This window comes from Micromys minutus, assembly GCF_963924665.1.
Source record: "Micromys minutus genome assembly, chromosome: 6".
NCBI classification, from domain to species: Eukaryota; Metazoa; Chordata; class Mammalia; order Rodentia; family Muridae; genus Micromys; species Micromys minutus.
The window spans coordinates 30,751,634-31,328,349 of NC_137975.1; the positions used below are offsets into that span (position 1 = coordinate 30,751,634).

The window sequence follows — 576,716 nt, forward strand, 5'->3', positions numbered from 1 at the left end:
AGAACTCTCAGATCAGATTGGTGAACATTAGTACATAACAGCTACAAGCTCTTATTTGTAACTAAATAATTGAATTTATTAATTAAAGTAAATAAAGTCAATTAAATTGAAGTTAATTAGGAGAGTGTAGATGGTACCTAACACTCAACCATCCTAGAGAGTAAATAGCTCATAGTGAGAATAGAGAAGAAGGAAAGAAAGTTGTAGAGTAGACATGACCAGAAGGCTGAACCATGAGATTAGATATGGAGAATGCAAGAGAAGAGGACCAAGAGAGAGTGACCAAAGGACTAAGATAGAACCAAGAGTCAAAAGACAGCCAAAAGCATGCATGCCTGAAATGGCAGGGTTATACATGAATGAGAAGCAGAAGGAAGGGAAGCCAATGAGCTGGAGTTTAGAATAGGGACAAAGTAAGTAGAGCTAAGGGGAGCCACAAATATTGAGTGAGCCTAGAAACCATCATGTGCTTTCGAATGCAAAAAGGCAAACACAGTTATCTATTTGTCTTCAGTTCCTTTTGGTCATGATATTGAGGTTAAGTAGCTAATAAAGAAAAAAATAAATAAAAATTATAACAAAAAAAAACCCACATCAGTGTCTAGATAGTTATAATGTGTTTGTAGTAATAGAAGAGAAGGAGAGAGAAAGGGAAGGAAGGAGAGAACAAGATATAAAATATGGATAACACATATTGTTCCTCTGCATGAAGAGGAAAATATGGAAACCAAAGGAGTCAGAAATGAGGCAGAAACTGAAAACAATAATCAATAGCAGACACATTCTTAAGCATTTGATAGTTCAACTTGACAAGGATCCTAGACTACATACATCATATAGATCATATATAGTAAATTCTCTCTTGTCAACAGTAAATTCTCTACTTGTCAACACTCAACTGTATCTGTGCCAAAAAGACATCCTATATGCGTCCCCCCACCAACACACACTGAGTCAGCAATTAGACATCTTTAGAAGCAGTGGTTCCTGGATGGCTTTCTTATGACTTAGCACAAGTGTCATTGGGCTGACTTCTGAAACCTGGTCTTCAGAATACCTATAAGTAAAAAGAAGAAAAATTTTTAGTTAGACTCCCACAGTGTTACATAATATGGAAATTGGATCTGAACATTTGACTGTAGAAGAACACATAGATTAGTGCTAATCCCTCACCTACATACACACAAGGGATAAGAGAAAAAGAACCCATATACTTCTGTCTTTGTGAAAGACCTGCACAAGCACACAAACAAGAAATTCTAGATCTATATTCTGGTGGTTAGACAAAAGTCATCATCTCAAAGGGAACTTGTGAAGCTTTTCTACCCTAACAAGGCTAGATTCTCCAATCACTCACAGAAGGAACAAATAGCTATCCGTGGTGCCAATTAGCACACCAAAGCACATTCTGGCCTCCAAGTTCACTCAGTATAATTAGTACCCAGTTCATATTTCAGAACCCATGCTGGCATCCTGGATCTTTTCTCCCAACTCTTTAGGCTGAACTTCTTCATTCATGGTTTTTCTCCCTTCAACCCCTCATTTCTCCTTATTACCTTGCTATTTTGGGCTATGTGCTCTATTTTTGTCTTCCTTTCTTAGAGGCCTCTCTTTTTGCTCTTTTCTCTTGGCTCCTTCTCTCTTCTCTTCTCTCATTCTCTCCATCTTTCCTCTCATAGCCAAGTCAAATGGCTGCTCATGTTCATTTCAGTCTCCTACTTTCTTTGCTTACTCTAGACTCTTCCAGTTGCCTCCAGAGGTTCTCATCCTCACAGCTTCAGAAAAACTTTTTACTTAGTTATAGTTTGGAGTGGTCGTATTGTCAGTTTGCATAAAACCCACATCGAAAAATCAGCATGTCTGACTGCACATACCACAAGGAAGTAGGTCCACGTTAGACAGATCCAAGTTCTAACTGTATACAAAGCTAGTTTTTTTTTTTTTTTTTTTCTCAGTGTAGTTCTGGAAATTTAATCTGATCCCCAAGCACATGGGTTTAAGAGAGCCCTGAAGTTTCTATACAGAAGACCAATAATGCTGTCTTAGTTAGTGGTTTATTACTGTAAACAGACACCATGTCCACGGCAAATCTTATAAATAACAACATTTAATTGGGACCGGCTTACAGTTTCAGAGGTACAGTCCATTATTATCAAGACAAGAGCATGGCAGCATCCAGGCAGCCATGGTGCAGGAGGAGCTGAGGGGGCTATATCTTCATCCAAAGGAAGCCAGGAACACACTAAGCATCCTCAGGCAGCTAGGTGGAGTATCTCTAAGCCCATCTCCAGAGTGACACACTTCGTCCAACAAGGCCACACCTTCTAATAGTGCCACTCCCTGGGCCAAACATATGTGAACCATCACAAATGCATTCCTCAAGGGCCAACCTAGATTTAAGATTTACTGGGATTCAATAAATCTTCCCTCTGGCATTCAGATATCTCTGCTGAAAACTGCCAGGCAATCTGAGCATCAGAAGGAAGATGCATTCAGTTGTGCCTTGTGGAAGTATGTTCACAGGCAGATCTGAGTCCTATGACCTCTAAAGCTCTAAATGAGTCCCAAGTCTCTCAGTAGCCCAGTAACTTCACTCTAACCTTTAAATATATGAAATTATACAATAAAGTTGTTCTCTTTCCCATACAATAAAAAATCAGTTTGTGTGTAAGCTGTCTTTTGTTTATTCACTTTTTAAGGGCTTTTCAGCTCAGAAATTGCCAGTCTCAGAAAGAACTGTTTCACAGCCTTAGAATAATGACTAAGACATCGAGGCAGGGACTGGATCACCATTATATTTCACCTCTAGCTGATATAGACTCCTGGACATCTCAGTACAAAATGCAGTCAGGTAAACCTCCAGAATTCTGTAAACTTATTTTTTTGAAAAGCTACTAATAAGGGGTTTAAATGTTTTAATCTTTCTTCTAGCACAGCACCCACCAGAGAGAGCAGGGGTGGGGAGAGAGGTAACAGAGTAAAAAATGATGTGGACCTGTTTGGAAGTAGTTCTTTGGAGCAAATCCAATCTGCATTTTCTCTCAGGATATCGGCAATTCAGTTCACTCGAATCTGCAGTGACATTGAAGCAGAGACTAAAGGAATGGAAAAGCAATAACTGGCCCAACTTGAGACCCATCCCATGGCAAGCACAATTCCTAACACTACTAATGATACTCTGTAATGCTTATAAACAGGAGAAAGTTTTTCTCTGAGTGGCTCCACCTAGCAGCTGACTCAAACCAGTACAGACACCCACAGCCAAACAGTGAATAGAGTTTGGGGACTCTATGGGAGAATAGGAGGAAGGATTGCAGGCCCTAAAGGGGATAGAAACTCCATATGAAGACCAACAGTCAGCTAACCTGGACCCTTGGGGCTCTCGGAGTCTGAACCACCAACAAAACCCACAGGGGCCGGAACTAGTCCTGCCTGTACATCTATAGCATATGTGCCACTTGGTCTTCAAATGGATCCTGAACATACGGAATGGAGGCTATTTCAAAAGCTATTGCAAGAACATATCAGTGAGATGTGTTCTTCTAGCTAAGCTGCCTTACCTGGCCTCAGTGGAAGAGGAAGCATCTAACCTCTCAGAGACTTGGAGTGCCAGAATTGGGGGTATACTCAGTGGGACCCCAGCTGTACAGAGGAGGAGAGGAGGGATGGGGGGGAAGATTGAGGGAGGATATTACCAAGAGGGAGGCAGTAAGCAGGATGTAAAGTGAATAACTAAACAAGTAAATTTTCAAAAAGGAAGAAATTGATTTTCTCCTTTATTTATCCTATCTGCTTCTTCTGATGCCTTTTCCTGAGGCTACTAGTCATTTTCACCATTGTATAATGGTGGATTGATGTATTACTGTTTACATTGTCCACAATAATAAATTTATGAATTTTTATTATCTTTGCAGATAGTTTTATTACTCTTATGCCATCTTCCCAAGGTTTATCACTCTCACGACTCCATACATACTGAAATAAAGACACTGAAATTAAATTAAATTAAGCTAAATGTGGCATCAATCACTCTCACACTTCATGGGTATTTGTAATTTAGTGTTTCTTCTTTTTTCTTTCTTTTTTTTTTTTTTGTTCACTTACACAATTGAAATTTTCCCACTAAGCTCATCAACTATTAATTTCCTAGAGCTGTGGTAAAACATACCTCTAAATATGTGGCTCAAAAGAACAAAACTGTATTGTATCTAAAGTCAGAAGCCATTCCTTATTTGAGATATGCTTGGCTAAAAACCGTTTGTTCGCAGACTTCTCCTCCAGGGTCTGTATCTAAATCTTCCTGTTCTTTTCTCATAAAGACACCCATTTCAACTTATGCTTATCTTAACCTGGTTACTTCTACAATGACCATATTTTACAAGCAAGGCCATATTCTCTGTTACTACAAGTTCTGACTTGAATGAACTTTTTCTGAAGATACAATTCAACCTACAATAAATAACCAGTTGTCACTAATGTTCATTTCTTCTTTAATGAATTTGACTCTACTGACCTTTTTTCTTGAAGTGCCTCTTTCTGTCTTCCACAATACTGGCTTCTCTTACTCATAGTACCCTCTGACATTATTTTATTTGTTTCTCCTTTACCCCATTGTCTATTGTTGATATTTCTTTTATTGCATGGGTTGGCCCTTAATTCCCATTTTCTTTCTCTGTGACCATGCATTTTATAAGCACAAACTGAACACTGTTTATGCTTTGCTTTATGATTTCTAGACACTGTCTTATAAATGTAACTTTTATTTGTATGAAGTAAATGTCATCTTGGAGGCTTGCGATGAAATAAGATCATCCTTTCTAGTTATTTCCAAACTCTGTGTGGTTCAACTCAGCTCTTTGGGCACAAACCCTTCTCTGAATTGACTGTGGGACAATTGGTGGTGGGTGAAGAGTACCCTAGTTCCCCGTCAAGATACGTGAAGCCCCACGAACGTTAAGTGAGATGGTAGATACTTCCTAGTTTTCCAAGGAACCAGGCTCCTTCACACAACCCGTACCACAGCGCCTGTAAAGTGGCATCAATCACACAAAGTGGCATTAGCCACGCCCCAAGTCCCTTCTCCGTAGGTGAGGCAGGCTCAGTCATGCCCCAAGACTCTGCTCTGCAGGTAAAGAAGTGACCACACTCAAGAGAGAAGCAGGACCACTCCCAAATATGTAGACAAAATGTTCTATGCCCTCAGGCCAAGCCAATAGGAAGCACCTGTTGTCAGACTCTGAACCATTCCAAAAACTAGATAGATAGATAGATAGATAGATAGATAGATAGATAGATAGATAGATAGATAGATAGATAGATAGATAGAATGCTCAAAGGTAAAGCTGTACAAGAATCATTCCACCGTCTGACAGTTTCTGTTATAAGAACTGTTAACACTGCTGTTTGAAAAGAGATTTCCTCTTCCAAATCTTCTTGCACCTGTGCCGAAGCCTCCCGCTGGCTCAGTTCTGCCCTGCCTCACACCTCATGGCAGCGGCAGAAACGGGGACAGGCTGGGCCCAGCTATGAAAGCGGCGGAATTGTTTCCCCCTTCCCTGTTCAGGATTTCCCCTCATCTCTTGAACCTGCCCTCCCAGCTGGACACAGCAGAAGCCTCTCCCATCTCTAACCAGAGATCTTTGTGCGGGGCTTCTGGCATGCAGCATGGCCCGAAGTCCCATAGCTGACTGATTCAATCTGACTTTTTTCAGCTTGTCACTGAATTGCTTTGCTTGGCCTCAAACTAACTCTGGCAATTTACCATCTGGTTCCTTCTTATTCTCTGGTTTCAACTGCCTCTGCTGACCTGTCCTGAACTTCATCAATTCAACTCCCCTGCACTGCATCTACTACACTGCCTCTCAACTGACTCAACTCCCAACTCAATGACTGACTAAACTCTTTTACTCTCTGCACTGCTCTTAAATAGATTATCTCCTGAGAATTGGGAGTACCATATCTCTAATTCATTATTTCAGACGTTTCTGTGATTCATGACTTTGTCTGCCCCTCAATTAGACATCACTGTTGGGGACTAAAGTTATGTACTACTTAATGGTTCCAGCCAGGCAGAATAAAGATCTGTAATAAAAGATTCCAGCCAGAGGGAAAAAGCGTGTATACTAAGCATGTGTTTGCATTCCGGTCAGATCACATAGATCTATTAGGTCATTAGATACGATCAAAGCACTCATGCTGCTGGATTAAAATTCCTCTATACTGTCTGTGTTGGAAGATCTCTCACTTTTCTTTTCTTTTCTTTTTCTATATTTTAATTGTTCACTTGGGGATTTTACATCATGAACCCCAAGCAGTTCACTTTCCAGTCCTCACAGAGTCAGACCCCCATCCTTGCGACCTCACCCCACAGAAGAAGGAGGAGGAGAAGGGGAAGAGAGGAGAAGGGAAGTTAGGAAGAAAAATACACACTCGTGCACAAAATATTAAGTGCAATTTGAGTTTTCCATATAATTAGTGGAGCACAGCCAATCTCCTAGTGGCCAGCCCCTTAAAGAAAATGGAATCCTTTTCTGTCTACACTCCTGCCAAATGACACCAGTTGTGGGGAGCTGTGATTCAGCAACCTTGTCACATTTTTCTTTTGTTTTTGTGTTTGTTTGTTTTGTTGAGGCAGAGATAGTTTCTTTGTGTAGTGTTAGCTGTTCTGAGACTAGCTTGTTAGGCCAAGCTGTCCTCAATCTCAGAGATATGGCTGCCTCTGCCTTTCAAATGCTTAGAGTATGTACCACCATTGTCCAGACTTTATCAAATTTTTTAAGAGTCCTCTTCCAAAATGGTTTTCTGTCTATGCTATTACTTTTGGGGGGGGGTATGAGTATTGTAGGTGTTGTCATAGAAGCTTTCTGTATCCCTCTATCTGTAGTCATTGATACCATAGCCGAAAGTAGCTTCCTTGCCCTTTAAAGTTAGCCAGATTTAAGAACTTGTACTTAATCATGGTTTCTGGAAAGAGCATGGACCATGGACATCCACAAGGTCTCCAGGTCAGAAAATGACAAGGTCCTTAGCATGGTCTCCAGTGGCAGTACAGAGTATGAGCACAAGCACAGCCTTCTTCTGATACACCAGCCACTGACACCTTCACCGCCCTCAAAGGAAAGGCCTAGACATCAACATGGGCTCAGTCATCACCACAGGCAATGAACATCTTTATGGTTGCCATACCATGAGACACAGACACCAACACAGACTCCAGCTGCAGTAGGACCATGGACCCAGACACAGTTCTCATGGCTTGGGGTGGCAGCTCAGGCCACAGACATTCATTTGGCCTTTGCTGGTGGTAACTTGGGCCAGGGACATCAACATAGTTCCCAGTTGTAGAATCATGGGCATTCACATGAACCTTCAACTTCAACATACCAATGATACCAATGTGGCCACCAAGTACTAGAGAGGTGTTTTGAGGAGGTTCAATCTCAGAAATGAACCAGGATGATCTTACAGCTGGGCAGTGTTAGGGGGTGTAGGGCAACAGTTATGGAGAGCAATCTCCATATTGCAGGGTTCTCATAGACCACCAGAGACCACCAGGAGTCCAACTCACATGCAAAAGCAAAGAGTCTTTATTCAAGTTTGAGCTTGACTCCTCTGCCTCTCCAATGCCCTGGATAGGTATGGAAGTCACCAAGCTGGTAAAGCCTTGCCTATTTTTAACAGTTTCAGCAGGTTGAAGGGCATTCCAACTTGGTAGTTACATAATCTGTTGATTTTTGAAAATTGTAGCTTGGTGGATGTTTATTGGCAAGCAATAATTTCAACCTGTTATAAGCAATTGTGGTTAACTTGAGTAATCTTATTATTCAAAACAGCTGATACATTAGATAGTTTCCTCTTAGGAACTGTTACCAAGGGTGTAATGGCCATTGTTGGGGGTATCTGGGTTCCTGGAACATGCTGTTTTTTCCGGTATTGAGTTCAAACTTCGGACAAGCTTAACCTAAGATGGAGTCTAAATATAAAGTGGCATTTATAATATTAGGCTAGATCCTTCACTTCTCAGCAAGATGATCTTCCCTGTCTACCACAGCCTTCTTTCTAACCCACTGCTACCATTATGTCTCCAGTTCCACCTGTTTCCACCACACATTCACCCCTCAGTTCCTCTATCTTTCCCACAAGTCTATCTCCTACTTATACATCACAGAGGAACTGACAATTGCAATGTGTCACATTTTGTGTGTGTATGTTTGTGTGTGTGTGTGTGTGTGTGTGTGTGTGTGTGTGTGTGTGTGCTTGCACGTGCAAACAACTTTACTTGCAAACACTTATTGCAAGGAGTTAGCTGTCGGTCTGGTTCAGAGTTTATGGCCTCTGATGAATCATAAATACAGAACCATCACTAAGATTTGTTTTAGGTATCCTGCTGTTTCTCAAAATTAGGGTGATATTGAGGATAGGCAGGGTGTGTGGGTCAGGGTCTTTGAGAGTACTAGGCTGCTATACACCTCCCTGCCCTCTGTGTCTGCTCGCACAGGCTTATCGGGCTTGACCTTTGTGCTTAGAGGCTACAGGTAGGGTAAACAGCATGGGCTGGACCCATAGTGACTCCATGCTTGGAGCTGGCTAGTAAGCACAAGACTAGCCCTATGAAGTAATGGTATCAGGTTCTTCAGGACCAGATTCTCCCCTAAGTCCAGCAGCTCATAGATGGAGTTGGTATTGTGGTATACTGTCTTAAAGTGCTGAATCTGGGACCAGAGGACAGCTAAATTGGTGAGCGTGCTGGCTGGATCGTCCTTTTCACAGGTCTGTTTCTAGTCATAGTTCTTGACTTTGAGAAATTCCAAATAAAACAGTGAAACATAGACTTGATGATAATGGCAAACCTGAGTAGAAAAATGCATATGATGCACAAATAAATTAGCCCTAAAAATAGAAAAGAATTTCAAGTAAACGTTTGAAAAGGTAACTAAAAGTTCATCAAGTAACGTTTAGTAAGTTTCTACCACTTTCTTATTTTTATTTTGACAAAGTTGGTATTAATATATAGCTTGGATCTTAATTTCCGCTCAGAGATCCATGCATTCCTGGCTTGTTTCCAGTTACTATTGCAATAGGAAGGTCAAATTTGGGGTATAGCAAGTTCGCAATATCCATGCTTATATCATAAACCTTTTGTCTGCTTTGGGCCCTTTTCCTCCTAGTGGGGTTTCTTGTCTACGCTTAATAGGAAATTAGGTACCTAGTCTTACTGCAATTTGATATGCCATGTTTGGTTGATAGGTATGGGAGGCCTGTGTTTTTCTGAAGAGAAAGGGAGGAGTGGAGAGGGGGAGGACAAAGACAGGAAGAAAAGAGAGGGGAGAGAGAAAAATAAATAAATTATTTTTTAAAAAGAAATATGACCCCCAAGCTCTTTGCCTTTCTACTGCTTTCTGGATTGAGACAAAAACTTCTTTGATGTGTGCTCTTTCTATGATAGTAAAACAAGTAGGTTATTTGATCATGGCCTGATCAACCATTATACTGTGTGCCAAAACTTTTTATTTGTGAATTGTTTGCTTGTAATTTGCATTTATTAGGTATTCGTAAGTAGTGGAGAACTAATAAAATTATGGCAGCTATTCAATAGATATGATGCTTCTATGTATATTTCTCCTGGTATTAGCTTTCTGATAGTTTTATAGTATCATTCATTGTTCATGTGATTGAATGGTTACACACTAAATTCACAGGATATCTTTATACTAATGCTCAGTTTCTCCTCTTTTAATCTTCTGACATTACTATGCTACAGTTTTCAATACTAACAAAGTAATGACCTATGAAAATTAGTAAATGCCACATCTTGATGAAATGTCCTTACATTTGTGTCAATAAATGTTTCTTTTCTGTGCTAGAATTTCATATAGAATGTCTTTATTTCTTCTTTGACGCTGCTATCGTTTACTAGAGCTCTGTTTAGTTTCCATGTGTATGTGAGCATTTTGTTGTTTTTGTTGTTGTTAAAGACCAGCCGTAGACCATGGTGATCTGAGAGGATGCATGGGAATATTTCAATGTTCTTATATCGATTGAGGCTTGTTCTGTGTCCAATTATGTGGTCAATTTTCGAGAAGGTACCATGGGGTAATGAGAAGAAGGTGTATTCGTTTACTTTAGGATGATATGTTCTGTAGATATCTATTAATTCTAGTTGGTTCAAAGTCTCTGCTAGTTTTGCAGTGTCCTTGTTCAGTTTCTGTTTCCATGACCTGTCCATTGGTGAGAGTGGGGTGTTAAAGTCTCCCACTATTATTATGTGGGGTGAAATATATTTTTTGAGCTTTAGCAGGGTTTTTTTTATGAAAGTGGGTGCTATTTTGGTTGGAGCATATATGTTAAGGATTGAGAGTTCCTCCTGACAGATTTCCCCAGTAATGAGTAAAAAGTCTCCTTCATTATCTTCTTTGATAACTTTTGGTTGGAAATTTACTTTATTCGATATTAGAATAGCCACTCCAGCTTGCTTCTTGGGGCTGTTTGCTTGGAAGTTTTTTTTCCAACCTTTTACTCTGAGATAGTGTTTGTCTTTGTCTCTGAGATGAGTTTTCTGTATGCAGAAAAATGCTGGATTTTGTTTATGCATCCAGTCTGATAGCCTATGTCTCTTTATTGGGGAGTTGAGTCCATTTATGTTAATAGATATCAAGAAAGAGTTTTCTGTTTCCTGCTATTAATGCTTTTGTAGGTTGAGTTGTGTCTGTGTCTTTTTCTTCTTTTGATTTTCTTGCTTAGGTGTTTTCTTGTTTTTAGTAAAATGTAGTTCACCTAATTGTATTGGGTTTTCCACCTATAATTCGTTGTAGTGCTGAGTTTGTGGTCAGATATTGTGTAAATTTTGATTTGTCTTGAAATATCTTCATCTCTCCATCTATGGTGATTGATAGTTTTGCTGGGTATAGCAGCTAGGGCTGGCACTTGTGCTCTCTTAGGGTGTGCATGATGTCTGTCCAGGCTCTTCTAGCTTTCATAGTCTCTGTTGCGAAATCGGGTGTTAGTCTGATTGGCCTGCCTTTATATGTTACCTGACCTCATTCCCTTACTGCTTTTCGTATTCTTTCTTTGCTTTGGGCACTTGGTGTTTTGACTATTATGTGTTGGGAGGTATTTCTTTTCTGGTTCAACCTATTTGGAGTTCTGAAGGCTTCTTTTATGCTCGTGGTCATCTCATTCTTGAGTGTAGGGAAGTTTTCTTCTATGATTTTGTTGAAGATATTTACTGTGCCTCTTAGTTGATACTCTTCTCCCTCTTCTATTCCTATTATCCTTAGGTTCGGTCTTCTCATTGTGTCCTGGATTTCCTGGACATTTTGGGTTAGGAGCTTTTTGTTTTTTGCATCTTCTCTGGCTGTTTTGTCTATGTTTACAATGTTGTCTTCTGCCCCCGAGATTCTCTCTTCCATCTCTTGTAGTCTATTGGAAATGCTTACTTCTTTGACTCATGATTTCTTTTTTAGGTGTTCCACCTCTAGGGTTATCTCTTTTAGTGTTTTCTTTAAGCTGTCAATTTCTGTTTTAAATTCCCTCTTCCATTCCTTCATCTCTTTGGTTCTGTTTTCCTCTAGTTCTTTGAGTTCTTTTAGTGTTTTCCTTGTTTCCTCTCTAAAAGCTTCTGAATCTTTTTGCTTTTCCTCCTGTTCTTGTTTAAGTATCTCTATCAGCATCTTGAGGTATGATTTCAGGTCTCTGTCTTTTTTTTCTGGAGTGTTTGGCATTCCAATCTTTGCTGATATGGGAGAGCTGGGCTCTGGTATTGCCAGGTTGTCTTGGTTTCCTTGGGACATACTCTTTCGCTTTCCTCTTGCCATCTTGTTCTTAGTGATATATTGCCTTTTCTTGTATCTGGTCTGTGTCCTTGGATCTCCACTGGTCCAGGTGTCAGATTGGCCGAGCCCTGTTCTGCACCCTGAAGTCACCGCAGGGTGGAAACAGAAGTTCCAAAGTTGTGTTCCTGGTCCCTGGATCCGGCAGGGCTGGGGGTGCGCTTACAGTATGCACTCCACAGAGATCTCTCTGCTCCGTGGCTGCCCAGATCTCCTACTCACCAGTCTTTAAACCTTTAGGAACTGCTGATCCAGGTGGCAGGTGGGCCAGGCCCTGTTCTGTGCCCTCTCATATAGAATGTCATAGTATACTTAATCCTTATATCTCTTGGGGCTTACCTGGACAGTGACAGTGTTTTAGAGATTCTTTTGATGTTCTTGTGAAATAAAATATTTTGAAAACCTCACTCAGAGTTGCTTTTTTCCCCATCAAGCTTGGTTTGGGTAATGGGTATTCTCAGAAAAAAAATTTAAATAAAATATCAATATTGTTTTATATTCTGAGAGTTTATACACTCCTCAGTAGCACTGATGTTCACCTTAATTTCTGGATTTCTGTACTATTGATTTACTGTTAAATCTCTTTGTATGCTGTATTTGCTTGGATAGATCCACTCCAATTGTTGGGGTATCCACAGGAAGACATAACAGAAAATCTTCTATATATAGGCAGGAGGTCTAGGTCTGTTACAAGTATTCTCTTTGGTTGGTGGTGTTCAGTCTCTGTGAGTCCCCATGGGCCCAGGTTAGTTAGCACTGTAGGTCTTCTCTTGATGTCCTTGACCCCTCTGTCTACCTCAATTCTTCCCCTCACACTTCCACAAGAATCTTTGAGCTCTGTCTAAGGTTTGGCAGTGGGTCTCTGCATCTGTTTTCATCCACTGCTAGATGAAGCCTCTCAGAGAATACTTGTGCTAGACTCCTGTCTGCAAGCATGGCACAGTTTCACTAACAGTGTCAGAGGTTGTTTTTTTTCCCCAAGGGATGGGTTTCAAATTGGGGCAGTCATTGGGTAGCTATTTCCTCAAATTCTGCTCCATCTTCAGCTCTGCACATCTTGTTGACAGAACAGCTTTAGTCTTATTTTTTTCAGATTTTTAAAGGCATTTTGGCATAACACTATATGAATATTTTTGTCAGAACTTAATTCTTTTAGAGGTTTGATAGCATGCATTGAAATCCCACTAGTTACCATAAGCGTAAAGTATATGTAGGACAGAACGTAACATGACAACAGATTTCTTGGTGAATATAGATTAAGCATAATGATCTGTGATTACCAAAAATTGCCACAAGGCTATAATCTTAGCTCTGGATTATTAATGAGTTAAGGTCCAGGTATACCACAATCTGAGAGGGTGCTATATATTTATTGATTTCCTAAGAAGGACTGAGGCTTTCAGATTTTGGTCTTTGTATTTCTTGAGCTTCATATAGCCTGTGAGTTGTTTCTGGGGTGTTCACAGCTTTCTGGATTAAGTATCCAATGATTAGTGACTGCATATTATGTCCGTTCTTTTGTGACTGGGTTATCTCACTCAGGATGATATTCTCTAGATGCATCCATTTTCTTAGGAATTTCATAAAGTCATTGTTTCTGATAGCTGAGTAGTACTCCATTTTGTAAATATACCACAATTGTTGTATCCATTCATCTACTGAAGGACATCTGGGTTCTTTCCAGTTTCTGGCTATTATAAATAAGGCTGCTATGAACATTTTGGTGCATGTGTTTTTATTGTACGTTGTAGCATCTCTGGGGTATATGCCCAGAAGTGGAATAACTGGGTCTTCAGGTAGTACTATGTCAAATTTTCTGAGGAACTGCCAGACTGATTTCCAGATTGGTTGTACCAGTTTGCAACCCCACAAACAGTGGAGGAGTGTTCCTCTTTCTCCATATCCTTGCCAGCATCTGTTGTGATCTGAGATTTTTATCTTAGTCATTCTGAATGGTGTGAGGAGGAATCTCAGGGTTGTTTTGATTTGCATTTCCCTGATGACCAAGGATGTTGAACACTTCCTTAGATGCTTCTCAGCCATTTGATATCTCTCAATTGAGAACTTTAGTTTAGCTCCATAACCCCAATTGTTTAATAGAAATGTTTGATTCTTTGGTGTCTAAATTCTTGCGTTTCTTGTATAAATTGGATATTATACCTCTATCAGATGTGGGGTTGGTAAAGATCTTTTCCTAATCTTTTGGTTGCTGTTTTGTTTTCACGACAGTGTCCTTAGCCTTAAAGAAACTTTGCAATCTCATTAAGTCCCATTTCTCAATCTTTTTACCTTAGAGCACAAACCATTGATATTCTGTTCAGGAATTTTTCTCCTGTGCCAGTGTGTTCTAAGGTTTTCCCTACTTTCTCTTCCAATAATTTAAGTGTACCTGGTTTAATGTGGAGATCTTTGATCCACTTGCACTTGAGTTTTGCACAAGGAGATAAAAAAGGGTCTATTATTTTTCTGCATGCTGAATGCCAGTTGAATCAACATCATTTGTTGAAGAGGCTATACTTTTTTCACTAAATATTTACAGCTTCTTTGTCAAAAATCAAGTGACCATATATGTGATGGTTCATTGCTGGACCTTCAATCTATTCCATTGATCCACATGCCTTTCTCTGTACCATTACCATATAGTTTTTAACACAATTGAGTTGTAATATAACAGGGATGGTGATTCCCGTAGATGTTTTCTTTTTGTTGAGAATGGATTTTACTATTCTAGGTTTTTTGGTATTCCAGGTGGAATTGCACATTGCTCTTTCCAACTCTATAAAGAATTGGGTTGGAATTTTGATGGGCATTGCACTCAATCTGTAAATTGCTGTTGGTAAGATGCCCGTGTTTACAATGTTGATTCTTCAACTCCATGAGCATGGGAGATCTTTCCTTGTTCTGAGATCTTCTTCAATTTCCTTCTTTAGAGATTTGAAGTTCTTGTCAGACAGGTCCTTCACTTGCTTAGTTAGAGTCACACCAAGTTATTTCTTACTGTTTGTGACTATTGTGAAGGCTATCTTTTCCCTAATTTCTTTCTCTGCATGTTGTCCTTTGAGGAGAGGAAAGCTACTGATTTGTTTGAGTTAATTTTATATCCAGCCACTTTGCTGAAGTTATTTCTCAGCTGTAAAAGTTCTCTGGTGGATTTTTTAGTGTCACTTATGTACATTATCATCTCATATGCAAAGAGTGATATTTTTATATCTTCCTTTCTGATTTGTATCCCTTTTGTTTCCTTTTGTTGTCTAATTTTTCTGGCCAGGACTTCTAGAATAGGTAGGGGGAGTGTGGGCAGCCTTGTCAAGTCTCTGATTTTAGTGGGATTGTTTCAAGTTTTTCACCTTTAAGTTTGATGTTGGCTGTTGGTTTGCCGTATATTGCTTTTATTATGTTTCAGTATGGGCCTTGGATTCCTGTCCTTTCAATCACTTTAACATGAAGTGGTTGTGAATTTGTCAAATGATTTCTCAGCATCTAGTGAAATTACCATGTGGCTTTTTCTTTCAGTTTGTTTATATGGTGGATTACATTAATGGATTTCCGTATATTAATCCATCCCTTCATCTCAGGGTTGAAGCCTATTTGATCATGGTGAATGATCGTTTTGATGTGTTCTTGCATTCGGTTTGCAAGGATTTGGTTGAATAATTTTGCATCAATGTTCATAAGTGAGATTGGTTTAAAGTTCTCTTTCCTTGTAGTGTCTTTGTGTGGTTTTAGAAGGAGGGTTATTGTGGCCTCAAAAAATGAGTTAGGTAGTGTTCCATCGGACTATATTTTGTGGAATAGTTTGGAGAGTATTGGTATTAAGTTGTCAAAAAATGTCTGATAGAATTCTGAACTGAACCCATCTGGACCTGGGATTTTTAGTTTGGGAGGCTTTTGATGACTACCTCTATTTCTTTAGGGTTATGGGATTGTTTAGATGGTTTACATGGTCCTGATTTAACTTTAGTATCTGGTATCTCTCTAGGAATTCATGCATTTTATTCAGATTTTCTAATTTTATTGAGTTTAGGCTTTTGTAGTTGGATCCGATAATTTCTTGAATTTCTTTAGTTTCAGTTGTTCTGTCTCCACTTTCTTTCTATTTACTTCCACTGGCCTACAAATTTCATGGTTCTTCTTTTTGCATGAGTTTTCATTTCTATTGTGCAAATGTCCTGCATTTTCTTTATCCATTCTTCAGTTGAGAACATCAAGGAATTGCCCCCCAGTGTCTGTTTATTTCTAATAAAGAATAAAGCTGCTATAGACATGGGTGAGCAGTTGTCCTTGTGGTATGGTGGAACACCTTTTAGGTATATGCCCATGGGTGGTATAGCTTGGTTTTGGGGTAAAAATTCCAATTTTTCTCAGAAATCACCTGATTGATTTCCAAAGTGGTTGTACAAATACACACTACTACCAGCAATGGAAGAGTGTTCCCCTTTTTCAACATTCTCAATAGCATATGCTAACACTTGAGCTTTTATCATAACCATTCTAACTGGTATAACATGAAATCTCAGAGTCATTTTGATGACTAACAATGTTGAACATTTCTGTTAATTTTAATGCCATTCAATATTTCTCCATTAAGAATTCTCTATTTTGCTCTGTGTGCCATTTAAAATTGGGTTATCTGGCTTGTTGGTGTTTAATGTCTTGAATTCTTTACATATTTTAGATATTAGACCTTTCTTGAATTGAAGGTTGATGAAGATTTTTCCCCATTCTTTCAGCTGCCATTTTGTCCTATTGGCTTGTCTTTTGTCTTACAAATGCTTTTCAGTTTTATGAGGTTCCAGTTATTAGACTTGATCTTAGTGCCTGAGTTGTTTGTGTACTTTGATTTTTGTGTTTCAGACCAACTGGGGTTCCACACCCTCTTCTTCCTCCCTCTCAGTGGGTCCAGGTTTTGCTGCATACCAGGCTGGAAGAATAAAGTGCAGTCTGGACAATTTGGGGTCAGCAGGATTCCACTCCATGCCATGAGTGTTTGTGTGTGGAATGTGGCTCCTCTGAGGGACTTTAATGAAACAACTCTTGCTTCTGTGCATACATTTATTTGGGGTGACTGTATAGACATGCACTTTATTTGGGGTAGACAAGGGTTATATCTTAACCATGAAGAGTGGGAAAAGATTCTTCTTAAGGAGAAGTTTCATTGGCTGGAGTTTAATGTACTTTGACTGCCTAACTTGTCAGACAAGACATTTCAGGATCTCAGGTACTTGCCTGGTGAGTTTCTATTGTGGGGGGTTTGAATTAGTGGGCTTACTAAGGACTATATAATATTTCTCAGGCAAAATATTGGGGGTCAGGCTCTTCAGATTATGCAGAAAAGAAAAAGCCCCACTAGGAATAGGGAAATCTACATTTGTACTGTGCTCAGAAGGACTAGTCAGACATGGCAGACTACAACCTTAGGAACAACATATTCTACCAACATATTCAAGGCTATTCTTCACTTACTCTTCTATTAGATTTTCTGTATCTGGTTTCTAATTGAGATCTTTGATCTACTTGTACTTGAGTTTTGTGAAGTCTGACAAATATGGATCTATTTGCATTCTTGTACATGAAGTTCCTGACTTTGGAGCTCAGGGTGAAAAGACTGACCACTTCTACTGCCCATGTCCAGGAAAAACTGAATGTTACTGGTGTCCTGGTCTCCTTAGGAAGAGAGACAGAACAACATGTCTGAAGATGAAGCTTTGGTTATAGAGCACAGTTAACCTCTGTTCGCTGTGCCTCAGGTTGTCCAGGCAGGTAGGGATTGGGAAGGTGGTGTCTAACCTGGCTATTTCTGGAGGCCCATAGGCCTCCTTGTGGGGGAAGGCAATGGCGTTCAGTGGCAGCCAGTGTGCAGCTCACCTCTGCTGGCTGGGCTACAGATGGACACAGGAAGCTTGGATCTAGTAAGAGCTTTTACTAAATAGAGAGTAGCTGCAAGTGATTTGTAATTATTCCATAGTAGAAATGTGTTTCTACTCTTTCAACTATTTACATATGCCTTCTACTATGCCAATATAAACTCACAGATATTTATTTAGTTTGGTGTAATCAAAACCATTCATTTTTTTGCATTTTTAGATAGATAAACAGGATATTAAGATATATTTTGGGTAACCTCAATGTGATGGATAGTTTGATGTAATGTAGACATAAGCTACAATCATCTGAAATGAAGGAACCTTAGTTAAGAAAATAGATCTGTATGATCAGGCTATAGGCAAGCATTAGCTTATTTCTTTAGTTAAATTTGTGGAGGGAAGGTCCAGACAGTTGTGGGTGGTTCCACCCATAGGCTTGTAGTCATGACTTTTATAAGACAGTAGCCTAAGAAAGACAATAAGCAGCACCCTTCTAAGATCTCTACATAAGTTCCTGCCTCCAGATTTCTGCTGTTTGAGTTCTTGTCCTGGCTTCCTTCAATGATGGAATGCAATGTGGTAGTATAAGCTGAATAAATATTTTCCTTTTCAACTTGGCTTTTGGCCATAATATTTCACTGTAGCAATAGAAATCCTAACTAAGAAACTCAGTAGACTTCAAAATTGTCATTCATGTGTGTGTGTGTGTGTGTGTGTGTGTGTGTGTGTGTATGACTTTTTTCTTATTTTCTGACAATATAAGATAATTAAAGTTTCAGTCATTCAAGGAGCCATGTTTTGTTTTTTTAAATGAAATTTTTCAGAAGAGGATGACTCGATCATTAAAGGGTTTGTCATATGATCATGAGAACCAGGGTTTGGATATCCAGCACTAAACTTCCAGAAAAAGTTCAGTGTAATGATGTACCCTTTTACTGTAACTTAAGGTACAAGGAATTCTACACCTACTTCTGGCTCTCTTAGTCACTAAGCACATAACACACACACACACATACACACACACACACACACACACACACACACACACACAGGCACAGCATTCATATGTAATATGTAAGTAAATATATTTTGTCAAAATGTCAGAGAATAATAGATTTCACTGGCACATTATCATATAAATGAGTCCTTGTTATTTGTTCAAATTCACTGTCCCCAGTGCCACCTCTTCTGCCCCAGCCACGATCCACCTCCACTTTATTGTGTCTCTTAATTTTTCTTCTGTATCTCATGATCTCTTTTCTGTAACACAAAAAGACATAATTAGACTAAGATATAGGTTTCTCTAAAACCTACAAACAGAGCAACATCTGATCCAGTCAGTTGTGAATTCTTTTATTTGAGTGGAATTAGAAAACATTATCTAGGAATTGAGGATATGCTAACACTATACTGAGGTTATAACTTCTAGGACCTCTCAAATTAAACAAATTAGAAGATGCATTTATGCATAACACATTGTGAATATTCATCTATAATAATTTCACAATCTACTTACTCATCTGTATCTATGTCAAACTAAACAGAAATCTAGGCAAATATTCCAATCCTAATTCAGTACCACAATTTATTCTAGTCTTCCTCTGTGATATCTAAAATACATTTCTAACAGTTACAAAGCAAGTTCTTCTGACATGCTTTGGTTAGTCTACATAGCATTTTCAGAACTATTAGTGTCACAAGAAATAAATTCTCCAATGAAGGCTCTCTTCCTTTTGCCTTTAGTCATATAGATTGCATCAACTTTGTGCTTCCTAGGTTAGTATCTCTTCTCCTCCACTTTGAGCTCCATTATGCTCTCAAGAGTGCAGATAAATCTGTTGATAAAAATCCAGATTCTATCCTGAGGTTCCGTACCTCCAAATTTATTTTGAAGTATGTTGAATATTTATAATATTTGCCATAAAATTTTCTAACATTTTGACAAATACATATTTCATTGCTAGTACTACAGGTAATTTTATAATGTCATGTTGTAGAATTTGATTAAAGATGGGGAAATAGAATTCATTATAGTTTGTCTCTTTCTAAGTATTCATTTTAGATTGTTCTAAGTTTTTAATATTTCACATTATTTCTGCCTACAATATATTTCACATTTCTTTCAAATATATTGAAAAGATTTCCTTACATTTTGAAAAAATATTTATTCTTTTCCTTGCAAAATTAATTTTCTTAGTTATTTTTCTCTTGCTGTGCTAAGACATCATGACAAAGAAAACTTATAAAATAAAACATTTAATTAAGGGCTCATGATTTTAAGGGTAAGAGTTTATGACTATCATAACAGAAAGCTTTGCAACAGGCAGGCAAAAAGCTATTGTGCTCGGAGCTTACATCGGAGCTTACATCTGATTCACAGCAGGAATGAGAGAGAGTGAAAGAGGGAGAGAGAAGAAGAGAGGGCAAGAGAATTGGTGAGAGAGAAAGAGAGAGAGAGAGAGAGAGAGAGAGAGAGACAGAGAGAGAGAGAGAGAGAGAGAGACTGAGAGACTGAGAGACTGAGAGACTGAGAGACAGATAGAAGGCACATAATAACTGGGGATGGCATGGGATTTTTGAAACCACAAAGCCGGCCTCCAGTAATACTTTCTCTAAGAAATTCTCACTTCTTAATCATTCCCAAGCTGTTCCACCAACTGGGGACCAGGCATTGAAATATGAGAGTCTACAGGGGCCATTTGCATTCAAAATACAGAATAATATTGAGCTCTGGAGTGTGCTTTTCTCTTACTTGTCTATTCAGATTCTGTTCTGATTATGGGTTATATATATATATATATATATATATATATATATATATATATATATATATATATATATTGACATCTATTGAGAAAACTGCATGTAGAATGTAAGAATTTATCTAAAAAAGCAAAGTTGTTTTAGAATGAAGCTGTATTCAGAGTTCTTGAACAAGTTCTCATCTGGGAAACTGTTTTCACTACACCTCAAAAAGTGGTAAAGATTAACTCTTGGTTCTTCACCACCAACTGCAAAGAAGGGGCTCAAAACCTAATGGACTCTTTGAATGTCACAAATACCACACAGCACAGTGGGATTTTGCTCCTTTCTCTGCACTAATGCAAAGGAGAACTAGCCTGATCCCAGCAGACAGTAGCTTTGAGATCAATCCATATATAAGTAATGCAAGTGTCATCCAGATGTCCACAGCTTATTCATGCCTCATGGCATCACAATTCTCTTTATTCACCCTTGGAGCTGATTAAAGCCTTTTGCACAACACCATAAATATCCTATTGGCCTCTAGAACCCAGTGTTGAAGTGCCCCATTCTGCTACAGGGCAGCTAACACATTGCCTTATTGAATTAGATTATCTGCACAGATATAAAGTCATGAATATCTAGTGAAGAGAACAGAACTTAGCTGCCCTACAAATTTACTCTTGGACACAAGGACATGTTTCACCTGAATAGTCCTCTTTAAAAGACAATGAATTCAGCACAGTGAAGCTGCCTTCCAATATAATAAGGGAATGAAATTGTGCCTGATTGGAATATTCTGTAAAAACATGAAATGGTTTTTCTGGACTTAGAATGCATTGTTGGAATATTGACAAAAATTTACATTTACACAAAATTTTTAAGTCAGTGTTAACCACAATGATAAGAGTTTGTCATGTACTTGAAGTAACAAACAATACTAATACTGGACTCCTGAAAACAAATGTAGAATACTCCAAGTTCAGTATTTTTGTTACTCATACTCAAGTCAAAACAAAGGTACTATTATTAAAATAAAATTTTTGTCATGTAAGGCAGTGAAAATACCCAAACCTTCTGTAACCCACAAGATCTATGATGAAGTACAAGGATCTAATAAGAAATATCAAGGTTAATATTGATTCCAAAGCCTTTACATTTCTGATTGTTTAAGCAAGGTTTTCTGCAAAGCCAATTGACCAAATATCTTCAAATTCTTTTGTTTACTAATGCATAGATAATTGTGTGGAAAGCAAGAAGAAGAAGTTCCCATCCCTGATTTCATAACAATATTGGTTAATATAAGCACTATCATCCTTCCATATTTACTATGGCCTGTGAAGATATATGGATTTTCTTTAACCTCTGAAGTTGACAAAAGTGATTATGCATATTAAGTCAAGAATGCCCTATGGAATCTGTCTTTTTCTACAATAATTTCGAAGACTCTTATTTATATATACATATTGTGACCTTTTTGTTCCTCTGTCATCATTCCAGAGAAAAGATATTCTCATCCCTAAGGAAAAATGCACTATTTAATTGTCTATGTATTAGAAATTCTGGGAGATTGGTGTAAGGATATGAATAGAGTTTTTTTTTTTAATATTACAAGAATGTACATGTGACCTCCACTGCCCTTATACCATGTCTGGGCAATGTTACACAATCTAAATCATTACCTAGTTCAGGTGTGCCACCTCTCACTGATTTCTAGATGTTCCACTCCACAAATACAAAATATTAATAGTGGGCTAAAGAGATGGCTCAGAGGTTAAGAGCACTGACTGCACTTCCAGGGGTCCTGAGTTCAAATCCTAGCAACCCCCTGGTGGATCACAACCACCTGTAATGGAATCTGACATTCTCTTCTGGTGTGTTTGAAGACAGCAACAGTGTACTTACATAGAGCAAATATATAAATCTTTAAAGAAAAAAAGAAAATGTGAATAGTATACAGAATATGTGCAAGGAGAAGGTCATGCAAAGACGTGGGGAGAAAGTATCAATGAAGCAAATATAGAAACCCAGCCCAATAATTCTTTGTATTCTGGTAAAAAATATGTAATCATGAGATCTTTGTTAAGAGATGGACAGTAAATGGTAATGCGGTTCTTTGTTGTTGTAGCTCTAGCATCTCAGCGAAGACCCACAGTAGGAGAGCCAGTCCCTTCTATCCAAGCTTCTTTGCTGGAATATGGTAATATACACTAGAGCTTGTCAACCAAAACCAGTAAAATTAGTTACAGTTAATAAGTGCCCCCATTAAAAATTAGACAAACATGCACAATGAACCCTTACTTCTTCCTTTCCCTGTTGAGAACTCATCTGCCATGAACATGTGTAGACCTTGCAAATTCTGCCACAGCTCTCTGAGTTCAACTGTTCATCAGTCCTGTGGGTCTGTCAGTAAGCTACCTTCTTCTATTCTTGCTATTGCTATTTGTCCCATTCTTTTTGTATTTCCACCTTTAAGCAAGAGCCCATTTGCAACTGACAGATACTTGTTTTCTCTATTGGTGTCCCATTAGGTATTTCAACTACACATAAGGGTAGGTTCATGCCCAGTAAGAAATGGCCAGTAGAAAATGAAATCTGTGGGGGTTTTTTGTAGACATTTGTCTCATGTTGCTTTATTTGAACATCTGTCGTCCTGTTTGTCTTTCACTTTTGCTTATGTATTAAGGTTTTTACATTTCTGTTTATGTGTGTGCTTGTTTGTGTGTGTGTGTACATGTTGGTGTGTGTGTGTGTGTGTGTGTGTGTGTGTGTGTGTGTGTAACCACATTTGAAATATTTAAGTTTGTAAGTGAGTAAGAAACTAGAGAACACACTTATTTTCTCTTTTCTGGACTAAGACTCACATTTATCACTTCAGTTATTGTCTCCTCTAACCAAGCACAGGCCATCAAAATTCATACCAGAACAAGAAAAGTTCATAACACTTCTGGTAATTAGTTTGATATTTTTAACTGAAGATGGAATATATATCATTTGCTTTTATAGTTTTGTATTTTTGATTTTTGTTACTTTTTAATCAATTGTAATTGCACAAACTTCTATACTTTACTAAAAATTTAATTATTCAAACCTTTTCAAATATATCAGCTTGATTCTGTTTACAACACCATTATTTAATCTTCATACTATTTAATGTTATATAAATTTCATTGGCTTATGTGGGGAGCTTCTCTGCATCTATTGTGTCCTTCAGAGATATTGTTGTGTGGTAGACATGGGTCTGAACTTCTATGTATACTCCATCCTGCTCTTTGCTTCATTTATTTTTTTAATGTATTTTGAAAAAAAAACTCTCAGTTACAATATTTTCAAATGGTCTGCTTTGTGAGTATGTGTGTGTGTGTGTGTGTGTGTGTGTGTGTGTGTGTGTGTGTGTGTATTTTCCCTCACCCAAGAACTATGTCACAAGCCTTCTCATTCTACCTTGTTCTCATAATCTCCATTTTCCTTTTATGTAACCTTGTTCACATTGCATTCTGTGCAATCTATGAACACATTTTATTTTCTTAATTTTGTACCTGATAATTTGAGAATCTGTGTCTGTGAGATTTATAAAGATAGATCTTTTCCAACTTTCAGAGATTTTTGTCACAATACAGTTTTTTATTACTCTTTCTATTTACATTCCAAATGTTATCTCCTTCTACCCTTACATCCCCCCTCCCCCACCACTTGTTTCCAAGATGGTGTTCCTCTCCCAATAACCCTCTACCTGTGACTTGGCATTCTCCTACATTAGAAAAATGCACCCTCATTGAACCAAAGGCCTCTTCTCACATTGATGCCAGACACTGCTATCTTCTGCTACATATACAACTGGAGCCACAGGTTTTTCTATGTGTGCTCAATGGTTGGTGTTTTATCCCATGGGAGTGGTGGAGGGTTTCTTTGTTTGACAATATTGTTCTTCCCATGAGGTTGCAAACCCTTTCAACTCCTTCATCCTTTTTTATTATCACCTTCATTGGGGTCCCCTTGTTCAGTCTGATGGTTAGCTGCAAGCATGCTCAACTGTATCTGTATGATTCTGGCAGAGCACCTGAATCCATATGTGGTTCCTGCCAGTAAGTACTTCTTGATAGTGTTTGGGTTTGGTGGCTGCATATGGGGTGGATCCCAAGGTGAAGCAGTCTCTGAATGATCTTTTCTTTAATCCCTGCTCCTTGATTTGACCTTGAATTTCCCCCTGTATATGTTTTGTTCTTTCTTCTAAGAAGGACTGAGGCATCCCCATTTTGGCCTTTCTTTTTCTTTTCTTTTCTTTCCTTTTTTTTTTTTTTTTTTTTTTTTTTTTTGAGCTTCATAAGGTATCTGAATTGTTTCTTGGGTATTCAGATACTAGCTCAGGGGCTAGTATCCACATTTCAGTGAGTTCATACCATGTGTGTTCTTTTCTGACTGGGATATAGCACTCAGTATGATAGTTTCTAATTCCATCCATTTGTCTGTGGATTTCATAAAGTCATTGTTTCTAATAGATGAGCAGTACTCCACTGTGTAAATGTACCACAATTTCTGTATCCATTAGTCTGTTGAAGGACTTCTGGGTTCTTTCCAGCTTCTGGCTATTATAAATAAGGCTGCTATGAACATGGTAGACCATGTGACCTTTTTATATGTTAGAGAATCTTTTAGGTATATGTCCAGGAGTGGTACAACTTGGTCCTCAGGTATTACTATGTCCAATTTTCTGAACAACTGTCAGACTGATTTCCAGAGTGGTTGTACCAGCTTGCAATCCCACCAACAATGAGAGTTCCTCTGTATTCACATCCTTGCCAGTTTCTGATGTCATCTGAGTCTTTGATCTTAGCCATTATCAGGGACTAGACAAGGCTGCCCACTCTCCTACTGCCTATTCAATATAATACTGGAAGTCCTGGCTGGAGCAATTGGATGGAAAATTAAGTCAAATGGATATAAGTCTGGAAGAAGAAGTCAAAAATCACTATTTGCAGATGATAAGATAGTATGCTTAAGTGACCCCCCAAATTCCAACACAGAACCCCTACAGCTGATAAACAGCTTCAACAAAGTGGCTGGTAATGAAATTAACTCAAGAAAATGAGTAGCCTTCCTCTATTCAAAGGATAAGCAAACTAAGAAAGAAATTATGGAAAAGACACCTGTCACAATAGTCACAAACCAAATGAAATTCCCTGGTGTGACCCTACCTAAGCAAGTGAATGATCTCTATGACAAGAACTTCAAATGTCAAAAGAAAAATGAAGATCTCAGAAGATGGAAATATCTCCCATGCTCAAGAATTGGAAGAATCAACATTGTAAAAATGGCCATCCTGCTAAAAGATATTTACAGATTCAGTGAAATCTCCATCAAAATTCCAACACAATTCCTCATAGAGTTAGAAAGAACAATTTGCAAATTCATTTGGACTAACAAAAAACTTAGGCTAGTAAAAACTATTCTCAATAATTAAAGAACTTCTGGGGGAATCACCATCCCTGACCTTAAGCTGTACTGCAGATCAATCGTGATAAAAACTGCATGGTACAGATACAGAGACAGGCAGGTAGATCAATGGAACAGAATTGAAGACCCAGAAATGAACCCACACACCTATGGTCACTTGACCTTTGACAAAGAAGCCAAAATCATTCAATGGAAAAGGGACAGCTTTTTTAACAAACGGTGTTGTTTCAACTGGCAGTCAGCATGCAGTAGGAAGCAAATCGATGCATTCTTAGCTCTTTGTACATAGCTCAAGTGTAAGTAGATCAAAGACCTCCACATAAAACCAAGTATACTGAAACTATTAGAAGAGAAATTGGGGAAGAGCTTAGAACACATAGGCACATGGGGAAATTTTCCTGAATAGAACACCAGTGGCTTATGTGCTAAGATCAAGAATTGACAAATGGGATCTCCTGAAATTGCAAAGTTTCTGTGGGCCTAAGGACACTGTCAAGAAGACAATAAGAAGGCAGACAACAGATTGGAAAAGGAACTTTACCAATCCTACATCCGATAGAATTCTAATATCCAATATATACAAAGAACTCAAAAAATTAGACTCCAGAGAATCAAACAATCCTATTAAAACTGGGATACAGAGCTAAAAAAGAATCAAATGAGGAATACTGAATGGCTCAGAATCACCAAAAGAAATGCTCAACTAACCTAGTCATTAGGGAAATGCAAATCAAAACAATCCTGAGATTCCACAATGCAGTTTTTAATTCTAAAAATAAGGACTGTAGCGACCACATTCAATTTAAAATTTCTTGGTTGTGATGAATAAAACAAACTTAGAAGTCATTTGATTTACCTGTCTTTTATTTTCATTCTTGTTCAGTAATCAGAACAAAACTGCAAAAAACACTTAGAAAGGAAGCAGGAGATATAATTCCTGAGATGAAGTGTGAAGCATGTTGTTGAGTTTGTGGCTAATCCAGCTCAATTTCTGTGCCAATACTGCTTATGCATTTGACTACCAATATATTATAGATTCAGGTTGTATAGGAATACTGGCAATCTATAGTCCTTTTTCCTCATTTTATTTAATTATTTGAGAATATCATATAATATATTTTGATCCTATTCATATCATTTGTTAGCTACATGAGAAGAAAGAAGAGAGAGAGGGGAATCCATTAGGATCCCTGTGCTTAGTCCAAAAGCTAGATGAAAGCATCCTCCTCTGTATCAGTATGACTCTGGCAGAGCCTCTGAGAAGACATTAATATCAGGCTCCTGCCAGTAAGCACTTCTTGGCATCAACCATAGTAACTGTGTTTGGTGGCTGCATATGGAATGGATCCCCAAGAGAGGCAGCCTCTGGATGACCTTTTTCCAGTCCCTGCTTTTCTATTTGTCCCTGTATTTCTTCTGAGTATTTTGTTCTCCCTTCTAAGAAAGACTGGGCATCCTCATTCTGGCTTTCCTTTTTACCGAGCTTCATAAGATCTATGAATTTTTTTTTTTTAGGTATTCCGAGCTATTTGGTCTAGTATCTGCTTATCAGTGAGTGCATACCATCTCTGTTCTTTTGTGGCTGGGTGACATAATCAGTGTGATAGTATCTAGTTCTAACCATTTGCCTGGGAATTTAAGAAAGTCATTGCTTTTAATAGCTGAGTGTTACTATAGCTATTGTGTAGAAGACCACATTTTTTGTATCCATTCCTCTGTTGAAGGATATCTGTTTTCCTTCCAGCTTTTTGGATATTATAACAAAGTCTGTTATGACTATAGTAAAGCATGTGTCTTCATTATATATTGGAGTGTCTTTTGGTTATATACACAGGAGTGGTATAGCTGGAATTTCAGGCAGTACTATTTTCTGATGAACCTCCAGACTAATTTTCAGAGTAGTTGTATCAGCTTGCAATCAACAGTTGCAGAGGGTTCCTCTTTCTCCATATCCTCAGGAACTTCTGATGTCCTCTGAGTTTTTGATCTCAGCCATTCTGACTTGTATGAGGTGGAGTCCCAGGGTAGTTTTTTGTTTTTTTTTTGTTTTGTTTTGTTTTGTTTTATGTACATAAGGAATTGCCAAAGAGAAAAGTAATATTTATTTTTTAAACGACTTTATTTTACAAAACAAGATAAATGTACAGATTTTAAACATTTTTTGCTTAAAATTATACTTTTTTGTCAGTACTGTTTTTTCAGACATTAAAATAATTTTTCACATAAAACCATGTGAATATATTTTTTTTAGTCAGTACTTGATTTTTTCAAGGGCCCGTCAGTACCCATTGAAAACCCAATAGTTACAATAAGCGTAAAGTACATGCAAAACAAAATGAAACATGGAAACAGTCAAAGTCTTCTTGTTTGTAAATATATGTATATTTTTTGTTTTCTTTATTTCTTGGACTTCATACAGTCTGTGAGTTGTTTCTGGAGGAGTGCAAGCCTCTGGGGTTAGCATCCCACTATCAGTGACTGCATATTATGTCTGTTCTTTTGTGACTGGGTTATCTCACTCAGGATGATCTTCTCTAGATGCAGCCATTTTCTTAAGAATTTGGTTAAGTCATTGTTTCTGGTGGCTGAGTAGTATTCCATCGTGTATATGTACCACATTTTTTGTATCCATTCATCTTCTGAAGGACATCTGGGTTCCTTCCAGCTTCTGGCTATTATAAATAGAGCCGCTATGAACATTGTGGTGCATATATCTTTGTTGTGTATTAAAGTGTCTCTAGGGTATATGCCCAGAAGTGGAATAGCTGGGTCTTCAGGTAGTACTATATCCAATTTTCTGAGGTATCGCCAGACAGATTTCCAGAGTGGTTGTATTAGCTTGCAACCCCACCAACAGTGGAGAAGTGTTCCTCTTTCTCCGCAGCCTCGCCAGCATCTGCTGTCATCTGAATTTTGGATCTTGGCCAATCTGACTGGTGTGAGGTGGAATGTCAGGGTTGTTTTGATTTGCATTTCCCTGATGGCTAAGGATGGTGAGCACTTCCTCAGATGTTTCTCAGCCATTCCGTGTTCCTCAACTGAAAACGGTTTTTTTTTAGCTCTGTACCCCATTTTTTAATAGGGTTATTTGATTCTCTGGTGTCTAGCTTTTTGAGTTCCTTGTACACCTTGGATATTAGGCCTCTATCTGATGTGGTGTTGGTAAAGATCTTTTCCCATTCTGTTTGTTGCCGTTTTGTTTTCTTGAGGATGTCTTTAGCCTTACAGAAACTTTGCAATCTCATTAAGTCCCATTTGTTAATCTTTGACCTTAGAGCTTGAGCCATTGGTGTTTTGTTCAGGAAATTTTCTCCAGTACCTATGTGTTCTAAGGTTTTCCCTACTTTCTCATCTAATACTTTCAGTGTATCTGGTTTAATGTGGAGATCTTTGATCCACTTACACTTGAGCTTTGTACAAGGAGATAAGAAAGGGTCTATTTTCATTCTTTTGCATGCTGAGTGCCAGTTGGACCAGCACCATTTGTTGAATAGGCTGTCCTTTTTCCATTGAATGTTTACTGCTCCTTTGTCAAAAATCAGGTGACCATATACATGAGGGCTCATTTCTGGATCTTCTATTCTATTCCATTGATCCACATGCCTATTTCTGTACCAGTACCATGCAGTTTTCTGCACAATTGCCTTGTAATATAGCTTGAGGTCAGGGATAGTGATTCTCGCAGATGTTTTTTTTGTTGTTGAGGATGGATTTCGCTATTCTAGGTCTTTTGTTATTCCATATGAAATTGCACATTGATCTTTCCAATTTCATGAAGAACTGGGTTGGAATTTTGATGGGGATTGCATTGAATCTGTAGATTGCTTTTTGTAGGATGGCCATTTTTAAGATGTTGATTTTTCCAGTCCATGAGCATGGGAGATCTTTCCATTTTCTGAGATCCTCCTCAATTTCTTTTTTTAGAGGTTTGAAGTTCTTGTCATACAGGTCCTTCACTTGCTTAGTTAGAGTCACACCAAGGTATTTCATAGTTTTTGTAATGATTGTGAAGGGTACGTTTTCCCTAATTTGTTTCTCCACATGTTTGTCCTTTGAGTACAGGAAGGCTACTGATTTGTTTGAGTTAATTTTGTATCCAGCCACTTTGCTGAACTTGTTTATCAGCTGTAGGAGTTCTCTGGTGGAATTTTTGATTTGCATTTTCCTGCTGACTAAGGATTTTGAGTATTTATTTAAGTGTTTCTTAGCCACTTGGTGTGCCTCACATGAGAATTTTTGTTTAGCTTTGTACCTGAGTTTTTAATTTGTTTCTCTGGAGTCTAACTTATAGAGTTCTTTGTATATATTAGATATTAGCCCTCTATCAATTGTAGGGTTGAGAAAAATTTTTTTCCCAATCTGTTGGTTGCAATTTTGTCATATTGACGGTGTCCTTTGCCTTACAGTAGCTTTGCAATTTTATAAAGACGCATTTGTTGATTCTTGATCTTAGAGCATAAGCCATTGGTGATCTGTTCAGAAAAATTTCCCCTGTACCTATATGTTCTTCTCTTTCCTCATTTTTCTTGAATATTCTCTCTACTTACATTTCAAACATTATAACCTTTCTCCCACACCTCCCCTCCTTCCTATTGCTCAACATGCTTGCTTTCCCAATCACCCTCTCCACCTCAGTGCCTTGGCTGGTTGATGATGTTCTTCCCATTAGGTTGCAAACCTATCAGCTCTTGTACTCCTTTCTCTAGCTCTTTCATTGGGGTCCCCGTGTTCAGTCTAATGTTTACCTGCAAGCATCCTCATCTGTATCTATATGACTCTGGGAGAACTTCTGAAGAGACATCTGTATCTGGTTCTGCCAGTAAACACTTCTTGGCATCAGCAATAATGCTGGGGTTTGGTGGCAGTATATGAGGTTGCTTTCTAGGTGAGGTTGTCTCATCTCTGTAGATCTTTTATAAAATCTCTGCTTTTCTATTTTCTTTCCCGTTTTTGTTTCTCTTTTAAGAAGGACTGAGGCATACACACTCTGGTCTTATTTTTTAGCTTCATAAATTCTGTGGATATTGTGTATTTCAAGGGTTTTGTTTGTTTGTTTGTTCATTTGTTTTTGTTTTTGGCTAGTAGGGAGGCTAGTATTCCCTTATAAGTGAGTACATACCATAAGTGCTCTTTGTGACTGGGTTTCCTCCCTCAGGATGATAACTTCAAGTTCCATCCATTTGTGTAGGAATTTCATGAACTTGTTGTTTTTAATAGCTGAGTAGTACTCCATTGTGTATATGTTATACAATTTCTGTATCCATTTCTTTGTTGAAGGACATCTGGGTTTTTTTTCCAGCTTCTATTATAAATAAGGCTGCTATGATCATTGTAGAGAATGTGTCCTTTTTAGATATTGGAGCTTCTTTTGGGTATATGCCTAGGAGTGGTATCGCTGGGTCTTCAGGTACTATGTCCAATTTCTAAGGAACCTCCAGACAGATTTCCTGCATGATTGTACCAGTTTACAAACTGCCATGCAGTTTTGTCACTATTGCTCTGCAATACAGCTTGAGATCAGGGATGGTGATTCCCCCAGAAGTTCTTTTATTGTTGAGAATAGTTTTTGCTATCCTGGGTGCTTTTGTTATTCCAAATGAATTTGTAAATTGTGCTTTCTAAATCTATGAAGAATTGAATTGGAATTTTGGTAGGGATTCCATTGCATCTGTAGATTACTTTTGGCAAGATGGCCATTTTTTTCTATATTAATTTTCATAAGCATAAGAGATCTTCCCATCTTCTGAGATCTCCTATTGCTTTCTTCAGAGACTTAAAGTTGTTGGCATATAGATCTTTCACTTTCTTAGTTAGAGCCACCCTAAGGCATTTCATATTCTTAGTGACTATTGTGAAGGGTGTCTTTTCTCTAATTTTTTTCACAGACTGTTTATCCTTTGAGTAGAGAAAGGCTACTGACTTGTTTGTGTTAAATTTATTCCTGCCACTTTGCTAAATTTGTTTATCAGGTTTAGGAGTTCTCTGGTCAAATTTTTGAGGTGACTGAATCATATCATATCAAATCACATCATATAATATAGTTATATTTTGACTTCTTCCTTTCCAATTTGTATCACATTGACCTCCACTTATCCAGTTGCTCTGGCAAGAACTTCTAGTATCTATTGAATAAGGTAGGTGTCGAGTGAATATCTTTGTCTTGTCCCTATTTTTAGTGTGATTGCTTCAAGTTTCTCTCCATTTAGTTTAATGATGGCTACTGGTTTGCTGCATATTGCTTTTACTACATTTAGGTGTTGACCTTGAATTCCTGATCTTTCCAAGACCTTTAACATGAAGGCGTGTTGGATTTTGTCAAATGCATTCTCAGAATGCAATGAGACAATCATGTAGGTTTTTTTTCTTTAAGATTGCTTATATACTAGATTATTTTGTTGGATTTTTTTTATATTTCACTATCCCTGAATTACAGGGATAAAGCCTTCTCGATCATGTTGAATGATCATTTTGATGTGTTCTTGGATTCAGTTTGCAAAAATTTTATTGAGTATTTTTGAATCAATGTTCATGAAGGTAATTGGTTTGAAGCTCTCTTTTTTTGGAGTGTCTTTGTGTTGTTCAAGTATAAGCATAATTATGGTTTCAAAGAATGAATTGGCAGTGTTCCTTATATTTACAATTTGTGGAATAGTTTGAAGAGAATTGGTAATAGACTTTCTTTGAAAGTATGATATAATTACACTAAGCACAATTGATTCTGGGTTTCTTGATTGGGAAAATTTTAATATCTGCTTCTATTTCTTTAGAGGTCATGTGACTCTTAGGATGGTTTATCCGATCCTGATTTAACTTTGGTATCTGTTATATGTCTAGAAAATGGTCCATTTCCTCCATATTTTCCAGTTTTGTTGAGTATGGGCTATTGTATTAAGATCTGATAATTTTTTGAATTTCCTCAATTTCTGTTATGTCTCCATTTTCATTTCTGATTTTGTTCATTTGAATTCTGTGTTTGTGCCTTCTGCCTAGTCTGGTAAAACGTTTACCCATCTTGATTTTTTCAAGGAAACAGCTCCTAGTTTTGCTGATCTTTTTGTATAGTTCTTTTTTTTTTTAACGACTTTATTTTACAAAACAAAAATAAATGTACAGATTTTAACATTTTTTGCTTAAAATTATACATTTTTGTCAGTACTGTTTTTTCAGATAGTAAAATAATTTTTACATAAAACTATGTGAATATATTTTTTTAGTCAGTACTTGATTTTTTCAAGGGCTTGACAGTATGCATTGAAAACCTAATAGTTACAATGAGCATAAAGTACATGCAAAACAAAACACAACATGGAAATAGTCAAAGTCTTCTTGTTTTGTAAATATATATTTTTTTGTTTTCTTTATTTCTTGGACTTCTTACAGTCTGTGAGTTGTTTCTGGGGGATGCAAGCCTCTGGGGTTAGCATCCCAATATCAGGGACTGCATATTATGTCTGTTCTTTTGTGACTGGGTTATCTCACTCAGGATGATATTCTCTAGATGCAGGCATTTTCTTAAGAATTTGGTTAAGTCATTGTTTCTGGTGGATGAGTAGTATTCCATTGTGTAAATGTACCACAATTTTAGTATCCATTCATCTTCTGAAGGACATCTGGGTCCTTTCCAGCTTCTGGCTATTATAAATAGAGCCGCTATGAACATATTGGTGCATATATCTTTGTTGTGTATTAAAGTGTCTCCTGGGTATATGCCCAGAAGTGGAATAGCTGGGTCTTCAGGTAGTACTATATCCAATTTTCTGAGGTATCGCCAGACTGATTTCCAGAGTGATTGTATTAGTTTGCAACCCCACCAACAGTGGAGAAGTGTTCCTCTTTCTCCGCAGTTTTGCCAGCATCTGCTGTCATCTGATTTTTGGATCTTGGCCAATCTGATTGGTGTGAGGTGGAATCTCAGGGTTGGTTTTTTTTTTAATGTATGAGTTATTTTAATTAATTTTAAATATACATGAAATTTTTTAACAAATTTATTTTACAAAACAAAGATAAATGTACAGATTTTAAACATTTTTGCTTAAAATTATACATTTTTTGTCAGTAATTTTTTTCAGATTTTAACATAATTTTTACATAAAACTATATGAATATATTTTTAGTCTGTACTTGATTTTTTTCAAGGTTTGATTGTATGCCTTGAAAACTTAATAGTTACAATGAGCTAAAGTACATGTAAAACAAAATGTAACATGGAAATAGTTAAAGTTTTCTTGTTTTGTAAATATTTTCTTTGTTTTGTTTTGTTTTCTTTATTTCTTAGACTTCATACAGTTTGTGAGTTGTTTCTGGGGTAGTGCAAGCCTCTGGGGTTAGCATGCCACTGCCATTCTGTGTTTCTCAACTGAAAACATTTTGTTTAGCTCTGTACCCATTTTTTAATAGGGTTATTTGATTCTCTGGTGTCTAGCTTTTTGAATTCTTTGTACACCTTGGATATTAGGCCTCTATCTGATGTTGAATAGGCTGTCCTTTTTCCATTGAATGTTTACTGCTCCTTTGTCAAAAATCAGTTTGATGTTGGAGGTTAATTTTCTGTATGTTGCTTTTATTATGTTTAGTTATAGACCTTGGATTCCTGTTCTTTCCAGGACTTTTAACATGAAGGGGTGTTAGATTTTGTGAAATGCTTTCTCAGCATCTAGTGAGATGACTATGTGATTTTGATCTTTGAGTTTGTTTATATGGTGGATTACATTGATAGATTTCCTTATATTAAACCATCCCTGCATCCCAAAGATGAAGCCTACTTGGTCATGATGAATGATCATTTTAATGTGTTCTTGGATTCGGTTTGCAAGGATTTTGTTGAGTATTTTTGCATCAATGTTCATAAGTGAGATTGGTCTGAAGTTCTCTTTCCTTGTAGAGTCTTTGTGTGGTTTAGGTATGAGGGTTATTGTAGCCTCAAAAATTAAGTTAGGTAGTATTCTATCTGATTCTATTTTTTGGAATAGTTTGGAGAGTATTGGTGTTATATCCCCAATAAATGTCTGATAAAATACTGCACTGAACCCATCTGGACCTGGGCTTTTTTTGGTTGGGAGACTTTTGATGACTTCTTCTATTTCTTTAGGTGTTATAGGGTTATTTAGATGGTTCACTTGGTCCTGGTTTAACTTTGGGATCTTGTATCTGTCTAGGAATTCATCCATATCCTTCAGATTTTCCAGTTTTGTTGAGTATAAGTTTTTGTAGTAGGATCTGATGATTTCTTGAATTTCCTCAGTTTCAGTTGTTATGTCCCCACTTTTCTTTCTGATGTTGTTAATTTGTATATTCTCTCTTTGCCCTCTGGTTAGTCTTGTTAGGGGTTTATCAATCTTGTTGATTTTCACAAAGAACCAACTCTTGGTTTTGTTGATTTTTTTCAATGGTACTTTTTTATTCTATTTGGTCTAATTCTGCCCTAATTATGATTATTTCTTGCCATCTACTCTTTTTGGGTATATCTGCTTCCTTCTGTTCTAGGGCTTTTAGCTGTCCTGTCAGGTTGCTGATATAAGCTCTCTCCAGTTTCTTTTTTGAAGCACTTAGGGCTATGAGTTTTCCTTTCAGTACCACTTTCATTGCATCTCATGGGTTTGGTATGTTGTGTTTTCATTTTTGTTGAATTCTAGAAAATCCTTAATTCCTTTTTTTATTTCTTCTTTGACCCTGCTATTGTTTAAGAGGGTGTTGTTTAGTTTTCATGTGTATGTGGGCTTTTTGTTGTTTATGTTGTTGTTAAAGACCAGCCGTAGACCATGGTGATCTGAGAGGATGCATGGGAGTATTTCAATCGTCTTATATCGATTGAGGCTCACTCTGTGTCCAATTATGTGGTCAATTTTTGAGAAGGTGCCATGGGGTGGTGAGAAGAAGGTGTATTCTTTTACTTTAGGATAATATGTTCTGTATATATCTATTAATTCTAGTTGGTTCAAAGTCTCTGCTAGTTTTGCAGTATCCTTATTCTGTTTCTGTTTTCATGATCTGTCCATTGGTGAGAGTGGGGTAATAAAGTCTCCCACTATTATTGTGTGGGGTGAAATGTATTTTTTGAGCTTTACTAGGAATTCTTTTATGAATGTGGGTGCTTTCTTATTTGGAGCATATATGTTAATAATTGAGAGTTTCTCCTGACATATTTTCCCGGTAATGAGTAAAAAGGGTCCTTCCTTATCTTTTTTGATAACTTTTGGTTGGAAATTTACTTTATTCGATATTAGAATAGCCACTCCAGCTTGCTTCTTGGAGCTGTTTGCTTGGAAGTTTTTTCCCACCCTTTAACTCTGAGATAGTGTCTGTCTTTGTCTCTGAGACGAGTTACCTGTTTTGTTTATGTATCCAGTCTGATAGCCTATGTCTCTTTATTGGGGAGTTGAGTCCATTTATGTTAATAGATATCAAAGAATAGTTGTTTCTGTTTCCTGCCATTATTGCTTTTGTGGGTTGAGTTGTGTCTGTGTCTTTTTTTCTTTTTAGTTTTCTTGTTTAGGAGTTTTCTTGTTTTTACTAGGCTGTATTTTCCCTCTTTGTATTGGGTTTTCCATCTATAATTCGTTGTAGTTCTGGGTTTGTTGTCAGATATTGTGTAAATTTTGATTTGTCTTGAAATATCTTCATCTCTCCATCTATGGTGATTGATAGTGTTGTTGGGTATAGCAGCTTGGACTGGCACTTGTGTTCTCTTAGGGTGTGCATGATGTCTGTCCAGGCTCTTCTAGCTTTCATAGTCTCTGTTGCGAAATCGGGTGTTAGTCTGATTGGCCTGCCTTTATATGTTACCTGACCTTTTTCTTTTACTGCTTTTAGTATTCTTTCTTTGCTTTGGGCACTTGATGTTTTAATATTATGTGTCGGGAGGTATTTCTTTTCTGGTCCAACCTATTTGGAGTTCTGAAGGCTTCTTTTATGCTCGTGGTCATCTCATTCTTGAGTGTAGCGAAGTTTTCTTCTATGATTTTGTTGAAGATATTTACTGTGCCTCTTAGTTGATACTCTTCTCCCTCTTCTATTCCTATAATCCTTAGGTTCGGTCTTCTCATTGTGTCCTGGATCTCCTGGACATTTTGGGTTAGGAGCTTTTTGTTTTTTGCATCTTCTCTGGCTGTTTTGTCTATGTTTACAATGTTGTCTTCTGCCCCCTGAAATTCTCTCTTCCATCTCTTGTAATCTATTGGAGATGCTTGCTTTTGTGATTCCTGATTTTTTCTTTAAGTGTTCTTCCCCCAGGGTTATCTCTTTTCGTGTGTTCTTTATTGTGTCAATTTCCGTTTTAAATTCTTTCTTCCATTCCTTCATCTCTTTGATTCTGTTTTCCTCTAGTTCTTTGAGTTCTTTGAGTGTTTTTCTTGTTTCCTCTTTAAAAGCTTCTGAATCTTTTTGCTTTTCCTCCTGTTCTTGTTTAAGTATTTCTATCAGCATCTTGAGGTATGATTTCAGGTCTTTGTCTTCCTTTTCTGGAGTGTTTGGAATTTTGATGTTTGCTGTTATGGGAGAGCTGGGTTCTGGTGTTGCCAGGTTGTCTTGGTTTCCTTGGGATATACTCTTTCGCTTTCCTCTTGCCATTTTGTTGTCAGTGATATGTTCTTGCCTTTCCCTTGTATCTGGTCTGTGTCCCTGGATCTCCACTGGTCCAGGTGGCAGATGGGTCGAGCCATGTTCTATGTATCAGGGTTGCCGGGGGGGTGGGGGGGGGACAGAAGTTCCAAAGCTCTATTCCTGGTCGCTGGATCAGACAGGGTGGGGCAGGGCAAGGCAGGGGGTGCACTTTCCTTGTGCACTCCACAGAGATCTCTCTGCTCCCTGGCAGCCCAGGTCTCTTACCCACCAGTTGCTCAGCCTCTATGAGCCGCCGTTCTGGTTGGCAGATGGGCCAGGCTCTGCTCTGCGTTCTTAGTTCTTTTTTTTTTAACTTGGCTGAATTCAGCTCTGAGTTTTATTATACTCTGCCTTCTATGCTTCTTGGGTATATTTTCTTTTCTTTGAGATTTCAGGTATGCTTTCAAGCTGTTTATGTATATTCTCTCCTTTCTTTTTTTAGGTACTCAGAGCTATGTGTTTTTCTCTTAGTACTGCTTTTATTGTATTCTTTCATTGCTGGGTCCTGTTTATGTTTGCCATATGATAGTCTATGTCTTTTTATTGAGAAATTGAGGCCATTGATGCTAAGAGAAATTAAGGAATAGTGATTGTTGTTTCCTGCTGTTTTTTATTGTTAGTGGTAGAACTATATTTGTGTGTCTCTCTTCTTTTGGGTTTGTTGCAAGAAGATTTCTTTCTGGCTTTTCCTACAATATTGTTTCCAACCTTGTATTAGAGTTCTCCATATATTATCCTTTGTAGGGCTGGATTTGTGGACAGATATTGTGTAGTTTGGTTTTGTTGTGAAATATCTTGATTTCTCCATCTACAGTAATTGGGAGTTTTCCTGGATATAGCAGCCCAGGCTGGTATGTGTGTTCTCTTAGAGTCTTTACAACATCTGTCTAGGATCTCTTAGCTTTCATAGTCTCTGTTGAGATGTCTGGTGTGATTCTGATAGATTTGTTTCTATATGTTACTTGACCATTTTTAGATTCTGGATAGTTTTGTTCAATTACTTCACCTGTTTGGTTGTTTTTGTGTTTCCTCTTTAAGGGTTTTTGCCCATTTATCTTCTTCTGTATCTTTTTAAGGGAGTTATTCATGTCCTCTTAAAGTCCTCTATCATCATCATGAGGTATGATTTTTCATCCAAATCTTGCTCTTCTGGTATGTTGAGATATCCACTATTTACTGTGGTGGGAGAACTGGATACTGAAATTGCTAGGTTGTTTTGATTTCTGTTGCTAGGTTCTTGTGCTTGCCTCTTGCCATCTTGTTATCTTTGGTGTTAGTTTGCCTTGCTGTCTCTGACTGGAGCATGTCACTCGTGTTTTTTCACAAAATATCTATGTTTCTCCATCTATGGTGTTCTATGTACTCCTAGCAGGTCACTCTTTAGACAGTCAGTGGAGAGAAAGTGGGGTCTCACCTGTGGGCTTAGGAGTGAGAGTACTCCTGGGAGATCAGCTTTCTGAGGGCAGATTTTGTATCCTGATGGCAGTGGGATGGCCATAGCTCTGGGTGCAGACAGAGAACAGAAGCACATATAAACAGTTCTTAAATAATTTCTTAAGTAAAATTAAGGACAATAAGCAGACACTAGACAAAGCCATGAAAACTTAGGACTTGCACTCATATCACTGTTTGGTCATGTCTGCAGTCTGTTCTTATTTTTCATTCCCCTCATGTGCTGACGGCATATCTTCAGATTTTTCACAAGTTTGTGGCTGCTGCATATGACACGGTAAGCTTATATTAGTTTATTTTCAGCATGCTTTGATCAGCTGTCAGCACGTTTGCAAAGTGAACACTCTCCAGGACTCTACTTTCTGAAAAGATGGCTGGTCCTTGCAGTTTTTTCGTGTTTTCTCACATAGCAGCCTTGCTTTAGAACACCTGCATCCAACACCCAAGGAAGGTGTGATATTTAGATAACTCTCCAATCTACTCATAGACAACCCTACACTATTTAAAACTCATGTACTAGTTTTTCCTTGCACTGAAACCTTCTCTCATTTTTGCCTTAAGGATTGTCAAATGTGCATGTGGATTTTGTGACGCAAGTAATGGATTCATTGTCATCTCATTGAAGCTGCAGAGGTAACATGTGTTTGATTTTTGTTTTAGTTTCAGCGGTAATTATAGAAGAAATTTCCAAATAGAAGACTGTTCAATTCATGCAGTAAAACAAACTGCATAGAAATAATATTTTCAACTTGGGCATAAAGTTAGGAAACAGAACAGGATTTGATTGTTTGTCTTTGGAAGTAAGTCTGCTAGTATTGTGAAATTTTAAATTTTCTGAGGGATCAGATGTTCCCATTATTGGAGTGTGTGTGCAGAATGTCCAACACAGGACCTAAACACAGAATGTCAGTCTATGCCAACAGTTTAAAAATGAGCATTCAAATAGAGGTGAAATTTATTGAAGAAAAATGGCACAACTGTTACACTTTTGGCTTTATTATAAAAAAGACTATGGGGTTGCACCAATATGTCTGGTAATTTTGATAACACTTTTGAAATAGCCATGTTTATTGATTGGATATTGTGGTTCAGGCACTAATGCTAGAAACTGGGTTCAGTTCATCTGAATATAGAGAACAAATTTATGCCTAAGATTTGGAATCCTTGGCCTGATGCTTGCTTGAATCATGCCAAATCCAGGAACTCTAAAACTATCTAAAACCTATAAGCTATTTCCACTTGATATCCACTTACCAGGAAAAAAATAGATTTCTTCAGCGAATTTCAGTGATATATTAGTTACACTCATAGGTACATCCCATGTTCAATTATGAAGTCCAATGCAACATGATCTTCACAGTACTTCTTTAGACTTATTTTTACATATTGCTTGAACTTGTTTTGTCTTACTGATCTTTTGCTCACATGACATTGCTTTTAATTTTATGTTTTATAGGCTTTTGTACATTTTTCCAAGTCTTTGTGTTTTCTATGCTTTGTGTTATTTTCATTTTATTGTTTGGTTTGCTTTTCTTGTCATCTGATTCTTTTCTAAAGAAGGAAGGAAGGTCTGGACCTGGGTGTGTGAGCAGGTGGAAGATATCCAAAATCATAATATTTTGTCCAAAAATTGATTTTATTTTATTTTTTAATTTATTTACTTTTATTTTAGGTGCACTGGTGTTTTGCCTACATGTATGTCCATGTGAGAGTGTCAGATCTTGGGGTTATAGACAGTTATAAATTGCTATATGGTTGCTGGAATTTGAATCAGGGTTCTCTGGAAGGTCAGTCAGTATACTCAATCATTGAGAATCTCTCCAACTCAAAAAGTTTCAACAAAATATGCAGATAAAAGAGTCTTTCTGCAAATTACTATCATTCATTCCAAGTTATTCACAATATTTCTTCTAGTATATAATTTAGTTTCTCTGATACCCAGACAGGAAAATTTCCTGTTTATATTGTTCACACACATTAAGCAAACTTAAATGAAGTACTAATACAGTTGGATGTATATGGGTAGAAAACCTCAGACAATGAATGAGAAACGTAGAATGCTTACTTATGATAATAAAATGTCTGTAAAACAAAATTTAAACCTGATATTAATGAAGATGTATTTATGTACACTGGATATAATGTGACCTGTAGAAAAATTAACATTTTGGCTTCAAATATATGCAGGTTCTGAAAAGAGTTCTGTTTTATTATATTTTAAAATGGATTGAGGAAAGAAAAAAACCACATAGACTGGGTATCTTCAGTGGTTTTTATTTTTAGCTTCAGGAAGAAAAATAAAAGACCCATAGGTCATTTTGAATGCAAACAAATTCTTCTCAAGGTGTCAATAGGTAAATATGTATTTGGTAGCGCTGCAAATGTCTGAACTTCCTGGCTGTGAAATGCTGAGTCAGTTAATTTTCTGCCTCTATGATGAAATACTGCCAGCAATGTAACTTATGAAAGTCTGCATTTCTAATTTAATTTACTTTTTAACGTATTCACCATACATCCTGCTCATTGCATCCTTCCCAATCACCCCCTCCCACATCCACATTCCTTCTCCCATATGCCCTCCCCTTCTGAGTGGGTGGACCTGTTGAGTATTCACCCACCTGGCACTTCAAGTCTCTTCAATGCTAGGCTAGAAGAGTGTATTTTATACTTCCCCCAGCAAGTCTACACCACCCAAACAGCTCCAAACAGTGCAAATGGCGGAGACTATGAAGGAAATCTTATTCTAACCACCAGATATGTTTATTTATTTGATTTTTATTAAGAAAACAAAAAATAATGTTAAATTTTATTTTACATATAAGCAAGAATACCCAAGAATGTCTTGACCTCTAATGACACATTTCTTCAATTAAAATATGAATAAAATATTGTTGAGGGTTTGACTGAAACAAATTGATTAGGGATGGGAGAACCAGGACCTTAGAGAACTTGATAGTCACCTGCACAGGAAACGACAGAGTTTTGAATTTAGGAAACTACATGAGAACTTGAGTTTAGCTGTAAGATTACTGATGTCTCATAACACTTAGATTTCTCTCCCATACTGTGTAAATTGGTGATACCCTTATGGCTTAAATCCAAGTGAGCTCAGAAGCTTGCAGGTAAAAGAGGAAACAGAAGGTTCAAGGGACAAGTCACTTGATACTTGTTTTCTAAATCATTTCAAAATGGCTAGTACTAATATTCTAAAATGTTGTAGATGAATTTCTTCCTACTAATGAACACATAAATATCTTTTGAACCTTTGAGTGAGTTGCTGAGCTTCTGTCTTAGGTGTTAATTTGGCTATAACATTTCCCCATTGTGGTTTCTTTGTTTGCTTTTTGTTTTGTTTTGTTTTCCTTTGTCATATCCTTATTTTGGGCAATCACCAACCTTGTAGGCACCAGTGTAAAAGCACATTATACATAAAGTTCTGTATCTTCCTTCAGCCTGTTGTATCTGAACTCAGTATGGTCATATGCATACAGATATTGTTATGCATGTGAACACAGAATGCAGTTAAGGATATTTGTTTTTTATTTAAATGACTATATTATCTGGCTTCTAAGTAGGGAATATTTAAGATACATTATTTTTAAAACGAAACTATATTTACAGCTTACACTAGTAAAGGACAATAGATAATGTACAAACCGGTGAATAAACACGATGAAGCTGACACACATTCCACCCAGGCGCATGCAGCAGGAACAGGAACATCGTCCTCAGGACTTTAAGCAAGCGAGAGATGGTAGGTCAGTGTCAGGTGACTATAAAAGGCCGAGATGGACACCTAGCTGCAATAGATCCTTACAGAAGGTTGACAGGCAGGAACTATGGATATTTAACTGACCCTACAGTGCAGAACCGAAGTCTCCACTGATGCATCACTTGAATCCGTGAGAATGAGGTCACCTTTCCCTGCTTGCTTTTGCAACCACACTTGAAAGTAGGTCTCTTACACAACATCGCTGAAAACAAGATGCTTAACTAATTCCCTTCTTATACAGAAGTCATGCATAATTATGGATCGAAAGCAAGTTCTAGAAGAAATCTGAGACAACGTTCAATTTCCAAATGAGACATGACAATGAGTTTCTTCTACATTATCAAAAGGAAGAGGAGGTTTCACTGTACTTCCCTTAGTGATGCATCCATTTCCAGATTCTGAGTAGGAAATGGAAATGCGCATTGTTTTTTTTTTCCTTTCACTTTACCATATGCTTGAGAAAGCCTAAATTTACAGTATTTCACATTTTAGTATCTATGTCTACAATAAACAGGTGGAATTCTGCCTCTCTGCCCCTCCCCACATCCCATAGGCATGCCCACTAGGTAATGTGACCACAGCTCTCTACCTGATCAGGACATGTTACACAGGAAGAAACCATAGTTCTAGGGATTAGACTCAGGCCATAGGGTGAGAGTCTACATCCAGACCCAAGGGTGGGGGGGTTAATTTAGGGATGGGAGAAAAACAGAAATGAAAACAAAAACGAACCCCAAAAACTTACATTTTGTGTTCCCCAAACCAAACCCTTCTAATGATCAAGTTGTACAATGTTCTCGCCCTGCAGTGTGCTCCAGATGTAGTTCACACCTATGCATCAGAAAAGACTCTTGTATGGTTGGTGTGACTTGTGTAATTGGTGTGACTCAATCGCAAATGTCAGGACAATGGTTGGGTGTGGGGACACTCCCTCAGGAGGTCTCTCCTCCTGTTTGCTGCTGGAATATGTCAATGCTGTCCTCATCCTTCATCTCTGGCTGGGCTGGAGTGTCTGTTTCATTGACTGGTTGTCCATCAAACCTTTGGAATTGAATCTGCCTCATTGACAAGCCCTGCCTCTCACAGTGGGCCTTCATCAGTTTGCTCAATGGGGTGTGCCTCTTGGTCTTGAACTGCACCACTGAGCCATCCTGCCCCTCCATTTTCAAGTTGATGTGGTAGTTCTCTATCTTCACAGCCTCTGGCATTACCTTGGCATTCTCTGCCGAAATGGTTGTGTGGCTTTGATTATACATATTGTTTATTTCTATGGTATTGTGTTTTATAAAAAAGAAAAGGAAGACCAGAGATATGTTTGGTAGAGCCAGATATGGTACAGAGAAAGAGGGTGCCACTGTGGGCCCATGCTGAAGCATCCCTTCCCTATGAGGTATCAACCACACAATGGGTATAGTATGGAATAGAGTTTGTGGCATGGGGTTGAGAGTGAGTTGAGAGGGAGAGAGAGAGGTAGTCAGAGAAAGAGAAAGAGACAGACAGACAGAGACAGAGAGACACAGAGAGAAAGAGACAGGGAGACAGAGACAGAGAAAAAGACAGAGAGACAGATAAGGGTTTGGGGGGAGAAGAGAGGAATAGAGGTCTGTGATGAACATATGGAGAGAGGAGGTAGGGGGATGGGGAAAGAAGGAACAGAAGGGGAAGAGGGAGAATAGAGAAAGAGAGGAAGAGACCTAGGAGGGACTAAACAGCCCCTTTTATAGTTAACTCAGGCATACCTGGATGTTGCCAGGTAACAGCAGGGTGGAGCCTAGATGGGTTCCTAACATATGTTCGTTCAGAAGTACAAATAAAGCCATTTCCTCTTCTTACTTTAGTTCACTTATGCTTTCTCAGCTGTGCTCAGAGCACACACTCTAGTTTGTATCTTGAAAAGTAATCAAAGTTGTTCAAGTAATTGTGTGAAATTTAAAAAAAACACAATTAAACTCACTGTGTTCTAAATAGCAAAATGAGTTTATAACAAGAAAGATTCTTCCAACACATGGATACTTACATTTTGAAAACACCGGAAATATTATCATCCAAGAGGGAACACTATTTAAGGTAATTAGATTTATTATTTTACCTGTCTTACTCCAAAATAAATACTGTAGTTATTCCAGGTTGTAGAAATACCACAACACAGTGAGCAAGTTCTATGAGGTCAGGGAGCTTCTCAGAGGTGAGTTTTTGTGCATTCAGATTTGAACACTTGATCATTAGGTATTTCTTTTTCTTGGGAGGGTAACAAAAGCCAGACAAAGAGAAGGGTGGTATTAAATTTGAACAGAGAGGGAATGAATATGAAGGAATCAAAAGAGGTTACAAATTTTTCGGTTTGTCAATGAATATGTTTATTTACTTTTTGCCTTTTTTCATTAAGTGCTTTACATCTGAATCTGTCATTCCTCTCCCTTCTCTTCACTCCCTATGCCCCCTCCCTTTGTCCTCAAAGAAGGGTGACCTCTCATGAATATTAAACTTCCTTTACATATCAAGTTGTGGTAGGATTAGGCTCATTTTATTCTATTGGGAATAGACAAGGACCACCTGTTGGTAGAAAGGAATCCAAAGGCTGGCAACAGAGACAGAGTCAGCTCTCACTATTGCTAACAGAGGTCCCACAGGAGGAATCATCTGTCCATCTGTTACACAAGTGTAACCTAAGGGGAATAGGTCCATCCCATGATTGATCTGTAGTTGGTGCTTCAGTTTCTGTGAGCCAGTATATGCCCAGGTTTGTTGATCTTGTAGGTTTTCTTGTGTCTTTGACCTCAAGATGTTTGTGTTATTTCCCCTTCTCAATGAGATTGAAAAAAATCTGCCTGGGGTCTTATGTATTACTTATCTTCACTGAGTCTGTGCATTTTAGCTTGATTATCTTGTACTTGGTGGGTAATATTCACTTATAAGTGAGTATATACCATGTTTGATTTTTTTTTTGGGGGGGGGGTCTTTGTTACCTGACTCAGGATGATCTTTTCTAAGATATTGTTGTTGTTAATTGTTGAGTAATAGTTCATTGTGTTAAAGAAGCAGTTTTTTCTTTATTGTGGTACTTGCTGGGGGAAGTATAAAATACGCTCTATTCTTCAGTCAAACAACAACTGGGTTGTTTCCAATTTCTGGTTGCTATAAATAATGCTACTATGAACATTGTAGTATGCCCAGGAGTGATATAGCTGAATCTTGAGGTAAACTATTTCCAATTTTCAGAGATACCATCAAATTGATTTCCAAAGTCGTTGTACAGCTTTGTGCTCTCACTAGCAAAGGAGAATGATTTCTCTTGCATGATCTGGTATGTGAGTGTTTTATCTTAGCCATTCTGAAGGGTGTCGTTTTGATTTGCATTTCCCTGCTGACTAAGGATGTTAAACATTTTTTTAAGCACCTCTCCACAATTAAAGATTTTTTTCTGTTGAGGATTCTTTTTCAGTTTTATACCCCATTTTTAAATTGATTTTATTATTTTGTTCCCAACTTGAGTTCTTCATATATTTTGGATATTAGCCCTCTGTCAGACATAAGTTTGGTGAAGATATTTTCCCAAGCTGTAGACTACTGTTTTGTGACTTTAACAGTGACTTTTTCCTTACAGAAACATTTCAGTTTCATGAGGCCCCATTAATTACTTGATGATTTCTTAGCTTGAGCTGTTGGTGCTATGTTCAGCTAGTTGTCTCCTGTATCAATGTGTTCAATGGTATGCCCCACTGTTTCTTCTATTATATGTAGTATATCCACTTTTATGTTGAGAACTTTGACCCACATGGATTTATGGTTTGTGCAGAGAGATAATTGTAGATCAATTTGCATTCTTCTACATGCAGAAATATAGTTAAACCAGCACAGTGTGTTGAAGATGCTTTCCTTTTCCCATTGTATAGTTTTGGTTTCTTTGTCAAAAAATCAAGTGTACATGCAGTGGTTTTACTTCTGGGCCTTCTATTCAATTTCATTGTTCAAACTGTATGATTTTATGTCAATACAATGTGGGGTTTATTATTATTGTTCTATAGTAAGCTTGAGATTAGGGATAGTGTCTTGGTTAGGTGTTACTGCTGTGAACAGACACCATAACCAATACAACTCTTTTAAAGGACATATTTAATTGGGGCTGGTTAACAGATTCAGAGTTTTAGTTGATTATCATTATTACAAGAACCATGGCAGCATCCAGGAAAACATGGTGCTGCAGGAGCTTAATTCTACATTTTGATCATAGGACAGGCAGAAGGAGACTGAAACCCTTAAGCAGCTAGAAGAAAGTTTTCTTTTGCCTACTCCTACAGTGACAGACTTCCTCTACACCTACTGCAACAAAGACACAACTCCTATTAGTGTCAGTCCCTGGACCAAGCATATTGAAACTAACATAGATGGTGATACCTCAAGAAGTTATTTTATTGTACAGGGTGGTTTTAGATATCCTGAGTGTGTTGCTGTTTCATATAAAGTTAAGAATTTTTCTTTTAATGTCTGTTAAGACTTTTGTTAAAATTTTGATATAGATTTAATTTAGAGATCATTTTTGGTAAAATGAACATTTTTTTTTCTGTGCTAATCCTACTGAACCAAGAGCATGGTAGACCGTTTTAATCTTCTGATATCTTCTTTCTTCAAAGAGTTGAAGATCTTGTTACAGGTCTTTTACTTGCTTGCTTGGTTTGAGTTACACAGATTATATTAACTATGAAGGGTGTTACTTCCCTAATTTATTCTTAATTCCATTTAGCAGTTGTATAAAGGAGGGCTACTGATTTGTTTTGAGTTAACTTTATATCTTTAGTAGAACTTTGGGGTGAATAATGTATACTATCATATCACTTGCAAATAGTAATATTTTGACTTCTTTCTTTCTACCCTGTATCCCTTTGATCTCCTAGTCTTATTGCTTTACCTAAAACTTCAAGTACCATATTGAATAGATATGGAGACAGTGAGGGGCCTAGTCTCCCTGATTTTAGTGGAACTACTTTAAGTTTCTCTCCATTTATTTAGATGTTGTTTATTTTCTTGCTGTATATTGGCCTTTATTGTGTGTAATTGTGCACATTGTATCTCTGATGTCTCTAATATTTTTATAATGAAGGAGTGTTTGATATTGTGAGAAGCATTTTTAGAATCTAATGAAATGATCATGTGAATTTTTCTTTCATTTTTTTAAATTTAGTAGAATACATTGATAGATTTTCATATTTTAATCCACCCCTACATTCCTGGAATGGAGCCTACTTGATCATGGTGGAAAATATTTTTGATGTGTTCTTGGATTCAGTTCGCAATATTTTATTGAGGATGTTTGCATCAATGTTACTAAGTGAAAGTGGACTTTCTCTGTTGTGTTTTTGTGTATTTGAGGTATCAGAGTGATTGTGTCGTCATATAATGAGTTCAACAATAATACCTTTGTTTTTGTTTTGTGAAATAATTTGAAGAGTATTGGTATTAGTTCATCTTTGAAGGTATAGTAGAATTTTGTGCTAAACCCATGTATCTGGTCTTGTTCTTCGTTAAGTTGAAAGACTTTTAATGACTGCATCTATGTTTTAGAGTTTATAGGTCTATTTAAATTATTAATCAGATCTTGATATAATTTTTTATATTGTATCTATCCAGAAAATTATTTATTTATTTATTTATTTAATATTTTTTTAGATTTTTCCAATTTTGTGGCATACAGGTTTTTGAAGGAAGACCTAATGATTCTTTCAATTTCCCCAGTGTCTGTTTTTATGTCTCTCCTTTCATTCCTGATTTTGTTATTTGGATCTTTTTTTCTTGGCCTTTTAAGTTGTTTGGCTAAGGGTGTGTTTATCTTGTTGATTTTCTGAAAGAATCAGTTCTTGTTTTCATTTATTCTTTGCATTGTTTTCTTTGTTTTTAATTCATTGATTTGAGCCTTGAGTTTAATTATTTCCTGCTGTCTACTTGGGTGTGTTTGATTCTTTTTGTTATAGAGCTTTCAGGTGTGCTGTTAAATTGCTAGTATGAAAACTCTCTAAATTATTTATGAAAGTTCTGAGTGCTATGAACTTTCCTCTTAGCACCGCTTTCATTGTCTCATAAGTTTGAGTATGTTTTGTATTCATTTTCATTGAATTATAGAAAGTCTTTAATTTCTTTATTTCTTTCTTGAACCACTGAGTATGAAGTAGAAAATTGTTTGGTTTCCATGAGTTTGTAGGCATTCCATTTTGTATTTGCTTCTGTTGGTGGTGGTGATGGTGTTGAATTTCAGCTTTAATTCATGGTGGTCTGAGAAGATGCAAGAGGTATTTCAATTTTCTTGCATTTCTTAAGATTTGTTTTGGACACGTATATGGTCACTTTTGGAGAAGTTTCATGAGGTGCTGAGAAGATACGTTTCTTTGTCCTTGGATAAGATGCTCTTTAGAGATCTGTTAGGTCCATTTGATTAATAACATTTGTTAGTTTTATTATTTTCATTTAGTTTCTAGCTGAATGATGTATCCATTGGTTTGAGTGAGTGTTGCTGTCTTCCAATTTTCCAATGTGTGATTTATATGTTAGTAACAATTCTTTTATGAATATGGGTACCCTTATATATGGGACATAGCTATTCAGAATTGAGATATTGTTTTAGTAGATTATTCCTTTGTCAGCCTGCATTTCCTTGTTAGCCTGTATTGTTCAATTGAGAGAATAGATTCCATCTCTCCATTGAGAAATATTAATGACCAATGACTGTTATGTTAAATCCTATTATTTTAGTGGGTATGGTGGTAGTGTGTTATCATGTGTGTCTGAATGTGTGTATTCTTGTGTGCTACTCTGCTTTCAGTTTTTCTGGTATGAATTATTTTCTGTATTTATTGGGGGGGGGCTTTACTTCACTGTGTTGGATGGTTCCTGCTACTATCCAATAGAAGTCTGCCTTTTTGAAAATATATTGTTTAATTTTGGATTTGCCATAGAATATCTTGTTTTCCACATCTGTGATGATTGAAAGTTTTGCTGGTAGAGTAGTCTGGGCTGACATCTGTGGTCTGTTAGAGACTGCAAGACATCATTACACATACTTCTGACTTTTAAAGTCTCTGGTGAGAAGTCTGATTTAATTCTAACAGGTCTGCCTTTATATTTTACTGGAAGTTTTTTTTTGTGGCTTTCCCTATTCTTTTTTTTTTCTGCACACTTACTGTTTTCATCATTATATGGCAGGAGGATTTTCTTTTCATGTCCAATATATTTGGTGTTCTCGTAGCTTCTGGTACATTTATAGGCATCTTTCATTAGGTCAGAGAATTTTTTTCTATGATTTTGTTAAAAATATTTTCTGACCCTTTGAGCTGGGAACCTTCTCCTTCTATTCAAATTTCTCTAGGTTTAGTCTTCTCATAGTACCCCAAATTTCCTGAATGATTTCCGTTAAAAACTTTTTAGATATAACTTTTTTTTTGACAGATGCATCAATTTATTCTATCATATTTTCTAGACCTGCGATGATCTCTTCCATTTTTTAATTCTGTTGGTGAGGTTTGTTTTTGTAGTTTTTTTCTCTTCCCTAGGTTATTTATTTCCAGGATTCCCTCAAACATGTTTCGTTTTTGTCATTGTTTCTATTTCCATTCTCAGATTTTGACCAATTTTATTAATTTTCGTAACCAGCTTGGCTGTATTTTCCTGTATTTCTTCAAGGAACTTATTTCTGCTTTTAAGGCCACCGTCATCTTTATAAGACTCGATTTAAGGTCATTTAAGAGGTACGATGCATATTCAGGTATTGCTTTATTGCTATGGATTTTTGTTGTGTTCTTAAACTGGTCTTTAGCCATCTGCTTGTCCCTGGCAGGTCTCCAGTAATGCAGGCAGAGCTATGGACAAGAAAAATGGAGGGCTCTGGAGGAGAGGACTGGGGCTTCCTCACCTAGTAGTCCCTGATGGCTGCAGGCTTGTGAGAATGCAGGCAGGGTAGTGGGTTGAGAAATGGAGAGCAGAGGGTTACTAGGTGGCGCTTACCACTGCAGAGTTTGTTTGTGGGGAACCAACTGGCAGGTGATTAGGGTATATGGGGTTCCTTGGAGGACTTCCTTGGTGGCAGTTGACCTCCAGAGGTACAGGCAGTGCTTTGGGCTGTGAAATGGAATGCCAAAGTGCTTTTTTTTTAGACCAGGTTTTATGCACTTCTAGAATTCAACACATACTTGCCGGAATTTTAGAGGAAGCTTTTTGAAGATTATATGTATATGTATAGGTAGGAGGGACTTTGTTCTACTCAAGCTGAAGTAAGCCCAGGCAGCATTTGCACTGAGAATAGACACACACTGACTCAATGCTGGCATAGAACTGGTTTGCAATAAGGTTGAAAAAAATAGTCCAATCTCAGCTAACAACATGTAATGTTGTTATAACAATATATAATTAAATACATCAGACTCTCCAGTGGTTTTTTTTTTTTTTATTTACGTTGTAGCATTTTATTCTTTTTCAGAAGAATGAATTCAGAATGTTCAAAAGAAATAAAGTAGTGGTGTGTTTATGTGTATAGATTTTCTTTCTTTTCTCATTTCTCTACAAATATTTTTCTTTATTCTATTTTTTGTATGTGGGTTTATGTGTTTGTCTGTCTTCTGAGTATGTAAATATATCAGTGATGGCCGGAAGGAACATTCAGATCCACTGAAGCTAGAGTTATAAATAACATATTGTTAGTGACTTTACATGTGGGGTGAGAACCAAACTTGAGTCTCTTTGTGAGCAAAGGAAATAGATAAACTTCCAGAATTATATGAATTAATAATATATATTAACAATCTTGTTTCACTTTACATTTTCCTCTGAAAACATGTGATTTTTAAATTTTGCATCAGTAGGTAAATTTTGTTCTTGACTTACTCTTTTTATTTTTATTGGATTTTTTTACTTGTATTTCAAATCTTATCCCCTTCTTTGTTTTCCCTCTGAAATCCCCCTATCCTGTTGCTCCTTCCCCTGCCTCTTTGAGAATGTTCCCCTACCCACCCACTCCCTCCCATCTCCCTGCCCAGGCATTCCCCTACACTGGGGTATTGAGCCTTCCCAAGGCCATGGACCTCTTCTTTCTCTGATGATAAAGCCACCCTTTGCTACATATGTTACTGGAACCATGGGTCTCTCCATGTGTATTATTTGGTAGGTAGTTTAGTCTCTGGGAACTCTGGGGGATCTGGTTGGTTGATATTGTTGTTCTTCCTGTGGGCCTGCAAACCCTTTCACTTCCTTCAGTCCTTTTTCTAATTCCTCCATTGAGGACCCCAGTCTCAGTTCAATGGTTGTCTGCAAACATCTGACTCTATATTTCTCAGACTCTGGTAAAGCCTCTCAGGAGAAAGCTATATCAGGGACCTGTCTGCATGCACTTCTTAGCATCCACATTATTGTTTGGGTTTGGTGACTTATATAGGATGGATCCCCACAGTATCTGGATGACCCTTCCATCAGTCTCTGCTCCAAATTTTGTCTCTGTAGTTCCTCCTGTGGATATTTTGTTTCCCCTTTTAAGAAGGACTGAAGCATCCACTCCTTGGTCTTTCATCTTCTTGAGCCTCATGAGATCTGTGGGTTGTATCTTGGGTAATTTGAGCTTTTGGACCAATATCTACTCATCGGTGAATGTATACTATGAATGTTGTGATTGGGTTGCCTCACTCAGGATGATAGCTTCCAGTTCCATGCTTTTGCTGAAAAAAATTTATAAAATCATTGTTTTTAATATCTGAGAAGTACTCCATTGTGTACATGTACCACAATTTCTGTATCCATTCCTCTGTTGAAGGACATCTGGGTTGGTTCCTTCTTCTGGCTATTACAAACAAGGTTGCTATGAACATAGTGGAGTGTGTGTCCCTGTTATATGTTGAAGCATCTTTCAGAGCATCTTTGACTTATTCTTAAATATTGTCTCTATGGCATGATTTTATTTACAAGGAAAACTATTCTTAGTTTATAGTCTGGAACACTACAGAATAATCTCGAAATTCTGACATTTATTTAGAATTGTATAGCTACTGAGTAGTCTATTTTTGTTTCCCTGTGTCTGCTAAAACCATTTGAAAACGAAGAAAAATACATGTGCAACCAATGTAACCTATTATAAAGTCATACTATTTTTGAAAATACTGAATCAAGACCATTTTAATATTAGACCTGGTAAATAAATAGCATATAGTATTAAATCATTTCAGAACCCGCTCAGTCATGGGTCACTCAAAGTATGTTCTATATACATTATGTTGTATGTGTGGGTGGGTGCACATGTTCGTGGAGTGGTGGTAAACTGCTTATGCCTGAATGTGTGTGTGTGTGTGTGTGTGTGTGTGTGTGTGTGTGTGTGTGTACCAGATGTTGAGGTCAGGTATCTTTCTCAATTGCTCTCCAGCTTTCTATCTTATTATTAGTATTTGTTTTGTTTTGTTTTTTTTTTTTAGAAGGAATCTCTCACTGAATCTGGAACCAGTTAGACCTCCCCAGTTCCAGGATTACAGGAATGTCATGGTACCTAGCTTATTACAAAGAGTACCATGGACTTCAAGTCGTGTCCTCATGCTTGGACATCAAGCCTTCTATAATCTTACTCATAACTCCTAGCTGATTTTTATAAATTAAATAAGAATTTATACAACAAAAGACAACATTTTACTTCTCAGTAAAAGACATTCAATTGCTTAGATCATATCCTATATGGTTCTCATTTACTTTTAAACATTATTCTCATTCTCAAATCCATCTCTACACTGGAGCGATCATAAGAAAACAGTCTAGCTCTGACAAAGGACTTTTTAGATGTGTATATTCTCTTTAATTAATTATCAATTAATCCATACATGTCTGAACACACAAAACCTTTAAAAATGACTTTATGATTATAATATATTTTCTAGCTTAAAATTTTAAAACCCTATGTATTCACGCTCACAAATATTTTCTATTACCTCATCTCTCTTGTCTTGATCACTCACAGCAAACTTGTTTTGGCACAAATTGACACATGCATGCTAGAGCTAAATTTTACATACAATTCACAAAATGGTGAGATTGTAATGATGCAATATATAGTGGCTAGGGTTTCCAAACTCAATAAATGCAGTCAATAAAATCATATAGTTATGAAAACAGAACAGCATAATCTGAACAGCTCCTCACTGAGACAATTTCCAGGTGGATTCTTGGTTATCACTTCCCACTTTTAGATGCTAGCTGTAAATCTGGACACCTAGCTCTAAATTGGGGAATTATTTCCCTATTATTGGAAAACTTGCTAGGACAACTACAAATATCTGATCTACATTTTCTAGGTATTTCATTGTTTATTACAAAGGACATAACAAAGTAAAGACCAAAAGGAAAAAGTACGTAGGGAAAGAAATGTAGAAAAGCCACCTTCTAGGAGCATCCATGTCTGTCTGTCCATCATCTCTACCTATCTACCTATCATCTCTCTATCATCTATACATCTACCCATGTATCTATCCATCTATCCATGTATCTATGCATCTATCTATCTATATATCTATGTATCTATGTATCTATCTATCTATGTATCTATCCATCTATCTCTGTATCTATGTATGTATGTATCTATCTATGTATCTATATATCTATGTATCTATGTATCTATGTACCTATCTATGTCTATGTATCTATGTATCAATGTATCTATGTAACTATGTATGTATGTATGTATCTATGTATCTATGTATTTATCTATGTATCTATGTAACTATGTATGTATGTATGTATCTATGTATCTATGTATCTATCTATGTATCTATGTATCTATGTATCTACCTATCATCTCTCTATCATCTATCCATCTATCCATGTATGTATGTATGTATGTATGTATGTATGTATGTGCCTATGTATCTATGTATCTATCTACCTATCTATCTATCTATCTATCTATCTATCTATCTATCTATCTATCTATGTATCATCTATTTATCTATCTACCTACCTATTGGTCTATCTATCTATTTACTGAGGCTTTATTATGTGGGTATGATTGATTATAGCATTATAAAATGCTTTTCTACTTGATATGAAAGCATTCTTTTCTCTACAGTGTTTATGGGTGGAGTGAGGCTGTCTCAATTCTCTAAAATTTTTTTGGTCATTTTGCCACCCAATTCCCATTCTGGAGCTGTCTATATTCATATACCTTTTATCTAATAAATATATAAAAAAGCCCTTGTCATTCCAAAGACTGCAAATGTTTTAGGAGTTTTAGATCACAAACAGAACCAAGTACATATTCTATGAATAGGCTTCTATTGGAAGCTTCCATTCATGATGCGCTTCACTAAGAAAGAAAGTGTCAGGAATCACTAGAACATGTGTTGGAATAATCATATTAGCTACTATAATCCCTTAATAATTCTGGAAACAGTTTTCTTTCTATCGCTGATCTGTCATGTTTAGATGGAGTCTGAGAAGCAAACATGGTGTTTTTTCTTTGGTTTTTCCCTTTTCAGGGTTACTGACATTTGAAGTGATTCTTTTCTTATACACAGACATGCTAGAATATAGGGCAAATTTTGTGCTATTGCTATAGATTCTATTTTGGTTCAATCCAAGCACCACAGAATACAACTAAAGTAAGTGGAGAATAAGTGGAGAACAGGTGTCTTTGGTTCTTCCAGCAAAATGGAATTCCAGTTTGCTTTTTGTCCAGCTCTGATTTATTGCTTTTGCATGGTTCTCTTTATAGCTTCTCTTCTTTTTTTCTCCACACTGTAAGAGTATGTTCAATTTCTTTTTCCCCAGTGTCTACAGGTACTTGAAAACCACTGATTCCCAGTCTTATAACTCTGGACAAGTATTCACATTCACATAGATGATGTCATTTGATGCTTTGTAGATGGCCTAAAGAAAATGAAGCCATGTCCCTTACCCCATTTTTCATCCAACAATAAATAATCTGCTCGGAAGTTTTGGACATATCATTGATTCTTCCTGTACAATAAATTACACAATTTCTCAGTTCTTGTAAATTCTGTCACCTCAATTTCTTGCACAACTATTTTTCTATCTGAATTATAAAATAATATATAATTATATTATGTATATTAAGTATATATAATTTATATACTTATAAATATATATGTATATAATAATATATAATTATATAATTGTTGTTTCTGACAATGGGTGTATTTTACCTGAAACACAGCAGATCAGCCATTCTTGTTCCAACTTCTGCTTACACTGTTGATTAGCTGACTTCACTGATGCAAGGTGAAGGCCTTTTGTTTTGAGTTTGTTTGGTTTTTGTATGAAATGACTTTGCAACTTGCTTTCATGGGATTCAAAGTCTGTCAGAAAGGATACTTAAAATGTGTCTCATAGCTGGCTATTTTTTGCTCTCTTCTGGGCCCAGTTTCTGCTCCATTTCTAGCTAAATACCCACACCAACTATAGACTATAAATTATATACTTTTCCTTTTATTAGTATTCACCATGCATTCTGTTTGATACAACTTGAGTCTATGTGTATATGTGATATATATGCAGATATATTGGCAGGCACTCTGTCACTGTTTAATATTTTCTTGAGACAGGGTTTCTCACTGAACCTGGTAGGGGGTAAGCTTTTTTGGCACTGCCCACTGAGGCTTATGAACATGTATGATTTTGCCCAGATTTTATTGTGATTATGGAAATCAAACTCAGGTCTTTGCAGTTATGGTGGAAGCACTGTAAATTAGCTCAGCCTTCCCTCCAGCCTGTCACCAGAGCTCTCTTCCAGCTGTTATTCTAGGATCTGCTGCATCTCCTGTCCCCACAACACTCATCATTATAACGTCAGCTCCTTTCTCACAAGGTCTTTCCTTTTGATTTTCCAAATTCATAATCAAGTGTCTGTGGGCTCAGCAGCTCATTTTCATCATGGCTGAGATACTTCACACTCTACCGTTGCTCCTGCATCATCAATCCTCTATCACTACAGTCCCTCACCTTTGCACGATGATGAGGTCAAAGTCACTGCTTAGAATAGAGCCCATTCAGATGGCTGCCTTATATAGCTTAAAGCTCTCGTCTGAATGAATAGCATCTTCGCCTGCATACTAAGGTTCTATGAAGTACACAGCCAATCATATGTAATGCTTTTGTTCCCTTTCTAAATTTAAGTTTTCAACAATACTTTTATGACTATGTAGACATGGTCAATAACAAATTTTGGACTTTTGCCATAAATTATCTACCATTTATCTACTTACATGTGGTATACATATGCTTGTATTTAAATACATTTTATATTTTAGATAAAATTCTTTACCATATTGTCTTACTGCAATTATATTAATTATACCAAGATAATTATGAATACATTTTTGATTGTTAATAAAATAATTCTTCACTTATAGCAATGAATATTTTCTTCTGTTGAAACATTTGTATAATCAAAATATTGGAAAGCAGAAATCTTTAAAAATAACATTTGTTAGCCATATAAAAAGAAATTGGAAAACGTCTTCAAATGTGTTTTTTTTAGAAAGTACAATTAAAATTTTAAAAACTAAGAAGTTATTAACATTCATGTTAGCAATCTTTTTGGCATAATTCTTGAGAATATTTTAGTGTGCTATGCTTGTGACCAATCTCTTTTATTGCTTATGTGTTGTGTGTGGCCCTGTGACCAATCTTCTCTGTTGTTTGTATGTGAATAATCCCATTTCTTGCTTCTGTATGTGTTGTGTGTGCCTAGTCTCTTTTTTTTGGCTTGTGTATACATGTGAGACATATTTCCTCTCTTGCTGTGTGTGTGCGTGTGTGTGTGTATGTGTGTGTTGAGGAGAGAAAGAGAGAGGAGAGGAGAGGAGAGAGAGAGAGAGAGAGAGAGAGAAATCTCTTCTATTGCTATTCATCCACTGTAGGAGTTATATAGGGAACCCTGACAACACAAGCTGGGATTATAACTATATAGTTACACATTGGACAGCTTCAAGTACTAAATTTATTTCCCCCAACTGGATCTCAGACCATAGCAGATATTCCCAAACTCACAGGGAAAATAAATAGATAAGATAAGAGGCTGTGAGCACACAGTGAAGTGAGAAACCGAGGTAAAGCTTGGAACAGGATAATAGGTTATAACAGCAGGGAATGCCTTTGACATGATAAGAAACAAAGGAATAGCGGTGTGAAGGGAAAATAGGAGAACTAGAAACCAAAATTAACGACAAAAGAAAAAGTCTGTCAGAAGAAGTGTAAAAAAATAGAACAAAAAGATCTCTCAATTATAAATTTAGGTTTTCATAGCCATGATTGCTGTATTTTAAGAATATCGGAATAGCATTTTTTTAATGTAACTATCTTTAAATTTTTTTTTTCTAAAGTTGGAATATTGGAAGCTCTTAAACTGTAATTTTTATTTATTTATTTATTTTTTTGCGGTACAGAGAAAATTGGCATGTCCCTATGATAGCTGTGTCTGTTTTGACCGAGCACACTAGGAAACTTCATAGTCACCTGTGTCCTCCTTGGTTAGCTGTGTGTGACTCTAGGAGTCAAGCAGGTCTTTCCTTATTCTTTTTGACAGAGACGTTCAGTGCAGTACCGTTATCTGATTGCTCAGGTCTCATCTAAGATTGCCACAAATGTGCAGAACAAGAACAGCTCTAAGTGAAGTATCAGACACTGCGAATCTAGCATGCCATTTGTCAGCGTCGCAATGCATTTCTGGAGCAAGATCTGCCTATGCTGAAGGCACTGAACAAAAAAAGTAGAGACATGAAAAACACACAGTCGCTCAAAAAGTCAGAACATGGCAAATACCACTAGCAAATTGAAGCTTGGAGGCTTCAAAGGAGGACGGGTATACATTTACCTCACAGGGGAGAGTCCGGGAATCTGAAGGGGGTATGGCTTAATCTGCTAGGTCTAGATGAAGGAATGGGCTGTAAATAACTCTGGTGTTGATGGTTTCTTTTTGCATTTTAACTTCCTTTGTGGATTCAATGAAAAAAAAAAAAAAAAAAAAAAACGATCTCCACTAAGAAGTAATCAAAATGAATTCATTACTATTTCCTTGATAAGCCACCTTAAACAAAAATAAGAAATTCAACCAATCAATCAACCAAACAACCCAAGCCAAAGAAAACCTAAACACTTTACCAGGTCCTTACTTTTCCATTTTATATTCCCTCTCTCACTTTAAGAATGCAAAGACCCGATTCATTTTCCTGTGTTTCTTGACCCCAGGAGAGGTGAGTTTATTGGGTAGTTTCCCTCCACTGTGGCCCTGTTTTCATCATGGTCTTGTTCCTACCTACACACTTTGAGATTCCTAAGTGTCCCTGCTTTCCTGAGGTACAGCTGGGCTGTGGCTGTTTCTGTTAGTGAGCATTCTGAGCTGTCCCTTCTCGAAGGAAATGCTAAGGTGTACCAAGTAAAACAGGGTAGTAGGTGTGAGAGCCCAAGAAGCTGCTGAAAAGCCAACCTTGGGTCCTGAGTTCTCTTCCTCCTCTGAACATGTGAATCTCTCCTATAGGGGAACACCAGCCCTAGGAGCCCACTCCACCAGCAGTAGAGTCAGGTCTTGCTTAGGGGCGGACTCTCATTTAACTATTTCTCTTCAGCTGCTGTATAAGGGTACCCAGAAAACACCTCCTTTTTCTTAGAACGAAGAAGGGGCGGGGGAGAGGACTTTCCTCGCCCGAGAGCGAGAGCGGGGATTCCCTCTTCACAAACAAGCCATTTCCACTAAGCACAGAGAAGCCAGAGGCAATGGACAGCCTGGGTGACACCTGGTCACCACCCTCGGACCCCTCATCCACTTCCCAGGATGGGTCTGGAATCTGAAAAAGAGATCGCCCCCATTGGTTGTCCCCAAGGCACCCTCCTGCCGTCACTGTGTTATGCTAATGAGGGGGAGGCTCATTGGCTGGGCCTCCAAACTACTGCTAGGAAAGACCTGTGCGGGGAGAGCCCGAGCTCACCGCCCTTACCCTGCCTTCGCCAGGCTGCGCCCAGTGCTTGCTCTCCCAGCGAGGGAGCTGCGGGGATGCCCTAGTGGGAGGCTCTGGTTCTTGCCTTTCAGGAAAGTACCCAGCCATCGCGCGGTGCTCACGTCCACCACCTGCCCTCTTTCTAGGCACCAAGCGAATTTTCTTTTTCTTTTCTTTTTTTTTTTTTTTTTTTTTCCCTTTTCTTTTTTGGTCGGTGAAGTAACTTTTGCATTCCCGCCTCCCCCTCGGTCCCAGGGACCAGAGGCGGCGCCGCGCCTGGGGGCGGTTCCTTGGCAGCGCTGGTTCAAGTCGCAGCTAGACTTTTGCTCCTGGTCTCGGTTTTGCATCATCCCCATCACACCCTCGGGGAAGAGGAGCCACCCCTTTCCAGGCTCAGCTTCCGGCCGAGCGACCCCTCCCCCTCCGGGTCCCCCCAGCACTTCTCCTACCTTCCCCAGCTCGGCATCCCCTTTACAGGCAGTTCTTGCTGCCCCTTTCTGCCTCCTCCATCCCTTGTTGGATGTTGCTCATTTCTTAAGAAAGGATGGTTGATTTGGAGAGCGAAGTGCCCCCTCTGCCTCCCAGGTACAGATTCCGGGATTTGCTGCTAGGGGACCAAGGCTGGCAAAATGATGACAGGTGAGTGGCATGGTGCACCGTTCCAAGAATACTGCGAATACTGCTGGAAGCGCACAGGACTGGAGAGCTGTGGAGGGGATGGAGAGAAAGGGAGATCAGTACCGCGGGAGTAAAAGGGATTCTACATCTCTCCATTTTGACACTGTAGAGCAGTTTCTGTGGACAAGGAACTCCTTTTCTTTCCACTTTCTCATTCTTGAGAATCATTTGTTACATTTATTCGATATTCTTTGTCTTATCTGTGCCTCCCTGGTTGTGTGTGAGGCTGCAAGCAGAGGTACAGTCGCATCCAAATGGCACGCAGTGTCAAATATTTCCCTGGTGTAGTTAATCCACCCCATACATGTATCAAGCAATTGAAAAATCACAGTAGAAACTTAAAATCTCCTGCACCCAGTTTCTTCCTTCTTGTCAGTGTGGTCTCGACTAGATGATTGCTTGCTGCTGGTAATTTTTCGCTGTTTAAATATTTGGAGCTCAGGTGGGCAACTGGTCTAAATATGTAACAGGTAGTTAGTGAAGCAAGAACCGCTTGGGATAGAAAATACACAGAACAGAGGTTCTTGTAGCATGTTGTTTCATTTATCTTTTCGCCTAAATAATGCATAACTCAGAACGATAAGTTTCAAAGCTGAAATACTTATTACTAGCAAAACATTGCTTGTGTGTTTTAGCAATGGCATTAAAGCTTGGTGCAATTTTGTTTACAAGATGCTCTGGAAAAAATTTTTTTTGCACACTTTTTGTTTCATTAAATTGTTGTTTAGAACGGTAATTTTCACATAACACACGACACATTTTCTTGTTTTTAGGAATGCATAACTAAGCTTTCAATGAATATTAAATAATTCCCCGAAGTTCAGGTAGGCTTTGGTGTTCTATTTGAATTAGATAAAAGATCCATTATTGGTCCAATCTGAAGTACCTTTTGCATTCATTGAGCAATATACCTTCTGCTTTTTTCTTTATCTTCTCAGTTCCCAATACTAACTCATAGTTCAGTACTCCTGGGATTTTTGTCTTGGACTTCAATAATGAGCATTTTTCTTGGTCTTACTTTAGTAACTCAACTACTTATGCATGAATGATTTGTGGAGGGTACTGTTTACATAAAATCTTTTCCTAGGCAAAACCTGGCATATTGCTTAGAAATTTAAAGACCTCATTAACAGGGTATTGGCCATGCATCTAAATGAAGGCATTAATTGGAGTTAACTGGAGCTAGCTAGATAATTAAATGGATACTTCAATGAGTTTCCATTGCTAACTTGGCAACTACCATGGTCTGGATTCTTAATGTTGGTACTTTTACATAAAATTCACAGTTGTACTTCTTTCTTCCTCAACTTTTTAGGATCTTAAACTCTTTTGACTAAGTAAGCCTTGCTATTTCTGTTTGCTAAGAGCCCACATCTTTGCTATTCAGCCAGAACAGCAGCCTTAATCTACTCTGCTTAGTCTGTTGATTCAATTCCTAAGGGGTTGAGGAAGGATCACTTCCATGTCGGAGTGTGCAGACGGTCTCCATCAGCAAATGCACTGAGGCTTCTGATCATATTCTTTAGACTTCCCTCTACAAATACCCTCACCCAGTCATTCCTGCCCAGTGATTCTGGGAGCACACTGGATCATGGGTGGAGAAGAGGAGGCCAGAGTGACAATGAAGAAATTGGGAGTTGTGTGTGTGTGTGTGTGTGTGTGTGTGTGTGTGTGTGTGTGTGTGTTTTATAAATAAGTGTGGCCGTTCTTTTCTTTTTGAATAGAATAATTCAAGACAGTATACTATATTGTATCAAATAACATTCGACTTGCATACAGTCGTTATCGTCTTCATATGCTGAACTTTATGGCCCTATTGACTGTTGTTTTCAGTGTCCAAATCAAGATAAACCTATTTGTTGGCTTCTGGGGGGAAATCAGAATCAAGATGACCTTCTCTATTTAGAAGATGGAAAACTTTTATTCTAGCTATAGGGTAATTGTAGGCTTTAAGAACTTTAAGGTAAATCTTAGTGGCTTGTGAGAATGAATGTGGACAAGATAGAGTGGAAAGAGGTATTCTTACAGAGAAAATAAAATATTGATAAGTGTATGTAGATACAAAATGTAGCTTAGATTTGTGGCCCAAAACTCAATATATAGATCAGGCCGGCCTCAAGTTCTTAATTTTCCTAACCCAGCTTTCCACATGGTGGGATTTCAAGCAGGATTCATCAAAACCCACTTGAGAAAGTGTATGTTCTCTATCACAGATTTTCTGTGACATGAGGTAGGATAGGTAGGTCACCAAAATTTATATTGTGCAAGCTGTTTATAGGTAATCATGAGCCTATGCTGTACAACATACAGTATGCAGAATGTGTGTGTTTATATGTATAGTGTTGCATACATAATATTTAAAGTGTGTAGATACATTCTCAGTGTCATCTTATATAATCAACCCTTTCTCATCTGCAGGAGTCTCCTTTGCTCAATAGACTATGAGTTAGCCTCAGCAATCCTGACAATGGTTGATGAATTAGTCCTGAGAGAGTTTGAAATAAAATTGAGTTGCTGAATGGGAACACAAGTTTTGCCTTGGGGATGTCTGTTGTGCATACAATGCATACTTATTTCTTTAAAATCACGAGAATAAGACAAACATATTTCAAATGATTTCAGTGAATTTATTGATTGCCCATCTCTCTATGCAGCTGTTACGTGAATGCTCATTGAACAATAGGAGTCTTGTTAAGTTAGGTTTGAGAAAACTATACAGAGGATATGAAACATTACATTTTGTTGTAGAGGTAATTATTGAATGATAAGATGTGAATTTTCTCAAGTATAGTACTAACAGGAATATGTATGTATATGATGTATATGTATACACACATATATAAAACATAAACATGACAGTGTTCATGTTATGACTATATTCTAGAAAAAAATTTATCTTAGAAAGTCAAAAATTCAGTTCCTTTTGTGGATAATATATTCCGCATTGGCTTGAAGATGATGCAGATAGGAGAAAGGGACTCAAGTCCTCAATCCGTCTTTAGCACATCATTTAGAATGTTTTGTGAATTCTTCTTTATTCTGTGATAAAAACTCATACGCAGAGGTTGACTTCTCCTGGAAGCCAGTCTGTAATGGATAGACTCATGAGAATCGCAAGAGCCTGTGTTTTCTATTTAATGTTTCTCTAATTGTAAAGCAATAATAATTCAAAGTATTCGCCTGAAGTTAAAAACTAGTGAGTCTCAAGTTTTAAAGACTTCCACCAAGTTAATACTGGCCTTTCTCCTCTTTCATTTTGCATTTTTAAATTTTAAAGTTTATAACATAGTGATGGTGATGGCAATATATTGTAACAATTCCTATTACTGCTAATGGACAGGTCTCAATTGTAGCCTCTTATTTAATTAGGGCCATTTTCATTTTCAAAAGTTAGGGTGGTTATTTCAACCACAGTAATTTCAAGTATAACCTTCCTGATTTATAGTTGATACTTAAAATACAAGCAAATTCCTGGTGATTAGAACTAAAGAAGGATTTGAAAAAAAGGGTACAAGTCAATCAATGAACAGCTTAAGAGATATCTATAAAATAGATAGCACATTTGAATAGATTCTGGATTAGGTGAAAATTGCTAGGTATTAGGCCATAAAGCACATTACTGTATGTATAGAATTAGATGTGAAGAGTAGATTTTACAGTACCATATCAGACATTTGTACAAGTCACCGATTTATCTCCCATACTAAATAACAAATAATTTAGGTAGTAAAAATTATTCATTGTAAGATATTTAATTAACCTTTTAATTCAGATTATTTAATACACTTTAAGAATATTCTGTTTCATTAAGTGCATAAGTGACTTTTTTACTGTTTTAGTTATATAGTGACATTTAATATATATATATATATATGTATATATATATGCAAATACAGAGAATATTCAATTTAAAAACAAAAAAAGAATTTTCTAAACTTGAAAAATGAATAATTATATAGAATCATAACTTATACTCTAATAAAAGTTGCTTTGCTAAAAATGAAACAGTATAAGTAAGGTAAAAAGAGAAATAATTCTAAGCTCATATATCAGTTTGTGTATATGTTTGCAGTTTGGCAAGTATGTGTATGTAAGTGGGTGTGCAAATGCCTGTGTGCTTGAGTGACCATGAGTGTTAAGGCCAGAGACTGTCATTCAGCAGGTGCTTTCTTCACCTACTCTTCACTTTTCCTTATTTAGGGAGACCTCTAGCTGAACCCAGAACTTGCCACTTTGGTTAGCCAGTCATCACAAATGAGGGACAGGGTCTTAACCCATTGACCCATCTCCCTGGCCACAAAACTATTTTCTCTTTAGCATAATGCATGAAACACAGATCAAAACACATTGATGTTATTGATTTTCAAGTGATAACAAGAATTGAAACATCACACAGTTTTTCTCTTACCCTCCCTATGATGGAACCTCATACTGGAATTTAAGGGTCAGTTCTCAAGCTAGTTGGTCTGAGGCAGTTAGAACTCAGCAGTCTTATTTTCTGCACATGGCATGAAACATTTGGAAAGCATTACTCCTTCCACTGAGCAGTTACCTGCAGCTCCAACTCAAGCTCCAGGATAGGTGCAAAACCATGTTTAGTTGAGTGATGAGGGAAATACATTGGATTGACTTCACTACAGCACCAAAATTATTAAAATACCCTGCCCCCTTTTAGTAGTCGTGTATCTTCTACAAAACAGAGCTTTGAGGGCCAGCAAGACAGGCTATGTAGGAAGAAGCAATGAAATTTGATCGTTTGACTTCAATTAATCCCCTGAAATCACATGATGCAAGTAAAGAATCAGTTCTTGCAAATTGTTTTTCTCTGATGTCTCTGTGTGTGAACACACACATCCTTCTTCTGCCTCCACCAAGAATAGATAAATACATGAGAACAAAAGAAAAAAAAAAGAAAGAAAGAAACAGGTTTGATAGATAATGTGAAAAGTACACAGGCCTAAATATCATTTTCCCCACCATTGAAAGAAAAAGTAAAACAATTAGCAAACATACCTCTAGGTGTTATGAGCATGCTAGATTAAGGTTGCGTTGTCTGAGGTTAGTAGTAAACGCAGTGCATCCATTTGCAGCTGTTTCCGTTCATTTTCTTGCTTATAAGACTCTTTCTAGAAACGGATGCTTCATTTTTCTACATTCTTAAAAGTAGTGTGCTCATGTTTTACTAGTGCCATTTATATGCCAGTCTTGCCTTGGCTTCCTTTAGAAAATAAAGCCAAAAAAAAGTACTTTTAAAGAAGTTTAACGAGTTGCTTTGAAATTTATATGTGCAGTATCCAAAAAGACTTATCTTTTAAAACCTTGTGACTGAACATGGAATATTTTGTGTGACATAGAAATAAGAACAAAAATCTGTTACTTTAGGTCTTTGGTTTCTATAGCCCAGGTTGTCCTGGAACAGACAATGTAGCCCAGGCTAGACTGTACTTAGTTCCCTTCTGTCTCTTTTCTCCACATACCCTGGTATACTCAGTTTATGAGAATCTTCACCTTTAGATTCCAGAGATACAACTAGAGCTTTCAGGGCCAGCAAGACGGGAGATGTAGGAAGAAGGTGTTTTACTTAAGTCTGATTACTTGACTTTAGCCCCTAGGAATGACAGGCTAACAGTAGAGAACAAGTTCTTGCAGGTCATTCTCTGATGTCTGCCTGTGTGCTGTGGTAGTTTAAGTGAAGAAATGAACACTAACATTGTGAATTAATGAAATGGTTCCTCAGTTGATAACAATAAAACACAATTATCCTCATAACTTCTTGACCGTAAAATGGATATTAACATCAGTAATATTTTCAAAGAAGAGACATACTAGATATCTTGGAATAAAAATAAAATATGAGAAAATTCATCTCTCATGTTCTTTTGTAATGCAACGTGGCAGAATTTAATGGGTCAGAAAATTGTTGCAATTGGTACTGTTCTTTTAGTTGTCATAATAGTTTTAAAGAGCATTGTTGTAACTACAGAGAAAAAATTTCATCTGGAACTTGGATAATGTGAAATTGGAATATGTTTTTTATATCTCAAAGTGAAAGATTTCAAACATATTTACTCTAAGTTTAAGGACTAAATATTTGAATTAATAAATGGCATAGGAAACTTTTTTTTTTTTTTTGGCTCAGAAGCACCTTATTAGGGGTGTTGGGAAAGATCAAGGGACTTTTTATAGGAAGGGAAGAAAGTCAGGAGCAGTTCAAGTAAAGACCTAGAGTTCCAGAGAGAAGTTTGATCAGGAAGGTGTCAGCTATGATTTGCACAGACTTTTATTCCAACCTACAGAAAATAGCTAAAGGAGCAGAGGGTGGGCTGAAAGTCTGAAAAAAAGAAACTTAGTCTTTAACTCAAAGTGAGATTTGAAGTTTCATGTGTGTGCATATTGTGTTGCTTTGATGTCATTTGAAAACTATCCACAGATAAACAAATGTGTGTGTGTATGAGTGTACATGTGTGTGCATGTGTGTATGCATATGAGTACTGTATTCTTAGAGTAAGTGTTAAATATTAAATTAAATGTTTAAAAATGTGTCAATAATTTAATCAATATAAAATATTTGAAATTAATATATAGTCACAATTAACTGCTGTTGAGTCTACTTTGAGTGAAACCAAGAATCTGACCACATTCACATTAATAAATTTTATCTCATCATCCAAACTATCTTATCAAGTTTTATTACCTTTAAAAAAGTCATTGGTATTGATACCTTTTCTAATAGTATTCTATTATGTTTGTGCATTTTCTTAATCAGAAGCTGTGAATTAGTGAGCAGAGGCTACTCTGCTTTGGGAATTGACATGCATTCATATCTTGTTTGGCACTAGTTTTCTCTCTAATCTAGGATTGTCCATTGTCAATTATCATTATGATTTGGTACTGGCAGGTATGAGCCAGTGGACATTTGGTTCCACAGACTGGTGGGTTGTGCACACTTGAAGCTGATGGGTATAGACTCTGGATCTACCAAGGACAAACACAAAAACCCACTACTAGAATGACATTGCATTCTCTGCAACCTGTTAGACAGAAATCGACCATGGAGAAGATTAGAAATCTGCCCTTGACTGCCCTGTAACTGGGGATAGCTAGAACAAACTGTTTTTTGATGTAGGACAGTTTCTCAGAAGGAATAGATAAAGCCCTTTGCATACATGGAGAAGGAACATTTATTTAAAGCAAATCATTTAGTGTCCTAGTGGTATTCAATTTATCTTTTTGATTAGGAAATGGGGATGAAATTGAGAATTGGAGGTGAAGAGGTTAAAGCCAGGGAAGCCCTGGTTCTCTAGAAGAAACTAAGGAGAATGTTTGGGGTGTGGGGGCATAGTATGATCATCAGGAGAGGGAAAGTGGCACAGCTTTTTTTTTCATTTCAGATTGAAGTTTGAATTGATCCTTTTCACCTTCATCTCTTTTGACAAATAGGAAAAAACAGATACTGAAACCCATGGTCAAGATTATCTGGTTTCCAGGAGCAATGGCTAGCAGCCACTCTTGATCCCTTTGCTGTTCAGAGTCAGCTTGACCTCCCTTCCCAACTGCGCTTCTTCAGCTCAGCACGTTTGCAAACATAGTACAGCTTTTAAACCAGCACCATTAACATAGAGTATGAGTCCTATGAACTATAAGTTTAGCTGCTTCCCACAGGATGCAGATATGTTTAAGAAAGGGATTTTTGCATTCAAAACCCTGAGAGAGAGAGAGAGAGAGAGAGAGAGAGAGAGAGAGAGAGAGAGAGAGAGAGAGAGAGAGAGAGAGAGAGAGAGAAACCAGCAGCAAGGCTGGGAAATAAAGGCCTGATTGTTCTTGATTTTTCCTACTTGGGACTTAACACACAATCATAATGAAAGACTGTTATTACAAGGGCACACTTAACCCATCTTGTAAATCACTGTGTAAATAGGGATAAAGGCAGATTAACGCATTTCAACCTTGCTTAGTTCTCTGGGGAAAGAAACTCCTAGCTTGTCCTTGTATTGGAAACAACCTGTTATTAACAACAACAGCCAGATGCTTGCCTTAATATAGGATAGCCTGCTGTCTCAGGCCTGTCAAATATGGAAATGACCCTTTCCCCCAGGAATCAAAGAGAGTGATCAGCAAGCTGCACAGGTACCATTACAGAGTGATGTTAATGAATGCAGCTACTGTCTTGCTCCATGCAGCTACTGTCTTGCTCCGTATAAATTTCATTTCAAATTTTAAATAGAATTTTTAGCATTTTGTACCTTAGCTATCTCTGGACAACTGAGTTCATGTGCTCTTTCATCCATTTCTCCTAAAAATACAAACTATAGAATGAAAATGGATGGAACTACTAAATTTAGTATTTGCTAAGAGAATGTGAACATTTACAAAGAGCTTAATGTGTTCAAGTCTTGTTCTAATCATGTTTCATCCATTATTTATCTTTATATGAATTCAGAGGAATTTTGTCCCACTTTTCATTTCAAACATAAGTCACAGATGCTACAAAAATACATATGTTGTTTCAAGGTACAGGGAAAGAATCATAATCTCATTATGCTTGCAAAATATGCTTATAACATAAAGTAAGTATAGCTTATGTTTTTCAAACAACAGATCAATGAAATATCAAACAATGCAAAGATTTTTCAAGACACAGAAATTATCAAAGGTTTGTATTATCATACCCAATATTAAAATGATCAGCTCCTGAACAATGTTAGGGTGTTTGTAACTTGGTTCTTATATATGTTTATGTATATGTAAATATATAAATATATAAATATATTGGATTATATAAGATTATACATTATATATGATATGCGATACATTATGATTGACATATAATATATGATATTTCATATCTATCCTCCTTTTGCATCTAGAACATTATGTGATTAACAGATTGTAAAAAGAATACTAAAGTTAAACAACTAAAACAAAGATTTGTATGTCTTTATTGATTGGCTTATCTTTATTTGAAATATAGTAAAAGGAATTTATAACACAAGGAAAATGTAAAAATTCTAACATCACAATAAGTAACATGAAAAAAATAGGTAAAAACATGAATGCTGAGTATAGAGGAATAAAAATTTATTATGTAATTAACTTTGAAACTCATAACCGATTTGTTTTTTGACATTTAGGGCAGGTTTTGCACTTTCCTGTTTTTTTTTCCTTTGCAAACTTTTCCAGTGATTATTTTACTCTGAAGATATTGTGCTTATCAGTAGAGCTTTTGAGGCCTTCCTCTTCATGTTCTGTCCCCTGAAGTATTTGAGCCCTAGTAGAATTCATTATTCTAACCAGCGTCTTTGTGATAATGAAAAATATCTTGCAGAGATGTGCTGGGGCTTAATTGTGATCCTGTTCTTGATTAGGAACTTAGTGCTTAGGCTGATTTATTATTGTGCTTCACCTGCTCCATAGATTGGAGGTAGTTTCTAGAAATAGCTGCAGTAGCATTAAATAGGTAGAAAACATATTATGATGAATATAGAACATCATTGGCTGGGTATAGAGCGCTAGTGCATCATGTGAATTCCGTGGGCTTTCAAATCGTTCCTGGAGATGGAGCACAAAGGTGGTCAACATTATCAGTGTCTTAGGAGGAGAAATAAACTACTTCAGAAGAAATCCAGTTTTTCCTGGTATTTCAATCTAAAGAAAATTGCTCCATCGGAACACTGTGCCTTATTTTCCAGTCATAAAATAACAGTAAATTCTATATGATTCTTCCAGCATCCTCAACTGCTAAGCCCTGGAGTGACTAGAAAGAACTGTCCACACATGTATTTCACAATAATTTAAATCCTTTATTCACAAATTCCCAAAGTTAATTTTATATAATTCTACAAAACTTTGGGCTGCAATGATGGCCCATAGGCAAACATGATTGCTACTATGCTTGATAACATGGGTTTGAACTCCAGAATAATCATAGTGGAAACAATTGACCAAAAGTTGTTCTCTGATCTCCATACATGTAACATAGCACATATGCACATAAACACAGGTACATCATATAAATAAGTGCAAGCAAGAAAGCAAACAAAAACAATAAAAACCCCTGGTCACAGTTCGAATTTAGTTATTTGTATGACCCCATGTACCTTGATACTTATATATGTATACATATTTTTATGTACAGGATATATATATATCCTGTACATACTGCACTCAACTCTTGCCTATTCATTTATGATATGAGTAATATGAAATGAGAGCATGATGTTTGCTGGGCCATAACAACCCTGTATGGATATAATTACTTGAGATCTTTGCACTTCAAAATTCTAGAGGAATATTTGTTACTTTGACAGCTTATTTAGTTCTTAGCTTACTTAAACTTTTCTTTTCCGGTCAGTTCTAACCATTGCTTCTTATTTATGTTGTTGCAGTGCTTACCCAAGGTACCCTTCATTCTAAGCCTGCCTTCTGCACTCCTCTCCTACTGAGCTCCACTGCCTAACCCAAGCCATATCCCCTCTATGCATTTGTCAAACTAGATTTGAGTTTTAAAGCCCGTTGTATTATTGCTGCCTAACATATCACAGCCAAACCATTCCTTCATTCAATGCTGTTCACTCATTCACTTTTCTTCCCACATACTTCTTCAAATGTAATCACTGCCCTTCTTCACAGAAACCATCCCTTCTCTCCCCAGGCCAATGTCTGCCTCAGGGTTCTTGTGTTGAATCAGGGCTGGGGCTTCTCTTACATCTCTGGTTTATGTCATTATGCCTCATGATTTGACTCCGAACTGGCTGCAGAACTAGACTTCCTAATGAAATACTTGAAATAAATTCTTCATATTTTGAGTCTTATGGTATACTGCGGGGCATGTAGTTTTGCAGTTTTCCGTTTTATTTTCAGGTGTGACACCTGACTTTCTAGGGGAAAAGCCATACCTTCAATCTATTTTTGCATCCTACAATAGTTAACAAAATGGCTTATCCAAAAGACACCAGGGGTTGCAATTTTGTTGTACTAGCAAGAATTTTTACCTAAACAAAAGAATCCAAGTCACAGCTGCGAATATCCATGTGCACAGCATAGACACATTATTATAATGGAAATAAAAGGTCATTTGAATTCAACGTTTTCTTTTTGTTTCCCATCCTGTAGAAATAAAGTAGTTCTAATGCTCACTTTGAGTCCAGGTATTGTAGCTTAAATCATTTGACTTGAAAATGTCTTTCCAGCACACAGTTTAATATTCACGAGGAGCTAGCTTTTCTTCAGAAAGAGCAATGTGGGGTGTGCTTCAGTCCATAATTTATACTGTGACAATTCAATGAACCGTTAAAGCGAATTTAGAAATTTACCCAGGGAGCTTAGCAGCAGGCACTTCCTTTATCCCAGGGACTGTGGAGGCAGAGTCCATGGGTGATCAGCCCTGTCTCTCAAGGCACCATAGAGTGGTAGTCATACTTGCTTGGGACGATCAGGATGGTATGCTTTTATGTGCCTTCAGTCTTAATGAAATCTTTTATTTTTTAGTTGAAAAATGGCGCTTATCATAGTTTAAGGGTGTGTTCAGTTTTGTATTGTCACCACTATAATAATAGTGCTATAATAGGTAGATAGCGATTGTCTTAGAGAAAAATATGCAAACATGTCTCAAGTCCATGGAGAAAATGCACATTATCTTAGACCTTATAGTCCCAGTGGTACACAGCTGTAACCCCAATGTTCAGGCTATTGAGAGAGGAAGATTACAAGTTCAAGGCAAGGCTGGGGTGCACAGAGGTACTTCGTCTTATAAAAGGAAAATGACTCATTTGTTTCAGTTCTCATTCTAAGAACCAAGTTAAATCTTTCCTGTTTATTTTCGTCCACATGGGCTACCACTTCTGCTGAAGCATCACCATGTTTTCCAGTCCCAGAGAAATTTCTTTTTGTCTCTTTGCACTTGTATCTTCTCTACTATACAGAAGTTAGTCAGAAGCTAGTTACTTCCAGGTGTATAAAATTATAATTCTTTCCAAAAAAACAAGGATGAATGAAACTAAACTTACAGTGCTGTGTTGTCTTGCTCATTGTAGTCTTTAAATGGTGTTTTCTAAGTATTTTGTAGTAAATATGTGTGAAGAAAAAAGGAAGTTCCTTTGTGCCTACGAAGCTGTGCCACAAATGAACTTCATTTTACTATACTGTGAGTTATGGTGCCTGTTGAGATGAACTGGAAGGATATGAGTTCATACTTAGGAAGCCAAAATGGATAAAAGAGGGGAGTCAGACTAACTGGGATGTACTGTACAAGGTAACATGGGAGCAGAGATGGAAAAAAAGGATTCTGGGGACACAGTACTCCAGAATGAAATTAATTTTTTACATATGCAATTTTATATATCGATATATATTGATTCAGTCCAATCCTATAATAGGTAGCTTTTTTGTAGGATGTGTCCTAAGACATAAGTTTGAACATGTGGTAAACTATAAATAAAAGTATATGTGAAAATGACTATTCCTTGTATCCTAGATTATCAAAGATTCCCAAAGAATTTGCAGTGAAAGAGTTTGAATCTTGTCATCTACAGGTGAATTGGCAGAAGATTTTGAATAAGGGGGTTGCATGCTCACAGTGAAAACTTTAGTGCAGTATTTCCAAAGTATGTGCTAAGTTACAAGAAAAAAAGAGTGAGCTCTGCCAGGGACTCCAGTGGACTGTAAGTGGGTTCACAGTGAAAGTGAGAAGGTCAAAAAACAGAAGTTACTTTGCTGATATTGCAAAGACTTGAGGGTGGACAGGAAAGGTTGTAGGTGTGAGATGGGTAGAGAGACACATAAAAGTATTTTCTTTGTTCCTTCAGGGAGATTTGCTATTGCTCTTATACTGTAAGAAGAGAATGCTACTGAATCACCGCTAATTGGTATACAGTCCTAACTCCAAGGCAGGGAGGGTCCATTTAGTCACTGGATTTCAGTATGAACCAAGTTTAATTAAACTGAACGAGCACGGGGGAAAAACTCATGTTTTCTCTTTTAATGACCTTGAAATTATGAAGTATTCTTATGCACTTCTTATCAGAAAATATAAATAGGCAAGTATTGAATGTTTTACTATGGAAGAGTAGAAATTCTGTAGATTCTGGAGCTAACACAAAGGAAGTGGTTGTATGGTGCATGCATTGTATATAGGATAGCCACATGTATATGACGTGTGAACAATAAAGATTGAATTTAAACCCAAGTAAATAGATTCCTTTTGCATTATTTGCCTAGTGGGTGGGTTATTAGAAAAACTACACAGCACTTTACTATATAAAGACAAAATCCAACTAAATGGAGTCTAAATGTTTTTCATAAACATCAAAGGCTTTATGATTCTTTTGTGAGCTCTAGCAAATTCAGTTCAAACAGTCTTACTAATTAATATGGTCCTGAGCATGCAGTGCTAGAAATAGTGGAACAATTTTCTATGTTTTCAGTGACAGGATTTATTGAAGAACAGTAAGTTCACAGAGTACCACACAGTTTTAGTGGTAACAATGTTCCAGATAATCCTTCTTATCTTCATAATCAAGTTACATAAATGTGTGTCATTTTATTTTGATATGAATAGTATTAACTCTCACGTCACGCACCATCCATCCTACAATAAATCTTTATAAGTGAATGAGTTTATCTATCTGGCCATCTACCTGCATGTGGATCCTTACAAAATGTATACAAGTGGAAGAGACTGCAGCTGAACGAAAGGGGTTTCAAACTAGCCTGGTAGGAAGATAATGGAGCCTGTGTTCAGTTCAGAAGATTGTGAATACACCAGCTGCAGGAAAGAAGCATTTACTGTAAAGATCAGGATATGGGACAGGCATGGTAGTAAGGGAAGGAGCAGGAAGCTCTTCAAACAAAAGAATAGAACTATGTCCAGAACAAGAACAGCAGGTACAGGTTCTGTTGAGTAGGCTATCTTAGCAGCAGCGTGTAAGATGGGCAAGAACCCAGGGAGAGTCAAGGTTCTCTCCCTGTGAGTCTTTGACACAGACTCTTGAAATCAGGTGACCGACCATCATTATGTGGCCTTTCCCATTGAACTGGTAGGTACCCATCACTTTATGGTCTCCAAGTGAGGGATTTACCCCTGTTTTGTGGGTCTGGTGCAACCATTATGTTTACGGCTTGAGCTCCTCTGATAAATGTATTTATGCACATTCATGTGTCTCTATACTCTAGATTTCTAGTCTCAGAAATAAGTTGTTTATATTTCATAACCATAACTTATTGCACCAGGTTGAAATTAGAGTCCATTTGTCCATGGATGCCCTATTTTCTGGCTCTTGTTCACTTTATTCCTGGATTGACTCATGAACTTGATTACCAATCAGTAACAGAAATATGGAAGGGAAACATTCCTGTGTTAACTCCTTCATGAGAGAAATGTTGAGCATGATGTAACCCAACAGAGTCACTTCCATGTTTCTTGGCTAGAATTCTGTCAGATTCCTATTATCTTCCCAAACCTAAAAGCAGGGAGCTTGGTTCAGGTTCTTAGAGCACCTTTCTTTCTTTTTTATTTATTTATTTATTTATGGATTTATTTATTTTTAAACTTTATTTTTTCACCTTCTTTCAACTCTATTTTATTTATTTATTTTTTAAACTTTATTTTAAAAAACAAAGATAAAAGAAAAAAATTTTAAACATTTTTGCATAAATGTATACAAATACAATTGTGTCAGTGCTTGGCTTTTTTTTTTTTTTTTTCTTTTTTTAAAAGTTTGATACTCTGCATTAAGATCTTACTAGTTACAATGAGCAAAAAGTACATGTAAACCAGGATGTAACCCGAAACTAGTCAACGTTTTTTTGGTGTGGAAGGATTGAGCATGATGTTTTTTGTTTTCTTTTCTTTTCTTTTCTTTTTTTCTTGAACTTCACACAGTCTGTGAGTTGTTTCTGGGGCAGTCCGAGCCTCTGGGGTTAGCATCTCACTATTAGTGACTGCATATTATGTCTGTTCTTTTGTGACTGGGTTATCTCACTCAGGATGATATTCTCTAGATGCATCCATTTTCTTAAGAATTTGGTTAAGTCATTGTTTCTGATGGCTGAGTAGTATTCCATTGTGTAAATGTACCACAATTTTTGTATCCATTCATCTACTGAAGGACATCTGTGTTGTTTCCAGCTTCTGGCTATTATAAATAGAGCTGCTATGAACATTGTGGTACATGTATCTTTGTTGTATATTGGAGTGTCTCTGGGGTGTATGCCCAGAAGTGCAATAGCGGGATCTTCAGGTAGTACTATGTCCAATTTTCTGAGGTATCAACAGACTGATTTGCAGAATGGTTGTATCAGTTTACAACCCCACCAACAGTGGAGAAGTGTTCCTCTTTCTCTGCAACCTCGCCAGCATCTGCTGTCATCTCAGTTTTGGATCTTGGGCAATCTGACTGGTGTGATGTGGAATCTCAGGGTTGTTTTGATTTGCATTTTCCTGATGGCTAAGGATGTCGAGCACTTCCTGAGATGTTTCTCAGCCATTTGATATTCCTCAATTGAGAATGTTTTGTTTATCTCTGTATCCCATTTTTTAATAGGGCTGTTTGATTCTCTGGTGTCTAGCTTTTTGAGTTCTTTGTATACCTTGGATATTAGGCCTCTATCTGATGTGGGGTTGGTAAAGATCTTTTCCCACTCTGTTGGCTGCCATTTTGTTTCGGAGAGTGTCCTTAGCCTTACAGCAACTTTTCAATCTCATTTAGTCCCATTTGTCAATATTTGACCTTAGAGCACGATCCATTGGTCATGAGTTATTGTAGCCTCAAAAAACGAGTTAGGTAGTATTCCATCTGATTCTATCCTGTGGAAGTGTTTGGAGAGAATTGCTGTTATGTCCGCAATAAATGTCTGATAAAATTCAACACTGAACCCATCTAGACCTGAGCTTTTTTGGTTGGGAGGCTTTTGATGACTTCTTCTATTTCTTTAGCTGTTATGGGATTATTTAGATGGTTTACCTGGTCCTGGTTTAATGTTAGGATCTTGTTTCTGCCTAGGAATTCATCCATTTCCTCCATATTTTCCAACTTTGTGGAGTATAGGCTTTTGTAGTAGGATCTGATGATTTCTTGAATTTCCTGTTTTAGTTGTTATGTCTCCACTTTCCTTTCTGATTTTGTTAATTTGTATACTCTCTCTTTGCCCTCTAGTTAGTCTGTCTAGGGGTTTATCAATCTTGTTGATTTTCTCAAAGAACCAGCTCTTGGTTTTGTTGATTCTTTCGATGGTTCTTTTTGTTTCTATTTGGTCTATTTCTGCCCTAATTTTGATTATTTCTTGTTGTCTACTCCTCTTGGGTGTATCTGCTTCCTTTTGTTCTAGAGCTGTTAGCTGTGCTGTCAAGTTGCTGATGTATGCTCTCCCAAGTTTCTTTTTGGAAGCTCTCAGGGCTATGAGTTTTTCTCTCAGTACTGCTTTCATTGCATCCCATGGGTTTGTGTATGTTGTGTTTTCGTTTTAATTGAATTTTAGAAAATCCTTAATTTTCTTCTTTATTTCTTCTTATACCCTGCTATAGTTTAACAGAGCGTTGTTTAGTTTCCATGTCTATGTGGGCTTTTTGTTGTCTTTGTTGTTGTTAAAGATCAGCCTTAGACCAGGGTGATCTGAGAGGATGCATGGGAGTATTTCAATCTTCTTATATTTATTGAGGCTTGTTCTGGTTCCAATTATGTGGTCAATTTTCAAGAAGGTTCCATGGGGTGCTGAGAAGAAGTTGTATTCTTTTACTTTAGGATGATATGTTCTGTAGATATCTATTAATTCCAGTTGGTTCATAGTTTCTGTTTCCCTGATCTGTCCATTGTTGAGAGTGGGGTATTGAAGTCTCCCACTATTATTGTGTGGGTTGAGATGTATTTTTTGAGCTTCAGTAGAGTTTCTTTTATGAATGTGGGTGCTTTAGTATTTGGAGCACATATGTTATGAATTGAGAGTTTCTCTTGACAGATTTCCCCTGTAATGAGTAAAAAGTGTCCTTCTTTATCTTTTTTGATAACTGTCGGTAGGAAATTTACGTTATTTGATATTAGAATAGCCACTCCAGCTTGCTTGTGGAGGCTGTTTGCTTGGAAGTTTTTTTTCCAATCTTTTACTCTGAGATAGTGTCTGTCTTTGTCTCTGAGATGAGTTTCCTGTATTCAGAAAAATGCTGGATTTTGTTTATGTATCCAGCCTGATAGCCTATGTCTCTTTATTGGGGAGTTGACACCATTTATGTTAATAGATATCAAGGAATAGTGGTTTCTGTTTCCTGCTATTATAGATTTTGTAGGTTGAGTTGTGTCTGTGTCTCTTTCTTCTTTTAGTTTTCTTGATTAGGCGTTTTTTTGTTTTTAGTATGGTGTCGTTCCCCTCATTTTATTGGGTTTTCCACCTATAATTTGTTGTAGTGCTGGGTTTGTGTCCATATTGTTTAAATTTAGATTTGCCTTGGAATATCTTCATCTCTCCATCTATGGTGATTGATAGTTTTGCTGGGTATAGCAGCTTGGGCTGACACTTGTGCTCTCTTAGGGTCTGCATGATGTCTGTCCAGGCTCTTCAAGCTTTCATAGTCTCTGTTGAGAAATCGGGTGTGATTCTGATTGGTCTGCCTTTATATCTTACATGACCTTTTTCCCTTACTGCTTTTAGTATTCTTTCTTTGCTTTGGGCACTTGGTATTTTGACTATTATGTGTCGGGAGGTATTTCTTTTCTGGTCCAACCTATTTGGAGTTCTGAAGGCTTCTTTTATGCTCGTGGTTATCTCATTCTTAAGGGTAGGGAAGTTTTCTTCTACAATTTTGTTGAAGATATTTACTGTGCCTCTTAGTTGATACTCTTCTCCCTCTTCTATTCCTATTATTCTTAGGTTCGGTCTTCTCATTGTGTCCTGGATTTCCTTGACATTTTGGGTGAGGAGCTTTTTGGTTTTTGCTTCTTCTCTGGCTGTTTTGTCTATGTTTACAATGTTATTGGGCCACCCTAGATTCTCTCTTCCATCTCTTGTAGTCTATTGGAAATGCTTGCTTCTGTGCAATTTCTTTTTTAGGTGTTCTACCTCTAGGGTTATCTCTTTTAGTGTTTTCTTTATTGTGCCAATTTCTGTTTTAAATTACTTCTTCCATTCCTTCATCTCTTTGGTTTTGTTTTCCTCTAGTTCTTTGAGTTCTTTGAGTGATTTTTTTTGTTTCATCTTTAAAAGCTTCTGATTCTTTTTGCTTTTCCTCTCGTTCTTGTTCAAGGATCTCTATCATCGTCTTGAGGTATGATTTTAGGTCTGCGTTTTTTTTTTTTTTTTTTTTTTTTTTCTGGAGTGTTTGGCATTCCAATGTTTGCTGTGATGGGAGATCTGGGTACTGGTGTTGCCAGGTTGTCTTGGTTTCCTTGGGATATACTCTTTTGCTTTCCTCTTGCCATCTTGTTGTCAGCGATATGTTCTTGTCTTTCCCTTGTACCTGCTTCTGTGTCCCTGGATCTCCACTGGTTCAGTTGGTGGATGGTCTGAGCCCTGTTCTGTGCCCCAAAGCCTCTGGGTGGGAACAGAGGTCCCAATACTGGGTTCCTGGTCCCTGGATCAGGTAGGGCAAGGGCGCGCTCTCTGTGAGCACTTGGCAGAGATTTCTCTGCTCCCTGGCTGCTCAGATCTCCTTCTCACCAGGCCGTAACGTTTGGGAACTGCTGGTCCAGGTGGCAGATGGGCCGAGCCCTGTTCTGCGCCGAGCCCTGTTCTGCGCCCCAAAGCTGCCAGGTGGGAACAGAGCTTAGAGCACCTTTCTTAAGCCTGTGAGACTGAGGTGAATTTAGGGTCTCTGAAGCTTTTGATGACTTTGGGGAGTGTTAATAAATTTGGTTGGTTTATAGGGTAATTGTATCTGGTGTTCAGAGCGGAGATTGCAAGAGAATATTACTATTCTTGAATACCCCAGCTCCAAGTCAAAATGCAATTTTTAAAAAAACGATTTGATTGTTTTTACTTTATTTATGAGCTGCTTTCCAGGGAAATTACAACTTCCCTTGGTAGGCTAACTTGTGTTTGACCAAGAAAATGGTGTAATGTAAAAGGACATTCTCTGATTCTTTCAGAGACTATGAAACATAATAGATATTCTACCTTCTTTTACCACAATCTTCTGGAAAGGGTAAGTAAGCATTTAACCTTTTCCCTATGACGTGCGATGTGATATATTGATTTGACCTTGAAAAGCAAACTTGTTTGTTTTTCAAGATGTATTTTTTAGCCCAGGCTGTCATCAAAACTGTTCCTGCCTCAGCCTTCTGAGCATCAGAATTACTCAATTCCTGGAATGTTCAAGATGCTTTGCATTTAAACATTTTCTTGGTTGAATCTTTTCACAAAGATTTGAAGGGGTGCACTTTGAGAGGTCTATTGATCCAATTGATGTAGCTGAAGATAGCAGTGTCTGGCATCAATGTGAGAAGAGGCTTTTGTTCCAGAAAGGGCATGTTGTCCCAATGTAGGGGACGGACAAGACAATGGGGTGGAGAGGGGGATCTGGAGGGAGTGCACCTTGGTGAAGCCAAGTGGAGGGAGGAATGGGAATGGAGCAAATGGAGCAAATGTAAATACAGAGTATCTAATGAGAGAGAGAGAGAGAGAGAGAGAGAGAGAGAGAGAGAGAGAGAGAGAGAGAGAGAGGGAGGGAGGGAGGGAGGGAGGGAGGGAGGGAGGGAGGGAGGGAGACAGACAGAGAGAGGGAGGGAGGGAGGGAGGGAGAGAGGGAGAGAGAGAGGGAGGGAGAGAGAGAGAGAGAGAGAGAGAGAGAGAGAGAGAGAGAGAGAGAGGGAGAGAAGAGAGATCTCCATGACTAAGGGCAACATCAGGATTCCCAGGAAACAGGAGGAGAGGAATTGCTAGTACTTTCCAGTTTTGATAGTGTAGCAAAATACAGATGCCTTAAAAGAGACCAGTGACTTATTTTAGTGAACATTTGCAAGTGAAGCTGTTGGGCAGAATAGTATAGACAATGTAGCACACCACAGGACATCACATCACACATCACAATTTTTAACGTTTTAATTTAATTATTAGTTTTAAATTTAATTTAAACTTTATTTAATTTTTAATTCATTAACTTTTGTCTAGGGGAAGTTACTAGAGGGAAGGCAGATATGAAAGGATTAGAAAATAAATCTTACAGGGTTTCATTATAAGAAATTCATAGAGAATCAATAAAAATGCATTTAAAAAGAAAAACAAAGTACAATAAAAGAAAACAACAATAACAACAAAGATTTTAAAGGGCTTTTGGTGTCGGGATGGATGTATAAAGGCTCTTCTTATGGCCACAGCTGTCTACTGTCTTTATGGCTGCCAAGGTGACTCAAAAATCTCAGTTTAGAAACAGTAGTCATTTGCTTACACTATTTGAAGTACACAAACCACTAAGATTTTGACGGATGAAGCACACGTGAACACACTCTTCAGGTATTCTTTCACCTGGACCTGGATGTCTTAAATTATTTAAGAAAAAGGCAAAGCCTGAGGTTTCTGTTCTTAGGGATCTGGAGGACAAAGAGGGTGTCAAGGGCTCTCATATTTGTTTTCACTCCTGGAATTCTGGGAGTTTGTCTCCTTTTTAACAAATCACCTGACATATTAATAGTCATGTCGTCTGTGAGTTACAAGCATTTCCTGATCATTTATGGTGCACATGGGATTTTTATATACTGATTTTTCCCTTTTCCCTTTTATAGTTTTAGTCAACGCATGGTGGAGAAGGCCTAGAGACAAACAGCAGTATGGAAATATCATAGACCACCCTGCTTTATCCCTCTTGATACTTTAATACTTCAAAGATGTCCCCAAATGTAGACGCCCTCAATATTTTATAACCACAGATAACTACATTTCTTTTTCTAGTGTTGGAATGACAAAATCAGGAGGAAAGCCAGTACATTTCTTTTTGATGATAGCTTTAGGAAGGTTTGTAGGAACACAATTAGCTGATATTTAGTAACAGGTTTGGATGTCCATTCCTCCAAGCAAAGTTTTTTTTTTTTTTTTTTTTTTTTTTTTTTTTTTTTTTAATATAAAGAGCACGAGTTCAATAGCTGACACAGTGAATAAGAGAACGTCTGGTTTCTTCAAAACACAAAGATAAACTCCAGAATATAAAGAATGCCTGAGATGGCCCCACCTGGTGATCCAGCCCATATACAGACACCAAACCCAGACAGTTACTGATGCCAAGAAGTACTTTGCTGACAGGAGCCTGGTATAGCTGTCTCTTGAGAGGCTCTGCCAGAGCCTGAGTAATACAGTTAGATGCTCTCAACCAACCTTTGGACTGAGAATTGGGTCTGAAATGGAGGGCTTAGATAAAGGACTGAAGGAGCTAAAGGGGTTTGCAACCCCCATAGAAAAAAATAATATCTACCAACCAGACCCCCCAGGGCTCTCAGGGACCAAACCAACAACTAAAGAGTACACTTGGAAGGACCCATGGCTCCAGCCACATATGTAGCAGAGGGTTGTCTTATCTGGTATCATTGGGAAGGGAGGCCTGTAGTCCTGTGAAGGCTCGATGCCCCAATGTAGGGGAATGTCAGGGCAGGGAGCTGGGAAGGGGTAGGTGGGTGGGATAGCACCCTCACAGGAACAGGGGGAGAGAAGATAGGATAGGGGGTTTGCAGAAGGGAAACTGGGTAAAGGGATAACATTTGAAATGTAAATAAATAAAATATCCAATAAATAAATAAATAAATAAATAAATAAATAAATAAACAAACATAGAAAAAGAAAAAACCTTATGACATATGTTAATGAATATCACTAGTAAAAGCATACATAATTGCTACTTTTTATTATCTTTACTCTTCATTTTACAGTCCAGTTAGTATCTCCCTCCAGTTCTGCTTTCAGTTCCTCATCCCATTTCTCATCCTCTGCTTCCTTTTTTTCAACTTTATTTTTTAAAAACAAAGATAAATGTACTGATTTTAAGCATTTATGCATAAAAATATTATCCTCTGCTTCTATGAGGATATCCCCCACACTCACACGCACCAGGCCTCCCCATTGCTTAGGGCCTCATGTCTCTCAATGGTTAGGTGCATCCTCTTTCATTGAGACTAGACCAGGCAGTATATGTTTGAGGGCTTTGGACCAGCTTGTGCATGCTGTTATTTTATTTTATTTATGAAAGGAAAACACTTCTTTGAATACCTGTGCTGTTTTATTTTCAGGTTTTTTTCTTTTCTTTTCTATCTCTCTTTTCTTTTTTTATTTTTCCTAATAGGTATTCATTTTAAAGAGATAATTTTAATACAGAAATTAGTTAAGGCAAACTATTATGATTAAGTTTAACAAGTCAAATAAAGCATTTCATTTTATTCCTTTATTTTGGTGAGGTTTTGACTTTTTCCTAGGATCAGCCTAATATTTCTAGACCGCGAGCACTGTAGTGCATATGTTTTGTTCTTTGAGACAGGTTCTGATATCTCTTACTCTACTGTGAACTCTATAATTCTTAAAAAAGCCTATTTTGATTGATACTTCATGGTATGCTGCTCCATATTTATTCATCCACGATTTATTGTCATTGGTAAATCTTCACTCTAGTGCTGATGATACCTACACTCTCGACTTTAAATGTATCTCTGGGGTCTCGTTGATGAGGATCCTAAAAAAAAAATCTTAAATGTCAAATTATCATATTACTAGATATAGACATAAATAAATACTTCCAATGCATGTTTCATATGGTAAGCCAGAAATATACTTAAACTGTGCATTTACAATAGGCATTTATTTGTTTGGTTCCGCTGACCGGCTGCTATAATTACCTGGCTTTTGGGTAGTTTTAGTGTGTAAGTTCCAGCAGGTCTGGAGAACATTGCGTTGTTCCTTTCATTTTTCTGCATGCAGTTTCATACAATTCTGCGTTTCTATCACTGGCCAAACAGGAGCAAAGGAGCAGGAAAACAAGGAAGTGACATAGCCCATGTGTTCTCAGGAACAATGAAAACCTACTTCCTTAGCAATCTCAACAAAATGCTGCAATAAGCCAATGTTCTCGTTTTGCTAGCAGAAGCTTGCTTTGTGATAGTTGAATAGATGACGGAAACAAATCACGCATGAGCATTGCCCTCTAGGCAAAGCTAATAAGGTAAATAAGCAATATTCAGCATTTTTGTTACTCAAATAAGTAATCACTTTTTTGTGTACTACCCCCACAGGGCACTACTTTTTGTTTAATATGTGCTCTGTGTGTGTGTGTGTGTGTGTGTGTGTGTGTGCACGCGCATGCACACCATTAATCTTCTTTCATACAGTTCCATACAGGAGAGATCATCACATTTCATTAAGATACTTCAAGTCCCATCATGTTCAACTAGGCTGCAGAATGCACACTGAAAAACCTAAAGTGCTTAAAGTCACCAGATCCTGAAATGGAAGTTTAGATTAATGAAAGGAGAGTGCACTCCTTCCTCTCTCCCAGCTGATATGCAAGCTTTTCAAAACATCGATTATGTTGAGTATAATGATAGTAATTCTCCACACTGTTTTCTCAAGGATGAGCCAGATAGACATCGAGCCAGAGACTTCCAGTTTGTTTTTGAAAATAGAAATCCATTTTTCTCTAAAGTAAGTTAGATGTTTAGGAATACTGGATCATGTCAGTACATTGGAACAGTGTACTTCCAGCTCTTAACTCCATAGTGGTCCTTTCTTGTATTCATGTTGAACTTATCCCTTAGATTAAAATAAAATATGAATAATTATTTTACATTATAAAAGTTTGTTTAAAGGGCTAGAGTTGTATGATTGTGGGCTATTCGTGGCCCTTCTTTCTTTTCGTTACAAAGAAGGCTAAAATTAAAAAAAAAAGTGAAAATTCTACATCAGATAGTTATATAAACACATCTCCATAAATTACTATAATCAAAACCTGCAAAGTTAAGTCATGTAAGCATCCTGATAAATTAGAACTCTGAAATCAAAACATAACACTTAGCTACCTGAATAATGATACACAATGTTAATAGATGAGGAGAGTTGTTGGTTTGTGGTATCATGCAAAGCAATTAAATAATTAGACGGAAAAGGTCAGACACTTTTGAAATGTTAGTAAAATAGAGCTGTTAGGACCCAATATGTCAACCAGCTCTTACTGCTGATTCATGCTCCCGCATTGGCCAGTTGCTTCATCTCATGGGTTGTTGGTACACTCATCTGGAAAATAGAGTTAGTAGTTAGTGATATTATTCCTTTTGGAGATAACATGTAATTCTTCATGTATGTAAGTAAGTACACTATAGCTGTCTTCAGACACATCAGAAGAGGTCATCAGATCCCATTACACAGGGTTGTGAGCTACCATATAGATGGTGGGAATTGAACTCAGGACCTCTGGAAGATCAGCCAGTGCACTTAACCACTGAGCCATCTCTCCAGCCACAATAACATGTAATTTTTGAAAAGTACTTAGTTTAGAACTGGGTTATAATTGCTGCCAAATAGCTATCACTTAATTGCTGAGGTAGAAACTCTGTTCTCATCTTCCTTGTTCTAATATACTTCCTCTGGCTTGAGTTTGGTAGGAGTGGGTTAAGTTCAACTGACTTCTTGAGTCAAGAAAACTGTATAATTGTACAACATCTCCAACTCAGGCATTTTTGTGCCCTGTCTTCTACAATGATCCGTTAACTTTTGGAGGATGGGGTTTGATCTAGCTGTCTCATTGAAGTTGAATACGTTAAAGTCTCTGTACCTTGACCATTTGTAGTTCTTTGTGGTGGTTGCTATATATTTCAAATAGCAGATCATTTGATGAGATATCAGATCTGTACTAATCTATGCCTATAACAAGACGTTATCAAGAGTCAGTTTAATCTTATATCCCATTTGCAGAATAATAATAGTAGATTCTGCCACAGAACCTGTGATCTGGTCCTTGCTCCAGCAACTATGCCGTCAGTGGGGTTTCTTTTGCGGAATGAGTCTTTAAGCCAGTCATAATTCTAGTGGTCATTTTTTAACATGTGCTACTATTGTACAGCAACCATATTTGCAGGCAGGTTGATACTGTAGGTTTCAGTGTTCAGAGCTAGAAACAGTTGATGGTTGCTTTTACCTGCCAGTAGTCTGTGCAGCTAGTTAGCTAGTGATGAAGCTTTCAGCCTACAACAGCTTGAATTCTCCATGTCTACTACTTAAGTTTATAGTGCTTTCAGCAATAGGGCCTCGCTGTCAGTTAGCATCAGTAACTATGAGTAATGACAGTTGCTTAGCATATTTGGAGCTTATGAGACATCCTGGCCAAGAACTGTAGAGGTAGTCCTTTCCTCTAAATAAAAATCATTGCAATTTTATTTTTTAACCTGTATTGTATAGTAGAGATATCTTGTATAGTGGGTTTAACTGTATTCAAATTGCTTATATGTATGCACAATTTAGGAATTATTATATAAAATAATATAAAATTGGATATAATTTAGGAATTTTCTCCAATAATAATTTTTCATGTAATCTTTTGTTTTTTAATGCATCATAGAGAAATTTATTGTTCTCTCTCTCTCTCTCTCTCTCTCTCTCTCTCTCTCTCTCTCTCTCTCTCTCTCTCACACACACACACACACACACACAGTCAGACATATTTCCCCGTCAGGTCCACCCTCTGACTGTTCCACATCCTCCTCCCCACCCCGCCATGTTTCTACCAAGATGCCTCCCCTTAAGACCTCTAATCTCTCTGGGGCTTCCAGTCTCTTGAGGGATAGGTGCTTCTTCTCTGTCTGAACTCAGACCTGAGAGTACTCCTCTGTATATGTGTTGGGGGGCCTAGTATCAGCTGGTGTATGCTGCCTGGTTGGTGATGCACTGTCTGAGGGATTCAAGGGGTCCAGGTTAATTGAGACTGTTGGTTGCCCTACAGAGTCACCCTTCTCGTCAGCTTCTTCCAGCTTTTCCTAATTTAACCACAGGGGTCAGCAGCTTCTGTCCATTGGTTGGGTGCAAATATCTGCATCTGACTCAGCTGCTTGTTGGGTCTTTCAGAGGGCACTCATTATAGGTCTGTTTTTTTGAACTCACCATAGCCTGAATAATGGTATCCGGCCTTTGGGTCTCACCTTGAGCTGAATCCCACTTTGGGTCTTTTCCATGTAACTTTTTCATAAGGTCTTTTATTTAAACTATCCCTTCACTTACCCCCTCCTCTACTATCACTCCCCATATTCCATAAACTGTTTAGTCCTTTATAGTCCATTATTTTTCTTTAATACTTTATATCAATGTATTCAGTCTTCCCTCCCTTGAAAGCTCTTTATATGGTTTCTTATTAATTACCCTGTCTCTGTGGTATTACAAATGCAACCCATGTATCTGTGTTTTTAAAGCTAACATCCGTAAATGAAAGAAAACATGCAACACTTAACTTTTTGGGTCTGCATTACCTCAATCACAATGATTATTTCTAACTTCACTCAGTTACTTGTGAATTTCATTTGTATAAATGTACTATGATTATTATCCAGGCATCCACATTGGTGGGTGTGCTTTCTCCACTTTGTCCATTTCCCACTATTATAAATAGGGTAGCAATGACAAGTACCGCTGTATAGGATGTTGAGTCTTTTGGGTTTCTGAGCTAGAGTGGTGTAGCTGGTTCATGTAGTAGAAATATTTTGAGATTTTTGAAAGAGTGTCCAAACAGATTTAAGAATATCTGTACTCCCACCAGCAATGAATATAGTTTTCCACTTAGGGATAGTCATGTTTTTGTTTTTGTTTTTGTTTTATGGTGTGGCTCCTGTCAATCTAACATAATCCTGTTGATGGTCACACATCTAAGAGTACATCAGCAGAACTAATGGGACCCACTGGATTAAAAAAAATTTTTTTTTTAAAAAAAGAGCAGAATTTGGGAGAGTGTAGAATGGAGCTTTGTCTAGTAGAAGTCTAAGGAAGGGATTAATATGATCAAAATGCAATAAATGAAATTATCACAGAGCTAATACACATATTTTAAAAACCTAAGTCAAAAATGACTTGCTTTTATAATAATCCTGTGTTAGGTATTTACGATGGCCTGTCAAATTGTTGAGGTCAGCAACATTTTATTTGATTTTTTTTTTTTGCTGCAGTTTAGAAAATTATTTTGAAAGTAAAGCTAAGCTTATGAAATGTTAGATTTTGTTAAACTTTCATCTGAAAATTTTTACCTTAGAAATATTATTGTGAGTTTTACCAGATGGCTTTGATGAAAGCAAAATACAAATACAAAAATACATTGAAGTTCATATTATTTTTTTGTCTTGGAGTTCATTTTAGCCATGGTATATGGTGATTGTTGGGATAGCCCTACCCATACATACATAGTTCAAGGATCTTTTTCTTGCACATTACTTGAATAGAGAAGAAACCTCCCGCTATTGTATGTGTTGGGATATACTGACTGCTGCAGCATTCTATTCAGACTTATTTCATCTGTGAAAAAAGAGGCCAAAGCAGATTTCATGTTAATTGTAGTAAAAGGAATTACAAATTGAACCACATAGGATTTGTAGAAGTTTTCTCTTCAATGTCAACTTTAACAGCTTCTAAATTTTTCCCCCAGGCACCTATCTATTTATCCCCATGTTTCTATTTGAACACTCATGTTTTATAAAAGCGAGAATTGGGTTGGTTTTCTCAGTAGTAGGGTGAAGAGATTGTGATCCTGAGTTGAAATCCTGCCAACACTGGGGAGAGAAAAGGAAAGCACTGTACATTGGGGATGCTGTTCCTCCAGCAACATGAAAAGGTTTATCCATCACCTTATATCAGTTCACAGGAAATGCCAATGTAATTAGATCCTTAAGAGAGTAACATATTTAAAATGTTAACAATTAAACGTTTTCATAGTATTGCAATATAAGCATATATTATATATTATATAAAATATATAAGTATATATGATCCCTTAAATAAATACTATATTATATATTAAATTAAATTATATTATATACATTAAATTAAGGGACTATAGAGATGGTTCAGTGATTATTGGCACTTGCTGCTCTTACAAAGCATTTGGGTTTGATTTGACCATCTTTCTGGCAGCTCGCAATTTTCTGTAAATTCAGTTCCAGGTGATTGAGAGTCCTCTTTTGGTTGCTGTGAATACCAAACATATACAAACAGTATGTATATATACATATATATATATATACATATATGTACACACATATAAATGTATATATGTATATATATAAATAACATTTATACATAAAAATAATTTACAAAATCCTTCAGAAGTAGGAACTAAGTATTAAGAAATTAAGGCTGTAACTGTTCTGTTAGTTGATTAAGAATTTAAAAGCACTGAAATTTACTCACATTTCATTGAAAAATCTAATTTGCCCATGCCAGTATCACATGATGTTGATGGTCTCTAAGTCTGAAATACGTGTGTTTGAGTGTATCTAGAACTCAAGTAAAATCTTAAGAAGGGAAATGGGGTGGGGCTCTGACCTCACTTTCTCTCTGCTTTTCTTTCTGGAAATGAAGGGATGGATGGGCTCTTTTCATGCTGCCTTCTTGATGTTGTCTTTCACAGTGCACAAGCCATCAGATCAACCAATAGTATACTGTAAGATCTAAAACTATGAGCCAAGCTACATTGTTTCTCTTTATGCTTCTTTGTTGTGGATAGAAAGCTGACTGGTGCAAAGGTGGATGAATGGCCATATTTCCCAAAAAAGAAAGAAACAAAAATCCTGAAATAACTTCATTCTCAATGTTCCATTTTTCATAAGCTTTCAAATTCATTTCGTGGTCTTTATAGTGAGCTCTTACTTAGCCTTATGGCCATTGTACAGAGCTCAGTTCCATCCACAATATTGCCCCATCATTTCTATTTATTTAGATAGTTTACTTACTGAGATCAACAGAATGACAAAGGGATTGCAAACCATATGTTACTTGTTCCAAATAAGTAAATAGAAAACAAACATATATACAACAACCCCCCCTCCAAATGTAGTTTCTTTTTCTACCTTTTCAGTCACTTTACAGAGTACCTGTTATCGGATATGCAAGTCAGATCTCTCCAGCTCTTGAAAGAGATGTTTCTCTAAGGTGTCTGGCCCATGGCCAGGGTTGCATAGCAGCTCAGAAAGTTACTGCTGATTCTCTTGTCTTTTCATGTTCCCCTTGTTTACTGCCTTTTCCCCCTCGAACAGTCTTCCTGCTCTATCCTTCTGTTTATTGCTTCATTTAATTTTTGTAACTACTCTCTGGAGTTGCCATTTTTCATAACTTTAATTTTCCTTAACTAGATTCCAAGTTCCTTTGCCATATTAGCATCCTATTTAGAAGCCGCAAATACTTGGCAAATACTCAGTTGTCAGCTTTGTACACCTAGAAATAATTGCTGATTCTGAGTAGAACTTGTATTTTCTTAGTCTTCTCTCAGAGGATCCAGTCTTACTGGAAACGCTTTTTCTCCCCAGTGTTCACGTTTTGCAGCCTGCAGCTCCCAGATACACGGACGAGTCTACAAGCTTAATATTCGATTTGGAACCGAGAGCAGTCTTCCGAATACTAGACTGGGTGGTAAACCATGCATTGTGCTTGTTCTTTGGCAAACTTACTCAGAACTCCATCTGGAATTCTGAAGCCAATTAATTTCATCCTTAGTCCCAAGGTTTCTGGCCCAGTAAAACCTACAAATGTATTATTAACATTTTAGTAGAAAAAATATAACAGGATTTTTCTTTTAACAAGTTTTCTAAGCACTCCAGTATTTAATGATTTTAATTTTATGGTGGTAATCTCATTCATCTCTATTCTTTTGTTTCATCGAATACTTTGTAGATTTAATGGCCAGAAAAGAACCAATGCTAACTCCCCTTTCTATTTGTCTGCTGAGCTTTCAAGAATTCCCACAATCTTATAAACAAAATTCCCTACACCTTCCATTTTCCATAGAGCATTTCCTCTGTTCACGTTAGTAGGATTCTCATGCTAACATCAGGAAATTTTCACTGTCAGTTCCTTAATTTTTCTCAGATCCCATACGTCGTGCTTCTGGACATACACTGCCTTTCACATGTCAGACAGCAACACAACTATTTCTTGGAGGCAGTTGCTCAGCATTATGGCCTCTGATGATTCTTATCAGCGCATCTGTGCATGACGTGAGGCTTATTTGATGCCTTTGCAGCACTGAGGTGACTGTCTGATGAGTAAAAATTTTCATTCTTTCTGCTGTTGTATTATTTTTCTTCCATTTATGTGCATGCAATGTGTGTGTGTGTGCATAGAGGTTGCTGATGATGCCAGAAGGGAACATGGAATATCCTGGAGGCTCCCTTTACAGATATTTAGAACTGAACTCATGTCCACTGAAAGAGCAGGAAGCATACATCTCCACCAAGCCATTTCTCCAGCTCCCACTCTTTCTTATGATCACATGATCTTTTCTTTTTTTTAAATCTTATTTACTTTAGTGATCAATTGTTCAAAAACCAGCTTTGACAGTGCATGAGGCTTGCTGGTTGTCATATCCAGATCTGTCTGGCACTTCCTTGTAAGTAACATTAAGTTACTTCTGGAAACGTGCAGTAAGCCACCCATCCCTATCATCTGTCCTTCCTGTGCCCACCCTTCCTTCCAGACACTGTACTTCTACTTGCCAGCACTCCTTCCTTCCTTGTTGACTTCATGTATACTTTTCCTACCATCTTTTAGCCAGGAATTTTCTCTTCTGCTCTTGTTCACCTTATGCTCCCTGTACTTTATTTATTTTTTCCTGCCCTCTAGTTATAAAACCTCCCTTTGAATTCTCTGATTTTTAAAAGTTATATTAAACCTAACAACAGTTTGACTTATTAATTTTTCCTTATTTTGTTTCTCCCATTGTCCTTCTTTTTACTCTTAACCTGACTTTTCCCCTTTCCTCTATGGACTGTGAATATTTTATTTCTACCTTGCAGGCTTGCCTCCTTTAACTTCCTTCAGGAATTCCATTTGCCACAAATACTTACTCAGACCTTTGTTCTTTTTCCTTCACAATCTCTTTTTAGGTTCTTCAGTCAAATGCAGCAGCTTTATGAATATCACTGGTACTCAAATCCCAACGTATGTTTTGACTCCCTCTACTCAGGGCTGTAAAACTGCACAGGTTGCATCCCATTGGGGGTCTTTGTGTGGCTATACAAAAATGCCTCAATCCTGTCTGCCCTAATTAATTTTATTACTTGTTATTGAAACTGTCTTCTGTATACTCTCTTTGGGAAAATTGTATTAGTATGCAGTGAGGCATCCCAAGCCTGGATCAATAGTCTGTTCATCTAAAAATGGATTTACTACTGAACTGTATCATTTAACACAGAGATAGCTTCAATATAGGACTTGGGAATAGTTCAGACAGCCACTTGCTTGCCTTGCTAACACACAGTCTCTGGGATATATATATATATATATATATATATATATATATATATATATATATATATACATACATATATATATATATACATATATAACATATATATATATATATGTTAGTTGTGAGAGTTCCCTGATTTAACAAACAAACTAACAAACAAACAGATGAAAAACAACTTAGGGGAGAAAAGATTTATTTTGACTTACAGTTTCAAAGGGCATTCAACACCTTACCTTGGGGAAGGAATGTGAAGCTGGATGATCACATTTCATCCACACAGAAGTCTGCTGGGAACCAGGAGAGTGGGTATAGAAAGCGTGACTGGAAAACAGGAAGTGGAGCCAGGCTCTGCAACCTCAAAGCTTGCCTCCAGTGACTTACTTCCCCCAGCACGGTTCCACCTCCTGAATGGTCCACAATGTCCAGCAGCACCAACTGCTGACCAAGTGTTCTAACTCATGAGGCTGTGAGGGGCATTTCATGTTCAGACCCCACCAAGGATTTCTATTTTTATTTTTATTAATAATTTTTAGTGAGCCAAGCACTTGTAATTCCAGTGACAGGGAAGTGGGTTTAGGCTTGTCCCTAGGGTTTTTTGACCAGTTAGCTTAAGCCAGTTTGGAGAGTTCTAGGTCATTTTATGGCCACTCTGGAATGGACAAGATATCACTTAGTTTGTGTAGTAGCAGTCTTAGGAAAACTATTTTTCTGAAAAATCTTTATTCTTATAAACCTTTATATCTTCTATGTTTTATTCTGTCTAAACTTTCATTGCATTTCTATAGTCAGCCGTCTAGTTTCTATAAGCTGTGCATTGTTTCTCTAACCTATGATGTATTATTGAAGCATAGAGGGGCAGTAACAAGAGACCCACCATCTTTAGTATTTGCAGAGAGCTAGTAAGGCAGTGATCATGACTGAGGCAAAAAGCAATTTGGCTGTCATTGAATAGGAACTCACTGACTTGCCCTCTACCATTATACCTTACCCTCAAAAATTTCCAAAATGCCCTATGTTTCTTTATACAAATGTCCTGGTCTGTTTACAGAAAGAGGACGATAGCTCTCTTTATTTAATGCTAAGAGGGCTAATATTAGGCTTAGTATTTTTAGTCATTCCATTAGTTATGCATGGCCAGAGGTTGCAATTTATTTCTTGAGTCTAAACTGAGTGCGAAAATGTCAAATAAGATGATGTGCTTTTGTTAATTTTCCTACTGACCCTTTCTTGCTTTTGAAAGAGCAAGACAACATGAATTAAAGGCAATAAATAGAAAAAAAAGGATACAGGGGCTAAAATTAGGGAAGAGTTGGATTGTCTTAGATCTCTGCAGCTGGTTAGGGGACACCTTGGATTGAAATTTATCTATGCATTTTATCTCCCCAGTAGAAAATTTGGGTATCTTCAGACATTTGTAGGCATGCTTTGCCATACTCCTAGACTCCCTCAGGCATATGACATATTTATTTGTCAGAGCTGAAGGCACCGTGGCATGGAGAGGGTAAGTAACTGATGAATGGTCATAAAGCTAGAAATTGGCAGAGTCAAGAACTCAAGCCTTATTCCTTCTAGCTAAGAGACTATACTGAAAGAAGAAAGGTGAGCATAAGAAGGGAAGACGACAGAGGACTTTTGGGGGCATTCCCTTTCAAAATGTGATTTGTGACCATACAGAATATCCTTGGTAAATAGATATTTTTTAAAGAATGTTTTATTTGAATTTTTAAATATAATTTTTTTCTAAGTAGTAGCTCTTGGCTTTCTGTTTCAGGACATGAGGATTTATAGCAGGTTCAGTCTAACTTTATGATATATCCCTACTGCTTGCTAGCCCCCTATGTAGCCATGAAGCATTTGTAGGGCATCTGCAAATGTCCATACCGTCGAACTAATTCTCAGAGATGAACAGTGTTCTCCAGTTTGATTATAATTTTCTTGTTTACAATTTGAATCTTAGAATTTAGTCTTTTTAGTCTTGCTGTTTGCTTGGTTTTCAAGTCACCCACTGAAAGTATCAGAATTGCAGAGACTTTCCCAGTGTAGTCAGATGCCTCAAGGGGTCAATCAGCTGGTATGGACCAAACCATGATACAAACATTAACCACTCCCCATCTTCCCGAACTTGCTTTATGCCATGGTGTTTCATCACAGCAATAGAAATCCTAACTAAGATTGGGGTTCTGAATTGGAGAAACAGTCAAACAAGAGCAGTATGGTCTGACTCTGTTAATCCTGTGTTTCTGTTGAGATGACCACAGACAATTCAACATGATTTTTTTCCTAGATAATGATCTTTTATATGTTTACTCTGGGTATTCAATGACAATATATCTTAAAGGGATTATTTTATTTGTAACAATAAAAAAAACAAAACAAAAGCTCAGTAGGACTTTTTGAATGCATAGGAGCTGTTACCTGTTTAGTTTGCTCTGGATGACCAGAAGAGGGGCTGAGAGTGTCTTTACACTTCCCTCCTTCTTGTTCAATTTTCAGACCGCAGTGTTTATATTCTTAGGTTAGAAATAGAAACAATAATACAGAAGCAAAATAAACAACAACAACAGAAACAACTTTGAACCTTTTTTGTGTGTGTGTGAATGGATTGAATTGCAGTTCAATCTGAAGAGTAATTATTCCTTTATTTGTTTATTTCTTTTTCTTTCTCAAATACCACCTGCCAGTATCCAGTTTATGTTAGATTCTTTAGACCTGACCACACTACTCTCTGATTTTCTACCCTGTTTCTATGCATTTATTGAAAACAGGTTTCTTGCAGTATGTAGACAGTAGCATGAGCTGGTGTCTGCCACTCTCAGTCCCTTTCAGTCCTGGATCTGTCCTGCCACTACATGGCTTTTGACCATTTAGAGCCCTTTCTGGGAAATGGTGGTTTCCAACTGCATGGGGTGGACAAAGTTATTTTTGTTCTGAACGTGGATTTTTAGCTTAGCTTGTGACTTGTAAGCAAAATAAACCGCATTGTTCATGATGTTTATTATAGGCAGTAAATACAAACTAAAGCAGTGGTGGTTTTCAAGTTGCATATTAGCACTAACATGTGAAAGTTTTACTTGAGCATTTGATTAAAAATATCTATTTTACTCCAAAGTGTGCTACTTTTTGGCATTATTCATGAGATGGGATGTTTGCTTGTGAGGTAAGGGCTCTTCAGGTACAGTATATTCAAATAGAAAGACACTCATTCAAATTTTGACGTTTCTGTTTACTAGCCTTAAGTTAGTTTGTCTTGGGAGTTTACATTGTTGCTGTTGTAACAGGACAATAATTTTATCTATTTTGCACTGTTGATGTTAGGAATATTTAAAGCATTGTGGAAAAATAACTTGACATACTGCGCAGTACTTTATGAGCACTCACCTAATGTTGGTTATAAAAACCTCCTTTGTGGAAGCCAACAGAACAGTTATCATACTCAGTTATCATAATGAACTATAGATTTCATATATGAGCATATATTGTGAAAACAATCAAAGCCTACATATTAAATTGTAATGTTCATACCAGTCATAGCCAAATGATCTCTAGGCTTTAAAACAGAAATGACCTCATTAAAGGTGTCAGCTCAACTGATAAACTTTTCCTCCTGCAAATTTTGTTTTTAAAAAAGAATTATCTGTGACTATGTGAATCTAGATGTGGGTTTGTACACAAGTCTGGAAGTGCTGCAGGGCACCAGCAGAGGATGGAGACAAAGGACGTTGTGAGCTGATTCTGTAAAGAGAATCGAGGTCCTCTGCAAGAACAGTGTGTATATACTCTTAACCTCTGAGCCATTGCTTTAGCCTAATGCAATTTTATTAACCTAAAAAGTAATTGAAATGCTTTCTGCCCAGAGGTTAGGTCCCTTAGCTCTCCTAGAGTCTAGAGTTTAATTTTGAGTTGTGGATATTTTCTTTATGAGTCATTTACCATAAAACTATAGTACACTTTATGTGCATTAAAGTATTAGTGATGTTAAAATGAAACGGGTGGGGAGGAAGTGATGCAGGTACCACTGAATTGTTCATAGATTTGTTCTTGGTACCAAGACATCCTAAGGTTAAGAAGAAGGTTTATAAAAGTGTTCAGCCTTCTATGTAAAGGTCCATCAACCACTCTAGGATTTTAAAATAACTTAGATTATGGATCTTGGTTTATTATTATTAATTAATGCAGCTAGTTGACAGCTTCTTGAGGAATATTAGTAAATTTTCTTAGAATGACCCTGGTTTTGAACATTAGTGATTTTAAAAAGATGCCTTGACATTAAGGTTCCCTCCAATGATCACTATGATTCAGTGTAGAAATTACCGTCATGTGAAGTTGCTCAGGACATGATGTAACTTGTTGAAGACATTGAGAGGAAAAAAAATCATTGACAGCAATGCCACTTTACTGCTTTAAAATTATAAAATAATATGTATCATCTTCTCATAAAATACTTAAACTAATCAGTTTTATTAAAATATATTGCACAAATCTCCAGATAGTTTGGTTATAGATACTATAAAAATGGAACTGAGAAAAAGAGGAGGGGGAGATAGAAAGTCGAATGGATAGGACAACAAGCATGAAAACATTTTAGTGCATAATATTGTCCTGTGCAATTGATGATTGTTCATAATTTCATAATACATAATAAATTTAGGAATAGTCTGGATCTACTATAAAGGAGACATTTTGCCTGAAAGACACCACAGTCACTGGAGGATAAGACAAAGCACATCTACTTCCCTCACATGAGTGCCAATCACAGAGACAGACTCTATTCAGACATGTAGTAGAGAAAGTAGTAATGTTCTGTGTCATTATTCAGATGGCCAGCACAGTCTGTGTCATTTAAGTAAAATGTCCTGTGGGATTTATGTTGCACAAGATGGCAAAATGGTCAACATGTGTCCCATGTTTCCTTATTTACACAGACAACATTTTTATTGTATTATCATGACAATTTAGAACTTTCAAAATGTCACCTGCGATATAGGGGTGTGAATATCATGTTGTGATAACACTTTAGAGCAATTTCTCCAATGTCTCCCTGCTTTGTTGTGAGCAGCTTATCACCGACCTCCACCCGCCACCTCTACCAAACAGCTCCCTGCCTCCACACATCTGCCTCCTTCCACATTTAGAAGAAGTTCACATTCTCAGCTGCACCAGTCATGAATGTAAAGGTTATTCAAGTTCCGTTAACAGCCCAGAGAGTGCCATTGCTGTCAATGTTTTTTTTTTTTTTTTTGGTTTTATAGACAGCGTTGAAATAATGATGAAAAATGGGAAAACTGATTTTATAAAATTGCCAAATATTTTTGGAATTTTAATAGAAATCAATGAAAATGAAGTTGCTATTTCTTTATCTGAGGGTTTCCCATTGATGTTTTATTTTATTCTTCTTACTTAACTTTGAGTCAGTAAAATTTTTGGTTTTATTGATTTGATATATAGTTATTAAAAGGCAAATACAATGAACAGATTATTTTTAAAAAATAAAAATGGGATATTAAAGAAATAAATGATTGGACTAATGTTCTGTATATAGTTTTGAAAAACCTTTGAACTATAGAGAAAAATTACATTTGTGTAACATGTGCTCACAAAAAAAGATATTATTATAGTTTTCTTTGTTTAGCTGGCTTAGACACACAGTACTCAGCAAACTCAAATGATGGTTTGGTGGTTTTCTGTCTTGAGACACCTATCTTCAGCTTATAATGTATCAGTGTGCAGGGTCTGAAGGTAATAATGGCTTACTGGAAAAGTCCCCACACTAGCCCCTGTCCTGGGCCTGTCAAGCAATACTCTAAGAATAGTGAGATTCCTTTTACTCTGAGCTACTTTGTGGGGCTGAGGCTGAAGCTGGATGGTTGAGCACTTGTCAAGCATTCTGACACCTCATTTCTATGTCTAGCAACAAAGAGAAATCAGTAATAAAAGAAAAGGATCTAACCCATGAGTTTATTTGTTCAAAACACATTTTCTTATATATATGGCATAAACATTAAAGGGAGTTGAAATTCATTCTAGTATAACAATTCTTATCACCTTTCAGTTGTTTTGAAGTGTGAGCAATAGGAGATGAAGGCTGGGCCTGGAAGCCTTACATATATTTGCACAGATGTGTTGAATATTTCGTCATGGCACTTAAAAGGCACCAATGAAGATAAAAAAACAAGGATGCCCTTTTCAAATAATATGTTTTTAAATTCCAATATTCATTCATCATAAAAAATAACAAAGAAGGTCATACTTCATAACTATGATCTATTGATATAATCCTACAGATTGGGATACTCAATTTAAAATTATATTAGATATTTCTTGTCAGAACCTACTTATAGTTTCAAAATCTTCAAGAGTGGGTAGAACAAAATTATCAACTAACAAAACCCACCACAGATCCCAGGGACTAAAACACCAACCAATGAGTTCATATGGAGTGACCCATGGCTCCAGGTGCATATGGAGCAGAGGATAGCATTCTCTAACATCTGTGGGAGGAGAGGCCTTTCGTCGGTCCAGTGAAGGCTCATTTTCCCAGTGTTAAGGGAACACCATGGTGCTGAGGTGGGAGAGGGAGGTTGGAAGAGGGAGCAGCTTCTTGGAGGCACTGGGCAGGGAGGGGGGATAGAATTGGTGGAAAGGAAATAACATCTGAAATGCAAACCTCAATTTCCACTTAAACATTAAAGACAATATCTAATTAAAAATTTAAAAAATTAATTGTGTAACACCCCCCACCACTGTGCGCGCACACACACACACATACACACACACACACACACACACACACAAAACAAAAAACAAAAACACAAAGAAATAAAAAGAGTGCCTTGTACATGGATTTGTCTCATGGAGACTTTTTATTCCAGTACAGCCTGTGCTTAGATTCTTTAAAAAAATCTTATTGTGAAAATTACATTAGGAACTTATTTTTTTTTAGACAAACTATTTATAATTTAGAGTTTGTTACTTGCTCTATTTTAGGTTTGTGCAGGTTGTCATTGTTTTGAGCTAAGAACTGTTTTGCAGTGTGTACTGGATGGTTTTGTGTCAACTTGACACAAGCTGGAGTTATCACAGAGAAAGAAGCCTCCCTTGAGGAAATGCCTCCATGAGATCCAGCTGTAAGGCATTTTCTGAACTAGTTATCAAGGGTTGAAGGGCCCAGCCCATTGTGGGTGGTGCCATCCCTGGGCTGTTAGTCCTGAGTTCTATAAGAAAGCAAAATGAGCAAGCCTGATGAAGCAAGCCAGTAAGCAGCACCCCTCCATGGCCTTTGCATTAGCTCCTGCCTCCAAGTTCCTCTCCTGTGTGAGTTCCAGTCCTGACTTCCTTTGGTGATGAGCAGCAATGTGGAAGTGTAAGCTGAACAAACCCTTTCCTCCCCAACTTGCTTTTTGGTCATTATGTTTTGTGCAGGAGTAGAAACCCTGACTAAGACAGTATGTTGAACTAACATCCGTAAGTAAAGCTCTGTTCGAACTTTACATCTTCTGCTGTACTGCACTTCTTACTTCTTAGCAGTTCTTAAGTGAGCCAGAAAGTCTCCTTTTGAGGTGAGAGAGAGCAATTGCCCTCTCAAAGACTGTTGTGAGAATTTCATTGGAAGATATTTTTTTAATGTGTAGCCCAGGCTTGATCCTTCTGAGATTCCTACCCGGAGCCCCACCACGAAAGGCTTTAATATGGCTATATTGTAGCTGTCTTCAGACACACCAGAAGAGGGCATTGAATTTCATTACAGATGGTTGTGAGCCGCCATGTGGTTCATGGGAATTGAACTCCAAACCTCTGGAACAACAGTAAGTGCTCTTAAGTGAGATGGGGATGATCTACAGAGGTGTGTAGCCATGGGGCATGGGAAACTGGCAGTAGCCACCAGAAATTCCCATATGCCAGGAGAGCAAGAGTCTCCCAGGAGCCAGTAGGGATAAGATTAGCTGAAGGCTCAACAAAGATAAACTCAAGAAGCTAAAGAATGTCTGAAACTGCCCCACCTGGAGATCTATCCCATATACTGACACCAAACCCAGACACTATTCCTGATGCCAAGAAGTGCCTGCTGACAGGAGCTTGATATAGCTGTCTCCGGAGAGGCTCTGCCAGAGTCTGTCAAATACAGAGACAGAAGCTTGCATACAACTATTCAAAGGAGCAGAGCATGGGGTCCCCAATGGAGGAGTTAAAGGAAGGACTGAAGGAGCTGAAGGGGTTTGCAACCCCATAGGAAGAATAACAATATCAACCATCCAGATACCTTGGTGCTCCCAGGGACTAAACCACCAATCAAAGAGTACCCATGGGAAGACCTATGGCCTCAGCTGGATATGTAGCAGAGGATGGCCTTATCTGGCATCAGTGGAAGGAGAGGCCCCTGATTTTCTGAAAGTTCAGTGTTCCAGTGTAGGGGAATGCCAGGGCAGTGAGATGGAAGTGGGTGGGAGGGTGGCTGAGGGAACAGCCTCCTGGAAGCAGGAGGAGGGGGAAGGAGATAGGGAGTCTGTGGAGTGGAAACTTGGAAAGGGGAAAGATAACATTTGAAATATAAATAAATAAAATATCCAATAAAAAGAAAATACATTTTATCTATTTTTAAATTTTTTATTATATATTCTGTATTTAAATTTGAGATGTTATCCTTTTACCCTGCCCCATCCCCATCTTCCCTTCCCCTCCAATTGCCTTCACAAAGGTGCACTCCCTCCTGATCACCCTCTCCACCCCATTGCCTCTGCATTCCCCTACATTGGGAAAATGTGCCCTCCCTGGACCAAAAGCCCCTTCTCACGATGAGGCCAGGCACTGCTATCTTTAGCTACATATGCAACTGGATAAGTAGGTCTCTCAAAGTGGGCACAAAGGTTGGTGTTTTATTCTATGGTACTTGGGGAGGGTGTGGTTGGTTGATAATGTTATTTTTCCTATGAGGTTGCAACACCTTTCAGCTCCTTGGGTTCTCCCTATAGCAACCTCATTAATGTACCCGAGTTCAGTCTGATGGTTAGCTGCAAGCATGCTAAGCTGTATCTACATGACTCTATCATAATCCCTGAGGGGGAAATCTCTGTCTGGTTCCTCCCAGTAAGTACTTTTTGGGATCAGTTATAGTGCTTGGATTTGGTGACTGCATATGTTGTGGATCCCCAGGTGAGGAGGCTTCTGAGTGATCTTTTATTCAATCCCTGCTACTCTATTTGATCTTGCATTTTCTCCCAGGAGAGTTTTGTTCTCTTTCCTAAAAAGGACTGAAGCATCCCTATTTTTGCCTTTCTTTTTTTGAGCTTCATAATGTCTGTGAATTGTTTCTTTGGTATGCAGAGCTTTTTGGGGATAGTATCCACTAATCAGTGAGTGGGTACCATGTGTGTTCTTTTGTGACTGTGTTACCTCACTCAGGATAATAGCCTCTAGTTCCATCCATTTGCCTATGGATTTCATGAAGTCATTGTTTCTAATGGGTTAGTAGTACTCCATTGTATAAATGTACCACATTTTCCGTATCCATTCATCTGTTGATGGACTTCTGGGTAATTTACAGCTTCTGGTTATTATAAATAAGGCTTCTATGAACATGGTGGAGCGTGTGTCCTTGTTTTTTTCTTTTTGCAACTTTATTTAAAATAACAGAGATACATGTAAAGATTTTTAAAGGTATTTTGGCATAAAACTATATGATTATCTTTGTCAGTACTTAATTTTTTAGAGGTTTGATAGTATGCATTGAAATCTTACTAGTTACAATGAGCATAAAGTACATGTAAAACAAGATGTAACCTGGAATTAGTCAAAGTTTTCTTGACCTGTAAAGATTAAGCATATGGTTTTTCATTTTTTTGACCTTTGTTTTTTCTTGAACTTCATATAGTCTGTGAGTTGTTTCTGAGGTGTTCAGAGCTTTCTAGGGTTAGTATCTAATCATCAATGACTGCATATTATGTCTGTTCTTATGAAAGTCATTGTTTCTAATAGCTGAGTAGTACTCCATTGTGTAAATGTACCACAATTTTTGTATTCATTCATCTACTGGAAGACATCTGGCTTCTTTCCAGATTCTGGCTATTATAAATAGAGCTGCTATGAGCATTGTGGTGCATGTGTCTTTGTTGTATGTTGGAGACAATCTGGGGTATATGCCCAGAAGTGGAATAACTGGGTCGTTAAGTAGTACTATGTCCAATTTTCTGAGTAACCACCAACCTGATTTTCAGAATGATTGTACCAGCTTATAACCCCACCAACAGTGGAGTAGAGTTTCTCTTTCTCCACATCCTTGCCAGCATCTGCTGTCACCTAAGATTTTATATTAGACATTCTAACTGGTGTGAGGTGGAATCTCAGGGCTATTTTGATTTGCATTTCCCTGATGACTAGAAATGTTGAGCATTTCCTTAAGTGCTTTTTAGCCATTCGATATTCCTCAGCTGAGAATTCTTTTTTTAGCTCTGTACCCCATTTTTAATAGGATAATTTATTCTCTATAGTCTAGCTTCCTGAGTTCTGACATAGAAAACATAGATAAAATCAGAAAATACTTTTTAAAGCATTTGTTTATAATCCCATTATAAACTTATAGATTTCCGAGACTGGACATATTTTACTAAATTAATATAGAATAAAAAAGAAAATTCCACGTGTTTTTATCAATGGGACCCCTTTTCTATGTATTTCTCCTGTGTATTTTAAATATTACCCTACAATTTATCTATTTTATTTTTTCATATTGACAGTAATATCATACATAAAATAAGTTTTTATACCTTAGAATTATTTATGAGGGTACAAGGGAGATATCTCAGTGATTAAAAGCAGTTGCTACTTCTCATGAGACCTGAGTTTGTTACTAAGCCCTGCACAGCTGTCAAGTTACAGGCTACAGACAACCTAATAACTTATCTGGCTCCTTTTTACATCCACATTGATACATATGAATTAAAAAATAAAGTTTTTTTAATTGGACAACTTTATTTTAAAAAACAGAAATAAATGTACAGATATTAAAAGCATTTTTGCATAAAAATGTAAGAATACATTTTTGTCAGTAATTGATGTTTTTAAAAAATTGATAGTATGCATTAAAATCTTACTTGTTACAATAAGCATAAAGTACATGTAAAACAAGCTGTAACCTGGAAATAGTCAAAGTTTTCTTGGTGTTTAAAAATTAAACATAATAGTTTTTCATCACTTTTTTTTTTTTTTGGTGGCCTTTGTTTTCCTTGAACTTCATAGAGTCTGTGAGGTGTTTCTGGGGTTTCAGAGCTTTCTGGGATTACTATCCAATTATCAGTGACTGAATATTATGTCTGTTCTTTTGTGACTTGGTTACCTCACTCAGGATGATCTTCACTAGATGTACCCATTTTCTTAAGAATTTCGTAAAGTCATTGTTTCTGGTAGCTAAGTAGTACTCTATTGTGTAAATATACAATAATTTTTGTATCCATTTATCTACTGAAGGACATCTGAGTTCTTTCCAGATTCTGGCTATTATAAATAGGGCTGCTATGAACATTGTGGTGCATGTGTCTGTGTTGTATGTTGGAGCTTCTCTGGGGTATACGCCCAGAAGTGGATTAACAGGTCTTCAGGTAGTACTATGTCCAATTATCTGAGGAACCACCAGCCTGATTTCCAGAGTGGTTGTACCAGTTTACAACCCTACTAAAAGTGGCAGTGTTCCTCTTTCTCCACATCCTTGCCAGAATCTGCTGTCGTCTGAATTTTTGATCTTAGCCATTCTGACTGGTGTGAGATAGAATCTCAGGGTTGTTTTGATTTACATTTCCCAGATGACTATGGATATCAGGCACTTCTTTAGATGCTTCTCAGCCATTTGATATTCCTCAATTGAGAACTTTTTGTTTAGCTCTGTATACCATTTTTTAATAGGATTGTTTGATTCTCCGGTGTCTAACTTCTAGAGTTCTTTGTATTCCTTGTATATTAGACCTCTATCAGATGTAGGGTTGGTAAAGATCTTTTCCTAATCTGTTTGCTGCAGTTTTGTGTTTTTGACAGTGTCCTTAGCCTTACAGAAACTTTGCAACCTCATTAAGTCCCAATTGTTGACATTTGACCTTAGAGCACTAGCCATTCGTTTCCTGTTCAGGAAATTTTCTCCTGTGCTTATGTGTTCTAAGGTTTTCCCTACTTTCTCACCTAATAGTTTCAGTGTACCTGGTTTAATGTGGAGATCTTTGATCCACTTGCACTTGAGTTTTGTACAAGGAGATAAGAAAGGGTCTATTTTCATTCTCTGCATGCTGAGTATCAGTTGGACCAACACCATTTGTTGAATAGGCTGTCCATTTTCCATTGAATGTTTATAGCTCCTCTGTCAAAAATCAAATGACCATATATGTGAGAGCTCATTTTTTGATCTTCTATTCTATTCCATTGATCCACATGCCTATCTCTGTACCAGTACCATGCAGTATTTAACATAATTGCCTTGTAATATACCTTGCTGTCAGGAATGGTGATTCCCATAGATGTTTTCCTATTGTTGAGGATAGATTTTGCTATTCTATGTCTTTTGTTATTCCTGGTGAAGTTGCACATTGCTCTTTCCAGCTCTATGAAGAATCGAGTTGGAATTTTGATGGGGATTGCATTGAGTCTGTAGATTTCTTTTAGTGAGATGGCCATTTTTATAATGTTGATCCTTCCAATACATGAGCATGGGAGAGCTTAACAGTTTCTGAGATTTTCCTCGATTTTCTTCTTCAGAGATTGGATGTTCTTGTCATACAGGTCCTTCACTTGCTTAGTTAGAGTCACACCAAGGTATTTCATATTGTTTTTGACTATTGTGAAGAGTATCTTTTCCCTAATTTTTTTCTCTGCATGTTTGTCCTTTGTGTAGAGGACAGCCACAGATTTGTTTGAATTAATTTTATATCCAGCCACTTTTCTTAACTTGTTTATCAGCTGTAGAAGTTCTCTAGTGGAATTTTTGGGGTCACTTAAGTACACTATCATGTCATCTGCAAACAGTGATTTTTTTTTACTTTTTCCTTTTCAATTTGTACCCCTTCGATTTCATTTTGCTGTCTAATTGCTCAGGCCAGGACTTCCAGCACTATATTGAATAGGTAGAGGGAGAGTGGATAGTCCTGTCTATTCCCCAATTTTAGTGGTATTGCTTCAACTTTCTCACCATTAGGTTTGATGTTGGCTTTTGATTTTCTGTATATTGTTTTATCATGTTTAAGTAGGAGCCTTGGATTCCTGTTCTTTCCAAGTCTTTTAACATGAAGGGGTGTTGAATTTTATCAAATGCTTTCTCAGCATCTAGTGAGATAACCATGTGGTTTTTTTTCTTTGAGTTTGTTTATATGGTGAATTATGTTGATGTATTTCAGTATATTAAACCATGCCTTATCCCAGGGATGAGGCCTACTTGATCATGGAGAATGATGTGTTCTTGGATTCGGTTTGCAATGATTTTGTTGAGTATTTTTGCATCAATGTTCATAAGTGAGACTAGTCTGAAGTTCTGTTTCCTGGTAGGGTCTTTGTGTGGTTTAGGACGAGAGTTATTGTGGCCTCAAAAAATGAGTTAGGTTGTCATGCCTAGCCTCTTCTCACATGGAAAAGTCACAACAAGGCAAGGTTCTTCTCTTAGCAGTTTTATTCAGGACACCTTCTTGATGCTTTGATCAATCCTGAGAGTCCCGAGTCCAGGAGGCTCTATTGTTTTATCCTTCCCGCCTGTCCGAGCCTGTCTGATAGCTGAGGTGTTGCAGCATCATTGGTCCATAATGTGGCAATATAGTGGCATGATACAGGCGCATGTGCTCCTAGTGTGTTTACTGTTTAGAGGGGGCGGACACAGGCACCATCTTAGGGAACATCACAATGGTGCAGCGCGTGAAGCTCCCTACACTATGTAGTGTTCCATCTGACATTTTTTGTGGAATAGTTTGTAGAGTATTGGTGTTAGGTCGTCAATAAATGTCTGATAGAATTCTGCACTAAACCAGTCTGGACTTGGGCTTTTTTTGATTGAGAGGTTTTTGATGACTGCTTCTATTTCTTTAGGTGTTATGGGATTATTGAGATGATTTACCTGGTCCTGGTTATACTTTAGTATGTGGTATCTGTCTAGGAATTCATTCATTTCTTCCGGGTTTTCCTGCTTTGTTGAGTATAGGCTTTTGTAGTAGGATCTGACAATTTCTTGAATTTCCTCAGTTTCAGTTCTTATGTCTCCACTTTTGCTTCTGACTTTGGTAATTTGAATACTCTTTCTTTGTCCTCAAGTTAGTCTGGCTAAGGGTTTATCAATCTTGTTAATAGTCTCAAAGAACCAGTTTTTGGTTTTGTTGATTCTCTGAATGGTTCTTTTTGTTTCTATTTGGTCAATTTCTGCTCTGAGTTTGATTATTTCTTACAGTCTACTCCTCTTGGGTACATCTGCTTCCTTTTGCTCTAGAGCTTTTAACTGTGCTGTCAGGATGCTAGTGTATGCTCTCTCCACTTTCTTTTTGGAAGGACTCAGAGCTATGAGTTTTCCTCTCAGTACTGCTTTCATTGTGTCTCATAGGTTTGGGTATGTTGTGTTTTCACTTTAATTAAATTCTAGCAAATCGTTTATTTCTTTCTTTATTTCATTAGAGATCATCACTGTAAATAAAACAAGCTAGGCACAGAAAACCATGTGCTTGAGAATCTCACACATGAAAGGACTCTATGTGGATCTCAGTGAAGAATAGTTTAAATGAGAGTGATCACAAGGTGTGAAGGGTTCTGAGAAGAAAAGAAAAAGTAGATGTAAGGACAGTGAGCCAACTGATAAGCAGATACTAGCCCCCAAAATCTCTGAATACCCAAGAAGCAATTCACAGACTTTATGAAACTCAATAAGAAGAAAGGCCAGAATGTGGGGTCTCAGTCCTTCTTAGAAGTAAGAACAAACAGTCATGGGAGGTAATACAAGGTCAAATAGAGGAGCAGGGATTGAAGAAAAAATCATTCAGAAGCTGCCTCACCCAGGGATTCATTCCATATGCAGCCACCAAACCCAAGCACTATTGCTGATGCCAAGAAGTACTTCCTGGCAGGAAAGGGTTTGCAGCCTCATGGGAAGAACAACATTATCAACCAGTCAAATTCTCCACAACTCCCATGGACTCAAACACCAACCACTGAGCACACATGGAAAGACCCTGGCTTCAGGTGCACATGCAGCAGAAGACAGCAATATCTGGCATCAATGTGAGAATTTGATGAATCCCACTGTGTAACCTGGTGTGATGGAAGTCATTGTTTGTTTTGTTTTGTTTTTGCTTGGGTTAATTTGTTCAAAATTACATTTGGTGTATAATTCTACACACACACACACACACACACACACACACACACACACACACACACACACGTGTGTAAGGGTTCAGTTCTGACCATCCACATGGTGAAATGGCTCACAACTGCCTATTTTGAAGTCATCCAATTCATTAGTCATTTTCCTTTGGTGTATTTAGAAAGGGAGAATGCCTAGCACTAGCTAACATTTTGAAAGGTTTTATTTGTTTAATTCATGTGCTTGAGTGTTTTGCTTGTATGCATGCCTGTGTACCACAGGAAAACTGAAAAAGTTCCCCTGTAAATGAAGTTACTTCTCCTTGCTAATACCCCTGTGTGTGCTGTGAACTAACTTTACTTGGAGGCACAAATGTTCGGAGCCATCTCTTCAACCTCTGCATTGCAAGTGAACTTTCTAATCAATTGGTGTTGATTGCTCTTACCACCAGAACCTCTTTTCTTCTAATGCTCACCCCAAAATAAGCAAAATATTCTGTTATATATGGTTACAAAGGGAACAAACACACTCATAGATATTTTTATGATTTATCTTTTGTGCTTTCATGTCATTTTAAATATACCTTTCAAGAGTTCATTTTCGTTGTGTATTTCATTCTTAAAACGAAATTTTTCGTGACTGTTACTTACTATTTAGAGACCATTGTACAGTCTTTCATTGAATTTAAGTGCAATGAAGGACATCTTGGAAGCGTTCCTTTCCATTCTCTGCTTTGTCTGTCTTTTACTCTCTTTACCTTGGGAAAGCCTAGATTAAGAGATCCCCACTCCCTTTGCATGTTGTTACTTGAATTCTTCTTGTCCCTTTTCTTTCCTGCTATGGAGATCCTGTGTTTGTATCATCATTAGTAGGTTAGCACATTGCCTTCCATTATTTATGCATTAATGCACTGTCTTGCAACAATCTTTTATCAAAATGAGCTTTGCCCACAAGGAAAGAAATACCAATTGTCTGTAGACATTTTGTGTTCTAGGTTATGAGGTAGATTAGGAATAGTTTACTTTTGACTAAGATGTCCAGTAAAATCGAGTACTTGTCTGTCATTATCACCATATCATTATTCTGAACCTATAAGCAGCTAATTCATAAAAATGAAGTCATTTAGCCTACACTTTTGGATGTCTAAAACCTGAGGTCACTTTGGAGGCCTTATTTCTGTGCCTCCTGTTGAGAGTGGCAGATGATAAAAAATCAGAGTGGGGAAGAAGGCACCTTCTAATGTGGCTGTGTTTGGCAAGAGGAGAGAAGAGGAGAATGTAGGAGGGGAGATAGAAAGAAAGGGGAGTAGAGAAAAGAAAGGCTTTCTAAGAAGTACTATCTTCCAAATGTCTTATCTCCTCCCAACTATTTCCCAGGAATAGTACCCAAGGGACCAAGATAAGCCCTTTCTTTGATTGTCAAAGGTTGTCTTCATTCTCCAGTCTTGCAAAGATAAGGGGTACCAATATATGTAAGTCAAGAAAAATAACTGGGCATGCATTTTCACAATGTTGAAAGGTCATACCATAGGTTTTGCCTTTTGTTTTAAATGCTCTGTTAAGCATGGTTTTACATTGCAACAATCAGGCTCATGATTTTAGCTGGGGTGCTCATGATCAAAAATATATGCATTTTTGCACTAGTAAAAAAAAAAGATTATCATTTCAGGTTTTTTAAAACAATTAATCAAACACCTCATTTGATTATAAATGCACTTCTTTCTCGGCTGAGTTGGATTGTCCACATGATAAAAAAATTTTGCTTCTCTAGGGAAATGACCAAGTTACCAGACTTTTTCATTCATGGGTCTTAGAAGCACTGTGCCTTTCCTTTGCTATCTATTTAGAAATTATTTTGCTGCATGTTGAGACATGATTGGTCACAGCTGCCTCATTTATGAAGCAATGCATGTAGGGGCGTGTGTATCATCTTTTGAGGATTATGTGACTTGAGAAAAAATTAGGTGGGAGGTCTGCTATGAGGACAACCATAATATCTTGAAATATTTCTTTCCCCTAATTAGTAACTTTTGGGAGGATGCCGTGAATTTTATTAGTGGAGATGGCTCTTTAATACAGCGACTCATTTTATCTTGATATGGAAGTATGATGGTTGAATTACATGATAATTTTACTTTTAATTGTTAAGAATTCTGCAGTGTTTTCTCTATGTATGTGCTAATTTATGTACCCACACACAGCATGGTACCTTTTCATTTCTCCATGTTTTCTTAAGAACCAGCTGTCTGCTTTTAAGGTACACATAATGACAGAGAAGAGATAACCTTATTATAGTTTTCTATTTCATTACCATGTTTATTAGTAACAGTGAATACTGGTTGGTTTCTATTTTATTTTATACAAAAATAGATGTCTTAAATTTCTTTGCTTAATAAAATTTTAGTGGGGAAGATTTGTTTCTTAGAATTTCCTCCATGTAAGCAAAGTTTTCTATGTAGTTTGTGTCAACTTTATTGTAGCTTTTTTAGGAATGTATCTTCATCTTCACCCTAAAAGTTGTTCATGTTCTCATCATCTCACTGGATAGATTAACCACACTAACCACACTTGGCGGGCGGGGGGGCTTATGCCCAGCAGTAAGAGGTCAACACAAAACAATCTCTATCATATTTTTGCATGCATTTTGTCTGATGTTGCTTTGTTTGTCTATTTTTTGGTTTGCAGTTTTCTTCCTCATCTTTTACTTCCATATTATCCCTTCTAATTTTGTGACTTACGTCTATGTGTGTGTGTGTGTGTGTGTGTGTGTGTGTGTGTGTGCATTTGTTTTTGTTTTTGTGTGTGTGTACTGTGTGTGTATGTACCTGTGTGTAGTGTTTCACTTTTTTTTTGCTCTGTATTTTCTTGTTTGTTTCTAAACAAAGAGAAAAGAGATAAAGGAAATCTATGGAGTTGGGTTGATGGGGTGAGAGGGACATAGAAAGGTTCTGGGAGATGTTTTAGGGGTTACTATGATCAGAATATATTCTTTGAATATTTCAAATAATTTATGTAGTTTTCATGTGTGGTATTTTTTTAAGCTTTTGGATTGACATGTTTGACATTTATATGTACTGTACTTTGGAAATACTTCCATTCGTGATGGAAATGTGGGGTGCGTTATTTTTGAAGTTAAGTTTGTTTATCTGTGGTGACTAACATACGTTATAGAATAGACACACTGTTCTGTGGTTACTCTACCGAAGAGATCAACATCTTTGGAATTTTAGTTACTTTTTGTATTTGACAGTGAGAATGAAACCTGCCAATTTAACAAAAAAAAAAAAAAAAAAAAAAAAAAAAAAAAAGGAGAAATGTAAAGTAAATGCCACATAATAGTCAAGGAGGATGGAAATCTGCCAATGAAGGGAAGAGAATGTCTCAGGAATACAGTATTACTACTATAACTATAACTGGAAGCCTATTGATTTCGGCCTCATTTATACTGTTTGGGAAATCACCACTGGCAGACATATGAGTGCATTCTATTCTGCAGAATGGGAGTCCTTTTGATGCAGAGCTATGGATTTAATATTTGTATTCTAAGCAAATTATCTCTCTAGCAAGTGTTGTCTAATGGGTTTGCTACAATTATGACGGAACCCGTGAGAAGGAAGAAAGCAGTCCATTATGCCGCAGAAAGAAAGCAGTTTAATTTGTGGTAAATGTGGGGAAAATTACTCCTGGACATTAAGGAAGTCTATAGAAGAATTATTTAACCAAAGTAAGAAGAAGTATGTTTCAGTGTGTTCTCTCTCTGTCTCCCCATCTCTCTGCCTGTCTTTGTCTTTCTCTCTTACACACACAGACACAGACACACACACACACACACACACACACACACACACAAACATATCTATTTCTTATTAATGCAGGCCTAGTGTCTTCTATGGTCCAGTGTTAGCACTGCTAAGAATTGTGTAGAAACTTATGACCATACAAATTAAAATATTGATGACATGGGGTTTTTATTAACTGCAATGAAAGTCCTGGATGGAGTAGGGTTTGATACTGAGTCGTGAAAGATGTAATTGCTACCAACAATGTTACTCTTATTGTCCCTTAGTTTCTTGTTGATCACTAACCGTGCAAGCTACATGACACTTTTCACAAGCTTCTCCGCACTCACGGAAAGTCCTCTGCTGCTTCCAGCTCCTCAATGGAACAGCTCACTTATCAGTTCAGAAATCAGATGCTATCACTGAGTGGAGCTACCTGGAAGTGTTTGCTTTTTTGCCATTTTTTTTATTGTTATTAAATAAAAATCTCTAAATGAGCACAAATTATCCACGACTTTAGAAAAGAGAGTTTCTTGCAGGTTGTGAAACACATCTTAGGACCTTACTGTAGTTTTTGATGGGTTTCTACCATTGTCAGTCTGCCTTCTAAAGTTGCATAGATACACTGAGAATTCATGAAGTAATTTTGAACACTATGTTTATTAATACCTTTTGTGAATGTGTGATTGTCTGTGGATGGATATGCATGGAGTATGACTTACATGTACCTGTATAGGCCACATGAGTCCGATCTCCCCAAAAGTGTGAGTCATCTTGGACGGTGCCATGAAGAGCAGTGTATACTCTTAAATGCTGAGTCAGCTCTCAAGATCCTCACAAAAACTTTCAAATGGAACGTTATCATGCAGTGGTTAAACTTGTGGGAAACTATATTTGAATTATTTTATTTTTGTCCGGGCAGGTGATTTTATCCATTGTTTCAGTAGTCTCCTGATTTAGCCGACAAATGATCTGTATCTCTTAACTGAACTGTCTTCTGATTTTCTTTTAAGAATTAGTGTTTACATTGACAGTTGTGTGTGTGTGTGTGTGTGTATGTATGTATCTATGTATGTTCACACATATTATGGTGTGATATATAAATTTGTGTGTTGTGTTCATTGGTAAACAAGGTTAGAGGTCAATACCAGTTGCCTTCCTACCATCGTTCTGCTTTAGTTTTTGAGACAGAAGTCTCTAATTATACCCAAATCACTTTGATTTGACTAAATTGGTTTGCCAGTGAGCTCCAGGGAGCTGCCCATGGGTATTCTAAGTCTCTAACAATAGACTTGTAAGTATACAGTCATGTCAGGCTTTTGTGTAGGTTGTGGGGATCCAGACTCAGGTCTTAATGAATACATAGTTGTTACTTTCTGAATGAACCACCTATCTCTCTAGCCCTTTGCCTGGCATTTTGGCTTGAAATTTTATCTTGTAGCTTCATCAGTTTTGTCAATGACGACAAGATGGCCGTGATTTAAGGCTGCATTGTATGTAGTTGGTTATAACTTCTGTACAGTCTTCATTCATCCACCCACTGATGAAGGCTTAGGTGGATTCTACCACATGACATTGGAAATTTGGTGAACATGAGTGTTTAGTTATCTTTTCTTCATGCTAAATTTAGTTCTTTTGGCTGTCTATCCAGTGGAAAGGTTATCAGTTTATATAATCATTCTATTTTGATATTTTGAGGAAGTTGCCTCAAAATTTTCAAAACAGCAGCAGTAATCTGTGTTGTCAAAACCAGTATTTTAGAATTCTTTTATTTTCTATGCCACCAATCTTGTGATTTTTGTGTTTTCAACAGTAGTCATTGAGCCAGTACCTGTGACATCACCTTGTGACTTTAGTTTGTATGTCCTTGATCAATAGTATTGGTCATTTGTATAATTTCTCTTGAGATCAGTCTGTTCAGACCATTCTCCGTTGTTGTTTAGATTCATCTGTCTTCTTACTAGTGTGTCCCTGAAACATTTTACCTGATACTGTTTATATTTTTACTTTGCAAATGCTTTGTCTTATTTCTAAGCTGCCTTTTAACTTTTACTCTGTTAGTGGTTTTCTAGTTAGTGCGAAAGACGCTTTATTTGACAAAAGTTCATTCATCTAGTTTTGATTTTGTTGTGTGTGTTTTGGGTTCATAATTATAAAAAAGAGATAACACCAGGACCTGTTTTTCCCTGCTTTGTTGTAGTTCTATAGTTTAGGTATTTCATTTAAAATGTCAATTCTTTGAGTTTATTGAGTATACAATGTGGAACAGCATGAAATAGATTCAATTCTTCTGCATATGGAAATGGAATTATTTTAACAACATTTACCGAAGAGATCATCCTTCACTGAAAAAGAAATCAGTGAAATATTAACACAACACACTAATTTATTTCTAGGCTACTTATTCTGGTCCATCTGTTTGCTTCAATGTCCCTATCAGGCTGTTTGAGGAGTAGAGCCTTGTAATGTTTTTGAAGGTGTTAAAGTTCTTGTTTTGTTTTGCTTTTAAAGTTCTATATTTAATATACAAAGCCTATCATAATCTATATCGCTGTGTCCATTGCCTTTCACAAACCATTCAAGAAAGGACACTTTTCAATATAGTTAAAACTTTGGCTTTTGCATGTGACAGAAACACTGTCAGCACATGCTTAGACTGTATTTCTAGGACAGACAACACACTTTGAAGAGACACAACAATAGTGAGAACTGTGGGGAGACACTTGTGGGTGACTCAGGTAGAGCTGCTGTTAATTCTTGCCATCTTATTGCAAACAGGGAAAATGATCAAGCTAGTTCACACCTGCTCTCCTCAAAGGTTTTGCTCTTTTATGTTTTGGTGTCAGGTAGGATAGCACTTTTTTTCTCTTCCTCTTTGTTTAGTTAGAAAAGGTTTAAATATTTGGAGTGTTTTGTAGCTTCATACTAATTTGTGAACTTTTTTTTCACTTTCAGTATGTCATTAGAATTTGTGTAGCTTTTCTATTAAATGTAGATGGTGTTTATGTATTATGGATATAATATTTTAACAACGCTAATTCTGTCAGATCAGGAGAGGGTGGCTTTCCATTCCTTTGTGTCTTCAATTTCTTTTATTAATATTTTATAGCTTTCAATGCGTATTTCTTTCACGCACTGTTTAAATTTATTCTAATTTTTGTAGCTATTATAAATGATATTTTAAAAATTCCTTTTGATAAACCCTCATCCTACCAGTCCAGGGATTTATTTTTGCTTTTATTATTGCTTTTTAAACTTCTTAGTGCAATCTTTCTTGATTTCTATTTATACATATATCCATTCATGTGGGATAATTTACCTCTTTCTTTCCTTTTATGTATGCTTTCACTTATTTATTTATTTACTTATTTATTTCTTGATTGATTTGTTTGTTTGTTCATTTAAATCTCATTTTCCAGGCTTTCTTGTGTAGGTCTTCCCATTGGTCTATTCCATAGATGAGATTAGTCATCCTTGCAAACTGACATCAGGAGATGAATTAAAGAGAGTGTCTCTGTTTCCACTGTGATGTGTAGCAGTCACAAAGCTCAAGGCAGATCATGACTCACAACAAAACTCACTCAACATGTTTTTCTGGAACCGGGGTACTTGCTTTCTCCATCCTCTAGTGCCTTTGACAGTCCACATAGAAAAGAGATAATTGCGCTTATGTTCACTGGCACAGGACTTGTGAATGAGGCACAGGTTCTTTCCATATGACTACATCTTGAGATGCAATTACTATCGAAACAACTCTGTAGACACCAGTTCAGTCATAGCAGTTTGAATGTCCGTAGAGGGAAAATGTTACTTCTCCTTTTCAGAGTGCTACTGTTATTCTATCTTTATGCAAAGTGATAAGAAAATAATTTTAGGAAAGGGTTCATGAACCAGTGGGAATTTCATGTTATAGAAGATTATCTGTTAATTCTAATATGGAAAGACACTTTTTTTCTTTCTCTTCTCTATTTTTGATAATAAATTACTTGCGTGTGTTTTGCACATACTCCTAACTTTTAAGTTAAGGTCTCATGTTTTTGATGTGCTACATATGAAGTATTCAGGTTCTTTAACTTGATATTATAAGATAATAAAGATTATTTTTCATAGTAGGATATTTGTTCGCAGTTATAATTTCTATTGTCTCAATGATAGTGGAATAGGAATCTTTCAACTTCTCTTGCCAAGTAGAGACTTTTAGCTGTGGCTTTATTTGATATGGCTGTGTTGAGCTTCATTGATTTAATAACATGTTTCTTGAGAGTTGTATCTTAAAAGTAGCTGGATTCTGTTATGTATTTTGCTCACATATATCACACTAGCCATATGGTTTTGCCTTTCATTCTTTCAATGTAGTATATCACATTTATTAATTGCTATGTATTGAACTATCCTTGCTTTACAGTAATGAACCTAATTGGACCACCATGGTTACTAGGCCATTTATTATGATGTTTAGTTTGGTGCATTAGCATTTTCTTGATTATCCACATCCATCAAGTGTAAATGCTAGTGATTTTCTTGGATTAAACTATTTGTGCAGATTTAGTATTAAGGTCACACTGACCTTTTACAAAATGGATTTAAAAGCTGTATTATACTGATTTTTTTAAAGGAATGAAACTAATAGAAAAATGTGTTTTTTACAGAGGCATTACATAAAATGAACTGGGTAGTCCAACAGAGGTAATAATCTGTGGTTACAAAAGACAGAATCATGTAATGTGGTTCAGTCCACAAAGCTGAGTGCCTCAGTGTCCCAATATATCACTGAAGGCCTAGTTCTCCCTGGAGTATTACTTATACTGTGTTAATTCTGGAAAACAGAGGAAACTTGGATCTGAGGTAAGTGGAGTATGGTAGCAGCGATAGAAACTGTCCTACCTGTTGGGGACACACTAAAGAGAGGATGTGACTCCTGTTGCTACCTCTGCCCTGTGCTTGTCTGGCTTCTCTTGGAGAGTGCTGACCACATTGCAGTCATCTTGTTCCCATTAGTTGAAATTTCTTCTTGAAAAATTTCCTCAAAGATATGCCCAGAGGTGTGTCTTCTAGTTGTTCACAGATCTCTCAAATTAACAATTACAAGAAGAATCAGTGCATAAGTACTCTTCCAAATGACAAAGATGAAGTTTTCAGGTTGAGATAGCATCTCAAATAAATGATTTCATCCACCCAGGTATAGCCTACATTGTCCATTTCCAGGGAATCTTCTGAACTCTAGCACAAATACAAACATACACATAAATTAAACTAAAAATCCTAAGGTTATTAAGCTTGATAACAACACAGGTAATCTACCAAGATGATACAAAGCTTGAGTTGAATCTTGTAAGTTTTATAAGACAAATGCACATCACGGCACTGCTTTTAAGATAAAGAATAATTGTTACTCAAATTGGAACATTTTGAAGCACTATTTGTCACATGTACTTAACTCTAACTGTCTGGTAGTTATGGTGAGCAAGTATGTTAACTAGCTGGCTTTATCCAGAGCATGAAAACATTTCACAATAAGCTTCCAAACACTTTCATGGGCAGTTTGGTTTTCATTGGTGTTAAAACTTCCTGGTACAGAAACTGAGACAGGTGGATCTTATCACCCGTTGATGTGAACATTTCAAATAAATGGCCCCTGGGTTCTTCAGAAAAACAAGACTAGATCATAAGCCCAAGAACAGCCCTAGCTTTCTGAAGGATGGGTGTGCATTATAACGGTCACAGGGTATAGTGTAAACACACACATGGAGAGTGAAAAGGGGAATCCTTTCACTTGTTTCCAACACGGACAAATAGAGGTTCTGTTTTCATTTGTAGTATTGCTTTCAACACAGACTACTTCCTGTTCTCCAGTCTTGCAAAGGTGTGAGGCTTTAAAGCTCACTGTGATCCAATTTCAGTGAGCTGCTTTAGTTTTCAGTTGCACTTCCAACTGTTGCTTTAGCAAAGGAAATCAAACAAATGCACTTTGGGCTGCACCCCTCTCTTCCCACTAACCCACTGCTTCGTCTTTCAGTCTCAGCTCTGTTACTCCTTTTGTGTTGATTCCACTGCTGTAGAAGATTAACTGTTGGATAATTTCCTGATTGGCTCTCAAGGGCATCAGACATATTTATGCACATGTAGGCAAAATTAATTTATTATTAAATATAATAAAGAAATCTTTGAAAAACTATCATTAAATCTGAATTGTTTAAAAAGTAAATGAAAATACAATCATTTTTTATTACATATGTGGATGAAAAGTCTATTCTTATGTGTAGTGTCTTTAAGAAAAACAACAAAAGAATTGTTGGACATATCCTACATTCAGAGTCAGTATTACGCATAGCTTCAACAGGCAGGCAATACGTTAAAGTATAATTATTTTGTAAAAGAATTAAGTGAAAAATTTATGAGAGATAAAATGTAAATTCTATTTTCAGAAAAATATACGAGTTATAAATTAAACAATGCACTTAAAATGATCTGTCATATTTAGCAGTGGTGGCTTTTTTACAGTTCTATTTTTCTGTATGGAGGAGTGTGTTGTAGAGTTGGTGTTTCCTTATTTTGTTAACAGATCAAAAATTTGTATAACCCTTTACAAAACAATTTGTCAATAATTTTTAAGGGTCCTGGTATGTTTATGTGCTCTGATCAATCAAACTGAACTGAATGAGCAAACACTAAAGATGATGCCAAAACTCAAGGAGTTTAGCCTGCTACCCAAAATTATTGATGATAGTCAAAAACTGAAAATGATCTACATATTCCAAATTGCAAATATGGCTTATTAGTTTATCACCTACAAATACTCATAGGTAAATTATTGTACAAGCATAAGTATGGATTAACTAATGTAGGAAATAGGATTCATATGTTCTTGTTGTTAGATAACATGTAATATTATACATTAATTACAGAAAGCATCCCACTTAATCATTGTACCTGACCTTACGTCTAAACTTATTAAAAGTCTTCATGAGTGTTCTAAAGATCTCTAAGTGATCTTTAAAAAATTATTCTTTTTATATGAGGTCATATTAATAAAATCTTGCCCTTTACATCCCCCAGTATAAAACTAATATTTAAGTCATTTAAAAACATTTATGGATTGGTTTTGTTATGGATATTTTATTTTTATCAAGCAGATGTGTCTCTCAGGTTGCCATTTGCTTTTTAACAAAAGCACTATGCAGCAACATATATGGTAGAATTAATATTTGTAACAAAAAGTTATACAAATGAAAATTATAAATTTATACATTTAATGCGATGTGTATTTTCTAATTTTGTTATATTTGCAAAATATTTAAAGATATAATATTAACTCAAACAAATCAGTAGCCTTTCTCTACTCAAAGGATAAATATGTTAAAAAGAAATTAGGGAAAAGATACCTTTCACAATAGTCACAAACAATATGAAATACCTTGGTGTGACCCTCAATAAGCAAGTGAAAGATCTGTATTACAAGAACTTTAAACCTCTGAAGAAGAAAATTGAAGAAGATCTCAGAAGATGGAAATATCTGCCATGCTCATGAATCGAAAGGATCAAATTGTAAAAAAAAAAAAAAAAAAAAAAAAAAAAAAAAAAAAAATGGCTATCTTACCAAAAGCAATCTACAGATTCAATGCAATCCCCATCAAAATTGCAACCCAATTCTTCATAGAATTTAAAAGAGCAATTTGCAAATTCATCTGGAATAACAACAACAACAACAAAAAAACTAGGATAACAAAATCTATTCTCAACAACAACAAAAACAACAACAAAAAACTTCTGTGGGAATCATCTTCCCTGACATCAAACTATATTACAAAGCAATTGCGATAAAATCACATGTATTGGTACAGACATAGGTGGCTAGATCAATGGAACAGAATTGAAGACACAGAAATGAACCTTCACTCCTATAGTCACTTGATCTTTGAGAAAAAAAGCTAAAAACATTCAATGGTGAAAAGACAGGCTCTTTAACAAATAGTGTTGGTTCTTCTGGAAGAGAGCATGCAAAAGAATGGAAAGCAATCATTTCTTATCTGCTTGTATAAAGCTCAAGTGCAGTGGATCAAAGATCTTCACATTAAACCACTAATACTGATCCAGATCCATCCAGAGAGGCTGTGCTCCCAGATCAGACGCCCAAGCTCTCTGCCACCTAGACCAGCAGGTAAACTGTGGCACAGGCCTAGTGAGGTTGTGCATTGAGTACCCAGAACACAGGGAGCACTTGGTGGTGGTGCTTGTGGCAGAGGTTCCTTTCAGGCCCACAGTAAAGGAATACCCAGATCTGCTGGAAAAGGCTGTGCTTCTGGACCAGACACCCAGTCACCCTGCCACTTGGGCCAGCAGATAACCTGGGGCATAGACCTGGGGAGACTGCTGTGTGAACACACAGAACACAGACAGTGCTTGGAGGCAATGCTTGTGGCAAAAGTACCTTTCCGTCCACAGTAAGGAAGTATCTGGATCTTCCAGCCCAGAAATGCTTTGCTGGCAGACCTGACTCCAAGGAGATCTTCCACCTAGAACAGCGGGTAACCTGGGGTACAGACCTAGTGAGGTTGTGCCGTGAGTACCCAGAGCCCAAAGAGTGGTTGGGGTCGGTGCCCAGAACTGTGCCAGAGAGAATCATGATCTGCTTGGGGAAGGCAGTTCTGAAATATCAGCTCCACTGGTGTTTTTACTTCTGGAAAAGAGGTGATCCTGACACAAAGGCCCAGGGAGGGCACACCTTGAGCTCTCAGTGAGCAGAGAGTTCTGTATTCCATGGAAAAGGGTCTATTTTGGCCTGAAGAAAGAGCCAGATTCTGCACCACTAGTATTCAGGACCAGTGGGCAAAGGGCCAATCTCCCAGAGCAGCTTCACAAGAGCTCCCGCACCTGAGCCCATAATGACAATTGAGTACCTGCCACCAGAATTCAGTGCTCAACCACAAAAAGCCAAACACTCAGAAGCAGTTTGCTTCCTGAGCCTACAGACCTTCAGATCCACAGGAGAGACAGGTGCCAGTCACTGACAAGACCACATATAACCACAGACAACATATGGCAAGAGGAAAATAAAAGAACTTAAGCAATGGAAATCAAGAAAATCTGGCAGCATCAGAACCCAACTCTTCCACCAAAGCAAGCAGTGGATTGCCAAATGCTCCCGAAAATGAAGGTTCAGACCTGATATCATACCTCAAGATGATGATGAAAACCTTCGAGAAGCGCATGAATAACTCCCTTAAACAAGTACAGGAAGGCAACAATAAACAAATAGAAGCTTTTAAAGTGGAAAGACAAAAAAATCACTCAAGGAACCCAAAGAGCTACAGGAAAACACTACCAAAGAGATGAAGGAATTGAAAATGGAAATAGAAACAATAAAGAAAACACAAAAGAAACAACCTTAAAGATAGAAAACCTAAAAAAGAAATCAAGAGTCACAGATGCAAACATCTACAACAGACTACAAGAGATGGAAGAGAGAATCTCAGAGGCTGAAGACAACTTTAAAAACATAGACAAAACATTCAGAGAAGATGCAAAAACAAAAAGCTTTTAAACCCAAAATGTCTGGGATATTCAGGACACAATGAAAAGATCAAACCTAAGGATAATAGGAATATAAGAGGGCAAGAATATCAACTAAAAGGCACAGTAAATATCTTCAACAAAATTGTAGAAGAAAACTTTACTACCCTTAAGAATGAGATGACTATGAGCATAAAAAAGCCTACAAAATTCCAAATAGATTGGACCAGAAAAGAAACTCTTCCTGTCACATAATAGTCAAAATGCCAAGTGTTCAAAACAAAGAAAGAATACTAAAAGCAGTAGGGGAAAAAGGACATGTAACATATAAAGGAAGACCAATTAGAATTACAACCAACTTCTCAATAGAGACTATGAAAGCTAGAAGGTCCTGGACAGACATCATACAGACCATAAGAGAACACAAATGTCAGCCCAGGTTACTATACCCAGCAAAACTCAAAATCACAATAGATGGAGAGACCAAGATATTCCAGGACAAAACTAAATTTACATAATATCTGACCACAAATTCAGGCCTACAAAGAATAATAAATGGAAAACCCAACACACGGTGGGAAACTACATCCTAGAAAAAGCAAGAAAATAACTAAGCAAGAAAACCAAAAGAAGAAAGACACACAGACATAATTCTACCGCTAAAAGCAAAAATAGCAGGAAACAGCAAACACTATTATTTAATATCTGTTAATATAAAAGGACTCAATTTCCCAATAAAGAGACCTAGGCTATCAGACTGGATACATAAACAGAATCCAGCATTTTGCTGCATACAGGAAACTCATGTCGGACACAAAGACAGGCACTATTTCAGAGTAAAAGGCTGGGAAAAAAACCTTACAAGCAAACAGCCCCAAGGAACAAGCTGGAGTAGCCATTCTAATATAGAATAAAGTAGATTTCAACTAAAAGTTATCAAAAAAGATAAGGAAAGACAATTCTACTCATTATAGGGATAATTTATCAGGAGGAATTTTCAATCCTTAACATATATTCTCCAAATACAAGAGCACCAAGATTCATAAAAGAAACATTATTAAAGCTCAGAACATACATTGCACCACATGCAGTAATAGTACGAGACTTCAACAGCCTACTCTCCTCAATGGACAGATCATGAAAGCAGAAACTGAACAAGGACACAGTGAAACTGTGTTATGAAGCAATGGAAATTAATAGAGATCTACAGAACATTCCAACCTAAAACATAAGAATACAACTTCTTCTTATCACCTTAGGGTACCTTCTTCAAAATTGACCATATAGTCAGTCACAAAGCAATCCTAAATAGATATAAAAAGATTAAAATGCTCCCATGCATCCTCTCATTCAGCATGGACTAAGACTCGTCTTTAATAACAACAAAAACAACAAAAAGCCCATATTCACATGGAAGCTGAACAATGCTCTACTCAACAATAGCATGGTAAAAGAAACAATAAAGAAATTAAAGATTTTGTAATTTAATGAAAAAGAAAACACAACGTACCCAAACCTATGGGATGCAATTGAAAGCAGTACTAAGAGGAAAACTCATAGCTCTGAGTACCTCCAAAAAGGAACCTTAGAGAGCATACACTACCAACTTGATAGCACAGTTGAAATCTCTAGAACAAAAAGGAACAAATACACCCAAGAGGAGTAGACCACAAAAAATAATCAAACTCGGAGCAGAAATTGACCAAATAGAAACAAAAAGAACCATTAAAAGAATCAATATAACCAAGAACTGGTTCTCTGAGAAAATTAACAAGATTGATAAACACTTAGCCAGACTAACTAGAAGGCAAAGAGGGTGTATCCAAATTAACAAAATCAGAAAAGAAAGTGGTGACATAACAACTGAAACTGAGGAAATTCAAGAAATCATCTTATCCTACTACAAAATCCTATATTTAAAAAAAAACTTTCCAAGAATCTGGAGGAAATGGATGAATTCCTAGACAGATACCAGATACCAAAGTTAAACAAGAACCAGGTAAACCATCTATATCCCAGAACACCTAACGAAATAGAAGCAGTCATCAAAAGCCTCCCAACCAAAAAAAGCCCAGGACCAGATAGGTTCAGTGCAGAATTCTATCAGACATTGATTGATGACCTAATACCAATAATCTCCAAACTATTCCACAAAATAGAATCAGATGCAACACTACCTAACTCATTTTTTCGAGACCACAATAACCCTCATTCCTAAACCACACAAAGACCCTACAAGGAAAGAGAACTTCAGACCAATCTCCCTTATGAACTTTGATAAAAAAATCTACTGAACAAAATTCTTGCAAATGGAATCCAAGAACACATCAAAAGGATCATTCAGCATGATCAAATAGGCTTTATTCCTGGGATAACAGCGATGGTTTGATATATGAAAATTCATCAATGTAAGTCACAATTTCAACAAACTAAACACACACACACACACACACACACACACACACACACACACACACACACACATTGTCATCTTACTAGATACTGAGAAAGCATTTGACAAAATTCAACACCCCATTATGTTAAAAGTCTTGGAAAGTCTTGAAAAGAACAGGAATCCAAGGCCCATACCTAAACATAATATAAGCAATATACGCAAGCCAATAGCCAACATCAAACTTAACAGTGAGAAACTTGAAGTAATTTCACTAAAATCTGGAACTAGACAAGGCTGCCCATTCTCCCCCTATCTATCCAACATAGTACTGGAAGTCCTTCCTGAAGCCATTAGACAACAAAAGGAAATCATAGAGATACAAATTGGAAAGGAAGAAATAGAAATATTACTGTTTGCAGACTACTTGAGAGTATACATAAGTGACCCCAAATATTCCACCAGAGAACATTTACAGCTGAAAAAACCACTTCAGCAAATTGGCTGGATATAAAATTAACTCAAACCAACCAGTAGCCTTCCTCTACTCAAAGGACAAATATGTGGATAAAGAAATTAGAAAAAGGATACCCTTCATAATAGTCACAAACAATATGAAATAACTTGGGGTAACTTTACGAAGCAAGTGAAGGACCTGTATGACAAGAACTTAAAATCTCTGAAGAAGGAAAATTGAAGAAGGAAATTGAAGAAGATCTCCGAAGATGGAAAGATTTGCCACGCTTATGGATTAGAAGGATCAACACTGTAAAAATGGCCATCTTACCAAAAAAAAGCAATCTACAGATTCAATGCAATCCCCATGAAAATTCCAACTCAATTCTTCAGAGTTGGAAAGAGCAATGTGCAAATTCAACAAGAATTCCCTGACCTCTAGCTATATTACAAGGCAATTGTGTTAAAAAATGCATGGTACTGTTACGGTGATAGGCAGGTTGATCAATGGAACAGAATCAAAGATCCAGAAATAAACACTCACACATTGATTTTTGACAAAGGAGCTGATAACATTCAATCAAAAAAGGACAACCTCTTCAACAAATGGTGTTGGTCCAACTGGCACTCAGCATGCAGAAGAATGAAAATATATCCTTTCTTATCTCCTTCTACAAAGTTCAAGTACAAGTGGATCAAACATCTCCACATTAAACCAGGTACAGTGAAACTATAAGAATAGAAAGTAGGGAAAACCTTAGAACACATGGGCACAGGGGAAAATATCCTGAACAGAACAACAATGGCTTGTGCTCTAAGAAGAGGAATCAAGAAATGTGACTTAATGAGACTGCAAATTTTCTGCAAGTCTAAGGACAATGTCAAGAAAAGAAAATGGCATCCAACAGATTGGGAAATGTCTTTACAAACTCCACATCTGATAGTGGTCTAATATCCAATATATACAAGGAGCTCAAGAAGTTAGATGCCAGAGAATCAAACAGTCCTATTAACAAAACGGGGTACAGATCTAAACAAAAATTTCCCAATTGAGGAATAGTGAATGGCTGAGAAGCATCTAAGGAAGTTCTTGACATCCCTTGTTATCAGGAAAATGCAAATCAAAGCAACCCTGATATTCCACCTCATACCAGTCAGAATGGCTAAGATCAAAACCTCATATCACAGCAGATGCTGTCGAGGATGCTGAGAAAGAGGAAAAGATAGATTTTATACTCAGGGGTTATGCTAGTGTCATGCAGTTGAGCATGCTTGCAGCTAACCATCATGCTGAGCAGGGAGACCCCAGTGATGGTTCTGGGGTAGAGGATTGGAGGAGCTGAAGGGGGTTGTGGCCTCAAGGGAAGAGAAACATTGTCGATCAACCAAATGCTCTATAGCTCCCATGGCCCATAACATCAACCATTGAGTGCACATTGCCAAAAATGGGGATGCCTCAGTCCTTAGAAAAGAGAACAAAACTCTCATGGGAAGAAATGCAAGGTCACATACAGGAACAGGGATTGAAGAAAAGATCATTTTGCAGTTGCCTCACCTGGGTATTCATCACATATGCAGTCATAAAATCCAAGCACTATAGCTGATCCCAAAAATTACTTACTGGCAGAAACCTGACAGAGATGCCCCCACAGGGACTATGCTAGAGTCATATAGATACAGCTGAGCATGCTTGCAGCTTATTATCGGTATGAACATGGGGATCCCAATGAAGTTGCTGACTAAAGTCCTAAGGAGCTGAAAGGGGTTCTGACCTCTGGGAAAGATAGCAACATTATCAACCAACCAAACCCTCCAAAACTCCCACTGGGTGAAACGCCAACCTTTTTGTCTACTTTGAGAGACTTATTGGTCCAGTTGTGTATGTAGCAGAAGGTAGCAGTGTCTGGCATCAATGTGAGAAGAGACTTTTGTTTTAATGTAGGAAAATGCCAAGGCAATGGGGTGGAGAGGGGGATTAAAAAGTTGTGCACATTTTTTAAGGTAACTTTACGGGGAAGGGAATAACATCTGAAATATAAATACAGAGTGTCTAATAAAAAATGGCCCATGGCTCCAGTTATATATGCAGCAGAGAATAGCAGTGTCTGTCATCAATGTGAGAAGAGGCCTTTGGTCCAGGGAGGACATTTTCTCAATGTAGGGTTAAGCCAAGGTGCTGACGTGGAGAGGGTGATTGGGAGCTAGTGCACCTTTGTGAAGACAAGTAGAAATGTAGAGAAGATGGGAGCATGGTGGGCAAAGTGGATAACATTTCAAGTGCAAAAACAGAGAGTATCTTATAATAAACTTTAAAGAAAAGATACATATCAACAACAACAAAAAAAGAATTTCAGGCTCTAACAAATCATGGTTCTTAACTGTGTAAAAAGGAGGTCAACCTAAGAGAAAAATAATCAACCAATTTGTTTTAGTATTTAGGCATGTGTGTGTGTGTGCATGTGTGTGTGGCATTTGTGCACAGGTTTTATGGTTTGCTTCTGGAAAATTATTCAACAAGTTCTTAAAGATATTAAAGTTTCTGGTCATTTATATATTACTTGGCTTTTGGCACTTATAGTGAAAATATTTTCCTCCCTATTTTCTTACAAACAAAATAAAGCAAAAATAAACAACAAAACCTTCAAATTCTCTACTCTTCATTCTCTGTAAAAAAAAAAAACTAAAAAAAAAAAGACAGAAAACAAACAGTAGACAAAATGGAATAGAGTACAAACAAAAACTGTCAATACTTGTATGGGTTTAGATTTTTAATAGTTATACTCTTATTTTATTTCATCTTCTTTAAGTTGCTTAGAAAAAATTCACATTTAGCCTTTAGTACTATTTGATTGGCATAACCTGGGTATGGGTATTTCCTATGGTCTATAAGAAGTACATATGCCATCACTTCCGCACAGTTAAGATGGCAATGACTTCAATTAGAAATTTCCTTGTTCTTATTATACATGTTGCTTTTAGTTAGACATGCAAGTCTTCCCCTCACATATATGTAACATGAAATTCTACATAAGGTATTTTTGTCATCATTGTCTTTGTTGTTGTTTGTTTTTAAAGTCAAGGACACCAGCTACTTTGTCAGGATGCAGTTCTGTAATGCCTTTATGACCACAGTGACATAAGAACATCAATAGATCCATTTGTCTCTTCATAATAGTTTTGAGGAAAAAATTTTGATAAAGAATTTTAACTTCACTGAGACCAAAAGATGCCTTATAAAGCAGTGAATTCATTTTCATCTAATGAATGTAAAGATGACCATTGACTTTCTTGATCAAGAAGGCTATATGGTCTTATTCACAGATAGGCCATCATGGTTGTTTTCACCTTCCCCTGTAAGCCTTATTTTGCATCTTAAATCATTTGTATGGGATTAAATAGGCACATTTGAAGCAATGCCTTAGTTAATAAACAAGCTCTGTGTGCTGGACCAGATTGCAAGTCTTTCTTTTCTATGTAGTGTTCAGTCATGTGATCTCTGTATGAAAAGCGTATCCCCAGGGACCATGGAAAATTTCATCTTGAGAATTAATTAAGACCAAGTTGCTGTACTTACAAGGATTGTTATAGTTCTCAAGAGAAGGCAAGAGATGATATTTTCTGTTTTCAAAAATTGTCATTCTTAATTGTGATATAGTCAAAATATTATTAGGATTATTGTAGAAATAAGATTTTATTCCATTTTCAAATTTGCTAAATAGAAGTGCTTAAGTATTTATAAACTATTGGGAAGTGCTTAAAAAAGGAAGAAACTCATAAATTTGGGAATTAATTTACCAGCAATTCTTCTTTTTCAAATGTAATCTCTGATGAACACAATTATCTTGTTCATTGAGGATACTTATCTTACAACTAGGGTTCCATCTTTGTGTTTCCAGTTCCCAGTAATCTCGACCCTATATTTTTCATACTCATGCTATTCAGATTTAATAAAATGTGGTCTTTGGGGAAATATCTTTTCAGTGGATTGATAGGGCACATAAGAAAGTCTGTATATTTGCTCAGTTTTTGAAGTATCTGTATTTATTAGTATTCTGACATGCCACTAAATTGCAGTATTTTTAAACAATGGGCAGATCCCTGTTACATTCTAAATGTCTCAAAAATAAGGAGCAATGAGTGGTATGTAAAGTAATTAAGTATAAATAAATAAGTAAATAAAATTGAAAAAGAAACGTCATGCATTGTGATGACTTATTCAGTGAAGAAGGACACATGGAAAAAGTGAATATTTAATAACCGATCTGCTTGCAAATATCTCAGCACCGTGCAAATGACTGGCTACATTTATTCAACTTGTGCTAACATCCTTCTTTGATGGTCATGATTCAGAGCACATTAAGAAGGTGAAGTCTAGCCAAAGAAAAGCACAGAAGAAGCCATTGTTCCATGTTGATGCTGGACTCTAACAAACTGGGCTTCCTGTCACTGTCCCTGCATCTGACAGCTGGAAGCCTACATTACTAAGTGTCTTGGAATCTTTCTAAACAGCATGAGAACGTAACTTCTTAAAACATTCAAGTTTTTATTTTGTGCCATGCTACATTCTGAGCCCCTGGCATGCAAATTTTTAGGGCCACCAGTTTCAACAACACAGCTCTGTGGTCAAAAGGACCTTTTGTGATCTCACTTTTCACTAGACACCCACTCTGTTCTACAGCCCTTGCGATCTTCAGCATCCTTAAAATCCTTAAATTGTGCTACCACAAACTAGTTCTCTCAGTTTGTTTCTTTATAATCTTTACACAGATATTTCCAAACATCCCACTTGTGTTTTGTTACACAAACCAAAATAGAACTAGGTCCCATTGTGCAGTGATTTCATATGGAATATGATAAAAACATACTGCAAAGTTTATGAACTTATGACAATGTATCTCTCCTTTTCATTAGTCACTCTACATTAGTCTCTAGACAGTAAGCATTTAGGAAGTGAGTATCTTCTTGATGGAAAAGAGGCCAAGCAGAGCCTCTGGCCTCTTCCTCTTTGGAGAAGTGCTTCAAAGTCACATATCAGCGATTCTTCCAAGTGGGCATCGTACTTCGAAATTGTTTATACTTGGTGTCAGCATTAGCCCTAAGTATATTGACATGAATGTTTCTTCCTTTCTCTCTCTCTCTCTCTCTCTTTTTCTTTCTTTCTTTCTTTCTTTCTCTTTCTTTCTTTCTTTCTTTCTTTCTTTTTTTTTTTTTTTTTTTTTTTTTTTTTTTGTAGAACACCACAATCTCACCATGTAGCCTTGAAATTTTCCTTGGGGTTCTCATGAGTTCTCTTGTTTACTGTCTCCTCAGAGTACCTCCTCTCCTTCCTCCCAAGGCCTTCACAGCCTTTGATTCAGAAACCTGAAGCATCTGCCTGAAGGGAGCAGGCTCCCATGATAACAAGGCAGAAAGGGAACAGAAGTGAGAAACTGAGCTTGTTCGGTTTCCTGGTGTCTGCCTGGTGATTTATTTTAGAACCTCTTTGACTGATCTGTGCTTATTTTTGAGCTTGCATTCCTGGATAGAATATAAATGTGTCTAGGCTTAAGATCTTAAATGGTGTCCGATAAGTTATTGCAGCAGATAATATACTGGGCAAAGGCTACTTCGCTAGGATATTTCTTTGTCTTTTATATTTATTTATTATGATTTAATAGAAAATACTTTGATGCAATGGAAAATTCTACATTTTCTTCTGTCAGTGATCAGAAAAATGTGCTGTTTTTAAAATAAACTATCTTCATTCTGTGTGTTTTCTTACACATGAGACTTAAAGCAAAAACAGTTAAGAGAGATGTAGAAAATCTAAATGTTTGATTTTTTTTCTAAATAATTTTGCCAGGATCTTTTTAATTTGTTCTCTGCTCGCTCTTGCTGAGAACGTGTGTACATTTGGAATTCAGATCATTTCAGCAGTGAGTGCTTCTTCTTTTCTGTAAGCTGATAATGAACATATGGGAGCAGGGCTGAAGGGAAGACAAGCTGTTGATTTCTATTGAACACTCAAAAACATAAGATTTTCTTAATTTTAATTTTGATCTGCAGTGAAGGCCTGAGACGCAAAAGAAAAAAAGGGGGGGGGGGCAAATAAACTTAAAATCATTCTGATATGGAACTTAAAGGTAATTTAAAAAGTAGTTTTATAACTGTTTCTGTTGTCATTTACAAAGTTATGGTCAAGAAAGGGTATCAAGAACTGCAGAGGAACCCAGAGTTCTCACAGTAGATCCAAGAGAAGGAACATCAGACCTATCATATTGCTACACATTTTTAGAAGGTTTGCTTTGTTATTTTTGGAATCCAATAATTGGGCATAGCATATTTAGAGCACTGAACCTCTAAGAATGATTTCAACATATATAGAAACCAGAGTTGTGAAGTGATTTTGAAGAACACAACTTATATTTTCCTGTATTATTTTTTTTTAAGAAAATGATATTGGAGAGATTTAAGTACTTCTTTAAAAGATGGGCAGGATTGAGAGATCCATTGCATTTCCATTTTTAGGACATGTGACATCACAGGCATCTCACATAGCTGAATCCTGTCCTCTTTATGAATTGGTCAGACTGAATGGGAAGGCTACTAGCTAGTACTTTGGGGTAGACTTGTTAGAAAAGAGAATAAGGTAGCCTTAGAGCATTTGTCAAAGACATTCTGCCTTCCTGTGGTCTAGTTCCCTTTTACCTGCATTTGATTAAGGCACCTATGGTTAGAAACTACCATATGGTTAGGTCCAAAGTCTGGATCCCTAGTGTCTGAATAAGTCAGGTCTGTTGCCAGATATTCTCCATAAACCTATTAGACAAACAACTTACAGGGAAAAGCAGAGAAGGAGATTTATTCCACATTAACATGTTGTGAAGTGAGACAAATAGATCCATCGATCATTTTTGCCTATCACTGGGGTCATGACATGAGTGTTATATATAAATGCTACCAGAGTTTTACATAACTAAGCCATAGTCAAGCAGTGCTCCTGACCATCACTCTCTTGGCACCAGAACTACAATGATTCTACAAGGTTGTAGGTCAAGTTGGACAAAACTGTGTGAAATTTCATTCCAGGATGTAAATTTTCCTGTAACTTTTATTCAGTCTTTTCCCTTTTTCCAACTTGAGATTTTTGTGGGAAATTCCAGTTTGGAAGGTAAGAAGGGAGGGCTTTTGTTTTTATAGTTTGATGGCCAAAATGAAGGACACAAAGTTGTAGTAGAATTGTCTCAGTCTTTCTAGGCATGGCAGTTCCTATTCTTTGGCTTTTTATTTTTAATACTGGGTCTTGAAGTTTCCATATCTAGTCTGAAACAAACATATGCAATGTGAGTAAGAATGAAGTTTAAGGGACTTAGCTGAGACCACACAACTACACATAAAAACCATTTCACTGAAACCATTTGGCATTTAGTTACTTGGTAAAGGTTGACCTGAATATTTGTTGAATTGTATTCACTTTTTAATGCACAAGTATTTTAAGATTTTTATAATGACTCAAAGGTGAAACAAAAAAACAAGCAAACAAACAAATACTGTTTCTTTTGTAATGGTAATCAGATGGAAGTTTTCAATTAAGTGATATTCTTTATATAGTTTTGCTAGAATAAAACCTTACAAAATTGCTTAGTCACCTTTTAATCTCTGATACATTTATCTAAATCATAGACACATTGAGAAGAGATTCAGCCATTCAGGACTACTACTATTCCTACCATTTTCACAGGCCAAAAAACTGAAGAAAAAAATCTAATTCCTGTTGGCTTAGAGTTTTAAAACCAACTTTAAAGAACAGTGCTCAAACTCTCCAAACCCCACTCTTCTAGCCCACCATCCACCGGTAGAGAGAAAATTTGGTAAATAAGACAAGGGGATGTGGCCTTGTTTAGATGTCAGGATATAATGATGATCAAAACATAGATACATGGATTATAGAGAAGACATACAGAGAAGCTGGTGTTTGTAAGCTATTGCTTGCTTGTCCTGTACTTCAGACTTGGATACACTGGATCATTACAGTATATTTCTTTTCTAAGTCCTAGGGAGTGTAGATTTAATGTGGACTGGGTCAAAAGGGAACAGGAGGGTACAGCTGTGTTTTAGGGCTACCTATTATTTCATCTTCAAAGAACAACAGACAATTTTAAATTAAACTGTGAGGATTTTACAAAATATATGGCACAGTGTGGTGCAAGATCATTTTTTTCCAACAAACATAGGGATGTTCTAATTCATCAAGGTGACATCACCAATTTTACAAGGAGAAAACTGGACAGATTTTCATGAAAGAAGGAAAAAGGGAATCTTAGGATCTTGTATTACAATGAATTGGAGTTTCCTTTATAAAAACACAGATCCTAAATAGATACTTGATGTTTAAACTTTGTCATACACTGCTGGTAACAATAAAAACACACATAAAATAAAAACAATTGAGCAATATTTTTATCATGTTGCATCTGTTAAAGTCACCTAGCATATGACATATGAGAACATTCTGTCCAAAAACACTGTTTTCAGTAGCCCAATGTACAGAGAGTGTGGACCCATTATTGGCTGAAAAGAATACTCTTACAGAAGTATCATAGGTTAGGAATAGTTTATTCTTGTTCACAGTTTAAGGTAGAGTCTTTCATGGTGGGGAAGTCAAGGTTTCAGCCATTGAAAGTATCTGCTATGCCAGAGTCTGACAAATATGGAGGTGGATGCTCGCAGCCAACCATTGGACTGAGCACCGGGGCTGCAATGGGGGAGGTAGAGAAAGGACTGAAGGAGTTGAAAGGCTTTCCAACCCATTGGAAGAAGAACAATATCAACCAACCAGACACCCACTCCCAGATCTTCCAGGGACTGGACCACTAACCAAACAGTACACATGCAGCCACCCATGGCTCTAGCTGCATATGTAGCAGAGGATGGCCTTGTTGGAGGAGAGGCCCATTTCCTAGATTATTCTAGATGATATAGAGTCACAGGTGATTCTGTTAACAACATCATCACTTAATTTAAGATATTCTCATCATAAAACATTGTAGAAGTCATTTTACACAGAATTTTAGCCATCCTTTTAAATTGTGTAAGATTTCTCTCTCTTCAACTAGATTTTCAGGATTAACATCTAAAAGCTCAGGCAAGGAAGTTCATAATTAATATTTCAATTCTTTTTTATTTACTTTGGCATATGTGAACTTACCTCCAGCTTTTTGTTTAGTCTCAAGTTCAAACTGTACCAATATTTGATTTTAAAGGAAGAAGTAAATTAAAACAAAAGAACAGCAAAGGAAAAAAATGCAAAAACAATAACTCTTATTCAGTCCAAAATGTATCAGCGAAACACATTTATGCCCCTACATATACCTGAAAAAGTAAACAAAAATGCATGCTGAAAAAATAAAATTATTAGTGTGTAAGACTTAATTGAAAAATATGCAAAAATTGAAGTTTTTGTACTCATTTATTTTAGAAGCTTCGGTGGCAGATTACTTTCATATCCTGATAACTCAGAAATTGTGCTAAGTTTGTAAAACCAGTGAGCTAAAACTCCTTAGGCACCCTTGTTTCTATATCTCAATTAGTTCTCTAGAACCCAGAAAGCTCATGGAGCCCTCAAACTTTCCACAGCACACAGCAGACCCCCAAATACAATAAAGCCTCTCATGCAATGGCATAAGAGCTCGACGTGGTTCCACAGAGTTGAAACAATGGATGAGAAAACCAGGTATAGAATGGCAGCTGCCAATAATTGTTCAAAAAGACCCCATGAACAAGCAGAAAAGCAAAGTCTAGAGCACAATGTGTGGGGAGAATCCTACCAAGTGTAAAATGTATATAGAATTCAAATTAAATTTCAAGTATTAGGTTTTGTACATCCTCAAAGCAGCTGATGTTTGCTGAAGAGGAAAGATCTCCTTGAATTAAAATGATTCCAGCAGCTGCATTTCTCCCCTTCTTGGGTCATTGTGCTGTAAGCAAAAGACTTCAAAATGTGTCCTTAGTCTGATTTGCATCACCAAGATTGCTACTGTAGTTATTAAGAGTCAGAGCCTGGGTCCTGACAGTCTCAAATAATCAGGTTGTGAAACAGGTCTTTGGTAAACCAAGTAAACTAACCAGCAACAGACAAAGGCCTAAATAGAGTTTTATTCAATGTATACATATCAGGAGGAGGGAAAAGGCGCAGGGAATCTTTTGTCTATCTTCTGGGCCCTGACATGAATGAGGCTTAGATTTCAGTAGAGGGTCAGGAATATGAAAAACTAAACAGTGCTTTCCAAATCCGGTTCTAGCCTATTACTGTCTAGTCTTCGGGTCCTCAACCTGTACTGTGTGGGGGTCCCATAAATGGTCAGCATGCAGTGAGAGAGGAGTCTCATAGGCTGACACAGGATTCAGCAATTTATGTCTCCCAGCATGAGACTCTTAAAGAACATTTTACTTCCTTAAGGTGTTCCATTTCTCAATCCCTGTTAGTTTACATGAAAAAATACAAGTGAATCCTTAGGATTTCCTCACTCATCCTGGATTTCAGGTTTCAGGTTTTAGTCTGGTTCCATACAAAAGCCATGGCTGGATTTAGACCTTGGGCTTCTCAGTCCTTTGTACTGAAACAGATAAATGTTTTCTTTTCATAAGTAATTCTATCTATAATACTTTGATGGGAACACAGAACACACCAAGGCAGGCAAAACTGTTCTCTGTAGATTAAGTCTTTGGTAGTTTTCTGCTATGAAAGCTAACCTATTAGACAACCGACTTTGGAATTTGTGGGAATTCAAGAATTGGAAAATGTGGTCACAGTAGAACAAAGGGAAAGAAAAATTACTTCTAAAACTTCAATATTTTATTTAAAGAAAACAGACTAGAAATATTGCTTGCCAGAACTTTATCTCTAAAAGAATCCCTTAACATTGTAGCAGTCAGTTTACCTCTGTTTACTAGGCATGAAAAGGCAATTGCATATGTTTCTCTGTGTTTCTTTGCTAGTCACTATTATTTAAGAAATTCTCTCATATCCTCACTTTCTTAACTCATGCATGTGTTGTTTATTTTATGTGTGAGTCTGTGGAGTTCTTCAAGATTTATGACTCATCCTGTGGCCCAAGTCACTGCAAAATGCCAAATCTCTGGACTCCCTCCAGACCCTTTCAGTCAGGATTGAGCTGATTTGTGGCTAAAACTTGAGATCTGGTGTCCCTTTCTTTTTTCCCTTGAAGTCATCTATCACCCCTAGATCTTACAACTCTTTTTCCTCCTGGCATCCTGTTCTGCATAGATTGCTGATCCTTGGGGGAATGGCTTTGAAGGAGATATCTTTGTTTTGGATTTTATCACACCAAGCTTACTTCTAATCTTTTAATTCTTAAATCATGGAGTCCTTGATTTTCACATAAACAAGACAACTCACACAACAAGTAAGGAATAATATCTTTAGCATAACATAATTTTGAACACACAAATGGATGTGGATGTAAAAGGTATATAAAAATGGTTGGAAAGTGTAGACAGTTGGATGTGGAAACAAAAGAATAATTATGATGAACTGTAGTCAGTCTAAGTTTAAAATTAAAATTGAAAGATGCTTATGTGACTTTTCTATTTTCTGATCTACTCACAATTTATCTAAATAATTAATTGAAATGGAAACTGTTGTTTAAGTTACAGTAAATGTGTCTTTATAAGAAGAACTATTATATGTTTTCTAGTCTGTGGAAATGTGGTAACATTTAGAAATGGCTATGATTCATTCTGTGACATCTGCTGTCTGTCCAGTGGCTGATGAGGAAATACCTTCACTGCCTCACCACCTCCCTGTCTGGTTTCCTCAAAACATTTTGTTTGTAAAGATAAAAGGTCTTTGCATTCTACCCCATAGGCAAAATGACATAGTTTCAGTTACTTTCTGTTGTCTCAGTTGTAGTATTTACTATAGCATCTGTGGTCCTGAGTCTAATGTTTTTATCCTTCCTCCCTCATTTCCCCACCCCTCCCTTGCTCCTTCCTTTCTCTCTTCCTCCTAGCACATCCCCCTCTCCCTCTCTTGAATTTCTTTCTTTATTTATTTGATTTTTTTTTAAAGTTAAAGAACATCAACTATTATTACAATGCAATTAATTATTGTTTTAGTCTGTGCTGTCAAATAACATTATTAAAAAGTTGACAGAATTTATAAGTGTTCTGTATTAATTAACTTATGCTTGCCTATTTTATATTTGTATACATATATCTATATGTATCAATATATTTTTTATTGAACACTTTATTTTAAAAAACAAAGATAAATATACAGATTTTAAAAGCATTTTTCATAAAAGTATATGAATACATTTTTTTCAGTACTTGATTTTTTTAAAGGTTTCATAGTATGCATTAAAATCTTACTAGTAACACTCAGAAAAATATACATGTAAAACAAGACATAACCTGGAAATAGTCAAAGTATTCTTGGTGTGTAAAGATTAAGCATAATCATTTTTCATTTTTTTTGACCTTTGTTTTCCTTGAACTTCATAGAGTCTGTGTGTTGTTTCTGGAGTGTTCAGTGCTTTCTGGGTTAGTATCCAGTTATTAGTGACTGCATATTACGTCTGTTCTTTTGTGACTGGGTTATCTCACTTAGGATGATATTCTCTAGATGCATCCATTTTCTTAATAATTTCATAATGTCATTGTTTCTGAAAGTTGAGTAGTACTCCATTGTGTAAATATACCACAATTTTTGTATCCATTCATCTACTGAAGGACATCTGAGTTCTTTCCAGCTTCTGGCTACTATAAATAGGGCTGCTATGAGCATTATGATGCATATCATATGTCTTTGTTGTATGGTGGAGCATCCCTGGGGTATATACCGAGAAGTAGAATAATTGGGTCTTCGGGTAGTACTATGTCCAATTTTCTGAGGAAACGCCAGACTGATTTCCAGAGTAGTTGTACACTTTACAACAACACCAACAATGGAGAAGTGTTCTTCTATCTCCACATCCTCCCCAGCATCTGCTGTCAACTCAATTTTTGACCTTAGCCATTCATTCTGACTGGTTTGAGGTGGAATCTCAGGGTTGTTTTAATTTGCATTTCCCTGATGGCTAAGGATGTCAAGCACTTCCTTAGTTGCTTCTCAGCCATTTGATAATCCTTAATTGAGAAATTTTGTTTAGCTCTGTACCCCATTTTTAATAGGGTTCTTTGATTCTCTGGTTTCTAAGTTCTTGAGTTCTTTGTATACCTTGGATATTAGGCCTCTATCAGATGTGGGGTTGGTAAAGATCCTTTCCCATTCTGTTGGCTGCCTTTTTGTTTTCTTGACAGTGTCCTTAGTCTTGCAGAAACTTTGCAATCTCATTAAGTCCCAATTGCCAATATTTGACCTTAAAGCACAAGCCACTGGTGTTCTGTTCAGGAAATATTCTCCTGTGCCTATGTGTTCTAAGGTTTTCCTTAGTATCTCTTCTAATAGTTTCAGTGTACCTGGTTTAATGTGTAGATCTTTGATCCAGTTGCACTTGAACTTTGTACAAGGAGATAAGAAAGGGTCTGTTTTCATTCTTCTACATGCTGAGTGCCAGTTGGACCAACACTATTTGTTGAGTAGGCTGTCCTTTTTCCATTGAATGTTTAGAGCTCCTTTGTAAAAAATCCAGTGACCATGAATGTGAGGGTTCATTTCTGGATCTACTTTTCTATTCCATTGATCCATGTGCCTATCTCTGTACGAGTACCATGCAGTTTTTAACAGAATTGCTTTGTAATATAGCTTGAGGTCAGGGATAAATGTTTCCCCAGAATGTTTTCTTGTTGATGAGGATGAATTTCAGTATTCTAGGTCTTTTGTTATTCCAGATGAAACTGCATATTGTTCGTTCCAACTCTATGAAGTATTTGGCTGGAATTTGGATGGGGATTGCATTGAATCTGTAGATTGCTTTTGGTAAGATGGCCATTTTTATAATGTTGATCCTTCCAATAAATGAGCATGGGAGATCTTTCCATTTTCTGAGATCTTCCTTGATTTCCTTCTTCAGAGATTTGAAGTTCTACTTATACAATATCTTCACTTCCTTAGGTAGAGTCACACCAAGGTATTTCATATTATTTGTGACTATTGTGAAGGGTATAATTTCCCTAGTTTCTTTCTCCGCATGTTTGTTCTTTGAGTAGAGGAAGGCTACTGATTTGTTTGAGTCAATTTTATATCCAGCCCCTTTGCTGAACTTGTTTATCAGCTCTAGAACTTCATGGTATTATTACAGAGACAGGTAGGTAAATAAATGAAATAGAATCTAAGACTCAGTAATATACCAGCACATCTATAGTCATTTGATCTTTGACAAAGGGCTAAAAACATTCAATGGATAAAGGGCAGCCTCTTCAACAAATGGTGCTTGTAACCCATTATTCTTTTGGGAAGATTTTAGTAGGTTAGTGAGTATTCAAAGCTTTTGAGGTGAGATGTTCATAAAATGATGGCTAATAAAATATGTAGTTGGGATGAGCAAACAGCTCAGGTGCTAAAGCACCTGTTTTAGAAGTATGATGATATGAATTTGATCCTCAGAACCACATCCAGATGTTGATATGAAGCTATACCCTTGGAATACTAGAGGTGGGGAGCTGGAGCCTGCAATATCAGTGGGCTTTGCTGGCCAGTGACCTTTGATTAATCCATGAGCCCCAGACAAGTCACCCTGTGTGAAAAACAAGGTAGATAATGCCTAAGCAAAGACACTGAGGTTGTCATTTAGTCTTTATGCACATGCCCAATTCTGTAATGTGCATACCTATGCACATATATACTTGCGTACTCATAGGGGAGAAAATAAGAGGATCAGTATGTGGCATTCAGATTGTGGCATTGAGAGGTTGCTCAATAAAGGAGAAAAAAGTTACAAAATTGCAGCAAAGTTGAGTAGAGTAGTGAGGCATATTGAGGGTCTATGACAATATAATTTATTTATGATGGAAACAAATGTTACAGTGCATGGGAGAATCGGGACACTAAAAATAGCCATTAAACAAACTAAATACTTTCACTTTGAAAGATACCGAATATCACTTTCACTCTTACCCTTTCACTTTGAGAAGCACCACGTAACAGCAAAACGGCAATCCAGAGGGTAGGAGGTAGCAGGTCACGGGAAAATGGGTGAGAATATGAGCTTAGAACAGCTTCATCTACTTTAGGACTAAAAGTCATCTTGTAGTAAAGACATTCTAGGCTTATTCCTGTTTATGATTAAATCTCTATTTCTCAATTCATGGGCTGTGCTCCACTTGTAACTTTAACTACACATGGTTATGGACTACCTGTACTAAGAAATGACACCCATGGCTTTGCTTCAAAAAGTTATTATAACAATCTTGCAACCCTACATTGGTTTCAAAGGTTGTTATTACTACCATGTTATGACTACCTGTTTTTATGACTGCTTTGTTACAATCACCTTGCAACCATTGTTTTTGTTTTGGGAGGTCATTATAACCAACTTGTTATGGTCATGTTCTGCTCCTGTCACTCTCTGCCTATTGTGCAAGCCAAATTTACAATTGGGAAGTCCCCTCCCACTGAGCTATAAATACCTTTTCTTCCTCATATCCATTGCTGACCTCTTGAACCCTGTTTTAGGCTAAGGCAGCTTGTGTACTTGAATTTAAAAAAAACAAAGAAATAAAAATAAATAAATATTGCTTTAATTAATTGCTTGCTTTAAATACTTTGCCCTTAGTGATTGTGGTCTTTCTCCTTATGTCTTTGGGATTAACACAACCTGTGTTTATTCAGGTGAGAATGTGAACTGTCTTCTTTGCTTTTATAAGCAATCTGGTAGTTTATCAAAGGTTAGATTTATATTAGTTATATGACTTCATTGTTTCATAGTTTTAATTAAAGAGAAATGGAGACACATGGTCACATAAAATTGTACATAAAATACGGATGGTTTTAATAGTATTACTATTGTTATCTCCAAAGTGGAAATCAACTAAATAACCATCACTGTGTGGACATACATGATAAAGCTGGTAAACATTTCCAAAGAAACACACAATAAATTAAGTACTGATACAAGGTAAAATATAGATAGATATTGAAACCATTAGACTCATTGGTGAAGCAAATTTGAAACAAAACAAAACAAAAACGAAAACCTAACAGGCTCTTGATTGACAATATATTAAACATTATAATAGAGAAATGTATGAAGTGTATATCTAGTTTCTAGGGACAATATGGATTTCTGAGTTACAGAGTCTATTTTGGGATGCCAGAAATGGTCCAGAATTATCATTGTTGATAGTTGCACAATTTATTCTTAGGTTACAAGACTTTGACATGTGTACTTTAAGTAGGTTTTTAATGAGTGCCACATGAAGTTCCTTGTAATAAATCTATTACACAGAAGAAAAGCTGAGTGGCTGTTTATACATTCTGTTAGTCTCTCTAGTTAGGTAACATATTTAAAAAAAATAAATGGTGAAGGAAGAAGTGTGTGATGGTTGCCTGCATACATGCAGGTGCACTATTTGAGTGCCTCATTTCAACAGCAGAAGAGGGTGTCTGAGTCACCGAAATTAGAATTACAGCTGTAAGCTACCTACCAGTGCTGATTTGGTTTTTTGGTTTTTTGGTTTTTTTTCTTTTGCAAAAATCAAGGTCTAATACTTAATTTTTAAGTAGTTGTTAGTGAAGCTTGAAAAACTGTTCCATACTTTGTATCAAGCTGCTTTTTCCTTGTGTAGAGGAATATGTATTTACCTAGTTATAAATATCCAAATATACATGGCTTCTGAGGCATGGATTTCAAAAGAAATATTTTGCAACATTCAAATTTCCATTTTCCATTGATATCTTGTCTGCAAAAGCATTTGGTAAATGTTAGTTCAACTTCAAACTTCTTCTTCTTCTTCTTTTTCTTCTTCTTCTTCTTCTTCTTCTTCTTCTTCTTCTTCTTCTTCTTCTTCTTCTTCTTCTTCTTCTTCTTCTTCTTCTTCTTCTTCTTCTTCTTCTTCTTCTTCTTCTTTGAGAGAGAGAGAGAGAGAGAGAGAGAGAGAGAAAGGGGGGGAGGGGGAGAGGGATAGAGAGAGAGACTATTCTGGCTAGTTTTCTGTTAAGTTGACACAAGCTCGAGTTCTCACAGAAAAAGGAGCCTCAGTTGGGAAAATTCCTCCATGAGATTCAGCTGTAAGGTATTTTCTCAACTTGTGATCAAGGGGGAAGGGCCCAGCCCATTGTGGGTGGTGCCATTCCTGGGCTGGTAGTCCTGGGTTCTAGAAGAAAGCCAGGGGAAGCAAGCCAGAAAGTAACATCCCTCCATGGCCTCTGCATCAGCTCCTGCTTCCTGACCTTCTTGAGTTCCAGTCCTGATTTCCATTGGTCATAAACAGCAATATGGAAGAGTAAGCTGAATAAAACCTTTGCTCCTCAACTTGCTTCTTAGTTATAATGTTTGTGCAGAAATAGAAACCCTGACTAAGACTCTGTGTGTGTGTGTGTGTGTGTGTGTGTGTGTCTGTCTGTCTGTCTGTCTGTCTGTCTGTCTGTGTCTGTGTTTGTAAAATTGGCTACTACAGTAGTTTTTTTTCTTCTCCCTCATCTGCTCCTAGCTTAAGGCAGTGTTTAGTCTCAGGGTCAATGTTATGTTATAAACGGAAAGTGCTCTTGGAGGAGGACACATCAGGCCTTCCAGTGCACTTGGCTGCTGCTCGGGACATGATTTTTTCAATACACTCTATGTCTGAGACCAACTTTGGCTTGAAGCTTCAGCAGGGAAAATATGGAATCATATCAATTATAATGTACAAATCACCTGAATGTTCCTGACATTTAGCAATTTAATTCCAGATAAGAGACATATTAGGCACTTTTCCTAGAAACTAAATCTCAAATTTCCATGGTTGCCCTTTTCATCATTCTAACTGCAGCCTCATTTACAACTCAAACATTCACTTTCAAAAGCATGCTATTAGGTATCAAACCTTCTAAAAACATGTTGATTTTAGAACTGGTAAGATATTCACATTATTTAAAATCTTCAAGATAGAATAAAATGGAATAATACCAAAATTCTTTACTAGCTCTTAGTCTATCCATCTTAATTTGTAAAAATAGTTTAGCTGGGTGTTCTGCTCTAAGATGTGGTCCACACACCACACACAGAAATACACACACACACACACACACACACACACACACACACACACACACACACTGAACAAACAAACAAATACACATCACATAATCATATATTATTATATATTTAAATACCTTTTTACTGGTCGTTCAGGTGCTGGTGACTATTCAGTCTGTTTCACATTAGTTGTCACCAGAAAATTTTAATGTCCTTACACTGATGAGTAAGGGTCTATTGAAATGAATATAAATTTTATAGCATCAACAGAAAAAATGATGTATTTTTTAACATGTGATATTTCTTCAAAGGAATAAGACTAAAGATAAGAATTATATTTTATGATTTAAAAAATTATTCATGACTAGAATCTCAGTCTGCCATTTTTTTGTTCTTTTGTAGTTGTATTAAGTAATTTTAAGTCATTAAGTGTGATTTGTTGATGTTTTGCAATCAGTACCAATTTATGGGCCATTGGCCATCTAGCAAAAATCCAGCAGATTAATAATATCTTATGATACTATTGAAAGACATTTCATTGAGACTAAACTTTGCTGCTCTGATTTTGGGACCTTACAATTGTAGTGTTCTGAAATGTTAACTTGTTAAGATATCTCCAGGAGACAGATGGGGTCATTATCTACTTATCAAGTATAATTGTTTGAAAGCTAAAAATTAAACCATGTATCAAATTTCTCATGGTGAAAATTGTACTGCAGCAAAATCACCCTCAGAATTTTTCAGTTAGTAAAGTTTAAGAGGAAGAGTACTATATTTTTAATTAGTAATTGCTTACATGTTCACTAATTACACAGTAACTTTGCATTGGCATGTAACTTTTATTCCCTTTTTACTTTCTTCCTTCCTTGCTTCTTTCCTTCATTTTTCTTTTCTCTTTTTCCTTTCTTTCATTCCTTTTTATTGAATGTAGACTTCTTTCATACAATAGATCCTGACCTGTTTCCCATCCCACTATTTCTCCCAGCTCCCCCATCTTTCCTCTCCCCCAAGTTCTATTGCTCCCTCCATATTCCTCTCTTTGCATAGGAATAGGTCCTCAAGAGACAGCATCTCATGATGTCACATTGGTCTCTTCATAAGGTCAATGGTTCTCGGCATCCAAATGATTTGATTTGAGTCTTTAATACAATTTCTCCTGTTATTCAGATCCTCACAATCCATGAATTATTCTGAGATATTCCATAACTATGATTTTTGCTACTGTTTTGAATCATAATGCAAGTATCTGATGTGCAGCATATCTGATATATGACCCTCACAAAGGTCTCCTGACCCCTAGATTGAGGACCACTACTCTAGATGATCATTTTCTCTGTTGTTTTTTGTTTCATGATAATTTCTCAGTATAGACTCTGCCCAAGATAAATCTTTTCTCTGCAGTTCCTTAACCAACATTCTGTAATATAATTTAGTGTTTGTCTGTGTTTATAACCCTTTACCAGGACGCCATGAGAAGGATCTAGATTCCTTAGCTTATTGGTGCTTTCCAGAATCACACTTAGTGTATAGCCACAGCATGTTGGGAATCTACTGAGGGATTTATGTCATTGAGATATTTAACAAACATGATAGAAAAACAGAATGCTCTTAGAGAAAGATCAATAAAATAATGAACTTAAATTATCCTTTTGTTCTAAGCTACATTCAGATGAAGCTACATTTTTTTCCCTCAGGAAGAAATTTGTCTCTAGCTCCCATTTCTTTGAGGGCTATAAAGTTGATGAATCCAGAGATGGAATTGGATGAGGTGATCTTTATGACTTTCATTTCCTCCAAACACTTTCGGAAATCTAATGTATGATTAGGGCCTTCTCCTTAATGTGGTGGTATCCTAAGGATTCAGGTTTATAAAAATGTATATGTTCACTTTTGAAAAAGACTGAATGTAATATTGTGACTATGTTTATGTTCACAGAATCTGGATACATAGTTGTTTTCTTCTTAGAATGTAAGAAATTCTCAATTTACTGTGGACACATTTTCAAAATCAAATTGCCTTAAAAATAGATAAATTTCAAGTATGTACAAACAGATTATTTAACCATTTAAAATCATGATGAAAACTTATAAATAGTCTTTTCTATTTCTTCTCTTATACCTGATATATACATATTTCTGTCTCCTTGAAAATTTATTATTTCTTTTTGATACCCTCCCCTAGAAAGTTTTCTAGTTTTTGAAATAAATAGCACATAGTTAATTTGTATGCTTGCACACACCAGAACTTTTTGTTTGGCTCACTGGTTCTTTTTTGTTTTTGATACTCTCTGTATTTAAATTTGACATGTTATCAATTTTGCCCACCCGGCTCCCATCCTCCCTTCCCCTTCACTTTTCTCTATAAAGGTGCACCCTCTCCCAATCACCCTCTCTACCTCAGTGCCTTGACATTTTAAAAAATTGGGAAAATGTGCCCTCACTGGACCAAAGGCCTCTTCTCACATTGATGCCAGACATTGCTATCTTCTGCTACATGTGCAACCGAAGCCAGGGTCTCCATGTGTGCTCAGTGGTTGGTGTTTGAGTCCATGGGAGTTGTGGAGAATTTGACTGGTTGATAATGTTGTTCTTCCCATGAGGCTGCAAGCCCTTTCCGGCCAGGAAGTACTTCTTGGCATCAGCAATAGTGCTTGGGTTTGGTGGCTGCATATGGGATGAATCCCTGGGTGAGGCAGCCTCTGAATAATCTTTTCTTCAATCCCTGTTCCTCTATTTAACCTTGAATTTCCTCTCATGACAGTTTTGTTCTCCCTTCTAAGAAGGGCGGAGGCACTCACATTCTGGACTTTCTTCTTATTGAGTTTCATAAGGTCTGTGAATTGTTTCTTCTGTATTCAGAGATTTTGGGGGCTAGTATCTGCTTATCACTTGGCTCACTGTCCTTACATCTACTTTTTCTTTTCTTCTCAGAACCCTTCACACCTTGTGGTCACCATCATTTACTCTGAACTTCACTGAGATCCACTTTTCACATGTGAGATTCTCTAGTACATGGTTTTCTGTGCCTAGCTTGTTTTAAATACAGTGATGATCTCTGATTCCATTTATATTGTGACAAATGACAGAATTTCACAATTTTAATGGCTAAACTTCATTTCATTTTTTTCTGTACTATATTTTCTCTGTGTATTTCTTGTCATAACAAATACAGTAGCCATAAGGGATACTGGTTACGGAGAGTGGTAATGAAATGACTATCAGAGGGTTAAGGTCTCATTGACATACTGATAAGAGAAATGGCTGTATTTTAAATGTTTGCTTACTGGAAGGAACCAGATATGGATGGCTTCTTACAGGCTCTTCCAGAGTCATATAGAAACAGTTGAGCCTAATCATTGGACTGAACACAAGGTCCTCAATGAAGGAGCTAGAGAAAGAACTGAAGAAGCTGAAAGGGTCTTCAACCCCATGCGAAAAACAACATTTTCAACCAACAAAACCCTCCAGAACTCCCAGGGACTAAAACAGAAACCAATGAGCAAGCATACAGAGACCCATGGCTCCAACTTCATTGTAGCAGAGGATATCAGTGTCTGGCATCAATGGAAGAAGAGGCTTTTGGTCCAGTGAAGGTTTGTTTCCCCAGTGTATGGGAATACTAAGGCACTGAGGTTTAGTGGGTGAATGAGAGAGGGAGCACCTTCATGGAAGCAAGTGGAAGGGAAGAGGGGAAGGCAGTGGGTGGAAAGGGGATAACATTTGAAATGTAAATTCAGAGAATATCCAATAAAAAACAAAAAAAAATAATCTTGGCTTACCTTATAAATACATCATTTTATTTGCTGAATGTGTTGCTGCTTTCTATGTGTTTATGATGAACAATTCTATAGGTATAAAGTCAAAACTCTCACAACACAATCTTCTAACTACTTAGTTTTATTTCCATTCTCAATCAATAAACATTACTTTAAATTTCATGACACAGTCTCATCACATAGGAAATAGATGGACAAGCATGTAGAATGCATTATTAGATAATGAATAACAGGCTTAGGCTGTTAAGTGTACTATTGTTCCTTCAGAGGCCTGTTTGTTTATCAGCACAATGTGATGACTCACAGACATCTGTAATACAAGTAGAAGGGGATACACACATGGTAGATATACATAAATATAGTCAATATATTTACTCCCATAGAATAAACTAAATTATCTAAAAAAAAAAACAAAAAAAAAAAAAAACTGATTTTGAGCAAAGATCAGCATAACTCTGACCAGAAAACAAGTGTCATTATTTTTGGTTCAGTAGACCAGAGGTCTCTAAGGAAACTCGCCTTCCAGACTGATGTAACTGGAAATAATTCTTAAGTCTTTTGACCTGATGGGTCTTTAGCTACAGCAACATATTAAATTTGTAACATAAGCTATGCCATTTCTCATTGTTCTTTTCCTTGACTACTGCAATTTCTAAAAAAAAATATATATATTTATTTTATTCTGCCCCCTTTTGTTTTTGTTACTTATTGAAGAAATACAATTAGGAAATGCTGCTAAAAAATTGTACTTTATTTTACTCCAACTGGTTTCCAGCCCTGTGAACTATAACCATATGCCTGTTGCCATGGTTACTGTTCTATTGCTGTGATGCAGCACAATGACCAAGGCAACTTAGAAGAAGAACTTTTACTTGAGGATTTGCTTGTAGTTTCAGATGGTTACTTAATGGCAATTATAGTGGGGTGTGTGGTACAATAGGTAAGCATGGCTTTGGAGAAGCCTTTTAGTGTTTTCATCCCAATTCACAGGCAGCAGGCAGAGGTGGTGGTTATTAAGAGAGAGACAGAAAGAGAAAGACAGAGACAAAGAGAGAAGAAGACAGACTGCATCTTCCAAGAGCCTTTGAAATCTCAAAGCCCTTCTATTGTGACACATTTCCTTCAACACCTCCATATCTCTCTAAACCATGCCCGAGTTTTCCACCAAATGGGATACAAAACCTCAAATATATGATCCCATGGGATCTACCACCTCTGTTTCTACATTGCATGTGAGGTAGATGGGAAGGGGGCTTATTAACCTTTCCAAGGCTTACATACTTCACAAGACTTGAAGTTAACGTTTTAGTATAGGTTTATCTGACCCGATTTATTGACATCAACCACTATATATATTCACATAAACTTACCTCTTCTACTAGGCACAATTGTATGGTTTTGGCTTTGCTCCTTATATTTTGGGTATTTTTACTGATTGGTTGATCTTAAGTCCTTCTGGTTTCACAGACACTGATGGCCTCATCTTTATTTTGCATTATATTGTTTTCATTTGAGTGTTTTTGCTTTATCTCACATTTCTTCAAGGGGAATTGAGCTGGACATTATTAGCATTTGACATATTGGTTATTCCCTTCCCCCATCTATGCTCCTGATTTGCAGTCACCCTTAGAGTTATGTTTGAATTGTTCAATTTCTCCTCATTTGTCCTGAATCCTCCCATGGTGCGAAATCACTGATGATGTTTCAGTAATATGAGAAACTTCTGACGGTGCTTAGAGGAGAACAAAATGTTCTGAGGGGAATTATATAATATGCACAAGCACATTCTCCTCTGGCCTTTAAAAGGGCTGAGGGCAATCTTTTCACTCTAAAGTAACATCAAATTGCAGCCACAGTGTTAATAGTCTTCAAAATTTGTCAACACTTAAACACAGACTTCAACAAAGGAAACACCCTTCAATTCATCTCACAGTTGTTTAAATTTGAGCATCCATGGATAGATACATAGGGATTCATTTCACAGAGATCACTTCCAGCTTCAGATTGCTTATGATATTTCAACAGACTTGTTAAGAACAATGCAAAAATCTGACAGCGTTTCAAGCAACCAATCTCTTGTTCAGGACAAAAGTTTATATTTTAGGTTTTCTGATGCCATAAAATATACTGATAATTTGGATGGCAAGGACTTTGCACGTGCCATAAAATATTTTCTGGGAATATATTTTGGAAGGCTTTTCCTGAGTGTGGGTTGATCTCTCATATATTGAGATGATTCTGGGAGAAGGCTTACCACTCAAAATATAATTTGTTCTAAATTAATAGTACTTTATACATCAGTCAAGTTCATTTAATTAAATTATTTTTAGTGGCTAATAATTAGAAGATGTGACAGATTACTTTAGATGTCAGAAGATTATTCATTTAACACTGGCTTCAAAGATTTAGTATAAGTTACTAGTATGAAAGTGTCACTGTACTTACAGGACACCATGAGAATTTCTAATACTGCTATCATCATTAAGTAACATTAATGTCATTTAAGCATTAGCTCATTTTTAAAACTGTGAACATTTAAAATACTTGGACATTTATAGAAAAAATGTAAACCTTTAGAGGAGCACCCTCAACTGATTAAAAACATTCAACTTACCAATAATTATAAATTTTGTATAAATAATAATGAATGAATGGATTTAATAGAGTCTCAACTCTCCATGAAATGCAAACACATTTGAGTTATGTAAATATTGACTAAATAAATTAAGTCTATATAGTTTTTCTTGTGAACATTATTATTTTCTTATTCCATCAGTTTTAGTACTTATTTTTCCTTATAACAAAGAGGTGAATTATTTAATCTTAAATATTTGGGTTATCTATTAATTTTCCTTTTCATATTAAATTCTAAAAATTATCTTCAAGGGTATTTTATAACTTATTTTCATTGACTGCATAGAATATCCATGCATAGAGAAAAAAAAAAAACCACCACACAATACTCAAAGCCTCATGACACAGTAATGAGAAGAGTTCAAACACCTTTCAAGGAAGAACATATCTAGTGGTAGTGCACATCTTACTCCTCAGTATCTAAACCTCGGCACAAGTTAGCTTCTTCACAGGATACTAAGGTTGTAAGATGTTAAAGAATGTTGCGAATGACCATTGTAAGACAGTGAAGGGATTCATTCTCCTTAGTTCCTTTGCACATTGCAGCCTTCAGGGTTCCATATGGACGCCAGGCATCATCCACGGTCAGCTCTGAGTATGGCTCTACAATTTCCCTAGTGCTCTGGTTGTCACCCATAAGTTCATTGGGCCTAGGACAGATGTGTTTACAAATAAGTAATAGATGAACAACTAGAGATTCAGCCTTTGATATGATGAACAACTAGAGATTCAGCCTTTGATATTTTAGATATGAATTTCAGACAAGGGAAAAGTGAGATGCATGCCAGTTGGTTGTGCATTCATTGCAGTTACTATTACTATGTGCCGGGGAACATCATCTAAGTCTCCTTGGGAGATTAAATATATGATTTTATGAGAATATTCAAAATTGTTTCATTTCCCGTATCTGCAAAATGGAGTATGACTTAGACACAAGCCATGCTAGAATGGGCATTTTTAATCAGAATTTGACTTTCTAAAATAGAATCATCTACAGGAAATGGAGGTGGGTCAGTTTCAGGAACAAATATTTTCCATGTAATTTCTAGTGTTCATATGGAAAATTATAATGAATACTTCTTTCATGCAAGTCATAGCATTTTCAGACTTTGCCTCTCCTTGTTGAAATAGTTCAGCAAAAAGAGCAGAGGATTTGTGTGCTCTGTGAAGAAGCACTTGCTTTTTCTTGTGGTGAATTTCATATACTCACTATGGAAATGAAATTTTGTAGATTTTGTCATCAGAAATCTAATACAGTAACTTGTACTTTTTATGATTTCAAACACTAGAATGGAGAATTTACATTTATTCAACTTAATGTTAGCTTCATTCTTAGCATCCTATCCCTCTTGGTCTTTTTATTTCTTTCTTTTCTTCATCTCTGGAAAGCTTGCGACATTAGCATTCTTATTATGGCTCAAATAATTGCCCCCTAAGTTTAGTTGATAGTAATTCCATGACTTGTACATATTTATTGTCTGGATAGGACTTAAAGATGCGATACTTTAATGCAGTTAGCCTGCTGTGTAATTTAAGGCAGAGACAGCTGCCTTCCTAGTCGAGAAGTAAATCAGTTTACTAAAGGGAACATTACCTCCAAGCGATATTTTCCTGAAAATATAACCACATTGAAAAGTGCTTATACACCAAAGGATTCAATGTTAATATTTGTACAATCCTTGACTGTAGGATTGGTCTTGTAAAATTGTGGTTTGGTAAGCTAATGCATAGTATATCTTAACTAAAATCAGTGACTCCACCACTCCACACATTAATACACTTCCTTTTGTGCATGTCACATGAGGATGCTCAGCTTTTATTACAGGTTCTGGGAATTATCTCCTACTTGTAAATGATAGCTTCTTTCAGTTATCAGAATTCCTTTTCTGTGTGTTGACTAACTGCATGTCTGTTGTTGTAGGCTTTGTACAGTAGAGGGCTTTGCAAGCTCCTTCTCAGACCCACCCACACTTCAAGCTTCTTTGAAATTTCATTTAACACACTTAATGCTGCATGTAATTATATAATTATTGCTGTTGATTATTTTCTACTTCTGACTATATAATAAACCTTATGAGAACAAAAATATACCATGATCAAAGTATAAATAAATAAAAATGCTGAATGAATAGCAACCAAACTGGAACTTTTGCCAACAGGATTGATATAAGTAATTGTAAGGTATTTGATGTGTAAGGGGGGGGTTGAGTGAAAACCAGTAAAATTTTGTCAAACACTAAACACACAGAGAGGTAAAACTAAATATTTCTAAATATATTTTGATCCATAAGTGTTCTATTGGTTACTATGAGTTTACTGTGAGTTACTATTGGTTACTATGAGTTACTTTTATTCTCTACATTTTTGAGACACATAATCATCCTTTTAAACAAATGGAGATGAAAAACTTTCCTTATAAAGAGGGCAGATATTGTAGTTATACACAGTTATGAGAAGATTAATAATTGTGCCTGGGTGGGATGTTGCAGCATATTAGTAGCATATCCTCAGACATTCTGAGTGTGTTACAAAATACGCTGGTGTTTTAGAATATATAGGTAGGTGGAAAGCAATTAATATATCGAATTGTCATAGCCTTAATGAACATATTATCTAAATACTTGAAAACATATTAATGAGTTTTTTTGTGTATGTATATACAAAAATATGTAGGTTTGGATGCTATCTTGAATATTTGTTTTGGGTTTAAGTTTTTGTTTTCTTCTGGAAGAGGTAAATGTCCATAAGAAAAAAGCAGTGTTGCTAATATTATGTAGAAAAATGTGATCTGAAGTCGTGGCAGTCTGAACCTACGGAGGTTCACAACAAGAAAAGCATGGTTTTCTTTATCTTAGAATAGAACAGAGTGGTATGTTATAACTTAAACATCCTCTTACAAGTGAACAAATGCACACAACAGAAATAAGTAATACTACCTTAACCATTAAAGTTATTAAAGAGATTCATCTAGTGTTGCTGATGAGTTACTAGAATATAGTGATATAATTTATCTTTTCTCAATTTTTGAACGCCTATGCAAACTGATTCTTCCTTTCTTAGTAGCTATTGTGTCTTTATTTTATGTAAATTAGTAAGTATATGGCAATACAATTTTGGTAGACAATATGAAAATTCAAGGTCAAAAAATAATATGGCCTCATGGCTTTCATAGATACACATTTTATCTTGATATTTTTTCTTCTTTCCTGGTTACTAAAATTTTTTTTACAAGATGGATCTTGGAAATACTTAAAAGTTCAAGTATTTTAAGACTAACCCATCAATTTGGCCATTGAATAATTCTCCTGCTCTTGGTTCTGGAACCTCAAATTAAGTCCAAAGAAATTATATAGAAATACTCTTTTTTTACTCATTCTTGCTTGGTCACTGCTATGTACTACTTGGAGTCAGAATGAGACATTCCAGACAGCATTTGGACCACACAGACTCTGATGATTTTAAATGGCCTCAAGTCCCAAGTCAGAATATTTCTGTTGGTCTTCATTTCTAGTCACAGAGCAATAAGTAACTCTTAACACTTGACGAGGCATCTTCTAAGATAAAAAGGTCTAATGAAGACTTTGCTCACTAAAAGCAATAATCTTACTTTACTATACCAAAGAAAGTACAGTATACCAAAGAAATCTAATACATATTCTAGCATCTTGGTATGTGTGCATAATTAGAATAAAAATTGTATAGATGGGATCATTTAATCTTGTAAATTCTGAGAAATAACTTTACGAGGGTCTCTTCTTCATTGTTACTAGCATGCCTCTTCATGTTCTTATAGCTCGTTGCTGAAATACTGGCATCTGTCATTACCTCATGGGACCTGAGTGATAACCAACCAAAGATAGAGTCACTGGGCTCAGGAGTTCTTTAAGACTTTCAATAAATTCACTAGAAACCTTTACCTCTCCTGGATGCCATTGTGTGTCTTAATGTAAAGATCATTTGTTCTGAAGCCAGGTTTTACCAATGTGTGTGATAATACTGGTTATAATACTATCAGGGAAATAACGACATTGGATAGAAGCCCCGGACTGAGAAGCTTCCATATGCTTTCTCCATACATTCTTTTTAGCATTAGAATATAAGAACCACTACTTTTATTTTACTTGGGTCAAACTCCAAGTAAAACTTGGAGTCGTAGAGCATTCAGCACATTGGTGCATGGAGAATTCTGCAAGCATCTGTCTACATGATTATGAAGTGTGATCCTTTTTACTTTCTACTTTTTTATGTCTTATAATCCTCATAAGGAATCTCATCTTCTAGAAGGCTTGTAAGGGCATTTTTAAAAGAAAGAACTTTCAGAATATCTGCCCCCCCCTTTTTCTAATGGGCATGGGAGGAAAACATCGTTCCATCTCAGCTGAATAGAAGAAAATGTCTCCCAGAGAATGGGAGCTAGCAAAGGTTCTGGATTATATTTGTTAATTGAATGAATAATTCCTGAACAGACAGAGCTTAACAAAATTCATGAGACTATTAGATGAAATGGCCCACCCTCTCAGTAATGAAATAACAATAATGTAGTATCTATAGCTTAGTATAGATAATTCCTCATAGGCAAGCTCAGAGGATAATCTAATCTGGATAATTCTCCATGCTCAGTCTAACTTTATCTAGATACTTTCTCCTTCCTCAAGGCTTTTCTTCTCAGTGACTTTAGTTGCTTTCAAATTGATAGTCAATATTGACCAAAATATGATTCTTTGTTTGGTTTCATTTTCTTTTTATCACATCGACATTATCTTGGCATTGTGATACAGATAGAACAGATGAGCTAAAGCAATTACAATAAACTTTAAAATAAACAGTTTGTCTTAAGTTTCCAAATTCTAAAAGGACACATTTCCTTACATCTGAATTTGCAACTCACCAAAACAAATTTATACTATACCAGAACTTAGTAGCCTATTTTGTGTTTACTAGCTTTTCACATTATAAGGCATTTCCAATAGTATTTTTGATGGTAATGCTTCAAGCCACTATACTATTCTCAACGAAAATGTAACTAGAATGTTCTTACTGAGAAAATAGATTTTTTTTGTCAAATTCTATGAGGCATTGTAACACCGTTTTTCATATAAATTTTAAGTATCTTACTAACATTAAGTTTTTAATTTGATATGATTTGTATTCAGTTCTTTTCTATATTTTATGAATTTACACATTTATATATACTTTATTCATATATATTATATTATCAGGTATATATTTATTTTATTTTAGTATTGTGCAATTCTGATATAATCACAGGAGACTTACAATTACTGTAAGTCTTAAGTGCTTTGGGCATTTAATTGGTAGTATTTGAGATATCATGGATAAGTATATTCTCAGTTTTTGAAATTTGCTGTAAGTAAACAGTACATTAGTCTCAGAATTCTTAAAATTAACATCTCATTGTGCTTACTGAAGTTAAGATCATAGGTTACATTTTGTGAAACATACTGAGTGTTATATTCTCTATTTTTATGAACAAGAATCTTGAGACCAAACAAATCTAAATAAAAGATTTGAGAAAGAAGCAGAGAAAAATGTTCTGAGAATTTATTTGCTATTAATGAATGCACAGTGCTCTGTAAAATAATCATGTTATCCAGCACACTGGTCTTCCTGCCTCATCAACATTTCCTTAATCGCCTGTCAAGCAATGCTGAATCAAAGATAGCATTAAAGAAACTCGACTCAGCTGCTGAGCCCGAAATGTTTACACCATACAAACATCCTTAAAAAATAATGATAAGGCTTAATTCGTGGCTCCTTTGATCGTTTTCCTGGATAAAAGGAGTTTGTGGCTATAAATTTCTCTCTCTAGAGCAATACCTGAGAAGATTATGTCTCCAAAACTAGTTCCTTGTGGATCTACTTTTGTGCCTTTCCCACGACTGCAGCCTTCCTTATCTGATTCAAGAAAAAGGTAATGTAGGTTAAGCTGTAAATACCAAAGGTTGAAATAATCGAAACAATGTTTATATGTTTTTGTTAATAGTAAAAGGTATAATTACCTGATTTTTTATACTGAGAGTACGTTTAGTGATGTGCAGATTTAGTGAATCTATTTTGCATGATTTATTTATTTTGCTGATTAACAAAACATGCATTTCTTCATTGTTACCAATACTAATTCCAGCACCATATTTTTGAGACACTTAAAAATAACTGAATACATATTATGCTCCTGACTGCATAGCATAGTCGGTTTTGAAATCATTACTCTAACTTGACATTGTATCCTTTCTATAACATTATTAGATAGGTAAATATGTTACTTTTAGCATTTGCTCTATCTTCTGTCTCATTATCTAATGCTCATATCCAGGCTCAAATTGAATACTTAATAGCAGCAAATGTATAAAAATGAAGGCTATGTGATTAGTCAGCTACATTAGCTCTGAATTTTGCTCCTCTTCAATGGCTTGTATAGCATTCTCTCAAAAAATCTGCCTCTGCTTCTTTTATCAGAGCTTTTTGGGCTGGGCTGACAGAATTACAGATGGGATTGTTACAGATACATTGATGTCATCTGTCAAGGGAATAATTCTACCTAATGAGCAAGGGAAGTGCTAACCAATTTTTATTAATGACAAACAGTGATGCTGCTCTAGATAGAAAATCCCCACTCCCAGGTTAAATCTGAATTCCACTTATGGTTATGTGATTTATCATCAACATCTAAAACTAAAGCACATCGTCCACAAATGAACTATGTTAGGGAGCATTTGGGTTATGGTCCGTAATGAGTAAAGATTTATTGCATTTTTTATTGGCTTTCCATCCATTTCACCTGCATTGTCTCATATATCACTGGGAAAGGGAAATCATTGCTGCCATTTCTCTTCTCTACTTGTGTGAACACTTCTCAAACACATGATTTGTTTTACTATTAAAATGCTGTTCAGAGGAAGTTGGAGTTAAAAAAAAAATCCCCATCAAAGATATGTGTAAATACTTGGATACTGAGCATTGTAATATTGATCTAATTATTTGTTCAGAGTGATTCTTTTTAGAAAATGCTGTCTTATATAAAACCCAAATTTTCCTTGTTATGGTGAAGTTTACAATGAGCATAACAAGGGTACAAAATAAAAGTTAGGAAATTGAAAATAATACACAATCCCTTTCTTCCTTTTTCCCTTCCTCCCTCTCTCCCTCTTTCCCTCCCTCCCTCCCTCCCTCCCTGCCTGCCTGCCTTCCTTCCTTCTATCTGGTTAAATTCATTGTCATCATAAGCATGTATAAAGGACATGTACATTGTATATGGACTCCTATAAAGATGGTGGATAGCTACTTAACACTTGACAGATCAATATTAACCAGTAGACTTCGGTGAATTTTTGATAGGTAGGTAATTAGAGCCCATTTGAAGCTAAGTAAGTTGGAAGGCAAGGGTAAAATGGAGAGAGAAAAGAATTATACTAAGTAAGCTGGAGGCATGATTGAGAATCAAACACAGACATCCTTCCTTTGTCACCTGCATTCAAGTCTCTTGTCCCAGTGCCCATTTCATTTGACCAGCCACAAGCAAAATCTCATTGTAAAGAGTCTGTCATAAGGACACCTGTATACTTCACATCTAGCGTTCACACAAGTCAGCAGAAGGATTGAGATGTGAAATTTCCAGAGAGATTTGTCTTCTGTAACAGCTGAACTCTTCTTAGATCTTCACTCGAAATTTATTAGCAATGTGACCTCAGGCAATTACCTGAAATCTCAGGCAAGCCAGACCTGTCTCTTGGTTATGAGAAAAGTCATGTGAGCTCAAAGAATTTCTCCAGTGACACATGAAAAACACATCTACTCCTATGGATCAGGCATGTAATTACAACTATATGCTAAACCACGTCCCTAAAATAGTGTGATGGCCAATATATGAATATAATTTGAAAATTTTCGATTCAGTTGGTAGTTTTCATACTGTTAATATTTGTTATTTGAGAATTTTCCTTTTATTTTCATGCAAAGCTATGTTTGTGAATAATTTGTACTCCTACATAATTATAATTTAGTGTGTTTAGGAACAAACAGATAAGGTAATCAATGAAGAATCTGGACTAGAGAAAATACCCTTTTCAACGGCATTTCCTTCACAAAACAAGATTTTTTAATTGCTTAATTGCTTATTTATACTTCAAATGATATCTCCCTTTCCAGTTTCCCCTCCACAAGCCCCCCCATCCACTTTCCCCCCCTGGCTCTCTACGGGTGCTCCCCTTCCCACCCACTCACTTCTGCCTCAGTGGTCTAGTGTTCCCCTATCCTGGGTCATCAAGCCTCCACAGGACCAAGGGACTCCCCACCCAATAATGCTGGATAAGGTCATCCTCTGCTCCATGTCCAGCTGGAACCATGGATACCCACTGTATACTTTTTAGTTGTTGGTTTAATCCTTCAAAGGATGAGGCGTCTGGTTGGTTAATATTGTTGTCCTTCCTATGAGGTTGCAATTTCTAAGAGGTGGGGCAGTCTCTGGATGGCCTTTCCTTAAGTTTCTGCTCCACTCTTTGTTCCTGAGTTATCTTTTGAAAGGAGGAATTCTGCATTAATATTTTTGAGGTGGCTGGGTGGCCCTATCCCTCACTTGGGGGCCCAACCTATTAACTGAATATGGTCCCTGCAGATTCTCTCTTCCCTTTTTTGGGTATTTCGGCTATAGTCCTTTCTGTTGGGTCCTGGGAAACTCTCTGATCCCTTGCATCTGGGAATTTCTTGTGACTATCCCCAGTTCTTCCTCTCCCACTGCTACACACCTACTTTCAAATTTCTGACACCATTACTTCTCTCCCATCTGCTCCCATATCTGAACTGGTTCCCCCTTTTCCCTCCCCCTCCTCTCTTCCTCCAAGATCCTTCTCTCCCTCTACTTCCCAGAGATTATTCTCTTCCCCTACTGAGTAGGACTGTAGCATCCACACTAGGTGTGATCTTCTTTCTTCTTGAATATTATATGGTCTGTGAGTTATATTGTGAGTAACCCAAGCTTCTTTTTGGCTAATACCCACTTACCAGTGACAACATACAATGTGTGTTCTTTTGTGACTGTGTTACCTCACATCAGAATGATATTTTCACGTCCCACCCACTTGCCTGGAATTATGCACTGGACACAGTGAAAAACAAATTTACTTCCCTGTTCTTTCTAATATATTTTTGTATGAATTATATTTTTGTGCACTGTCAAGTTTTTTCTACATTAAAGCTATTCATGTTAATTACAGTTTTCAAAATCATAACTTTGTATTTTTTATTTAAGTTACTGCTTCCCCATAAGTAAGAATGTATCTTTCACATTCTAGAAATATGGGTGACTTTTAAAGAGCACATGCTGATCTTCTGGTAGAATAATGTTTTCCTATTAATATTCAACTCCATGGAAGTGATTCAAGCAGCTTTTAAAGTACTTGAGACTGTAAAGATAATGGCCTCACTTTCAGAAAATTCATTTGATTATTAATATCATTCATTTTACATCACTCCCTTTTGCGAGTTCTTGCAACCCTGTATGTATGAATAATTCAGACACATTTCAGGTGCTTCTTTCTATCCAACATTGTTGTGTATGATCACTTTCTTTCTTTTCCTGTTTACATTCATGCTGACAGCAGCTGTCAAAAATTCTACCTTTTTTTCTATTATAAATAAGATAACTTACCGTTTCAAATGCCCTTTTGCTATTACAGTAAGGATTTTGAGGTGTGAACTGGAGAGTAAACACACCAAGAAAGGGCAAGATACAGTCTATGATTTGTCTTGGCAAAATCTGAGAAACAGAAAAAAAAAATATTGGAATAAACAGTAGCATGCAGCAGGTTATGTGGTCATGATATGCAGGATTTAGCAGACATACTCTTGATTTGCTTAAGGACAGTTACATTCTGAGTTTAATTGTCATTCAATTTTATCATCTTTTAAACACTCTGAGAATATACTTACACATACAAACATAACCACATGTATAACTAAGCAGTATGATCCCTTGACATATGGTTATTGACAAATTTATTATTTACACATGACTGCATAGAAAATATGAGCATGTGCTGCACGCAGTTAAAATGGTCACATATAACCATATTGTAGTCACTGGTGGCATAATAAAACAAATATGTTGCTTAACTTTACATTTTTAAATGGCTTTAATATGAACAAAACTGTTCTCACTGTGTCATGTCTGTCATGATCCTTTACAACCCTGACACTAGCTGATGCAGGGGAATGTTATTGCCCCACTTGAGGCACTGAAGGAAGTATGTCAAAATTATGACACACTTGTTTTCTGAGTCTCTCTTTTACTTCTGTTGGGAATACTGTTGTCCCTTCCTTATCACCTTCTACTTTCCTTCCTTTCTACCCCTTTCTCGTTTTCTTCTCCTCCTAGTCATCGAGTTTGCTTCACACTGACTCTGAACTCTTTGGTTCCAGTGACCTTCACTGTTTCTGTCCCTGCAGTAGTTGAGATTAGAGGGAAAACTGCCTTGGTAATATTAATTCTTGATAATTTTCTTTGGAGCTCTACCATTTTCATGCTGTAGTTTTCTTTCCCTCTTAGTCCTACTCCACGGGCCTTAGTGGCCAACTCCACCCAGTCCTTGCTCATGCACAACTGGAGATCAAAGATGCAATCAGTACTGTGCTCTATTTAAAACAATTATTTAAAACAATGTATAAATTTACCTTTCCGCTGTGTGTCTATGTGGTATACAGAACTACATCAACTCTTGTTTAAAATAAAATTACAACTTTAAGATAGCTCATTGTGTATGCAAATTTCACAAAGTACCAAGTCTTTTGAAATAAATATGAGTCTAAAAATTTAGATTATGCATACTATATATGTCTTTAAATATAACATATGGAATTACATAATTGTTGAATAAATATTTATATAGTACATATTTTAAAACACACTTTAGTAAAAATTATCCAAGATATAATAACTCTGAAAGTGTCAGTAGAGAAACTATTTCTCTATAGTACTTTCCCTTGGCAGAAGAATATATTTTTAATTCCTTGGTTGGGCTGTTAAAAATACTGAAGGAAATTGTTCTTTGCAAATTTTAAATAAGTCCCAATATTACTGAACCTGCAAAAGAGTTTTATGAAAATGATGAAATATTTGGAAGATGTTGAAAATTATTAACTTCCTATTTAACCATATATATATATATATATATATATGAACATGACTGAAGGAAACTTTATTTAGGAAAATTCAGTATATACACAGAAAAACAACTTGTTTGAAGAATTATTAGTAAGTGCTTCTGGCCCTGTGTTGGGTTCTGAAGGCACAAGTGAAATGAACAAAATCGACAGTTCTTGTCCTTATAATTTTAGACACAAATCCACCCATGCTGGCAGCTTTGGAGGGACACAGCAAGAAACATGCCCTCAAATCAACTCCTGATGAGGCTCAAAGTTGGATGTTATTAGTGATGCATTCCATCTGCTAGCTTCCTGTCTATTTTAGTCTCATTTTACTCAACCTTTTTGTGAACCTATACTAAGTTGCCTCCACTATGTTCAAATGTAGTATATACTTTCAGTAATCAAATGACTAAACATCTATATCTATATCTATATATATGAATTTACAGATAAACCATATGTATCATTTATACATGTTTTTCCTATAATTTTCTGTTTTCTACAGCTAATGGCCTAAATTATTTTTATTTTTATTGACTTTCTATTATTATCATTAATATATATTTTTCTTTAAATTTCAGTCATATAAAACTGCATTAGTCACAATATTTTATGCCATGTCCTGAAACTTGACTATTTTACTTATTTTTAAACTAACCTAAATTTTTGAGCATTACTAATAACTACCCTTATTTCTTGTATTTCTCCCTTTCTCATCATTTAAAAAAATATTTTATTGGATATGTTCTGTATTGACATTTCAAATGTTACCCCTTTTCCCCCTACTTCCATCCCCCCTCCACTTGCTTCTATGAAGGTGTACCCTCTCCCAGTCACCCTCTCCGACTCAGCACCTTGGTATTCCCTACCTTGGTAAAACATGCCTTCACTGGTCTAAAGGCTCTTCTCCCGTTGATACCAGACACTGCTATCCTCTGCTGCATATGCAACTGTAGCCATGGGTCTCTCCATGTGTCTTAATGGATGGCCTAAACTCTTAAGATCCACTTGAAGGAAGTGGATCATATAAAAGGCACTCTTAATGTATTGTAACATTATAAGAGAACTGAACAAATACAAACCTGTGCCACTTAAGTACATATTTGATGAGGACAGTTCCAGAGATAAAGGCAGATGAGAGCTGAAGGAAACAAGGAGGATGTCAAGGAAAGTAGTTGGAATTCTTCCTAGTTCAGATCTGTTTTTCTCAATGTGGGACAGCATTATTTTCATAGGGAATCTGTATAATAATTCTGTAGTTGAAAATAAAGTTGTATGCTAGAATATTTGTTTACCTAAAACAGCAAAGCAGAAGCAAGCACTCTCCATTTTACCCCCCTCTCCGAAAAAAAAAAAAAAGTGCTCTGTGGTTTGGAGGGAGGTTATTTGGAAATTTTTGTTTCTCTGCATAGAGAATGGCAGATGGCAGTGTCCACAGACTGTCAGCCTTGCAGGCTGACAGTTGTCAATCTTGGATGCTAACAGGGTGTTAGATAGAAGTAATACAGAATACCTTTTATTCCATCTACACTGTGAATATACACTGTGTTATAGACACTGGCCATGGATTTATATTGGGACTGTTTAATATTTCTGTCATTGAGTTGTTTAATGAGACCCCAAAAGCTGCACAGTGATTAATTTTGCTGTCACTCAAACCAGTTCTGAATGTTTATTATGTCCTAGATGCCCTTAGGGTTCTGAGGGTAGTTAAGACTGAAAATAACAAATTAGAAAATAGATTAGAGTATCTCCATCAGGGGAAAATATAGTGGATAGTTTTTTTGTTTGTTTGTTTGTTTTGCTTTTTGTTTTTTGTTTTTCACAGTACTATCATCCATGTCAGTGGCATTCCTCATTGTACAGATTCAATTTGTTTTCTTTTTCCTTTTTTAGTCACATCTAATCTATGGTATGTCTTACACTAAAAGACATTGTACATCACAGTGATTTCTATGATGTATATGCAGCATTTTCTTTTGCCATGAATGTTCTATATTGATTACTAGGGTGAAGATTCAGCTGGGTTCAATATTTCCACTTTTTCATTTAAAGTTTAGCCTTTTCTATGTCTTCTGTTGAAAATGAATCTTTGTTTGAAGGCAGGTCTAAACATTTTTATGTGTCTGTTGCTGCTCTTGGTGAACCTTGTCAAAAGAATTGATTTTGCTCTTTTGCTTGTCTTGGAAATGATGGTTACTACTGAGAACCTCTGAGGATAATTCTCATATGAACTCAAGTGAAAGTGGAGTGCCCTGGATGAGTTTTTTGAAGCATATGGATGTATTTGACTTCAGCTTACATAAGAGGACACTTTCAGAAATGAAAACCAGGAATCTAGTTACGTTCGGGTGTGTTGGCTTGAAAATGTCCACTAGAGAGCCAAGTAGAAAAATTGAGTAGGCAGTTGAATACATAAAATGGGAGGAGAGACCAAGCTGGAAATAAAACAGTGCAATCCGGGCCTATCTGGGGAATACATTCTGGGTGTAACTATAAAAGGAAACTTATTCTTAGCAATAGAAGAGAAAGGATCAGCCCAGGATATTCAAGAACTAACCAGAGTGGTTGAAACTACCATGAAAATGGGAAAATTTTCAAGTCAAGTAACAAATATGGTCTGAAGAGAAAGACATGATCTTTTGTGCCTGCCTATTTGTTACCAAGACAAAAAAAGGGAGAGAGTACTTGGCGGCAAATACAATTAAATGAAACTGTGATCATTGTGACTTCTGTAAAGATAGATGATCCATAACAAACACTAATTAAGAATTAGTCATGGAAGACACTCTACTCAAAAGTGCTAGGCACTGAGTTAGGCTCGCTTGCCAATCCACATGCTGAAACCCTAAGATATTGTACCTCAAAAGGTGACTATATTCAGATGCATCCCTTAAAAAGGTGATCGGATTAAAATAAGGTTATAATGCAGTATTATGAGAAGAAATTAGAACAAATAGAAGAAGCCAGTGTACCATCACTGTGGTATTGCTTACTTCCTTGCTATGACTATGACCGGGAATTCAGCACCTCTGTTTCAAGATGTCCATGGTGTTTCAGAGCTGGAGAAAATAGTTCCACTGTAGCATCTATTTCTCTGAGGTAATCCTGTTTGTCGTATCCTGTTATATTCAGTTCTGCCTTAAAAAGTGTCCCATAAAAAGGCATTATTCAAAGTATGTGTGTGTGTATTTGTGTGTATGTTTCTGTGGTTTTAAATTTATTCAACTGCTTTAATTATTTCTTTAGAGGCTGTGACAGAAGTATAAGGTCTGTTTGATAAAACAGGTTACTTTTATTTATTTGTTATTATTGGATATTTTATTTATTTACATTTCAAATGTTATCCCATTTCCCACCTCCCAAAACCCCCTATTCTCTGAGGGTGCTCTCCCACACACCTACTCATTCCCACCTCCCTCCACTGGTATCCTCTTACACTGGGGCATCAAACCTTCAGAGGATCAAAGCCCTCTTCTCCCATTAATGCAGGGCAAGCCCAACCTCTGCTACATATGCAAATGGAGCCATAGTACTCTCTCCACGTGTACTCTCCCTGGGTTTAGTCACTGGGAGCTCTGTGGGGTGGGTCTGGTTGGTTGGTTGATATTGTTGCACTTCCTATGGAGTTGCAAACTCCTTCAGCTCTTTCAGTCCTTTCTCTAACTCCTCTATTGGGGCCTCTGTTCTCAGTCCAATGGTTGGCTGTAAGTGTCAGCCTCTGTGTTTGTCAGGCTGTGGCAGAGCCTCTCAGGAGACAGCTGTATCAGACTCCTGTCAACAAGCCCTTCTGCAATACTGTCTGGGTTTGGTGTCTGTATATGGGATGGATCCCCAGGTGGGGCAGTCTCTGGATTGCCTTTCCTTCAGTCTCTGCTCCATATTGTCCCTGTTTTTCTTTAGACTGGAGCAATTCTGGGTTAAAAATTTGGAGATGAGAGGGTAGCCCAGTCTGCCAACTAGGGACTTAATTAGTTCAAATCTATGATTTTTGGCTAGATCTGCTTCATTGTGGCAATGGCTATACCATAACCAAAGAAAAGTGATCTCCAGCACATTTCTCTCTGAATTTATTATTTTTTTCTTTTCCCCTTTTCTTCCTGTTATTTTTTTTTTTTTTTTTTTTTTGGTCTTGGTTTTAATCAGTTAACTATCTTTGAGTTTTTAAAGAATGTATTGTAAGTTTTCCTTGTTGAATTATCTGAAAGCCTTTCTGACAAAGTGTGAGTTACAGGTGTGACTCTGAGGATGTGACTAGACAGCATAGCTGTTTGTAGCTGAGCTGAGTCTGGAGGAGCCGACAAGCGGAGATTGTCTCACTAATTTATATACATTCATATGTAAATATTATCTGAAAAATTGTACAAATATCCTTAGAAGTATGGTAATTAATCTTATCATCTGTTTAAATATGTTCTGCAGTTGTAAAACATGTGAGCACAAAGTCCTTTTAGACATCCAGGGAGCATCACACACTCACTAAGGGTTTCCTGACACTACTTGGAACCAACTGAGTTTTCTGCAAGAGCCGTGTACTCTTAACCCTTAAGCCATTACTCTTGTTCCACTTTTCTCTCTTTGACCCTTTGTATCCTGCTCATGTCTTTTTCTGTCATCTAAGACTGTTGAACCCTTACTCTTTGGTTTACAGCCAAATTACTGTGGGTGCTGAATATTTAATTCATTTGCTCACATGGAAGTTTTGTTTTATAAAGTGCTCTGCAATGCTACCTTATCCTTTAGTTTTTAAGTATTAGAAATTTTTATTTGTAAAAAAAAAAATGGGTAGAATGAAAGAAACCGAGTCTAAATTTGAGCTAAGTTTGAGATACAATCACAGGTCAAGCCAAACAAAATAGACAAGGACACAAATGAACAAGGTATCACAAGATATGAAACCGAAGCCCCAACAAACCCTTCCATGGACCTAACAATGTCCAGTTTCCTCCAGGGTTGGGGTTCGGGGCTAATGGAGAAGAACTTCTTGCCAGTGAAGTGATATGTTAAAAGAAAAGGGGATGCTTCAAGGAGGCTGTGAGCAAAACAAGTCCTGGGGAAAAAAAGAAGAAGTTTCTTTATACAGGAAAATCAATGCCAGGTGTATCTGTGTCCAGGCTTGTACAGAGAGCGGAATATAAGGAACAGACTGAAAGGCACCAAGAAGAAAGGAAAGTCAACTTAGAGAATTATATATTAGGAAATACGATGGTAACAAACGCCTTTATTTTCTGAAACACAGTACTGTGAAAGCATTCCAACAAAGGGACTACACAGAACAAGTGTCTGACCTCATCTCTAACCTTGGACTAAGGTATCACACTTCTAACTTCCAGCTTCTAAAAAGCTAGAACTCATACGGGGCCATGTCTCACAGAGATGTCCTGCAGCTGCAGAAGCCTGAAACAGTTAGGGCTCCAGTACTGCAACATAGTGTTAAATGTGCTGCTCAGTAAATATCACAACCCCCATGGACTTGTGGGTACTCTTTGGACCAGTGTCTCTTCCTTTGTTTGGTGTGTGTGTGTCTGACTGTCTGTCTGACTGTTTGTCTCTCTCTTTTTCTGTGTGTGTGTATGTGTGTGTGTGTTTGTCTGTCTATCTCTGTGTGAAATGAAGTGCCCAGAAAAACTGACACACTTATACTAATATTTCTCAAAGGTAGTAAATGTGTAGAGCCTCATAAATGTACAGTGATCAAAGAGTGGCAGACCTGGAGCCAAAGTGATCTTAGAATCCCATTAGTCCCCTAAAGACCATTCATTTTCTACCTCTGTGTATGTCTGACCTATCATCTTTCTACTGTGAGGTAAAACTTTTGGAATTGTTTATCAAACAGATCACAAATATTCTCCCACCCAGAAACTAGTAATATCATCTGGTAACATCTAAAAACTTATGGCAGAATTTCCCTGATTTATTGGAAAGTGCCTATCTGCCGTCTCCACCAATACATTTGGTGAGTGCAGTGATTTATGGCTTTAATTATGTGCCTAATTTATCTCACTTAAGTGCTTTCACAGTGGAGCTTGGGTCTGTATTCACAGGACATAGTTCATTCCCATTTGGCTAAGAATATGCTATCTTCCTCCCCTGGCAAGGAGAGCTGTGTTTTGTGTCTAAGGCTATGATTTCAGGCCCATATGGATACTTTGTTACTTCATTATAATTGTTTCCCTAGCATTTCTTCCTAAAATTTCCACTCATTGAATTTCTTCTATGAGAAGGGGCATTTTAAATTTTAACTTGTGGTTGTTATTTTAAATTATTTATTTAAATTATTTACATATTCTTATTTTAATTACTAGCTTTTTTCCTGTTTCTAAACAGAATTATATTTGGAAAATATTTAAAGTAGAAGAAACCACCATCATGAAACTACCAGAGAGAAAATGGATTCCCAGTAAAATGGAATTTTAGATCAACAAAAGTCTAACCGGCCACAAAACAGAAATATCACCACTGACACTTTGAAACACATTTTAAAAGATGTTCTCAATCAAAATCATTGAGTCCTCCCCTGTGACCACTAGGCAATGAAGGAAAGATGAATCCCTGGCACTCTGCCTTCTTATGTTTTATTTTTTTTTAACTGTCACTTTTGTGTAGTTTGCTCATGCTCTGTCTATACTTTAACTCCAGATTTTTTCTTTATTTTTGAGATCATAATATTGTATTATTTCTTTTTTTCTATTGGATATTTTTTATTTACATTTCAACCCTTATTCCCTTTCCCGGTTTCCATTGTGGAATCCCCCTATCCCACCCCTTCCCCCTGTCTCTTTGTGAATGGTCACCCTCCCACCCACTCCCTCTCACCTCCCCACCCTGGTATTTCCCTACACTGGGGCATCCAGCCTTCACATGGCCAACCACCTCTCCTCTCATTGATGCCTGATAAGGCAGTCCTCTGCTACATAGGTTCCTGGAACCATGGGTCCTTCCATGTGTACTCTTTGGTTGATGGTTTAGTCTCTGAGTGCTCTGAGGGGTATGGTGGATTGATATTTTTGTTATTCCTGTAGGGTTGCAAATTGCTTCATCTCCTTTAGTCCTTTTTATAGCTTCTCAATGGGGATTCATGAGAGTCCAATGGTTGGCTGTGAGCATCTGACTCTGCATTTCTCAGGATCTGGCAGACACTCTCAGGAGATAGCTATATCAGGCATTTGTCAGCATACACTATATTGTCTGGGTTTGGTCACAGTATATGGGATGGATTCCTGCAGTCTCTAGTTAGCTCTTCCTTCAGTCACTCTCCAAATTTTGTCTCTCTATTTCTGCCTGTGAATTTTTTGTTCACCATTTTAAAAATGACTGAAGAATTCCATTTTTGGACTTCCTTCTTCTTGAGCTTCATGTGGTCTGAGAATTGATTCTTGAGTAAAGAGAGTTTTTGGGCTAATATCCACTTATGAGTGAGTGTATACCATGTGTGTACTTTTGTGACTAGTTTACCTCACGCAGGATGATAGTTTCTAGTTCCATCCATTTGCCTAGGAATTTCATTAAGTCATTGTTTTTAATACTTGAGTAGTACTCCATTGTATAAATGTACTACATTTTCTGTATCCATTCCTCTGTTGAGAGATATTTCTGTTTTGTTTGTTTGTTTGTTTGTTTGTTTGTTTTTTAGATTCTAGCTATTATAAATAAGGCTGCTATGAACATGGTAAAGCATGGGTCCTTGTTATATGTTTTGACTATTATGAGACAGGAAAAAATTATTTTCTGGTCCAGTCTATTGGTGTTCTCTAGGTTTCGTGTATGTTCATGGTAATTTCATTTCATTAGTGAATTGTTCTTCTATAATTTTGGTGAAATTATTTATTGGTCCTTTACGTTGCAAATCCTTGCTCTCTTCTATGCCTTTTATTCTTAGGTTTGGTCTTCTCATTGTGTCCTGGATGTCTTAGATTTGTTGGGTTAGGAGCTTTGTGCATTTTCTTTGACTATTGTATCAGTAATATCTATGGCGTCTTCTGCCTCCGAGAATCTCTCTTCTGTCTCTTATATTTTGTTGGTGATGCTGCATCTATGATTCCTAATATCTTTCCCAGGCTTTCTATATCTAGGCCTGTCTCCTTGTGTTATTTCTTTATTGTTTCTACTTCCTTTTTTTAGAAGTCAGATGGTTTTGTCCAATTACTTCTCCAGTTTGGTAGTGTTATCCTGCATTTCTTTAAATGAATTGTTCTTGTCCTTCTTCAAGTTCTCTATAGTCATCCTGAGATACAATTTTTAAGTTGGAATCTTGCATTTCCAGTGTGGTTGGATATTATATCTAGCTGTGTTGGGAAAACTGGGTTCTGATGATGATAATAGCCTTGGTTTCTGTTGGGTATGTTCTTGCATTTGCCTCTTGCCTTCTGGTTATCTCCAGTGCTACCTGCCCTAGATGTCTCTGACTGGAGCCTGTCCTTCTTGAGATGCTGATTGTTTCAGAACTCCTCAGAGTCTAGGCATCTTTGTGATCCTGTGATTCTGGAATCCTGTAATCCTGGGATCCTGAGTCTGTCAGAGCTCCTGGTTATTAAGGTGCCTCTGAGATACTGGAAACTCAATGAGACCAAGTTCCTGATGTCCTTGAGTGTGTTAGAGTTCCAGTGCTCTTGGCTGTGACCAGTGTCCTGGGAGTCTAACTGCCTCTGTGATCCAAAGCCTGTTAGTACACCTCTGATCCTGTGTTTCTGTGATCGTTTGATCTTGTTATCCTATAGTCCTGGGCTTGCGAGAGCACCTGGGTGATGGGCTTCTTCTGGGTGTTGTGGGACAGGATGCAGCACTAGCACCCAAGGTCTACTCAGGGCTCAGGTTCAGATGGAAGAATTACATCTTTTCCATCTTCCATTTTGTAAGTACAACGTACTCGGTTTGCATACCTCTTCCTTTCTGCATGTTTTCAGGCCTGACCTTTTGGTACTGGATAAGCAATGGTGTTCTTTTCTCTGGGGAGCACCATGTATCCTGTTCTCAGTCTTCCTTAGTTTCTTGTAGTTGTTGGTTTTGTTTTGTTTTGTTTTGTTTTGTTTTTTTGAAGGTTGATGGTTCATGGACTTTTCATATTCACTTTAGCAAGTTTATCATTGCTGTCTCTGTTTAGCTTTTGCTTAGTCAGATATGTTGGTAAGACTTTGTGGGTCTGTAGCTTGAGCATCATGTTCAGTCTCTTCCCTTTGCTGAAGTAAGAGATTGAGTCATTGGACTTAGCGTTTTGCTCTTGAGTTGTCTGTAGTCATAGCCTCTCTCCATTCTATAAGCACAGCTGTCACTGAAGACGAGCTGCACTGTGGGACAGAAAATCTCATCTGAAAACCTTGATTCCCCAAACAATGAGGCACACTTTGGATACCTCCCAGGGTTTGAACCAGGGCAGTGTTCAAGGGGACTATGCCAAGACCACCACTGAGTACTGATATATGCTTTGTTCACTTTGCTTCTTCTTCCTCCCTCTTTTTTTTTTCATTTTCCTCTTCTCCCACATTTTTAAACCTCTCCTTCTCTTTGTCTCCTGCCAGCCTCACTCATTTCATACAGGAAAAGAACAATTCTCTTGCCTCACCCTCCAAGTCCTTTTAATGTTTTCCCCTGTATCTAAGTCAACAAATCCAAAGCATTACTTTTTGTTTTTATGGTCATCAACCTTAAAACCCAATTGTATTAATTTATATTTCAGTAGTGGACATGTTTTACAGCCCAGTAAGATCATAGATTAATTAAAAGGTTTGTTTCACCTAATTTCATAATATGATAAAAATTAGAAAGCCACACAATGAACAACTCACTAACATGCCAGACAGTCTGTACTAAGAAAAGGACCCTGAGTGGATGGCAAGCTTTCTTTTCATCTTTGGGACCTTTACATATGCTAAGGAACGCCGCATTGCATAATGGTATTCATTTCAGATTTAGTAAGTTTATTTCATAACTCTCCTCTCGAATCAGCTCTGTTTAGAGGTATGCCTGGTCATGGTTGTGTCTTATTCAAAAGATGCTTATTTAATTGATCTTTGGCAGCTTTATTCTTTAAGGACAATCCTTATCGTGACACTTACCTCTCCCTAGATGTTAAAGCTCTGTGTGTATCATCATTCTTCTTGGGTGACAGGCTTCCCATACTCCTGACTACTTTGTTTACATGATTTCATTTCATTATAAACAAAATGTTCTTCAACTCATACTCGTGTGTGGCTCCAGTGACTATCTGAAGATTAGATAGACTTTCTTATAAATTTGATAATTCTAGGAAGTAAGTCAGAATGGCCTTTCCTAAATGACTTGCATAACAGCCATGTGTCCTCTCAAATTTTGTTTTGTATCCATAACAAATTTTAACTATTGAAACTCAGTATCAGTGTAGTGTTACGGTTTCCTTTGTTTCAGTTGAGCTGATTTTTCATTTGATCAAGGAAGGAAACAGAGCCAGCAATGGACTCTGAAGACATAAACTGGGCCTTGTGCCTGCTTGCCTTGCATGAGCCTTTCCTAGAATATAATTCTGTAAGGAAGTGACCATGTCACCATGAGCTTTCAAATGCACTACAATTTTTTATGACCAATTTTAGACAAATATCAAGTGAATATAAACTGGATTATTGACAATACAACTCCTATTGTGTGAAAAGTGAAGAAAATGATAACGATAAGTAGATAAAAACTATTAATAGAAATAATTCCAGATTATTTTCTCAGAGAGAAAAAATTAAGGAATATTGAGAGTTTTTTAAATTATGTAAAATTTAATTTGACCCAAATAGAATCCTTTTATTGAGCAGAGTTTTGGTTTCTTCTTTATGTACTTCTGAGCCTTAAATATAGAGAAAAATGAGCTTGTGGAATTGTCCAGCCCTGCAGTATTTTTTGTAACCTGTAGCACACGATGTCTCTTATTTCTTCTTCCTGATCATTTCCCTCACATATGTCTTTTATAACAAACAAAAAACTGAGCTGATAAATACAGCAAAAGCATTCAGATTATATATTCAAATGTTTGTGATATTAAGATAATCTTGAGGAAATTTTGATATTGTAAACATTGAAATTCTGACTTAACCATTATTGGAATCTAAATATAGAATGTGTGTGTGTGTGTGTGTGTGTGTGTGTGTGTGTGTGTGTGTTTGTGTGTGTGTGTGTGTGTGTGAAAATGTGACAATTGTTAACTGTTGACAAGTCACTCCACAGGATGACATTTCTGGTTTATTATCCACAGATTGCAATTGCATTCTAGAAGATGAGAGATAGTAGTGAGAATGCTGATAAATGAAGGAGAAAGGCACTGCTTTGTCAATGGTTGACGTTTTTCAGGGTAGAATAAGCATTAACATCTTAGTACCTCACCAGGATTGCTTAATAATCTGCCCATTTAACTTCCTGTTGTTGTTTTAAACCCCTTTGCTGATCTGTCTATATATTTTAAAATGAGATTAAGCAAGTCAACAAGAAAGAAAGGTGTTGGGTAATGTCTCTCTCAGGTAGGTCCTAGGTTGAATGAAAGACTTAACTAAAAACTGATATTCAAGTCCTGCCTCATAGGTTTACATTCATTTATTTCATTTTTAAAGCAGAAAATTATTGGGAAAATGATTCTTTTGGGGATGGATCATTTTAAATATACATAAAGATTAAGGTTTCAATGTTTTTAAAATCATTTTCATGGAATATTAAATCACTAATTTAGATAATTATTTTAACAGTGCATGATATTTCAGCTGTATTTAGGATTAGGAAGCAGAGGTTTTTTTTTTCTGAAACAACACTAATATCTTTTAATCAGCTCCCCTTTTATAGTATATAATTCACTACAAACATAGGATGCATTAGGTCAAAAATTTTATCTTTATCTATCTGGAGAAACTGCAAGACCAGTTTCTATTTACTTCCATACAATAAAGATCCAGTTAGAGTATATAAATTTGGTTTATTTTCCTGTTTTTAGGGTTCAAGTTGAATTCTACATGAATGAAAACACATTTAAAGAGAGATTAAAGTTGTTCTTCATAAAAAACCAGCGATCAAGTAAGTTGCTCCTATTACTGTTTTGCTCTTTGTATAGAAATCTACCTCAAAATTCCAGCTGTGTAATCGTTCACAAAATCATTGTCTGCATGACAGAATAAAATTGGGAGAATATTTAGTGGGTATTAAATGTCAAACAACCAAAACTGATGCTGCTATGTCAGGAGTTCATGTGTCTCTTTAATATTTTAGGTCTAAATCTCACAAGAACAGTAGAGGTTTGTGTATCCTCTGAGTTCTGAAAAATATTAAAGAAAGGAGTTTAAGGAGACCATATGTTTAATTTCTATATTCAGGATGATGAGAAAGATATAATGCATGGGGGAGGGGCTCAGGAGTCTTATGTCTCTATGAGTAGCATATTGTAGTATTTATTGGCAGTTATTGGTTCCTTGGCATAGGGAAATCATTTTGTTCAATGGTATAGTCACTGGATAGTGCTCAGGTTCCAGTAATTAACCTTTGACCCATACTCAAAGTAGTAAAGCCAATTAGTCTCAGTTGTTTTGAAAATAAAAGAGGATGTGAAAATAGGAGGGTTCTGGTAGGGAAGCAGTAGCGCTTAGTAAAGAGTGGGAGAGGGAGAAATTGTAGAGAAAATGATGATAATACATTATATGCTTCCATAAAACAACATATTTTGAAACATCATGGTCATGTCTAGTAACAAAGAGAGTTTGAGGATAGTTTACCAAACAGAGGAATTACCAAGCAACACTGGATTATAGAATAATGACTTGTCTCAAAACTTCCTCTAAATTATAGCAGTGGCAATAACACTGCAGCTTAATTGAGGTTTTTAAATATGAGGTTTATGAAAACTGACATTGTTTGTCAATGTTTCCTAATCAATCCTGATGATAATAAATAACAACTGGAGTCTGAAGTATAAAGATGGGTGTTGCTCTTTTTAAGAAGAGTTTACATTAGTAATTCTAGAGTGAATTATAGCCTGAAGATTCTTTTTAAGAAATTTGGAACCACTGAAGATGCAGAATATACCATTGGGACCACTGCTGAACCCTGGGGAATTTGAAGTATGTGTGACACTTGCTACTTTAATCCTACATATTTTTTCAGACCATTTATAATAACGTGAACATTGCTTTCAGTATAAGTAACAGAGAAACATGAATTCTATGCTCAACAGTTGGAACTGTGGATTTTCACACCTGGATCTGTTTGAACTGCTCTTGATTGAGTTGGATGTCATCAGGTTAGCCTTCATAAAGAGAAAGCTGGTTTGTGAGCACACATCCACATACTGCATATAGAAATGCATCAGTAGTTAGCCTATATGGGTGAGATGTTCTCAGTGGTAGACTAGCTTTAGCATTAATGTTGAGATGATTAATACCTTCGAAACTGTATTAACATGGAAGCTCCATCAGTAGCTATATCCTAGGTGGGTTAAATCACTTGAATGAGGTGCTATTAGTCACAGTGTTAGGTGAATCATCAAATACTGACTGCACAAAAGAGGAGACCCCTATCTATGAAACTGTAAGCTCTATGGTTAAATGATCCCTTTCAACCTGTAGTGTTTTGGTTCACAATGTTTCATTGTGACGAAAGAGAAGAAATTAGAGCAGCAGGTAACCCACAAAGTCTCTCAGCACCTCAACATGGAAACTGAGACATGATTGCACAATTACAAAAAAATCATTGATAGGGAATGCTATAAATACACTCCACAAAAAACAGAGTAAAAAAGTGACATGTTATTCTAGATTCCATCAAGTAACATTTATTGAAAGGGTCTTCTCACAGTTTTATGCAAAACACGCAAAGCACATACCACTGATTACAGGAATGGCAGTGTTCCTGATAATCAATGTCCTTGAACTTCATTAGCCTTCTTCATCAGGTACTATGGCTCTCCCAAACATAACCTAAGTACTTTGTATGGCATATGCATGTTACTCATAATCTTCAAAGAATTTAAGTTTCAATTGGCCCTTACACCTGGTTTTTAAGAACTACAATTTTCTCACTTCACTATGAGATAATTTTTTTCTATTTGTGTGTTTATCAGTATAAGCTATCATGACTTCTCACTGTAAATGATAACATAATTATCAGGTAACCTGTAATTATAGAGATGATACGTGCCATAACATAAACATAATAGCAATAGTATTACAGGTAATTATATAAACATGTCTTCTCTACAATCAAATCAATAAGATACCATAGAATTGTGGGATGTATTATGGGCAATATGGGTGCAGCTGGATTTTGGAGCTAGTAAATTTATTCCCCAAGTAATGATACACATACAAACAGACTTGCACCGAACTTGACATGATGTAAACTATATGGCTTTTGACTTTTAAAAACCCAGATTTTTTCACCTCTGAAATGTTCTCTGTCATTTGTGGCTATGAAATCTATGACGCTCACATTTTATTTTTGGAATTTTCATTAAAACTCAGCTACCAAGAACTTTAGTAAGTTTAGAAAATGGTAGCACATGGTTTCTTAATACCTTCTATGTGCTGAACTAAAAGATAATATTTTTTCAACTCTTTTTTTTCTCTCTTATGAACCTTATTCAAATGAAACCTAATGATTTTTTTATTTTTGCTTAAAGGTCTAAGAATCCGCTTGTTCAACTTCTCCCTCAAATTATTAAGCTGTTTACTGTACATTATCCGCGTGTTGCTTGAGAAACCTTCACAGGGAAATGAATGGTAAGCTTCCTCCCTGCGATCCCCACACACACCCAATTTGATGATTGTTATAAGAATTCAATTTTTAATGGCATAAGGCCTGTGTATAAACTGTTAAAATGTTGAGAAAATTCTTGCAAGTTTGGTGAATACATTACTAACTAAAGATAATCTGAAATCGGTTACATGAGTGTATAGTTGTTAGTCAAAGTGTTGTGAATGTTAGATGAGAATGCGCTCATCTCTCCATAGACCTGAATACCTTTCGGTTCCCCAATTACATGTGCTCTGTAGTGGGCCAATTACTTTACACTTTCCATTATCACCTTTCAGTTGAAACGATCAGTTTCTCTGGAGAAGATTTTGCCCTACACATATTTATTTATTTATTTAGTTAAAGTGACAATAATTTTTGATGGATTTTACATTTTTCATTTACAATATTATTTTGCTTAAGTTGTATTTCCACTAACTTGCTGCCTTCCTATTAGACTCTGTCCTTTGCTAGAATAGTAGAGGCCTGAGTATGTAATGACATTCATGCATAATTTTCATCTCATTAAAACACAGGACCCCTGGCTTACCTAGTAAGGTCATGATGATATTCAAAGGAAAAATGAAAATTGATGACTAACACCTGCTATAAGTTTCAACTGTGAAATTCTGCCTTAAGATAAAGCAAAAGTACACAAGAGAGAAAATGAGTCTGTAACATGTATTTAAACACTCTTGTAAATGTAGCTTGTTTAGAAAGTGACTGATTTAGAGTTTATTATTAAGGTTTGGAGATTAGATGAGGGTTAGTAAGTGAAAGAGTGAAGTCTTGATAGAAAAATAGTATGTGTGATAATTATGTATGAAATTGAATTATGATGCCTCACTTTAATAAAGCCTTGGCCTTTCTGAGTCACATTACTGTAAGTGAAATCTGAGAGAGGCTCATTGGAATATTCAGTGTCCTCCTGGAACCACTTGTCTGTGTCAAAGCTGTTTGGGGGATCTTGCTATTTTATAGCATTAGATTCATTTCATGTTATACATTATTTCTTTCAATGTATAGTTCATCCTATCATGCTGTTCTTAAATCAGAATCAGAAGCTTGCTGTGGGACCTTCATTATTCCTGTTTTCCAGTGATCGTGGGGAGCATGTTTGCCTTTCCCCATATTTCAACTGTGTTCTGCACTCGGATTCTCCACTTGGCTGTCCAGAATGCATCCCAAGCTTACCATATTCCATCAGTTTGTGTATTGTGTATTTGTGGACTTTCTGTCCATGATGAAAAAATTCTAAAAATTCTGTTCTAGCCATCTCTTTCTCTACTGCAGGTGAAAATGCAACTGAACAGTGGCTCAGACCAAAGATTTTAGATTCCCTTAACTCCCAGTGCTTTCTATAACAGATGTAAATTATTCCAAACATTATGCTATTTGTACATTCAATATCTATCCTGTGCTCAATTGCTTTTCAGTGTACCTCCATGTTGCAGACCACAGGCCTTTGCCAGTACTAGGAAAGTAGCCTATTATTCAGTCTTGGTACTCTACAAATGTTCCCTATTGGTATATTCTATTATTATTATTATTATTATTATTATTATTATTATTATTATTATTATTAATCATTTTTACAGTCCAATTGTTATCCCCCTCCAGGTCTGTCCTCTGACTGTTTTTCATCCTATACCTCCTCCTCATTTCCAGGAGCATGTCTCCACCCCACCTCCACCCCACCAGAACTCTCCACACTTTGGGTCTTCAAGTCATCCCAGAGTTAGATGCATCTTCCCTCGCTGAGGCCAGTCCCGGAAGTCCTGTGTTGTATCTGTGTTGGGGTCTGTGTTGTATCAGTTAGTGTATGTTGCCTGGTTAGTGGCTCAGTGTCTGAGAGATCTCAGGGGTCCAGGTTAGTTGAGACTGCTCGTCTTCCTACCGGGGGCGGGGAGCTTCCTCCTCAGGTTCTACCAGCTTCTGTCCAGTGGTTGGGTGTATGTGTTTTTTTAACCTCATTCTTTCAGTTGCATGTTGGGCTCTCAGAGGGCAGCCATGCTAAGCTCCTGTCTGGAACCAAACCATAGATAGCATGAGTAATAGTGCCATGCCTAGGAGCCTGTGACATCCTTGTGCCAGCAAAGTGTAAAGCTAGCTCCTCGGCACCTGCTTTGAACTGAATCTGCCTATCTTGCATCCCATTTTTTTCCTTTAGCTTCACCCCCTATTGCTCATCCTTTTCTCCTTTTCTTCAGACTTGATGACCTTCTGTATACTATTAGGTCCCAGGAGGTGATGCCCAACACAAGGCCTTCCAGAAAAAAATTGCTTGCATTTCTCTAGTGTCTTTGCATCTTTTACCAATATTGAATGTTTTTTTTTTCTAGCTTGGCATAATTGGGAGTTTTCTGTGAGTAAGTATTAGAATAAAGGCATAGGTTGTTGCCCAGATCCAAGAGTCTGTCCACGGCAACAATAGTCATTTTTGAAATGAGTGCAAGAACAGACATTAAAATGACATAGTTTTATGTTCTTACTATTTCTTATGCCACTTCCATATATTTTTTTTTTACTCCAGCTATGGTGGCCTCCTTAAAGTCTCCAGGACATTATGTGTCCTCCTTTATTTTGAACTTCTTAGAAATGTGTTTTCCCACTATAACACTCAAAGTTCATCCCTTTAAGCTTCTTTTGCAATCCTGATCCCTGCAGGATATTAACTCTTTGGATAATATTTAAGTATGAAGTATTTACCAGGCATTATACCCAACAGATTAGATCTATAGTAGGTCCCACATGCTATGTGGGTGTTTTCTGTATAACCTGTAGGTATTTCTCATAGACATTCTATTGCTCTTCAATTTCCCCTGATTTCTCTGTCTTATCCAGAAATTTGCTGAAATGAAGGACCATGCTGTCTTGTAGCTTTCATCCTTGCCATAGGTCTTAGGAGGTTCTGTAAATAGAATTATTCCTACCCATTCTACTGATGTCTTAGCAGTAAAGAATGTCTAAAATGGCAGTCAGACTGAGAAATTACATGCTTCTGCCTTTGTGTCATTAAAAATGGGTACCCATGTAAATGATCCTTCTATCAAGTACCAGAGTTGTTTTTAAAACTTGGTGATTTGTGATGAGAAGGCATGAAAATACAAAGTGATCTGTGAAGGATGCTTTTAAAAGAAAAAGCCATTGTGAATGATAGCAGTATAAAATTATATTATTTGGAAACATTAAGAGAACAAAGTTTCCTACAATTAACTTCTCAGTACTATTACTAAGAATATTCAGTCATAATTACAGGGGCTATACATTTGAAAAACCAGATTACTGTAATTAAAAACCATAATAAACTAACTTACGTCTCCATTTCAAGTACACTGTTTTGTTTAGCTCCATTGTCAGTGCAGTCTTGGTTAATGAGAAACAGAAGTGGCCTTTATGGGTCCAGGCTCTATTTTAAAATAATGAGGCTAATTCAGCAAAGAGATTTATTTAATTATAGTTTCTGACCTGATAAGGCTGCAGATATTTTGAGCTGCCTTGTTTTATTTTTAAGCCTCTCTCAGGAATTAAGCTGATATGAAACTACTACAGTATGGATGAATAGAAATATAAGAAAATAGTTTTACTGTGAGAAGTTCGCATCATAAATGCTGAAAATTCTGATATATGCTGAGTGTAGTTAAGGACTTCATGGTTTTAGTGCCAGAAACTGCTCTGGGTGGTTTAGTGGGTGCATTGGACAAAGAGCTGTGTTTAGTCAGGGTCTTTAGAAGATTTTATCCTATCTGCACTTTTGTTCTGACTTTTGAAAAGTTTTAGAAAATTATCATTGCTATTATTACTACTCTTTCATTAGCATTAGTATTATTAATTCTATTGGCAGTAGTAGTGGCAGTAGTAATAATGATTATGACTATCTGGCTCAAATCTATAATGACTGAGATAAAAATTACCATGGCACTGTGAACTAACAAACTCTTGTCTCCCTTAGACTTGAGGGAGCTTCAGGAAGAGAAACTGAGCCATATATGAATGTTTGTTGATTTTTGAAATTTTTGAAATTGTACTTAAAGTTACTGCCTAGTGTAACATGTATTTTGATCAGATTTTTAACATTACCATTCAACAATAAAATTGTTCACACAACAAATAGAATTATAGCAATTCATTTTCAATAATGATCGATAAAATATAGAAATGAATATTATAATATAAACCCTTCATTCTTTCCCATAAATTTACTGTGTAGATTAAGACAGTACCAACTATAACACAAAATCTCAAAATTTATTATTTTTTTTCAAGAAAATGTCTAATAGTAATATTCCTAATATGTTGAAAAAACGTTTCTTATATAAAAATACAACACACACACACACACATACACACCATAACATCATAGCCTAAATATAATACACAAACACAAACCCTTTACCCTTATTGTGTGCATTTTTGGGTGAATTGTCTGTGGTGTCCCATTTTTAAAACAAACAGTGCATGAAGAAAACACAGACTCAAACATTCTTGTAATATAACAACATTCACTTTTGCTAAAATCTCGCTGAAGTATCTTACATGAGAGTCAGCCATATTTGCAGACATTTTTAGGGCTAGGTAGAGTGGTTAGGGTGCCCTTTTGCATCCAAATCTACATGGCTTGGGGAGGAAAAAGGATGATCACAGCAAGGAAAGGCCACTGTCACAGCCCGCACACTGAAAGCCTCTGGATGTTTATTTTCCAAAAGTAGGTTCACCATTGGTATGCTTCATTCTTGCTTGTCTGACGTAGAGTTAGGTCTCTTGTTTCTAATGCTTTGCAAGTTATGTTACTGAAAATTGTTTCTAGCATGTAGGCTAGAATCTCATATGCTTCTATATTTTGATCAGTACTGAGTTATGTATGCCCTCGCGATGAAGGACTAACACTATACCAAGTGCTTACTTTAATGTGGTGTGAGGTGGAGAGGTTTTTAATTCAGTAGCCTGGTTTAGGTACTGCTAGCATTGGTCAGTAATTTTAAGAAGTATGAAAGGTACTTTGAGCTTAGTTTATAGTTTTGCTAACATGTTGACCTTGTTACTCTAATTTGTATATTAAACATACATTCTGAATATAGCACACCGTGAAACTCAGTTTAGATATCATGGTTCTTATGGCAAATTGAGCATATATTCCCTTCATGTAAGAGAAGCCTGTTTGAGGATGTTGTGAAAAGTCACTGTACTATATGTTATTAACTTTCTACATTTGACTGTTTCTCTCTCTGCACTGTTTTATATGGCTGCTCTTCTATTTTAATAGTTTAATACATTATCTTGAACTATTTGCATACTCAGATTACCCATACATTATTGGCATTTGCCTTTCATAATTTTCTTTCACTTCATTTAAATTACTTATAGTTCTAAGGAGTAAAATTGTTTTCTATAATTTGTAATGAGTTCCTGCAGATTTTCCTAGGTGCACAAACAGGTCAGGTATCCATGTATGTGATCACCAATCATTGTTCATGAAAGCTGTCTTTTTTTTTTCCTTTGGTAACCTTGATGATGATCATGATGTTTGCTTGTTGGGCTCTCAGACAGATTACTTTTTATATAACTAATACCAGAGTAAATATGACTTATACAAATTTGATTAATTTTTTGTTTCTACTTTTGTTAAGGATATGAAGCTTTGTCTGTAAGTGTGGTATAGATATCAGCTCAAATTTCATCCCTCCGTTCTGCGGGGGCTTATTTAGGAATTTTTAGGTTCATGACTTATTCTTGTTCATGGAAAACCCATCTTTAATATTTCATAATATTGTCACTACCATTTAACATTTTTATATATTTATTAAATGTTATATTCAATTGGTAAAAGCATTAATTTTTTGATGTTAGAGATTTATAGATTTTTTTGAACAATTTTATTATAAAAAAACAAATGAACAAACTTTAAACATTTTTGCATAAAAGTATACAAATACATTTTTTTCAGTGCTTGGCTTCTTTTTCCCAAAGGTTTGATAGTGTACATTAAGGTCTTACTAGTTACAATGAACAAAAATTACATGTGAAACAGGATGTAACCGGGAAATAGTCAAAGTTTTTTTGGTGTGTAAGGATTGAGCATAATGGTTTTTTCTTTTCTTTTCTTTTTGAACTTCACACAGTCTGTGAGTTGTTTCTGGGGTGTTCAGAGCTTTCTGGGGTTAGTATTCCATTATCAGTGACTTCATATTGTGTCTGTTCTTTTGTGACTGGGTTATCTCACTCAGGACGATATTCTCTAGATGCAACCATTTGTTTAAGAATTTCGATAAGTCATTATTTCTGACAGCTGAGTAGTAATATATTGTGTAAATATACCACAATTTTTGTATCTATTTTACTACTGAAGGACATCTGGGTTCTTTCCAGCTTCTGGCTATTATAAATAGAGCTGCTACCAACATCATGGTACATGCGTATTTGTTGTATATTGGAATGTCTCTGAGTTATATGGGCAGAAGTGGAATAGCTGGATCTTCAGGTAGTACTATGTCCAATTTTCTGAGGAATCTCCACACTGACTGCCAGAGTGGTTGTATCAGTTTACAACCCCACCAACAGTGGAGAAGTGTTCCTCTTTTTCCACTTCCTCGCCAGCATCTGCTGTCATGTGAGTTTTGGATCTTGGCCAATCTGACTGGTATGCGGTGAAATCTCAGGGTTGTTTTGATTTGCATTTCCCTGATGGCTAAGGATGTCAGGCACTTCCTTAGATGTTTCTCAGCCATTTGATATTCCTCAATTGAGAACTTATTGTTTAAGTCTGTACCCCAATTTTTAATAGGGTTGTTTGATTCTCTGGTGTCTAGCTTTTTGAGTTCTTTGTATACCTTGGCCTCTATCTGATGTGGGGTTGGTAAAGATCTTTTCTCACTCTGATGGATGCCATTTTGTTTTCTTGACAGTATCCTTAGCCTTATAGAATCTTTGCAATCTCATCAAGTCATATTTGTTAATCTTTGACCTTAGAGCAAGAGCCATTGGTGTTCTGTTCAGGAAATTTCCTCCTGTGCCTATGTGTTCTAAGGTTTTCCCTACTTTCTCATCTAATAGTTTCAGTGTACCTGTTTTAATGTGGAGATATTTGATCCACTTACACTTGAGTTTTATACAAGGAGATAAGAAAGGGTCTATTTTCATTCTTTTGCATGCTGAGTGCCAGTTGGACCAGCACCATTTGTTGAATAGGCTGTCCTTTTTCCATTGAATGTTTACAGCTCATTTGTCAAAAATCAGATGACCATATATGTGAGGGCTCATTTCTGAATCTTCTATTCTATTCCATTGATCCACATGCCTATTTCTGTACCAGCACCATGCAGTTTTCAGCACAATTGCCTTGTAATATAGCTTGAGGACATGGATAGTGATTCCCGCAGATGTTTTCTTGTTGTTGAAGATAGATTTCACTATTCTAGGTCTTTTGTTATTCCAGATGAAATTGCACATTGCTCTTTCCAACTCAATGAAGAATTGGGTTGGAATTTTGAAGGGGATTGCATTGAATCTGTAGATTGGTTTTGGTAAGATGGCCATTTTTCTATTGTTGATCCTTCCAATTCATGAGCATGGGAGATCTTTCCATTTTCTTAGATCATCCTCAATTTCCTTCTTTAGAAGTTCGAAGTTCTTGTCATACAGGTCCTTCACTTCCTTAGTTAGAGTCCCACCAAGGTATTTAATAGTATTTGTGACTATTGTGAAGGATATCTTTTCCCTAATTTCTTTCTCCACATGTTTGTCCTTTGAATATAGGAAGGGTACTGATTTGTTTGAGTTAATTTTATATCCAGCCACTTTGCTGAACTTATTTTATCCGCTGTAGGAGTTCTCTGGTGGAATTTGTGGGGTCACTTATGTACATTATCATGTCATCTGCAAACAGTGATGTTTTTACTTCTTTTTTTTTCCAATTTGTATCCATTTGATTTCCTTTTGCTGTCTAATTGCTCTGGCCAGGACTTCTAGTACTATGTTGAATAGGTAGGAGGATAGTGGGCAGCCTTGTCGAGTTCCTGATTTTAGTGGGATGTCTTCAAGTTTCCCACCGTTAAGTTTGATTTTGGCTGTTGGTTTGTTGTATATTGCTTTTGTTATGTTTATGTATGGGCCTTGGATTCCTGTCTTTCCAAGACTTTTAACATGAAGATGTGTTGTATTTTGTCAAATGCTTTGTCAGCATCTAGTGAGATGACCATGTGGTTTTTTTTCTTTGAGTTTGTTTATATTGTGGATTACATTGATGGATTTCCATATATTAAACCATCCCTGCATCCCAGAGATGAAGCCTACTTGATCATGGTGAATGATCATTTTGATGTGTTCTTGGATTCGGTTTGCAAGGATTTTGTTGAGTATTTTTGCATCAATGTTCATAAGTTAGATTGGTTTGAAGTTCTCTTTCCTTGTACGGTCTTTGTGTGGTTTATGAATGACGGTTATTGTAGCCTCAAATCATGAGTTAGGTAGTATTCCACATGATTATAACTTGTGGAGTCGTTTGGAGGTTATTGGTATTATGTTGTCAATAAATGTCTAATGAAATTCTGCACTGACCCCATCTGGACCTGGGCTTTTTTTTGATTTTGAGGCTTTTGAAGACTGCTTCTATTTCTTTAGGTGTTATGGGATTATTTAGATTGTTTACTTGGTCCTAGTTCAACTTTAGTATCTAGTATCTGTCTAGGAATAGTTCCATTTTCTCCAAATTTTCCTGCTTTGCTGAGTATAGACTTTTGTAAGAGGATCTGATGATTTCTTGAACTTCCTCAGTTTCAATTGTTATTTCTCCACTTTCCTTTCTGATTTTGTTAATTTGGATACTCTATCTTTACCCTCTAGTTAGTCTGGCTAAGGGTTTATAAATCTTGTTAATTTTCTGAAGTAATCAGCTCTTGGTTTTGTTGATTCCTTAGATGGTTTTCTCTTGTTTCTATTTGGTTTATTTCTGCCCTAAGTTTGATTATTTCTTGCCATCTCCTCCTCTTGGGTGTATCTGCTTCCTTTTTTTCTAGAGCTTTCAATAGTGCTGTTAGTTTACTAGTGTATGCTTTCTCCAGTTTCGTTTTGGAAGCACTCAGAGCTATGAGTTTTTCTCTCAGTACTGCTTTCCTTGCATCCCATAGGTTTGGATATGTGATGTTTTCATTTTCATTGAATTCTAAAAAATTCTTAATTTCTTTCTTTATTTCTTCTTTAACCCTGCTATCGTTTAATAGAACATTGTTTAGTTTCCATGTGTATATGGGCCTTTTTTTGTCTTTGTTGTTTTTAAAGACCAGCCTTAGACCATGGTGATCTGAAAGGATGTATGGGAGGATTTCAGTCTTCTTATATCGACTGATGCTTGTTCTGCGTCCAATTATGTGGTCAATGTTCGAGAAGGAGCCATGGGGTGCTTGGAAGAAGGTGTATTCTTTTGTTTTAGGATGATATGTTCTGTAGATATCTATTAATTCCAGTTGGTACATAGTCTCTGCTAGTTTTACAGTGTCCTTGTTCAGATTCTGTCTCCATGATCTGTCCATTGGTGAGAGTGGGTTATTAAAGTCTCCCCCTATTATTGTGTGGGGTGAAATGTATTTTTTGAGATTTAGTGGGGTTTCTTTTATGAATATGGTTGCTTTTGTATTTGAAGCATATATGTTAAGGATTGAGAGTTCCACCTGACAGATTTTCCCTGTAGTGAGTAGAAAGTGTCCTTCCTTAACTTTTTAAATAACTTTTGGTTGGAAATTTACTTTATTCGATATTAGAATAGCCACTTCAGCTTGCTTTTGGGGCCATTTGCTTGAAAGTTTTTTTCCCAACCTTTTACTCTGACATAGTGTCTGTTCTTGTCTCTGAGATGAGTTTCCTGTATCAATCAAAATGCTGCATTTTGTTTATGTATCCAGTCTGATAGCCTAAATCTTTTCATTGGTGAGTTGAGTCCATTTATGTTAATAGATATCAAGGAATAGTGGTTGTTGTTTTCTGCTATTATTGCTTTTGTAGGTTGAATTGTGCCTGTGTGTTTTTCTTCTTTTGGTTTTCTTGCTTAGGAGTTTTCTTGTTTTTACTAGGATGTAGTTACCCTCATTGTATTGGGTTTTCCACCTTTAACTCATTGTAGGGCAGTGTTTCTGGTCAGATATTGTGTAAATTTAGTTTTGTCTTGGAATATCTTAGTCTCTCCATCTATGGTGATTGATAGTTTTGCTGGGTATAGCAGCTTGGGCTGGCACTTGTGCTCTCTTAGGGTCTGCATGATATCTGTCCAGGCTCTTCTAGCTTTCATAGTCTCTGTTGAGAAATCTGGTGTGATTCTGATTGATCTGCCTTTATCAGTTACATGACCTTTTTCCCTTACTGCTTTTCGTATTTTTTCTTTGCTTTGGGGTATGATCTTTTGCTTTCTTCTTGCCATCTTGTTGTCAGTGAGTGGTTCTTGACTTTCCCTTGTATCTGGTCTCTGTCCCTGGATCTCCGCTGTTCCTGGTCGTGGATGGTCCGAGTGCTGTTCTTAACCCAAAAGCCACCGGCTGGGATCAGAGGGCACAATGCTGGGTACCTGGTCCCTGGATCAGGCAGGACAGGGATGTACTTTCCATGCCCGCTCGGCAGAGATCTCTCTGCCCCCTGGCTAATCAGAACCCCTTCTCATCAGGCCTTTGTCTCTGGGTCTCCACTGTTCCTGGTGGCACATGTTCCAAGCCCTGTTCTTCACCCAAAAGCTGCTGGCTGGAACAGAGAGCCCAATTCTCGGTTCCTGGTCCCTGGATCAGGCAGGGCAGGGGCGCACTTTCTGTGTGCGCTCCGCAGAGATTTCTCTGCCCCCTGGCTATTGGGAACCCCTTCTCATCAGGCCTCTGTCTCTCTATTGATTCTTTAAGTACATTATATAACTTATGTGCTATGATGCTTGTTTATATTATTTCAATGTAATGTGTTAAGTTTAAATAGTTCATGACCTTAAAAATTCAGTGATATAACTGTATCTTATATCTATGATAATTATTATTTTTAAAAAATAACTTGGTGTTTGTTTTAACAGTTTATATTATTACCAAATGATTCAGATACATTTTGTTACTTAGAATTTTGTAAGATACATATTCCTGTGTTAACTTTACTTTATTAGTTTTTGTGTGATATATCTACATATTTGTCTGCGCACTACTTATGTGCCTTGTTCCTTAAGTGGCTGAAAGAGGAATATGGTTCCCTGTAACTGTAATTATAGACTTTTGTGTGCTGCCAATTGGTTGCTGGCATTAAAATTGTCCTCTGGAGCAGCTGTTCCTCTTAAGCTCTGAGCATCACTCCAACCCCAACACCAATCTCCTAAATCACCTGATAATGTGTGAAGATCTTCTTTTTCTCTCTCATGGTTTTGTTTCTATCTCGTTTCTTGCATTAGTAAAAACAGAGAAGGAATGTTTTGGGAGGACAGTAATGTCACAGCCTATCTTTGTCTTTTCTGACTCCATTTGTCATTCATACTGACCAACTAGCCTGGTTTTGTGTGTGTGTATACTCAGAGAGGTACTGGGTTTATAGTAAGGAGGAAAACCAGCATAGTGTTTGATGTTATAGATTTCATAATTTGGGGGAAATATCCATTAAATAAATATGTTTTTATAGAAATCTGAAGTTTCTGTCATGATGAGTAACAAGGGAAATGTGAGACATGACAAAGCCGAAGAGATTAACAGGGTCAATCAGGAAACATTCAGATTGCTCCCTGAGAAACAGGATTCTGAAGAGCATTCTGAGATGAGGAAAAAACCACCTGGAAGGGGCTTGAGTAAGAATGGTGTATGTCACACATGTTAAATGCCATAGATTTCCACGTCGGGAGCTTTAGTCTTTATATTAAAAAGATACATGATAGAGGGACTTGATCCAAGTTTTATGGTAATAAAAAATTACTGCAATTGCAATTCAAAAATTATAGGAGACAAATTAATTGATTTCAGGCAATTTTACAGTTAATTAGGCCTCAAAGAGCCAAACTAAAAAATAAAACCTATAACTTAGATGGAGGTGTCAGTGTATTGAAGATTAAGGTTGATGAATTAGAGGCAAGCATGTTGGTGTGTCAAAGTGGTTTGGTGACTAAAGTTAACTGCTTAGCACTGCAGAGGAGCAGATGTCTGAGAGCCAACATAAGAGATTTCAAGTCACTTTCTGATATCTGCGCTGGTTAAAGGACACCAAGCTTTGAAAAGAAATTCTGGGTTTGGTTCAGAGTATTTGAAGATGTTATTAAGCCAGATAGACATGGAATTGTGAAACTCTTTGTTACTTTATAAGGATGTTCAACATAGAAGACTGCTCAGTTTTCATAACTACAGTAAGTAGGCAGTCATTTTTGTAGGTTGTTTTTATTTTGAGGAAATTGAATTGCAGCCATTTTCATATTTTTCCAGGCTAGATTTTCTTTTCATGAATAACTCTCAGTACAATCAAGTATATTTATCATTAGTGGTATGTTACCTCTGTTATTTTGGCCATTGGAGATTTTAAGCATTTTATTAACATCAGCAAAAGTAACATTTAAGAAAGACTTTTACTTAGTATAATAGTATACAATATATCTTAAATAATAGTATATATTGACCTCAATTACCTTGATTTTTATGTTAATTTAAATGTTTTATAGAATTTCAAATGTCACTACTAATGTACTATAAGCTTTTAATTGTTGAGTTTATTCTGATTATTATGTTGTTCATATATATTCTTATAAATAGTACCATAGTAAATATTATGTATATATGTATTTATATATCCAAATAAAATAACTTTTAAAACTAACATAGTCTTTACATTTGTAGAAGAGACATAAATAAATTTTTAGTGTAAAATAGAACAAAATTTTGTAATGCCCTGTTCTGACATATCTTTCTAACTAATGGATTGTTTTATTTTTAATTAACTAGTAACAAAGAAAAAAGTAAGATAAAATATGATGTATTTTTATTAGAGTAGAAATAAATTTTATTAAAATAGCTGAATGTATTACATTGCTCTGTTCTCATGTTGATTTCTATATATCATTGTCATTGATATACTAATTCCTATTTTAATACTTTCAAATATAATCAATTTTTTAAACAAGTGGATGTTTCATATTTAAAAAAAAAAACTAAAGATTTTTCTTTCCATAGGTCTCACATATTTTGGGTTAACCGAAGTCTGCCTCTATGGGGTTTACAGGTTATGTACACATTTCTTTATTCTTCTATTTTAACATGCATATATGTTCCACATAGAAACTCTATCGCCAAGTGTTCTGTTGATGTTCAAGTTGTGCTTCCCTTATGACGTACCTTAATGCACAATTTAGGCAGACACTTTTGATTTAGTGCTTCTTATTTTCCATTCTGCCTTTTGAGACTTCCCCTGTAATCTGGATTAGACTTCTCGGAGTGTTGAAAGTTAGAAAAATAAAGATACAATAATGATGATCAGGCAAATCAGCATCCTAACACTGCTTGTTTCTCAAACTCCTTCACTGTGTATCTCCTTTAAGAGCAGCCAAGCACCACAATTGTACTTGTTATTATTCTTATACATGATGTTATACAACTGTGGGTACTTATCCCCTAGAGGAATGCAGTAGAATCTAAAGCAATGAACGTATAAGATTAGAAATTACACAAATGACTGTGTAGAGGACAAAGAAAGGAAATGTGTCATAGGTCATCAGAGTTTCAATAAAGAAAACTATATACAAGAGGAAAACAAGCCTGAACTATAGCCCAGTGATCACTTGACTTGTGTAGCTTTAATTCTTGTTTTTACCAGACTTAGTAAACAGCATTGTTTGTATAAGATCCTGTCATGTTCCCTTATATTTATAGCCTGCAGATCACTATTTACTTTCTGGTTTTTCTTATAAGCGAAAATTAAATGGAAGATAGGATTACTAGCATGAAGAAGACATGGAGTTTTCAGTAAAACCTGTGATATATTGCCTGTGTGTTATTTGTAGTCCAGTGATATCTGGATCAGATGTTTGATTGCTCTAAATGCTATTTGGGTTCTTTCCACATTATTTATGATAGTGAATGATTTTGAAAGTACAGTGTTATAATATCTACAAATAAAAATTTATATGCACATTTTATTTTTAGTTTACATGAATTCTATGTGGTTCTCAACTCGTGGGTCCTGATCTCTTTGACAAACCTGTATCTTCAAAAATATTTCTAGGATGATTCATAAGAGTAACAAAAGCACAATTCTTAAACAGCAGCAGAATAATTTTATGTTTGGGGATCACCGCAATATAATGAACTGTACTAAAGAATTGCTGAATTATTGGGTTGGGAACCACTAGTTTACATCGACTTCTATTGCAATATCAATTAGTGTAGAAATAATAGCAAATACCTTTCAAAATATTAGAGGTTGAATAAAACATAGTCTTATGGTGTCTCATGAAACTCCTACATCATTGTTTATTAAAATTAGAATAAAGTATCATTCTATAAAGTCATACATTCATTTTTATTTAAATTTTAAACTGCTTTAATGTAATTTAAATACTATTCTGAGTGGTATGTAAAATAGCATATTAGAAACTTCAGGAAATCATGTAATGATAAGCTGTTAGAAAATATCACAGATAATCATAATAGAGGATTTGTAGAGAAAATCAAAATATTCCTAGCTTCCTATTATAAGAATGACTAGTTGTATGTATCCATGAATAATTTTACTAGGATTGCTAGCCATGCATCCTTTGTATTGTGTTAATATTTACTTTTCCTTTACATTCAAAAGTTTTATTTTAGTAAGAACCAATGTTGAAACTTGTAAAAAATATCCTTTTTATTACAAAGTAGTTTAAACTTTAATTATACAATAAATATTGTTGACAGTTACATCATTTTCTGTTTGTGTTTGCATTTTTTATTATACACTCCATTTTAAACTAATAAAGAAGTGGGATACAGAGTTCAGTGGAGAGCACCTGCCTAGGAAGTGTGAGTTCTTGAATTCAATTTCTCAGCATCACAAAAGGAAAACATTGTAATTTATTCACTTAATAAAAGGTACATCACTGAAAAATAATTTTTAAATTTCTCTGCTTCTTTTTTTACTCCAGTGTTTTCTGGCAGTAATTGTAAAGATTTTATATGCCCACAGAGCACATAGAGAAAGGAGCTTGATCAATTAACACAAAATTAGCATTGCCAACCATAAAAGCACAATTGGTCACGGGTTGTTATGTAATCCTGAAGCATCCTGCATTGCTGAAATGGCTCATGTTTAGAAAATTCATGGATGTCACAGACTATATGAAGTTAAAGAAAAACAAAGGCCAAAAAAAAAAAAAGAAATATTATTATGTTTAATCTTTACACAGCAAGAAAACTTTTACTATTTCCAGGTTACATCTTGTTCACTTTATGCTCATTGTAAGTAGTAAGATTATAATGCACACTAACAAACCTTTAAAAAAAATGAAGTACTGACAAAAATGTATTCATATATTTTTATGCAAAAATGCTTAAAATCTTTGTTTTCTTAAAATAAAGTTGTTCAATGAAACAAAAAAAGAAAATTCATGGATGTTAGCATTATATATTGTCCTAGGTGAAATAAAATGATTCAGTCCACGCAACTTGAACCTTGTTTCTGGTTTCCTGAATAGAAACACTGATTTAAGCAATGATGTTGTTAAGAAAAGCAAATGCCTGTAATCATAATCTTTACGTTATCAAGCCCTCTTAAGTCGGTATGAGCATTGCACTCCCATTTTTATACTTTGGACAATGAGTAAAATTATCCCTTAAGAATCAGAACGCCTGCATGGCATGCTCAAAGTTCTTAGTTCATTGAGCCGCCCCTCTTAAAATTGAGGCTGGTGATACAATACTCTAATCCAAGTATTTCAAAGGGATATGCTGAGGATCAGAATCTCAAAGGTCGTCTTTGCTATACAGTTCTTGAAGGCCAGGCCAGGTAGTACAAAACTCTCTCAAACAAAGACCAATATAGAAAAGATAGTATAATTTACTAACACATGAGCCCATCCTTAAAAAGTAGAAAATGTATTAAGTATCATTCTATGTTATTATACATAGATAGACAGACAGATAGATAGATAGATAGATAGATAGATAGATAGATAGATAGATAGATAGATTGACAGATAGGAAGGTTAGGTAGGTAGATAGAGATATAGATGACATAATGTATTATAATTGTGGAATTCAATATTTCCTTAATTTTTTTAATGCATCCTACAGGGTCTATGAAGGTCACATTTTGGTGATAAAGTTACCTTAGAAAATAGATAGCATTATTCTTGAATAAAACATTATAGGTTATGATTTAGTTTTAAATCACATTGACATTTTGACAATTGGTGGACAGTATATATTTTAACCAAAAAAGATTTTTACACTCTTGAATATGAAATAATGAACATAGAACTTAAAAGTGTTTATACTACCTATCTCAATCTCACTTTATGGAGCAAAAATAAAAGAAGATAAAATTTAAAAAAAGAATATGTAAAATTATGAAAACAAAATTTTAATAGAGAAGGCAGTGTGTTTCTCTTTACCTGCAAACTGAAGTGTATGTATTATGCACCACATTTATTATGTATATTTGTATCCTAAGTACACATCTAAATTTGTATACACATGTACACATTCTCACATACATGTGTACATTTACTAGCACATAATGAAAACATATTTTATTTACCTTGCCTTTTCTCATGTGTCCCAATTTTCTTTTTAGGTCTCGGTGGCTTTGATAAGTCTATTTGAAACAATACTCCTTGGTTATCTCAGTTATAAGGTAAGATAGTCTAATTAGTTTTTCACTGTAAAACTCACAGCTCACATTTACCAAGTTTTCTTCTTTTCATTATTCATACTTGGGGATAAGGCAAGCTCTTCTTCAACCACTTTAATTACTCAGAACCTCTCTAGTATGCGATAAAAAACTAGAGTAATATGGTTGGCTTTACTTTGGTGTCTTAGGAGTGCTCGCCTGATTCCTGTGTGCTCACTTACACATTAGAGGCCTGCATCTTTTGAAGCAGTGGAATGGTCTTTATATTTATGGTTCTCAATTTCTTTACTTAATTTATTTTTTTAAAGTAGAAAACAATTATAGCTTTTAGGAGTAATTTTAATAAATTATTTTAGTTAATGGTAAAGTTCAGTTTAGTTAACATGGTTTAGCAAGTACTTGTAAAGTGTCCCTGTTTAATGCATTCTAGCCTTCATGGCTCTTTATTCAGTTTGCAGTCTGGAATGTGGCATGGCTGGAGAAATTATTCAGATAAGTGCAATGTAAATGAGAAAGTAAGAAGCAGTAGAAATAACTTTGTGGGTTGTGTCTTAGGATAAGTAGTCTTCAACAATAGTATGAGCCCTTGTATCAGTGATTTTCATGAAACAATGTGAACCCACATGGACATTAGGATTGATAAATTAGCAAAGAACTACATATAGTAATACGTATATGAAGTGAAAGAATGACACATGATTATATTTGGTTAGAATATGGATAACATGTATGGCAACATAGAAAGGAAAATTATCAAAACCTCTGGGTAACACAGCTCTAAAACACATGTCATTGTAAAGACCAAGTGTTTGCTTGGTTGACCATCAGAATAGGATAAATTAAAAAATCAATAGTAAAATTTGGCTTGGTGGTTCTCCACTAGAATTGTAGGCTGTAGAGATAGAAAGAGAAAGACCAAAAAAATCAAGGCATTGTACAAATTCACTGGAAGTGTGAAATTAGTCTTTGCTTCATGAGGCTCTGTCCAAAACCACAAGGAAAGAGAGAAATCAACAATCAAAACAAAACCCAAACAACAGAAATAACCACAACACCACCAACTCAGCCAAGCAAGCAACCAAATTCACAAAAAATCCAATCCAATCAAAAGATTCAAAAGACCATTAGAGAGAATTGATCTTGGTCCACTAAATTGTAGTACCTGATGAAAAGTTATGAAGGCAAAAGATAAATAAATGAGCATCCGATGGGTTTTGATCAATGATAAAAAAAAAAAAATAAAATGTCATTTTAAACATTTTTTGAATTGAGATGCCTGGAAACAATAATTATTCTAACAATTATTAATTCTGAGATGTAGTATGTTGTTCCAAAATAAATTATTTGATAAAGTGCTAAAGTAATTTTAGATGGTAATCTAAAAATTTTGGATTGGTTGCCATGCCTTGGTCTTTGATATTTACATATTGCTAACCATACATTTAATGCTATAAGCTTTACTATACTACTTGACATCTATTCAAAGGACATAAACTATTGATTATGTAAGGTAATCATTATTGTTTTTAATCTCAAGAATAAAATGTTTTTCCATATCCTGAAATAATAAATTATTTTTTTCAAAACTATCCTAAACACTCACTATATAACACATTTAACTGGATAAGCAGTTATAACTGATCTCTTTTGCTATGGTACATGTAATCTAATTCAACACTGGAGACTTTGCATTACCCAAACAGGGATTTCTAGTAAATATGGAGTCTAGTATTCAATGTATTAAATGTAGATGTGGAAGGTTTAAAAAAGAATAAAATACTTTTCCCCTTTAACTCCTTTATTCATTTTAAAGTGTTTTTTAAAGTTATTTTATTTATTTACTTCCCAGTTGTTTCCCAAATAAGTTCCCCCTCCCACAGTTCTTCATCCTACTCCTTGTCCCCCTTGACACTGTGACGGTGCTCCCCACCAAACCTCCCTCTTCCTGGGACTTTTTCCTGGGGCTGCTTGCCTCTCTAGGACTAAGTACATCTACTCCCACAGTGGCTAGGCAAGGTAGAACTCTGCTATATATGATCCAGGGCCTGGACCAGCCAATGTATGGTGCCTAGTTGGTGAGTCAGTCTGTGTGCTCCCTGGAGTTTGGGTTAGTTGAGTCTACTGGTCTTCTTATGGGATTGCTCTCCCTTTCTGTTCTTCAATCGTTCCCTGAATTCAGCCACAGGGCTTCCCAACTTTAGTCCTATGTTTGGTTGTAAATATCTGCTGTGTCTCAGTCACCTGCAGAGCCTCTCAGAGGCCTGCTGTGACAGGATCCCATCTCTAAACTCCATGGGGCCTCCAGTCTCTAGAGTGTTAGGTGCATCTTTTCTGACTGAAGCCAAACCTGGCAGTCCTCTGCTGTATATCTGTTGGGGACCTCATGTCAACTGGTGCATGCTGGCTGGTTGGTGATCCAGTGTCTGGGAGATCTCAGGGTTCCAGGTTAATTGAGACTATTGGTCCTCCTACAGGGTCTCCCTCCTCCTCACCTTCTTCCAGCTTTTTCCTAATTAAAATACAGGGGTCATGTTCTTCTGTTGATTGGTTGGGTACAAGTATCATCATCTGACTCTTCCATCTGCTTGTTGGGTTTTTGGAGGGCAGTAATGATAGGTCCCTTTTTGTGAGCAGTCCATACATAGCCTTAACAATAGTTTCAGGCCTTAGGGTATCCCCTTGATAAAATGTTTAACTCACACACCCAAGGCTCATGAAATATTGCAGAAGGTGGTGGTGGTGGTGGAAAGGTTGTAAGAGACAGAAGATCTGGGACTTTGCTGTGAGATTGTGTGTCCTAGTAATATCAGAACCTGTGACAGTAAACTGTCACCAACAAGAAAGCGTATACATAAACTCCACAAGAGGAAACAGAACACATGTGGAAAAGTCCACGAGGCTTCAGCTGTATGCAATTAGCTACAGAGAACTTAGGAAAACAAAGCCGAAGCAGGAGAGATAGATCTTCCCACTGAAGAGAATGACAATTTGTTGTCTACAACTAAGCAATCATATATACAAAAGTAACATTCTATGTACTCACCAGGAAATATTAAGAAATTTATATGTACATATACATACTTATATGCTTGCAATAATAGTTCAGAAAAAACCAGATCATGCATTTGGAAAGTGTGGAGAGCTGTATGCAAGGGATTGTAGAAAGGAAAGGGAAGAGAGAAATGCAAATAATATACAATTTCAAAAACAAAAAACCCACAAAAATGTAATTTTTATATATAATTCCTAGGTGTATGCTGGTCTTTGCAAGATCTAGATTGCCATATATTTGCAACATTTATCTTGGTGATAATTCTAGTACATTCTTTGTCATGTATTTTGTAACAGTTTGACTAAGGTGGTCTGATATTCCCACGGTAATTAGAATGGTTGAAATAAAATTTCTTTAGATATTATTGAATTCTGCCAGTGAGAGTAACCCAACATTGCATAGGTAGAGTCAACAGTGAATTACGTCTCAGAAGAAACACTTTTGCCTCTAACGTCAAGGTCAGATGATGTGGCTCAGTGTGTAATATGATTTTGAGAGGTGCTTTGCTTGTGTGGGGCTTTTGTTTATAGTTTGCTGCACATTCTATCCATACCTGTTCACTTTGTTCATCATAATTTATTTTTGTCCTGTGAATTGACCTGTGATGCAGGTCCACTAGGAAATCCTAATGGCTAGAGAAACTGACTGATACTTGTCATCTTTTTTATAATAACTGTTTTAGCAAAGATACTTTCTCTATGCGTCACTTAGTTCAGAAGATAACTTGAGACCTGAGAATTAAGCAAACTGAGTATAACTGAAAATATGTGTTTATTTTTAGCCATAAGCCCATTATTGCTCCTCTATACAGTTTGAATATAGAAATTAGTCCTCAGTGTAAAGTTCATTCTGTTGCTGTGTCACACACACACACACACAGACACACACACAGACACACACAGACACACACACAGACAGACAGACACACACACACACACACACACAATTCTGCTCCCCAATACAGACACAATGAATCAGCCATGATGTGGTTGGCATAATGCCTTTATTTAAGGGCTACATCCTTAAATAAAGACCTGTGTTTATGTTGACTTGCTCTCATTGTGCTTGGTTTAAACTTGCATTAAAGAAAAGAGAGGTTGTTTAAAATATTTGTGATTTATTTATTTGTTTTCACACTTACTTTAGCCCCAGTAAATACACAAAAAAGTGCAATTCATGTTACAACCTCTTTATGGAAAAAAATGCATCTTATCCAGAGCAATATTCTGCAAGTATAAAAAGACCGTCAGCTCCTGGGAGCTATACAATTTAATATGGGTGAATCGGTGGGTGATTTTATAATGGAGAAAGAAACAAACTACAGACTAAACTGGTATTTACAATTAAAATTGTAAATCTTCATGTTACAGTGTAACTGTGGGCTAGGATTTCCTTCTCATTGTTATAGAAACAAAGATTTAGAGAGAACTCTGCACTCTAGAATGAAAGATATCTCAGAAATAAATTCAGTCAAATCAGAAGGCTGATTTGAGTCATTTTTAAAAGTTCAAGAAAAAAAATAATTAAAAAACAAATTGTGTAATTAACTGAGATGAATGTTAGGTGATAAATTACCATGAACTAAGTTTTTCCAGTGTTTCACAGGGACTCGAAAAGTAATTGTAATTGTGTACTGATAGAAAAAGTTAATCTACGAAGAAAGTATATTCTGCCATCATGAAAATAAGTTAGAACTGAAGTGGTTGAGAAGTCTGAGTCAGTATTAGTACAGAAAATCTGCTCATCTTATATTACTCTAAGTCCGTGAATTCTCCCTCTGGTTCTTGCTAATTGGACAGAATGAGAGATTTATATAGAATTGGATAAGGAAGAAGAGTGTGTATTGTCCTCAGATCAGGTACCCCCTTATCACTATTCACAGCCTTACTTCTATTTCCATTCTGTTTGATACCAACTCAGTGGGTACCCCAGGACAGAAGAAAGCCAAGAGAGAACTGTGGTCAGAATCTCCACTGTCATCTTTTGTGACATCCTTTGGAATGATAAGGGCAATCTCTTCCTCACTGTCTGTGAGAGCTTCCATGGCCCTGCTTGGGCTGAAGTCCCTCATGCAGTGATTCAGGATTTCTTCTCAGGGTCTGGAAAAGGTGTGGGCTCCTGTGTTCCCCATCTTCTCCAGTCCCCTGTGATCCCAGTCACACATCGTGAGGGCAAACCACATAATCCGTTCAACTCCTGTACTATTATGAAAGGAATTGTGGCTTTTTCCTAGCCGAGCTCTCATTTTCTTTGTTTTCCTCATTTTTCTGCGTGCTTTAGGCATGGCCTAAATATAGCTTCAAGTCTGCATGAAGCTAAATGATTCCTTTGGGTCCTTTTCACTTAGCCCGAGATTCTGAGAATGGTATTATTTAACTCATAGCGTTTTATCCAGAAGTGATCTTTATTTGCTCCCATTCCTCAGCTTCTCCTTACTATACTACATTCTATATAACATGACAGGTGTTGTTAACATCTTAGCAGCTAGGAAATAGATAATGTAACACAATGCTTTGGGGATACAGGCATACTTATATCGTTGGAATGAAATTAAACCCTCAAGGAATATTGACAAGTTTTCATTTACATCTAGTGTTATATGATAATTGGAAAATGTAGGCAATCCAGAGTTATGGTCTTCAAGTGCATCGATCTCTTCATACATTAAATTGTTTGAAGACATTCTGAGGATTTGCTACATGATATAGTATTGGTCTATAAAACTGTATTTTACAAGGGAAAAGGTGACTCTGCTGTACTGGCCTGATGTCTGAATGACCTGTTATGTAGCTTGATTTTCATAGCTTGTTCAAGGTCCCTGTGTTGGTTCACATTATAGTAAGGGGATGAGCATTGGAAAGGGCACTGTTGAGAATGGAAGCCATAACATTCATGTACTGGGGTTTCTCTTATTGTGAAAACTCTGCCCCCGATGGAATTTGCTGAGGTCCCACAAAGGTGATATTATCCCCCTTCAAATTCAATCTCTCTTATCCAAGACTTGACTCATTTTCCCCTTAAGACTCTGTACAGAGGATCCAGATTCCAGTACAAGAAAGGCATATTCAGACAATATCCAGACCTTAAATATCAAGGTCACCTCAATGGTGACCTTAAATACCAAAGATCACTCTTTGTGATCTGCATAATGACAGAGGTTTCCACAGCATCAAGATCTCTGTGGATGTTTTAGTATTGCCATAGTCTTTCCAAATTGTTAAGGGGCCCCATATGTTCATTCTTCACTGGGGTCTGACAATTATGTATTAAGTCCCTATTAATTTCACAGTGGGAATTGAGAAATTAGAACATGAGATGCCACATATGTGATTAAAGGATGCTTTAATTTTCATTAAACTTACAAAAAAAAAAAAAAAAAAAAAAAAAAAAAAAAAAAAAAAAAAACCCTAGTTAGCAAACTGCTATCTAGATTTATGAAAGACCTGAGATACCTTACAATGAGCTAGTATACTTGTTATAGTGGAAACAAATTGTGGCACTTTATCCTAAGGTCTTGTGAAAGTACTTTACTTATTAGTAATTTGTTTTAGAGACTATTATAAAATGGATGTTATATACTTTATGCCTGGTCTACTTTGGATATTTATTTCATTTCTAACATTACCAAACCAAAAAGCACAATTCTGCTTAAATTAGTTTATAATGCATTGCTACATTCATACACAGATTCAATAATAAGTTAATAAAGGTGTTGGTATTATTAGAGAAATTCTGAGTCCTGGTGCTTCTCTAACATTTGCTTGAATTGAAAATTTATTTATAGGGAAATATCTGGGAGCAGATTTTACGAATTCCATTCATCTTGGAAATAATCAATGCTGTCCCCTTCATCATCTCAGTAAGTATTAACATCTAGGATTGTCACTAGACTTAAATAAATTCTCTATTTCTAAACACTTCTACATAATATAAATCTAAAAGTCATCGATTCAGACACTGAATAGAATCTGCTACTTAAAAAGAATAAAGTCGGTATGAAGACTGAATTGTACAGTTAATGGAAATCTAGCTTGTTTCAGTGCAATAGCATAATGAAACCTAGATACAGTGCAGAGCTCTCATTTGAGCAAATGTGAGTATTGTTTGTTGAACGATCCTCAAAATTACATTACTTATATTGTAGAAGTTTAAAGATAGAGACTCATAGTAGAAACTATTTACCACGGTTTTCATACTGAGAGCAGGTTCAAGTATAGTTTAATCTATGAAATTTACCTAGTTTTGTTCTTCACTAGAGCCAATCCCCCAATTCCTCCTCACAGTACTTCATTTTCCTTGCTGCCGTCCTATGCTATAGGCACTCTGTTCTACTGTCAGCCCAGAACACTGATGACCTCACTCGTAAAATTAAGTTCTGGTGTCAATATGATACAGCAATGATTTTTGAAATTAGGGGTGTGTGGACTTTACTGTAAAAAAGAAAAAGACTTTATTATCTGTAGATGTGCCTTACTTCTTACATTTTAATTTGAGTAACTTACCTACGAAGACATCTGGAACTAGATCAAAAGAAAAGACATCTAAATACAAGTGACTGCAGTTTCTCAACATCATTTAAATTGGCAGCCTCTTAAGACATTGATACCTTATTAAAGACAGCCTTGTCACTGTTTACCACCTCAGGTGGAAGAATTCCAATCTAAGAAACACATGATAAGACTTAATAGCAGATCAGCATGGTTACATTTGATATCTCTGAAGCCATTTATTTTATGTGCCTATAATAATTTCCGCAAAAAAAAAAAAAAAAAAAAAGACTTGAGGAGCGAGCAAAAGACTATTCATTAGTGTTGATTTGGTGCTGATTCAGTTTTTTTTTTTTTTTTTTTTTTTGCTTATTTTTCAGATATTCTGGCCTACTCTAAGAAATCTATTTGTTCCAGTTTTTCTAAATTGCTGGCTTGCTAAGCATGCCTTGGAGAATATGATTGTAAGTGATGGCAGTGAAGTGGAAGGTGAAAGCCTGTTAATGCCACTGTGTTTTACAGACTCTCTGTGCTACAGTAGAAAGAGAAGGCTACTTGGTCCCCAATCATGTCCTTTAATATTCTTTCTACTCTTGGAAGTTTCTATAATATGCAGAATTCGTTCTTTGATAGCCACTGAAATTTCAAAGGTTCTTGTTTTTAAATTTTCATCATGATTCATTGTTTTAAATAGTTTTATTTAAACATTTAGTAGCAAACTACTGTTATGTACTTATTGTACTATATAGTATACATAGTTAAAGATATACATAGTTAATAAGTATTAAGTGATGAATCTACTATATCCTAATAAGACTAAAAATCTGTAATATGATCGGATTCCCTAGGTATTCAATGGTTTCATATTTTTTCTGATGACATCAATTCGACACCTACCTGCTTCTTACACAGGTGTAAATGTTTGAACTCTTTTTATTTTGGAGGGTGCTAGGGAGGGAGCAGTATCCTTCATTTTTAAGACTAACTTTATGAATATGCAGTGCATAGTTCATAAGCCTTAGTTTTCATGGCTCAGGGATGTTGTTGTTTATTATTAATTGTAAATAATTTCAAGTTTTGTGACCACATCAGGGTTTGTTAAACCTTTCCGTGTAAGCAGCTCCTCATTGGCTATCATTCTCAGAGGTTGTTTGGTGTTGAGCTGAGCAGTAGTTGTTATGATGAGGGGTGGAGTTGGAGAAATACACATGAAGTTCACAACTCTGCTGTAGTCACAGTCTACTTCAAACACTGATACTCTTTGGAATGAATCATTTATACCTACGACATGAAAGCATGGTCCACAGTTTTCAGTACTTACAGACAGGACATAAGGCATTCATTGATTCATCGTTTATTGTTCACATTCTAATGAGAGTCAGAAATTAGGTACTTTGCTCTGTCCAGTATCAGATGAGAAGCAATTTAAGAAAAGGTTTATTTGGTTTACTGTTCCAAGGGATAGAGTGCATCAAAACAGGGAAGTCATTGAAGAAGTGGCATAGAGTACTGATCACATCCCATTCTGAGGTCAGCAAATCAGTGTGTAGGAAGTGAGACCATATGTTATAATCCCATGGTTCACCACAAAGCCTCCTGTGCCAAAGTTCGCATAATGCTCCAAAACACTACCACATGCTGAGCACCAAGTTTTCAAATACATGAGCTTTTGGGACATTTTCTACTCAAACCACAACGTTCTGTCTTTGGCACACCATATAAGCTTATGGCCTCTCATAAGACATCCCCCCACCCTCCGCACACACATATATATTGTGAAACTTTGTGTTTGTTACAGTTCCAATACTACTCAAACTCCAAACTCTTTTCTGAACTCCAAGGCAATTGATCCACTATGAGTCCCTGAAAAATGAAATGTTAGGCAATTGACGATACTATGTCAGACTAAGTATTTCCATATTTAAAGCACTATGTCCATAGCAAGGACATATTACCCGAAGTAAGACAAAACTTATGTTATACTTAGCTCAATTCAAATAATAATGCTGATATCAATAGCTATAATGTGTAGCACACAAAACCTTTTTCCTCTTTCTTGAGGTTGGTCATTACATGCCCACTTTTTTTCTTAGCCGACATCCTGGCATCTGGCCATCTTTTTTTTTTTTAAGAATTTTTTTTAATTAAAAAAAAATAAAGGAGTTCAAGTCCATCATTGATTGTTCAATTGTATAGCAAGTTTTTTTTAATTATTTATTTTAAGTAAATTTGTTATATAATAATATATGATGAATACAGGATTTTTTTTCTTTTGCTTTTTATTTTATTTTTCCTAAGGATCGAAGCTTCCACCTTTTGACTGTCCTTCTTTTTGAGCTTCATAAGATCTATGAGTTGTTTCTTGGGTATTCAGAGCTTTTTAAAATTAGTATCCAATTATTAGTGACTGCCTACAATGTGGGTTCTTTTGTGATTGGATTACCTGACTCAGGATGATATTCTTTATTTCTATCCATTTGCTTAGGAATTTCATAAAGTCGTTGTTTCTAATAGCTGGGTAGTACTCCATTGTATAAATGTACCACATTTTCTGTATCCATTCCTCTGTTGAAAAATACCTGGGTTCTTTCCAGATTCTGGATATTATACATAAGGCTGCTATGAACATGCTGGAGCAGGTGTCCTTAGTATATTTTGGAGCATCTTTGGGGTATATTCCCAGAAGTGGAATAACTGGGTCTTCAGGTAGTATTATGTCCAACTTTCTGAGGAACCACCAGACTGATTTCCAGAGTGGTTGTACCAGTTTACAACTCCACCAACAATGGAGGAGTGTTCCTCTTTCTCCACATCCTTGCCAACATCTGCTGTCATCTGAGTGTTTGATCTTAGCCAATCTGAGTGGTGTGAGGTAGAATCTCAGGGTTGTTTTGATTTGCATTTCCCTGATGACTGGGGATGTTGAGCATGTCTTTAGGTGCTTCATGTTTTACATCTCACTCTCTCCTCTGCAATCTAGACCTTGCCGAACCTTCACAGTGGCCTCTTGTGGACTCCTTGCAATCATCACATCACTTCTGCCATGCATCTTCAGTCCTCAGTATATATTTAAAACCAGAGTTTGAGATTATGCAATGCTTGCAAAACCATTCCTACTTGATGAGGTTGCCAACTGGTGCCCACTCCAAGCTGGGGAAGCAGCTGCTTTGTGTGATGACCTCGGATAAAGCCTTTGGTTGCTCTCTCTGGTGCTAATTTGTTTAGCAATTACAGCTCCATTTTGGAGCCTAACCTTCAAGTTTAAGTTCAGTTCTTTCTCAAACAAATGATACATTAAAAAAATTATGTCTTTGTGCACCAGTTGTGGGTCTTTCTCAGTGAAACCTGTACAGGAACAGTCTACATTAAGACAATGTCACTTCCTATATATTATCATGTCTTGCATTTTCTGTAATAAGTTCATTGGTCTAGTAATTTAAAAATAAGCCTCATTAAAATTATCAGGACATAAGCAACAGTTTTCTAGGTTTGCTTTCAGAATACCACACCAATAGCCTCCCTGTGAAGTCTTGTAAGTTAAACCTCTGTCCTTCAACACTGCCTCCAGAAAAGCCGGTTATGTTCTTCTTAAAACCATTTAAAAATTCTCTGTCCCAGAATTCAAGGTTGACTCTTATTAGGTTGTAATCTGGTACATACACATGATCTGATGTATCACAGTAACAAACCATTTCTTTCCTTTTTATTTTGTTGTTATTGTGATCAAATACCTAATACAAAATTGATTAATGCAGAAAGAGTTTATTTGACTTAGTTCTAGAAGCTGTTCCACAGAGGTGTGAAAGGCATGGCAGGCATTGTAGGATTTGTTACATTGTACTGTAGTCATTAATCAAGGAGTGGAAAGGAAATGGGATTAAGCTATAAGTCTCAAGATCCCAAGTGACTGACTTCTTCAGGAGGATCTATATTTTATGGATTGCATTACAGGGCTGGTCAGATGTATCAGTGGGTGAAGACACCCATCACCTAGCTTTCCAACTTGAGTTCTATCCATGTGGGTGAAGGAGAGACTGAACATCTGCAAGTTGTTCTTCAACCTTCACACAGGGTCCATGACACATATGCACATGCACTTAGAGGGGGGCCATAGCATTCACATGTGAACCCATATGTACACTTAAACGCTTAACACACAAAATATACATTTTAAATACAAGAATAAAGTTTTCACAATTTTATCAGATTAGTGTACCTGCTAGAGAACAAATTAGACTCTACCACAGAACTAATGAACACTAGGGACTTTGATGGTCATTTAATTTAATTTCTCTGTTAATGTCTTTATCCTGAAAGAAGAAATATAGTTGCAAACTTCCTGTGAAAATAACCATAAAAATACATACATATGACATGCATGGTACTATATCTTGTATAGTTTAGTAATAGTGACTGCATTTCTTGGAAAATTACAGTTGTTATCATCAACACTTGTTTTTTCATTCAAATGACCTTTAAACAGACATTATGTCAAAAGCTTTGGCTAGAAAATTATTAGAAAAACATTTGAGCATTTACAGCAGATGTGTTTCTAAATACTTACATGAAGTGAGTCCAAGTTTTTCAGGAGAGCACATGGCCCATGGTAGCCAAGGGTGGGCGAACATGGCCAGGGGAGAGGCTACTGCTGTCTTCCCTGACTCAAAGAATAACCATTTGACTGAATAAATTGCTACACACACACACACACACACACACACACACACACACACACACACACACAAAACCTGCTCCCAGAATCAAGTAAGTCTTTGCGAATTGCTGTGGAGTTAGCTGTTGAAAAATAACCTCTCAGAATTTGGAAAGTAGACCATCTGCAGTGTTAGTTTAGAACTCACATGCCCCCACAATACTACAGCTTACCTTTTCAGCTCTCACTGGGTGTTGAGGTCCTAATTGTTTTTTTAACCATTGCCTCCTCTGCTCTAAGACTCTAAGGAATGAGACATGAAATTCTGGCCAATATACATAGCTATTTGTTTTCCTAACAGTTCTGAACAGTCTTGGTGTACCGGACAACAGATAACTACAGTGACTAACCAAGATCATTTTCTTAAGGACATTCATTTTCTCATGGTTTTGCAATTATAATACAGATAAGAGTAAATTCCTAAAATGTTGAGATTAGCAGAAAATTGCAAAACAAGGAAGAATCTAAATTATGCCATATGAACTTAATGTTTTAATTATTTCTATACTGTAGTAACTTGTTATATGGGTACTATCACATATCAAATTACCAACTTCAATATTTTTCAATTAAAATTGTCACATACTAGTAAGTAATGGATAGTTTGCTTTGTTATTAAATATTTAATTTTAAAATATTTAATCAATATTTTTAAAAGTATTATTTAGACACATCAATTTTGAACTATTCTTTGCAAAATACTTTTACTGGATATTATCAGTATTTACATTTCAAATTTTTGAAATTTTTTCTACCACTCACACCCCTCTACCCCTCCTCTTTTTTCCATAAAGGATGCTCCCTCTCCTAACCACCCACTCCCACCTTAGCACCTTGGCATTCCCCTACACGGGGAAAATGATCCTTCACTAGATCAAAGGTCTCTCTTCCCATTCATTCCAAACAATGCCATCCTCTGCTCATATGCACCTGAAGCCATGGGTCTCTTCAGGTGTACTCATTGGTTGGTGTTTTAGTCCCTGGGAGCTCTTGGGAGGTGGTTGTTCTTCACATGGAGTTGCAAACCCTTTCAGCTCCTTCAGTCCTTTCTCTGGCTCCTCCACTGGGTTCCCTATGAGTAGTCATCCACATCTGTACTGCTATGGCTCCGGCAGAGCCTGTGAGGAAGCATCCATATCAGTATCATGATAGTAAACACTTCTTGGTGTCAGCAATAGTGTCTGGGTTTGGTGACTGTATATGGGATGGATTCCCAGGTGTGGCACTCTCTGAATGATCTTTTCTTCACTCCCTGCTCCTCTATTTATTTCTGTATTTACACTCCTGAACATTTTGTTCTCCCTTCTAAGGAATTTCTTGGGTATTCTGAGTTTTTGGGCCTAGAATACGCTTATCAATAAGTGCAGGTTGTTGGTCCTGATAGCATTGGGATTGCACTAGCCCCTGCTGCAGATAGAAACAAGAAGAATCTGCTTGAACTACTTTTATATTACACAGTTTATTTTGATAGTGCTTAATATACTTATTTTACACATAGTATTTTACAATAAATAGAAGTATATGTAACTACTAGTGTTCATTTCAGTTGATTATAAATAATTAAATTCTGAATTTTTTAGTAACAACTTATTTTATGAATTCATAAAGACATGATTATAAATGGCATACTTTGGTATATTGATCTATATTACCGGATTGCCTTCCCAAAGCTTATATTGTCTGGTTAGAACTGCATGTATGTTTTCAACACATACCTCTTAATTCATATTTATTTTAATATTACTACTGCTAGAAACCAACTAACATGTATTACTGGACAGATTTTTCCTTTCCTATGCTACAGGCTGCTCTAATTCTTGTAACTGTTTATTAATGGGTTTTAATTATACTCCCAGTTACCATTTATTGCTTCCTTCATTGACAATTTGTCTGAAATTCTGCATTTTTTAATGAGAAATCATTACCATTGAAAGAGGTACTTCCATGTTTTCTTTTCGGTTTTGTCTTTGAGATGGCCTTTGGCTATATAACCTAGCCTGTTTGTGAACCCATGATTCCCGTTTCTCAGCTTCTTGCACACTAAGGGTGTATGTATCCTGCAGTATCATACAGGACATGGCATGCCTGGAACTAGTAACTGCAACATGTATTCTATTCTCTGCAAAACAACTGAGCTGAAATTTAGCACTTTATTATTCTTCCCATGATCTGTCTTTTTATTGTACCATAAGTTATTTCTAGATCCATGTAAAATGAGAACATACAAATACTAGTAGGTTTATTTAAATATATACATATATAATGTACAATAAATTGTTGATATTTAATCACAAGTATTTTTAGCATTTATCAAAATTTATAGTATGCTTCTTCTCTTTTGTTTTAGAATGACCTTCATCGAGCCATTCAGCGTACACAGTCTGCAATGTTTAATCAAGTTTTGATTTTGATATCCACATTGCTATGCCTTATCTTCACTTGGTAAGACCATATGTAGCTCTCCCCTCATTTTTTAATGTTGGTTTATTTTTATAGAAATGTGTATTATAAGTCAGTTTCATCAATATTTGGCTATTATAAAAATGCTTACTTTAATACATAAAAGGTCATGTACAGAAGTAAGATGAAATTTTTTTTCTTAGTTTTACAGACAAAACAAGAGAGCACATGTATCATGTGACTTTGTGATTTACTGAAACTGACATTTTCTCAAAGGTAAAGAGCTAAGTCACAGGATTTGGCCTATATGATTGTCAAACAGCCATTTTTCCTTCCAATCATTGATATACAACAGTTGCCTCCCTCTCTTTTCTTCAGAGCAGAAACATTCTTGAGGATATTCGTACTTGTCACTCACCATCTATACCTCTCTGTGTGAACAGTGTTTTACTGTTAGACCTGCTGGAATGCATTGTTAGAGAAAACCTTTAATAGGACCACAGGAGAGGGCTAAAGAGAGAACCTTATATCCTGTGTGGAAACATCACCTGCCCACCGATGAGAAGCTGATCGCCTATTAGCTGAGACATTAGAAGGTGGGACATCACATAGAGGGAGCTAAGATATGATAAAGAATACAGAGCATGAGATTCACTGAACTCTGAGGATGGTGATCACATGAAACCAAGGAGAGGTACCCAACTCTAGGGCTCGAATAAGTAGAGACAGCTTTCATAGACAAGAATAAAGAGGTTATACAAGTGACAAGCTAGTCGGGAAATGAGCCAAAGCTTATGGCCTAGGCATTTATTCATAAATAATTTAGTCTCGGGGTCATTATTTGGGAGCAAAGAGATAGAGTAGAACAGCCCATGGTTCCAAAGCAGCACCAAGCCTATTGGCATTGTAATATGAGGGCTGGCACTTTGATCTAGTATGATTTATTTTCTCTTTTGGAAGTCAAACTTAACATTGCAGTGTCCCAATGTGAAAGGATATGTTATGTATTTGATTTCATGTACATCTTTTGCAAGAGGTAAAAAGATTAAAAAAGAATGAGTGGAATAGTGTTTGTTTTACAGAAGATACAGATACTGACTGTATTTGTCTGTAAGGTCTTTGGACTATTTAGAATGACAAGTAGCTAATTTGGAGTTAGGAACATCAGCCTACACAAATGTGTATGCAAACATGTATGTGTATGTATATGTACATGATGTATATGTAACATATATGTGTGTGAATTCGAGCTAATAGCTATTTTCTATTACTAGTATGTGGTTAATACTAAATTGATCTTAAATATGTTTATTTTAGAATTATGTGCTTTAAAACAAATATATGTAATATTGAATTATAATATTTTTACATTATGTTTTTATCCTTTTCTCAAACAGCATTCATGATTCTCTTGACAAATATATAACTACATAAATAAAATCTATAGAAAAGCTAAACTAATTTCATAATATAATAGTGAAAACTCTATTAAATTAAGATTTTTGAAGCAATGTCACCTGTTGCAGTAAATATAAAAAACTGATTGCTTATCTCTTCATCATCCCTGCGGTCTCATTCCACGGGTGCTACTTTTTGTATGGAGTCCGACACACGGATTCTGTCACTCGATCTACAGGCAGTTTTCTCTGTCCAGCTTTCTTCCCTGGCAGTTCTCTGTGCCCACCCTGGTGCTTCTGCCCCCATCCCAGGTGGAATTACCGCCATGCTGTCTTCTTTTCTCCACTGCCCAGCACAAACATGACTCTAAGGTCCGATAGAATTTGAAGCAGGTTTATATATTCAATTTTCAATCCACAAACCCTCTATAAAATAACATTCCATCCAATAGATAAAGATACAAACTGCCCTTCCATATGAGATAAAAGACATATAAAATCCTTAAAATGTTCATAGTGACCTGTTACCAAATAAGTTCACCTGGATCCTGCTCATCCTTGCCGAGCTCTATCTTGATCTCTCTTCCCTCTTCTCCTTCTCCTCTGACCCACCCTCTCCACCTTCCTTTCCACTGCCCAATCACCAGCTATCTCCCCAATTAAAATGGGAAGAAGGTTCTGTTGAAGTCACTTGAGTACATGACTAGGCAGCCCTTCTTGGGGAAGTGGGATTAACATCAAAATACAAACAGCTGCAGGATAGGCTATAGTCACCAAGAATTTTTAATTAAAAAATAATCACATTATTTCAATAATAATCTTTACTTTAAGAAACTTTCAAAATTAAAATCTCTATAGAAAAAGACTTTTTTTCTGATGTTGGATGATTACTGAATTTTTTTTTAAAAAAAGGAATTTCTATGTAGAATATAATGTGAATTTGGCAAAGACATATTTTTGCGCAGGGATTGTAGCTCAGTTATACCCTAGTTCATAACTATGCTATGAGGGAAAAATACATAATTTTGGGAGATGTTGAAGTTAATCTACTGTTAATGAACATCTTTTTATGTTATAACCCCCCTTTGAATACCAAGGCCAGAAATACATAGTGTTTTTCTTACCTGATCCATGAAACTAGAGTGGAAGTATTTTCTTATTTGTGGCATGGCTCAGTGCTCCAGGAAGCTGCTGAATCAACACCTACTCCCACCCACTTGGTAGCTCAAAGACATTAATAACTCTAGTTCTATGAAACTCAGCACCTGCTTCTGGCCCCTAGTGAAACAGCCATGCATGCTCTATATACACACATGCAGTCAAACCCTAGTACACACAATTTATTTAAAGTGTGTGTGTGTGTGCGTGTGTGTGTGTGTGTGTGTGTGTGTGTGTGTGTGTCTGTGTGTGTGTGTGCCTGTGAGTGCATATATAATTTAATACACTCTTTATAATTTGTAATTACAAGATTCAGGAACTTATATTTTGATGTATTGGCTGTATTTATAAATAAACCAACCCTTACAATCCTAAGATTACCTGTTTCAGAAAGCATCTATCTAGCTCTAAAACACTTGTAGGAATCAGAAATATTAACATTACAAAGCACAATTATTAAGCATCTGTCTGTGAGGGACGAAAGCTCAGTGCCAAACTGAAATAAGAACGAAGCTGCTGACCCATTCTTCCCAGCAAATGTGCTGAAGTGTTTTTCCCATCATTGTAATGAATTGGACTCATCTGTCCGCATGCTGCCTCCCTACCCCTCTTCATCAGAGAGGCTTGTGTGGAGACAGATGGCCATTGCAATTCATCCTGCATCTTGGTAACAAAGCAATTGTAACTGGTACATCCGGGAATCAACTGCATGACTTTAGCTCAATTATCAATATATTCCAACCAGTAATAACTACTATAATTGATAATGCTCTTGCTGTTTCTAATTTTACATAGATTGACTTAGTTTTTCAAGTACTTTGCCAAAAACTTTAGTTGTTTTTAAATTCATATGCATAGTTCCACATTCTTATTCCGTAGAGCTGTAACAGAAAGATTTGCACAAATGGATATTTTTTTCTGGTTGCAATCCAATGTAAAATATTCAATCTCCTTTCTAAGTCTTTTTTCAATAAGACTTTTTCACATTTATTTCTAAGCATGTTCTGGATTTAACCATTGCTTACACCTTTAGTTCAATAGCATGTGGTCTTTGCTTCTTCATGTGTTAATGCTTGATTGAGTGATATGCTCTTAAGTTGTCGGGCTCTGCTGGTTTGGCTGGTAAGTAGGCACTTGGGGTTTGAGAAGCCAAATTCAGATTTGGACTTGAATAATAATTAATTAACCTCTGATGTAGCATCTCCATGGAATCTCAGAAGAACTATGAATATGGAAATGGAAAATTAAGAAAAATAAAACAGAAATGAAAATGCCCATTACTGGGAAGTTTAAGATTTGTTTCTTGTAGACTTACAGACAAGCTGACTGAAGTATTCTTTGAAATATTTGGATATCTATCACATAATATTACACAATTTGTATTTTAGTTAAGGAATAAGAAGTTTAATTTCTTAATTCAGCAGAGTTTTTAAGACTGTACTGTTTTTCAAAATACCTGAGTCACTTGGAACCCTGTTCTGGTGAGAGGAAACCACTGAGCAGCTCCCACTTGGGTTTTCTGTGTCCTATATCCAGAGGATATGTGTTGGGATTTTGAGGGGGCAGTAGCGTCTTTATGTTTAATTCTGAAAGAAAATTTAGCTGTGGCAACAGTTTGTGGGTTTCCTGAATAAAGAAATCAAGGGCCAGGGCTCATCCCTCAGCAGTGAGATTTAGGTTGAGAGCCACTTCAGCTTCATATTATATCCATTGCTGGTCAGTTAGCTTCTAAAGTAGCAAGGTTATTTTTTAATGGGTTTTGCATATATCCATAATTTGGCCATTACTTCAACCTTCAAATTTCTCCTATGCTCATAGATCATCTACCATTTAACTGACTCCTCATAGTATTGCCTCCTTTCCCTACACATTAGAGAACTTTGTATTTAGTTTTCGACAGTGTGTGACCTCTTCCAATCTGTTTCATTGCATACATGTGTGTGTATGTATGTATGTGTGTGTATGTATGTATGTATGTATGTATGAATGTATGTATGTATGTATGTATATATCCACCTTGGCACTATTGATATCTTACTCCAACTAAACACACCTCTTCAAGATTTTAAATTTAAGATCCACATACTAGAAAGAAAATATGGAATATGAATGGTATTTGTCTTTCCAGGTGTGGGTTACCTTACTCATGCCCTATCACAGTTTGTTTTTTTGTTAATGGTAGAAAAAACTTTGTTGTGTGAACATACTACAGTTTTCTTATTCATGTGTTTGCTGGTGAACACCTCAGCTGCTTCTGTTTTCTTACTCTTATGAACAAAACAGTGCTAACTCAAAATAAAACTTCTGTATCAGGTATCAGGATGTGAAGCCCATTGGCTGTAGACCCGAAAATAATGAACATATGTCATATGGAAAATCTAATGGTTTCCACCATCTCTGCAGTGTCTATACATCTATCAAATTATGTACAAAATTTTTTCTTCCCCATATCCTGACCAGCATTTATTGTCATTTGTTTTCTTGATATGTCTTATTTTGGCAGATGGAATTAGAAAGTGCTTTTAATTTGCATTTTCAGTAGGCTAATGATATCCAACACTTCTTAAAATGTTTATTATTTTTCCTTACTCTTTCTCCTTTTAAGAATCACTGTTCAATTTCATCTTTTGTTTTTGATTGTGTACTTGTTATATTAATGCTTAGCTTTTAAATCCCATATACATTTTAGGTATTAATTTTCTGTCAGGTGTATTGCTAGGCTTCCTACTTGACTGATTGTTTCATTTATAGTACGGACTTTGTAAAATCTTCCATAGCTTCCCATCCGTAAGTTAGTTAAGAGTCACATTTTCAAAACATCCATTGCTCTGTTGGAAATCTTCAATTATGCCTATATGTTTCAATATCTTTGAGGGTACCAACTTGCACCACTTTTCTTTATCAGTGTCAGTGTTTTCGTTTTATACTGAGATCTTTATCCATCTGAAGATTATTAACTGGGAGCTGGGTTGGTAGGTCAGAGTGAGAGTTATAGTTTCACACTTTCTTATTATCTATTCAGTTTCCCTGGACCTTTTTTTAAAAATTAATCATTTACATCTCAAATGATATCTCACTTCCTGCTTACCCCTTCATAAGCCCCCCATCCCACAACTTCCCTCTCCACTCTTCATTTTGCCTCTATGAGGGTGCTCCCCCACCCACCTTCCCTCTCTTGCCCCACCCCTCCAGCATCTCCCTATATTGGGGCATCAAATTCAGGACCCTCCCATTGATGTCAGACAAGGTCATCCACTGCTACACATTCATGTTGAGCAATGGATCTCTCCCTGCACAGTACTTGTTTGGTGGTGTATTCCCTGGGAGGACTGGGAGGTATGGTCTGCAGATACTCTTCTTCCTATGGGGTTTCAATCCCCTCAACTCCTCCAGTTCTTATAGAGCTCCCCCACCGGAGTCCCTGAGCGTCCCTGGACCATGTTTTAAACATTTTTTTTTTAAATCCAAAGTGTAAATGTAGCATATCTGTAGTTCTACAAACTTATTTCTTGGTCTTCTGTTCCATTTTATTGATATATATGCCTAGTTTTGTGCAAGTATTGGGTTGTTTCATCGGCTCATTCATTGTTCTGTAGTAGATTCTGAAGTCATTTCAGAATTGTTTTGTTTATGCAATGTCTTTGATATACATTGTAAGACTTTTTTTTTCTATTTCCTGATGGATGGTATAAAAAGTATCTAGACATTTTATTGTGATTGAATTTGAAATGTAGATTTTTTGAGGACATTTTATGTTTTTTGAAGATTTTGTTAAGGGATACTTATTTTCATTTAGCATGTATTATGTATGTATGTATGTATGTATGTATGTATGTATGTATGCATGTATGTTTGTATATATGCTTTGGTTTTTGAGACCAGATTTAACTATGTAGCTCTGTCTGCGCTGGAACTCACATAGACCTACCTCTGCTTCCTGAGTACTGGGATCAGAGGTGTGCTCTGCTGCCCACAGCTTGTAATAGCTTCTGATAGTTCTCTTCATAGATTTAATCTCACAGTTTATAAACATAAGAAGTCTGATTGACTTCTTGTGTCTTTCTTAATTACTACATTCAGAATTTGTTTAAATTGAACAAATTTATTTTTAAAAACAAAGATAAATGTACAGATTTTAAGCATTTTTGCATAACAGTATACAAAAACATTTTTGTCAGTGCTTGATTTTTTTAAAGGTTTGATAGTATGCATTAAAATCTTACTAGTTACAATGAGCATAAAATACATGCAAAACAAGATGTAACCTGGAAATAGCCAAAGTTTTCTTGGTGTGTCAAGATTAAGCATACTGGTTTTTTCTTTACTCCCCCCTCCCTTGGGCTTTTTTTTTTTTTTTTTTTTTTTTTGGCCTTTTATTTCTTGAACTTCGTATAGTCTGTGAGTTGTTTCTGGGGTGTTCAGAGCTTTCTGGGGTTAGTATCCAATTATCAGTGACTTCATATTATGTCTGTTCTTTTGTAACTGGGTTGTCTCACTCAGGATGATATTCTCTAGATTCATTTTTTTTTTTTAAGAATTTTATAAAGTAATTGTTTCTGAGGGCTGAGTAGTAGTTCATTGAGTAAATATACCAAAATTTTTGTACCAATCATCTACTGAAGGGCATGTAGATTCTTTCCAGCTTCTGGCATTATAATAGGGCTGCTATGAACATTGTGGTGCATGTGTCTTTGTTTTATGTTGGAGCTTCTCTGGGGTATATGCCCAGAAGTGGAATAACTGGGTCTTCAGGTAGTACTATGTCCAATTTTCTGAGGAATCGCCAGATTGATTTCCAGAGTGGTTGTACCAATTTACAACCCCACCAACAGTGGAGAAGTGTTCCTCTTTCTCCACATCCTCGCCAGCAACTGCTGTTATCTGAATGTGTGATCTTAGCCATTCTGGTTGGTGTGAGGTGGAATTTCAGGGTTGTTTTCATTTGCACTTACCTGATGGCTAATGATGTCAAGCACTTCCTTAGATGCTTCTCAGCCATTCCATATTCCTCAACTGAGAACTTTTTGTTTAGCTCTGTACCCCATTTTTAATAGGGTTGTTTGATTCTCTGGTGTCTAACTTCTTGAGTTCTTTGTATAACTTGGATATTAGGCCTCTATCTGATGTGGGGTTGATAAAGATATTTTTGAAATCTGTTGGCTGCTGCTTTGTTTCCTTGACAGTGTCCTTAGCCTTATAGAAACTTTGCAGTTTCATTAAGTCCCATTTGGTGATATTTGACCTTAGAGTACAAGCCATTGGTGTTTTGTTCAGGAAATTTTTTCCTGTGCATATGTGTTCTAAGGTTTTCTCTAATTTCTCTTCTAACAATTTCAGTGTACCAGGTTTAATGTGGAGATTTTTAATCTACTTGCACTTGAGCTTTGTACGAGGAGACAACAAAGGGTCTATTTTCATTCTTTTTTTAACCTGGTCCTGGTTATCTTTAGTATGTGGTATTTGTCTAGGAATTTAACCATTTCCAACAGATTTTCCACCTTTGTTCAGTTTAGGCTTTTGTAGTAGAATCTGATGATTTCTTGAATTTCCTCCCTTTGGTTATCATGTCTGCAATTTAATTTCTGATTATGTTAATTTGGATACTTTCTAGTTGCCTGAAAGTTAATCTGGCTAAAGGTTTATCAATCTTGTTAATTTTCTCAAAGAACCAGCTCTTGGTTTTGTTGATTCTTTGAATGGTTCTTTTTGTTTCTATTTGGTCAATTTCTTCTCTGAGTTTGATTATTTCTTGCTGTGTAATCCTCTTGGGTGGATCTGCTTTCTTTTGTTCTAGAGCTTTGAACTGTGCTGTCAAGTTGCTAGTGTATGCTCTCTCCAGTTACTTTCCTGAAACACTCAGAGCTGTGAGTTTTCCTCTCAATACTGCTTTCATTCCTTCTCATAGGTTTGGGTATATTGTGTTTTCATTTTCATTAAATTCTAGAAAATCCTTGATTTCTTTATTTGTTATTTGACCATACTATCGTTTAATAGAGCACTGTTTAATTTCCATGTACATATGGGCTTTTTGTTGTCTTTGTTGATATTAAAGACCAGCCTTAGTCCATGGTGATATGGGAGTATTTCAATCTTCTTATATATATTGAGGCTTGTTTTGTGACCGATTTTATGGTCAATTTTGGAGAAGGTTCTGTGAGTTGGTGGGAAGAAGTTGTATTCTTTTGTTTTGGGATGATATGTTCTGTAGATGTCTATTAATTCCAATTGGTTCATAACCTCTGCTAGTTTTACTGTGTCCTTGTTCAGTTTATGTTTCCATGATCTGTCCATTGGTGAGAGTGGTGTGTTGAGGTCTCCCACTATTATTGTTTGGGGTGTAATGTATTTTTTTAAGCTTTAATAGGGTTTCTTTTATGAATATGGATACTCTTGTATTTGGAGCAAATATGTTAAGGATTGAGAGTTCCTCCTGACTAATTTTCCCTGTAATGAGTACAAAGTGTCCTTCCTCATCTTTTTTGATAACTTTTGGTTGAAAATCTAATTAATTTGACATTAGAATGCCTACTGCAGCTTTTTTCTTGGGTCTGTTTGCTTGGAAGGGTTTTACCCAACCTTTTACTCTGAGATATGTCTGTCTTTGTCTCTGAGATTAGTTTTCTGTATGCAGCAAAATGCTGGATTCTGTTTATGTATCCAGCCTGATAGCCTGTATTGTTTTATTGGGGTATTGAGTCCATTTATGTTAACAGATATTAAAGAATTGTGGTTGCTGTTTTCTACTGTTTTTGCTTTTGGAGGTAGAATTGTGCCTGTGTGTCTTTCTTCTTTTGGTTTTCTTGCTTACTTATTTTCTTGTTTTTTCTAGGATGTATTTTCCCACCGTGTATTGGGTTCTCCACCTATAATTGGTTGTATTGCTGGGTTTGTGTTCAGATATTGTGTAAATTTAGTTTTGTCGTAGAATATCTTGGTCTCTCCATCTATGGTTATTGAGAGTTTTTCTGGGTATAGCAGCTTGTGCTGACACTTGTGTTCTTTTAGGGTCTGCATGATGTCTGTCCAGGATCTTCGAGCTTTCATAGTCTCTTTTGAGAAGTCGGGTGTCATTGTGGTTGGTTTGCCTTTATATGTTACATGACCTTTTTCCCTTACTGTTTTTAATATTCTTCCTTTGTATTGGGCATTTGGTGTTTTGACTATTTTGTGTTGGGAGGAATTTCTTTTCTGGTCCACTTTATTTGGAGTTCTGTTGGCTTCTTTTATGTCCATGGTCATCTCATTCTTAAGGGTACGAAAGTTTTCTTTTATGGTTTTGTTGAAGATATTTACTGTGCCTCTCAGTTGATATTCTTTGCCCTCTTCTATTCTTATTATCTTTAGGTTTGGTCTTCTCATTGTGTCCTGGATATCCTGGACATTTTGGGTTAGGAGCTTTTTGGCTTTTGCATCTTCTCTGTCTGTGTTTTCTATGTTTTCTGTGTTATCTTCGGCCCCGGAGATACTCTCTTCCATCTCTTGTAATCTGTTGGAGATGCTTGCATCTGTGACTCCTGATTTCTTTTTTAGGATTTCTACCTCTAGGGTTATCTCTTTTAGTGTTTTCTTTATTGATTCCATTTCCATTTTCAATTCCTTCTTCAATTACTTCATCTCTTTGGTTCTGTTTTCATTTAGTTCTTTGATTTCTTTGAGTATGTTTCTTGTTTCCTCTTTAAAAGCTTCTATTTCTTTATACTTTTCCTCCAGTTCTTGTTTAAGTATCTCTATCATTATCTTGAGGTATGATTTCGGGTCTGAGTCTTCTTTTTCTGGAGTGTTTGGTATTCTGGGTCTTTTTGTTTGTTTGTTTGTTTGTTTGTTTGTTTTTTCTGTGATGGGAGAGCTGGGTTCTGATGTTGCCAGCTTGGTTTCCCTGGGGTACGTTCTTTCACTTTCCTCTTCCCATCTTGTTGTCTGTGATTATATGTGGTCTAGTTGTCAGTGATTGGTTCTCGTCTCTCTAGTGCTCTGGATCTCTGCTGTTCCTGGTGGCAGATGGCCTGAGTGCCTGTTTTGCATGCATGGGCCCTCTGGTTGGAAACCAAGTCCCTTAGGCAGGCAGAGTCCCTGCTCCCTTGAAATAAAGGTGGGGGGCGCAGTTTGCGAGTACTCGGCACAGACCTCTCTGCTCCTTGGCTACTCCCTGTACAGTCTCACCAGGTTTGTGTCCCTGGATTGCATTCCGAATTTTAAAGCTCTCCTTTATGTTGTTTTTTTCTTTTCTTTTCTTTTTTAATGTCTTTTTTTTCTTGGATCAGTAATAGTGTGCATGTTCTCTTATAAAATATTCCAGAATCTACATGGATAATTTGAGTTGTCCAAATATTGAGATTAACATATTTCTCTTTATATTTTTGCTACATATTTTGTATAAATGAGTAATGATTCGATTTTATCTTTTAGCCACATCATTCCTAGCATCTGTCAAACACTTGGAAAATCTTGGATGTTTAACAAACGTGTATTGAGAAATGTAGTGGAATTTTTTAAAGGAAGAATACCCTTTCTAAGTAGATATTCCTTAATGTATTGAGAGCATTTCAAACTATTTACTTTGAGAATTTATACCAAATTCCTCTCTTCAGAGTACACGTTTATACAACTTGCAGGAATGAACTTACAGCCCCAACTTTCCAGAAGCTTTGCTTCTGAGAAAGGATTTAACTGAGCAGAATAACTTAATGGCTTCCAAGTAATTCTTAAGTTTTTCCCACCTTGTAAAATCAACTCCCAGAGAAATCACCTTGGCCTGTTCCTTTTTGTCCATATAGCTTTAATTGTTCCACCTTAGGGGTTTCCCCATTCTGTGAATCTGTGGAAATTTCAGAACAATGTTGTGAAACAACTGAGTCTCATAACTCCTTTTATAAGCAGAAAACTAAAGTGGCTAAGCCCTCGAAGGGTGGCCATATTTCATCATATTTTCTTCTTATAATTATGTAGAATTTTACCTTCTAATTTGTATGATTCTTTGTTGTTATTTTTATTTAATCCTTTTTTGAAACCCAGTTGTCATTCCCCTCCCAGTCTACCCTCTAACAGTTCCTCATCCCTTTCCTCCTTCCCTATCTCCAGGAGGATATCCCCCCACCCCCCCCCCCCACTATCCTACTGGAACTCCCCACTCTTTAGTGCTCCCAGTCTCTTGAGGTTTAGATGCAGATTCTCTGACTGAGGCCAGACCAGGCTGTCTATATTATGTCCCAGGGGCCTCATATTAGCTGGTGTGTGCTGCCTGGTTGGTGTCTCAGTGTCTGAAAGATCTCCGTGGTCTAGATTAGTTGAGACTGCTGGTCTTCCTATGGGGTCATCTACCTCCTCAGCTTTTTCTAGCCTTTTCTTAATTTAACCACAGGTGTCCCCAGCGTTTGTCCATTGGTTGGGTGTAAGTAACTGCATCTGACTCTTTCAGCTGCCTCTCAGAGAGCAATCATATTAGGCACCTCTCTGTAAGCACACCATAGCAACAATAATAAATAGTCTTACAGCGTCCTTTGGGCTAGTATGATTCTTTTTTTTTGATGTTAATGAGTATAGTTGGTGGAAGGCTTCAAATTGACAATTGTGTGGCTATTCTTTAAGTGTATTGCAAAGTAATTATGTGGATGTTTTGCCATACGATTGATGATTGTGCTTTTTTTCTGAGTTTGGTCAAAGTTTTGTTGTTTTGGTTGTTGTGGTGGTGGTGGTGGTGGTGGTGGAATGTTATTTTTTTTCATTTTTATGGATTATTTTATTTATTTACATATCAAATTTTATCTCCCTTCCCAGTTTCCCCTCCATAAGCCCCCCTTTTTCTTTCCCCTTCTTCTGTGAGGGTGCTCCCCAACCTGCCCACATACTCCTGCCTCAGCACTCCAGAATTCCCCTATTATTTAGCAATTTCTTTTCCTTCCTTTTGATGTAAAGTTTGAGTCCCTCTTAAACCTCTTCTTGTCTTAAATATATTGAAATAAATCAAAGCATGCTTGTGATTAACAGGTAGCATAGGACAAGGTGATGGGTTCTGATGAGTTGGTAAGCAGCAGGCTTTTTTATCTCAGGATTTAGATGTCACTCATTGACTAACTAACTAACCTTTTGCATGCATATTGTATCCAAAAAAGGGGAGATATTTCTTTCCCAATGGAAACAGGCTTTGCTGTATTTTTTTTTTAAAAATCCCCAATAAAAATGTAAAGTCCTAACCTCTCAAATTACCTTATGTTCCATGGGAATATTAGGTGTTAGCAGATACTCAGCAGGAAATGAAAAATGATTACTTGAAACCATTTAATTGGCATTCACTCAACAAATACCAAAGTGCAATTTGTGGCCTGATTTGAATGCTAATGCCTGAATTACAGGCATGGAATCAAAGTGCTAGATGCTTTCAGCACAGAATGCCAGTGCATAATTAAGTTTTCCAGTAACTGTGCACAGCGAAAGGATTCATAGGGAGTGCATAGATATTCAAGGTTATTTATTTCTGCTATGCAAAGTATTTTTCCCTCAAATCATTTGTTGTACGATTGACATTTATGAAGTGGTAAAAAAGTTTACAATCTTGGTAAATTCTTTCATTCAAATTAATGTTTTCATTATCAATTATCCCAAAACTTAAATACCTGTATTATTAAACACACAGTTAGCATTTATAAGCACAAAGTAAGTGGCTTCTAGTGCATGTGATTTGTTACTGTGTAGAGGCCTCTACCAAATCAAACTGGTTGTGGTTTTCCAGACTTTTTGTGGTTGTTGTTGTTAACTGTGAGGTTTTATTTCTATACAATTCTGAAATATTTTTATAGGTGTGTGGTAAAGTTAGCAGTAATATTTTATGAAGAAGTAAGATTCATGACATATTCATAACTAAACTTAATATTCTTTTGAATTGTCTTAAGCAGTGAAGTGGATTTTATTTTAACAAATGACTTGACCTTATAATGAAGCATTTGAAAATGGGTATGAAGTTCAGATAAGTTCTCTGAATGCTTGTTTAGATGACACCATTAACCCAGTGTCAGCATATCAGCATCCACCCTCTTTCCTGTTAGGTAATGTTACCTTTTTACAAAGCTGCCACACAACGATGATTGATTATATCCCTGTTCATATATATTTAGTTTGGAGATATCAACAAAAGTTTATACAACAATGCTATCATAGTTAGAGTTTTATTGCTGTGAAGAAACAACATGACCAAGGATAACAATTAATTGTGGCTGGCTTACAGTTTCAGAAGTTTGGCATATTATCACATGGTAGGAAGCATGCCAGTGTGCAGGCTTACATGATGCTGGAGAGTTATATATCTTAATCTGAAGGCAGCAGAAGGGGACTGTTTCACACGGGGCAGAATTTGAGCATTTGAGACTTCAAAGCCTGCCTCCACATTGACACACATCCAACAAGGCCACACCTCCTCATAGGTCCATTCTTACAGGCTTAGCATTCAAACCCTGGATCTGTGGGGGCCAAACTTATTCAAACTACCACAAAAGCTTAGGCAAGGTTTGCCTCTGATGCAGATTCTGTCTGAGATGCAGATGACGGGATGTGTCTTAGGTTTTGTTTACTCCTATATGTTCCCTGGATGAGAAGTTTTACTCTGAATACCCAATGCCAAGGCCAGAGTTCTGATTCTAGTTAATATTATCACTCAGAGCTGTGGCCTGTCATTGCTATGAACAGAACCATTTGAGATCAATATGCTCCTGGATGCTGTCTCACCTGTACGGTAAAACAACACATGGAATTTCTTTTGGGTCAGGACAGGCTGTACACTAATTAGGACAGCTGCTGGCTAAAAATAGCATAGCAGTCAATACACGTGTCTGTTCTGCTTCAAACTGTTCTCGCTTGTTTCCTGGACAATGTGCATTTCAGCCATGTTGTTTCGAAGGCTAGACTGACTGCAGAGGAACTTTCTTTATGAGATCTATAGTGTGCCTGATGTTTGGTAGAATGGCAAAAGCAAAAACTGTTTAGCTATACATTCCTCAGCTCAGATTGAGCTTCTTTGCTTTGTTAATCCAGTGACTGATGTCATAATATTTACATGCTTTCCTTTAGTTTAACATTTGCATGGTATGAATAAGAATCCTCTGATGAATACATGATTCTTTGGTGTATTATGAAAATGTCAATAGTAAGTGATAATGATCACTCATGTTAAAACAATGATGTATTAGTATTTTTGTGTGTTACTTTCAGATCACTGGTTCTCAGTTTTAGCTAGTGTGACTATAAGTTTACTATTAGGCAGTTAGAGGAAAGTATGAAATAAATGTATATGAAGTGATATTGGATCCAGAGATTTGAAGTAAAAGTTATTTTGTTTGGAAAACTGTCCATAATTTTATTCCCATATAAGTAGATATTTAATTATTTCCTTAAAATTGATTTTAGAAAACTTTTATTTTGATCATTTTTGTCTTTTTGAATACCTATAGTAGCAAAATTTATTGTTTTACTGTGTCTATTAAAATAAAATTTTAACTTTCTATAAAGTGTTTCTTTTCAGTATCCATAAGGATTTTGTTAAAAATGAGTGATATGCACATTAATAATTATGCTATGACATTAATAATGTTATAATATTGAGGGAGATATTGTAGGAGAATACCATTGTAATACCAACATGTAGAAAATTAAATTGGAAAATTTTAATTTCACTTAATTATTTCAGTCTAAGTTAAAATGTTAGCAGGGACTGAAAAGTTCTTTGTAATCTTTAATAGATACTAAGAACACTTTAATGTGTATAAATTATGATAAGACCTGAAATTAGTTAAGAAACATACATTTTGATGACCAAAAGTAAAAGACATATTCAGAAGTAAAGTCAAAGGATAGTGCCAAAGAGACACTGTTGCAAATAGAAATGTTTGTTTCATACTATATGTCACACATAAAATGGTGGAAATAGAACTGATGACGAAAATGCCTCAAAAGTTAAATCTAGCTATTGAGCAATACTGTGGATGGAGATCAATCATGAATCATATTTGTTTCAAGAAAGTGCCTTGGTTAATATTGACCACAACACAGCAAAGCAAGAAAAAGTGTAGAGGAAACTGTGACAATACTTTCCTGGGCACATCCTTTCATCTCTGCTACAAATACCAACCTGTGTGTTTCCATCACTCTTTAATCAGTGCTACTAAGGATGATGGGATCATTTTCTGCTAGTGGGGATGTAGAAGAACATGAGACTTGTACAGGTCACATGAGAAATCTTTATGGGCTTGTTTAAACATGGACATATTTGTATGGTCTACACTGGCTGTGATGAATCCAGTCTTTTTGGGTGGATTCTAAAAGCTGACTGATGCCTTTGTACCCACTAAGCATAAGAAGTTTAAAAACTGAAAGTTGGGGAGGAAGGGGCTTCCTGGTACTACAGCCAGGGTCTGACTAGAATAGTAGGCATAAAGATGGCTCCTAAGCAGAAGCATTCTCTGGACTTCCACCACAAGCCCTTTACAATGAGAAAGGTAAATATTTATTCAGAAGGACCAGTAACCAAAGTATGGCACATGGAGAATAATGTAGATAAATCTATAATGAAACAAATGTGCTCTAAGGAGAAAAGTGCACCATGAAATTATTGGCAGATATAACTGGGGAGTCTGACTGATTTTACAATAATCAGCATGATGAATAGTAAAAGGTAAAGGAAGAAAAAACAAATCATAGAAAAATGGCATACCATATCTGTCTTAGTGTTTCTATTTCTGCACAAAACATGACCAAGAAGCATGTTGGGGAGCAAAAGATTTATTCAGCTTATGCTTCCACATTGCTGTTTATCACCAAAGGACGTAAGGACTGGAATTCAAGCAGGTCAGAAAACAGGACCTGATGCATGCATAGGCCATAGAGGGATATTACTTACTGGCTTGTTTCCCCTGTCTTACTCTGCCTACTTTCTTACAGGAACCAGGTCTACCAGCTAGGGGATGGCACTACCCATAATCCCCCACACCAACGCCCCCATCTGCAGTTGAGAAAATGCCTTAGAGCTGGATCTCATGGAGGCATTTCCTCAACTGAGGCTCCTTTCTCTGTGATAACTCCAGCTTGTGTCAAGTTGACACAAAACCAGCCAGTAGAGTATCAAAGAAAGGTATAAAGTTAGAAATGTGAAAAAAAGGTATACCTTGGATTACACCTCTAGTATTTTCTAAACTTCAAGGACAAACTTTTTCAAATTTCCAGTTTCCAATGAGAAAGTAAAAGAAAATGTACTGACATGTTGTGTCATTCAATAAATAGATTCAAATATGGCAGAACATGTATAGAGAGACATTAGAGGAAATGAAGATTCCTAACAATATGGAAAGATAAAGGAGTTTGAATATAGTTGTAGATTATGCTAAATATTATTGAATTGATTTTATTTAGGAAGCAATATACTCCAGACCCTTATTAAGGGCTACACAGTCAGTAATGGGGAAGTAGATGTCTTTAATAGTTTCCTTTTGCCTATATTACAGATGAGGATGAATAGAAAGGCAAATGACAAACACACAATTATATACTCTCTGAGTTTTCGTTTTGAATATTGGTTATGCACTATATAAAAGGGAAGTAAAATAAATATGAAGGAGTGTGTCAGGTATAATTGCAGATAGTTTGATAGAAGTGGCTGCAAAGTGTGACATTTGAAGGAAAGTCTTTATAGCGGGGCTCTCTGAGATATGACAGTAGGCCAAATAAGCAATATGTGGTAGAAGAAAAGATAACTCAATAGAAAGTTTGAAACAGTCTAAGATTGGATTGTGATCATTAGTAGCCATCCAAGCAAACATAGATGACCATGAGTGTCCAAAGGGAGTCCTGGCTGCCAAATGCAAGGTGTTCTGGTTGTTCTCAAGAGCATTAATGAAAATGTGAGCTTTTCTGACTTTTAGGCTAAGGAGATTAAATTTAAATGTTGTGGTTGTTTAAATATACATGGCCCAGTGAGGGATACTATTAGAATGTGTGGCCTTGTTGGAGGAACTGTGACATTGTGGTGGTGGGCTTTGAGACCCTTCTCCTAGCTGTTTTGAAGACAGTAGTCTTTTCCTAGAGGCCTTCAGATTTAGTTTAGAACTCTCAGCTCCTCCTACTCCATTCCTGGCTGAATGCTGCCATGTTCTCACCTATATGATAGTGGACTGAACCTCTGAACCCATAAGTAAGCCCCAATTAAATGTTGTCCTTTATAAGAGTCACCTTGGTCATGGTGTCTTTTCAAGGCAGTAAAACCCTAAGACAAATAGCGAAGTTGGAAGCATCATAGCTGCTGTATTATTTCCCTTTGCTGTTGCTGGGATAAAACATCTTATAAAAGCAATTTAAAGAAGAATGAATTTATTTGTCTTGCAGATTGGGTTTATAGTCTCCCAAGGGAAGGAAGTGACAGCAGCACATATTTTAGGACAGCAAGTTACATTGTGTGAGAGTCAAGAAGTAAATAAAGATGAACACATTTTCCTGCTTTTCTCTATTTCTATGTATAGAGTCCAGTGTCCCAATCAGTGAATGATGGTACTGAGTGTGGATGGGTCCTCCCACCACACACATGCTCAGTGGCCCTCTTCTAGTCATCCTAGACTTTGAAAAGTTACTACAACCAACATTTGTTAATCTAGAAGAGATCAAGGGCAACATGATGACATATTTTAAATGGTCTTGTGGTTCTAAAGATGCTCACAGATGCTGTTGCCACCATCTAAAATAACACACACACACACACACACACACACACACACACACACACACACACACACCTAGACTTTTTTTTTCTGGAAATATTTAGTACTTAAGATTTCTGTCCACAATGTCTCCATGTTGAAAGAACGAAGACTGACATCACATGGCTATAGACTTGGAGGTTGGGAATAGTTACTCATACATAGTTTGCTAAATTTAACTGGATGTGAAACTCAGCTATTAAATGAGATCAAACAATAATGTCAGATTGTTGAATTGGTCATGTATTGAGGTGGAGAAGAGACAAAAGAGTCAAAGTTCATAAACAACTAGACCAGGAAGATAAAACAGTAAAAGGTGAACTTTAAAATTCCACAGCTACCAAACTAGGGAAATGAAAATCTTATAGTTAACTATCACTGTTTTTCATCTAAAGTGGTTCATTAGTTCTCAGTTTGATGGTGGGATTCATCTCATAGATAGTTTAGGGCTTGAAATGATGGAGTGGCAGCTGGGGTGATGGCAACATTAAGATGTGGAGAATGTTCAGCGCCCTCCTTCAGTGCTGTAGTGGATGGAAGCATGGATGAAGGAGGAACCAAATCTTTGAAAATAACATGAGTCTTCAGATGCCTCCTTGTGATTTGGGAGACCTTAACTCCGCAAGACTGGCTAAGACAAATGTCCAATATAAACTGTTATCTATGAGTTAAGACTCCTGAAAGCATTGAAACTAAATTACCTGATCTTATATAGAGGAGCAGAAAGGAAACTGAGAAGAGTATTCTGCCAACCCAAATTTATTTTTTGTGGGAGTTCAAAATGTACTGTATACAAAAGTGGCAGTTTCAATGGAGAAAATACACGCAGATTCCATGAACAGTAAATAATAACAATAACAATAATAATAATAAGTTTGAATAATAAAATAGGATCCTTCATCCCTCTGATCTCCACAAATATAAAGACATTAATCTTCTGCTATACCAGTAACTGATACTTTAAAAATGAATGATTTTTATAAGAATCTAAGACATAATAAGTCCTAAAGCATATTTGAAAAGATAACATGCAAACCCAAACCAAAAGAGAGGACTGAAGGCCCATTTATTTAGTTATTCTTAATATACATTTTTGTTTCTTCTATGTGTAAAGTAGGAAAAATAGAAAAATGATGGTGATAAACAATGAAGAGCTAACAAAGGAAATGAAAGTAAAGCTGAGATGAGCTTGGAGGTAGGTTGCTTTTCTAGGTAGGGTTCTGAGGAAATGGCTCTCCAAATATGCAGGACTTTAGTAAGGAAATAAACACCACATCGTGAACAAAGCGTATTTCTGGGAGAAGCCTGTTCAGGATGAAGAGCCATCAGTGCAAACACTCTGGAACAGAAGTTTTCATATTTTTTTTTTAGCAGAATGCGCTTCAACAGATGTCATATTCAAAAGCACTCTGACAACTCTGTAGGGAGCGACGGGCAGAGGCAGAAATTCTAACTGGAAGGTTGTGGTGGGATTTCAGGAAGAAGGTCATGAGATCTTGATCTGAAACAATAGCAATAGGGTAGGCTGTTATTTGATTTGACATCCGTCTTGAAGATAAATGTGAACTAGATACGATGAATTTGACATAGGGATGAAACAGAAGAAAGGTGAATTTGAAGTTTGTATTCTCAGAAAGGGAAAATCAATGAAAGGTGACATTTTACAGCACACAAATCTGGATAGAACTTAAAGTTGAAGAGATGAAGAAAGACTCCTATGGTAGTGATGTGACTGAGAAATCCAACAGAAGAAAATAAATAAATACGAGACTATAGCCTGGAGGTTCAGTCTTGGGTTACATTTGCAGACTACTCCTGTGTTATGCCATGAGATTTTATTAATATAGAAGTATTTAGAGAAGAAAATCTAGTTCTACCTGTGATCAAACCCTAAGCCAGGAGCAAGGCAATGCCAAGAAGTATTTACTGGCAGGAAACCAGACATGGATGTCTGCTCAGAGGCCCTCCCAGAGTCATATAGATACAGATGAGGATGCTTGCAGCTAAACATCAGACTGAACACGAGGACCCCAATGAAAGTTAGAGAAAGGACTGAAGGAGCTAAAAGGCTTCCCAACCTCATGGGAAGAACAACATCATCAACCAGTCAAGGCACTGAGGAAGAAAGGGTAATTGGGAGAGGGGAAAGAGGGAAGGGAGTGGGGGAGAAGGGTATAACATTTGAAATGTAAATACAGAGAATATCCAATAAAATTGAAAAAAATAAAAGACAATCACAACAAAAACAATGAAAAAGACATAATTTGTAAGAAAAATGGCTTTTATCTACCTATAAATCCTCAATCATGGCTATTAAGTGTACAAAATAAGAATAAATAAAAAAGCCCAACACTCCACATTTATTTATTGCTGATTTTTATGAAGTGCTGCATTACTAAAATGAATCTGAGATTTTTTTTATTTCCCACTTTTGCAAACAGAGGCCTTTCTATACCATCCAACCCAGATGGTCGTCTATTTTAAATTGTGCTCAATGTCAGTTTTTATACAGCACTTTTATTATCATCGAAGCATTTTCTTACCATCCAGCACCCAGATCCTGGCTGGATTCATATTGCTTTAAAAAAGCAAACCAAACTCCAAAACACACCACCATTCTTTTCTTTTTCAAAATTCCTTCTTAAATCTTCATCCTGTCTTCCTTTCTGCTCAGTTTCCTTGTTATTTAGCTTGTAATTTAATTTAAACACTTTTATTTTAGAGACAATCATTTGTGGTGTGTGTGTGTGTGTGTGTGTGTGTGTGTGTGTGTGTGTGTGTGTGTGTATGTATGTGCTGTGTATGTGTGTGTTGTACATTTGTGTGGTGTGTATGTCTGTAATGTGTGTGTAGTGTATTTACAAATGGTTTTGGTGTGTAGTGTGTTTGCATGGTATGTGTTTGTTGTGTGTATGCAGTATTTGTGGTATGTGTATGTGGTGTATGTGTGTGGTATGCCTAGTGTGTATGTGTGTGTGTGTGTGTGTGTGTGTATTGTGTGTTTATCAAGTGTTTGAATGGTGTTCATGATAATGTGACACTTATATGACTGTGGTTTGTATGATGTGTTTATGTATACTGTATGTGTGTGTGGTGTATGATTGTGTGTTTGTGTTTGGTGTGTGTGATGTGTGTGTGTTTATATGTATGTGTGGTGTGTGTTTATGTGTGTGGTGTATGTGTGTGTATATATGTATGTGTGGTGTTGTCTATGTGCATTGTGAGTGTGTGTCTGTGTAGTTTGTGAGTGTGTGTATGGGTTTGTGTGGGGTGTGTGTCTTTCTGTTTTGTGTATGTGTCTGTGTGTGGGGTGTCTGTGTCTCTGTGTTGTGTGTGTATGTGTCTGTGTGTTGTGTGTGAGTGTGTGTATGTATCTCTGTGTGTGTGCGTGTGTGTTTCACTCAGGTTCTAAATCAGAAATATCTGTCACTATTATCCATTGCACCTTCTCTATAGCCCCGGAGCTGATTCTTAGAATACATATATTTGAACACATTTCAGCTCTGTTCTCATAAGTTCTCAACTGAAAAGTTTCTCTATGTGTCACAGTAGAGGTTACTCTCCTTTACTCCAGAATGTTTGGTAGTATGTTGTAAACTATGTATATTTGGAACTTGTGGGGGTTCACTTTAGCACTGTCTCTTTTGTGCATACATTCTATAATCTGATTTAATTAGGCTATAATCTTGGTTATGTTAACTTTCACCAGTATTTTTCTATGTACATATTATATATCACTACTCTAGTTTTCATAATAACTTAATTTCACAGAGCCACTAAAATATGTTTTGTAATTCTCATTTCCCACTTGAATTACATTTATTATAGACTTTTGTCTTTATGTGCAAAGTTTGGGTATTTATTTTTAGGTCGTTGATTTGCTAGCAAATTGATTTTAGGGTGTTTTAAATATCTCATTTGAATTTCATATGAGCTGGTTCCTGCTAGCATGCCAACTGTGAAGGTGAACAAAACGTAGTCACTCTGTTACTTTATAATTATCTTTTATATTGACCATTAAGAGTATTCAGTTTATTTTTTTTCCTTCAAGAAAAATATATTCTGAATGTTTTAAGTTTATACTTTTCTCTAAGGGACTTATTTGTTCTTTGTGTGTGTGTGTGTGTATGTGTGTGTGTGTCTGTGTGTGTGTGTTTCTAAATCTGTTTCAATTCTTAAGTATAAATTGAAACACAGCCACCAGAGCTGAGTAACTGCAAAGATCAAGATAATCTACATAAAAAGTTGTAAGCCGTAATGTACCATTCAAATATAGAGCAGTAGTCTTTTATTGTCATAATTTAGGGAACATGTGAAGAGTTTCATAGAAAAGATTTTTTTTTCCTAGAGACTTACTTCTCAGAGGCTGGGGAAATGTATAAAGGAGCATTTCTTCAGAAATTAAGTAGATTTGATGGAATCCTGACTATTCACTACAGTTTTTATGGGTACGGTTTATAAAGATATATTCATTATGTCTTGATTTTTGCTTTTAAAATGTTAGTATAAAACAATACAATATAAACTTTCTTCAAAGAACTGAGGCAGCTTTTTTAAAAGAAAATAGTATCTTTCATCTAGTCTTTAAACCTTTAATATAGGTATGCAGAGTAATTTGTTCATATAGTTGCCCAACTACCCCCATGAAGGTCCCACAACATTTTTTCCCTTCCAATTTAATGTCTTGTTATTTTAGTTAAAATTTTTCTTAAAGCCCTAATCTTGTTAGTGCTGCCATATGTAAATGGGAATGCATTGGCACATAGAAGCCAACTGCAAAATAACTGACTCCCCATGACACTGAAGCCACCAGTTATCAGAAGCCCCATCAGCCTGACCCTCTTTTCCAGCCACTGTGACATTTTGACAGTTACGGTATTGTGGAGTTCCTAGGCACATACCCAGAGCTTCTTTATTTCCTGAATGCAAAGGCTGTGTTATGTTTGGAAGACATAATTTTCCATTTTCCTTCCCATAAATCCACCATTTATTTCAATTATACTTTAGTCTTTGGTAAGTGTTTAATCAATAGCTGAGCACTCATTCCTAACATTCTAACACTTTGTGAGTCTCTATAGGAAACACTTCAGTAAGAATCTTCTTCCACCAAAGTTGAGACCATTACAATCAATGGCTATAAATACAAACATTTACAAGAAAGTCTGACCACATGATAGCTTAACAAAACAATAAAATATTTCACCAAAGCTTAAAACCTCTCAAGAACAGAAAGTTTTGATCAGGTTTACAATACCAGGCCTGGAACCTCCTTTATGCAGGCCTCAAATAGAATCAGTAATCTATTGTTTATCCCCATAAGTCACATGTCACTATTGAAACAGTGGGTCCTTGCTATCTGATATGTCTGTATCACAGGAAAATGAGTGCAATGCCAGGTAAAACCATTCAATTTTTTCCACACAGTTACCTGCTTAATGTCTTCTCGTCCTATGGAAGCCAACCAGCAAATAGAACACTTCCTAATCATTTCAAGTTTTTGGTTTCCTCTGTATCATTTGGCCAAGCTGTTTGGTATCTTTGGCAGAGCCTATTCTGTCTTTAGTATCTCTGGTGCCTCCCTGCCCAAGAACCTGTAGAAAGGTGTGGTGGTTTGAATATATTTGGCAGAAGGAGTGGCACTATTAGCAGGATTGTCAATGTGGGAGTAGGTGTGGGCTTTTATAGGGAGGGAGTTACTTTGTGGGATGAGCTTTGAGCCTTCTCCTACCTACCTAAAAGACAGTCTGTTGTTGACTTACTTTCCATGAAGATGTAGAACTCTCTGCTCCTCCAGCACCATGTCTGACTGAACGCTACCATGCTTCCTGCAATGATGATAATGGAGCAAAGGTCTTAGTTGGTAAGCCAGCACCAGTTACATGTTGGTTTTCATAAGAGTTGGTCATGGTGTCTGTTTAGAGCAGTAAAACTGTACTAAGACAGATGTCCTTACCAGTAGTGAGGTATTGCTGTGATAGGCCTGACCAAGTTGTTGTTTGGACAAATGTGGATTTTGAGACTTTGGATTTGTGAAGCCAAGGAATACTTTATGTGGGACATAATGTGTCTTGTGAGTAGGAATTGACATGGTATTGGAGTTGAGGGTTCATTTGTGTTATGGAAACCTAGCACTAGAAGTTCCAGAAGGGAATTTTAGTTTATGGTCTAGAGACTAATTTTGGTGAAGAATGTAGTTGCTTTTTCCTCTTGTCTGTAGAGTTAGCATAAGGATAGGTTGAAGAGACTCAATTTAATTCATTTACAAAGGAAATCACAAAACAACCCAGTTTAAATTCTGAGCTGTGGTATCTACTTAAGAAGAACATTTTGATTAAGTGTAGCAAGCATAGAAAAGAAAAAAAAATTAAAGTATAGTTCAAAGAGTAAAGGGGCACCAGGGAGTGCAATGGAGCTAAATCATGAGTTTAAGGGGATTAGAAGATTAAGGGTTAGGTAAACTGACACATATTGTCTAAGTGTTTTCAGTTAAACAATATATAGTTTTATTATCATGTGCCAGTTTTTTATTTCATTTGTACATAAGAAGATAAGATTGTGTGTCCAATTGACATGGAATGATATAAGCATTTGATAGATCTTGAGGTATAGGCACCATGCTTTGGTTCAGTATTTCCTCACTATGAAGTTTTGTAATGGTAATATATATTCTTTGATTCCCACTAAATCAGGAACTAGACAAAGATGCCCAGTCCAGTCTTCTCCTACCTGCAAAATTTATAATTAGCTTGTTTTAATAGCTATATAGTATGGCATTATGTAAATGAACTACATTTTCATTATCCATTCTTACATTAAGGGATATCTGGGTTGTTTCCAATTTCTGGTTTTACAAATAAAAGTGCTTAAAGTACATTTAATTTCTTCTTGGCTTTTTGAGATTTCTCTACTGCAAATTCTCTGTTTAGCTCTGTATTACTTTTTTTTTTTCTTTTTTACTTTGGGTATTTGGTTTGTTTTAGTATAAATTGTTGAGTTCTTTACATATTTTGGTTGTTAGCTTGCTGTTGAATATATGGCTAGTGACAATCCTTTCCATATATGTAGGTTGTCATTTTATCCTATTGATAGTATCCTTTGCCTTACAGAAGCTTTGCAGTTTTCTAAGGTCCTATTTATTATTTTTGATCTCAGAGCATTAAACACTGTTGTTCTGGTCAAGAAATTGTCTCCTCTACCAATGTGTTCAAAGATACTTTACCCTTTCTTTTCTACTAGATTTAGTGTGTCTGGTTTCATGTTAAGGTTCTTTACCTTCTTGGACTCCAGTTTTGTTCATTTTGATAAATTAAGATCCATTTTCATTCTTTGTCATGCAAAAATGCAGTTAAACTACCACCATTTGTTAAATTTTCTTTTTTATTTTCATTGTATGGTTTTGACATATTTGTCAAAAATTAAGAGTCCAAAGATGTGTGGGTTTATTTCTGAGTGTTTGACTTTATTCTGTTAATCAATCAATCTGTATATTAAGGATACACATAATATAAATGTATCCTTAATTTACTCTGACTCTTCTTCCACCCTCTCATTTCTGTAACACCCATCAACATCATCCTTGAAATCTCACAAACTGTTGGTGGAATTGTAAAGTAGAATCAATCTGGAGGTTTCCCAACAAGCTAGAAATAAAACTTCCATATAACTGAGTTATATTTTCCTATGTATTCCCCTTAGGAATTCATAATTGCAGACAGATGCTGCATGTGGGTCTTTGTTTTGTATCTCTTTATGTGTTTAGCCTGGACTGTGTGTGTGCATGTATGTATGCAGTGAAACTGGAACCAGAGCTAAAAACACTGTGTGTGCATCCATGAAGACAGGTGAGGTAGCATAATGTTGGTAAAGTGTAAGCATGTGGATAGAATGCTGGAAATCAATTTTTCACACAGACACATATTTGCTTTTTTTATGAGACAAAAAACATAAACCTATACATGAAGATTCAGCATGTTTTTCATGTGGTGATTCTTTTTTTTTTTTTAATGACTTTATTTTACAAAACAAAGATAAATGTACAGATTTTAAAAATTTTTTGCTTGAAATTATACTTTTTGTCAGTACTGTTTTTTCAGACATTAAAATAATTTTTCACATAAAACCATGTGAATATATTTTTTTAGTCAGTACTTTATTTTTTTTTCAAGGGCCCGACAGTACGCATTGAAAACCCAATAGTTACAATAAGCGTAAAGTACGTGCAAAACAAAACAAAACATGGAAAGAGTCAAAGTCTTCTTGTTTGTAAATATATGTATATTTTTTTTGTTTTCTTTATTTCTTGGACTTCGTACAGTCTGTGAGTTGTTTCTGGGGGAGTGCAAGCCTCTGGGGTTAGCATCCCACTATCAGTGACTGCATATTATGTCTGTTCTTTTGTGACTGGGTTATCTCACTCAGGATGATATTCTCTTGATGCAGCCATTTTCTTAAGAATTTGGTTAAGTCATTGTTTCTGGTGGCTGAGTAGTATTCCATTGTGTATATGTACCACAATTTTTGTATCCATTCATCTTCTGAAGGACATCTGGGTTCCTTCCAGCTTCTGGCTATTATAAATAGAGCCGCTATGAACATTGTGGTGCATATATCTTTGTTGTGTATTAAAGTGTCTCTGGAGTATATGCCCAGAAGTGGAATAGCTGGGTCTTTAGGTAGTACTATATCCAATTTTCTGAGGTATTGCCAGACAGATTTTCAGAGTGGTTGTATTAGCTTGCAACCCCACCAACAGTGGAGAAGTGTTCCTCTTTTTCCGCAGCCTCACCAGCATCTGCTGACATCTGAGTTTTGGATCTTGGCCAATCTGACTGGTGTGAGGTGGAATCTCAGGGTTGTTTTGATTTGCATTTCCCTGATAGCTAAGGATGGTGAGCACTTCCTCAGATGTTTCTCAGCCATTCGGTGTTCCTCAACTGAAAACGTTTTGTTTAGCTCTATAACCCATTTTTTAATACGGTTATTTGATTCTCTGGTGTCTAGCTTTTTGAGTTCCTTGTCCACCTTGGATATTAGGCCTCTATCTGATGTGGTGTTGGTAAAGATCTTTTCCCATTCTGTTGGTTGCCATTTTGTTTTCTTGACGATGTCTTTAGCCTTACAGAAACTTTGCAATCTCATTAAGTCCCATTTGTTAATCTTTGACCTTAGAGCTTGAGCCATTGGTGTTTTGTTCAGGAAATTTTCTCCTGTACCTGTGTTCTAAGGTTTTCCCTACTTTCTCATCTAATAGTTTCAGTATATCTGGTTTAATGTGGAGATCTTTGATCCACTTACACTTGAGCTTTGTACAAGGAGATAAGAACGGGTCTATTTTCATTCTTTTGCATGTTGAGTGTCAGTTGGTCCAGCACCATTTGTTGAATAGGCTGTCCTTTTTCCATTGAATGTTTACTGCTCCTTTGTCAAAAATCAGGTGACCATATACATGAGGGCTCATTTCTGGATCTTCTATTCTATTCCATTGATCCACATGCCTATTTCTGTACCAGTACCATGCAGTTTTCAGCACAATTGCCTTGTAATATAGCTTGAGGTCAGGGATAGTGATTCCTGCAGATGTTTTTGGTTGTTGAGGATGGATTTATCTATTCTAGGTCTTTTGTTATTCCATATGAAATTGCATATTGATCTTTCCAATTCCATGAAGAACTGGGTTGGAATTTTGATGGGGATTGCATTGAATCTGTAGATTGCTTTTGGTAGGATGGCCATTTTTAAGATGTTGATTTTTCCAATCCATGAGCATGGGAGATCTTTCCATTTTCTGAGGTCCTCCTCAATTTCTTTCTTTAGAGGTTTGAAGTTCTTGTCATACAGGTCCTTCACTTGCTTAGTTAGAGTTACACCAAGGTATTTCATAGTTTTTGTAACAATTGTGAAGGGTACATTTTCCCTAATTTCTTTCTCCACGTTTGTCCTTTGAGTACAGGAAGGCTACTGATTTGTTTGAGTTAATTTTGTATCCAGCCACTTTGCTGAACTTGTTTATCAGCTGTAGGAGTTCTCTGGTGGAATTTTTGGGGTCACTCAAGTAAACTATCATGTCATCGGCAAAGAGTGATGTTTTTATCTCTCCCTTTCCGATTTGTATCCCATTGATCTTCTTTTGCTGTCTAATTGCTCCAGCCGGGACTTCCAGTACTATGTTGAATAGGTAGGGGTAGAGTGGGCAGCTTTGTCGAGTCCCTGATTTTAGTGGGATTGCTTCAAGTTTCTTGCCATTAAGTTTGATGTTGGCTGTTGGTTTGCTGTTTATTGCTTTTATTATGTTTAAGTATGGGCCTTGGATTCCTGTTCTTTCCAGGACTTTTAACATGAAGGGGTGTTGGATTGGTGGTGATTTGTATTCTCTAAAGCAAAGGAAATAGGTAATTTTACTGAGCTGTTATTTCCAGAATAAAACACAACTGTCTCTGCACTAGATTAGTACCAAAACTGCTACTGTAGAATTCCAGTTTCTCATGCCATTAGCATAATGATTTTATAAGGTTATGTTTAATGATGCAATGAAGCATGACCTATCTTATAATTTTTAATATTTTTTTTAATTTTGAGGTTGTAATTACTTTATTCATCATTCACATTTTTTCATTTCTACTCCTCCCATACAACACCATTTTTTCTTTTACAAATGCTTGACTTCTTATTCATTATTTGTTTTATATATACCCATCCCTAAATTTATTGACACAACCCAGTCACAACATTCAGTCTTTTCTGCATGTACATGATTTCAGGGTTGACCATTTAGGAACAAATTGCAGAAGATCTTCCCTGAGATGAACATTCTCAGGCTTTATACATTGCATTGTTCTTTGTGCAGGATTGAGAAATAAATATACTTTCCTCGTTCCATGTCATTTTTCCATTTATGCTATTCTTTTCACTGCCTAGTAGTGTATTCTGTATATTGTTTATATCATTAATGGTTGTTCTATTTTCAAAAAGCGAGTAAAAGAAGTTAAGTGCATATACCTACTATAGTCAAACATCTTGGAGAACTTATAATTACCAATGTTCTAAACCAGCAGATCTCCACCTATGTTACAAATCTTTCTCCACACAGAGAAGTGTAGTCCTCATTCCTCTTCAAGAAAATTTATGTTTGCAACAGACAAAGACTATTACTGAACACCACAATCAGTCAATATATAAAACTGTGGAAATATACAAAAACTTAGTGGTAACTAAGGACAAAATACATTTTCCATACATACTATTTATATATGTAGTATATACAAGTTATATGGTATAAATATATGAAATATATGGCAGAACTATATGTCTGTATATATATAATGTGTGTGTGTGTGAAAGAGAGTCTGTGTGTATGTGTGTGTGTGTGTGTGTTTGTGTGTGTGTGTGTGTGTGTGTGTGTGTATGTCTGTGTGTATGTAGCAATTACCATGGATATATATTGAAAGTGAGCAAGGAGAGTTTTATGGGAAGGTTTATGGAAAGAAAAAATGAGGAATGATGAAATTACATTCTCAAAATAAAATAATGTAATTTTTTAAAAAAATCAATGAAAGTGTTAGAAAGAAATGTCTTCCCATCGCCCAATAGAAATTAGTCGCAGGACATCTGACCATGGCTTATCTCGTTTCCACACTATGAAGCAGTTGTTTCAAGGAAAATGTGTTATGCTATGAATCAGGGAGTTGAGAAGGTTATTTTTATAATTCTCAAATATATATGTGGAAAAATAATTTACATATTTACATAACATTTCTTTCACTGTCATTTTCTATCAAGGCATTTGGTGTGTCTTGGGAAAAAGCTACTGTTGCTATTCCTGATCTCAAGGTCCTGCTTTCCCTGTTGTCTTAATTGAGTTTAGTTATCTCTGGCTTTCCACACCAAATAGGCTGATCACTTCATCTATTCACAATCCTTTTTTCTCTGTTAACTGATACATTATCTAAATGTCTCTCCATTGCCTCAATGCCTTCCTAGTTCATCAGAGAACTGTAAACCTTTACTATCTAGAATATTTATTCTTTGCCTTCTTTACATTGACTAACTTCTTTATAAGCAGCATCTCCCTCTCATGTCTCTCTTCCATTGATGGCTTTGCTCATACATTGTCTCTTACTTAGTTGGTCTAGTCTCTTTGTGTATATCCTTTTAAAATATCTGATTAGAACAATAAGAATTACATTCTACATTTAAAACACGTTTGCTTCTTCATATTTTTGGATTCAAAACATTTTTAGTCAGCTTTCTGTTAGATGGACCTACTTTTGGCCACCTCAGCTCATCCTGTGTGCTTTCTCTTTTCCTTGTACAACCTCCCTCTTTCTTTATTTTTTTTTTCTTTCTCTACATATTTTCAGACTTATGGGCTTGAACTTAATGCTTTTAGTTTCTGTCATGAATGATCTTAATTTTTAGTCTACTTTTGCCCTCAGCTCATATGCTAAATCTTCAATGAAATCTTACTTGGTATGTCAATAAAACATCCAAAAAATGGTTCTGCCATGCATCCACTCTTTGTTTTCTCCAAATATTTGTCTCCATCAGACATTTGTGTCTTTATTGATAACAGACTGGAAAGATCTCTAATTTTCTATGATATGTGCAGTATAAAATATATAAGTTAGAAAAAAGTGATTGAGGAAAGTACACCAGTGATTTTTATTTTAATGCCAGTTACAACCAAAATAAGTAATACTAACAGATAATTTGTGAGTTTTTGTGCATCCTCTAGTGGCTGTATATCAAGATGTACTACAGTTATCCAAAATATGTGCTGGAACATTGATTTTTGTATTTGAGGTAGAAGAATATTGGCAAGTTGTAGGAAGATAGATTTTTATTGAGTCATTTTCTCTTGCATATCATAAACAACACACTGTGGCCACACTTTTTACTCAAGAAAATAGTAAAACTTGGATACATGTTTAGAACTTTTTATTGAAACAAATTCTTTTCTTCAGAACTCGTTTTGAATCCACCATAACCTTGGAATTTCTGCAGCCTTTCTCCAAAATACTAACATTGTAGACACATGTCACCACACCTAGTATATTTATTTTATTTCAAACATTAATCCTAGTTAATTAGTAGTTAAATAGCTATTTCTCATCAGGTCACTTGGTTATAAAGTCCCTCTTATTACAGTGTAGAGTTTGGAACCCTTTTCCCTTATGTAAGTGTTTTGCAATGACTGGCTTTCTCTTTTAGTAACTTCTCTCTTCAGGGATAATATGTTAAATTATAAATGTTCGGAGGATGTTTTCATTTTCTTTCTGTCTTAAAATAGGCAGAATTAGTACAGAATATGTTTATATTTCTACAACTTATGAGTAAATAGACCTTTCACCAAATCTGTGGTTAGTTTTAACCTAAGACACTCCTCTGTAAACACTGACAGTAGACAAACAGTCTCAGGTCCATCAAATGGCTGCTCTGAATCTTTCAGTGTGTTCAACCTTGTGTCACATAAGGCAATGACATTTCCTAAGAACTGAAAACAGTGCTATAAACACAATACCTGAAAACAGAATTTCCAGCCTAAAGTCATCATAAGAAATAAAAAAGACTATATGACGTTCAAGAAAAAAACAAAGGCCAAAAAAAAAGAAAGAAAATGAAATGAAAAATCATTATGCTTAATTGTTATACACCAAGAAAACTTCGACTATTTCCAGGTTACATCTTGTTTTACATGTACTTTATGCTCATTGTAACTAGTAAGATTTTTAAGGCATACTATCAAACCTTTAAAAATGAAGTACTGACAAACATGTATTCATATACTTTTATGCAAAAATGCTTTTAAAATCTGTACATTTATCTCTAATTTTTTAAAATAAAGTTCAACTTATAAAAAATAAAATAAATAAATAAATAAATAAGATTTCAAAAAAAGAAATAGCATATGAGTCATATACATTTAATTTGAAGAACATTTTCTCTTTGCTACGTTAATTCTACTTCTCCTGTGAGATTTTAATTGATAATATAAAATATTAAATACATTTATAAGTATTAATTAAATTAATAAAACCCGTTTTTATGATTAAGTAACTAAGATACAGAAAAAAGTCCTTTCAAGTTTTCCAAAATTAATGTCACAAGAGCAGTGTTCACCAAGTCAGCCTTGGCATAAATCACAAATTTACTGTAAATTACTTCAGTTTATGGAGTATTGTTGTTCATCTGAAATTGCTCTTTGAACATATCATATTGATCAGGAAAATAAGTAGGTAACTATATCTATAGGTGTTTGTGTATTTGATCTTAACTTAGAAATACAAGGCTCAAACAACCCAGTTGGTACTTGTGAAGTTTCATCATTAAGATGGCTACTCCTGTATACTAAATATATATCCATGAGCAATAACCTATGAAATAAATATAAAATTGTCATTCATTACTTAGAAAGTTGACCTTTTAAGTAATGACTTAAGCAGAAAGTATGGAAACAAACATCCAACTTTTAAACAGTTTTGTTGATACTAGAATATTATGGTTGATCTTCTGTTTCAATGAATTAGTGCATGGAAGCAAGAGTTATTTATTTCATGATTGTACCATACTTTATGAAATGCAGAGCTGTATCATGTTCTACATTTTCTTATGTTTTTCATGACTGAATTTGGCCCACTGTCCTTATTTGATTTCCAAACATGCTAACCAGAGGTTTATGTCCTGTGATGTGTTGATATATGGAAAGATGTTCATGTGGGTACATGGCAAAGGAGAAGGGGATGGTGGCTTAAATAACCTGGTGTTTATTATGTTCCTTTTAATATTCCATGCATATAAGGATGCTTAAGTTTTCCTGATGCAAACATTTTGATGGTTAAAGAGAAAGCACATTGCCAAATCAAATTTCTATGACAACAAGAAAAGAAATGTGTCTGTGTGTGTGTGTGTGTGTGTGTGTGTGTTTGTGTGTGTGTGTGTGTGTGTGAGAGAGAGAGAGAGAGAGAGAGAGAGAGAGAGAGAGAGAGAGAAAGAGAGAGAGAGAGAGAGAGAGAGAGAATGTGAGAATGTGAGAATGTGAGAATGTGAGAATGTGAGAATGTGAGAATGTGTGGATTGCAGAATTTTATTGTAGTATTCCAACATGGGGGTCCAACACTGAACAATGTTGATAACCCCATTAACTTGTTTTTGGTCATTTCTTTCTTTCTTTTTATTTAAACTTCCTTTGTCATACAATTTATTTGTAGATCATGTTTTCTTTTTTTTTCACTTGATTTTTATTTTTTATTTAATATAATTTTTCTTTTTTTAATTGAACAATTTTTAACAACTTTATTTTACAAAACAAAGATCAATGTACAGATTTTAAGCATTTTTGCATAAAACTATATAATACGTTTTTGTCAGTACTTGTTTTTTTTTGTTTTGTTTTGTTTTTTTTAAAGGTTTGATAGTGTGATCAAGATCCCACCAGTAACAATGAGCATAAAGTACTTGTATAACAAGATGCAACCTGGAAATAGTCAAAGTTTTCTTGGTGTGTAAAGATTTTTTTTTTTTTTTTTTTTTTTTTACAATGAGCAGACAGTACATGTCGTACAGGGTGCAACCCGGAATTTGTCAATGTGTTCTTGGTGGGTAAGGATTGAGCATGACTTTTTTTTTTTTTTTGTTTTGTTTTCTTTTCTTTTTTTTCTTGGACTTGATACAGTCTGTGAGTTGTTTCTGGGGCAGTGTGAGCCTCTGGGGTTAGCATTCCACTATCAGTGACTGCATATTATGTCTGTTCTTTTGTGGCTGGGTTATCTCACTCAGGATGATATTCTCTAGATGCAGCCATTTTCTTAAGAATTTGTTTAAGTCATTGTTTCTGGTGGCTGAGTAGTATTCCATTGTGTAAATGTACCACAATTTTTGTATCCATTCATCTACTGAAGGACATCTGGGTTCTTTCCAGCTTCTGGCTATTATAAATAGAGCTGCTATGAACATTGTGGTGCATGTATCTTATTTTATTTAAACTTCCTTTGTCATACAAATTATTTGTAGATCATGTTTTTATCTTTCCCTCTTCCCTCTCTAAGCCAATCTTCCTACCCTCCTACCCGTAACTGTATTCTCTCTCTCTCTCTCTCTCTCTCTCTCTCTCTCTCTCAGACAAAAATAGACAAAATATAAAAGTAACCTAAATTGATACCAACAAACAGAAGAACTACAATATAAATGCCAAAACAAAAACCCCATAGTAAAACCAATGACTTGGCTTTGGACAACTAATTGTGGGTATGGGTCTTTTCTTGGATTATTATTACCAGTGTCAGTCTATTACAGAAAACCAATTTACCACTTTTAAGAGGGTATCAGTTGCAAATTACTACTTCACTAGTTATGAGTGCTATATCATCTTTCTCCTCTCAGAGTTGGCACACAGACTGTCCTAAGCTCCCTTTGTTTGCTGTCACAGGTTCTGTGGGTTTTTATGTGCATCCTTCCTATTGTGTCTTGACACTAATTCCTTCCTGTCATCCTCCAGTGCTAACTCTTACAGTCTTTCTGTCTTTTGGATGTTAGCATCCTATTTAGCAGGAATCCTTTAAATTCTTTCATGGTCTGCATGTTGTCAGGTGTGGGTCTCTGTGCTAATTCAAGCATAAACTTTTCATATGAGGGTTGAAAATGGCTGCCAACATCTCACTAAGTGTGACTATTGATGATCCATGGTAGAGAGTGGTTCTGTGTGTCTGCAGGTGTCAAAAACGGAATGTCATCCAGCTAGAAAGAAAGCCTGAAGGGAACAATAGCTATTACTTTGTTTTCAACAACTGAAAACACAAAGTTCATTTAAATATATAATGTCAAATGACAGCACACAAGCTAGTGTTTTGGAAAGCTCTTGGATGTTCAATTTAGTTTTAAGAACTGAATCCAGTTTGGAAAACTAATTAATGCAGGACATGAAAAAAAATTCTGGAGAGTCAAGAGCTCACAACTTAAAAAATGCTTTAGGATTGGATTTATTAGCTTCTCTGAATCCGTTGTTTCCTCGGGGGAGAGCTGTAGCTTCACTTGGATGATTTGTTGAACAGTCTTAAAAGTGATTTTCAGCCCGAGACCAATAGTCCAGTATAAATATAACCATGGCTTTGGGCAGTAGTAACCACTCTGGGCATCAGCTGACCTTTATTACTGAGTTTCAACTGTACAAGGAGGACTACAGGATCTCAGTCCAGGCTTCTCATTTGTGCTTTCAGCACTCAGAATAATAAAAAGCCTTTATGGCTGTACATAAAGTTATTTATACTGTGTCTGTTCTTTCTGATTTACATAGAGCCCCGTTTTTTACTTGGTTGAAGATTTCGTTTTTAGCTTTCTTGCACTGCAGTGACAAACTGTGAAGTCTAGGCTTTTTAAAAAATTAACCTTTATTTCTAATTTATATGTGTGTGTGTTCTGCCTGCATATATATCTATGTGTGCACACAGTGTCTGTAGAAGGGAGAAAATAGCTTTGGATCACCCAGAACTTGAGTCGCAGATAGTTAAAACCTATCATTTGGATGATGGCAATTGAATCTGGTCTATCAGAAGAGCAGTCAGTGCTCTCAACCAGAGTCATCTCTACAGCTCCTAGATTATAGTTTTGAATGTAAACTTCTGGATTTTCTTCTCGCCAATCAGAAACTGTTTTGAATTTGCGATGATATTTTTTTCGTACCTGAGATTTTATTTAAGTAATGGCTAAGAAAAGTACAAAAATAAAAAGTCAAGCATTTTTTTGTGATTTTATATTTGTTTGTTTTTAATGTTAGCTCTTAAGAAATACAAAATGATCAACTATCCAAACCCACCAGAGCTCCCAGAGTCTAAATCGCCAACTAGTGTGTTCACATGGAGAGACCCTCTGCTCCAGGTGCAAATACAGCAGAGAATAGCATTTTCTGACATCAGTGGGAGAAGAGGACTTTGGTCCAGTTAAGGCTTCTTTACACAGCACTGGGGAACGCCAAGGTGCTGAGATGGGAGAGGGTGATTGGAAGAGGGAGCACCTTTATGGAGCCAATTAGAGGCGGGGGGAAATGGGATTGTGGGAAAGAGATAATATCTGATATGAAAATGCAAAGCATATCCAATAAAAAAAGTTGAAAAAAAAGAAAAATATAATTCCTTAAAACATTTAACCTTTTCCTAATCTTCTATTGGCAAACCCAGTGATATATAGAAAGATTGTGAAAGCAAAGGAAGACTTGAACCCCTTGTCAGTGTAACAAAAGTTTAAAATGAAGAAATATTTTATGTGTATAAAAGTCATGACCATGACTGTCCATGTGTGATATTATATGAAAGACCCACAAATAATTATTTTCACTCAAACCCACATGCACTCACATTTCATATGGATGTCCAACATTCACATATACACTCCATATACAACCATGCATATAGTCCATATTTACTTACATATACTATGCATGGACACATGCAATCTATATATACATGAACATATACTCCAAATATGTATACATACTCTTCATATTCATGTGCAAACATCATATGTATAGAAACTATGTGTATAGACAAAGACACACACACACTCAATGTGTATGTACTCTATAAACACACATGTTCATTCCTTTTATGATTTCCAGAAGCATCTTCCCTGAGAATGTTTTGTTAAATTGTGTTGCTTCTCGAGTGCAAATTGATCCCTTCTTATCTCCGTGTGAAAAGCTCAAGTCCAAGTGGATCAAAGACCTCTAGAAAAAAACAGGTACACTGAAACTAGTAGAACAGAAAGTAGGGAAGAAAGGACACATAGGCACAGGGGAAAATTTTCTGAACACCAATGCCTTATGCTCTAATATCAAAAATCAACAAATGGGACCTCATGAAATTGCAAAGCTTTTGTAAGGCCAAGGACACTGTCAAAAGAACAGAACGGCAACCAACAGATTGGGGAAAGATCGTTACCAATCCTACGTCTGATAGAGGGCTAGTATCCAATATATACAAGGAACTCAAGAAGTTATACGTTAGAGAATCAAATAATCCTATTTAAATATGGGCTACATAGCTACACAGAGACTTCTCAACTGAGGAATATTGAATGGCTGAGAAGCACCTAAAGAAATGCTTAATATTCCTAGTTCTGATGGAAGTAAAAAATCAATACAACCCTGAGATTCCACCTCACACTATTCAGAGTGGCTAGGATGTGGAGAAAGTGAAACACTCCTCCACTGTTGGTGAAAGTGTAAACTGGTGCAAATACTCTGGAAATCTCTCTGGCAGTTCCTCAGAAAATTGGGCATAGTACGACTACCTGGATACTCCTGGGCATATACCCAAAAGCAGCTCCAATATCTAACAAGGACACATGCTCAACAATGTTCATAGCAGACTTATTTATAATAGTCAGAAGCTGGATGGAACCCAGATGTCCTTCAACCGAGGAATGGATTCAGAAATTATGGTACATATACACAATGAAGTACTACTCGGCTACTAAAAACAATAAGTTTATGAAATTTCTAGGCAAACAGATGGAACTTGAAGCTATCATCCTGGGTGAGGTAACCCTGCCACAAAAAAAAAAAAAAAAAAAAAGCATGGTATGTATTCACTTTTAAGTAGATACTCCCCCCCACCCCCCACACACACAAAGAGAGCACGGAATACCCAAAAAATCATACACAGAACTTAGGAAGCTCAAAAAGTAGGAAGACCACAATGTGGATGCCTCAGTCTTTTTTAGAAGGGAGAACAATGTAGGCTAGGAAATACAAGGTCAAATAGAGGAGCAGGGATTGAATAAAAGATCTACAGAGACTGCCTCACCTGGAGAACTACTCCATATGCAGCCACCAAACCCAAGTATGATTGCTGATGCCAAGAAGTGTTTACTGGCAGGAACCAGATATGGATGTGTTTTCAGAGGTTGTCTCAGAGTCATACACATACAGATGAGGATGTTTGCAGCTAAACATCAGACTGAACACAGGGACCCCTATGAAAGAGCCAGAGAAAGACTAAAACAGCTGAATTTTTGCACCCTCATGTGAAGAACAACATCATCATTAGCCAAGGCACTGAGGTGGAGAGGGTGATTGGGAGAGGGAGCACCCTCATGGAAGCAAGCTGAGGGGGAAGTGGGAGGGGACTGGGGACAAGGGTGTAACATTTGAAATGTAAATACAGAGAATATCCAATAAAAATTTTAAAAAGCCTTCAGAAAAAAAATGTGTTGCTTCTCATTGGTATGCTCCATTTTAATATGCAACACATCTTATTGAATAGAATTTTAGATATAATTCGCTGTTTGTTCTGAATATGCAAGTGTGGGTACTGTGATAGTAATTGTCCTCAGAAGTTAAATATGGCATGAGATTCAATAATGCAGAAACCTGCAACCAGGTTCTATTTCTAAGCTGTTGCCAGAGTCAGGCTTAGCCAGCATTCTTGGCAATTAATATGGGGAAATTATGACATTAAAATATTATTCAAGGCATGCTTTTGCCTGGAAAAGATGTTTGTGTACTTCTGTCATTCACTTATTGGATTATGAGGACATGAGAAACACAGCTGTCTAACCCTACGGGGAAGTGATGTGCTGAGTCTAGAGAACTTTTCAACCTGTTTACACGAAAAGAAATTCTGTCACCTGATTCTACACGCCACTTGCTTAAACCTAGTCATGGTCCACTTTTACATTCTCAATTGTAGAAATCTTTCCTTGAACATGTCCTTAGTAACACAAAAATGACAGAGGACATAAATCTACTTTTTCTATGAAAAAAAGAATTTTTCAGTTTGTGTCTTGTGACCAGGCATGTTCTATTTTTTTTTCCTTAAAGATTAATTTATTTAATGTATGTGAGTACACTGTAGCTATATTCAAACATGCCAGAAGAAGGCATCAGATCCCATTACAGATGGTTGCGAGCCACAATGTGGTTGCTGGGAATTGAACTCAGAACCTCTGGAAGAGCAGTCAGTGCTCTTAACTTCTTAACTTTTGATCCATCTTTCCACCCCACCCACTTGCCCCTAAGAACTTGTTCTAAGTTTTGCTTTCTCTGCATGTTAGGCAAAAGCATGTTGATGCCTCTCTTTTTTTCTTTATATTAGAATTTGGAAATTTCCCCCAAAGGACATGACAGTTATGTAAAGATATTTTTTCTCTTCCAATTCTAGGACTTTAATTACAATCTTTATATTCAATTATTTTAGTAGCATTTCATCTTAGATATTTCATTCTATTATCCCTAAGAAACACATTATACTTCCTTCCCTGTTCTTCAGACCTATAAAAGGGAATTTTTTTCCTATTTTTGTGTGGGGAAGCTTAGATATATGAGGGTCATTTTTTTATACTACATATACTTTTAAATACATAATCTACAAATATTTGGGTTCCTTCTAATGGCCCATTAATTTATACTGTCACAAAGTTTGTAACAGAGAAATGAGAAATTTATATGCGTACCATCTGGTTCTGTTTCAAACCATCATCCATGACAGCTAAACTACCTGTTAACAAATACACACAAAATGGTGTTGCCATACCCTTGATCCTCATTACATTTATCCCATGCCTCTTGAGATGTGTAAACAAAAGTGGTTCATTATGAGCTTCTCACACAATTTCCATATTGATTATTACAAGCATTCTTGATCTGTGTTCTTTGGAAAGTTGTTTTTCTTTTGGGGTTGTTACTGGGATTTTTTTTATTTATATTTTTTCTCTTCTGACCTGCTTCCTGCTTTTTTCTCTTATATGCATTCTCTCCTTTTCTAAAGCCTGAGGTACATTTCCTTCTGTGAGATGCTTCTTTTTTTTCCACTATGGCATAATAATACAATCGTTGGAGCCTTGCTTTGCATGTTTATGTTGTACTGATATTTATGTGAAATGGCTTTGTTGAATTCACCTTACTATTTTTCATAGTAGGGAAAGAGATAATTCTAAAATTTATGTATCTCACTTTAGGGGAAGATAAAAGGAAAATTTAAAAAAATTAAAAGTTTAATATAAGCAAGTGTGATTACAGAGAGAATACTAAAAATTTTACAGGAAGTCAAAAGTGACTCATTGATTGATAGGAATGTAGGGTGATCAGTTATACCACCTTCCCTACTTTGATTTTCAAGGTGTTTTATTCTTTAAAGTCAATTAAAATAACAGTGTTGCTGATGGTAATTAGAATTATTATTTGTCTGTAATACATTAATCACTTGATATTAGAGAGCTCAGAGGTTCGTTTGTTTGACTCCTGTTACATTTTCTCAATATCTTGACCTGTGATGATTTATCTTTATTTTTACTGAGTTTAATATACTTAGGTCATTATTCTGCCCCACCGTTTTTTAAAAAATGTCTTCTTCAGAACTTCCATTGGAAAACATGTAACTAGACAAAGTATATTTTCTTAATTTCTTACGGATGAACATGAGCACTTTATCACTGCTACATACAACCCAACAACAGAGACAGGAGAATGCTGTACAGAACCTACTGCTCACTCTCCCTGCCGTGGAGAGTCACTCCATCTATGTGCATCAGTAGGAATAACGTCTCATAAGTATTTGATATCATACAAGTTTTATAGAACATTTAGTAGTTGTTATTATTTACCTTAAATATTATTTATGGAAGTGGATAAATTCCATTTTGTAAAGGAATACATTTTGTAGGACAGACAGTAGTCAATATGGAATCCATTTAATTAAAGTTTATAATGTAGGAGAAAACATTATTATGTTATGTTATGAGTCGTCTATAGGTTTAGATAAGTTCTTCTCTATATTTTAACTAAGTGGTTGAACCAAGTAGATTAGAAAGAAAGAAATGGAGCTGTTGGAGTCAGGGTTGTTGCTAAGTGGAAAAGAACATTTTTTTTCATCTTTTCCACTAGGAAAAAAAAAGTGGCCATCATGCACAATGTCTTGAGTTAATCACCCAAAAGACCTCTCTTCAAAATAGTAACAATTTAAAAGTGAAAAAAAATATAAAACTGATGAAACAATAAAGAGAAGGGTAGTTCCCTAAGAAGTGTGTGTTCTTTTCATATTATATTCTGTATATGGAAGTTGTCAGAAAGTCAATCTTTTTCTAATCTAAGTATTTACTGCACAATAAGGCTAAGTTCTTTTACAATTGATATAAATGAGATGTTTGTCTAGTTATGTGATTTCTTTTGTTGTGGTTGCCATTTCATTTTTACCCAACGAGATTTTTAATGACATTGAACAGATTCCAGTTTGCAAAATAATAAGATTTCAATTTTTTAATGAGCTCCAATGCTGACTCTTCTTTTCCACCCAGGCACTAAATTTACTGATTCATGTGTAATATATTCATGATTCTCTAACAATATCTCCTATTCGTTAAGCTTTTTTTTTGTTCAGAAGGACCACACAGCTTGTATGCTGATCCTTTGTGTGATGTTTATGGTGAACTAATGTACTTTGTAAGATGTGACCAAGATTGTTAAACACTGAAGAATGGTGAGGTAGAACTATAGAGATCCGAGGCTCTGTACATGGACTAGTAACTCTGGCTAAACACTAGGAGGTTTAGATTTAGATTTAAGATGACGTAAACAGTAGAGAAATGGGATGTAAAATGTGATATATTAATATGCATCTTTTGATTCTTTTAACAATAAAACAGATACACAAACATGCACCCAGAGCCTTAGAAATTTACTATGTAAATATTTCATATTTTATAAATTGCATTTATTATGCCTTTTGTATGTATTTTGTGTGTATATCCACAGGAATATCAGGGCATACACTTATTAGAGTTTACTTGCTGTTGAATTTCAGAGCTTAAACTCAGCTCATTGAGCTGTTGGCAAGAATCTTAGCCTGCCAACCTATCTGGCTGGCTTGAATTCTACTTAAGAAATGATTAATCCAGACCTATTTTGTGCTGGATAAGAACTAAGGTATAAAGTGTACAAGCAACTGTGGGAGTAAGTGATTATAAAATATTTACAAAGCACAACTGTGGACCATTCTAGTCCAGTTTAGTTCAAATATTTAATTATTTGAGTTACTTTTGTGTGGAATTCAGTGGATGTGGTTAGTTATAAAGAGAAAGAAGAAATCCAGCGAATTTCACAGCCATTATTTCATTAAAATAAAATTAGAAGCCACTTTATGAATCCTATCTTATATCAAATATTGTCAAATATATTTGAATATACATGCAATCATGAATCTTTTGATTACCCATGGTCAGCTTGGCTTTTGAACCATAATAGAAAACATCAGACTAAGTGTTTCTTTTAAGAGGTCACTACATTGATGTTGAAATCCTTCTTCAGAATAATGATGAATATTTTTCCCTTGCCAATTTACCAGGAATTCATTGTCATTTTCTGTAAATGATGACGGTGAAACATCTAAAGGTCAACTATGATTACACTTGTCAATAGTTAACGAAAGTAGGTCTATGTTGAAAATTGCACAACTCTGTTTGCAGGAAGAACTTTTTCTGTTCAGTTTTGTTGTTGCTTCAACAGCTGAGAGGAATAGGGCACAGTTAGTTATTAACACATGGATGGTTTGATGGCTTCATCCATCCATCTATCTGTCTGTTTATCTATCTATCTATCTATCTATCTATCTATCTATCTATCTATCTATCTATCTATCTATCTATCATCTATCTTTATTTATTTATTTATTTATTTATTTATTTATTTATTTATTTATTTATTTATTTATTGTTCCCAAATTTCTATTGCATTTTAATCCACTACATCAATACTAAAATATATAACTCATGCTCTTTGTTGGTATCACTAGGCTTACCTACTGTTTGTAACACGATGCCTTTTTCTGTAATCTCTGTCTTTGTTTTTATTTTCCTTTTCTTAAAGGAATACAATGTCTTATTGTTATGAAATGACTCAGCATCTCCAATAATTTGGTTCTTTTTGTTTGTTTTTTTATTTTTACACTATAGATTTTATTCCCCTCCAGGTCTAGCCTCAGACTATTACACATCTCATATCCCATCCCTGACCCCATGTCTCCATGAGGATATCCATACCCCACCCACCCTGCTGGACCTCTAAACTCCCTGGGGCTTCTAGTCTTTTGATGGTTAGGTGCATCTTTTCTGACTGAATACCTACCCTGTAGGCCTCTGCTGTATATGTGCTGGGAATCTTATCAGAGAGTGTATGCTGCCTGGTTGGTGATCTAGTGTCTGAGATATCTGAGGGTTTCATGTCAAGGGAGTATTCTGGTCCTCTTACACTTCCCTCTCCTCCTCAGATTCCTCCAACTTTTCCCCCACTTCAAGTAATGGAGTCAGTAGCTTTTGTCCATTGTTGGGTGCAAATATATGCATCTGACTCTTTCACCTGCTTGCTGGGTCTTTAAGATGGCAATCATGATGGGTTCCTGTTTGTGAGCACTCCAAAGCCTCAGTAATGACAGTAATTACCTCTCTCCACTGTAGGGCATTTATTTATCTCCTATAACATAGATAGCAAACATTGTGGATTACTGTGTATGGTGGGAGGGGGTTCTTGTCATATTTTATAAACTAAAACAAGTTGCATATGAAATTTTGGGGTCCATATAATGCCTTCTCGACTAAATATATTTTCTACAAAATTTACCTACTTGAGTTTTTTACCTGGGACCTACATGGTAGAAATAGCAACTCTACTTCTGTTAGTTGTCCTAGACCCTCTTCAGACACACATACATACACACACACACACACACACACACACACACACACACATACACACACACTGTAAATAAATAAAACATAAAAATATGAAATCTGTTATAGTCAATTCTTCTGTGTATATATTTAATGATTATATTAAACCCATCTCTATGCTTATATTTCTTGTAGGAATTGGAAACAATTAACAAAAATATCCAGAGATTAATTAAACATGATTATGTGTTAGGTGATTCATGGAATATTTGCTCATTTAATTCTCTTAATGACGCTGATATCATCACATTTCTTATTTCAACAGATTAAGAAGTTAAAATAAATTAAGGAATTTATCGAGTTTACCACAGAGATAGAACCAAGGTTTAGATAACATTAATATCATTAGCTAATATTGCAACCTTTTTATATAGTTCCTCATGTTGCGGTGACCCTCAACCATAAAACTATTTTTGTAGCGACTTAATAACGGCACATTTTCCACTTTTATGAAATATAATGTAAATATATGTGATTTCAGAATGTTTTTGGTGAACCCTCAGGTAGGGTCATTTGACCCCCATGAGGGTTAAGAATTTCTGTTTTTTATTATTAAATGAATTATCAACAAACTTATTTTTGTGAATTAGTATAAGACAATTTTGTAACACATATAACAATTTTTTAGGGCCTTTCTATGTGTTTCTGAATTATGTTTATCTGTGTGAGACCATCAAGCATCTTTTTTTCATAGTTGTTTCCCTACTTTTTAAAACATACTCCTGAGAGGTAATGCCAGAGCCTTACTGATACAGATGAGGATACTTGAGCTAACCATTGTACTGAGCACATGGACCACAATGGAGGAGCTAGAGAAAGGACTGAAGGTGCTGAAAGGGTTTGCAGACCCACAGGAAGAACAACAATATCAACCAACCAAACAATCCACAGGGCCCAGGGACTAACACACCAACCAATGAGTACAGACGGAGAGATCCCAGGCTCCAGCTGCATACGTAGAAGAGGATGGCATTGTCTGGCATCCATAGGATGAGAAGCCCTTGGTCCTGTGAGGGCTTGTTTCCAAAGTGTAGGAGAATGCCAGGGCAGTAAGCTGGTAGTGGGTGGGTGGGAGTGGGAACACCTCATAGAAGCAGGGGAAGAGGCGTGGGAGAAGAGGGAAAGGGGATAACATTTGAAATGTGAATTCATAAAATATCCAATAAAAATAATAACAAAAAATTAAAAAAATAAAATGTAACACAGCTGTCTTTTGTTCAGTACTGCATATTGCAGGATAGTGGGCCCTCTAACTCTGAAATGAACACACATGTGCCATTGTGTGTGTGGTTCTTTTGTGTGTTCCAGGATCTGAACTTAGATCATCAGGCTTTCCAAATGAGAGCCCTTATGATGTTTCTTTTTTTTAATTGAACAATTTTATTTTAAAAAAAAACAAAGATAAATTTACAGATTTTAAGCATTCATGCACAAAAGTATGCGAATACATTTTTGTCGGTACTTGATTTTTTTAAAGGTTTGATAGTATGCATTAAAATCTTACTAGTTACAATGAGCATAAAGTACATGTAAAACAAGATGTTACGTGGAAAAAGTCAAAGTTTTCTTGGTGTGTAAAGTATAAGCATTATGGTGTTTTCATTTTTTTTTTTTTTTGGCCTTTTTTTTTCTTGAACTTCATAGTCTGTGAGTTGTTTCTGGGTTATTCAGAGCTTTCTGAGGTTAGTATACAATTATCAGTGACTGCATTTTATGTCTGTTCTTTTGTGACTGGGTTATCTCACTCAGGATGATACTCTCTAGATGCAGCCATTCTTTTACAAATTTCATAAAGGCATTGCTTCTGATAGCTGACTAGTACTGCATTGTATAAATATACCATAATTTTTGTATCCATTCAACTACTGAAGGACATCTGGGTTCTTTCCAGCTTCTGAATATTATAAATAAGGCTGCTATGAACATTGTGGTGCATTTGTCCGTGTTGTATGTTGGAGCTTCTCTAGGGTATATGCCCAGAAGTGGAACTGGGTCTTCAGGTAGCACTATGTCCAATTTTCTGAGGAACCATCAGACTGATTTCCAGAGTGGTTGTACCAGTTTACAACCCCACCAACAGTGGAAAAGTGTTCCTCTTTCTCCATATCCTCGCCAGCATCTGCTGTCATCTGAATTTTTTATCTTAACCATTCTGGTTGGTATGAGGTGGAATCTCAGGGTTGTTTTGATTTGGATTTGCCTGATGGCTAATGATGTTCTGTAGATGTCTATTAAGTCCAATTGGTTCATAGCCTCTGCTAGTTTTATTGTCTCTTTGTTCAGTTTCTGTTTCCATGATCTGTACATTGATGAGAGTAGGGTGTTGAGGTCTCCCACTGTTATTGTGTGGGATGCAATGTATTTTTTGAGCTTCAGTAGGGTTTCTTGTACAAATGTGGGTGCTCTTGTATATGGAACATTTATGTTAAGGATTGAGAGTTCCTCCTGACAAATTTTCACTGTAATGAGTAAAAAGTGTCCTTCCTTATCGTTTTTGATAAGTTTTGGTTGAAAATCTACTTTATTCCATATTAAAATGACCACTCCAGCTTGATTCGTAGGGCTGTTTGCTTGGAAGGATTTTTCCAGCCTTTTTCTGAGATAGTGTCTGTCTTTGTCTCTGTGATGAGTTTCCTGTATGCAACAGAATGCTGGGTTTTGTGTATGTATCCAGTCTGATAGCCTATACCTTTGTATTGGGGAGTTGAGCCCATTTATGTTAACAGATATTAAGAAATAGTGGTTGCTGTTTACTGCTATTTTTGCTTTTTTCGGTAGAATAGTGCCTGTATGTCTTTCTTCTTTTGGTTTTCTTGCTTAGGAGTTTTCTTGTTTTTACTAGGATGTAGATACCCTCATTGTATTAGTGTTCTGTTTCTGGTCAGATATTGTGTAAATTTAGTTTTGTCTTGGAATATATTAATCTCTCCATCTATGCTGATTGAGAGTTTTGCTGAGTATAGCAGCTTGGGCTGGCACTTCTGCTCTCTTAGGGTCTTCATGATATCTGTCCAGGATCTTCTAGCTTTCATAGTCTCTGTTGAGAAGTTGGGTATGATTCCGATTGGTCTGTCTTTATATGTTACATGACTGTTTTTCCTTATTGCTTTTAGTATTTTTTCTTTGATTTGGGCACTTGGTGTTTTGACTATTATGTGTCGGGAGGAATTTCTTTTCTGGTCCACTCTATTTAGAGTTCTGTAGGCTTCTTTTATGCCCATGGTCATCTCATTCTTAAGGGAAGGAAAGTTTTCTTCTACGATTTTGTTGAAGATTTTTCCTGTGCCTCTTATTTGATATTCTTTGCCCTCTTCTATTCCTAATATCTTTAAGTTTGATCTTCTCATTGTGTCCTGGATCTCCTGGACATTTTGGGTTAGGAGCTTTTTGTATTTTGCATCTTCTCTGAGTGTTTTTTCTATGTTTTTTGTGTTGTCTTCGGCCCCCGAGATCCTCTCTTCCATCTCTTATAGTATGTTGGAGATGCTTGAATCTGTGACTCCTGCTTTCTTTTTGAGGTTTTCTACCTCCTGGGTCGTCTCTTTTAGTGTTTTCTTTATTGTTTTAATTTTAAATTCCTTCTTCAATTCCTTCATCTCTTTGGTTCTGTTTTCTTCTAGTTCTTTGAGTTCTTTGAGTGTTTTTCTTGTTTCTTCTTTAAAAGCTTCTAAATATTTATGCTTTCCTCCCGTTCTTGTTTAAGAATCTCTATCATCATCTTGAGGTATCATTTTGGGTCTGAGTCTTCTTTTCCTGGAGTGTTTGGCATTCTGCTGTTTGCTGTGATGAGAGAGCTTGGTTCTGGTGTTGCCACATTGCCTTGGTTTCCCTGGGGTACATTCTTTCACTTTCCTCTTGCCATCTTGTTGTCTGTGTTTATACATGGTCTTGTTTTCAGTGATTGGTTCTTTCCTCTCCCTTATACCTTGCCTGCGTTCCTGGATCTCCAAGTGTTCCTGGTGGCAGATGGCCTGAGTGTCTATTCTGTATACACTGGCCGCTGGCTGATAACTGACAGCTCAATGCAGGGTTCCTGGTTCCCTGAACCAAGCAAGGTGGAGGGGCACACTTTCTGTGTGCTAGGCAAATATCTCTTTGCTCCCTGGCTACTCGGAATGCCTTCTCACCAGGCTTGTTTCCCTGGATCTCTGCTGTTTCTTATTTAATAATTTCATACTTTTCATTTTCATTACTGCAACTGCCGTGAGCTCTCCATCACATCATGATTGTCTTATAGACACACATTCATATATTGTTTTGTTTTGCAGACCACTGAGCTGAACCTTGTTTGTCTGTGTGTGTATGGGTTCAGAACTATCCTCTGGATCCTGGCTGGTTATAAATGGGTAGATAACAAAGTTCAATGTCTTTCCTGTACTCCATTATTAGATACTAACTTGGCAATGATGCATAGGGCAGCTCAGTTCCTTTTTCTTTAACATATGAAAGACTTTTGACTCACCTAGTTCTGTATAGACCCATTGCAACTATTTTTGAATAAAATTAGATTAGTTACCATTTGTTGTGATAATTTTTCAACCAGAGCAAACCCATTAAATGAAAACACTAGTCAGTAATTAATTAGGAACACAATAAAAGCCCCTAGATTGGGTAGAATCCCACTACTCTCTCTTTTCCCCAGCTAAGAGACTCCTTAAAGCTTGTCATTTTTGATGCCATGTGTTTTGTTTCTGTCTCTACTTTACTCTGTCTCTTCTCCTTTACGCCAACCTCCTCTGACCCCTCTTAGGTCCCCTTTCTCCACCTCCCTTTCCCCCTGCCCAATAACTGGCTCTTTCCTTTATCAAATAAAAATTGGAAGGTACAAATGCAATCACCTCATGAGCATGTGACTAGATAGCCCTTCTTAGGGAAGTGGAATTAACATTAAGATAGGAATAGCTTCAGGACAATCTACATTTCCCTCTCCCCTGCTAAATCACTGGCTCTTTCCTTCATTTAACAAATAAAAATGGAAAGGTACAAATGCAATCACCTCATGAGCATAGTGACTATATAGCCCTTCTTGGGGAAGTAGAATTAACATTAAAATAGGAGCAGATTCAGGGCAATATACAACCATTGGTGACTTACATTAAAAAAATGTACAAACTGAACACTCAGAGGTACAGTGGATAATATTTTGTAATTTATATTAGATAAAAAATGTTTGCATTATGAAATGATTATTTGTCATCAATGTGTAATTAGTCCAAGTACAGCATTCTTAAAGAATACTTGCCAAGATTCAGCCTCAGCTTAAAGATGAGTTTTGAGGAAGGAGTGTCTAGGAGCGGTGAACAAAACCACTCAAAGTTAAATCATGGGTCCAAGCTAAGGGCCATTGCTCAGCTAGGGACGGCTTTCCAAACTGCCCTTTCCTCCTCCCCCACCCCCTCCCCATCTCTCTCTCTCTCTCTCTCTCTCTCTCTCTCTCTCTCTCTCTCTCTCTCTCTCTCTCTCTCTCTCCTTCCTCCCTCCCTCCATGTGCTCTGCTGGAGGCAGCTTTCTCTTACTATTTTAAAACCTATCTGAATAGTTCATCTCTTGCATATCATAAACCCAGTTTTTTTATTTAAATATCAACTCAGTCCTTACCCCAGGTTTCCTTCTGATTATCCCTTGAATCAGTATCCCATAACCACAGCCCCTTGATTTGTAGAAAGAGACAGCAAACAAAAGCACAGACAGTCAATAGCTTGGTGGGCCCTTGCCATGAAATTTTCATTCCTACCAATCCTGGGCCTTGACTTAAATTCTCTCTGGTTCAGGCTCACCTTAAACTTGGGAACCTGCCTGCCTTTATAAGCATCAACAGCAACAAAAAAAAAAAAAAAAAAAAAAACTTAGCTGGGTATGATCTTGCTTTGTGGTCACCACTCCCGAAATCTCTTTATCTCCCTTCTTAGTATTGTTTTGACAAGCTTATTCATAGCACAGCTGCCCCTCTTCCTTTAGATATATAAAGCTCCTTGTACAATCCATACTGCATCTTTATTTTGCAAAGTTAAGAAATTATGTATTTTTTAACTCATGTTTTAAGAGATTTTTCCCATGTCCTTGAGAGCCATCCAGAAGGTCACAGCATTCTAACAGTTTGCTGAGATATTAGATACACCCTAAACTCCAGGACTCATCTGTCTCTGATTATCATGGTGTCTTAGTCAGGATTTCTATTTCTGCACAAACATCATGACCAAGAAGCAAGTTGGGGAGGAAAGGTTTATTCAGTTTACACTTCCACATTGCTGTTTATCACCAGAAGAAGTCAGGACTGGAACTCAAGCAGGTGAGGAAGCAGGAGCTGATGCAGAGGCCATGGAAGGATGTTACTTACTGGCTTGCTTCCCCTGGATTTCTCAGCCTGCTTTTTCACAGAACCCAGATCTACCTAATGCAACCATCAATAGTCGTAGAGGCCCAAGCCCTGCTGCCTGTAATCCAGGGGCAAGAACCATGTCACACAGTCTATCCTATGGCTGAGCAGGGCTTGGGAAGAACTTGAATCTTTAAAATATGTTGATTAATTTAATTATAAGTTTCTATTGTATGTGGAGTGTAAAAGTTGTGTTTAGGACCTTTGCCTTGGCTTAGCAAGTAAAAGTGCTTGCTGCTCTTTGTGACAGCCTAAGTTTACTGCCTGGTACTATGAAGGTGAAAAGTGAGAGCTAAGTCTTCAAAGCTGTTCTCTGACACACACACACACACACACACACAGGGACATCCCCAAAGTTTTCATGACTAACAAAATAAAAGAGTACTAGATAGTATTTTAGATTATATGTAAACTTAAATTCTAAAAGACATTTCATTATATAAGGAACATCTATTGTTAACAACCACTTCTCCTTGTTTTGTGAGATTATATCTGATAGATATGGGCAACCAGGCCAAAACAAAAGCAAAAACAAAACAAAAAACCCGTCTTACTGGTTTGGGAGCACTTGTAACTCAAGGTTCCTAATCAAACCTTCTGTACCCATTTGCTCTTCACTGTCCTCAGAGTAAGATTTGTCTGCTCACACAGACACTGGAGTGACTGTCCAAAAGTATATGTTGAGATTTAACAAATTTTCAGAAGCATAATTTCTACATTGTCAAATTTACACATCTTAAGTGGAAATTCAATCATATTTTATCATATTTACTTAGAACATTTATGACATCGCACCACACTCTCAGGCCAGGCAGCTGCTAAACTGCTTTCTGTTTCTTCTCTTGAGATTTCTCATAAACAGAATCCTGTGTGCTGATTTCATCTGACTTCTTTCACCCTGGCTATTTCTGCTTATGCTTGTTTCTTCTATCAGTATTTGATTCTTCTTGCTTCTTCTTGATCCATCCTCTCTTCTATATCTTCTCTTCTTGCTCCCTCTCCTCCCCTTATGCTATCCTCTCTTTCCTTCCGGAATGGGATATTTAATTGTACTAGTTTACTTTGGTTATCCTACATATGTTGGAGAATGGGTAATTTCTAAGAAACATGACTTTATTTCTCAGATTTCAATGCTTGAGTGTTCAAAACCACGGAGCTACAGATTCCATGTCTCATGACAGTGTTCTAAGTCCTCTTACCATGACCTCACAATGTGACGGGTAGGAGTGAAAGTAGCTAATGTTCTCTAGTACTGTAAAGTCATGGTTCCTATTTACAAGCATTGTTCTTGTTATTTGACCTTTCTAAAGGTCTCAGTGATTAATACTATTGCATTAGACATCCCAGTTTCAACCTCAATATTTGAGAGGACATACTGAAGTTTATTTTTTTCTCAAGTAGAAACAAGTAAGAAAGCAATCAAACACTTTTCATACAGCAACAGTTCTAAATCTTTTTTAAAATAACTTTATTCATGTTAGTTCTAATAACTTTTTTAAAATAACTTTATACATGTACAGATTTTTAAAAGCATTTTGGCATAAAACTATATGAATATATTTTGTCAGTACTTGATTTTTTAAAGGTTTGATAGTATCCATTGAAATCTTACTAGTAGTAGTTCTAAATCTTATTTTCCTAGGTCAAATAATAAGTTCAAAACCTGGTAATTGAAAAGAAATATGAAATCTTTGAACTTAAGAATAGTTTCTTTTAGCTAGCTCCTCATCAAAACTTCCAGAGCCTGTGAAAAACTTTGTTCTTAAGAACTTTCAAAGTAGCGTCATCTGAAATGCTTTCTGGAAACAGTCCACCCAGGAATCTTCAGTTTAGAGTATGGCAGCACGAGCTTGAGCAGGTGTTACATGTGTGCTGCTGTTCAATTGCGTAGTCTGAGGAAGTCTCACCCTTGATTCTTTCTAGACATTATTCTCCTGTCGCCTCACTGTATGTACCCCAAGTATATGGGACTTCTCTCTGGGCAGAAAGACTATTCGTTTATATTTAGATGAAGAAACTCTTGCAGGACTATATGTTCTGAACAGCTGTTGACTTTTTTCAAAGAGATCACTGCCAAAGGTTCAATCTGTTTCTTCTCCAAGAGTCTTGTCAAACACACATTCTTATGTTGTCTTGAACTTGGACACAATGAAGAGAATTAGGAGCTTTGTGCCACATTGAAGGAATCAGAGAGATAAGGTTACTGCTGACATAATCCATAAATTTTGTACATGCCTTGGGTTACTCATTTAAAACAACTCTAAAATCCCAGGCCATGTTATCATTGGCTTTAGCTAGCCATGATGGTTTCAAGACCTCTGCAGTGACTCAGAGTCTGTCTTCTATTGTGTCGATAAATAGCATCTGTTTTCCCATTTCCTACTACTCTCCCAACTTCTGTGCTTTCTATTGTGAACCATTTTGAGTTTTACAATCTGACCACAGTGAGGATCTTCTAAGCTAGGTCACGCTGCTTTCCTTTTGGCTATGAAATCTATATAGTCAGGAAATGCCAGGAAACATCTAAAATGCTCTTCTTAGAGAGTGTCCTTAAGTTTATATTTAGTTTATTATTCTCGAAGTCTGTCTTCCATAAGTCATGGACTTAACGCTTTCTAGTTATGATGCTGTATTACAGATATCATTTTCCCTCTGCTTTTAAAAGTGTTTATTTTTTCCTCCAACTCATCAGAATCATCTTTAATATACATTGTTTGACCACATTTTACTGACTCTTTCTCTAATCTTCTGCTGCAATCCTCTTTTCTGGACCCTGTGAGAATTACCATTGTGTCATTCGTGTTAAAATGGTTCCAAATCCAGTTCTTAGTTTTGATATCTGTTTTGACCCATTTATGTAAATATACATGAGAATGAGTAATTGGTGTGTTACATAAATTTCATTTCTAACAGATTCAAATGATCAGATGCCACATATTAAGGTCTGGCCCATTTGGTGTCCAGTGAAGGCCTTCTCTCTAACTCTAAGACAATCTCTTCTTGCTCTATCATCACATTACAGAATGAAGAATGGCTGAAAAGATTGGTATGCTTATCTTCCTTATATAAGAGTGACTATCCTTCCCAGGATCCCCTGGTTGAGGGATGGGGCCACCCACCCATCCCTAAAATTCTAACCCGGAATTGCTCCTGTCTAAAGGAAATACATCAACAAGAATGGAGCAGAGACTGAAGGAAAGGCCATCCAGAGACTGTCCCACCTGGGGATTTATCCCACATGTAGACACCAAACCCAGACACTATTGCTGATGCCAAGAAGTCCTAGCTGAAAGGAGCCTGATACAGCTGTCTCCTGAGAGGCTCTGGCAGATCCTGACCAATACAGATGTGAATGCTCAAAGACAAACATCGAACTGATCACAGGGATCACAGTGAAGGAGTTTGGGGAAGGATTCAAGGAGCTGAAGGGGCCTTATATGGCATAAATGGGAGGGGAGGCTCTTGGTGCTGTGAAGGCTTGATGCTCCAATGTATAGGAATGCTAGGGTGGTGGAGTGGGTGGGTGGGTGGAAGAATACCCTCACATAATCAGGGTAAGGGAGAGGGGATGGGGGTTTGCGGAGCAGAAACCTAGAACAGGGATAAAATTTGAAGTGTAAGTAAATAAATTATTCTATTTTTAAAAATTGTGTTGGAAGTCTTTGTGAGTAATGATGTATCCTTTCATAGAAATTTTATAAGCACTTTAAAATAAAACCTAATTTGATAATTATCGTAGAAATTGTGAGTGGCTATACTCATGTGTGAATCATCATGATTTTCTTTATCCCACAATGCCTCATATTTTAATACTTTTATATGAATATGGAACAGCCTTGCACAAATCATTTTATTTGTATAATGATTTTGCTGCTGAAAATTTACTGCTACAACACTTCAACATGCAAACATTTTTACTATTTTTTTTTTACTTTTTAATTTATAATCAAGTAATGGTGCTATATCTATGTGTATTACAGTAATTCTAATTTGTAGACGTCTTGTATCACTAAGAAAATCTGTCCTGAAATATTTTTAGTGTCAGATCCTACCTATAGATGTTTGTGTTATAAATGTATACATTTGTTTGAGAGGTACTTTTGTATTAGTTTGCAGTATGACAGGTTTGACCATGTAATTTATAATGAACAGAACAGAAATTTGTTTTATCACAGTTATAAAGTCTGAGAAGTTGCCTGAGTTCTTCTTATTCCATTGTAAAGTGCTGGGAACAAAATAAAACATTGTGAGAAATATAGAAATATTGCGTGCATATTATGTTTCCACTCATAATGACAGTCCCACAACAATGGCCATAATACATTAATGATGGGGGGGGGGCTCCTCAATAGTTCTTAAAGCTTCAGCCCTGCTCAACACTGTTAAAAAAATAGACTTGGCTTTTGGCAACAATAGTGTTCAACCTATATTTGATTTTTGTTAACACATCTATTTCTGTTTTATTAATATATTTATGCCTATACACATTTATATACAATTATTCTTCTTAAATGAAACCATAGAGCACTTTTATTATTTTTACAGGTATAAGAAATTTATAGGTTTGTTTTTTCTTAAGATGCATTAACTATCTCTGAGAGCTAAATTTTTTGGCTATTATAACTAAGTATACATGACCTAATTTTTGTATTTAAAAGCAATATTCTTCTGGGTAAAATTATAGATAAATAGAACAATAATAAAATATTTTTAAAATATGTTTTGGTTGTGAAAATACAGTATAAAGAATAATATTTGCAGTGAGCTATTCTTAATTTTAATACATATTTGCTTTTTTTAATTTTTAGTATTTGTGGGATTCAGCATCTAGAACGAATTGGCAAGAAACTCAATCTCTTTGACTCCCTTTATTTCTGCATTGTGACATTTTCTACTGTGGGCTTTGGGGATGTTACTCCGGAAACGTGGTCCTCCAAGCTTTTTGTCGTGGCCATGATCTGCGTTGCTCTGGTAGTTCTGCCTATACAGGTAAATCAAACCCTGTTAACCTTTGTATAATTGTGCAAAACCATGTAAAATTGAAACTTCTGTATTAATAAAAAGAGCACCTGATTATTTATCTAACATTGATGTTATAAGGTATGCTGTGAATAGATTAAGAAAGTGCTTACAGTATTACAGAAATGTTTTTCTAGATTTTATTAGACACTTTTTTCCTCACTGGCACAAGTGGTAGCTCACATTTTGGTTCAATTATTCAAATTTTTACATATATCTATAGATAGATAGATACATTATGTTATATTATTAATTATTAAATAATTTAAAATTATAAGATGTTAGATTAAGTATTATTTTTGCAGAATGAATAAAAAAGAAAAACTGAAGGAGTGAATTGCAATAGGTTTAAAGTTAATGTCTTACGTTTATCAACCAAAGCTGTAGACATGGCATGTGCACATTATCAAGCATTTGGAGAGACTGCACATGTCAGAGATATAAACAATGACCTGACTCCAGTTCTCTCTTAGCAATGAATCCTAGTTTCTCATGCGTGAACAAATCAACAACACAATATGATAAATGCAAATTAAACTGCGTGCTCATTACACATCCGGAGCCAGTCCATACTGTCATGCCTAGCTCCCATACATTTCTCTCCAACACCACCCGTTTCACTGGAATGTTCATCTCCACAGAATTAGCATGTGGCATTCTGCAAAAGCAGCAACCTTCCTTTGCATGATATGAGCACAGTGGGGCAGAAGTATTTCGAGAAAAATTGTCAGAGCTATTAAACTACATTTGATGACTGTCATACTGCATCACAAATCCTGAACACAGAGCACATGGACTTTCCCCTTCCTGGTGTGAGGTGGTATGATAGGAAAATCACTCTAATATGTTTCTCTGGAGACCTGAAGCTCCTGGACCTCATTGAAATCACTGTGGAAATCATGTGGCCAAGCTGTTGTGCCATAGTGATAATCTGATACTCAATTATTTGAAGGGTAGGAAATACCCTATACCTGATATCATCCAGGGCACTGTATTGGGCTTTCACTTTCATGTATAATGTTTTTCATTCACGTGTGAAAAATCCATTACAGTTTGAACAGCTGGCCTATTTGTGGATGGAGAGACAAAAGTCCGGGGGAAACTATAGTCGGCACAGAGCTCAGACTGAGAAGCATGTTGTCCTGTGTGTCAGCTCATTGAAGATTGACTTACTTATGGATTTTTTAAATGAATTCTATGCACATCCAAGGCTACAGGTACATTTAAATTATATCATACACTATATGTGATATCATACTAACCAATATTGTAGCCTGCATTCTGGCAAACCTTTATTTATACACCCAAATTTTAAAAGGGTTAATAAGAGACTCCAAATATATGTGGGCACTTAATGAAAATGCTGGAGAAATGAACAGCACTGAGAATCCCTCCTTTACCTATGCCGATTGTTATTGGTAGAAAGAAGGGTGTTTTTTTGATGTCAAGTGTTTTTTTCTCTATTGGATAAGAGCATAAATAATAATTTCATGAAGCAGCGAGTTTTAATATAAAATATGATAAAACAATGATACCATCTGGAACATTGTACTTATAAGTTTTGCTGATAGGAGTAAAGATTGTGGAAATTGTTTTGGTAAGGTTTTAATTTCATGTGTGTGGGGGAGTGGGGGGTATTTGTACATTTTTATGTGTGTTTGTGGTGTGTGTTTGTGTGTGTATGTGTGTGTGTGTGTGTGTGTATGCATGCATGTGTGCATGGGTGGCTGCAGAAGCTCTAATATTGTGTCAGAACCCTGAGGATTTATTTGCAAGCTGTCATATGCTGTTCAGTTTGGGTATTGGGAACCAGATTCAAGTCATGTGCTAGATCATCCAGTATTTTTAATTGCCAATCCTTCCATGGGACTGGATATTTTCTTTCTTAACATTTGTGATCTGGAATGTGGCTAACCACTGCTTAAGTCCTTTCTAATGATAAAGCATTAGAAAATTATATAAAGAAACACAAATATGAATACAAAACAGGCTTACCTGTGAGTGCACATAAAGTCTTCACATATTTCAACTTTTAAATTTGTTGAGACAAAGTAAATGTAGGTAATTTGTAATGCAATGAGTTGGGTTCAAAGAGGAAATAATTGTTTGTTTTGTAGTTCCTAAATGAATGTGTGTGATTAAAAACTTGAGACAGTGCTGAATGGAAATATATTCCATAAGTAATAAAAGAAATGCATACAAGTATATTGACTTAACATTATTTATCTCTGTCTTGTGCTCTTCATTTCTCTATATATTTTAATATGCAGTGTAAATATTGTATATCATATTAAATGGAATAGGTTTACTTTACTAAATAACAGTATCAAGATCTAAATTCTAAACATTTAATCTTAGATATATTTTAGAGCAACCAAATCGACAATAATTACTGGAGAACATAAATTCTTCTAGATTAGAATTAAATCAGATCATCGTTTTGAATGCAAAAGCCTGGTGTCAAAATTATGACCTACTTTAAAATGTTTGGAGTCATATAATTTTTATTACCTACCACTTTATTTTTATTTAATATACCTACAAACTGAAAACTATACAAATACTCATCACAAGTTGTTCCAAGCTACTAGTTCATAATATACAATTAATTAGATGACTATGCTAAATTTTATTATGAAAGTAATACTTTAAAGCACACATTGACCCTTGGACATTCCCGTCTCCCATTCAGTGTGGATATCACTAAACTGAAGGTGATAACTAAACTGAATGAGTGTGTGATCTGTACTCCATCATTCTTTCTTTGGTACCAATGCTACTGCAGTAGCCTGGGCTGACTCTTTGCATTTCTCACATTGTGTTTGTCATATTGCAATCTGACTCATTTTCTCTACATTTAAATGTAATATTTTGTTTATCACAAAGGACTTATTACAACTTGATCATGATTAAAGAAACAATCTTGAGTATTTTGTCTAGGAGAGCAAAGAACATGATTGTGTCTGCATTGTTTCACTCTATCTTGAGCAGGATTACTATGTGGTGATTTTGTGTCCTACTGAGATGGATGTGCAAGTTCGAAGGGTGCTACAGATTCCAATGTGGTCCCAAAGAGTGATCTACCTTCAAGGCTCTGCCCTGAAAGATCAGGATCTCCTGAGAGCAAAGTAGGAATCTTTTGCCTTTGCATTTTCAGTCTCTTGATAACTTTCCTCTCCAAACCTTTGCAAGCTGCATTTCACATGGATTTAAATATAAATTTCGCTCTGCTTTACTAATTTTAGAACAAAAGTGCTAAAAGTATAGGCTCCTGTTTCCTACTTTCATTTTAGGACAGATACTTAGGATAATAATTCTACATGATGTAATATGAAGTCTCCATGCTAGAATTAACTTTGCTCTCAGATATAGACAAGATATTCAGACTCCCTGTTAGAGAGAAGTACATCCCAATTTCACAGTTCTGGTTAAATTTTGCAAGGACAAAAGCTCAGATTAAATATGTTATGAGATGTCAAAGCAATGAGTCAGGATTTTAATTGTAAACTTTTTAGAGCATTCCTCAGCAACACCATTTGTCTTGCAGGAGTCAAACTCTGAAGAGTCCTTGGAGTTGGAGTTCCTGCTGAGTTGCTCTCAGATTGTGCATGTGGATAAAATAGTGTCTGGGTTTGGTGACTGTACAAGGAATGGACCCATGGGTGGGGCAGTCTCTTGATGTTCTTTCCTTCATTCTCTGTTCCTCGTTTTGTCTCCATGTTTCCTCCTGAGAATGTTTTTGTTTCCCCTTCTAAGAAGGACTGAAGCTTTCATACTTTGGTCTTCCTTCTCCTTGGGCTTCATGTGGTCTGTGTATTGTATCTTGTGTATTCTGATCTTTTGAGATAATATCTGCTTATAAGTGAGTGCATACTTTGTGTGTTCTTTTGTGACTGGGTTACCTCACAGAGGATTATATTTTTGCCTAAGAATTGCATTGAGTCATTGTTTTTAATTGCTTAGTATTATCCCATTGTATCATTGTACCACATTTTTTTGTATCCATTCCACCATTGGAGGATATCTGGGTTCTTTCCAGTTTCTGGCTAGGATAAATAAGGCTGCTATGAACATAGTAGAGCATGTGTCCTTGTTATATGTTGGAACATCTTTTGGGTATATGCTCAGGAGTGGTATAGCTGGGTCCTCAAGTAGTACTATGTTCAGTTTTCTAAGGAACTGCCAGACTGATTTTTATAGTGGCTGTACCAGCTTGCAATCCCACCAATAATGAAGGAGTGTTCTTCTTTCTCCTCATCTTTGCCAGCATCTGCTGTCACCTGAGTTTTTGATATTAGCCATTGTGACTAGTATGTGAGATGGAATCTCAGAGTTGTTTTGATTTGCATTTCCCTGATGACTCAGGACACTGAACATTTCTTTAGGTGCTTCTGGGCAATTGGATATTCCTCAATTGAGAATTCTTTGTTTAGTGCTGCTCTCCATTTTTAATATGGTTATTTGGTTCTCTGGAGTCTAATTTCTTGAATTCTTGGTATATATTTGATATTATTCTTTTATCAGATGTAGGATTGGTAAAATTCTTTCCCCAATCTGTTGTTTCCTGTTTTGTCCTATTGACATTGTCTTTTGTCTTACAAATGCTTTGCAATTTTATGAGGTCCCATTTGTCTATTGTTTATATTAGAGCATAAGCCATTGGTGTTCTGCTCAGGAAATTTTCCCATGTGCCCACGTGTTCCAGGCTCTTCCCTACTTTCTGTTCTATTAATTTCAGTGTATTTGGTTTATGTGGAGGTCCTTAATGTTGCAGATGACAAGAATTGCTTGCTGACAAGAGCCTGATATAGCTGTGTCCTGAGAGACTCTGCCAGAATCTGAGAACTGCAGAGGAGGGTTCTCACAACCAGTCATTGGACTGAGCACTGGGTCCCCAATGGAGGAGTTACTGAAAGGGCTGAAGGAGCTCAAGTGGCTTGTTACCTATAGGAAGAACAACAATATTAACCAACCTGATCCTCCACCCACTAACCAAAGAGTGCACACGGAGGAACCCATGGCCTTTAGCTGCATATGTAGCAGAGAATGTCCTTGTCTAGCATTAGTGGGCAGATAGAACCTTAGTCCTGGGAAGACTTGATGCCCTGGTGTAGGGAATGCCAGGGCAGGAAGGTGGGTGCAGGTGGGGGGAGAGCACCCTCATAGAAGCAGGGGCAAGAAGAATGAGATAGGGAGTTTTCAGAAGGGAAATAGGAAAAGGGGATAACATTTGAAATGTAAATAAATAAAATTTCCAATAAAAAAGGATGGCTTGGTCTAGACATTTGTTATGGGAAATTAGTCTTCCTGCACAGCAGTAGAGTCTGAGAAAGAGCTAGGAAGACTGAGGTCACATGGGATCAGAGCCAACCCAAAACAACTCCTTTCCATTTAAAACCAGGAATCTCTAGAGATGGCTGGTAGGTGTGTGGAGGGGTTAGTTGAGTGAAGGGAATGGGGTGAAAGGTTGCTGGAAGCCTTCTTCTGCTTTTAAAGTTTTAAGTGTGTATTCTCTTGGAATGTTCCTACTATGTGCTTATTTAAATGTGAAGATTGTATCATCACAGTAATTAACCTAAGACATTTTGCTTGTCTGACTCACTTAATGTTCCAAAGGATGCTTAGGTATCAATAGTAATAAATGCTGACATCACTTTTGATTATGAGTAAAATGAATATAGCTGATTTAATTTAAAAATGAAAACAGTGAGCAGAAATTACCACAGTAAGATAAACGGTAAGTGTTGAAAAGGTAAATATCTTACAACATATATGTTGTCTTAGAGAAATCTCTGTTGAACAGTGCATGTGAGACTTCTATGAAGAGTCATATATTCTCAAATTCTCATCTGAATTGAAGATTTAGCTAATTCTTATGTCATATCTATAGTTATGTGGGTATCTAGAAGACGTTTTCTTAACTGTATCTTCTAAATCTCTATATTATGTTGTCTTATAAATCATTCTCCTTAAATTACTGTGAGTTAGGTTCTTCACACTGCTCATCCATAATGTGTGGATGTTTTTAATTAATGGTGGAAGTTTTTAATTCTGGGAATTATATCTGTGCTCTTGTTTTAGCAGAAACTGTGTCAGAGAGATGCTATTTACATTTAATTACTGGTAATGAAATGGTTTTCCACAAAAGGGTTACATTTACAGAAAACCATTCATAGGAACAAAAAATGAGCAATTTATAGAAGTCATGATAATGGGACTGTTGGCCAGCTCTCACTGTTCAAAAAGCTGCACTGAGAAATACATTAGGGTGACTGACTATTGTATATTCATTTCAAATCTTAACTTTTTACATAATATTCAGGATTTAATGCTAATGAATGCATTCTTCAGCATGATTCCCCATGCAAGAAGTAAGGAGTACGTGCCTCCAAATCAGCCCCACAGGCCAGTGGCATGACTTAGCTGCTTTACTGGAAATGATACTTAGAAAATGTTATCCAATATCCTTCTTATTTAGCAACTTCCCACAGTACTTTCTTCAGAATTGTTTTACTTGGATTATTTTCCTGGGTTCTTTGTTTCTCTTGTCCAAAGACAACAAGAAATGTTTTTGAAGACTCTAACTTCATCACAGTGTACAAGGGAGATAAAACAATGCTCAGTAGAAAAATAAACAGACTTACATTTTAAAGTCCCTTCTTTAAAGGGACTAAACATATTCTTTAGTTACTAACTTGAAGAATTTAAAAGCATTCACATGACAAACAGGGGGTTGGAACAAAAGGTCGAACAGTTTCTGGAAACAAACAGTGTCGTTTGACTTAAATCCACAAAGCATATCTGTTCTCTGTCTGAGTCACTAATGTGGGAATGAGTTAGCCAGAAATATAAGAAGAATGTAATGACCCCAGTTTGCAAGACATACATTAAATAAAATATATTATATAGATAGAGATATAAAATATTTATACAAATACACATACATATATGTGTATATATAGATAAATAAAATTTTTGAAAAAGCAAATTCAATTTCTCTTTCTGCGATTAATTCTGGAGCCGTAAGAGTATGTGAGCTCTTTTTCTCACAAACTTGATCATGCTCAGCAAGATATGCAATAGATATGCAATAGTTCTTTAACCTTAAGGACACACATTGGATGTTGACAAGGAATTGATATAGGTAGTGTTACAGTGTGGTTACTCTCTTTTCTGTCTATGTTTAGGATGGACAATGCTGAGGCCTGTTTCATTTTGAGTAGCCGCTGCGAAGTGGATAGAACATCATCTGTAAGTTTCCTAATATCCCCTTAATAAATTGTGGATTCTCCCATACAATAGCTTTCCTTAATTTGAATAGGGGGGGGGCAAAAAAAGAAAAACCTATCAAAATCAAACTTTGTAACCTTAGATTTTACTAAACTTGAGCATCTATTAGCTATAATTATTTTAACATTAAAAACATTGCCTATATGTCCACAGAGCTATTTTACTAATTAATATTCTACCTGCTTTCTACTAATCTTCAAAACATTTTCTAAGAGACAGTTTCGTTAGAAGGACCTATACCTCCCTAATTCAAATGAAGGCAGAAGGCTCAAGCAGATTATAATAGGATCTATTTGAGATTTTTTTAAAAAATACACTATTAGAAAATTCTATTGAGTGAGAAAAAGCCTCTAATCCAGGGAGGACAAGTTCTTCCAATGTAGGTGAATGCCAAGGCAATGGTATGACGTGGGTTATTAGGAGGGAGTGCACCTTCTTGAGGACAAGTGGAGGGGGAGGGGAATGGGCCCAGGGTGTGTCTCATTTTTTGATTGGGTTGTTTTATTCGGAAGTTAGCTTCTTGATTTCTTTATATATGTTGGATATTAGCCCTCTATATGAGGTGGGGTTAGTGAAGATTTTTTTTTCCCAAGCTGTAGGTTGCCAATTTATCCTATTGACTATGTCCTTTCCCTTTTAGTAAATTTTCGGTTTCATGAGGTTTTATTTATCAATTTTTAATTTTAGAACCTGAGCCATTGGAGTTCTGTTTGGAACATTTTTTGAAATTTTGAAGGAATACATATAACAAAAACATTCAAAGCCATAGGGGAAAAATTCAAGAGCCAAATTAATACATGTAGAATAGCATTTTCTCTCACACCTTTGGAAGGAGTCAAACTATCAACACCTTGAGGTCATATTCTTGCATTCTGATCTGTGAGCTATTAGATTTCTGAGGTTTATGCTGAATTTGGAGAGCTCTATCATAGGAGTCCAGAACCTAATCATTTGACATAACCTAAATGAGTAATCAGAAAGTTCTCAAATACGTTTTAGTAATATTTTTACTAAGTCAGTGATGATGTGATGAATCCATGGATACCAGCATTTACGTTCTGTTCTTACAAGAACCCAAGGTCATCTGTCTACTGCTATAAGTCCAGCCAGAGGAAATCTGGCACAGCCATCTTTAGGTTTTTGTAGGAACTTCCATACATGTTCACATCCACTCACACAGATTCCTGTTCATTATCTCTCTCCCCCTCCATCTCCACCTTCCAATCCCCCTCCCACTCTCTCTACCACCCTCTTTCTCTTAAAGTAAAATTTAAAAGGTCTTTCCTCTCTTTTTAACATACACTACTTTATTTTAATCCAGATTTTCCTTTATCCACATAATTATAACTTAGGTTTTGTAGAAATAATATTTAATAAATAAATCCCATCTGCGGATTTACTACCCAATTTAATGGTTTATGTTCGTGATTGAAAGGCACACACAAACACACACACACACACACACAGCCTTTAATATTTTGATATGTTTTATCAGGACAATAGCTAAGCCACTGACTAATCTCCACAAGGTTAATCCACCTCCCACTAATAATCCCAAGATCTTACTTATAAAACTTTATATTCTGATTTGGCTGTTCTGGACTCAGAGGGTTGTTCAACTAGGCTGTGTTCTGGGCTGTGCTCCCCCAGTTCCATTCTATGTTGGCTAAGTGTCTCTCTTCTGCATTCTTCTCAGGCATAGCATCTCTCCCTGCATGTAAGAGTCCCCTTTCTTTCCTTCTCCTGATCCTAAGTCCTGGAATTCTAAATTCATGTCACTGACTGTTCTACCCAGACATTCGTAATCACCATCTTTATTTGCCAATCAGAAAAAGCTGGCGGCAAGGACCCTCAGTATCTTAAGTGTGGACTCTCTCATACAAACAATTTTTGAGACCCAAATCAACATCAGACTACGAGCAGTATTAGGTTAAATCCATTATTCCTAAATAGTTTGTCATAGAAGTGCTTCAGTCAGATCTGATAAAGAAATGAATTTCAAGTGGACATAATCTTCATGTTCTGTGACTATGTTACATGTAGCTGTCAATCTTGTGCCTTCACACAAGATTGATGTAATAGGTCTTACACTCTTTCAATTAGGAGAAGGAAGGTAATTACATGCATAAATAAATATATATGTGTATTAAAGAAAACTTTACAACATGAATTTGGGAGGTCTTATTGAAATAAATGCAATCTATTTCCTCCTGATTGTAGTAAATTGTGAAGAAGTTAATAAAAATACCCGGGAAGATTAAAGGTTAAGGAGATGAGACAAAAGTAGTAGAGTTCTGGAAGATATAAAGCAAGTCGATGAATGGCAACTGACTCATCCAGAAGGAAGTTAAAATTTAGGTTTAGAGAGGAAATCACAAGCACTCTGCAGTTGGCAAGAGGAGCTCAAAAGCAGCACCACTAAAAGGGACAGATGTTGCTTATAGTCTAGCTTCATGTAGGACTTATTCAAAGTCAGAGAAAGTAGTGGATTCCCTGGATCTCTCCACATTTGCATTACTGAACACTTTCTGAAGTGGGCAATTTGCTCCTTGAGTCCTCTACTTTCTAAGTCAGAGAAGACATTTGAGGGGACTAGATGCCTGATATATCTCAATGGATTCAGAACAAAATGTTTATTATCTTTTATATGCATCTCCCAATGTCTAAGGAAGGTGGTCCATCATGAGAAAAAATGTGATGTATGCCGGTGTGTGTTTATGAGGGGGATGTGTGTGTGTGTGTGTGTGTGTGTGTGTGTGTGTGTGCATGTAAACATGTGTATTTGTGTGTGTGCACACATGGGCAAGCATTATTGCATTTAGATGAGTACACAAAGTTAGACTTCTCTGGTGTAATGTGTAATCCCCATATAAAGGACCATATATGCTACCACCCAACCAACATCCACTCTTGTTTCGTCTGAAATACGTTTCTCTCCTACATATATTCAGTCAATGGGCATCAGTGGACATTTTAAAGGATTTCTAAGAATAGCAATAATGAAACAAGGGAATGAATGAACACAAAATCTATCCTAAATAGAAAGGAGAAATCTGGAGAGGCAGAATAAGTGTGCTATAAATGTGGATGAAGAAATTAGTTTTATAATACCTATTCAGAGGATATTGTCATTCAATAAACTTCTTGAGATTTAGGTGAGATAGTACTGTATACATCTAACAATAATATAGGTTACAGAAAAGAACAAAACAAAACATCATATATAACTCATGCATGATTTATAGAGAAGATTCTAGAAAGAACAAAGGAGTAATTAAGTAAAAGGCCTAGAAGGTAAACTTAAGGCTATGGACTAAAAACAAAATAAACTATATAATAAAACTAAATTAACATTAAGTAGATGAAAAAATATCTCCATATTAGAAAGTGAATAAAAGGGGACCAAGATTGAGTTTTCTGAGGGAATACCAACAAAAGTAGAAACTTTCTTTTAATCCAATCATATTTTGTGGCTGAAACTGTCAAATGTGTAAGACTTGCTTTTTCCAGCTCAATGGGTAAGAAATAACAAAAGTTTCACTGGAGGTACATACACAGCAGAGGAAGCAAAATTGACATGAGGAATACTAACTAGAGAAAGTGAAGTAGAAACACAGATAAATAAATAAATAAATTAGAGATAAGATGTCTCCATGCATTTGAATTCAATGTCTTGCTTTACTATGTGGAAGCATTCTTTGTATCCTTTATATAGTCAAATTCGATTCCTAGGCTGTCTCTTTGCATATTCTGACTTCATAGAAAAATCAAAAATACACTGCTGGAATGGCCATGTATTACCTGACTTTAAGGGGCAGATGAAAGTTTTACGTAGCTCCCAATAGCAAATATATCAACGAGCTTGCTTTCATAGAATAATGAAACAGTACTTGAAAAGCTAACACTGAGAGATATTGCTCTTTCCCTAGGCTTCATTTCAATTCTGATGATAAAAACCATGAAGACAGTGTTTGAAATCTTGAGATTTTTAAGGGAAACAAAACTTGGGTTAGCTTTGAAAGATTTCAACATTTAATTAGTTAATAGACTGACTGATTGATTAAAAAGAGATCCCTCATTCTGACCAAAGTTTCATCTCTCTCCACTCCTGCTATCATCTCTCTCCCAGGTCCACTGCCTTTTTTTCTGCTTTTTGAAAAGAACAAGCCTCCAAGAGACAACAAGCACACAGTACAAAACAAATAGACTAAGACAAGAATAATAGTTCTCATACAAACGCTAGACACAGCAACTCACTGGTAGGAACAGAGTCCTGTGAGCAGGCAAACAAATGAGAGATTTACATGCTCCCATAGTTAGGACTTCCACAAAACTGCCAAGTTGACTGCCACAGGATGTAGTCAGACCTGGTACAAGCCCATGCAGGCCCTCTGCTAGCAGCGTCAGTCACTGTGAGCCCATCTGAGCCCTGCTTGGTTGATTCATCGGGCTGTGTTATCCTGGTTTCTTTGATCCCCCGTGATTTATGCAATCCTTTTTCCCCATCTTCAACTGAATTTCCTCTGCTTCAAGGAGAAAGATTAGCTGGAGACCTTCAATTTAGACTCTTTCTCTCCCCATATGGATCTCTGAATCTTCTTCCATCTGCTGTCAAGGGAATCCTCTCTGATGACTCCACATTCACACATTAAGTAGGTTGTGTGGATGTTCTTCTGTACAATGCCTTCATACCCCAATCAGTTTGAAGACAGTAGCCATCTCTCCAGGCATCAGCCAAGGTTGTTCTGTTATCTCTACAGGTCCTTCTTGGACAAAAGTTCAACATTAATGTTACCTAATTCCACCACTAGAAGTCTTTTGTGACTATAAGAGATAGATAGTTGAGACTTTTTATTCCACAATTACTAGGAATTCTAACCAGGTTAATTTTTTTTGCATGAGTTAAGATAGAATGTCAAGGTAATTTTTATTTGTATTTCTCTGACTACTAAAGATGTTGAATATTGCTTTAAGGGTTTATCAAACATTCAAGATTCCTCTACTGAGAATTCTTTGTTTGGACCTATATCCTAATTGTAAAATGGATCATTTAATATGATGATATAGTTTCTTGAGTTATTTTATATTTTGGATATTAGTCCTCTATAAAATGCACAATTGCTAAAAAATCTTTTCTCATTTTGTAAGCTGATATTTTGTAATATTCATTATTTTTTTTGCCTTACAATGTCTTTTCAGTTTCATGAAATGTTATTTATTAATTGTTGATTGTAGTGCCTGTGAGACATTGTTCTGGTAGCTTGGGGTGGCAGGGCAGTAGAGTCATAATAAGCTACCCAAGCAACAGTGTCTGGAGACCAGCATCTGGATACAGATCCACTTGAATGCATACGTTCACTGGCCTATATGCATATATCACCCAATCAGCTAAGTGCACATTGAGCTATTATTATCCAGTGAGCGTCAGTGGTGAACAGTCTGTTTCATGGGAGAGTGTATGTGAGGAATGATGTGTCAGTGAAGTGTGTCTGTGGTCAAAAGACAGGAAACATTCAGCACCATGGCTTAAGCACAATATTATGGGTCTCTGGCGTGTAGGACCCCATTAGGTGTCATGGTGTATGCACAAGCAGCCACATGAGTCATTTGCACTTTTTTCCATTCCCTGTATTTTAAAGACACCATCTGGAGAATTTATCTACTAGGACAAGTGACTAGTAGATATTCAATTGTGCCTTCTCCCTAGTAACTCATCACATAACTTATTCGAAAATGAGTGTTTACAAAGCAATCAAATTAAAATTGCACCAGCATGGTAGGTTTCTTTCCATTTTTATTAGTATGCTTACAAGGTGAAAGTCAGAAGCTAAACAAGTCAGAATGCCCTGGGTATATAAATCTCATCAATTCTCATAGACAGAGGAATGGAACAGATGGTTCTTTATAGCTCTCAGAAGGAACGATCCATTTTAACACCATAGTATGCAACTTGTGACATTTAGAATAAATGCCCAATATATTTTCAGGTTCTAAGTTCCATAGTATGCATTCGTGCAAATACACATGCATGTGCTTGTGCCTGTACACCCCCCCACACACACATTTTATCAGTGGAGCTCTAGTAAAGTGATACTGATTTCAGTACTGAGAAAATTGAAGTTCAAAAGCAGAAAACAAGCAAATGGAAGTAGTTGAAATTACTGAAGAGCAGAGGATGTGAGATTCTGTGAGAGTGACTAGAAAAGTGACAGATGCCTACGATTCCTAAGGAGATGTGGATAAGGGTCACACAGACAAGAAGACAGCCACAGAGAGGCTCCTGTTGGTTGAAACTGAGAACAAAGGTCACTAGGGCTATCTTGATAGAAACGGAGATGTCACAGTTTCTCCAGCTGAAGCCACAAGTCTGGCAGCAGATGAGGATGACTGAGTTCTCACACAGGAAAGAAGCTCACAACATTGAGCACTGGTGTTTAATTGGGATTTTTTTAACATGTATGGTGGCAGGAAGACAGTGGCATACTGAAGCAGATGCAGTGTACAAAGCACAGCAGGCACGTGATAAGGCCTGTTCTTCATTTTACAATATCACCTTTTTTTTAAAGGTGACAGGTTAGGGTGTTGAATGGGCCCATGTCATATGACTCTAGAAAGATGACTAGTTCCAGGTTCACGAAGGGTCACTTAAAGAAGAGAAAATCATCATTCAAATCTATATGGAGGGGCCAGAATTGCAGCTGATTTGAGGGTAAAATTGAAGAATAGATGCGATACAACCTGTTGATTCATTGAACAATTGTTTTAAACTACAGTCGAAGAATGTGCTGATATGAAATTTAAAAAGTAAACTGTCATTTTTTTGACACTGAAGTGTCTAGAGAGAAGAAAGTTTGGGTAAAGAAATAGTCAACAATGTGCTTCAAAGTGAAGAGGACATCTATAAGGCTTGTACTGAGTGGGCATCATGGGTTTTGAGAGGTTGATGTCACTGGTTCTCACTGTAGAATATTTCTTCTCTTTTTCCAATGGATTACGTTTTATAATTCTTCTTCTCCTCTAATTTAAGCTCGAATAAATAAAAATTCACGGGAATCCATGTGTAATTTCTATTAAGAGTCTACAGTGGGGACAAGCACAAACCAGTGGACAAAAGGACAAAAGAGTGGGGGACCTCCTGCCAGTCACTTTCAGTAGTCGACGAATAGTCATCAGTAGTCTAATACACAGAACGGCTGAACTCATTATAAATGACAAGTATTAGGAATAAAAACTGAATAACACCTTATAGGGATGAGGACAGGGGACATGCTGAGGTAGAATAAAATGTGTTACAGAACAGATTTCTGTTCATACATCATTTCTGGGCTAATTGACAAATGGAATTCATTATGTTCAGATCTTTGGTCTAAGGCTATAATAACATTTATTATATTACCTATATATGAAACTCCAGATTTTTTTTTTAATTTTATAGGTAAAATACCTGTGAAGAATGTAAATTATCACAGCCTGGATTTTTATAGTTAACAGTTTACAAAGGTCTGAAACATATTTACAAGTAAGCAGGGAACTGCTGCTCTCTGCCATATGGGACCAGAGAGATCTGGAAAAACATTCCCACACAAATGTTTAAAATTCTGAACAAGATATACAAAACAATTATTTTCAGACTGAAAAACATGAGCACAGTGGGAATGTGATCTATAAGAAACAGTAGGTTCAGCTCCCAACAAACTGCTTTACTCAGATGTATGTGAATACACACACACACACACACACAGAGAGAGAGAGAGAGAGAGAGAGAGAGAGAGAGAGAGAGAGAGAGAGAGAGAGAGAGAGAGAGAGAGAGAGGGAGATTACTTATAGATAAAGAAAATAGAAAAGAAATGATAGATAATTGATATAGATCAAGTCTTCCTACAGGAAAACAAAACAAAACAAACAAACAAACAAACAAACAAAAAAAAGATGATCCCACTAGACCATAGCTGGCAGTATCACAGAACTGAGAAGACAGAAGACAAAAGTCTCACTTGCAGGAAGCTTGTGAAAATAAGCAAATTTGTAGTACTGAGCTCCATGAGACAAATAAACCCTCTGTCCCTCGTAAACTGCACTGTCTTCCTTAAGATTTTTGGCTTGTTATTATATTCATATATAAATTACAAGAGTACATGAAACTAGGTGAAATAGATAATTGAGAAAGAGAAATTATATTGCACAAAATAAGAACCAAATTCTGCATGCGTTTAGAAAATAATACAATTATAAGCCTATAAATGGACATTTTGTTGAATGCCACAGGCAGTTCTTGAAGACCAGAGAGGCCACTGCAGAAATATGGAAACAAACCAATTCCAGATTAAAAGTATTCTAAAATTAGGTCAACAAAACTGCAAGTGGATTTACATAATATAATAACTGCTAGATCAAAAGACTAATTTTTGGGCTGCAGAGATGGCTCAGTGGTTAAGAGCACTGACTGCTCTTCCAGAGGTCCTGAGTTCAATTTCCAGCAACCACATGGTGGCTCACAACCATCTGTAAAGGGATCCAATACCCTCTTCTGGTGTGTCTGAAGACAGCAATAGTGTGCTCACATAGATGAAATACATAAGTAAGTAAATCTTAAAAAACACTATTTTTTAAAATATTGTACAATTGTAGGCACTTAACAAGACACTAGCGTGTGAGCAAGGACTAGGTACACAAGCCCCAACCCGTGTTTATAAACTTATAACAATGATTGACTCATGTGACAGGACACCGCAGTGACAGAGATGTTACAATTAGCAAATTTCTAAATAAATTTGCAAATATGCTGCTAGGATATGAGTAAAAACAGGTGATCACTGGAGCAGGACATAGATAACAGTATCTAAAAAATAAATGAGGCTCCAGAGCTTAAAGCAAAAAATACTGATGATGAAATGTTATTAGATAGGTTACAGGGCATTTGGGACCCGTATACCTCAGCACCTGAGTAATTCCAGGTAGCCCAGCTCAGCTCTAATAAGTGGAACATGAACAAAAGGTACAGTTATTTCCAGTATGGAAATTGTGATGATTATATGGTTTAAAAATATACACTTTGACACACTGGGAGGTTCAATAAAATTCAAAGCAGTTTTTTTTTAAAAATACAGATGAAATAGGTCAATTTTCAGATGTACTAGGAAAAGAGAATACAGAGAGGGAGGAAGAAGGGAATTCAAACAAGCAAAGGTGGGAGTAGGGGGCAGAGGAGTTGACTCAGTGAATTAAAAGGACTTGTTCCTCAAATGCAGAAGCCCTGAGTTTGAGTCCCACAGCCCAGTTTAGTTCCAGCTGTGTTTGGTGGTCAATATCTCAATCCCAGTACTTCTAAGGCCAAATTTTCGAATTTGCAGTGGACGCAGATTGTAATTGACCAAATCACATGGACTTCAATATTGATTTAAATGTCATTTTAAGGAATGCAGTGTCTCTTCTATTCTAGATATTTTCCTGGTCTCTATCAACCCCCCCATCCAGGTTACCCCAAGTTCATTATTGGCCCCATGCCTCCACCCTTTCAGAAGGCCATGTACTTCTGATCCTGCAGGATCCTGCAGTTTGTTGCCTTTTCCGATTGGTTCCGATTGTCTCTCTCGACAATATTATTTGTGACTCTTCATGTTTTCTGGCTTGATCCATCCTTTATGTTCCCAGTCTGAAACTTTCCCTTGCTTATATGTAGCACAATTTATTTTATTCATTCATTAAAACAAGTAGTTAATAATTTGTTTGATTACTTTTGTTAATTTTTTTATTGTAAATAAAATTCCTACAAGCATTTGTGTATCATCTTTGGGTAAACAAAAACTTACTATTTCTAAATATTAAAGACCTCAATTCTGGGTCAAAGGTATGTATAGTTTTGTAAGATTCTTTAAAATCATGTTCTCAGGTCATTTTTCAACAGGAGGAAGAGGCACATACTGTGGTTTCCCATCCACACTGGTGTCTGCTGTGTTCAGTGATTGGGAGATTAGTTTGATAAATTTAGTTGATAGTGCCCAAAGGAGCTTTTTCTCTGTATATTTATGACCTTTGTTTCGTTAGGATGATGTAAGTTCAGTGATTATCTTTAAATATCACCATTTGTTTTCTGACAACTGCCCAGCTAATAACTTTATGTATTTACCGTGCAATTTTAAAATGTAATGTACATTGTTTTTTAACCACCCATGGGTAAATATCATTTTACTATCGTTCAGAAAGTTCATTAATAAACCTTTTATATAGTTTCATTATGTTTGTAGTTCCAATTGCATGTGCATGTGTGTGTGTGTATGTGTGTGTGTGTGTGTGTGTGTGTGTGTTTGTGTGTGTGTGTTTGTGTGTGTGTGTGTGCATGAGTATGGGCATGTGGATGCTGGTGCCCAAGCAAGGCAAGGTATCTTCTGGAAGTGAAGTTATTGGTAGCTGTGAGACTCGTGATGTGAGTGTTAGAAATTGAACTCCAGTTATTTGGGAAGAAAATCAAGTGTTCTTAAGCACTGAGCTATCTATTTGTTCTCTAGTTCATTACCTTCTGGTGTTTCTGATACCACTGTTAGGTAGTGTTAGGTCACAATGAATTCTACCTCCTTCATATCCTCTCATTTTTGTTTCTCTCTTTTCAGTTTTTTAAATCATGTATTTTATTTTCCTGAAGATGTTAGATTTCAGATAATATTGCCTTGAGATATGTCTTTAGAATAATTATTGATTTCCCTAATAAATAAAATTTAAAATTTCACAGTTACTTATTTGCCAACATTGTATCAGTTGTTAGCATATGAACCTTCACTCATTCTTTTTCGGATGTTTGTAAGTTTTGATAGTATTTGCATCGATTAGGAACCCCATAAAGCCATCCATACATTTTTCTCTATGGACATAGATTTGTTTAAAGAATTTATGAAGAAAATGTTATATGCTCTGATTTAGTGCATAAGCCTTAGCCATTTCTGACATCAGGTTTTCATTTCCAAAACTTTGATTTTCCTCTGCTCTTATTTCTCTACAGCATGAAGACTGTCCACGTGCTTCTTCTTCCTTTTGTAGTTTCATGCTGCTTGCTATACTTGTTCTTACTTTTGTTTTAAAATTTATTTTCTTCACCTTACCCTTTGAACAATTTTCATTAAATATCCTTGATTCACAGGTTTTTTTTTTGGGGGGGGGGTATTTTTTTTCTTTTTGGCTTTTGCTTCTTTGTGAACACCAAGACTTTTTCCATTTAGTCTTGTTTTTTTGACCTGTGATAAGTTTCTGTACCATCAGAATGTACAGGACTTCCCAATTTTAACAGCACACAATCATTCCTAACACCGAGCTATTCACAATTGCTTTTTAAGTCCTTTTCTGCATCCCTCTGTTTTGTTTTTTCCTTCCAAATTCATTATGTACATTTCCTTACAGCTATACCCCATGTCATTCATATGCGCACAGCAGTGATATTTTACATTGTTTCTTAGTATCTGTATCACCTTCCTTTTCTCTTCCTCAGAATGGGGAAAAGGTTAACTTTCTTGTTTAGCAGATGTTATATTTTTATTTTCATAAAATATTAGTTTAATATAATCAGAGTGCAAGTTGTTTACCTTGGTAGCTAGAAACAACTTCAACATTATTTTAAATTTTGTTCATTCTGCCTCTTTCTGTAGTCCATTGGTCAGTCAACTTCTTGTGAATTTTGAAATAGACTTTATGAAATATCATTTTTTTTCTCTTTTTCATTCTTTCAATATTCTGCAGTGTCACCAATAATCTGGTCTTCTTCTTAAGTCTTTCTGGTAGGCTTACCAAAGAATCCTGTCAGCTGATGCTGTAGAGATAGGTAACCAGAGAGGGCCTTAGGCCAGAACATCAAAACTAGGGAAGATATGGGATGCTGTTTGCTTCTTCCAAGTTTTAAATCCTCCCCAAATTTCATCATGCTCGCTTTATATGTCTTAAACAAAGGTTTCTATTTTCTTTTTTTTGTTGGTAATGTATGTTTTTTTAAAGAGTTATTAAATATATATTTGGGTTTGTCCATGTGTATTTGGATAGTGGTTTAGTCCCTGGGAGCTCTAGTTGATTGGTACTGTTGTTCTTATGGGGTTGCAAACCCCTTCAACTTTTTCAATTCTTTCTCTAACTCCTCCATTTAGTACACTATTCTGAGTTCAAAGGTTGGCTATGAACATCCACCTCTCTATTTGTCATGCTCTGGCAGAGCCTCTCAGGAGACAGCTATATCAGGCACCTGTCATCTTGTACTTTTTAGAATCAGCAATATTGTCTGGGTTTGGTGCCAGTAAATGGGTTGGATCCCCAGGTAGGACAGTCTCTGGATGGTCTTTTCCTTTAGTCTCTGCTACAAACTTTATCTCCATATTTCTGTCTGGGTATATTTTTGTTCTCCCTTCTAAGAAGAACTAAAGCATCCAAAAATTGGTCTTCTTCATGAGCTTCTTGTAGTCTGTGAATTGTATCTTGGGTATTGAGTTATTGGGCTAATATCCACTTATTAGTGAGTGAATACCATGGGTGTTTTTTTTTCTTGATTGGGTTACACATTTGGGATGATATTATCTAGATCCAATCATTTGGCCAAGAATTTCATGTAGTTGTTTTTTAATACATTATGTAAATGTACCACATTTTCTGTATCCACTTCTCTGTTGAAGGACATCTGAGTACTAACCAGCTCTGGCTATTCTAAATAAGGCTATTTTAAACATACTGGAGCATGTGTCATTATTATATGTTAGAGCATCTTTTGGGTATAAGCCCAGGAGTCGTATAGCTAGGTCCTCAGGTAGTATACTGTCCAATTTTCTGAGGTACCTCCAGACTAATTTCAAGAGCAATTGTATCAGATTGCAATCCCACCAACAATGGAGGAGTGTTCCTCTTTCTCCACAACCTTGCTAGAATCTGCCTTCACCTGAGTTTTTGTTCTTAACCTTTCTGATTGGTGTAAGGTGGAATTACAGGGTGGATTTGATTTACATTTCCCTGATGACAGGGCATGTTGTGTATTTTTTAACATTCTTAGCCATTTGAAATTCCTCAGTGAAGAATTCTTTGTTTAACTCTGTACCCCATTTTTATTGGATATTCTCTGCATTTACATTTCAAATGTTATCCCCTTCCCCCAATCCCATCCCTCCTCCCCCTCCCATTGCCTCCATGTAGGTGCTCCTTCTCCCACACATCCTCTCCCACTTCAGCACATTGGCATTCCCCTATACTGGGAAAACAAGCCTTCACTGGACCAAAGGCCTCCCTCTCCTCCCATTGATGCCAGGAAATGTTATACTCTGCTGCAAATACACTTGGGAACATGGGTCTCTTGGTTCAAACTCATTGGTTGGTGTTTTAGTCCTTGGAAGATGTGGTAGGTTTGATTAGTTGATAATTTTGATTTTTCACATAGGGTCGCAGACCCTGTCAGCACCTTCAGCCCTTTCTCTAGCTTCTTCAGTGGGGCCCTCATGTTCAGTCTGATGGCTTGCTACAAGCATCCTCTTCTGTATCGGGATGGATCTGTCAGAGACACTGAGGAGGCATCCATATGTTCCTGCAATCAAGCACTACTTGGCATTAGAAAAATGCTTGGGTACCCCATTTTTAATAGGGTTATTTGATTCTACAGAATCTAACTTCTTTAGTTCTTTGTATATATTGGATATTAGACCTCTATCAGATGTAGGATTGACAAAGATTTTATTTCTTCAGGTTAGGGAAGTTTTTTCTATAATTTTGTTGAAGATATTATGTGCCCTTTAAGTTGGAAATCTTCACTCTCTTCTATACCTTTTATCCTCAGTTTGATCTTCTCATGTGTCCTGTATTTCCTGTATGTTTTGTGTTAGGAGTTTTTGCTTTTCACTTTGTCTGTTGTTTCAATGGTTTGTATGGTGTCTTCGGCACCTGAGATTCTCTCCTCTATCTCTTGTAGTTGGTGATGCTTGCATCTATAACTTCTTATTTCTTTATAGGTTTTCTATCTCTAGTGTTGTCTCCCCTTGTGATTTCTTCATTGTTTCTATTTTAATTTTTAGATCCTGGATGATTTTGTTCAATTCCTTCACTTGTTTCACTTATTTTTGTGCTTACTCTTTAAGAGTTTCTACCAGTTTGCTTGTGTGATCCTGTATTTTTTTAAGGAAGGTATTTATTTCCATTTTAAAGTCTTCTTGTGATTTTAAATCAGAATCTTGCTTTTATTGTGTATTTTGGTGTTCAGGACTTGCTGCCTTGGGCGAGTTGAGTTCAGATTATGGCAATTGGCCATGGTTTCTGTTGCTTAGTTCTTTGGACTTGACTCTGACAATCTTCATATCGCTGGCATTACCTCTTCTTATTGATTCTGATAGTGGCTTGAATCTCCTGGAAGCCTGTGTGTCAGAACAACTGGGTGACCCACTTTCTCCCAGTAGCATCTTGGTAGAGAGAGATGTTGCACAGGGTCATCACAGGGCCCAGACAAAAACCAGAAGGATCCTGTCCCAAAATCCTTCTTGATTCCTGTGTCCTGAAGGCTCCTGGCACATCACTCAGAGCAGACCTAGTGGTCTCACCTGTGCTCTTAGTTGTGTCAGAGCTCCTGTGAGACAGGCTTTTTCCTACCTCAGGTTCTGGGTCTAGTTTATATTTTCATCTGCAGTAAGAATAACTCTACGAATTTGCTTTTCTATTGGAAAACCATTTAGCACTTCATATCCCTTCTTCTCCTAAACAAAAAGTATATTTGTTACTTAGATGATGATGGAAAACCAATTATTGATTCAGTTGGTAAGAAGGCCATTGTTCCTTATATTTTTTCAGATTTTGATATTGTTACTACTGAGATATTTCAAAGAAGATACAAAATAGTTTGTTCTGAATTTACTGTCAGCTATTAAATGATCTTTCAATGTACTATGTGATTTTTTTTACACCAATGCTGTATAAACTTTATAAAAGGCAACTCAGACTTACTCAAATCCAATTTAAAATTGAGGAACACAAAGGTTAATCATTCTATATTAGTTCATAGACAACTACTTCCAAATAACTTTAAACAAATTTAATATAATTTAGTATTTTTTTATTTTTTTAATTGAACAACTTTATTTTAAAAAAACAGAAATAAATGTACAGACTTAAAACAAATTTTTACAAAAAAGTATATGAATACATTTTTGTCAGTACTTGAATTTTTTAAAGGTTTGATAGGATGCATTGACATCTTACTAGTTACAATGAGCCCAAAGTACAAGTAAAACAAGATATAACCTGGAAATAGTAAAAGTTTTTTTGGTGTAAACATTAAGCAAAATGATTTTTCATTCTATTTTGGCCTTTGTTTTTCTTTTTTTTTTAATTGAACAACTTTATTTTAAAAAACAAGGATAAGTGTACAGATTTTAAAAGCATTCTTGCATAAAAAATATGAATACATTTTGTCAGTACTAGATTTTTATAAAGGTTTGATAGTATGCATAAAATCTTACTAGTTACAATGAGCATGGAGTACAAGTAAAACAAGACGTAACATGGAAATAATCAAAGTTTTCTCAGTGTATAAAGATTAAGCATAATGGTTTTTTTTCTTCATTTTTTTTGCCTTTGTTATTCTTGAACGTCATATAATCTGTAAGTTATTTCTGGGGTGTTCAGGGCTTTCTGATATTAGTATCCAATTATCAGTGACTGCATATTATGTCTTTTCTTTTGTGACTGGGTTACCTCACTCATGACAATATTCTCTAGATGCATCCATTTTCTTAAGAAAATCATAAAGTCATTGTTTCTGATAGGTAAGTAATACTACATTGTGTAAATATACCACAATTTTTGTATCCATTTATCTACTGAAGGACATCTGGGTTCTTTCCAGCTTCTGGCTATTATAAATAGGGCTTCAATGAACATTGTGGTGCATGTGTCTTTGTTGTAAGTTGGAGCTTCTCTGGGGTATATGCCCAGATGAGGAATAACTGGTTTTTCAATTAGTACTATGTGCAATTTTCTGAGGAACTTACAGACTGATTTCCAGAGTGGTTGCACCAGGTTACAACCCCACCAACAGTGGAGAAGTGTTCCTCTTTCTCTGCATCCTTGCCAGCATCTGTTGTCATCTGAGTTTTGGATCTTGGCCAATCTGACTGGTGTGGGGTGGAATATCAGTGTTGTTTTGATTTGCATTTCCCTAATGACTAAGGATGGCAAGCACTTCCTTAGATGCTTCTAAGCCATATGATATTTCTCAGTTGAGAACTTTTTTTTCAAGTCTGTACCCCATTTTTAAATGGGGTTGTTTGATTCTCTGATGTCTAACTTCTTGAGTTCTTTGTATTCCTTGGATATTATGACTCTATCAGATATGGGGTTGTTATAGACCTTTTCCCAATCTGTTAGCTTACATTTTGTTTTCTTGAAAGTGTCCTTAGCTGTGCAGAAGATTTGAAATCACATTAAGTCCCATTTGTCCATATTTGAACTTAGAGAATGAGCCATTGGTATTCTGTTCAGGAAATTTTCTCCTGTGCCTATGTGTTCTAAGGTTTTCCCTACAACTCTTCTAATACTTTCGTTGTACCTGGATTAATGTGGAGATCTTTGATACACATTCACTTGCACATGAGCTTTGTACAAGGAGATAAGAAAGGGTCTATTTTCATTCTCCTGCATGTTTAGTGCCAGTTGGACCAACACCATTTGTTGAACAGTATATCCTTTTTCAACTGAATGTTTACAGCTCCTTTGTCAAAAATCAAGTGACCATATATGCGAAGGCACATTTCTGAATCTTCTATTCTCTTCCAATGATCCACGTGCCTATCTCTTTTCCAGTACCATTCCATTTTTAGCATAATGACATTGTAATATAGCTTGAGGCTAGAGTTGGTGATTCAAGCAGATATTTTCTTGTTGTTGAGGATGGAGTTCTATATTCTAGGTCTTTTGTTATTTTAGATGAAATTGCACATTACTCTTTCCAACTCTATGAAGACTTGAGTTGGAATTTTGATGGGGATTTTATTGAATCTGTAGATTGCTTATGGTAAGATAGCCATTTTTACAATGCTAATCCTTCCAAATTATGAGCATGGGAGAATTTTCCATTTTCTGAGAACTACTTTGATTTGCTTCTTTAGAGTTTTGAAGTTCTTCTCATAAATGTCCTTCACTTACTTAGTTAGAGTCACGCCAAGTTATTTCATAGTTTTTGTGACTATTGTGAAGGGTATCTTCCCTAATTTCTTTCTCTGCATGCTTGTCCTATAAGTAGAGGAAGGCTAGTGATTTGTTTGAGTTAATTTATATCCAGCCACTTTGCTGAACTTGTTTATCAGCTGTAGAAGTTCTCTAGTGGAATTTTTTTGGAAAACTTACATACACTATCATGTCATCTTCAGTGATGTTTTTACTTCTTCCTTTCCAATTTGTATCCCTTTGATTTTCTTTTGCTGTCTAATTGCTTCAGCCAGGATTTCCAGTACTATGTTGAATAGGTAGGAGGAGAGTGGGCAGCCTTGTCTAATCTCTGATTTTAGTGGGATTGCTTCAATGTTCTCACAATTAAGTTTGATGTTGACTATTGATTTACTGTATATTGCTTTTATTATGTTTAGATATGGGCCTTGGATTCCTGTTTTTTCCAAGACTTTTAATATGAACGGGTGTTGAAATTTGTCAAATGCTTTCTCAGCATCTAGTGAGATGACCATGTTGTTTTTTCTTTGCGTTTGTTTATATGGTGGATTGCATTGATGGATTTCCAAATATTAAACCATCCCTGCATCCCAGGGATAAAGCCTACTTTATCATGGTGGATGATATTTTTGATGTGTCCTTGGATTTGGTTTGCAAGGATATTGTTGAGTATTTTGGCATCAATGTTCATAAGTGAGATTGGTCTGAAGTTCTCTTTCCTTGTAGGGTCTTTGTGTGGTTTAGGAATGAGGGTTATTATGGCCTCAAAAAATGAGTTAGGTAGTGTTCCATCTGACTGTATTTTGTAGAATAGTTTGGAGACTATTGTTGTTATGTCCGCAATAATTGTCTGATAAAATTCTGCACTGAACCCATCTAAACCTGGCTTTTGTTTGTTGTGATGTTTTTAATGACTGCGTCTATTTCTATAGGTGCTATGGGATTATTTAGATGGCTTACCTGGTCCTGTTTTAACTTTAGGATCTTGTATCTGTCTAGGAATTCATCCATTTCCTCCAAATTTTCCAGCTTTGTTGAGTATAGGCTTTTGTAGTAGGATCTGATGATTTCTTGAATTTCCTCAGATTCAGTTGTTATGATTTTGTTAATTTGGATACTCTCTGTTTGCCCTCTAGTTAGTTTGGATAAGAATTTATCATTTTGTTAATTTTCTCAAAGAACTAGCTCTTCATTTTGTTGATTCTTTCAATGGTTCTTTTTGTTTCTATTTGGTCAATTTCTGCTCTGAGTTTGATTATTTCTTGCTCTCTACTCCTCTTGGGTATATCTGCTTTCTTTTGTTCTAGAGCTTTCAACTGTGCTGTCACATTGCTAGTGTATGTGTTCTCCAGTTACTTTTTGGAAGGACTCAGAGCTATGAGCTTTCCTCCCACTACTGCTTTAATTTCATCCAACATGTTCGTGTACATTGTGTTTTCATTTTCATTAAATTCTAGAAAATCCTAAATTTTTTTCTTTATTTCTTCTTTGACCATGCTATTGGTTAAATAAAGCATTGTTTAGTTTCCATGTGTATCTGGGCTTCTTGTTGTCTTTGTTGTTATTAAAGACCAGCCTTTGACCATGGTGATCTGTTATGATACATGGGAGTATTTTAATCTTCTTATATCTTTTGAGGCTTGTTTTGTGACAAATTTTATGGTCAGTTTTGGAGAAGGTGCCCTGCAGTGCTGAGAAGAAAGTGTATTCTTTTGTTTGAGGATGAAATGTACTGTAGATGTCTCTTAATTCCAATTAGTTCATAGGTTCAGCTAGTTTCAATCTGTCCCTGTTCAGTTTCTGTTTCCATGATCTGTTCATTGACAAGATGGGGTGTTGAGGTCTCCCATTATTATAGTGTGGGGTGCAATGTATTTTTTTATTTTTAATAGGGTTTCTTTTATGAATATGGGTGCTCTTGTTTTGGGAGCACATATGTTAAGGATTGAGAGTTCCTCCTGACAAATTTTCCCTGTAATGAGTAAAAAATGTTTTTCCTTAGTTTTTTTGATAACTTTTGGTTTAAAATTTACTTTATTCAATATTAGAATGGCCACTCCAGCTTGCTTCCTGGGGCCATTTGCTTGAAAGGTTTTTTCCCAACCTTTTACTCTTAGATATTGTCTGACTTTTTCTCTGAGATGAGTTTCCTGTATGCAGCAAAATGCTTTATTCTGTTCATGTATGCAGTCTGAAAGCTTATATCTTTTTATTGGGGGAATTTATTCCATTTATTTTAACAGATATTAAAGAATTATAGTTGCTGTTTCCTGCTATTTTTGCTTTTAGAGATAGAACTGTGCCTGTGTGTCTTTCTTCTTTTGGTTTTCTTGCTTAGTTATTTCCTTGTTTTTACTTGGATATAGTTTCCCTTCCTTTATTGGGTTTTCCATCTATAATTTGTTTTAGTGCTGGGTTTTTGGTAAGATATTGTGTAAATTTAGTTTTGGCGTGGAATATCTTGGTCTCTCCGTCTATGTTGTTTGAGAGTTTTGCTGGATATAGCATCTTGGGCTGACACTTGTGTTTTCTTAGGGTCTCTATGATGTTTGTCCCGTTAAAAACTGTATGGTACTGGTAAAGAGATAGGCACTTGAATCAATGGAATAGAATAGAAGATACAGAAATGAGCCTTCACATATATCGTCAATTGATTTTTGACAAAGTAGCTCTAAATATTCACTGCAAATAGGACAACCACTTTCACAAATTGTGCTGGGCCCACTGGCACTTAGCATGCTGAAGAATGAAAGTAATCCCTTTCTTATCTCTTTGTACGAAGCAAGTGGATCAAAGATCTCCATATTAAGCCAGGTACACTGAAAATATTAGAAGAGAAAGTAGGGAAAACCTTAGAACACATTGGCACAGGAGAACAGAACACCAATGGCTCATGCTCTAAGGTAAAATCTCGACAAATGGGACTTAATGAGATTACAAAGTTTCTGTAAGGCTAAGGACAGTTTCAAGAAAACAAAACGGCAGCCAATAGTTTAGAAAAAACTCTATAATAACCCCACATCTGATAGAGGCCTAATATCCAAGTTCTCAGCAGCCTTAGCCATCAGGAAAATGCAAATCAAAACAACCCTGAGATTCCACCTCACACCAACCAGAATGGCTAAGATCAAAAATTCAGATGACAGCAGATGCTGGCCAGAATGTGGAGAAAGAGGAGCACTTCTCCACTCTTGATGGGGTTGTGAACTGGTACAACCACTCTGGAAATCAGTCTGGCAGTTCCTCAGAAAATTGGACATAATAGTAACTAAAGACCCAGTTATTCTACTTCTGGGAATATACTCCATAGACTCCAACATACAACAAAAACACATGTACCACAATGTTCATAACAGCTTTATTTATAATAACCAGAAGCTCGAAACAACTCGATGTCTTTCACTATATGAATGGATACAAAAATTGTGGTATATTTGCATGATGGAATACTTCTCAGCTACCAGAAACAATGACTTTATGATATTTCAAAAGATAGAATCAGATGTAATATTACCTAACTCATTTTTGGAGGCTACAATAACCCTTGTACCTAAACCACACAAAGAGAACTTCAGACCAATCTCACTTATGTTGATGCAAAAATACTCAACAAAATCCTTGCAAAACGAATCCAAGAACACATTAAAACGATCATTCATCATGACCAAGTAGGCTTCATACCCGGGATGCAGGGATGGTTTAATATAAGGAAATCCATCAATGTAATCCACCATATAAACAAACTCAAAGATCAAAATCACATGGTCATCTCACTAAATGCTGAGAAAGCATTTGACAAAATCCAACACCCCTTCATGTTAAAAGTCCTGGAAAGAACAGGAATCCAAGGTCCATACCTAAACATAATAAAAGCAATATACAGCAAACCAACAGCCAACATCAAACTTAATGGCGAGAAACTTGAAGCAATCCCACTAAAATCAGGGACTCGACAAGGTTGCCCACTCTCCCCCTACCTATTCAACATAGTACTGGAAGTCCTGGCTGGAGCAATTAGACAGCAAAAGGAGATCAAGGGGATACAAATCGGAAAAGAAGAGATAAAAATATCACTCTTTGCCAATGACATGATAGTGTACTTGAGTGACCCCAAAAATTCCACCAGAGAACTCCTACAGCTCATAAACAAGTTCAGCAAAGTGGCTGGATACAAAATTAACTCGAACAAATCAGTAGCCTTCTTATACTCAAAGGACAAACATGCGGAGAAAGAAATTAGGGAAAAGGTACCCTTCACAATCGTCACAAAAACTATAAAAATACCTTGGTGTGACTCTAACTAAGCAAGTGAAGGACCTGTAGGACAAGAACTTCAAACCTCTAAAGAAAGAAATTGAGGAGGACCTCAGAAAATGGAAAGATCTCCCATGCTCATGGATTGGAAAGATCAACATCTTAAAAATGGCCATCCTACCAAAAGCAATCTACAGATTTAATGCAATCCCCATCAAAATTCCAACCCAGTTCTTCATGGAATTGGAAAGATCAATGTGCAATTTTATATGGAATAACAAAAGACCTAGAATAGTGAAATCCATCCTCAACAACAAAAAAACATCTGCGGGAATCACTATCCCTGACCTCAAGCTATATTACAAGGCAATTGTGCTGAAAACTGCATGGTACTGGTACAGAAATAGGCATGTGTATCAATGGAATAGAATAGAAGATCCAGAAATGAGCCCTCATGTATATGGTCACCTGATTTTTGACAAAGGAGCAGTAAATATTCAATGGAAAAAGGACAGCCTATTCAACAAATGGTGCTGGTCCTACTGGCACTCAGCATGCAAAAGAATGAAAATAGACCCGTTCTTATCTCCTTGTACAAAGCTCAAGAGTAAGTGGATCAAAGATCTCCACATTAAACCAGATACACTGAAACTATTAGATGAGAAATTAGGGAAAACCTTAGAACACATAGGCACAGGAGAAAATTTTCTGAACAAAACACCAATGGCTCAAGCTCTAAGGTCAAAGATTAACAAATGGGACTTAATGAGATTGCAAAGTTTCTGTAAGGCTAAGGACATCGTCAAGAAAACAAATGGCAACCAACAAAATGGGAAAAGATATTTACCAACACCACATCAGATAGAGGCCTAATATCCAAGGTATACAAGGAACTCAAAAAGCTAGACACCAGAGAATCAAATAACCCTATTAAAAATGGGGTACAGAGCTAAGCAAAACGTTTTCAGTTGAGGAACACCGAATGGCCGAGAAACATCTGAGGAAGTGCTCGACATCCTTAGCCATCAGGGAAATGCAAATCAAAACAACCCTGAGAATCCATCTCACACCAGTCAGATTGGCCAAGGTCCAAAAATCAGATGACAGCAGATGCTGGCGAGGCTGAGGAGAAAGAGGAACACTTCTCCACTGTTGGTGGGGTTGCAAACTAATACAATTACTCTGGAAATCAGTCTGGCGATACCTCAGATAATTGGATATAGTACTACCTGAAGATCCAGCTATTTCACTTCTGGGCATATACCCCAGAGACACTTTAATACACAACAAAGATATATGCACCAAAATGTTCATAGCAGCTCTATTTATAATAGCCATAAGCTGGAAAGAACCCAGATGTCCTTCAGAAGATGAATGGATACAAAATTTGTGGTACATTTACACAATGGAATACTACTCAGCCACCAGAAACAATGACTTAACCAAATTCTTAAGAAAATGGCTGCATCTAGAGAACATCATCCTGAGTGAGATAACCCAGTCACAAAAGAACAGACATAATATGCAGTCACTGATATTGGGACACTAACCCCAGAGGCTTGCACTCCCCCAGAAACAACTCACAGACTGTATGAAGTCCAAGAAATAAAGAAAAAAATATATTTACAAAACTAGAAGACTTTGACTATTTCCATGTTGTGTGTTGTTTTGCATGCACTTTATGCTCATTGTAACTATAAGGTTTTCATTGCATACTGTCAAGCCCTTGAAAAAATCAAGTACTGACTAAAAAATATTTTCACAGAGTTTTATGTAAAAATTATTTTGATGTCTGAAAAAACAGTACTGACAAAAATGTATGGTTTTAGGCGAAAAATGTTTAAAATCTGTACATTTATCTTTTTTTTGTAAAATAAAGTCATTTAAAAAAAAAAGAAAATGGATGCATCTAGAGAATATCATCCTGAGTGAGGTGACACAGTCACATAAGAGCAGACATAATATGCAGTCACTGATAATTGTGGACTAACCGTAGAAATTCCTGAACACCACAAAAACAACTCACAGACTATATGTAGTTCAAAAAAAAAATCTAAAGCAAAAAAAAAAATGTAAAATCATTCTTTGACTACAACTTGTTTTACATGTACTTTATACTCATTGTAACTAGTAAGATTTTAATGCATAGTATCAAACCTTTAAAAAAAAATCAAGTACTGACAAAATGTATTCTTATACTTTCATGCAAAACTGCTTTTTAAATCCGTACATTTATCTTGGTTTTTTTAAAACGAAGGTGTTCAATTACCAAAAAAAGAAAGAAAATATTAATGTGTGTTCAGATCTACTGTGTATCGGTTTTTGTGAAACTTGAACTCACTGTCTTGTACAAGCTGCTACTTCAGAGCAAAATAAAATGTGTGTAGATAAGGAATAACCTGAGCTTATTAAGAAAATCAGGACCAGGTATAAGCATATCTAGTTTTTTTTTTTTTTTTTTTTTTTTTTGATGTTTGTTTACAAAATGTGGCCTTTTGGTTTCTAGCTATTTTGGTCTTGCTAACCTCCAATGTAATGTGGGATTCTTTCATGTTTTTCTTGGATTAGAACACTGATTGCCCTTTGCTATATGAATATCATCCTTGGAAGGGAACCTAAGCATTTTACAAGGCCCCCTTCCTGATAAACTCAATAAAAGGATTAAATCATTGCCGTGGATATCTAGGTAGTTAGTTATAAAAAATTAAAATATATAGCTGTTGCCAATTATTAACAACCAGGTCTTCTGCATTTACTTATTTAATGCACTACATCTGAGTGTATCAAGCATTGTTCAGGGAGATGTTGTCATTATCTTTTTCTTTGACCTAATAATATTGTTAAATAGAATTATCTACATTTATACTGGCCACTAATGGAAGCTACTAGCCCTATGTGACTATAAAAACTTGATGGGTGTTGCTAGTGTTTCTGAAGAAATAGTTTAATTTTAATTAAATTAACTTGAACATCAATATAAGTCTGTTGACCTTTGCATGGCAGTACTAACCCACAATGTTCATTTCTAAGACATGGCTGGTAAAGATAATTTAAGAATCCACATTATTATGTTCAGTTCATTTAATAATTGTTCATATCATTGCTGATATTGAACATTCATTTTGATTCTCCTAGCATCCCAGCTTTCCCAATACATTTTATTCCATCTAAGTGTTTTTTATTACTATGTACAACACATATACATTGATAAATATAAGAACAGAATCAAATGGTTTTTCTTTACTATTATATGAACAATATATGGTGTTCTCATGAGTAGTCACCATAGTTGCTTACCCCTTCCCTATGTTTTAAATTAATTAATATTAAGAATTCCTATTTTTATTCTGTTAGGACTGTTATGAATAATAATGTATTATTTAATAATTCTGATTATATGCTTAGTTTTATCTAGTTACACCTCTTTCATTCTCAAATATTCTAATTCTTACTTAATGTCACTGGTTGAATTTGGAACTAGATCTTTTAGATACATACTAAGGATTAAAAAGAAAGCATCACTTGTAAATCTTGGTAGAATAGAATTAGGGACATCAGAAGCTCCAGGTCACACCCTCCTCATAACAAAATGAATACACAGAAGGCACTTTTTCAAAACACCAAAACCAAAAGACATGACTCAATTGTTCTTATTTTCCACCCTTAAGTGTAAATGGGACCATTTGACAAGTTCATTTCCATATTACTATTTTAATTTATATTGTTAAACTTAATTTCAGGATATGTTGAATCTTATCATTTCAGGATCACCAAACCATTTTGAGAGCATGGGCTGTGAAAGATTTTGCCCCAAATTGTCCTCTGTATGTTCAGATATTAAAACCAGAAAATAAATTCCACATCAAATTCGCAGGTAAGTTCTGGTCTTCAAAGACAGCCTTTGAGTTTATCTTATACTACTCACTTTTGTTTTGTTTTGTTTTGTTTTACATTTGTGAGGTTAGTATTAATATTTATATTTCTTCACTTATTCATATTTCTGCAGAACAGAAAGAATTATCTATTAATCTATGTGAAATACAAAAATTATAATTCTCAAGAATTTAATATTTGAGATGAATTTTTACTATTGACATATAACTTGCTGATTTTATCATCTGAATTTACCATATAAGTTTGTAAGATAATTTGAATTTTCAAATGATTCTGTTATTAAATTTTGAAATATTATATCTGTTTTTTTGTTTGTATATAGTAAGTTCTTTCCCACAAATCAACTTACTGTATATTGCAGAGTTATATAGTTAATTTGGTTTACAGACCTTAACAAAATTCAAGAAAAAGAGAATCTTCTGTTTATGTTCTTTGAGACACAGCTTTTTAAAATAAAACATTCCACTAATTGGGGAGAACATGCTTTACATCAACAGAAAACTGAACAATATAAAATAATAATTCTTTTCCTAAATAATTTTCTGGGAGAAAGAGGCAGCTTTATGTTTGATCAGTGATTCAGGTACTTTTCTCCCAAGCAGAACAGACATGTTCTGTATTGTGTTTGAAATCATCTCAACAATTAAAGCCTAAGAGATTATTAAAATATAAGTCCTTTTTAGCAATATGCAAGAAGTTATTTGGTCCACTATCTTTATATGCTAATTAGTTGGTTTATTGTACTGAAATAAACATTATGAATGAATTTTAAGTAATAAAGTTCTGAGGTTGTTGAAACAGTTAATTCTATCTTTTTCTCCTTATCACAAGTGATGACTCGTTTCAACAAAATGTTTATAGGACAACCAACAACACTGACTCATTACTCCATTTGTATATTATTGCTCTTAGGAAAATTTTTTCTTTAAACAGTACCCACTGTGGGAGTTCTGGTGGAAGTGGCCTGAAGTAGAGGTGCTAGGATGCAGAAAGCTGAGAGAGATGTTATAGTCATTTTATTGAACATGCTTTTGGAAGTGGAATGGGAAAGTATACAGAAAGTGCTTCACAAGGTGTTTTTTATAAAAGCCTATTTTAGGAGAATATTTGTGTTTCAAATCATTTATAAATGTCCTAAAGCATATCAGAACAGCATCAATGACATCACCAGTAGGCAAACACTTATAGTAAAACGTTGAATTTGAATTTCAACGTTTAAGGTTTTTAAAGAGCTGGCATGAAAATTATTATGCTGAGTCATACTTTCCATTCCTCCTGAAAAGCTGTGTCCAGTTGGGCAGGACCAACAAAAAACCATTTTCCAGACTTTCAACTGTCCATTGAATCTAAATCAATTGGATGTAAATCTTTTTATCATTTTTATTGGATGTTCTCTGTATTAACATTTCAAACATTATGCCCTTTCTCCTGTCTCCCATCTCCCCTCCTAACTCCCCTTGTTTCCATGAAGGTGCTCACACTCCCAACATCCACCTCAGTGCCTTGGCATTTTCATACACTGTGAAAACCAGCCTTCACTGGACCAAAGTCCTCTCCACCCATTGATACCAGACAATGCCATTCTCTGTTCCATATGTAACTGGAGCCATGAGCCTCTCCAGGTGTTCTCATTGGTTGTTGTTTTAGTCTCTAGGAGTTCTGGGGCTTTGGTTGGTCGATAATTTTGTTCTTTCAATGGGGTTGAAAACCCCTTCACCTCTTTCAGTCCTTTTCATTATCTCCTCCATTGGTGTCCCTGTGTTCAGTCCAATGGTTAGCTGCAAGCAACCTCACTTGTATCAGTATGGCTCTATCAGAGCCTCTGAGGAGGCATCAATATCAGGTTCCAGTAAGCCCTTCTTGGTATCAGCCATAGTAACTAGGATTAGTGGCTGCATATGAAATGGATCAGTAGGTGAGTCTTTTCTGGATGATCTTTTCTTCAGTCCCTGCTCGTCTATTACTCCCTGTATCTCCTCCTGAGTGTATTTTGTTCTCCCTTCTAAGAAGGACTGAACATATACACTTTGTTCTATTTGAGCTTCATAAGATCTGTGAATAAGTTCTTGGGTATTCAGAGCTTTTGGGCTAGTATCTTATAGGTGAGAGGAAGTTGTGTGTGTGTGTGTGTGTGTGTGTGTGTGTGTGTGTGTGTGTGTGTGTGTGTGTATGTGTGTGTTTATGACTAGGTTACCTTACTCATGATGGTAGTTTCTAGTTCCAATGATTTTCCTAAGAATTTCATGAAGTCATTGTTTTTAATAGCTGAGTACTACTCCAAATAGAAATGTGTACCATATTTTCTTTATCTTCTTTTAGGACATCTGAGTTTTTTCCAGCTTCTGGGTATTATAAATAAGGCTTCTATGAACATAGTAGAGTATAGGCCTTTTATATGTTGGAGGGTCTTCTGTGTATATGCCCAAAAGTGATACAGCTGGGTCCTTAGGTAGTATTGTATCCAATTTTTGAGGATCCTCCAGAGCGATTTCCAGAGTGGTTGCACCAGCCTGCAATCCCATCAATATTGGAAGAGTGTTCCTCTTTTTCCATATCCTTTCACGCACTTGCTGTCATCTGAGTTTTTGATCTTAACCATTATGACTGGTCTGAAGTACAATCTTATGGTTATTTTGATTTGCATTTCCTTCATGACTAAAGATGTTGAACATTGATTTAGATGAAGAACATGGCTGGTTCTTCTCAACCATGCAATATCTCTCAGATGAAAATTCTTTGTCTAGTGTTGTACCCATTTTCATATCATTTTGATAATCTGGAATTTAATTTCTTGAGGTCTTTGTATATATAGGATATTAGCCCTCTAATAGATGTAGGATAGGTAAAGTGGTTGCCATTTTGTCTTATTGACACTGTCCTTTGCCTTACAGAAACTTTGCAGTGTTTTGAGGTCCTATTTGTTGATTCTTGATCTTAGATCATAAACAATTAGTGCACTGTTAAGTAAATTTTCCCTTGAGTCAGTGTTCGAAGCTCTTATCCCACTTTTTTTTAATTGAAGAACTTTATTATAAAACAAAGATAAATGGGCAAAGTTTAATATTTTTGTATAAAAGTATATGAATACATTTTTGTCCTTGCTTGGCTTATTTTTTTAGGTTTGATGGTGTCATTAAGATCGTACTAGTTACAATGAGCATAAATTGCATGTAAAACAGGAGGTAACCTGGAATTAGTCAAAGTTTTCTTGGTGTGTAAGGACTAAACATAATGTTTTTTTTTCTTTTTTTTTTCTTGAATTTCACACAGTCTGTGAGTTGTTTCTGGGGTGTTTAGAGCTTTCTGGGGTTAGTATCCAATTATCAGTGACTGCATATTATGTCTGTTCTTTTGTGACTGGGTTATCTCACTCAGGATGATATTCTCTAGATGCATCCATTTCCTTAAGAATTTCATAAAGTCATTGTTTCTGATAGCTAAGTAGTACTCCATTGTGTAAATGTACCACAATTTTTGTATCCATTCATCTACTGAAGGACATCTGGGTTCTTTCCAGCTTCTGGCTATTATAAATAGAGCTGCTATGAACATTGTGGTGCATGTGTCTTTGTTGTATATTGGATCGTCTCTGGGGTAAATGCCCAGAAGTGGAATAACTGGGTCTTCAGGTAGTACTATGTTCAATTTTCTGATAAAGTGCCAGACTGATTTCTAGAGTGGTTGTAGCAGTTTACAACACCACCAACAGTGGAGAAGTGTTCCTTTTTCTCTACAGCCTCGCCTGCATCTGCTGTCATCTGAATTTTTGATCTTGGCCAATCTGACTGGTGTGAGGTGGAATCTCTTATCCCACTTTCTATTCTATTAGTTTCAGTGTGCCTGATTTTATGTGGTGGTCTTTGATCTATTTGGCCTTTATTTTTGTACAAGTAGTTAATACTGGATCAATTTGCATTCTTCTATATGTTGATGGCCAGTTAAACCAGAAACATGTTGAAGATGCTGTTTTTTTTTTTTTTTTCCTCCTGGATGGTTTTAGCTCTTTTGTCACAGATCAAGTGACCATAGGAGTGTGGGTTCATTTCTGGCTCTTCCATTGTATTCCATTGTTCTACATGCCTGTTTCTGTTACCTGTTTCAATACCATGCATTTTTTAGCATGATTGGTCTTTTCCAGCTTGAAGTTAGGTGATTCCCCCAGAAGTTCTTTTATTGTTGAGGATAGTTTTCACTCTTCTAGATTTTTGTTTTTGTTGTTGAAATGAATTTGCAAATTGCTCTTTCTAAGTCTTTGTAGAACTAAGAAGGAATTTTGATGGGGATTGCACTAAATCTGTAGATTGCTTTTGGCAAGATGGCCATTTTTAATATATTAATCTTTGCAATACATGAGCATGAGAGTCCTTCCCATCTTCTGAGATCTTTAATATCTTTCTTCAGTGACTTGAAGTTCTTGTCATACTGATCCTTCACTTACTTAATTATGGTTACACCAAAGCATTTTATATTGTTTGTGACTATTTGAAGGGTGTCATTACCCTAGTTTCTTTCGCAGTCTGTTTATTCTTTGAGTAGAGGAAGGTTACTGATTCTTTTCAGTTAATTTTATATCCAGCCACTTTGCTCAAGTTGTTTATCAGCTGTAGAAGTTCTCTATTGGAATTTTTGGGGTCACTTAAACATATTATCTACAAATAGTGACTATTTGACTTCCCCTTTCCAATTTATATCCATTTGATATCCTTTTGTTGTCTGATTGGTCTGGCTAGGATATCCAGTGCTATATTCAGTACTTAAGGGAAGAGTTAGCATCCTTGTCTAATCCCTGATTTTAGTGAGATTGCCTCAAGTTTCTCACCATTTCATTTGATGTTGGCTACTGGATCTCTGTATATTGCTTTACTATGTATATATATTTCAATTTTTTGAAGACTTTTATTATTAAGGGTGATGAATTTTTTCAAATGCTTTCTAAGCTTCTAATAAGATGATCATCTGTTATGTTTTTTTTTTTTTTGAGTTTTTTAATATAGTGGATTATGTTCATGGATTTTCCATTATTGGACCATCGCTGCATCCCTGGGATGAATGCTACTTGATCATGATGAATGATTGTTTTGATGTGTTCATTGATTCATTTTGTAAGAATTTTATTGAGTTTTTTTTGCATTGATGTTCATGAGGGAAATACATCTGAAGTTCTCTTTATTTGTAGGGTCTTTGTGTAGTTTAGGTGTAAATGTTATTGTGGCTTTTAAGAATGAATTGACTAGTGTTCCTTCTGTTTCTATTTTGTGGAATAATTTGGAGAGTATTAGTATTAGGTCTTCTATGAAGGTCTGAGAGAATTCTGTATTAGACCCATCTGTTCCTGGGATTTTCTTGGTTGGGAGACTTTTGATATAGAGTGCTTCTATATCTTTAGGGTAGATTAAACTGTTTAGATGGCTTATATGATCCTGAATTAACTTTCATATTTGAGATCTGTCAAGAAATTGGTCCATTTACTCAAGAGTTTCTAGTTTTGTTGAGTATAGGCTTTGGTAGTAATATCTGATGGTTTCTTGAATTTCCTCAGTTTCTGTAATTGTTATGTCTTCCTTTCCATTTCTGGTTTTGTTAATTGGAATATTGTCTCTATGCCCTCTGGTTAGTCTGGCTAAAGGTTTATCTATGGCATTGATTTCCTCAAAGAACAGACTCCTGGTTTTGTAGAATCTTTGTGTAGTTCTCTGTGTTTCCAGTTAGTTGATTTCAGCTCTTAGTTTGATTATTTCCTGCCACCTACTCCTCTTGGATATATTTGTTTCTTTGTGTTCTAGAGCTTTCAAGTGTGCTGTCAGGCTGTTAGTGTATACTTTCTCCAATTTCTTTTTTTGAGGCACTCAGAGCTATGAGATTTTCTCCTAGCACTGCTTCATTTTATCCAATAAGTTTTGGTATGTTGTGCCTTCGTTTTAGTTAAAGTCTGAAAAGTCTTTCATTTCTTTATTTCTTCCTTGACCAAGTTATCATTCAATAGAGCAAAATTGTTCACTTTCAATGTCTATGTGGGCTTTTTGTCATTTTTATTATTATTAAAGACCAGACTTATTCCATGGTGATCTGATAAGATGCATGGGGTTATTTCATTCTTCTCGTATCTGTTGTGGCCTGTTTTGTGACCTATAAAATGGGAAATTTTAGAGAAGGTAACATGAATTGCTGAGAAGAAAATATATTCTTTGGTTTTAGGATAGAAATTTTCTATAAATCTCTGCTAAATTCATTTGGTTCATAACTTCTTTTAGTTTCACTGTGTTTCTGTTAAGTTTCTTTTCCCATGATATGTCCAGTGATGAGAATAGGATGTTGAAGACTTCCACCATCATTGTGTGGTGTGCAGTGTGTGCTTTCAGCTTTATTAAAGTTTCTTTTATGAATGTGGGTGCCCTTGGATTTGCAGCACAGACGTTCAGGATTGAGAGTTTATCCTGATGGATTTTACCTTCAAGAAATATGAAGTGTCCTTCCTTTACTTTTTTGATGACTCTTGGTTGAAAATCTATTTTATTCAATATTAGGATGGTTACTCCAGTTTTTCTTTCAGCAAAATGCTGGGTCCTTTTTAATTATCCAGTCTGATAGTCTTTAATTTTTTACTGGGGAATTAAGTCCATTGATATTAAGAAATATTAAGAAATGCTGATTGTTGTTTCCTGATATTTTTGTTGCTAGTGGTGAAATTATGTTTGTGATGGCTATATTCTGTTTGGGTTTTTTTGTTGTTGTTTTGTTTTTGATTTTTGTTTTTGTTTTTTGGGGGGTTTCGTTTGTTTTTGTTTTTGTTTTTGTTTTGATTTTGTTTTTTGCAAGAAGACTGCTTTCTTGCTTTGTCTAGAATGTAGTTTTGTTCCTTCTGTTGGTGCTTTCCATCTATTATCCTTTTTAGGGTTGGGTTTGTGGGAAGATGTTGTGTAAATTTGGTTTAGTCCTGGAATATCTTGGTTTCTTCATTTATGGTAATTGAGCCTTTTGCTGGATATAGTAGCCTAAGCTGACATTTGTGTTCTCTTATGGTCTGTATGACATCTGTCCAGGATGTTCTACCTTTCATAGTCACTGTTAAAAAGTCTGGTGTGATTGTGATAGGTCTGCTACTTCACTTTTTTTTCCCTTACTGCTTTTAATATTTATTTTTTTTGTTTATCTTGTACCTTTGTTGTTTTGACTCTTATGTGTCCAGAGGAATTTCTTTTCTTGTTCAAACTATTTGGAAATCTGTAGGCTTCTTGTAGGTTCAAAGATGTCTTTTTCTTTAGAATAGGGAAGTTTTCTTCTATTATTATTATTTTTTTTATAAAGAACAAAATTTAATTGGGGCTGGCTTACAGCTTTAGAGATTCAGTCCAGTGTCATCAAGATGGGAACACGGCAGCATCCAGGCAGGCATGGTGGAGGAGGGGCTGAGAGTTCTACATCTTCATGTGAAGGCCGCTAGCAGATACTTGCTTACAGGCAGCTAGGATGAGGATCTTAAAATCCACACCCACAGTGGTACACCTACTCCAACAGGGCCACACCTTCTATTCCTGCCACTTCCTTGGCGGAGCATAGACAAACCATCAGACCTAGGATATGAATGAGCATGTTGATGAAGTGTAACACTAACAAAGGAAGCTGAGGAAGACACCAGAAGCAGAGAGTTCCCATGCATGCGTCTACGGCCATACCACCCTGAACACGCCCGATCTCGTCTGATTATTTTTTTGAAAATATTTACTGGGTCTTCAAGTTGGGAATTCTCACACTCTTCTACACCTATTATCCTTAGTTCCCTGGTTTGTTTTTCTCATTGTGTCCTGGATTTCCTGGGATAGGAGCTTTTTGCTTTTTGAATTTTCCTTGTCTATTGTGTCCATGTTTTCTATGGTCTCTTCTGCACCTGAGATTCTCTCTTTTATTCGTTGTGTTCTGTTGGTGATGCTTGCATCTATGACTCCTGATCTCTTTCGTAAGTATTCTATTTTCATGGTTGTGTCTTTTTGTGATTTCTTTATTTTTTTTCTATTTCCATTTTTAGATCTTTGATTGTTTTTTTCAATTCCTTTGTCTGGTTGGTAATGTTTTCCTGTAGCTCTTTAAGTAATTTTTATGTTTCATCTTTAAGGGCTTCTATGTGTTTACCTGTGTTTGCCTGTATTTCTTTAAGGGAGTTATTCATGTTCTTCTTAAAACCCTCTGTCATCATCATGAGATATGATTTGAAAGCAAAATCTTGTTTTTCTGGTGTGTCATGATATCCACTATTTCTGTGGTTTGAAAACTTGGTTCTGATGTTGCCAGGTTGTCTTGGTTTACGTTGTTTAGGTTCTTGTGCTTGACTCTTGCCATCTTGTTATTTGTGATGTTACTTGGCCTTGATGTCACTGACTTAAGCTTGTCCTTCCTGTGGGCCCATTGGCCTATGAGCCTATGGGCCTAAAGGTAAGGATGCACCTGGGTGATCATCTGTCTGTGGGCAGGTTTTTGGCCCAATGTCAGTGGGATGGTCCCAGCTCCGGACAGAGATGGAGCTGGATCTAAATCTTAAGGCAACTGCTGTTTGTGGTATGGAAAAATCATTTGATATTTTTTGAAAAATCAAATGATTTTAAACTTATCATTTGAGTATAAGTTTACTCACTCAGTGAATATATCCATTCTTCTTTCCTTTCTTTATCTAGCCCTGAATAATATTCATCCTATAAATTAACCACACGCTGAAATAGTGTGCTTATAAGTAAGGTATTACAGAAACTATTGTGTTGTTTTTTTCTTTCAAATATTTCATTTGACATTATTTTAGTAAGCTAACCAAAAATGAGTACATTATTTTAAAATTCTCTCCTAATAGTTCATCTCAATATTTCTTATTTTGACACGTTGAAATTCTGTTTAATAGTGCTTTAAGTTCTTTTACAGCTGAGATTACAACATATCAAATGGGAGTCTTTTTATAGTATAAAAGATGAAAGCATCGTAGTTTCATTAAAATGTCATAAAGATATTAAGGCTGATGTATGAAGCTCTCTGATCAATATAATTCATTTTACATCTCAGCGAGAGTTTGAGAAGTAACAGACTTTTCATAATAAAAGGCAGTGGATAAAGCTGTCAGTTTGTTTAATAGATCATTAAAATGATGGCCCCCAAGGAGCCAAACTCTACCATGTGTGTCTCGCTGGAATGTGGTCTTGCTGCCTCCAAGCTGCATCTGAAAAAGCTTAGTATAGCCTCTTAAAAGAAACAATAGCAAGAGGAAAAGTAAGACTCATAAATCCTGGTACCTGCCTGTGTAGGTTCCTCTTATGCAGTAGCCAACTCAAAGCATGTTGATATGCAGAATTTTGATGAATGAAGCTTATGTTGAGTTATTAGAGGTTGATATCAATATATAGCTATAGAATAATATCACTTGTGAAGAAATAATAATTGCTAAAAATCACATCTCCTTGATGATTTTCATTGTGGTTTTAAATTGCTTAAGTTACTTTGACTTTCTTGGATATTCCAACAATAAATTTTATATTTAGCCTGTTCAGTGGCATCTTGAAATAACCCTACATTGAAAAAAACTCCAATGAATATGCGTTATGTATTTTAAAATTAAAATATATTAATGAAAGTGGATGGTGTGAAAATTTTAAATTTCTGCTTAAAACTGCAAAAAAGTATTATACGATGAAAACACTACAACATATTATATTTTGTTGTGGAGATTTATGTATGTTTCTTCCTTCAAATAGGTAACAGCAAGTATTCAGTAAATGGATGTTAGTGTTTGAACATACAAAAGTACAATTAAAATAATACTTTCTGTTTTGATTATATCCCAAAGCAAAATAAACAACTGCATTTTGTGAGCAATAAAAATGATAGGTTCTTATTCATATCACCATAAAATAAAAAAATGTATTTTTACCGAAAACAAGGGAGAAGTAATAAAATGTTCAATAAATTAATAGTTTTATATTCTGTATGTACATCACAAAAATCAACCAATAAAGTGTGATTCAGTGGTGATATAATTATCTTTTGAAGATAAGTTTTCAAAAAGACATAGGTCATTCATAGCAAAACAAGATTCACTTTCAATAGTTGGTGCTCTTAATGAAGAATTTGTTAAATAAAGCACAAAATGGTGTAAATGTGGGCTTAGTACCACACAATGTTTTCACTGGTTCAGCTGAATAACCTCATATTCCCACTTATCTAAGCTTGTTTCATAATTAGTAAACATAATAATAACAAAGGGCACTCCAAAACTGTATTGCTACTATTTAAAACACACAAGAAAAGCAGCTTCCAGTAAATGGAATCTACAGGATTGTCTGCTGTCAATTATAGCTTAGCACCTGCTTCTCATCTTCACTAATTTTATTACATTAACTTTTAGAAAAATAGAATAAATTAAATATTTAATATGAGTATATGCTGTCATATCTGAGAAAATTTACTATCAACTCACAGATTTAAAAGACAAAAAAGGATTAGGAGATGTACGAAAAAGTAGCTTCAGCATAATTAAGTTATCTTAAGACTATTGTGAAGAAAAAAAATAAAATAATGACCTTATTGTCAGTAGGACTTGAATATTAGGAAGAAACAGAAATGTTGACTAAGGAATGTTTTCTCTTTGGAATCGGTAAGAATATTTAGAGCAATAAAGACTTCAAGTACCAGAAGACAGGGATTAAAATATCATTGTCTAAAAATCATCAGATCATTATTTATAAGGAGAATCTAAAATTTTTTATGACGTGTGTGTATATATGTATGTATGTGTGTGTGTGTGTGTGTGTGTGTGTGTGAGAGAGAGAGAGAGAGAGAGAGAGAGAGAGAGAGAGAGAGTTGGTGTATCTCATTAATGTGTATGATTTCTACGCCGTCATTAGCTGTTTTCGGTGTGGGTGCTATATCACAAACTGCTTAGCCATTATTCTCTATTACATTGCTAACAGACATTTCAAATTGTAGTTTTTCAAGAACCATTATGATTTCCTTATCCAAAACCCACTTACCAGCTCTTCTCAGCTGCATCTACAGAGAATATACAAAGAACACACTATTTTTCCTTTCATCTATTACATCTAGAGGATCCTTAGATATGCTACCTTTGTGTTTAGGGCTTCTGGTTAGCATGATGGCACCAAAACCTCAACATTTCCTGTTTCCTACACATTGATAAGTTCATCCTCAGTTGCCATTTATCCACCCAGCATGAGCTGAATAGTAATCACTATTATGTGCATATTCTCACACTCCCAGTGTCTCATTGAGTTTCCCAGTTTCTTTATTCTATGGAAGAAATACTAGCTTTCTTTTGTAGTCAATTTTTGAATATTACTTTTCCTTACCGCTTTATTAAAAAAAAAGGATACATTTACAGATTCTTAAAGGCATTTTGGCATGGCATTATATGAATAATTTTGTCAGTACTTAATTCTTTTAGAAGTTTGATAACTTGTATTGACATCTCACTAGTTACCATAAGCATGAAGTACATGTAGAACAGACTGTAATATGGACCTCAAATCATTAATAATCCAAGAGCTAAGATAATAACCTTGTGGCAATTTTTGGAATTCACAGATCAATATACTTAATCTATACCCAACAAGAAATCTGTTTCCATGAATAATTTTTTTGGATTATTTTGTCAACTTTGATAGGCTAAAATTCAAATGGTTGATGCATATGTGGCTATGTCAAATCTATTTTTATTGAGAAAGATTCTATTCTTATAAAAACATTTAATAGGGGCTGGTATTCAGGTTCAGAAATTCAGTCCAGTATCATCAAAGGGAACGTACTAGCATCTAGCCAGTCAGGTGCAGGAGGAGCTGAGAGTTCTACATCTTCAACTGAAGGCTGCTATGAGGAGACTGACTCCAGGCAGCAATGAGGAGGGTTTTAAAGCCCTCACAGTGATACACTTACTCCAACAAGGTTACACCTCTTAATAATGCCGATCCCTGGACCAAGCATATACAAACCATCACATAAGGCCATCCTCTTCTAAACATATAGCTGGAGCCATGAGTTCCTCAATGTATACTCTTTGGTTGGGGTTTTAGTCCCTGGGTGTTCTGTTTGGTATGCTTGGTTTATATTGTTCTTCTTATGAGGTTGCAGACACTTTCAGCTCATTCAGTTCTTTCTTTAGCTCTTCCAATGTGGTCCCTGTGCTCAGTCCAGTGGATGGCGGTGAGTATCTGCATATGTCTTGGTAAAGGTCTGGCAGAGCTCAGGGGACAGTCATTCCAGGCTCCTATCAGCAAGCAAGTGGTTCTTGGCATCAACAATAATGTCTGGGTTTAGTGTCTGCAATTGGTATGGATCCCAAGTTGGGGTGATGTCTGGATAGCCTTTCTTTAACCTCTGCTCCATTTTTGTCTCTGAATTTCCTTTAAATAGGAACAATTTTGGGTTAGAATTTTTGAAATGGGTGTCCCCATCCCTCAAATGGGTGGTCATGCTTGTGTACTGGAGATCTTCTTTAAGGATCTATCTCCCATTTGTTGGGTATTTCAGCTAATGTCTTCCCCACTGAGTCATGGGAACTCCTTGATCACCTTGAATCTGAGACTTTCTAGTGTCTATCCCCACTTCCCCATCCCTTGATGCTACAGATTTCTGTTAAATTTCCTGACCCTCTGTACTTTTCTCCTGTCTCTTTTCATACCTGATCCTGCCCTACTTTTTCTCTCCCCATCATTTCACCCTCGCAGGTCCCAACTCCCTCTGACTTCCATTTCTTGATCCTTGGTCGTAGAGCACAAGCCATTGGTGTTCCATTCAGGAAATTTACCCCTGTGCCTATGTGTTCTAAGGGTTTTCCTACTTTTTATTCTAATAGATTCAGTATACCTGGTTTTAAGTGGAGATGTTTGATCCACTTGAACTTGAGCTTTGTACAAGAAGATAAGAAAGGGTCTATTTTCCTTCTTTTGCATGTTGAGTGCCAACTGAGCCAACACCATTTGTTAAAAAGTCTGTCCTTTTTCCATTGAATATTTTCAGTTGCTTTATCAAAGATCAAGTGACCATATGTGTAAGGGCTCATTTCTGTATCTTCTATTCTGTTCCATTGATCAATCTGCCTATCTCTGTACGAGTACCATGTGGCTTTTAGGACAGTTGCCTGATGGAGGTCAGGGATGGTGATTCCCGCAAATGTTGTATATTCTGTTGAGGGTCGATTTCGATATTCTACATTTCTTGTTATTCCCGATGAATTTGCAAATTGCTCTTTACAGCTCTATGAAGAATTGAGTTGAAATTTTGATGGGAATTGCATTGAATCTGTAGATTGCTTTTGGTAAGATGGGCATTTTTACAATGTTGATCCTTCTAATCCATGTGCGTGCATGACAGATACCAGATACCAATGTTAAACCAGGACCAGGTAAATTATCTAAATAATACCATAATGCCTAAAGAAATAGAAGCAGTCATCAGAAGATTCCCAACCAAAAAAAGCCCAGTACCAAATGGGTTCAGTGCAGAATTCTATCATTCATTAACGACCTAATACCAATACTCTCCAAACTATTCCTCAAAATACAGTCTGATGAAACACTACCCAACTCATTTTTCGAGGCCACAATAATCCTCATTCCTAAACCACACAAAGACCCTACAAGGAAAGAGAACTTCAAACCAATCTCCCTTATGAACATTGATGCAAAAATACTAAACAAAATCCTTGCAAACTGAATCCAAGAACACATCAAAACAATCATTCACCATGATCAAATAGGCTTCATTTTTGGGATGCAGGGATGATTTAATATACAGAAATCCATCAACATTATCCATCATATAAACAAATTCAAAGAAAAAAACCACATGGTTATCTCACCAGATGCTGATAGCATTTGACAAAATTCAGGACCTCTTCATGTTAAAACTCTTGGAAAGAACAGGAATCCAAGGCCCATACCTAAACATAATAGAAGCAATATACAGCAAACCAACAGCCTACATCAAATTTAACTGTCATCAATTTGAAACAATCCCACTAAAGTCAGTGACTAGGCAATCCCACTCTCCTCCTACATATTCAACATAGTACTGGAAATTTTGGCTGAAGCAATTAGACAGCAAAAGTAAATGAAAGAGATACAAATTGGAAAGGAAGAAGTAAAAACATCACTGTTTTCAGATGACATGATAGTGTATGTAAAGGACCCCAAAGATTCCACCAGAGAACTTCTACAGCTGATAAAGAAGTTCAGCAAAGTGATTGGATATAAAATTAACTCAAACAAATCAGTATCCTTCCTCTACTCAAAGGACAAACGTGCAAAAAAAGAAATTAGGGAAAAGATAACTTCACAATAGTCACAAAACTATGAAATACCTTGGTGTGACTCTAACTAATCAAGTTAAGGACAAGTATGAAAATAACTTCAAATCTCTAAGATATAAAATTGAGGAAGATCTCAGAAAATGGAAATATCTCCCATACTCATAGATTGGAAGGAGCAACATTGTAAAAATGTCCATCTTGTCAAAAGCAATCTACAGATTCAATGCAATCCCCATCAAAATCCCAACCCAATTCTTCATAGCGTTGGAAAGAGTAATGTGCAATTTCATCTGGAATAACCAAAGACCTAGAAATAGCAAAATCCATCCTCAACAACAAGAAAATATCGGAGGGAATCACTATCCCTGACCTAAAGCTATATTACAAGGCAATTGACCTAAAAACTGCATGGTACTGGTACATAGATTGGCATGTTGATCAGTGGAATAGAATAGAAGATCCAGAAATGAGCCCTAACATATATGCTCACTTCATTTTTGACAAAGGAGCTGTAAACATTCAATGGAAAAAGGACAGCCTCTTTAACAAATGGTGTTGGTCCAACTGGCACTCAACATGCAAAAGAATGAAAATAGACCCTTTCTTATCTCTTTGTGCAAAGCTTAAGTGCAAGTAGATAAAAGGTCCAGGTGCACTGAAATTATTGGAAGAGAAAGTAGGGAAAACACATAGGCACAGGAGAAAATTTTCTGAACAGAACTCCAATGGCTCATGATCTAAGGTCAAATATTGACAAATGGGATTTAATGAGATTGCAAAGTTTTGTGAGGCTAAAGACACTGCCAAGAAAACAAAATGGCAACCAACAGATTGAGAAACGATCTTTACCAACTCCACATCAGATAAGGCCTAATATCCAAGTTATACAAAGAACTCGAGAAGTTAGACATGAGAGAATCAAACAACCCTATTTAAAAATGGGGTACAGAGCTAAACAAAAAAATTCTCAATTGAGGAATATCGATTAGCTGAGAAGCATCTAAGAAAGTGCTGGACATCATTAGCCATCAGGGCAATGCAAATTAGAACAACCCTGAGATTCCACCTCACACCATCAGTTTGGCCAAGATTAAAAATTCAGATGACAAAAGATGCTGGCAATGATGTGGAGAAAGAGGAACACTTCTCCACTGTTGGTGGGGTTGTAAACTGGTACAACCACTCTGGAAATCAGTCTGGCAGTTCCTCAGAAAATTGGACATTGTAATACCTGAAGACCAGTTATTCCACCTCTGGGCATTTACCCCAGAGATGCTCCAACATACAAGAAAGACACATACACCACAATGTTCATAGCAGCTCTATTTATAATAGTCAGAAGCTGGAAAGAACCCAGATGTCCTTCAGTAGGTGAATGGATACAAAAATTGTGGTACATTTACACAGTGGAGTACTACTCAGTTATCAGAAACAATGACTTAAAGAAATTCTTAAGAAAACAGATGCATCTAGAGAATATCATCCTGAGTTAGATAACTGAGTCACAAAAGAACAGACATAATATGCAGTCACTCATAATTGACTACCTACCCCATTAAGTTGTGAACACCCCAGAAAGAAGTCACAGACTATATGAAGTTTAAGAAAAAAAAAAAGAAAATAAAAAAAAACATTTTGGTTAATCTTTACACACCAAGAAAACTTTGACTATTTCCAAGAACATCTTGTTTTGCATGTAATTTATGCTCATTGTAACTAGTAAGATTTTAATGTGTACTATCAAACCTTGAAAAAAATCAAATACTGACAAAAATGTATTTGCATACTTTTAAGCATAAATGCTTAAAATCTGTACATTTATCTTTGTTTTTTAACATAATGTTGTAAAAACAGGCAAATATAATCAAAATCATTCAATTCAGACACTAGACATGAAACTACAGTTCAACATTTAAGCAAACTGAAATGAACGTTATACTTTCCTCTCTTGCTTACATTCCAATCTGATTTAAAAGCCTGGAAACACATGTGCACAGACCAACACACACACACACACACACACACACACACACACACACACACACACACTCACACACACACACTCACACACACACACACTCACACTCACACACACACACACACATACACACACACACTCACACACACTCACACACACACACTCACACACACACACACACACACACACTCACACACATACAGGCACACACACAAACTGCATACAGTAGAAGAGGAACATGAGATAGAGGTTTATATTTCCTTCTAGAAAGAAGAAACCCTTGAATAAAATCAAATTACCTTTACAGCTTTACTGCCTTCTCCCACACATTAATTTCATCTAAAAGAAGTTTTCTGTCTCTTAGGCTGACAAAGTTGCCTGCCTTTTAATGATGAGGTGGGTAAATGTCGTAGGGTGATGTTATAGGAACGACCTGTCTGGTAAACATATGCCAACTGTCTAGTCCTATTCCTTTCATATAATGTTATGTCTCATTTTTCTTCTGATTTCCTTTCAAATGTTGTGTCTTCTGAAAAATGTCTCCTTCTTTAAAATACAAAAGAGCAAACCAAGATATTATGTTGTCACTTGGTACCTGAAAGTCAGAGTAATGCTTACAAAAATATTAATTAGTTAATGAAATAATGAATTCTCTATAAATTTTACTTTTCCTGTATTTAGATAATTTCCATATAATGTAACCTGGCAGTAGTTAATGAATGAAAATCACACCCATATTTCAATGTGTTTACTGAATGAAATACTTTCTACTTCAAAACTATAACAAATCTTGAGTATGAATCATCTCCTAGAGGTATAGGAGTTTGTTCTCCAGTAATTACAATGCATAGTTGCAACACAATTTAGATATAAAACAAGTAAATATACATTAACAGTATTGTTCACAATATTATAAGACATAAGTTTTATTTGAGAGCATGACTACAATTCCAAAGGCACTATTGTAAATAGTACATACATTCAACTCTGTGTCTTTGAGAAATAATTTGATTTAAAAAAATACAGGAAGATTGTATCTCATTTTTGACATTTTGTGCACTTTTTTCTTTTTGTGAAACATTAGATTTTTTTAGGGCCTCACGTTTGTCTGCCTCCAAAAAAGAGTGTGGAACTTTCCCAAGCAGTGTAAATATTGGATATTATCTTAGCTGTTTCTAAATAGCATATGGTTATGCAGGCTTGACTTTCTTCAAATGGTAAAGTGTGATATTTTCAAGCTGAGTGATTTCTTCATTTTCCATATTACACCCACATAGACATCATCTTAAACTTTGCTTCTGCAACCTACTAAATTAGACACTGTCTCATATTTATGTACTTTCAAGAAATAGAACCAATGAACTTCAATGTTCTTGATTGAAGTTCTAAATGGAACCCAAATTATTGAACATTAAGTACATGTTCAGTATTATTCAAGAATCTTTGATGTTTTTAAAATTTCCACTTACACTGTAAAAGTTATTAAGACATTAAAGATTTTATTCAGTTAATGTATAGTCAGTGGTTGTTGACATTTTATTTCACTTGTTTAATATTTCTGTTCATAAATATTCATAATCAGATATGCATATCTATATGTACCCTAAAACAGATGTATAAACCTCATGTTCAGATACTATATGCAAATATATATACACAAGTAAAAATAATTACAGACACACAAGTACAGATATATAAGCACATGCATAGGTGTTCATTCATTAACATTCATGAACACATATGCACATACATATTACATACACACATACATTCAATCACAGCAGATTTGTAGTTTAGTAAGATTTTCCATAGAAGCGGGTCGTTCTGTTTTATAGAGGTGCACTGATAATTTAACCCCTGATCAGTTTAATAAGAATACTATTAATCTAGTTCACTTTCTGATTTTCATTATTCCCAACATATTAAGTATATAGTTAAAAAAATGTGTGTTGTCTGAACTTTTCTTGTGGTTGATACACATTAAATGCTTTAAATTGAAATTATCCTTAAATTTAGACATGCTTTATTCTCATGTACATTCTCAGTGTTCTACAGATTTATATACATTTAATATATTTGTAACCATGACCCTTTTAATTTCAATAAATAAGTTATGATACTGTCAATTATTTCATGTAAAATATGTTTGTGTTTCATTCTTTCTTAGTAGATTTTTAAAATAACATTTGCTATTAACTTTAGTGGCATTTGCCACTTAATATGCACTTCTTCTATAAAGTAGCCATCCCTTTAATTTATTTGCTTTACCACCTGAGTATATTGATCTTCCACAATAGGTTTATCAGGTAGTGTTATTGTTGGTCACGTATAAATCAATTGACTCAAAAGCATTTTCATGCTGTTTTTTGAAAACTCCAAATGTCTTTATAATCTTAACCACTCAGCCTTATAATTGTGAATAAAGTAAATTATATTGTTATATATTTACAAAATTGCCAGTATCTTCTGTCAGAGGCTGAACCACAATTTTCATTTTTTTTAAGATGCATGCTTCATGGAGAACAGTTATGTATTCTTTGTGTCTTGTTTACTTATTTTTACAAAATGTTTCTGTAAGTTGTTATAAGAGCAATATACTGTTTTCCACACTGGTGATAAAGTGTGCATGGTGCGCTCTCTATTCCAGAAAAAACGTTTTTTCATTTTCTATGTATCATACTCTTTTTCAAAATTTTTATTAGATATTTTATGTATTTGCATTTCAAATGTTATTCCCCTTTTCTCTTATCCCCCTCATCTCTCCTCTTGCTTCCATAAAGGTTCACACACTTCCAACCACCCACTCCCACCTCATTGCCCTGGCATTCCCCTACACTGTGAAAATGTGCATTCACAGGACCAAAGGCTTCTCCTCCTAAGGATGTTAGACAATGCCATCCTCTGCTACATATGTGCCTGGAGCCATGGTTACCTCCCATGTTTGGTGTTTTAGTCCCTGGGAGCTCTGGTGTGTGTAGTGGGGAGATAGTTGATATTGTTGTTCTTCCCATGGAGTTGCAAACCCTCTCAGCTCCTTCAGTCTTTTTTTCTAGCTCCTCCATTTGGGTTTCTTGCTCAGTCTGATGGTTTGCTGCAAGCATCCTCATCTGTATCAGTATGGCTCTTGTAGAGTTTCTGAGGAGACATTAGTTAAGAATGTTTTGTTTAGCTCTGTACCCCATTTTTAAATAGGATTATTTGATTCTCTGGAGATTAACTTCTTGAGTTCTTTGTATATATTGGATATTAGCCCGCTATTGGATATATATTTGATAAACATCTTTTCCCAATCTATTGGTTGCCATTTTGTCCTCTACCTTCTGTGAGTAATTTGCCCCCCCCCCAGAAGAACTGAAACATCCACACTTTGGTCTTCCTACTACTTGAGCTTAATATGGTCTGTTAGTTGTATTGTGGGTATCCCTTACATTTGCCTAATATCCACTTATCAGTGAGTACTGGGATACCTCAAACATGATATTTTCTAGTTTCATGCATATGCCTAGAAATTTCATAAAATCATTCTTTTAAATAGCTTATTAGTGCTTCATTGTGTAAATGTACAACATTTTCTGTATACATTCCTTTGTTAAAGGACATCTGGTTATTATCAGCTTCTGGCTATTATAAATAAGGTTGCTATGAACATAGTGAAGCATGTGCTATAGTTATATGTTGTTGGAGCATCTTTTCAGTATATGCCCAGGAGTAGTATAGCTGGGTCCTCAGGTAGTACTATTTTCAATTTTCTGAGAAACTAAGCAGTTAGTGAAAGGACTGATGGAACTGAAGGGATCTGCAACCCCATAGGAAGAACAATAATCTCAACCAACCAGAGCTGCCAGGGATTAAACCACCAACCAAAGAATATGCATGGGGATACTCATAACTCCAGCTGCATATGTTCCAGAGAATAGCATTGTCTGGCATTAATCAGAGGAGAGGTCCTTGGTCCTGTGGATGGAGCACTGAGAAAGGCTAGGCTGTTGAGTTTGGAGAGGAAAGCTGGATGGGTGAGTAAGCTCATAGAGGCAGGGAGAAGATAGGATATGGAATTTTTGGAAAAGAAACCTAGACAGGGAATAATATTTGAAATGTAAGTAAATAGAAATATCCAATAAAAAATCTCCACTCCCAATCTTTGACAGCAAATCTCTCCATCTATATCCTTAGTTTCTCTGGCTACTCTATGAGGGTTTCTTCAAGTTAAAATTTTAATGCCAGGAAAATTCTTTAGAATTAGAGGGTTGCTTAATGTACTATTTGTTGTAGTAAACATTCTGCATAGACACTTCAAATTGTACAAGTATTGATTATTTCTTAGTAAGAAATTAGAGGTTTTTTTGGAAAAAAAAAGAGAGAATAATAAAAGTCTGAGGAGAAGATATTTAGTTTAAACAGGTTAAAAACCTAACTGCAGGAAACACAAAATTCAGTGGGATGGATAAAAGGTTCTGCCTAGGAGCGATTCCTTAGAAAACTATTGTGACTGTTCAGGTGAAAGATGCTGAGAAATTCAATTGAGGTTGTGATAATAGAAAATAAGAGTGAGAACAGATTGAGAAAACAATTCATTTATTTCCTCATCGACTTTGAGAACCGGAAACAGTAAGGAAGCTTTGTTTTCTCATTGCAACTCCTATATTTTATATCCTTACAGTTGATGGAGTTTCTAACATGTCCCTTTGCTAGTTGATTAATAGTAGCTTTTGGTGTCTTCACATTAGATTCCAAGCCTCTGGCATGCTTCATCTCCCTACAGATGGTGCAGTGGCTGACTACCAGCACTTTCTTTCACTGCTAGACAGAAAATACAGAAATCTCAAGAAAAAGATCTAATAGAGATATTTCATGTTAATAGTATATAATTCAATATTATATAATACAATGCACTTCATTATATTAAGTAGTTTTTCAGATATAAGTTCAAATAAGCTTCATGTTGAAATATAAATTTCAAAATTATTAAAGACTAGATAAATGAGAAAGTAAACAAAAATAAAAATCTATCTTCTACATGTTTTTGCAATGTTAGATTTTTAGTTCATAGTTGAAATACCTGAAGGCTTTGTGAAAAAACAAAAACAAACAAACAAACAAAGAAATGAAAACAAACAGAAACAAAACCAACAAACACAGGAGAAAAGTCAGAAAGGTCTCCAAAGCTCAAGGAGATTAGAAACTTCATGCCAAGAAGTTTGATGGAAAAGAACACAGCCATTTGGTGAGAGGTATGCCCAGTAAGACAGAAGCATTCCTGTAGTGAAGCCACTGGAGATTGATTGACATTGCATTCACCTTGATCATGAAATGCTCCTTTCATGACAATTTAAAATGATTTAAATGTATTATCTCTAAGTTGCTTAGCTTTTCAGAGATAATTGACCAAGTGTGAACAGTCAACAATGAAAACATCTGAGGGAAGCCTTCATTTTCTACCTGAACACTGGTTAACAGATAGCGGTTACCTTTAAATCTAGAACTAGAGATTCTTCTTCGAATAGGAGGCATTTGTTCTCCACCATGTGCTTCATTTTAAAGATGATGGTTTCTTCAAGGCAACAGGATTACATCCTTTGTAGCTTCAGCTCTTTAACAGTAGGGTTTGCCAGCACCTCTCTAAGGTCACAGTTTTTCATTCAACTAAATGATGCATAATTTACATTTGTTGTATTGAGTTTACCCCTAGGATACATCCATCACCTGCACTCAAAAGCATTATGTAATATAAGCATATATGAAAGCCAGAAACTTTAAAGTCATTTGAGGATTTTACCTTACAGTGCAGTACTACTTTAGAGATTAACAAAATAAATAAACACATGATAGAAGACAGGCCTTAAATTTCTTTGGTAGATTTTACCAAAATAATTGACTTCATTCTCAAAGAATGAAAAGGAAATGCAAATATTTAATGATGTAACATTTAAATAAAACAGTAATGAAACTGGTAATAAGCATGAACTTCTATGTAATTTTAGGTGTCATTCTGTCTATCCACAACACACATTTAAATACACACAACACATACACACACACTTAAAAATTGAAGTCTTTTCCTTCATTTGAACCAATGTCAAAATTATTTCACAAATTGAAGACTTTGCAGAATTCAATGAAGTCACAGTATATCCAAACTTGGAAAATAAAGAAATCTCTAAATCTGTAGCCATTTAAAAAAAAAATCAAAAAAGCTTGTAGAATTGATATATCTTCTATCTATATATTTTTCTTTGTATCTATGTGTCTATATAATCTCTATCATGTAGCTAAGTATTCACTTTACATATCGTTTATATTATCTATGTTTTAATTTAATTAAGGAGCAATATTGCATAGAAAATTTATTTTTATTATGAATGTTATAATGTTCACATAGATTTTAATACATAATTTCATTTGATTGCCACAAAATTAGAGATTTGTGCTCATATAAATTCTAATTTTTTATATTTTTGCCAATTCATTTAATAAAAATAATATAAAGAATATGATTTTAATCATTTAATCACTGTATTGATTGTATAGCCAATGTTTATTCAATTCAATTCAATATACTCATACTTTATAAATTGGTGATACTTTAAAGCCAATATTCCTGCTTGATTTCCCAATTCTTTTTGAAGTCTTGTAAGACAATACATTTACATATTTAATAAACATACTAATATTTAGATCTTGTGAGATTAAATGACATAAAGTTTACTTAAGTCTATTTTTAGCCATTTAGCATTTGAATGTAGCATTTTAGTTGAACTGGCAAAAACTATGATGTGTGATGACACACAGTAATTTTTACCTATCAATACAATAGGACTGAAAAAAATCACTTATTTATTGCATGCTATGTGTTCTTATAAAAAAGATATGTAGGTTGCCTAGCTCTCAGTCCACTCATACTTAGCAACAGAATCTAATGAGGAGAAGAAAATATGCTAGATATTTTACAATTCAGTTATTGTTTGTAAGAAGCTTGTAGTTGTTAAAATAAAAAGAATAACATTGTTTTTGTCTAGACTCTAGGTTTTTGTTTAATATGTCCATCCTGAAAGGTGTTTGATTTCTGTAATCAAAACCCAGAACTGAATTGGTTTAGTTAGTGTTACTGATTACTGCTTTCCAAAGAACTGTTGCCTAGCAACCATTTGTGGAAAGAATGTACTTTCAAGTCATACAAGAGCACAGAAACTAAAATGATGCAGGGATTTCAAGACATGATCCACCTCCCCTAATTGTACTTGTCATAACTGGAAATAGCCAGTGATGGTAATATGGCCAATTTAGCAATGACTCTAAAAGATGTAACTCATTTGTGGTGCTAGAAGTTTTACTTAATGGTATAATTTGTCTGGTTGATGAATTGTTTCATGATTATATAGTGACTACATTTAAATTACTTTCACATGTATCTTAGGAAGCTACCATATATAAACCTTAGAAAGCTACAGTAGTACGCACAGTAGGTTCTCTCTCTTTTTTTTAATTGTATACTTTATTTATTTACATTTCAAATGTTATCCCCTTTCCTGTTTTTTTTCCTCCAGAACCTCATTAGCTCCTCACCCCTCCCCCTGCTTCTATGAGGATGTTCCCCCACCCACCAACTCACTCCCTCCTTTCCAACCTGGCATCCCCTACACTGGGGAATTGACCCTTCACAGGACCAAGAGCCTCTCCTCCTAGTGATGCCAGTTTATCCTCTAAAGGTACTTTAGTGTTCATTGTCATTCCTAATATTTTTCTTTACCCATCTACCTCTCCTACTAATCCTTCGGTTTCAGTTTCCATTTTGGCTCCTTAAAACACTTTAGTATATTTATGCACCCTTGGCTGATTCCCTGCATCTTTCTCAGCTACCTACCCTTTGCAGTTATTTGGATTGAAACAAACATTTCTAAACCTTAAGAGCTAACATCCACACATGAAAGAAAACTCCCAACATTCATTTTCTAGTGTCTGTCTTACTTAGAAAAAGTGTTTTTAATTCTATCCTTTTACCTGAGAGTTTGATCATTTCATTTTCTTAACAGATAGGTAATATTCCATTTTGTAAATATATCACATTTGATTATCTACTCCTCAGTTGATGGAGATGTAGGCTGTTCTCAATTTCTTCATCTTGAAAATAGAACAGTCATAAACACAGGTTAACAAGTAATTTTCTGTGATGTAGCTTCTACTTTCTTTGAGTTAAATGTAACATACTGTGAGCATCAAAAAATGCTATGCATTAATTATATCTTACCTGTGTTCTCTCTGTCTTATTCTTACAGCTCTTTCATTTGCCAGTGAAAGGAAATCTATCTCATTCTTTTCTGTCATGTTTAGAATATTCAGTATTATGCTTAGGTCATAGCTGTATTGGGAGTTGGATCTTATGCAAGATGATTGTTACAATTATAATATCATTCTTCTGCATTCAACCATCACTTTAACTACCTTCATTTTTTGGAGATGAAATCTTCCCTCCAGCATATATGCTTGCCTTCTTTGTCAAAAATCCATAGCTATGTGGTTGATGTCTGAGCTATAATTGAAATCCATTGAACAATGTGTCTGTTTTTATGTATATACTCTTCTGTTTTTATATACATAATTATAACTCTGTACTATAACTTGTAATCTAGAATAATCATTTCTAGTAGTTCATTTATTTTTCAGGATTATTATAACTATCTTTAATTTCTTTTCTTTTTCTACATGAAAGTAAATAAGAACTGGTGATATATTGATGGAGTTTCATTAAATATCGAGTTTGCTTTTGGTTAAAATAATTCTACTGTTTAATTGACATGAGTGGTATTCCTTTTACTATTGTACAAACTAGAACATGATGGAAATTTCCCTATTTCTTTATATGAAGCCATTAATACTTTGCAACAGAAAACAAACAATTATATAACAGGCAGGTATATCAGTGGAATAAAATTAAAAAGTCAGACATGAACTCACACACCTATGGTCACTTGATCTTTGACAAAGGAGCTAAAAGCATGCAATGGAAAAATGGACAGCCTCTTCAACAAATTGTGCTGGTTCAACTGGCAGTCAGCATGCAGAAAAATGCAAATTGACCCCTTCTAATCTCCTTGTACTAAGCTCAAATCCAAGTAGATCAAGGACCTCCACATAAAATCAGGTACACTGAAACTAAAAGAACAGAAAGTGGAAAAGAACTTAGAACATATAGGCACAGGATAAATTTCTTGAACAGAACATCAGTGGTTTATGCTCTAAGATCAAGAATTGACAAAAGGGACCACATGAGATTGAAAAGCTTCTGTAAAGCAAAAGACACTATCAAAAGGACAAAACAGCAACCAACAAATTGGGAAAAGATCATTACCAACCTTACATCTTATGGAGGACTAGTATCCAAGATATACAAAGAATTCAAGAAGTTAGACTCTGGGAATCAAATAACCCTATTAAAAATTGGGTACAGAGCTAAACAATGAATTTTCAACTGAGGAATGTCATATGGCTGAGAAGCCTTATAGAAATGCTCAACATTACTAGGGAAATGAAAATCAAAACAACCCTGAGATTCTACCTCACACCAGTTATAGTGGTCAAAGATCAAAACTCAGGTGACAGCAGATGCTGTTGAGGATTTGGAGAAAGAACAACACTTCTCCATTGTTGGCGGGGTTGTTAGCTGGCACAACCACTCTGGAAATCAGTCTGGAGGTTCCTCGGAAAATTGGACATAGTACTACCTGAGGACCCAGCTATACCACTCCTGGGCATATACCTAAAAGATGTTCCAACATCTAACAAGGTCACATGTTCTACCATGTTCATAGTAGTCTTATTTATAATAGCCAGATGCTGAAAAGAACCCAGATGTCCTTTAGCAGAGAAATGGATTCAGAAATTGTGGTACCTTTATACAATGGAGTACTATTCATCTATAAAAAACAATGACTTCATGAATTTCCTAGGCAAATGGATGGAGCTTAAAGCTGTCATTCTGAGTGAGGTAACCCAGTCACAAAAGAACACTTGTGGTATGTACTTACAGATAAGTAGATACTAGCCCCCAGAAAGTTTGGAATACCCAAAAAACAATTCACAGAACTTATAAAGCTCAAAAAGAAGGAAAGCCAGAAGATAGATGCCTCAGTCATTCTTAATAGCTAGAACAAAACATTAGTGGGAGAAAATAATTGAACTAATAGAGGAGCAGGGATTGGAGAAAAGATCATCCAAAGATGACCATCACCCAAGTACTATTGCAGATGCCAATTAGTGCTTCTTGCCAGGAACCTGATATGGATGCCTCCTCAGTGGCTCTGCCAGAGCCATACTGACACAGAGAAGGATGCTTGCAGCTAACAATCATTCTGAATTTGGGGACACCAATGAAGGAGCTATAGAAAGGACTGAAGGAGCTGAAAGCGTCTGCAACCTCATGGGAAGAACAAAATTACCAACTAACCAAATCCACTACAGCTCCTAGGGACCAAAACACCAACCAATGAGTTTTCATGGAGAGACCCATGGCTATAGGTCTACATGAAGCAAAGGATATCATTCTCTGGCATCAATGAGAGGAGAAAACTTTGGTCCAGCAAAGGGTTGTTTACCCAGTGAAGGGGAAAACTGAGGAAGGGGAGGGAGGTAGGGAGAGGGACAACCTCTATGGAGGCTATGGGTGGGGGAGGGGAGATAGATTTGGTAGAAAGGAGATAACATCTGCATTATAAATACAGAAAATATTCAATATAAAAATAATTTGAAAAAAGTACAGTACAAAAAAAAAAAAAAAAAACAAACAACCCAACAACAAGAAGAAGTGTATAGCACCCACTCAGAGTGGGGTATACCTAGACCTTAAATCATAATAACTCAAGGGCTAAGAAAATAGCCTTGTGGCAATTTTTCATATTTAAAAATCATTATGTCTAATCTATGCACACCAAGAAAACTTTGACTGTTTCCATGTTACATTTTGTTTTACATGTACTTGATGCTTATGATAACTTGTAAGATTTTAAGGCATACTAGCAAATTTTTAAAATAATCAAGTACTGACAAAAATATGTTCATATAGTTTTGTGCCAAAATACTTTTAAAAATCTATACATGTGTCTCTCTTTTTAAAATAAAGTTGGAAAAAAGTACAGAATTGAAAAAATTCTATAAAATAAGAACTATTTCACTGTACCTTTTATCATTCCAAATTAAAAATAAAACAAAACAAATTATTCATTACTCCCAGCTTAAAATCTATTCATCTGAAATTTGTGCTCAAGTTTGATAATCATTCTCCACAATCTTATCCTTCTGTGTTGGTAAGCTTTCTATCACTGTAACAAATATCCAACAAAGTCACTTGAGTAAAACTTACAAGTTTATGCATAGATTCATTTATGCATGATAACTCTTTATGGCCCATACATTTTACATAATGGTTTTAGAAAAGAGTTGTTAAATTGATTTTTTGTTTTATTTAGCTATAATTTTTAAAAATTTTTGATATCATAATTAGAAGTTTCTTTTTCCTCTGATCCCTAAAACATTCCCATATCTCCCTTTTCAACCTTCTTCAAATTGATGGCTTCTTTTTTTCACTAAGTGTTATTATACACATATAATTTTATTTATATGTATGTTTTCAGGGCTTAACATTGGACACTGGATAACTAATTGGTGTGCTTTTTTCCTGTGAAAAACTACCTCTTCAATTTGCAGCTTTTCTCAGTTGCCCTATAGTTCTTTGTGTACAAGTGACGTCTCATGGGCTTTCCCACATGTTGGTGATGTTTTATGGGTGTAACTTAGGACATTACCAGGAGACACATTCTCACATGAAACTCCCTAATCCTTTCATTTTTACAATCTTTCTGCCTCTTCCTCCACAATGTTTTCTGAGCTTTGTGTTAAGTTGTTTGGTAGATATATCCATTAGGACTTGGCTCCTCCACTTTGAATTTGAATTATAATGCTTTTCTATAGATCTATGACTGTAAGTTTTCTTGTTGAAGAATGAAGACTGTATGTTTCTGTGAGCATAAAGATAGATGTTTCTGCTTATCTTTGTGTTAAATATTATTGTGGTTTAGCAAATTAGAGGTAGCATATTCTCTTCCAATAAGCATGTCTTCACGAGCCCTGAGTATTTAGCTGCATTCTTTTGTACTTGGCTGGCATGGCTTCCTTCTTAAGTGGCTTGTAAGTCTAATTAGAAAATAGTTAGCATAGGAAAGGATCCGTGGTTCCAGATACATATATAGCAGAGGATGACCTTGTCTGACATCAATGGGAGAGGGGTTTCTTGTTCCTATGGAGATTTGATGACCCAGCATAGAGTGATGCCAGAGTGGTGGGGAGAAGAGGGTGGGTGGGGGAGCATCACATAGAGGCAAAGGAAAGGGGGAATAGTGGAGGGGTTTGTGAAGGGGTAACCAGAAAGCAGGCTATCATGTTAGATATAAATGAACAGAATAATTAATAAAAAAAACTACTAGAGAAAAAGTAGTTAGCTATTGAGAATGACATGCACTGCAAATTCACTCTTTACATTGTCTTGTTTTGCAATCCACAATGTGGCTGGTAGGTATTATAGGATATTAACTTGCCTCCTACCAATGGAAGTTTGCAAGGTGCATGAAAAGGAGGAGTTAGAGAAAGGATTGAAGGAGCTGAAGGGGTTTGCATCTCCATAAGAACAGCAATACCAACCAACCAGAGCTTCCAGGGACTAAGCCACTATCCAAAGAGTTCATTCACATAGATGGACCCATAGCTCCAGCTACAGATGAAGCAGAAAATGGTCTTGTCAAGCATCAATGGAAAGAGAAATCCTTGGTCCTGCCATGACTTGATGCTCCAGTGTAGGGAAATGTTGAGTAGGGAGGTGGGAGGGTGTAGGTGGGTGGGGGCACACCCTTGTAGAAGCAGGTGTAGGGGGTGGCATAGAGGGTTTATGGAGAAGAAAACAGAAAGGGGATAATATTTGAAATGTAAATAAAATATATCCAATAAGAAAATAAGTAATATCACAAATATTTCTCTCTCTCCTACCTTACACAGTTCTTCCCCTATCCATTGTCCCATTTGCCTCTAGGAGTGTACCCCCACTCACCCCATCATTCACCTTCATTGTGGCAACCAGACCCTACAGGATTTGATTTATTTTTTTCTTATTCCCAATGAAGAGGCCTTTCAGGCCAGTTCTAGCTCATTTTTGAATTTGTTCTCTGCCTTATTTCTGAAGTATGTATATAGGGAGAGTAATCAAAGGCAGCAATTGGATTGAGGAGCTTCTAAGATCACCCTGACCAACAATTCTAAAGAGGACGTCTCATGTCTGATGTTGATGGTCTTAGGCTCTTGGAGGGAATGCAGTCGGCCCACTTGAGTTAAGTTCATATATGAAATTACATTTGTTATGGGAATTTTTTAGCTAATTAGTTTATATGTAATTTTAGACACTCTTTAGTTATTTTACTCACATCCCTCTTGTATTTTTGACATTCTTACCCCACTGAAGAGTCCCCCTCCTTTTTTTAAATTTCTCCTATCATGTCACTTGTATTTGTGTGTATATGCTGATGCATGGAGGCCAGAAATTAATCCTGAGTGTACTTCTCTGGAAGCTGTACCTCTTGGTTTTAGAGCAGGTATCTCTCAATATCCTGAGGTTTGCAAATGGCCAGGTTCACTGGCTAGCAGTCAAAATGGTCCTCTTATCTCTGCTTTCATGTGCTAGGCAGGTATCTGTGAATCACTACATTAGGATTCTTTTTCCCTTTGTCTTCTGGGAATTGCAACTAGTTCTTCATTCTTGTATGAGAATCACTTAACCAAATGAGCTGTGTTCTTGGACCAACTTTCATGAATTGTAGAGAAGCTGAAGAAAACAGCCCAGGAAAGCAACAGATTATTTGCAACCCTTATTTTCCCACCTTCTTCCTAATCATTTCCATCTATTTGACTAAGAAATAGAGCCATCATAAGAAGAGCATAACATTCATAAAACTCCCCCAGCTACTCCACAGCCTGCACTCATCCCCATATGTTCTGCCTTTTCTTCTGTTGTTACAGATGAACATTTTTAGCTGCCATATGACAGAAAAGGTGCACAGGAATGGTACATTATGTTAGGAAGCTTGTCTAAGTTCTGACTGTTGGTGAGTGATATGCTGCTGATTTAGAAATATAGCCTACTTCCTTTAGTATTTATAACACCCATCTGACAGACAATAAAGCCTAAGTAATGAGACAAGTGGTGTGATTATTGAAGTGGGCAGTCATTCCCTGAATATTAGCCCACAATCACAATCATTACTGATAGTGTGATAGAACTGAACTTTTATTTTTATTGACTTCTAATTTATGAAAGGCTATATGTGGTTCGCCAGCAGATTTGGGCAGCAGGATATCAGTTAACAGGTTTCAGAATGCAAGGAACTTGCAAGATATCAAAACACATTAGGAAGCCACTCCCTCAGCCCAGGAGAGTGAATGTCACTGCTTAGCTCAGAAGAGTAAATCTGAATTTGATTTATTTATACCAATTCCCTAATCTAGCAAGTGTGTGTGTGTGTGTGTGTGTGTGTGTGTGTTTGTGTGTGTGTGTGTGTGTGTGTGTGTGTGTGTGCACGTGAAATATGCAGTGTCTTTGTGATGCAAGTATTTTGTACTCAGGGGTGCAAGGCTAGAGAATATCATCCTATCCTGCTCTATTACCTTGTGCTTTATTCCTTGAGATAGGACCCCTAACTGAACTTAATGGTCATTGTTTGGGTTAAAATGACGAGCTGCTCAATTCTGCCAGAACATGTGAACAACCTGGCTGCTTTGTTTGGTGTTTAGATTTTTCTTTTTGTTTGTTTCTCTGTTTTCTTTCTTTTTCTATTTCCTTTTTACTTATTGTTTGATGTTGTCCTTGTTCTTGTTGCATATCCAGCATTTTTACCTACTGAGCCATTGTTACAGCCCTCCAAATATGAGAAATTAGTTAAACAAGAAAATGTGTTTGGATTTGTAAAGTTTCCTTATACATACAAATGAATAAATATATTTTTTCTCTGTCTAGTTTGCCTACTGAGGATGTTGTCTTAGTTGGGGTTTCTATTTCTGTAGAAAAAGTACCAAAATCAAAAACAGCAAGTTGGAGACAACTAGGTCTATTCATCTTATACTTCCAGAGCATAGTTCATCACTGGAAGAAGTTAGAACTGGAACTCAATCAGACGTGGAAACCAGTTGATGCAAAAGCCATAAAGGCTACTGTTTACTGGCTTGCTTCCTCTGCCTTGCTGATCCAGCCTTACTATAAAATGCAGGATAACCAGCAGAAGGATGTCACCCCTGCAGTTCAATCTCATGAAAGCATTTCCTCAACAGAGTCTCCTTTCTCTGTGATAACTCTAGCATGTGTCATGTTTGACACACAGAACTAGCCAGTACAGTGTTTACTTTGTTTCTTTTGTAGTTCCAAAGAACTTCATAATATTTTTGTTTTTAAAGGGTAAGTGTGATTTCATTGAGCAAATGTACCACATTTCTTTTACCGATTCATTTAATGAGGGACATCCAGATTGTTTCTAATATCAGGCTAGTATTAATAGAGCAACAATGAACATAGTTGAGCAAGTATTGTGTGATAGTGTGGTGCCCTTTGTGTATATGCTGAAGTGTAGTGTAGCTAGATATTTAGGTAGATCGATTCCCATTTTCCTGAGGAACCAGGAAATCACTAATTTCCAAGTGGGCTGTACAAGTTAGAAGTTCTACCAGAAATGAATAATTGTTCCCTTGTCTTCAAATCCTTGCCACATGACACATATCTTGTTTTGTTCATCATAGCCATTTTAACCGCTATGAACTGAAGTCACAAAGTAGTATTGATTTCCAATTCTCTCATGACTTAGGGTATCTAACATTTATGCAAGTGTTTCCTACCCATTATACATTATCTATTTTCGTCTGTTTCTTATTTTTATTAGAGTTATTTTTGATATCTAAGGGTTTTATTTTACTGGACTCATTATATATAAGGATATTAGCCTTATATTGTATGCATAAATGATAAAAATATTTTCCCATCCTGTAGGCTGCTACTTTGCCTGAGTGAGAGTGTCTTTCACCACACGAAAAGATCTGATATAAGTTGGTGATCTTACTGACTGTATTAATAGTGTTTTGGCCACAAATTCTTCTTTGTACAATTTTTTTCAAGGCTTTTCTTTTACCTTCATCTTTTTTTCATATCAGGTTCAGGTTTTATGTTTAAGTCTTTGATTCATTTGGAGTTGAGTTTTGTACAGAGTGATTAGTATGGATCAGTTTGCATTCTTCTATAGGCAAACATACCTTTCCACTATCACCAGATGTTGTATATGAAGTTTTTTTTCCAGTGTATATTTCTTATAGTTTAGCTATTAGCTGTTAAGCCAGTAGTTACTATGCTAGGCTCTGTAAAACCACACAAGTTCGGTATAAAGATGTCAGGGTGGGACAGATCTACCTTTATAGGAAAAAATTATATTATAACTAATATATATATATATATATATATATATATATATATATATTAGTTACAAATAAGGAGATTCTGAAACAGAATGAGCAAATAGAGAGTGTTGGGAAAGAGTGGAAGGGAAAGGAATATGAGTAGAGACACCCCAAATTAATGGCGATTTGAGAAATAGTGTGAGAACCTAATGTAGTACAAACTTTCAAAAGTATATACATATATAAAGGTGATTTAAATGATATAGATGAATAATAGGGATTTGGAGTATATAGAGTTCCAGTTGGACATCCCTTGTCACCAAATAAAGCTTTCAGTGCTGACACTGTGTTACATGTAGTTGAGATATGAAAAGAAGCCCGATGGGAAATCCCAAGCAACACAGGATGGTTCCAAACTATAGGTGAAACACTACTAATGGATGTTAGTGCCCCAGTCCTGAAGACAACACTTACATAAATTGATGAATATGGTCAAGTTGAGCTGGGGCCTAAATAGAGTCTTTCCCCCTACATCTTAGTGTCATTGGTACAGAAAGGTACTTTACAAGCCACCTAGGAAGAAACAAACACCAAGTCACCTATAAAAGTGATCTACAATGGCGTTTTGCCTGCAAGATATGCTAGTGTGTTGGTGTTGTAAAGCTTGTGAGAGTAACTAACAAATATTTGAATTAAATCTCAGTCCAAGAGATGGAACTCATCCCAACACTGCTTGGGTAACCAAGAGTTACCCAAGATTTTTGATTTTTGATTTTTGAGACTCTTGATTTTTCTGTGGCCTTGTATAAAACCAAATACTAATGTTAAAAATATTTTATATTTTTGGTTGTGAGCCTAGCCTTTAATGGCTGAGCCATCTCTCCAGCCCAAGAAATAAAGAAAACAAAACAAAACAAAACAAAAAAATCTTTATACAACAAGAAAACTTTGACTATTTCCATGTTACATTTTGTTTTACATGTACTTTATGCTCATTGTAACTATTAAGTTTTCAATGCATACTATCAAACCTTTAAAAAAATCAAGTACTGACTAACAAATATATTCATATAGTTTTATGTAAAAATTATTTTAAAATCTGAAAAAAAGTACTGACAAAAATGTATTGTATAATTTTATGCAAAAATGCTTAAAATCTGTACATTTATCTTTGTTTTGTAAAATAAAGTTGTTAAAATATTTTATAATAACATAAAATGACCCCTAATGACATTCTACTGTACTCATAAATTAGTGCCCTACTCAGCTATTATCAGAGAAGCTTCCTCCTGCAGCAAATGGGTACAAATAGAGCTTCACAGCTAGACATTATGAAGAAAGTGAGAGATCATGGACCACTCAGCCCTAAATGGGATGTGTCCAACAAATTTCTCCCTTGTATGCCTAAGGACCTCTAAGGTAGAGAAAGAGGAAAGAGTGTGAGAGCCAGAGAGGATGGAGAACAGCAAGTAAACAACGCCTTCAAAATTAACAAGACTAATGTACACATGAACTCTCAGAAAGCTACATTGCATGCACAGGCTATGCATGAATGTGCACCAGATGGCAGTCTTAGAACTTCCTGGGGAAGTGGGCACATGCCTCTTCCTTAACCCCAAAGCGATTTATCACTGTCTAATTGGCAAACACTTGTAAATGAAAATCTTTACTGCATGGAGCTTCCCTGAGGAATACAAACTCTTTTAAAATGTAAATAGCATTTCCAGAAGTAAATGGCAAAGAGAAAACAAGCTCAAAGGCAGCTTTAGAGGTTCCTTGTCTCAGAAGGTCACTCAAAACTATTCTTATAGTTTTGATTTTTAATTATATATTTTCATTCTCTCTTATTACCTTGTAGGTCCTTTCTGTATGTATAATGGCTTCCAGTTTAATGTATTTATGGGATACCTGAATTTGTGAATAAGTATGGCCCTGCTTCTTTTATCTTCTTTTGGGTTTTTTCCTTCTATTTATTCTATTATAATATGCTAGCTTTTATTGTCTTATTATATACTTTATTATTATTGCTTAGTTGTATGTTTGCTTTATAAGGAGAGACAGGAAGGGTGTGGATCAAGAGAGCGGAAGTAGAATAGAAAGGAAGAAAATCATAATTCAGAAATATCATAAGGGAAAAGTATATTTCCTATTAGGAAAAAAGATCTTTTGTTTAGACAAGGTCTCATTATTCAGTCCTGTCTTTCCTGGAACTCCCAGTAGTTGCTCTGCATCTGATTCTCAAGTGCTGGTGTTAGAGACATGCATCACTATTCCAGGAACCTTTGTTCTCATTTAAAGGTGAAAATATTAATGGACAAAAACTATGTGGTGGTATTCTCTGTACTAACTTCTATGAAAGAATTAAAAGTCTTAATTTTCCCCTTAATTCAAATATCCTGACATCTAATGCCAGAGAAAAAATGGTGTTTGAGATTGGATTGTTTCCTATTTCTATTCTACAGAGACCAGTAAAAGTTGACATTCTAATGCCTGAAATAGGAATGCTATATTCTGTTGCTTGACCCCTGGTTATCTCATAGTGACCACACCTTACTAACGAGTGTGCACAAACGTTCAAAGACAATGACCTAGGAAGCTGAATCAATGCTGACTGTCATACAGCATTTGAGACTGAGGGACAGAAAGTAGACTAATAGAATGTGGTCAGTGCCTTTTATTTAACCTTATTTTTATTTTTCCAAAGCTGAGAGCCAGATCTTTGGCTTTGCATGTATTAGGGAAGAGTGCTACTATTTAAAATCCTTGAAACATATTATATGTAGTTTACTGGAAGCCTTAGCTGGTGGTGAATATTTCAGACTCTTGAGATGTATGTAGACTTTGAAGATGGTGTCTATGAATAGTGTCAAATCTACTTTGACAGTTGCACTTGGTGGGTTAAGTTTTAACACTTTGTTATCCTTGTCAATCGATATTATTATCTAATTGAATATTCTATCATTACAATTTACATGTGTCTACTATCCACTGGGATTAAAGAGATATTTTGCTTCTTTGTTCATTTCACTTCTTATCTAAGGAGAATGCACATATGCTTTAGTCATCTAAGAAACTAATATTAATTAAATGTTTTAGTAGTAGTATGTGATAGTGGTAGTAGTAGTAATACTAGCAGTGAAAATAGTCCCATTATTATTTAATTGTGTGGAAGAATCAACTTATTAGAAGACATTTACCCCCTATAACTACATATGAAGGCTAAGGGAAAACTTTGTGGAGTCTGTTATCTCATTTTATCTTTATGTGACTTCTGGGATCAGTCTGAAGTTTTGAGACTTTTCTTAACAATGACAAGCTTATTCGATTAGCCATCTCACTAGCTTTCTATACCTTCTTTGTACATGAATATTTTATAACTTCTTTTAGTGAGAGACATATAGGTTATATATACAATGATGAAGCATGAATTGTTCCTATGTAAACACTGAATAAAATGAATAAGAAAATACAATACAAAAGCGCTTGCTTGCAACAATAGCCATGCCAGAAATACATGTTGTCATCAGTAGAAAATAGTGATTGAAAAATATTGAAGTCATATCAGTGAGTCACGTGCTATAATAGAAATAATAAAGGAAAGTTTAATTGACAGATTGACAGGAAGAATTTTTTCTGTAGATAATTCAGCAAATGATACTGAAGCTACAGAACATGTTGTGTGTGTGTGTGTGTGTGTGTGTGTGTGTGTGTGTGTGTTCATGGGGTAGTACTGATGGCAAATGTGCCTTAAACCTTTAGAGCTGATAGTGCTGCAAACCTTTATCTGAGCAAGAGTCGTGTGAGGATTATAATATTTTAGTATAGTAAAAAATAGTACAGCTTTTGAAAACAATGGGCCCTTCATAAATTACCTCACAGTCATTCTCTTCAAATTTCTGATAATTATTGAACAAAGAAAGCCTTGGTAGGTCACTTTCATCCACTTAAAGGAGAACATGAGACATTTTTAAAGTGTCATTGATGTAACACATTTTTTTCAAGCTCTTCTATTTAAGAAATGTGGTTTATGTTTTTTACTGAAAATTAATAAGTACATGTGGTAGTGCATATGGTAATTGAGTTTCCAAATTTTGGTACAGTTAGGATTTTTAAAGTCCTGTCTTATGTTATGTTATCAAGTGTATATATTTTTCTCAGATCATATGTTGGGAGTGTTAGTTTGAAATCAGGGTTCCCTATGCATTGCTAAGATGTGCGTTTAAAGCAACTGTGTTCTGCCTTTAACAGCTTTGTTGCCTTTCTCTCACGGATTAGACATGCACATTGAAAATTATTTTGAGAAATATTGAGAGGGTGGTTAAAATACACTGTTCTTTTGCAAAAATTCTGTACAGATCTCTACATTCAAATTGGAGATAGAATCTGCTCTCTTTTTGCAAAACACTAAATATCATTGGTATGTACTTTTAAAGTCTTCCTCAACTTGCACTTCAACATCCTGGTAGTTTGAAAGAGAAAAAGAGGGAGGGAGAAAGGGGCTAAAGGGAGAGGAAAGGGGTAGCAAAAAGAGAAATTATTAGGATATATTTCATTTTTAGACTGAATCATGAGTTATAACCTATAGAACATTTCTCACGTGAAGTCTAACCAAGAGAAATTAAGCTAAATTTTAAGGAAATTAAGACAATGAGCACATCCTTTATTGAGAAAACAACATTAGAAGAAAGGCATCCCACTAACGTTCATAGCAGAAGAACTGTAGTATCATTTCTATCATTGTTTTCTCTGACTACATCTCATAGTGTTCAAATTTTACAGTATTTTTAATCTTACTAACAACTTTAGGCTTCCATTCCTTCCTTTACCTGACTTTACTATTTTATGCATAAAAATGTATATATTTCATAGATGTTAACTGGGCTCACAGTTTCTAATAGCAGTGTTGAACCCTTGGTATGGGGTTGGTTGCTTTAGATTGACAATAGTTTATTTATTTTCATTTTTAAATATTAATTTTTAAGTTTGTTACTGTGGTTCTGATAGTATAAAACATGTTAGTTCTGTTAGTCAGATAGGCTACTATATATTATAAAATTTTGAAGACTAATGATAGGTGGTTGTGCTTTAAAAAAAAATCGGTACTATTGCATTTGTGTTACTCAATGTTAGTATCTAATAAAGAATTTACAAATCATCAGAGACATTTTTCAGACTGTATACCAAAGCAGTCACTGTTCTACTTGCATGGGTGGTTTCAGCCTTTTACCAGAGTTTCCCTTTGTGTTAGGAGAGAAGTAGAAGTTAACCATCATGGCCCCCAGCCCAGTCATGAACTCACTTTCAGCACTCTGTCTTATCCAATAGAAATAACCCTAAAATAAATATGTTTTTATTGAGCCTTCTGAAGTTTCATCTATTGTTTTAATTTTCATATTTAAATATATTAGCCTCAAAAGGTAAATTATTCTAATTTACCTATTTTATTTCAAACAGATCATGTTGTTTGTGAAGAAGAGTTTAAATACGCCATGTTAGCTTTAAACTGTATATGCCCAGCAACATCTACACTCATTACACTACTGGTTCATACCTCTAGAGGGCAGTAAGTATATTTTTTTTTCTTAAGATAACTGGTAGTTTTGTGATTTAGAGCTATAGTAAGCAAAAATATACAACAAGATTTGTGTCTTTATTTGATTTCATTTACTTTATCAACATTGGAAAGATATGGACTTCTTAAGAGGCCCAAGACATAGATAGTTTTGCTTTTACTGGTTATTGTTATGATTCATTAATCTTGGTATAATTGTGATCTACATTCTAATTTTCGGCATTTCCACAATTAATACTTTTACAGTAAATAAGACAACCAAATGAATTCTATCAGTAGTAAGATCTTAAATACAGTTTATACTAAAGCTCTAAGTATGCAATTGACCTCAAGGTTGTAATTTTTAGTGTTTAATTGTTATATATAATGAAATATACCCTATTATGTGCATTTCGGACTATATGAGAGAAGGCAATGTCATTAGAAAATGTGATATTCTTTTGCATATTTTTATCATTTCATATATACAAAATTTGTTTTGACTTGCATGAAGTAAGAAATTTGGGGGAATGAACATATCTCTTTAATTTTAGAACAAGAATGTTATATTGTGTAGTATATTGCTTTATATTACTTGGTATTGCTGACAAAATTGATTATCTAGTTAAATTGTACTGTGTGCTTTTGGTCGAGGCATTTGTTTGTCTTTCTTTTTTATAAGTTATGTGGTTGTTATTTAAATTACTACTAAAGCATATAGATTCAGAATGAGTAATTTTTTCTAGACATTATGGTAGATAGGAGTTACTAATATAAAAACAGTAAATGCCCAGTGGTATTGTAAAGAAGACTTCACTATCTTTTCTCTAATTGCATTTCTGTTCTGCTTAGATAATAAAGATTCCTTTGTGGGCAATTTTCACAAATTCTTAATAGAAATATTTTTATTCTGCACATATCCATGTGTTTAGTTTGTGCAGAGGAAGGAGGTAAAGAGAACATGAGTGGAGTGGTTTGTTTTCAGGATTGTACTCTAGTTTGATCCAATTAAAGTTCAGAAAAGTATTTTAACCTACTAATGTCTAAAGTTGGGCCCTTTAATACATCAGTAATATCTATCACCAGAATTTCTTTAATTAGAGAAAATTACACTGAAACCTAATTATTAAAAATTTCCCTGCATCGTTTCAGCCCTGAACAGCCATCTAATTTGGTCCTGTTTCTGCTGGATTGCCAGTGCTAGACCCTTTCAAGTGCCATGTGTTGTTGGACTGAGTTATATCATTTTAGAGTTACATTTTCAAAGTCCAACTATAGTATGACACACAATGACTGGTTTTAAATTTGAGATGATTCCAGCAAAGCGGGTCCATATTTCGTTTTTCTATTCAACTTAAGATCAGCATACACATTGTTTATAACACCATGAAAGACTCTGGTGTTGTGGTTATAGTTTGACTTTATTCATTTAGAGTTTATTAAATCTAACAGTAGAATCACTAGATCATATGGTCATTATGTGTATAATTTGTTGGATGCTGTTAGAAGATTTATAAATAGATTATGTTATTTTGAGTTTCACTAGTTTCGTTTCAGGGTTCCAATTTAATCACAGTTTCTTCAATACTTAATCTTTCCTTTTGCTCCCAACTATCATAGTTGGGTGTGAAGATGCCTTACTGCATCTCTGGCTTGCATTTACTCATGACTAATTATATTTAGCATAATATTGTATATTTTGGTGTGTAATAAAAATAAACTGAATGTGTCCTTGAGGAAAAAACATGAATAATAGGCAAATTACTATATGAGAGAAACATTCATCATAAATAGAATATGGGAAAACATCTTAAAATTTTGCTTAGGAGCATTTACTACATTATTCAGATTTGTGAGTACAGTGCAGGTTTTGTATTGAACTTAGGGTGTCAGGCTTGTAAACAATTGTCTACATTCACTAAACCATCTTCCCCTGTGGCTGATACTTTGCTGAATATTATTAGTTTGAATGTTCAAAAGAAACGGCCCCACTGATAAAATAAAACAACATATTACATTTTTAATGATTTTTCATTTATTAAAGTAAATACAAAATTACCAAATGACTAAATTTAAAAAATCCTTCATGAAGCCAATAACATTTTTGGAAGAAAAGATATCTATAATCATGGAAGGTTAAAAATTCTAGGCTAAAATTTTGGTTTTAACCTCTCATCTTTTACTTGATGTAATTTAGGATTGCTAAAAAAAAATAAGAAAGGAAAGATGCAAAAAATAGCATAAGCAGTTCCACATACTATTTTCAGTGCTGTACGTAATATACTGCTTGTAGCTGTAGTGTACTTCTCAAATGAGGGCTTAGCATCGGTATAATGGTATCATCCAGCTTATCTGCCCTGTTTGAACTGTCTACTAACATTATCTTCTTTTGTCCTATCAAAATATATATTCTGGCTCTCTTCTCATTTTCTTCTAATATGTGACACTTCCTATGAGTAGTATTACATGAGTTTTATGAATATAGATAGATAGATAGATAGATAGATAGATAGATAGATAGATAGATGATATATAGATAGATTTGCACAGATATACAGCTATATATGTCTGTTAGAATGTATAATATGGGGTTTTCTACAGTGTTTCAAGAGAGTGTAGAAGCAGTGACATTCTGCTCGGAATGACTTTAGCCTGCTTCCTCAGTATTGTTATGATACAAAGGGAATAATGTTGGAGTTATTTTTCCAGTAATTTATTTATTCATGTTGCATCTCAATCGCTGCCCTCCTCCTGATTCTTTCACATACTCCCTCCCCTCCACTTCTCCCCTACTCCTGTGAGAAGTTGGGCCCTCCATTGGTATTGCCCACCCCTGGAGCATGAAGTCTTTTTAAAGTTAGGCTCATCTTCTCCCACTGAGGCCAGACCAGGAGTCCCAGTTAGGGGAATGGATTCCACAGGCAGACAACAGCTTTAGGCACAGTCTGTGCTCCAGTTGTTGGGGAATCCACATGAAGCCTGAGCTGTGCATTTGAGTATGTGATGGGGTCTTGTTTCAGCCCCTGTATGCTCTATGGTTGGTTGCTCAGACTGTTAGAGCTCCAAAGATTCCAGGTTAGTTGACTCTGTTGTTTTTCCTTTGGAGCTGTTTTTCCCTTTGGGGCCCTCTAGCCTTACCTCTTACCTAAAAGTCACCAAGGTTGATCCAATGTTTGGCTGTGAGTCTCAGCATCTGTTTCAGTCAACTTCTGGGTGGAGCCTCTGGTCATCTCTCCTTTCTCATTTTCTCCCCTACCCAGTTCCCTCCCTCTATCTTCCTTCTGTGATTATTTTATTCCCCCTTCTAAGTGACATTCAAGAATCCTCGCTTGGGCTTTTCTTCTTGTTTAGCTTTGGATCTGTGGAACATATTGTGGATATCCCATAGTTTATGCCTAATAATCACGTACAGGTTGGGATACATTAATTAAGGACTGCTGTAGGAAAAATAGAACAAGAGCACCACACCTCTCATGGCAGAGAACAAGGACTTCTGTTGTGTAAGATGTCAAGAAACTGGCAGAAGGTCAGAACTAAGAGTTTCCCTCATGGTGCTAAAAATTAAGTAACAAAATTATTTCAATCTGTGAAATAAAGCAAATGCCATATGGATACACATAAAATTTTAAAAGATAAAAGAAACTTAAAGCATTCTTTCATAAAAGATACCGATATTAAAAATAAAAGGAATAAAACTATGAAGCTACTATTTAAAAAAACTGTAAATATTGTCCTTCTGCCAGCATATGCTAACGGGAGTGGACGAAACTTGGAGAACAAACCCAATAACTATCTGCTTGACATACTTTTCCCAGATATTTTCAAGTTCTATTTAAAACTTGTAATTTTATAGGTAAACCCTGAGAAACAAACTCTAGTCAAGGAAATACTAGAAATAGCCCCAAGGATAAGACCTAAAATGTATCACAGACCTTCACAGGATGCAACAGAGGATGAAGTTAGTTCCTTTCATTTTCCTGCAAGTGTTTTCCTCTTCTGGATAAACAGAAAAAAAAAAAAAAATAGGTGCATAGGAAGCGTGAGCCACAGCCTGGGTTGACAGACTTTTAAAAGGTCACAGTAGTAGAAAAAAAGAAAAAGTGTTGATTTTTATATTCAATTACTTTGTTCAGGTTAATTTGGAAGGGTTTTAAATGTGTGTAGTCTGTGTTGTCTGGGAGAGTTCACGAATAAACATCTTTCAGAAAGCACCCATTTGTAGAAAACAAGCACTAAAGCAAAATGGAGGCGAGAAAATGCTTGGAGACTCAGTGCTACATGGGGCAGAGGCTGCTGCTTCTCTCTAATCAGGAAGAGGTTAATGACCTCAAGTGAGACATTAGCCATAAGTCAACCCCTGTGCATACTACCCAAGTACCAACCAGTTCACTGTGTTCAAACACCCATGAGAGAGAAAGAGAAAAAAAAGGAAAATCCAGTGTTTTGTCTCCAGGAAAAGACCCAAGGAAACCCACAGGGGAGTGAAGTGAAGAAGGTGGAAATGAGAAATAGAGAAAGAGTGAGCAGCTTTATCTTTCCCTGAGCTTGTTGTGGAGAGCCCAGGGAATCAGCTGCCATGTGGGTGGAAGAGAAAGTTTCTCAAAAGTAATAGGGATTATAATTACCATCCTGGCTGCCAGAAAGGAAAGGAAGAAAAGGGTGGGAGATAATGCTCAAAGGGTCTATCTTTAGCTCCATAGGAAGGTTCACACTCAAAACTGTGACAGAAGACTACATTTTGGAATCTGGAAAATCTAGTTCACTGTTTAGAATAGTGATGGGTACTGTGATTTAACTTTAAAGTTTTGCTTTGTCTCTGTCTTTCTCTGTCTCTGCCTCCCCACCCCCCCACACACACAGACATAGACAAACACACAAACACACACCTTTAGTTCTGATTATATTTGGTTGCAGTACATCAGCTAATCTAAATTAGCATAGGAAAGTTGAACTTGATATGCTGAATGTGTACCTAAGCTTCTAGAGTGCTTGCTTAGCATCAAGGACAACTGGGCTCTATCCACAGCACATCGCGTTTCAAATGATCAGAGCTTTTATTGGTGTTCACCTGTAGTCCCAATATTTGTATGGTCCATGTAAGAAGATCAGAAGTTCAAGGGCATCTGTCGCTACATAGCACAGATATGTACTATTCCATAACTTGGAATCTAGCCTTGGAAACATGAATGTGATGTGGATTTAACATTTTTCTGATTTTCTACTGCCATCCGTACTATTTGATGTGATTTTCCAAGGGCTCCACTATGTATGGTCCTTCTCAACACGGTGCTTCACATCACTGCCAGCATGCTGAACCTCAGTGGCAACAAGATGAAGAAATAATCCTTTGCAGTGATTATGACTCGTGATTAATAGTCCATTATTTCATTTTGACCCCTTGCCTAGGTCGAGTTTAGCTTTCTAGTATTCAACAGGGACTCAGTGCCGAACACTTATCCATGGGACTCAGTTTTATGCATAGAACCCCACTGAACTTGTCAATGATGACAATGGGCTCCACCTGCTTATTTAACTCTAACAGGCTAATCTGTTGGGTTCCCTTAAGTGAACTTTAGGCCAGAAACATATACTCATTTATAGATCCAGGAGAACTATATTGATAATTCTGGTATCAGACTCACCTATCTCTCTCTCTCTCTCTCTCTCTCTCTCTCTCTCTCTCTCTCTCTCTCTCTCTCTCTCTCTCTCTCTTTCTCTCTCTCTGTCTCTCGCACTCCCTCTCTCTCTCATTCCTCTTCTTGTGTGTGTACAGTGTGTGTGTGTGTGTGTGTGTGTGTGTGTGTGTTGTGATATTGGTCACTAAAAACAATAACAAAAATGTTAGTAAATAATATAACAGGCTGGGAACTACAAATTAAAGAACTTCATTTTCTCGAAACTCTTGAAACCAGAAGGCCTATACCGGTGCTCAGTCTCCTTGATTGCCTTTTGCTAGCTCCTCAGATGGTGTCTCCTCAATGAGCCCACACCTCTGCTGTTTTTTGTGTGCCCACATTTCACCTTCTTCTAAGAACACATGTCAGCTTGGATCAGGATTCATTGCAACAGTCTTAGTTTAATGAAAACACCTCCCCAAAGGCTTGATTGCCAAATGCAGCCATGTCCCTAGTGCCTAGGAATGGAGCCTGGATATGCAGATTGAAGAGAGGGCACAGTTTGGCTCCTAACATGGTCAGGGGGTGTGAGTGTGGTGGGTTCTTTGGGATTCCATCCACAAACTGTTCTTGTTTTCAGTGTGTATCCAGTTCCAACACTCCCACAGATATGTGATCCTTTGATCACAAAAGTTAAGAAACAATATTTTCTGTTTGTACCTCATGGTCGTGTATTCATTTCTTTCATAATATAAAGAAGTATTCAGTTGTGGACGCACATTCCTGCCATCCTGATGCTTGGAGGCATAGGCAGGTTGATCTGGAACAGGAACAGAAAAACAAAACAAAACAAAAAATAAGAACAACAACAACAACAATAAAACTGGCATTCAAATGGCTCTGTGTCAAGAATGGAACCTAAGTGAAGAAAGGGGAGTGATGTGTCCTTTAAACATCCTGGAAATTTTCATTTATATAGGCTAATGTGTAATGAGAGTTTGTGCAGAATGGCATTTTATTTTAAGTATCAATCCACCCATGTGTTTACTTGGGAGGTTGTCTTAAGTACACTAATAAAGAAGGAACTGAAGACCTCCTGTGGAACCCATTTGGAGAAATCTATACAGCGTAGTGGTCTTGCAGTCCTCTGCTTGGGGAGCCTCTAATAGTTTAGCATTCATTGTCAAATGAGATTGAAACATTTCCATTTTGTGTCTTTAAGGCATTCTGTGCATAAGTTCTGATTTATTTTTACCTCCTTATCTCCCATGGTTCTCTTGTGCATAACACTTTCTCCAAATAACATATCCTAAATATATTTTGTAGTTTCCGCCTTCTGTATCTTTTTAAAATGTGGTTCCCTATGTCTTAAATTCACTGCTTCTGCCTTCCTGGAATATGTTGTTATACCAAAGATTCTTTCTCCTTATGGATATTTCTAAATTTTCTGATTTAGTGTGATTTGTCTCTTTATAAACTCATAGTGTTTTTTGTTATGTCTGACCAGTACATATGTACTATGCCCTATGTGCCTCAGTATTTATGTTCCTGCCTCTTTGCTTATAAAATAATTTAAGTAGAGGCTATGTGTTATACATTTTATAGTTCTAGAAAGTTCTTTCATACAACATAAATGTTAATTAGGCAACCATTGAATGAGTGACATAAAGGATATGCTTCATTGGACCCTTTGCATTCTAGATTCCAAGCATTGTGTAAACCTTAAGCATTGAACTTGCTCCTTCCTGAGACTTTGTTGAAAATGACCAAGAAATAATTAATCATGTTTCATGATGAAGATAATAAGAGAGAGGAGAGCTTTTCTTGAGTTTCTGAGAGGTGAAAAGTAAGCAACGTCAAGGAAGGCACCAGCCATAATACTTCCCAAGGTGACAAAATAGGAGAAGCTGGGCCCCAGGAGGTTCTACTATTGAAGATCCCTAGAAAAGGAAAACAGTGACCTGATTCTGTAGAAAGACCAAAGAAAGCATCATTCCTCTTCTTCATCATTTCTCCATTCACTCATTACTTTAAAATTATTTTTAATTAGGAAAGTATCACTTGAAATAACAAGATAATAAAATTTTTCTTATATAGTTTTGTTTTTTGCTGTGCAAATGTGTGAGTGTGTCTGTGTGTGTAATCCATCATCATCATCATCATCATTTTCATCATCATAATCATCATCATTATCATCATCATCATCCTTATCATCATCATCTGTCTCTCTTCCTCTCTGCACAGAGAGGATGGAGATCAATATAAGGAGTCTTCCTCTAGTCTTCTCAATCTGTTTTACCTTTTACTTTATGTCTTTTAATCAATTTTTAAGTGTTTTACATGAAGAAAATAATGAATTGCCATGCCCAAATTAAATTTACTCATCTATTCACTGTTATAAATGTTTTATCTGAAATTGCAGAAAATAAAACTATAACAAATTTAATTAATTATATAAGTATTTTACAGTCATTGTTTTCTACAAATACTCATTATTCATACAAATAGTTATTATGTATCAAACCACTCTGAATTTGTATCAATTTTATGCCATAAAAGGAGATTTTTCAATCTGAACCCATGAAAAGAGATTAAAAGAGATCTAAACCCATGAAAAGAGGAAAGCATTATAATTTACTTAAATATGTTTAATAGGTACAAACCAGAATTCAAGAAAATGTTTGCCAAATTGTTTCTTATATTCTACTAGAGGATGAATGTTGAGGGTAGACACTCAGGTTCATGCATAGGGGTAGACAATGATTCTTGACTTGTCCAATTTTTCATAAATTTCTACATATGTCCTCTGAATATTAATAAATTGTTTGTTTATGGTTTTATTTAGCTACCCACTAACTGTTCTCTGGCCTACGTTATCAGACTGGGCACCTCTGACATCCTCATGTTCTTGCAGCAAGTACTTTATGTACTGAGACCTCCCATCCCCTAAAATACAGCTTTAATTTTACTTGTTCATTTTAAATTTTGGGAGTATATTTTCCGCAAAGAAATTTTAAATTGGGTCTTAGACCACAATAGTGAGAATACATGCAAATCTTGTTACTCTTTAGACTGAATAGACCTCTTCCTTCAGTGTCGATGTGAACTGAGATGAGCCATTTAAAAGATGCTCATCAGAAAGAAATGGAACATTTATTAGCTCAGTATCGGTTACTCACAGCTTTAAGATACATTTTTTTTGTTTGCTGAGTAACATTCTTTTATTTTTTAATTGAACAACTTTATTTTAAAAAACAATGATAAAAGGGCAGATTTTAAAAGCATTTTTGCATAAAAATATATATATACATTTTATCAGTACTTGATTTTTTTAAAGGTTTGATAGTGTGCATTAAAATTTTACTAGTTACAATGAGCATAAAGTACATGTAAAATAAAGTGTAACCTGGAAATAGTCAAAGATTTTTTGGTGTGTAAAGACTAGGTATAATGATTTTTCTTTTTCTTTTCTTTCTTTTTTTTTTTTTGGCCTTTGTTTTTCTTTAACTTCATATAGTCTGTAAGTTGTTTCTGAGGTGTTTAGAGCTTTCTGGGGTTAGTATCCAATTATCAGTGACTGCATATTATGTCTGTTCTTTTGTGACTGGGTTATCTCACTCTGGATGATATTCTCTAGATGCATACATTTTCTTAACAATTTTATAAAGTCATTGTTTCTGATAGCTGAGTAATGCTCCATTGTGTAAATATACCACAATTTTTGTATCAATTCATCTACTGAAGGACATCTGGGTTCTTTCCAGCTTCTGGCTATTACGAATAGGGCTGCTATGAACATTGTGGTGCATGTGTCTTTGTTATATGTTGGAGCGTCTCTGGGGTATATGCCCAGAAGTGGAATAACTGGGTCTTCGGGTAGTACTATGTCCAATTTTCTGAGGAATCGCCAGACTGATTTCCAGAGTGGTTGTATCAGTTTACAACCCCACCAACAGTGAAGAAGTGTTCCTCTTTCTATGCATCCTCACCAGCATCTGCTGTCATATGAATTTTGTTCTTAGCCATTCTGACTGGTTTGAAGTGAAATCTCAGGGTTGTTTTGATTTGCATTTTCCTGATGGCTAAGGCTGTCAAGAACTTCCTTACATGCTTCTTAGCCATTCAATATTTCTCAACTGAGAACTTTTTGTTTAGCTTTGTACCCCATTTTTAATAGAGTTTTTTGATTCCCTGGTGTCTAACTTCTTGAGTTCTTTGTATACCTTGGATATCAGGCCTCGATCTTTGTGGGGTGGGTAATGATATTTTCCCAATCTGTTGGCTGCCATTTTGTTTATTTGAAAGTGTCCTTAGCCTTACAGAAACTTTGCAATCTCATTAAGTCCTATTTGTCGATATTTGACCTTAGAGCACAAGGCATATGTGTTCTGTTCAGGAAATTTTCTCCTGTGCCTATGTGTTCTAAGGTTTTCTCTTCTAATAGTTTCAGTGTACCTGGCTTAATGTGGAGATCTTTGATCCACTTGCACTTGAGCTTTGTACAAGGAGAAATGAAAGGGTCTATTTTCATTCTTCTGCATGCTGAGTGCCAGTTAGACCAATACCATTTGTTGAAGAGGCTGTTCTTTTTCCATTGAATGTTTACAGCTTCTTTGTCAAAAATCAAGTGACCATATATGTGATGGCTCATTTCTGGATCTTCTATACTGTTCCATAGATGTAGTTCTGCTAGTGTGTTCATTTAAGACAGTGACGTCTATGTGAATGGAGATAATGTATGAAAATAGGCTGAACTTGGTGTTTTTTATAGTCACTGCTAAATTTTTTTAAAAATTCAAAATTCTTAACCACTAGAAGGAAAGAGTTATACATATATATGTATATGTATGTATATATATTTTATTACAGTAAATGAAAACAAAATTACATGTAAAAGTGCATTAAGATACTTAATATTACTTCAAAAATGGAGTAATTTAAGTAATGTAGAAAAATATTAAGATATTGTATAACCATGTGAATGGTTGTTTAAATATATAAAATGTGGATATATTTGATACAGTTGTTTTGAACTTTTAGAATATTTAACAAAGTTTCCTTTTTAAAAAAATTATTGGACATTCTCTTTAACATTTCAGATATCATCCTCTTTCCCCCTATGGTATCCTCCCTCCCCTCTCATTGACTCCATGAAGGTGCTCCCTCTCCTAACCACCCTCTCCCACCTCAAAACTTGGTGTTCCCCAATGCTGGGTAAAGGAGTTTTGCTGGACCAAAGACCTCTTTTCCTATTGATGCCAAACAATGTCATCCTCTGCCATATGCACCTGAAGCCATGGGTCTCTCCATGCCTACTCATTGGTTGGTGTTTTTTCCCTGGGAGCTCTGGAGGGATTGGTTGGTTAATATTGTTGTTCTTCCCATGGGGTTGCAAACACTTTCAGTTCCTTCATCCTTTTTCTAGCTCCTCCATTTGGATCCCATGCTCACTCTGATAATTTGTTGCCAACATCCTCATCTGCATCAGTATGAGGTAATGTCAAGAATTTCCAAATAGGACTTCATAAAATTTCAAAGCTTCTGTAAGGCAAGAACACTGTCAATAGGACAAAACAGCAACTGACAGACTGAAAAAGGGTATTTACTAATCTATTTTTACAATCCAGATTTTATTCTCCTTTCCATCCACCCTTTGACTCATCCACATCCCATACCTCTTCACCTTCCACTTATCCACACAGATGTACCCACTCCCTCAGCCCCTACTCCAACAGGCCTCCCCTCTCCCTGGGGCCTCCAGTCTCATGAGGTGAGGTGCATCTTCTCTGACTGGATCCATACCCAGCAGTCCTCTGCTGTATATGTGTTGGGGGCCTCATATCAGCTGATAATTGCTACCTGGACGGTGGTTCAGCAGGTAACTGTAAATTTTTTCTAGAGTATTGTCCTCTGAAATATTTTTTATTTCCTATCTAATGAAGGTGATGCTCTTATTTATGGACTCCATGATATACCACAGACTCTCAACACTTTTAAACTTTTGAGGTTGCTAGGAATTATATCCAGGACCTCTCACATTCTTGGCAAGCACTCTACCACTGAACTAACCTTTTATATGTGGGCCTAGAATGTGCTGTACATTTCTGCTAATGGGCTTATTTTTATCAATAAAGTTATGGTAAGATGATTTGTCAAAATAAACAAATTTAATGACAACAGCAAGAGGCAGCAAACGTCTTCCTAGCTACAATTATTTTTTAAAGGGTCAAAAACATTAACCTTATATAGCAACAATAGGAAATTCCCAAGATTTCTTTATCTCTAAATGTCATGTTAATGGTTGTTGATTGTAATTTTCCTGTAGAATTAATTGTGGTGTGCTAATTTGAAAGTACAAACACAGCAATAAAGAGACCATATTATAGTCCATGAAATTCTTGAACAGAATCTGAACTGTTGGTATGTTGTAAGAACACAACTGTGGGCTGGGACAATGCATACAAAGATTTTGACTCTAAAGACATATTGATTCTGAACTAGAGATTTGGAATATGAGACATGAGAAAATGATGATTGTGAACTACGTTGTGCAGGTTCACTAGGACAAATTAATTTTTCCCTCACATGACAGTTCTAAAACTATATCAAAACTAATACCCAGACTAGCAGGATTTATTTATGTGCCAAGAACCTTCCCCTAATGAATAAAGCTTTCAGGGGACCAATCACGGGACAAGGAGTAGGTGGGACTTCCAGATCAGAGAGTAGAAGAGGGGAGGCAGAAAAACCATACTTCCTTTTGGAGGGGATGGAGGATTGAGATGAAATGTAGGTTTGGGAGAACCCTGTTTCATGTGGGAGAACGGTTGTAAATCCACTACTAAGGGATTTATAACTTAGAATGGCTTACATATTAGAATAATAGTTGCCAGGCCCACCAACTGTTGTTACCTGTTGATTCTAAACTACGATTGTGCAGTGTTATCCTTCATGCACTGACTCAACTGAGTTTTAGAGAAAGTTACAGTGATGGGGGATGCACTAAGCCTGCCACAGAATTGGGATTCGTGGGGCTAGTGTGGCAGCAACAACCCACATATGGTGGAGAGGATTCAAGAGTGTCAGTGTCTGTGGAGATGAAAATACCCTGCTAAGTGTCATGTGGCCCATGGGTTCTGGCACTAATGTGAGATGGTACCAATCCATTGAATATTTACTACTACATATTTATTTTATTTTCTCAGTAATTAACAGGAATTAAGTGAGTGTCTTGAAACACATTTAAAATACCATAGGCCAATTCAGTTTTAATGTTGGTGAGTTTTTAGCCAACCTATCAATTACGAACATTCTACTTTTGATTACTTTAACTCCTTGCTGAGCTTTATCCCTTTCATTATGTTTTTTAAGTTTTTTGTTAGTATGTGAGAAAATGATATTGCATATCCCTTTCTCATTCCGTACAATTTAAGCAATGATATCGCATATGCAGTAAATACCAAACAGCTTTTTAGTTCCATCTAGTGGATAGAAAATCAATTATTATTTTTAAGATTTATTTATTCATTATGTATAAGTACACTGTAGCTGTCTTCAGACACACCAGAAGAAGAAATCAGATCTCATTACAGATGGTTGTGAGTTACCATGTGGTTGCTGGGATTTGAACTCAGGACCCCTGGAAGAGCAATCATTGCTCTAAATAATGAGCCATCTCTCCAGCCCGATTGTTATTTTTTCTATAGTCTCTGCTACATCTTGTGTCTTAGAATGCAGATTATTGTTTTGCTACCTGATAATGTAAGTAGCTAAAATCCTGCTTTCAAGCAGAAGTACATAAACACATCCTACCTTACTGAGCTGTGTGATTTTGTTTTGTTGTTTAGTTCCTGTAGAAGTCTTACTACCCCTCCTTCTGGATAGAACACTACACATGTAGTCAAGTCTGTCAGCAAACTAGTATTGTGCAACTCTTCCTATTCTACACTCACCTCAAATAAGAAAATTGACATAGCCCAATGTATGAATGCCACAAAATTTAAATTTGCCTAAAAGGAACGTTTGCTGAAGTTATAAGAGTGTGGTGAGGGGGTACTTATACAAGCAGAAATGACTCAAAGACAGATGCATCACTGAAAGCCCTGAAGCAGAGGTGACAGCAGGCAACAAAAAATGCACAGCACAGACCGCAAAAAAAGCTCAACAAACTTGTGTGTCATTTCTTGATGCCATATTTGATCTAAGCTTCTTCCAGGGTCAGTATTTTTTTTTTTTTTTGAAAGAGGTGAAAAAGGGTCTGCAACCCCATGGGAAGAACAAAATTATCAACTAATGAAACCCAACACAGCTCCCAGGAACTAAAACACCAACCAATGATTTCTCATAGAGAAACCCATGGCCCAAGGTACATATGCAGCAGATGATAGAATTTTCTGACATCAATAGGAGGAGAGGCATTGATCCAGGGAAGGCTTGTTTTCCCAGTGTAGGAGAACACCAAGGTACTGAGGTGGGAGGGACTGATTGGGAGAGGGATCACCACTGTGGAGGCAATGGGAGGTAGAGTGGGGATGAGATTGGTGGAAAGCTAATAACATCTGAAATGTAAATACAGATTATATCCAATATAAAGAAAGAGGTGTTATTGACTTTTGTCAGGTTCAGGGACTTCTGGAATGCTTTGAGCTATTTATTTCTTGATCTCAATGAGATTTCTTCAAGATAGAATATTTTATCAACTCCTTGAATATCCTGTGTCTTAACAAGCTCACCTCAAAGATGAAGGTTTATCTCTGAGAAACTTTCTAGTAACCAACTATCAAGAATGAGTCTCTACCCAAAGATTAAAAGCTATACTGTAATTGCTTAGGGATCTAATATGCCCTATTCAGCACACAAATTATCAGTATGAATAAAATGCCATAGGCTACTATTCACATTAATTATATATTGAGCCAACAGTGATTAAATAGTAGATACATGTTGAATGGTAGAAGTAAAGCTAAGGTTGCAATACTTATATTTTAACTTTTATTATAGTAAAACTTTCAGAGACTGTAAATCATGTAATTCATCTGTGTTTGAAGATAATTATATATATTCTTTGAATAAATATATAGAACTAAGATGATATTCAGAGTTACCTTAAATTAATTGATTTGATCTACATTTTATTATTTTTGGGGTGTGTGTAAAGATTTTTTTTTTCTTTTGCAATGAGCAGACAGTACATGTAATACAGGGTGCAACCTGGAATTTGTCAATGTGTTCTTGGTGGGTAAGGATTGAGCATGACTATTTTTTTGTTTTGTTTTCTTTTGTTTATTTCTTGGACTTCAGACAGTCTGTGAGTTGTTTCTGGGGCAGTGCGAGCCTCTGGGGTTAGCACCCCACTATCAGTGACTGCATATTATGTCTGTTCTTTTGTGACTGGGTTATCTCACTCAGGATGATATTCTCTAGATGCAGCCATTTTCTTAAGAATTTGGTTGGGTCATTGTTTCTGGTGGCTGAGTAGTATTCCATTGTGTAAATGTACCACAATTTTTGTATCCATTCATCTACTGAAGGACATCTGGGTTCTTTCCAGCTTCTGGCTATTATAAATAGAACTGCTGTGAACATTGTGGTGCATATAACTTTGTTGTGTACTAAGGTGTCTCTGGGGTATATGCCCAGAAGTGGAATAGCTGGGTCTTCAGGTAATATTATGTCCAATTGTCTGAGGTATCGCCAGACTGATTTCCAGAGTGGTTGTATTAGTTTGCAACCCCACCAACAGTGGAGAAGGGTTCCTCTTTCTCCGCAACCTCGCCAGCATCTGTTGTCATCTGAGTTTTGGATCTTGGCCAATCTGACTGGTGTGAGGTAAAATCTCAGGGTTGTTTTGATTTGCATTTCCCTGATGGCTAAGGATTTCCAGCACTTCCTCAGATATTTCTCAGCCATTCGATATTTCTCAACTGAGAACGTTTTGTTTAGCTCTGTACCCCATTTTTAATAGGGTTATTTGATTCTCTGGTGTCTAGCTATTTGAGTTCTTTGTATACCTTGGATATTAGGCCTCTATCTGATGTGGAATTGGTAAAGATCTTTTCCCATTCTGTTGGTTGCCGCTTTGTTTTCTTGACAATGTCGTTAGCCTTACAGAAACTTTGCCATCTCATTAAGTCCCATTTGTTAATCTTTGACCTTAGAGCTTGAGCCATTGGTGTTTTGTTCAGAAAATTTTCTCCTGTGCCTATATGTTCTAAGGTTTTCCCTACTTTCTCATCTAATAGTTTCAATGTGTCTGGTTTAATATGGAGATCTTTGATCCACTTACACTTGAGCTTTGTACAAGGAGATAAGAAAGGGTCTATTTTCATTCTTTTGCATGCTGAGTGCCAGTTGGACCAGCACCATTTGTTGAATATGCTGTCCTTTTTCCATTGAATTTTTACAGCTCCTTTGTCAAAAATCAGGTGACCATATATGTGAGGGCTCATTTCTGGATCTTCTATTCTATTTCATTGATCCACATGCCTATTTCTGTACCAGTACCATGCAGTTTTCAGCACAATTGCCTTGAGGTCAGGGATAGTGATTCCCGCAGATGTTTTCTTGTTCTTGAGGATGGATTTCACTATTCTAGGTCTTTTGTTATTCTATATGAAATTGCACAGTGATCTTTCCAATTCCATGAAGAACTGGGTTGGAATTTTGATGGGGATTGCATTGAATCTGTAGATTCCTTTCGGTAGGATGGCCATTTTTAAAATGTTGATCTTTCCAATACATGAGCATGGGAGATCTTTCCATTTTCTGAAATCCTCCTCAATTTACTTCTTTAGAGAGTTGAAGTTCTTGTCATACAGGTCCTTCACTTGCTTTAGTTAGAGTCACACCAAGGTATTTCATATTTTTTGTTACGATTGTGAATTGTACCTTTTCCCTAATTTCTTTCTCCACATGTTTGTCCTTTGAGTACAGGAAGGCTACTGATGTGTTTGAGTTAATTTTGTATCCAGCCACTTTGCTGAACTTGTTTATCAGCTGTAGGAGTTCTCTGGTGGAATTTTTGGGGTCACTTAAGTACACTATCATGTCATCGGCAAAAAGTGATGTTTTTATTTCTTGCTTTCCAATTTGTATCTCTTTGATTTCCTTTTGCTGTCTGATTGCTCCAGCCAGGACTTCCAGTACTATGTTGAATAGGTAGGGGGAGAGTGGGCAGCCTTGTCGAGTCCCTGATTTTAGTGGGATTGCTTCAAGTTTCCCACCGTTAAGTTTGATGTTGGCTTTTGGTTTGCTGTATATTGCTTTTATTATGTTTAAGTATGGACCTTGGATTCCTGTTCTTTCCAGGACTTTTAACATGAAGGGGTGTTGAATTTTATACTGGTGGCGCGGGCCGGTAGGATTTGCTGAAGGAGGCAGAGGCAGGAGGATCTCTGAGTTAGAGGCCAGCTTGATCTACATTTAACATTTGGATACTTATGTAAAATTTTTGGAAATCTACCTTCAGTCAATATAGTGTTAATAAATATATTCATATCTTTTATAATTGTATGCAAATAAACATTCATTTCACTTATTAAAGTATGAACTTTTCTAAGGCAAAACTTTCACTTCCATGTAAAGCATATGTTAGGCACTAAAATAGATTACTATTCAAGGATGGGTTTTAAAAATATACGTTTTATTTAATGAAAATAATTTTCCTGAAAAGTACTAATAGTTGTATATCTACAAGTCAGGAACAATGTGTGAAGCTTGGTGAATGTTTGAATGTGTGTGGTGTATGCCTTGTAGAAGCCCATTACTGAGTCCATGTCCTGACTTCAAAGGCAGTGCCCCAGGCACAAAATCCAACCTTGTATTTGCTCAGTGTCAGAGCACATTTCACTCATATCTAAAAAGCACATGAGTTAACAATCACCTTCTATTACTTTTAATATGAACTCAGTTGTAAGATATTTTCAGATGAATCATATGTTAGTATTTTTAAAGATGTGAACATATTTGTTTATTTACTTTAACACTGAAGATTTTATTTTCCTCCTGGTCCACCCTCCAACTGTTTCACATCACATACATTCTCTCTGATCCCCCTGTCTCCACCCCACTCACCCTACCAGACTGCTCCAATCTCTTGAGGGCTACGTCCATCTTCTCTTACTGAACCCATACCTGGCAGTCCTCTACTATAGAAAGAAAGAAAGAAAGAAAGAAAGAAAGAAAGAAAGAAAGAAAGAAAGAAAGAAAGAAAGAAAAAAAGAAAGAAAGAAAGGAGGGAGAGAGGGAGGGAGGGAGGGAGGGAGCGGGAGGGAGGGAGGGAAGGAAGGAAGGAAGAAAGGAAGGAAGGGGAGAGAGAGGGAGGGAGAAGGAGAGGGAGAGAAAGATAAAGACAGAGAGAGAGAGACAGAGAGACAGAGAGACAGAGAGAGAGAAGAAGAATTTTCAAATACATACATTAATATTGTGAACATAATGAATAATTCAGTGCAATTTTGACCCAGAGACAGAGGTGCTAGGTAGTAAAGCCTCCAGATGTTGTATGTGGAACAGAAAATTCCATTGAACTCTTAATCAATATTAAATTATATGTTTTTACTGTATGCCTGGTTTCTTTATAGTGTGTATACAAGTGTATGGTGTATTCATAAACTTATAAACACAGTGTGCTAAGTCCATAAGCAATTTTTATGTTGTCTATTCTTTCAGAGTGGCCAACTTAGTATTGGTCAGTCAATCGGAGTGGTGGGATTTTGTTTTGTTCTGTTTTGTTTTTTGACTGAGAACATTCCTTGCTGCCATCACTGTTTACTTGCTGGCTGTTCTTTGTCTAGGGCTAAATCCTTTTAAGCTTCCACCCTTCCATGTTAAATTGTCTGTTGATAATATTCTTTGGGTCTGGCTTAGGCAGCCACATTCACCAGATTACATGAGGTTAGCTTCTCTGACCTTTCTATTCACTAACAAGTTATAGAAGATGAAGATATTTGTCATTAGTCATTTGTCCAATTTTCTTCCTTCTTTTACTTATTTACTTAACATCCAAATATCCTCCCCCTGTCTCTGCCTTGAGTCACAGTACTTCTCTCTCTCTCTCCTCCATCCCGTTCCTTTGAGAAGGAAACTTGTCTGGTTCCCAACCCACCCTGGCACATCAAGTCACTTCAAGACTAGGCACATCTTCCACTAAGGCTACACAAGACAAGCCAGTTATAGAAACAGAATCCACAAACAGGCAACCTAGTCAGTGAGTCCCTGTTCCAGTTATTGCCCTATATGAAGACCATGATGGATATCCATTACATATGGGCAGGAGGTATAGGTCCATCCTATCTTCACACTTTGGTTGGTGGTTCATTCTCTGGGAGTTTCCAACAGACCAAGTTAGTTCACTCTGTTGTTCTTCTTATGGAGGTGGGACTCTTTAGGTCCTTCAATTCTTCCCCAAACTCTTCTATAAGACTTTCAAAGCTGCATTTCAGCTATGGGTCTCTGCATTTGTTTGAGTCAGGTATTGGGTAAACCTTTCATTGTATAGTCACCCTAGGCTCCTATAGCAAGCATAACAGAGCATCATTAATAGGGTCAGGAATTGATTCTTCCTCATAGAATGAATCTCAGATTTGGCCAGTCTTTGATTGACCATTCCTTCAGTCTCTTCTCCATTTTGTACCTACACTTCTTGTAGGCAGGACAAATTGTGGGTCCCAGGTTTTGTGGGTAGGTTGATTTCCTTAACCTTCTACTGGTAATGGGAACTAGCCACTTCAGGTCCATGTCTCCCACTGCTATGAGTATCAGCAATAGTCATCCCCATAGACTGCCTTAAGTTTCCTCCATCCCAGATCTCTGGCATATTGTAGAGATGCCCCTGCCCACTGCCCTCCCCACCTCTGCCCATTTATGTTCAGTCTTCCATCGCCCTCTCTTTCTCTCCTGTATCTATAAACCTCATTCTCTCTTCTCTTATACTTTCCCCTCTCCTACCTGGTTTCTTTCCTCTGTCCACCTCTCATATCTATTTTATTTCTCCTTCTGCAGGAGATTAAACTATCTTCTTTTGAGCCCTCCTTGTTTTTTAACTTCTTTGGGTCTGTGGATTGCAACATTGATATTCTGCACTTTATAGTTGATATCCACTTGAAAGTGAGCCCATACTGGATGTCTGCATAGAGAAGAATACAAATAGATCAATATTTATGACCATGCACAAAAATCAGGTCCACGTGGATCAAAGACTTAAACATAAAACCAGATACATTAAATTTAATCGAGGAGAAAGTGGGGAGTAACCTTGAACACATTGGTATAGAAGAGAATTTCTTGAACGGAACAGCCCAGGTACTAAAAACAACTTAAAAGCTCATGAAACTATAAATCTGTAAGCCAAAGGAGACTATCAATAGGACAAAATGGCAGCCTATAGAATGAAAAAAAGATCTTTACCACCCCTATATCAGAGAACTAGTATTTAACCTACATAAAGACAATATGTTCCAAAGCTAACTCAAGAAGTTAGTCATCAACGAACCAAATAAGACAATTAAAAAATGGTGTTTGGAGGTTTGGGTCACACTGCACTGTGCACCATCCTCCAGTACTTCCTCACATTCTATCCACCATGATGCCTATGTTCATAGTAAACACCAATGTTCTCTGTGCCTCTGTGACAGAGCGGTTTCTTTCTGAGCTCACCCAGAAGCTGGCTCAGGCCACCAGAAAGCTGGCACAGTACATCAGCTCATGATGTCTAGCGCCACAACAGCCTGAACACCATTGGCAAGATTAGTGGTACCCAGAACCTCAACTACAGCAAGCTGCTGTGTGACCTGCTTTCTGATCACCTGTACATCAGTCCCAACTGGGTCTACATCAACTGTTACCACATGAACTCAGCCAATTGGGGCTGGAACCATTCCACCTTTGTTTACCTAAGCCTCTGTTATTCAAGCCTTGCTGCATTCAGTTTATCCATGCTTAATGATGCCCACCTTCCTTTCAGGAGAAATAGATGGTTTAACAGACAAAAAGAGCTAAACAGAAAATTTTCAACAGAAATGTATCTAATGTCTGAGAAACACATTTAAAGAAATGTTTAAATGTCCTTAATTATCAGGAAAAAATGCAATTCTAAGTGATTTTGAGATTCTAGCTTACATCCGCCAGAATGGCAAAGATCAAAACTTCAAGCAAAAAACACAGGCATATGACGATATGGAGAAGGAGGAAGCCTCCTTCATTTCTGGTCGGGAGTGCAAACTTATAGAACCACTCTGAAAATCAGTTGTGTGATTTCTTAGAAAACATAGAAAAGTTCTACCACAAGACCCAGCCATATGACTCCTGGACATATACTGAAAAGATGGTCCACCATACCGCAACAACACTTGCTCCATGATGTTTATACCAGCTTCATTAATAGTAGCCAGAAAATGAAAACAACCTAGATATCCCTCTGGCAAAGAATGAATATTGAAATTTGGTTCATCTGCACAATGAAATACTATTCAGTTATTAAAAACAAGAACATCAAGAAATTTTCAGTCAAATGATAGAACTATAAAATGCCATCCTGAGAGAGGTAACCCAGATGCAAAAAAACATTCATGGTATGCACCCACCAACGTTTAATCCCTGTATGGATAAATTACTTACCGCCCCTGAAACCTATACTCTTACTTAAAATTGGTTTTTGGTGGTTAGTATTATAAGTAAATGTTTTACTAAAAATTGGAAACAAAAGTCTTAAGAAATATGTAATGTACATAGTCTCATTAAAAACTACAAGGAAAATAAAATATTTTATAATAAATCTTATCAGAGATGAAAGCTTCCTACAATGAAAAATTTAAGCATCTGTGACAAGAAGGAAGACACTAGAAAGTGGAGGGACATATTATGCATGTGAATTGCTAGAGCTTATATTGTGCAAATGACCATTCTTCCCAAATCCATTTTATAGATTCAATGCAATTATACACATTAATTTTCACAGAAATGAAAAATAATCTAATATTCATGGGGAATCACAAAGTACCCCAGAAAAAAAACTCAGTACTAAGAAAAGTTATAATGCTACATGAATTACCATTCCAGACCTCAAGAACATTGCAGAACCAGTAATAAAAACCACATGTTACTGGCAAAAAAAAATATAATTAAAAAGAAAGGGAGAAAGAATGAAAGAAAGAAAGAAAGAAAGAAAGAAAGAGAAAGAAAGAAAGAAAGAAAGAAAGTGTGGCCTGTGCCCAGAGCTGACCCTGTGCTATAGTTCTCTCTACCCAGATCCCACTGGGAGAGAGCTGGTCTCACAGAAGTGATGACACACCTGAGAGCACAAGTAAGACCACCACTGATGCTAACCGGGGGACACTTCCAGAGCATTCAGGACACAATAATCAAGAAGCAGTTTGGGACAGAATCCTTCAGGTTTCTGTCTGCGTCCAGTGCTGAGCCTGTGCCACAGATCACTCTACCCAGAACCTGCGGGGAGAGAGCTTCTTCCCCAGTAGTGTTGACACAGGCTTCCAGAAGGGTCACTGACAGAATCAGCAAGACCAACAAACACCAGAGATAAGCAGATGGTGTGGGGCAAGCGCAAGAATCTAAGCAACAAAAACCAAGGCCATTTGGCATCATCAAAACCCACATCCCTCAATAGCAATTCCTGGATATCCCCACACACCAGAAAAATATATGACTTAAAATCACAACTCATGGTGATGTCAGAGGACTTTAAGAAGGTCATAAAAGTAATATATGACAAAAAAAAAAAAAAAAAAAAAAAAACAGGTAAAGGAATTGAACAAAACCATCCAGGAACTACTAATGAAAATAGAAAGAAATAAAGAACTCACAAAGGGAGAAAACCCTGCACATTGAAAAGCATCATCACAGAATAAAGGAGATAGATGAGAAAATCTCAGAGACAGCAGATATCACAGAAAACATTGAGACAACAGTCAGAGAAAATGCAAAAATCAAAAACATCCTAACCCAAAGCATCCAGGAAATCCAGGACACAATGAGAAAATCAAACCTGGGGAAATAGGCATAGAAAAGTGTGAAGATTCCCAGCATAAAAAGGCCAGAAAATATCTCCAAAAACATTATAGAAAACTTCCCTAAAAAATAGATATCCATGAACAAACAAGAAGCCTGAAAAACTCAAAATGCACAAAACAAGCAAAGAATATTAAAAGCAGTAAGGGGAAAATGTCAAATAACCTATGAATGCAGATCTATCAGAATCACATGAGACTTCTAAAATAAGATTATGAAAACTAAAAGATCCTGGGCAGATGTCATGTAGATCCTAAAAGAAAATAAATGCCAGCACAAGCTACTGTATCCAGCAAGCCTCTCAATTAGCATAGATAGAGAAACCAAGTTATTCCATGAAAAAAAATTATACAATATTTACCACAATTCCAGCCCTGCAATGGAAAATAGGTGGAAGACTCCAACACAAAGAGGGAAAGTACACCTTAGAAAAAGCAAGAAAGTAATCTTCTTTAAGCTAACCTAAAAGCAGGCAGCCACACAAACATAATTCCACCTCTAACAACAAAAATAACAGGAAACAATAATCATTGATTGGTCACAAATATCTCACATCAATGGACTCAATTCCCCAATAAAAAAAACATAGAATAACAGACTGGATATGTAAGAAGGACCCAACATTTTTTGCATAAAGGAAACACACCTCAGTGACCAAGACCAACATTACCTCAGAGTAAAAAGATGGAAAACAATTTGCCAAGCAAATGGTCCCAAGAAATGGAGTAGACAATCTAATATCAAATAAAATTGACTTTCAACCAAAAGTTATCAAAGAAGATAAGGAAAGACACGTCATACACCTCAAAGGAACGATCCACCAAGATGAAATCTCAATTCTGATTATCTATGTTCAAAATTCAAGGGCACCTATATTCATTAAATAAAAATTTACTAAAGCTCAAAGTGCACATTGAACCCTAAACAATAATAGTGGGAGACTTCAATACCCCTGTCTCATCAATGAACAGACCACAGAATCAGAAACTAAACAGAGACACAGTAAAACTAACAGAAATTATGAGTCAAATGGATTTAACAGATATCTATAGAACATTTCATCATAAAACAAAAGAATATACCTTCTTCTTAGCACCTCATGGTACCTTCTCCAAAATTGGCCATATAATCACAAAACAGGCTTCAACAGATCAAATAAAATTAACATAATCCCATGAATCTTATGAGATCACCAAGGGCTAAGATTTGTCTTCATTAACAAGAAAAATGACAGAAAGCCCACATATACATGGAAGATGAACAATGCTCTACTCAAATATCACTTAGTCAAGGAAGAAATAAGGAAAAAAAATTAAAGACTTTATAATTTAATGAAAATGAAGGCACAACATAACCAAATTTATGGAACATAATGAAAGCAGTGCTAAGAGGAAAACTTATAGCTCTGAGTGCTGCCAAAAAGAACCTGAAGAGAACATGTAATAGCATCTTGACAGCACACTGAAAGTTCTAAAACAAAAAGAGGCAACTGAACCTTGCAGAAGTAAATGACAGGAAATAATCAAACTTAGGGCTGAAATGAAGCAAGTAGAAACAAAAAGAACTATCCAAAAAAAAATCAATAAAACCAGTAGAAGGTTCTTTGAGAAAATCAACACAATAGATAAAACTTTGGCCAGACTATCCAGAGGGAACAAAGACAGTATCCAAATTAACAAAATCTGAAGTGAAAGGGGAGACATAAAAATAGAAGCTGAGAAAATTCAAAAAATTATCAGATCCTACTACAAAAGCCTATACTTAACAAAACTGGAAAATCTGGATAAAACAGTCAATTTTCTACACAGATACCAAGTACCAAAGTTAAATCTAGATCAGATTAATCTTCTAAACCGTCTCAGCTATCCCACTCCTGGGCATATATCCAAAAGATTCTCGGACATTTAACAAGGACACATGCTCCACTATTTTCATAGAAGACTTGTTTATAATAACCAGAAGCTGGAAAGAACCCAGATGTCCTTCAACAGAGGCATGGATACAGAAAATGTGGTACATTTACACAATAAAGTACTACTCTGCTATTAAAAATGGTGACTACCTGAAATTCTTGCCAAATATATAGATTTAGAAAATATCATCCTGACTGAGGAAACACAATCACAAAACCAACAAAAAAAAAAAAAAACAAAACAAAACAAAAAACCAAAAAACCTATGGTGTGCACTCACTGATAAGTGGATATTAGCTGAAAAGTTCAGAATGCCTAAAGATACAATTCATGGACCATATGAAGCTCAAGAAGAGGGATGACCAATTTAAAAATGCTTCAGTCTTTTTTAGAAGGGACAACAAAAACATTCTCAGGAGAAAATACAGAGACAAACTTTGGAGTACAGAGTGAAGAAAAGGCAATCCAAACACTGCCCCACCTAGATATCCAAGCCACATACAGCCACCAAACCCAGACAATATTGCTGAAGCCAAGAAGTGCATGCTGACAGGATTCTAATATAGCTGTCTCCTGAGAGTCTCTGCCAGAGCATGACAAATAAAGAAGTGGATGTTTGCAACCAACCTATGAACTGAGAATGATGTCCTTAATGGTGGAGTTAGAGAAAGAATTGAAGTTTAAATGGTTTGCAATCCCATAAGAACAACTATAGCAAACAACCAGGGCTCCCAGTGACTAAACCACTATCCAAAGAGTATACATGGAAGGACCCATGGCTCCAGCTTCACATGTAGCAGAGGATGGACTCATTTGGTATCAGTGGGAGGAGAAGCCATTGGTCCTGCCAAGGCTCAATGTCCCAGTATAGGGGAATGTTAGGGCAGGGAGGCATGAGGTTGTGGGTGGAGGTGGGAACACCATCAGAGAGACCTGGAGAAAGTGAGTGGATAGGGGGTATGGCTAAGAATCTAGGAAAGGGGTTAAGATTTGAAATTTAAATAATAAAATATATCCAGTAATAAAAGACATTTTTAGAAAACGATAACTGTTGAGAGGGAGAGAAAGAGAGAGAGAGAGGGAGAGAGAGAGGGAAAGGGGGGGGGGACATGCATTCCAGTAGAAAATTTTAAGACCTTGACATAAGCATGTGTAATGATAAAAAGCATACCAGAGAAAAGATTATATCTTCAAAAATTGGAGTTAAATGATATCAACTCATATTTATCCTCTTTTACAAAAAATACGATTTTAAAAGAAGATTTTACCACAAATTAAAAATAGAGGTCACATCTTGGATACATAGTAGGACTAAAGTGACATCATCCCTTTCTTCTTGGGGCCTTTCTATTTAGTCATATGATATAGTTTCCCTTTAGTGCTGTGAAAACTGGGGCAAATTTGCTACTTCATAAAAGAATGAAGACTAATTGAAATGAAGTTAAATAATGAGGAGCCTTAGGAGCAAAATTGAGTATCATTATGAATTTTTATATGGAGTGGAAAGTATATTGATCAGAAGTATATTGATCAGAAGAAATTAGAGACTAGTCTTGGCTACAATAGTGAGGAATAAACAAGAACCTATGGAACCTCAAAGGTGATAATGATCACAAATTTCAACCCCATAGATTTTTTATAAGATAATTAGAAAAAATTATATAAGGCTTTAAATTTACCTTTTAAATTTTTAAAAATTGACAGAATGTCTGTGTGCAGTTAATGTAATTAGTTTGTAATAGTATTACAATTTAATGATGTATACTATGTATAATGACCAAAATCATTGAAATTTCCACCTTTCCCACACTTTGAGAAGCTTTACATCTACCAAACACAGCATAACAAGTTACAATAAAACCAGACACATACCATCACATCAGGGCTGGACAAGGAAATTCAGTAGGATGAAAGTTTCCCACAAGTAGGTACAAGAGTAAGAAATACTTGCCCACCCACATCCCCTGTTACTACTGTTTAAATTCCCACACAGCCAAGCAATTATTTGCTGACATATTATCTAGAGCACTTTGGTCATACCCCTAAAGACTTCCTGATCTCTGGAAACCCCAATGAGTCCTGGCATGTCCATTCTGTCCTTTTGTTCTCCTGCAGTCTCAGCAAATTTTTGATGCTGTTTTTTCAATAGCTGAATAATACTCCATGCTATAAGTGTACGCCATTTGCTTAATTCATTCCTCAGTTGAGGGAAGTAACTTTCTTGTTTCCATCTTCTGGTTATAATGAATGAAACTGCCATGAATGTAGTTGAGAAAGTGGTCATATCTGCTTTCAAAAAATAACCTGAGTTTCACTAAGACAATTTTATGTCTTTATAATTAGTAAATAATAAATGCTTTTAGTTACTTCTTAGAAGCTGTTAGAGAAGTCATGAAGAGAGGGGTTCCTAATGAGATGATGCTTCCTGAGAGGTGAAGTAAGACAGTAAAGTAGCAAGATGAGAAACACGAGAGGGAGGAAAGGTTTTGAAGCTGATGTGCACTCTGCCCATCATCTTTCCTCTCCTCAGCATCACACTGTGCTCACATTTCAGCTTCTAAATTAGATCCATGATTTTCTTGGAGAATTTTTAATATAACTATCTAATAAATCTCCGAACCTGTGATCATTTTGTGTCTCAAATAAGCCCTGATCTGTTGGTAGCATGTTCTCTGACATTATTGAATCTTCATCATAGAATTTTAATTTGCCAAATACCGTTTTGCCAAATCATTCTTTGTGTCCAAGAGATGATTCATAATTGTGTTGGCCAAAGGGAAATTTTCTCCACCAAAAAATCATCAGTCATAATGAACTTACTTTTATTCTCTTCAGTGACACAATATCTGAGAGAAACTCTAAATAAAGGGGCAAAAAGACATAATTTTATGCAGGGTCTCAGAAAGATTTGAGTCTACAGAGCAATTTATCTGTGCAATGATAGCACAGAACTGAGGCTTTTTAACATATTGGTGAATCAGTGAGCGGGGGATGACTACAGCTGACCTTCAAAAGCCCATACTTGGCAACCCATGTTTGCCTATGAGGCTTCAACACCTCAAGATTCCACAGGCTTCAAACAATGGTCTCATAAATTGGACGCTAATTATTCCAAATATGACTCTGTAGGGAAACAGGTGAGATTCAAACCATAATGTTTTCGAGGCAGTAGTTAGAGATAATACCTTCATCAATAGTCAAACGCTTCCTCTTTCTCAGTAATTCTAAAGAGATTCATTAACATTGAACAGTGCAGATATTTAATGGAGTATTGCTGTAGTATTGTTGAAAATAACTATAAAAATGAAATAAATGAAGTTGTTAGGACAACAAAAAAGGCAGCCAACATTTTCTAAGTACTTTTTATTTTAATATCATCCTGGTGATTTATTTAGCTTACATCATTTTTTCTAAAAAAAGACGGTGCTGTTTTTCACGGAAGAGATAAATTAAAATAAATAGAAGTCAAATAACTCACTGAAAGAAAAAATCTGATAGAGGGTTCCAGTGCCCACGATTCTGATTCTTTAAGAAACCCATGATGACATAAAAATGGAGGGATCTATACTTTGGAGACATGTATGCATTTTTTGGCTAATTAAAAATTTGAAAATAGTAATAAATTCATTTCTTTAGTAGTTCTTTAGGGCATGGTTTGACTTTAAATTGGATTTCAAAAACTCTATAAGTACATCATTTAATTTCTTACTTTAAAAAGTTATCTTGTACATATTATAATGAGATAACATTAAGTTTATGTGTATTTTTCATTGAATTTGTGATGATTTTGCTGTTAATATCCATAATCTTTAATCTGACATAGTAAATAAATATACTAAAGTAAATGTGGAAATGAGATATGGCCATTTTATTATGATTTACATGTGTATTAAAATTTTAAAACCACACAATTAGGCAGAACATGATACAGCTAAGGAAACCACATATTTTCTTAAATATGCATGCCTTCTTTCTATAAGTACCCTTAGCATCTCTTTTGTATACCAGCTTAGTCAACTTTCAATTGTTTTCACAAGAAAGAACAAGTGATTCATATACAGGAAAATGTTAGTTTTCACATTTCACTAGCCTAGAATTCTATGATCTAGGCTGTGACATTCTAGGTGCTGGACATGAACTTCTCAGTTATAGATTTCTGACTCTGGGCTGTCTTACTAGTAGTGAAAGCTGGCTAGGTCTTTAGGATTGATAATGGCTCTAATCTACTCTAAAGATTATTGTTATGGCCTAACTATCCCTAAAGGTTCACAAGAATAAAAGCAATACATGCATTTTCAAATGGTGTAAATATAAAATCTATTCCTGAGTCCCTTATACAAAGGTGAATGATGTTTAAAGAATATTCAGCTTTAGAGATAACTTGGTTATAAAACTGACAAAAGCAAACTTCAGGTTTTACAAATGCAAATATATATCTTGGAAAACACAATTTAGAAAACAAAGTAAGTTAGGAGTCTGAGAGTCAAGCTATGTCGTAAGGTAAATTTAACCCTATGACAGAGACCATGAAACAAGTTCTCCAGACAGGACACGAATGTCACATTTCCAGAAGAAAACCAAATGTGACATAATAAAGCCATGGTCAGAGTTAATACTTCTGACATTGGGTCTCTAAAACTCCCACCTTCTTGCAACCCTTATTCCTTAAGGTTTCATGTTTTTTTGTGATGCTGAACCTAGTTGAGTGTCAGGACTTCTGTGTAATGCCATCATTCCGAGATCAAGGCTCCACAAGGTAACCTTCTTGAGTTGTGCTTGCTGGTTCTTGACCCTGTGGACTGACTGGCTGGTCATTGATATGATTCACCCCCATTCATGGTGTTGTCCTTTGCCTGTATGTGTGTGTGCTTGTGTTGCAGAGAAGGGCAGCAGTCCCCTGAGCAGTGGCAGAAGACGTACGGCAGGTGCTCAGGAAATGAAGTCTATCACATCGTCTTGGAAGAAAGCACATTTTTTGCCGAATATGAGGGAAAGAGTTTTACCTATGCTTCTTTCCATGCACACAAAAAGTATGTTTCTGTTTCCAGTGAAGAATTGATCAGTATATTGACCAGAACAGTTAACTGCTTTCCAAATTGGTGCTTATGTGTTTACACTTTTTAAGCCTAATTTTGTTCCTTTTTTTTTTTTTTAACTATAGACTCTGTAGTTTCTACAAGTTGTATTTACCAGGAGGAATAGATTTTATGGATATCTGCTCTGCCACATCTTAGACTCTCTCAACATCCCCCTCCCTTTAAGAATTTATAGCCTTCCAATAATGTATCTTGTTACATTAACAAAGTTTAAAGTGAGGTTTAGTTTTACTTACATTTACAATAGCAGAAGATCTTGATGAATAGTACAAGAAAAGCACTAAGGGGAAAAAAAGGTTTTTCTTATTTGATCTTTGGAATCATGGTCTCATGTAACTCAGGGTGTCCTCAAACTCACTATGTGGACAAGGCTAATTTTGCTTACTTTCCATTTTCATTTCTAATACAACATGTAACTCTCAAAAAAATAATAAAGTGGATATTAGACTCTATTTTTTTACCTTTTATACTAAACTAATAATGTAAGAAATGAAAACCTATATAAAAACACCTATATAAAAGTATTTTAATGAAACATATTTGAATACTTATATTAATATAGTATACTTAACTAGTATATAATGTACTCAAATTTAACACTATGGCATTATTTAGACATATTTTACTACTATATATATTTTGAAATTTAACTTACTTATTGTTTTGTATTAAGACAAATTTTAAAATTTAGATTACCAAAGATCAATGATAGATATTTAAATACAGTACTAAGCTCAAAGTTCTGAATCACTCTTATGTACTTATGAATATGTACGTGCATTGAAAAACATTTGCAATGTTTCTTGAATGCATGAAAGGTGGCATAAGAGGAAAGCAAGGGCAAATCAAAGACATCACTTTCATTTCCCATTTCATATGAGACTCTCTTATGCCAATCAATTGTAAACATTTTGAGCAAGGTAAGACATGTTCTTCATAGTTTTGACATTATTAGTTATCTTAAGAATTATAAAGCAATATTACATCTACTGTATGGCAAACAGTCTAATATTCTATATTTTTTATTTTTTCATTTATATATACCATAATGCTTAAGACTAATTGAATTTATACAATTTTCCTTTAACAGTGAGATTATTAAATGTTAGGACCCTCTCTGACTCCCTAGTTCTGTAATTTGATGTTCTTATTTTGTTCTGTTTGATTATAGTTGACTAATTTTCTTACAAATGTTAGCATTGAAAAAAACAAAAAGCTTAGGAATTTTCTAAATTGTAATTTTTAAACTCTTATATTCTTTTTTTAAATTAAGGTTTGGTGTCTGCTTGGTTGGTGTTAGGAGGGAGGATAATAAAAACATTTTGCTGAATCCAGGTCCTCGATACATTATGAATGCTTCAGACATATGTTTTTATATTAATATTACCAAAGAAGAAAATTCAGCATTTAAGAATCAAGACCAGCAGAGAAAAAGTAATGTGTCAAGGTCATTTTATCATGGGCCTTCCAGGTTACCTGTCCACAGCATCATTGCCAGCATGGGTCAGTACTAATTCATTGGAATTTTCTTTATTGTGTTTTGTAAGGTTATAAATGTACATCTACTTTTCTAAAAATTCATAGTCAACTAAAAAACTTATTTGTGTATATTATAAACTATGTATGTTTAGATAATACAGGAAAAAATTTCTAAACTATTGATTAACAAAGCCATGATTACAAAAATGTATTCAGTAATTACTTTATGTTCCTGATCATACGTGCTTGCCTTGTATATTTTTTGTTGATTATCTGTCCAATGACCAGTTGGTATTACTTTCAGTGGTTTTCTTTATTTAAATTAATTTTTATTTGATATTCTCTGTAGTGGGTTTTTAAATTATTTTCAAAACTCATTTCTTCATGTCCCTGTCATGAACTTTGACATTTATGACACTCATATACACAGTATAATATATATATATATATATATATATATATATATATATATATATATATATATATATCCAGTTAAAATGAAAATCATTAAAAAATTTCCACTAAACTACCTACAAGCTTAAAGTGTATATGGTTTCTTGTCATAAGGAATGCAGGCCATTCCTTTATGTAATTTCATTGTCTTTACTTACTCCATGAGCTCACTTTCTTCACCCATTTTAGATATTCTACATAAACTATATTTAGCTCTTCTATCCTTAACTTCATGCTATTTGTACACCCTGACATACATACCCAACATGATACACACACATATGCTATTGACCTTCATGATTTCACACCTCTATAAGTTCCTCAAAGTGGTTGGCTTTTGATATGGTTTCAAATACCATGCCCTTCATGTCTGTCCTTACTTCCGTCTGCAGTCATGCCACTTAATTCAGTGTTCACGGTTTCAAACCATGTGTGGTGAAGACTGGTTACAGAAAGTCAAAAAAGAGTAACATTCCTGGATTAAATATGCATTGAATCAGAATCTCAATTACTTGTAACAACATCTAAGTGAAAGCAAAAGATTGAGGGATTGTGAGATAGATAAGTGGATAAGCAGCTTATACAAACTTGGGGACTTGAATTTGTTCTCACAGATCTATATAAAAATGCTGAGCAAGCCAGAACACAGTAGTAATCCCAGTCCTGATGAGTCAGAGACAATCTGCATAGTGATTGTCCAGGTAGCTCACCAATGCTGTTGGTCTTCAGCAAATCAGAGACTGTCCTGAGGAACAAGGCACTTGATATCTGGACTCTACACATTTTTCTGTACTCAACATATATCCGTATACCTTTTATATGTTCCCATATATACTGTTTACCTGTTCACATGAAAATATAGACAAATTCACACATTTGTACACCCATACATACACACACACAGATACACACACACATACACACACACACACACACACACACACACACACACACACACACAAAGAAACACAGAAAAGTCCAGAATATGTCCACCTTAATGGCCTCAAGAAAGTCAGAGATTAAGTTGTAGGAAATGTATTGATCTATAGCTTGTAGACCAAAATGAGACATTAATAGTGTCAAGTGAAATTTGTGACTATCATCACAAACTCATATAGTGAGAATCAAATCCTTGCTTAGTGCCACAGTGTCTGCCTTTATTTGGGACTTTTTTTAAAAGAAGGTAAAACAGAGCCATTAAGGTTAGCATCATTTATTTCTGTTTGTCTAACAGACAGAAGACTGATGGGAAATGATAATTAAGAGGATCTCAATCATTAAAATAAGAATCATAGCTGATCTATGTCTCACCATATTCAGAAAATATCACAATGTGAAGACTTTTATTCTGAAACTTTATTCTTTATAATTGTGAGAAATTAATCTTTATCATGATATTTCAAATATTTCACATTGTTACAGAAACTTTAGAAAACTTCTACAATTACCATGAAATTCATCAAAAAATAATGCTGATAAAAATTGAACTAATAAAATACAGTAGATCATATAGTCTGAAGACCTGTGATCCAAGATTTTTCACAGAAGTAAAAAATGGTCAATGTTGAAATAAAGAATTTGCCCACCTCTAGGGCAAAGCTTCCCAATTTATGGCAGTGAGAATGACCTCAGACAAGACCAAACATTTGTAAGAGAAAAAGATGTTGCAAGGAAAGTCTTGTTTCTGCTGCTCTAACTGCTCCTCCACATCATTCTGTTAGATTGTAAATTTCTCATACCTATTTGAGATATTGGCAGATATCAGAATTGGCAGTATTACTGATAACAGACCAAATGGAGCATCCATAGAGGAGTGGTTCTGTCTGTGTGTTGCCTGTGTTAGGAAAGAAAACAACTATGTATGTGGAAATAATGTCCAGTCAGATACATTGTCAAGAAGGCTCTGTAAGTGTCCAGTTGAAAGTGAAAAAGAGATAAACACACAATGCTGGAATAATCTTACATGAAGAGACACCTTTGTAAAATAAAAATTATCTAATTTTTCTTTTGATAAGATGTCAAAAGAATCCTGACATGCTGAACTTTCTTTTTTTTTCCAAATTACTAGGGTACTACATGATCATCTATAGGGTTAATGTAATAGATGTGCACTCAAGTCTTCAACTTTAAGATAACAGCATTCTATGTTGATTTCCTTTGCATCAATAAATCAAGTTTTATACAATTTACATCCCTTATCTATTTGTCTAAGATGTTCTTTCATTACTTCTGGAAAACCTTCCTCTTTTCTTCTTGTGACAGAATTGCCATATAATTTGATGTCCAGTAAACACACCATCTTTGAGCATACACTGGAATGGCTGAGCACTGGTCCTCACATAAGGACTTTCCTGGAGACCAAACCTTTTAAATACCTCATTGTCTTTTACATATTCAAAATTGGATCCAAGCTCTCATTACAAAAAAAAAATACATCTATAACAAATAATTTTTTTTACATAATCTCTCTGGCTGGCGTTGACTGGCTCTTAACCCACCTGGTAGGTTAGGCTGCCCCTGAACTCACAGAGATCAACCTCGCACTGTCTCCAGAGGGTTGGTACTAAAGGCTTGTGCCATTGTGCCTGACTTATCTCACATATAAATTATGAAATACATTTATCCAGTGTAATGTGTATAAGATAAAATAACCAGATGACATTAAGATCTCAAGAGAGGTTAAATACACACATACACACATGCACACACACACAAACACACACACACACACAAATGCATGCTTGGTAATGAAATTAGTTTTCAACATCAAATGATTATTATGTCACAGGTAGTAAAAATGTCCTAATGTATTTTCATGTTTTATGGTATTAGGTACTGTGGCGATAGATTTGCAAGATACAAGCTGTAGAGCAGCAAGTGGCCCTACACTGGCTCTTCCTTCCGAGGGAGGCAAAGAATTAAGAAGACCTAGCATTGCTCCTGTTTTAGAGGTGGCAGATACATCATCAATTCAAACATGTGATCTTCTAAGTGACCAATCAGAAGATGAAACTACACCAGATGAAGAAGCATCTTCAAATTTAGAGTAGGTTTTATTTTCTAGGTTGCCTTTTGTTAACATTTTCTTATTTTAATCTTTTGAGAGTATCTTACATAAATACCATATTCAAATCATTTCCACTCCCACGTGACTCTGCAACTATCCAGATGTACCGCTAACTCCCTCTCAAAGTCAAGGCCTCTTTATTAGTAAAGCAGGAGATGGCTGGTGACATTGTGCACTCAGATAGAAGACAGAGAGGGATGGGATGGAGGCACCCAACTGACTTTTTTTGTCGTTGTTGTTAAGTGTAGTATCTCAACTCCTGAAATGACACTGCTCAAATTTGTGGTGGTTCTTCCCTCAGCAGTTAGGCTCATGAAAGCATCCTCACCTTAAGAGATGTTTTCTAAGTGATTCTGAAGCTTATCAAGTTGACAAGCAGGACTAACCATCATGAAATTCAATAGTCTATTTCAAGGCATATTCAGACTCCTCCATACAGTGTTTTCTTATTTCAGCCTTCAGCATCCTCTTTATCTGAACGCTAGAAAAAGTTTAAATTTACAAATCAAAGGGTTATTCTTCCTCTACTGTCCCTCCACTTTCTTAAGGCACCTACCTGTTAGCAGCCATCACTTTTGGACCTAGTGTAAATGATTACATGTAAATGTCTACATGAGTTGCTTTAGAATAGCTGAAAGAACAGTAGCCTACAGTCTTGACCTTGTTAACTCAAAGAAGCCTTTCCCTTTCCAGTTGCATATACTTCTTTACAAACATCCTCACTATAATTTCTTTATTTATGAATCATGTATGATTGTCACCTCATCACATTATATCAAGATTTATTGAAGTGAGGGAGGAAGTTTTTCTGTGATGTGTTGTGCTGAGTGACTGAAGTCATTGTTATTACAATGGGAGTAGTGATGTAAACACAGTTATTGCCCACAATAAAGTTGATTTAAGCTCATTTACTGTTTTATTAAACTGAAACTGAGCTATCTTTGAAACAGAAGAGTCACTTTAAATTCATTCACAAGTTTTATTTGCCTCAGAAAATGTCAACATACTTGTAGATCAAATCTTATCTCAAAGCATTTTGTTGTCCAAATATGCAAGTATATATGCAGAATATAAAATGGGAACACCACCAGATTGGGCAACCATCCCTGCAGGCAACAATCCTTGTAGGAATTGATTTTTTGAAGTGTGAACAAAATCCTTTTTCTAGATTTCTAAAACATAGAGAGGTAGAAGGAAACTGAGTAGACAAATCAAGACATATTAAGGTAACAGTAATGGTTGTCAGCTTCTAAATTTAGAAGATGTGTTAAATATCATCTACCAAACAATAGTGTCTAGAAAAGGGTTTCAACAAGGCCTTAACTTCATGATGTCTTGGGAAAAGTTACCAAAAATCAAGCGATTCTATATTGGATGAGAAAAGATTGCTTTGAGTAATTTCCTTTTATTTACTAATTAACATTTAAACTTCTGTCTTTTAGAAGTTGCATGTTTCAACCTAATGCAGCCAAAATGTGTAGGTGTCTTTTTTCAAAAGTCAGTAAACAAAGTAGATTTCTTTGATGATATTTTAAGAGAATTTTCAGAAAAGAAAAACCTCTTCTGAGTAATCAAAATACTAGCTAGTCATATATTCATGGCTAATGAATAATAATAGGGCCAAATTAATGCAGCTGCCCTTAAATATAGTTGTAAGGTATGATATTATTCATTGTTATAGATACATGCTTATGTATTCAAGGGTGAGGATTGGGAAATGTTTTCTGAGAAGAAACAACTATGAAATATGAGCAGTCATTCACATTTTTTCTCTGAACCAAACACAAATGCTCCCTTACTCAGTTAGACAGGAATGTGAATGGCTGTGTTACAGGGATGCTGAGCTGATGAATGGAGAAGTCCAAGTTCATATCATTTTCACATGGCAGGAAATGTTTTATATTGGAGCATAACAGTGCTGGTCATTAGACATTATAATTAGTAATATTTTGTCGTAATTTGCCTCACATTTCATAAACTATGTGATTTTCATACTATAATAAAAGGATAGATTTATTAACTCTAATTTAAACATAGACCTGGGTCAAATCTGTGGGTCCCTCCATGACTACTCAAGGTGTAACATCTTGTATTGCTTTTCAGGTATGCCAAAGGCTACCCACCTTATTCCCCATACATAGGAAGTTCACCTACGTTTTGTCACCTACTTCAAGAAAAAGTGCCCTTTTGCTGCTTAAGGTTAGACAAGGTAATGCTTTCCTGTTGATTTTTTTTTCCAATAATAAAATTATTGCATAAGCTATTGTACATAATGAAATAATTTTATAGTATTTACTTAAAATGTATTAGCATATAAACTTGTTTATAAGAAGTGGTCAGTTTTACATTTTTGTCCTCACTAAAAAATCACAAAAATGCTTTATCCTTGTATTTAATTCCCCAGTTTTGTTAGCCAGTCAAGTTTTTAAAAGGGGCGACCGAGGCACGAGAATGTTAAACACTTTGGTTATTAATTGATGACCATTGTGTTTGCTCGTGTATTAAGTCTCTGCTATAACAAACCATATCTTGACTAAATGATATTTGCATGCAATTATGACTAGGCTGAAGCTGACCTATTGTCTGGACTCATATCTCCTTCTCACATTTTTTAATGTAATTTTCTCTTCCTGCCAGAATGTGTTAAAGAATCAGCTCAAAACAAAGCAGTCCAAGAATGTGAACAGTTTTGCCTTTTTCTTTTCTTTTCTTTTCTTTTTTCTTTTTCTCCTGAGGAATGAGGAAACAGGTTGAAGTGAAACAACACATACCCTAAAGAGATGTCTGGGCCTTTTGAATCATAAACAGAGATTTCTTCTTTTACTCTTTATTTGGGTTTAAAATTATAATGCCAGCAACCTTTCACAGCCTGTGCAACTTGAGACAATCACAAAAAATTTTTCACTGATCTGTAAAATGAATATAGTTTTTATGCTATGAATTTTGTAGTGTTCTTCGAAGGGCTATGTTATTACATTTAACTCAATGTGTTTGATTACTGAGTTGGGTTTCATTTCATTTCATTGGGACTCTTGCTCTTCTATTTGTTACAAATTCTGTCTGCTGCTGCTCTTGAAGACTGAGAGATTGTTAGTAAGCTCCATACTTTATCTATCTGATGTTGGCTTGTGCATCTTTCTCTTGATCTTAATTATTCTGGCCCATTTCATTGGCATCTGAAGTTCTAATTTTTAAGGCCTTCTATTTTAATGTCCTTTCTTCTTCTTCTTCTTCTTCTTCTTCTTCTTCTTCTTCTTCTTCTTCTTCTTCTTCTTCTTCTTCTTCTTCTTCTTCTTCTTCTTCTTCTTCTTCTTCTTCTTCTTCTTCTTCTTCTTCTTCTTCTTCTTTTTCTTCTTTTGATTTTTGAAGCATTTGAGATTTCTGGTCATCTTGCTAAATTAACCAATGTAAGGTTTCGGTGTTATTCGTCTGCAGTGACCCTTCTACAGGTACATTTTCTTCTTCACATACAGTACTTTTGATGTTTTCCTTCAGGACTGTTCTTAGTATAACAAAATCTTAGCTATCATGATTGCTGCCTGGAGTCAGTTCTAATGTACTCAATTCTTTTATTAAATATTTAGTTGTACAGTGTGGGAAAACCATCAGGAAACCAAAAGAGTCGAACTTAATTTTCTCCAAGTAACTAATCCAAATTTCACTGTAAGGCTCATCTCTGAGTGAAATAGGTCAGTAAAGGACCTTTAAAAGCAATTACTAACAACCTTTTGCTGCATTAATACAGAAAAATATGTTTTATTATTCATGGCTATATAAGAGATTATTGTTATTCCAGTAATATTAGGCTGGTGTGATAGGATGTGTTCTGAAAATGGCTGTTTTCTTTGGGATTATGGGATGGCATTCATCATTGGCTCTATTTTGTCTCTGAAGAGTATGAATTGGGATAACCTCATCACTCTATCCCACTGTAGGCTGACTGTTCCAGCCAAGGTTTCTCAACACTACTTTCAGATCCTGTCCTTAGATTTTGTTACTGTATCTCTTCTGTGTGTTTATAAACATAGTAGTTCTCTTGCCTTGTGATACTTTGTGGATGCTGAAGTTCTAATTGTTCTATGAATCAACCCATAAGTATTTATCCATCCCTGTTCTTAGTCTTCCCTGCCTTTGTTTTTAATATGGGCTTTATACAGCTGCAGAGTCTGAATATCAGAACTAAAAACTCTCCATACCTCATCCTATGCAGACCTTTGCCTTATTCTCTACTCTTCTCTTTCTTTAGATACTTTTCCTCTTCTTTGCTGGATTGTTTCCCTGCTGCCTCATTCTCCAGTATTAAAATTTCTACCAATGAGATTTGGAGGTTGACAGGTTTTTTTTTTTTTTTTTTTCATTATGCTTTTCCTAGGACTCCTTTTACTTTCATCTTAGGGGGACAGTTTGCTTGGTTTTCAGTTCTGCAGTCATTCTTTTCTTCAATGCCTCTGTTCTTCTGGTCACTATAAATATGCTTTATTATTATTGATATTCACTATTTCTTTATTTCTGAGTAAGATCCTATGAGCTTGGCTGGTCTATATTTTCATAATAATCTCTTTGGCTATAAAATTATGTTTATTCAGGATTATGATTCACTCACTTGTATGTGGCCTGTAGCTTGCTCAATTCTAGAAAAACCCTTAATCAATTTCAATAAGGTTCCTTTCTGATTGTGATATTTTTTTAGCTTTTAGCTTTTTTTTTTTTTTTTTTTTTTTTTTGGCCTGTGTTTTGCATTTGTGATATTTTCATCTCTGTTCTGCAGTTGATTCTTACGGTTGCATTAAATATGTTCTGATTAGTTTTTTTTTCACCATTGCAAATTTATCTAGATGTTTCAAACAAGTTCAGAAAATGCTTCACTACTAACTTATAGCTTTAGCTCTGAATTAACTTTTGGGTTACATTGCTCATCTTGTGCTTCATTTTGGCATTTTAAAATACTTTTATTAAGGGATAATGGTAAAAGGATACTTCATAGGTAATTAACACAGAAAAAACTAATTAATATCAACCCAGGTAAATAAAGAGAAGTCCATGTAGAGACATATAATGGTGAAGAAAAACACCACTAAAGCCATTAGGCGAACAGATAATTGAGCTTGAAAACTGTCTTGATTTAGTAATGTTAATTAATTTCCTCTGAGCCTAACCTCTTAGGACTAGCGACATTTTTTTTCAACAAATTTGTTCTCTCCTTGCTCTGTGATGAATTCTTATCAAGTGTTGCGCTTTCTTTCTTGTGTATTGTTTCTTGCTCTTTAAGCCTGCTCTGTCCTTAAACAGCTCAATTTTCTTTACCTTTTTCCATTCTTTAGTTTTTGGCTTCTTTTCTTTTTTAAATTTTTTTTTCTTATTATATCACTCTGGGCAACTAGGACTAGGAATATCTTTGAGGATTTTTCAACAGGATATCAATAAATTCTGGAGACTGGTGTCATATGTTTATGCTGTAAGGAAACAGATAGTGTGTGGGCATACAACAGTTTTGCTTGCAGTGTAACCAGTGCACACGATCCTTTCTCAGCATCAACCCGAGTACTTCCTACTCCCTTTCATTTTCCTCCACACTGTTATTTCCTACATCTAGGTGGAGAACTGGGTCAAGACAATTGCAACTGTGTTCCAATCTGTTAGAAAATTGGGTAGATAAATTTTACCTAACCACATATCCTAAATTCTTTTACCAAATTTTCATGAAGTATAAAAATGGCATTTCATTGTCTGATTTTTCTTCTCTAGAGTTGTCAGCATAACTACTATGAGGACGCAAAAGCCTATGGATTCAAAAATAAACTAATTATAGTTGCAGCTGAAACAGCTGGAAATGGATTATATAATTTTATTGTACCTCTCAGGGCATATTATAGACCAAAGAAAGAATTAAATCCCATAGTTCTTCTACTGGATAACCCGTAAGTATATTTTCAGATACAAAGACAGAATTTTTAACTTTATTGTGCATTTATTTAAATTTACTGATTGCTTTGAATCAGATACATTATGGTGCACAAATTGTTGGGAGGCAGTCAATGCTTTGACGCCAAACATTATTGGTTATGATCATGTTTCATTAGTTCTAGTTAAACATCATTGCAAACTTTTATTTGAATTTAATATGCAAATGATCATCTACTCATAGGACCAGTGGCTTTACTCATAGGAGCAGTGGAAAATATCTATTTTGAATTTCCCCCAATTTAATTAAGGAGCTTAAAAGATACCTGACAAAACTGGAGAGTTTTGTTCTTTAGTAATTTGTTATCAGAGAAGCATTTATTGATCTGCCTTTATATGTTACACCATAGGATGTTGCTGTGTGTTTTACTTATGTTAATGTTCATATAGTATTGCAGAAAACACATCATGCTGTCTAGAACTTTTTAGGGTGACTGACGTTGCTAACTAAGATGGCTTATAAGCATTTCGAAAAATTTACAGACGAATGCATAGGATCCTGAATGAAATGGTCAAAACCAGTTGATGTTCATGTTACAGTGCCCCTCACTATAATTGTGAGTATATTGATTGCCATGGATACGGTGTTAGAAGAATTTACTGCATATGCACGCAACCTCAGTAGTGTGACAGTCAGGGTGTAGGATGTTTATACCAACAGAGGGATTGTCAAGCTCCTCCCAGGTTTTTTCAACACTCTGAATTCTGGAGGTTCCCTGTAGGTAAATTAAGTTGGTACCACAGATGTTTAGGTTAACTAAGTCAAATGCTCAGTTTAGGACTGTTTATCAACATTACAAGCAGAATTTAAGATAGTCATGCCCTCACTGTGAAAGACTAGATCAAGGCTCCTGTCATAAAAATAAGGAAGTAAGAATCTTTAAAAGTAAAAGAGCATCGTCTGGCAGCCCTCAGTCCAGACTAATCTGTCCTTTCACTCACATTATTTTAATATTAAATCTGAGGGTCTGATTTGTAACTCTTCCCTAGCTCTCCATAAAAAATATTCGTATTCTCTAAATTTAGGAGTGGTGTTCTTCTTATGAAGCAGAGGTTATATTCTTCATTTTTAGCCTCCAGCCCTGTGAAGTAATCTTGACCCAGCCATTTATCTTTTACCTGATTATAACTAACATGAGCCAAACCATCCCATTCCATTCCATGTTGACCACTGTAGCTTTAATATCCAAATGTGATTCATCACATACAACATCTGACACTTCCGCTCCCCTGCATTATGGACAGGCCGCTATTTCTCTGCCAGTGTGTACACAGCTATCTAATACTATCCTATCGGAATGAAAACACACAGCCCAACTTAAAACGCTAGTGTTCTTTCTTCTGCTCATGGCTTATAATGATAGCAAAGAGTGAAATCCATTCCAAGTCATTATATTTCACATTTTAACTTTATTTTACATGTTATACATTCATATTACACAAATAATCATGACAACGGAGAGACGTACTCAAGAAATTAACCATGTAAATGCTTACATCTAATTTAAACTTTTGAGACTTCCATTATTAATGGTATGAAGCAGAGCTAAAGATGTAATAGCATCCAGGCAAAATGCCCTTGATCGATTTGAAGAACAGGGCCAGCAATGCACCAGTGAGGTCATTGTTCCTAACTCATAGTTTTTGAACAATATGTATTGTTTGCACTTAGTTTTAAAGGTTACTATTGTATCTTAATTTCCAATATTTACCCACTGAAATAACTTCATCTTTAAAAGTTGCTGACCTTTTGGGTTATAAATGTCCTCATGATGCTGTTGTTTGATAATATCTGATAGCTATAGTTTTCTTTATACTCAAAATAAGCAAGGTTATTTTATTATATCACATGGATTATAATTATTTCTTTTCACTTAATAAATTTCAAGGACATTATGTAAAACCTTTAGCTTCCTTTGCATGTCCTAAAAGTGACATCTAACATTTTTAGTTATCTTCAGCTGGTTAGATGAAATGAAGACTCAAAAAAGTGAAATTCAATAAATAATGCTCCCAGAGATTATAAGCAGTCCTTTTTCCCTCTTTCGAAGCCATGAGATACCAGTTCATCTGAAACTGATTTTTATTCTGCAATGTATTATACAAAATTACTGGGAATGATTATTTTTCCCTTAACATAGAGCCATATTCTAAGAATTTTCACAATCATAATCCCATACACTTTGGCAATTGTTGGTTAATTTGGAGTTTCAGCAAGTTTAAGTGAGCAGTGGTGAAGCCAATATTAAGTGAATGCCTATTGTGATAAATTAATCGAAAATACAAATGAATTCTCCATAACGAGAAAAAGAAGTGTCATAATAATAAACTATTAACATGTAGATCCAATTTGTGCTTTCAACACATAATAGAATGTTCAGAATGTTTGCAGCTCGGAAGTCTTGCACATTTCAGTTGTGTCAAGAGGAAGTCTGGCACACTGAAAACATCTTTCCTGTGGCTCCTGATAGCCACTGCGGTCTTTCCACAGTTCGTCAGAGTGCTGTCAGTTCTGATGGTTCACCTTTGTTTGTGGTGCTAGGACGATTTCCAATATTTCAATTATAGCCTCCACCTTTAAGGTCATCCAGCTTAAATTGAGTTGAAAGCCAAAGCTGGAATATATGGCCCAAACTTATACAGAGGAGGGCCAGATCCGTGTTGATGCCTTGAATTTCTACACTGACCATTTATTAAATCAATCAACCCCTTCGCATGATGTCCAAAGCACTGCAGATTATTTACCTGTTGCTGATAAAATATATGATTAATTAATTCCCCTTATCCTATGGAAATAAACAGCTATGTTACAGACAGAACTGAGATGATATATAAACCTAACCACTAGAGGAACCTGGACCATTATTTTATTTTTATTTTTATTCTTGTGGCATTATCTCACTTTCTCTTTAATTTAAAAAGGATAAGAAAATCCTTAAATAATAAATGTAACTGAGTAAATGCAAGTAAATAAATCTTACTACCATAAGATCTGACATATGTGATACCCTGAATATGCTAGATTTTCGTCTCCTATAAAAACTGTAACATTGTTACTATTCAAGTTATTGAAAGGTCTTATGTAAAAGTCTAGTTGACAAGGAAACAGAGTCTGGAAATATAGTTTAGTAGAACAGTGCTTGGCTAGTGTGGAAGACACCCAAGCTTTGAACATGTACTGCATACACACGCACACACACACACACACACACACACACACACACACACACACACACACACTGATATTAAGCACTTGTAACTAATTTTAAATTCTTTACCTTTTTAAAAATTATACATATATTGGTATTTTGCCTTCATGAATGTCTATGCAACAGTTGACTGCCTGGTGTCTACAAATGGGGAAGAAAGGGGTTGGATTCCCTGGAACTGGAGTTACAGAGTTTTGAGTTGCCCTGCAGATGCTGGAAATCACCCAGGTCCCCTGCTACAGCAGCAGATGCTCTTAGCTTCTGAGTCATCTCTCACAACCCTGATCAAACAATTTAAAGACTAAAAGGACAACTTAAATGTAGTTGTAAAATACTGATGAAATTAACTTTGATCCTAAAAGCATTTTACATCCTTTCCTTGAAGTTGAAATAAAAATATTATGCTTAATAATTCAATTGGACAGAAAGGGATTCCTTGAACTTTGCAAATCTAAGAAATTTATGATTTTACGGTCTAGTGATGTTGATTTACTTAGTATTTTAATATACGTACAGTATTGAGATATTTATAAAGGCATGAGATTTTATATTCACAGCCTGTGTTCTTATTAGATGCTACACTCAGAGCTGCGATTAACAGATGTGCTTATCTACCTGTACTTCTTAACACTGGCTGCTTTGTACATTTTTTTCGACATTTTATTTGATTTATAACTAGTCAAATTGTCAGTTTTGTTTGGCATGGGACTACAAATTTATTAGACGTGCATCTATTTCCTTGACAAATGTATCATTTAAATCTCTTTGATTTAAAAACACCTAAAATACTTCAGTATGTTTAAAAAACTTGTTTTATATATGATATATAAATAACACCTTTTACATTTATTTTCATATGATCAACTTTTTAGGAAGTTTATAGGAAAATTCCTTGACTATTTTACCATGATTTTTTTTCTCCATGTAACTTCTAATAGAACAAATAGAGAGAAAATACACAGCTTATTGTGTTTTTTTAAATAATTTTTCACTATATTAATCATTTCATCATACTTTGAATGCATGTAATGAAAATGAGACAAAGGACATATTTTCAATGAATTCTCCATGTGCTTATTTATTTTCTCAATAGCCGTGCTTCTCGATGTAAAGCTATGCTTTCAAATTCACTGTCTCCCAATGAGAAGGAAAATTGGCCAATTCTGTGTAACTAAATTACTAAACAGCCTTATATATTAATAGCTGATATTAACTCAGATAAATGAACCGCTATAAAATTCATGAATGCAAAGGTTTTTGTTTCTTTATATTTCTATTTTCTTTTAATCCACAGGTTAGTCATTAGTTACTGGGGTTCACTGAGAGTATGTACTTACATGATTTAGGTGATTAGATGATCCCTTCAGATTGGTGAAATCACATAAAGATGAATCTTATTTAAAAGCAAGTTCTAAGAATTTGGAAGATATTTTGCTCACTTCAAAAGTATGTTGCAAATACATCATAACTAAAATTCATGAGATTCTTTGAAAATGCACTTCTTGTAAAAATTAAAGTTTATTATCTCTACCAGTAATAAATAAGAGGAAAACATATTACAGTCTTGTCTTGAATTTTTTCTCTCACATGGCAGTGGATATAGCACAAATACTATTTGCTCCAAGTCTGAGTACTTGTTATTACTCAGAAAAAATAATTCTCGTAATAAATTTAATGATTAGATTGTATGAGAGTTCCAAAAAGTATAGAGTAGAGACCTCCTGAGAACACAAAACTAAACAAACAAACAAAACAAAAACAAAACAAAAATCAAAAAACCCTGACAACAAAAACCTCAAAGAAAAACTAAATAAATTGGAATAATCTTATCCTAAAAGAATATACTAGATTAAAATAGATATCATGGAATCTCATGTGCATATCTATGATTAATAATTAGGATATTTAAAAAGCCAGAAACAAAGGATCTAGAAATTTTAAAAGACACATGCAAAAATACTTTTTGGAACAAAACTACCTTGGTCTTTGAGCATTTCTGGTGCTTGCATCTTTATGCATACTTCTAAAATTATAAAGTGTATCAAGAGCAGTAAAATAATGACCTTCTAATGTTAAGAAGCAAGAAAGTGGTCTAGAAACTGAACTGAAAACTCTATCCTAAACTATGCAAATACATGTCTTAGAATATTGATTAAGAACTTTAAAGATAGTTAAAGATTGCATAATATCCACTCTGTGGTTGCTTGAGATCTTGATAGAAATTGATGCTCAAAAGGCATCTGAAGGTGAACATACCAATGTCATATGTGACACAAACTAGAAACAATTACAAAAGTGAATAAAGGTTACAAGTTAAACAATTTTGAATTCTTACACCAAAATTGTGGTAGTTTATACAATATAATAGTACTGGTCTATTCAATATTACCAATGAGTTAAACATCTGGGAGAATTTTAGTCAAAATTTTAACAGTATCATTATTTCAAAGTTATTTTTTAAATACATTACTGTATTGAACTTTATGTTTGTTTAGAGTTTAAGGAGATAGGACAGAAACCAACAGGAAGTAAATAGGGAAAGAATTCATCCAACTGGGGAACAGCATTTGGGAAATTTCAAGTTTCTCTCTCCTTACATTGAACTAGAATCTTTCATCTGCCATGCACATATCAAATTCTTCCTCATCTGCCAACACCCCAAATAAATATTATCTCTCTGTATTATTCCCAGTTCTGTGTCCTGGATGCAGCCAGTGCTTTTTTTCTTTTTATAATAAAAGATTGCATTCTTATGATTTTCTATATGCATTTAAAATTCTTCATATGTTATAAATTGATTCATGTATACAATGATATATTTAAAAGTTCATTGAACAGTGTTTGGGTCTATGTATGCTCGGTGGATGCATACATAAATTAAAAACTATAAAGTGGAGGTAACTTATTAAGTCATCTCTAAGCAAGGGTGAAGTCTGTGGTTCTTTCTTTTGCTGTGCTTACACATAAAGATTTCAGTGACAATGAGGATTTGTGCATCAATATGCCATGGTGAGACGGTAAAGTCGCAGGTGAATACTGTCCATGTAACTTTATGTAGCGCAACTTTTCCATACATGTGTAGACTATCAACTAGACATATTGAGATATGAAGAATGTAATTATATCCATTCTTTAGACAAAGCTCTCCTGATACACAAGCTCATTGATTACTACTTAGAGGCATTTGTAGTGCTTAAGGTCATCTGAAAATGTAACAACCATTTGCCCTTCCTTGTCAAATTCTTTTCTGCACTGGGTAACTGAAATATTTGATAAGTATTGTCCTAATTAAGAGTAATAATTCACACACTTGCTTCCCTTCCCTAGAAGTGCTGTCCCTATTGTGACACTCTGTTTTTGTAACCCGTCTGCCACATAGGCCAGATATGCATTTTCTGGATGCAATCTGTTGGTTTCCAATGGTTTACTACATGGTGGGCTCCATTGACAAGTAGGTGACAATGTCTGTGTCACATGACAAGTGCAGTGTCCTGTGAACTGTCAAGTGCTGTGTCTTCTTCCTGCATGATCAGTGTCCTTTGTCGTGTTGGTAGAGTAAATATGGTGACCCATGCATGTGGAGCACTCGCCGCTGTGCCGTGTACCTCTTATCGTCCTGCTAAGCTGCAATTCATTGCTGCATTGCAACAGACCATGCTGCATGTCAGATTGCTCAGGCTCACACATTCGCAACGCTCTTCCAGTCTTGAAGCTTTTGCTAAAGCAGCAATTATTTTTTTGTGGTAACGTTATTGATAAAGTGGCATTCCACATTGCAACACCATGAGGCTGCTACCATAATTTCAATGTCAAGAGTAACACTTTCTTGACAATTTTTTTTACAGAAAATTTCAAAATTCATAATTATATCACTTGCTAATAGAAAAATTTTGTTATGCACGCAGTTATGCAGTGTATTAACATAAAATATAAAATTTAAACAAACATTTTTGTGACACTATTAATAAAAAAATTAGTATCAGATGAATACCAAGAAATATTGTAAAATATGTGTGATGGTCAGAAAAGAAAATAAGAATATTAAATTCTAAAGAAGGAGATAACGAGGACTGATTGATTGTATACTAATAATTTTTGAAGGTTGGTCACCATATCTATATGCATGTGTATGTACTATAGAGGCAATTATGTATGTAGTGTCTCTGTATAATTCTTGTGAGCCTACGTTTGAAATTTTTAAGAATATAAAATCCATTTAAGCAAGAACACTTCCTCACACTTGCAAATTTCACATTTTCCACCCTGGAAAACATGGAAAAGTAAAAAAGGCATCTCTGGTATGGGTTTCATTGGCTGTGATCGCCACCTGGTGGCTGAACAGTTTAAAGCAGCCTGCTTTATAAGAAGGGAAGAAGATTAAAGCACAGAGGAGTATCAGAGAGAAGACAGCCAGGACTCACATGAGTAAGTTCCTAGCCTACTCAAAACTGCTAAAATGTTAATTAGTACTACAAAAGCCTTAAGAACCCAAAGATTCTATATGTTCCACTAACATTCCAACCATATATATAATCTCTATATTCCAATGCGTCATTTAATAATAACAACATCCTGTGTCACTGCAGCAGATAATACTTTGAGGAGGATGAAGTCAATAGATGCACTGGAGAGCAGTGTGTTTCAAGGCACTTAGAACAAGTTCTTGTAGCAAAATATTTATTCACTATTAACGTCTGTTTTACAAAATCATTTCTGCTCTGACTCAGTAAACCTGACTTTTTACCAGTTTATGTTTCTCTTGATCTGTAAAATTATAGGAGAGGATTTTGATGTAGAAAAAGACTAAAGAGGCTGAAAATGCAATACCTTGAAACAAGTGACTAGAAGCAAGATGGCTTAGTCATCACCAAATCCTCCATTGGGGACCACATCACCTTCTTTTTCTACATAACTTTTTTTCTGTGTTGCTGTGGTTTTAATTAAGGAGCTGCACATGATGAAATGCATCTTACTGCTGACGTAAAGCCCTAGACCTTATCTGATCATTTCTAAAATGTTATTTAATCAGATTAGGAAGAAATACAATGAATCTGGAAGAGTAGAAATTTAGCTCGACGATCATTGTACTGGTCAGATATTACAATTCTGTCTTCTTTTCCCATGGGAAATGTATTCGCAATGAAATGCTGTGTAAACAGTTTTGGCCTTAAAATATCTGTCACAGGGAATGGCTCCAAATTCAAATGTACTATTTGTCTTCCCAACACACACCCCCAAGTTATTCCTTGGGGTCTCAGGCTGAGGCTTTCTTAATAGTTCTTTGAGGCCAGTTAACCCATCATGTGCTTTTATGAGCTGTCCAGAAAATAACTTCCGTTAATATCAGCAGTGACAGCAGTTTTTGTTTGTTTGTTTGTTTCTTTGTTTGTTTGGGATTTTTTTTGTGAGCTTGAATCAGGAGGTGTGGACATTAACTGACTTTTTTATCTATCCTCACTGAACTAATATTCCTCCTACTGTCTGTTCCCACTGAGGTGTGGAACTTGTCCACCCTTCTACTAGGTCAAGTTTAGTTTCGCCCCATTTTTTGTCCCATTTTTCTAGTCTGTACAAAGCAAAGACAGAGAGACTAGTAGTTGCCCAGGTTCAGCCTTCATGATAAACAGCCCTTTCTTTAATGTGCAGGGAAGATGCCAGTCCATACATTTTACTGAAATAAGAATGAAAACTGACCAGGATCTTTTACAACTACTTATAACCACTTTTTCCGGTTACCTCATACAGACAAAGAAACTTGGACCATTCGATTTCTTGATAAAAAAAAATGTTTTCAGACAAACACACACACACACACACACACACACACGACTCTCATTTTAATGTAGGAACAATTGAGATAGATAGAAAGATAGATAGATAGGTTGATTTATAAATTCATATCACGTATCTTTATATTTCTACGTTAGCTTATTGACTAAATTAATATAGCCATTGCCCCTTTTATACGCTCATGAAAATTAGCAACTTAAACCAATTAGGATGTTTTGTCCTTGAAATAATACACTAGCTATAAGCATAATTTATTGCCTTACTTTCTATTTAACCATTTATATACTAAGTGTTACTGAGCACAGATTCCAAATATGGATGCTTTGGAACTGTTAGTATGCGACGAACTCTGAATTTATATCAGCAGACCATATTGCATTCCAGTTCTCATTAGACTCTATCTGTATTCTCTGTGAAATCAGCTACCAATAAGCAGATTGAGGCACTGTGCTCAGTATTCTTGTTTATTTAAAGACCTTCTTTGTTTTTTCTCCTTGTGAATTTTTTTCAAAGCCTAGATGATTTGCTCAGGTGTGGAGTGACCTTTGCGGCCAACATGGTGGTTGTGGACAAAGAAAGTACCATGAGTGCCGAGGAGGACTACATGGCAGATGCCAAGACAATTGTGAATGTGCAGACTCTCTTCAGGTATGCATCTGGAGCCTAAGGCTGTGACCACACTTGTTGTGTTTTCTATATGTAAAGTATTTGATTTTATCTGTTCATGAAGAATAGCCATGGACCAGGAAAGCTCACCTTAGTTTATTCATTTGATCATGAAGCAAATACTTATGTAGTATATAATAAAGTTAAAAAACATTCTTTAAATAATGATAGATTTATTTTCTATAGCTTCATAATAAATTCTAAAACAAATTATGTACAGTGGCTGTCATGATTTAAGACAGACTGTGTTCTGATTTCGGTTTCTTTCCTAGCAGTGACCCAAGACTTGACGGTAATTAAGACTGTGACCTTGTCAGGCAGTAATCTATTCAGGATGAGAATGGATTTGTAACTTTACCCTCCCCCTTTTCACATCTTTCATTAAACTAGTTCATATGTAAACCTCCGGTTTGGTAATGATGGAGCCTGGACAGACAGACCGGACCAGAAAAATGTTTCCTTGTGAGAAGTGGAGTAAGAAGCACTTTAGAAATCACATCTCTGAGTCATTTGGCATTGCTCTGGAATCATATGAAAGTTTCATTTCAAAGTTTCCATTTTGTGAATGGGTTTTTAGATACCCAAAGGACACGTGTGACCTACTGAATTACAAAGATGATTCAAATATTCTCAACTCTTTCACCATGCTGCTCTTCAACTTCATACTGGTGGCAACGACTATGTCATCTTCAAGTACCTCTGTCTATAGGTTGAGCATATAGCTCACAGGTAGGACCTTAGGTGAGACCCAAGCTAGAGTGAAGGTTTCAACTGTGATTTTTAGAAACTTTTCTTCTTGAAATCTCAAAGTCTCAATTACAATCCACTTACAATTTATACATTCATAAAATATCTTTATTTTGATATTGAGGTATCACAAACCTACCATTCTTTAGAAAATACATGATATTTTTAAAGGATGTATTAAACATTATGCACTATAGTGGCTGGTTTTGTGTGACAGACTGGAAAATCATAAAAACTTAAGCTATTACAGAGAGTAGCAAAGGCCATCTGGAATAGCGCCCACCTGGGGTTTCTCCTGACATCACTAACTTAACAAACTGAATGTGTTCCTAACCTCATTGGAATTCAGTTTCGTGCACATCCATAAAATCCTGAGAAAGTTAATTAACCTACCTTGAAATGGGAATAACACTTAAAGAAGGAACATGTAAAGAATCTGTTGTCACCACACCCAGGAAGTGTGCTCTTAATTTACATTAGACATTCTAGCTCTAATTGGAAGAATGCACAGTATTATGTTCTTACAATGTTGTAGCTCATGCAAGATACAGGTAAACATTATTGCCCAGAATAGTGCATTGAAAACTAATGTAAGCCATATTAAAAATATGATCGTTGTAAGCAACTTTTTACTTTAGAGAATAAAAACAGGAATTACTTTAATGCTGAGGTTCACAGACAATGGAGTACACACATAAACGCACACGTACACACGCACACTTTGCAAAAGCTAAATTACCATTTTTATAGAAGAACATTTTCAAACTGAATATGCTATTTTACAATATGTACTTCATTTAATTCTGTTGTAACCAAGATAGAGTTGGTTCAATCTTTATTATCTGCTCGTTGACTGAATTACTTGGTTCCAAGATAGTAATGAATTATTAACTTGTTAAAAGGCATCAAAATATTAATTACTCATCTCAAACTAGCTGACAAGAGGCCTTCAGAGAAGATATATACTACTAAACAGTTGACCACAAATCAGCTCTTCTCTGGAGCTGGCTGATGGATGAATGAGTGAATCAATGAGTGAATGAGTGAATGATCATTGCATGATCCCTCAAACAATAGTTTCATCTTTTTTAAAGGGGCCTGAATCCTACCCGAAGAGTTACAACCTGTGAGGGTTTCTAAGAACAGGGGAAGTAGACTTCTCCAGAAAAGAGAATGGCTATTGGTTATCCAGTTGCCAGTGATTAGCCCTGACATCTATATGTATAAATAACACTATAGGGAATCGGCCGGTGGTGTTGATATAGTCAGGAAGGTAAGTATCTACCAAATCTTAACTTCCACACTCAGTTTCTCCACAGCATCTGATTTTCTTTAAACTTCCTGTTTTCTAACGTTCCTAAATCTTTGTACACTTACCCTGTATGCTACCATCAATTAGCCTTACCATTTCATTGCCCCTAGTCAAGAGTTTTCTCTCTCTACCCAGACTGAAATTCAGCCATTTATCCCACATTTTATTGCACAGATCATAACTAAGAAATGTGCCAACTTTCAGGATAAAAATCACAAGTTTTATTTTTCCCCTCCATCTATTAATTTACTACTAATATCAGACCAAATCCTAAAATCTCAACCACTTCTGGCATTGTCAGTTTTACACTGGAAACAGCTCACCCCAGTCTCCATAATGTTGTAGGCAGACATCCTATGCCTAGCCCATGCAACTCAGTGTCTTCTGCCAAAGAAAAGTGAAGTTTATCTATCTTCTCCCTCACAACAGCTGCTGGAGTCTCCCTTTCACCTGCTGGTTGTTTTAGTTGTAAACTCTAAGCAAACTGCCCTTCAGTTTCCTTCTGAGTCTGTTTTTAAATTCTGCAAAACTAAGAGGCAACAAAAGGAAACTTATGTTGTCCAACAACAGGATAAAGGAAAGGAAATTTAAAAGTACTCAGATAATGGAAATGAATCTATCACTGGCAAAATGTGCAAGTCAAATTTATCAGCATCTAATCTGTGATATAAACCCCTCTTCTGCAGTAATTTGCAATTACTGTCCTTAGAATTATCAGCAGGTGATAAAGGTGATGTCTTACTCTGAGAGTTTAACAGGCTAGGTTTGGTCACTCATTTCTTCATGCCAGCAAAGAGAGAAGATCTGTTATCAGTTCACCTTGACCCAAAGCAATTTGGGGCTGGGAAACGGTTAATTTTAGGTTACAAGTTCCAGCATGTTTTTGAGGAAAGGCAGTGCAAGAATTCAAGGAAGGTACCTGGAAGTACAAAGCAGGAATCCATAAGGAACACTACTTGCTGGCTGCTTTCCCTGATGTGTTCAGCTTGCTTTCTTATATACAACCAGAGCTACCCCTGCTCCCAGTAATGACACCACCCATATTGGACTATGGCCTCATTCATCGATTAACAATGATGAAAGTGCCTCACAAACAAGGTTCTGCAACCAACCCTTCAGCACAGGTTCTCATTTTTAAACATGTCAAGCCGACAATTGAAGCTACTTGTTGGCAGAAGGAATAGTGAAAAGCAGAAAAAGTTAAGTTAATAAAGAAAAGAAAAAGGTGGGGGGGGGTCTTAGTAATCCAACGACTGTCTTCAGAATGTCTTTGAGCCACTTGTATTTAAAGCAACTAAGAATTATGTCATGGGACAAATGTATGCAGAATTAAATAAACCTGCCCAACATATAGTCCCATTCAAAATTTTCTCTTGGTCCCTGTAAGGTACTCAGAAATTGTCCCTGCTCACAGTAAGTTATTTCTGCTCCAGAATGCTCCCTGGTCAGCACAGGCAAGTTCCTTCATGGAGGCGTGGAAGGGCTCTGAGTTGACTCTTTATAGAAAACTATATGCCTTATGTATTTGTTCAGCAGCAAGTAGCTGTGCCTAGAAGACATTCTGCTGTTTGTTTGTTTGTTTTTAAGAACACTAGAAAGGCATCCATGAGACCTGTTTGTGTCCAGATTCATTGTGTCAGAGAAGACAGATGTAAATGGAAGACACTCCCTCATTTCTTTAGTAGAGATGATGTCAGGAATTGTTTTAATTTTTGGCTAAACAAAAACATTTTTCGTGTATTCAGCAAGGAGATCATATATTCTCATGTGAATAAAATACACGTAATTCCAGCTTTTTCTGCAAACACAAGGAAGAATCCCTTCTATTTGTTTTTAACAACCCAATCTTGAGAGACTTGGGGTGATATTCCACATTTGATGTAAAAATTCCTGAAAAATATTTCTGCCTTAAGCAAATAGAAACAGAATACAAGTTTTGACAATCCTGTGGTCCGTAAACGAAGGCAGGCAGTCCCCTGCCTGAGGATCAGTGTTTAGTGCTGGTGACTAGGGGTCAATAGAGATACCTCCAGAGGCAGCTGCCTGTGGCAGCCAGTGGAAGAAATTACTCAGCAGATGTTTTTCTCTGTGGGAACAAAGCTTAATTTAATGGGGCTAGCAGTCCCGATTTTTAGCAGGAAAACAATGAACTCTTTTAACTTTGGAGCCAGTAAGAAAGAGGAAAGAGAGAACATTCACACATTTGCTAACACACACACATACCACACAGTATATACACATACCACACAGTATGTATACAAAAAGTGAGTGTATGAAGCAAAAGGTAGAGTCCAATATCATTATTTACATAAATATATTCATACATGCATACAAACATATATGCATAATACATGCATTCATAAACAGAGTTGATGGATAGAAGGAATAATTTTTGAACCCCCTCATTTTGTTTTTCCTTATAGCTTACATATTCCAAAAAAATCTTTCAAGAAGTGTAAAATTGCAATGTGATTACATTTTTGATTTATTTTAGTGAATGATTGTAAAAACTGGGAAAGGGGATAACATTTGAGATGTAAATAAAATATGCCCAATAAAAATGTAAAAAATTGCATAAAATGTCATGGATTTAATAAAAAATATTATCTACAATTTAATAAAGAAAACAAATTATTTCCAAAAACCCACGTACATTTGTAACTAAGCAAATTGTTATAGATTAACAAACTGTAAGCAAACAAAGCTGTTTTCTCAGCCAGCTTCTCTTACCAGCAGACAGCAAGGAGTAATTATTTTATTATTTATTTTTAAAATTAATCTTTTAAGCATCATAAAAGAATCACAAATCTAAACTTTTATATAAAAACCAGTAATACCTACTATAAATCCTTAGGATGAATATCAACGCAACAGCAATTTTCATTAAATCATATCAGGAAGCTGAGGGTAAAAATGTGTATAAGATATAAATTATCGCCAGCCCAGCCTCAGTGAGAGTCAAGTCAGCCAGTGCTGCCATTGTTCTTGTCCCCTGACCATAAAAGGTCCCTGGCTTAACTAATAAGAGGTGTGCCTGTCTGAACTTCACATTTAAGATTTTCCACATGAGAGCCAATAGTAAAAACATCTCCACCTAGCTTCACTAACAATTTTCTTTTACCAAATGTTTCTGAGAGTGGCAGTCATTGCTGACAATCTACATCTCTAAGTTCTTTTCTAGGGTGGTGACTGAATCATTAATCTGTTCCAGCAACAGTACCTGAAAGAGATCAGGCATTATTATTGTGAGTGCCAGAGATACTGCCCAGAGAGAGACTTAAAGCATCCTTAAAGTTTTTCTATCATTCTTAGATTAATAGAGGTATGAGGGCTGCAAGCAGAGCAGAACTCCATAAGAGCATGATGTCCTCAGGACATGTGGTCCTTGGGGTTGTGAGACACTAAGACTCAACAGTGTGCTTGTGGTAAACGATCGGCCACATTCCGTAAGTTCTAAAGTCATTTGTCATTCACTGCCCTCAGCAGCAAGTCAAGCATAAGAGCCTTTGCTATATCATAATTCAACCCTATTTCTGTTGACCACTGTGAAGCAAAATGTCTTTGCAAAACCATACAGTCCTTACTCTCATGATTGTCTTGCTCAACCTCACAAGTCATGGGATAAACCATAACAGAAATGACCAAGAATGACTTCATTTGACATTTGATTCTTCAAATTTTCTCCTTGTTTATTCCCCTCTCTCTTTTCCTCTCCCTTGACCCCTTTCTCTCTATCTGTATATTACTAATGTATATATATATTAAAAATATACATTAATTATATATTATATATTAATTAATGTAATTGTTTAAATTAACAAAAATGTGTGTTTATATATATATATATATATATATATACATATATATATATATATATATATATATATGTGTGTGTGTATGTATGTATGTATGTATTTATATATCAAATTTTTGGCCCTGAAGACTTAGCCATTTCTTGATAAACATCTGGTCTTTTGGTCCTAATTTTTCTTTTTGCCAGGATTTAATCTTTCAGAAAATAGGTGATGGATGTCAAGGTATTTGTGATCATCCCAAAACCCCTTATGACCAAGTGCAAACAAAGTTTGTAAGAGAAAGCACACTTGCTATATGCTTTTGCTAAATGCTCTGGGAGTTTTAATAAGCTTAATCTTCTTACACATACCATCTTTAAGAATTACACACCCACCACCACCATCACCACCACTGTCTGAGAATGATAGAAGACCGCTTTATTTCTAAAGGAAGCAGAGACAATCCAGATTTTTCTCTTTCGTGCACACTAGACAGGAAACTTGCTATTGGTTCCAATGTCAGTTTGGCCAAAGTGTGCTTCTTCATTCACTAAGATAGAAAGGAAAAGAAGAAAGTACCTTTGCCACTGTTTTAATGCCAGGAAGAAACATCATAACCAATACGATTCTTTTAAGTTTTTACTTATTCATTTTACCTCGAACTACTCCTCTTCCAGGTCACCTCCTCCCATAATCCTTTCCTCTATGCCCTCTCTCCTCCTCCTCTGAGCAGGTTTCCCCTAAACCCAGGCATACCCCCAACTTGTCACATCAAATCTAGGAGGTGTAGGCACAGCCCCTGTATGTTCTTTGGTTAGTACTCTAGTCTCTGAGAGCCCCAAGGGTCCAGGTTAGTTGACTCTGATAGTTTTCCCATGTGATTCTTATTCACTTAAAAACCATAATACTTCCTTTTGTTCTTCCATAAACGTCCTGAATCTCCATCCAGTGTTGGGCTGTGGACGTCTGTATCTTCTAAATCAGCTACTAGATGGAGTCTCTAAGAAAACAGCTATGCCCTAGACTCCTGTCTGCAAGCATAACAGAGTGAAATTAATTGTACCAGAGATTGGTGCTTGCTTATAGGATGACTCTTAAGTGTGGCCAGTTATTGGTTGGTCATTTCTCCAGTCTCTATCCCCAATCCTTGCATTTCTTTAGACAGCATAAGTTTGGTGTTGAAAGTTTCGTGGGTGGGTTGGTGTTCCTATCCATTGGGGTTGCTGCCTGGCCACAGGAGGTGGCCTCCCCTGGTTCCAGATCTCCAGTGCTAGATCAAGCACTAACTCAAGGCTAAGGACCCTTATAAAAGAAAGCATTTGCTTGTGCTTTATTATCATGATGGAGAGCATAATGCTGCAGAAGCAGCTGAGAGGGTTTTATCCCACTCCATAGGAAGAAGGCAAAGAGTCACTGTGCCTGACGTGTGCTTTTGCAATCTGAAAGTCTATACCCCAGTCAAACCTCATTATTCAAGGCCACACCTACTCCAACAGGGCCACACCTCCTAATATTTCTCAAATAATCCACTCCCTGGTTACTAAGCATGCAAATATGGGAGACAATAGGGTTGTGGGGGCATACATACTCATTTAAATCACTACAGAAAGGAAGAAAGAAACAAAAAATGGAAAAATAAAAGAAAGAGAAAGATGGAAAAGAAAGTACAAGGAAAGGAAAGGGAGACACAGAGAGAAGGAATCTGAAGAGACAGCTCAGAGGAGTAGTTTGGTTTCCAGAACCCTGTAAGTCTCACAAAAACCTGTAACTCTACCTCCATGATCTAACTTACTCTTTTGACATCTCTGAGCACCTGCACTCCTGTGCACATAAATACACACACACACACACACACACACACACACACACACACACACACACGCACACACGCATGCACACACAGGCACACATTATTAAAAATAAATACTTGTATTTGTGCTACCAAAAACTAAAAATTGAAATTGAATCAAATTGTTCTTTAGTCAGAGAGCCAGTGACCTGTGGAGACAGTGGCTTAATTAGCATCCTAATGACTTGTTGTGAAAGTCATCACCAGCTTGTGGGCTTTAAGGGGTAAGAGTAGGTCAGAGCCAGTCAATCATTTCAGAACTCAGTCGTGCCCCTCTGGTGAAGTAGTTAGTAACACTTCTGAGACCTGTCATGTCTGCGGTTCTCCTGTTATCCTTCCTTTCACTGATGTTCCTGAGAAGTCTTGTCTCAGGCATTTCTTGAACTGGTGAGTGGAGTTAGTGTCTGTCAGCATTAACCCTGTACTCCTCCAGAGCCATATGGACAGGGTATAAGGGGTTGTTAACCCAGTGCAAATCATCAGTAGTGTTTACATGCTAAACTGTTAATATATGCATGCAGATTTCTTTCTGTAATGTGACATGTGTGGGTGTTTGGAATACAGATTATAAAAGCAGTCGCCTCACTCTATCTGTCCCTTCTGTTCTGATCAGATTGATTAGTGGTCCCAAAACTGTTCAGTGATGACTGGAACCCAAGGAACTTCCAGTAGGATGTGTTTTATGTCAAATGAATTCTTTCACTAGAACAACCTTAATAAGTCTTATTTGGATTTGTTGATGCTCTTTTATTTTTTTGGCAGTAATGGGAATTGAACTCAGATCCTTGCAAATACTGAACATGTACTCTACTACTGACCCATATCTGCAACCCTACCATTATTTTATTAGGTGTTTGTTTTGGAGGATTTTGTTTGTTTCTTGGCTCTTCTTGGCAAGTCACCACTGTCTCAGAAGGATTAAAATGAAAGTCTTTCTGTCTTTATGTTCCCACCCCCAATTTTATTTCTTAGATTATAGGCATACTCCATGCCCAAATGTTAGGCAAGTATATATATATATATTTGGGACATATTATAGTCTTGATTTGTTCATTCTCTTATGATGGATTTTTCTATATAGATTTTTAGTCTTATGAGTACTCTTAGTATCCATAAAAAAAATCATAGTTCTCATATCGAGGCAAGGAGAAGACAGATTAACTTGGACACAAATATACCTGACCAGGCCCCAGACACAGAGATCCAGGATGTCCCAAATAACATGTTCTAGGGTGGAAACAGTTTCATGAAGTTTTTATAGTTACTGAGTAAAAATAAAAGTAAAAATAAAAAGTCAAAGCATTTTTCAAATCCATCACTGGAAGTGCTTGGTAGATGGCATACACCAAAGGAGATGCCTCTGCTGGGGGTCTCCGAGGTTTTCTGATAGTATTTTTAACTTTTGGTTCAGTGGAAGCTGGTGGAGTGTTAGATTTCAGAAGGATGGTAGAAAATCAGTATAATTATAAGAATATTAGGTCAGATAGAGGTGAGCAATAAAAGGCAAAAGCGACTAAAGTTAGCCTGGTGTCACTCGGCCGTAGATACTAACACTCCAGCCTTCCATGTCTTTGAGGCACTAATCAATCACAGTCTGTACCAGACTACCCGCCTTTGAGCTGTCTGTCCCCTAGATGAGCAGAGGCAGGGGTTGAATCTTTCAGTTGTTCTTTATTCACAGATAGTTGACAATCTAGAAAGAGAGAGGATCTACATCCTGAAAGAACAGCCTTCTCTTGTCTTTAAAAGCTAGCATACTTTATATGGTATCTCAGCAGTGGTATAAAATCCTTCCAAAGCTTAGTATTAATCCTCCATCGACTGGTATACTGGTCGACCTTGCCTATAAGAGTCTCCTCTTATTGCCTCTTGTACTCTCTCTTATTATCCCTCTCTGTGTAGTAGGGTTTATTGATGCACACAGCCAAAGAGTCCCAAGTGTTCTGCTCAAAGTGGAGCTCAACAATATTTAAATCAAAGTTTAATGCATCACAATACAGTTAGCAATCTTTGTGGGCTGACCTACATAAAATATACAAATTCATATTGATTTAATAATGTGAAGTACCTGTTCTTGTACTAAGAGTAGGTAAAATAAAAAGAGTAAGCCCTTGATGTTTTCAATTTGTATATTTGTTTCTTTGTGTTAGACATCAGGCCAGTATTGTTCCTTATAGCAGGAAGCTCTCTGGAAATAACTACCCAGAAACTTCAGAATCGATAGAGGAAGTCGGGGAGTTACAGAGCATTTCTGTTTTTTTACCCAGAAACCAGATTTTTAGACACTAATGGTTGATTTACCTCCCCCAAGACATTTTCTGAATACCAAAAACATTAAGAGAGAGGGCCTCTGCCAAGTCTCTGTTTTACCAGTCTTGTTGTACTTACAACCATATAGCTCCACATCTAAGTACAAACACTAACCCAATTTTTCCCAGACAAAGAAGTACCGAAAATGTGTATATGAGTGTGAAATGTAAGGAAAAGTAACCCCTTTCTATGAAATACTGGGTCTAGAAATATGTCTCAGGGAATAAGCCCTTGTTTCATGTGCATACTGAGTTCCTGAGTTCAGATGCCACATAAATGTCATCTTAGAAGCCTGCATGTTCAGTCTCTGAACTTGGGGGACAGAGAAATGAGGTCCTTAGAGCTCATTAGTCGGCTCTCTAGACAAATCAATGAGGTCTGCTCTTTTTATAAATATCATCTATAAGGTAAACATCAATGAATATGACACATGAAAATAATATCTGGTTTACATTCATGTGTATACATGAACACATTACATACATACATACATTCATACATACATACACACACTACATTTTTTATAAAATATTTTATACTCTCATAGTATTATAAAATGTATTTTTACCTTACCTAAATTTAAACAAGCTAATTGAGTTTGAATTAACTAGGTTGTGCTATTGTTGTTCTGTTTTGGAGCTGTTTGGCATCTGAATAGACTCAATCTTTGTTCATGAAAAAGAAGGTTCTTTTGAAAGGGTCTAGTGTTTGTTAGACAACATTTGGCAAAAGACTAGGCATCAGGTAAAAGGGGAAAAAAAAAGCATTGTCCTTTGGAATTGAGAAACACAAGTTTCTCTACATAGAATAATAAAAATGGGTTACTGTTTGTCAATTTTGCATTTAATTTGGTGCTTGTTATGGTAAATAAAAACCGGGGTAACCTTTCATCAGGAGCTAGAGCCAGCATCGAGGAACCATATGGCACTGCCAGACATGTTTCTCTCAGCGGCTCCTTGCTGCCCCCAAGAACTCACAGACCCAGGCAGTCTGCCTCGCCCACCCTGGCTGCTTCTGACCCTGGTCCAAGACAGTCCCAGCTTGCTATTTTCATGCACTTTCCCTTGGCGAGTTGGGACATTCCTATTCCACGGCCGGCTCTGTGCATTTTCTGCCACTATACGTTCTTTTCATTTAATTAAGTTACCATATTAATAAACATACCAAATTACTTATAGCAACATCTAGTTATGCACAGAGAACATTTACATCCGCCACCATCTTGGCTTCCAGCTCCTTCCCCTTCCACCTCTTTCTCTGGCTCCCCTGATTCTCCTTTCCTCCTTTCCCCCTCTCTCCTTCCTAGATTTTTCCCCACCTACCCTTCTCTTTTATCCAATGTTAGGCATGACCTGCCTAGCTGCAGAATGACATCATCCTACCGGTGCTTCTTTAGATGGTAAAAATTTCAAAGCAATTTTCTTCAGCTTTATTTGCATTAATCTTTGCTTCGGTAAGAAGTGTTGTTGATGTAGTTTGCTAAAACATAGTGACGGAGCTTTTAAGATGAGCACTGTGAACATGCAAACAATTCGTGGATCTACCATCTTTTTTATAGTAGTCCAAACCTTCCATTAGCAGAAACAGGGGACAGCGACCTCTACAGCCAAAGGCACTTAACAGCTGTACAAATTCAATCTTTGTTCCTGAGAAAGAGTAATGAAGTATGCACTGCTTATAGATTTAACAGACATCTAGGAAAACTTAAGAATATACAAGTTGTTACCACTAGAGTGATTAGGAGCAATAACATAAACACTGCTGGAAGAGTCTGTGTGCTAATGAATAATTACTTAACTGTAGCCAGTTAAATTTGTAAGTAACATAATAAAAGTTTATCTACAGTATTTATGCTTCACAATTATTAAAAACAATAGAACACTGTCAAGATTGGGTGAGGTGTCTTGGAATTTAATAGAGTTTTTTTTTCTTTTTCTGTTGAATATAATCTGGGGTTCTGCAGTGGCAAAATGTCAGTGTTCACCAAAGCCCCATAATATTAGGGGTTTCTAGGTTCTTTGTCTCCTAAACTGGAAGCATGGATTTTATAAGATGCTGCATCTTAGAAAACAGCTCTACTATGAAAGAAAACTTAAAGGGAGATTTCATTGTAGACAGAAAGCAAACAGAGTTTTTATTGGATCAAAGAGCAAGTGCATTGGTGATGATAATCTTTGTCTAGGGTTTAATAAGGATTACTGGTCAGAGAAATGGAGATGTGAGTTGGTCAGACCAGTTGTCCTAGTCACAGATCACAATGGTGAATTCATTTGTCACTCAAAAGCAGGGCTGGTGCTTCAGCACACACACACACACACACACACACACACACACACATACACACACACACACACAAACACACACACACACACACACAGACACACACACGTTCCAGAGTTCACACCCACTAGGCAGGTATGCTCTGTAGATTCTTGTATTAAAGGAGGAGGAAGTTAAAGATAAGTGACCAGTACATAACCTAGTTTCTATAAACATCACATTTCTAGCCCCTAGTAAGACAAAACTATCTCCAAAACCACTGATATCCCTAACATCTGGCCAAGACAGAACTACCTGTTTTTCAGAATTGAATCAGAACTCTCACAGCTTCTTGAAAAATTTCTTTCCCCTAATCTCATGACAATAGACCTCGATAGCAAGAATATTTACTTTAGTCTTGTGTGTGCAGAGATTTGTCCTTAAATAATTTATAATTTCCCACAAATGAAAGGAAACTACATTTACAGAGGTGAGGGGAACACTTGAGAGGGACCTTTGCCTACTACACAGAGCTTGGGGCACTGAGAACATAAACTACTCAAGAAAATGGAACAGAGTAAGGAAGACCATTGCGCCATGGTATGGTAAGGCCCTGCACAATCCACTGTAGTTCGGGCTTTGCCGAGGACAGTGTGTTAGTACTGTGATCCTTTAAGGAGAGCAGAGAGACACATCACAACGTGGTTGGGAGTGTTTATGGAGAAAACAAAGGGGACAGATTAGACCAATAAAGATTTTTGTGTTGTTACAAATGTTACGGCATAAAGTGTAAAGTGGAAAAGAAAAACTTTTATTCCACTTTGAATTGGTCCAAAAAGTTAGAGTCTTTCTGAGGAAGGAAAGCATATGCATGTAAGAAACAATACAATCCAAATTAATGTGGGAGTCCGCAAGGGATCTCCTTTTAAACTCCCAACAACCAAACAACAAATTACCAAGCAAGAGATTGTGATTATTTTATTTTATTTTATTTAAATAATATTATATCAATTTCCTAAAAATAAAATACCAAGAAAAGATGATATATAAAGAATAACATTTATTAATTGCAATATTGTTTTACTGTCTTGGAGTCTGGGGAAAAGAGACTTATACATTGTTATTTCTAAATTTATTAACATTCACAATGCATTTAGAAAATAGTAAGGCTGAGACATAGATGTTAGTATCAGCAATTATAAGAAACATAATTAGATATATTAGTAAATGAATACATAAATAAATACTATAATTAAATACACGTTTTTTATAGATATAAAGGGTCCTATAATACTTTATTTCGTAGGTATTACTTTTAAATTTTCACTAGGTGGCAGGCTTAGCTAATGCATTATTATTTTAAATAAATATAAGTTCATTTATGTGTAAGAGGCAAGGCACATACATCCTGTAAATAACATTTCAAGCATAAAAGCAACTCAAATACAATCAGGTCCTGCAATTCTAATTATTATTCAACCAATATTATCATTTGCCTCTTACAAGTATATATTTCTGTTATACCTAATGATTTAGAGAAAGAAGCCATATACAAACACATAAAATTTACACTTCATTGGAAAATAAAAATTCTCTATTTTTGTGATTGCATTTTTATTATTCAGAAGATATATTTGCATCAGAAGTTATTCATGCACTGGTGTCTTGATCTCTCTTCATATAGGAGCAGTTTATCACCATTTTAACTGATATGCATAGGCTGATAATTACTCTGCTGTGCTGTCTTCATAGTTTGCAGAAGGGTAAATCATGAGTACGTCACTTTTATGCCTCTTTGTACATCCAAAGACCAAGATTTTTAACAATAGACTTTTGTCAAGTCTTTGATAAATTAGATATTAGACATTAGCTCTATATTCTAAGACCAATGCCACAAGCCTAGCACTCTTTATGCTGAGTGGTAGATTTAATATGTGAAACACAAACATATTGATAGATACTCTTAGTAATATATGTCTTTGATCATCTGGGTTTTTTTCCCACATGCTTCCTCTTCATTATAGTGATAAGAAGAGGCATTTTGAATTTGAGATTTGGAGTATTAGCTAGATTTGGACACATACTGAAAAACAGTAAACATGTCTTGTTTTTCTGTATTTTAATTTCTTTAGTAAAAAGGTCATTGTAAGTGGTTGCCAAAAGTGGGGAGGGTCGTTCCCACCTACAGTTGAAGGAGATAATGCAATCTAGTTCTCTTGATTTACAATGGAAGTTGAAAACTTCCAACAGTCAAGCATCAAATACCAATCAAGAGAATAAGGTTTTGGTGTTTGACCAATAGTAGATTTGCTAAATCTACCAAAAGCAGCCAGAGCCACAAAGAGAGCTACAGACTAGTTCTACAGATCTGAGCTCATGCAGTGTTTCGGCACAGACCAGTGCAAATCTGCAGAAATTGAAAAAATGGAGTCAAACTAGGCCAACTGCCTTTCAAAAATGGAGGTACAAATAGTAAAGAAGGAAGTTCAAATACAGATTACAGCTCTTAGCTCCTAAAGAAGTTACAAGAATCTGTTTGGTATACACACATTATAAAATCACTATGAACTAAAGAGCAGAATCCCTGTGTCTACTTCCAATCCATTATCCCAAATTCATGAAAAAACTTCAGAAAGTATGTCACAAAAGATGTGTAAGTTAAAGAAGTATAACATACAACAAGATAAACAATAGTACATCCTGAAAGGAACATCTAGACTTCCAGATACTGTTATTTCATAAAAGCAAATCCTCTACAGTATAGGGCTGTAGATGGTGTGAAAATCAAATGCCAGGGACCTTAGGGAAGAGTTTTTACTCCTAATGATTTAAGATATCACATCTTAAGTGGATTCTAGAGGATGTGTAAAAAATAGCCTTGATTTTGAGCATGTAAAAGTTTAGGAGAACAGTAAACATGAAAACAACTGCATCTTAGGCAAAAAGGCCAAGGAAAGAAAAATACTGAAAGAGACTAAGGCTTCCTTCCATAAGATATAACATCAATTTGATTCAGTAGACTAGGGTCTGCCATATAGTCAGGTTTCCTCCCTCCTTCCCTCCCTCTATTCTTACTTCCCTTCTTCTCTTCCTCCCTTACTCCCTTTTGTCCTTTGTCTCCCTCTCTTTCTTCCCCCACAAGCACACACACACACACACACACACACACACACACACACACACACACACATATATATATAGTAATAATAATAAGAATAAATAGAAACACCAAAATTTCTTAAATATACTATATATTGTCTGCTGTTTGGCTGTTTCACAAACCATCCATAATCTTCATAATGCACTTTCTTATATAACATTCAAAACAGTGGCATGTTACACAAAGAAAATTACTATGATTTTTTAATGTTAAACCCCATTAGAGGGAATTATAGTGAAGTCATTTTTTACTGGTACTATTTACCCTTACTACATGTTACTTAGACCAAGAAATAAGGGCTGTCATCAAAATTGAGATAAAGGCATCATACTTCCTACATTATAAAGCATACATGACATCTAGGTTTTAGGTCTCCTTAGGTAAAGAAGAGGATGTACAGGTATCTCATAGAACTATGAAGGATACTGTTTAAAGAATAGTTTCAAATTTTAACATGAATGGTCAAGAGAGTTCTTGGAAAAAGACCTGAGAGAAAGGTGTCATAAATAGTTGTCACATGCTGGGAATTAGTCCCTGTAGGCGGTTCACGTGTTAGTTTTCCACCATCGCCTGGCAGGTGGGAGACATGTTAGCAACTTTCTGTCAGCATCAGGAAATATTAGGCCCCAGGAAATGTGAAAACCAACCTCAGCACTATGGGTCAGGGAGAGTGTTCCTCTTTTCACACAAGTACAATTTTGTCAAGTGTTGTCAAGCAGCCAGCTGCTAAGGCAGCAGCAACCTAAGCACTGGTGTTACTATGAAATGAGAGAGCATCAGATGTTTAACATGGTTTTGAGAAATGTATTATAGCTTATGTTTTTTGTAAATGATAATCTTTGAATTTAGGGATGAGGTCAAGCTACTAGTAGGCTATTTAATAGTCCTAGCTTAGTTTAACTTAAAAGACATTGGTTTTGAGGGGGAGGCAAAAATCATAGAAAATAAGTATGAAACTACTGAATTATCTCAAAATAGTAGAGTCAGAAAAGCTACCCGTGACATATGAAGATTAGATTAGACCAGAGCAGCAAGAGATGCATGTATACAGTCATTGACTGTAACAATGTGATGCATTTCTCCATGATGGGGACAATTAGGTGAGTGTTTGTGGATTTGTGAAATCTTGAGTGTATAACAAAAGACATAAGTAAAGAAAGAAGTTTCAGAAAAACTTAGCTCATGTTAACATCATTATTGATGCTTTAACCTTGGCTTCGATTCATTGGTGAAACTTACCTGAATTATAGTATTTCTGTATCTCAGAAGCTTGTTATAACAAGATTTGTCCTGTAGAAAATATTATTATTATATATAAATGTATAACATATTATTATACTAGGCAGCATAGCTTTAGAGAACTCATGGAATGGAAAACAAAAACATCAAGTGAAATTTTTAGCAATCCGAATATCTGTATATTTTACTTTAATATCATCCACAAAGTAATCTTAATAACTTCTTAAATCAACTTTATGAGTTCCTTTTCCATGCTGTTTCATAATTATTGAGATAAAATGTCTAATAAAAGAAAATTTGCTAAATTTATTTTTTCCACACAGTACTAGCATGTGGGTTAAAATAGAGGGGAAAATAGTGTTTCATTTTTCTTGTATTTCATAGATCACTTCATGTAGCAGTGCCTGCTGTTGAAATTAGATATAGTTTTATACCTAAGGCTAACAATCACTCATTCATAAATATATTACTATAAAAACAAGCCATATTGTGTTATTAGTATGATGTAATTTTTCTTTAATTTAGGTTGTTTTCAAGTCTCAGTATTATCACTGAACTTACTCATCCAGCAAATATGAGATTCATGCAGTTCAGAGCCAAGGATTGTTACTCTCTTGCACTTTCAAAACTGGAAAAGGTAAGACACCTATATTAAGAAACCTTGACCATTTTGGTTCAAAGAATTATTGATGATGTACCTTAAAGGAATGATAGGCTTTGGTTATTTCTTGCTAGAGTTATATAATGGGCACATCTTGAGAAAAAGCAAGGTTTGTTGCTCACATAGATGTGACCTAGTACATCTGTAGCAGGTCACCTGAGCATGAAAACCAAGAGCAAAAGTCATGAAAGACTGGAAATTTGGTTTAATATGAGTATTTCAATGCAGTTACACAATTAGGACCATGTCATGAGGATGCTAAATGGATCAGTGATTTTTACCAAGTCAGTCAACGTATACATAAAGAGTATATTACTATGCTTGTTCAGTAAGTTTTGTCCTGGTAAATCTCTGTCTCTAGGGATTAGTAGATACCTTCAGATGATCTGAGTCTAGAAAGAAACCTACTCAACTAGTCTTTTTACAAAATATTTAAATATTTGTCTTATGTGGTAGTAACAATAGAAGTAGTAGTCATAGTCATTGTTGCATGTGTGTGTGTCTATATACACATATACATGTAGGAATGTATTGCTACCTGTGTGCTACACTTCACCTCTGCATCACAGAAGGAAACATTCCCTCCCAGTGTGGGTTCCAAGGATACAACTAGGTTTTCCAGCCTCTCTAGCAAACACTTTTACCCACAAAGTCATCATGCCTGCCTGGACAAAAGGAGTATTCTCAGAAGAATTCACCTGGGTGAATTTGGTTGATTTTTTTAATTACACTTAATTAATAACACTGTGCCACAACATGCAAGAGAAGGCCAGAAACCTGCCTGGCTCTGATGCTTTATCAAATGCAAAGGTGAAGGTGACAAATGTGTGTCCTAAGCTCCATAATCAATCCCAACAGCACATCCTCAAATCACAGTTTCAGTTTCAAAACAAAAAGTAGCTATAAGCATTATCACTGGACCGCATCAATTTCTAGTTTCCCTTTTTGAAGTTGTATCACCAAACATTTCTTGATGATCCTTGTTCATATAATTCAGTTGCTAAGCCTTGTCTTCTCTTCCCTGCAGTTCAAGCTTCTTCCTACACAACATTATTCATATCAGCTCAGTCAATATTTTTTTAAGATTACATAACTTATAGCTAAGGGCAGCTGCAAAAAAACTTCAAAGAATTTTCAGACTCCAGCTTCCTGCCTAAAACTTACTAAACTCATGCATTTGTTTCTGATTGATTTCACAGCCAGACCTAGTCTCATACTTCCTTCCTGAATGTAGATTTTGTGTCATTTTCTAGTTGTCTCTTCAATGCATGTTTTTCTCTAGTGTTCACAGGACATGATTTCAGATTTTTGAGATAGTAACATGGAGTCAGGCTTTGTTGTTTAACTCTCTTCCCCCATTTCTCCATTCATCCTTCTCCTTTTTTTGTCAACACCAGAAGTAAACTACAATAAATGAAAAAGACCATGATAATCAATTTGAATTTTCTGTAACCAGTATTGGGAGACACTCCTCCTATTCATAGGCCATTGGTTTAGTCAAGCACATAGTGATTTGGAATGCAGCCCACCCATGTCTAGAAAGAAAAAAAAAAAACTGACCAGTAGTAAACTGGAGAGTCAGTAGGCTTGTGTCATGCACAATACATCTCCCTAATAGTTATTTTCTTCAAACTTAAACATCTTTCTGAAATATAGCATTCATATTATCATTTGCATTTTCAATTTATTTGGCTCTCGTTTCATTCTTTTTGCTTGCTGAATAATCAAATTATCTTTGTTAGACTTTTTTTGTAGAAAACATTCCACACTTCTCTTAATGATGTTACACAGCAAGTGTCAAAGCAGAAAGATTATAAGAGGTAGGCACAGACATGGAGTAGGTGAGGGGAGGTAAAGAAATAGGATAGGAAGGCAGCAGAAGAACATTTTATTTACAGGGTATATCTTATATGTCACACATAGAAACATACACAGGCACACACACATATCACGCACACAGAAACACACACACCATATAGAGATACATAAACACCATACACACACACACACACATAAAAACACATACATGCTATTTTTTCATTGTGATGTATGAACAGTTTTCTTCGCAATGCCTTCCTTTAATATTGTTTCTAAATATAACTGCTGACCAACGATAACATAGTCAGACTTTCTCATCATTTAAACTACACAATGATATTAGATCTGGATTGATGACAGTAATGTGTAATAATGTAAAATACTAACCTTTACATGAGCAGACTGATCCTTAATCAACACAATGACAGACAATAATCTTCCCACACAAGAAGAAACAGCTGAGAACTGATCTCATAATAAAAAGAGTCCTATCCAAACTTTTTTTAATTGGAGAGCCAAAGAAGGCAGGAGGGGACTTACTAATAACTAGAGATGAAATGTGTAGGAGCAATAGGAAAAATGTTTAAATTGTTTTTATGTGTTCATTATGTATAAGCAATGAGGAATAATGTTGTACATCATCTTAAATCATACATGAATTAAATTGAGTTAAAAGGAATGAATATTGATTGGACAACTGCTGTGGGTGTACAAAATGCCTTGCCAAAAATTGGCAGTATTAAAATTTGAACAAAACACTTATAAACTATAATATGATGGGTTACACAGATGCATAAAAATCATTAAAGAATATTATGTAACTATTTTTTATGTATGGACAACTAATTTGCATATTTATTCATTAAAAATTTAGAAACTATAATTGCTAAACTGAACATTGGTACTAAATGCCAATACTGTGTTGGATTCTTGATAAAGATTCATGTAGTTTTTACAAATCCTATTTATTCTTTCCTAATGTAATTATTCAAGTGAATTTGAAGAAAATACAATGTTTTATTTGTTTACAAATGGTGATAATTATAATTTATATGAATAATAACTCTAATATGTTGAGTAGTAGATTTTAATGCAACAGGTCTAGTATCTTCACATTGGGCCTCTAAGTAGGACATGAGCAGCCATCAGGGTTGATTTTCAAAGATGTTGGTGTGGGTACTTACTTTCATACATTCCACAGAGTTGCCAAAGGCACCATGTTTTTAATTGTCTTGAAGATGAATACGTATGTCCACATACTAATACAGCTTTAATGTTTTAGGGCAAATGATTTAAGAGATGTTATGTAGGTAAATGTTAATAAAGGCTACTAGAAGTAGGGACTCTGTTATCAAATGTCAGATGGGAAATGAAAGCATGCAAAAAATTGCATTTCAGAGAGGAGACAGAAGCCAACAATTTGTTCCAATGAATCTTGGTTTACTTTGCCTCCCACACTGTTCTATTACATCCAAAAAATAATGTCATTTCTTTCCATATGGTATTGGATTGCCACATAGCAAACAAAATATCTGCCAGGATGAAATTTTTTATTCCAAGAAAAGCAATTATATGTGATCACAAATCTATTCAAAAGACAGGTGTGAGAAACTGCATTAAATCATCTTAAACCTTTAAGTAATGGTTTAAGTATCACGGAATTCTTTTAAGTGCTTTAGACAAATGCTTATCAAGAAAATTGGTCTACAACAAAGCTTGACTTGGATCCAAAATTCTGTTTGGAAAGAAACCTTCCTGCTTAGTGTGAGATAGAACTGAAAGCCTGTGGAGGATTTATGAGCTGAATACTCATGTCAATCAGTGTATTTATTGTTTCTTTGTTTTTTGAATGTTTTAATGAGAATAGTACTAGGTCACTTATTCCCCTTTCTTCCTCCCTTTGTCCCTTTTTTATGTTCCCCTCCATGCCTCTCTCACTCTGAAACTGGCATTCCTTTTAGTTCTATTATAATGGTTAAATAGATACATACACATATATGCATAGTATGTACAACGATAATGCCATTTTGCTATTATTTTGTTGTTGATGATGTTGTTGATTATATGGCTTCAATTTGACCACTCTGTATTTGCTAAAAAAGAAACACAATAATTATTAGTTAACTTTCAACAATTATTAAGTTAAGTGTAGCTCTTTTTCTAGAAGTGGAATCCCATATGTGTTCCCCCTTCCACAATTGCATATCTATTGATACTAGCATTGTTCTGGTCTTGTTTATACTGTTATTTCTAAAAAGAAAGATTGACAGCAGATTTCCTGGTATTCTGTCTCTTGCAATCATTCCTCCAGTGCTTTTGTGCTGTTCCCAGAACCATAGAAGTGAGATCTGTGATGTGGGTATATCTTTTAATGTTGGTATTAGCAGGATTCATTGATCTCCACATTGTGATTTGCTCTGATGGTCTCCATTTTCTGCAGAGATGCTTCTTTGATGAGGGGTGGTAGTTGCATTTATCAGTCAAAGGAGGCTTTCTAGAAAAGCAAGATTAAAGTTTAGAGATATAGAGCTGAGCCATGGAAAGTTGATTCATGGACCCTAGTTCCATTTTTAAGAGAATTACAATATCTCTCTGTGTGTGTCTCTGTGTGTATATGTGTGTGTGTGTGTGTGTGTGTGTGTGTGTGTGTGTGTGCGAGCCCGCGCACACACGAGCTAGATTCAATAGTGGATATAACTAGTATGACATAAAATACAGTAGATAAATGTTAATCCAAGAACATGGCTGCTCTGGCAATGGAAAAGATCCCTAGACTGTCTAGGTCTATGTGATCCAGTAGAGATGCAGACATGGTCTGTATTAGAGGATGAACTGGCTAAATACAAACTATTAATACATATCTTTAATCACTAACAATGACTATTAGTTTATAAAAGGAGCCAGCCATGTTTTAAAGCAACTTCTAATTGAGAGGCAGACAAAGTGATGAATCAGAGAAAGATTTGACAGAATGAATCAGAGATAGGATATGCCCTCCTCTCATGAAAACAGAAAAGTAAGATAGGCTACTTAGAGCAGCACAGGAGAAACAGAATGTGTGTATATGGACAGTTTTACACAAACAGTTTAGAGAAATAAGCTAGACAGAGGTGAACATACTACTGCTGAGAAAATGGGGAGGCAAATTAGAACATATTGCCAAGTTACTATAAGGCCAAGCAGAGCAATTTATTGAGAAGCTGAAAGAAGCCAGATTGAATCAGTCAACTTGGAAGATTAGTTTGTATGGAGGCTGGATACTTCTAGACTAGGAATAGTGAGAACAGAGAAGGAAATGCTTGATCTCAATCTATTTCGTGTATTCACACAGCTTGGGTACAGCTTTCATCTCATGATTCATCTGAGGAAATAAAAGGAATATTTATATCTGGCTCATATCTGAGCAAGTAAAAACATCCTTTAAAAATCTGAAAACAAACAATACAAAGTAAAGGTTTGTTGCAAAATAGAAATAAATGGGACAATCCATCTTGTCTTCAAACTTCTAATAAGTAACTCCAGAGACACAAGAGAGGTATTGAATATGCTTCCTTTTTTCATTTTTAATTTTTTACTTCTAACATATAAATGTTAAAGTCTTATTATCTTCAGTAAATTTTTGTAGTATGCAGTTCCTAAAAATTGAACAGTTTATGTGCTCAAATGAAGTTTTATTACCCATATGTAGGGAACAGGCTGTTTCTGACATGTCTGTAAGTAGCAGGAAGCAAATGCATTGTCTCTACTCTCATGTGACAGAGAGTGTAAAGGAAACATATAATCAATAAACAACTTTCTGGGAAAAAGAGTCAGGAGTTATAGATTTCATCTGTGTAATGCAACAGTTGAAGGTCCTATCAAGAGCGATAGGGCAGGACCTGCTCTAAAGTGACAGGCCTCTATGGTAAAGTAACAGTTTTGTTACAACAACAACTAAACCAGTGAGGTAAAATGAGGGAAAGGAGGGACACAAGCCTGGTGGGACTGCTCTGCGAGTAGCCGGGGCTCAGAGAGGTCTGGGCCACGCACCCAGAAAGCATGTCCTCCATTCGTTCAGGGGAGCAGGAACTCTGTCATAGGGTCTCAGTTTCCACCCGATAAGCTTCTACTTGCAGAACAGGCACTCAGACCATCTGCCACCAGGAACAGCAGAGATCCAGGGACACAGGCCTGGTGAGACTGCACTACGAGTAGCCTGGGCACAGAGAGGTGTGAACCAAGTGCTCGGAAAGCACCCCCCATTGGTTCAGGGGAACAGGAACTCTGCCATAGAGACTTGGTTTCCAACCAGAGGGCCCGTGCCTGCAGAGCAAACACTCAGGTCATTAGCCACAAAGAACAGAGGAGATCCAGGGACACAGGCCTGGTACACAGGAGAGACAGGAACCAATCACTGACAACAAGACCATGTATAATCACAAACAACAAGATGGCAAGAGGAAAGTGAAAGACCGTACCCCAGAGAAACCAAGACAACCAGGCAACACCAGAACCCTCCTCTCCCATTACAGCAAACAGCAGAATGCCAACCACTCCAGAAAAAGAAGACTCAGATCCGATATCATACCTCAAGATGATGATAGAGATCCTTAAACAAGAACGGGAGGAAAACATAAAGAAATAGAAGCTTTTAAAGAGGAAACAAGAAAAACACTCAATTAAATAAAAGATCTAGAAGAAAACAGAACCAAAGAGATGAAGGAATTGAAGAAGGAATTTAAAATGGAAATGGAAACAATAAAGAAAACACTAAAAGAGAAAACCCTAGAAATATAAAGCTGAAAAAAGAAATCAGAAGTCACAGAAGCAAGCATCTCCAACAGACTACAAGAAATGAAAGAGAGAATCTCAGGGGCCGAAGACTACATTGAACACATAGACAAAACAGTCAGAGAAGAGGCAAAAGTCAAAAAGCTCCTAACACAAAATGTGCAGGAGATCCATGACATAACGGGAAGAACAAACCTAATGATAATAGGAAAAGAAGAGGGTGAAGAATATCAACTAAGAAGCACAATAAATATCTTCAACAAAATTGTAGAAAAAAGTTTCCCTACCCATAAGAATGAGATGACCATGAGCATAAAGAAGCCTACAGAACTCCAAATAGGTTGGACCAGAAAAGAAATTCCTCGTGACACATAATAGTCAAAATGCCAATATCCAAAGCAAAGAAAGAATACTAAAAGCAGTAAGGGAAAAAGGTCATGTAACATATGAAAGCAGACCAATCAGAATCACACCCAACTTCTCAACAGAGACCATGAAAGATAGAAAATCCTGGACAGACATAATACAAACCATAAGAGAACACAAGTGTCAGCCCAAGATGGTATACCTAGCAAAACTCTCAATCACCATACATGGAGAGACCAAGATATTCCAAGACAAAACTAAATTTACTCAATATGTGACCACAAACCCAGCACTGCAATGAATTATACATGGAAAACCCAATACAAGGAGGAAAACTACATCCTAGTAAAAACAAGAAAAAAAACCTAAGCAAGACAACCAAAAGAAGAAAGACACACAGGCACAATTCTACCTCTATAAGCAAAAATAGCAGGTAACAGCAACGATTATTCCTTAATATCTGTTAACATAAATGGATTCAATACACCAATAAAAAGATATAGGCTATCACTGGATACATCAACAGAATCCAGCATTTTGAGGAATACAGGAAACTCATCTCAGAGACAAAACCAGACACTATTCCAGAGTAAAAGGTTGGGAAAAAACTTTCCAAGCAAATGGCCCCAAAAGCAGAAATGAAAGTGGAGACATAACTGAAACTGAGGAAATTCAAGCAATCTTCACACCTACTACAAAAGCCTATACTCAGCAAAGCTGGAAAATCTGGAGGAAATGGATGAATTTCTAGACAGATACCAGATACTAAAGTTAAATCAGGACCAGGTAAACCATCTAAGAATCCCATTACACCTAAAAAGATAGAAGCAGTCATCAAAAGCCTCCCAAACAAAAAAAGACCAGGTCCAGATGGATGCAGTGCAGAATTCTATCAGACATTTATTGGCCACCTAATACCAATACTCTCCAAATTATTCGAAAAATACAGTAAGATGGAATACTACGTAACTTATTTTTCGAGGCCAAAATACCCGATATTCCTAAACCACACAAACACCCTAAAAGGAAAGAGAACTTCAGACCAATCTCACTTATGAACATTGATGCAAAAATACTCAACAAAATCCTTATAAACCGGATCTAAGAACACATCAACACGATCATTCACCATGATCAAGTAGGCTTCATGCCTGGGATGCAGGGATGGTTGAATATATAAAAATCCATCAATGTAATTCACCATATAAACAAACTCAAAGAAAAAAAGCCACAAGTTCATCTGACTAGATGCTGAGAAAGCATTTGACAAAAATTCAACACCCCTTCATGTTATAAGTCTTAGAAATAATAGGAATCTAAGGCCCATACCTAAACATTATAAAAGAATATACAGAATATATGTATACAATATATAGCAATATACAGAAAACCAATAGCCAACATCAAACTAAAAGTGAGATACTTGAAGCAATCCCACTAAAATCAAGGATTAGGCAAGGCTGCCCACTCTCCCCCTATATATTCAACATAGTACTGGAAGTCCTGGCCTAAGCAATCAGACAGCAAAAGGAAATAAAAGGAATACAAATTATAAATGAAGAAGTAAAAACATCACTGTTGGCTGATAACATGATAGTGTACATAAGTAACCCCAAAAATTCTACCAGAGAACTTCTACAGTTGAGAAACAAGTTCTGCAAAGTGGCTGAATATAAAATTAACTCAAAAAAATCAGTAGCCTTCCTCTACTCAAAGGCAAAAATGTGGAGAAAGAAATTAGGGAAAAGATTCCATTCATAATAATCACAAAATATATGAAATACCTTGGTGTGACTATAACTAAGCAAGTGAAGAATTTGTATGGCAAGAACTTCAATTCTGTAAAGAAGGAAACAGAGGAAGATTTCAGAAAATGGAAAGCTCTCCCATTCTCATGGACTGGAAGGATCAACATTGTAAAAATGGCCATCTTACCAAAAGCAATCTACAGATTCAATGCAATCCCCATCAAAATTCCAACCCAATTCTTCATAGAGTTGGAAAGAGCAATGTGCAATTTCATCTGGAATAACAAAGGACCTAGAATAGCGAAATCTATCCTCAACAATAAGAAAACATCTGTGGGAATTTCTATCCCTGACTTCAAGCTCTATTTTAATGCAATTGTGCTAAAAACTGCATGGTACTGGTACAGAGATAAGCACGTGGATCAATGGAATAAAATAATAGATCCAGAAATGAGCCCTAACCTATATGGTCACTTGATTTTTGACAAAAGAGCTGTAAACATTCAATGGAAAAAGTTTAGTGTCTTCAACAAATGGAGTTGGTCCAACTGGCACTCAGCATGCAGAAGAATGAAAATAGACCCTTTCTTATCTTTTTGTACAAAGCTCAAGTTCAAGTGGATCAAAAGTCTCCACATTAAACCAGGTACCCTGAAATTATTAGAAGAGAAAGTTGGGAAAACCTTAGAATACATAGGCACAGGAGAAAATTTCCTGAGCAGATTACTAATGGCTCCTACACCAAGGTCAAATATCAACAAATGGGACTTAATGAAATTATGAAGTTTCTGTAAGGCTAAGGACACTGTCAAGAAAATCAAAGGACAGCCAACAGAGTGAGAAAAGATCTTTACCAACCCCACATCAGATAGAGGCCTAATATCCAAGGTATACAAAGAACTCAAGAAGTTAGACACCAGAGAATCTCATTTGCAATCTCATTAAGTCCCATTTGTTAATCTTTGACCTTAGAGCTTGAGCCATTGGTGTTTTGTTCAGGAAATTTTCTCCTGTGCCTATGTGTTCTAAGGTTTTCCCTACTTTCTCATCTAATAGTTTCAGTGTATCTGGTTTAATGTGGAGATCTTTGATCCACTTACCCTTGAGCTTTGTACAAGGAGATAAGAAAGGGTCTATTTTCATTCTTTTGCATGCTGAGTGCCAGTTGGACCAGGACCATTTGTTGAATAGGCTGTCCTTTTTCCATTGAATGTTTAGTGCTCCTTTGTCAAAAATTAGGTGACCATATACATGAGGGCTCATTTCTGGATCTTCTATTCTATTCCATTGATCCATATGTCTATTTCGGTACCAGTACCATGCAGTTTTCAGCACAATTGCCTTGTAATATAACTTGAGGTCAGGGATACTAATTCCCGCAGATTTTTTTTGTTGTTGAGGATGGATTTCGCTCTTCTAGGTCTTTTGTTATTCCATATGAAATTGCACATTAATCTTTCCAATTCCATGAAGAACTGGGTTGGAATTTTGATGGGGATTGCATTGAATCTGTAGATTGCATTTGGTAGGATGGCATTTTTAAGATGTTGATTTTTCCAATCTATGAGCATGGGAGATCTTTCCATTTTCTGAGATCCTCCTCAATTTCTTTCTTTAGAGGTTTGAAGTTCTTGTCATACAGGTCCTTCACTTGCTTAGTTAGAGTCACACCAAGGTATTTCTGTGACGATTGTGAAGGGTACCTTTTCCCTAATTTCTTTCTCCACGTTTGTCCTTTGAGTATAGAAAGGCTACTGATTTGTTTGAGTTGATTTTGTATCCAGCCACTTTGCTGAACTTGTTTGTCAGCTGTAGGAGTTCTCTGGTGGAATTTTTGGGGTCACTCAAGTACACTATCATGTCTTCGGCAAAGAGTGATGTTTTTATCTATTCCGTTCCAATTTGTATCCCCTTGATCTCATTTTGCTGTCTAATTGCTCCAGCCAGGACTTCCAGTACTATGTTGAATAGGTAGGGGGAGAGTGGGCAGCCTTGTCGAGTCCCTGATTTTAGTGGGATTGCTTCAAGTTTCTCGCCATTAAGTTTGATGTTGGCTGTTGGTTTGCTGTATATTGCTTTTATTATGTTTAAGTATGGACCTTGGATTCCTGTTCTTTCCAGGACTTTTAAGATAAAGTGGTGTTGGATTTTGTCGAATGCTTTCTCAGTGTCTAGTGAGATGACATGTGATTTTGGTCTTTGAGTTTGTTTATATGGTGGATTACGTTGATGGATTTCCTTATGTTAAACCATCCCTGCATCCCAGGGATGAAGCCTACTTGGTCATGATGAATGATCGTTTTGATGTGTTCTTGGATTCAGTTTACAAGGATTTTGTTGAGTATTTTTGCATCAATGTTCATAAGTGAGATTGGTCTGTAGTTTTCTTTCCTTGTAGGGTCTTTGTGTGGTTTAGAAACGAGGGTTATTGTAGCCTCAAAAAATGAGTTGGGTAATATTCCATCTGATTCTATCTTTTGGAATATTTTGGAGAGTATTGGTGTTATATCCCCAATAAATGTCTGATAAAATTCTGCACTGAACCCGTCTGGACCTGGGCTTTTTTTGGTTGGGAGGCTTTTGATGACTTCTTCTATTTCTTTAGGTGTTATAGGGTTATTTAGATGGTTTATTTGGTCCTGGTTTAACTTTGGGATCTTGTATCTGTCTAAAAATTCGTCCATTTTCTCCAGATTTTCCAATTTTGTGGAGTATAAGTTTTTGTAGTAGGATCTGATGATTTCTTGAATTTCCTCATTTTCAGTTGTTATGTCACCACTTTCTTTTCTGATTTTGTTAATTTGGATACTCTCTCTTTGCCCTCTAGTTAGTTTGGCTAGAAGTTTATCAATCTTCTTGATTTTCTCAAAGAACCAACTCTTGGTTTTGTTGATTTTTTCAATGGTTCTTTTTGTTTCTATTTGGTCTATTTCTGCCCTAATTTTGATTATTTCTTGCAGTCTACTCTTTTTGGGTATATCTGCTTCCTTTTGCTCTAGGGCTTTTAGCTGTGCTGTCAGGTTGCTGATGTGAGCTCTCTTCAGTTTCTTTTTGGAAGCACTTAGGGCTATGAGTTTTCCTCTCAATACTGCTTTCATTGCATCCCATAGGTTTGGGTATGTTGTGTTTTCATTTTCGTTGAATTCTAGAAAATCCTTAATTTCTTTCTTTATTTCTTCTTTGACCCTGCTATCGTTTAACAGAACGTTGTTTAGTTTCCATGTGTATGTGGGCTTTTGGTTGTCTTTGTTGTTGTTAAAGACCAGCCGTAGACCATGATGATCTGAGAGGATGCATGGGAGTATTTCAATCTTTTTATATTGACGGAGGCTCGTTCTGTGTCCAATTATGTGGTCAATTTTCGAGTAGGTGCCATGGGGTGGTGAGAAGAAGGTGTATTCTTTTACTTTAGGATACTATGTTCTGTATATATCTATTAATTCTAATTGGTTCAAAGTCTCTGCTAGTTTTGCAGTGTCCTTTTCAGTTTCTGTTTCCTTGATCTGTCCATTGGTGAGAGTGGGGTATTAAAGTCTCCCACTATTATTGTGTGGGGTGAAATGTATTTTTGAGCTTTATTAGGGTTTCTTTTATGAATGTGGGTGATTTTTTATTTGGAGCATATATGTTAAGGATTGAGAGTTCCTCCTGACAGATTTCCCCGGTAATGAGTAAAAAGTGTCCTTCCTTATCTTTTTTGATAACTTTAGGTTGGAAATTTACTTTATTCGATATTAGAATAGCAACTCCAGCTTGCTTCTTGGAGCTGTTTGCTTGGAAGTTTTTTTCCCACCCTTTTACTTTGAGATAGTGTCTGTCTCTGTGTCTGAGATGAGTTTCCTGTATGCAGAAAAATGCTGGATTTTGTTTATGTATCCAGTCTGATAGTCTATGTCTCTTTATTGGGGAGTTGAGACCATTTATGTTAATAGATATCAAGGAATAGTTGTTTCTGTTTCCTGTCATTATTGCTGTTTTGGGTTGAGTTGTGTCTGTGTTTTTTTCTTCTTTTAGTTTTTTTGTTTATGAGTTTTCCTGTTTTTACTAGGCTGTATTTTCCCTCCTTGTATTTGGTTTTCCACCTTTAATTCGTTGTAATGCTGGGTTTGTTGTCAGATATTGTGTGAATTTTGATTTGTCTTGAAATATCTTCGTCTCTCCATCAATGGTGATTGATAGTTTTGCTGGGTATAGCAGCTTAGGCTGGCACTTGTGCTCTCTTAAGGAGTGCATGATGTCTGTCCAGGCTCTTCTAGCTTTCATAGTCTCTGTTGAGAAATCGGGTGTGAGTCTGATTGGTCTGCCTTTATATGTTACCTGACCTTTTTCCCTTACTACTTTTAGTATTCTTTCTTTGCTTTGGGTACTTGATGTTTTTACTATTATGTGTCGGGAGGTATTTCTTTTCTGGTCCAACCTATTTGGAGTTCTGAAGGCTTCTTTTATGCTCGTGGTCATTTCATTCTTGAGGGTAGGGAAGTTTTCTTCTATGATTTTGTTGAAGATATTTACTGTGCCTCTTAGTTGATACTTTTCTCCCTCTTCTATTCCTATTATCTGTAGGTTCGGTCTTCTCATTGTGTCTTGGATTTCCTGGACATTTTGGCTTAAGAGTTTTTTGTTTTTTGCATCTTATCTGGCTGTTTTGTCTATGTTTGCAATGTTGTCTTCTGCCCCCGAGATTCTCTCTTCGATCTCTTGTAATCTATTTGAAATGCTTGCTTCTGTGACTCCTGATTTCTTTTTTTGGTATTCTGAGTCTAGGGTTATCTCTTTTAGCGTTTTTTTTTTTATTGTGTCAATTTCTGTTTTAATTTCCCTCTTCCATTCCTTTATTTCTTTGGTTCTGTTTTCCTCTAGTTCTTTGAGTTCTTTGAGTGTTTTTCTTGTTTCTTCTTTAAATGCTTCTGAGTCTTTTTGCTTTTCCTTCCTTTCTTGTTTAAGAATCTCTATCAGCATCTTGAGGTATTATTTCAGGTCTGTGTCTTCTTTTTCTGGAGTGTTTGGAATTCCGATGTTTGCTGTTATGGGAGAGCTGGGTTCTGGTGTTGCTAGATTGTCTTGGTTTCTTTGGGATATACTCTTTCTCTTTCCTCTTGCCATTTTGTTGTCACTGATATGTTCTTGCCTTTCCCTTGTATCTGGTCTGTGTCCCTGGATTTCCACTGGTCCAGGTGTCCAATGGGCCGAGCCCTATTTTATGCCTCAGAGTCGTCGGGTGTGAGCAGAAGTTCCAACATTCTGTATCTGGTTGCAGTTGTTCAGCCTTTAGGAGCTGCCGTTCCAGGTAGCAGATGGGCCGGGCTCCGCTCTGCGTCCTGATGTAGACTCCGGGTGGAAACAGAAGTTCTAATTTTCTGTTCCCAGTCACTGGATCATGCAAGGCAGGGAAGAGCAAGGGAGGGGGTGCACTTTCCGTGTGCACTCTGCAGAGATCTCTCTGCTCCCCGGGAGCCCAAGTCTCCCACCCACCAGTTGCTCAGCCTCTAAGGGCCGCCTTTCCGGGTGGAAGATGGCCCAGGCTCCAATCTGAGTCCTGAAGTCGCCTCCGGGTGGGAACAGAAGTTCTAATTTTCTGTTCCCAGTTGCTGGATCGGGAGAGGCAGGGCAGGGTGTGCACTTTCCGTGTGCACTCCGCAGAGATCTCTCTGCTCCCCTGCAGCCTAGGTCTCCCACTCACCAGTTGCTCAGCCTCTAAGAGCCGCCGTTCCGGGTGGCAGATAGCCCAGGCTTCTTTTACTTTTCTTTCTTTCTTTCTTTTTTCTTTTTTTTTTTTTTTTTTTTTTTTGAGATTCCCAAAATTGGCTCCATTAAAATGGGGCCTCCAGTTTCTTGAAAAAGTAGATTTCTTATTTGCTAGCTGTTTCATTCTATCCTAAGAAAGCTTGCAGAAAAAAAAATAGTAATTTTTGAAGTTTGTGTCCAGTAAGTACAAGGTTGACTTTCTTAAGATGCCTCTTTCCATTATAATACCTGGACATATTTGCTCTCCTTGTTACTCTATCTTTATAAAAAGACAATGGAGGTTTGTTTTATTTTGAAACAAAGGCTCCTGGTAATCATATGTTTTCAAACTTGATGAATCATCTGCCTCAGCCCTCCAAGTGTGTTCCACTGCATCCAAATAACAATAGAATTATGTTTAAAGAATCATGATACCATGCATCATAGTATACATGCATACTTACATACAAATGAACTTTCTTATGAAAATGTAGGCAAGCTCCTCTGTAAGTATGCTATTTGTTTGGGAAGGTGAGGATGATTGAGAAGTAGACGAAAATGATGGGTTGTGAGATAAATATTTACTTTATAGGAGCGGCTGTTTCAATATTGCTACTTTGAAATGGGGCCAAGACACCATGTCCAGTATACCACAGACTGGAAAGCTTAGAGGTGTGTGTGTTTTAGTAGTGGATGATAGGGAGTCTCGGGTTAAAGTGTTTACTGTGAAGGGTGCTGGGAGGTACACATGAACTCGACCCTGTAATGTGATAATTTTGGAGGTTTGGACCACATCACATCGATCTGGGGTAACGTGACCATTCCAGCCCAGCACAGGCTTAACGTTTTTCTTATATATGACAATATTTAAAGGCAAATCTTAGTATCATGATATGCTATGTAACTTCAGCAATTGTTCAGATTTAATTTGGCTACTTTTATTTTGCACGTTTTATTATGTCACCTGTCACAGTAAGAATTACTGTTTACACGTGAAAAAAGTTAACATTCTGAATTATGAGAGGTTCCAATGAAATTGGAGAAGTTGTTCATAAAAATTAAAAATACACTTAATTTTTTTATTTTTAGTCTTGCACATGCACATACACTCACAAGAACATATACAAAAATCAATTCTAAAAAAAGATGGAAACATTTATTGCTAATAGTCAAATATGAATATCTTTTCTCATCTTTGCTGAGAAAATGAGCTCACATAGTAGTGCATGAAATATACATGCTCACAGCTTCCTCCTCTGGGTCCGAACAGAAAGAGAGAGAACGAGGTTCTAACCTGGCCTTTATGTTTCGACTGCCTTTTGCTGCGGGAAGAGTATTCAGCATAAGTATGTTGGACACACTTCTTTATCAGGTACACCATCTCTTCTTCTTTAAAATGCTTATTTTATTTTAAATTTCACCTAGATTGTTAGTAAAAGTATGTGTTAGTGATGTTTCAAACTCTTACCATAAAAGTTTGTTTGAAAACAGTTAAATATGCTTCCATGTATTTAGTTGTATAAATGCTGATCTCATATTATTATTTCTAAGAAGGACTGAGGCTTCCACTTTTTGGCTTTTTTTTAGCTTCATATAGTCTGTGAGTTGTTTTTTGGGGGGTATTCAGAGCTTTCTAAGAATAGTATCCAATTATCAGTGACTGCATGTTGTGTCGGTTCTTTTGTGACTGGGCTACGTCACTCAGGATGATATTCTCGAGATACATCCATTTTCCTAGGAATTTAATAAAGTCATTGTTTCTAATAGCTGATGTGTCAGGATTCTAAACTGAAGATATTTCAGCTTCTGATAATTTTTGCTTATTTTATATAAATAAAAGAAATATTTTATAACCCAGGACAATTAAGTTGCTTCCAAAATACCAGAGTTCCATTGCTGTTTCTACACTGTACATTAATACAAAGCAATCCATAAAATCCATGGATTTAACTCAAATATACAGTTTGGTCTGCTTTTATTGCTTATTTCCGCCCACGGCTGCATCATAATGATGTTTCCTGCTCTCTGATTCGTCAGTCACTAAAGATTTTTATTTATAGGGAAAATGTAGACTTTTATTTCATAGCATTAGCCTCAAATTAAGCACCTTGACAGTTTGTTGTCTACACTCCTTTTGACTGTGTTATTTATTCTCTTCTACTCTCTGGCTGACTAAACTAATCCCAAGATATCTGGAGATTTTCTCCTAGCCTCTGGGCTAAGCTCTGCTCCTGTCTTTCCTTATGGGTGTCAGGAGCCACATGCAAAAAAAGGAGAGATGCCACAGTGAGTGATGAGTGGTATAAATGTTTTTATACTATTGTTTCCAGATAATTTATCTAGTTAACCCAGGAGGCAGGCCTGTGCCTAAGCTCCCCAAAAATGAATATATCCATCTTTTGAAGAAAAAAATGCTACCCTGATTCTTTTTTTTTCTTTTCCCTTTTTTTTGTTTTTATATTTTAAGATTGCTTGAACAGCAGTAATTGAAACTGGAAGTTTGTATGAATCACAAAGAAGTGCTCAGCTACTCTTTTTATTGTCATGTGACACAATTATCCTGCAAAAGTGAAGACACACAAGTTAATTGATCATTGAAACTAATGCAGACTCAGAATTTGAAGGTCTTGAATTCCTGCAGACAAGATGCTGCAGCTGATCATGTGCTTGTGCTTAAGCCTTAAGTCCTGAGTTCTGTCTCAGAGACCCACATGTTACAACTTACCAGAGTTTTCCTCTGACTTCCACAGGCACTCTGTGGCACACATGCACACATACACGTACAGTGAAACATAGGTAGATAGATAGATAGATAGATAGATAGATAGATAGATAGATAGATAGATAAATTTGACATTTTAAGATGAGAATTATGCAAGAGTAAACGTTATTCTTCCTGTTTTAATTTACTATATACTGGATCTGTCTACATGAGTATATATATGAATGGGAGAAACTCCCTACAATATAGCAAACATTTGCTGGGTTAGATTCTTTTCCAGTTTAATAAATTTAGTTATTTTACTATTTGTTTGTAAAACACTTAATAAGAGGACTTCAGAAATAGAAAATTCTAGAAAACATTTCTTCTATCCGTCAGGACTTTCGCTTGGCTATAATGATTTCTGAATTGCTGAGAATTATTTTCTTTATTTGCTGGTACTGGGATTAGACCCCAGAGCCTTATGTTCCTAACAAAGTCTTTTGATGAAGGACTCTCTACAAGCTTGCTAATATTATTTTCTATTTATTTTTCTGTTATTTTATTATTATTAATTTATTTTTCTATTATTAATTGATACACACTGTTATATTAAGATAATAAAATGATCTATTTTATAAATGGTTACTTTTAAAGTGGAGATGTATTTTAATCTCATTTTATAGGACTCACTGAGATGCTAAAAATAATTTTGCAGAAACATTTATGTGTTCACACTTCCCAATCTTTTATGTATCTCACATATATAATGTATTCATATTTTGCTTATATTGCAGTCATTTGTGAAAGATTATATGATTTCTATCACCAGACTTCTTTTGGGACTGGACACTATACCAGGATCGGGATTTCTTTGTTCTGTAAGTTAACCATGTCTGGAAGAAGAGAGAACTCTGATAGAAGGTTTGATTGGAGCACCTACCATGTGCTTTTGGTGACTCATTTATAACTAAATTTATGTGTGTCTAAAATGTTGATCTGAGATTATTTTTTCTAATTCATCAGGCCCTTATATTGTATGGTTTCTTTGTGGCTCAAGTGTCACAATTAATATTGTTACAGAAAACAATCTCTACAAAAACCAAGGAAAGATTCTCATTGTTTAACAATGACAGGTCCAAGGCTTCCGTGCTACATTGTGCAGGAGCAGGGTAATTCTAGCATTTAACCCTGTACCTTTCTAAGATGGGATCCTATGACATTGCTCAGACTGTCTTAATAATCTGGAATGGAGAAATACTCCAGTCCAGCCCTTTCAGATTTCAGTGAGCCAGGCCTGTAGCATTGCACGCCGTTCGAGCATGCTGTTTGGTAGAAGTATGTGATAAGTGGAATACTGGTTCTGATATACAAGAACCTGCGTGGGAGAAGAAACTTGGCTTTCTGCCTGGAACTCTCTGCTCGGTCTACCACATAATTGCTTCTGTCATGTAGAAACATTGGGGCAAGTGATAGTACTTTTATGATTAGAGTACATTCAGCACCTTACATTTTTTTCCTTTTTCGTTTTATATACTCTATTCCCTCAATACCAGTGTTCTGCCATCATCTTGAAGGTTTTCAAAGTTTACAGTATCTCCCAGAACTCTGTCAGTGTTGTTTTCCCTACTTTTATTAGATCAATATACTGCCATACTGGCCCAGGTTGGATACTTAACCTTTCTTGGCTTTGGATGAGCTCTCAGGCTAAGCTGAGATAGAGTGAATAAAGTTTTATGAAATACTACTTTAATATTTTTAAATATGTATATTAACAGGGCTTTTAGGAAGAGAAAGATGACCCCTGGTGTTTTTATTCTTAAACATTGATTGTGGGATTCATTTATATGCATTATAGATGAAAATTACTGAAGATGACCTGTGGATCAGAACCTATGCCAGACTTTATCAGAAGTTGTGTTCCTCTACTGGGGATGTTCCCATTGGGATCTACAGGACAGAATCTCAGAAACTAACTACATCCGAGGTTTGAAACTATGGAAGTCTTTTTTGCTGTGATACTTACTATGATGAATATACTCGTTCATAACCATGAAGACTGATTTCACACAAATGCAGCTGAAAATGAAAAATAGTTCTACATAAACACCTAGAGTACATCTTCAGGAGCCAAAAATCTCAGCAATTTCACAGAATATTGTTAGCAGGCTTTTTAGCATTGTGAATATTGGATTTCAGTCTTTTATTTTTTTCTCTCTAGATCCAAGATTAGCTATTTCTAGAACATTTTAAAGAATCAGAATAATTTAAGTCACCCCGAGGTTCTGAGATTAAAAACAAATATTTTCCGAAGCACCTATGCCTCTAATGTATTCCTCCATTGCATATATTAGCATTTGGAAGATAGCAAAACGAAAAATCTCATTAAGCATTAAAAAACATGTTTCTCTGTCTCTTCTTTAAAAATGCTTGGAAAGCTATAAGAAAAGTATAGGAACTGTGCCTGGCTTTCTAGAAACAAAAAGAGTGATTTTATTGAGCACTAGAACCTATTAATACAGAATTTTGATGATCATCTACAACTGAGAATACATCTGTAATTTTATCGCCTCTCTGGTTGCAGGTGACTTCTATACTATTAAAAAATCCACCTCTTTAAATTAGATTATGTTATGACATAAAGTTTTTAGATTAAATATAATACCCAACATATATTTATATTTAATATTTTTTAAAATAAATTTTTTTTCAAATTTCTCAAAATTATGACAAATCATAGACATTTTAGCTAGTTATTTTTTCTTGTGCAAAATCACCCCAGGCATAGGGCTCTGATCAATGAAATTTATTTTAACTATCCAAATATATTTATTATAAAAATAAAAAATTCTCACTTCATGTAGAAAAATTTTATTATCAACATGCAATTAATGGGATAGTTTTGTTTTCTCATTGTATTATTATTATACTTTTAAATAAATGGGTATTTTGGATATCTGAATGTTATTCAAATTTCCAGAGATGTTGTGGGTGACTTCATTGTTGTTTCTGAGACATTATAAATATCTGTGCCACCATCTATTCAGCTACATTTAAGTTTTTGATTGAACACAGACTTGTAGGTTCACTTCAGAAAGAGAACTTTCAAATAAGAAGCATTCATAGGAGTGGAGTGGAGAGGCATAAAAGAAAGTTACAGACATGAAGGAGTTGGGCAAATATGGCTAAAGTTTTTATATTACATACAAATATTATGATTATACAGTAAAATGTTATAACAAGACACTTTTCTATGTAGAAATTTTGACGTTTTCTTAGCTTGCTAGTGCTTCCATTGTAGCACATCATACATTTAATGACTTTAAATATGGAAATGTTAATGGCTAGAAAGATGGTTCAGTACTAAAGAATTTATCCTGCTGTTTCAGAGGAGGGCCAAATATACCTGTACACACACACTCATTCATACACACACACACACACACACACACACACATGTGTATATATATATATATGTACATATATATACATATATATATGTACATAATAGAAATAGTAAAAATATTGGTAATGAAAAATTGATTCTGATATCTGTAAGAACTGGGAAGCCTAGACTCTAGACAGTGCGAGTTTTGTGGCCTGTGAAGTCTGCTGTGATTCTTCACATTTGAGCAGCATATCTTCTTAGGACAGAAGAAGCAAGGCATTGTGGGATCCTTAGACCCTTCATGACTTAATCACTGTCCAGCACTCCCATCTCTAAATAGCATTGCCCTTTGGCTTACAATTGCACATAATTTTTAAAAGTGGAACAGAAACATTTATTGCAACACGAATAAATTGGTTATGGTAATTTCAAAGTGGGTTTCTATAGACTTTTAATGTATTTTTACCCTTACATAGTTTTTATGAATTTAAATGTAACAATTGTTTTCTGTGGTCAGGCTATCCATATTTATATTCATGTCAATAATTTTGTACAATGGGAAAAAGTCATTGTTGTATATTGAGTAACACGATAAAATATAGAAGGAATAGCTGAATATCTCTGTTCTCAAATAGTACTTAATTCCTTTTTATCTAATTCTATCCTTCGCAAATAAAAGTCTCACTGACAGGCTTCTTTAGATCCCCGTTGCTCCCCTTTATGTATATGTTTTAAGAACAGATGTCATTGTCAAGATAAAAGGAAACTGATCTAAGCTGATGGGTCCTGTTTTCCTGTGTTCGAATGTAATTTATCATTTGACACATTTTATTTAATAATTTATATTTCAGTTCTGTAGATAACCTAAGACACAAATATAGCCTATATTCAACATTTCACAAGCAACTTACTGCCCCAAAATAATATTGTTGTGTACGGAACACACACTACCTAGTACAGCTGCATTGACTAATTTTTTCCAACATGAGAAGTCTGATACATGAAGGACTACAAGTCCATCATGTAAAGTGAACTTTCTTTTCCCGGGCACTTATTTTAAAAGTGGGTATTTTTCTTCTTATCCTTCAGTAGAAGATTATGTGGATAAAACTGGATGGATAGTACATCCACAATCCATCATAGTTTTACAGTTTGCAGGAACATCTTTACAGTAAAGGAACCTGAGTTATGACATTGGAGTTTACATGAAAAAGGAATTCATTCTTTCTAATGAAAATGGATAAAGAATGAATAGAATTGAAACATAGCATCATTTTTCCTCCCATGTCAGACAGTTCAAACACACACACACACACACACACACACACACACACACACCCTAAGGAAGTTCAAATAAGTTTTTCAGATTAAGTGGCAGTCTTCTGTAAGAAAAACCTAAGAAGGGTTCAGATTTTAGGAAGAAGTTTTATTTAGGTTTTAGAATTAAAGTGTTATGGTCTTGCTGAGATCACAGGAGGTCTTCCGCCATGGTTCTAAAAGCTTCCATGCTCTTTCTTATGACATAGATCTGATCAGTATTTGTAAGGTGCCAAGCAGTGCATAGCAAACAACAGATAAGAAAGAGGACAGGAAACTCAGAGCAATTTTCTTACGATAAATTATTTATGAGTGAATACAGAAGAAATTTTTAAATAAGAAAATTTGTGCTGTTAGTTAAATAATGCCTTTATCAACAAGAAAATTACGTTAATAAAATACAGTCCATATCTTCTGTATTTACACAGAATTTATTTAACCATAATCTTCCTGCTATTGGTACCAACAGTTAGTGCTTAATTAATGTAATTATTTATTTAAAATATTGTGTTTTTCAGGAAGTGCTTCACTTATTTTCAATCTTGTATTTTAGTATTTATTCCACTTGTACAATCTGAGGAAACAGAATATTTGGTAGACATAAAAGGAATCATAACTTCTACTTTACCTGACTTTGATCAAAAAAAGCCTTACAAAAAGGAAATGCTTTATTACATTTTAAGTGTAATGTGGATATATGTTCTATTTTGTTCCTGTTGCTGTTTCATATATGTATGGTCTAGTCATTGTCTAAACTGTATTTTGTGTATTTTTTTCCTCCTTTGTGTCAGTCTCGAGAAATAGCATCTCAAGTAAGTATCTTCTGTTTGTCTCATTCCTCGGTGCTTTCAAATACAAATTTAGACCTATTAAAGAAATTGACTATGAAAGACTACATTCAGAATTTTATACTGAAAGGTTTATAAATACATTTTTTCACATTAGTGTATTTTTATTTTCACAGAGAAGATTGTAAAATAATGTTATATTTTTGTCTTTAGACTGCATTTCTTCATCCACTTTAGGTGTTATTTCAGAATTTTGGTAAATTAGTTCTATAAATGTTAAAGCTAACACCAAGAAATTAATGATCATAGTTCACAATAGTCACATACTTCTTTTCTTTTGTGTGATTTCTTAAATTCTTAGTGTGTACTGACAGGACTGTGATGTGTAATTAGTAGGCATCTGTTCAGAGAGGCAGTTGTAAGAGGTGGATCTTAGGATACACTGTAGATAGTAATATTTTAATGCATACTATCAAACCTTTAAAAAATCAAGTACTGACAAAAAATATATTCATATAGTTTTATGCTAAAATGCTTTTAATAAACTGTACATGTATCTCTGATTTTTTAAAAATAAAGTTGTAAGGAAAAAAAGAAGATGAGTAACATGTGGAAAACAGAAAAAAAAGATACAAGATGAACTTTTGGAAAGAAATTAAAAATGAAAACATATCAATCAAATAATCATAAAAATTAATTCTAAATTATATTAATATTGTAGCTACTATTATATATTATTAGCATTTATAATGGAAGATGTTTCAAAATGTTATAGTTTTTCAGAGACTTAAAACCTGGCTATGGTTTGACTTTTTTTCAAATGCAAAGGATTATACAGATATTCACTAGTGCCTGGAGAACTCTGAACTTGTCTGACCTTCTGTAGATGGAGACCTAGAAGCCAGACTTCAGGAGCTGCTGTACTTACTGAGATTTATAATAATAACCTAAGACTGTGTCTCCTGAATCTCTTTCTGAACATTTCAAGTACACAATACATTAATATGATATCTCCATTCACAAAGCCTAATATCCAGAATTTTCTCATTTGACATGAATTTGGACCTTTGACACTTTCCAGTCTCTCTCTTCCTCTCCCTCTTTCTTTTGTCTTTCAGATTTGTTTATCTTATGTGTATAAGGGTTCTGTCTGCATGTATGTATATACACATGTGTGTCTGGTGTATGTAGAGGTCAGAAGAGGGTGCCAAATCCTTATACTTGGGGTCAGAGATGGTGGATATTAGGAATCAATCATCTCCAAGGGTGACAAGGGATCTTACTGGCTGAGCCATTTTTGTAGCTCAATTTTTCCATTTTTTAAATTTATGATACCATAATATTACTCTCTACTAAAATTTTGCCTTTTTAATAGTAAGAAAACAATGAGTAAATCTTAGCATTTTGTGCTAAGTGAACTAAACCTGCATACAGAAAAGCAATATTACTGAGATTCGAGACAAGGTAGCTTTACCAAAATTCAAACATTAAGATATGTCAGCTGGATTGTGAATTGACCACTCCCTTCTCTCTCAGTCTGTTAATAGTTCAGCATTTACTTTGGGATTCGACAAAAGAAATGACTCAAACCATTTCATTGTTTTACACATTAACCGAGAATAATTATCTATGTTATTGGAAGTCTTTTTTTAACTTCTGGTAAGCTCTTCTAATTCTTTATATGAAGAACAGAAACATGATAATCTTGGCCAAAATCCTATCTACCTTCTGTCCCCAAATAGAACAATACTTACTGAGACATGCTAGGTGTGTTCACAGCTGATTGAAAATGCAATGGTAAGAAAACGATTTGTCAAAAAACCGAGGTGAGGATTCAGACTCATATGTACAATTTACTTTTCTTCGTGAATTTGAAATGTTGAGAGCTGCTATTTTTCTTGTGTTGCACAAGGCTTCTAGGTAAATCCCATTTCCTGCTCTACTAGCTCTAGATCAATTGTGTGTTTTATTCTGCTATCGTGATGAAGAATCATTAGTTCATTTTAGCTGCCTAATATTTCCAGTCAGATTTATTTCTGTGTTTTGAGCTTTCCTGCAGCACAGTCATTTTCTACCAATGCTTCTGTCCTTCTTGCTAGACATCAGTCACTCATGTCATTATTCTGCAATCCCTGGACTTAGATTTTCACTACCCCTTAAGTAGCTGTGTGCAAACTTGGGATATGATGAATGTGAAGCAGAAAGAAAAGGAAACTGGGGACATATTACTTCTTTATAGGTTAAGATAAAAGATGCATGTTGCTTGTTCAGGGTTAATTATGTATAATTCTGTGACCAAGTTTATGCAGCATCCTAGATCTTACTTTCTTATTTAAACTGCTGTCTTATTTTTGAGTATATACTGTTACTTTAGGGATGCTTAGGTCAATACACTTAGATCTAAATATATATAATTTATAAAGTCAATATCTCTGTTTTTTGAAAAATGTTGTATTAGTCAATCACATGTTGAGTTTAATAATGTAGAGCACTTGACTCTATAGTATCATGAGACTTATTATTTTCTCTGACTTTTTAAACTTTGTTTACAAGCAAAATGTTAATAATACAAATATGTATGTGTCTAGGAGCATTTATTTTGGATATGTATAAATATAAGCAATGCAGCTGTATACTAATCCTATGAATTAGGACAACATAAATTTATAAATCTTAGGTATTCATATATACTCATTCATGTGCATACATACACACACATAACACATACATAAATAAAATATACAAAAATTTAGATGTATATACTCTGTGAGGCTGAATTCATCTACAATTTTCTTTTTGTTTGATATCCTATAAAAGTTTTTTTAAATATATTTTTACCTTTTATGCTTATTTATCTGCCAATTTTCAGCTCTATTGATTGTCTGTCATATTCATTTCCATGGTCAGGAGGCACTTTGTTTAGGGGCTCATTTGAAGTTAAGACGCTTGTCACTGCATGAAATTTTCTAATATCATCAGAAAGAAAATCTATGCAATAATAGTGAAACGTGGAGGAAAATATGTATGAATATAATTTATAAATCAGCTATTTGTATTAAATGTATAAATACTATGCAACTCAAATGAGTTGTGAAAATATTATAAACCTTAGTTCTTATATATTAAAATTCGAACTTTTAAAATTTAGGTTTGGAGACTAGTGATTTATTGTGTGGCTGGAAAGTGTATTCTGACCTTTTCTTTAAGAGTTCTCCCTGTTCTAACTCCTCCCCCCCAAAAAAATTAGAAGAGCTCATTAGTACCATTTGTTTCCATATACATCATAATCAAGAATAAAGCAGTCTTTTCAACATAGAACAGCATCAAAAAACAGAATCTATTGGAATAGCTCTTGGTTAAGCATTCCATGAAAGTTCTGAGAACCTACGAAGCAGACAAATATCTCTCTTCTTTATCTTTTCTTCGAGGATCATATTCCCTGTTAATGAAACAAATTTAATTGGCAGAATATAGCCTTTACCTTTTATTGTAGACATGAAATCCTTTGGGTTTCTCATCACGTTTTCTCAAGGAAAGGGCAGGGATGATAAATACAAACGCTAAAATTTACCACTCTATAATTTACATAAGAAGAATGTGTGAAGTTGGTAATCAAGCAATTATTAATTATCATTATTTTTCTTTGTCTGTCTACAAAGACAATAAGCATAACATGTGGCTCTCTCGTGGGTGGAGAAACTATTTAAAATTCACCATGCAATTATAAAGTAGCTTTTATCCCGAATTTTGAATAGAAGTAAATGTGAGTGTAAGCCATAAAACTTGAAGACGAACAGCATTTGAACGTATAATAAAAAAAAAAAAAAAAATTCAGGCCTTAGTATGGGTTGCAAAAAACAACCTTGATGATTCTTCGGTTAACAGAAGATGAGCCATGTTATAATATGGCAGCAATGAATCTGTAGTATTTCCTTTTATTCACTCAAGTAAACCATTAGTATTTTAAAAATGTCTACCCCACATTGACCATAATTAGAAAATTCGTTTACCTACATCCAACATTCATAGTTCTTTTATTATCTTTAACCTTTTTTTACAGACCAGTCTCTATCCACCTCCTGTTCTGCCCTTCCACAGTTCCTCATCCCATTCCTCCTCTCCCATCTCCAAGAGGATGTCCCCATCATTACATTACATTACATTACACCCCTACACCCTGCAAGGTCTCCTTACTCCCTAGACCCTCAAGTTTCTCACGGGTCACGTGCTTCTCCTCTCACTGAGGTCAGACCAGGAAGTTCCCTGCTGTACCTGTTTCAGGGGCTTCGGGCCAGCTAGTGTATGAGAGACCTTGGGGCTCCAGATTTGTTGAGACTTCTGGTCTTCCTCTGGGGTCTCCCTCCTTCTAACCTTTCTCAAATTCAACCACAGGGGTTCCCGACTTCAGACCATTGATTGGGTGTTTTACTTTTATCATTTTTAATCATTTTATTGGATATTCTCTATATTTATATTTTAAATGTTATTTCCTTTCCCTCATCTCCCATAACCCCTGCCTCCTCCCCTTGCTTCCATGAAGGTGCTCCCTCTTCTAACCACCCACTCCCACCCCAGCTCCTTGGCATTCCCTCACACTGGAAAAATGAGCCTTCACTGGACCAAAGGCATCTCCTCTCTTTGATGCCATATCTTGTTTCAGTCAGCTGCTTGTTGGGCCCTTGAAGGCAGCCATTCTAGGCTCCTGTCTGTAACTACATTATAGCATTTGTAGTACTGTCAGGCCTTGAAGCCTCTCCTTGAGTTTGGTTCCAACTTGGGCCTGTCACTAGACCTCCTTCCCCCAGACTTTTCTCCATGTTTTTGTTCCTGCTATTCTTTTAGAAAGGAACAATTCTGGATCAGAGCTTTTGACTATAGGATAGCAACCCCATTTCTCCCCTTGAAGCCCTGTCTTTCTACTGGAGGTAGATTCTATAACTTCCCTCTCCTGATTGTTGGGAATTTTATCTTAGGTTCCTTTGACTCTAGAGATCCTCTGACCTCCTAGGTCTCTGGTACATTCTAGAGTGCCCACCTCCAACCTCCCATCTCCCTAAATTGTATATTTCCATTCATTCTGCTGGCTTCTTGGCCGTCCCAGCTGCTGTGATTATTTGGGAAGGTCCCTTACCTGTGGCACTGGCTGTTGGAGAACCCCTGGGAGACCTTCAGACTATGGGGTCTTCAGAGAAGCAGACATGCTGATGGTCTGCCCAGGTAAAATGAGCAGGCCAGGAAGTATGGATCCTGTGTTTTAATTCAATTTGTTATTTTCGCTTTTCTATTGGGTAATGGAAACTTTTGATGTTGATAGTTATCAATGAGCATATTGTGTGTATTGATATGCATATTTTAAACCCCCTTGTGATTTACATATCTGAGACTGTTTATTCCTTGTGTTTACTTGCCTGTGGCTAACCTCGTGAGATTTAAGTTTTCCTCCAAGTATCTTCTGTAGAGCTAGGCTTTTAACTAGATACTTCTTAAATTTGGTTTTCATTTCAGAATGTCATTTTTCATCTATTGAGATTGACAGTTTTGCTGCATATGGCAGTTTCGGGGGGTATCTGTGCTCTTTTAGAAGAGTCTGTAAAAGACCCACAGAGTTCTTTCCTGGTTTTAGAGTCTCTATAGAGATGTCAGGTGTTACTCTAATGGGTCTGCCTTCCTATCTTACTTGGTCATCTTCCTTTTGCATTGTAAAATGTATCTTTGTTTCTCTGTGTATGCGCGCATGCATGTGTGTGAGTGTGTGTGTGTGTGTGTGTGTGTGTGTGTGTGTGTGTGTGTGATTTTATAAATAGCTTTCTACATGACTTTCTCAAGTGATAATTAGCATTCTTTATCCCTCCCGCTATTCCCTCCTCTATTTTGCCCTCCCTTCTTTTCCACTTCAGGTTTTCCTTTGCACTACTATACTATGACTACTTTCCCCTCACAGTCCTTTTAAACAATGAAATAATCAATTAGGCAGAAGATATTATCTAAAATATGTAATTTAATTTTTGTAAAGATATACATTTAGCACTTTTTGTAATCATGGCAAGTTTTATGAATCTTAAAAATAACATGTTTTTTAATGATAAGACTACATTTTGACAACTTATTATAATGTACATATCAAAATTTTGTTTCTTATTTTAAGTTGATGTACATTTATACATATGAATATACTCCTAAATCTGTTTCATACAAAGTATATTTGGGGTGGGGTGGGGAGATACCTCAAGAGATTAGACATCTGATGATCAAACATGACATCCTGAGTTTGCAGCCCAAAGCGTCAGGTGAAAATACTGTTTATGCTCTCTTGGCCTCTCTTGCTCTTGTGCTCCTGCAGCCTTGTTCTCCCTCCTACCCCTCCTCTTCCCTTCCCTTCCCCCCTCTCTCCCATGTGCTCATGGCCGGCCTCTACTCCTCTACTCCTCTACTCATCTACTTCTCTCTCTCTCTCTCTGCCTCTACCACCCTCTTAACTCTCCCATGACCTGAATAAACTCTATTCTGTACTAAAAAAAAAAAAAAAAAAAAAAAAAAAAAAAAAAAAAAAAAGTAAAGAAAAAAGAAAATACTGTTTATTGCTCACACTTGCCAATGACCGCACATAGGAAGATAGATATGGGGGGGGGGACCTGGCATTCACTGCCAAGAAAGTCATGCCACACAGGTAAGCATCAGGTTCTGAGTGAAACTCTGGAATAATGTGGAGTGCAAGAGAGGAGGCACCCAGCATCTAACTCTGGTCTCCACATGCACAATTACACACACACACACACACACACACACACACACACACACACAAACACACATACATACACACATAAACACAAACACACATACATAAACACACACACATACACACATAAACACACACACACACACACACACACACACAAAGGTGCACACACTAATAAAACTTTCCTGGTACTATTACTGTTTTTTTAAGCATTTGATGATAAAAAAAAATTTCTCTAATTAATTATACATGGACAGAAAAAGTGATGCAGACAAAACATACATTACATTATAAATATGTTTTTCACTTCAAATTTAATACATTCATAAGCTAAAGGGTTGTTAGTCTCTTTTTAATTTTCCATTTGTACTGTTGTCTCATGCAAGGGCACAAGTCATGTTACTTAGTGTATGTTGATTTCTGCTTGCTGTATAGACTTACTAGAAAAAGGACTTGCAAATGCAAATGTCTCTGTATGTGAACTCATGATATTCACATCATAGATTTCAGAACAACCCTAAACACAGTTTCATCCATAATTTAGATGAATGTATTTCACACAGGCTGAGACATAGGACCAAGAAGAAACATTTACAAAGCAAATTTTAGGTTTGTTTGAAATAGCATCAAATCCTTCCCCTGTCCCTTACATATTTATCAGTACGTGATACCAAGACCTAAACTGTAAGCAATGTTACATATGCTTAGCATCTCTAATGATTTCTGCAGGAAACTTGATACAGAAATATATTACTGAATAACTTTAGATAGTCCTTATTGATGATAGATATTTTTAATAGTTTGTAATCTATTTTCACAGAAGATGATTTTATTTGCAATATAAACTATATGGGAATACATAAGCTAAGATTTGTAAAGGTATCCACAATTTAAATGCTTTAATGCTACCAGTTCTGAGAAATAATATCTGTTTTTTTACATTTGTTAAATGAACTTTTCATCAGGAGATAGAAAGTTTAAATAGATCATTTTATGTTATCCTAATAATTACACTTCCATAAGAGAAATATGAAGGGATTCTGATGCCTTAGCTGAACTTCCTTGTGTGATTATTTCCTAGGATGTTTTGAGAGTTGTGTGCAAGTCCCTCACTGAGCCTCACAATTTATATTCACATTTAGAGGATATGTTGGAGCTACTTTCTGACCCTGAACTGATAACTTAGTTTCTATTACATTGAAAACCAACTGTGTGTGCCTGTGACATGTGACATTCAAGCAAGCTTTCAGCTCTGGAGGGGAATGCTGTGGCAGATTTGTGGGTCCTTAAATCCACAGGCACTGAGGAAGCTGTTTGCTTACATATGCATGAATCCCATTCAGGAGTGGTCTCCTTGGGTAAGGTTAGATTTCACCTGACTGCCTTGTATAAAAATTCATAGCACTGAAACAAAGAGGGTCTTTTACTCTAAAACTGAGAATCCATAGAAAAAGCTTAACTCTGAAGACATTTGGTGAGTTTGGGTTCATGGCTTGTTCTTCGAAGGAAAGAAGGCTGTTTTCACTTCAACTGTTTACCTTCAAGGTATTCCTGGAAACGTGGAAGTTACACAGATGCCGTACGACAAAGTTTAATCAAATGCTTACTTTATGAATAATAGATGCATGACATAAAACTGTGACTTAAAACTGCTCTTGGTTTAATCTCGGATTATATGAGAATTAAGAGAAATTCACATTTTTGCACAAATGCTTTTCTTCCCAGTCATATGTAGAAAGGGCATTAATTTAAAAATCTTTAAATAAAGTTACTCCAAAACAGATTTATAGTATTTATGTTACATCTGAAACACTTATAGCACATATAACATGGACATTTCATGGTCTCTATGTAACTAAATTTATAAAATACTGTGGTATTTGGTTAAAATATCTGTATTCTAACAACCAGATATATTTAAAGTCACATACAAAAAAGACTAACACTGGAGAGATTAAGATGTCTTACCAGTGAAGAATGAGCTCCAGCAAAGTTTCTGCAAGTTGATTAGTAAAAGATGAGAGTGGAATATATTTTGCTTTTCCTTCAGAAACTCTCACACGAAGATATACAACTACACCAAGATCATGCACACAAGTTATTTAAGCTCTAGGCAATGACTATTCCTAAAGTATGTAATTGTCAAATTCCTTTCCCTTAAAGTCTCAAATCTCCATCAGTGTGGAAGAGTGGGAAGACACCAAAGATGTCAAAGACCCAGGGCACCACCGCAGCATTCACCGCAACTCAACCTCTAGTGACCAGTCAGACCACCCCTTGCTGCGGAGGAAGAGCATGCAGTGGGCCCGAAGGCTGAGCAGAAAAGGACCAAAGCACTCTGGGAAAACTGCAGAAAAAATAACGCAGCAGCGACTGAACCTCTACAGAAGATCAGAAAGACAGGAGCTTGCTGAACTCGTGAAAAACAGAATGAAACACTTGGGCCTCTCGACAGTGGGCTACGGTATGCTCCTCCAAACTCCTATACACCTAAGCCTGTCATTTCTTGTTCTTACACAGTCACCTTGGATGTAAGAAAGGACTAAGTTTTGTTTGTCAGGGTATGTACACTTTGATGGAAATCTCATCTTTTGTGTAATATTTAAATCATAAACATTGCTAAAATGTGGTTAGCATTATTTAGCTCACTAGGCAATGTTTGAACCAATTACAGAAATATCCCACTTTTAAGTATTCAGAAAATTTGAGATCAATTTAGTTTCCACATTGGAGCTATAAAACCTAAGCCATGAAACTTTTGGGTTTGTTAATACCTATCTAAGATTTACATAGGTCTATCTGGCTACAATTCCTCTCCCTCTCCCTCTCCCTTCCCCTCCTTCTTCTCCCTGTCCATCCTTCTTCTTTCCCTTCCCTCCTCCCCCTCCCTTTACCCCCTCCTTCTTCCTCTCTCTCTGTCTCTCTGTTTCTTTCACACACACACACACACACACACACACACACACACACACACTCACACATATATACACACTAGACACAAGTATCATAACTACCTAAATTCTAGATCTTGAAATGAAATAAATTTGAGGTATTTCAAGTAACTATGATTGTCATTGGAAACTATAATTTAGAAATTGGGTTTAGTTTCTTAACCAAAGACTTCAAAGGGTGTATTTATTTTCTAATTTTTAGAACAACTCAGCAAAATAAAATTCCAGCTTATTGTTGTACAATGTTTTATACATACATCAAACAGACCAACACTACTACTACTATTACTACTACTATACTACTACTACTAATAATGAAACTAATTAGTACTACTACTACTACTATTACTACCACTACTACTACTAATAATAATAAACAGCAACTTCATAGACAAAAAATAAAAAGTTAAAATAATTTTTTAATCTTTGGCCTTTTTAACTTTCTCATTAAAACTCCAACTTATACAGTTAGGAACATACACAAAAAAGTTACTGGAATGCTCAGAATAAGATTTTGTTGTTGTTGTTAACGAGTTTGTGGTTTTTTTTTTTTTTTTTTTTTTTTTTGTCTGCTTTTTTTTTCTCCTTTGAGATTATAATGAACGTGGTCACACCACAAGGAAAGTTTGAAGTAGAACAAAAAAAAAAAACAAAAAAAAAAAAAAAAAAAAAGAAACAAAAAAAAAAAAAACAAAAAAACAAAAAACAAAACAACAACAACAAAAAAAAAAAACACTCTGAAGGCTGGTTTGGTCAACTGTTGTCATTAAAAATGACTGACCCCTGACAATATGTACAAAAATGTAAAATATAAATGAAAAATAGAAACAAATTTTCCTTTTAAAGTATTTTTAAGAAAAAAAGCAGGGTCTAGGAAGTTCTGCTTCTCTTTTCCTTCCATGTTGCCAATTCATGTTGTGGCTTTGGTGGGGTGGTGGAGAGAAGGCGTCATCTGTGGGTAGCACTGTCTGCTGTGGGCGAGCGGGACCTGATTCTCTCGAAGGTGACCGAAGGTGACCAGGTTTAAATTCTGAGTCGGGAAGTGGAGGGCGAATAGGTCACGGTGCGTAAGGTTAGCTTCTCCTGTTGCTGTCTAGTCATCCGCATCAGTCTCCTGCTTCTTGGTGTCAACATCATCATCCGCGTCATCCTCAGCTACCGGTTCGCCTGTAGGAGCCTCAACTTCCTCATCTTCATCTCCATCCTCTTCTTCTTCATCATCAACCTCATTGTCAGTCTCCTGACATTTTCCTCATTTTGAGCGTCCCCATTGACAGGTGCATCTTTTCTATTCTCTGCCTTCTCCACAACTTCCTTCTTTTCATTCAAGTCCTTGGTAGTGATCTCGGAGCTGGTGTTCACTGCTGCGTCTGACATGGTGGGGCACACCGGCAGTCCGATGCTGCGAATAAGGGATTAGCCGAGTTTGAGGACTGACGAGAAACTGCCTGAGTCTACGTTGGAGGAGGTGATGGACAGCGAAGGTGGCTGCAGTGAGCACAGAGCACGACCTGGGAACAATGTAACGATGGCTTTTCAGAGCAGTCCATGGGACACGTTTTTGAGATTCAAATAGAAATATAACATTTCTCCTTTCCCTTTCTTCCTTTCCAACTCTTCCATATACCTTTTCCTGCTTTTCTACAACTCTGTGGCCTATTCTTCCATTAATTATTATTGCACTCATGTATGTTTATGCATATACACATGTGCTTCTAAATATAATCTGCTCGGTTGACATTATATCACTTGTGTGTACATTTTATGTGCTGACCATTTGGCTGTGTCCAACCAATTAGTGTGCTCTTCCTTGAGAAAGGGATTTCTCACTTGTTCTTTTCTGAAGTCTGAGTCCTTGAAAGCTTTATTTTCAAAATAGTATTTTAAATGGTATAGTACAAGTTATCTAAGCAATTCCCATTTTATGTATTAGTCAATGATTTTTCATTTAAAAAATGAATGAAGTAATGCACTGACTATGTTAGAAATATAATCATTATTCAACTTTTATTGGAGAAATGGGCTTAACAGACTCAAAACAAAACCTATAAACACACTATAGGGACAGGGACATTCCACACAGTACCACAATTAGACATTAAATAATGAGGCCAGTGGCTGCTTAGAGACAGACTCCATTGCCTTCATGACAAATTCCCCCATAGGTTGTACCATGCAATGTACCTATCTACATACATGTGCATACATGTAAGCAAAATTAAAAAGCTTCATAGGAAGTGTTTATGCATATATAATGTGTGTACATACTTATGCATATATAAAACAATAATTTTTAAAGTTTATGCATATTGCAAAGGGAAAGGAGGAATTTGAGGAGACAGAGACAAGAATGATGTAGATTTAGCTATTACATATAAAATTCAAGAAAATATAAAACAAACAAAAACTTAGTCAACTATCCAATGAAAATGGTGTGTTTTTATTGCACACACACACACACACACACATATGTGTATATATATATATACCCATATGTAGGTAAATGAGTGCATATATATATATATGTATGTATGTATACATACATACACACAAATTTCCTCATATTCTCTTTGTTATCAAGTCTTATCTAGGCTTTAAAAGAAGTTGTTTTGGGGGTTTTGTTTGTTCATTTGGGGGGTTGGTTTTTTGGAGCATGAGAAGTAAAATATGTTTACTGAGTAGTTTCCCCTTGGAACTGTATACATGTGTTCATAATTTCTTAGATCAGTGTCTTGTTTACTCTTTATATTTTTTCTCTCAGAGTGGATTATTCTGCTTAAAGATTGGCATTTGAATTTGTACCAGTTGTGGTTCCTCATATAATTGACATTTATAATATATTTGTTTTAACTGCAGTAAGCACACATCTGTGCCTAGTAATTTTAATAAAAATGCATTTACTGTGTTACATTAAGATATGTAAATTCAAAATTCAGGATGATCTTGCAGAAATTCGCTAATGGCTACTTGCCACTTTGAATCACATCTAAGATGATTTGATTTTTAACAACTTAATTTTTTATTTTTACCTTTTACATATTTCCAAGTTTGTCTTGTAATGAAACAATTTATTAAATGATCATTCCTCTGAATTCGAGCTGTTTCAGGAATATTTTAAATCCCTGTTACTTCATAAGCAGAATAGCATGTTGCACCTTGACTATCAGGAATATGAAAATACTTGAGCTTACTATATGTGAGTTGCCTGAGAAAACAACAAGTATTAGGCACTATGTGCTTACTCATATTCTATTTGTATGTAAATTAGTTAATATTTTGCTCATAATAATTCTTATAATGGAAAACATCCTATCCATATACTTTCTCCATTTTTCTACCCCCTCTCCTATTCATATATGCACATAAAGATACATTTTTCTGTTCTAAAGCATTTGCTGAACACCTGTGATCTCAGGCTATGAGACCAGGATTTAGAATATAAAATATCATGGTCTTCTAGACATGTTTCCTTAATGCTAACTTTATCCACAAAAATCAATATCATTAGGGTGTCTCTAAATACCAGGAAAGAAACTCTTTAAGATACTTGCAATTTGTGCTTAGGCGGACAAGAATTCCTTATATCCAGAACTCATCAAACACTGTTAGAATATATTAAAATATATTAATGTTTATGTGCTCAATATATTAATTTTTATGTGCTTGAACCAGCTTTACAATTTTATTATGTGTAAAGTGAACTGGTATCATCTTTGTCAGAATATATTATGATCTATTGTCCTGAGACATATGGTAATATGCTATCAGATACATGCTTTCTCTACATTACAGATTTTTTAAACCTCCAGAATGCTATAATTGTAGGTACAATATTTCCCATCTACATATATACCACATATCTGCTTAATCTCATTACATGTTTTTCTTTTGTATACACAAAATGATAAGAGTTTGGAACCACTACTTAAAAAAAAAGAGAGAGAGAAACTAAGAAACATGTTTATATTCTTGGATATCCATGAGTTTTTGTAAATCTGACTTCTCTGTGAGAAGTGAGTAGACTACATGCAGTCATGGATACGGAATATAAAGGATTAAAGACAGAAGACTAACACAATGACACCTGTAGCCCGTTTAGGTGTAGTGCAAACACTTGTATCTACATACGTGGGATGTTCAGATAGAGAGACTCTCAGTCAGATCATCTCCAAACATAAGTAATTTTGTATATACCACCCAGATTGCTGAGCAAATCACTTGTTATAACTGCTGAAAAAACATACATTGCTACAAGTCTGGTTAGAACACTGGTTCACGGAAAAAAACTGTATCAATAGAATAATTTGCAAACCAGATTTGAATTGCATGAACAATAAAGGCAGATACTTAGATACAGTAGATATAAATATGTTGAGTGTCTCTAAGTAAAAGAAAATATAAGCATAGCTTAATGAGAGCACAAAATTTCTGATTTCCACCAGCCCTACGATGTATACCACCTCTACTAACTTACACAGATCACTCCCTGATGAGGCCATAGGCCCTCATTTTTCCTAGATAAATGGAGTTTCAAGTATCTAAACTCTAAAGTAGCCAATAAGGGTAAGAGAAAAACAGATCTACATGCTCATTCAACCTGAAGGGTTGATATCTGTTAGTGCAGAAATTCATATCAAAAGACACCGCCAATGATGTAATGCAACACAGATGGGTCACAACAGAAATATACAAACAGTAGGAAAATTTAAGATAATGCATGTTCTTCATCTCATAGAATAAAACAGCAACAACACCAAGCCTTACCAATCTCATAGTAACAGTCTCTGGCGAAATCAACCAATGGAAGCTCCTGTAAAGTAGACCACAAATTGAGACATAATGCAATTCTCAACAAATGTAAGAAATCTGAAGTAACTCTTTGTATTCTATTTGACCATAACAGATTACAGCTTGAAATTATAGTAGAAAATAGGCTACAGAGATTACATAAACTCACAGAGATTAAATAACCCACTGTTAAATGATGGATGTGTCACAAATAAAATTAAGAGAATGATTTAAAATTTCTTAGGATAAAAGGAGAATTGAAATACAATACAACAGGCAGCATACAGCAGCTGATATGAAGCCCCCAACACATATACAGCAGAGGGTTGCTGGGTCGGGTCTCAGTCAGAGAAGATGCACCTAACCCTCAAGAGACTGGAAGCCCCAAGGAGTGGGATGGTCTGGTGGGAGGTTGGGGAAGGGGACATCCTTGTAGAGATGGGGGAGGAGGTATGGGATTTGGAACAGTCAGAGGGTGGACCTGGAGGGTATAAAGTCTAGACTGTAAAAAAAGATATAAAAATAAAGATACAATGCATGTAGTCTCACTAGGGAAATATATAACTCTAAGTGCCTTTATCAAGAAGTCAGAAAGAACACGAATTACTTAGCTTTCCATCTTAAGAATTTCAAAAAATAAAAATACACCAAAAGCCCAAAGCAGAAGATGGGAGTAATTTTTTAATGCCAAAAATTAACAAAATTGAAAAAATTAAATAATACAAAGAACCAGCCCACACTCTAACTCCTCCTAGACTTTTTATTTCATGTCTCCTTCCCAAAATAATGTTCTGTACAGCTTGTTTGTTTGTTGAACTCACTAAGTCTAATTAGTGCTGTCAGTATATGAGCTTGGGTATGGCCCATGAAATGAGAAATGCAAAGTCTTCCTTTATTACTTTCCAGTGACAGCCATTACCTGACTAGCTTGCCAGCTAGGGGCAGGGTTTTGGAAGGACCTCCCCATTTCATGATGCAATCTTTAACTGGTTTGATCTTGTGTAGGTTTTATACAGATATATATATATGTGTGTTAATGCAACACTCATCACTTCCATAGAACTTCTCCCAATCCTCCAGCAGTTACCTTCCTTCTGCCCACCTCTTCAGATCTCTGAGTTCCTGGAGTCTGATTTCTGATGAACAAAGACTTAATACAGAAGTTCTGTTTATGGCTGGATGTTTACCATCGCATATTCTTAGCACTTTGAACAATAATGAACTTATGAATTAACCATTATATACTACAATCAAACGTTTCTGATTATGATTGGGGCAGCACAAATTTATAATACAAACATAAATTTAGGTAGATTGACAATATGACTATTTATATAACATATGCTAATAGGTTCCCAATAGATTTATCTATCAATAGGCATATCCCTTCCAAAGCCATTGATTTGGAACTTGTTTATAGAAGTGTGTTGTGTTTTCTCATATTATAGTTAGTAATACAATCATAAGAACAAGTAATTGCCCTTATAAACAGTCTTGCAATTATCAAAGCAGTGGGAACATTTTTTAACAACTTATTTATTTTATTTATATGAGTACACTGTAGCTGTTTTCAGACACACTAGAAGAGAGCATCAGATCTTATTACAGATGGTTGTGAGCCACCATGTGGTTGCTGGGAATTGAACTCAGGACCTCTGGAAGAGCAGTCAGTGGTCTTATCTGATGAGCCATCTCTCCAGCCCAGTGGGAACATTTTACTTAGTAGGTCAGTTTGGGAACTTGCAGTGTCCGGTCTACAGCTGAATAAGACTACTGGTGTCTTCCGGCACTGTTAAGATAGCCAGAAGGTTGATTTCTCTCTGTTCTTCACCGAAAGTTTATGGTGTCTTCAGCAATAGGAACTTTTCATCACTTTATAATAGGCAACCAAGAACTATGTCAGTGGACTTTTTTGTTCTTGGTGACTCTGGAACCTTGTTAACCAATAATATGTATGAATGCGTGCCTCATGCCTGTCTCTGAGATTAAAAAATAAATAAAAAAATAAAAATAAGAAAAAACTCATGTCTTCTAAAAGCAGCATAATTAACAAATGGGCTAAATGAATAAAAGTTGTAAATGGCATATAAAATGATATTATTTCATTAGGTTTTCTCATACATCCTTAAATTTGTATTAATCTACCTTTATTTCTCTAATTTTTTAAAAAAATTATCTGTTATTTCATTTATTTACATTGCAAGTGTTATCCCCTTTCTGGTTTCCTCTCCAACCTCCCTTAGTCACACCCCCATCCTTCTATTCTATCCCCATCACTCTATCCCACACCCATGACCCTGCTTTTATGAGGGTGCTCACCCACCCACTCCCACCTCACTGCCCTAGCATTCCCCTATGCTTGGGCCTCAAGCCTTCACAGGACCATAGGCCTCCCTGCCCATTGAAATCTGAAAAGCTATCCTCTGCTACAAATGCAGCAGTAGCCATGGGTACTCTTTGGTTGTTGTAGAAATATTTGGTTCCTTTTGAATTGAGCCGTGTGTAAGATGAAAGACATGAGTGATTTCACTGTTCTGTAAGTGAATGTCTAGTTTTATTAGCACCGTTTGTTGAATTGCCAGTCTTTTCCCACTGTGTGTGAAATAATTTCAATGGCAGTAATTTTTACTATATGTAATTTTCTACTTTCTAAGGTCAATATAGCTGTCTTGACACAGTATATTTATATATAATTATTAGTACATTTTTGATGGTAGGAAATAGAGTCTTGATTCTCTGGTTCATGAAAATACATCTAAGTAATTTTTTTCAGTAAGTATTGTGTTGTGTTTCAAGACAACAATATATTTTCATGTTTGCCATGATTAGTGATAATTAAGGCAGGCTCTTAATCCATCAAACCTATTCTATTCCTCCTATAGAACTGAGAAATACCAGAAATATAACTACAGACAATGACTGACTGAGATTAAAGCAGTAGTGTTTCAACAATAAAACAGTTGGTGAATGGCGTTTGATGTCTGTCCACAATAGGCTTAAAACACACACACACACACACACACACACACACACACACACACACACACACACACACCTATTCCTTCTCAAATGCAAAATCACAAAGAAGAAGTGCAAATGCAGGCATAGAGACAGGCCGGACTGAGCTCCACTGATAAGGCAGACTCGAACAAACAAATGTGTTTGAACTCACCCAACTACTTTTAACTTGAATCAAAAGGGTGGTATTTGTCTTCTGTGTGGACATTGAGGGATGAAGGAAACAAAAAACCTGGAATTGCTGGTTCTGAGTGTGACCTCATCTACTTATGTCTCTGTTTAAAACTTGTGAAATCTCTAAGTATATTACCAACATGTTCAATATCATTCTTTCAGCCAGTTGCATAACAAATGTGTACAGTGGGATGTGTTAAAATAAGCTAGTTGATCAAGCCAAAATATTGACTAAATAATTGCATTCATTATTAGAAAACTTATAACTATCTAGACAGCTTTGTGACAAACATGAGAGCAATACCGGCACATCTTGTATCCAAAAGCAAAGTGAAGGCTGAGCTGTTAGTGGTGGAGTAAGGCTGTATATCTACACAGAGCAAGGGCTGCTAGGTTGTAGTCATCATACTTGTACTGTAGTTCGAGAATGTTGTTCTTTATATATGAAATTCAGTTGCTCACACTCACAAGAAATTAAGCTTTTTCTAGCATGCCTACTGTCTCTCACAGTGTTATGATTTAGGATCCAGAGAACATCATCAATTTGAGTTCCTCTGAAAAGCACTTTTTATAATTCCAACTTTTCTCAGAGAACTATGAATCAAACTGATTTTTCCAGGGATATATGATCCTGATAACGTCATGTCAGTATAATGTGATTTATGCTTGAATTATAACTACTTTTGGTATAAATATAAGTTTTAGAACAAATTGGGTTTTCAAATTCCAGCCTGTTGATTTAACTGTCTATTTCTAAGTATGATTTCAGATTTAAGAAATAAATATGCTGGATTTCCACCTGCATATGACTTTTAAATCTATAATTATTTTAGTGTTTCACGTGCAATTTTTAGGCTTAGCTTATGCTAAGCGGCTTATTTGTTCGAAGTTAAATGTGTTTTACATATTCTTAGGCATATTTATTTTTTCCTGGCAACCCTGACTTTAAGTGAGGATTCAGATTATCTCCTGTATCTTCAATTATCAACTAAACACATTACGTTATTTGAATATCAATTTAATCAGCATAGGATTATGACATTTTTCCAGGTAAACTTTTGGTTGGCTCAACTATTTTGTCAATTGTCTGTCTTAGGAGATAGATTGATTTATAGATTTTTTAAGTAAATTTGCATATCAATTGAAATAAAGCAGAATATATTATAACATTACAATGGCATATTTCTACTGAAATGAATGTAATAAATTACATTATTTTGTGATAATAGCATTTCAGTACAGCAAATTGTTTATTAGGTTCAGCTATGTTGACCTAGCATGAACTTTGATGAAGTATTTAAACATTGAGAAACTTCCTTTGGTAAAGAAGTAACTTTAGACTTTTATTCAAATTTTTTTTTACTAATTTAATATTTTCTTCAAAAACGATGCTTATATACAACAGTAGGAACTAGAAATGTACTAACACTTTGGCTGGTTTTGGGGAATAGGTGGTTAAGTCTATCAACAAATACTCTCCTTGGGAAGAAAGGTGTCCATGTGGCTTGGAATGTAGAATATCAGAAGCTAAAAAGCTGTTCACATTTTAAAAATAATTATTCCCATGCCTTTTGTACTGGTGAGTTTATTATTGTGGCATTAGATACTTGAGGTTGGATACTTTTAAAGAGATCTAAGTCCCATTATTGGATGTGACAATTTGAATACCGTTTGAACTCAAAAGTTTGCAATTTTATGATGACTATTTGGCTATGCCACATCAAAGGTCTGTGGATTTAATAGAAAAGTATAGAGTCAGAAAAGTAGTCAACTTGTTTGGGGCAAAGATTGCAGAGTTGATCTATTAAAACAGCTTGATCTAATAAGAAATAACTCAGGGTGTAACATGATGCTCTGAGGACATTAATTTCTGTGTCTGCACTCTGTCCTAGACCTTCCTAACATGGCAAAGGACAACCAGGCTTCCAATAGAAGAGTCTCTGAGGTGGAGCTAAATAGTCAATATTCAATACTCCACTTTGTTGTTTCTGAAGAAAACCATTTGCCAGAGTAATCCCCTTTAAAATGTATGGCTAAATTATTTTATACAGCATCCTCTGTACTCTTAGAGGAAAAATACACAAATTTTGCCATGAAAACATCTATATTAAACTATGAATATTTTCACACTGTCTCTAATACCTTCTAAATATATCTTCCTAGATCAGTTTTTCAGAAAATTTCCTATATCAATATTTTCTGGGATGTTTAATTTTAATTATATTTAATTAGTATATAGGGAAATGAATCAAGTAAATATGCCAAATTTATTTCTTTAGTAAAAATGTTTTTTAATTGTAATGGCTTTCAGAAAAAAATGTAACTATGGTTACATTGGATAGAATTATATACTTTATTTTTATCATCTACTGAAACAAAATGTATGTACATCACAGATACTTCAATAAGCATAAATGTGAAAACCAAATCTACATTCATTAAAACAACAATAATAAAACAAAAATAAAAAACAAAAGAAATAAACCAGAAAAAATTAAAACCTACAGTAAGTTCTCATTACAACTACATGATTTGAAAACAAGTACAATAACTATGGTAATTTTGTGTGAATCATATGAAAAACTGCAATCTTGTTTTATTTTATTTTATTTTAGATGAAATGAATGATCATCAGTGCACCCTTTCCTACATCCTGATTAATCCGTCTCCAGACACCAGGCTTGAGCTGAATGATGTTGTGTAAGTTGATCTCCTGGGAATGAAGCCTACTTCATGGGGATGAATTATGGTTTTTATTTGTTTTTTTGCAAATGTTTACTAGAATTTTATTGAGTAATTTTTTACATTGAGATTAATAAATGAATTGGGCATGAAGTTCTCTTTCTTTCTTGGGTCTTTGTGTGATTTAGGTATCAAAATATTTGTGGCTGCATAGAATGAATTAGTGTTCCTTCTGTTTCTATTTTATGTTAACACTTAGTAATTGACTCTTCTTTAAAGGTATGATAGAATTTTCTACTAAAACTAACCAGCCCTGGGCTTGATTTTAGTTGAATGGTTTTTAATGACTATTTCTATTTTTTTTTTTTTTTTTTTTTTAGAATTTATGGACTATTTAGATAATTTACCTGCTCTTGATTTAACTTTGATATGTGGTAGCTATCTAGAAAATTGTTTATTTCATCTAGATTTTTCATTATTCTTGATTATAGGATTTTGTAGTAGGATATGAAATTTTAATTTCCTCAGTTTCTGTTCCTATGGCTCTGTTTTTTTATTTTTTCATTGAACAACTTTATTTTAAAAAATAAAAAAGATAAATGTACAAATTTTAAGCATCATTGCATAAAAGCATACGAATACATTTTTGTCAGTGCTTGGCTTTTTTTTTTTAAGGGTTGATAGTGTGCATTAAGATCTTACTAGTTACAATGAGCATAAAGTACATGTAAAAAAGGATGTAACTCAGAATTAGTCAAAGTTTTCTTGCTGTGTAAGGATTAAGCATAATTTTTTTTTTCTTTTATGTTGAACTTCACACAGTCTGTGAGTTGTTTCTGGGGTGTTCAGAAGTTTCTGGGGTTAGTATCCAATTATCAGTGACTGCATATTATGTCTATTCTTTTGTGACTGGGTTATCTCACTCAGGATGATATTCTCTAGATGCATCCGTTTTCTTAAGAATTTCATAAAGTCATTGTTTCTGATAACTGAGTAGTACTCCATTGTGTAAATGTGCCACAATTTTTGTATCCATTCATCTACTGAAGGACATCTGGGTTCTAATGTCACCATATATGTGAGGGCTCATTTATGGGTCTTCTATTCTATTCCATTGATCCATGTGCCTATTTCTGTTCCAGTACAATGCAGTTGTTAACACAACTGCTCTGTAATATAGCTTGAGATCAGGGATGGTGATTCCCGCAGATGTTTTCTTGTTGTTGAGGATGGATTTCACTATTCTAGGTCTTTTGTTATTCCAGATTGCACATTGCTCTTTCCAACTCTATGAAGAATTGGGTTGGAAATTTGATGGGGATTGCATTGAATCTGTAGATTACTTTTGGTAAGATGGCCACTTTTACAATGTTGATCTTTCCAATCAATGAGCATGGGAGATCTTTCCATTTTCTGAGATCTTCCTCGATTTCCTTCTTCTGAGATTTGAAATTCTTGTCATAAGGTCTGTCACAAACTCAGTTAGAGTCACACCAAGTTATTTCATATTTTTGTGAATATTGTGAAGAATATCTTTCCATAATTTTTTTCTCCACATTTGTCCTTTGAGGAGCAAAAGGTTACTGATTTGTTTGCGTTAATTTTATATCCAGCTACTTTACTGAAGTTTATTATCAGCTGTAGGAGTTCTCTGGTGGAATTTTGGAGTCACATACATACACTCTCATGTCATCTGCAAACAGTGATGTTTTTACTTCTTCCTTTCCGATTTGTATTTCTTTGGTTTTCGTTTGATGTATAAATGCTCAGGCCAGGAATTTCAGTACTATTTTGAATAGGTAGGGGGAGAGTGGGCAGCCTTGTTGAGTCCCTGATGTAAGTGGGATTGCTTCAAGTTTCTCACTGTTAGTTTGATGTTGGCTATTGATTTGATGTATATTGCTTTTATTATGTTTAGGTATGGGCATTGGATTCCTGTTCTTTCCAAGACTTTTAACATGAAGGGGTGTTGAATTTTGTTAAATCCTTTCTCAGCATCTAGTAAGATGATCATGTGGATTTTTCTTTGAGTTTGTTTATATGGTGTATTACATTGATTGATTTCCGTATATTAAACAATCCCTGCATTCCTTGGATGAAACCTACTTGATCATGGTGAATGACCACTTTGATGTGTTCTTGGATTTGGTTTGCAAAGATTTTGTTGAGTATTTTTGCATCAGTGTTCATCAGTGAGCTTGATATGAAGTCCTCTTTCTTTGTAGGGTCTTTGTGTGGTTTAGGAATGAGAATTATTGTGACCTCGGAAAATGAGTTAGGCAGGGTTTCATTTAACCCTATTTTGTGGAATATTTTGGAGAGTATTGGTATTAGGTTGTCAATAAATCATAAAATTCTGCACTGAACCTATCAGGACCTGGGATTTTTTTGGTTGGGAGGCTTTTGATGACTGCTTCTCTTTCTTTAGGTGTTATGGGATTATTTAGATAGTTTACCTGGTCCTAGTTTAACTTTAGTATCTGGGATCTGTCTAAAAATTCATCCCTTTCCTCCAGATTTTCCAGCTTTGTTTAGTATAGGCTTTTTAGTAGGATCTTTGATTTCTTGAATTTTCTCAGTTTCAGTTATGTCTCCACTTCCATTTCTGTTTTTGTTAATTTGGATACTTTCCCTTTACTCTCTAGTTTTTCTGACTAAGGGTTTATCAATTTTGTTAATTTTCTCAAAGAACTAGCTCTTAGTTTTGTTGATTCTTTGAATGGTTCTTTTTATTTCTATTTGGTCTATTTCTGCCCTCATCTTGATTATTTCTTGCTGTCTACACCTCTTGGGTGTATCTGCTTCCTTTTGTTCTAGAGCTTTTAACTGCACTTTCACGTTGCTAGTGTATGCTCTCTCCAGTTTCTATTTGGAAGCACTCAGAGCTATGAGTTTTCTTCTCAGTACTGCTTTCATTGCATCCTATAGGTTTGGGTATGTTCTGTTTTCATTTTCATTACATTCTAGGAAATCCTTAATTTCTTTCTTCATTTCTGTTTTGATCATGCTATCATTTAATAAGGCATTGTTTAGTTTCCATATGTATATGGGCTCTTTGTTGCCTTTGTTGTTATTAAAGACCAGACTTAGACCATGGTGATCTGATAGGATGCATGCGAGTATGTCAATATTCTTATATCTACTGAGGCTTGTTTTGTGACCGATTGTATGGTCAGTTTTGGAGAAGGTGCCATGAGGTGTAGAGAAGAATGTGTATCCTTTTGTTTTAGGATGAAATATTCTGTAGATTTTGATTAATTCCTATTGGTTCATAACCTCTGTTAGTTTCACTGTGTTCTTGTTCAGTTTCTGTTTTTACGATCTGTCCATTGATAAGAGTGAGGGGTGGAGGTCTCCCACTATTATTGTGTGGGGTGCAATATTTTTTTGAGCTTTAATAGGGTTTTTTTTATGAATATGGGTGCTCTTGTATTTGAGGAATATATATTAAGGATTGAGAGTTCCTCCTGAAATCCCACTAGTTACCTTAAGCATAAAGTACATGTAACATGGAAACTGATTTCTTGATGAGTATAGATTAAGCATAATGATCTGTGAATAACAAAAATTACCACAAGGCTATTAACTTAGCACTTGGATTATTAATGATTTAAGATCCAGGTATACCACACTCTGAGAGAGTGCTATACATTTATTTTTTTTCCTAAGGAGGACTGAGGCTTTCAGTTTTGGCCTTTGTTTTTCTTGAGCTTCATATAACCTGTGAATTGTTTCTGGGGTGTTTAGAGCTTTCTGGGATTAGTATCCAATTACCAGTGACTGCACATTATGTCTGTTCTTTTGTGACTAGGTTACCTCACTCAAGATGATATTCTCTAGATGCATCCATTTTCTTAGGAATTTCATAAAGTCATTGTTTCTGCTAGCTGAGTAGTACTCCATTGTATAAATGTACCACAATTTTTGTATCCATTCATTTACTGAAAGACATCTGGTTTCTTTCCAGCTTCTGGCTATCATAAATAGGGATTCTATGTGTCTTTATTGCATGTTGGAGCATCTCTGGGGTATATGCCCAGAAGTGGAATAACTGGGTCTTCAGTTAGTATTATGTCCAATTTTCTGAGGAATTGCCAGACTGATTTCCAGAGTGGTTGTACCAGTTTAAAACCCCACCAACAGTGGAGGAGTGTTCCTCTTTCTCTGCATCCTTGCCAACATCCGCTGTCATGAGATCTGATGCCCTCTTCTGGTGTGTCTGAAAACAGCTACAGTGAAGTTATATATAATAAATAAATAAATCTTTAAAAAGAACAATATTTAGGAATTCTCTAATCTTCCTGATTAATCTTTTTCTAAATAATAACTGACTTTTGTTTGTTTCCTTAGTTAGGCTTATTCTATTTGTATTCTGTAATACATCCAGCCTACCACAACAATAATGCATGATTAATTATATCAGTATGATCCAAATTGGTATCGCTAATCTCTGGCCTCTATGACCATGTTTTTTCATCATATATGTATGTGTATTATTTCAAATGAACTCTGAAACTTCCAATGTCCAGGACATTTAGTTACATGCCTTACAGCAAATCAGGTATGCTTGTGTGGAATTTTCTATGCTTTCAACAGTAATTTTCTTCTAATTTAATCAAAAATATCAATTTAAATGCCAGGGAAACATGTTCTTCATAGTATTGCAGTGGATATCATTGAAGCAATGACGGAATGCTTAACTGAACTCAAATTATGACACATTTTTAAACCTACCATGACTAACAGTAGATCCAAAGAGAACTAAAGGAACTTGCTGCATAAAACTGGTTTATACTGGTAATAATGTAGAGAATAGTGTTTGTCACAATATCAATGCAGTTAGTCAAGAATGAATTATACTTTACTTCTTGTGTTTTTTCCTAAAATGTTCCTTCTAGAAATTCATTCTAAATCAGAGAACAACATTAATTTGATCCTGAAACAATAAATCACTAGATGAAATGTCATTAAAAGACTTAATGTATGCTATTAGTTTTTTTCATCTGTTTACAATGATGTTGAAGTTTTAAGTAATTGGAAAGCAGTGTGCGTAGATAGTGAAATCCCATTAGTAGATACAAGGACAGTAATTTCCACTTTTATTTGATTGAAGGAGCTGGATGGAGCTGCTTTCAATTGTCTAATTCATCATACTTACGAAAGGCTGTATTTCATGAATATTTGCCCTCCAGGTTGTAAAAAGGAAAGTGCCACCATTGTCTGGTATTCGTTCTTGATTCCTTTTTGTACTTCCTTCTGAAATTATACTAATATGGAATTCCGCCTGCCATTTTCACCTGAAATGATTGCTCTTGAAGCCATCACTCAAAAGTCTACCTTACATCATTGTCACCTTTTCTTCTAACCTCAACCACCACCACTACTTCCTGGTCTAACCAGCTGTCTAGCTTAATTACTTCTTTAAATAGACCAAAGAACAGCTCTTGCTCAGTGCCTGCCATTGTCTATTTAAGTTAGTTTGGCATGGGCTTTGTACGTCTGTTTTTGCATATCTATTTAAGAAAACAAATTCCAACCCAAATCCCTTAATAAGGTATTATCATGTTTGCTTCTGCTTGGGGGCTATTTAGAATTCCCCTTTCTTCTTTATATTTGCTCTGTACATTGCATATTTATTTGCCTTCTTACTGACTTATTTATTATTTATTAATTTATTCTTATGCTATGTACTGCTGACATGTAATAATGCAACTCAGGCTTTCAGGAAGAAGATCCCTTTTATCAGACAAAGCTGAATATTAATGGAACATTTGAGTTTGTCAAATGGACACTTTCTTATTTATTCATAAAAATTATCAAGAATGACTTTTAAAGAATCTCATGGTAGTGGTAGCTTTTACATGTTACCCCAGCAGTCACAGACAGAGACAGGAATATTCCCTGATTTTGAAGCCACACTGGCTGACCTAAAGAGTATCACAACAGTTATGACTAGATAATGAGACCAAACAGCATCAAGAAACCAACAAAGAAAATAATAATGAAATATAAATGAACTTCTATATGTCAATATTATTTTCTTAAATATTAGGTGAACAATTATCCAAGTACTGTAATATTGTTTTGGCAAAATATTTGCTGTAACAATAATTAAACATGTAAATTAAAGAGATTTTTCAAATCCCCTTTAACAAGCTCCTAATAGTATGAGTAATAAAAATAATCAGTGATTACTGATGGTTATGATATATATCATTTATTTTGATAGAAAGTAGTCAGTTTTCGGTAGCTAACAGAAGGGATAAATAATTCATGGAGCTTTGACCAATTGAAGCATCATTAATTGGAAAGAGTGATTCTTTAACATCTATCATCTAATTATTGCAGGTTAATTAAGTGAGTCTTTCCATCAGTTACTTACACAATAAGTGGGCCTGCATTTGACCTAAACACTGAGGTGTGGGATACCACCTTGCTGATGGGGTGCAGTTCTCTTGGGACTTTGACACACTACTCAGGAGAGGTGAAATGCAGCCCAAGATAGGAGTCCTAGTCCATGTTTTTCTGGGTGATAAATGGAATAGTATGCACGAGGAATGTGGAGGAATATTCTGCAGGAGACATAGGTGCAACTGTGTACAGTGAAGTCTTCACTCCTGTGGCAGTCCCTAGATGAGGAAGACAGCCTTTGCTTATCCCCACTGTTTATTCATAGTCTATGAGGATGCATATGACTTAACTCAGGGTATACCCTTTCCCAGGTAGGGATGCCCAGGAAAGGCAGCTCATTGGCTAGACACTCAAGAGTCTCTCTAGATAACTCATTATCATGGAGAACTCTACGTTTCTATGCCATGTGACCAGTTGTGATGGTCCTCTTTGTGGGGTGTCACGGCCACAGGCTTCAGGATAGGAAGCTGTTTGGGAGCTGACTTAAATGTCTTTTGTTCTCAGTTATGAGGTTTACTGGGGGTTTTGAATCTGCCTGACCACACCAGTTCTTCTGTCTGGTGGCACTTGCTTCACACGATATTATTTTATATAATGTACAGAGAGAATATATAGTAACACTTTGAATTAAGGCTGCCTTGATGCACTAACACAGCTTCTTGCTTTATTTTCCTTTGGTAGATATTTGATCCGACCAGATCCACTGTCCTACCTTCCAAACAGCGAACCCAGTAGGAAAAACAGCATCTGCAATGCTGCTGTTCAGGATTCTCGGGAGGAAACACAACTCTGATGAAAAGAAAATAAGAGACAATATAGTCCTTACAGAGATCTTGCTTAAAATCATTAAAATGTTGCAGATTGTCTTAGAGCCTGACTGGAATGTATTCAGTTTTTCATGTTACTTCTATGTAACACAAAGTCTCTTAGAAGTACAGATCATTTTAAAACTTAATGTGATATTTGTTGACCTTTTCTTGTTTAATATTTAAATGTCATTGGAGGAGATTTTCAAAATAAATATAAAATGCCGAGGTTAAAAATCTGATATTTAGTTGTTTAAGAATTAAGACTGTACACAAATTGAAAAATCTACCTATGTTAAATACATCACAATAACACAGAACACTAATTTTTTATAATTAAATGTGTCATTATATTGCTTAAAATTGCTGTTTCTAAAATTGAGCCCATTAATAAGAATTAATGTGTGTCTCTATACAGAGATTAACCACTAACTTATATGGCTGACTTCTCTCTAGGTATCATAGATTGCTCCAGAATAGATTTTAAGCATCATGTCTATCTTTCCATATTATTGTATTTACTTTAGAATACAAAGATATCCATAGCATGATTAATTTTACAGAATAAACTAAAACACAAAGGAGCTTTTTTTTTTTTTGCTAACTTTACATCAAACACACATTTTATGCTAAGAAAAGTGTACCTAAGAGAAAATATCTTTGTTCTCCTAAAAAAAAAAATGCCTAACATAGAGAAAATAATACGTATCTTTACAGCTAATGTGAATGTGAGAATTGAAATATTATCTGTATATATCAGATGAGCAATGATGACTTCTATTACTGTTGGCTTTAATACTTTTCATTTAGCTATATAGTAAAATTTAATAGGAAAATGACTCAAAGTTAAAAGAAGAATATTTATATGTTTTATGGACCATGAGGACACTTTCAAACCTTAAGCATTCTTGAAATGTCTTTGATATTAAATACTCACAATCGAAGTTTAACTTAATATAAAATCACAAAACTGAATCTATACTTAGCATTGTAAGGAAAAAGACTGTTACCATAAATATTTATTATATTTGAAATTTATTATGAATTATAAAGAATTTGACAGATAAATTTATATAACCTGACATTTAACTTTATTCCCCCATTTTTGACTTCATAAATATCTTATAATTCAGAAGAGAAGAAATACAGTTTTCCAAGTCACATAAAATGTTCCTATTGGAGATATATTGGTATATTTAAAAAATAAAATTATTATTTTTATCTATTTGTTTATTCATGAAGTTGAAATGGAGTTACACTGCAATCTAAAATAGTTCATGTAAGAAATAAAGTGTTTTGTTCTTTCTTATCATAACAAAGTAGGTCAAAAGAAAGGAAAGTAGATTATTTTAAAAATGAATCCTAATGTCCTTACCATAATGATAGAGAAAAATAGAAAGATAAAATGTGAAATCAAATCTTCAGGCAATCTTACAATTGAATCAGAGAATATATAATGTAGTTTTTATTACCAGTGGTTGTCATTATCCATAATTTGGAATAAGAAAAACACGAAGCATTCCCTCAAAACAGAGAGATGCTCGCAAGTCTTCAGAAAAGTATGTTAGAATGTGTTGTTTAAAACTGAGAGTGAGAGCATGCCTTACATGATTGTGTGAGAATACATATATATGTAACACACATAAAATGCATCTGAAAAACATACCACATGATGTTAAAATTGAAAGCAGAACTGAATTAATGTACTCAAAAGATAAAAGTATTGAATATATATTGATATCAGTTGTCAAGTAGAACATTTCTTTAGATTGACACTTTTTTATTCCATTACAGTTCTTTTAGGAATAAATGTCAGATTTTAAAAGTCTTCTATTTCCCAGTGATCTCTGATGTTTAGTATTTTTGCATTATGACAGTTGTTAAGACAGGGATTTTAAGCTAGGATATGATTATATTTCCTATACTAAAACTTTTGTTTCATAAATTTTAAAATAATTATTTTTGATTATGAATATTAGTCCAAATTTAATATTTGACAGAATTCATATTGCTTGCTATAACAAGGATAGTTTATAGTCTTTTCAGTTATATAAAGAATAAAGAATGTTTAATAATGACATTCAGCAAATCGTTGCCTTTTTAAAATTATTACACTTGCACACGAAGAGCAAACATGAAGCAGTTGTGCTGGCAGCCTTGGGGAAGCTGGTTTGGTTATTGTCTATGTACCATTTTGCTGCCAATTTCATTGAATTGCTCTAAAAATCAATAAATAATAAAATTATTTCTGATGATGATGATGAAATTTTCTTGTTTTTTTTTTTTTTTTTCTTAGCAGAACTTTGCTTGGATGGATTTTGTTTTGAAACTGTAAAAGTAGTTTGTCATTTTAATATCTCAAACCTGACATAAATGTGAAAGTTATTTATTTGAGAAGCAAATGAAATTACTTCTTAATACTGCAATTTGTGGGTAAATACAGCAGGATAGCGGAAGGGAAATGGGGAGGGGGTAGAGAAAAAGAGGTACACTATAGGAAGGAAGAGATAAAGATAGTGTGGAGAGGAAAAAATTGAGTACCAAAATAAAAATATATTTTACCAAACATTATGTCAGGGCCCATTATGCTCAAGCACAAAACTCAGGAAAAATAACTCACTGCCTAAATGAAAATTAAAATGGTTTAAAACATTGAATGGTCTTTTTTTTCTTTTTTTTTTTTTTTTTTTCAGGCAAATGGTAGACACCATTCTCTGTTACTGTGGTAACCGGAGTAACCCTGAGGTATATCTGGTGAGAGCAGAGACTTAGCCATGGGAATACAAGTAGAGAACAGAGCCAAGGGAATAGAAACCCATTGATAACCCCTATGGTTTTATTTTGTTTTCCATAAACCTAACCATGATGTTGAGAATCTTAATGGACATAGACAGTCCCTAGAAAGGCATGCTTGGTACCCCCTAAGGACTGGCTCCTCACGCAGAGCGGCATGGGGGATCCAGACTGCTCAGGCGGCTTTTGCTTTTCCAAGATGGTGTATACTTAGGATAAGAGCTTTTGCAATATTCAGTGGTTGGCACACAGCGGCTCAAAGAAGCTGTCACGTTGAGGTGAGTCTTGGGAAAAGTGCTGTGGATGAAGCACGCCTTGGAAAAATTTGAAAAAAAAAATTCTACAGAAACGTGGAGCAGGATTCTAGTGAGTTTACCTACAATAGCAACGTTGCGACTGCTTTCTTTTGGATGAGATCCCACAGTGCTGCCCTCAAGTGAACCGGGAACTAGTCTGTAGGCTTTTCCCCAGAACCCTTTGTCTTGACCATGACACTGTGGGTACTGGCTAAATTGCACTTCACCGTTTTCATGTTCTCTTATGCTAACCAATTTGTTATTACTCCAGTGTTCCCTCAAGACTTAATTCTTCCCAACCACCATTTTTCCATGGTCGTAAGAGATTTCTTGACCACCAAAGCGAAGGGAGCTTAGGGGATAATACTCCTTTAGATCAAAGTAAGTTAATTTATGATACTTACATAATGTTTCAAATCCTGCCCTTATGGATTGATTCAACAAAATACAGAAGCAGTTTTATCAGCATAATTTCATCAAATGCCAGCCTGAATTACTAAGTTTAAAGCAATGGCCACTCAACAACAAAAAACAACAGTACAGCAGAAACAACCAGACTAGAAAATATTTGTGTTTGATAATCCAGAAGAATGAGGGAAAAAAATCAACCCTCAAACGACACATAAAACTAATCAAACCAGAACATAGAGAAACTGGACATGAACAAGGAACGGAACAGAGTCACCGTTGTGTTTAGAGTTGTTCATAGGCCAAGAAATGCAACTCATAGATTTTACCATAAAGGACTTCAGAACCGAGGTATTCACTTCAGAGAGGAGCAATAAATTCACATAGGAATTTCTTCTTTAAAAACACCGTGGAGACAATGAAAGAATACAGTGCATTGTTTGGAACCTTGGTGTGCAGTCACTTGGTAGGACCATTTTGTCTGGAATTTGCTGTTCCTGCTAAGGCCTCTAATACTGCTCCTAGTGATGCTTTGGACTATTACATCAGAACAGATATTCCTTGAATAGTGTCAGCCACAACAATATATGGACTAAAGAGAAGTGTTTTAGGCATTGTATTTAAACTGTAAATCTTTGATATGTTGTAGAGCAGTCGTCTGAGACCTGATTTGATTATTTTTTTGTTTGTCCTCATCTTACAGAATCTGAAACAGTTTAGCTGTGTATTAATAGATCTGTAAACAAAATAGAATTTTACTGCTTTTTATCCTGTGCATTTTAAAGCAATTCCACAGTCTACCTATTTATTGGATTCAACTTATTACCATTGAAGTTAAATCCATACAAAATAAAATATTATAATAAAGTGTTAGATGTGGAAAATATTTTTTATATAAGTTGATGTTATTTCTGTAATGAAGAGTAAATCTTAATTTGAAAAGTGTTGACAATATTTAAGTGAAGCATTGTTGACCTGATGCTGTCGAGGGGTATAGAGACACCTGTTAATGAGTTAAACCTCAAGTAAGAATCATGGAGAATCTGGAAAAAGCCATTATATGATACCTGAGAAATCAGAATGCTATGGGGTTCTTAATATCATTAACAGAAGACTTTAAGGACACTTACTAATAGGTGCTCAAGGACAAAGAATTTATTCAAATGGAAGCTGGAGGATAATTAGTTCTAGTAAATGGGGTGGGAATACAAGCAAGACCTGCTCGATTGAACTGAATGTTAAGGAAGGAAACAAGAGCATGGCTCCACCTGGTATATGCCATTCTTTCCAGACCACAGACAGTGTAGTTACTTTCCCCAAACTAAGGTCTGAATAGTGACTAACACACAAAAGGCCATTCTCTGGTAAAGTCAGTGTACAATGGCTGTGATATCAAACTGCAACCACAGAAATCAGACAACGGGACAGTACAGATTCAACAAGTGGACTAGGACCTACTGAATAATTTTCTGACTTATGAGGCACTCACACTGTGGATGACTGAGCACGCAATGCCATTTATATTTTCCACTCTGTCATAGGTTAGGACTTCTACTTAAAAATAGAGTGGCTAGTTTATTTATTTATTAATTTATTTTTGGTAAAGTTAAGGTCAAGCTAGAATAAAAGTTGATAAATATTTTGAAAACTAAAAAGATCTATAGTGATGCTCTATGCTATATTCTTATCCAACTAAATTGTGTTTCATTAGTAAAGATATAATTACACATTTTAGGGATAATAATGACAATCCATAAATTACTCAATATTTAGTAATACTCAAAAGAAATATATAGTTCTTCACAAAGTCACACAAAGATGTATGTCATTGTGTCAAAATCAAGGAGCTATCATTAATATGTGTCAAGGTAAAACAAAACAAAATAAAAATAAAAACCCTATTTTATGGCTAGGTCAAACTGCTAGTCTCTTACAAGTAGAAAAATCAACCAAGATTAAATTCATGGGAGACTTTTTTTTATAATCATTAGAAAATTACATATTGTGATTTTATAGTCGAGCAGTTCCTGGAGCAATACCATGAAACATTTTATGGTCAGCCAATTCTCAGAACATACTATGAAACAATGGCACAATTTACTATGTGTATGTCTAGTACATCACAAACTTACAGAGAAAGAACAATTCAAAAATACAAGTTGACCTTTAGCTCAGGACAAGATTAGAGAAAAACACTATAGGGCAAAATACAGAAATAAATCAAGTTTTAACATTATGCTTAACTAGGTAAAGAAAGAAAGAAAGAAAGAATGGGGTCAGTTGCCCCTTAACATACACTCTCTCTCTCTCTCTCTCTCTCTCTCTCTCTCTCTCTCTCTCTCTCTCTCTCTCTCTCTCTCTCTCTCTCTCCGCCCCCTGTCTGTGTGTATCACAACAAATATTCTCTCTACTGACAGCAGACTCAATGAACTTAAATACATTCTCCAAAACAATCTTTGTGAAATTTGCATGTTGTTGATGCATGCTGAGTTCATTGCTCATATTCAAAGGAACTAAGAAAGATTGAGTGAATTCATTCTAATGCACAAATTTGCCTGTTAATATTTTTTCTTAGAAATCAATACTACTTATTAGCACCTATTCATTGTATCTAGTAATGGATTGATGACACTTTAAAGCTTATATGTCATACACTTTGATCATATTCTCCCATTTTACCTTCTGTGTGCAAGACATGCATGTAATGCATACAGATACATGAAGATAAAACATATAAAATAATAAAAATAAGAGAATCTTTTAAAAGGTGTTTTAGAATGTAGGTGATTTCTTAAAATGAATCTGTTGAAATTTATGCTAGAAGTTTTCATATGGTAATTTTGAATGGTATTTCTAAGTTTTGACTTTTAATGTTCCAAGAGTTGTAAATAAAACAAAAATACTAAACCTCAGATTCTATCTTTCTCCATATATATATACATACATATAAATACACTCATGGAATAATAAAAATTTATTAATTGATTTAATAAGATACCCAAATTTATATAAAGTGTAAGAAAAATAATTACTTGACAAAATTCTACAATTTCAAAATTCTAGTCCTGAGTTTGGTATGCATGACATATTTTGGAAAGAAATAGCTCATGAGAATGTTTTAGTGGCTTGACTTTTAAGTTACTGGCAAAGAGCAATCTGTGAAATGACTGACATTCAGAGAGAAAACTATGTTGCTAGCAATAATAGAGTGGATGTGACTGCCTTGTTGCTACTAGCTAAAGGAAGGAAGCTCTTTATTTTGCAGCTCCAACATCATCCAAATTGGTGTGAACAAGACTCTTTCGTCTCTTGAGACAAATCAAGGTTTATCCTTACACTAGGCAACAAATTGAATTCCAATTTGCAGCCAGGAAAATGATCAGTCATTTCCTGGTACAAAATCAAAATCTAAGTGAAACACACAATTATTTTCTTCTTGATCATTTTAAAATATAAAACTTTTAGCATGTGTTTTTGACAGCTAATGATTTATCTGTTAAGTTATGTACACTTACTGATATGCATGTGAGATATTTAAGTGTTAAAGCCCCTCACCTTTATATGTGCTTTGTAAAGATTTGATAGTATCACACTGTAGTTCAAAGTCACTTCTATGGCAGTTTATTGGTGCAGAAACCTCAGTCATTTAATGATACCATTTTCTTTAGTTAAAATGTTATTTGGGGGCATGGAGATTATTCTGTAATTGTTTTCTTAAATTTTGGTAAAATGACATGTGCATGTGTGCTTATGTGTGTTTCTCTGTGTGTGTGTGTGTGTGTGTGTGTGTTACACATAAACAACGAGTAATAAGGTAGTTAAGCAACATACAGTAGTAGTGTTTTAGTATTTTAAATTAGAATTAGTAAGATTTATAAATTTGTTCTTATGCAACCATTATTAAATGATACCTGCCAGAGAGCATCTTTGGCATATATGTTGTGGGTACAATGAGACAGGGAGCTAATGTAGTGTCAGTGTTGAGACCAACTGACAGGTATGCATTCACATACCTACCGAGGCTGCTACCAATGGCAGCCAGTGAGGACAGTAGTAAATCAAAGCTTAATTTCCAGGGCTTGTATTCTCTGTGGGTAGTGGAAAAAAGTATGACTTTTTTCAACTCTTTGAGGCTGGTGAGAAAGAGAATTAAACAGACAGCATTCACACACACACACATACACACACTCACACTCAAACAGACTCTCTCTCACACACACACACACTCACACACACACACACACACTCAAATACACACTCATGCACACACACACACACAAACACACACACACACACACATACACAGTTGATAAATGCTCCAACAACTATGCATTCAGGCAAACTTTACACAAGTTCATACATACACACAGTTGATGACTGGAAGAAACATTTTTCTGCCACATCTTTCACACAAACTTTACCCATACACACATAGTTGATAGATGGGACCACCTGTACTGTATTCTTTCCTCCATGGCTAATATATCCCATCAAATTTTTTCATGCAAAATACAATTACAATGTGATCATATTTAGTTTTCTTCTAGTAAGTGATTATGAAAACACAGTATGTTCCCTAATAACTTTAAAAGACATTGCATTACGTAGTACAAGAAGAAAACAAAACCTGCAAATTATTCCCCAAAACCAGAGTACAATTTATTCCATAAAACCCAGGTACATTTGGGGATTTTGTTTTGTTTTGTTTTGTTTTGTTTTTGTGGGGGAGGAAAGGTTTTATTTCTCACACAATTCCATATAGCATTTCATCATAAAATACAGTGAGGGTAGAAACTACCATAGGACAGGAACCAGGAGGTAGGAGCCAGTGCAAATGCATGAGGGGTGAGGCTTACTGGCCAAGTACATTTGTCACTAAGCCACTTTACAGATTTACAAAGTGTAAGCAAGCAAGGTAGTTTTCTCAGCCAGTTTCTCTCACTAGAAGGCAGCAATTTGCTGTTATAAAGAACAGAATAAGAGTTTCTTTATCTTTCAAAGTAATTTTTGTAGGGGTCTTAAGAATCATTTGGTTTCCATCTACTGCTTATAATCTCTCCAATCATAGAGCCTGACCAGCTTTACAATGATGGTGTGCAATCCCTCTGGTGGAGCAGGCCACAGATCAAGTGGAAAAGTGATAGTACAATCATCATGCCATTTTTGCATCAGGGGCACAAGATGACTGCTAGGTTGGTATTGTAGCATGAGGTGTTCTGTGCTTTAGTCCTGAAGCAAAGTGAGTGGCATATTACTATCTACTTATGATAGGCAACAGAGATGCTCCCAAAAGACAATGAAAGTTTTTTTTTTTTCAAATATGTTTGCAAACACTAGTGTCTTAATATTTTTCCTGTTTCCTGCTGCTAGTCTTTTAGTTGAGTTTATATAAATAATAAATATTTTAACACTTTTTAGTTGATTTTTGTGCATGGTTAACAAAAGACAGGCTAGATCCGTCACCAGGAAGAGGAGAGACCTAGAGTCACAGGCCTGGTGAGAACAGGGTGGGAACGGGTTCCGACTAGCCAGGGGGCAGAGAGATCTTAGCAGAGCACATGGAAAGTGCGCATCTGCCCGACCTGACCAGAGACTAAGGAACCTGGCATTGGGCCCTCTGTTCCCAGCCAGGGCTTTTGGGTGCACAACAGGTGCTTGGACCATCCACCACTAGGAAGAACAGAGACCCAGAGACACAGGCCTGGTGAGAGCAGGGTAAGAACGGGTTCCGACTAGCCAGTGGGCAGAGAGATCTCAACAGAGCATGAGGAAAGTGCCTGCCTGCCAGGCTTGATCCAGGAACCTAGGAACCCAGCATCGGGAACTCTGTTTCCAGTCGGCAGCTTTTGGTTGCACAAGGCACTCAGTCCATCTGCCCCAGGAACAGCAGAGATCCAGAGATACAGGCCAGGTACAAGGGAAAGGAGAGAACCAATCACTGACAATAAGATGGCAAAAGGAAAGCAAATGAACGTACCCTAGGGGACCGAGACAACCTGGAAACACTAGAACCCAGCCCTCCCATCACAACAAACAGCAGAATGCCAAACACTCCTGAAAAAGAAGACTCAGACAAGAAATCCTACCTAGAGATGATGATAGAGATCCTGAAACAAGAACGGGAGGAAAAGCAAAAAGAATTAGAAGCTTTTAAAGAAGAAATAAGAAAAACACTCAAAGAACTCAAAGAATCAGAAGAAAACAGAACCAAAGAGATGAAGGAATAGAAGAAGGAACTTAAAATGTAAATGGACACAACAAAAAAAACACTAAAAAGGACAACTCTAGAGATTGAAATCCTAAAAAAAAAAATCAGGAGTCACAGATGCAAGCATTTCCAACAGACTACAAGAGATGGAAGAGAGAATCTCAGGGGCCAAAGACAATATTGAAAACATAGACAAAACAGTCAGAGAAGATACAAAAACCAAAAAGCTCCTAACCCAAAACGTGCAGGAGATCCAGGACACAATGAGAAGACCAAACCTAAGGATAATAGGAATAGAAGAGGGAGAAGAATAACAACTAAGAGGTACAGTAAATATCTTCAACAAAATCCTGGAAGAAAACTTCCCTACACTTAAGAATGAGATGACCACGAAGATAAAAGAAGCCTACAGAACTCCAAATAGGTTGGACCAGAAAAGAAATTGCTCCTGACACATAAAAGTCAAAATACCAAGTGCCAAAAGCAAAGAAAGAATACTAAAAGCAGTAAGGGAAAAAGTCATGTAACATATTAAGGCAGACCAATCAGAAGCACACCCGAATTCTCAACAGAGACTATGAAAGCTAGGAGAGCCTGGACAGACATCATGCAGACCCTAAGAGAGCACAAGTACCAGCCTAAGCTGCTATACCCAGCAAAATTAACAATCTACATAGATGGAGAAATAAAGATATTCTAAGACAAAACTAAATTTACACAATATCTGACCACAAACCCAGCACTACAATGAATTATAGGTGGAAAAGCAAATACAATGGGGGAACCACCTCAGAGTAAAAACAAGAAAACTCCTAAGAAAGAAAACCAAAAGAAGAAAAATACACAGGTAAAATTCAACCTACAAAAGCAATAATAGCAGAAAACAGCAACCAATATTCTTTGATATCTGTTAACATAAATGGAAGCAATGCCCCAGTAAAATATATAGGCTATCAGACTTGATACATAAACAAAATCCAGCATTTTGTTGCATACAGGAAACTCATCTCAGAGACAAAACAGATACTATCTCAGAGTAAATGGTTGGGAAAAAAAACTTCCAAGCAAATAGCCCCAAAAAGCAAGGTAGAGTAGTCATTCTAATATCAAAAATGTTCAACCAACAGTTATCAAAAAATAAAATAAAATAAAATAAAATAAGGAAGGACACTTTTTACTCAATACAGGAGAAATTTGTCAGGAGGAACTCTCAATCCTTAACATATATGCTCCAAATACAAAAACACTTATATTCATAAAAGAAACCCCACTAAAGCTCAAAAAATACATTTCACCCCACACAATAATTGTGGGAGACTTTAATACCCCACTCTCACCAATGGACAGATCATGGAAACAGAAACTGAACAAGGACACTGTAAAACTAGCAGAGACTATGAACCAACTGTAATTAATATATATCTACAGAACATATCATTCTAAAAGAAAAGAATATACCTTCTTCTCAGAACCTCACGGCACCTTCTTGAAAACTGACCACATAATTGGACACAGAATGAAGCTCAATCAATATAAGAAGATTCAAATACTCACCTGCATCCTTTCAGATCACCACAGTCTAAGGCTGGTCTTTAATAACAACAAAGAAAACAAAAAGCCCATATATACCTGGAAACTAAACAATGCTCTATTAAATGATATAAGGGTCAAAGAAGAAATAAAGAAAAAATTAAGGATTTTCTAGAATTCAATGAAAATGAAAACACAACATACCCAAATCTATGGGATGCAATGAAAGCAGTACTGAGAGGAAAACTCATAGCTCTGAGTGCTTCCAAAAAGAAACTGGAGAGAGCATACACTAGCAACCTGACAGCACAGTTGAAAGCTCTAGAACAAAAGGAAGCAGATACACCCAAGTGGAGTAGACAACAAGAAATAATCAAACTTAAGGCAGAAATAGACCAAATAGAAACTAAAAGCACCATTCAAAGAATCATCAAAACCAACAACTGGTTCTTTGAGAAAAAGAAGACTGATAAACCCCTAGCCAGAAAAACGAGAGGGCAAAGAGAAAATGTCCAAATTAACAAAATCAGAGAGGAAAGTGGAGAAATAATGACTGAAGCTTAGGAAATTCAAGAATCAACAGATTCTACTACAAAAGCCTATATTCAACAAAGCTGGAAAATCTGTAGGAAATGGATGAATTCCTAGACAGATACTAGATACCAAAGTTAAACCAGGAACAGGTAAACCATCTAGATAATCCCATAACACATAAAGAAATAGAAGCAGTCATCAAAACCTCCCAACCAAAAAAAGCCCAGGTCCAGATGGGTTCTGTGCAGAGTTTTATAAGGCATTTATTGATGACATAATACCAATACTCTCCAAACTATTCCACAAAATAGAATCAGGTGGAACAGAACCTAACTCATTTTTTGAGGCTACAATAACCCTCATTCCTAAAACACAAAACCCTAAAAATCCCTACAAAGAAAGAGAACTTCAGACCAATCACATTTATGAACACTGATGCAAAATGCTCAACAAAATCCTTACAAACCGAATCCAAGAACACATCAAAAAGATCATTTGCCTTGATCAAGTAGTCTTCATCCCTGGGATGTAGGGATGGTTTAATATAAGGAAATCATCAATGTAATCCATCATATAAACAAACTCAAAGGAAAAAACCACATGGTCATCTCACTAGATGCTGAGAAAGCATTTGACAAAATTCAACATCCCTTCATGTTAAAAGTCTTCGAAAGAACAGGAATCCAAGGTCCATACCTAAACATAATAAAAGCAATATACAGCAAACCAACAGCCAACATCAAACTTAACTGTGGGAAACTTGAAGCAATCCCACTAAAATCAGGGACTGGACAAGGCTTCCCACTCTCTCCCTACCTATTCAACATAGTACTGGAAGTCCTGGCTGGAGCAATTAGAAAGCAAAAGGAAATCAAAAGGATACAAACTGGAAAGGAAGAAGTAAAAACATTACTTTTTGCCGATGACATGATATTGTACTTAATCGACCCCACAAATTCCACCAGAAAACTCCTTAAGCTGATAAACAAGTTCATCAAAGTTGCTGGATATAAAATTAATTCAAACAAATCAGTAGCCTTCCTTTATTCAAAGAACAAACATGTGGAGAAAGAAATTAGGGAAAAGATACCCTTCACAGTAGTCACAAAAGCTATGAAATACCTTGGTGTGACTCTAACTAAGCAAGTGAAGAACCTGTATGACAAGAACTTCAAACCTCTAACAAGGAATTTAAGGAAGATCTCAGAAAATGGAAAGATCTCCCATGCTCATTGATTGGAAAGGTCAACATTTTAAAAATGTCCATCTTACCAAAAGCAATCTACAGATTCAATGCAATCCCTCCCAAAATTCTAACTCTGTTCTTCATTGAGTTGGAAAGAGCAGTGTGTAATTTCATCTGGAATAAGAAAAGACCTAGAATAGCAAAATTCATCCTCAACAACAAGAAAACATCTGCGGGAATCGCTATCCCTAACCTCAAGCTATATTACAAGGCAATTGTGCTGAAAACTGCATGGTACTGGTACAGAAATAGGCATGTGGATCAATGGAATAGAATAGAAGATCCAGAATTGAACCCTCTCGTTCATGGTCACCTGATTTTGGCAAAATGAGTACAAGAAATCCATTATCACTAGTCCAGCCTCAGTGAGAGTCATGTCGGCCAGAGTTGCCATTTTCTTGTTCCCTGATCATAAAAGGTCCCTAGTTAACTAGTAAGAGGTGTGTCTGTCTTCACTTAGAGTTGTTCCCTAAGATTTTCTGCATTGGAGCCATTAGTGAAAACATTTCATCCTCGCTACACTAACAGCTTTATTTTTCCAAATGTTTTCTACGAATGTTAATTATTGTTGAAAACACACATCTCTAAGTTCTTTCTGAGGGTGAAGATTGAAACCTAATCTGCTCCATCAGCCATGCCTGAAAGAGATTAAACATATTAGTATTGTGAATGGAAGACATATTGCCCAGTGAGATACTGGAAGCCCCCTTAAAGTTTTTATACAATTCTTAGATTAAGAAGAATGTTAGGGCAGCCAGCAGACCAGAGCTCCATAACATCATAAAATCTTCAGGAGGTATTGTCCTTAGGCAGTGACACATTGAGGCCCACCCATGTGGCTGTGGTAACCTGGGGACTTCAGTCCATGAGTTCTAAAGCCATTGTAGTTCCTCCGACATGGCCCTGGGTAGATATCAACAACATCTGCCCTACAGCATAATTACATCAACTTTTAGATAATGTTTCAACATTAAAATAGTTAGGCTCCCCTGATATTCTTCAGTTTCTCCAACACTTTGCTTACTTCTTTATATAAAATAAGCACAAAAGTGATTGCTAAGTTCATATAACCTTGATGTGACTTAGCCAGGTAATTAAAAATTTATTTGCATCACAGATAGAAGGCAATCTTCACCTGAAATCTGAAATCAATTGTTTCTTTGTAATTCATCCAATACCATCATAGCATAAACCAGAGGACATGGATGATGATCAAGAGTTAGTAAATTGTTTTGTGCATGTTATATTGACCTGATCACCAGATGCTGTAATTTGCATGGATTTGTTTCACAGTTGCTGCACCTTGGCCCTTAATTCTTGACAAAACAGTAGAATAATTTATCTAGGCAGAGAGGTGGTTGGTCACTAAACAGCACACTTACTTCTGATGCTATAATGGGGCATGAATGGTCTCTCAGTCCAAAATGATGAAGCTGCGCCTGAGTTCACTTTTTTTGCCAACAATAGTGAATTGTGGAACTTCTCTATGTCACAAACTGTTTTGTACACACAGGAAGTTTGAGTTCATTCCTGGAGCTATGGTTCCCTCCAGCCAACAGAAGTTTAGGAGTGCAATGGGTGTGTCATTCTGAAGGAACAGAGGCAACAAGGCATGGACTTCCAAAAGTGTTGATAGTTGCTGTTGACATAAGTCTTGTATGTATAGAAATGTATATATTTTCATGCTCCCATTTTGAGGAATGCTGTCTCTGCTAAGGTTGATGACTCCATGATAATTAGAGACACCACAAGTATAGGAGGCAAGGATATGTCTAATGTATCAGCAAAATGAAAGACTGTTCTTACATTCTATAGGAAAGAATTCCAAAAACATGACTTTATATATATAATTTCTCAACTACACAAACTAAAAGTATGCAATGTCAATAATATACAGACCTTCACAGATATAAGAAACAGAGGAAGCTGTACTGGGAGCTAGCACATCAGAGAGATAATAGGGAAGGAGATAAAAAGATTTAGGAACTAATGATTGATCTCAGAGCAAGCTCTCACCCAGCAACATTTATTTGTTGTTGTTGTTTCTGCTTACAAAGGCTGGAAGACTCCTGGTCTACCAGGTCAGCCTGGAAGAAAGGGAGTTTTCTTTTAGACCCAGGTTTGGTAGGAATGGTAATTTCAGGGTGGGGTTCTACACAACTATCTTACTATCTGAACTTGTACTTCTGGTTGGGGTCTTGGCATGCTGATTCAGCTGTAACCAAAAGGGTAGCCAGGGGTAATGACTGAATTGCTATTTAAATAAAAGATGAGTCTTTTGATCTGCAAGAGAAGATCTAGCCAAAAAGTATTAGAATAAAAAAAGGAGCTCTATCAAGCAGAACCCAAAGAGATTACAATCTGGGAAGCCCTGTTAAGCAGAACATAGGCCACCTGATTGGACCCACAATTTGACTTTGAGTCATTTGTTTCACTACTTCCAAATGTCTCTTTTCTAAAAATCTCTTCAAGCAGAGGCTGCTTCTTCCAGATTGCTAGAGCTAGTTTGAGGCTAAGCAGATCAATTCAATCAGGAGAGGGAGAGGGAGAAGGAGGGAGGAGGAGGAAGAGAAAGGGAGAGAGAAAGAGACAGAGACAGAGAGAGAGAGAGAGAGAGAGAGAGAGAGAGTGAGAGAGAGAGAGAGAGAGAGAGAGAGAGAGAGAGAGAGAGAGAGAGAGAGTGAGAGAGAGAGAGAAGGTCAGTCTGAATCAGTCAATATGGAGAAGTGTTTAAGTCAGCTAGAGAGAGAAAGTTCAGAAAGATCGAGGAAAGGTGAGCCTATGCATCAGCAAATCTCAGAGACTTTAAACGTTCTAGGCCTAGATTAGATTGTATTGAGCCCAGAGGATTCCAGGACTAGACCTAGGATAGCAGACAGAAACAGTAAACCTTGGAGCTGACAATTTCATCAATCAAATCAAGTTACTTTTACAATCTTCACCTTGCCTATCAGTTAGTGCTTTTTTTTTAACGACTTTATTTTGCAAAACAAAGATAAATGTACAGATTTTAAACATTTTTTGCTTAAAATTATACATTTTTGTCAGTACTGTTTTTTCAGACATTAAAATAAATTTTACATAAAACCATTTGAATATATTTTTTAGTCAGTACTTGATTTTTTTCAAGGGTGTGACAGTATGCATTGAAAACCTACTAGTTACAAAAAGCGTAAAGTTATGTAAAACAAAACACAACATGGAAATAGTCAAAGTCTTCTTGTTTTGTGAATATATGTATATTTTTTGTTTTCTTTATTTCTTGGACTTCATACAGTCTGTGAGTTGTTTCTGGGGGAGTGCAAGCCTCTGGGGTTAGCATTCCACTATCAGTGACTGCATATTATGTCTGTTCTTTTGTGACTGGGTTATCTCACTCAGGATGATCTTCTCTAGATGCAGCCATTTTCTTAAGAATTTGGTTAAGTCATTGTTTCTGGTGGCTGAGTAGTATTCCATTGTGTATATGTACCACAATTTTTGTATCCATTTGTCTTCTGAAGGACATCTGGGATCCTTCCAGCTTCTGGCTACTATAAATAGAGCCGCTATGAACATTGTGGTGCATATATCTTTGTTGTGTATTAAAGTGTCTCTGGGGTATATGCCCAGAAGTGGAATAGCTGGGTCTTCAGGTAGTACTATATCCAATTTTCTGAGGTATCACCAGACTGATTTCCAGAGTGGTTGTATTAGCTTGCAACACCACCAACAGTGGAGAAGTGTTCCTCTTTCTCCGCAGCCTCCCAGCATCTGCTGTCATCTGAGTTTTGGATCTTGGCCAATCTGACTGGTGTGAGGTGGAATCTTAGGGTTGTTTTGATTTGCATTTCCCTGATGGCTAAGGATGTTGGGCACTTCCTCAGATGTTTCTCGGCCATTCGGTGTTCCTCAACTGAGAACGTTTTGTTTAGCTCTGTACCCCATTTTTTAATAGGGTTATTTGATTCTCTGGTGTCTAGCTTTTTGAGTTCCTTGTACACCTTGGATATTAGGCCTCTATCTGATGTGGTGTTGGTAAAGATCTTTTCCCATTCTGTTGGTTGCCGTTTTGTTTTCTTGACGATGTCCTTAGCCTTACAGAAACTTTGCAATCTCATTAAGTCCCATTTGTTAATCTTTGACCTTAGAGCTTGAGCCATTGGTGTTTTGTTCAGGAAATTTTCTCCTGTGCCTATGTGTTCTAAGGTTTTCCCTACTTTCTCATCTAATAGTTTCAGTGTATCTGGTTTAATGTGGAGATCTTTAATCCACTTACACTTGAGCTTTGTACAAGGAGATAAGAACGGGTCTATTTTCATTCTTTTGCATGTTGAGTGCCAGTTGGACCAGCACCATTTGTTGAATAGGCTGTGCTTTTTCCATTGAATGTTTACTGCTCCTTTGTCAAAAATCAGGTGACCATATACATGAGGGCTCATTTCTGGATCTTCTATTCTATTCCATTGATCCACCTGCCTATTTCTGTACCAGTACCATGCAGTTTTCAGCACAATTGCCTTGTAATATAGCTTGAGGTCAGGGATAGTGATTCCCGCAGATGTTTTTTTGTTGTTGAGGATGGATTTCGCTATTCTAGGTCTTTTGTTATTCCATATGAAATTGCACATTGATCTTTCCAATTCCATGAAGAACTGGGTTGGAATTTTGATGGGGATTGCATTGAATCTGTAGATTGCTTTTGGTAGGATGGCCATTTTTAAGATGTTGATCTTTCCAATCCATGAGCATGGGAGATCTTTCCATTTTCTGAGATCCTCCTCAATTTCTTTCTTTAGAGGTTTGAAGTTCTTGTCATACAGGTCCTTCACTTCCTTAGTTAGGGTCACACCAAGGTATTTCATAGTTTTTGTAACGATTGTGAAGGGTACCTTTTCCCTAATTTCTTTCTCCACATGTTTGTCCTTTTAGTATAGGAAGGCTACTGATTTGTTTGCAGTTAGTGCTTTTTAAGCATCTTATTTTTTAATAATTTCTTCTATCATCAGAAGGAAGAGAGTAAATCTCACATCACAAATTTACTTGGCAACCTGGCTGAAATCAAGAAAACATGAATGGATTTTGATTTTGAGTCTTTTTGGTTTTTCTGATAAACTGTTCTGACAATTTAAGAGAGAAGGGGGTGTTTAATCTATGATGTGTATATAAAAAAGAAAAAGATGACATCCTTGTTTTTGGCACAAAAAGATGCATGGGGGATATGGCATATGGAGGTGCTGGGAGGCCTTGGGGAAAAGGAGGTGCCTCTGGGTGACCCATTTTGGAAATCCCTTCCCCCTGAGGAACCAGCCACAGGACAGTATAGTATAGAATAGAGTTTATTCAAGTCATGGGGGGAGTACCCTGAGATTCCACCTCATACCAGTCAGATTGGCCAAGATCCAAAACTCAGATGACAACAGATGCTGACTAGGTTGCAGAAAAAGAGGAATACTTCACTGTTGGTGGGGTTGCAAGCTAATACAACCACTCTGGAAATCAGTCTGGCGATACCTCAGAAAATTGGACATAGTACTACCTGAAGACCCAGCTATTCCACTTCTGGGCATATACCCCAGAGACACTCCAATATACAACAAAGATACATGCACCACAATGTTCATAGCAGCTCTATTTATAATAGCCAGAAGCTGGAAAGAACCCAGATGTCCTTCAGTAGATGAATGGATACAAAAATTGTGGTACATTTACACAATGGAATACTACTCAGCCATCAGAAACAATGACTTAACCAAATTCTTAAGAAAATGGCTGCATCTAGAGAATATCATCCTGAGTTAGATAACCCAGTCACAAAAGAACAAACATAATATGCAGTCACTGATCATGGGATGCTAACCCCAGAGGCTCGGACTGCCCCAGAAACAACTCACAGACTGTGTGAAGTTCAAGAAAAAAACAAAACAAAACAAAACAAAACAAAACAAAAAAAGTCATGCTCAATCCTTACACAAGAACACATTGACAAATTCCGTGTTACACCCTGTTTTACATGTACTTTTTGCTCATTGTAAATAGTAAGATCTTAATGCAGAGTATCAAACCTTAAAAAAAAAAAAAAAGCCAAGCACTGACACCATTGTGTTTGTATACATTTATGCAAAAATGTTTAAAATTTTTTTTCTTTTATCTTTGTTTTTTAAAATAAAGTTAAAAAAAAAAGAAGGCAGTAGAAGCAGAGAGGAAGTAGAGGAGAGTAAAGAAAGAGGCTGGCCATGAGCACATGAAGAGAGATGGGGGAGGGAAATGGGGAGAGGAGGAACAAGGTAGGGGAAGAGAAAGAGAGAGTAAGGGAGTAAGAGAGAGAGTAGAGGGCAATCAGCCCTTTTTATAGTTTCAGGTAACTAGGGAGGAGCATACCCAGCTATTGCCAGGTAACTGAGGACTGCTGTTTACAGAATTCCAACAATTTTAGATCATAGCTTCAGATTACACTCAAATATTTCAGGGAAGTCACAGTGGTAAGGGTTTGCAGAAGTTGTTTATTTTGCATCCATAATCAGTATAGAGAATACTAAAGGCTTGTAGTCTTGGGCTTGGTTTAATCAGCACCCACATACATCAGTGTCTTCTGCCTAGAAATGCTTAGAAGTTCTGCTACCCACAGTGAGTGAGTCTTCTCATGTTAATTAATGTGACACCCCTCCCATTACACACACACACACACACACACACACACACACACACACACACACACGCACAATGCCCCTTATTTCATCAAGTAGAGAGAACAGCTAGGGCATTTTTAATGGATATATAAATCCCCAGTATGTCTTTTCTGAAAATGCTCAACTTTCCTACTATGTAAATATACCAGTCACCTCATCTCTTCAGTGAGAGCTTCTATCCAGTCTCCATTCCCCAATACTTAATTACCACTGTTATGATAGAAATATGGTGTCCATGGAAACCCCAATGAAAGGTAGATATTTCATCTGTGACTCTAAACATCTGTGAAAGGCAGAGCCTGCTGGTAGATGATTATGTCATAAAGGATTATTGTCATTCATTCTCTTGGAGGTGTTTTGTCTCCGGAGTTTCATTAGGGCCCTTTCTGAGTAAGTTGGGTTGTACTAGACTGGATTAGTGACATAGAGAGTAGATTATTGTGATGTGGGCCAATCCTTCTCTTTCTCTGTCACAGGTAGTCCTTTTCATGTGACTAATTCTAATTGTCACGTCTCCTCCATTGTATTATGGGACATGATAAATTTTTACAGTACGGGCAAATAAATAGCTCAGAATTTAAGCAGATCTAAAACTCAGCACAATTTAGGGAAAGGTTTCCAGGCAGCAATTAGTTCAATCCAGATATACAAAAAAGGTTAGGTGAGACTGCATAGAAACTCTTTTACAAAGAACATGTAACTTTGAGTGTAAGTTTTATTCCTAAAAGGCCTAGAATCTAATGTGGTCTAATAGCATAGAGTTCCGCAGGTCATAAAGTACATGTGATATCTCTTCTAAGGATGATCTAGGGAATGAAGTGTCTGGCATAACCATTCTGTGAAATTTAGGTGAGGTCTGCTTCTATAGCAAAAGGTGCGTGAGGTCTGCCTCTACAGATGGTTACCAAGTCATTAAAGTCTACTCTCAGCTTTCTGGATGAAATTGCAGGTATTTGATTTTTTTTCCTGCTCCATTGAGAATACACCCTCACTTGATTAGAATGTCAGGTTCTCTGAGTGTGCATATGTGAATACAAGGCTCTTGTGTCATCTACATATAGTCTAAGGCTATAAAACTCCACGCCCGAATTATAGGAAATGAAACAAGACAGGTCTTCCAAATGAAGTTATTTATTCTAATGAAACATGGTATCTTAGGTAAAGAACATTCAATTTACAATCTTTTGTACCAATTTTTACTCAAAAATTGTTTGGACACTTTAATACTACTTAATCAATGTATACAACCAGGATGGAAATCATAAAATTAACAACTAGGTTTATGTTTATTTTGGTCTTTTGGCTTCTGAGTTAGACGTGGACCATGGAATGTGATCACATTGTTTCCTTAATATTTAGCATGATACACTGGTCAAATGTGTCACTTTGAGTTTTTAATGAGAAATTACATAGCTTGTCATTTTTAACCTGATCCAAAAGACCTACTCAGAAAAAGGAAAATGACAATTTAATGGGATACCTGGAGACACTAGAACAGTTCTCTAACTCTGTCTGGGACAGTAACACCAACACAGTACAGTGTGAATTACATTTATAGAGATTATAGGTTTACCTTTTCTCTGTTGCTGATTAAAATCCAAACCAGTGAGTGAGTACTGAACTCAGATGAACTATGACTATTGAATAAGAATGATCACCATAGGCCCATGCATATAAATGCTTTGTCCCTAGTTTGTAGAATGATACAGGAAAATTAGCAGATGTACACTTGCTGGAGGAAGTATGTCACTGAGAGTTTGTTTGAGATCCAAAGCCCCTGCAGGTCTAGTGAGTCTGCTTTGCCATCTGCATGCACATCAGAATATAAGCTCTCAGTCCTATTACTTACTATCTGATGCCATGCTTCTGGCCATGACAGTAGTGAACTAACCCTCTGAAAGTGCAAATACTCTCCCAATTAATTCCTTCTTCTATAAGTTGCATTGGTCATGGTGCTTCCTCACAGCAATAGAACAAAAACTTCTGACAGTGCTTGTGAAAAATACTTCTAATACAAATGTACTTTGTTTCTGAGTATGTAAGTAACTATAAACAATTATTGATTTTTTTTTCCTTCCTGTGTGTGTATGTGTGCCCAACAATTGACATTATGCAAACTGCCAGGAGACTCCTGGCCTAGAGAGGGTAGTGGTGAAGTTGCAGAGTAGAACTCTGGGGTGGTTTTAAAGTCTAAGGGCCTCCAGATGTTCTAGCTCTGTAGTGTACTGAAATGCTGATGATAACTTCTAAAAAGTCCTAAATTTTTTCTTGCTTTTTCTGAGGGTAGAAAACTGCTTGCTTAGGCAATTAACTCCTGAATATCTGTAGCCAAACAACTGAGGATTAAGTAAAGTGGCCTTTGTTCTATCTCAGCAGGAACTGCTCAGCTCTAACCCTCAGCAAGCTAGTAGGAAGTCACAGGAATAAAGAACACTTTGAAAAATGCTATCCTAGTGTAGCTGAATGCCAAGGCACTGACTGAGGTGGGAGAGGAATTTTGGAAGAGAGTTCACCTTCATGGAGGCAATGGGAGGGGGAGGGGGGACCGCACTGGGCCAAAGGGAATAACATCTGAAATGTAATTACAGAGAATATTCAATATAAAAGGTGATTACATAGCTCATTAATAAGTTGTAAAAAGTTTTCTATGGGGGATGAAGAGATGGCTTAGAGGTTAATAACACTGACTATTCTTCCAGAGATCCTGAGTTTAATTCCAAGAAACAACATGGTGGCTCACAACCATCTGTAATGAGATTTGATGCCCTCTTCTGGTGTGTCTGAAGACAGCTACAGTGTACTCATAAATGAAATAAATCTTTTTTAAAAGTTTCCTATGAAAGCTATTTAAGAAAAAGCAGAAAGATCCCAAGCATGGAAAGAGAAAAATTCTTCTAAGTTAGGAAAGCAAAAATATTCTAGCAATGGAAAAATTCTTCTCTTTGTCCTTAGTACTTATAAATCTTTCAGAATACATGAGTAAATGTTTAAAAGTTTATTACAAGTTAAAACAAAACCAAAAAAATCAAATCATAAACTGAAATAGAAACTTACAACAGAGAGTGTTTACATGCATATCCATTGGAAATAATTATCTGGTTAAATATCATCACCTGTCTCAGCTCCACAGGTTTACTGAAGGTTTAAAACCATAACTAAGTTTTTAGTAAAGTTTTGTATAGATAAGCCAGGTCAATATTTATCTTTTTTCCTAATAACTATAACAAATTGTTCTCTTTTTATGACTTTTGCTTAATTGTTTTACAAACTCTTGGATTGTGCTTTGAGTAAGACGAGTCTGGTTACTATCTAAGACACTTGGGAGACTGACAGAGTTCTTTTCATTGCAGGTCTGACTATCAGAAAACAACCTAGTAGCCGTCCCACTATAAATAGCTTAATAATCACAAATATAATTTTAGGAATTCTTATAGAATCATCATTAAGACTTAAGACATCATCTATATGTCTATATAGCATCACTACAAGACAGTTCATCTTCATTGATCTGCAAAGATCTGCTCCAAAGGGCTAGGCTAATATGTAGTGATTGTTATATATGTTTAAAAACAACTAATCTTCTTGTTCCAGCCTCCCCAGTGCTGGGGTTACAGATACACAATACCATGTCTGCTTTGAGTTTCCTTGAAGAATCACAAGGACATCCCTAATGCACATGGTCTTGGGCTTATGTCTGAATAACACTAGCATCTAACTGGGCCTCTGAACCAGGAAAGAATAATCTTGCATGTCAACTTGGGCTGCTGTTTCATAGTGAGGGTCCAGTGGCTGATACGTACTTGTCCTCATGCTCCCCATATCCCCTTTGTCTCTCTCCTTCTCCTTCCTTCCACACTTCTGTCTCTCCCCTTCTTCCTTTCTCTGGGGTCACAAATTCTCTGTGTTGATGATGGCAGCATTGACATTCTGACTCTCAAGCCTTCAAGGTGAGAGTGTTGGTATTTCAGGAATATGCTACCATGCCAGGCTAGATTCCATATCTTTATGACCATTTTATCATTGAAAAATATGGACTCTTACTTATTATCAATCTGAAATCTGCTGATAGGGTCTCAGTGTCCTGTTAAGAGATCCCAAGAGCTTATATATAGAGAGAGGAAAAGTGATAGATGCCATTTCCTTTTCCTACCACATCCTGCACCATACATCTACATGGAACAGGCACTGGGGATAGGGATGAAAAACCCAGGGACACTAAGATGGATGCTGATAACATGCTGTTTCCTTCACTGCCTACCTGTTGTAGAAATTCTCAGGTAGGAAGGCACCCCTACCCACACAGGTAAGAAGCACAAGCCAGTAAGTACTTCAAATCATTCCTGAAAACTCCTGGGGAGATGTTGAAATAAGGTGTTTTGTAGGGTTGTCTCAGTCCCTGTTCTGTTGCTGTGACAAAACACTGTGACCAAGGCAACTCTTAAAAAAGAAAGCATTTAAACTTGGAATTGCTTACTGTTTCATTTTTAGTCTATTATCATTAAGGCAGGCAGATGTTAGTAGCAGAAATATTTCCTAAAAGGAATTATTTTAGAGCTTTGCATACTAAGAGTGAGTCTATCACAGATTATATTATAATCCAAAGCAGACCATCTCAGGAAGATCACCTTCTAGTTATTAGCATGTCCTATTATGGCTCCTGAGAGCAAATAATAGTTAGCTTTTTGTTTCAGGAAGTAGTACTCAAGCATAAGGTTTTCATCCACTTTAAATAATTTGCTAATCAAGATTCACAGCCTGAGTTTCTAATATTTTATGTCATTATTTAACCAAGCCCAGTCTTCTTCATATATATATATGTATATATATATATACATACATATATATATATATATATATATATATATATATATATATATATAATCTATTTCAGCCCTTAAAAAACCTAGGAAACTATGAAACCTAGAAGATCCTGAACTGATATCATACAAACCCTAAGAGAACACAAATGCCAGCCCAGGTTACTATATCCCAAAAAACTCTCAATTACCATAGATGGAGAAAGCATGATATTCCAGGACAAAAGCAAATTTACAGACTATCTATTCCCAAATCTAGCCCTACATAGGACAGATGGAAAACTTCACCACAAAGAAAGAAACTTCACCCTAGGAAAAGCAAGAAATTAATTTTCTTGCAACAAATACAAAAGAAGAAAAGCACACAAACTATTCTACTTCTAACAATAAAAATAATAGGAAACAACAATCTTATTCCTTAATATCTCTTAACATCAATGGACCCAATTCTCCAATAAAATGATGTAGACCCTCAGACTGGATATATAAACAGAACTGAACATATTGCTGTATACATGAAACTCAGCAAAAAAGACAGGCACTACCTCAGAGTGAAAGGTTGGAAAAAAAATAACTTTCCAAGCAAATGGCCCAAGAAACAAGCTGGAGTAGCCATTCTAATATCGAATAAAATAGATTTTTAACTAAAAGTCATCAAAAAAGATAAGGAAGGACACTTTTTACTCATCACAGGAAAAATCTATCAGGATGAACTCTCAATCCCAAACATCTACGCTCTAAATACAAGAGCATCTACATTCATAAAAGAAACTTTACTAAAGCTCAAAGCATATGTTGTACCACACACAATAAATGTGGGAGACTTCAACACGCCACTCTCATCAATGGGCAGATCATGGAGGCAGAAACTGAACAGAGACCCAGTGAAACTAACAGAAATTATAAACCAAATGGATTTAACAGACATCTATAGAACATTTCATCCTAAACAAAAGAATACACCTTCTTCTCAGCAGCTCACGGCACCTTCTCCAAAACCGACCACATCATCCACCAGTAAAGAGGCCTCAACAGATATGAGAAGATCGAAATAATCCCATGCATTTTGTCAGATCCTGGTCTTGCCACCAGTACTGTAAAAAGAAGGATGGAAAGGTGTATAAAACTATAATGAAATACTTCTGGACTACTTCTGAGCTGAAACTTCACTTAAACATCAGGCATCACTGAAGTTCTGTCCAAAGATAGCCGAGCTTTAAGTTGTAATGCTTGTGTTTGCTATTGCTCATTTCATGCTACATAAGCATATGTTTTTCCTTTTGTTCGTTTTCCCTGAAAATGAATGTGCAGGGAAAAATTTCCTCACAGAATCCACTACTTGGCTTTAAGTTGTAATGCTTAGATTTCTCTGTTGTTCATTTCATGTTAGAAGAACCTAAGCATTTTTGTTGTTGTTTTGTTTTGTTTTCTGAAAATGAACATGCTCAGAAAATTTTCCTCAGAATTTACTAAGTCAGATTCTGAATGAAAAAAAAAAAAAAAAAACAGCTTGTCTCAATTCTTAGTTGTTCTTTTAGAATTATTTGATATTCTTCTTTTATTGCTGGAAAAATACACAAATTTGTGTAAATAATAAGCCATTCACCATTTTCACTAGAAGTGGAACTTGATGTTCACTCTCCACATTCTTATGCATTCAGAAGGACTCACTAATGAACAGAAAAAAAATTGTAAAAATAATAGAAGTTAGAATAGGACCAATTACAAATGTTTTTTCAGAGTACAACAGCAGACACTATAGAACTACAACAACTTGTCTAGGCTTATCGATTAGTTTTATATTCTCATTCTTTTTGCAGTCTACAAAGATTTGAAAAAATATATCAGTCAGAACCTTTGAAACTTAAGAAAATAGTCTATTGTTAAGAGTTATGTGCATTTTAATGTTTATAAACTTAGTCTTAATTCACAAATGGAATAATATAGAGCATTTATAAATGAGAAATTATCTTAGGGTAGTAAGTTTAAAATAAGAAATGCTTTTGGATTCTTAGATGCCTTAATGGGTGAGAATACTTTCAGATAAGCCTGATAACATGAGTTAAACACCTAGATTCCACATCTTTGGAGGAGGCAACTCAGTCCTAGAAGTTGTGCTGTAAAACATACATGTATATATAAGGTACATGCATAAATATACCGCATGCACACACACACACACACACACACACACACACACACACACACAGAGAGAGAGAGAGATGGGGAGGGGAGGGAGAGGAAGAGACAGAGAGAAATATATTAGTGTAATGAGCAAACTTAAATATCTTTTTCTAGCAACAGAGAAAACAAAATGCATATAAATTATCAATTCCATGTAATAAAAACACAAAACTTTAAATGTTCTCATTCTTTCTAGAAAATGTTCATGCATTATTTGCATATGTTTATGTTTTCTTTACTTTGAGTGTATTTGAAAGATAGGTCTATTATTGAAAAAAAAACAGTTGGTATTTTCAAGCTATTTTATGAAGTAGGGGTGATAAAATGATAGAAAATATCATTTTTTATTTTTTGTGTTCAGAACTATTTAAACGGAGATTCCAATAACAGTAATATAACATGAAGGGAACATAAAGAAACGGTAGGTTTAGGAACAAAAAGAGAAAGAAGCAGTCAGCATAATTTAAAGATGTATCAAAAAAACTTACAGAAATCTACTAACTTATATGATAATTAAAAAAGCCTTGCAATGTTGGTTATTATTGATACTTAGCAGCCACAATATATTATGTAAAGTCCCAATGGCAGTTGTAGGGTATCTCTTTATGAACTTTACTTTCAGGCAGGCCACAACGGTCTCACAAATGGTTCAGTTTCTTGTTACTGAATTCACTTGCTCACCAGAACTAGATGATGAAAACCTCCTGCTAAAGACACTATATTCCACTGTTGTAAGGTATAAAGATGTCAAGATGGCACCAATTAAAAGCTTTCTCTCCGGGGGACTAGCTTTCTAGGTGCCACAATTTGCAATGTAGCCTTCTTAGAAGAAAAATGCACTGTGTTTACCAACTGGGACCAATGAATTACAATATTATTCTGCTAAGCATGGGATGCACACTTAAGCAATAGCCACAGGACTGTCACTGGGGTAACTGACTGCTCTCCTAACATATTTGAAGCTGAATTCACAGGAGGGAGTTTCATTGGTGGACTGCAAGCTATTTTAAAAACATAGCTATTTGAGTGAGGTAACCCAGACACAAAAAGACATGCATGGTATGTATTCACTTATAAGTGGACAGTAGCCATAAACGACAGGATAACTATGCAATAATCCACAGACCTAAATGAGCCAAACAACAAGGTGGACCCCAAGCTAGAATGCTTGAATCTCACTCAGAAGGGCAAATAAAATAGATGTCAGGGGTGGATGGATAGAAGAAACTGAATGAGAGAAGGCCTGGGGAAGGGAACAGGAGGGAGGAGGCAATCACGTATAGGGAAAGCAGTGGAGAGAGAATGGAAATCGTTAGTAGACATGAAAGGGGAGGATTCAGGGAGTCTATGGGGGTGGATAGCTGAGTCTTGGAGTAGTGGGAGATATAAAATTTGAAGTGGTCACCTCCTGCAGTCATTCAGGGCTCCCAGTGTAGGGAGTATAACACCAACCCACCCACAAAGTCTTTTACCCAAAATGTGTTCAGCCTATAAGATGTACAGGGACAAAGATGTAGTACAAATGAGGGAGAGGATAAAAAATGACTGGCCCAAATGGGGACCCATCCTATTGGCAAGAACCAATCTGTGACACTATTAACAATGCTCTCTTAAGCTTGCAGACAGAAGCCTATCGTAACTGTCCTGGTAGAGGCTTCACCCTGTAGCCTACAGAAATAGTTGGAAAAACCCACAGCCAAAACTTTAGCTGGAGCTCAGAGAGTGTTATGCCAAAGTTGAGAGTAGAACTGAGGGACTGGGAGGAGATACAGTCACCCCAGGAAGTTCAATAAAGTCAATTAACCTGTATCCTTTGGGGCTTCCAGAGACTGAACCGCCAACCCATGTGCAAGTATAGGATTGACTTGGTTTTCCACACATATGTAGCAGATGTACGACTCAGTCTTTATTTGGATCCCCCAATTACTGGAGCTGGGGCTGTCTCTGACTCTATTGTCTGCCTGAGGATCAAATTCTCCTAACTGGCCCACCTTCTTTGTCCTGAGTTGGAGAGGATTTTCCTAGTCCTGCAGTGACTTGATGTGACAGGGTGGGCTGATAGCTGTGGGGAAGGGCTTGGCCTTCTCAAAGGAGAAGAAAATATGGGGAGGAGAAAGTGGATGTGCAGAGCATGGGGTGGGGCGTTGCACACAAGGCTGAAATCATATGTAAAGTAAATAATAAAATCAATTAATGTAAAATCATGGCTATTGAGGACATAAAAAGAAGAAATTCTTGCTTTCTAAAATCGACATGATGTCCATATGCCTTACAAATATTCATTAAAATACCTTTAAACAGATTTTCTTCTTAGCCTTAATCAAATAATCCATCTTTCCTTCCTTCCTTCCCAAAGAATGGACTTATGACTGATGAAGGTGCTGAAAATAAGTGACTTTTAAATGCTTAGTCATAAAGTAATTCTGAGATTCCCCTGTAAATCATATAAAACATTGTCCAAAAAAGAAATTGAACTTAGTGGAATGGACTGTGAAATACCATACTTATTGAGATATAAATACTTATTGAGAATATAAAGGTCCTTGAGCTCAGGGATCACCAGAGAATCCAGGAATATTAAGAATGCATGAATCCCTGTTCAAAGGGAAGATTATACAACCTGATTTTTCATCCAGGAAGCTGGTAGCTGGATCTAAATTCTACAGATATTTTGAAGCAGCTATGGAATGGTATCAAGTATTTGAACTATATCCCTTGAGAAATAATTTCTATCAGTATCCAACATACCTAGGAAGTGTATGTTATTAAGCATGTGTTATCTTGATAGTAGACTTTACATTTCTCCTCTTCTACCACCGCCACCCCCTTCTCTCACTCATTTTTCTCTTCTGAGATTTTTGTGAGGTTTTCTTCTGTATTATGTCTAGCTGAAGAAAGATTGACAATCCTGCAAAGCACTACGATGAGTATTTTCTACACTAAATGCCTACATTTGTCTGAGAAGTCATGTTTTCCTCCTCTGTAGGTCAAGTTACTCTCTTAACAAATACATTTTCACCTACTTGTAAGTACCTGCTAACAGTGACGCTCATTGTCAGGATGTCTCATTAATTTTCTTAAGTGCTGCTAATTTTTTTCTTGCAAAACAAGTTCTTAGAATACAATGATTAGAATTATTTGAAAGCTTACTGGTATTGACAACTAAAGAGATCATTTCTAAGCAGATATATTTCTTTCAATTAGAATGACAGCTCTATGAGATGGGCACAATGGGTAATTACTGATTAAAAGTATGAACCATACGTTTACAGGTGTGTTTGGACTTTGATGAATCCTAGTAGAAGATATGTATTTGTTTTTGTATGTGGTACTATGACTAGTGAGACCGCAATGTTTGCAGTCTTTACTGTATTAATACTTGTTATATTGCATCGGTACAGGTACATTCTATCCTTTAAGCTTGAGAAAAATAGCTCAGCTCTGCTAAATAACAGTAGTCTTGTTTTTTTTTTTTTTTTTTTTTGCTTAAGAAGATGCAGTATGATGAGATTTTCTTAACATTAAAGACAAGTAAATCTAATTTTGGACTTACTACTCTGTTGAATATAAGTGAAACAATATAAGCACATATATGAGAAAAATTCCATTATTTGAAGAAAAAGTGATTTGCAGAAAAATAAGGTCTGTTATTCATGTATGAAAATCTTACAGGGTTCATAAAAATCTGTCTCCTATTGTTAGCTCATTCATAATATTCATATTCTGTGAGCTGAGAAGTTCATCTTCGTAGACAATTCAAATAGTTTCTCACTGTGCTCTAATCTTTACCTTGTGACAAAAGGTACACATGAAAATACTGATTTAGAGATACAAATAGGCTGCCAACCAGGTCGCTGGAGCTATATTCACCATGTGTTTTTAATCTTTTTTCTAGTTGTGAGGTGCAATATGTAAAATAAAATTAAATCTAGACCTACCCATACTTTCTATGGTTTTAATGATGTGAACTTATATAATTAAAAGTCACAGATGTACTGAATATATAAATTCAAAGCTCAACTATTTGCTTGAATATTTTGGAGGTGTCTGTTGTAGAGATAGACAGAACTTGAAAATTAGCAGATAGAGAGATAAAATTCACAATAACAAATTGACAAAATCTCCAACAAACAACCTACTGTTATAATCACAGATTATAAGATATAACTTATATAAAGTTAGTGTTGAAATGAAAGCATATACCTCATGAAAACAAGAGAAAAAAGACAATAGATTAACCAACTAGCTAAAGCTGGAAGAAAGACAGAAAGAAAAAAGAGAAAGAAGGAAAGAAAGAAAAAAGCCTTATATCTAAAAATTAGCACATGGCTTAAAAAATAGCATTTGCGAGGAAGATGGACACAAGGACAAATAATACCTCATCTCACAGATGTTAATATGCAATTATCAAAATGTCATACACACAGGAGTGAGAGAGGAAGGGAGGAAGAAACAGAGAGACAGAGATACAGAGAGATACAGAGACACAAAGACTGGAGGTAGAATGTCATTTAAGAAACATGGGAGAATTTTAGGTTATTATAATAAGAAGAAAATGAGAAAGATGCATAAATACAAATAATAAATAATCACAGATGTATGTGGAATCTTAAATAGTTCTTCAATCCCTCAGAAATGGAAAGAGAAAGGTGAGAAATTCTACCCTGTGTATTAAGTGCACAATTTTTCATAGTTCATACATGTTGTTTTATCAGATTACAAAACACTGAGAGCTACTATGCAACAGGGTGAATGCAGTTAGCAGCCACTGGTATGCTTTTTTCCAAAAAGAATGGGTCCCAGAACATAAGACTGTAACTGGTGTTGCAAACAACCCTGGTAATCATTTTATGATGACCAGGAATTTGCAAGCATCAGTTAGTGCTCCTAAAAGTTACATCAAATTATCAGTTTTACATCAACAATATCCAAAAAGAAAAGTGACTATGACAGCATGTTCTTGGTCACTTACTTTCTCCAGTGCTGTGTCAGTGGCCCACAGGAGATGTTGCTGAGCAATGCCATGTTATGCTGAAGATGCTGCTGCAAACATATACTATCTGCTTGCTGCCTTCCTTGCATTTATCATTTTACAGATACCAGGCAAGTCTTCTTTTTAACCTTCCATCACCTCTCACTGTCATTGGCTAATCACTTTCTCAGATTTTGTGCAGATTTATTAATGTTTACCTACATATTTGAAAGCAAATGTATCCCTTCACATTTGCTAGTTATCATGTGCATTAAAAAACCTATTAATTTTAGTCAGTAAGCCATGTGGCAGTTCCTATTGGCGTCCCTACTTTATTGGTGATAAATGTGATATATACAGAGGAGAGGTAAATGGTTACTCATAGAAATGCTGAGCCCAGACCTACTCTGAGATTATCGGGCTCCAGTGCTCACAGAATGTATCATAGTTGCTGCTTAATGAGTCATCCCAAGTTGCCCGTGCTTCATAGTAGAAATGGAGAAGCCTCAATACCTCCTCTTATGCTTACTGCTTTTATGAAGGTTGGTACAAACATCATGAAGAGTCTTGAAGAGTCTTGGTGCTTCAGTCTCTGGAGATCCTCCTCACTCTTGTATATCTGTGGCTCCCTGGGACCTATGTCATCATATGATAGGGAGGAGCAATTCTTGGGTCTATTGTTGAAAGGACACTAATGTCATTATGAGGCTTCAAAACTAATGTCCAGACTGGGTTCTAATTTTTTTCCTAAATTCTCTAATGCCATCGTTTGCTGAATTAAGGCCTGTAATGGATGAACTTGACAGCAGCTGCTTTTCCATTTTAACAATTGCCATTCTGACTATGGTGCTGCCCGTAGGACTATTGGCACATTGTATTTTTCTATGATTTTTTTCATTATTTTATTGGATATTCTCTGTATTTACATTTCAAATGTTATCCTCTTTCCACCCACTTCCTCCCCCGTACACCTCCCTTTGCTTCCATGAAGGTGCTCTCTCTCCCAATCTTCCTCTCCACCTCAGTGCTTTGGCATTCCCCTACCCTGAGAAAACGCACCTTTACTGGACCAAACGCCTCTTCTCTCATTGATGCCAGATAATGCCGTCCTCTGCTACATATGCAACTAGAGTCATGGGTCCCTCCATGTGTACTCAGTGGTTGGTATTTTAGGCCCTGGGAGCTCTGGAGGGTTTGTTTGGTTGATAATGTTCTTCCCATGAGTTGTAAACCCTCTCAGCTCCTTTTGTTTTTTCTCTAGCACCTTCTTTGGGGTCCCCGTGTTCAGTCCGATGGTTACTTGCAAGCATCCTGCTCTGTATCTGTATGGCTCTGGCAGAGCCTCTGAGGAGACATCCACATCAGATTCCTGTCAGTAAGCACTACTTGGCATCAGCGATAGTGATTGGGTTTAGTGGCTGCATATGGGATGAATCCCCAGGTGAGGCAGTCTCTGGATGATCTTTTCTCCAATCCCTGCTCCTCTATTTGACCCTGAATTTCCTCTTGTGATTGTTTTGTTCTCCCTTCTAAGAAGGACTGAGACCCCCACCTTCTGGCATCCCTTCCTTTTGAGTTTCATAAGGTCCATGACTTGTTTCTTGGGCATTCAGAGATTTTGGGGTCTAGTATCTGCTTACAAATGAGTGCATACCATGAGTGTTCTTTTGTGCCTGGGTCACTCAGGATGATAGCTTCTAGTTCCATCCATTTGCCTGGGAATTACATGAAGTCATTGTTTCTAATGGCTGAGTAGTACTCCACTGTGTACATGTACCACACTTTCTGCACCCATTCCTCTGTTGAAGGGCATCTGGGTCCTTTCCAGCTTCTGGCCAGATAGATCAATGGAGCTCATTGTGCTCCAAACATCAGCAAGATCATCTTTGCCACTTGAATCATCAAGAATGTATTGCAAAGCAAGTAGATAGCAAGGGTTTATTTATTTGGACTTAGAAAACAAAAGATTAAAAAATTTCAAAATATTTCTACATTAGATTTCTTAACTACAAGATGAAAAAAAACTAGCTAACACACAGTTTTGAGTTCTAGGTGTAAAATCTTAAATTCAAATGGAAATCAAAAGATTAGAATTTAATTGGATGATTAATTCATTACTAAGCATTGAGATTTCATCTCTTCTAAATTTAACTGCTCTGAGTGCTTGCAAACAATGCTCACATCTCCCTGTGGAAATGCTGACATTAGAGACATGTACAACTGCAACAGTTTTCTGGTTTTCTGTCTGTTTGTTTGTAGTGAGGTTCTGAAGGTTAGAAAAGAGAGATGCCATGTCTCAGTAGGGATCCTTAAAAAATAGACAGATCCCCTCCTAACTTCCACATGTTATGTTTAACTGGTATTTTTTTTTAAGAACATAATTTCATTCTATGAATTCTCAATTCCATTAATGTAGACAGAAACAAACAAACAAACAAACAAACAAACAAACAAGCAATATTAAATTCTTAAAGCAAGCCTCACATTCTAGAAAAATACTGTCAAAAAGCAGGAAAACAAGATTCGCTTGAATCTGTATATGTGTGCTCAGTGGGACTTTGTTTTTCCTGTCAGACAGGCTCCTAGATGATTGTTTGCATAAGAAAAGGCATGGTGCAAAGTCACCTATGCCAGAATCTTAGAAGAAATGGTCATTTCCTGAAAGAATTAATTACATTAAAGTAGGTAAAATCACAAATTAAATAATACATTTCAAGTTTTCAGTTCTATTAAAAATATCAAATGGAGTTTGTAAGCTAAAAAAGTCAAATCCTTAAAGGCTATAGCTAAATGATAAAGTGAAAGAACTTTTGCATTTTATCACCCACAAGAAAATTGCCAAAGCCATGTCCTGGACTGATAAGTAACTCAAGCACAGTGACTCCACATCAGGAAAATATTTTATCGGATATGTTACTTACCAGATGAAATAAAGGTGACACTAATTCAGAAATCTACTGAATTATCCCCACTACAAATCATTCATCGAATCTTCACTTTTCACTAAATATAAATATGCCTAGTTAATGTACAGGTAAATGCCTCAGAGGAATGAAACATATTATGCAATTTGTGAAAGTTATAAAAAATTCTTAGAGATGAATTACTCAATGTGAAATGAGTATTTGAAACAAACTAGGTAAGATAAAAGCAATGGATACATATTGGCTGTAGCACCAACAATATCAAACAAGTATTTACGGTTTTGTGTGTGTGTGTGTGTGTGTATGTGTGTGTGTGTGTGTGTGTGTGTGTGTGTCTATGTGTTCATAGGCATACCTGGGGTTACATGTGTATGTGCAGTTGTGTGCACCCATGTATACACATACAGAGGCTGGATTAAGATGCTATATTTCTTGCTTCATCACTCTCTACTTTATTTTCTTGGCACAGAATGTATCATTGAACCTTAGCTCACTATGTCAGCTAGGTTGGCTGACCATGGATGGAGCTCTCAGAACCCATTTCCTACTCCAAATGCAAGGCTTACAGGGCACATGTCCACGCCCAGTGTTTTATATTGAATGTTGGGAATTAGTATTCAGTTCTCCATGGTGTGTAGCAACTGCTCTTTCTCACTGATCTAACACTTCAACCCTAGATATACTGCTTTTATCCAAAGTTAATTATGAAATATCCAAGATCCAATTCAAACGCTTTTAGAAGTCCATGTTTTCTGAGCAGATTATGAATCTCAGTCTATTAATTTTAGGATATTACTGAGTTGATTAATTACAGTACATCACCAAGAAAGCTAGCTTTTAGAAACTCTTCTGCTATACACAATGTTTCTGTAAGTATTTCTATAGAAAAATATTTGTTTAATACTGGTACACTACACATCTTAGTCTGATTTTCTTTTCAGAAAGAACTCCCACACATGCCTCTTTGGAGTTCCATAAAATATATTGGCAAAAATTTGCACTTCTTTTTGTGTTTGTTTCCTCAGAATCCATATCAATCACACCTCTCTTCTGCCCACTTTACTCATCATTACTGGTGTGATGGTTCATATATGTTTGACCCAGGGAGCAACATTATTTAGAGTTGTGTCTTTGTTGGAGTATGTGTCTCACTGTAGGTGTCGACTCTAAGACCCTACTCCTGGCTGTCTGGAGGTCAGTATTCTGCTAGCAGCCTCCTGATGAAGATGTAGAACTCTCAGCTCCTCCTGTACTATGCCTGCCTAGATGCTGCCATATTCCTGCTTTGATGATAATAGACTAAACTCTGAACCTTGTAAGCCAGCCCCAGTTAAATGTTATCCTTTTAAGAGTTGCCTTGGTCATGGTGTATGTTCACAGCCGTAAAATCCTAAGACTGCTGATCAATCCTCTGTTGTCTTCCAGTTCCTAATATTCTAGGGTATCTTTCAGGAGATAATGACATATTACTGTTCCCTTGTATGAACTGGTCCACGTGGAACAGATTTTCTTACTGCTTCGTATTGTACAGCCTTGTTTTGAGGAACAATGAGTGGCTGGTTATGCCACTCAATTTCTCCACTCTCTGTATCATATGACTAATCTTCCTGCACTGCCCTACGACCTCCTGAGACTGGACGAGTGGTTGTATCACTCCTTGTTTAAAAATCTTTCCCAAATTTAGTATTTCAAATGCACAGTTTTCCTGACTCCTACCTGTTCTGGGTGAACCTCAACGTTGTTGACTGCAAACTAACTGTTGGGATTCTGTAAACCCCACCCCTCAGTTACCTAGCAACAGCCAGGTATTCCCCACCCCTCAATTACCCAGCAGTGGCCAGGTATTCTCCGCCCCAGTGACCTGACACTATAAAAGGAGCTGCTTGCCACCTCCTCTCTCTCTTGGCCTCTCTTGCCCTTGTGCTCTTGCAGCCTTGCTCTCCCACCCCTACCCCTCCTCTTCCCTTTCCCTTCCCCCCTCTCTCCCATGTGCTCATGGCCAGCCTCTACTCCTATACTCCTCTACTTCTCTCTCTCTCTCTCTCTCTCTCTCTCTCTCTCTCTCATCTATCTCTCTGCCTCTGCCACCCTCTTAACTCTTCCATGACCTGAATAAATTCTATTCTGTAATATACCATTGTGTGGCTGGTCCCTCAGGGAAGGGATTCCCAACATGGGCCCCTCAGAGGCATCTCCCTTGCCCTCAGGCCTGGTCGCACCTCCATGGGCCATATTCCCCCCACTCTCTTCATCCTTCCCCTAACACTAACCCACATTCTTTTCTCTTGTTATAAAGTCGGAGCTTCAGTTTGTCGTCTCTCACCTCCACCCTTTTCGTTCCTCATACTTTCTGTAAGCTTTACTACTTTCTGGGGCAGGACTTATACAGTACAAAAAGGCAAGGGAAATTGGGGATGCAAATGCAATAGATAGAGAGGAAGAAGGGGAGGGGAAGTGAAGGGGAGGGAAAAAGGGGGAAGGGGGAAGAGAGAGAGAGAGAGAGAGAGAGAGAGAGAGAGAGAGAGAGAGAGAGAGAGAGAGAGCCTGGTTTCTAATGGAAGGTTTTGGTAGCAGATAAGCAAGTAGTTCAGTTACTTTAATTATCTGATTAACAATTACTTGAAGCCTTACTTACACAGTGTGCGTTTGTCATCCCCTAGGGTGCCACCAGTAAGTGGGATAGATATGAACTAAAGCATTGGTGCTATCCTAATGGCTTTTGACTTTGTCTTCTCAGATAATAATTTCATCCATGGCATTTCTAGATCCTCTTTATGTATCTTTTATATCAAAAATAAAAAAAGAGAGAGAGAGAGATGGAAAAAAAAAACCCTCAGCAACATTTTTAACTGCAATCGGGGAACCACCAAAATGGTATAATACTGCTGAGACTAAATTAGTTAATTAGCAAATTAGCTAATTGATAATTGTTGATGGAAGATCCAGTGTCTCCCAAGGATAATCCACTTTGAGATAAAGTTTTCATACAGCTGGGTTACTAACCATCCTCAGGATAGCTGTTATAAAAAGGATGGTACAGAGGCTTTAATTGCATGGATTATCACCCATAGCGTGGGTAACACATCTATTCCTGAAAACTCATCTTCTATTCAGTCATGTACCTGACTGGCCAGCATATACTATACACCTTTACCCCTCATAAAAGAGATAGGTCAACACGGCATAGAAATTAAGTGCTCATATTGCAATTAGTATTAATACTTTTCATGCTTCTAATTGTAGCTCTTCATGTGCTCATCACCTTTCAATCCTGAACTGACATATGTGAACCATTCTGTGAGCATCCTTTGCTAACTTGCTTTGTGCCTTGTTGTACCTCAGTTTTCTTCTCTATGTGCTGCAGTTTCCTCCTAACAGTTCTTACCCACTCCCTTAGACTGACATTCATTTTCAAGGCATCTCAGTCAACAATAGAGTAATGGATGTTTGAATTATTCACTCTAATGATTGCCAACTTTAATCACATCAGATTTTCTCCACTAATCTGATTCACAGTGCACTCGTCACGGAAGAGTTCAGAGTCCCTTTCATACCATCAGGAAACTCTGCTTGTCATTCCTTACTGTATGGTCAGAATGTTTACAATCTCTCCAAACCTCTGTGGCATTCTGTTTATCTTTATAAAGGTTTAGTTTGGGACAATGAAGTTGTTTTCTTTTTAATTAGTGGCTTTAGAATGGAAATCCTATTTACCCTGCAATTCTTTACTTCCTGTATTCTCTGCCACCATATTGACAGCAACTATTGTGAGACAGAAATATTTCTTGATTATATTATCTAAAAATCAACATGTGCAGAAATTCATGCAAATAATATATGTTCAAGATCTATTCTGTCTTGTGGTTTATAAAACAGATTTTAAATTTAAGGCATTTTTAGTAGAAGAAAATAATTAAAATGTTTCATAGTCAGATTGTATTCAAAAGGGTAAAAAAGTTAACTAAACTTAAGTGGCATTTTAACAGAAGTATAAAACCTTAAGGCTAATAAAAAGATCTTCATGTGTACAGTTCTTGTACTAATTTATTTTTATAAAATCTACAGCAGAATGAATGTACACATTTGGGTGACCACTGAAAATAATTAATCTGTCATAATTGAATTTAATATTCACCATGAAAGGCTTATTTACAGCAGTATTTGCATTCAGATATTGATTTCATATGATTCATACCAGGAAGGTATATTATTATGAAATACCTCAATACAAGTTTATGGAAATTTTAGAATATTCAACAAAAATGTAAAGTTGAAAAATCATTATTGATAAAAGTTATACCACTAAAACATTGCTCTTAATATATTTACTTAGAGTTATATAAGTTATATATAGACATTTTATAACAATAAACACTATATAATATTTAATTAATATAAACAATACACAAACAACATAAGATTTATAATTAAATAATATATATTTTTTAGATATATGCTGCATATATTATTTCATATCTTATTTCAAATTTAGTAATTTAAAATAGAACATTCCCAAAAGAGTCTTTTGGGACACATTTTCACAGCCACACATTATTCTATTGTTTATGCATTATGAAATGTATTTTTCTAATATTAGGTATTAAGATCCTGTGTTTCAGCTTCCAACCTTCTCTAATGCATTCCACTCTGTGACTCCTGGCTTCAAAGCCATGCGATATGCATTTAGGGCCATTTCTTTGCATGAAATTATAATTAATATTTCGATCAGTTCTTTTCGAGTCTGTGTGTCTGCTACTCTGAGCATAGCTAGAGAGCCTTCCATCCAAACTCTAACAACCATATTTTACTCTTGATACTTCAATGGAATTGAAGACAGTCACAAAAACAGTTTTGGTCTTTCAAAAAATTACTTTGGGAACTGGAATGAAGAATATGTTTTAATTTGAAGCTTTCTCCTTTCCTCCTCAGTTTGAAATCTATAATCCTGAAGCCACTGTCCCCTACTGAGCCTTTGTGGCTTTACCATTAATAACACAGTCTTTGTTCTCCTAGGGAGGCCTCTGGATGTTCAAGGAAGTCTGTAATCAGATGTCCAGGTCTTTGATTTTGTGCCTCAACATCAAGAAAACTCTTTTAAAGCTCTTTCAGGGTTTCAGTTCTCAGGCAGAGACTGAGGCTACTATTTATAGAAATTCGGCGTCCGAGTTTCTGAACATTTTAATAGTTTTAAAAGCACTGTCAGACAGGTTATTTGATACTTTCAATAATGTTATATGACTAGAGATAAATTATTATTACAAATGTATTATGAAAGTATATATAGATGCACACACATACACAGACAAACATACACACACACATGCTTTTTTCCTAATATCACCACTTAGATCATATTTAATCGGTATGAACACTAGTCATCAAAAGCCTACTTCCTCTTCCTTCATCCTTCATAACACCCTCCCATTCAACCAGAAAGACTTAGTTTAAATCCATAAAGGTTTAAAATATTTAACTTTTGCTAGTTTATAATGCTGGTATTTTAGGTGACTATATCACATTAGTTAATTCATCAGTATCTCTCTCTTCCCCCAATTATGCTGTGCTTAAATATAGCTAAAACTAGCTGCCTGGTGTCAGACTCTAGAACTTTGAATCAACAGCAGCTAAGTAAGCAATGCTGAGCCAATGCTGAGCCAGAGTTCCTTCTTGGTTCTTGCAGATTGTTTTTCGCAAGCGCGTACAGGAGCCCTCACAAGTGAAGAGAAACTTCTTTAAACACAAATGGATGTGGGATAATTGATATGTTTATCAATACCATAACAGTAAGCATTTCACAGCCTACATCAGGTCCCTCCCTTTAAATATTTACATTCTTATTTGTAAATTATACTTTAATATAATTATGTAAATGGAAATAACTTTCGTTTCAGATTCTCAGGATGATAGCTTGTTTGACATACATCAACACACCACAAAATATATTTTTTGAAGAAATGTTTTCTATGAAAGAATAAACTGTTTATTCAAACCGCCATTCAGATCTCTAGATGGCGGTGCATGCTTATAGTACCAGTGCACAGAGGGTTAAAACAGGAAAACCAAGAGATCAAGCTCAGGAGCCTTATGATCATCTGTAACTAGAGTTTCAGAGATTGAACTCTGACCTCCCTGGGCATTGCACTAACACGCACATACACACACCAACATACAGACAGATGCAAATAACTAAAAAAAAAAACTCATAAAAATGCATTTTATAGTATGATTTCATGGAAATTATCTTTGATTTATAAAAAAATGGAATAAATTGTGATTCTCAGATTGTCTAGGATCACAAGATACCATGCTGTTCTGAAGCAATGCAGTCTTGAATTCTTTGAGGCTCATACAACAGTTCCCTCACAGATAGTAGCTCTGTCTTCCTGACACAGGCAACCTAGCAGTGTTGAAGTCTGTCAAAGATCCAAGAGCAAAACTTTTCAAATAATCTCTCTGTTTCTGTTTTGCTTAGTGAAGATGTTAAATGTTTACTGCCTTTCCAAATGAGTCAATTTTCAAGAAAACAGCAGATGGTGAGAAAGGAAAAGGCCATGGCCAAATTAGTGAGATCATCTTCGCAGCTTGTTACTGAGTCTGTTATTCTCAAATGCTTGTTCTCTGACAGCTACGCTAATGAACCCCCGAGTGCAAGAGTGCAGAATGTTTTCTTCTGTTAAATAACCAAAAGTAAACAAATGTCAGTAAGTGGTACAAAACAATCACATCATTTCTTATCTTTGAAAGATTCATCATTTTTAAGCTTAATTTGTTCTGAATGCTAGTCAGTGAGCAGTTGTTATAAGGGATAGAGTAGACTTGCCCAGTTCCCAGTGCAAGATAAAATAGCTCTGAAAATACATAATATATTGGAGAAAGGCACTTACCAACTAAAATGTTAAAGACTGAAGACTTACTATAAAACACAAACAAACACAAATGGACAGTTTGGAATAGATGGTGCTTTATTCTGAAATTGCTTTGTGATAGCACCATCTTGTGGTCACTCTTAAGACAGTTCCATTTCCTAAATAAAGCAGCTAAATTGAGCTACAATACAGCTTAAGCCTTTTGTTTTGTTGATCATTTAATTAGAGTTTGTTGTTACTTCTCAACTTTTTTCCTACTATTAAAAATGCCCCCAAATTATAGGTTTTGGTGGTACCAACTTTTAATCCCTGTGTAACAGGAGCACGAAAGAGGCTCTTGGATTCAGGACACTTTAGAACATGAGTATTGAACAGAAACTATTCAAATATTTTTTAATTTTATAAGTTATTTGACCTACCTTCCATACCAATTAATATTTTAAGAAGTATTTAATGATTTTGGAAGGCAGTTACATTTAAGAAAAAAATACATTGTTACATGTATGAAATTATTCTAACTACAAATATATTTCCATATAACAATGTAATTTTAAGCATATTAGAAATAGAATATATTATTAGTAAACCCTTAAAATATTTTATTACAAGGGATTGATAAAAGGGCACTAATTTCTTTACACTAAGACGTGCACTAGGACAAAGGTCACCATAATTTTATATTTGCAGAAGACTTGCAGCAATGCTCTGGAACCCCTTGTGTTCTATTTTTGTGTGTGTGGGGGGGAGTTGTTGTTGCTTTTGCTTTTTTGTCCTTAGACACAGGCTATTTTTTTCTTCCAATGCTGTCTTTTTAAAAATTGGATATTTTCTGTATTTACATTTCAGATGTTTTTCCTTTTACACCAATCCCATTCCCCCTCCTTCTCCCACTGCCTCCATGAAGGTGCTACCTCTCCCAACCTCCCTTTCCTACCTCAGCACCTTGGCAATCCCCTACACTGGGAAAACGAGCCTTCTCTGGCTCAAAGTTCTTTCCTCCCACTGATGCCAGAGTTCTTCATATGAACTCATTGGTCTGTGGCTTAATCCCTGACACATGTGGTGGGTTTGGTTAGTTGATATTTTTGTTCTTTCCATGGGGTTGCTGACCCTTTCAGCTCCTCCATTCCTTTCTCTAGCTCCTTCATTGGGGTTCCTGTGTTTAGTCAGATGGTTAGCTGCAAGCATCCTTCTCTGTATCAGGATGGCTCTGGCAGAGCCTTTGAAGAGGCATCCATATTAAATCTCTCCCAGGAAGCACTACTTGGCATCAGAAATAGTGCATGGGTTTAGTGGCTGCTCATGGGATGGGTCTCCAGGTGAGGCCTCAATGTTGTCTTAAAATACCTACTACTCATCTGTTTCCAACACTGTAATGGACTTTGTGTTTGTTTTTGTTCACAATGCAAATTGCTATGGATTCATGAATTACTTGGCTTGAAGAATCTACTGTTGATACCCTAAGTCCACATTCAAAAAGGCCACAACATCGTACCAGGAAGGAGTTCTCTATCCAACCTCCTCCTGCATATCTGAAAAGTAGGATGAGAATGACAGAAACTATGACTCTTTCATGTGGAAGAAAATAGAAGTTTCCATGGGGTCATCACTCCCATTTGCCAGTGTTTAGACCTCAATGGAGAGTCATTTTCTGATAAGCAATTAGTATGGGCTTCACTGTATTCAGTTTTACTTCTTATCAACCTGTTAGTATGGCAGTGGGAGAGAACATGGGTGTTCTCTCACAAGGAACCGAGATCAGAAAATATGGCCTCCACAGCGTTTCCTGCCCCTTCTCTAGTTATGCACATGGACTCCTGCCCTATGTTCCAAAAATCCTTTCTAAAGTGTCTATTCTGGTGACACTTCTTCCCTGCCTGGTGACGTTCCTTTGAAGGAAAGAGCACAAATGACTAGCTGTGTGTGCACAGCCAATAGCAGGCTTCTTCTTGCCTCAGAGCCTGCATTTTGTCTCACCTGTAAGCTTGCCTTCTCTGTGACCTGACTAAAAGCCTGACACATGCAATGAGTAATAGGAAAGGATTATTTCCCCTCAGATTTTAAAGGAATTTCAATCCATCATTGTAGATAATCCATCATTCTTTAATTAAGAAAGTAGGATTTTTTATTTTATTGAAACAGTTGACTTTGTGCCTGGCAAAATGATAAAAAGTAGAGAATGTAATTAGAGAATTGTTTTTAATGTCAGAGAACAAGGGCTAAAACATAATAATAAGATGGAATCTACTCAACTTCAATATGATAGATTTTGTTTCATTGTGGGGCAAATGGCACTGTGTCACCAGACAAAAACTGGGAAGTTTGAGAGGACTCAGAAACCCGGTGCTTCTCACATCTGAGAACTGAAGGCATTTCATCTGCTCCCTACCCGCTTCCTGTTCTGTAGCATGAGACCAGGTCACCTCACAGGAGAATCATGACAACTAGTCAAGTAGTACATACAGATTACCGAGTTCTCCTGCTAATGAGTTATCTAGATGGCCCAGCCCTGGGGGCTTATTCAGTAAGCTTTCTGGACATTACTTCCTGTAAAAGATATTTAATCTCCAGTCCACCTTGAGTAAGTTGTATGAAACCATTTACTTTGATGATCAAACAGTTTGGACAAGCAAAGACTGCTTCTTTTATCAAAAACTGCCCTGGGGGGATTCAATAATGAGCTGTGCCCTCCTAACTTCTTCTGCTTCCCAATGACATCTTGAGGCTTGAAAGTTTGGGGACCCCAAACTCAACCTCAGCCTGAGCTGTTTCTCACCCAGTCTTGGACCCCCTATCTTAGGTTGCATTTCCCCTCCTGTGCTGTTCCTTAAACCAGGCACCACCAGGACAGAGAGGATGGGTTATTTCCTAGCACCTCCCTGTTTTGTCTGCCACAAAGGTGTTCCCACACCCCAAAAAATAGGCAGAACAATGAAGCCCATTTTATTTTATTATATTATATTTTCTTAGGCTTGGCTGTTATCTCTTAGAAGCCTTTTCTTTTCCAATGAGAGACAGAAAAGGAGTGGATCTGAAGGGAATAGAAGGGAGGGAAGATTTAGGAGGAGTAGGGCAAGGGGAAGCTGTAATTAGGATATTTTGTATGAGAAAATAATCTGTCTTTCATGAAAACAAACAAACAAACATGGTAATAAATGGAATGAAGTCTCAATGAGGCAGAAGGTAAACAGCTCCCAAATATTCAGAACATGCTTCATTAGAGCAAATGAACAATTGTGATGAAATAACCTCTCCTCTCTGAACACTGTGCTATAGATGAGCAACTATAGACAATACAAGAGGTGGAACTCTTGGCTCCTCCAGCCCCATGTCTGCCTGGTTTCTGCATTGGTGATAATGGACTAAACCTCTGAACCTGTCATCCTTATAAGAGCTGCCTTGGTCATGTTTTCTGTGCACAGCAGTAAAACCCTTACTTAGACTCTTTACTCTTTCATTGTGAGAATTCTGGCTGGATTGATATTGTACAAGTCTTTTGAAGTAACTATAGTTGTTGTCAGTTTTTATTTTTCACATTTTACAGGAGTTTTAAATGGGATATTCTCTTCATTTACATTTCAGATGTTATCCCTTTCCCGCAATCGCATCACCCTCTCACTGTCCCATCATCTCCATAAAGTTACTCCCCCTCACAACCATCCTCTCCCACCTCAGCACCTTGGTGTTCCCCTACACTGGGAAAATAGACCATTGGTCTTCCTCCCATATGTGCACCTGGAGCCACGGGTCTCCCCATGCAATCTCATTGGTTGGTATACTAGTCCCTGGGAGCGGTGGTGGGTTTGGTTAGTTGATCATTTTGTTCTTCCCATGGGCTTACAAACCCTTTCAGCTCCTTCAGTCCTTTCTCTAGCTCTGTCACTGGGGTCCGTGTGTTTAGTCTGATGATTAGCTGCAAGCATCCTCCTCTGTATCAGTATGGCTCTTGCAGAGACTCTGAGAAGGCATAAATATCAGGTTTTTTCCAGTAAGCACTTCTAGGCATCAGCAAAAGTTCTCGGGTTTACTGCCTGCATATGGGGTGTATCTCCAGGTGAGGCAGTCTCTGAATGATCTTTTCTTCAACTTCTGCTGCTTTATTCGTCCCTTTATTTCTTCTCATGAATGCTTTGTTCTTCCTTCTAAGAAGGACTGAGGCATCCACCTTCCCTCCTTCTTTCTCTTTGAGCTTCATAAGTTCTGTAAATGATTTCTAGTGTATTCTGAACTCTTTGGGCTAGTGTCTGCTTATCAGTGAGTACTTACCATGAGTGTTCTTTTGACTTGATTATGATAATCCTTTTAAGAATAGAAGTCCCAATTTTGCAGCATTTTTCTCATCCTTCACTAAAGCTTCATGTTGAATGAATTTTATATCCTCTTCTGATTACAAACTAATAATGACATTAATGAGAAAAGTAGTAAAATCATAATAAAATGTGAAGTTTAGTGAATGGCATTGTATTAATAATAATTTGTTAATTTTGGTAAAGTTACTATTTATAACAGAAAACATTCCAGAAAACTACAATTAACTAATAAAAATGTAAAATTGTGAAAAGCAGCCTCAACTTATGCATCTATGAAGCACTTCTTAATTCAAGGTCAGAGTACATTGCAAAAGAGCATTGCAACAATATTGGAAGATCCAGGAAATTTGCTGTGTGAGTGTATCTCCTGTAATAATAGAAGCTACTCCCAGAAAGCCTCACCAACATAACTGTCCAAATAGGAGCTGAGTATAGACAACATGAGAGATGATGAAGTGGACAATGTAAAGCCCATGAGACCTCAAGCATACATCAAAAAACTATAGAAATCTAAGGATGCTAATACTGGGAGAAGTAGTCTTGACTTATACAACAAATTATTACTGCTAAAAATGAATCTAAAAAACACTATACAGAATGTGTAGGTTGTACTTACAAATTTAGGATTGTATCTGTATATGAATAAACTTATATGTGTCAAACAACAATTATTGAAAAGATTCCCATGAATTTAAAGAAGAGCAAAAAGGAAAAACATAAAGAGCAATATAGAGTGTTTGAAGAGGGAAGAAAAGGGGAAATAGTATAATTATATTTTTGTCTAAAAATAACCTGTCTTCTAGTTGTTCTTATTATTTCTCTTGTTGCTAACTTTGACAATAACAACTAGATGATAGTGTGTTGAAATTAAAGGGTCAAACAGCAGACTGCAAAGAGTGAATGCTAAAGATAAATACTGTAACCTAGGCTCATGATTTGTGTTTGACTACACCTCTCATGACAATCTCCTTCCCCCCTTGTATTTATAAACATACTTTAAAAATTAGTTAAGTTCCGGACACCGAGCGGAGCCTGGCCTACCTGCCAGGCAGAATGGCGGCTCATAGAGGCTGAGCAACTGCGATTGGGAACAGAAAATTAGAACTTCTGTTCTTACCCGGAGGTAACTTCTGGACGCAGAGCGGAGCCTGGCCTACCTGCCACGCGGAACGGAGGCTCATAGAGGCTGAGCAATTGCGATTGGGAACAGAAAATTAGAACTTCTGTTTCCACCCGGAGGCGACTTCCAGACGCAGAGCAGAGCCTGGCCTACCTGACACCCGGATTGGCAGCTCATAGAGGCTGAGCAACTGCGATTGGGAACAGAAAATTAGAACTTCTGTTTCCACCTGGAGGTGACTTCCGGACGCAGAGCAGAGCCTGGCCCATCTGCCACCCAGAATGGAGGCTCGTAGAGGCTGAGCAACTGGTGGGTGTGAGACCTGGGCTGCAGGGGAGCAGAAAGATCTCTGTGGAGTACACCAGGAAAGTACACCCCCTGCCTTTCCCAGCCCTGCAGTGCCTGATCCAGCAAACAGAAACAGAATGTTGGAACTTCTGCTCACACCCGACGACTCTGAGGCATAAAACAGGGCTTGACTCATCTGACACCTCAACCAGTGGAGAACCAGGGACACAGACCAGATACAAGGAAAAGGTAAGAACATATCACTGAAAACAAAATGGCAAGAGGAAATAGAAAGAGTATATCCCAAGAGAACCAAGACAATCTAGCAACACCAGAGCTCAGCTCTCCCATAACAGCAAACATAAGAACTCGAAACACTCCAGAAAAAGAAGACACAGACCTGAAATCATGCCTCAAGACGCTGATAGAGTTAATTAAACAAGAAAGGGAGGAAAAGCAAAAAGATTCAGAAGCTGTTAAAGAAGAAACAAGAAAAACACTCAAAGAACTCAAAGAACTAGAGGAAAACAGAACCAAAGAAATGAAGGAATGGAAGAGGGAAATTAAAACAGAGATTGACACAATAAAGAAAACACTAAAAGAGATAACCCTAGAGTCAGAACACCAAAAAGAGAAATCAGGAGTCACAGAAGCAAGCATTTCCAATAGATTACAAGAGATCGAGGAGAGAATCTCGGGGGCAGAAGACAACATTGCAAACATGGAAAAAACAGCCAGAGAAGATGCAAAAAACAAAAAGCTCCTAACCCAAAATGTCCAGAAAATCCAAGACACAATGAGAAGACTGAACCTAAGGATAATAGGAATAGAAGAGGGAGAAGAGTATCAACTAAGGGGCACAGTAAATATCTTCAACGAAATCATAGAAGAAAACTTCCCTACCCTCAAGAATGAGATGAGCATGAGCATAAAAGAAGCCTTCAGAACTCCAAATAGGTTAGACCAGAAAAGAAATAAGTCCCGACACGTAATAGTAAAAACATCAAGCACCCAAAGTAAAGAAAGAATACTAAAAGCAGTAAGGGAAAAAGGTCAGGTAACATATAAAGGCAGACCAATCAGACTCACACCCGATTTCTCAACAGAGACTATGAAAGCTAGAAGAGTCTGGACAGACATCATGCACTCCTTAAGAGAGCACAAGTGCCAGCCCAAGCTGCTATACCCAGCAAATCTATCAATCACCATCGATGGAGAGACGAAGATATTTCAAGACAAATCAAAATTTACACAATATCTGACCACAAACCAAGCACTACAACGAATTATAGGTAGAAAACCCAATACAATGAGGGAAAATACAGCCTAGTAAGAACAAGAAAACTCCTAAACAAGAAAACTAAAAGAAGATAAAAAACACAAACACAACTCAAACCAAAAAAGCAATAATAGCAGAAAACAGAAACAACTATGCCTTAATATCTATTAACATAAATGGTCTCAACTCCCCAATAAAGAGACATAGTCTATCAGACTGGATACATAAACAAAATTCAGCCTATTGCTGCATACAGGAAACTCATCTCAGAGACAAAGACAGACACTATCTCAGAGTAAAAGGGTAGGAAAAAAACTTCCAAGCAAACAGCTCCAAGAAGCAAGCTGGAGTGGCTATTCTAATATTGAATAAAGTAAATTTCCAACCAAAAGTTATCAAAAAAATAAGGAAGGACACTTTTTACCCATTACCGGGGAAATCTGTCAGGAGGAACTCTCAATCCTTAACATATATGCTCCAAATAAAAAATCACCCACATTCATTAAAGAAATCCTACTAAAGCTCAAAAAATACATTTCACCCCACACATTAATAGTGGGAGACTTTAATACCCCACTCTCACCAATGGACAGATAATGGAAACAGAAACTGAACAAGGACACTGCAAAACTAGCAGAGACTTTGAACCAACTAGAATTAATAGATAAATACAGAACATACTATCCCAAAGTAAAAGAATACACATTCTTCTCACCAACCCATGGCACCTTCTCAAAAATTGACCACATAATTGGACACAGAACGAGCCTCCATCGATATAAGAAGATTGAAATACTCCCATGTATTCTCTCAGATAACCATGGTCTATGGTTGATCTTTAACAACAACAAAGACAACAAAAAGCCTACATACACATGGAAACTAAACAATGCTCTGTTAAAGGATAGCAGGGTCAAAGAAGAAATAAAGAAAGAAATTAAGGATTTTCTAGAATTCAACGAAAACGAAAACACAACATACCCAAACTTTTGGGATGCAATGAAAGCAGTTTTGAGAGGAAAACTCATTGCCCTAAGTGCTTCCACAAAGAAACTGGAGAGATCTCACATCAGCAACCTGACAGCACAGCTAAAAGCCCTAGAACAAAAGGAAGCAGATATATCCAAAAAGAGTAGACAGCAAGAAATAATCAAAATTAGGGCAGAAATAGACCAAATAGAAACAAAAAGAACCATTGAAAAAATCAACAAAACCAAGAGTTGGTTCTTTGAGAAAATCAACAAGATTGATAAACCCCTAGCCAGACTAACTAGAGGGCAATGAGAGAGTATACAAATTAACAAAATCAGAAAAGAAAGTGGGGACATAACAACTGAAACTGAGGAAATTCAAGAAATCATCAGATTTTACTATAAAAATTTATACTCCACAAAATTGGAAAATCTGGAAGAAATGGATGAATTCCTAGACAGATACAAGGTCCCAAAGTTAAACCAAGACCACGTAAACCATCTAAATATCCAATAACACTTAAAGAAATAGAAGAAGTCATCAAAAGCCTCCCAACCAAAAAAAGCCCAGGTCCAGACGGATTCAGTGCAGAATTTTATCAGAATTTTATTGAGGATATAAAACCAATACTCGACAAACTATTCCAAAAGATAGAATCAGATGGAATATTACCCAACTCATTTTTTGAGGCTACAATAACCCTGGTACCTAAGCCACACAAAGACCCTACAAGGAAAGAGAACTTCAGACTAATCTCACTTATGAACATTGATGCAAAAATACTCAACGAAATCCTTGCAAACTGAATCCAAAAACACATCAAAACGATCATTCATCATGACCAAGTAGGCTTCATCCCTGGGATGCAGGGATGGTTAAACATAAGGAAATCCAACGTAATCCACCATATAAACAAACTCAAAGACCAAAATCACATGGTCATCTCACTAAACACTGAGAAAGCATTCATCAAAATCCAACACCCCTTCATATTAAAAGTCCTGGAAAGAACAAGAATCCAAGGCCCATACTTAAACATAATAAAAGCAATATACAGCAAACCAACAGCCAACATCAAACTTAATGGCGGGAAACTTGAAGCAATCCCACTAAAATCAGGGACTTGACAAGGCTGCCCATTCTCCCCCTACCTATTCAACATAGTACTGGAAGTCCTGGCTGGAGCAATTAGACAGCAAATGGAGATCAAGGGGATACAAATCAGAAAGGAAGTGATAAAAACATCACTCTTTGCCAATGACATGATAGTGTACTTGAGTGACCCCTAAAATTTCACCAGAGAACTCCTACAGGTCATAAACAAGTTCAGCAAAGTGGCTGGATACAAAATTAACTCAAACAAATCAGTAGCCTTCCTGTACTCAAAGGACAAACATGTGGAAAAGGAAATTAGGGTAAATGTACCCTTCACGATCGTTACAAAAACTATGAAATACCTTGGTGTGACTCTAACTAAGCAAGTGAAGGACCTGTATGACAAGAACTTCAAACCTCTAAAGAAAGAAATTGAGGAGGATCTCAGAAAACGGAAAGAGCTCCCATGCTCATGGATTAGAAAAATCAACATCTTAAAAATGGCCATCCTACCAAAAGCAATCTAGAGATTCAATGCAATTCCCATCAAAATTCCAACCCAGTTCTTCATGGAATTGGAAAGATCAATGTGCAATTTCATATGGAATAACAAAAGACCTAGAATAGCGAAATTCATCCTCAACAACCAAAAACATTTGCGGGAATCACTATCCCTGACCTCAAGCTATATTACAAGGCAATTGTGCTGAAAACTGCATGGTACTGGTACAGAAATAGGCATGTGGATCAATGGAATAGAATAGAAGATCCAGAAATGAGCCCTCATGTATATGGTCACCTGATTTTTGACAAAGGAGCAGTAAACATTCAATGGAAAAAGGACAGCCTATTAAATAAATGGTGCTGGTCCAACTGGCACTCAGCATGCAAAAGAATGAAAATAGACCCCTTCTTATCTCCTTGTACAAAGCTCAAGTGTAAGTGGATCAAAGATCTCCACATTAAACCAGATACACTGAAACTATTAGATGAGAAAGTAGGGAAAACCTTAGAACACATAGGTACAGGAGAAAATTTCCTGAACAAAACACCAATGGCTCAAGCTCTAAGGTCAAAGATTAACAAATGGGACTTAATGAGATTGCAAAGTTTCTGTAAGGCTAAAGACATCATCAAGAAAACAAAACGGCAGCCAACAGAATGGGAAAACATCTTTACCAACACCACATCAGATAGAGGCCTAATATCCAAGGTGTACAAGGAACTCAAAAAGCTACACACCAGAGAATCTAATAACCCTATTAAAAAATTGGGTACAGAGCTAAACAAAACGTTTTCAGTTGAGGAACACCGAATGGCCCAGAAACATCTGAGGAAGTGCTCAACATCCTTAGCCATCAGGGAAATGCACATCAAAACAACCCTGAGATTCCACCTCACACCAGTCAGATTGGCCAAGATCCAAATCTCAGATGACAGCAGATGCTGGTGAGGCTGTGGAGAAAGAGGAACACTTCTCCACTGTTGGTGGGGTTGCAAGCTAATACAACCACTCTGGAAATCTGTCTGGCGATACCTCAGAAAATTGGATATAGTACTAACTGAAGACCCAGCAATTCCACTTCTGGGCATATACCCCAGAGACACTTTAGTACACAACAAAGATATATGCACCACAATGTTCATAGCGGCTCTATTTATAATAGCCAGAAGCTGGAAGGAACCCAGATGTCCTTCAGAAGATGAATGGATACAAAAATTGTGGTACATTTGCACAATGGAATACTACTCATCCACCAGAAACAACGACTTAACCAAATTCTTAAGAAAATGGCTGCATCTAGAGAATATCATCCTGAGTGAGATAACCCAGTCACAAAAGAACAGACATAATATGCAGTCACTGATAGTGGGATGCTAACCCCAGAGGCTTGCACTCTCCCAGAAACAACTCACAGACTGTATGAAGTTCAAGAAATAAAGAAAACAAAAAAAAAATATACATATATTTACAAACAAGCAGACTTTGACTGTTTCCATGTTTCGTTTTGTTTTGCATGTACTTTATGCTTATTGTAACTATTGGGTTTTCAATGGGTACTGTCGGGCCCTTGAAAAATCAAGTACTGACTAAAAAAAATATATTCACATGGTTTTATGTGAAAAATTATTTTAATGTCTGAAAAAACAGTACTGACAAAAAAGTATAATTTTAAGCAAAAAATGTTTAAAATCTGTACATTTATCTTTGTTTTGTAAAATAAAGTCGTTTAAAAATAAATAAATAAATAAATAAATATATAAATGAAAATTAGTTAAAATATACTATTTCCACATTAGATTTTTAACATAGATGTTGAATCTTCTGAACTCAGAGTTATTTTTTATTTTCTTTAGCATGTTTAGCAGTAAAAACTTCCTCTATGACTGTCTATAGATCTTTCAAAGTGTGAGGAATGACGGGTTGTACTTATCATGTAGTCCTAGAAGCTAGTAGTTAGTGGTGTAAACTAATTTCTGCCAGATGTCCTCAGCACGAATCAGTAGCTACATTTACAAGATAAGATCACCAAAGTTTTCATAATGCTTCTGGAGCTGACTATACATCAGGATGTTTGAATTCCAGTGAACACCACCTACCATTTTCTCCCTGATAAAAAACATATATTCAGTACATATTCTTTAAATGTGCACCTAACATAGCTTAAGCTGACTGTAGGATCCAAGAACATAGATATTACAAGAATATAACACTGTCCATACTTTGTATGATAAAAGGAACTGCCTTTGGTAATATTCTAACACTTTTCTAATAAATCTAGTAAGAAATGTTATTTGAGAACACACAAGGAAGTCAAAGTTTTTGTTATGTGTGGAAATGTTAAACTGTGCAAGTGGATTTCTGTTGCAATATTCTTACCAGGAATTTTAAGGTTTCAGAGGCAATTTTTTTTTCAGTAGAGGCTTTTGCAATATTGTCCCTAGTCCTAATAATTTATAACCAGTGTCCAACTAGGTTAGTATATAACTGTCTAAGCCAGGTGATACTCATTAAATAATAAATAAATCAGATTCACTCTTAACTATGATATAGGATACAACACATAAGACACTTAAAGATATTCATGCATAAGGAAAAATATGCTGGTGACTGCCATCAAGACTCAGGACCCACCTGCATTGAGCCCTCAATGAAGCCTTGCAAGGGTTCTCCCACCTGAGCCCACAGTAAGCCCTAAGCCTGCCACATATCCTCACAGGCTGTCCAGAGAGTGAACACCTAGTGATCTCCTTAGCAGATATGGAGGTAAAATGTGGGATCAGGGCCTTTCCAGACCAGTGAAAGGACACAGGGCCCACTATTAAGACTCAAGGCCTGCCAACACAAGGCTGATCCCACAGAGGAACCTTGCAAGTGCTCTCCAACCTGAGCGAACTGGAGTTTGTCACATACCCTTCAGCCTGCCCCAGGAGGGATAGCCTGGAACCCCTGGAGGCCAGCTAGCATGGTGCACTCTGGAATCAGGTCCTCTCGGGCACACCAATAGGGCCAGGCAACTGTGTTCAAGACTCAGGACCAGCCTGCACAAGACTGAGTTCCCAGAGAAGTCTTGAAAGAGCTCTCCCACCTGAGCACACAGACACAGAATGGAGCCACTGCAATCAGAACTCACTACCTGCCCGCAAAGAGACAAACATCCAAAAACAATTTTCTTCCTGAACCTATAGACCCACACGAGAGACAGGCTCCAGTCAGAGACAATAAGATCACCTATAATCACAGACAAGATAAGAAGAGGAAAACAAAGGAACCTAAGCAATGGAAACAAAGACAACTTGGCAACATCAGAACCCAGCTCTCTCACCAAAGCAAGTAGTGGATTTCCAAACATACCAAAATAACAAGACCTAGACTTGAAATTATACATCATGATGATGATGGAGATCTTGGAGAAGCACATAAATAACTCCCTTAAACAATTACAGGAGAACCAGAAGAAAAAAAAATCACTCAAAGAACTACAGGAAAACACAATCAAACAGAAAAAGAAATTGAAAACAGAAATAGAAACAGTGAAGAAAGCACAAAAAGAGACAACCATGGAGATGGAAAACCTAAAAATGAAATCAGGAGTCTCAGATGCAAGCATCATCAACAGGCTATAAGAGATGGAAGAGAGGATTTCAGGGGCCAAAGACAACATAGAAAACAGAAAAAAACAGTCAAAGAAGATGCAAAAACCAAAATGCTTCTAATGCAAAATGTCCAGGAGATCCAGGACACAATGAGAAGAACAAACCTAAGGATACTGATGTAGAAAGGGCAAAAAATATCAATTAAATGGCACAAAAATTATCTTCAACAAAATCACAGAAGAAAACATTCCTACCCTCACCAATGAGATGACCATGAACATTCAGGAAGCCTTCAGAACTCCAAATAAATTGGACCAGAAAAGAAACTTCTCCCTACACATATTAGTTAAAACACCAAATATTTGAAACAAAGAAAGAATACTAAAAGCTGTAAGGGAAAAGGGACAAGTAACATATAAAGGTAGACCAGTCAGAATTACACCAGACATCTCAACAGAGACTATATAAAAGTTAAAAGATCTGGGACAGACATCATACAGACCTTAAGAGAACACAAATACCAGCCCAGGTGACTATATTGAGCAAAACTCTCAATCACCATAGATGGAGAAACCAAGATATTCCAGGACAAAACCAAATTTATACAATATCTGTCCACAAATCTAGCCCTATGAAGGATTATAGATGGAAAAATACAACCCAAGGAAGGAAACTACACCCAAGTAAAGGCAATCATTATCATCATCATCATCATCATCATCATCATCATCATCATCATCATCATCATCATCATTATCATCATCATCATCATGATGCATGGAAACCAAAAGAAGAAAAGCACACAAACTTAAGTCTACCTCTAACAACAAAAATAACAGGAAATAAAAATAACTATTCCATAATTTCTCTTAATATCAATGAATTCAATTCCTCAATGAAGAGATATAGACTGTCAAACTGGATACATAAACAAGATACAGCATTTTGCTGCTTACAGGAAATTCATCTCAGAGACAAAGACAGACACTACCTCACCTTAAGAGCCTGGGGAAAGAAACCTTTTAAGCAAATGGGCACAGGAAACAAGCTGGGGTAGCTATTCTAATATCAAATAAAATGGATTTTCAACCAAAAGTCATTAAAAAAAGAAAAGAAAGGACACTTTTTACTCATCACAGGAAAAATCTATCAAGATGTACTCTCAATCTTGAATATCTATGCTCCAAATACAAGGGTACTCACATTTATAAGAGAAATCTTGCTAAAGTACAAAGCCTACATTACACCACACACAATAATAGTGAAAAACATCACCACACCACTATCATCAATGGACAGATAATGGAGACAGAAACCGAATAGAGAGACAGCAAAACTAGCAGAGGTTATGAACAAACTGGAATTAACAGACATCTACAGGACATTTCATCCAAAAACAAAAGAATATACTTTCTCCTTGCACATCACAGTACCTTCTCCAAATCTGACCATATAGTCGGTCAAAACACAGGCCTCATCAGATCCAAGAAGATTGAAATACTCCCATGCATCCTATCAGATCACCATGGACTAAGGCTGGTCTTTAATAACAACAAAATCAGTAAAAAGCCCACATACAAGTGGAAAATGTACAATGTTCTGTTCAATGATAACATGGTCAAGGAAGAAATAAAGAAAGAAATCAAGGATTTTTTAAGAATTTTTAAAAAATTACACCACTACACACCAAAATTATTTGGATGCAGTGAAAGCCATACTGAGAGTAAAACTCAGAGCTCTGAGTGCCTCCAAAAAGAAACTGGAGAGAGCATACACTAGCAACTTGACAGCACAGCTGGAAGCCCTAGAATAAAAAGAAGCAGATACACCCAAGAAGAGCAGACAGCAGGAAATAGTCAAACTCAGAGCAGAAATTGACCAAATAGATACAAAAAGAACTATACAAAGAATCAATAAAAACAAGAGCTGTTTTTTTTTTTTTTTTTTTTTTTTTTTTTTTTTTTTTTTGAGAAAATCAACAAGATCTATAAACCCATAGCCAGACTAAGGAGAGGGCAAAGAAAAAGTATCTAAATTAACAAAATCAGAAATGAAAGTGGAGACATAACAACAGAAACTGAGGATATTCAAGAAATCATTAGATCCTACTACAAAAGCCTATGCTCAACAAAACTGTAAAATCTGGAGGAAATGGATAAATTTTTAGGCAGATACTGAATACCAAAGATAAATCAGAATCAGATAATTCATCTAAGCAGTTCCATAATACCCAAAGAAATAGATGCAGTCATCAAAAGCCTCCCCCCTCAAAAAAAAAAAAAAAAAAAAAACCCAGATGGGTTTAGTGGGAACTCTATCAGACTTTTATAGAATAACTAATACCTATACTCTCTAAATTATTCCACAAAATAGGAACAGAAGAAACACTATCCAACTCATTCTTCGAAGTGATAATTATGCTCACACCTAAACCACACAAAGATATTACAAAGAAAGAGAACTTTAGACCAATTTCTCTCATGAACATCAATGCAAAAGTACTAAATAAAATTCTTGCAAACCCAATCCAAGAACACATCAAAACAATCATTCACTATGATCAAGTAGTCTTTACCCCAGGTATACAGTGATGGTTCAACATAGGAAAATCCCTTAACATAATCTACCATATAAACAAACTCAAAGACAAAAATTACAAGATCCTCTCACTAGATGCTGAGAAAGCATTTGAAAAATTCAACACCCCTGCACTATAAAAGTCTTGAAAGATCAGGAATCCAAAACCCATACCTTAACATAGTAAAAGCAGTATACAGCAAACCAGTAGCCAACATCAACCTAAATGGAGAGAAATTTGAAGCAATCCCACTAAAATCAGGGACTAGACAAGGGGGCCCACTGTCCCCCGACCTAGTCAATATAGTACTGGAATTCCTGGCCAGAGTTATTAGACAACTAAAGGAAGTCAAAGGGATCCAAATTGGAAAGGAAAAAGTTAAAATATCAATATTTGCATATGATATGATAGTATTCTTAAGTGATCCCAGGAATTCCAGCAGAGAACTTTTAAAATTAATGAACAACTTTAGCAAAGCAGCTGGCTATAAAATTAAGTTAAACAAATCAACTGACTTCCTCTATGCAATGGAGTGAATTGACACTCATTAAAATAGTAGCAAAGACAATAAAGTACGTTTGATTTTCTCTAACCAAGCAAGTAAAGGATCTGTATGACAAGAACTTCAAGACTCTGAAGAAGGAAATTGAAAAAGTTCTCAGAAGATGGAAAGCTCTCCCATGCTAATGGAATGGCAGGATCAACATTGTAAAAATGGCCATCTTGCTAAAAACAATCTACAGATTAAAGGAAATATCCATCAAAATTCCAATTCAATTCTTTATATGTTGAATAAAGCAATTGGAAATACATCTGGAAAAACAAAAACCTAGAATAGCAAAATCTATTATCAAGTATAAAAACACTTTTGGGGAAACTGCCATCCCTGAAATCTAGCATATTACAAAGCAATTATAACAAAAACTGCATGGTATTATTACATAGATAGCAGTTAGATCAATAGGAAAGAATTAAGGACCCAGAAATGAACACATGCACCTACTGGTAATTTGATCATTGAGAAAGGAGCTAAAAACATTCAACAGAAAAAGGACAGCCTCTTCAACAAATAGTGTTGATTCAACTGATAGCATGCAGAAGAATGCAAATTAACCCTTTTCTATCTCCTTTTACAAAGCTCAAGGCCAAGTGGATCAAAGATTTCTAAGTAAAATCAGGTACACTGAAATTATTAGAAGAAAATGTGGGGAAGAGCTTAGAACACATAGGCACAGGAGAAAAATTTCTGAACAGAACACCAATGGCTTGTGCTCTAAGAATTGATGAATGGGACCTCATGAAATTGCAAAATTTCTTCAAGGCTAAAGACACTGTTAAGAAGACAAAACAGCAGCCTACTGATTGGGATAGGATCTTTATACCAATTCTACATTTGATAGAGGCCTAGTATCCAATATATACAAAGAACTCAAAAAGCTAGACTCTAGAGAATTAAATAATCTCATTAGAAAATGGGGCACAGAGCTAAACAAAGAATTCTCAGCTGTGGAACATCGAATGGCTGAGAAGCACCTAATGAAAAACTCAATGTCCCTAGTCATCAGGGATATGCAAATCAAAACAACCCTGAGATTCCACCTCATACCAGTTAGAATGGCTAAGATAAAAATCTCAGGTGGCAGCAGATGCTGATGAGTATGTGGAGAAAGAGAAACACTTCTTCACTGTTGGTGGGGTTGTAAGGTGGTACAACCACTCTGGAAGTCATTCTGGTGGTTCTTCAGAAAATTGGACATAGTCCTGAAAGAATTAAAATTTTAAGTTAGCCCCACTAACCCTGCCTTGAGGACATGTATGTCTCAAGACTGAGAACAAAAACCACAGACCACCTGGTCTCAATAAGGTCTGGCTCTGCAGTCCTGAAAAAATTAATATGAAGGTCAGTGTGTCCCAAAACAGGGTGATCTGGAGTTGAATCACATCCAAAAGCAGACAGAGAATGTCAATTTGGATAAACCAATGAAATTGTCATGTGCCTGTTGCTAACTGCTTATGTAATTTTCCCTATAAATATGTCCCCCTAATTGAGTTCGGTTCAACTCCTCTATTTTATGCATGAGATATGTGTTGTTCCCATAGCTCTTGCCCCCCCCCCCCACAATAAACCTTTTGCCTGATTGCAGCAAGATAGGCCTTCTGTGACTTCGTGGGTTCGAGTACTCCTGGTACTAGAGTGAGGGGCTTTCCGAATTTGGGGGTCTTTCATTTCTACCTGAAAACCCAGCTATTCCACTCCTGGGCATGTAACCCAAAGACGCTCCAACAAATAACAAGGATACATGCTCCACCATGTTTATAGCAGCTTTGTAATAGGCAGAAGCTGGAAAGAACCCAAATTTCCATGAACAGATTAATAGATACAGAAAGTGTGGTATATTTACATAATGGAGTACTTACTACTTAGCTATTCGAAACAATGACTTCATGAAATGCATAGGCAAATGGATGGAACTACAGACTTTCAACCTGAGTGAAGTAACCCAGTCACAAAAGAACACACATGGTATGCACTCACTGTTAAGTGGACACTAGCCGCAGAAAGCTCTCGATACTCAATACCAAAGATAAAATTCACAGATATTATGAAGCTCAAAAAGAAGGAAGGCCAAATTGGGAATGCGTCAGTTCTTCTTAGAAAAGAGAACAAAACTTTCATGAGAGGAATTGCAAGGTCAAATAGAGGAACAGGGATTGAAGAAAATATCATTCAGAAGCCACCTTGCCTGGGGATCCACCACATATGTAGTCACCAAATCTAAGCACTATAGCTGATCACAAAAAGTACTTACTGGCAGGAAGCAGACAGAGATGCTCCCTCAGGGACTAGACTAGAGTCATATAAATACTGCTGAGCATGCTTGCAGCTAACCATTAGTCTTAAGTCAAGGACCCCAATGAGGTTGCTAAAGAAAGGACTTAAGGAGCTGAGAGGTGTTGCAAACTCTTGGGAAGAAAACATTATCAACCAACCAACCAAACTCTCCAAAATGTCCATGGAGTAAAACACCAACCTCTGTGCGCACTTTGAGAGTCCTACTGTTCCAGTTGCATATGTAGCTGAAGAGAGCAGTGTCTGGCATCAAAGTGAGAAGAGATATCCTGCGCAACTGTCTCGCCTGCAAGAACGACGCGGCACACGAAATAGAATCCTTCTGCGGTAAACTTTATTATCCTTGAGAACCAGCACTTGTTACATGTGACGAAAAAGACGAAGAAGACCAAGAAATCCAAGAAGACGAACAGGACGAACAAGAAGAACAAGATCCACGAGACGAACGAAACCAACGAGAGGGAGAGAGAGAGAGGCGAAACTAATTAGCCTGTCCCCTTATAAAGGGATCAGTCCTTGCCTTGGACGCAGAGCCCCCTGATTGGTTGAAACTCATCAGGCCCTATGACGCCATGGAAGAGGCAGAGCTCAAGAAGTAGAAAGTTACCCAGCACGTGCGCACATGGCTTGTTTACTGCTAACTCCAGCCGGATATCAGTGCCATCTTGTAATGGAGAATGTGCGGGCGGCGCCCCACAAAGAGAGACTTTTGTTCCATATCGGGCATGTTTTCCCAATGTAGGGGAATGCCAAGGCAATGGGGTGTGAAGGGGGATCAGAAGGAAGTGCACCTATATGAAGGCAAATGGAGGGGTAGGGGGTGAGAGCAGGGCGGGTAAAAGGATAACATCTCAAATTTAAGTTCACAGAAAACAGAAAATATTAATTACCAACATATATTTCCAATCTAAAATCAATTGGGTTTGTAATAGACACCCAGAGTTTCATCCCTCTTCAATACAACTCATGGAGGCTTAACAAAACTATGTTCCTGTTAAAAGATACTCCATAATGTTTGTGAATTGTTTTTTGGGTATTGGTTATTGAGAACTTTGAGTGCATACCATGTGTGTTCTTTTGTGACTGGGTGGAAACTCAGGGTTGTTTTGATTTGCATATTCCTGATGACTAGAGATGTTGAGCATTAGGTGCTTCTCAGCCATTTGATGTTCTCACTTGAGAATTCTTTATTTAGTTCTGTACCTCATTTTCTATTGGCATTATTTAATTCTCAAATGTATAGCTTTCTGAGTTCTTTGTATATATTGGATACTAGGCCTATATCAGATATAGAAATGGTATAAAGATCCTTTCCCAATCAGTAGGCTGCCAATTTGTCTTCTTACCATTATCCTTAGCCTTACAGAAGCTTTGCAATTTCATGAGGTCCCATTTGTCAATTGTTGGTCTTAGAGCATAAGCCATTGGTGTCTGTTTAGGAATTTTTTTCCTGTTCCTATGTGTTCTAAGCTCTTCCCCATTTTCTCTTCTAATAGTTTCAGTGTACCTAGTTTTATGTGGAGATCTTTGATCCACTTGGCCTTGAGCTTTCTTCAAGGAGATAGGAAAGGGTCGATTTGCATTCTTCTGCATGCTGACTGCCAGTTAAACCAACACCATTTGTTGAAGAGATTGTCCTTTTTCCATTGAACGTTTTTAGCATCTTTGTCAAAGATCAAATGACGATAGGTATGTGGCTTCATTTTTGGTTCCTCAATTCTGTTCCAGAATTGGGAATTTTGAATTTTTAGAATGTAAATTTTTCTATAGTCTCTTTTGCTTTTTCCTCCTTCTGTTGCTAGTTTAGATAAATCATATTAAAACAATATGACAAGTGTTCTATCTTAATTTATACATTAAACAAAAATGTTTTCAAATATTTTTCTTACTTGAACTCTATGGAGTAGATAGTTTAAGACTAAGTGAAATACACAGCAAAGATATTTCAGCATAGAATTTGAATTTTATCTCTCTCCTTTTTCTTTCTTCCTTTTTTTTAATTTTTCCTAGATATTCTCTATATTTACCTTTCAAATGTTATCCTCTTTTCTTGCACTCCCATCCCTCCTCCCCTCTCCCTCCCCTAGCTTCCATGAATGTGCACCCTCTCCCAATCATCATCTTCATCTCAGTGCCTTGGTATTCCCCTACACTGGAAAAAGGAGCCTTCAGAGGCTCAAAGGACTTCTCTCTAATTGATGCCATACAATGATTTTTTTTTTTTTTTTTTTGCTAAATATGAAACTGGAGACATGGGTCTCTCAATATGTGCTTATTGGTTGGTATTTTAGTTCCTCACGGTTGTGGTGGGTTTGGTTAGTTGATAAGATTCTTCCAATGAGGTTGTAAATCTTTTCAGCCTTTTCAGTTCTTTCTCTAACCCCTTCATTGAGGTCCCTGTGTTCAGTCTGTTGAAGCCATAATGATATAGATGAGGATGTTTGCATCTCTCTACATTTAGTGCCCTACAACTTACATGAGTAAAAAAGGAAGAACCCAGCAAAGCTAAATACAGAAGATGATTATTTCTCAGAATTTCTTAAACATGCTGTTTAACCTCAGGCTACAGAAGTATATTTTTCTTTAGATGAAAGATGCATATTTCATGGGTGAGGGAGAATCACCCATTTTAGCAGATACTGGATTTGTGATCTTGAATACTTAGACTTCAACATAATGCTAGTCAGAAGTGGAATGGCTGCCAAGATGTAGGGTTATTAATTGAGGAAGGTTTAAGATCTTGTATTTGAAGAACATTTTGGAAATGTCCTTTTATTTCCTTTTTTTTCTCATTCATAAAGTGAACACCTTCCTCTGCATATGATCAGGCCCAGATGGACAATTCTGTCACATGCATAAAAGCAAAGGGTCAAAGGATACATGACCGCAATCTTCAACATAATGAGCCAAAGTAAACTTGTATCTTTTTAAGTCAAGTAACTCAGGTTCTATAGTCAGATGTTTCCAAAGGACAAAACAACAAACATACCTATCACCACATTCAACATGTTATCAGTGTATGTTATGTCAGAAGACATGATAGCAATGTAGTCCAAATTCTAACATTGCATAAATTAATCATCTTGGTTTTGAGTTTATACCCTTCTTATTTTGCAGAAATCCTGTTACGGTACCAAAGTTTATAAATTATTAAACATCAACTAAAATCTTCTATACTTAAAAGAAAGGTTAGAGTTAATTTCTGTCATGCTACTAAATATTCCTCAGGGAAATATTGTCAATATTTGGCAAAATTTAAGTAAATATATCTTTTTTGACTATCAAGAAATTTGAAGTTTTATTATGTCTTCTTAAAGATTTTATAAAATAATGTTTATGATTCTAAATTTAATCTAGTAATTATGACATTATATAAAAATTTCAAATAAAATTGGTTATATATAAAATTTTCATACACATATAGATATGAAATTATAGCAATGTTAACTGTCATAAATATTATTGACTTGGTTCAGTGTTTGAGGCTTAACTTTTATTTCTTCAATGTAATGTCCTTTGAATAGTTCAAAAATGACGCAGATTATAGAAAACAAATGTGGGGATCTGAGTTATGCAGTGTAGAGACTCATAAAAGTTATATTATGAGAAAACATGTCACACAGTATATTATATAGTCACCAGCCCATGTGTGGTATGGCCATATGTAGCATCAGTGGTATGACCAACTTGATCAAGATCCAAAGTATTGAGTAGAACAATGGTGAGGAAGAAGGCAATTCAGAGTTAAGGAACATAATTTGTATCAACACATAAAGAGCACACAGGTTTATTTCAAAAGAGCCTTTGAGTCTGTGAATTCTTTCTATTTGAGCAAGTTATCACAAATGGCAGTCATTAGAGTAAGAGATTCTTTAGGATGGGAGAATATGTCATACCACAATGAAGGTAAAACAAACAAACAAACAAACAAACAAACCAAAACCTTTGGATCAAGCAAATCCACTTAATAAATCACCTGGTATAGCAGGTTTGGTAAGTACTGGTAAATCATAAACACAACAATGAAGCTCTGGAGAGGCAGCATATAGCTTGTGGCATCTGAGTATAACCCAGTGAACTTGGCCAGCAGAGGTGTGTGTATATAACAAGAGATTTGCCCTGGTTATTCTTAGTGCAACAGACCTGGTAAATGCAAAGGGAGAGCTGGCTGGACAATGGAACTTGGGTGGGGTTCTGGTTACAGCAAGCATCTTGGGGCCCATAATGCCACTTCTAAGTGCCTTCACTGGTTCCTATCTCTGAATGTAGGAATCATAGAGATAGTGTAATGTGCCTGTCAGAATTGATGCTTTTAACAGATAGGTTAGGCATCGTAGAAACAATTTTGATTTTTTAAATGTGTGGAGAATTCTTATGATAACACCATAAGATGCAGTGTTAGATTATTTCAATTACTTATTTTCTTTCCTCTAATATAATTGTTAATACCTCTTTTATGCAGGGGAATAAAGAAATTCTGGAGGAAAACAGATTTTGTTTGACTTGCTTGGTTAAGAAAAAGTAAACATTGTTGGTCTAAACTAGGTAGTTTTCAAATTTCCCATTGTCATTTTAAATAATATTAAATTCAACATAGCAATAGTTAAAAATTTTTGGAAGAAATGAAGATTTGCTATGAATATAGTATAAATGTAAAATTAATCAAATGACTTAAAGTTTACTTTTTTGTGAAAATGTTGAAAATGAACAGAAGCTGTATGTGGGACATAAGTGAAATCACCTTAGTTTAGTTAATCTAATAATAATTAAAACAAAATTTGTTATCTGCTGCAAAATAGCAATCTTACAGAGTGTCTTTTAGAATGTGTGGTTTGAAAAAACAAGAAAAGGTTGTTGCACGTAAGAGATATTCCACAAAATAGATTAGTTTTGTTTATTAGAAATGATTAGCCTGAGGGAAGAGAAAGAACATATGAGAACATAGAGGCATTTTGACTTGCTATGATGGGAGTCATATAACTGTTTGTGGCAGCCTTTTGGCTGATCATCTACACAGTTTATGGAGATTCTATTTTAGTAGATGTTCAGATGAATTGAAATAGTTGGTAGAGAGGATTTCTCTTACATGGAAAATAAGATTTCAAGTGTGTGTCTCATATCATTTTATTATTCTTGCTGTCAAATTCACTTTATTTCTGCATAAAATGGTGACACCTTGGGTTACTGGGGTAGCTTTTTCTTTGTAAATACCTCTAGCACTTTCTTCTGATAGGCAACTCAGATTATTACTTATGAGGGCCATCAAGCTGCAGATCCATTTAGTTGCATCAAATTTAAAATACTCATTGGCTCACAATTCAGGATATGTCCAGACAGCTTAACTACTTCTCTATGCCTAATACATTTTGTCACTGTAAGTCACTTTCACAACTAACTTCAAAAAGTTGTTAGGCAGTTGCCAATATTTATTCAATTTTGCAACTATCTGCATGCCATTTGCCAAATGATATCTGATATTAAATTGCATAAAAATTGCTATAATGTGTATTTGAACAGAAGCATACCTAACGTCATCTGTACTCGAACTACAGGATTCCATGATGGTGGAGCTTCTGTTAGAGTTTTATAATCATCACGACTAACATATGTTATTAAGTCATATTTAGCTACCATCAAAAATCTCTGTTCTCTTTGTCTTGAAGACCAGGCAGTGAGATAGAAAAAAAAAAAAAAAAAAAATACAAAAGAAAATCAGTGAGGGCGCAGAACAGAGCCCTACCCATCTGCCACGTGGACCGTCAGCCTTTAAGGTGGAAAAACTGGTGAGTGGGGGATCTGGGCAGCCAGGGAGCAGAGAGATCTCTGTGGAGTGCACATGCAGGGCGCGCCCTCCAACCTGCCTGATCCAGGGACCAGGAACAGAACTTTGAAACTTCTGTTTCCAACCGGCAGCGACTTCAGGGCGCAGAACAGAGCCCAGACCATCTGCCCCACAGACCGCCAGCTCCTAGGGCTGAAAAACTGGGACCAGGAACAGAACTTTGGAACTTCTGTTTCCACCCAGCAGCGAATTCAGAGTGCAGAACAGAGCCCTGCACATCTGCCACACGGACCGCCAGCTCCTAAGGTGGAGAAACTAGTGAGTGGGAGATCTGGGAAGCCGGGGAGCAGAGAGATCTCTGCGGAGTGTGCACGCAGGGCACACCCTCCGACCTGCCTGATCCGGGGACCAGGAACAGAACTTTGGAACCTCTGTTCCCACCTGGCGACTCTGAAGCATAGAACAAGGCAGGACCCATCTGCCACCTGGACCAGTGGGGATCCAGGAACACAGACCAGATACAAGGGAAAGGTGAGAACATATCACTAACAACAAAATGGCAAGAGGAAAGCAAAAGAGTATATCCCAAGGAAACCAAGACAACCTGGTAACACCAGAACCCAGCTCACCCATAACAGCAAACATCGGAATTCCAAACACTCCAAAAAAAGAAGACACAGACCTGAAATCATACCTCAAGATGCTGATAGAGATACTTAAACAAGAACAGGAGGAAAAGCAAAAAGATTCAGAAGCTTTTAAAGAGGAAACAAGTAAAACACTCAAAGAACTCAAAGAACTAGAGGAAAACAGAACCAAAGAAATAAAGGAATGGAAGAGGGAAATTAAAATGGAAATTGCCACAAAAAAGAAAACACTAAAACAGATAACCTTAGAGACAGAACACCAAAAAAAGAAATCAGGAGTCACAGAAGCAAGAATTTCCAATAGATTATAAGAGATCGAAGAGAGAATCTCGGGGCAGAAGACAACATTGCAAACATAGACAAAACAGCCAGAGAAGATGCAAAAAACACAAAGCTTCTAACCCAAAATGTCCAGGAAATACAAGACACAATGAGAAGACTGAAACTCGGGAAATAATAGGAATAGAAGAGGGAGAAGAATATCAACTAAGAGGCACAGTAAATATCTTCAACAAAATCTTAGAAGAAAACTTCCCTACCCTCAAGAATGAGATGACCACGAGCATAAAAGAAGCCTTCAGAACTCCAACTAGGTTGGACCAGAAAAGAAATACCTCCCGACAGATAATAGTCAAAACACCAAGCCCCCAAAGCAAAGAAAGAATACTAAAAGCAGTAAGGGAAAAAGGTCAGGTAACATATAAAGGCAGGCCAATCAGAATCACACCGGATTTCTCAACAGAGACTATGAAAGCTAGAAGAGCCTGGACAGACATCATGCACACCCTAAGAGAGCACAAGTGCCAGCCCAAGCTGCTATACCCAGCAAAACTATCAATCACCATCGATGGAGAGATGAAGATATTTCAAGACAAATCAAAATTTACACAATATTTGACCACAAACCAAGCACTACAACGAATTATAGGTGGAAAACCCAATACAATGAGGGAAAATACACCCTAGTAAAAACAATAAAACTAAAAGAAGAAAAAGACCCAGACACAACTCAACCCACAAAAGCAATAATGGCAGGAAACAGAAACAACAATTCCTTGATATCTATCAACATAAATGGAATCAACTCCCCAATAAAGAGACATAGGCTATCAGACTGGATACACAAACAAAATCCAGCCTTTTTCTGCATACAGGAACTCATCTCAGAGACAGAGACAGACACTATCTCAGAGTAAAAGGGTGGGAAAAAAACTTCTAAGCAAACATCCCCAAGAAACAAACTGCAGTGGCTATTCTAATATCAAATAAAGTACATTTCTAACCAAAAATTATCAAAAAAGATAAGGAAGGACACTTTTTACTCATTACAGGGGAAATCTGTCAGGAGGAACTCTCAATTATTAACATATAGGCTCCAAATAAAAAAGCACCCACATTCATAAAAGAATCCCTACTAAAGATCAAAAAATACATTTCACCCCACACAATAATAGTGGGAGACTTTAATACCCCACTCTCACCAATGGACAGATCATGAAAACAGAAACTGAACAAGGACACTGCAAAACTAGCAGAGACTTTGAACCAACTAGAATTAATAGATATATACAGAACATATCCTAAAGTAAAAGAATACAACTTCTTCTCAGCAATCCATGACTTCTTGAAACTCGACCACATAATTAGACATAGAACGAGCCTCAATCAATATAAGAAGATTGAAATACTCCCATGCATCCTCTCAGATCACCATGGTCTATGGCTGATCTTTAACAACAACAAAGACAACAAAAAGCCCACATACACATGGAAACTAAACAACTCTCTGTTAAATGATAGCAGGGTCAAAGATGAAATAAAGAAAGAAATTAAGGATTTTCTAGAATTCAAAGAAAACGAAAACACAACATACCCAAACCTATGGGATGCAATGAAAGCAGTATTGTGAGGAAAACTAATAGCCCTAAGTGCTACAAAAAAGAAAATGGTGAGAGCTTACATCAGCAACCTGACAGCACAGCTAAAAGCCCTAGAACAAAAAGAAGCAAAAAGAGTAGACGGCAAGAAATAATCAAAATTAGGGCAGAAATAGACCAAATAGAAACAAAAAGAAATATTGAAAAAAATCAACAAAACCAAGAGTTGGTTCTTTGAGAAAATCAACAAGATTGATAAACCCCTAGCCAGACTAACTAGAGGGCAAAGAGAGAGTATACAAATTAACAAAATCAGAAAGGAAAGTGGAGACATAACAACTGAAACTGAAAAATTTAAGAAACCACCAGATCCTACTACAAAAACTTATACTCCACAAAATCAGAAAATCTGGAGGAAATGGATGAATTCCTAGACAGATACAAGATCCCAAAGTTAAACCAGTACCAAGTAAACCATCTACATAACCCTATAACACCTAAAGAAATAGAAGAAGTCATTAAAAGCCTCCCAACCAAAAAAAGCCCAGGTCCAGACAGGTTCAGTGCAGAATTTTATCAGACATTTATTGCGGATATAACACCAATACTCTTCAAACTATTCCAAAAGATAGAATCAGATGGAATGCTACCCAACTCTTTTTTTGAGGCTACAATAACCCTCCTAACTAAACTACACAAAGACCCTACAAGAAAAGAGAACTTCAGACCAATCTCACTTATGAACATTGATGCAAAAATACTCAACAAAATCCTTGCAAACTGAATCCAAGAACACATCAAAATGATCATTCATCATGAACAAGTAGGCTTCATCCCTGGGATGCAGGGATGGTTTAATATAAAGAAATCCATCAATGTAACCAACCATATAAACAAACTCAAAGAAAAAAATCACATGGTCATCTCACTATATACTGAGAAAGCATTTGAGAATATTCAACACCCCTTCATGTTAAAAGTCCTGGAAAGAACAGGAATCCAAGGTCCATACTTAAACATAATAAAAGCAATATACAGCAAACCAACAGCCAAAAACAAACTTAATGGTGGGAAACTTGAAGCAATCCCATAAAACCAGGGACTCGACAAGGCTGGCCACTCTCCCCCTACCTATTGAACATAGTACTGGAAGTCCAGGCTAGAGCAAATATACAGGAAAAGGAGACAAAGGGGATACATATTGGAAAGGAAGAGATAAAAACATGACTCTTTGCCGATGACATGATTGTGTACTTAAGTTACCCCAAAAACTCCACCAGAGAACTCCTACAGCTGATAAACAAGTTCAGCAAAGTGGCTGGATACAAAATCAACTCAAACAAATCAGTAGCCTTCCTATACGCAAAGGACTAATATGTGGAGAAACAAATTAGGTAAAAGGTACCCTTCACAATTGTCACAAAAACAGTGAAATACCTTGGTGTGACTCTAACTAAGCAAGTGAAGGACCTGTATGACAAGGACTTCAAACCTCTAAAGAAGGAAATTGAGGAGGATCTCAGAAAATGGAAAGATCTCCCATGCTCATGGATTGGAAAGATCAACATTTTAAAAATGGCCATCCTACCAAAAGCAATCTAGAGATTCAATGCAATCCCCATCAAAATTCCAACACAGTTCTTCACTGAATTGGAAAGATCAATGTGCAATTTCATATGGAATAACAGAAGACCTACAATAGCTAAATCCATTCTCAACAACAAGAAAATATCTGCGGGAATAACTATCTCTGACCTCAAGCTATATTACAAGGCAATTGTGCTGAAAACTGCGTGGTCCTGGTACACAAATTGGCATGTGGATCAATGGAATAGAATAGAAAAACCAGAAATGAGCCCTCACATATATGGTCACCTGATTTTTGACAAAGGAGCCGCAAACATTCAATGAAAAAGGACAGCCTATTCAACAAATGGTGCTGGTCCAACTGGCACTCAGCATGCAAAAGAATGAAAATAGACCCGTTCTTATCTCCTTGTACAAAGCTCAAGTGTAAGTGGATCAAAGATCTCCACATTAAACCAGATACACTGAAACTATTAGATGAGAAAGTAGGGAAAACTTTAGAACATATAGGCACAGGAGAAAATTTTCTGAACAAAACACCAATGGCTCAAGCTCTAAGATCAAAGATTAACAAATGGGACTTAATGAGATTGCAAAGTTTCTGTAAGGCTAAGGACATTGGCAAGAAAACAAAATGGCAGCCAAAAGAATGGGAAAAGATTTTTACCAACTCCACATCAGATAGAGGCCTAATATCTAAGGTATAAAAAGAACTCAAAAAGCTAGACACCAGAGAATCAAATAACCCTATTAAAAATGGGGTACAGAGCTAAGCAAACCCTTCTCAATTGAGGAATATCGAATGGCTGAGAAACTTCTAAGGAAGTGCTCAACATCCTTAGCCATCAGGGAAATGCAAATCAAAACAGCCCTGAGATTCCACCTCATACCAGTCAGATTGGCCAAGATCCAAAACTCAGAGGACAACAGATGCTGGCGAGGTTGCGGAGAAAGAGCAAAACTACGCTACTGTTGGTTTGGTTGCAAACTAATACAACCACTCTGGAAATCAGTCTGGCGATACCTCAGAAAATTGGACATAATGCTACCTGATGACCCAGCTATTCCACTTCTGGGCATATACCCCAGAGACACCTATGTACACAACAAAGATATATGCACCACAATGTTCATAGCAGCTCTATTTATAATAGCCAGAAGCTGGAAAGAACCCAGATGTCCTTCAGAAGATGAATAGATACAAAAATTGTGGTACATTTACACAATGGAATACTACTCAGCCACCAGAAACAATGACTAGACCAAATTCTTAAGAATATTGCTGCATCTAGAGAAACCATTCTGAGTGAGATAACCCAGTCACAAAAGAACAGAAATAATATGCAGTCACTGATAATGGGATGCTAACCCCAGAGGCTCACAATGCTGCAGAAACAACTCACAGACTGTATGAAGTCCAAGAAATAAAGAAAACAAAACAAAACAAAACAAAAAAATCTCTATACAACAAGATTACTTTGACTATTTCCATGTTACATTTTGTTTTACATGTACTTTATGCTCATTGTAACTATTAAGTTTTCAATGCATACTATCAATCCTTTAAAAAAATCACGTACTGACTAAAAAATATATTTATACAGTTTTATCTAAAAATTATTTTAAAATCTGAAAAAAAAGTAGTGACAAAATGTATTGTATAATTTTATGCAAACAATGCTTAAAATCTGTACATTTATCTTTGTTTTGTAAAATAAAGTTGTTAAAAAAAGAGAAAGAAACCTATAACAAAGAAAATACTGTACACAATAGTAAAATCACAATATTGAATGTCTCATCTTTATTCATATTAATTTATTAAACTATGTTGTAATACCTTATGTAAATTAAATTAATGACCTAATTGCATTGTAACATTTATCTATTTATATTCAATGCTAATGGATATTTTATAATTTGTTGAATAATTCATTGTAATAATAATTCTGTTTTTTAATATAATACACCTAAAATATTTTTTTTATTTACTAATACCTGTTTTTTTATTTTAGGAGCCTTGTAAAGACAAAGATTTGCATTTCATTAAGTCTTTACTTAATTAATAATACTTTGGTTTAGTTTTTGAACATTGTAGATTTACATCTACATTTACACTTCTAGATACCATGTATAAAAACCTATGGTAAAGTACACATGTTCAAAAATTTTGCTGTGTATTTAGGAAAACATATTAAGATTACATTTCAATTTTTTACATTTTAAATTTTAAAGGAATTAATATAAAAAAACACATAATTCTAAAAATTATAGTTTTCGAAGTCATGAATGTCATAAACCTCTTTCTCTTAAGTGTTCCTCCTGTTTATTTTTTGTTCTTCCTCCTTTTATTCAAATATTTTTATGATTTAGGTTGATGAAAAAACCTGTGGATTTTACAATGTTAAAAAATTGATATTTGATGTTAAAATATATTTCTAATAAATTTATTATGTTAAACATTTTAATCTTAATAAATACTTCAGACCTTTTTTTAAAAAAATTTATTTTGTGGAAAAATTTAGGAGTATTTGCCAAGTTCTTATTTGAGGAAGACATAAAAGAAGTTCATTCATAGAAAAGCTTTAAAATGCGTAGTACCTTTTATGTATAGTTCACTCAGATTTGATCTTAGTTTATAAGCCAATTGCAGCATGAAGTTTGAGCAGATAAGGTATCTATAACACATGATATTTTCCTACCAAGCTAATTTTATTTCTTATTTCAGCTAATGTTTATTAAGTACTACTAGTGCAAGGTTACTTATGAAATGGAATGTAGTATACCTAAGCACGTTGTATATTCTTGCTTTTCTCACTTGCAGATACCTTAGGGGAATATTCTTATTACATAGTTACTTCTCAGCTAACCTGTAATGTAGGAAGGAATGGAAGATGATAAACACAACTTAAAAAGTGGAAAAATAACGATAAAAATAAAAAATGATGATTTGCCTTAAAAAAAAAGAAAAAGAAAATCAGTGGTTATTTATAAATGAACAAAAGTTCTGCTGTATATCAATGTGTTATTTAGTTTTTTATCATCTTGAAACAGCTCTCATCACCTGAAAAAGGGGACAACAATTAAGAATATGTCTTCATCAGACTGGCCAGTATTAAAGTATGTGAGAGCTCTTTATTTATTTATTTTTATCAGTGGTTGTGCTGGAAGGCCCAGTCCAGTGTCAGCCCTCCATCAACTACTGATAAAAACAATATAGAGCCCCCACATACTTTAACGCTGGCCAATCTGATGGAGTCATCTGAGCAGGTCTTGGGTTACATAAGGACACAGACTAACAGAATCTTGGAAAGCAATACAACACGCAATATTCCTCTATGGATTTCTCTCCACTTTCTGACTCTTCTATGCCCCTACCATGACGTCATGCCATGGCTTCCCTAAAAAATAAACTATACATAGCTTTAAACCACATAAATCCTTCCCTTTCCCCATTTGGTTGTGATATTTTTATCACAGCAAGAGAAAACAAATTCAAACTATCAGTAAAGTTTGTTGGGCACATTTCAGTTCTCCATCAGAAGAAGTAAAGACTATATGCTCATAGTCCAAGGAACAATCAGTGACATCACTGTAAGTATTGACTTCCTAGGGGTACTGAACTAATTACCAGAAATTTATTGGTTTAAAATTATTTTTCTTTTAATCTTTAGGTTTTCAAAGTCAGAAATCTAAAACGAAGCATTTGAGTCAAAAGCCAGCCATCGAGCAAACAAACACATGTTCCTCCTTGAGCTCTAGCAGATGATTCTTCCCAATGGCTTCTTCACATTCCAGATACTGTCTGTGTGTCCTGCTTATGTCCTTGTCCTGCTTTGCTAGTTTCACTGTTCTGCTGGTACTGTACATTCTTATGTATTCTCTCATTTCCAGTGACAAAGTAGTGATGACACCTAAGATTTCACTTGACTCTCTCAGATGATCCTGGCTATTGTATCACTGCAATGAGATCCTGCCGAGTGTAACGTAGGTCCAGGGGAGGTAAACTGTCTTTCTATGGATTGGGAGATTACAGTAAGGAATGTGGGATAGTTATAAGGCAGTGGGGAATCAGAGTTGAGAGGGTCAGATATAGGGAGAAACACTGCATCAGTCTGAAGGATCTGTAGAGTTCCCTGGGAATGGCCCCTGCAAGTGGTCAGCTATAGGGCTGCAGATGAGACACGAATTGTTAATGGAGGATAAGAAATAGAACTTTCAAATGTAAATACAGAGAGTACATAATAAAAAATAAAGAAAGAAATTTGCCTCTCTGCCCTTCAGGCTGGTGGGTTTGCAGGTATAATATACCTAAGATAGCAGGATTGGGTAAAGGAGAAATGCTAAATTGGAAGCTATGTATCTAATCAAATTATTCTAATGCTTAGGACACATATCTAAGAGTAAGAAAGCTCTTCCACAGGAGGTTTACACGCTGCTGCTTGTGCCAATAAACTGTCTCTAGTGATTCCTGAGAAGTTCCAACATATCTTGAGAGTACTCAACACCAACACCAATGTGCAGTGGAAAATAGCCTTTGCCATTGCTGCCATTAAGGGTGTGGGGCAGAAATATGCTCGTGTTAAAGAAAGTAGACACAGACCTCACCAAGAGGGCTGGAGAACTCTCACTGAGGATAAGGTGGAGTGTGTGGTCATCACGCAGAACCCACAACACAACAAGCTTCCAGACTGGTTATTGGACAGTCAGAAGGATGTGAAGGATGGGGAAATAAAGACAGGTTTTGGTCAATGGTCTAGACAAGCTGCATGGGGACCTAGAGTGCCTGAAGGAAATTCGAGTCCATAGAGGGCTGTGACACTTCTGGGGCCTTCTTGTCCACGGTCAGCACACCAAGACCACTGCCCTCAGGGGCTGTACTGTGGGTGTATCCAAGAAGAAATGAGTCTCTAGGCCTTCGCTGTTAATAGTTTATATACCTATGAGGAAAAAGTGTGAGAATAAGGTTAATACCCAAGTGAACTCTCCCAATGTGCTCAATTTAAGGCATTACATTTTATTGTCTCTGTGAGTTACAAATAACTCCAATATTTCTAAGTATAATGATGAACACTTTGTCACTGTATCCTCTCACTTTCAACTGGCATTTAACTAACCCATTATTTCAACATTTAAAAATATGTTCTATTTCATTGATGTCTTCCCTTTTAGCTCTCTGGAGGGACAAGAAAGAGATGCAGATAGAATCCATGTGATTCTTCACCCTTCAGGGTATGATATTTTGTTATACGCAATGTAGATTGTTGAGCACGTAATCATTCTACACTGTCTTAACAAAGATAAATTCCAAATGCCATGCCTTTCGACCAAAAAGCTATAGACTCACTTTAGAATTGTAAGAGTTCTAATGCTCAGTCAATTAAAATGTAGTAATGAAGTTCCAAATTAAGACATTTCCTAAGAGTGCTCAGTGCAGGTGGGGAGGACATGGGCACAGATGATTCTGTGAATGTACGGAACATAATATAGAAATAATTAACTTGCCAATATTGCCCCTCTGTTTCCTTATCCCTATCTGATTTTAAATCAGTACATTCAATATTCACACGGCATTAGAGGAAAATCAACTTATGCTGGAGTGGTCATCTCCATTGATGTTTTTTACCCTCATGCACAAACGATTTACCTCTAGTGTTTTTGCAGACTGTTATCTTAGAAACCCTGATTTCATCCCTCTGGGATGGGACCTAAGATTGAGGATTAATAATAGCTCCCCAACTAAGTCAAATATATAAGCTAAGTTGGAGATTAACTTTTGCAATTTTAATTTTAGCAATTCTGACTAGAGTAAGAAATCTCAAAGCAGTTTTCATTTGAATTTCCCTAATTGCAAAGGATTGTGTAACCATTTGTATTTCTTTTTCTGTACAATTTCACAGTCATTTTTAAATAGTTGTTTGCTTTCTTAGCATTTTTATTTAGTTCTTTGTGTTGTCTAGACACTGATTACTGTCATATATATAACTTTCAAAGCCTCTCCTTCCCATTCTATAATCTGCACTGTCAAAGCCTCTCCTTCCCATTCTATAAGCTGCCTTTCAAGTTGATTTACAATTTCATAGGGAAAAAATGAAATTAAATGCTTACATGTAAATAAATATATAAGAATAAATATAGTATGAGGGAAAAGGATGAAGAGAGTGGTGGGGCATATGGCCCATGGAGGTGCGGCAAGGTCTGGAGGCAAGGGAGATGCCTCTGGGGGGACCATATTGGGGATGGTATAGTACAGAATAGAGTTTATTCAAGGCATGGGAGAGTTAAGAGGTTAGTAGAGGGAGAGAGAGAGAGAGAGAGAGAGAGAGAGAGAGAGAGAGAGAGAGAAGAGAGGAGAGAGGAATAGAGGAGTAGAGGACGTGTAGGGGTGGGAGAGCAAGAGAGGCAAGAGAGCCAAGAGGCAAGAGAGAGAAGGGGGGGCAAGCAGCCCCTTTTATAATGTCAGGTCATTGGGGCAGAGCATACCTGGCTACTGCCAGGTAATTGAGGAGTGGGGTTTACAGAATCTCAACAGATAGTCTATTTTATTAGGAGTTATTGGGAGTACAAATGTGTGCAGACGTTATTGAAATAAATGTGTAGGTTGCTCAAAGACCTAGAAATATAATGAGCATATCATCTACTTATACCATTTTGGGCATATTCTCAAAAGGATTCCATATTGTACTACACTTTGGTTACGGTAACTACAGAGATATGTACTGGTCAATGTTCATTGCTGCTTTACTCACAACAGCCTAGATATGGAAACAGACTGGACGCGCATCAAATGAACAAATGTGCAACTGAAGTATGATATCAATAAGTAATATAATTTCATTTATACATTTAAAAAGCAAAATTATTTGCTTAGCCGGAGATTCTGGAAGAGTCTGAGGTTATCCAGAGAGGAGTTAAAATGATGACAATTCAATGTATGCATGCATGAAATTCCCTAAGTATAAATAAAAGTATTGTACACCTAGCTAAGCAATTCATCAATTAAGTATATACCAGTACTCAAGACCTTTGTGTTCTTAGCTTATGGTCAGTTCTCAAAGCATTACAAGCATATTTTTATTTATTAGGTAGAGATTTCCTTTATCAGAGACTATTCAGGTTACAATCAAAGAGGTTTAGCAAAAACCTGAAATAAAGATACAGGAACCCAAAATATATAGAAATAACATTTCAATAAAGACAAATATATGAGTGTAGTCAATATTTATCTAACTCATATATGAAAATATATTCTAAGAGCCACATATGTGTGATAAATTTACTACCTTAGATTCTGCAATTTTCCCAGTAGAAATGTTTAAAATTAAGATAACAGAATTTATAAAATTGAAAACATTGTTATATAGTGAATATATTCAAGGCAGTAGAAGGCAAATAAAGATTAACATAATGAATATTAAAATGTAAGCATTAAAATTATTTATATATTTCATGTCTGAAGGTAATAAACAAATCAAATCTGAAAGTTCTCATTGAGATCAAAGTAGACATAAACTAATACTGGAAGTCCTGTAGTGCACAGAGCTTGGGAGTCTCTGGTCAGACACTGAACCAAATGAATGAGGAAATGATTTTGATCATGGTAGCAGTGGATTTACTCTGCTGAGAAAATAATAACTTTGATGAGAAATAGGAGCTACATTAAGAATAATTAGTTTTGCTATTAGAAACAATGAGAGAATACATATTCTTGTATAGATAAATTAATTTTTCTGCAGTGTCAGATATTTATTAGCATATCTGCACGTGGCAGAATACATTCCAATCACAACCAATTTACACCCATTGGACAAGAAGCTCTTCAGCTATAGCTTGAAAACATTTAATATTTGTACGTTAAATTTTGTCAGCTTAGATGACAATGCAATTATTGTTTAAGAGTTTTTTTTATTATGAATAAGGGAAATTTTTAGTATCTCTAATGACAGTTCAGGTATTCTCTTACATTTTTTGCAATAAGTTTTTATCTAGTTATTATTCTTCCCTTTTTAAAATATTTTCTGTATACTCTCTGCAGACCCATTATCTATTAATTGGATAAGGAAAGCAATTTTGCTAGTCTTTGGCTTTTGTTTGTTCTTAAATTTGTATATATGTGTGTGTGTATGTGTATATATGTGTGTGTGTATATATATATGTATATATGTGTGTATATATATGTATATGTATGTGTGTGTGTGTGTGTGTGTGTATGATGCATGTGTATGTATGACCAGCTCGGTCAAATAACAGGTCAGTAAAAATTGTAGCATGACTTTGGCCAGTCTTGAGGCTGAATTGAAGCCTTTTTTAATTAAGTCCTCTTTTAAACCACTTTAATTACATGCAGAAAGATAATATCAGTTCGGATTCAGAGAGAAGCAAGTTAACAATAAAAAATGATCCTGTAAATGTCTTTCTGGGGGCCAGAAAACCCTAACCCTAACCCAAAATGGGGTCCTAAGAGACAAAGAGTCAGCCACACCTACATCCTCTGGACCTGCCCTGAGCTTCAAATGCAAATGTACTGCTGTGAGCTTCAATTCTAAGTGTTCAGTGCTGAACTTCAGATGCAAATGTACTTAATGCCTTTCCTGGCATAACACTAAACCCAGGTTCCTGCCTTAGCCAGCTTCAGAATGTCCTAGTAAAGTAAGATTTTTCAGCCACCAATGTGCCAAAAATGCTTTCCACATATATGTAAAACAATTATTCAAAAATGTTATAAATTTGAAGAAAAGCAAGAGTAGTAGGGAGAGTCTGTAGTGTAGAAAGAAAAGATTAATATTATCTAATTAGGCAATATTTTTAAATCATGAAAGAAGCATTAAATCATCATCATCATTATAATTAATTCTTATGTACTTAGTGTTCTTAAAATCCTATTACCTGAATTGCACATTTTACACTTATTTTTTGCCTTCTTTTCTACTCCTTCGATTGAATTATGAACAAGATGGTGTTAATGATTTATATATCAGTCTGGTAATGTTCTCAAAAGACTCAACAGGACAAGTTGGGCTTAGTCTCTTCTTCAGTTTTTGTTTAGTATGGTTCACTTTTGCATATGCAGGAAGCATAGAAAGTTTTTCTCAGACAAATCTACAAATCTGTTTGAATCAGCAGAAGATGATCGCCGATAATCATGGCAGCTTCTTAATGACTGAGTCTTAGTGGTCTTCAAAAAGAAAGAAGTTTTATTTCTTGGTGTTGCAGGAAAGCATAAAGCATTATATGATGCTAAAATTTAAGACACACAAGTTGAAAAGGATGAAGAGAGTGAAGGGGATATGGCCCATTGAGGTGTGGCGAGGCCTGAGGGAAAGAGAGAGGCCTCCCTCTGGGGGGCCCAAGTTGGGAATCCCTTCACCCTGAGCGACCAACCACATGACCATATAGTACAGAAAGTCATGAGAGAGTTAAGAGGGTAGCAGAGTCAGAGAGAGAGAGAGAGAGAGAGAGAGAGAGAGAGAGAGAGAGAGAGAGAGAGAGGGAGGGAGGGAAGGAGGGAGGGAGGGAGGGGGAGAGAGAGAGGGAGGGAGGGAGGGAGGAAGGGAGGGAGGGAGAGAGAGAGAGAGAGAGAGAGAGAGAGAGAGAGAGAGAGAGAGAGAGAGAGAGAGAGAAATAGAGGAGTAGAGGAGAAGAGGTCAGCCAAGAGCATGTGGAGGGAGAGGGGGGGAAGGGAAGGGGAAGAGGAGGGGTAAAGGGGGGGAGAGCAAGGCTGCAAGAGCACAAGAGAGGTGAGAGGCAAGAGAGAGAGGAGGGGCCAAGCAGCCCCTTTCATAGTGTGAGGTTACTGGGGTGGAGCATACTTGGCAATTGCCAGTTAACTGAGGGATGGGGTTTAGAGAATCCCAACACAAATCATCCAGGTACTTTGTGGTACCCTGTGCAGTAATAACAGAACATTAGTGTTTTCACTTGATTCTGTTTTTAACATTTTTTTTAGTTCTTTGAAATATTTTTTCAATGTATTTTTAATATATTCCACCACTTCTCCTGACATTAACTAGATATAACCCCTTCCCCACCTATCCTATTGTATGCTCTTTTCTCAGCAAGTGTGTTCTTCTCACATTGGATCTGTCAAATTTAATTTGTACTACTCAACTATTACTGTATGTGTCATCTTCCAGTGTAACACAGTTATTTTATCAGGGGCTAAACCCTTAGAGAAAAGTGACTTTTCCTCAGAAACTAGTTAACAATTGGTAGCACCAAGGTTAGGAATGAGATTTCGGTGCCCAATTATCATTGTCATACTGAGATTATCTTCCTTGGACTTTCATAGATCTTGTGCATATTCATTTTGTACTTATAATGAGAGAATAATGAATTACAGGAAATTACATATAAAACCAGAAGATAGAAGCCCTTATGGTTATACGAACATGTCAAGCCAATTTCTTAATCTAATTCTCTATTTTTGAATTGATTTGAAGATTATACTTTGGTGTTGTTGCCATAAAGCCAAATTTTATGGTTAACCTAATGTTTTCAATTTTTCTCATTTGATTGGAAATATGAAAACTCTGATCTGAATTTTGATTTTTTATATATTTGTTTAGTGTAATATCTATTCAGACACACACATATATAAATATATATGATTAAGTATATTTATTTATATCAATCAAACTATTAAATATATTTAGAATATATGCTTATATAAACGTATCTGTACATTGTCTAGTACACTTTTACTTCATTAGATTCTTTTTTATATAATATATTTTGATTTTTGAATTTCTGCCTTCTATTTCTCCCAGTTTCTTCCAATCTTCTTTTCAATTTAAACCAACCCACTTTCTGTATTTCACTGGAAAATGTAAGGATATATTCCTCACAGACATGTAAGGGATAACAATAAAACAAACAAGTAAACCTAAACCCCAAACTAGAGTAGGACAAACAATAACAAAAGAAACAAAGAATACAACTCAAGAAAGTAAAAAGAAATAAACCCAAATGCACAGTCACATTCTTATACATACAGGAATTCCATGTAAACACTAAACTAGAACCATCATATATCTTAAAGAAATAAGATGAGAAATTTTTTATTTTTTTAAAGCTTTGGTTGGACATTATGAGACAAGGATTCACCAATGATATTAATGAGTTTACTTTTTTAATTAGTTTTCCCAGTGAGACTACCTTGGAGAAATATAATTTTTCTTCTGTAAATGGTTATAAATTGGAGATTACTTTCTGGGTTAGGGATAAGGAAACAAGTTCTTGTTTCAGCTCTTAGAGACCTATGTGGTGCAATCCGTTGCTGGCCCTCAAGCAGAAGAATTTGATGTTTAGGCCACAGCATTCTGAGGATTGTTACTTTGTGTATAATGCTTGGCTATAGGTCTCCATATTTCTGTCTATCTGCTGCAGGAGGAAGCTTCTTTCATGAAGGCTGAGCAAGTTAGTTCAAGATAAGTAGAGCAGAATGTTATGTTGAGTCATTTTATTACAACCTTCCTGTTTTAAAACGGCACTATTTATTTTTCCTTATGTCCCTGGGCCATCTAGACTTAGGCTTTTCATTACCCAGTAAGCGCTGGGTGTGGATTCCATCTCATGGAGCAGGCCTTAATTCAAATCCGTTGCTGGTGGATATTTGTACCCTAAGCTACTTCTCAGCTTTCAGTCCACATGTAAAGTGTTCATCAAAATTAGAATGAACTACTAGATTTGTGCTTGGACTTAGTGAAGCTTGTTATGCTTATTGATTAATGTCCCTGGGAAGCTTTCTCACTTCTGAGGCAAAGCAGAGGTGGGTGAATCTGGGAGAGAAAGAAGGCAGGAGCAGCAACTGTGGTGAGTGTAGGAAGAGAAACTGAAGTTGGGATGTAACATATGAGCGAATAATAAAAAAGAAAAGGAAATGAAATATTTAAAGCACTCACAAATTACAAAAGAAAAATAAAGCAAATTGACATACTGGACATGAAATGGCATTTCTGATACAGCTGATCTATTCAGTGATTACCTCTGAAAAAACACAATCAGCATGCCTTCACCCTTGATGATCCGCATACAAAGATGCCTTTGCTACAAGGGACAATCAACTTTAAATCCAATTTCTAATGAAATGATTGACCAACCATGTAGTAATTACCAAGCTAATCATTTAGGACAAAAATATGTAAGTAGTTTGGAACAATATTTATTTTATGTTAAATTATATGATTCATATGTAATTTATGTGAGGCTGTATGAACATGAGTGCAGAGACTAGAAGAGAGGTCCAGTTCTCCTGAAAAAGTTAGATATGCACCAACTATGTGAGTGCTGGTTTTGGGTACTCTACAATGTGGTTTATACTCTTAATTACTCAGCAATTTCTCCAGCTGTTTTGGGATAGTATTAAGTAGAAATCCATGTTTCTATTCACAAGCAACTATAGGATACAAAGAAAACACTAAGCACATGTATATTAGCTACTTACTGATGTCTAAAAGTTACCCCTACCATTGATTAAAAGTTAATCTTAAACATTTGTCTTCACAGTTAGTGATGACTAACAAATTGAAGTTATTTTACATTGTTTCTGTACATTACAGTTGGGATCCCAAGAGCAGTTTAGTAAGTGTTTCAATTTCCATTTGTGTGAAATAACTTTCTAGAAGTGGATGACTGGCTCCAAACAACTAAAGAAATGGAAGATAGAAGAAGATACTTCTTCAAAAGTAGTTGATCTTGTACCTGATGATAAAATGGCTTTATGTATTACCAGCTGGAAACAGAGGAAACTTTGTTTTGTAACAACCTAGATTCTTCCATAGATTTTTGTGTGTCCCACTGGAAAAATATGGAGTTTTCTAGAAATATATAAGGGTAGAAGGATCATGTTCTTTTTTATAAACGATCCTCAAATGTTATGTCAGAAATTTCTGCAGCATTGTCTTGCTTATATTTATATATGGATCTGAATTCTAAAACAAGACACTTTAACAGGTACTTATAAATTATACTAACTAAATTAGACTTATTTCAGTTTTGTAAAAATATTGACAATCTAATATATCTGTCAATCAATCTACCTGTATGCCAAAATCAATTTTTTTGAGCAAAAGATTAAAGTCAATATTTACAGAATATTATTTAATTAAACCTTAAAAATAAAATAATGAAACTTCTCTAATTTAATTGCCTATCTTATATAATGTTAGCAAACTATTAAATTTCTTTATAGTAGTCAAAATAAACATCTAAAATAGTTCTGATTTGATGGCAGCCTCTACTTTTGACAATACTTTTTTTTATTGTTTAACCATTCTTTTCAATGTTAAAAATCAAGTGAATAACTATCAATTTAAATACAGTGAGTATTTTCTTTAAAATATTTTTAAAAATATTCACAAGTAGCACATTGTTTTTAATGTTTCTCAATAGAAACATCTAATATGTTACACATTGTAATATAAAGGGGGCTTATTATGAGAATTGCTTTACATGGTTATGGAAGCTGTAGACATGCCATCTGGATGGTGCTGAACCAGAAAAACACAAGTGTAGACCTGGTGGAGTCAAGTTCAGAAAGTTAAGAAAGCTTGTGGTGTTTTTCCTCTTCGTGGTTAAAAAATTGAAGCCAGAAGACCATGGGTTTAAAACATGCCACTTGAAGTTCAGGTAACTAGTGTATTTGTTACTTTAGAGAAGCAAAAATAAATGTCTTATTTCACTAGGGAAATCAATCCACTCATGGACCTTCCATTCTATTGACACTCTCAACAATTTGTATGGAACTCATCAGGTGTTTTACCTATCATTGATTCAAAATTAATCTCATAGAAATACCCTTATAGACACAATGAGGCATATTTCATTTAAAAACAATCTAGTCATTTAGGTTACATTAAGTTGAGCAACCACTTTGCAGAATTTTTAAGATTATTCTAGAGGTTTCTTTTTTAAATGTCCTCGTGACACAAAACACAAACTAATGTAAATTAATAAATATGAAAGATTTGAAGTGTTGGAAGGACAAACCACTACTTATTTGTCAACTATTGTCTTTCCCATTGAGTTGTCTCAGTGACCCTTTACATTTTAAATAGCTCTCTTTGCTAGTCAGTTTTCCAATAACAGCTTAATCCCTTACTTCCTGAAAAGATTTTTATTCTTAAAATATAAATCTCTGGCAAAGCTCTCCCAATTCAAATCCAGTCCTGAGAGAGCTGCTCTCTTAGGAGTACTGTTCCTCCTAAGTTCACATGGGATGAAGAGGGACCGGCCAGGAGATCATAGGGTACAGGGATCACAGAGCAACTGGAGAAAGGATGCTTGCTGTCTCCATCAGGGTTAACTCTGGGCAGAGCTCTCCTTACCCAAAGACCTGATAGAGAGAGCTGGTCTTCAAGAGTATTGGCATGCCTAAGATTACAGGCTCACAGACTCACTGGAGGGACAGGCTCCTATCAGAGACACCATTACCAACCAAAACCGAAGAGATAACCAAATAGCCAGAGGCAAGTGAAAGACTATAAGAAACAGAAAGCAAAGCTACTAGGAATTATTAGAACCTAGGTCTTGCACAACAGCAATTCCAAGATACCCAAAACACACTGGAAAAACAAGATTCAGGTTTAAAATCACATTTCATAATGATGATCGAGGATGTTGAGAAGGACGTAAATAACTCCCTTAAAGAAATACAGAACACAGGTAAACAGGTAGGAAACACAAAAAACCCTTAAAATGTTACAGGAAAAATTACCACCAAACAAGTGAAGGAATTGGACAAAACCATTCAGGACACACACACACACACACACACACACACACACACACACACACATGCATATATATGTACATATGTGTGTACCTGTATATATATATATATATGTATGTATATATATATATATATATATATATATAATGAAGAAAGAAAGCACAAAGAGAGACAGAGAGACAAACCTGTAGACAGTAAGCCTAGGAAAGAGATCAAGAGTCATAGATGCAAGTATCACCAATAGAATAGAAATGATAGAAGAGAGAATCTCAGGGGTAGAAGATATCATACAAAACATTGATACAATAGGCAAAGAAACTTCAAAATGCAAAAAGCTCCTAACACAAAACATCCAGAAAATTCAGGACACAGTAAGACAAAATCTAATGATAGAGTAAACCTAAAGAAGAGACTAAAGATTCCCGACTTAAATGGCTTGTAAGTATCTTCAATAAAATTATATATATATATAAACTTCTCTAACCTAAAGGATGAGTTATCCATGAACATATAAGAAAGAAGCCTACAGAACTGCAAAAAGAAACTCCATCATATAATAATACAAATACCAAATGCACAAAACAAAGAAAATTCTTAACAGCAGTAGGGCAAAAAGGTCAAGTAACATTTAAAGGCAGACCTATCAGAATTGTACCAGACTTCAAACCAGATACTCTAAAAGCCAGAAGATCCGGGGCAAATGTCATGTAGACCCTAAGATAACACAAATGCTAGCTAGGCACTATACCCAGGAAAACTCCCAATTACCATAGTGGAGGAACAAAGATATCCCATGAGAAAACCGATTTTTTTTTTCATAAATATAATGTTAAGTTAGTTTTTTTTTTTGTAATAGTATTTTTATTTTTATTTTTTTTAAACGACTTTATTTTACAAAACAAAGATAAATGTACAGATTTTAAATATTTTTGCTTAAAATTATAAATTTTTGTCAGTAATGTTTTTTTCAGACATTAAAATAATTTTTACATAAAACCATGTGAATATATTTTTTTCATCAGAACTTTATTTTTTTCAAGGGCTTGACAGTATGCATTGAAAACCTAATAGTTACAATAAGCGTAAAGTACATGCAAAACAAAACGCAACTTAAAAATAGTCAAAGTCTTCTTGTTTTGTGAATATATGTATAGTTTTTGTTTTCTTTATTTCTTGGACTTCATACAGTCTGTGAGTTGTTTCTGGGGGAGTGCAAGCCTCTGGGGTTAGCATCCCACTATCAGTGACTGCATATTATGACTGTTCTTTTGTGACTGGGTTATCTCACTCAGGATGATCTTCTCTAGATGCAGCCATTTTCTTAAGAATTTGGTTAAGTCATTGTTTCTGGTGGCTGAGTAGTATTCCATTGTGTATATGTACCACAATTTTTGTATCCATTCGTCTTCTGAAGGACATCTGGGTTCCTTCCAGCTTCTGGCTATTATAAATAGAGCCGCTATGAACATTGTGGTGCATATATCTTTGTTGTGTATTAAAGTGTCTCTGGGGTATATGCCCAGAAGTGGAATAGCTGGGTCTTCAGGTAGTACTATATCCAATTTTCTGAGTTATCGCCAGACAGATTTCCAGAGTGGTTGTACTAGCTTGCAACCCCACCAACAGTGAAGAAGTGTTCCTATTTCTCCGCAGCCTCGCCAGCTTCTGCTGTCATCTGAGTTTTGGGTCTTGGCCAATCTGACTGGTGTGAGGTGGAATCTTAGGGTTGTTTTGATTTGCATTTCCCTGATGGCTAAGGATGTCGAGCACTTCCTCAGATGTTTCTCGGCCATTCGGTGTTCCTCAACTGAAAATGATTTGTTTAGCTCTGTACCCCATTTTTTAATAGGGTTATTTGATTCTCTGGTGTCTAACTTTTTGAGTTCCTTGTACACCTTGGATATTAGGCCTCTATCTGATGTGGTGTTGGTAAAGATCTTTTCCCATTCTGTTTGTTGCCGTTTTGTTTTCTTGACGATGTCTTTAGCCTTACAGAAACTTTGCAATCTCATTAAGTCCCATTTGTTAATCTTTGACCTTAGAGCTTGAGCCATTGGTGTTTTGTTCAGGAAATTTTCTACTGTGCCTATGTGTTCTAAGGTTTTTCCTACTTTCTCATCTAATAGTTCCAGTGTATCTGGTTTAATGTGGAGATCTTTAATCCACTTACACTTGAGCTTTGTACAAGGAGATAAGAACGGGTCTATTTTCATTCTTTTGCATGTTGAGTGCCAGTTGGACCAGCACCATTTGTTGAATAGGCTGTCCTTTTTCCATTGAATGTTTACTGCTCCTTTGTCAAAAATCAGGTGACCATATACATGAGGGCTCATTTCTGGATCTTCTATTCTATTCCATTGAACCACTTGCTTATTTCTGTACCAGTACCATGCAGTTTTCAGCACAATTGCCTTGTAATATAGCTTGAGGTCAGGGATAGTGATTCCCGCAGATGTTTTTTGTTGTTGAGGATGGATTTCGCTATTCTAGGTATTTTGTTATTCCATATGAAATTGCACATTGATCTTTCCAATTCCATGAAGAACTGGGATAGAATTTTGATGGGGATTACATTGAATCTGTAGATTGCTTTTGGTAGGATGGCCATTTTTAAGATGTTGATCTTTCCAATCCATGAGCATGGGAGATCTTTCCATTCTCTGAGATCCTCCTCAATTTCTTTCCTTAGAGGTTTGAAGTTCTTGTCATACAGGTCCTTTACTTCCTTAGTTAGAGTCACACCAAGGTATTTCATAGTTTTTATAACTATTGTGAAGGGTACCTTTTCCCTAATTTCTTTCTCCACATGTTTGTCCTTTGAGTATAGGAAGGCTACTGATTTGTTTGAGTTAATTTTGTATCCGGCCACTTTGCTGAACTTTTTTATCAGCTGTAGGAGTTCTCTGGTGGAATTTTTGGGGTCACTCAAGTACACTATCATGTCATCGGCAAAGAGTGATGTTTTTATCTCTTCCTTTCCGATTTGTATCCCCTTGATCTCCTTTTGCTGTCTAATTGCTCCAGCCAGGACTTCCAGTACTATGTTGAATAGGTAGGGAGAGAGTGGGCAGCCTGGTCGAGTCCCTGATTTTAGTGGGATTGCTTCAAGTTTCTCACCAATAAGTTTGATGTTGGCTGTTGGTTTGCTGTATATTGCTTTTATTATGTTTAAATATGGGCCTTGGATTCCTGTTCTTTCCAGGACTTTTAACATGAAGGGGTGTTGGATTTTGTCGAATGCTTTCTCAGCATCTAGTGAGATGACCATGTGATTTTGGTCTTTAAGTTTGTTTATATGGTGGATTACATTTATGGATTTCCTTATGTTAAACAATCCCTGCATCCCAGGGATGAAGCCTACTTGGTCATGATGAATGATGGTTTTGATGTGTTCTTGGATTCGGTTTGCAAGGATTTTGTTGAGTATTTTTGCATCAATGTTCATAAGTGAGATTGGTCTGAAGTTCTCTTTCCTTGTAGGGTCTTTGTGTGGCTTAGGTACGAGGGTTATTGTAGCCTCAAAAAATGAGTTGGGTAATATTCCATCTGATTCTATCTTTTGGAATAGCTTGGCGAATATTGGTGTTATATCCCCAATAAATGTCTGATAAAATTCTGCACTGAACCCGTCTGGACCTGGGCCTTTTTTGGTTGGGAGGCTTTTGATGACTTCTTCTATTTCTTTAGGTGTTATAGGGTTATTTAGATGGTTTACGTGGTCCTGGGTCAACTTTGGGACCTTGTATCTGTCTAGGAATTCGTCCATTTCCTCCAGATTTTCCAATTTTGTGGAGTGTAAGTTTTTGTAGTAGGATCTGATGATTTCTTGAATTTCCTTAGTTTCAGTTGTTATGTCACCACTTTCCTTTCTGATTTTGTTAATTTGGATACTCTCTCTTTGCCCTTTAGTTAGTCTGGCTAGGGGTTTATCAATCTTGTTGATTTTCTCAAAGAACCAACTCTTTGTTTTGTTGATTTTTTCAATGGTTTTTTTTTGTTTCTATTTGGTCTATTTCTGCCCTAATTTTGATTATTTCTTGCCGTCTACTCTTTTTGGGTATATCTGCTTCCTTTTGTTCTAGTGCTTTTAGCTGTGCTGTCAGGTTGCTGATGTGAGCTCTCTCCGGTTTCTTCTTGGAAGCACTTAGGGCAATGAGTTTTCCTCTCAATACTGCTTTCATTGCATCCCATAGGTTTGGGTATGTTGTGTTTTGGTTTCCCTGAATTCTAGAAAATCCTTAATTTCTTTCTTTATTTCTTCTTTGATCCTGCTATCCTTTCACAGAGTTTTGTTTAGTTTCCATGTATATGTGGGCATTTTGTTTTCTTTGTTGTTGTTAAAGACCAGTCGTAGACCATGGTGATCTGAGAGGATGCATGGGAGTATTTCAATCTTCTTATATCGATGAAGGCTCGTTCTGTGTCCAATTATGTGGTCAATTTTCGAGAAGGTGCCATGGGGTGGTGAGAAGAAGGTGTATTCTTTTACTTTAGGATAGTATGTTCTGTATATATCTATTAATTCTAGTTGGTTCAAAGTCTCTGCTAGTTTTGCAGTGTCCTTGTTCAGTTTCTGTTTCCCTGATCTGTCCATTGGTGAGAGTGGGGTGTTAAAGTCTCCCACTATTATTGTGTGGGGTGAAATGTATTTTTTGAGCTTTAGTAGAGTTTCTTTTATGAATGTTGGTGATTTTTTATTTGGAGCATATATGTTAAGGATTGAGAGTTCCTCCTGACAGATTTCCCCGGTAATGAGTAAAAAGTGTTCTTCTTTATCTTTTTTGATAACTTTTGGTTGGAAATTTACTTTATTCAATATTAGAATAGCCACTCCAGCTTGCTTCTTGAAGCTGTTTGCTTGGAAGTTTTTTTCCCACCCTTTTACTCTGAGATAGTGTCTGTCTCTGTCTCTGAGATGAGTTTCCTGTATGCAGCAAAAGGCTGGATTTTGTTTATGTATCCAGTCTGATAGTCTATGTCTCTTTATTGGGGAGTTGAAACCAATTATTTTAATAGATATCAAGGAATAATTGTTTCTGTTTCCTGCCATTTTTGCTTTTTTGGGTTGAGTTGTGTCTGTGTTTTTTTCTTTAGTTTTCTTGTTTAGGAGTTTTCTTGTTCTTACTAGGCTGTATTTTCCCTCCTTGTATTGGGTTTTCCACCTATAATTCGTTGTAGTGCTGGGTTTGTGGTCAGATATTGTGTGAATTTCGATTTGTTGAAATATCTTTGTCTCTCCATCGATGGTGATTGATAGTGTTGCTGGGTATAGCAGCTTGGGCTGGTACTTGTGCTGTCTTAAGGAGTGCATGATGTCTGTCCAGGCTCTTCTAGCTTTCATAGTCTCTGTTAAGAAATCGGGTGTGAGTCTGATTGGTCTGCCTTTATATATTACCTGAACTTTTTCCCTTACTGCTTTTAGTATTCTTTCTTTACTTTGGGCACTTGATGTTTTTACTATTATGTGTCGGGAGGTATTTCTTTTCTGGTCCAACCTATTTGGAGTTCTGAAGGCTTCTTTTATGCTCGTGGTCATCTCATTCTTGAGGGTAGGGAAGTTTTCTTCTATGATTTTGTTGAAGATATTTACTGTGCCTCTTAGTTGATACTCTTCTCCCTCTTCTATTCCTATTATCCTTAGGTTCGGTCTTCTCATTGTGTCTTGTATTTCCTGGACATTTTGGGTTAGGAGCTTTTTGTATTTTGCATCTTCTCTGGCTGGTTTGTCTATGTTTGCAATGTTGTCTTCTGCCCCCGAGATTCTCTCCTCGATCTCTTGTAATCTGTTGGAAATGCTTGCTTCTGTGACTCCTGATTTCTTTTTTTGGTGTTCTGACTCTAGGGTTATCTCTTTTAGCGCTTTCTTTATTGTGTCAATTTCTGTTTTAATTTCCCTCTTCCATTCCTTTATTTCTTTGGTTCTGTTTTCATCTCGTTCTTTGAGTTCTTGAGTGTTTTTCTTGTTTCTTCTTTAAAAGCTTCTGAATCTTTTTGCTTTTCCTCCCTTTCTTGTTTAAGTAACTCTATCAGCGTCTTGAGGCATGTTTTCAGGTCTGTGTCTTCTTTCTCTGGAGTGTTTGGAATTCCTATGTTTGCTACTATCGGAGAGCTGGGTTCTGGTGTTGCTAGATTGTCTTGGTTTCCTTGGGATATACTCTTTCTCTTTCCTCTTGCCATTTTGTTGTCAGTGATATGTTCTTGCCTTTCCCTTGTATCTGGTCTGTGTCCCTGGTACACTTTCCGTGTGCACTCCTCAGAGATCTCTCTACTCCCCAGCAGCCCAGGTTCCAGGTGGCAGCTGGGACAGGCTCTGCTCTGCGTCCTGAAGTCGCCCCCGGGTGGGAACAGATGTTCCTAAGATCTGTTCCTCCTCAGAGATGCTCAGCCTCTCCGAGCCACCTTTCCGGCTGGCTGTTGGGCCAGGCCCTGCTCTGTGTCCTGAAGTCGTCTCCGGGTGGGAACAGAAGTTTCTAAGATCTGTTCCCGGTCACTGGATCGGGGAGGACAGGGCAGGTCAGGGCAGGGGGTGCCCTTTCCATGTGCACTCTGCAGAGATCCCTCTGCTCTCCTGCAGCCTAGGTCTCCCACTCACCAGTGGCTCAGCCTGTAGGAGCCGCCTTTCCGGCTGGTGGTTGGGCCAGGCTCTGCTCTGCGTCCTGAAGTCATCTCCGGGTGGGAACAGAAGTTCCTAAGATCTGTTCCAGGTCACAGTAGCTCAGCCTGTACGAGCCGCCTTTCCGGCTGGTGGTTGGGCCAGGCTCTGCTCTGCGTCCTGAAGTCATCTCCGGGTGGGAACAGAAGTTCCTAAGATCTGTTCCCGTTCACTGGATCGGGGAGGACAGGGCAGGTCAGGGCAGGGGGTGCCCTTTCTGTGTGCACTCCGCAGAGATCCCTCTTCTCCCCCGCAGCCTAGGTCTCCCACTCACCAGTTGCTCAGCCTGTACAAGCCGTCTTTCCGGCTGGTGGTTCTGTACCCCATTTTTTAATAGGGTTATTTGATTCTCTGGTGTCTAGCTTTTTGAGTTCCTTGTACACCTTGGATATTAGACCTCTATCTGATGTGGTGTTGGTAAAGATCTTTTCCCATTCTCTTGGTTGCCGTTTTGTTTTCTTGACGATGTCTTTAGCCTTACAGAAACTTTGCAATCTCATTAAGTCCCATTTGTTAATCTTTGACCTTAGAGCTTGAGCCATTGGTGCTTTGTTCAGGAAATTTTCTCCTGTACCTATGTGTTCTAAAGTTTTCCCTACTTTCTCATCTAATAGTTTCAGTGTATCTGGTTTAATGTGGAGATTTTTGATCCACTTACACTTGAGCTTTGTACAAGGAGATAAGAAGGGGTCTATTTTCATTCTTTTGCATGCTGAGTGCCAGTTGGACCAGCACCATTTGTTGAATAGGCTGTCCTTTTCCCATTGAATGTTTACTGCTCCTTTGTCAAAGATCAGGTGACCATATACATGAGGGCTCATTTCTGGATCTTCTATTCTATTCCATTGATCCACATGCCTATTTCTTTACCAGTACCATGCAGTTTTCAGCACAATTGCTTTGTAATATAGCTTGAGGTCAGGGATAGTGATTCCCGCAGATGTTTTTTGTTGTTGAGGATGGATTTCGCTATTCTAGGTCTTTTGTTATTCCATATGAGATTGCACATTGATCTTTCCAATTCTATGAAGAACTGGGTTGGAATTTTGATGGGGATTGCATTGAATCTGTAGATTGCTTTTGGTAGGATGGCCATTTTTAAGATGTTGATTTTTCCAATCCATGAGCATGGGAGATCTTTCCATTTTCTGAGATCCTCCTCAATTTCTTTCTTTAGAGGTTTGAAGTTCTTGTCATACAGGTCCTTCACTTGCTTAGTTAGAGTCACACCAAGGTTTTTCATAGTTTTTGTAACAATTGTGAAGAGTACGTTTTCCCTAATTTTTTTCTCCACATCTTTGTCCTTTGAGTACAGTAAGGCTACTGATTTGTTTGAGTTAATTTTGTCTCCAGCCACTTTGCTGAACTTGTTTATCAGCTGTAGGAGTTCTCTGGTGGAATTTTTGGGGTCACTCAAGTACACTATCATGTAATCGGCAAAGAATGATGTTTTTATCTCTTCCTTTCCGATTTGTATCCCCTTGATCTCCTTTTGCTGTCTAATTGCTCCAGCCAGGACTTCCAGTACTATGTTGAATAGGTAGGGGGAGAGTGGGCAGCCTTGTCGAGTCCCTGATTTTAGTGGGATTGCTTCAAGTTTCTCGCCATTAAGTTTGATGTTGGCTGTTGGTTTGCTGTATATAGCTTTTATTATGTTTAAGTATGGGCCATGGATTCCTGTTCTTTCCAGGACTTTTAACATGAAGGGGTGTTGGATTTTGTCGAATGCTTTCTCAGAGAAAACCGATTTTAAACAACATTTTTCACAAATACAGATCTACAAGGGACAGTAGATGGAAAACTCCAACACAATTAGGGAAATTAAAATGTAGATAAAAGTAGAAAGTAATCTTTCAACAAGCTCAAAAGAAGATACACACACACACACACACACACACACACAATCCACCTGCAATAACAAAACTGACAGGAAGCAACAATCACTTTGCCTTAATATCTTACCATCAATGTAATGACCTCCTTAATAAAAAGATAGAGAATAACTGAATGGATACATAAAGAAGAAACACAATATTAAGCAACCAGATCAACCCAAGCTCTCTGTGATTAAACCTCCAAACAAAGAGTACACATGGATGGACCATGGCCCCAGTCACATATGCAGCAGAGATGGCCTTGTGGGACATCACTGAGAGGAGAGTCCCTTTATCCTTGGAATGGTTCATACCCTAGTGTATGTCAATACCAGGATGAAGAAGCAGGAGGCAGAGAGTGGGGAAGCATCTTCATAGACACAGTGGAATATTGGGTTTCTGGAGAGGAAACTGGGAAAGGGGATAACATTTGAAATATAAATATATTAAATATCTAATAAATGTGTAAATATATAAATGAAGAAAATAATATAAAACACATAATTTGTAAATAAATATAAATCTATCCTAGGCTATCTCTATTTTTTTTTCACTTTACTTTTTAAAAAAAGACTTTTGTTGCATTTTTCTCTTCTTGACCAAAATTTTGTTAGCATTCAGGCTGCTTTATGCCTGTAGAATAACTTATGCTCTTTTAGGATAATGCTTTTAAAATTAAAATCTATATATTTTTTCCTTTGCAGTTCTACTAATAGCTTTATTACATCCAAATAAATATTTCACTTTATTTCAATTTCCGGAAATAGAAATATGATTCAAAGACAAAAATTGAGATGCTTATTTGAGTCAATAAAATGTATCTCATGCAAGATAAATAAAACAACAAGAACAAGTATTAGTATAATTTAGGATTAACAAGAATATGGAGTTTCACCTTTTGATGTCAAAGAAGCCTTACATAGCACCCTAATCGCAGAAAACTGTGTTGATGAGTATACAGCGTGTATCTGTGCTGGGTAAAATGCTGACAGAAGGCCAATCCATAAATTCTCTTCTTTCATAATGAAGCAGAATGCTCAGCTACAACCCTGAGCTAGTTTGAATGCACTTTTCATGTACTAAGGCCAGTAAGGTTCCATTGCTCTAATGGGTAGAATTTTACCTGCCCTAAGACATCTATTTATTTCAAGAGTAAACAATATTACCAAAGTTAATATGGTACTACCCAGAAAACAAAAAATAAAATGAACTCATTACTTTAAAAGTGAGTCCTACCAAAGAAATTTAAAAGACAATGAATTTTGAAATTATGTTCCAAGGGGGTTTATAATAAATTATATATACATAATTTTATATATGTAAAGGATACATATTCACATATCTTTTCTGCAGTATATATCAAAATTAGTAATACACACACATACACGCATGTCTTAAATGATGTTTTTACTGGGTTATGAATACAGATGTATTTTACATAATACATAAAATGCAGACAATTATGGTCACCATGTTAGTGTGCTTCATATATGACTTTGTTTGGTGTTTGTCTTTGTGATCATGAGTCTAAGACCATCCAAATAAGACTTATGATTTGTATAAGTTCTCCATTAGCACTCACAAACAGATGCTATTGCAGCAAGACTGGGGGTTGAGGCCAGAGACAGATTGCTTGTACTTCATGGTCCTGTGGAAAGAACTGTAGCAGTCCTCCTCCCCCATTTTGGAAGTAGCAGAAGCATCTTCTCAGAGTAACATGTGTATTTTATTTGCAGTTTCTTTATGGTTGCAGGACCAGGCTAACTTTAACTCCGGAATCTCCAACTCAGAAGTTTCATTCTCAGTCCTATAAGGCCTCTCTTCAAACACAGAGACACCACAATAGACTTTGTTTTCTCCTCCAAGGTCTTAATTTTTTAGCTCCTGAGAATATCTGCTTCAAGTTCCCAAGATTAAAAAAAGCTTTAGTCTTCTTCACCTCTTCTAATATGTAAATGTCAAAGTGGCCTATAATTGCCATCTTCATGGTAACTTCACTTTTGCCTTCCAGCTACTAAAGAATGTTATACCAAGTTAATAAGGCATGTTTCATTTTATTAAATTATTCCTGCCAAAATAGCTGATATATTTTTTATCTATCAGCTGAACTCTGACTCAGTCAGAAAATTTATCAAATGCTCAGAAATTCAGAGCATTATAGTTCAACATGGAAAGGAAATGGCTTATGATTGTACAGATAGAACATCAATTTAAAAATACCTTTCTATGTTATTTAACATAATCTATCTACTTCATTAATGAAGATTAGAATCATTTTTAGAATTAAAACTACTATTAAAATAATATGTAATATAAGCAGAAGAATTTTGAAATGAGTTAAATGATGCTTTCAGGATGCAATTGAGTTGGTAAGTCCTTTTCCAGCACACCAGAAACAAGCCCTGGGTTTGTTTTACAGCCCCATTCTTATAGGAATATATGTCTGTAATCCAATTCTGTTCAAGGTTGAGATAGGAAGATGAGAAGTAAAAGAGCACTCTAAGCTACACAAAGAATTAGAAGTCATTCTCAGTTACATGAGACACTGTCACAAAAAAATGTGTCAAATGCTTTTTCTTTGTAATTTTATTGAAAATATTTTTCTCTAGTTCTATTCATTTGCTTACAAAACTCATGGTGTTCTTGTTCTTAATAGGTGAGTAGTATTCCATTGTTTAAATGAACCACATTTTCTGTAGTAGGACATCTAGGTTGTTTCCAGTTTCTGGCTATTATAAATAAGGCCAGTTATGAACATATTGAAACACATGCCCCTGTGCCATGGTGAGACATCTTTTGGGAATATGACCAGGAGTGGTACATTTGGTTCTTTAGGGAGATCTATTTCCAATTTTCTGAGGAACCTCTAGATTGATTTCTAAAGTTGTTGTAGCAGTTTTCAATCCCACCAGCAATGAAGGAATGTCCCTCTTTTTCCACATCCTCACCAAAATGTGCTGTCAGCTGAGGTTTTGATGTTAGGCATCCTGAATCAGGCAATTAAGTCCCCAAAGGACATGCATGGTATATACTTACTAATAAATGAATATTAGCCAAAGAGGGTACAGAATACCCAGGACACAATCTACAGAACCCAAGAAGGTTGACAAGCTGAAGGGTCCAGGTAAGGAAATCTCCATCTTACTTGGGAGGGAAAGGAAAGCAAGCACAGAAAGGAGAGGAGGGACCTGGATGAGAAAGGGGACTGGAAAGAAAAGAGATTAACATGATCAGTACAGGTTAGCAGAACAGGACTGAAGCCCTGAGGGCAATCAGAAAGAATGGAAACAGGCAACCTCAGGAGGTATATGGTAGGGGGAAATCTAGAATGTACAAGAGACCTGAGATGTTAGAGACTCACCTTAGAGGAAATGTTCTACAGTGGAAAGAGAGAACTTGTAGTGACCTGTAGAAAGACAGAGCATCAAGTGGAGGGATGAGGTTGCTATCCTCAGTCAAAAACTTTGACCCAGAATTGTTCTTGTCTGAAAGAACTGCAGGGACAAAACTGGAAAAGAGGCTGAAGAGAAGGAAGTTCAGTGACAGGCCTAAATTGGGATTCAGATTAAGGGGATGTCCCAAGGTCTGACACCATTACTGAAGCTATAGCATACTCACAAAAGGGGGCCTATCATGAGTGCCCTCTGAAAGAACCAACAAAGAACTGAGAGAGGCAGATGCAGACATTGACACCAAACCAATGGACAGAAGCTGCTTATCCTTGTGGTTGAATCAGGAAAAAGCTGAAAAAAGATGAGGGGGAGGGCAACCCTATAAGAAGACGAGCAATCTCAGCTAGCATGGACTCCCAAGATCTTTCAGACACTGATAAAGCAGCCTTCTACAGTTGATATGAGGCCCCAATACATATAAAGCAGAGGGTTACTGTGTCTGAACTGAGTCAGAGAAGATGCACCTAACCCTCAAGAGACAGGAGGCCCCTGGCAGTGTGGAGGTCTGGTTGGGGTGGGGGACCATAAGGATATCCTTGTGGTGATTGGGAGAGGAAGTCTGGGATGTCAGGCAGTGAGAGGTTGGGCCAGTTTAAAGTCAGGACTGTAAAAAAATCAAAGAATAAATAAAAAATACGTTTTGAATATAGTTTTCTATTCTTCTACTCTCCTAGCTCCTCTCTAATTTCATTTCTTTCTTGATTCAACATTTTCTGTTTGTAATAAGAGAAACAGCAGGTTTGTGTGAGATTATACTATGCTATACTATGCTACACCATACCATACTATACTATATAATACTATACTGTAAAGATAAAATGAAACTAACATATCAGAATTGAGCAAAACTAAAATAGCCTAAAGATAGGATACAATAAACAGAGACCACAAGAGCACATGCTCAGTCCTATAAAGCATAAAGAGAGAACATAAATAAATAAAAATAAAAACAATATTAAGAGAGAAGACAAGGAGACGTGAGGTCATTGAGTCCTCACACCATATGATACAGCAAAGGAAACATCCAAAGACAACTTTGAGCTCATTTTGTGCTGGCAATGCAGCTCAACCTTCTGAATAGTAGTTTGAGGCTAGAGAGATGGCCGAGAGGCTAAGAGCACTGACTGCTATTCCATAGGTCCTTAGTTCAACTGAATGGAAAACAGGTATTTAGGGCAATGCATACTTTTGGTAAATGAACTTATGTATAGTATGCTTTTTCTAGTTTCTTTAGAATGTATATTAACTTAATTAAAATCAAGAATCTTTAAAATCTTTTTGGGTAAACATCAAAACAAGTACATAATTTTTTGAGAAATTAAGTATTTTTTACACTAGGAGAAGCATTGTTCATAGTTTAATTGCTCTATTTTTTTTGTGTTTTTTTTATTTTAAAATGTTTCCATATTAAGACTATATGCATTTTAGTGATTTTTTAAAATGAAGCTTCAATATTAAATAAAAATTTGAGAAAAATTATAAAACATATAAATGATAACAGAATATATGTGTTCTGCTTTTTGAAGCATACTTAAATTTGACTTAAATTAAATAAAACTGACTTTAAATTCTATAATTTTTATGTATCAGAGCTTACTATACATCTGTAATAATAGGCAATTATTTTCCATGAGCTTTAAATTATATATTTTCACAGTATTTATCCACAATAAAGGAGGAGAAATAGTCATTTTTCAAATGCTAACATTTACAAAATTTCTTAGTTTATTGAAAATTATGAAAACCTACATTACTCTGCAGAACATGCTGACCTTTTCCTCAGAAATTGATATATGTTTTTGGACAGGACCTATACAGAAACTAGGAGGTTAAGATTTAGTTCTTAGAGGTAATTGAAGATTTCAAAGGTCACAGCTCTATCCACAATTTGGTCTGGAAGCTAGGATATAGAATGGATGTGTTTTTCAGTTTTCAATGTTCCCTAATATTGTTCCAGATGCAGCAGACTTGTTTGCTAGTAGGCTTGCTCTAAATCATTTTTCTAATCATTAAATTAAATAAGGACTCAAATAGACAGCCTTCAGAAGAGCCAATAAATATCTTAACGTTGTTTAGGATCTTTAATTTATCATGGAACTGTAAGTAAAAACTTCGGGATTCTGACTCATTTGAATCAGAAGAATCAAAATAGAGACATCAAATTTTGGTAACAATCTCATAAATGAGGAACAATTACTCAAAGACAAAGTATTATCTGGTAATGATACAATGAAACACAACCTGGATTCTTCAGAAAAATTTAAAAGGTGAACTACTATATAATTCAGCTCTACTACTTTTGAAGTATAATCAAAGGACTTTAAGTTATATCACAAAAACACACATCCATGATCTCTGATACCCTATTCATTTTAACTGGCAAAAAACCCCTACCTTAGATGTGTATTCTAGGTGTGTATTGATAGATGAAAGAATAATGAAAATTTTATACATATTAACAATTGAATTTATTAAGCCATAATAAACAAAATAGTGAAATTTTAATTTTTTTATTGGATATCTTCTTTACTTGCATTTCAAATGTTATCCTTTTTTTCAGTTTCCATTCTTAAATACTCATATACCATTCCCCTTCCCTCTGCCTCTATGAGAGTGTTTCCACGTTCATCAATTTCTTCCCACCTCCCTGCCATGACATTCCCCTACACTGGGGTATTGAACATTCACAGGGCCACGGGCCTCTCCTTTCATTGATGCCTGATAAGGCAGTCCTCTGCTACATATGCTGGAGCCATGTGTAGTCTTTGGTTGGTTGTTTAGTCTCTGGACTTCTGGGGGATCTGGTTGGTTAATATTGCTCTTCCTGTGGGGTTGAAACCTCTTCAACTCCTTCAATCCTTTTTCTGTCTCCTCCACTGTGGACCTGACTGTCAGTCTAGTGGTTGGTTGAGAGCATCTTACTCTGTGTTTCCCAAACTCTGGCAGAGACTCTCAGAAGACATATCTATCAGGCACCTGTCAGCATGTACTTCCTAGCATCGACAATATTGTGTGAATTTGGCTACAAAAATAACAAGAAAAAACAACCATTATTCCTTAATATCTTGTAACATCAATGGAGTCAATTCCTCAATATAAAGGCATAGGCTATCAGACTGAATACCTAAACAAGACCCAGCATTTTGCTGCATACACAAAATTAAACTCAGGGGCAAAGATAGATACTATGTCAGAGTAAAAGTTTGGGGAAAAAAAACTTCTGAAAAAAAATGGTGCCAAGAAACAGACCAAAGTAGCCAATTTAATATCAAATAAAATAGATTTTAACCAAAAGTTATCAGAAAAGATAAGGAAGGACATTTTATATGCATCAAAGCAAAAAAAAAAATCTAGCTGTACACAATCTTGAACATCTATGCTTCAAATACAAGTGCACCCACATTAATAAAAGAAACTTTACTAAAGATCAAAGAATATATTACACCAAACACAGTAATAGTGGGAAGCTTCAACTCCCCACTCTCATCAATGGACATATCATGGAAGCAGAAACTGCACAGAGACACAGTGAAACCAACAGAAATTATGAGCCAATTGGATTTAGCAGACATCTATAAAACATTTTATCCTAAAACAAAGAATATCCCTTCTTCTCAGCATCTCTTGATGCCTTCTCCAAAACTGACCATATAGTCAGTCACAAACTAGTCTCAACAGATACAAGAATATCAAAATAACACAATGAATCCTATTAGATAATCCTGGAATAAGGCTAGTCTTCAATAACAACAAAAACTACAAAAGGCCCACATAGACATGGAAGCTGAGAAATGCTCTACTCAATGATAACTTGGTGAAAGAAGAAATAAAGAAAGAAATGAAAGACTTTTAGAATTTAATAAAAACGAAGGCACAACATACTGACACTTAAGGGATACTATGGAACCAGTGCTAAAAGTAAAACTCACAGATTTGAGTGTGTCCAAAATGAAACTGAAGAGAGCATACAATATGAACTTGACAGTACACTTTAAAGCTCTAGAACAAAAGGAAGCAGATACACCCAAGTGGAGTAGATGGCAGGAAATAATCAAACTCAGAACTGAAATTTACCAAGTAGCAACAGAAAGAACTATACAGAGACTCAAAAAAAAAAAAAAAAAAAAAAAAAAAAAAAAAAAAAAAAAAACCCGAAAAAACAAAAAAACAGAAACAAAGACAAAAACAAAAAGAACCAACAAAAAACCCAGAAGCTGGTTCTTTGAAAAATATCAACAAGACAGATGAACATTAAACCAGATAAACCAGAGAGTCAGGGATAGTATCCAAATTGATAATATCAGAAAGGATAAGGGAGACATAACAGAAACAGAAGAAATTCAAAAAAAATCATTAGGTCCTACTCCAACAGCCCAAATTCTACACAACTGGAAAGTATGGACAAAGTGGACAATTTTCTAGACAGATACCAGGTACCAAAGTTAAATCAGGATCAGATAAACCATGCAAACAGTCCCATAATTTCTAAAGAAATAGAAGCAGTCATCAAAAGAAAAAAAAAAAAAAGCCCAGGACCAAGTGGGTTCAGTACAGAATTCTATCAGACCTGTAGATCTAATACCAATACTCTCCAACATATCCCACAAAATAGAAATGGGAGGAACACTACACAATTCATATGTACAAGCCATGATGATGATGATCACAACTAAACCATACAAACAAAGAAAGAGAACTTATGACCAATCTCCTTTGTGAACATGAATTCAAAAGTACTCAATAAAATTCATGCAAACCAAACCCAAGAACACATCTAAATGATCATTCACCATAATCAAGCTGGCTTCATCCAAGCAATGCAGGTATGATTCAGTATACTGAAATCCACCTATGTAATCCACTATATAAACAAACTCAATGAAGTAAAGCACATGGTCATCTTATTAGTTGCTGAGGAAGCATTTGACAAAAATTTAACAATTTTTTTCATGTTAAAATTCTTGGAAAGATCAGGAATTCAAGGCCCATACCTAAACATAGTGAAAGCAATATACAACAATAGCCAACATCAGATTAAATGGTGAGAAACTTGAAAAATCCTACTAAAATTAGGCACAGGACAAGGCTGCCCACTATCTCCCTACCTATTTAATATGATACTAGAAGTCCTAGCCAGAGCAATGAGACAACAAAAGAAACTCAAAGGGCTCTAAATTGGAAATGTAGAAGTAAAAAATATCACTATTTGCAGATGATATCATAGTATACTTACGTGGCCCCAAAATTTGCATCCAAGAACTCCTATAGCTGATAAACAAGTCAAGCAATGTTGCTGGATATAACATTAACTTAAACAAGTCAGTAGCTCATCCTCTACTAAAAGAATAAACAGGCTGAGAAAGAAACTAGGAAATCAATAACCTTCACAATATTTACAAATAAAATTTATTTGTGTGACCTTAACCAAGCAAATGAAAGATCAGTATGACAAGAATTTCATGTCTCTGAAAAAAAAAATCAAAGGAGATTTTAGAGAATGGAAAGATCACCCAAGGTCATTGACTGGCAACACTGATACACTAAAAATGGCCATCTTGTTTAAAGTAATTTATAGAGTCAAAGCAAACTCTATCAAAATTACAACTCAATTCTTTATAGTGTTAGAAAAAAATTTGCAAATTTCTTTTTTTTTTTACCTTTTTAAAAATTGGATATTCTCTGTCTTTACATTTCAGGTGTTATCCCCTTTCTGCCATTCTCATTCCTACTCCCCCTCCTCCTCCCATTGCCTTCATGAAGATGCTTCCTCTCCCAACCACCTACTTCTACTTCAGTGCCTTGTCATTACTCTACACTGGGAAAGCGAGTCTTCAATGGATCCAAGTCCTCTTCTTTCACTGATGCCAGACAATGCTATCTTCTGCTACATACGCACCTGGAGCATTCGGTCTCTACATAAGCACTCATTGGTTGGTGTTTTAGTCCCTGGTAGATGTGGTGGGTTTGGTTAGTTAATAATTTTGTTCAGCCCATTGGGTTGCAGACCCTTTCAGCTTCTTCAGTCCTTTTTCTCGCTCCTTCACTGAGGTATACATGATCAGTTTGATGTTTAGATGCAAACATCCTACTCTGTATCAGTATGGCTCTGCCAGAGCCTCTGAGGCATGCATATTGGGTTATTGCCTGTAAGCACTACATGGTATTTGCAACAGTGTGTAGCTTTATTGGCTCCATATAGGATGTATTCCCAATTGAGACAGGCTCTGAATGATCATTTCTCCAATCCCAGCTTCTCTATTTGTACCATTATTTCCTCCCATGAGTGTTTTGTGCTCCCTTCTAAGAAGGACTGAGACATTCACCTTCTGGTATTTTTTCTCTTTGAGCTTTATAATTTCTGTGAATTGTTTCTTATTTTTTCCGAGCTTTTTGAGTTAGTATCCATTTATCAGTGAGAACATACCATGAGTGTTCTTTCGTTACTGGGTTACCTAACTCAGGATGATAGTTTCATGTTCGTTCAATTTGCCAAGAAATTTAATGAAACCATTTTTACTAGCTGAATAGTAAGTACTCTATTGTGTAAACATAACACAATTTTTGTATCCATTTCTCTGTTGAAGGATAGTTGGGTTCTTTTCAGCTTCTGGGTATTATAAATAAGGCAGCTATAAACATGGTGGAGCGTGTGTCCTAGTTAGACATTGGAGCTTCTTTTGGGTAAGTGCCTAGAAGTGGTATAGCTGGGTCCTAAAGTAGTACTATGCCCAGTTTTCTAAGGAAACTTCAGACTATTTCCTGAGTGGTTGTAACAGCTTAAAACCCCACCAAGAGTGAGGGAGTGTTCCTCTTTCTTTATATCCTCACCAGCCAACATCTGCTGTCACCTGCCATTTTGATCATAGCCATTCTTACCGGTGTGCTGTAGAATCTCAAGATTGTTTTGATTTGCGTTTCCCAGATGATTAGGTATTTTGAGCATTTCTTTAGGTGCTTCTCAGTCATTCAATATTCCTAAGTTGGGAGTTCTTTGTTTAGCTATGTGCCTTATTTTTAATAGGGTAATTTGATTCTCTAGAGTCTAACTCCTTGAGTTCTTTGTATATATTGGAAACTAGCCCTTTATCAGATGTAGGATTGGTAAAGATCTTTTCCCAATCTGTTGATTACTGTTTTGTCCTATTGACGGTGTCCTTTGCCTTACAGAAGCATTGAAATTTCATTAGGTACCACTTGTTGATTATTGATCTTAGAGCATAAGCCATTGTTGTTTTGTTCAGGAAGTTTTCCCCTATGCCTATGTGTTCTAAGCTCTTCCCTATTTTCTCTTCTAATAGTTCCAATGTACCTGGTTTTATGTGGAGGTCTTTCATCCACTTGGACTTGAGCTTTGTACAAGGAGATAGGAAATGATCGGATTTGCATTTTTCTGCATGCTGACTGCCAGTTGGAGTAGCACCATTTGCTGAAGAGGCTTTTTTTTTTTTTTTTTGTTTTGCTTTGTTTTTGTTTTTTTCCAATGAATGCTTTTAGCTCCTTTGTCAAAGATCAAGTGACCATAGTTGTGTGTGTTCATTTCTGGGTTTTCAATTCTATTCCATTAATTTACCTTATTCTCTCTATACTAGTGACAAGCATTTTTTTTATCACAGTTGGTCAGTAATTTACCTTGAGGTCAGTGATGCTGAATCCCCAGGAAATTGTTTTATTGCTGAAAATGGTTTTTGCTACCCTGGGTTTTTTATTATTCCAAATGAATTTGTAAATTGCCCTTTTGAATTCTATGAAGAATTGAGTTGGAATTTTGATGAGGATTGAATTGAACCTGTAGATTGATTTAAGCAAGATTGTGATTTTTACTATATTGATTCTTCCAATCCATGAGCAAGTGAGATCTTTTTACCGTCTGAGATTTTCTTCAATTTTCTTCTTCAGAGACTTGATGTTCTTGTCATACAGGTTTTTCATTAGCTTGGTTAAGGTCACACCAAGTGACCTTTGTGAGTATTGTGAAGGGTATCGGTTCTCTAATTTCTTTCTCAGCCTGCTTGTACTTTGAATAGAGAAAGGCTACTGATATATTTGAGTTAATTTTCTATACAGCCACTTTGCTGAAGTTGTTTATCAGCTGTGGAAGTTCTCTGGTGGAATTTGTGGAGTCACTTAAGGATACTATCATATGATCAGAAAATTGTGATATTTTGACTTTTTCCTTTCCTATTTGTATCCCTTTGACCTCTATTGCTGTCTGGTTGTTTTGACTACTATTTCTAGTAATATCTTGAATAGGAAGTTAGAGAGTAGGCAGCCTTGTCTAGTCCCTGATTTTAGTGGGATTGCCTCAAGTTTTTCACCATTTAGTTTGATGTTGGCTATTGGTTTGCTGTATATTGCTTTTATTATGTTTAAGTATGAGCATTGAAATCCTGATCTTTCCAAGACTTTTAACATGAAGGGGTGTTGAATTTTATCAAATGCTTTCTCAGCATTTAAAAAGTTGATCATGAGTTTTTTTCTTTCAGTATATATATATATATATATATATATATATACCTTCCTTTCATCTCAGGGATAAACCTTACTTGATCATGGTAAATGATCATTTTGATGTGTTTCTGTATTCAGTTTGCAAGAATTTTACTGTGTATTTTTGCATCAATGTTCATGATGGGAATTGCTCTGAAGTTTTCTTTCTTCATAGGGTCTTTGTGTAGTTTAAGAATGCATGTTTTTGTGGTTTCAAAGAATGAGTTGGGTAGATTTTCCTCTATTTCTATTTTGGAATAGTTTAGAGAGTATAGGTATTAGGTCTTCTAAGAAGCTCTGATAGAAATTAGAACTAAATCTATCTGATCCTGGTCTTTTTTGGTTGGAAGACTTTTAATGAATACCTCTTATTCTTTAGTATTTATGTGGCTGTTTTAATGATTTATCTGATACTGATTTTACTTTGATACTTTGTATCTGTCTAGAAAATTTTCCATTTTCTCTAGACTTTCTATTTTTGTTGAGTACAGACTTTGTATTACGATCTGATTACCCTTTGAATTTCTTCAGTTTTGTTGTTATATCTCCCATTTCATTTTTGATTATATTAATTTAGGTATTTTTCTCTCTGCCCTCATTAGCCAGGCTAAAGGTGTATTAATCTTGTTTATATTCTCAAAAACCAGCTCCTGCTTCTTCCTTCCTTCCTTCCTTCCTTCCTTCCTTCCTTTCTTTCTATTTTTCTTTCTTTTTTTTGGCTTCTTTGTATAGATCTATTTATTTCAATTTGGTTACTTTCAGTCCCGAGTTTGATTATTTTCTGCTGTCTATTCCTCTTGGTGGTGTCTGGTTCTTATTGTTCTAGAGCATTCAGTTGTGCTGTCAAGCTGCAAGCATATGCTCTCTCTAGTTTCTTTTTGGAGGCACTCAGATCTATGAATTTTCTTCTTAGCACTGCTTTCATTGTTTCCCATAAGTTTGGGAGTGTTGTACCTTCATTTTTTTAAATTCTAAAAAGCCTTATCTTTTTTTCTTTATTTCTTCCTTCACCAAACTATCATTGAGTAGAGCATTTTCAGCTTCCATTTGTATGTGGGATTTTTGCTGTTTGTATTGTTATTGAAGACCGGACTTAGTCCATAGTGATATGATAGGGCACCTGGGATAATTTCGATGTTCTGTATCTGTTAAGGCCTGTTTTGTGGATGACTATAAGGTTAATTTTGGAGAAGGTGCTGTGGGGTGCTGAAAATAAGGTATATATATATATATATATATATATATATTATATATATATATACCTTATTTTAGGATGAAATAGTCTATAGATGTCTGTTCAATCTATTTGGTTGATTACTTCTGTTAGTTTCACTGTGTCTCTGTTCATTTTCCACTTTCATGATATGTTCATTGATGAAAGTGGGGTGTCAAAGTCTCCCATTATTATTGTGTGTGGTGCAATATATGATTTTAGCTTTAGTAGAGTTTCTTTTATGAATGTGAGTGCCTTTGTGTTTGGAGGGTATGTTTAAGATTGAGAGTTCATCTAGATAGATTTTACCTTTGATGAGTTACAAGTGTCCTTCCTAATTTTTTTGAATAACATTTGGTTGAAAATCATTTTATTCAATTTTTTTCTTACATTTTTATTAGATATTCCATATTTACATTTGAGATGTTCTACCTTTACACTGCTCCACTCCCATCTACCCTTCCCCTCCATTTGCCTTAAAAAAAGGTGCACTCCCTCCTGGTCACCCTCTCTACCTCATTGTCTTGGCAATCCCCTACATTGGGAAAACATGCCCTCTCTGGAACAAAAGCCTCTTCTCACATTGATGCCAGTCACTGCCATCTTCAGCTACATACATAATTAAATCAATAAGTCTTTCAAAGTGCACACAAAGTTTGGTGTTTTACTTCATGGAAATTTGGAGGGAACTGTTGTTTAATAATGTTATTATCATCCCATGAGATTGCAACCCTTTTCAGCTCCCTAGGTTCTTTCTTTAGCCACCTCATTGGGATCCCCAAGTTCAGAGAGATTGTTAACTGCAAACATGCTCAGCTGAATCTATATAACTCTGAATCTATAAATCTATATAACACAGTCCCCAAGAAGGCGTGTCAGTCTGGTTCCTGCCAGTAGCTACTTTTTAGAATCAGCTAGAGTGCTTGAATTTGGTGACTGCATATGTAGTGGATCCCCAGGTGAGGCAGTTTCTGAGTGATCTTTTCTTCAATCCCTGTTCCTCTAGTTGACCTTGCATTTCCTCCCATAATAATTTTGTTCTCTTTTTAGAAGTACTGAGGCATCACAATATTGGCCTTCCTTCTTTTTGAGCTTCAGAATGTCTGTGAATTTTTTCTTGGTTATTGGATATACAGAACTTTCTGGGGCTACTATCTGCCTATCAGTGAGTGCATACCATGTGTATTCTTTTGTGACTGGGTTACCTCACTCAGGATGATAGTCTCTAGTTTAATCCATTTGCCTACAAATCTCATGAAGTCTTTGTTTCTAATAGCTGAGTGGTAATCCATTGTGTAAATATACCACACTTTCTGTATACGTTCATCTGTTGATGGAAATCTGGGTTCTTTCCAGTTTCTGACTTTTATAAATAAGGCTGCTATAAACACAGTGGAGCATGTGTCCTTGTTATATGTAGGAGCATCTTTGTGGTATATACCGAGGAGTGGAATGGATGGGTTTTCAGGTAATACTATGTCAAATTTTGTGAGGAACCTCCAGACTGATTTCCAGAGTGGTTGTACCTGCTTACAACCCACCAACAGTGGAGGAGTGTTCCTCCTTCTCCACATCCTCTCCAGCATTTGCTGTCACCTGACTTTTTGATCTTAGCCATTCTTACTGGTGTGAAGTGGAATATCAGGGTTGTTCTGATATGCACTTTCTTGATGACTAGGGATGGTGAGCATTTCTTTAGGTGCTTCTCAGCCATTTAATGTTCCACAAGTAAGAATATTTTGTTTAGCTCTGTACCCCAATTTTTAATAGTATTATTTGATTCTCTATAGTCTAGTTTTTTGAGTTCTTTGTATACATTGGATACTAGCCCTCTATCAGATGTAGAATTGGTAAAGATACTTTCCCAATATGTTGTTTACTGTTTTGTCCTATTGACAGTGTCTTTTGCCTTACAGAATCGTTGCAATTTCATGAGGTACCATTTGTCAATTTCTTATCTCAGAGCATAAGACATTGGTATTCTGTTCAGAATTATTTTACCCAATACCTATGCATTCTAAGATCTTCCTCACTTATTCTTCTAATAGTTTTAGTGTACCTGGTTTTATAAGGAGAACTTTGATTCACTTGGACTTGAGCTTTTTACAAAGGGATAGGAAAGGATCGATTTGCAATTTTTCTGCATGCTGTCTGCCAGTTGAACCAACAACATTTGTTGAAGAGCCTGTGCTTTTTTAATGAATGTTTTTAGCTCCTTTGTCAAGGATCAAGTGACCATAGGTGTGTGGGTTCATTTCTGGGTCTTCAATTCTATTCCATTGATCTTCCTGCCTATCTCTGTACCAATATCATGCAGTTTTTAACACAATTGCTTTGTAATATAGATTGAGATTGGGAATAGTGATTTCCCCCAGACGTGTTTTTATTCTTGAGAACAGATTTCACTATGCAAGGTTTTCTGTTATTTCAGATGAATATGCAAATTGCCTTTTCCAACTCCATGAAGAATTGAGTTGGCATTTTCATGGGGATTGCATGGAATCTGTAGATTGCTTTTAGCAAGATGGCCATTTTTACAATGTTGATCCTGCCAATCCATGAGCACGGGAGAGATTTCCATCTTCTGAGATCTTCAATCTTCTTCAGAGTCTTGATGTTCTTGTCATACAGATCCTTTACTTGCTTTGTTAGAGTCACTACAAGGTATTTTATGGTCTTTATGACTATTGTGAAGGGTGTCAATTCTCTAATTTCTTTTTCAGCCTTTTCATCCCTTGTGTAGAAGAAGGCGGTTGATTTGAGTTAATTTTATAGCCAGCCAATTTGCTGAAGTTGTTCATTAGTTTTAAAAGTTCTCTGGTGGAATTCTTGGGGTCACTTAATTATACTATCATATCATCTGCAAACAGTAATATTTTGACTTCTTCCTTTCCAATGTGAATCACTTTGATTTCTTTTTGTTGTCTAATTGCTCCTGCCAGGACTTCCAGTACTATATTGAATAGGTAGTGGGACAGTGGGCAGCCTTGTCTAGTTCCTGATTTCAGTGGGGTTGCTTCAAGTTTTTCTCCATTTAGTTTAATGTTGGCTACTGTTTTGCTGTATATTGCTTTTACTATGTGAACGTATCAACCTTGGATTCCTGATTCTTCCTAGACTTTAATCATAAATGGGCATTGAATTTTGTCAAATGCTTTCTCAGCATCTAGTTAGATGATCATGTGTTTTTTTTTTTTTGAGTTTCATTATATGATGGTTTACACAGATGAATTTCTATATGTTGAACCATCTCTGCATCCCTGTAATAAAGCCTACTTGGTCGTTGTGGATGATTGTTTTACAAGAATTTTTATTGAGTCTATTCGAATCGATGTTTATGAGAGAAATTGGTCTGAAGTTCTCTTTCTTTGTAGTGTCTTTGTGTGCTCCAGCTCTGAGTTCAGATGGAGGCCCAGGGGCTCAGTAGGTAGAGCATTCTTGCTTCTCTTCTGGATGCATGTGTCTGTGATTCTTGATCTCTTTTCTAGTTTTTCTATCATCAGGGATGTCTCCCTTTGTGGTGTCTTTATTTTTTTCTATTTCCATTTTTTGATTCTGGATGGTGTTGTTCAATTCCTTCTCTCATTTGGTAGTACTCTGTATTTCTTTTGGGATTCATTTTTATCCTTGCTCAATTCCTCTCTCATTATCATAAAATATGATGAATATTTAAATCTGAATCTTGCTTTTCATGTGTGATAGGTTGTCTAAGACTAGGACTAGATGTACTTTGTGAACTGGGTTGCGATGATTACAAGTAGCCTTGATTTCTGCTGCTTATGTTCTTGAACTTGCCTCTTGACATCTGGTTTTTCTCTAGTGCTACCAGGCCTTGCTTTCTCTGGCTGGAGCCTGTATTTCTTGAGATCCTGATTGTGTTAGAACTCCTCAGAGTTCAGATATTCTTGTGATCTTATGATTCTGGGATCCTGGGATCCTGTTTTCCTGAGTGTGTCAGAGTTCCTGTGATTCAAGCTACCTCTGAGATACTGAAGTCCCGATGTGGAAATATCCTGATGTTCTTGAAAGTGTCATAATTCCAGTGTTCCTGGGTGTGTCTGATCTCATGGGACTTGTACTGCCTCTGTGACCCTGTGATACTGGTCCTGTTAGCACACCTGTGATTCTGTGTTCCTGTGATCCTGGGTATTTTAGAACACCTAGAAGAAGGGTTTACTCTGAAAACTTTGGCATGTTAGAGCACCTGATTTTTTGTAATTTTTATAGTAAATGAATGAAAGTCAATATTATTACATTAACAAAACAACTCAGAAGTTCTCCCTATTTTCTCATATATGCAACCTAGTGTTAAATATTTAACAATATGTGTGAGTTTGTGTGTGAGTTTAAGATAACTAAAAAATTGGTAATGATAACTGTGTTGTGATAAATATTAAATTTATGGCTTAAGCTTTTATTGGCCCCACAGTGTCACTCTGCAGAAGCCACTCCAATATGGAGTTGAGCACACTGACTCTGTCACATGGTCTGCAAGTCCCACTCTCTACCGGGTTCCCTTCCTAGGTGGTTCACTCAGTACATTCCCACAGTCTTACTTCTGTTGCTTCTGTCCTGGGTGTATACAAACACCTGGCCTGTTTCTTTATCCCACTGCCTGGCACAAACTTGACTCCAAAGCCCAGTCGTTTATGAAACAGGTTTATATATTAAATTCTTAATCCACAAACCCTCTACACAATAAGCTTACATTCAATGGACAAATACACAAAATGCCCTTCTATATGAGATAAAAAGACCTATAGAATCTCTTAAAAATATTCATAGCTACCTATCACCAATTAAGATGTAGATCCTTTTTCTCCAGCTCCACCTTGATTTTCCCTGAATCTCCCTTCTGCCTTCTGCCTCAACTTCTGCTCCTTGACCTGTCTCCACCTATCTGTCTTATTTCAAATCATATATTGCTTTAACATAAATCTATATAACTGTATGAAGAAGAAATCTTAGGGATATAGAAAAGACTTTAAGAATACATATTACAATTGCAAAATGTTGGGTGCTAAGCGAGGCACTAAAAGAGATTATCAAAATAATGAAGAAACCAGATATGGACTAGGAAAAACAACAACAAAAATGCATTTATGCAACTGCTATAACAAAGAGCATAATTTTGCATGTTAATTTTAAGAATCTGAAAAAAAGAAACAAAATAAATTCACCTGTTTCCCTGAAGATAGATAATTGGAGCTCTTCATGATGTTATGCCCAAATTCCTCCTTTCCTTTCTTCTTTCCTCCTTCCCTCTCTCCTTTTTATTTCCCTTCTTTCCATTTTCTTTCATGTTTTTATGTCACTTCATGTGGCTGCTGGCAATTTAACCTTGTGCTTTTTAAAGAACAGCTCCTAACTACTGTACCATTGCTGCAGCCTCCAGTCTCTGGGATTTGTGATTAATATGTCATTTTCTGTCTGTTAGTCATGTGTCATTTTGTGGTTAAACACAGATCTCTCATGCACTGTTAAGTGTTCTACAGTACACCACCCGTACAGCCTTGCTTGCCATTAGTAAAAGTTATAAAGATGAGAAAATGATAAAATATCAGATAATTTTAAAATGGCTTTAAATAATTTGATCAAAATCTTTGTTCAACGTATCAGATATAGATGAAGACAATTGACAGTACCCTTAGTTAATGAGAATCTTAAATGAATGAGAATCATTTTTGTTTTTGATTTTTCTATTATCATTACTCATTTGAATTCTTCCCATTTCTTCCTTCGTTCCCATTTTCTTGGCCTAGGTAATACCTCAAAACAAAGCTTCAGAAACTTGGCAGCTTCTCCATCATATCGCCTACTTCTTTTTCTGCATAGCTCCTGTACAAACTTAATAGAAATTTCAATATACAATATGACCATGTTATATTTCCATTTATACTGGGATAAATTTTGCTTTCAAATATGAGCGAGAATACTTTTTACTGTATGCAAAAACTGGTTATAATTTTTCTTTTTAGATTTAAATACCACTTTTGTGGTGAAAGAAAATAATAGTTACTAATTCTTGGAGTGATTTATGTACAAAACTCTTCACACATTAACCTTATTTTCCCATTTTATGATCTTATTTTATTTCCTCTCCCTCTATTTCTCCCAGTTCCTCCATATTATGACTCCTATGGGCTATACTCCAGTTTTTGTGTCTCACTAGAAAAGAGCATGTTTCCAGGAGATAACAACAAACATAACAGAATAAGATATCATAAGATAAAACAAAAATATCACATTGAAGAATGGGTAAAGAAAACGAATCAAAGGAAAAGGTTTCATCCTAAGAAAAGGCACAAAATCAGAGACCCACACACCTTGTTCACACAGGAGTCCATAAAAATACTAAACTGAAGGGGGTGATCTTTACCCAGAGAAAGTAGTACACCCCTATGCAGACTGTGTGCTTTCTTTTTGCTTTGTTTTCTGTGAGTTGTTACAATTTTTGCTTTGTTGAGTTACAGGATCTTGTTCTCCTGTTGTCCTCCATGCTTTCCGTCTTTTATTCTTTTTCTGCCTTCTCTTCTACAGGGTTTTTTGAGCTCTGAGGCTAGGGATTTGTTGGAGATTTTTTTACTTAGAACTGAGTGTTTCAAAGTCATACTCTGTATAATGTCTGGCTCTATGTCTGTGTAATTGCTCACATCTCTGATATGGCTAAATAAAACACTGACTTATGGGTACAGCAGAATATAATTATGAGTCATTTATAGATCAGTAGTATTTGGTTTTACCCTATGTCTCTAGACTATGTAGTATCTGGTTTTTTGTTAGGCAAACAATGTCAGGACAGTTTCCATATCACAGAGTCAACCTTTAATCAAATCAGACATTTGTTGGTTACTCCCACAATTTTTGTGCCTCCATTGCCCTAGCATACATGACAGAGTAGACAGAGTCTAGATCAATGGTTTTGTGATTGGGTTGGTATTTGCTTTTCTATTTTAATATCCTGGTGGGTATCTTCTCATACCCAAAACAGTAGAATGTGAGGCTGAAGGTTCTATGTAGGCACCATCATAAGAACACCCTATTCAACGAATTATATAGATGTGGTCTTCAGCAATGGGGCCTTGCTGTTCATTTATAGATAACAAGTTACTGTCTTGGTTTTTGTGGGGATTTTCATGGGATCCCTTTGACCAACTTCTCAATTGGATGTAACCCAGTATTGGATGATTTATTTGGTGACAAAATGTGGCTAGCTAGGAATCCATCTCCCTCATTTTCTTGTAGACTTCACTAGGATCATATTCATATATTTTAGGTTTCCACCCCTCAATTTCCAGCTGTGTTTATAAACATTCACTCCCTCAACCCTATTTCTCACTCTATATATCTTAACAGCTAATTTTATTTCTCCATCCAAGTCTACCCTTAAAATCTTTTTTATTATTTTATGTTTTTCTTGTGAAGGCTTACTTTTTATATGTGAACAAATTATGTGACTAAGAACCTTAAACATTAATATCAGCTTACAATGATTTAGTCAATTTATAGACTGCATTTCCTTGTTTTTGTTTCTGTAGACCTTCCTCATAGAAGCCATGTTTTCCACTCTTTCCTAAGGATGTTCCTCATAATTTTGTACTCTGGTGTACAATTATAGATTCAAGCTCTATCCAGATACTTGTTTGGTAGAGTATAAGTTATTAATAAATTATGTAATTATTGAGACCATCAAGTTGTTTTATACTACTACCAGAATCTAAAACTATATTTTTGGTATATTCAGACCTTGTGATTATTTTTAAATAAATAATTGTGAGCCTTTTCAAATTATATTTTATAATACCCCAGCATAAAATTTCTACAGAAACCAAAGAGATGCTTAGCAAAAAAAAAGTGTCTTTGCAAAATCTGGCACTGAATGTTACCTGGAGTCTTAGAAATGAGGCTGAGCATTTTGTGGAAAGAAATAAAATTTGGATGGGCTTATGTAAATAGTGAAAACAATGATTTAGTTTACTTGAATTTCATTTGTTTTAAATATATCTGCCTTATTATTTATAAATTTCTTATGACAGACATGAATACATTTTAAACATTTATTATAGTCAGCTTTTTCATTTTTTTCTCTACTAATGTTCAGTACAATATTCTTTCAAAAAGTTGGTGAAACATGCAGTAATGACTATCAAAAGCCATTTATGCAAATTTTCTTAATATATTCCTGTGATGTCCGTTGAAATGTATCTTGCTTATAATGATTAAGGATTAATTGATTATGATTCTCAGTCAGCCTCATGTTAATTCATTTGGTCAAAAGCAAAATGTGAATCTGTGCCAAGCCCCTGGGGTATTGTCCTGTTATAAATCTCCCATTTTTAAATATAAGAAGGCATGACTGTGTCCCTTTAGGCTTCCTGAATATTAATAAACTTTAAAACGTAATGTATGCATAGCATATTTTTATCATGCAATAAGTTCAGAGAGAAATTCATTTCTTAAAGACTCATTTGCCAAATTTTGGCTTCTGCCTCTTCTTCCTGAAAGATTTAAACAAAAATTAAAAAATAAAAAATTCTGGCATATAGTAAGTAATATTATTATCATTAGATAAGAAAAAAACATGACTGTATTATTTTTGAGCATTAGTATTACATAATAGAACCTTGTTAATGAACTTCATTGAATACAATGGAGATCATGGTATTTGGTATTATATATCTATATTTGAATATACCATTAAGTATGTATTAGCATAATAGTGCTTAATGTAATGAAGTAAATAATTATTTTTGTGATTTAATTATATCTTAATTTATAGAGAATATGGGTTTTTAAGTATATAGAAGTATAGCCATTTATAAAGTGTTAATACAAAACAATACCATTGTATCATTTGTTGTTTTTCTCTCTATTTGGTCTTACTGTCTAACATATAGATTTTGAATATCTTATTTTCCTGAAAACTTTGTTTTAAAAAACATAGATACATGTACAGATTATTAAAAGCATTTTATCACAAATATATATGAGTATATTTTTGTCAGTACTTGATTTTTTTAAAGGTTTGATAGTATGCATTGAAATCTTACTATTTACAAAGACATAAACTATATGTAAAACAAAACATAACATAAAAATAGTCAGTTTTTATGTGTGTAAAGATTAAACATAATTATTTTTAACTACCAAAAATTTCCACAAGGCTATCTTCTTAGTTTTTGAGTTATTAATGAGTTAAGGATTAGGTGTATCCCACTCTGAGAGGGTGCTATACATTTATTTTTTTTCTAAGAAGGACTGAGGCTCACTGTCTAACATGTAGATTTTGAATATCTTTTGCTTATTTAATTTCAATAGTATACACAGGAAATTTCCTTTAGTATCTTTTAAATTCTATACATGTATTTTATTTTAAAATGAAAACCATATACTTCAATACATTTGCTTTCAAAGAAAGAAGGGAAGAAAGTTTGAAAGAAAATGATCATCCCTCTCTTGATGTATCATCTTGTTTTAAGTAGATAAATTGATATAACAAAATAGGTTTTTTTTGTTGTTGTTGTTGCTGCTGTTTTTGGATGTTGTCATTTTATATCGACAAGAAGTTAGCCTCACTGCCCAATATAGTATAGGTTTAAATGATGCTGCTACTATTTTACCTGTGGCATCATCATAGATGACATCTAAAGTATGACCAAATAACTGGCAATGTATGAACTGAAGGATGTGCTCAAGCCATTAATGGTGGTCAATAATTATGTTTCTACCTTGAACCTAACAGTTGCACTGGATTTTTTACCTTAGGGACTCCTAGTTCATAAGACAAGTATTCTAAAAACCTATAATGCATTCATAACACAATCAAAAAGGTGAAGGGAACATTATGGAACAGAGCACAGGAAGATCATTAAGAGCCAGAGGTAAGGTTATGAAATATTGTCTTCTGTCAGTTTCAATCAAGAACATATAGCAGGTTCTCCACCCACCTCTCTGCCCACATTCATGAGACCTCTGAATACTGAACCAGACAGGCAGGAGTATAGCATGGGTATTCTCTGAGAGGATCTTCCCAGCAGCTGACTCAGACAGATGCAGACACACATAACCAAGCAGTGGATGGGGTCTAGGTACTCTTACGGAATACAAGGACATACACGGACTGAACCTAGGACTTCCCGCACATATATAGCAGATGTTCGGCTTGGTCATTATGTGGGGCCTGGGTACCTGGATCTTGGGATTTCCCAAAAGCTGTTGCCTGTCCATGGGAAAGGTTCTTCTATCTGGGATGCCTTGTCTGGCTTCACTGGGGGAGGATTTAACTAGCCTCATAGAAACTTGATGTTAACAGGGTGGGAAGATGCACAGTGTGGGGAACCCACCCACTCATAGAGAAGAGGAGGGGCTATGAATGGGAGGACTGTGGGAGGGTATGACCAGGAGTGGGACAGTGTATGGGATTGGGATGTAAAGTGAATAAAAAAAAAAAAAGCAGATAAATGGTCTAGCCATGTCTAATTAGAAAAATGAAAGCCACGAAAGCTGCTTGAGTCACATGAAATGATCTTTGTCATGCCATATTTTCCTTTTGGTTTTGATCACCACATATTTAATAGGCTCTAAATACCTGTACAACTTGGAGGTATTGGGCTGATATGAAATTTCAAATGAATTGTTCATACCTTCTTCCAAAAGTACTACTACTGAGTTTCCCCAGAAAAGTCCCCAGTATGCTACATTTGTTTTTAGAAGGATATCCTTATCAGCCCTACTGGAAGGTTTTCCTTGTGCCCTGAAGGTTGTGACTCACATGAAAACCTCAAAAATCTCCTTATGAGGCCAGAGCCATGGCAGCAGTTCATATTAAAAGCCTCTTCCTGGTATATACTCAGTTCATTGCATGGTTTGTAGGATTGGTGCTGCATATGGGATGCACCTCAAGAAAAACATACAGCAAGAACAATTTACCGGATGAGTTATCTCTGACCTATAGAGGAATTTATAGTGATAGACAAAGAAGGATGTGAAAAATGATAAAAGAATAAGGTATCAAGACCTTAGAAGCTTAGCTTGTGCAAGGCAGTGTGCTGTTTTATGACAAAGGAACAAAAGAATACTAAACTTAGGCATATAAACAAATACTGCAATTATATAAAATATAATAAATATGTTATGTCAGAAATCAAATAATAAATGCAGCAGCTTTGGCCTGAAGAATTTTCTTGGGCCTAATGGCAATTGGCACTCTGACCATTAAAAATTGATAACACACGGCAATTTGTCTAGGCTGGCTTATAGATTTTGTTTTCTGCCCATTGTCCTTACAACAACATTCTTAAAAGGTGGGTTATGTGATTGATGAGGGAAAAGGACTGTAAAAAAATAACTTTGTTGTAGTATCAACTAGGACTCCATTTAACCCCAGACATGCTTGCAAAAGATGGTGCTGTTTGATCATGTTTATTTTTATTTATTTTTATTTTTTACTTTATGTCCTTATATCTGATCCCCCTCCCAGTCAGACTCTGCCACAATCCTTCCTCCTTTTCTTTTAAGTGGGTAGGGGCACTTGTGTGTATTCTCCCACCCTGGCAAAGAAAGTCTCAGAGAGGCTAGGCACTCCCTCTCCCACTGAGGCCAGTCAAGACAGCCCAGCTAGAAGAATCTATCTCACAGTCAAAGTGTTTTGGGGATTGTTCCTGCTCCAGTTGTTCAGGATCCACATGAAGACAAAGCTTCACTTCTAGTTCATACATGTGGAAAGGCCTAGTATGCTCTTCGGTTGGTGGTTCAGTCTGATAGAGCCCCAAGGGTCTAGGTATATTGGTTTTGTTATGCAGTTTTTATCCACTTCAGGGCTCATAATCCTTCCCCAAATTCTTCAACAAGAGTCTCAAAACTGCATCCACATTTGGCTGTGGGACTTTGCATCCATCTGGGTCAGAAGCCAGGTGGAGCCTCTCAGAGAACAGTCATGGTAGACTCCTGTCTGCAAGCATAGGAGACTATCATTCATAGTGCTAGAGACTGGTGCTTGCTCATAAGTTGTGTTTCTAGTTGGACCTGGTATTGTTTGACCATTCCCTCAGTCTGCTTCATCACAAATTTTGCATTTCATGTAGACAGGAAATTCTGACCTAGTTTGGAAGAGGAAGTATTCTCAACTGTACTATGAAGATAAGAGGTAATAATAGGGTATATAGATGAATATGATTATGGTACATTCCATATATTTATAAAACTTACAAAATTTGAAAAATAGATATATTGATACTTAATTGTGTAACATTTAATGTTTTAAAAATTAATATTTAAATAATATTTTAAAAGAATCCAGTGTATAATTCAGTATTATAAAAGAAGTATAAAATGTTTTAACTAGCATGAATATATCTACTTTGTAGTAGCTTAACTCATAACATTTAAAATAGTATTTTAGGGAGTGGGGATGGGAGATGGGAGAAGGGGATAACATTTGGAATGGAAATACAGAGAATATCCAATAAAATAATTTAAAAAGTATTTTATAAGTACCTTATAATTATGAAAAATATTGATTTTTTTCTTAGTGTTTTATATATAGGTAATTGATTAATTTTCTTGTTGTGATGTCTGTGTTCCTCATTTTACTAAAGGTCTAACTTTAGATGATGACAGCAGCAAAATGCATCTTACACAGTAGTCATTGTGTATTATCAGACTGTGTAACGGAACTCAAGTTAGTTCACTACTTTTGTTTTCTGGCCTTGTTCTGGGTGTAGGTTGGATTCATGAATATTCCCATACTCATAAATATTTATGAAGCATCTACTATGCAGGATGGTAATGGTGTTAAATGAAATAGAAATAACTGAAGATTCATAGAAATCAAGACCTATCAAGGAAGAATATTGGTCATATAGATATACAGTTTGTTGTTTATTCCTAATTATTGAAAAGGAAAATACAGACTACTCCTTAATCATGTTTAGGTCACAGAGGCTAGGAAATAATGTTTCTAATGAGACATTTTCTATAAGGTTTCAAGAAACTAGTGCAATAATGTTGGATGAATAAGGATCACCTTGTCCAAGCACAGTTTATGATGCACATAGGTTAATGTGTGGAAGAAATCTGGTAATTGTGTAGAGTGAGCTGTTGTAGTAGTACTTTTGAAATTGGAAGGGCGGACTTAACTATTTCAGTTTCAAAAGGATCATCAAGCTACTGGGGATTTCGCAGAGTGACAGTCACAAGTTGAATTTTATAAAGGTAGCTTTTTTGAAAACTGGACTATATATTTGAAATTTGACAGAAGATGTTTCTATTAGTCTGAAAGGTGCTGCTGAGCTAAACTAGGGCACAGAGAATGGTGGGTACATGATAGATCACAGAGATAATTTTCAAATATTGTTTGTGTTATTTACTTTAAAGGCGCTGTTTTTATTTGCATTCAAGTGTATGTGTGTGTGCACTTACTATCTGCTAAGCATGTGCAGGTGACTATGGAGGACAGAACTGTGGATCACCTGGAGCTGGAGTTATGTGGTTGTAGTCTGCCAGATATAGGTGCTAGGAACTGGATTTGGATCCTTTGCAAGAGCTGTATAAAATCTTCTGGACGTAGCCATATCTCAGGACCCTATTTTCCGAATTTTTATCACTTAATTAAATTTTATCATTTGAATTAAATCAAAGAAAAAACAACCCATTATAAGTGTTTGAGTTAGGGTTTTACTGCTGTGAACAGACACCAATGCAATGGCAATTCTTATAAGGACAACAATTAATTGGGGGTGGCTTACAGGTTCAGAGGGTCAGTCCATTACCATCAAGGCTGGAGCATGGCAGCATCCAGGCAGGCATGGGGCAAGAGGGGCTTGAGCATTCTACATCTTCATCTGGAGCCTGCTAGCTGAATACTGAGTTTCATACAACTAGGATGAAGGTCTTAAATCCCATGCCCACAATGACATGCCTAATGCAACAAGGTCACAACTCAATTAGTGCCACTACCTTGGCAAAGCATATCCAAACAATGACATTCTAATCCCTGGCCCTCAAAGGGTTGCTTAAACACATGAGTCTATGGGGGCCAGAACTAGCCATAGCATAATTAAAAAAATACATTTAATATAACCTCAAATGTCCCCACAAGCTATAGCAGTAGCAACAATGTTAAAAGTTCAGTCTTTTCTGAGGTCCATCCAGCCACTTAATTGTAATCCCTGAATCAAGACAGCTGGGCAAACTTCAAACTCTGCATCTTCATGTCTGATGAGAAAACAGTCTTCAGATCTATGTCCAGCTCCTTTTTCAGCTTTGTTGACTGTGACAAACGTCTTTCTCCTGGGCTTGTTCCACTCCCTGTTAGCAGCTTTCCTCAGCAGACAACCCATGGCTGAGGCAACTCAAACATCTTGGGGTCTCCAAGGCAACTTCAGTGTTACAGCTTCATCTTTCAATGTCTGGGATCCACACAAGACATCTTTCAATGTCTTGGCTCCTCCTAATGGCTGGTGTCACTTCTCCTGCTCTGCCTTCTGTAGCACACTAAGCTCAAGTGGATCTACTCCACTTCTGCTGCTGTTGGTGGCGATCATCCTATGGTTCTGACATCTTCAATACTGAACATCTTCCATTGCAATTAGGATTCACCAGTAGTTTCTCATAGGCTCTCCTCATGGTGCCATGCTTCAGATTCATTACATGACCCCTTCACTCCTTTGCCATCAACTGCAACTGAGGCTGCACTTTCACCAAGGGTCTTTCATGGCCTCTAAGAGTCAGAGCCTCATCTGTTTCTCATGACCCCTTTATTACTTCAAAACCAGTACCATCTGTTTGACTCTTTCACATTACCAGGTCCAGCTGCAGCATGAGGTACAAACTTGGCTATCAGTGGAACCCAGCCTCTTTTTGCTCTCAGGAAACAGTTTGTAGAAGATTTAACCTTAGTGATGCTGGTCTCTTTCTATTCATTGCTAATTTCTTAGTTTCAGATAACCACCTTGGATAGTCCTACTAATGAAAAGATTTTGCTTTAGTAGTTCTGGTATCTCGTTAATCATAGCTAATTCTTCAGCCCCATCTCACCAAAACCAGAGAATCTTCACATTCAAAACAGCAGCAGCCCTAATAAGAGTCTTTAATCTTCCCTCTGAAATCTCACAAGCCAGGCCTCCATCTTCTGCACTGCTCTCATCATTATCTTCCATGCTCCTAAGAACATCCCACAGAGTTCGTAACATCCCAGATACTCATCCAGCTCAAGTTCTAAAGTCTTTCCACAGTCCTCCCTCAAACATTGTCAGGTTGTCACAGAAATGCTCCACTACGCTGCTGCCAATTTCTGTTGCCCTTAGAGTTTTACTGCTGTAAACAGACACCATCACCAAGGTAACTCTTATAAGGACAGAATGTAATTGGGGCTGGCTTACAGGTTCAGAGGTTCAGTATTTTATCATTCAGGCAGGCATGGTACAGGGGGAGCTTGAGAGTTCTACATCTTTATCTGAAAGTTCCTATCAGAATACTGACTTCCAGGCATCAAAAATGAAGGTCTTATAGCCAATGCCCATAGTGACAAACCTTTTCCAAAAAGGCCACATGTTCACATAGTGCCACTCCCTGGGCCAAACATATCAAACCATGACAGCAAGAGCTAATAAATCTAGTAAAACCAAGTCACCTATCTTCCCAAATGTATCCATGCAAGAATCCATAAGTGAAAAGCTGATTCTTCTTTGGTGAGTAATGGTTCAGCTTCAACTCTGTGATAAGATTCTCAAACTTATTTCACTTGAGAATGAAAAGTGTGTCCAAACAATAAAAACAAATAAGGGCAGGGATATAGTCATTAATCCTCTCCTCTCATTTCCAGTAATGTGATTCTGTGATTTTTATTCTCCTTGGAGGGAAAAACCACCTAGCATACCAACCTTCTCCACCTCAAATCTTCTCATTTATTGAAAGTCCCTCACAGTACAAGCTGTATTAGGAATGTGAGAAGCCTGAGTGTCTAGGGAGTTTGTGTATTCCAGCATGGAGGTGATGCTTGTCAGATGTCTCAAGTACGGTGAAAGGTACCTCTAGCCTGACAGGAGTGGAATAGCTTGATGTTCATAATACCCCTGGGATGAGATGTCTGACACAAAGCACAGACTCACACACCATCTTTCTTGTTTAATTTGCTTCTAACATCAATATTTTCAGAAAATGAAATGCTTTTTCAATGTTATTTTTCTAACAGTTCTAATTAGGCACATAGTTAATGGAATGTATTGAGAATATATTTTAGCACTTTTAATTTGCAGAAATCAATATTTCACAACTTGTTTATTGAAGGTGCTTTCTTTTTTATTTACTATGATTAAGGATCTTATATACTGCAACATTCAAATTTTTAATGGCTTTGCTAAAGATACATTTACCATTGTTTTGTCAAGTCCTTGTATTTAAAGTACCTTGGAAGTCAAGAGCTTACAAGCATGCTAATTAGAGTATGAGTTAGAATTCTCCTGAGAAACAGAGATAATATAGTTTAGTATAGAAGGGAAACATTATAAAAGAGATTCTATTGTATATTTTATTTTATTGGATTATTTCCATCTTTAAGTAGGTGGGGCAAAAAGCCTGACTGATGTTTTATCCAAGAAATTGGAAATGTCTTCCGGAGGTTAGGTAGAGTTGGGAGTAATCAGTGCTGTAGCAGAAGTGTCACTTTGAACTACCTGAAGCTCTTTGAGGAGTCCTGAGTCTGAGTTATCTAAACTGAAGTGATGGAGAAGCTGGATCTATCACCATAGTCATTGGTAGAAGGTGTTGAAACACTTATGAAGAAAGGAGGTTGTATGCATATGCTGGCTTTCTCTTCTGGCCTCTTAATTGGGACAAATTGTGCTACCCCCATTCTAGATGGGTCTTTCTTCCCAACTTAATGTATCCTGTAATAGTCCTGTCTGTAAACATCCCCATAGATACTTCAAGGGGTATGTTCATCATCCTTCAATCCAGTCTAATTGACAACTGGGGTAATCATCACTCCTTCATCCCTTTTTACATAAACATTTTGACACAACTACAAACAACAACAACAACAAGAACAACAAAATCTAAAACAAAATGTCTTCCAAATGAAAAGTTGTGCCAAGTATTGAGTTGTAGAAACACCTTACTGAAAGGGACAATTAAAAACAGCCTTTATATTTGATTATACATACTGATGTTACTATTTTTGCAACGTATTTCAGACAAAAAAACGTTGCATGCAATTTTACTTCAGGTTTGAGTTCTGAACCAGGTGATAAAAGATAGTTCAAATTTTACATTATCCCATTAGATATGGGATGCAAATTTTTATCTTATTACTTTTAGAGATCATTATTTTCATGGTAAAGTATTAGTTTAATTACATTTTGTATAATATGAAAACATTTCTCTTTTCAACTGCACAAAGATGGATTAGAAGAAAATGCCAGATGAAGTAAATGTACCTCATCCATACAATCCTTCTTCTTCATTTTTTAAACTAATCTATTGTTTTTATATGAGAAGGAAAAATCTTATCATTTAAATCTTTTCTGAGAGTTTAACTTATACTTTCTACAAAACCTATTATAATTTTATAAGCTATCAGTCTTTGTCATCACCATTTTAATAGATAAGGAACAAAGCTTTGTGAGTTACACTATCTGCCAATGTTAAACAGTTGTTGGGATCAGTATGATTAAAATGATGTTCCATACCCAAAATGATTTAAATATCTTCACACCACAGATATTATATATGCCTGAAGCTGAGCCAATATAAACAGAAGAAAAGTTATAAAAATAAATCCAGAGTTCGCAAAGGTTAAGGCCTGGTGAGTAGGAGATCCGAGCAGCCAGGAGGCAGAGAGATCTCTGCTGAGTGCGAACGGAAAGCACGCCCCTGCCCTGTCTGATCCAGGGACCAGGAACCCAGCATTGGGAACTCTGTTCCCACCCAGTGGCTTTGGGGCGCAGAACAGGGCTCGGACCATCTACCACCTGGACCAGTAGAGATCCAGGGACACAGACCAGGTACAAGGGAAAGGCAAGAACATATCACTATATTATTATAGTAGCTATTAAAGTTCTGGGTGAATTTGGATGAGGAAAATGATGGTTTTATGTGGATGCAAAAATATATTTAACCAGTAAGCTTTAATATGCTATGTTGTATAAAAGATAAATTTATGATCCTGCAAAATGTGGAATATAGGAGATAAATGTGCTGGCTAATTTAATGAAAACTTGACACAAGCTAGAGGCACTAATAAAAAGGGGAACTTTAGTTAAGAAAAGCCTCTATGATTCCAAATTGTAAAAATTTTACAGATATGTGATTAACTGGGGTAGGGCCAGCCCACTGTTAGTAGTGTCATCCTTGAGAAGGTGGTCCTGGATTCTAAATTAAAAATAGCCGGCCAAGCAAGTCATGAATAAGCAGTACCCGTTAATGGTCTCTGCATCAGCTCCTGCCTTAAGATCCCAACACTGAGTTCCTGTCCTGATTTCCTTTGGTGTTAAACTGTGATGTTGAAGCTTAAACAAAACTCATGCTTTCACCCCCATGTGGCTACTTTGTCATGGTATTTTATGGCAGTAATGGAATTTCTAACCAAAACAAGGGGACTTTACTTTCAGATAGTAGAGTTTCCCCGAGTTATTTTATGACCAAGCAAGACTCTGTATTGATAGAGTCTGGGCTATAGTTTGACAGACTTGAGTATAGAATGAGTGTAGCAGTAGACATAGTAGAGTGTGTCAGGATATGAGAAATCCTTTGGAAGGAAAGATGAAGCAATGCATCTTAACACTCACAAGAAACTCCTGGAGCAGTAGTATTGACTTGGCATGGTGAGGGCCCTATAGTCTAAATAAGTCATACATATAGCTTTTGAGCTTAAGATGAAAAAGACAAGAAGTGTGCCAACAAGAAAGGTACATTCTCATTTGGAGTGCAGAAAGTACCCTTACATACACCGTGAGGTTCAGTCTCGTTTAGAGAACGTGTGCTGGTCTTGACTAACTCATTCCAAAATGCTGGAGACAATGCAGGCTACCATAGATACCTAAAATGACATTCAAAAATCTCTCCCCCAAATCAAATATTGTAGTAATGAAAAGTATGTACTGTTAACATCTTTAGAGGGTCGTCTATAAGTTTGTGGACTGTCAAATAAAGATGTTTAAAGAGAAAGCAATCGAGAACCGTGCTTCTGTTCATGTGGCGGACAGTGGGTGCAGTTTGTATTACTGAGCCTCTGACTGTAAAAATTTGAACAAAATTAACATTTATTTTGGCTGTTTGCCTTACGCCTTAGGTAGTATCAGTCTATATATACAACCTCATTGTTTCCAGACCTCTTGAACCTTAGATATGAGTGTTCACTAGAGCAATGAAGCTCATCTCCTGGTATACAGAATGCAATTGGAGAGGCAGAGCCAAGGACTAAGGAGAGATGGAAAGTAGTAACATGTGGCACCTAAGTGTTGGATATATGGCGGGGGAGTCTGGAGAGTCTGCTCTGCCACAAGGCTTGGGCGGCTGGGGAGGCAGGATGCAGGGAAATTGGACCATACTTACTCCACGGTTTCATTACCTGTTACATGGTGAAACTAATTAACTGAAATTTCGAATGGGAACTTTAAACTGTCTTTATTGGTTGTGAAAGACAGTGAGATTTAGTCAAGAAATGTGTTTACTGATACCAACATGCTTATCGTCGAGTATGGCAAATACACTGCCGTTGGAGGTGAAGATCAGAAGGAACGAGCATTTGCCATCAAAACAAAAAAAGTGAAGGCTTAGTGTAGACATTAGCTCAACTAACTATATAAATAACTCTTATGTAGGGAAAGTTGTTCAGTACAGAAGGAGGGCATTTATATAAAGAATTATAGTAAAGAAATGTTATGTTCAATTGATTGATTAATCCTTAGATTGATTGATTAATTTACAGTAGAAGTGATGTATTAAATTGTGTCTTTCACATAACAGAAGTCTGACTTTTGAAAGGTGATAGATAGGATGCTATGAGAGGAAGCTTTTCGGGAAAGAAAGGTATGTAAGAGAAGAAAGAAACCAAGACATAATATAATTTTATATCATGTAGAGTAATTTTAATCCAGCAACATAGCTCCTCTCCCTGGGAGACAGACACACCTTTCATACACATCTTAATTGCAAAAAATGTAGTTAGGGTTAATTCATTGAAGGAAGGAGCTATGTTTCAAAGTGATGTCTAATTGAGGGGTAGACCAGATAATAAATAAGAGACAAATTTGAGAGAAAACCTCAGTAATAGGATACATCCAACTATCTGTAGAACATCAGAGGAAAGAAAACCTAAGAGCAGTGGAGGGACAGTCAGTCGGTTCTGTTCAGTAATGCAGAGGAGTTCAATTCAATCAGTTGGGTGTCAGTTCAGTGAGGGCAGTGTTGTGGAGCTCAGTTCATTTTTGCGGTCTTTCAGTTCAGTGCGCATTAGCAGAAGTGGTTGAAACCAGAGAATGAAATAGAGCCAGGAGATTAGAACAAATTGCCAGAGTTAGTTTGAGGCCAAGCAGAGAAATTCAGTGAGAAGCTACAAGAAACCAGATGGAATCAGTCAGCTTGGAGAGTATTTGAGTTAGAAAAGTTGAGTTGAACCAATCAGCCAGAGTTCAGAAAGAACTTGGAAGGATGAATTTATTCAGTTTTAAGCTCCCAAGACAACAATTATATGAGGCAAATAGAAGTTACTTTTAACATACTACAATAATTGTAATATACAGTATGATGAAGCAAGAGCCATTGATATAGGCAAGAATAAAGTAAACTTAATAAATTTACCACTTTCTCTTCTCTAAACCATGTTTAATCATTTTCTTCCAAATATAATTCCTGTAGAGCTGACTGAGGATTAACTATAGTGCAAATGACAATATTTTATTCCAGTTTAGATAAATGAAAACAAGACTCCAGTCAGGAAAACTTAAATACTAGTCGTAGTTTTGTGACTTATTAATGTTAAAATAATGGGAATAATCCTGTAATCTTTTAGTAAACATGGAAAGAATGTCAACTTTAATGTTCATCTCAGTGTTGTTACCTATAATGAGTAATAATGGTGAAAACGACATTGAGCACAGTTATTTGGATGTATTAATTGTTACATAAATGTATATAGTCCCTTGCTTTGAAATGAAGTGAATGTTAATGCTGTATTTTCTACAAGTATAAAAATTAAAATAATTTATATACTTTATATTTAATTTATATACTTTTATATAATTTACATTATTTTTAAATATGATGGGTCTGATACTATTTCTGTAAAAAATCTGAGAT

General features: G+C 36.2%; 1 protein-coding gene and 1 pseudogene across 4 annotated transcripts; one reads left to right on the forward strand and one right to left on the reverse strand.

Moving 5' to 3' along the window:
* Positions 1-60,212: 60,212 nt before the first annotated feature.
* KCNT2 (potassium sodium-activated channel subfamily T member 2) lies at positions 60,213-449,073 on the forward strand (the record flags this gene model as incomplete). 3 transcript variants are annotated; one of them, XM_080917662.1, is made up of 28 exons in its annotated part: positions 60,213-60,307; positions 170,792-170,871; positions 173,465-173,564; positions 186,729-186,777; positions 190,324-190,383; positions 197,217-197,291; positions 198,300-198,383; positions 204,978-205,072; positions 260,202-260,382; positions 261,465-261,629; positions 263,404-263,540; positions 267,600-267,663; positions 292,882-292,990; positions 331,206-331,314; positions 360,729-360,878; positions 362,218-362,447; positions 365,709-365,922; positions 368,047-368,152; positions 371,689-371,861; positions 378,493-378,564; positions 381,417-381,551; positions 398,765-398,876; positions 414,597-414,698; positions 416,825-416,908; positions 417,886-418,014; positions 430,420-430,720; positions 441,803-441,887; positions 448,962-449,073. In XM_080917662.1, 28 exons carry the CDS (start codon positions 60,213-60,215, stop codon positions 449,071-449,073), a joined length of 3,408 nt encoding a protein of 1,135 aa, XP_080773788.1. The 3 variants fall into 3 exon arrangements, with proteins under 3 accessions (XP_080773788.1, XP_080773789.1, XP_080773790.1); XM_080917663.1 differs by lacking the exon at positions 378,493-378,564; XM_080917664.1 differs by lacking the exons at positions 360,729-360,878; positions 378,493-378,564 and adding an exon at positions 421,524-421,544.
* On the reverse strand, positions 432,301-432,584 carry LOC308421337 (annotated as a pseudogene). Its single transcript has one exon. The product of its transcript is annotated as an uncharacterized misc_RNA (transcript).
* Positions 449,074-576,716: the final 127,643 nt, after the last annotated feature.